This window comes from Topomyia yanbarensis, chromosome 2 (genome assembly GCF_030247195.1).
Source record: "Topomyia yanbarensis strain Yona2022 chromosome 2, ASM3024719v1, whole genome shotgun sequence".
Classification (NCBI taxonomy): Eukaryota; Metazoa; Arthropoda; class Insecta; order Diptera; family Culicidae; genus Topomyia; species Topomyia yanbarensis.
Genome location: NC_080671.1, coordinates 13899874 through 14444551, shown reverse-complemented (window position 1 = coordinate 14444551; position 544678 = coordinate 13899874). Strand labels below are relative to the sequence as shown.

General features: G+C 39.5%; 9 protein-coding genes across 17 annotated transcripts; 4 read left to right on the top strand and 5 right to left on the bottom strand.

Moving 5' to 3' along the window:
* Positions 1-12674: 12674 nt before the first annotated feature.
* On the top strand, positions 12675-14951 carry LOC131679329 (uncharacterized). Its single transcript, XM_058960038.1, has one exon. It carries the CDS (start codon positions 12675-12677, stop codon positions 14949-14951), a length of 2277 nt encoding a protein of 758 aa, XP_058816021.1.
* Positions 14952-15287: 336 nt separating this feature from the next.
* On the top strand, positions 15288-16475 carry LOC131679328 (uncharacterized). Its single transcript, XM_058960037.1, has one exon. It carries the CDS (start codon positions 15288-15290, stop codon positions 16473-16475), a length of 1188 nt encoding a protein of 395 aa, XP_058816020.1.
* Positions 16476-57591: 41116 nt separating this feature from the next.
* On the top strand, positions 57592-308033 carry LOC131684069 (potassium voltage-gated channel protein Shaw-like). Of its 9 annotated transcripts, none has more exons than XR_009304605.1 (11): positions 57610-58451; positions 172776-173859; positions 174114-174525; positions 174587-174844; positions 189026-189143; positions 221040-221234; positions 221294-221512; positions 222180-222783; positions 223104-223193; positions 257066-257785; positions 306843-306982. XR_009304605.1 is itself a non-coding variant. In XM_058966601.1 (11 exons), exons 5-11 carry the CDS (start codon positions 174639-174641, stop codon positions 307139-307141), a joined length of 1731 nt encoding a protein of 576 aa, XP_058822584.1. In that variant the 5' UTR covers positions 57610-58451; positions 172776-173005; positions 173340-173859; positions 174114-174525; positions 174587-174638; the 3' UTR covers positions 307142-308033. The 9 variants fall into 9 exon arrangements, 8 of the variants coding, with proteins under 8 accessions (XP_058822587.1, XP_058822584.1, XP_058822583.1 ...); XM_058966601.1 differs by lacking the exon at positions 257066-257785 and having other exon boundaries at positions 172776-173005; positions 173340-173859; positions 306843-308033; XM_058966600.1 differs by lacking the exon at positions 257066-257785 and having other exon boundaries at positions 172776-173186; positions 173340-173859; positions 306843-308033.
* LOC131679327 (uncharacterized) lies at positions 121204-126540 on the top strand. Its single transcript, XM_058960036.1, has one exon. The coding sequence runs from the start codon at positions 121204-121206 to the stop codon at positions 126538-126540; it is 5337 nt and encodes a 1778-aa protein (XP_058816019.1).
* Positions 136653-137656, bottom strand: LOC131679326 (uncharacterized). The gene is made up of 3 exons (XM_058960034.1): positions 137640-137656; positions 137224-137568; positions 136653-137166 (listed from the first exon to the last, which is right to left on the bottom strand). Exons 1-3 carry the CDS (start codon positions 137654-137656, stop codon positions 136653-136655), a joined length of 876 nt encoding a protein of 291 aa, XP_058816017.1.
* Positions 153652-154588, bottom strand: LOC131684070 (uncharacterized). The gene is made up of 2 exons (XM_058966606.1): positions 154260-154588; positions 153652-154196 (listed from the first exon to the last, which is right to left on the bottom strand). The coding sequence occupies exons 1-2, from the start codon at positions 154544-154546 to the stop codon at positions 153659-153661; spliced, it is 825 nt and encodes a 274-aa protein (XP_058822589.1). The 5' UTR covers positions 154547-154588; the 3' UTR covers positions 153652-153658.
* An 11683-nt stretch (positions 308034-319716) lies between the features above and the next one.
* Positions 319717-332502, bottom strand: LOC131679325 (uncharacterized). The gene is made up of 4 exons (XM_058960033.1): positions 332061-332502; positions 321276-321425; positions 320946-321109; positions 319717-320887 (listed from the first exon to the last, which is right to left on the bottom strand). Exons 1-4 carry the CDS (start codon positions 332500-332502, stop codon positions 319763-319765), a joined length of 1881 nt encoding a protein of 626 aa, XP_058816016.1. The 3' UTR covers positions 319717-319762.
* A 44201-nt stretch (positions 332503-376703) lies between these two features.
* LOC131678706 (coiled-coil domain-containing protein 85C-like) lies at positions 376704-534432 on the bottom strand. The gene is made up of 6 exons (XM_058958974.1): positions 533408-534432; positions 474968-475014; positions 443050-444834; positions 391123-391311; positions 390806-391063; positions 376704-377860 (listed from the first exon to the last, which is right to left on the bottom strand). The coding sequence occupies exons 3-6, from the start codon at positions 444058-444060 to the stop codon at positions 377408-377410; spliced, it is 1911 nt and encodes a 636-aa protein (XP_058814957.1). The 5' UTR covers positions 444061-444834; positions 474968-475014; positions 533408-534432; the 3' UTR covers positions 376704-377407.
* LOC131679324 (uncharacterized) lies at positions 457880-463201 on the bottom strand. The gene has a single exon (XM_058960032.1). The coding sequence runs from the start codon at positions 463199-463201 to the stop codon at positions 457880-457882; it is 5322 nt and encodes a 1773-aa protein (XP_058816015.1).
* Positions 534433-544678: the final 10246 nt, after the last annotated feature.

Sequence of the window (544678 nt, the reverse complement as noted above, 5' to 3'; positions counted from 1 at the left end):
CCATAAAAAAAAAACAAATTTTGAAGGAGCTGATTTCGCTGAACGCAAATCAAATCAAAATTTTCACATACTGTAGCAAAGGGTTCTGGTAGGAGCCAACCCCATATTTCGCAATTAAAGCCCCTGTCTGAGACTACACCATCAATCTCTACTTCCTGGGCTGGTACGTAGTCAAGATGTTGTTTAGTTAGATCACGCGACATATCGATGATTTTTATTGTCTTACCTTTGGTCAGGAAGTAGATATTCAGGGACGGGTGGTATTAGATGGTATGATTTGTATCGAAAAGGAGACTTATCGACATTATTTTTGCAATCGGAGAAATATTCAAATCAACCTCCATTGAACCTGAAGGGATGTCGACGTCGGATATATCTTCCCATTAGCCAAAACTATCGCACGGGCTTCACTACCCGAGAAAAGAGGATTTTATCGGAGTTAACGTGAAATAATTTTTCAGATATGTAAGTATTATACCGTCGGCATAGACAAAGACGTCTATTCCTTTTGGAAGTGTAGCAAAAAGGGAGTTAACGCTAACCAAGAATAATATGACTGGCAAGGCCGATCTTTGGGGGACCCCGTTAGCTTACCGAAACAGGTTGGACTGTTTTCCTCCAATGTTTACCCTGAAACTTCCGTCACTGATATACTGCTTGATGAAGCAGCTAAGGTTTCCTCGGACACGCCATTGGTGCAACTGGCGAAGTACTCCTGCACGGCGTACTGTATTGTAGGCTTTGGCGAGATCTAGGATAGCGATGTCTGCATGCAAGTCGTTGGCTATAGAGTCACTTACTATTTAACCGAGGCTGCCTAGATGAATTCCTGTGCCGAGTCCCTTACGGAATGCTATCTGTCGATGGTCGAGAAGATCTTGTTCCTCGACGAGGGTCATCAGGCGTCTGTTTACCATTCTTTCCATTTTTCCAAAATACAAGGGAGAATACTGATGGGTCGGAAGTCATTCGAGCTCCTGGTTCCCTCACATTTCTTCGGAATGGGAATCGTGACAGTCGTTCTCCAGTTGTCTGGAAAGGACCCGCCTTCCCATATCCTGTTAAATCCGTTTAGGAGTGCTCGCTTGCCAAAAGGGGGTAAATGTCTTAACAAGGGATAACCAATGTTGTCGAGTCTGGCAGAGTTGCCTTTTGAAGTACTCAGCGCAGTGCCTAGTTCACTCCAGAGGAAAGTTTGTTGTAATCCTGGTTAGCATCTGATATGCATGTTGTAGGGTTGGCTTCTATTGTCCTCTTCGTTCTGTGGAAGGCAGGGGAATGGAGGAGTCCCCAGAAAGAAGGGTAAAGTGTTGACCGATTGTATTAGCTGTTTCAGAGGGCTCAACTGTAGTGGAAACGTTAATCGATAATGCGAAACCGTTTCGCTTCTTTGACCGTTTAGGGGCTTCTCAAAAGATCCGCAGTCAACGAATCGGAGCTAACCCCGTCCAGGAAAGAAGCCCAGCTGTGATTGTTGTATTGGCTTTCTCTCTGATTCATGAGGCGGCGAAAATCCGCTGATCTCTCATCCCAGCACTGATGGTCAAGGGGGGTATTTTTAAGAGTTTGAAGAGCTTTTCGTCGATCTTTGATTGCCCTCGCTACAACTGGATGCCATCAATGAACCGCTCAGTTTAGTGGTGCTCCGCTGGTTTGGCGAATGCATGGTTTTGCAGCCTGTGGCATGACCTCTACAAGCTCCTCTAGCGAATAGTTGCGGTCTCGATCGAGTGCATCCAAAACGTTATCTTAGTAGGTGGGCCACTCCGCCTGATCATAGAGCCAACGGTGACACCTCGACGACGAGGGGGCATCCGATCATAGCAGACTACAATAGGAAAGTGATCGCTTTTTTCAGTGTCCAGTGCGTTGTGGTCTTCAAAGGCGTCGATGATGGTATTACCGCGATGACAACACCTTTTTGAACCCCACGCTGTGTGATGGGCGTTAAAGTGACCCATTATTAGGAAAGGGGTGTGTAGTTGCTTGAACAGATTCTGCAATTTATTTCTTTCATCACTGACTTGCTGAGGGATGTAAATAGACGCTACTGTAGAACTTATGAGAAGTTGATTTTACTTCCAACTATAATGCGATCGATGTAAAATTTCACCGAATCAGACGGCAGGTCAGCTCTGGTTCCTAGACCGACCGTCTGGTAGAGGTTCGACCTTTTGGCTGATTGCCAAGTGTAACGGTGACTAAACCAAGGTGATGAATCCGTGTAGCCCTTTATGTGTGTCACTTGGATGTCAAGGCTGATGGGCGCAAAGCGAAAAATGATACGTCGGAGGTCTCCTAGGTTTGCCTAGGCCAGTGTGCAGTTTGTTCCGTCGACTGTTGCTAGATATCAATTGGATGGGTCTTGTGAAAGTCAGTAGGATGGATGGCAATGAGTCCGCCGCGGGTGTGCGTTCAGAGTGTCTTTGGCCTGTTACTGGTGTTCCTGTAGAAAAGGTAGACACTACAGCAGTAGGGTTCAAGTGGGTTCTGAAATTATAGGGACTTACCCGGGAGGTCCCCGGGTTCCTCGTGTCGGCAACCTGGGGGGCTGAACGGATGTCTCCACCACTTTCCGAATCGGGCGTGACTCGGGAAGGGAGGCTTTTTGCTATATGGTGATCAGGTTTTGTTGTAAACATTTTCGGGTCTTATGGTTTCTTCATAGACTTTGGGATTTGACATTAGTGCGGCATCGACCTGACCTTAAGGGAAGATAAAGTGCGACAGATGGTTCCGATCAGATTACAGAATTAGTGGAACTTACTTGGGAAGGCCTCGGCTTCGCTGCGTCAGCAACCGTCGGGGGCTCATCGGATGTTTCCGGTGCTTCCCGAGTAGGGTGCGACGCGAAAGAGGAGGCTTTTTTAATGCAGGGCGAGCAAGAGCTGTTTCGGGATTTACGTTATCTTCGGTGACTTTGAGTTTTGACGATAATGCAGCTGATATTGTACCATGACGCCCTCTAGGAATATATATAATGCGACGGTGGGACTGGTTGGATTACAGGGATTAGAAGAACTTACCCGGGAAAGCCCGAGGTTCCTCGCGCTAATAACCGTCGCTCAGTGGGACGAGCCCGGACTTAAGTCCATATATGAAGGTTACGCGATATTCTCACTAGTATTTTTCTCGTATCAGCTGAGTTATCAGAGACATTTTTGCGAGATTTTAGGTAATTTAAACGTAAATTTTTCACAGCTTCTTGAAGGGTTTAACTCAAGGGTTTTTTGCATAATTTGATCATAAGAACTAACGTATGCGGAATAAAATTTGGACAAAATTCAAAAGGCAATTTTTTTGGAGAAAACCATTTATTAAATGTTCTCTCTGTATGAAAACATTTATCAGCTTTTTAACTTAATGTAGAAAAAAAAATTGAGCCCATTCGAGAAGCTTTATGATAGTTTACAGGAACTTTTTGCAAAGGAGTGAAAAAAAATGATGTTGGCATATTCTTAATTTCTTTCTTAATTTTGATTATCACGTTTGTTTGTTTTAGGTCGAAAATTATTGGCATATACTCTCTGCTTCAAATTATTCCAGAAATCCTCATTTGGGCGAAATTTTGGTACATTTGGAGGTTTATCAGCCTTTGGTACAAAAAGTATGTCGTAATCCTCCAATGCGCCAAAACTTTTTTTTTGCATAATAGCTAGGTGCCAGATTGGGCGTTCGCTGCCATTTCGTTCACATGGTATCTCCTAGCGGGTCGAAATTAACACTGGATGTTTAAAATAACTGTGCCTAGAGTATGACGTTTAGTATGATGCCTTGCAACCGGTTGCATTTTTGTTTTAATGCTGGAAGCGTTGTCCAAATTTCATTCCGCATACGTTACATCCGATTATTTCCGTTTTTTGAAGAAACGGTTGATTTTATGCATTACATTACTTCACCAAAATTATTCTTGTGATTCAATTACATCGTAAAATCACCAAAAATAAGTCACTAGCTGGTTTAGTTATTGTTTAGATAACTGTTTGTCATGATGTTTTATTGAATTCGAAATTCTAATGCGATAACAACAACGACGCCCGTGAATGCCCGCGGTCACACTATACTCATTCGAAAGCTTTTAATTTTCTCTTTAAAATGAGTCTAAAGAAAACTTGCGATAATCAGTCAAATTATTAAAAAACTGTGAATGGAAACGCATGGTTATTATTGATATTAAATTTGAACAATCATACATGCACAACTTTCAAATAGCATTGGAAACGTGATCTATGAAGAATTTACTAGTGATTAAGAGAGAGGAGGCAAGTGAAAAGTATGTTTTTTTGGATGGTGAAGGCATTCAGAATGTTTAAAATTCAGTAAATATTTTTAACCTATTGAAATATGTCATTAAATATTTCTGGAACTATTTCTTGATAACTTACACAGTAACTATCAAATTGAGTGAACATAGTTGTATTCTAGTCATTTGGTATAACTGTTTTGATCAGAAGTTGTATAGTACTGATTTAACTAAAGGGTAATAATACCAAACTTGAAAAAGACCATTTTTAAACGAACCTATATGGTTTTTTTTAATTTTTTATGTAAGATATGAAATAAGCAATCTAAGTAACTTAAAAGCACACCTGCAAAAAATGGTGTTAACCATTCTGTTGACTAATGTCTGTAATTAAACATTTCACTAAGACGCTCAAAAATTTTTTTTTAAGCGTTAACGAAAATTTAGTTTTCATATCAAGTAATCCAATAATAAATTGAACGTTCCAAAATTTGTCGAACACATCCTATTTGATCCGTAAAAACTAAATAATCCTTTCTGAAGCACCATAATAAGACGTAAATCAATCAGTTTCAACATGGAAAATAAATTCAGCTTACCGTAATTACTATTGAAAAAATCATTATAGAACTTTACTTTTGAACCACCCTAATAAGTAGGAAAGTTAATTTCGAATATGTTTATATCCAAACAAGCAATTCAGCGTACAAAAATGTCTTTTAAAATATTATGAATCTTCGCAACAAAATAATCATTTTGAACCACCCTAATGTGCAACAAAGATTTTTTTTTAAAAAGTTTAAGTTGATATTAACATCTAAAACGATTTAGCACACGAAAATTAATATACAGACATTTTAAGAACAATTTCGATAAAATAGATTTTTTTGAGACACCCTAATAGATAGTAAATGTTTATTTTCAATATGTTCTAATATCAAAATCGAATTCAGCGTACCAAAATTAAAGAAAACTGTCGTATTTAAACAAATACGGCATAGTTTTGACTTTAGTCCACTTTTGTTCTAAGTCGTCCCACTGTGCGTCGGGGACTCATCGAGTATCTGCGGTCCTTCCCCAGTCGGGAGCGACGCGGGGAAAGGGTCTTTTTTCATGTACAGTGTGCAGGTTTTGTTTTTCGTGCTGTCCCATTGTGATTTCGAGTGCACGGAGTCTGCAGATGCGGTGTGGTTGTAGCGTTTTTCAGCGTTCGGGCCACTGCCAATATAACGGAACATACAGGGATCAATAGACGACAGGGCTTATATTGCCGACGGTTGGTATGGCTGTGGTCCAGTCGATTGGGGGTCGATTCTTCGGTATTAGGTTGGCTATTTGCTCTTAGCCAAAGCAACGGGTTGAGCGAGGAAGTGTTGTTCTGTGTCTCGATAGGTGACGACGGAGTGCTGTCTGGTAGGTGTTGGCTGAATCTATTTGGGGACAGTCGGTTGTGGACTCTTGCATTTTGTCTGGAGGTTGCCTTGGGTAAAACTTGGAACATTAGCCGACACCCGCGGGGGTGCATCGGGAAAACCCGGAGCGTTCCAGGTCAGGTTCGACGCAGGAGTGTTGTTTGTTTGGTTTCGTCTTTTGAATGTTTTTGCTCTTGTTGTTTTCTGTCAGCTGAGTTGAGTGTTCTTGGGTTAATTCAGAGATGAGGTTCGAGTAGTCAACCTCCGGTGGAGGTTCTTCACGTAGCGTGCTGTGTGATGTGTTGAGCTGGAGCGAACCCAGGACATGGTAGAATCCATGACCAGCGAAGGGAGTGTCATATCGGGGGTAGTTTTGGGGTTAGAGCTTCTAGATTTGTCAGTGTTAGTTTTCCTTGTGTCTTTCTCTTTCTGGCGTCTGGATCTTCTATGTTCCGGGTGGTTGGACAGTCCAACGGGGGCTACGTTTACGAGAGCTGGTTCGATTAACTTCCCTTTCTTGGGTTTTGTTACCGTCGAAGCAGTATCGTCGGAGGTAGTGTTCTCCCTGGAGTAGACAGACGGCGTTTGGTTGATTTCGATGACGACATTATGCAGTTTGGCTATTTCTGCCATGGCCGCTGCCAGCTATTTTTGTTGTTTGGCACAGTGTTCTTTTAGGCAATTAATTGTCCGATCTTTGATTTTCTCTTGGACCATGGTTTCATTATAGATGGGCTATTACTGTATCCCGTTCGTCACTCATGATGTTTACTTCGGCAATGCTCACATAGCTGGTGCCCTGCTGCCGTTTAGTTACTAGAGCTCCTGCCTCAGAAAAGATCAAGTTTTGTCGATTCTAATCTTGGTGATCTGTTCTTTCTCGAAAAATTTGGGACACTTCTTGCTGCGGGTCGAGTGTCCTTTTGCGCTGTTCATCGGCTAGGGTTGCTGAAGGTATTTTACTTCGATGTCTCGTGTTGTTGGCTGCAGTTCAAACAGGCGGCGGAGCTGGGGCAGAAACGGCTGCAGTGCCCGATGCGATCGCACTTGAAGCACATCATCGGCAGTGGATAGTACGGGCGGATACTAGTGCACAGCAGGCCGATGAACATGTTTTCCGGGAGATTGGAGCCATAGAAGGATAGGATAACCAGTGGTATATTGATCGGTTTACCTTCAAGCATATTTGTTATACGTCGAACATTAGTAACCCCCTGAGCCTTGAGCTTTTCCAAAGGGCTGGCTTTTCGACGTCTCTGGTGTCAGGGTCGTAGATTACGCCCTGTACTTTGTTGAAGGTTGGATGGGAGAAAAGCTCCACCTTTTGGGCGCCTACAAGCTGGTCCAGCTTCTGTAGGGACATGAAGGCTTTCTTGTATCGGGTTCTAAGGGGTATCCCCTTGCCTCCTTCGTTCGCGCACTAGGTTTATTGGGCGATTCCTAGCACTGCCAATACCGTCCTGCATCTGCTGGTCTACTACGTCTCCGGAATTCATATGGCCGGTAAGAGATCGGCTAAGGGGTGGTTCTCTGCCTTAATCGGGGAGGGGAGCATGACATTTTTCTTGATGGACGTACTTGTGTTCACTGCTAGTTAGTTAAACTTTATTCGGTAGGGATCGTCACGACACCTTCCAAGTAACAAATTTTGTTGCGGCAACTAGTTCATAACAAGCAATGACCAATTTTCTCGCGGGAAAGCCGTAGTATGCTTGGAATGTCGCTGGTTTAGGTTGGAAGCCGCCCATTGGCGACGCCGCTGTACCTTGATTTTTGCACTATTGATCGGATTAATGAACACTGCGCTCACAAAAACTGTCGCCAAGGTAGCGAATTACTACGGGTGGTGCCGGATGGTGTTTTCGGGCGATCACGGCCAGAGCGAAAAATACTCAACACACACATCAATTACTCAAACAGTAATTGAAAGCAAATTAGTCCCCCTCAACTGTCTAAGTAAAAGGAATATTGTCAAAAAATTGTTTTTGTATGAAAATACCAGAAAATATTATGGCGCTCAGTTCGGTACGGCTTAACGCAGGCCATATGCTCTATCCATTAAGCACAAGAACCAGTTAGATTATTTTCAAATAAGTTATTATGAAAAAATTGCACAAGTCGTGTCTGCTGATGCCATACGACATCACACGCGGGGAATGGGTTAATGCACAAATTAGTTTAATAATTTTTTTTCCGTTTTGGGAATAAATGTTGAACTATATTCACCTTGTTGATGATCGCAAAACAAAGCTGACACAAATATTCATGAAATAGTGAACAAATGAAATGTTCTCCTTTTGGTTTTCGTTTAAGGCGTACGTAACATACGACAGAGAAATTCTTTGCTTCACTCTCCAAACTCTGTGACAGACAGCTGTCATGTTATATCTATCTTAAACACGGGGCCCCCGCCCAACATGCGTAAAGACGGTACAAAAGACGGATTGAAAAAAAAAAATAAATAAGTCGACTTCCTACATGTTACTGAGAAGTCAATGATACTGAGATGAAGGTTCAATGTATCAAATTGGTTGTATTGCACAGTTTGTTTATTTGATTTGCACCGCTCTTTCATAGAAGTGTTTTCGCTTAGCTATAATTATGGTTTGAATAAAGTTCTATGGTAGTATCCAAATTCAAGAAAACAATATTGCGCTGAATTCGAACGAAATTTCCACTGAAAGTGAAAGTGAAAAATGTCTCCCCTCGGCCAATAAACACCGAAATAAAATCAGCAGTTCGTTTAACGTCCACCAATAAACCAAAAAAACGGGGCGGAAAAGATCCATTATTTGCTATGAAAAATGTTGCAACTTGTACGTGCCCCCAAAACGAAAAGGAAATTAATTTTCTTCCGCCGTACATTAGAAACGCCGGGACATGCGAACTGGGTGCCACCAGTGCGCCACATGCAATGGAAGACATTTGTAAATTGAGCAAAAGTTTTGCAAATAAACACCAGGAAGAAAATTATTCGGATCTGTCACATATGCCGCCCCCACATTCAGAAACTTTTCCGTTCACATGCACAAAGTTTCACCCAACGAATGGTATATCCCCTTCCAACAAGTTGTTTGTGAATTTATTCCATACTTGGATATTGTGACACCTTCCTCATCGTTCTCGTGGTGTACTGCGGCACACTGGAAATCGGCTGGCTTGTGAAATTTCAATATATCAGCTAAACTGTGATTATGCATGGTATAAAAGTGGAGTAATTTTAAGTATCAAACTTTGGAAAAACTCACAACTTCCGAATACAAGACGAATGAAACCACTAACTGTTGGTGGGTAGTTCAAACAGGTAAACCCCGTTATAGAAACAGAAAAATGGCTGTTTGGATAAAATAAAATGATTAAATTGCTAATAATTATAAAAAAAATGCAGTAAATCAATATAGCTCGGAAAATTTCTGTTAAGGTTTAGCGAAACGACAAAAACAAATGATAAATCGAAGCGAGTCCCCCGAAGCAAATTACAACAGTAAATAGTAAAATAAATCACAACCTATTTTTTCTAACTGTTTGTAGAAACAAAATTAAACCTAAAACTAAATCGAAAAAGTTGTAAAGTAAAACTTTATGGTCTATTTCGTTCACTCTTTTAAGAATTAGATAAATATATATTCCAATTAATGATAAATTAAACATAGCAGAGCATTAAATAGTTATTAAAAGGATTCTAACGACTAGATGTGTATGAAAGCGGTAAACAAAAGAATTATATTTATAAAAAATAAAATGGATTCCCTGAAAATTTGGTTGGAACGCGTAGCTTCTTCAACATTCTCGACAAGCAAATACTACTACCAAAATACCAAAACATTCATCTTTTATGTATGTTAGGGAACGAATAATGGCAAACGGGCGAATCCGAGTCAAGCGATTGCAGACCGACGCTGCTGGTAGATACTCGTGACGGATCAAAGCAACCAGAGGAAAGTCTTGTTTGTTGTTACAAGAGAACAAGTTTGATAATAATTATTATAAAAACGAAAAAGCAAAAGATAAAGAAATATGAAAAGCAAGAAAATAAAATCAATTTTAGAAAAATTGCAAAAATCTATCGACGTTGTTTCACTATCTCCCTGAACTATGCAATTACGAGGGAAAATCTCAACTCATCGAAGAGCAATTTCAGCTGGATTCCTTCACACCCGAACGAACCCACAGCAAGTATTTTTTTTTCTCCTAGCATCGTTCTACACACTGCACTGAAAATTCCCCAACAAACTGTGAGACAAGCGTCTCGTCTTATCTTTCCGATGCCGTTTTTTTCCTGTAAACTCTTGCATCAGCTTACATTTCCTGGGTCGGGGGGCAACGAGTGGAGCCTAAAAATATTGCCAACCATCAACAGTACCCTACCGGCACGGGACTGTAAGGAGATATTTTCACGACCGAGTTGGCAAGAGTAATTAATTTAATGAGTTTATAAATTCTACTCTATCTACTAGCTTCCTGGGCTGGTTTTTATGTCATTTTTCTATTGCCAAGGTAGCTGTTGCTATAGTTGATGCATTTTTTAGTGTCCCAGGTTCAAGGAAGTATGGCTATAAGTTACTCGGTTGGGAGAGAAAATATGAGCACCAGGTGTAGAAATTTAAGATGGAGCTCATTACACCATTAATCTTTTTAACCTTGATTACTCGAAATTGGGTGTGCTCTTGTATATAATATTTTACTTATTTTGATATGACGTTTTTAAGGAGTGCCTTAACGATTGTACAGGATGATGAATAATGTAGCAACCCTTTTAATCTGCCGGAAAAGGCTTTAAATCATGAAATACCGACTTGTTTCTCATGTTGTAAGAATATTTGTGCCTTGTCATATAATGTCCTGGTATCATTTTTCTGGTGGGAGGACAGAGGTGAGTTTAAAAATAGGAATAGTAACGCCACTGAAACAAAATATTAACAGTAGTACTTTCATAGTGGCTTGAACCTTCGTTCGAACCGGTCACAAATCTTGATAGCTCCTGGTTTACCTAGAGTTTTTCAACCGCAACAGTCTTTCTCAAGGCTACCTATATTTTCGCTCGATCAGTCTTTCTCTAGACTACCTATATTTTTTCGACAATTAGTCTTTTTCAAGACTACCTACTTTTTCTACTCAATCAGTCTTTTTCAAGACTAAAACATTTTTCAAGAACAATTCAGCCTAAAGAAATATTTAATTCTTCCAACATGCCTGGGTCCTCCCAGAAAGGTCGTGTGCCAAAAATTAAAGCTAAACGGAAAAGGGTATCTTCTCCACCCGAAAAGTCAATTGACTGCAGCAACTCATTCGATGTTTTATCCGAATGTGAAGCTGATGAAATTTCTAAATTTCCTCGTATTGCGCATAATGCCAATGAGAAGAAAACGCAATCACCTCCGCCTATAACCTATAACAATGATGAATTTAAAGTCTTTCGAACTGAGCTTTCGACGTTCCTTCCGGACGTAAAAGTCTCTTTTCAGATTGGCCGAAGAGGAGAATGTGGAGTTACAGCGGAGGAATTGATTGGCCACAGACGACTACTCCAGTATCTTACGGAGAAGTTATATAAATTTTATTCATATGATTTCAAGACAGATAGACCATTCAAGGCTGTCTTGAAAGGGCTACCACAAGATCAATGTTTGGATGAAATATCCAACGAATTGAAAAATTTACTTGGCCTTTCTCGTTCACAAGTTATTCTTATGAAGAGAAAGGCTAGCGGCGATAACACGCCAGTACGCTCTGGAATTATCCAGGAGCTTTATTTAATTCATTTTAACATTATGAGGTTAATAATTTGAAAGTATTCGAAAAAGCACGTTTTATGTTCCACGTGCGAGTAAAGTGGGAACATTATAGACGACATGGGGGCAGAATTCAAAATCTGACCCAGCGTCGTAGATGCCAAGGTTTTGGGCACGAAAAATTGTCATTTGGATTCCAAATGTATGATCTGTGGTGATAAATCGCACACTAAAGATACATGTCCGGTGAAAAAAAAACCACAAAAAGTTTCAAATGCGCTAATTGTAGCGAAAATCATAAATCGAATTTCTGGGGTTGTCCAGTTCGAGAAAAAATTATAAATTTTCGTTCTAGACAACAAAAACAACAAATAAGAAATGTACCTACTTCTTCAGGTACACTTCAAGAAAACACGTCCAAACGTGTTAATCCGATTCAAAATATATTAACTTCTTCTACCTCCGTCACACCATCCTACAATGAGGTGTTGTATCCCGAATCTAAGTTCTCGGGCATTCGTGAATTATTGGACATAGATCCCGTGTCAGCGCGCGTTCGCTGTGGACAAGGTATACGCCCTAAAGTCATCGCTTCCCTCGGTCCAAGGGTAAATCTGAACATTTTTTGGTCCTTCGAACCGAATTCTTGGACCGGTGGAAAGTCGGAAAAGACAAAGAACGTCAGTGCTTCGACGCCATTGCGAACAGCGTGGGTACGCGCGGGTCCCATTGTAGTGCGACGACCATTGTGCATCGTGAAGACAACGGCTGTTGTTAGGCAGTATTTGTCGATCAACGAGCCACGTGTTGAAAAGCGGATTTTCCGCGATCATCTCACTTGTGACTCAAAAAGGACGTAGGACAACTCAACGCCAACTGGGATCAACGAAATAAAGGAAAGTAATTTGCATGATCTGTGGTGTGACGTTGGCATGTTGGTTGATCCAAAAATAAATTTGAAAATGGTGTGTACCTACGGTCTTTTTGATTGCATGTGACTTTCGGAGCCCTTGAGTTCGATTCACGGTTGGTTTTGGTATCTGCTGGTTTTTTTTCTGATTGGTTGTTGTTCGCTCGGTTGTTTTCCCTTGCTGCTGTCAATTTTAATCCGGTCTGTTTGTGTCAAGCGCGGACGTGGAGGTATTTCGGTCGTAGTGAAGTGAGTGGAAAATAGTGAACTTCAGAATAATATTGAAACTAAACGTAGACTACAGTGTGAATTGAATTTTAGAGAGTGAACTAATTGAATAGATTTTGAAAAGTGGTTCGAGAGTGATTAAATTAAAAATGTCAAGTGAGCTGAAGGATCTAAAGTTGCAGCAGCGACAGATTCGAAGCACGTTCGACGGTGTGAAGCAGTTCATCGTGGGATCCAAGCGAGAGAAGCATGAAGCACATGTCGAAACCAGATTGGAGATGCTAGAAGGTGCAATGAAGAAGATGTACACAATTAGAAGAAAAATAGATATGATCATGGAAGATGCAGAGGAGAAGGAGAGACAAGAGTCGAAGGAAGACCCAGGCAATCGTGAGGCTCGACTAGCAGCACTCAGTGAAAGGCGGGAAGCTGAACAATCTTCTATCATACAGCAAACCGAAGACACTTACTGCGAGTTGAGGGCATCATTGCAGCGACTGCTTGGCCAAACGGCCCATGCTTCAACGTCTTCGGAGTCATCAACTGCACCAGTACCAATAACTCCCAGTGCTTTCTCGAAGGTGAAGCTGCCAGAAATTAAACTCCCGAATTTTGGAGGCATTGGAGATTGGGTCACGTTCCGAGACATGTTTATAAGCCTAATTCACCGCAACCACCAATTAACCGAGATAGACAAATTCACGTACCTTCCGTCATCGCTTGTAGGCGACGCGCTGCAGGAAATCTATACGATAGAGATTTCAGCGGCGAACTACAAAATAGCGTGGGATCTGCTCCAGAAACGTTTCGAAAACAAGAAACTAATTGTAAAGGCTCACCTTGATGCACTTTTTGCTGAGGAATCAGTGAAACGCGAATGTTACGACGGTTTGAGCCATCTGCTCAGTGAGTATGACCGGAATCTGCAAATGTTAGATAAGATCGGCGAAAACACTCAGAACTCGAGTACCATCCTCGTCTACATGATGTGCTCCAGGCTAGACTCTGTTACTCTCCGCCATTGGGAATCGCACCATTGTTCTAAGGAGGTTCCCACCTATGATGAGTTAGTCGATTTTCTTCGCAATCACTGTGCTGTACTTCAGTCGATTGCCCCAGCCAAACTCTGCCAGACAGAGATGAAGAAGCCTCGTTTCACCGTCAGTCAGTATCACGCGACAACTGAAGCTGCCAATCGTTGTCCATTCTGTGGGGAAGGTCCCCATTCTGCATTCAAATGCCAAAGGTTCCAAAAGATGAAGATTGCTGAACGGTACGAGCACGTAAAGCGTCGTGGGCTGTGTTTAAATTGTCTCTCTCCATCGCATATGGTTCGATTCTGTACAAAGGGTTTTTGCCGATACTGCAGGCAGAAACATCACACGCTTCTGCACAATGGAGCGACGAACGGCGGAGCAGCTGCATCATCTACACCGCAGAACAACTCCGTCCCGCATGCGCAGAACAGACCATCAATAGCGAGCACATCACAAACACAACCACAGCCACAGTACCACACCACACAGAGTCACAACAACACAGCACCCACCACGAACTCACTCCTTGTCGCACACACGAATTTGCAATCACACTGTCACCAACCACCCACATCAGATCACACTTCCTTGGGAAACACCAACACATTGTCTGCTAACACCTACACTCTAGCACGACAAGTTTTGTTATCTACCGCCATGGTTCGAGTGATTGATCCTTACGGAAACGTCCAGTTTGCGAGAGCGCTTCTGGACTCTTGCTCCGAGTATTGTTTTATAACCACGAATCTGTATCAGAAGCTGAACTTACCCGAGATGGCCAACTACCTGTCGGTTGCAGGAATTGGAGGATCGGTAGTTAAATCGACGAAGATGGTAGAAGCAACGATAACTCCGAGGTCTACCTACATTTCCAAATACTGCGAAAACGTCAAACTTCATGTCCTGCCGAAGCTCACGTCCGATTTACCGTTTCACTCTGTCGATATTCAGCAACTGTCTATTCCGAACGACGTCAACCTCGCGGACCCTCGATTCAACGAACCTGGCCCAGTAGATATTATCATAGGAGTGGAGCACTATTATGATTTACTTACAGACGGAAAAATGAAACAGTCAAAAGATGGACCAACACTGCAAAAAACAGTTTTTGGTTGGATCGTATCAGGTCTTGTATCCAGTAGTATGGCTGAAGTTTCCAGAACCATTTCCCACCCGTGTGCATCGCTCGATCTTCGTGATCTACTTGCAAAATTCTGGGAGCTGGAATCATGCAACAGCAAGAGCACTTTGTCAGTGGAGGAGTCGACGTGCGAAGAATTTTTTGATCGTACAACGGTGCGCGATAAAGATGGGAAATTCGTTGTCACTCTTCCAAAGAAAGATTATCGGATCACGCAAATCGGAGAATCAAAGGCCATAGCGACATGACGATTTCTCGGACTGGAGAAACGACTCCACCAGAAACCTGAGTTGCTGCAACCATACACTGAATTCATCAGCGAATATTTACGGCTCGGACACATGAAGCTTGTGACCGATAAAATCGAAACAAACCCAGTATATTATTTACCGCACCACGCGGTCTTGAAGCCAGACAGCACTACTACTAGACTGCGTGTGGTCTTCGATGCGTCGTGCAAAACGACTAGTGGCATCTCACTAAACGATGCGCTCATGGTCGGACCTGTAGTACAAGAGGATCTATTATCTATCTCCATTCGTTTTCGGTTCCACCGAATGGCTATTGTTGCGGACATAGAAAAAATGTACCGCATGGTAAAGTTTCAGCCGAGCGACCAGCTTTTCCAACGAATCTTGTGGAGGAATTTTGCTGATGAACCAATCCGTACGTATGAGCTAACTACGGTCGCGTACGGAACTGCATCCGCTCCATATTTAGCAACTAAATGCCTGCAAACGCTGGCAATAGAAGGAGCAGATAGCTACCCTAACGCTGCTAAGTCTCTAAAGGAAGACTTTTACGTCGACGACTTGTTGACAGAAGTGGAAACAATCGAAGACGGAAAGTTGTTGGTCCAGGAGATGGTAGAATTGACCGAGTCGGGAGGATTCACCTTGAGGAAGTGGGTGTCTAACGAACCACAACTCCTAGGAGACTTGTCGGAAAACTTGCTCGATGATCGCACCACGCTGGAGTTAGATTCGTCCAGCTCATCTGTGAAGACCTTGGGATTGCTGTGGGAGCATCGATCCGATAGATTCATGTTTCGATCACCCGCATGGAACGATCATTCTCCCATTACAAAACGAATCGTCCTAGCCGATGCAGCTCGTCTATTTGATCCTCTTGGTCTGATTGGCCCCGTGATAGTACAAGCCAAAATCTTTCTTCAGCAACTATGGAAGCAGAAGTGCGATTGGGATGAACCACTTGCAACCGAATCCCAGAACTTCTGGCTGGAATATCGAAGAAACCTGCTTGCGCTGGAATCGCTTCACGTTCCACGTTGGACAGGATTCAGCACTACCTCCGTCAGTACAGAGATCCATGGGTTTTGTGACGCCTCGGAAGTCGCCTATGGCGCATGTCTCTACCTCCGGAGCACATCGGCTGATGGATCAGTCACCGTACGGTTGATCACGGCGAAATCACGGGTTGCGCCACTAGAAGATCCAGATCGAAAGAAGAAAAGGCAATCAATCCCTCGATTGGAGCTCTCGTCGGCCTTACTCCTAAGTCACTTGTACGAAAAACTTGTGTGTAGCATTCAAACGCCCATGTCGGCGTATTTCTGGACAGATTCAATGATTGCCAAATGTTGGCTGTCCTCGCTTCCATCCCGTTGGCAATCATTCGTCGCCAACCGCGTGTCAGAGATTCAACACATTACCAGATCAGGTGTTTGGAATCACGTGGCCGGTGTGGAGAACCCGGCAGACATAATTTCGCGGGGCATGGCGCCCGTCCAACTTCAATATCAGAAGCGTTGATTTGAAGGCCCACGGTGGGTTAGTCATGACCGCAGTACATGGCCCATAACCACAGAAGTTCTTCTAGAACCTGACCAATCGCTGCTAGAAGAAAAATCATCAGTGTCTCTGTCCACTCGAGCAAAACCACCAAACGAACTTTTCTCGCTACGCTCGTCATTTCCAGACCTTGTTCACATGACAGGGTGGATTCGTCGATTTGTACATAATATTAAAGCAGGCAGTGTATCACATAGACGCAGAGGTCAATTATCGTTCGTCGAATATGAGGAATCAGTCACCACTTTGGTCCGGTTGGCACAACAGGAGAGCTTTCCGGAAGAAATCGGTCATTTAGCAAAAGGTCGACAAGTGCAATCGTCGTCCATACTTATTAGGTATGATCCCCAGCTAGTAGATGGAATCATACGCCTGGGTGGGCGGTTAGCACACGCGCCCATCCCCGAAAGCCGCAAACATCCCATGATTTTACATCATCAGCACCCTCGGACCAAACTTATCATTAGTCACTATCATCGGAAATTGTTTCACGCCGGTCAGCAGTTAATTCGGGACCTCGCTCGAAGAACAATTCACCAGTGTGTGCAATGCTTTCGGAGCAAACCAAAGGTACACGAGCAGATCATGGCAGATCTGCCCTCTGTCAAAGTAAATCCAGCAGCCATGTTTCAGAAAGTAGGCGTAGATCTCTGCGGCCCGTTCTATATTCGCTATCCCGTTCGTCGCAGCGTTCCCGTGAAGTGCTTTGTGCCTCGCAACCAAAGCAGTGCACATAGAGATTGTCGCAGACTTATCCACACAGGCATTTTTTGCAGCATTTAGAAGATTTGTAGTCACCCGCGGCAGACCACGTCTGGTGATGTGCGACAATGCCACAAACTTTGTGGGAGCAAACCGGGAGCTTAAGGAACTCCGCCAGCAGCTCAATGACCAACAGTTCCAGTATTCAATGATTCGTGCAGCAGAAGATGATGGAATCGAGTTCAAATTCATTCCGGCCCGATCCCCCAACTTCGGAGGGTTGTGGGAAGCGGCTGTGAAATCATTTAAGGGTCATTTCCGTCGAACAATTGGCAACAATCCATTATCCTACGATGAACTTCATACAATAGTACAACAAGTGGCAGCTACTTTGAACTCCCGTCCTTTGATACCGTTAAGCAACGACCCGCATGACTATACAGCCCTAACTCCCGGGCACTTTCTGACTGGCAGACCACTCACCGCTGTACCAGAACCGGACCTACAAGATATTCCGGAGAATCGATTGGCGCTTTGGCAGCGAAGCCAATCTTTCGTGCAGCGGATCTGGCGAAAATGGAAGACGGAATACTTATCGAGTTTACAAGTCAGAACAAAATGGACCAAGAAGCGGGACAACATCAAAATCGGAACGATGGTGCTTGTCAAGGAGGAAAACTTACCTCCCCAGAAATGGAGATTGGGACGTGTAGCGGAAGTGTTCTTCAGTACCGATGGAAACATACGCGTAGTGACTGTCCGCACCAAGGATGGTACGTTCAGGAGGGGCATTGCCAAGATTTTTGTCCTTCCCATCCGGGACAACATTGAGTCTCAACACGAAGAGAACTAGTTCTCTTCCAACAAGGTGCTTAGGCACCGCGGGAGCCTTCAAACGAAGAGCTCCCGCAATCCAGTTAAGTCATTTTTTCATCATATATTTCAAAAAGCTTAAGGAATGTTCATCCTCCATAGCTATTCCTGTTTACGTCCCGGCCCGGGACGTCGATACTTCAACGTCATCCAGTTCGTCACATTTCCAACCCGTCAATCGCACTTTATGTATGTCATTAGTGTCGTCTCCCCGAGCATGTTTTCTCGTCACGGTTAAGGTGCATGGTACCATTCATAGTAGTAATCACATCAAATTTCGTCACATCATGATAGTAGGTACTGCAGCCTTATTATCCGAATAAGTTTCCCGTCGTGCAATGGGTCCATTGTACGAAAGCAGCGCCAGCAACCGATTGGTCGTCAGAAGGTTTGGCCAACCAACTCTGATGGTCATCAACAGCTACGTTGCAGCATCGCAGATATCCCAGCAGTACATGATGATTCCACTCTCGTGCAGTATCCTCGTCGGCGTCATCGGTGCAATCGGCACCCGTGGAGGCCAGGAGGCCTCCACTCCAGGCGAGTTCTGTTAGTGTTAATAATTTCAAATTAAAAACCACCCTGCTTTTACTAGAAAATGTTTACTGCGACCTACCTGCATCCCGGGGACAACGCCAGAAGGAAAGACGACGGCAGTATGATGCACTCCTAGCAGCAAGTTCGAGCACAATACCAACAGTCACTCAATTATCCGAAATTGTTTCTGATCAACAAAGGCGGCACTACAAGAGAAATGGCTCATCGATGGCAATATCAGACCATCGCAATCGTCTCAGCTGATAATCCGAAAATGTTCCAGTCCGGCGAATATAATTCCTATCGGTTCCTGCTTAATTCCATCGAGAGATTTCACCATTGTCGTCTGTACGTGTCATCGCAGTCCAGTAACAGTTTTACTCACCAGCACAACCTCTTATGTAGAGGAACAAATGAAGCTAACTCAGCTAACTAAAGTTTGTAAACTAGTCATAATACGAATGAACATATGTATTGAATTATTGTTGCCATAGAATTAAGATAGATAGCACCGATCCAGATTTTGATTGGAATCTCTATGATTCCAAGGCTGGCGGCATGTTAAAGCCCCAAATAATTAACGAGATTGGCAACCACATATGATCCACCAAACAATATTGTCGACCTCTCACTCTATCACTCGTATATTACATTCCTTTTTCGCAACCAAGCGATCGTTATTAGTAGGTAGAAATTAAAGATCTTTCGGGTGTGATCGGATGCTATATTCACCACTCAACCTTGCTATCATGTGATAGATTAGGCAGTAGTCAGTTCTAATAAAACCACACTGGCAATCACATCATCCTCAAGTTTATCTTCAATAAAATTAGGAGAGCAAATAAACGCGTGTTTCCACTAAGTGAAGTGTGTTGCATTCCACCGAAAGTCTTTCCGTGTGATTTCGGTGTTAGCCTTCGTAGACCAAGAATAAGTCCCCGTGGAAGTATTAAGAATTTAGGGGCACGTGTTGTATCACGAATCTAAGTTCTCGGGCATTCGTGAATTATTGGACATAGATCCCGTGTCAGTGCGCGTTCGCTATGGACGAGGTATACGCCCTAAAGTCATCGCTTCCCTCGGTCCAAAGGTAAATCTGAACAATTACATTACATTAACTCTATAATTGCAAGGGGGATTATAGGTTCTTACCGCCCATTTAGGTCCCACCTGGCGAGCTACCATTGGAGTGGAGGAGGGGGCGATGGATACGGTTTTATATCACTTGGTTAAGATTGAGCGATTCGATATGGTAGACGTGTTTACAGCAGTTTAATTCAATCCAGTCATTTAGTTTCGGCAGTGAGAATAATTCTAAAGGTTATATGTTACATTCTCCTAAGTCGTTTACAAAGATTTATTTTAAAAAAAACTATATGGTTAGTACTGTATACAAAGAAATATACAGTGTTCAGTTACCCCAGAACAGCCAATTGCTGAATCAAAATCAAGCGTGTTCCCCCATCAACTTATACTGCAGTCAATAGCATTCAAGGTACAAATAGAACTAAGTATTACGTCTTTTTCTCGAGAATGGTTGGTTTTATTACCATCCAACACTCAAACATCATCATTCCCACTTTATCCCCAACTCAAACAGATATGTTCATTAATCAGTGCTAATTAAAATGGGCAGTAAAAAAAACTTCAATCAAATCGACAAAACGACTGTTTTATTTCTCTTCTCCCACGCCACTTCTTCCGCAATCGCATTCGGGTGGCCAACAGAGAGAAGCAAACTCGTATATCAATATCTGAAATCTCAAGAGTGGAATTGATTTCTTGCACCATCTCCGTTCGAGCATTCTTCAAACACACCGAACACTCTAGGTCCCGATACGTACCGTTTGAGAAATATGAAGTGCTTCCGAAATGACCGCTAATGAAGATTATTATTACCCCTACCATATTGCATCTGCTCTATGCTCCTAAAACGGTATCCACTTGCGGGCGTTTGGTTGGTTCAGTCCGCCGTGGAAGGAAATAACGAGAACCTTTGCTCTTTGCCTTCGCTACTGCGATTGGAATTAAATCTTCCTTTTCACGCTGTTTTATCTTTCGATTCATTGTAGCAGAACATCCAGCTACTAGACTTACTATCCACCATCCCTGTACATGTGTCTGTACATTACTCTGTATGATAGCGAGACCGGCCAGACTCGATTTTCTTGACCTCGTACCAAAGAAGTCAAAAACTTCCCGCTGCTATTAATTTTATCTTCCTTGTTCCACTTTACACCGCACTCACATTGTCAGGCCGGGGCAGACGGAAGCGCTTGGATGTCTGTTGGCCTCATTCCGAGCAGGACGACTTGGCAAGTTGGCAGACATTCACAGCTGGCAGAATTTTCTATCGTTTCACCCGCTGCTGCTGTCGGAGGCCAAAGAACTGTTGCTCACTTGCTTTTTCACTCGCTCACATCTGCAACCACACTGCCTGACTGAAGAGGGGACCTACATCTGTTCACATTTGGCCCGACTCATTAAGTTCGACCGGCGCTGGAGGTGGGGCCGAGTGAACACTCTTTATCTTCACCGAACATAGTTTCTCCCGGAACAGGAGCCAGATTGAAGCTTTTTCGACCGTTCGGTGGTTGGGAGTCAAGTTGCAGCACTGCATCGGAGGACGACCTTGCGGTGCTTGCGGTAGCAAATTTCCGCTTTTCCACATCGCCAAGCTTGCCACCATCCGGTTCGAGTTTGAGTTTGAGGATCTATCAGGTTGGTGGATGGGAACTATTTTCACTTGTCCGATTCAATTTTCAAAGTTCTGACGATTGCACAAAGTGTTTAAGATAGCAACAATATAGCCTGAGGCTTTTCTGTTCAGTTTATTGAAACATCGTCTTTGTTTTCGATAGTCAAAAAAGATTTAGGAAATTTTATATCGACAATCGTTTCCAACACTTTCTTTGCAAGTGGAAGTGCACGCGCAAGATGCTTTTCGCTTTGATAAATTGTATCTGAACTCCACCTACTTTCGTCATCATTATTGCCATTAGTATAGTTCCGTCATTGTTTTGAATGAGGTTTTCTAGAACACTTTTCATTAAGAAAAATGTAAAATTTTGTAAATGCTAAAAGGACGAAGGAAACCGCAGAAATTTAAAAAAATATATATTTCACAAATTACATAGAAACTGAAGCCATAACTTTTTCATTTACATACATTAATCGATTTAAAATTATACCGGCTTTAGTCCCGAGCAAACGGAAAATCCATAACACCACGGTGTCACTATTAGAAAAAAATATTTAAAAAAAACTCAGTATTGCTGCAATACTGACTAATACTATTTGAAAACAAAAACAGTTTATCAGAAGTAGAAAAAATAGCCATTTGTCTCTAATATACCAGGATCGGTATTATGAGTACTTACAGTTTTTCTGCAGTATCAATTATAAAAATAACCACCGAGTGTATTTTAAAATTTAGCAAAATGAAGCAAAGTGACGTTCGTGACTAATTTTGGTGTACATTTGAGTGCTGAGCTGAATGGCGTAAATGTATACAAGATTGCGTTCTAAAGTTATGCACTTTTAAATTTAAGAAAACTAAAATAAATTTCTAAAAAAAATCCTTAAGGTCTAGATCACATAGATTAGAAATCGTCAACTATGGAAGTTCAACATCTTCTGATTTTTTTTTTATAATACAATGCAGTGCTTTTCTTAAAACCTGTTTTAATCCACCTAGTGGTGCAATTATACCTTTCTCATTTCTCCAAACTATGATCCATGACTGGTTATATTCAATATAATTTTGGAAATGTCTATTACATAGGGTAATGAGTCTATTTACGCCATGTTTCTTGTATCACCCTACCCATTTGAAGCCGTTGGCTAGAGCGGCGTCTGCCATCTTTGTTCAACGCATTAGCTTAAAAGGCATGACGACAATTGGGACTTACACTCTACTAGAGTTTTCGTTGCTCCCAAATACGAGGATTTCATCATTTTCAGGGCATTTATTTATTAGATTAGTTGGTACAGATTTCATCGATTGTAGACCCAGCAATTAATGAATTAGTGAGGTACCTAATAGGGTGAAAATAGGCACTTTACTCAGTACATCTTGCACTTTTACACAATGACTCGCCAACCACGAACTTGATGAGCTACGTGTCGACGGTGAAACACTTGAAATAAAAATAAAATAATCTTTAATTAGCTTAATCAGGATTAGTTCAAACTTATTTTGGGAGATGTATGGAGGGGTGATCTGAGGAGGTTTTTAGGTCGGTGATGACGGAGGGGGGGGGGATTAGTCAAAAACCCCTCTCTGTACATCTCTAACTACGCCCTGTTAATATCCAGAAACCCTACCTCAGTCGATAAAAATTCACCAGGATTGGGTTGACGATTTTGCATTTTGCGAATGCATAACCTTTCTGCATGAGAAAGACGAAAAAGGTGAATTTGAAATCATAAAAGTTCCCCGTGTTGCCGAGAGTGGAGAGAGTAAAGTAATTTTTACGTATAACCAAATCCATCATGTGGTTTTCACATACACTTTAAAATGATATCGCACTTAAATCGTAAGTAAACAAAAACGAACAAAATGGCCCGAAAATCGGAATGTATTACTATCGAAGGTCTCAAAATTGGAATTATTCAAAATTGTTTCATAGTTTCTTGCACATTAGTGGGTGTTACTAAATTAAATATTTCGATGTATAAAAATAGATCAGATGTATTCAATGGGTGCAATTGGACTCAACCCACAGTTAGTTGTGCAATTATTTATGAAAGACAATATTATCTAAATATTTCGGATGCATCAGGATTCATACATAAAGGCGAAGGCTGGCCAATGATAATGGAGATAACCCAGCTTAATCTCAATCATTGCGACATTGCATAGCAATTGTTGTGGCAGTCGATAACAGAAACGAAGTGCGACGTTGCAATTATTGCAGAGGCTCCCCATAACGGTAACTGGGTGGTGGATAGTGCAGGGATGGCTGCAATACAGGTAATGAGCGGTTTCTCTGTCCAAGATGTGGTTTATAACACACACGAAGGCTTCGTGATCGCTATGATCAACAGGGTATTTTGCTGTAGCTGCTATGCTCCCCCAAGATAGACACCAGAGCAGTACAATAGGATGCTGAACGCACTAACCAACTCGTTAGTCGGACGAACGCCGGTTGTTATAGGAGGAGACTTTAACGCTTGGGCCGTCCAGTGGGGTAGCAGGCTGACCAACATAAGAGGTAACAGCTTGTTGGAAGCCTTGGCGAAACTGAATGTGAGACTGTGCAATGAAGCTTCCGCTAACACATTCCGCAAAGAATCCATCATCGACATAATATTCTGCAGCCCTTCGTTGATGGATAATATGAATTGGCGAGTACACATTGGTGAGCAGTACACATATAGTGATCACCAAGCGACCATTGGTCGGCGAAATTGTACGGTAATACCGAAAATAAAGAACTTCGACAAGGACCTTTTTGTGGAAGCACTTCCTGCTGACAGCATCATTCCAATTCCGAGTGCCGATGAGCTTTCGGAAACAGTAGCGAGGGCATATGATGTATCAATGCCGAGGAAAATGGATCCGAAGAACTACCGGCGTTCTGCGTACTGGTGGAGCGATAGGCTCAGCATGCTCCGAGCTGCCTGCCTAAAAGCCAGAAGACGCGTTCAGAGAGTAAGATCTGAGACAGTCAAAGAAGAGTGTAAGGTAACATTCCAGACGGCTAGAGCCGCTTTAAAACGCGAGTTAGTGCTAAGCAAGTCCATCTGCTACAAGGAGCTGTACAGAGGAATAGACGCCAACCCCTAGGGCAATGCTTACCGTGACGTTATGGTCAGGGTCTAATGACGCCAGTCGAAATGTGCGCCGACAAACTGAAAATTATCGTGGAGGGTTTTTTTTTCCCGAAGCACGACCCAACCGCATGGCCGCCTACACCGTACGTTGATGCAGCTGGTGGAAATGGTGGCGACAATCGAGTTTCCAACGACGAGCTTCTTATTATGGCAAAAGGGTTGAAAGCGAAGAAAGCTCGACGTGAAAAACGCGTTCAACAGTGCCTGCTGGAGGGCTATCTCCACAGCGGTGCGCAGAATGCGGGTTCCGGACTATCTATGTAAGGTTCTGAAAAGTTACTTCCAGAACCGAGTATTGGTTTATGAAAGGAACATGGGGCAGAGGTCCATTAGGGTGGTCTCCATACTCGGCGCAATGCTCTGGAATATAATGTACAACGGAGTGCTAACACTGGAACTGCCCAGGGGAGTTGAGATCGTTGGCTTTGCAGATGATGTTGTCCTGACGATAACCGGAGAGACCCTTGAGGAGGTGGAAATGTTGACGGCAGAGACAATAGGCATCGTGGAAACCTGGATGGATGACGTCAAGTTGCAGATGGCTCCCCACAAGACCGAGGTAGTGCTGGTCAGCAACTTTAAAAAATCCAGTACGCCGAGATCAGCGTCGGGAGACAATCCATCTCTTCGATGCGTGCACTGAAGCACCTGGGTGTGATGGTCGACGATCGGTTAAATTACAACAGCCATGTCGATTACATATGTGAGAAGGCTGCAAGGACAACTAACGCATTGGCAAGGATCATGCCGAATCACGGAGGAGCAAGAGGCAGCACGAAACGTCTCCTTGCGGGTGTCTCATCCTCAATACTGAGCTATGACGTACCGGCCTGTGCTGCTGCACTGAACTCAAAGCGGAACCGAACGAAGTTGACAAGCACGTTTCGCCTAATGGCTGTTGGGGATTACGTACAGAACGATATCGTCGGATATCGAATGATTTCCATCTGCATCACTCTGGCTGAGGACGTGGAATGCTACCAGCGGATAAATACACGTAATGCAAGGAGACTTGTCCGAGCGGACTCGTTGGCTAAGTGGCAGCAAGAGTGGGACGACACTGAGAAAGGAAGGCGGACCCACCGACTCATCCCAAATGTATCTGTTTGGGTGAATAGAAAACATGGAGAGGTGAACTTCCATTTGAAGCAGTTTTTGTCTGGACATGGACAGTACCTGCATCGGTTTGGACATGCTTCGTCACCACTTTGCCCGAAGTGTGTGGACGTGCAGGAGACATCGGAATACGTGGTCTTCGAATGTCCTAGGTTCGAAGAAGCTCGTAGGGATATACCTGATTTGACAGTTGACAATATCGTCGAAGAGATGTGCCACGATGAACATACTTGGGACGCTGTCAACAGAGTGGTTACGAGAATAGTCACCGAGCTTTAGAGGAAGTGGCGAATGGACCAACAAAGTAGCGCCATTGGCAAGAACGCCACCGGTAAACCACAAATCGCCACCGGAGAACTCTCCGACGTTGTAGACTAGGTCCATCGCCGGAGATTAGTTGAGTAGTACGCGACATAGCACCGGGCTTGGGTCGTCGGGGCGCCAGTGAACCGGCTTCACCGAAATTGCTGGACCGACCCACAGAGGAGTAACTAGAACAAATTCTTGGCCAATAACCAAAAAAAAATTTTTTCGATTTTTTATTTAGTTATATTTTTTTAGATACCTAAAAGCATACTGCATATTGTGGCAAAATAAAGAGTATGCAAAAAATTGCTAAAGAATTTTTGCATGGATGCAAAATGGTGATATTTTAAGGGTTTTTATTATACATCCAGCAAAATCGCTTTCAAATGATGATGACTGTATTAAATAAGACAATATTATAACAAACGTAATAGAACATATCTGTTTGTATAACCTCCGCTTAAAAATAACCGAAAATAGTAGTGTTGCTGTTTATTGAACCAGCTTTAAGAACACCTTTTTTTAAACAAGTTATTCAAAATTTGAATGATAAAAAAGTTACATTATACAGCAAGATCCGGCAAAGTTGCTGAAACAACATTACAAAACAAGATTCCGGCTATTCAAAAAACATTCAATCTCTTCCGATCTTTTCCGATCCACAAATTCTAAGCGATTTGAAAATATTGATATTTTTACTAATTTGAGGTACGCCAAAATGCTGTAGGGTCAAATACTATGTTTGGCAAAAAGAATCTTTATGAATATGTGCATAGGTATCCCTTTTCTTCTTCCTTTTCCACTGACCAACTGGTTTATGCATCGGGAAAACCAAATGTATTCACAAAGATCACCTCGAAAATACTAAGGATATTTTTTAGTGGTTAGGCACGAACGTGAGTCGTGAGCCCCACATAGTGCCAATACACTGCAGGCCAAGCTTTTGAAGCTTTTTAAACATTACTATAAAAACACAGACATTTTGCGATCTCGACGAACTGAGTCGAATGGTGTATGAGACTCGGTTTTTCGGGTCTCGGTTAGAAAGTCGATTTTTGGAGGAATTGTATAACTTTTCTGTATGAGACAGATAATATTTGAGACAGGTAAAATTTTCTTACTTAATTAGCCTAATCAGCATAAGTTCAATGCTGTCTTCCTGCTAACTAATTTTGTCATGCGAGGGTGAGTGTGTGAAGAGGGTGAAAAACCCATGTACGAACCACTCCCCAGCTTAATTTTGGATGCCTTGTGATATAGCGGTGGTATAAAGATGATGGGGTTGAGAGTATGAGGGGTGTGACTGATGGATGTAGTGGTGGTCTGAGGGAGGTGCTACTAGGGGTGATCTAAGGGAAATTTAAAGAGGGTTGGTAATCATTGAGAGGGAGGAGGGTGAAACCCCTCTCCGTACACCTCTAGCTACGCCCCTGTTAAAATCTAGAAACCTTATGTCAGTCGAAAAAAAATTGACCGGGATTAGGTTGACGATTTTCAGAGTGATTGCATATCCTTTCTATATGAGAAAGGCAAAAGGCTGCCCCATGGGATAAGTTTGAATCATTGCAGAAGTTAAAGTAGATCCATGAACTTGAGAAAACTTACAGAACAACGAGGGTAATTTTTTTCTTGACCAAGATTCGATAAATCAATTAATGATTTGAGTGATTTTCTGAATACTGGTACTGCTTCATATCGATAAAACAGTAATTCCCAGGTTCCCATTAGGCATCCAACATCGAATAGCCAAGCAATTTGTCAAAATCCAGGAAACGTAAAATCTTTATCCACTTTATTCCTTTCCGTTCAAAATGCTTCCTGTAAGAGCTGAGATTCGCAGAACCGAAGCTAACGACACCGAAAGCTCGCAAAAGGTGTTAAAAAACGGATATCAATTGTCGGACCGTGATAATTTGACCGACTGAAGTATAGACAAAAACCATGAATACACGCAGAAAAAAGATTTGTAGGTTCAATAAAATTATGCATTAAATTCAATAAATTAAATTATTGGTCGGGAGACAATAAAATTATTTATTGAATTCGATAAAATTTATTTGTTGTTTCAATAAAACAAAATTATCGTTCCGTTTTTCAATAATTATTTTATTGAAATTAAAAGAAAATTATTGATACTAAAAATGTATTTATTGAAAGCAAAAATTTGTTGTTGTTCTAATAAAAAAATATTTTCAAACCAATAAGTTTGTTTGTTAAAGTGATAAACAATAAATGATTGGATTCAATAACTCATATTTTTGGTTTAAATATGCAAATTTTTTCTGCGTGCACCAGACTATTTTTTTTTCTTTCGCTTTGCTCCTTTCCTATCACAATGCAGACTGCAACGACCGTTCTGTGTTTAGCAAAGGACGAAGTAAAGCTCTCACCTCTAGCATAGCCAGCTCACTTACTTCTGCCCTTAGCTCAAGTATAGCGTTCAGTGGGAGGCGATGCGGCAAACGACCAGAATCAAGCATATTTCAGCAGGGTCGTCTTGAGAACACTTGGGTAAAATTAGCTTAAGATTTACCAGGACCTGGTGGGTGCCCTTATCGTTCGCTAAATTTTGGATTCTATTTGTAATTGAATCCGTTTCTTCGTATTGCAACACAAATGTTACAATTGAAAAATATAGTTCTACCTAGATTGTGTTTTCGTCCAGTCTTGATTTAAGAGGGGAACAGCTTTTAGGAGCCGAAAAATCAGTACTCTTTTCAATTAATTTTTAATTAAATGATAGTATGCATGAAATTTATATACATAATGTACAGGGTGTTTCGTTCATGGTTAAAAATCTCTCAAAAGGCGATAGAGGATCATATTTAGGGAAAAATAGATCTACACGTATCAAGAAATCTCAACCGCTGCATAGTTATTGAGCTTCTCCTGTAAATAATTTGTTTTGTTTTAAAATACCTGTAACACAAAAAGTATATTTTGTATAGCCATGCTTTTAAATCGATTTGACAGCTGAGAAAATTTCCTACTAAACAAAACCATCGTATTTATCATGAAGGATCCGGTCAATTACGCAGGTAAGATGAACTTTGCTAGGAAATACTCCCACGGCTGACTGCTTAGAGTTTTAATCGCTTTTGTTTAAAAAAATATGTTTCTCTCGGTACCTGGCTGCCCAGAGTTTTAAGCAAGCATAATCTTAACAAGATCTTTAATTTTTCCTGTGACCGTATACTCGAAAAGTAACGATGATTTACAGATAGCATCGAGCAGCGAATCATAGACCATAACTATTCTAAATCTCCTACTCCACCACACCTATTGAAGAGTCTGATGTATCGTCGATCTTCCGTTCCGTAAGTACGTTCCAAACATGTCAAATTTTGCCCGGTTCAAATTTGTGTGGCTAAAATTTTCCGAATACAAACGGATATGTTTGAGTAACATCAAAAAACAAATGTTGATCACTTCTTCCCTAAATCCCGGTGCCCCCGGCACCAGCCCCATGTACCAATACCTAAAGACGGCACTGTTAATCGGAGGTAAAAACAATGTACGCGATTTCTTTATTAATGCAATTTCGTAATAAAAGGATCCTGCAACAAAGTTCGTTTGAGAATAAAAGCTGCAACAATATGCCAACTGACCTTCTTTGGGATAATACTTGCTCCAACATGCGCCTTCCAGTATTTTAATTTAATTTTCGTTTCAATACGAGACAAAGAAGGTTTAATTGAAGTGACAAGTCGTTGAATAGAAAAGCTATGAGTCTGTCTGCAGTTGCAATTCAATGTGCGCAAATTGATCTATTGCCGAGTTATTCACATTGTTCAGAAAATTAATCATCTGATCCGAAGTCAGTATAGCAGCACCATCGACGACGTGCTGCAGCTACGCTCAAAAGAAAAGTGCAACAAATAATAAAAAAAAAACAATCGAACGAGATTATGGGAAAATCTGTGCAATTCAACCAACGTTGAAAGGTGCGGGAAAATAAAAGATGATCAAATCGATGATAATCGTATATTCTTCTGCTGGTTCCCGTACCAACACGGCGAGGGATATCATTTTTCATCCGATGGGAGAGATATCACGATGGGATTATTTCAACAATGGCGTTTTATATATTGTTAGCTGCGATGGGTGATTTGCTTTCATGTTATATTGAGAAGCGGATATGAAAGTTATAAACTTATCCGCTCGAGGTAGTGGGTAATTCTAGTATTACAAAAGTCTATGCAACATAGAAGGTGGAAGTTAGATAATTAATGTATTTTCCCGTAGCTTCTTGTAGTATTTTTTGTCGCAATTTCCCGAAATAAAATAACTTTTGCATAATGCTTAAGTTTGCATTAGTACCACTCCCGTTCTGTCTATTACTAGTATGCAATTAACAAACTAAAATACAAGAACTTGCATTGTAGCAAGAATTTTACATCTTCCCAGCAAACAATGCAAATTTATAAACACCAACTCAAGTAAAATTTTATACCCATTCTCCCTTGAGAGTACTTCAGTGGTTTCCAACAAGTCGTACGTATGCATCATTCCGAGTTCAGACCATTTATGCAAACACAGAATGATCTCATGGCGAAAATGCTAACGTTCATGCATACAACACAAATTACCAAGCTAGCCTGATGTTTCCCGAATGTTGTTTCTTCCTTAGAGCAAAATAATTTTCGAAGACTGCACCATTGAGTGGGGTTTTGGTGGTCGACTTGCGTATCGATTCTCATTCAGAACTAGGTTCAATTTACTTCTTTGAAAAATTTCGTGTCAAAAATGTTCTTTCCTGAAATGAAATGTTGGATTTGTTGAACATGCTGAAACTATTTACCACGTACTTTTCCAAAGCTGCGAGCCTAGACTAGCTAGATGCAGCACAGATGATGCTCTAATTTTGCAGATGCTTGTTAATTTTTTATCAACATCAACGGTCTTTCTTAGTGCAGAGTTTTGAAGTACACTCTGAAGAATGAATTATAGTTTCTCGCTCAGCTACGACAAAGTGACTAATAGTTCAGATAATTTTCTACTTAAAATTTCAAGATCGTTTTTTCATCTATCTAAATCGCCCACTACAATTACATATTTCTTAATGGCACCCAGGAGGGCAATTTTATTCCTTAACGCAAATCCCCTTTCGAAGACCAATACAACGAAATTGATCAAAATTATTTACTTACGTTCCGTCTCGATTTATTTACATTTGAGAAAATCACCCTTCGCGTTGTGTTTACGCGCGGAGAGGATGTGACTCCCCTGTTTTCTATTGAAATTTTCTGTCGTAAAAAATATTGGAAATATAAAATAACGTACATGCCGTCGTAATAAAGTAGGTGTATGTGAACAAAAAAGTTCGTGGAAATGTGTTTAGTAAGGGATTTTCACTTGATCCTGCCCGGTTGTATGAGCTGAACACTTTTGCGAAACATTCCATGTTGGTTTCGATTACAGAAGCAATCGTGCTCAGAATATGCAGATTCATTCAAACACACTCGTATCGCTAACGAAACTCAAATTTTCCTCCAACTCCCCAATTTGGATATGTATCCTTAGGGAGAATTTCGCAGGTGCAGGTTACATACGTTGTGAAACAAATAGAAAATGCTATCGGAAATACATACTGTTAAATTCCAACTTCATATGATGTTTCAAAGTTTGAAATTAAATTGCTTCACACAGAGTTCCGTTGATGTTTCGCTAGTTTTGTTGAGTTGGTTGTGCTTTCAATTTGGGTTTATTTTCATTTTCCACAGCAAATATGTATACGCGGTTACCAATCAAAAGCAGACCTTTTCGGTGAATAGCGGTGACTAGCGAGCATGAGTCAATTTGGTAAATTTAAATGTATACCATCAAGCAAATATCTAGCCAATAACTGGTATGCATTGGGAAAAGATAAATACTTTCGTAACCGATAGAATAGTTTAATATATCGAAGTGTGTTTTCGTTGGCGTGGAAAGCGTGGACGGCTTCATACCGCCTATCTGAAAGACGTAAAAATCAGAGGGTATGCCCGACACCTTATGCTTAATAATGTTTCTAAAAGATTACAAAGTTACTGGAATTATATGTTCTGTCCAGACCCGTAGCGTGCGATTGGCCGGGTTAGCTCCCGCCAAGGGACCAGCCTTAGGGGGTCGCTGAAATCTTGATCTGGAAGGAATCATATAGGGTAAATAGGTCAAATACGCCCCCCCTAAGCAAAAATGCTATATTTCAACATTCGACACTATGATCTCCGCACCAACTACTCTAATTTGTTGTTATATTAGGTAGGCGGTAAACGATTGAATAAGGCTCTTTACCATTCCTACAATCAACGTATACAGAACAAGCTTAGAACCAACCCTAATAGCTTCTGGGATCGCGTCAACGAACAGAGGAAGGAAGCTGGTTTACCACCTCATATGTCACTCGACGGGGTTAAAGCATCAACTCCGCCCGAAATATGTAATTTACTCCGCCAACATTTCAGTAGCGTTTTTTGCGAAGAAATCTTAACTGATGATCAAATCTCCGAAGCTGCTAATGTCGTTCCTCTACGTTCTCCAATTGACCCTCACCCTATTATTACTCCCGCTTTTTCTAAGTTGAAGTCATCGTCCCGTCCAGAGCCCGATGGAATTCACGTTTGTCGTACTAAAAAATGCTCAGATAGTCTCCAGCTTCCGTTATCAATGGTGTTCACTAGCTCTGTGTCGTCAGGAAGATTCCCTGACTTTTGGAAAAAAAATAATACATTTTCCCAGTGTTTAAAAAAGGTAACAAAAGCGTTAGTTCGAACTATCGAGGAATAGCTGCATTATGTGCAGTACCTAAGCTATTCGAACTGGTTGTGCTTGATTTTATCACTCATAACTGCTCAAGCTACATATCCAAGACCCAATATGGCTTTATGCCTAAACGGTCAACTACTACATACTTAGTATCTTACACATCCTTCATCAGTCAGTGTTTACAAGCAAGACCACAGGTAGATACCATTTACACCGACTACTCCGCGGCGTTTGACAAAATTAATAATAACTGTTTCCAAATTAAGTAGACTTGAATTTAATGGCTCCTTTCTGGATTGGCTTTACTCGTACCTAACCGAACGTGAAATGGAAGTAAAAATTGGAGACTGTACGACATCACCATTTGCTGTCATCTCGGGAGTTTCTCAGGGCAGTAATCTCGGACCTTTCATATTTTTGCTCTATTTAAACGACCTAAACCATTTGAAGTGTATGAAACTTTCGTTTGCTGGCGACTTCAAACTATTTCAGCTTATCAGGAATGCCAAAGACGTAGAATTCTTGCAGTCCCAGTTGGATGTGTTCACCAATTGGTGCTATGCCAATAGGATAATGTTAAACGCCTCCAAGTGTTCGGTTTTATCAAACACTCGAAAGTTGATTTCGACTAAAATATCTCACCAATCGTTCTCAAACGGGAATCATCTGTTAAAGATTTAGGAGTCTACTTAGATCCCAAACTAAACTTCAAGCATCACATTGAGTACAGTATTTCTAAGGCCTCTAAGCTGTTGGGGTTCGTTTTCAGAGTCACAAAGAACTTTACCAACATACATAGCGTAAAAACACTCTATTGTGCTTTAGTTCGCTCTACACTCGAATACGGCAATGTAGTCTGGGCACCTTACTACCAAAATGATATCCAACGAATTGAAGCTATTCAGCGTAAATTTGTTCGTTTTGCACTTCGTCGACTCCCATAGAGGAACCCACTCAACCTACCGAATTACATAGATCGCTGTAAGCTTATTGACCTCGATCTTCTGTCTGTACGCCGGGAAGTTTCGAAGGCCGTTTTCATTGCCGATCTACTGCAATCTCGAATCGATTACTCCGCACTTCTACAACTTTTGGACATCGACATTCGTCGTCGCAGTCTTCGAACCCATCCTTTCTTTCGCATTCCGGAAGCCAGAACAAATTATGGTTACAACGCACTTTTCGTCAGTATGTGTCGTCTTTTCAATCGCTGTTCCAATGTCTTCGACTTCCATTTGTCTCGTAACGCTGTCAAGAAATCCTTTCTAAGCTCATTATCTTGTTAGCTATAGTCTAGTGCTAGTTATTAAGATTATGCTGTTAGTTTTAATTGTAGTTATAAGTGACGAATTGTATCATTTGAATGTCTGTTATCTGTTGATATAAAAGATGAGGAGGTTTTATGCATGCTGGAGAGAGGTAAAACAAAATTCCCCCGGTTACAGTGTAATATGCCCCACAACAAGAGGATGGTATGCCCCACAGCAATCGGTGAGTATGCCTCACAACAATGGGTGGGGCGTTATAGCTGGTGATGAGCTGTTGTGAATGCATGAATATTTCTTTACGCACACATAGTTTTAAGCCAAACTAAAAACTAAGATAGTATCTATATTATTCTAGTAAGCTACTCGAAATAGTTCTATCAAATCCGACTACTTCTTATTGATTGTTTGTAATGCTATTGGAAACAGTGGAAACTTACATCAAAATAGCTCTTTTGAAATTTTGGTGTATATTGTTGTTTTGCAATATATTAAAAATACCAAACTAACTTAGTACGTTAATTTCATGAAACGATACAGTTATCAGTAGGGTTCGTCGCGGTTGCGGTAATTACCGCAACCGTGCGGTATTTACCGCACCCGAACCGCATAAACTGCGGTGCGGTGAGACTCTCGCGGATGCGGTGCGGGAAATGAGCTTTTACCGCGCGGTATTACCGCGACCGCACTTAAAAAATAATTGATAAAGTCTGCAGTCTGCATTAAAAAGTGAACTTTGACTTTTACCATTTAAGAACGGCGCAAATTATTACCTTACAATAGGGAATCATAATAAACATTTAATTGCTCTAATTTCCATGGACCGGAAATCCGAATATAATCTGTATTCGACCAATCGTTACTTGATTTTTTACAATTTGTTTATTTTAATATGATAAAACAATCTATTACTAAGAAATAAAATCTATAAGATGTGTCCAATATAATTTGGCATCATTATTTTTACGACATATTTTGAACACCTTGAAAAATTTACAAGCGAACCTTTTCAAATATTTTAAATGCACAATCCAATCATTGAAAAACAATTGAATTGTACTGTCAAATCCAATTTTAAAATGTATTATTTCTCCCGATTTCTCTTGGCAATCGTGAAATTATGAATCATTTACGATGACATTTTCTCAACTGTGAATTTTGATTAATTTGGAGAACTTAAAGATGAACTTAAAAAAGTCTTAAGCAGTGCTGGGAAAATCACCAAAAATCAAAAATCATCAGTGATAATTATCACTGCTGATCATGCTGTGCTGTGATCACAACCATAAAAAATCGCTAGTGATTTTCTCTGAAGCGATAATGTGCTAGCAAAAAATCATTGCAACAAAATCACCGCCTGTGATCACGGCCTGATTATGATTTTTTTTTGATCAGGATTATGAAGTTGAGAAAATCAGGTACGATAGAAAAGATGCAAAATCGGGGTTGATGGTATTGTACATGATTATTGTAAGAAACTCCTTATGATGATGATTTAGCCAAATGATTTTGGGAGTGAGAGCGATCCAGCACACATGTAGGGATGCAAAATAATCCAAATGCTAACGATTTCAGCTTTTCGGGAAAGTGTTTTATATTGAAGGACAAGTTGTTGGTAGTTGAAAATCAATAGTTTTGGACATTTTCAATGCACAGGGGGGTCCGCCGATGTGTCAAAATGGAATTTTTACAACTTTTCGGGAAAGTGTTTTATATTGAAGGACAAGTTGTTGGTAGTTGAAAATCAATAGTTTTGGACATTTTCAATGTACAGGGGGGTCCGCTGATGTGTCAAAATTGATTTTTTTTTTCAACTTTTCGGGAAAGTGTTGTATATTGAAACACAAGTTGTTGGTAGTTGAAAATCAAAAGTTTTGGACATTTTCAATGTACAGGGTGGTCCGCTGATGTGACAAAATTGATTTTTTTTTCAACATTTCGGGAAAGTGTTGTATATTGAAGGACAAGTTGTTGGTAGTTGAAAATCAATAGTTTTGGACATTTTCCATGTACAGGGAGGTCCGCCGATGTGTCAAAATGGAATTTTTACAAGTTTTCGGGAAAGTGTTTTATATTGAAGGACAAGTTGTTGGTAGTTGAAAATCAATAGTTTCGGACATTTTCAATGTACAGGGGGGTCCGCCGATGTGCCAAAATGGAATTTTTTTCAAGTTTTCGGGAAAGTGTTTCATATTGAAGGACAAGTCGTTGGTAGTTGAAAATCGATAGTTTTGGACATTTTCAATGCACAGGGGGGTCCGCCGATGTGCCAGAATGGAATTTTCTTCAACTTTTCGGGAAAGTGTTTTATATTGAAGGACAAGTTGTTGGTAGTTGAAAATCAATAGTTTTGGACAGTTTCAATGCGCAGGGGGACCGCCGATGTGTCAAAATGGAATTTTTTCAAGTTTTCGGGAAAGTGTTTTTTATTGGAGGACAAGTTGTTGGTAGTTGAAAATCAAAAGTTTTGGACATTTTGAATGCACAGGGGGGTCCGCCGATGTGTCAAAATGGAAATTTTTCAACTTTTCGGGAAAGTGTTTTATATGGAAGGACAAGTTGTTGGTAGTTGAAAATCAATAGTTTTGGACAGTTTAAATGCACAGGGGGTCCGCCGATGCGTTAAAATTGAATTTTTTTAAACTTTTCGGGCCCTCAACTTGCCCTTCAAAATAAAACATTTTCCCAAAAAGTTGAAAAAAAATTAATTTTGATGCATCGGCGGACCCCCTGTGCCTTGAAAATGTTCAAAACTATTGATTTTCAACAGCCCTCAACTTGCCTTTCAATATAAAACACTTTTTAAAAAAGTTGGAAAAAATTCCATTTTGATGCATCGACGGACCCCCCTGTGCATTGAAAATGTCCAAAACTATTGATTTTCAACAGCCCTCAACTTGCCTTTCAATATAAAACACTTTCCTAAAAAGTTGAAAAAAAATCCATTTTGATGTATCAGCGGACCCCCCTGTGCATTGAAAATTTTCAAAACTATTTATTTTCAACAGCCCTCAACTTGCCTTTCAATATAAAACACATTCCAAAAAAGTTTAAAACAATTCCATTTTGACACATCTGCGGACTCCCTTGTGCATTGAAATTGTCCAAAACTATTGATTTCCAATAGCCCTCAACTTATCTTTCAATATAAAACACTTTCCCAAAAAGTTGAAAAAAAAATCCATTTTGATGCATCGGCGGACCCCCTATGCCTTGAAAATGTTCAAAACTATTGATTTTCAACAGCCCTCGGTTTGCCTTTCAATATTAAACCCTTTCCCAAAAAGTTGAAAAAGTTTTGAAAATGTCCAAAACTATTGATTTTCAACAGCCCTCAACTTGCCTTTCAATATAAAACACTTTCCCAAAAAGTTGGAAAAAATTCCATTTTGATGCATCGGCGGACCCCCCTGTGCATTGAAAATGTCCAAAACTATTGATTTTCAACAGCCCTCAACTTGCCTTTCAATATAAAACACTTTCCCAAAAAGTTGGAAAAAAATCCATTTTGATGCATCGGCGGAACCCCCTGTGCATTGAAAATGTTCAAAACTATTGATTTGCAACAGCCCTCAACTTGCCATTCAATATCAAAACACTTTCCCAAAAAGTTGAAAAAAATACCATTTTGATGCATCGGCGGACCCCCCCCCCCCCCCCCTGTGCATTGAAAATGTCCAAAACTATTGATTTTCAACAGCCCTCAACTTGCCTTTCAATATAAAACACTTTCCCAAAAAGTTGGAAAAAAATCCATTTTGATGCATCGGCGGACCCCCCTGTGCATTGAAAATGTTCAAAACTATTGATTTGCAACAGCCCTCAACTTGCCATTCAATATCAAAACACTTTCCCAAAAAGTTGAAAAAAATACCATTTTGATGCATCGGCGAAACCCCCCCCCCCCTGTGCATTGAAAATGTCCAAAACTATTGATTTTCAACAGCCCTCAACTTGCCTTTCAATATAAAACACTTTCCCAAAAAGATGAAAAAAAATCCATTTTGATGCATCGGCGGACCCCCTATGCCTTGAAAATGTTCAAAACTATTGATTTTCAACAGCCCTCGGTTTGCCTTTCAATATTAAACCCTTTCCCAAAAAGTTGAAAAAGTTTTGAAAATGTCCAAAACTATTGATTTTCAACAGCCCTCAACTTGCCTTTCAATATAAAACACATTCCCAAAAAGTTGGAAAAAATTCCATTTTGATGCATCGGCGGACCCCCCTGTGCATTGAAAATGTCCAAAACTATTGATTTTCAACAGCCCTCAACTTGCCTTTCAATATAAAACACATTCCCAAAAAGTTGGAAAAAATTCCATTTTGATGCATCGGCGGACCCCCCTGTGCATTGAAAATGTCCAAAACTATTGGTTTTCAACAGCCCTCAACTTGCCTTTCAATATAAAACACTTTCCCAAAAAGTTGAGAAAAAATCCATTTTGATGCATCGGCGGACCCCCCTGTGCATTGAAAATGTTCAAAACTATTGATTTTCAACAGCCCTCAACTTGCCTTTCAATATAAAACACATTCCCAAAAAGTTGGAAAAAATTCCATTTTGATGCATCGGCGGACCCCCCTGTGCATTGAAAATGTCCAAAACTATTGATTTTCAACAGCCCTCAACTTGCCTTTCAATATAAAACACTTTCCCAAAAAGTTGGAAAAAAATCCATTTTGATGCATCGGCGGACCCCCCCCCCCTGTGCATTGAAAATGTCCAAAACTATTGATTTTCAACTACCAACAACTTGCCTTCAATATAAAGCACTTTCCCAAAAAGTTGAAAAAAAAATTCAGCTTGGCTCATTGACACCCCTAACATATCCATAATGTTCGAAAATAGATAATGATCATCGATCCAAGAATTAAATCAAATCGCAATCATGGCTGATAATGCTCACTTGTGATTTTTTCCGAATTGCTCGCTGCAGATAGAATCATGCCGGGATTACCCTCTCAATTATCAAATTCAGCCACAGATCAAAATCACCACTGATAGAGGCCAAGAAAAAATCGGTAGTGATTTTTGTGAGATGATCTTTTGATAGTTAAGAAAGTGATCACGGCATGATTTTATCGGCAGTGAGAATTTTAAAAATCATAAGCGATAATTATCAGCCATGATTGCGGTTTGATTTTTTTTTGATTATGATTTTCCCAGCACTGGTCTTAAGACTTAGAAACAACCCAAAGAATGAAATTATCATCATCAAACCAATCGAATTTGGAGGAATCAGCAGTAAGGGAGACAAATGTTTGAAAAGCGTCCAAAATAAGGAGGGGTCCAAATTAGGCTGATAACTTTATCATTCGTTCTTCAACATCGTATTTCTACACACCAAAAAATAATTAAATTTAAACGACATGTAAATCAATACGAATGTAAACATACAACGATTGAATCCAAAATTTGATTGAAAATTACGTTTAAATCAATTGGAGCATCAAACAGCATACAATTTTACACTTTCATTCGTATAATATTACATGTCATTCATTTTACAACAATATTCGAGTAAAAATACATTGAAGTGCCTGTGATTTTCCGTTTAAAGAAACTGTAATTTTCAATCCACGGGTAAAATTATAATAAAATTCGTTGAAGAAAGCATGACAATTGGTGTGTATTTGTGGTGTAACTTAATTTTACATTCATATTCATTCTCCAAATATGTGCATGAAAATAAACTTAAAATTACAAAATATTTTTATCTGTGTATCTCTTTTGGTTTCTGTGCAAATTCGCAATGAATTTTCCTGCAATTCGTTTTTAAGACTCATTCTACATAACTTTTTTTTCGCATACGTCCATTGTTCGTCCAACTGGGAATATTTTCTACCAAATTAACAACTAATATTTTTCAGCTAGGAGTATTTTGTAACTTTCGAAGTTAGTGTAGGGTATTTCGATTTTTTGTGTTTCTCAAAGCCTCCCTTCCTATTGTGACAAGTGTCAAAGTTAGCCCAGATACCAAATTTTGCACAGGACAATTTTTGACCCTTACCAACTTCAATTGAAGTTTTTGCCATTGGCATTATGGAAAAATATTAGAAAAAATACAATAAAAAGGTAGAACTTTCGAACTAGCTATTATAAAATTACAACTCATACAATTTTAAGGGAGCAATCTTAGTATTTGAATAAGAATACATACATTTCTTGAAAAATACGAAGTAAGTGTTTTGACGTATTTTGTTCCTAAAATCCCCTATTTGTAAAAACATTTCTGCTGTATGCTGTAAATCATATATCTTTTGCAGTTTTTCAAATGTCCTTCAACAACTCTGTACTGGTTGAGATGGGATGGATACCTGTTATGTTATGTGTAGAACGATTTCTGATAAGTAAATTAAAAGTTTTCCTATTAATTGCTGCGGATGAACGTTTTTGTATGTATAATGATGAAATACAGCTACATTTCATAGGACTTCAGTGCTATGCTAATATTTAGCTTGTTTCGAAAGTATTTATCTCAAGATGTACGGCATTTTATTAATAAACCTTACAAAGTTGTCAAAGTTAATGTTGGTGTAAATAGGAAATAATTTTTGTATTATATTTAGCTATACAAATAAATTAATAATTTTTCAACACACTTCAAAAATACAGAATTTTACCGCATTTACCGCGCGGTACGGTGCGGTTGCGGTAAGCGGTGCGGTTTTATTATTTTTTTTGCGGTTGCGATGCGGACTATCCATTTACCGCCCACATCCGCACCGCGACGATCCTTAGTTATCAGTCATTTTTACTTTTTAGATAATTCAGGAATCGTGGGAATTAAAGAGGGGCAATTTGCCTCGGTAGGGCGTATTATACCCTTTTACCCTAAAATAAGTCAGAATTAGTGTGCCATTTTCAGGTAAAGGCTAAATTGGAAAATTGGGCTAGTTTTGCCCCTTTTGCCCGAAGAGGTTTACTTTTTTCAAATTTTTACTAGTATGGCATCATTTTAAAATAATGTTATAAAAACAGTATTACACTAATAAGGTTCGATATCACTGCACAGTGGTCCAGAATGCAAATTCAGTAGGAATTTCAACTTTTTGCTAAAGCTAAATAACTTAGTCTTAGAATACGTTTAGAAAAGTTGTTGTGCTTTATAAGGACCTTCTTTTCGTTCAAACAGAAACTAGGGTGGTTCTAATTTTAGTAAAATTTGAAAGCGAACTTTTTAATGGTTCGAGATAGAGTTTGATTGTCTTCGGTGAACGGTGTAGAACAACGCATTTTAGAAAACTTTGCTGAAGACACGCAAGCTGTATCTTTCATACTTTCCATTGCACGAAAAATTTAAATATAAGCTTTAGGGTGTTCCTTAAAAAAAGGTTTATGTTTCTATAACCTTCGTAGTTTTATATTTCGATTATAGTGGTTTTAATCTTGTCTAACCCTATGTGCGGGGTTGGTAATGGAACGCAGCCGAGCTGCGCACAAGACAATCGATTTACCACGTAGTTTTTATGTTACACTAAAGTACTCTTTGGTCAACTTGAAGATGATTTTAGGACGCATAATTGGTTCATACTCACTAACTTGCAAACTATTTTCGATTCAAAGTAATGAGAACTTTTACATAAGAAATATAACTTTTTCAAATAGCATTTTCGATTAACTTTAGGTAAATATCGTTGCTGTCATATGAAACCTCATGCTTTGAAGCACAGATCACCAAAAATGCCAAATACGATATTTTTGTATATCTTGCAATATTTACTCAAAAAATCGTATATTTTCAGTGAAAAGTATATATAACATTCAAACGAAAGAAACTAGAGGTTCGGAATAATGAAACAAATTGTTCTCTTTAAAATAAGTGAAAGTTTTTATAACGTCATCTTAATGAAAAATGAAAACTGCAAATGTTATTCAAATGAAACCATTTTTGCCTTTCTCATATAGAAAGGTTATGCAATCACTCTGAAAAACGTCAACCTAATCCCTAATTTTTTTTTTCGACTCGCATAAGGTTTCTGGATTTCAACAGGGGCGTAGTTGATGGTTTACGGAGAGGGGTTACACCCCCCCCCCCTCTACTGTTCACTCCCCTCCTTTAAAATTCTCCTTAAATTACCCCTCAGACCACCACCCCATCCAGCCCTCATACCCCTCCCTTTCAACCCCATCATCTTTAAACCACCACTATATCACAAAGCATACCAATTTAAGCTGGGGAGTCGTTCGTTCATGGGACTTTCGCCCTCCTCACATACCCATCCCCGCATGACAAAATGAGTTAGCAAGCAGATAACATTGATCTGATGCTGATTAGGCTAATGGAGTATGATATTTTTTTGTTTCAAGTGTTTCACCGTCGACACGTAGCTCATCAAGTTCGTGGCTGGCATGCCATTGTGTATAAGTGCAAAGTGTACTAAGAATGTAATGGACATTTCCACAATTATGTTGAACATAAAAAGCCTCCGTGCCATAGTTTAGAGAAATGAGAAAGGCACAATTGCACCGCTAGGTGGATTAAAACAGGTTTTAAATAGGAGCTTGGAACTAATAGCCACTTTCTCCGTGATTTAGTCACGATTCACACACGTGGTCTACACTTCGTCGGACTCTGTTCGATTATTACACTGAATTTTTTTTTATGCAGGGGATACGTACCGCATAAAAAAAATCCGCATAAAATAAAACCGCATAACTTTGAAAATCCGCATAAAATAAAACCGCATAACTTTGAAAATCCGCATAAAAAAACGCATAACTTTGAAAATCCGCATAAAAACACATAAGGTGTGAAATATTTTTCAATATTAACAGCCATAGTACTCAAGGAAGAGCAAGCATTTGAAGTAAGAAAGTTTAGAGAAAAGCGTGGAGTAGGGTCATATGAGCAAGCTTAGAGTTACATGGCTACTTAACTCTTTTTCTTCTGCAACGCAGGAGTCAGGATCTTTTGACATTAAATGCGAATCGCCTGAGTTTGCGGCATGTCCAGACAAGCGTAAAGTCACTTAATGACTTATGCTGTCGGAACCGTGACTCCCCAGAATCGCAAGACTGACCTCGGCACCTAACCGACCAGCATCGAGATAACGATTTCGAGAGAAATTTCAACGTCGGGAAATTTCTCCGTCGGAGTAGACTAGGCCCACCGCCGGGGACTAGTTCGAATAGATCGGGAAGTAACTCCGGCAGATACTCGTCGAGGCGCCTGTCACCTGGAAGTCACCCTCCACCCAGAATCGCAGGACCGACCTCGGCATCTGCCCGGGTAGCATCGGTTTCGGAAGATCTTCCACTGCCGGGGAACTCTTCGTCGGAGTAGGAAAGATCCACCGTCGGGGACTATTCCGAGTAGTCCGTAGCGAATCGCCGGCTTGAATCATCGGGGCACTAGTGAACCGGACACAATCCTCCACCGGGAATCGCTGGACTGACCTCGGCATTCTGCCGGACTGCATCTAAGGAAAAATAACGCGTCCGTCAACGGTAGCGTGAGACATTCTTTCATCGGGGAACTCTCCGCCGAGGTAGGCTAGCTTTACCGTCAGGGACTACGCCGAGTAGCACCGAACGCGACAAACCACCAGGGTCGTCGGGGCACCAGTGAACCGGAAGCCACCCCCCAACCGGAATCGCCGGATCGGCCACGGCATCCACCTGGTCAACGTAGAGAGGAAGGCATGTAGGATATAATGCCGTGCAGGACTGATATGACGGTTATGAGACCAGCGAAATCTAGCACGACCAGCTAGACCTGGAATCAAGTGAAGTGCATTAGCACGCCTCCCCCCGAAGTAGTCATGTCAAATGGAATCCGGGGGATCAGGCAAATGTCGGACTTCTTGGTGGAGTTTAGAGGAAGAGGGTTCAGAGTTATCTTCTCTGTTCAGAGTCCCTCACTCTGGCACACGATGGACGAAATCGGTAGTATGGTCTAACTACTGAACGTGTGCCGGGTCTGCATGAAAGCTTTATCACCAAGTAAAAAAAATACACGCTCAGAGACTTTTTCCGATCTCGCCGAAGTGAGTCGAATGGTATAAGAGATTCGGCTCTGTGGGCCTCGGTTAAAAAGTCGAAATTCCGACCGATTGCATAAGTTTTATTATGAGAAAGGTAAAAAGGTATTCAGTCATTTTCTGTTTTTATTTTCACTGCATCAAGAAAGCTTCTCATATCCTTAACCCAAAGACTAGTAATTTATAACCTAAAATAAAAATATGAACATTTTATGTCTTTTGTTTAAGCATGTGCATTCACGAGGATCTATCTTTCGATAAAAGTCGCTTTCGGTGATGCCCTAGAAATTAAAAGTATAAAAATAAAGCGCATAACTATGAAAATTCGCATAAAAAACAGCATAACTTTGAAAATCCGCATAAAAAAGTCGCATAAAAAACCGCATAAAAAGAGACTTCAGTGTATATATTCTTTAAATCCACTTCGCACTAGATTTGAAATGGCGTTATCTATCAATTTTTGCTGAGTCTGCGATCAATTACCAGTAACACTGGCGAAAACGATGGCCACTATCGTTCCCCCCCCTCGCTTATCCTCGAAAAATAGGGAATATTTTTCGTTGGTCGCCAAAATGTAACTATCTTCGTTACCGCCCGCTCAGTCGCACGGAACTCTACCCTAACCCCAGGGTCGGCACAATCCTCGCCGTGTGGTTTCTCAAGGTGTAAAGGGGGAAAATCACTGTTTGATCCTACTCTTCGTTTTATTTAGCACTCTAACCTGAAGGTCCATAACGTCCCTAATACCCCTACTAAAAATCACAAAGAAATTGACTTACGCTTGTAGGTGTGTAAAGTGTAGGGCCCGTTGCGCACCAGCCGCTGCCGATGTCCTCTACCGGTGACTGTAACTCGAGCCAAGGCTATCTTCTTCTGGATCCCTGCTGGTCTAATGGAAGTCGTACGTTCTGGAACTCGGACGCTCAACCGCGTTGAATCGGATGGCCGGTTGTCGACTCGTTGACCCGGAAAAGCACGTGGGTAGGCTTCCTGGCCTTCGGAGAACGTCGTCACTGGTCTCGATCCGAAATATGACCCGTAGCTGACGATACTGCGAACGTTGCGAAACCTGATTGATTTCGGTTGCATCGACTTTAACGGTTTAGTGGGTTTTCACTTTATTGTCACCAATCGATGATAGCGGGTTTTATTTATAAACTTTTTTCCGAAAACAGACTTCAAGTTTGAGTCGTGTGGATGGTTTGCTGTTCCAACTCCAAGTGACGATCGAGTCGGTTGCAGAGTTTCCCGAAACCTTGCCTCCGATTTCCCACTTGCTCAGCCGTGTTTACCGAATCAACTTCACTTCTCTGGAGTATGGGTGTTAGTGGGTGTTTTGTGACGTGTAGTGTTGTATGAGCTGAATATAAACCCTAGTTTGTGTGGAGTTTTTCAATTTGATCGTTGTGCCGTCTATCTAGCTAAAACAATTTTAATATTTGAATTTTATGCATGTTAATTTTAATTTATTTTATAATTATTGATTTTAAGTTTGACATATATATCTAGTAGTTCGTTTTAATATTTATTTTAATCCTATCTAGCTAAATATTGATAAGTGATTTTACCCCATATATATTTAAATTAATCAGTAGTGCCATGATAATGCACAGTGAACCTGCGAAAAGTGAACGAAAGGTCACATATATAAGCACTTATAATATCAAGAATTTTGCGAAATTCCAATTCCAATGAACTCCATTTTTGGCGAAAAAGCTCTCGTAACTTTTCAACGATAATAGGTGCCATGAAACAAATGATTCGCATTAAAACAATCTAAAAGTTGTTTGAAGACTACTTCAGTTTTAAATTAATACCACAAAAGTTATTTGAATAAAACAGTTTTTAAGATACACCCTAAACTTTTACATTTCTTATAAATGAAATATATAGAATTTGCTTAAACTTTCAAGATTTTTCCGAGGCCCTGAGGACCGATATATCAATCGATTCAGCTCGACGATTTGGGATAATGTTTGTTTAGAGTGCAGAATTGAATTTTTAAAAAGCCCTGAGTATGTATAAAGCCCTACTCAGGGAACAGGCTTGGGCTGCTAAAAACCACTGCTCTTGCCCAGAACCTGATTCCGTTCAGGCACTACCTTACGGTATTACTTCGGGGAGGGGTTTTTATGTGTATAGCACCCACTCTAATTCAACTACTTAGTAGTTAGTTCCTTCAGTAGGGTTACAGCACCACTTCTCTACACACCAACAGTTGTCCACCATCCACGCAGATTGGCAATTTCTGTATGGCAGTCGGAAAGCTGGCTGTGGGTCGAGAACTAGTGCTCTTCCTCTACGAACATAATCTGGGCGGCAAACTTCAGATTTTCTAATTTACCGAGCCCTACGCATAGTGGCTCGGTTCAGAGCAAAAGGTGGATCAAAATCAAAACTTTGTATTAGTTCAAATAAGACGGTTTTATGTATTTTTGGTACGTTCAATTCGCTTTTGATATTAAAACACATTAAAAATAAACAGTTACTGTTCATTAGGGTAGCTCAACAATAATGTTTCTGTCGAAACGGTCCCTTAATTATTTTAAAAGAAACTATTAAGCACTAAATTTGTTTTTGATATTACAACTTGTTAGAAATTTTTTAACTCTTTAGGATGGCTCAAAAATAATTATTTTTAATGTAACCATTCATAACATTGATTAATTGTTATGTTCGTGCGCTGAATTTATTTTAATATTAAAATATGTTAGAAGAAATTCCCTTTCATTAGGGTGGCTCAAAATTAATAGTTTTGTCGTAGCGTTTAATATTTTTTTAGTAATAATGTTCGTGCACTGCATTCTTTTTTGATACTAAAATATATTAGAAGAAAACACTCGTTAGGGAGGCTAAAAAATAAATATTTTGTTGCTAAGGTTCTTAATTTTTTTTTGTTAAATTTGGTACGCCATATTTATGTTTGGTATTCAAAAGAGTTAATTTCCATCTCATTAGGGTGCTTTAAAATTATAGTCATGTCTTAGCAATTCAAGTAAGGTTATTTTTAATAACTTTGGAACGTTGAATTCATTTTTGACGTAAATTAGCAAGTAAAAATAACTTCAATAATTAGTAGTTTGGGTCACGTATAGCAAGTTTTCTGATAAAGTATTGCAGAGCTACCGTAAGTCTAACCTTATCCACTGAAATAACCCAATATAACACAAAACCTGATCAAAACAGCGTTACCAAATGACTATGACGAAGTAAGCCTGAACTCAGCTGTGTTAACTAATAAATTACGCTGCTCTAACCAACGGCTTCAAATGGGTAGAGTAAATGGTCTAAAAACTTCAAATGTCAATATTATGGTCAAAAAAAAATTTTCGCGTATCCCACCTGGATTTGGTTTTGCAATGCCAAATACTACTAAAATTGGATCTTCCATCGATATCGCCTAATTTGGGTGGCCTACTTGAGAAGTTTTGACTCAGTATTGTAAAATAACACCATACAACATCTATTACGGGGTGGAGAGGGTGCATCAGGGTATCATTGAAGTTACAACTGGACAATGAAGTGGAAAGCCAATCGGAGTCAAGGAGAGAAGGTGTCGTTCGTTACAGCTACAGTTCTCTCCCTTCTTATAACAAACTATTCCGTGGAAAGTTTGACAAGTACTGCGTATTTCGTAAATCAATTTGTTGGATCATACGATTGGAAAGAGATTCTTTGATTCCCGCGGATACCAAGTAGGTGGTTTTGGCTACGGGTCTGCCACCCCATACACTATTTATATACTTTTATTATTTTATTTTAATTTGTTATTTTACACTATCGTTATTATATTTTATTTATCAATTTATTATATACGTCACAGTCATGCTACATTTATTGAAGGCACTAAATTAATTATATGTTTCACATTTTATTTATTATTTTTTTATTAATCTAAATAAGAGCATACATTTATTACATTCTCGTTATTTCTTTTATGTATTTATATTTATTATACATATTATATTCATCATTTCCATTATATAAAAATTAAATATCATTGGGTTGAAAGGGAGCATAAGGGCATCATTCAAGTTATAGCTTTGTCTAGATGTCGTGGGTCGCCAGCTTCTAGTCATAAGAGAAGATTACTTCCACTGATCCCATAATTCTAATAATACTGTTGTTGTTAACCTATCTGATAAGCAGCAATAAGATTCATGCGCTCTTCTCACACAAACCGTCAGACAGTGCCTTAGCATGTAATGGAAATTGCGTTATTGGAATGGCTGGATCTTATTATTAGAAGGAGATTCTTTGTCTCTTTGGATTGCGCATAAATGTCCCTGTTTAAGGATCCACTTCTTTTTGGCCCTTCATACAGCGATAATATGAATGTTATTTGATAACATGATTTTATCCCTGCTGCTAAAAGCATCTGCAGCCACCGGAGTATTCCGTGTACTGATGGTGGTATTTAATATCATCATCATAAATTGATATTCCAGTTCATTTTTAGCTCAATGCACCACCCCCATTTGATTTGGACATCTCGATGTTGGAAGTCAGCTTGAAAACACTGCGCACCATTTTCTTCGTCAATGCGACTTCCGACTTTCAATTTCTTATTAATCCATTCTTTCTGGCTTTATGCAAATATTCCGCGAAAACTTTTATTAGGTTGATTACAATTGATATAGCATATTGTAATAATTTCGCTAACTCGGCGCAATATGAGTAGTGCGGATTTTCACGATGCTCGAGAAAAATTTTTAAACACTATTTTGATTGCTGCGCGACCAATGCAAAATTCGGAATAAGTGCATTATTGTGCACTAGCACCCCAACAAAATGAGGAATGTTTAAGTTTTTCAAATGTACAACGAAAAGAAATATATCAAGGTACGAAAAGAACACTCTGTAAATTGAAGTTGAAACACTTGAAATCAACCAACGTTATCCCAACAGGCACACGACAAATGATCCGTCGTTTACTACACCTCTGTTCGGAAATTCAAAAATCGAGAATTACTCCATTAACACGTTCCTCTCATTGGCTGTCTGTCCGATTAACGAACATTTCCAGCAGGATTTGTGACACTCAAGCAGGAAGTGTGCTGCCGATGGTGCCGATTATCCGTCCGGTTGCAATCCACCTTCTCGAGCTCTTCAAGTTCGCTGACAAATGTTAACATATACACTCCGGGCACGTGTTACCGAATGAGCGAGAAATGCAATTTAATGAACGAATTACGCGTATATACGTCACTGACTAACTGGCGGGGGAAAGATTGTAACAAGCATTGCTTGTTAGCCATGTGCCGTCATAGTGAAAGGTTGAACTGTGCGCTCTGTATTTTGAAATGGTTAAAACGAACAAAATGGAATAAAGCACAGGAGTGAGGCATGTGGAAAAGCTTTAGGTTAGATTAATATCAAGAGTTTTATCTCTGCCCACCAAAGTGACCTGAAACAGTTCGAGAAAGAAGCATTAGGAGTTGTGATAATCCCATACTGAAGGAGATGGATACTGAATGGTTTTATGTGGGATACAAATTTGAACTCGTAATAGTGTAATAAGGCAGATTGTTATAAGAGGATTACAGCTGAAGTTTATAAAACTTTACTTTGAGGAACGTCTATACAATACTGGAATGATAGTAGTAGATGAAAGAAACTAAAAGGTGAGTACCTTTCTTCAATTTAGTATAGCTAACATTAAACCTCCCAGTGAGACAACTCGGGTTTATCAATTCCACAAATTCCAAAAACACAAAACACAATAAAACATAACTGCTTATCGGTTAACCTGTAGCGAGACATTAGTAATTGCATCACTGAGCATGTGGTGTCATTTTCAAAACATCGATTGGAATCGTAGCATGGAAACCAGTGTAAAACCACTACCCTGTCCGTATCGTAGTTCGTAGTAACAGCACCAACCGATTACACATGGCCTGTAGCGTAGCATATGGTTACACTAATAACCGATACAAATATTATGGCCAGGTCAATATTTCAATACGACATCGTTTTACAGTTCGATTTTGGTTCTATGTATAAGTTTGTGTATTAGTCGATTTAAATTGTACAATTTGTCATAATTTTATAAATCGAATTATTTCTCGGCGACTGGGAAGCAATGTTTGAATTGAAAATAAAGTTCCTGTAACAGGAACTATAAAACACAGGAGAGATGAATTGTAATGAAGTTTCAACAGCGATCAAAATTACCGGTTGCACTCGCCCCGATTGCTTTCATCACCAAAGATCAACTCAATGAATAATATCGGTTTTAGTACCGATACACAACCACCACAACTACCCGCCCTCCGCCCCAATTGTTAGCGAACAAATAGAACCAATTGGCACTCCGACGCTGCTCTAAACCTCGGCGGGGGAATATCATACAGTGCAACGGTTTGTTGAATCGGGTTTCCGGTGAAACGCAAACCATCCCGAAACTATCAGTACAATCACTCAAGCCGCGGTGCGGGTGAGCTGGTGGTAGGTGATGAATCGCACGGTCTCTGTAACGTGTCAGCTTACGTTCACTCTCGCCCGCATGGCTGACGACGCAAATTATTGGAAAATGAAATCGATATACATTCGCAAATAGGATATGATGTGTAGTTGATAATTAATTGAGTGAAAGGCTATATTGTGATATTGGATTGATTATATCTATATTGCATTGCTAAATTGATTTTGTTAGTTGGTGTGATGATCAGAATTAGTTGTAACAATTAGATAAAACAAGGTTAAGTAACAATTTTGACTTATTACCATTAGGTTTTCTTGATCTGCTACATCCATTATAAATATTTTATTGTAAGCCGTAGCCGAAGACTTAGAAAAGTTTATCGAACATCCAAATCAGTTTACTGAACTAGACACACTCTGTCGACTGTATTAAGAAGCGGCACGGCGAAATTCTGCAATCATGTATTTATGAGACGTTTCTTGAGCCCATTTGACCGGGCCCAATACTTATTTTCAGCTTTTTTCGTCCGCGTCCCTTATCACCTATTTTTGTTGGGTGATTCGTCAACAATGCAGTGAGCCACTTTGGTTATGCAATTTTTTTCCGTTCTTATTTAGTTGTAAATGATTAGTACTCTTCATTTTATTATTTTCAAAGCTACACATATTTTGTTGTATGCAATTGTAAATGATCGCTGTTTTGATAGTATTATAGGGGAGGACGTATCCACCGGGTGTTGCCAATCGGGCTGACATCGATTTGGACTGAGCAGACCAATTTCTATGTTTATTTTGTGCTCGTTTGACCAACTAGGAAATTAATCCACGGTGCATTAGGTGTGCGCATGGTCTTGGCTAAGTGGAATGATGACTTCAGTCACGTATGAGTGTTAAGAATAGTCCAATGGTCGCGAGAGGAATCGAAGGCCAGTTATCGATTTTCCTCAGTCATATCAGAACGAAGAAATTTTTTCATATCTCTGTGGCAAAAACGGTCGATATTGTTTAGTTGTGGTCTCAGCTCGTTTCCACTTTTTTCCGATTAGATTTTTATTGCTTTTCTATGTTGAAATAATGTCTAAATTAACTGTATTCTACATCTTCACTCAAAACTATAGTTCTGTAAACTATCTCGTGTTTTATACTTCTTTAGTACTTACTTGGCATAACCAGTAGTGATCAAAACGATAAATAAATCGGAATTACGCTATACTAATTCCACGAAAATAACTCAGTTTTCCAATCCCGTTTTCAGAATATTTTTGCAGTTCAATATTAATAAAAGCCCCTCTTACTACAAAATTATTATACACGTGCAATAGGGCATTGCAATTTTTTTTTTTTTTGAATTCTCAAAGGCTCATATTGTGACAAATGTCAAAGTAAGCTCAGATGCCAAATTTCACATCATTTGGACAATTTTAGACCCCCGCCCAAATCGCTTAAAATTTTTTGAAATTAGTATGGGAAAATATGGAGGAAAAATACATTAAATGCTATAACTTTTAAATCAGAAAATTACAATTTATACCTCTTTTGAAAGGAAATAATCTTAGTATTTGAATGGAGGTATTTTTGTTTCTAGAAAAATACGGGAAAGTGGGGTACTGATTTTACTACTCCGTGATGCAAATCATACATATTTTGTAGTTTGTCTAATGCGAAAAAATCTCAAAAATCGAGCGGAGCCTTTTTGACCTTTGTCCAAATCGAGAAGTTGGGGTTAAATGGCCTTTTGTCATTCATATTAAACTTCATTTTTTCGTGCATATATCTCTGATATTTTTCACTCAATTTTCATAAACTATACTTGCTGAACGTGGAAAATCCTTAGAATTATAACAAAAATAGATTCGTTACCGGTAAAATTCAGGAACATCAAATTATCTGACATATAGTGTCGATTTCACATTTTTATCATAAAATCGCACATATTAACTCCATTTAACAACAAAATTCTTATTTGATTTACTACTTTTAGTGTAAAATATGCTTAGGGATCACATGAGAAAAGTTTCATTCCTGGAAAAATAGGGGAAGTTGAGGTATTAGGACAAATAATGAAAAAAATGATATTTGTAGAGTAAATATCAAAAAGTTTGATGTTTCTGAATTTTAACTCTAACGTTTTTATTTTTGTTTTATTCCTCAGAATTTTACACGTTCAACAAGTTACATTTTATGAAAATTGATTGAAGAATAATAGAGATATTAGTATGAGAAAATGATAAAATTTAATATGAATGACAAAAAGCCCTATAACCCCCACTTCTCGTATTCGGACTAAGATCAAAAGGGTTAAGTTTTGTTTTTTGTGTTTCGAATTCATCTCGTCAGTAACTAGCACTATCTGGGTGTCTAGTTAGACGATGTATCTAAAACTAGTACCCAAATTAGCACTAGTTAGACACAAAAAATTCCAAACAGTTCACACGACATATGTGAACGCCTAAAAAAAAATTGGACTAACCGCTTGTGGCTTTAGGCGTTAACATATGTCGTATGAACTATTCGGAATTTTTTGTGTCTAACTAGTGCTAATTTGGGTACTAATTATAGATACATCGTCTAACTAGACACCCAGATGGTGCTAGTTACTGACGAGATGAATTCGAAACACAAGAAAACAAAACTTAATTTATGTTAGGTCTTGTGCACTTAACGCACAAAGCGGTTAGTCCAATTTTTCCCTTTTGGGAATTTATTGCATCAAAAAGGTTCCGTTCGATTTCTGAGATTTTTTCACATTAGAAAAACTACAAAATATGTATGATTTGCGTCACGGAGCAGAAAAATCATTAAAAATATGAGATTTTGGGGCCAAAATGACCCAGCACCCCACTTTCCCGTATTTTGCTAGAAACAAAAATATTTCCATTTAAATACTATGATAATTTCCGTTCAAAAGAGGTATAAATTGTAATTTTCTGATTGCTACTTCAAAAGTTATAGCATTTAATGTATTTTTCCTCCATATTTTCCCATACCACCAATTTCAAAAAATTTCAAGCGAAGTGGGCGAGGGTCTAAAATTGTACAAATGATGTGAAATTTGGCATCTGAGCTTACTTTGACATTTGACACAATATGGGACCTTCGAGAATTCAAAAAAAAATTTTTGCTATGTCCTAACGTGCAATTCCAACTATCTACAAGAATAGTACCTGACACAAGAAAAAAATTAAGACCCACGCAAATACCTCTTGTATAAGATTCGGCGTTTTAACCAAACGATCGCCGAGTAAAAGCAGCACTGAAATGATAGAAACCACGAAAAATTCATCGCGTGATAGAAAAGTGAACCTCACCGATTTATTAAAATTTAAGCAATGCTCAAATTATTTATTTGACCCATCGTATTAATACGACAAATTATAAATCCACGGAAGCCGGCTGTCCAGAGTAATTATTACATTATAACGCTATTGGCACACTTAATAACAGCTCTCCCCTTCCCGTGATACATGTGGAGATGCAGAGGATTCCTTGGTCTCTAGTAGCAACATGAATCGGACTAACATTCCTTCCTTTCACAGAAGATCTGCATTCGGACGTGGCGGGTGTCGGCATTGATCAGCATGCAGGGATCAATATAGATTGTACAATGTGACTCATCATGTTATTCCCAAGCATGTTGTTCCAATAAACATTTTGCAATCTCATTTGGTTCTGGTCAATAACGGAGTAGCAACTGCGGAAGATCTCTTATGCTTATGCTTATGCTTGCGCTTGTGCTTGTGCTTGTGCTTGTGCTTGTGCTTGTGCTTGTGCTTGTGCTTGTGCTTGTGCTTGTGCTTGTGCTTGTGCTTGTGCTTGTGCTTGTGCTTGTGCTTGTGCTTGTGCTTGTGCTTGTGCTTGTGCTTGTGCTTGTGCTTGTGCTTGTGCTTGTGCTTGTGCTTGTGCTTGTGCTTGTGCTTGTGCTTGTGCTTGTGCTTGTGCTTGTGCTTGTGCTTGTGCTTGTGCTTGTGCTTGTGCTTGTGCTTGTGCTTGTGCTTGTGCTTGTGCTTGTGCTTGTGCTTGTGCTTGTGCTTGTGCTTGTGCTTGTGCTTGTGCTTGTGCTTGTGCTTGTGCTTGTGCTTGTGCTTGTGCTTGTGCTTGTGCTTGTGCTTGTGCTTGTGCTTGTGCTTGTGCTTGTGCTTGTGCTTGTGCTTGTGCTTGTGCTTGTGCTTGTGCTTGTGCTTGTGCTTGTGCTTGTGCTTGTGCTTGTGCTTGTGCTTGTGCTTGTGCTTGTGCTTGTGCTTGTGCTTGTGCTTGTGCTTGTGCTTGTGCTTGTGCTTGTGCTTGTGCTTGTGCTTGTGCTTGTGCTTGTGCTTGTGCTTGTGCTTGTGCTTGTGCTTGTGCTTGTGCTTGTGCTTGTGCTTGTGCTTGTGCTTGTGCTTGTGCTTGTGCTTGTGCTTGTGCTTGTGCTTGTGCTTGTGCTTGTGCTTGTGCTTGTGCTTGTGCTTGTGCTTGTACTTGTGCTTGTGCTTGTGCTTGTGCTTGTGCTTGTGCTTGTACTTGTGCTTGTGCTTGTGCTTGTGCTTGTGCTTGTGCTTGTGCTTGTGCTTGTGCTTGTGCTTGTGCTTGTGCTTATACTTATGCTTATGCTTATACTTATGCTTATGCTTATGCTTATGCTTATGCTTATGCTTATGCTTATGCTTATGCTTATGCTTATGCTTATGCTTATGCTTATGCTTATGCTTATGCTTATGCTTATGCTTATGCTTATGCTTATGCTTATGCTTATGCTTGTGCTTATGCTTATGCTTATGCTTATTTAACGGGTAAGCATGGTCAGGCGTGACTACTATACTAAGAGTATTAACCAGATCACGTTTCCATAAATAAGATTTATTGATTTTGTGAACTATTTCACGAGCACAAATGATCTGTCGTGACTAATTCACTAGGAATCGTGAATACGGCTAATATTTCCCCGTTTTGTGAACTATTTCATGAGTATGAATGTCGTGACAATTATACTAAGAATCATTCACGAAAACATGAAAATCATTTCATATTTTTAGAAACTATTACACGAGAATGAACGGTAAGTTGTGACTAAAATACTAAGAATCATGAATGCATGAATATTTTATGATTTTATGAACTATTTCACGAGCACGGACATTGAATCGTGACTAATGTATTAGGTATCATGAACTAGTTTACGATGATCGAAAGGATTCATGAATACTATTCCGAGCTTCGTGAATAGTTCACGATATTTCGATTCTTTTAACAAATTTACAATTACGAAAACCAGATCATGGACAAGATGTAATAAATCATTAATCAGTTCCGGTCGTAAAGCCGGACTGTAAATAAATCAGCGTTATGTAGGCGTTACTGAAGGCAAATTGAACATAATTATAAAACACAGAATTTTCGCTCATTGTCCTGTTTTCGAAACATAAAAAGGTAATTGTTCCAGAATTCATGGCGCTTTATTCACAATTTTGTGAAAAAAAATTCCGTACTGCTTTTCATAATTGGAGGACAGGTAAAGTGTAATACTGATTTCATTAATTTTGTTGATTATTTCCAGCAAACTGAAGACAAAGTTAAACGCATGATGTGAAACTGAAAAACCGAAAATATTCTACGGAGAAATAGTCAAAAATTTAGCAAGAAACTATCGGATAAAACGGCCGAGTTCAGTTATGTAATAGCTCAGTAACTAGTCTAATTTTTCATTGCTTACACTTATATCACTCAGTTTTGTACATTTCAATTTTTTTGGTCGTCGATGCGCTAAATAAATTAACCTCTTCCCCTCCCTTTTAAACCTAGAACGTTGCACTTGCGTTTTCTGTCCTAGAACGTTGCACTGGGGTACAAATGTACCCCAAGCGTTTGATCGCAATATTCGCAGGTAAAAATGCAAACAAAAGAAATCATTTTCTTCGTTTTTTTGCAGAAACAGATTTGTGAGTGAAAGTACGGAATTTTTTGAATCAATGATACATAAAATGGTTTGAACAAAAAAAAAGAAAAAATCGCAGTTTTGACATTTTTCGCAAAAATTACTATAACTTTGCGAATTTTCAACCGATTTGGAAAAAGTCGAATGATTCTAAAAGTTGAAAGAATGGTCCAGAAACGGTATAAAATGGAATTTCGAATTTTTTGAAAAAGTGCAATTATTTTGAAGAGTGAAAGTTTAAAAATCGGGTTTTGGAAAATACCACTAAATGGGGTGAAAATTGAAATGAAAAAAATATTTCTGATCAGTAATACATTGGTAACACGCAACGTTACTGTTACAGTAGATATTGTGCGCAAATCATACTTGCATGTCATTATTTTGAAAAATTATTAAAAATAAACAATAAAACAATGAAAATCAGCGTTTTTATAGTTCAAAATTAAATTTAATTAATTGAATAAATGATTAAAAACGAATATATAACACTAATTGTTACTTACGTAGTAAAACAACCAGTATTTTAACTTGTATTGTCACGAATCACATTTCCACTGACAGCACGAAATCTGACGAAACACTAACGGCAACCGTACCCTGGGGTACAAATGTACCCCTCGCCAACTTTGACACTTGCTTTAACGAAGGCTATAAGCAAACTGGCTATACCACCTTTTCCTTCTCTTACTAGGAACTCTAAATTGAATTATGGTTGGGGTCCCAGGTCAGTAAATGCCGAATTCGCGTCTTCACGCGGCTCCAAAGATGGTGTGGGGTATATTTTACCCCAGTGCAACGTTCTAGGGTTAATTGCAGGAGCCGGAGCACGCCTACATTCCAAGACAACCTTTCCTAGTCATGTCTTGTTTTATTAAAGATACTTGACCATTTAATTTCATTTTCGCTAAACTTTAAACAAATTTAAATAATTTAAAAATTGTTTTTTTATAATAAATCATCCGACACTAAACTTTGACATATAATTTCCCAGAAAAAAATGTTCGAAGCTCAACCCTCGTGACATCATTCTTGGATGCCCACTATCACGCATCCTTTCAACGTGCACCTCTCTGGCACTGCTGGCATCACTGCGCATAATGCCACACATGGAGAGCGGGTAACGCAAACACTCTCCCATTTTCCACCGCACCGGCACGACACGGTCTATTATATCTCGTTTTTCCATCAAACTTTCCACCCCGATCATTTTCCCTCCCCCCAAACTGCTCTGTTTACAACCCTCTCGGCTCTCTTTCTCCGCCAGCTACTACTACTACTGCCTGGCGGTCTGATACTATGCACAGCAGCGGGATGATGCCCTGCAGCCCCCGGAGCAGAGCGCATTCCGTTTCTTAAATCGGTTCTGCCAACGGTCAGTCAGTCTGCTGCGGGACCTGTCGGTGTGAGCACGCGTGCGAATCGGTTCGGGATTAGCCTTCGGTGGTGTTTAACTGAAACGGTAGGACCATGTGACACGTAGCCGGATGTGTGGTACGGCCTGCTCGAATGTTCGGAACAGCTGGACCCTCGGGCGGGATGTAACACGACGTACACGGGAAACGTATTGTTTAATGTGGCGAAGCAGATAACGAAATAAAACGAACGTTAACTTGTTCAGTTTTAATAATCAGAGCTAATTGAAGTTGCGTGTATAGGATAGCTTTTAATATCATTTAGTGTAACTGTGACAACGTAAATGTGGCTTTGTTCTCGGTGCGCTGAAAGGGTTGTGACTAGCTGTGAATAACCCGAAGTCCTTGCAAGCTGTGGTCTTTGCATATTGGAGATTTTCATGTTTACTGTGCTGTTCAAACATGGCATAACATCGAGTGCCAATTTTAGTCTAATGCCTGTGGGGAAGTTAGTCGAAGAAAGATGATAATAAATAAAAGCAAAGTGTTGTTTGTGTGCACTCTCTCGCTGAGGATAAATCGATTCTTCGAAGTGTGCGACTGAGGAGTAATTTTAACGGAAAATTAACTTCTAATTTATTTATGGTTACGACGGGGCGACGAATATCCTGCCGGCAGATTGCTTTGAACCTATTTTCGCGCGGAGAAGATAATGGTGATGAGCTTTTCGAGTTTGTAAGTATGTGTAAATTGCTTTCAAGCATCGTTTCACGCGTCGATTAGGCAAAGTTGTTTTCGGTGCCGACAATGAAAACAACGGTGTTGAAATGTGCTGTATAGCTGACGAAGGAAAGCCAGTGAAATTAGATATTATTAACCCAAGGTAGGATCACTTCGAAAATATCACGTATGTATGTATAGATGTTCACTTGTGCTCCGTTGACTTGACATTAGATAACAAAAAAATGTGTAGTATTATTGACTGTTTGGAAAAAAAAGCAATTAGACCACGTTTAATAACAATTACACCAATTTTACTACACTTTGTTTTGTTTCAAACGGTTGAATACTACTGCAATCTTTCTCGATAGATTTGAATTTGAACTGTTTATACAGTATTAGAACTATATACTGTGTAAGACCAATCTACCGATCAATTAAAATCTATTTTTACTATCAACGCTCAATATTTTTAATCTATTTAATCAACTACTAAGAAAAAAACTAAACTTTACAAAGGGTGCGGAAGGTAAAAATATAGCTAAAATACCAAGCAATTCTTAGAGTTATCATTAGAGTTCTCATTACTAATAACAGGTATACTGTACATTCGATGAATTATATTTTTTTATTCCCGAATAATTGGAGCAAAACATGTGCTGTGTGCTTTGTTCATTCAGTTTGTGTATAAATCATTCATTCTCAAATAGTTTTATTCACTTGAATTCAACGTTATCTTCTAAATGGCAAGCATAATAGCGTAAGAATTGCGTTGAATTGGATGCAGAATAAAAAATGATTATTTGGCGAAATATGAAAAGATGCATACTGGAAATACATATCGTATTGACTGTACGTACTACTTCCATTAGGGCATTGCAAAAAAAATATTTTTTTGAATTCTCATATTGTGACAAATATCAAAGCAAGCTCAGGTGCCAAACTTCGCTTGATTTTTTTTGAAATTGGTACTATGGGAAAATATGGAGGAAAAATACATTAAATGCTATAACTTTTGAAGTAGCAATCAGAAAATTACAATTCATACCTCTCTTGAAAGGAAATAATCTTAGTATTTGAATGAAGATATCTTTGTTCCTAAGAAAATACGGGAAAGTGGGGTACTGGGTCATTTTGGCCCCAAAATCCTCTATTTTTAATGATTTTTCTGCTCCGTAATGCAAATCATACATATTTTGTAGTTTTTCTAATATGAAAAAATCTTAGAAATCGAGCGGAACCCTTTTGACCTTAGTCAGAATACGAGAAGTTGGGGTTATAGGGCTTTTTGTCATTCATATTAAATTTTATCATTTTCTCATGCATATATCTCTATTATTCTTCAATCAATTTTCATAAAATGCAACTTGTTGAACGTGTAATATTCTGAGGAATAAAACAAAAATAAAAACGTTAGAGGTAAAATTCAGGAACATCAAACTTTTTGATATTTACTCCACAAATCCCATTTTTTTCATTATTAGTGCTAATAACTCAACTTCCCCTATTTTTCCAGGAATAAAACTTTTCTCATGTGATCCTCAAGCATATTTTACACTAAAAGTAGTAAATTAACTAAGAATTTTGTTGTTAAATGGAGTTAATATGTGCGATTTTATGATAAAAATGCGAAATCGACACTATATGTCAGATAATTTGATGTTCCTGAATTTTACCGGTAACGAATCTATTTTTGTTATAATCCTAAGGATTTTCCGCGTTCAATAAGGTATAGTTTATGAAAATTGAGTGAAGAATCGTAAAGATATATTAACGAGAAAATGATGAAGTTTAATATGAATGACAAAAGGCCATTTAACCGCAACTTCTCGTATTCGGACAAAGGTCAAAAAGGCTCCGATCGTTTTCTAAGATTTTTCACATTAGAAAAACTACAAAATATGTACAATTTGCATCACGGAGCAGAAAAATCATTAAAAATAGGGGATTTTGGGGCCAAAATGACCCAGTACCCCACTTTCCCGTATTTTCCTAGAAACAAAAGTATCTCCATTCAAATACAAAGATTATTTTCAAAAGAGGTATAAATTGTAATGTAATTGCATTTGATGTATTTTTCCTCCATATTTTCCCATAGTACCAATTTCAAAAAAATTCAAGCGAAGTGGGCGGGGTCTAAAATTGTCCAAATGATGTGAAATTTGGCATCTGAGCTTACCTTGACATGTGTCACAATATGAGAGGGGGGGCCTTGAAGAATTCCCAAAAAAAAATTTTTTTTACAAAGTTGTGGCGAAAAAGTGAGCTAAGTTCGCTATTTTTTTCAAATGTTTAATGCAAATTTTATTTGAAAAAGTGAAAGACAGTTCGTTGGTAACACTATCGAAGATAATAAACAAGTATAATTAAAAACATATTCAAGGTTAGCAGAGTTATGTCCCTTCACCGAAGTGTGTTTTTGGCAGAGGTTTGTGGCTACGCTCTCCAAGATTATTGAAGAAAAATGTATTGTGGTGTACTTGCACGAATCGGATTGCCAATAAAAAAATTTCGCAGGAAGATATCGTTTTCAAATTCCGGAACAATGTTCTGCTATGTTAATCTAAGGTAAATTTGGCAATTTAGAAAATAGGCTTGCGTAAGAAGTTAATTGCACTAAAGAAAAATTAGTCTAATTCGATCGCAAACTAAGCAATTTTAAGAGCAACAAAATGCCTTAATTTGTGGTGTTACGTTCATAAAATCAAAACCTTTAAGTGCCTTCTAATAGACACCCGTTATCCCCAATAACATCGTTAGATTTGAAGAAATCAAAATTAAAGTTGATTTTTTTAATCTGTATTACACTGCTAGAAGGATTATTATATTGTCTAAAACTGTAAGAAATCTCTTTTTACTACTCTTTGACATATAATAGGGCTTAAACGGGCAAAATAATTTTGGCCAGGAATTTGGTCTAGTTACGCCACTATGCGGCGCTAGCTTAGTCCTGTCATTAAGTTTAGTAAAACTATTTTTTGTGTCTAACTAGAGCTAACTTGGGTACTACTTCAGATACATCGTCAAACTAGACACCCAGATGGTGCTAGTTGCTGAAGAGATGATTTCGAAACACAAAAAAATCAATACTTAATAATTAAAACTACTTTTTGGGAAAAAAAAACTAAAACTGAGCTTGTTTAATTCACAAGGCTCAATAAAAAAGTATATTTTGAGCAGCGTTTTTCTCGCGTTGCAGTTTTGCTTTGTAGGATTTTTGACTGTCCAAAACTAGGTTACTGGATGCGCGGTTACGCAGTTTTTGAATATACCCGTTTATTTTTACGAGCGCGACATTCATTTGCATTCACACATAGATAACGAGCATAATCCTTAACAATAAATCAAGAAGATAACATGATTTTAGAAAAAAATATATTTGGCGTGATGTAGCCCCCCTATGGGGGCTACTTTAAACCAATTTATAATGGGCTCTATTCTCACAGTCACGTCACCTTTACTCTAGTTAACTCTAGTTTAAATTTACTCTAGTCACTAGGTGACGTGACTGCGAGAATAGGGCCCAATATTTCATATCTCATGTTCAATCTTGATTTTCCAAAAGTTTTTTCACGGTCCTTGGGGATACTTCTGCCATCAAATAGTTTCATATTTGAAATTGCTTGATCGTGATTCTTAAGTGTAATGTTCGAAAAGTCCTATTTTTGGCGTAAAATTACTCCCGATGACGATTACCATCAAAAGGGTACTATTAAAAAATATTAATAATTGAATAAAATAAAAATGAACTTTAATACGGAAAAAATATAAGTAAAAGTCGAGATACAGAATTACTATAAATATAGCAACTTCAAACATTTAAAAATTTGTTAAAACGGAGATCAAAGTAAAATGAAAAATAGCACAATAGAAAAATTAAACATTGAAAGAATGTACAAAAAACAAACGTCAAAATCAACTAAAAAACAATTTTCAGAAAATGTTTAGTCTAGAAAAATGAAAACAAAACAGATAAAAAAAATCGGTGACATAAAACAGGAAACTAGACAAACAAAAATCAAAATCATGAATCGGCAGGAATAGGAAAACTTCAAGAAAAAATGAAAATGGAAAAAGGACACTAAAAAGAATGCCAACATTAATATAAAAAATGCCTAAATGACAAGAAATATTTAAAGCAATGAAAAGTGAGTGAAACATCTAGAATGCACAAAATTAGAGAAATAGGTACGCAATTAACATAAAAATTTGAAAAAATGAACGAAACGAAAAATTTTGAAAATAAGGTAAAATGTCAAATTATGTAAATACGAAAAAGACTAAGAAGTTTGGAAGGTATGGATTGAATAAAAATATGGAGCAAACGGACGAAGGGGAAAGCAAACAATAGTAGAATAATCAAAATAATATAGAAACACAAAAAGGAGAGAACAAACCATAAAGAATAAAACTACATGAAATTGATAAAATAATTTAAAGAATAACATAAGAATTAAAATTTGAAATGAATTTAAAAATGGACTAAATGTAAAAAGAAGAAAAAAGATCGCATAGCGTGAAAAAGATGTAAATATAATGTTTTTAGGAAAATTTTAAACGCATGAAAATGGTCAATAGAGAAAATTCTTCCTAAATAGATTAAATGGAAAAAAATGAGGAAATAACAATAATGAACGAGCGAAAAGCTTGATAAAAATACTTAAAAAAGTAATTTAAAAAAAAAAAGAAAAATACGGAAAAATTGATAGCTAAACAACTAGAAAATATGGAACACACCGAAAATGCAAGAAAAGTAAATAATAAGACCAACAGATAAACTGGGGTGTATTTAAGAAAAAGAAAAATGCCTGCAGATATACAAAAAAATATTCAGAAAGAAAGAAAATATAAAAAAGGTACATCAATAATAAATGGAGCAGGTAGACAAATTTTAAAACAAAAAGAACAAATAAATAAGTAGAGCATTAAAATATAAAACAATAGAAAAAATAGAATAAAGAATGTAGATTTTGCTTAAAAAATTGCAAAAAATAGAATAACAGACAAAATAACCATAAATTAAATGGTAGTAATAAAAATGGATGAAATGCAAAAATGAAAAAGGTTAACAGGTATATCAGAACAAAAATATGCTAACAAGGGAAAAAAGACAAGATATAAAAATTGTAATAGATAAATGGAATTGAAACAAAATTAAATGAATTGATTTAAAAATTGTATGCCGACACAAAGTTGAATTTGAACTAGTTCATACTTAAGGTTTAAATATAATCATGTTTTAGCTGCGAAATAGAACTTTCCATTCCACGGTTTGAAAATTAGGTAAAATACAAATAGCATTCATATTCACTTCTATTGCAGAAATAGACATGCAACTGCTGCTCGGAATTGGTCTAGGGCTGGGGTTATTCGGACCTTTCACGTACTTTAACGCTTATACACAATAAGGTAAGAGATCGAAAAAGCTTACAGGAAAAAAATCAGTGCTTGCAAATCGGTTAACACGTTTCAGTTTTATAGTTCATAAATCCTTACTACGTCCAAATTGGCACAGTTCCTCCTAACTGTTTTGCGAAAGTTTGAATCATTTACTTGTTTGTATTGCCACGTGCATTTTAATGAGTTTGAGACAAATACGCAGTGCCAGATCGTGTAGTAGTATTTCTATTTTGACGCCTTCTGTATCCACATTGTCCTATTAAATCCAAATTAATTTTAATAACGTGCTTTATTATTCTAGAAAACTTTCTGCTTGTATTAAAGGTCCGAATGATTTCAGTACTGAATGACATAGATGATGGAACTGGATAAAGATGACTTCCTTTAGCCTAAACTTAATTGTGCACCTACAGCAAATATTCCATGAAGATTGAAACAAATGTTACTGATTTCGACGGCTGCGCGCAACTGCTTCAATTGATGAATCAAGTAAAATTATTTATGAATAATATAGGAATTTTCTCGTTCTTTGGGTTGGTTTTATCCCTGAACTGTACGCATCTTCAAAAATAACATCAACATCATTATAATCGCGACCGAGAAATTAGGGTACTCCAAATCATGACCGAATATATTTTGAATTTCCAGGATACTAGATCTTAGGCTTCCAGTCTTCAGTCTCCTTGAACGCCCTATTCTTTTGAGACGCTGCTAGCGACTAGGAGTTCAAAAATTGTGTTCAAATAGTGTTTAATTTTTCAGTTTAAAAGCGCAAAAAGAAATATTTATAAAAGCAGCAGCAAGTGCATTTCACTTTTTAAAGATGAAAGTAAGGCTTAACATTTTATTTCACGAAAATAACTAGAATAAATCGTTTTTCTCCATTTAGAAGAAATTCTCACATGGAGGGCATAGCATAGTTGGTAAATTGATTGCCTTGTACGTAGAACACCTAGGTTCGATTCCCTACACCACATATAAGGTTAAAGATTTTTCTAAAGAATTAAGCGAACCAGAAAGCTGAGGCGAATGGCCCTAAGGTTAAAAACCTCTATAAACGAAACAAAAAAGCAAATATCACACTTTTCTGTCAATGCCGCTCATCAGCCGTAGCATACCTTCTTCAGTCGCGGTCTTGGTTATCAAATTTAATGTCCGTCACAAAAACGCTGATTTTCTTGCAACAGGAACAGATTCCTTGCCAAATTATATATATATTTTTAATGCATTTATTCATAAAACCACACAGGAATCTGCTAGGAACCTTGCCGCGAGCAGAAACTTTGTAGGATTTATTTCTTGAGATTTGTTTGAATTCGCCCTTCGCATAGGTTTCATCGTCTATCAAAACACATTCATCGAGTTTCGTCAAGATCTGGTCGTGCAGCTTATGGGCTCAAGTTCTGGCTACTCTTTGTTGTTTGAGCAATCGGTTAAGAGGTTTACTCGAGAAGGATTTGCCGCACAGCATAGCATTCGGTATTAACGCCGTATCATAATCGGAGATGTTGGATTCAGCCTTGATTTTTAGAATAACCTTCAATCACAGTTGACGATAAGCGGTTCCACTCCAAGGCTTGTTTTGAGCAGTTGTGAGATTCCTTGAATTGCTTATTGCTCGAACCACTGGACTTTCGGGATAATACAGCTTTTTCAAACTCTCAATTTGACGCTGATAAATTTTAGATGTAATTATGCTTAATTCCTTTTCTTTGCTCCCCGCGCATGATGAAAATCTTGGAACCACGATGGTTTAAAACTGTAAAACGAAAAATAGAACAAGCGGAGCAGTTTACGAATAACCAAGCTTGCATATCACTAGCATCAAAAACGTGCCCTATATCTATATAACCGCCTTTAATATAGCATTTTACTAACTTTGATCGAAGAAGAAAGTTGAATATTTAGTACCACACTTTCTATAAGCAATGTTACGTATTGTACAGACTTGCCAAGTGACGAGTCCGATAATAGCCTCTAAATATGCGTGTCGGTTCTAGTAGCTAAATATAACAAATACTTGATTGGCACAGCAATACACAAATAGAATCGGTGGTGACGGTAACCACAAAAACTAGGTACAATCTTCTAAACTACCGGCGGCGTCATAAAAAGGACTATGTTCTAGCCAGTGGTGTAGCAAAGGAGTCGGGCCGGCGAAAGCCCTATAAGTAAGCTCAACAACGGAAAAAAATTCGTGTGTAGAATTCCACACCTGAAAATTCGAAGTATTTATTTATTTTCATTTGAACCACCCGTCACGTTAGAAACAAATTGTGAAAACTTCAGATAAGTATTCGACTTCAAAATAATAATTTTTAAATAAATTGCTACAATCGTTTTTTGGTTAGACTATAAGGGTGAGAGTCAATCGCCTCTTTTTTGTGGCCAGAAAAATCTACCCCAAGATGCGTGCTTTGGCATTTGAACCCAGGCCTACGGCTTATAACGTTAACACCTAACAAACTAAATTATCGCGCTCCCTTGATGATATCTTTATACGGGGATATCGCTTTACTAATTTTTTTAACTACACTTATAATCTATCTATTAATATGTCTTATTCTAAGTGAAAGCAAACCAATCGAACCTCAAGTTGCAATGGGCAACAGTAAAAATACTTCGCCGCCTAGAATGGCAGTATAATGCAGAATTATCGTAAATAATTTTTCTTCGAAAAGCTTAAATTTATAGTTAAACACAACCATTTTTCTGTTCAAAGAACTCAAAACTATTACAATCGACTGTGTAGCTCTCGCCATTTGAAATTCGAGGGTATGAAAAATTAATATGAATTAAATTGAATAGAAATCCTTCACATCTCTTACTTCCACGACATGTAAAAATAAATTTTTCTTCCGACTACTGAAAATTTTTAAAATGATTTTATCGAAACTTAGAAAAAAAAATAAAATATATATTTACAAAAGAATTAGAAGATATAGATTTTTGAAGTTTTGTCGCAGATCGTGCCACTGTGCCCCGTAGTGCGTCGCGTAAGCACGGTATACTTCGTAGATTACTGACTGATGACTCTCATTTCCAGCCAGACTACTTGAGGAGCATTGTTTGGGAATAACAATTGATCCAGTCCAAGCAAGAATTTTGCCTGAGAATCACGAGAAAGGAAGTGTTGATGTGGTACTTACTTAACGGAAGGCCCCGACTCAGTGACACTCCCATAAGTACCACGGATTGGGTAGTGGGAAGATTGTTAGTCAGGATTCGCCTCAAGCAAGCGATGCGACTCAGAATATATTTTCGTGCATAAAAAGTTTGAATAGTTTATTGACTGTAGGATACGTAAATGATTTAGATGTTAAGGTGTTTAAACTGTGGGTAACCGTTTATAGAGAGTTCATTTCATCGACAACAACTTGAACTCCGGACAGCCGGCTGCCGGGAGTGTTGTCGACAATATAAAATGGACCATAAATAATGAGTTTAAAAGTGGTATGCTGGATCCTTCATAAATTATGTCACGCAAAGATTGCCCAATACTAACTAAATTTCTCTCAAATTACCACGCTCTTTATCGCCTTGGTCGAATACGAACCAAATAATTTCAGTTTTTCCTTTATTTGAAGGAGCACAATACTGACGCTGCACGCAAAAGTGTCCATGTTCTATGGAATGTCCTATATGCATCGTAAAATCGTGCGTAAAACGGCCGATTACGTCAAAGCACATGACGTGCTCCCCATCCCATTTACGTCACAATGGCTCTTCCCCCTAACAGCGTGGCAGAATTTATAAATGGTCCTATAGAGGTATTATCACAATCATATTGATATCCCGTAACTTGAAATCTTCCACCTCGTTCTAGTAAACGTTGTAATATTACAATAAAGACACGAAACAGAAAAAATATCGATGCTGCGTTCCTAAACGATATTAATACCATGCACGAATAAAAAACACCCCGTCTCCAAATAGTACGCACTTATTCTTAGCTCAGTACAATTGACTGACCATTTAATAATTAATTGCGAATTGTAAATTCTCAATCCCCATACATAACTCAAAAGTCATCATTCACTCAGACAAAACCATGCGCATTGCTCACGCGCATTAAAGACCCACTGGATTGGTTTCCTAGTTGGTCAATCAAACACCAAACAAAGAAATAAATTAGCCTGCTCAGTCCAAAGAAATGTCAGCTCGATTAGCATCAAACGACGAATGCGTGTTCCCTTACAATGCCATCAAATCAAAGCAAATTTAAAATTGCATGCGACAAAATATGTGCAATTCAGAATATAATGAAATAAAGAATGCTTAATTATTTGCATTAAAAAAGCTCGGAAAAAATAGTTGCATAACCATGGCGGTTCATTTTCAAAGATAGCACTGCTGATGAATCACTTTAGAAGAATAGGTGATAAGGGACGCAGCCGAAAATAGCTGATTACCACCTGTGCCACTGTGCCCGGTGGTGTGACAAAAAGTGCTCAGAAATTTACACGGAGTCCACCGCGTAAAATGCTTTCCGAGACGACAGGTTACTCGCTAGCCATCGATAGTATGTGTCGTTAGAAGCGTGAATACAGAGCCTAATGAAAGCCAGAAACGCATTGGTGCCGGTTCGTCGACGGGTTAACGAGAGAAACGGCCATAAGCACTCGTAGGAATACGGCTCGACGCATGCGTTATCGAAACAATACCAACGAGAATGTGGAATATTCAAACAGCTGGATATTCGCTTTCACCAAGATCTGTCCGGACTCTGTCCCGGTACAGAAAACGTACCGCGTTGCCATTCATCACGATACCGCTAACGAAATATCGTTTTTGATGGTGGGGTTCCCACTCTCTTATCAAATTCAACTCGTAGAAAAATCTGTCTGACACTGCGAAAGGCGCTCGTTGAATTTATTCAACAAGTTCCTTGAGGATAACATTGTCCCTTATGACTGGTGATACTCACCACCTTTTCAAAACCAGGAAAACCTGCCTCCGATCACAATTTGTATCGACCGATTTAAATGCTGTCCTGTAGCTGAAAGTTGTTTGATAAAATGATCTTGTTTCGCCTCGACAATTGGGTCGAAGCAAATGGCTTACTGTCAAATAACCAATTTTGCTTCCGCAAAGGCACTTCATCTTACTAAAGAGAATCCAGTGGGTTGCATGCACTCGACCCATACGATGAGGCTGTACTCTTCGACATGAAGGCAGAGATTCGTGAAAACGTGAAAACTCGATTGTGACAAAATGTTCTACACTAGCGGATCAAATCTTATTGGGTTTCAGTATCTTCAATGATAATATCACCGCTTCATTCAAGCTCAATAGTCCCTTTTGCCCCTTTTGGATGAGAGGCGTTCAATTAGGAATTTTCGTACAACAAAAACAACACTCTATGTCAAATAAACCAACTTTCTAGCTACGCCACCGAGATTGGCATATGTTTTTATTCAGTCAGCCAACAAATGTATTGCCAAACATGTACATAAATCTACATACTGATGGTTTGCGTACGTTCGTTGTACCGTCAAAATAAAGGCAAACAAAAATAGATGGAGTATGTCGCTGAAAATTACCACACTGGAACCAAACAGTGTGAAAGAAGAAATCCTTGTGGGTAGCGCTTTGGATACTATGTTTCACTCTAGAATTTAGAATATATTAATATTATATCCAAAAATTTCGACGAACGAAAGCTTGTGGGGACCCCCGATTATAATTACTAATCCAAAGCAAAATCCAATTTAGGATTACCACGACAGATGGTGGTCAGTTTACTTTCACTTGTACGATACTCACAATTTGGTTACCTCGTTCGATTCCCCAGTTTTTTTTCTGTTACCTCCGACGTTGTTCGTTCGCGTTGATTGCTGTGTTCGTTTGAGTCGAAGAAATTATTTTCGATACATGGAATGACCGATGGTTTTCGCTGTGTTTTTTTATTATCTTACACGTCAAAAACAATCTCGTGTTTTTGTTTATCTCCAGTCGGCACTGCAACATGTGTAGCTCAACGAGCGATAAATTCGTACATTTCACTCAGCACTGCGGAAATTTCTACTAAAAAACCAGAAGGGGCAATAAAAGTTTCATCATTGCTTAATTCACAACGTTGCTGCTGCGCTCATGTCTTCTCCGAACGAAATAATCTTTAACTTACACCCCACAAGAGGCACATAAATGGAGCGTCGCAGGTCACATAAAGTTTAATTCAACAACACAAGAAAATAAGTTCCGTTCTTTATCAACTTGACTAATAAGTTAATTCTTTATTAATATTTTCTGTCGGTTGTTCTCCGCACTGAGTGGCAGACAGGCAACTCCACTTTCTGGACTCTAGACATTGGCCAATCAACGTATGGCCTATGATTAACGGCTTTACTTTCCTTCCGAAGGAAGCCCCGATCAGAGATTTTTCACTTTAGTAAATCTCAACTAACAACGTCGTTTCTACTGTCTAATATTGTGTTGCATTCAACGATTTATTTTCCACTAAAGCATGTAAAATTCTATCATCATTCAACAATATACTGTGCCATGTTTTTTTGCACAGTTCATAATATGTATATTGATCTGTGCAATATTTCTCGTTAGTGGAGAAACATTTAGGAAAAACTATTTTCTCTCCACTAAGGATAAAATTATTTGAAACCATCTTTGCACGTGGAGAACAGGGAACCTTTAACTAAATTAGTTATGGAATTTTCGTTACGACTTCGTCTCATCAGGATTGGACACTAACTTAGTGACAGAATTGACGCTAGCCCCAAAATACAAAAACACGTGTGTTTCTGAGCAAACCCTACGAAGGTTTGCTCAGAAGCACAAATAGTGTTCTCATTTTTTGAAACTAGCGTCAATCCAGCGCTAGCTTACTCCTGTCACTAAGTTAGTGCCGAATTCTGATGAGACGAAGTCGAAACGCAAAGTCCCTAACTAATGTATTTTGATATTTTGCATTAATTTTTTGAAGATATTTGGACTACAGAAATAATTACGCAATTCCACAAAATTACTCAACTTGAATCGCCTGTTCGACGACTGTTTTTAACATAACACAGGTTTACAGAAAATTACCGATAAATTTCTTTTAATTATCGACGGTATGTAGCTATTATATCATATGAATTACAGTGTAATATCTCATTCTCACCCCCTAGTTTTAAGAAATTCAAAATGTAAAACTATGAAAAAATGGCACCTTGAAGCTAACGTATACACGCAAATAAACAAATTGAAAAAAAGGCTCTAATTATGTGAGTTAATTTTATTTCGTTTTTGAATAAAAATTTAGTTTAAACGATGTATATTTATAAAACTATTGATTTACTCGTCATTTAAATTTCAATATTTTTAGCTGTGTTTATCAATTGTAATAGTTCGCCTTCAAGTGCACTCTAATTTTCGCGATTTCTGAAGATATAATGCATAAAGATTATACCTCACAGCTGAGTGTATTTACACTCCAGTCACCCTACTATTTGTTATTAGAAAGATTTCTCAAATCCTCGGCTCCATCCCTTACCATAACAGCAGACATCTGCCATGATTTTCACCCTGCATTCGTTTCAACGCCAAGACGTTTGCAATGTGAAAAGTGTTTCCTAAGTAGCGCGACTTGACGTACAGAGATTGTTTATTCATGACGTTCCATCTTGTACCTTTAAGACTTGACGGAAACTAAAACCAGGCACATCTGCAAAGTCACGACAAAAAGCCGATTTGCAGTGTGCCGTTGTTGCTACTGCTGAGCTGCTTCTCGAGCGCTACAACCAACGCGTGGCACGATTTACTCGCTTCGCATATTCTGGGCTGTTGGCTGGCTGGCAAGGCATTGCTTCCATTTCTTAGCAATGCCACGAAGCGGACGGTAGTGAAAAATAAAATTACAATGCTAAGCTTCTGTTCTTCTATGTTGTGATTTCGGATTTGCGTAGCGGAGAGTGGGGAATTGTGATCCGGGTTTTTAATTTTGAGGCAGAACGGCAGTTTAACGGCAAATAATATCGGACTTTACTGTCTGAAGGTCTGCTATTACAAAATATCGCTGTAAAGAGAATTACGCTGAATCAAACTGAGTAGGTGGTAGGTGAAAGAAAACTACTTATAACAAAGCCAAAATATTGAGAATAAATGCGAACCATTCGCTTGGAATTTACGTCGTCATTTTAAACTTCTTATTTAAGTCTGGAGTGATTCACTTTTAATTTCAAAAAAATCTTCGTGTCCCAGAATTTTACGAATACTGACATCTTCAGTACCGCTGCACCAGTTATGGTGAGAATGCGTTGGTACCATGATCCATAGCTACTTGATTTTTTCGAGATGTTTATCATCTCAGTGAAAGATGTTCAATTTTTGAACAGGCATTCGTAATGGTCATCATCATTTCTTATCATCGTGTTGAAAATATTCTGTAGAGCATAGAAAAGGTATTTTTCATTTTCGTTAGGAGTGTGGACTATTGCGCAAATTGGAATTTTTATATAAATTAGTTAGGGTTTCACCATACTAAGGAGGGTTCCTCACTAATTCATTAATTTCTCGGCCTACAATCAATTGAACGTCTAAAAATTGACATCAACAGCTTTGCTTCATTGTTAAGAACCATTATAATAACACAAATTCGCTGAAAACAGTGCAATTCTCATGTTTGAGCGCAACAAAAACTCGAATCGAGTGTCCCTTTTGTTGCGCTACCATTTGACTCAATGCGTCCAACAGAGATGGCAGACACTGCTCTAACCAACGGATTCAAATGGGTAGGGTGACAATAGAATCATGGCGAAAATGGGCTCATCACCCTATGGAATTTGTGTTTCGACTTCATCTCATCAGAATCCGACACTAACTTAGTGTTTTTGGAGCTAGAGTCAATCTGGCGCAAACTTATTCCTGTCAATAAGTTAGTGACGGATTCTGATGAGACGATTCCATAATTAATTTGGTTATAAGTTTTGTGCCCTTCACACGCAAACATGGTTTTTAACAATCTTCCGCTTAGTGGAGAAAAACTAGTTCATCTAATTTTTTCGCCAATTATTGAACCGCGATCGAACACCAACTGGGTCACTGACATTGATGTAGATGTAACAAGTGTCAATGAAAAAGAGCAGCCGGAGAGACATTTAACTGAGTTTCTGCAATATTTCCATTCGCAGCATATTACCGCATATACTGATATAGTTCATAGCATCCCATCATCTCCTACAACTTCTGGGCTGGACGATGGCAACGAGATAAAAGTTGTTTCCATGATGATGGTACTTTAATTGAATGCTGGCTTTCTTATACTTGTTGAATCTTGATATGTTCTGGACTATAACGACTCGGAACTATGACCTGTTGCTAGCTACTTTTATGTAGTTGCTAGAATGAATTCGAAATTGACACTAAAATGGAGCATTTACATATTTCAAAGCATGTTCAACGTTGTACTCTTATAGAGTGCGCCTCTCTGCTTTTTTGTTATGATAGTATTAGCTAAGATTGTAGTGCTTCGGCAAAAGCATAAGAGTCGTAAGGGCTCGTTTTCAAAGTCTAGATTAAATATGTTGATTAAAGTCGCTGTAGAAAGATGTGTGGCGTCTGGTTCCTTATTTGAAACTGTTTTTTTTATATTTAAAAACTTTTGGTTACGTATTTTTAGCAGGAAAATGGGGTTTACGAATAGAGAATGGTTCAAAAATCACAATAAACAATGCCAAAAAATAAGTTTTTGACATACTTACAATACTATTCCTTTTTTGATTTTTTTTTAATATTTCAACATTTGAAGCGATGTGGAAGAATTCGGTTCCAAACATAGATTTACCATAGCTTTGGTAAAATGTTGGGGCGACTTACGTTGGTGGTTCCGTATTCGGAGGATTTTCTTCCGTCTATCTCCTGAGACGGCCCAGTTGATCGTCGATGAGCCGAAAATTAACAGCTGATTCCGCGCACTATTTATCTTTGTCGTCACACTTTTCGCTTCTTCTCAGGGTTTTGCCACGCAGATTTTTTCACTCACAAATGGATTTCTTCGCTAGCAAACTATCTACTAGCTAGCAATAGTCTTCACTGCTTTCGGGGTTTATTGTGGGGAAAATGCAATAGTCTATAATACATCCAAATTATCACTCGCGACGACGGACTTATATTTGGGGTACACACGCACTGTACTGACTCGACCTGGATATTGTTTTCGACGGTCGCTGGGTTTTACGCATTCCGTCTTTCACAGCTGATTATTGTACCTAGAAACTCATTAGTGCGATCGCTGTTTGGTTCGCTCACACTGTGTGATCGTTCATTATGCTGTTTTCGGTTTGCATTGTTTCTTAGGGTGGTTCGTTTAGGTCGATGATTTATTCGGTAGGTTTATTTGGCAAATATAGTTCATCAATTTTATATTATTAGGTAATTAGGTTTAATTCATTTAGGCTTATGTTAACGTAACTTTAGGATTAAATTGTGCATTTAGAGAAGTTCATCAACATTCCGGCCACCTTGAAGTAACACGGATACTTCAACACTCCTACCTACACTTTTTCTTCTTCTACGGCAACAAAAAAACGGCGGAAGAACGCCAGAAGCGTTGACGTGTCTATAGCTGATCGCAGTTCGATATAGACAGCGCGGGTGGCGAAGCTCACGAAGTTTTCGTTGTACTCTTTCGATGATGTACTGTTGCGTTTCACCCCTTACAGGAAACGGTCTGGTTGGTAAGACTCGCGAGGACGGTAAGTTTGGCACGGTTTGCTGGATCAAGCGAGACTGATGGTACGAGCAATGAAAGAGGTCACATCCTCCAATCACCGTTAATTTCTGGCACATAGTGGTTAGCGCCAGCTGCGATCCTACGTGTAGCAGTTGCTTGTAGTGCTCGGATAGCATTAGGGGGATCGGGTGCTTCGCGAGGTGCGTAATCGGATGCTGCAGATTGTTGGAAACTATGACAGGCTTGAGTCTCCCACTGACTCGTATAACGCCGTCTTTGTACTGCTCCGTGTACAGCCACATTAACGCTGCTGGACGGGGATCACGTCGGGCTACATTGCGGAGCTTCATATTGCTGGAATACCGACTGACATATCGATCGGAAAACAATGTATCAGCTACGATGATCGCCAAATCAACCAATCGGAGCGGTTCGTCGCGATTGGGACACCAGGGAAAGCGTTTGAACGAACGGTCCTCGAAATGCAACTGGATCTGGCGGTACATTTTTTCGGTGTTGACTACGATGGGGATCAGGTGTATGTGGAATCTGACAATGATCGACAGCAGCTCTTCCTTCGTTGTTGTGCTGGATTTCATTAACACAGGATGGTGCGGGAGGAAGCAGCGCGAGTTCACATCGTCTACTGGATCGATGAGCTTCTTCATGTGCGCCATTCGTGCGGATTCGTCCATGCATTTGCAGTATGCATCCAAACACTGTTTCTATTAGTAACGGTAATCCCTCTCCCAGGGAACGCTTGCTGCCAAGATGCAGCTCGTGGTACGCTTCACCACCGACAACCATGTCAATGTCGGATGGAATATGGAATCTGGGGCCTGCCAACGACAACTCGGGAAGCTTCCACGCGGAAATGTCGATCGGAACGGTCGGAAGGTTCACTGTCGGTCTCTTGAGGATCAGGAACTCAAGCTTGATGGAGTACGGTATCGACTTCGACTTGATCCTAGCAGTCAATTGGCACTTGATCTGCTTGGTGGAGTCACCTATACCAGCTACTGCGATATCCACCTTCGTGCGACGAAGATTTAGGGAATTTGCAAGCTTGTTGGTTATTAAGTTGCACATGGATCCTGAATCCAGGAGTGCACGTACGGGTATTTCCTTGCCGTTCTGATCTACGACGAGGAGGCAAACTGTTTCTAGCAAGACTGTGCTGTACTCAGCCTGAACCGACAGGCTCACTTGGCTGTTCGGATTCACCGAGCTGGAAAGGCCAGCGATGGCGGACGTCGAGGGAATGGGCTGGTTTGCTGCCACGACAGGGGTAGATTGCATGTTCGACGGTACAGGCTCGTGCAGCAGGGAGTGGTGTTTTTCGTGGCAGTGACGACAGGAGAACACGGAGGTACAGTTTCTGGCTTGGTGTCCAGTACGGAAGCAATTCCAGCATAGGCGTTTCTGGGAAACCAGCTCACGACGCTGGCAGATGGACATCTCGGAAAATGCTGGACATTGGAAAAGGAAATGCTTCTCCGACAGGCGAGACACGGCAGATCACTGGAGCTCGATTCAACGGTGGCTGTCTTGTATGACACATTAAACGGCTTCGGGGTTGGAATCGTACCGGCCACCTTGGCTGTAACTGGTTGTTGGGACCGATATCGCAGATCGGTTATAACGGACGTCAGCATACGGGCACGTAGGTAAAGGAATTCGATCAGCATATCGTAAGTTACGTCGTCGTTGTTGCTGGTTTTCTCCTCCCAAGCACGTAGTGTAGTTGGATCTAGCTTGTAACAAAGGAGGTTGACCAACGGAGTGTCCCAATAATGGACTGGTTCGCCTAACTTTGCTAAAGCCCTCACATGCCGGTGGAAATCATCAACCAAAACATGAATTTCTTGGGGACTTTCTTGATTGATTGGTGGGAGGTCATATAGAGCTCGGAAAAGCTGACGCTTTAGGAACCGCTTGTTGTCGTACCGCTTTAGCAATGCTTCCCAAGTCGATGCGTAGTTATCTGCTTCAATGTCTACGGACTCGAATGGTTTCCTGGCTTCTCCCTCCAGTGATTGCAGCAGGTACTGCAGCTACGCAACCATCGGAATATCTGCATTGCTGTGGATCATCGACGTGTATGTGTCACGGAATGCGAGCCATCGCGAGAAATCGCCGTTAAACTTGGGTAAATCGATCTTGGGTAAGCGCAGGTGGAACGAAGAAGAAACGTGAGCAGGGGTCGCCATTGTGCTGTTCAGCATGGTTTGGTTGGGATTAGCAGCGCGATTCGACAATAGAAAACCTTTGACTCTGCAATACCGCGTCTCGAAATCCATACGCTCTTCCAGGTGGGTATCTAACATCTCTGACTTATCGTACAGCTCGATCTGCCCTTGTACCTCTAGGAACTCCTTGTAGATTCGGTCCAGTGAATCAAGGCGAATTGGAATTTGGCAGGCATCCCGATCGCAATCGAAATCCTCTGCAAACTTCTCCACTGCCTTCTGCACTACAAGGATGCCTTTCCGTTGGATCACGTACTCTGACACCTTCTTTTCTGTCTTGGTCGCCATTACTGTACACTTCACTGATCTTCACTACCACCACTTTAAATATCGGAAACGGGAAAACGGTACAAATCGAAAAATCGAACTCCTTCCCGGCGCGGGTACCGTTCCTACACGACACGGAATCGAAAAATGACACAAATCGAACGATACAAATCCTTCCCGTCGCGGTATGGCACTTTTTCGCGGAACGACCGAGAATGGCACGCAAATCGAACGAAATATCCACTCACCACAACCTTAGCAAAGCATGCAATTTTATCGAGAACAGAAATTTTCCAAAAAAATCTGTTTCCGACTTGGCGCTAATCAGCTGCGATGGTAAAAATTCGCACTGAATTACAGCGATGGGCGATAGCGTCGAAAATGGCCTAATCAATAGGCACGGGGGCTGGGACGGGCAGTGTCTATGCAGTAGCGTCGCGTCAACAGAAAATACCAATGGTGTACTCACCGCACCGATCCAACTGGTTGGGGTTTCCTCAGATCCGGCTCGAAGGACCAATTCGACCACTTTTTCTCCTTTCGATGCTGCATCGCTCTATAAAAATCAATCCTAGATACATTTACTACTTTTCTAGTATTAAAATAATCTCTCTCACTGACATTGAATTCTAACAGTAAAATGATACATATTAGATTAAACCTATTAGGTCATATTACCAACATTTTTGACTACAAGTGCTCCTTGATTTTATTTCACAAACAGGACAAATTCTATTCAAACTGGGAAACTTTTCGGTTCAAAGAAAGCAGAAGAAAAATTAATATTGTGGAATATCTTAATTTTCTTGGGATGGTTACCCTGATAAAAGACTCGTAGAATTGCATTAGCATACTGTCGGAGTTTTGAGTAATATATACGTTACTAATTTCTTTCTCAAAGAAGAACGTGTTTGTTGTTGTTGTTGTTATTTATTAAGGCTTTAACCGTTAAGGTCATTCGCCGTTAAAATTTGTATGTCACATATCATTTATCATCAATTTCATAAGGTATTTTGAGTTGGATGTTGAATTATTGTGCTGATCAATGGAGTAATTCATCGGTGGTCGTGTTGATTGAATATCACTTGGCGGGCTCCCTTTCTTACGCCCGGTTAGTATGCGGCGGATGATCGGTATTGTTCGCCGGGTTAGAAATGCCAACAGGTGAGTAGCTTTTTCTGTCCGTAGCTTTCATCGATCGGGGACCTGAGAAAAGGGATAAAGAGGCAGTAATTGTTCGAAAAGGTAGCTTTATGGGGAGTAGTTTCCTGAGAGTTGAATTGTGGGTCGCGGTGAGTCACCTCCTAATCCCAAACGTCAGTACGGAGGACCCATTGGTACAGTTGGTAGTGTGGTTCGGTCAGTAGAAGTTAGACGGTATTGTATATTTTGGCGTCTTTGAGGAAGAGCAGCATGGCCTCCTCTCTCGTTGGGTCGTTAGCCAACACATCTTTGATGCAGGTAGGTAGGTTATGGGCTCGACGAAGATCAGCGAGTTCGATGCAATTGACAAGCAGGTGTTCAATGGTCAGTCTTGTATTGCATGTGTTGCATATAGTGGGCTCGGTTCGGGATAGGGTATGGGCATGGCTAATCCTAGTATGTCCCACCCTCAGTCTGGAAAGTATTCGTTGCTCGTTCCTGTTGTCACGGTCCACCCATTTTTGTACTGTGTCTTTCACTTTGTGGAGGTAGCCGTGTGAGTTTCTCCACTGCCTCTGAAAATCAAGTAAGACGCTTTGTTTGAAGGCTCGGATGATGTCTAGTTTCGGAACCTCCTTGGTTAGAGCTCTTCTTGCGGTACGACCTAGTGCGGCAAGGTTATCGGCGTCTTCATTACCAGAAATCCCACTATGACCGGGTATCCAGCAAATAGTGGCTAATGGGTCGTCGTACATTTCTATCGCCTGCACGAAAGGGTGACGAGATTCTCCAGATTCCAATGCCGATATCACCGAGAGTGAGTCAGAGCAGATGACTGTTGCAATTCCTTCTGGTTTCCTTGATAAAGCCAATGCTATCGCAGCAGCTTCGGCTGAAAATACAGAGCATGTCGGCGGTAAGTGGAATGCGAGGCCAGCTCCGATGCCACTCACACCCACTCCGACGTTCCTGTCCGTCTTAGATCCGTCAGTAAAAAGTTTGACGTGGTTCGAAAAGCGGCGATCGATGAGCTGGTAGTATGCGGCCCGAGCAATTTCGGGGGCCGCTCCCGCTCCGACGGATCGGGCAAGAGTAGTGTCGATGTTGGGGGGTCTGATATTCCATGGTCGGTGCCATACCCAATGAAGGCGAGCCAGCGGAGGTAAAGGAAATGTAGAGAATTCTTCGTGGATGGCCTTAGCAGTTCGCAAAATACTACAGTCTTCTTCTCCGGAGGTTCTCTCTAAGAAGCCGAGTGCCCGCCGTAGTGCCACCAAGGCTATCGTCCAGCGGAATGGAAGGACGCCGGCCTCCATACAGGCACTTTCTGCCGGTGTGCTGGGGAGTAAGTTTGATGCGGCACGGATGGATCCATGGAAGAGCGGTGCAAGAATGTTGATCATTCCCGGGATGTTACGGCACGTAATTTCGATGCCGTAATAAAGACGGCTGTTGATGAGCGAGTTGCTGATATTTAGGGCTAATTGTCGGTTGCATTTCGGGTGTCGTGTGCAAATAGTGCGGGTCAGTCTTTTTCGACTCTCGCAATCTTTCTTGAGTTTGCGGAAATGTGGCATGAAAGTAAGCATTCGATCCAGTGTAATACCAAGTATCCTGGGTTCTTTACGAAACGGGATAACGGTATCGTCTATACGTATTGGCCTATCGTATGCCCGATGGTGAGAGGTGCAACAATGGGAGATAAAGCTTTTACTGATGGAGATCCGAAAACCAACGGACAACGCCCACTGGCGTACAGCGTTAACGGCCGCCTGCAGCTTGATTCGAATTCTGCCGATCGTTTTCCCGGTCACAAGCAATACTATGTCGTCAGCGTACAGGAATATGAATACTCCCTCAGGGAGAACAGAGAACAGAGACTGCATGCTTATTAGAAATAAGGTTACCGACAGGACAGATCCTTGGGGTACGCCGTTCTCCTCGGGAAACAGGTCAGACTGGCTGCCGCCCACCCCAACTCGGAAATTTCGGTTTGATAGAAAACGCTGAACATAGTGACCGAGGTTTCCACGGATTCCCCAGCCGTGGAGTTGCTGAAGGACTCCCTCTCGCCAGACTGTGTTGTACGCCTTGTTTATGTCGAGTGCTGCTATATCTGTGTGTAGTCCATCCTCCATTGCCTGACCCAGCACCTCCCCCAGGGATCCGAGGTAAGTGCCGGTGCCCATGCCTTGGCGGAAGGCGTATTGACGACGATCTAGTAAGTTTTGCTGTTCGAGTATCGTGACTAACCTGCGGTTAACCATACGTTCGAGAGTTTTCCCGATACATGGCAAAAGGCTAATGGGTCTAAAGTCCTCTGGTTTTCTTGTTCCTTGGGTCCTCTTAGGGATGGGGATTACCAGTGCGGTTTGCCATGATTCAGGAAAAGCCCCACCCTCCCAGATCCGGTTAAAAATATTCAGCAGCTCTATCTTTCCTTGGGGTGGCAGATTTCTTAAGAGTGGATATCCAATATTGTCTATTCCAGTAGCTTTCCCGCGTCCCTTGTTGAGGGCCTCGGTAAGTTCCCTTCCGGAGAAAGGTTGGTTTCCGTTCGAGTTGGATTCGGGGGTGAACGATATTGGAACAGCTTCAAGGAGCCTCTTCCTACGGAGAAATTCTGGTGGAAGGGAAGCAGTGGCAGAGAGTGAAGCAAAATGACGACCAAGTTCATTTGCGATTGCATTAGGTTGAGTGGAAACGACACCGTCAATTTCGAGGGAGAAACCATGGCGCCGCCTTTTACCACTTAGCGCATTTACCCTTCTCCAAATCTCACCCGTTGGTTGGTCGGGGTGGATTCCATCCAGAAAGTCTGACCAGCTAGATGCCTTAGCATCGGCTATTGACTTTCTGGCAGCATTTCTAAATCTGCAGTATTCGTTATATCTTGTTTCCCAAAGGGCATGATCGGTTGGGGTTTTACGGAAAGCCCGGAGGGCTCTACGACGATCCCGAATAACCTTCGCCACTTCTTTATTCCACCAGTAGACAGATTTGCGTGGGGGTTTACCACTGGTTCTGGGGATGCATGGCTCGGCAGCCCGAGTGATAAGTTCGGTTAGTTCATCGGGGGAATATTCTTTGTTGCGGTCGAAATTATTTAAGAAGTTATCTTCGAAGGCATTCCAGGCCGCTTCCCCAAATATCCATCGTCGGCGACGTGATGTCGATGGGGGTGCGCAATTGTATGCGACTTCTATCGGGAAGTGATCACTGCTGCATGAATCATGAAGCACAGACCACGAACAATTAGCGGCCATGACATTGGAGCAAATGGTGAGGTCAATCGGAGATGAGGCTCGTCCCCGCATGAAGGTCATTCTGCCGTCATTAAGGATAACTGCTTCGTTTTCTTCTATAGCTTGGAGAATTTCGTTGCCTCGACGATTGGGAGCCCTAGAGCCCCATGTTGGGTGATGGGCATTCATGTCACCCATTATTAGGAACGGAGGTTGGAGTTGTTGGATCAGGTGGCAGAGTTTGAGGCCGATCTGTGTTACTGCCTGCGGGATGTAAATGGATACTACCGTACAAGGAGTGGGGTATTTGATCCTTCGAGCTACTGCGATCAACTCGGTGTTAAGCGAGATCCTTTCAGATGGGATATCGGACCTGATTGCGAGACCAATTGTTTGGTAGTTATTTACTCCAGCAGCGAGATCCCACTCGTATAGGTTTCCGAACCAAGGTGCGATAGCGGTGTCAACCGGAACGTGTGTTTCCTGTATGGCTAATACAATCGGGTCGTACCGAACAATAATAGCTTGTAAATCCCCTAGATTTCGTCTAATTCCGTTCGTGTTCCATTGGATGGCTAACGAGCTATGGTCAGGTGGGGAAGAGATTTTTGGGTCCGGTGACTGGGTGTGGGTGTTGTTCAAGGGTGTGTCGTTCGGCTTATATTGAGTGGTGTCGCTGAGGTACTCATCACTAGATGTTCCGTGGTTTTCTTGTACTGTCATTTGAGTAGTTCTTCCATTTTTAAATGTGACCGGGTGCCAGGAGCATCCGGCAACTGGGCTGAGAATGTGGACGGGGTACGCACTTGCCTCAGTGGCAGGTAAAGAATTGGCTGGTCGGCAGTCCAGATTTCGCGGTATAGCAATAGTCAGGGGTTCATAGGATTGCTCTGGTACTGTGGGTGGAACTATTTTCTTGTGTTGTTGGTTTGTTGTAATGATGCCGGTTTCGGTATTGCTGAAGTCCTGAATGCGGTCGAAATTTCGTCCCATGGGACCCCACGCCGAGGGGCCGTTGGGAGATGCCGCTCCGCCTTGAAATGATTGAACTGTTGTACCTGGGAGCTGATTGGAGGCTGTACGCTTGTATGTCTTAGATTGGACGTAACTAGTTGAGCGGGCGGCTGGTCTAGGTGGGGTCTCGACCGACGTCGGGACAGCGGAGGCGGCCGCTTGATCCGCCGTTGTAGTTGATTTTAACAAAATGTTTGTGCTTGGGTTTAGTGTTTTCGATATGTTTGTTGTGAGTTTGTTGGGGGACCGGGCACTGTGTGAAGTCAGTTGGTTAGAAGGGTTGTTGGTGTATTCATTCACCATTGTTGATTTTTGTTGGGGTGGTTTACTAGTTGGTTTGAAGTCCCTGATTCTAGTCTGATATGTCTATGTGAGCCTGTTCTGTCAAACTGTCTTCGGTGTTGGGTTTAGTAAATGAAACTGTTGAGCAGGCGCTACTCGATCTAGTATGGTATGTGTTGCTTGGGGCGTTGTCTTTTTGAATTGGGCTTCGAGATTTCTCCTCCCTTACATTTGGGCGGCCTTTGTTGTTCTTCCTATTTTGTCTCTTGTCTGGCTCATCATCATAATTGCCGGTCTCCATGGCCTGTACTTGTGATTGAGAGAGTTTAGTTTTAGAGATTGCTCCCGTGGTTAGTGTCTGCATTGTAGGTGTTGTCACTGTCTTTAATATTTTTGTCGATTTGCTGGTTTGATTGTCACTAGGAGGTGCTGAGCGCTTTGTAAGTTTGGAAAAATCTTCGCGGAGGGCAGCAAGCTCACTGCGCATAGCAAGGTTATGTGCCTGTGTCTCGGCTAACTGAGCCTTTAGTGTACGGATCTCGAGGTCCTTGGAGGCTTCAGTTTGGCAGTTCTGGTTAGCTTGCTTTGCTTTGGCCAGTTCTTCCCTAAGTAGCTGGATTGTTCGGTCCTTCTCGTTATTCTCAGGGTTAAGGCGGTCCTTAAGCACATTGGCGTAACTGTTTTTTCTGTAATCTTACGAAGCAGCGCACGAGCTTCGGGGAAAGTGATGTTCTTTGTCACCTTTAATTTTATGACACTCTCTTCTTCCATGTAGGAAGCGCACTCTCTGCTGCGCGTCGCGTGTTCTCCTTTGCAGTTTCTACACTGACTGGGTAATTTACAAGTAATGCCTTTCTCTACCACGTGACTGCCACTGCAGTTGAGGCAAACGGTCGTATTGGGACAGGAGCGGCTGCCGTGGCCGAAATTGCCACAGTTAAAACACATCATGGGTGACGGGTAGTACTGTCTAACTGCAGTTCGAACGAGACCTAGGTAAATGTACTCTGGGAGGAAGGACCCGGAGAATGACAAAACGAGAAGGGGGGTATTGACTGGTATCTTTTCGACCATCTTCGTGATTCTTCGTACGGCGACAACGTTTTGGCTAACGAGTTCTTTCAGTACTTCGTCTGATGTGAGGTTGACTGTATCTTGATCGAAAATGACCCCCTGTACAATATTTAGAGTAGGATGAGGGATAACTTCAATGAGTTGGCCTGTGGTAAGCGATTTCATATTGAGAAGCGCCTGGTAGGTTTTCTTCGATGTTGTTCGAAGGATGTACCTAGTTCCTCTGCCTTCTTTGTATGCAGTTAGTGTCCTAATGGGATCGAAACCAAGTGCAGCTTTAACCGACTGGTGTATCAGGAAGGGATTAGCCGGAAGACGTTGATCACTGCTTTCAGTGGTACCTATAGCTCGCATTAGTAATGTTTGCTGGTCGATCACGTCCCCCGAATTTAAGTATGTTGGTAAAGTATTACTAAGAGATGGCCCGCCACCTCCGTCGGGTGGGAAAGAGTCAACCCCCATGCTTACGCAGCGTACAGGTATCCGATGGTAAAGGTGCTTCTCTTACCTTATGAGTGTTGATTTACTCCGCCCTTGCCCGAAACAATTGTTCTACTCATGGCACTGGCACAACTAGTACTCGAGATTGCGTACAACTTCAAGTTGTTCGGAAGGTTGTATTAAATACAAGCGGTAATCGCTTGTTAACACCACCGCTAGGTTATGATTTGCACAGACACTACGGGGAAAATATTACCACTTTCAGTTAAATCTCACCGTTTTCACCGTTTCCTCTCCGTCGCATGGACAATCGTCACACTACTATTCAGCGTCTCACACTGGGAGTCGACGGCCCGTTATGTGAATGACGCACTCACTATCACACCTCGAATCCCTTTCAAGACCGAACACACAACCCACGCGTTGGTGAGAAGATCAACCGGGTGGCTGAGGCCGGGCCAACAGCACTGGATCGCACGTGATATACAGAGCTTGTATAAAGACGAACCGTTCACACCAATTGTTCTAAGCGAACTCAAGAACGTGTTTGTTTCGGACAGTAAAAGATCATCCATACACCACGTGGAGAATTTTGGGGTGGGAAACAGGTACGAAAAAAGTCCACGAGATGGGTGGGCGAATGAGATTTTTCCTGAAATTTTATATCCTTTTTATACAATGACCGAGAAAAAAAAATTAGAGGGGTTCTCGTAGACATCCTGCGGAGGGAGTAGAGGTACATAAATTGAACATGGTTATACACAAAGTGGAAAGAGGGTATGAAAAAAGGTTTTTCGTCCAAGTGGTATATGAATATGCAAATTTGCATGGTAGTTCTAATAGCACATTTCTCGTGGATAGCCGGGGATTTATGCACTGTCGTCTATTTTCGTCACTTTGTTGATTGAAAGGAAAGAAAAAGGAACAGGGGGTGTAGTAGAATTGAGCGGGTGATATAAATTATGGCACAGTAATTATGCTGTGATTCAAAGTCATGTACAGTTAGAAACTTTAGTATGTCTGAAAATTTAAATCGTCCAAACACAGTGTCCTCTACACAACAACAACGGAAAACTCGAAAACCCATTTGTTTGACTGCTGGGCAACTCTAAGCTAGCTCATATGACCCTATTCCACGCTTTACTCAACTTTCTTCCTTCATCTCCTTGCTCTCGATTGAGTACTAACATAAAGAAAAAAAAATCTATAGATAATAACCCATTGGATATTTTCTCTTAAAAACTGGGTAGAAGTAGTTTAGAGTGTATTATTTACACTGTATTTTTATCGCTATCAGTTTTTCGAAAACTGGAAAAAAATGCCGTCACCAGCACCTGGAAAATCCTCAACTCTTTTATCGAGACATCAGAAAACGTCTCGGAATCGCGCAATCAACGGTGCGGGCACGTTACAGGTCACAATTCGTCATCCACAAGCAGCAAACCAAAACCAACTTGAAGATTACATTCCGTAGAGAAGCCCCAAACTAAAAAAAATTAAAAAATCCGATATAGAAACAAAATGGTGGCCACTTGAAAATAAAGTATCGTTTTTTCGCATGATTTTTCCGCTTTGGCCGGCTGTAAAAATTCGTAATGATCAAAATATTGCGATTTTGTAGGTTACATCGCCCGAGAATGTTGTCTTCTTTTAGGCGGACAAAACCCGAAGTTGATTGGTTGAATGGTTCGAAAACGAGAATACCCGTAAATTCGAAAAAACTTGTTCCGAGAAAGCTGCCATTTTGAACGTCATTTTTGACACCTTACACTCGAAAATTTTAATTTTATAGAAGAAACCCTAATAAACATTTTGCAGAATAGCGCACATGTTTAAGTCATTTTACTACCAAAAAAATCATTGAACATTAGGTACTTTTTGCCACAATTATACTAAAGGATCCCCTTAAACGTTCACCCAAACTCTAAACACCGAACGGAAGGAGAAATTCGGTTAGAATGGATGTTCAATTAGTGGTCAAGATCACAAGCGTGTAATAAAAGCGTTTAAGCGGAATCCCAAAGAGCAGAAGGCTCCAAATCGTGACGACCGGGAAAATACAGTGGGAAAGTTACGGGCCCGGAAACTGTGCACCCAAATGCTTAGGAAGCCTCATTCTCTCATCATAGATGATGAGACTTACGTCAAGGCCAACTTCCGGGGTTACTGTTCTTCATCGCCCAGCACAAGTTTGATGTTCCGGAGGAAGTAAGGAAGCAGAGACTTTCAAAGTTTGCTAATAAATACATGATTTGGCAAGCGATTTACTCAAATTCAGTCAGTAACGCCTAAATAACGTTTTTCTTCGTGAAGATTTCTGTTTTGTGAACTTCAGTGACGGTTTCCGTCATACCATTCCTAAATCGATTTTCTGTATGTGAATTAGCTCACAACTTTATGAACATTGTTTATAAAACCAAAGGTAGGATCATGATTTTCTTCATAACTTTTGGAAAATATATTTATGCATGAACTATATCACGACATCCGGAATATTATTCATGAATTCTTTCAATTATCGTGAACTAGTTCATGGTTCCAAATATAATAGTTACGATTCAATATCTATGTTTGTGAAATAGTTCACAAAATCACACAATGTTATTCATGTATACGTGAACGGATTCCCGTTTTCTAGCAAATTAGTCACAACTCACTATTCATAATCATAAATTAGTTCACAAAACCATGAAATAATTTTTATATATATTCGTGAACTAGCTCATAATTCGTAGTATAACAGTCACGACTCACCATTCGAGCTCGTGCAATAATTCACAAAATCGAAAAATATTATTCATATATACGTGAACTGATTTAACCATTTGTGCGTTTGAAATATCATGAATTCTTATTCATAGAAACGTGAACTGATTCGTGATTCCTAATATATTAGTCACACCTGACCATATGTGTGGCCGTGAACTAGTTCACAAAATCAAAAAATATCGTTCATGTGTTCGTGAACTAGTTCATGATTCCTAGTATAATTTTCACGACTTACCATTCGTGCTGGTGAAATAGTCCACAAAATCATAGGCCCTATTCTCACAGTCACGTCACCCAGTGACTAGAAGGAAATTTCTTTCTGACTGTGCACCCCATAAAATTTTATTCATGGATTTGTGAGCTGGTTCATGGCTCGTAGTACATGATTCACAATCTATCTGGAGTGCTTGTGATATTTAGAAGACATCCGTAATAATTTTCTATTTCATACAACTCTACACATGATCTTGTCATACATTTATGTACAGCCTATAGCGACTAGTAATGGGTGCGAGCAGCAGATATAAGAAAACTATTAGGATCTCGAACATCATTATTCATTCGATAAGGTTCAATGTGATGTCTGGACAAAAAACGAAAACCGCGCTGAGTATCAAAAATATATGAAGGCTTTTTTTCATTAGACCCAATCTGTAAATGAGAGCTCTCTTTTTTCGCTTTCATGAACACAAATCACTCTACGTGTGATTAAAATATCACTACAACGTGAATAAAAATTACGGAAATCGTGACTGAAATCCTGAAGTCATGAACATGAGTCACACTACTCACCCAGAAAAATTCAACACGAGACTCGTGAATAAAATATCACGGTAACGTGAATATAAATAACGAATATTGTGACTGAAACCCTGAAATCATGAACATAAATCATGCTATTCTGCCAGAAAAATCCGATAATAAACTCATGAATAAAATAACACAGTAACGTGATGATAAATTACGATAATCGCGACTAAGCTCTTGAAATCATGAATATCGTTTTAGTTGATATATTAAAAACCAGTGAATCCCTAAAGTATGAACAAGAATCACAACACAAACTAAACATGTCCAGGGAACAACCACAGTAACATAAATAATAAATTGCAATGTAACCCCATGTACATTTTTGCGTGAACTAGTAGTTTTTTAAAAACCCACATAGTTTCATGAATACGAAGATTATTATCCATAATTTTATTTTTTTTTGGTCACGATTTTCGTAAATCGTTCAGTTCATTAAATCGTGATTTTTTGTTCATGAATTTGTTCCATGTGGGCAATGACGAGAAACTGGGTCAGCAAAACGATAAGGTTCGAAATCACTTTAATACAAACGCGTCGAGAAAGCAGACAATGGTACAAGATGGAAGTTTGGTGGCTGCAAAAGTCAAGTACCCGAGCAAATACTCATGGGTTCAAGCACCATACAGCCCCTTGAAAAGACCTTAAACATGGTCCGTGCCAAAATTTCTAACCATCAAGACACCATAATATGGTCTCAATAACCCATAAATACACCAACATATGATATTTTATATGGGATCTACCGGACCATGGTAATGATGTTTTCATGGGTTGAACCCAGTTCAAACACCCATGTCAAGCCCCATGAGCATGGGGCTATTATGGACTTTCCGTTTGCTCGGGTACCATCCCGACACACGAATAATCTAGCCAACACCGCAAAACTAGTGTCAGCTTAGTCCATAAAGATTCTCCTACTTGTATAAAAACCTGTTTTAATCCACCTAGTGGTGCAATTGTGCCTTTCCCATTTGTCCAAACTACGATTCCACGACTGGTTATGTTCAATACAATCGACAGCCAAGATCAAACATACAAAATCGATTTTGAAATTTTCCCTTATTCCTTCCTTTGAGAATTTTCCATTTCGGTTTATATGGGAATTTGCTGTGTGGTCGCATTCTTCAACCCGTAACTCCGAAACCGGAAGTCCAATCAATAAAAAAAATCAATGGCAGCCGATGGGACGGTTGTACCTTCCAATTGAGACTAAGTTTGTGCAATCGGTCCAGCCATCTCTGAGAAACAGAGGTGACATTTTTGTCCACATACACACATAAACACACATACATGCACACAGTCATTTTCCGATCTCGACGAACTGAGTCTAATGGCATATGTTACTCGGCCTTTAAGATTAGGTAGCCGATTTTGATTGCATAACCTTTCAGTATAAGAAAGACAAAAATATACACAGAGAGATATTATGAGCCATAATCAAGAACTCCCAAATTCCTCAGAACTTAGTCGTGCAACTTCTAAGCGCAAGCTAAACCACTAGGCTCTACTTCAGCACCCAGTTTGATAGTTCACAGAAACGAATAAATTCACGCGGTCTACGCATCTCCGTTTACGGAAAAGTTAAGTGACATCGTACACGGTAGATTGGGCAAATGTGAATTGTACCTATTCAAAATATCAAAGCACCACTTGAAACGATTTCTCAAAATCAGATCACTATCTGTCGAGTGAAGGTTAGTCCAACTATTCTACCCCATCAGCGCGTTTTAACAACTCACTAATTGCCTGCCATTTTTCTTCCGGTCAATGTATGCTCCATCAACTGATTTGTCTCTATCTTTTAAAACTCCTGACGCCTGAAGTGTCAAGTTCAGACTGCAATATTGTCTGTCCAAAAAGTATTTAATTATAAGAAAACTGTGTGTAAGCAATCATAGCTCTATTCTGTGACTGCGGCCATGTTCCACTCGAATGTGTAGTGCTGGCAACAGTAAAGATTTATCCAAGGTCGACAATGGGATAACTAATAACCATAATTACAATCGTACATTTTCCTTCCGACCGGGGCAGGATTTTTTCGCTGCTTAGGATATTCACGGTCAACCAACAGCTTGTACGGTAATGGTTACGGTCATTCAAACATAGACCATAGTCATTGCACTCGTCGTGGTGGTCAGGCACGGACGGTGGCTGCTGATGACCGTCACAAGTTCAACTCATCGTTGAAGTACCCCTCTCCTCGTCATTAGCATACCTACTACTAACCGGAAGTAGTGGAAGTGTTGCTTTCTTCCACGAGGTCATTCATTGACGACACGAACGATGAATCGTCAATCGACATGCGACCGGTGGTTTTGGTATGCAAGGTTGGTTCCCGTAATTGTTTCAACGAACTAAAATTGCGAGGATTTTTTTTTGCATACTTTGCGTTGACTACCATCAAGTTCGCGTTTATTTGTACAGTTATTTGGTATGATGGAAGTTCACATTTTAACGAGAAGGTACTATGGCAAGTATAGAAACATTTTAACAAAAGAGTTGCCCTCAGTCACTATGCACAATCTGAAACGAACGGCAGCGGAAAAGCTTCTCTTGTCTGCTGAGCAACCTGCCGACACGACGTGAACATGTTGCTGTGTATGTATACTCAGAGCACACAGATCTATTTCAAAACCCTCACGGCAACAGCTTGCACGCGATTTCAATTCGCCTGAATGCGTTTCGAAAACCATTCCGTGTCGGGTAGCATCGTTTCCTAATCGCTTCCGAAGAGACGGAAGCAAAATTCAATAGGAAATTAAATTCTCATTCGCCGGGACATCCGTGCAGTCACCGAAGCGACACCGACCGGTTCGAGTTTGGGATCATGAACCAAAAGCAATGAGTCCAGATTAGTGGCTTCTGTCTCCTTTCTTCACGCTAACAGACACTAAGCCACCAACCAAGGATCTAAAAATGAAGGGCAACTTGTTTTGGCAGCATTAAAAGATTAATTCAACAAACTTAATTAGCATACTTTACAGCCCAATGATGAATTACTGAACCAAGTTCGCACTTTTTGCTCGTGCTGCTTCGCTACGGTTATGATGCGGAAAGAGGCGGCTAATTGAATTTAACATGGAACTTTTTGCAGGAACGTTACAGACACAAAGTGGCAGTAGATTATTCCCTAGGTTCGTCAAAGAGATTATCCATAAAAAATTACGTCAACTTGAAAGCTGTGTTCATTCTTGGTAGAGAACAGGAGCGATATTTTGCATCAATTATTTCGTGACCTAATTTATGAACGAACTAAAAAGTACATAAGGGATGGGGGCTTGCTTACCAACAGCAGCATTCTTCAAATTAATCATTCAAATTTCATTGTTTAACTAAACGTATTGAATTTCTGATCTAATACTCTTATATAATTTATGCTAGATTTTTACGTTTTAGAATATTTCGAGCGAAAAACTACGGCAGAAAATACTGAAAATGTATACACTGAAACCTCCATTAACGTACTACACTCTAAAAAAGAACGGTATTCGATGATTGACTTATCCTAGAATCCAAGATGGCATTTTTATATATTTTGTTGTCACAAGCAGCGTTTCCTACCAGCTCTAATACTTCAGCGACAGGTACAACTTCAGCCTGGTAGACGGGTACTCCGACACTGACACGCTTGGCGTAGTGACCGTTTCTCAGCTAACGATGGATTCCAACGACAGGAAACTGGAGACCCTCACGAACCAAGCACGATTGTGGATTTCCTTTATTTTTCCTCTTTTATCGCATCCAGGCATAGCGAGCGTATGTGTGGTGTAGCCACCACGAGTGTAACACATGAATGATGCCGCACTCGCATATGATCCCCGGTTTCGCACTTCGTTCAGTTTACTCTCGAAGCCAAAGAGGCTAGCCATCGAACGAAAAGAAAACCAACGCTCACACACTACCCCTTGCCCCCACTGTACTCTGTACTGGGTTCAGTTTACGTTCAACGCAAAAGGGCTGGCCATCGAAAGAAAACAGTTTACTTCCATCGTTAAAGAGGTGAAACTTTGAACGAAAACTAGTCTAGCTCACTTGGTCCTTTGGTTGAATTGTACGGACCAATCATGGCGCCGATAAAAGCTGCTTTCTTAAAATCCATTATTTCCGGTACTTTTAGTAATTGTTCATTCTATGGAATTAGTTACAAAGTTGTATTCCAATCAGATAGTGCAAATATCTATTTTTTTTTTGTTCAGTACAGCGACAGAAAAGCGGCTAAACTTCCGGCCGAAACTTTTGAAACAGGGCACCTATACTGAAACGTTAGAAGTATTCTTCTTCAAAAAAAATCAGGGGTCGTTTGTATTCTACATTTCATTTCAAGATTTTTCTTTTGATTTTTCTAGTATAGGAACCAGCGAACGCAGTCGCCGTAATCGACCCTGTTATAATTCCTCACATTTAGATTAGAAGAAAATGGAAAAAGCCGATGAGAAGGAAAAAGTTTCTTATAAACGTTAATTTCAATTATAATTCTTATTAGAAACGTTTTAGTGCATTGGTAAGGAAAGGTAATTATTTTGATACGTTCTTAAAACCAATTGGAAGCCTTTCGACGTGAATTACTCGCACGGTGTCTTCAAAACAAATAAAAGCAAACAAATAGGGACAGACAGGTTACTTGTCGGGCCGCTACATCTGAGTGGGGAGCTTACTGATAATTAGCTCAGTCCTCTCTTGAACTTTTCGACTGACAGGTCCGCGCACTGGTTTTGCACTTTCGAACAGAAGTGCAATAAACTGGATATGTTCCATTGACACTTCTACTCCAAAGTGCAAAACCAATGAACTCCACTACACTGATGGACTACCACCGAAAACGGCATTTGATAGAGACGAATGTCTCGCAGACAGACAATTTCTGACGGGTATCAATGCTAATCCGTGGGGCACCTTCCCACCGGTGGACCACTGCCTCTAACGACGACGGGTAAACGAATAATGAGTAATTCAAACATGCCACTCTTATAATCGTTCTATGGTTTAGCGTCCTAAAAAAGGCGGGGATAACAATGCAATGAAATGCTAGTGTGCACGGGTCCAATAGTACTGGCCAATCATGGCACAGATAACATTGTGTAATTCCGTTCAGTACAATGAAAGTTACTGAACAATGTAGCGCAAATCATTCTTCACAATCGAATAAAATGATTAAATTAATCGCCATAGAGAAACCAGCTCATGCTGTAAAGAATGAAAGTTCAGGTTTACATATATTTAGAATAAATTTAAGGATTCGTTATTTAAAGATTTATTTTATTTTATTTAAGAAGACCGACAAAACTGTTTCACGGTGTTCCTAAAACCGTTATTAACAAAAAAAAATTACCATAAATTTGTCATACGGCATTCAAAAGATACAGTATCCAAGCATCTTCTCAGTGAATTTCAAAATGATCCATCGAGGGATTCGAGAGAAATTGCAATTTGAAGTTTTATGACACGTTTCATAAGGCTACCTGCAAACACCCACGGGTTTGGTCCTATCTCTACAAACAAAAAAATTTTGTCTACTTATTTAGTACATGGCATTCGAAAGATATAGTAATCAAGTATATCTCCTACAAGTTTGAAAATATTTCATTGGCGGAATCGAAATTTATAACGGTTTGGATGTGGTATGCGGTTATAGATGGGTTTTCTACCAGACTTCAAGCGTGAATCCATGTTTGTCCATTGACTATTTAGATCGTTTATACGTGTCGCGGTTTTTAAAAGAAAACCTGACCATTTAATTACGTAAATATAATGTACAAAAGGTGTTATTCATATGGTACACTGAAAAAATATGAAAATAGGGTTGTGTACCAAACGTTAAATATAATGTGTAAATTAAAAAAATGGATGAAAGTCGGAATGTTTATTTCAAAAGGCCATATCTTAATGGTTTGTTGACCGATTCTAATTATTTTTTCATTATTGAACAAGTAGACGTTTCATCGTTAATTTTCATTAAGAAGAATATAAAATAGAGTTGCCTACTTCAAACAATAGACAGCATAATTATCCTCAATTATATGTATTATCACTATTTAGTGAATATCTTTGTATTCAAAACGATGACCTATACATCAGTTGAATGCAACGAACGCAATCTACAAATGATGGAAAAATAAAACCATAAATTTAAAAAATATGAAGGTATATGCTGATTCAGATCAATTTATGTTATGATAGGTTTTTGTTGGAAATTTTGTACAATCGCTGGTTGGGTTGACAGATGTTAAAACTGGTCAAAGGGGATGTTATTAGCACAAGTTCATCTGCTCATATCTCTAACTATTGTCAGTTTTATTGTCGAATTGAACTTATCATGAGAATTTGACATTCAGATGTTTATACAGCAATTGCAATCAACTAGTATGTAAAAATGGATAGGCAGCTATTTTTAAAACAAAAATATTTAATAAACAATGATAAAACATATAGTTGAGATTTATTGATGTAGATGACTCTGTTTTATATTTTTCTTAATGTAAATTAACAATGACACGTTTACCTGTTCAATAATGAAAAAAATAATTAGAATCGGTCAACAAACCATTGAGATATGGCCATTTGAAGTAAACATTCCAACTTTTATACATTTTTTTAGTTTTCACATTATATTTAACGTTTTGTACACAACCCTATTTTTATATTTTTTCAGTGAACCATATAAATAACACCTTTTGTATATTATATTTATGTAATTAAATGGTAAGGTTTTCCTTTAAAAACCGCGACACGTATAAACGATCTAAATAGTCAATGGATATACATGGATTCACGCTTGAAGTCTGGTAGAAAACCCATCTATGACCGCATACCACATCCAAACCGTTATAAATTTCGATTCCGTCAATGAAATATTTTCAAACTTGCAGGGGATATACTTGATTACTATATCTTTCAAATGCCATGTACTAAATAAGTAGACAATTTTTTTTTGTTTGTAGAGATAGGACCAAACCCGTGGGTGTTTGCTGGTAGCCTTATGAAATGTGTCATAAAACTTCAAATTGCAATTTCTCTCGAATCCCTCGATGGATCATTTTGAAATTCACTGAGATGATGCTTGGATACTGTATCTTTCGAATGCCGTATGACAAATTAATGGTCATTTTTTTGTTAATAACGGTTTTAGGAACACCGTGATGAATGATGCCCCCCTTACATATATGATCCCGGTTTTGTACTTGGTTTAGTTTACTCTCGAAGCCAGAGGGGCTGGCCATCAAACGAAAAGAAAATCAGTTTACGTTCAACGCAAAAGGGCCAACCATCGAAAGAAAACAGTTTACTGCCATCGTCAAGCTCACTTGGTCCATTGTGTAACCCGTCAGGGTAACAATTTAGCACTGGGTGGAAATATACCCTTTTTTGTGTATACACTCCGTAGAGTGTATTGTTTACGAAATGTTATACTCACCGCTGTTCGATACCATTTCACATTTAGTTTGAAAATTTTTGTATAGTTTCGCGTTTGTGAACGATTTTGTGCGTACAGATAGGTGTAGAAAATTTTGTTAAACATTTGTGTATACGCAACATAGGGTTTAGTAAGGCTACTGCTCTCCTCTTGCTGGAAAAGTGTTCTGATTGTGCTGTACCATAACGATGACAGCTATTCGGCGGTGCGGTTTTTTGATGTGGAACGATTTGTTTTGGTCGTGAGGAAGGCCCGTGGTTTGGGCGCTTGTTTATTTTGTGGTTCTGGATCGCCGTCGGGGGAAGCTAATCATCAAGGAATTTTCGCTTCCCCGGCTAACCACAAAGGATCCAAACGCAAGAATAAGCCGAACGAGCCTTGCTCTCCTTCCCAGCTAATAACCAAGGAGGGTGAAGCAGCGTGGACAACGTCCACAGTTGCTAGGGAGGTTCCGACAAAGGAGCAAAGCTCACCTCCCAGGGTAATTGTTGAGGACAGCTGCCGGAGCAGCTAACGACCAAGGAGAACGTGGCCGTTGTTGTCCCGGCTGGTCGGAAGAAACGGTCCGCCTTCCCGCCATCGTCAGCAGCAACGGATGGAAACGACCAGCAGTGGAGAGTGGTTGAAGAATAAACGGCAAAATTAAATTTTATTTGTTTGTTTACTTTTTTGTTGTATACGCAAATCCAAAATTCCGGTAGAGGTACCTAGGCCGCACAGTGGGGCGAAAGTGAAAAAAGACGGTCAAAAGTCTTTCCTGAGTTTCACAGATATTTTCATGCTATGATGTTTTCAGGAAAGTTTCCTAGGACTACATCCTACATCTTTTAGGATAAGCACCTTAATTTTTCTTAAGGTGCAACTGTCATTTAAAAACAAAATTTTTTTAGCTCAGCAACAAAAATTTTTTTTTTGTGTGGAATCTTATAAATTAATTTATTTTGAACAACTTTGATGAACATATCCGCCATCTATATATTTTTCCTTAAGAAATATGTACGTTGCACCTTAAAATCAGTTTTTTATCTTTCTCTTCAACAACTTAATTTTTTCTACATTGGTATGTCCTAGAAAGTTTTAGATATCGTCAAGACATAACTTTTCTGAAGACTCCAATGATGTATGACATGTGTTTCGGGAAATAAATCGATTTTTCTTTAAAAGATGGTCATTTTCATTACAAAATTTCTCAAAAGTGTGAAACATTGTGAACCAAAACTCAGAATGATTAAATTCACCATGTTATGTAGTATATGTAAGCGAAGTATAGCAATCCGGACTTTTCGGGTTTTTTACTTTTCATGCATTTTTTACTGCATAATGTATGGATATTTCACAGCATCTATGGAATGCCCATTAGTAAATCAACACGTCATAATACAGAATACTAAACTCAATGCAAAATATATCTCGCGTGTTTTTGAGAAGGGCCAATAAGCATGCTGTTAAAATTCACTTTAAGAGAAAATTCCGGAAAAACCGTAACTTGCCTAGAATGGATGTTAACATTTTATGAAAGAGAAATGTTTTCGCTTTCGTCTGTTGGAGTACATTTTAATAGGGAATTATTGGTTTGACCAGAGTTTCCTCTCAAAGTGAATTTTGACAGTATGCTTATTGGCCCTTCCTAAAAACACGTGTGATTTCTTCTATTATCAACAATTAACATGTAAAAACAATGAAAGTAAATGAAGCAATAATTATACATTCGAAGGACACTCAAATTGCTTTTTACGCGGGTATAAAAGCGATCCAATAATTGATAGCATTAGTATTATGAATATTGTATTGTGAATTATTGAAAATAAAAGAAAATGCACGTCAAAGCAAATATCATTCTAAATCACTCTCAGAGCTTGAGTTTTGTATATTCGTGAGTTACTGGATTGCTGACTCTTACGAAGAATGAGAGGGATACTGCCAAAATTTTATAAGCTTTACAAGATTTTAGTTTTAGTTTTAATCATTCAATATAAAATACTTCTAATGTATAATTAGTGCTTTATACACTTTCACTATTTTTATATGTTGATTGTTGATAATAGAAGATATATTTTACATTGAGTTTAGTATTCTGTATTATGACGTGTTAATTTACTAATGGGTAATCTAAAGATGCTGTGAAATATCCATACATTATGCAGTATAAAAATGCATGAAAAGTAAAAAACCCGAAAAGTCCGGATTGCTATATTTGGATTACATATACTACATAACATGGTGAATCTAATCATGCCGAGTTTTGGCTCACAAAGTTTCACAATTTTGAGAAATTTTGTAATGAAAATGACCATTTTTTAAAGAAAAATCGATTTATATCCCGAAACACATGTCATACATCATTGGAGTCTTCAGAAAAGTTATGTGTCTTGACGATATCTAAAACTTTCTAGAACATACCAATGTAGAAAAAATTAAGTTGTAGAAGAGAAAGATAAAAAACTGATTTTAAGGTGCAACGTACATATCTCTTAAGGAAAAATATATAGATGGCGGATATGTTCATCAAAGATGTTCAAAATAAATTACTCAATAAGATTCCGCGCAAAAAACATTTTTTTGTCGTCGAACTAAAAAACATTTGTTTTTAAATGACAGTTGCACCTTAAAAAAAATTAAGATGCTTATCCTAAAAGATGTAGGATGTAGTCCTAGAAAACTTTCCTGAAGACATCAAAGCATGAAAACATCTGTGAAACTCAGGAAAGACTTTTGACCGTCTTTTTTCACTTTCGCCCCACTGTGGGCCGCCCTGAAAAGAAGAGTTCGCCGGGTAATCAGAACCCGAGTAGTGAAGTCCCTAACTAACAATTGGTCGAATTGTACGGATCAATCATGGCACAGATAATAACTGCTTTCACAAAATCCAGTATTTCTGTTATTTTTAGTAATTGGTCATTCTACGGAACTAGTTACAAAATTGTATTCCAATCAAATAGTGCAAACATCTATTTTTTTCATTCAGTACAGCGACAGATTTGCGCGTTCAGAAAAGCGGCTGAAATTCCGGCCGAAAATTTTGAAGTGGACCCTCTATTGAAACGTTAAAAGTATTCTACTTCAAAAAATCAGACTTGGCTACCACAGCCGATGATTTGTGTTCTACATTATAAATTTAAAAGAAAAGTTTGACTATAAAACACTAAGCTTTTGGGAAACTCATTTCAAGATTTTACTTTTGATTTTTCTAGTATAGGAGCTAGCGAACGCAGTCGCCGTAATCGACGCTATTATAATTCCTCACATTTAGACTAGAAGAAAATGGAAAAGCCGATGAGAAGGAATTTTTTTCTTGTAAATGTTGATTTCAACTATAATTCTTATTAGAAATATTTTGTTGGCCTGATAAGGACGGGTAATTATTTTGTCACATTCTTAATCCTTTGCGACGCAGTGGTACATCTTTGTCCCACCTACTTCTCTTAAGTTTTTATTGGATTTCTTGGATTTCTAGTTGAATTCTTTCTTTCAACTCTTAGGGATGTAAGGAGTATAACTAGCACGAAAAAATATGTGAATTTTCTAACTACTTATTAGTTATAAACAATTAAAACTTCAAAATCTCGTTTTTTACAATAAATTCGGCTATGTCTGAACTAAAAGTCCTAAAGATCTAAAAAAACAATTGCAAGTATTTCAAACATTGAACTAAATAATAGATTTTTTGCAGAATTTTTCGTAGATCAGTTTTTTCGAAAAAAAATTGAAAATTTAAAATGCGAGCCATTTTTTACGAAATTTGCGAATTTTGTTACAATGAGCATAAAACTCGATTTACGAGAGTTTTTGGGGTCGCTGATTACGATTCTGATGTCAGAATCAAAGTCAGCAACCCCGAAAACCCCCTTGTAAGCCGTCATTTCGTATTTTCCATTTTCAACGTCAGAATCAGAATCAGCGACCCCGAAAACCTGTATAAAGCTAAAAATAACAGTATTTACAATGAAAAAAATTCACGTCGCAAAGGGCTAACCAATTGGATGTCTTTCGGCGTGAATCACTCGGGTGTCTTCAAAACAAAAGCAGACAAATAGGGCCGGACTAGTTTCTTGTCGGGCCAATACAGCTGAAAGGGAAGCTTGCTGATCTGTAGCTCACTCCCCTCTTGAACTTCGACTGAGAGTTCCGCGCACTGATTTTGCACTTTCGAACAGAAGTGCAATAAACTGGATATGTTGCATTCACACTTCTACTCCAAAGTGCATATCCAATAAACTTCACTAAACCGGTGCATTAACACCGAAAACGGTATTTCATAACGACGAATGTCTCGCGGGCTGACAATTTCTGGCCGGTATCAATGCTTTTCTGTGGTTGGGACAACTTCCCTCCGGTGAACTATGCTGCTCATGTTCTGTTAATACTGCTGCTAACGACGACGGATAAACGAATGATGATAAATTGAAACTTCCCACTTAAAATCACAGCATGGTTAATGTCGTAAAAAATCGGAGATAAAAATGCAATGAAATACTAGCTTCCATGGGTTCAATCGTACTGGCCAATCATGGCACAGAAAATGATTGATTTCTGAAAAAATTGTACATACCTAGAAATCTAATAGAAAATTCATGAACATTTTTCCGACTGATTAGTGCAAACTATATTGAAAGGTTAGTTATAGTCACGACAAAATATTGTTAGTAGGTTAACGTACGGTCCAGGTTGCCTGAAGGGTCGAATTTTATTTTTACACTAAACACGCTGCCGTTCTACGCACACTTATCCCATGTATATAGGGAATCCCATAGAACATGGGACAATTAAGCGTATACCGGCAGCATACGTGTTTCTAATATGTAATAATGAAAAGAATTAAACAAAGTGCGACTGAACAATTTAGCGAATATCATACTCCATAATGAAATAAAATGATCCGACCAATCACCATAACCAGCTCATGCTATAAAAAATGAAAATTCTATTTAAATGTATATGTACTAGTTTCATGGATTCAAATTTAAAGACAGACATACTAAGACAGAACTACATACACCGGCAGAACATGTTTTTATGAAACTTTGTTATCACGCTTTTTGACAGGGCTTGACTGAACTATGGATCTTTGCATATTTTTATAATACGAAAAAAATAAAAAATAAACCAAATTTTAGATTCTGTCGTTTCATTTGTCTAGACGAAGTTTTTCGATAGATGTTTCTGTAAATGTTCGTATATCTACTAATATAACACACAAATAATTTTTGTCCGAATGATCATGTCTACTTTCTGCCACAAGTTATGTCGGGGGCCCAAGCGATTCATTTGACATATCAACTTAAAACACGTGGTTGTGTCCGATATCGCTAAAATCATGTATATGCACGATGAGAAAATTGAGGATCGACTACGTACTCCACTTGTAAAATGATCTTTAAAAGATTCATGTCTTGCTTCAGAAAAATTGAATTAATTACAGAAACTGCCTCCCAAAAAATTCAAATGGTGTTTCGTATTGATATTGCGAGAGGAGCTATTCCCTCCTACTCCAATCTACAGTACAATGCGATAGTATCATTACACAGAGATCTCTTAGTACATATGAAGGACAAATTATTGCCAATTCTGTCCACATTGTCGATATCCACATCTTTCGATATATCCTCGGATGTACCACAAGGGAGTCGTTTAGGCCCACTGATATTCATTGTATTCATCAACGACCTCATCAAGCTACTTAAGTCTTCAAAACTGATGTACACTGACGATTTCAAAATTTTCTGGTGTCGACCTTGTCACGTAGTGCTGTGAAATCAACGGGTTGGAAGTTAACACAGGTAAAGCAATGTTATAACCTTCCCATGATTGCTATCTCCAATTTCCTTCGACTACAGAATCGCATCGAATTGCTCTATCGTTCGTAGCATCCATGAATACACAATGCCAAAATGGGTACTAGAGTGACAAGGAAACATGACCCCTTGATTTTCACTTACAGTGATAATACGATGCTTACAGTGCCACCTAGCGGTGAAACTGCGAGTTAGTGGGTTTCCTCCATGTAAATTGTCAAAAAATCTCATACAAACTTCAGACACCTTGGTCCGGTAGCTAGAAATGTTAGATTTGTTTCAAATTTGGTGCAAGTACTCCTGGTGGGACTAGGAATCGACTCAGGGGTAGGCCGATAGAGTTTTCAAAAATTCATTATTTTTCTGAGCAGTCTTCATATCAACAGAATAATGAGCGTCCAAAAATGTTTTAGCCGCTACGTTTTGCGCTTGTTACCGCACATCTACCTCCTTACGAAGATAGATGCGAGCTGATACAGTTAGTCATATTTGCCAACCGTTGACAAATTCTCCAACCGCTTTTAATTTTGGACGTCATCAGCAACAGCACCGACTTTGACGAGTTTTTGGGTAAATTTCCATTCAATATCCCTCGAAGACAAACTGTGGCTTCCGAATCATCGTACTCTATACGAACCGAACTGTAAATGGCTTAATGATGTTGACTAATGTTTTGATTTTAATATTTCAAAAACACTTCTCAGTTTAAGAATTGTTTCATAAGTGCCTGTGCGATAATACCTTACTCGAAGACTAAAACAAATAAATATGGACAACCCTGCACAAAAATGGCTGAGAACAGCTCATCTACGGAACTAAATTCAATACCATTAATATGGTGTTCAATACGTTGAACTGACCAACAAACGGTTGCCAAGATTATTGCAGTAATGACAACTGCAAAAATTGCATCCAGTATCTCAAAATCAACAGCCAGTACCATCAATGAGCAATTTACTGCAAAGGATGCAGGATTCGCACTTTAAGAGTTAAAAGCAAGGGACATATAATACTGCGTTGTTTAAAATTTAGTAAGTGAAAAAGGTAAATTAATTATGGACTTTGCGTTTCGACTGCTTCTCATCGTGAATTTAGAGCCAGTACTATGCTAGCAGCGGATTTGGTAAAGCTACTTTCGCTCATGAGCTATTTTTTATTAGTTTTGGACTTCTTCTCATCAGAATCCGACACTAACTTAGAGTCAGGGCTAAGAAAAACGGAGGCACTATTTGTGTTACTGAGCAAACCCCTAGTCAAGCGTGATGTCTCGCTACAAAAGGAGTTCTGATTAAGGTGATAAGAACTAGTGAAATCGAAACTTGGTTTGGCTCTGCAAGCCAACGCAATATGTACTTTGCTATATTCTTCACAAAAAGAAAAATTTGGGTAAATCCTAACCCAGGTTTGAGCAGGAACACAAATTGTGTCTCCGTTTTTTGGAGCTAGCGTCAGTCCGGTGCTAGCTTAATCTTGGTTCTGTTGGGACGAAGTCGAAACGCTAATTTCACAACTAATTTTAAATAACTTTTGCACCTTTCATGTGCGAAAGTAGTTTCACCCAATCTTCTTCTTTGTGGAGGAAAATTGAGTTTCATCCATTTTTTTCTTCTTAGGTAGAAATATTAGATAGTGGAAAAATACTGTATATGAATATTGAGTACAAAAGAGATCTCGTAAATAAAGCTTTCATCGTAGAGTCTTGTCTCATGGCTGTGATTTCCACGTAAATCGATCACTTTGCATGGTTCACGAAAATGTGATTGAAGCTTTTCTTTTCCAACGCCACCGACTTTCCAAGTTCGTATTACGAAATTAACTTTTTACCCTTTAGTACTTATAGGGCATCCGCTTTGCTCTCAAGCAGTTCCAATTATTAGAGTTCTCTCCAAAAACAGAATGTTCCCACTTCAAGAAGATATAGGAATAGCCAAAATTCCTTTACTCAACTGCCAAGTTTCTGTTATGGTTATTTGAAAAATCTCCTGCGACAGTTTAGTAGTCAAATTTATTAGTCGAAAAAGAGTATGATTTAATGTCATAAGAGGCCTTCATCTGTTAGGTTTCCTGTTTATTTGTTTCACTCGATCCAACCAAAAAAATTTGGCGCCACGAGTAGCTGAAGCAATACGAATCTATTTCGTAAGAATCTCCTAAAACAGAGAAAGGATTTGCCATTCTGACGGTTTACGATGGCATTTCAACAGGCGTCCCCTCTGCGACATGGCATGCCAACTGCATTAAAACAAGTTTGATACCATCAGTGAGCAGCGGAAAGTAGAAGCGGTATGCTTTCAGTTAGGCGAGAGTATAGTTGGTTTTTTACGGGTCGACTATCCTAATCTGTTATGTATTGGGGTTTAGAACTTGGCATGCTGCTCGAAAATAAGTCTGCAATCGAACATAACTATTTGTACTACACATCGTACTAGCTAGCAAAACTATGGCAGTACAATTTCTTTGGCGGAATGTTCGCCTTTTGTCTCAACAGGCTTCGCAACCAATGATGAGCCTATTTGCGCCATGTTTCTATTATCACCCTACCCATTTGAAGCCGTTGGTTAGAGCAGTGTCTGCCATCTTTGTTCAACGCATTGAGTCAAGTGGTAGCGCAACAATAGGGGCACTCGATTCGAGTTTTCATTGTGCTCAAACACGAGAATTTTACTGTTTTCAACGCATTTGTGTTATTATATTGGTTCATAACAACGAAGCAAAGCGGTTGATGTCAATTTTTACGCATTCTATTGATTGTAAGGCAAGAAATTATCGAATAAGTGAGGCACCTTGCTTAGTATGGTGAAAATAGGCTCATCACCCTAGTTAAAATAAATGAAACGAAAAGCAAAACGAGATATAAATTTGAAATATTTTTGCTATGATCTTCCGATGGGCAGGATTCGAGCGTGTGACACTACCAAACTTCAACTATGTTTTTATATCCAGTCCTAGCAGCTCTCGGAAGCCCAAAGCCTTTCCTTTTATTGCTTTATTAACGTGGTCATAAAAACATTTTATTGGACTTTAATTCCATCCCAAAAACATAGAACTCCAGCGGCGTAACTGCCAAATGGGAGATGCTAATGTCGTTTTGTTTTCGGTTTTAATTTCGTTTAATTTTTCGCGCCACTGTGACCGAACGTGCTCTTCTTGCTTCCCATTTCATCCACTCTGGCAGAATAATGTGTTTGAAGAAAAAACGTGCTCTCATTATTACGGTAATTGTTTGGTGGCGAATGCTTCGCGCTGTATCTTTACCGTATTTTGGGATTATGGGTTCGGCTTTGGATAAATGGTATGGCCCCATGCCAAGCACATAAGATCAACCCATTGTCATCGTAGCGTATCTTTTCGGCTACGGTGGTAGAACGAACGATACAAGGAGTCAGGATTTCTGTGTGTGTTTCAGTATTGTTTTCCACTCACTGAAACGTGATGACTAGAGGCGGTAGTATGAAAATCGAAATTTGAGTGAAGCTGCTGAATTACAATGAGGTAGAACCGGCAAACGATCGGAACGCTTTCGTTTTATTATTCACAGTATGTACGGCGAAATCGAATCAATTGAATCTATATGTTGATTAGGAGAACGCCTCTAACAGTATGTTCGTGAAGCAAAGGCTGGGTTTTGTATTTCAATGGAGCAGTTCGGTAGTTCGAGGATAAGCAAGTATCATTCGACTGCTTGAATATAGTGATTTTTTTTAACATAGCTCAAATAAACTGGCAAACAAACCTAATCAAACTAATCAATTAACTCAAAGCTTCAATATTTTGCAATAAAGATAAGTGATTGGCGAGCCATTGTCTATGCTCACTAACGCACTCATTTCAAACAAAAATGCATGCAGGGAGATTTTCTTCTCTGCTCAAAATGTTAAGACGCCGGAAAACTCTAAGCTTGCTCATATGACCCCATCCTACGCTTTTCTAAACTTTCTTCCTTCAACTCCTTGCTGTTCCTTGAGTACTATGGGTCTTAATATTGAAAAATATTTCACACCTTCCAGTCCCTTGCTAATTTAATGTCGTTACAATATAAAAAAAATAAAAATTACCAGTTGCATCATTTATAATAAGCATGTAAGGATTCAAGATGTCGCCCAATATACAAAAATAATGTCACAGTACTAACCATCATTCACCATTCCTCACACGTCCAGGCTCTGCCACGACTCATATCTATCCTGCTATTTCTCTATACATTTCTAAGTTGTTCCATAAAATCTTCAACTAATCTGAAATATTTGTTAATGCCCAAACTATTTTCGTCTGCTGTTCCTTGTAAAAGTTTTTCTTTCAGATTAATCTAGAAACGAACGTGATATTACATTTCATTTGAAAAGAAAATATTTACAGTCCTGACAAAATTTGAAAATATTTTTCTTATGAGAAATCTCTAACGTTCAAACTATACTTTCCCCTGAGGATGAACGGTTATTCCTTCGAAACGTTGCACTATGGAGAGCCCTATGACAAAAAAATGAAAACTACTTCAACTCCAATTTAATTCAATGCTATACTGAGCGTTTATATATAGGGAAGACTGAGAAGACTTGATCTCCCTTACTACTTTTCAATACAACTTCGTGAAAGGAATAAGTAGTCCTTGACTGACGGCGAACATGGACTGGAGAGCGTGAGAGAAGTATCCCCGTAGAGACTACCAGGCGATTCGCTACCGCATCGGCCAATGGAACCCTGCTGCAGCACGAAGAAGGACGGGTCGCAAACTAAAGTGGAAGACGAAAGCCTTTAACGAAAACGTCTTTGTTGAGTTACTACGGCGAACAATGGAATCAAGTACGTTGATGCGGCTGATCTAACAAGAAGGATTGTGACAGCTTGTGACGTTACTATGTCACGAAAACTAGGGCCATGCAGTAGAAGGCGTGCAGCTAACGGGTTAAATGAGTAGCTCAGTACGCTACACGCTGCTTGTCTTAGAGCCAGAAGGCGGGCTCAGAGCGTAGGATCGGAGAGTGAGAGAGGAGCGCAAGCGACGTTTCGAGAAGTCAGGGACTCTTTAAAACGGGAGAGCAAGCTTAGCAAGCCAATTGCCAAAAGCAGCTGTGCTGAGAAATAAACGCCAATCCTTGGGGGATGCGTACTGAGTCGTCATGACGAAGACGAGGGTCCGTCGACACCAGCTGAAATATTCCCGAATCACGATTCAACTACCTGATCACCGACACCGTACGGCGAAGAAGAAGGAGGTAACACAGCCGAGGAAGAAGGAGGTAACAAGGTAAGTGAATAACAACGAGCTCAAAGAAGCGTCGATGCGACTAAAATCAAAGAAAATCCCCGGTCCGGATGGAATACCAACCAGGATGCTACTGCTGAAGTCTTTAGATGATGGTAATCCCCGAAATGAGGAAGGTGCAGAAACTGATGTTGCTGTCAACGCCAGGGAAATCACCGGGCCATCCAGCCTCGAATAGACCAATGCCGCAGCGTGGCATTAAATATAATGAGCCAGATCCTGAAGAGCTACTTCCAGAGTAGAGCACTGCTGTACCAGACGAACAAAAGGGCAATAGGCAATGCGAGTCACATCGGGCGTTCCTCAGGGCTCCATTCTCTGTCCAACATGAAAATCGTTGGTTTTTATTGGACGATGTGTCACTAACGGTGAGACACTTGAAGAAATGGAGGTGTCGGTGACGGATGACCGTCTTACAACGGAATGGACATCGAACAACAGTTTCGGGAGAGCAATCACCGCCAGAGAACTCTCTGCAGGTATAAGCTAGATTCACCGCCGAGGATTAGTCGAGTAGACTGCAACAGAGCAGCGAGTATGAGTCGTCGAAACGCCAGCGAACCGGACGTCACGCTCAATGCGGATTCGTCAGACCGACCACGGCACCCTACCGGTTGCTCCGATAGAAAAATAGCGAAAACTAAAGAAGAATCGATATTGGGAGAACTTTTTTCGCCAGGGAACTCTCCGTTAGCGTAAGCTAGATTCACCGCTGGGGACTAGACTGAGTAGACAGCGACGAGACACCACTAGTCGCGGGTCATCGGCGCACCAGTGCACCGGACACCCTGCTTCACCAGAATCGCCGAACTGACCTCGGCACCTAGCTGATTAGCTCGATCTCGGGAGAACTTCTCTCGCCGGGGAATTCTCTGTCGGAGTAGGTCAGGTCCATCGTCGGGGAATAGACCGAGTTGTTCGCGAACAAGTCGAGCAGCTGAATGGATCATCAAGGAAGTAGTGCTAAATGGCCCAAGAAGAGAACTAAAGGGCTTAAAGGAGTAGCGGTGTTAAATGGCACCAGTCACGGAGCCAAAGGGCTCAAGAAGTTGTAGTACTGAAACCAAATAAGAATCGGTATCGGGATAACTTGTTTCGTCTGGGACCTCTCCATCAGCATACAGTCAGATTCACCGCCGGGAACGAGACAGCGTAGATCGCGACGATACACCACCAGCCGCGCCGGGGCTCCAGCAAACCAGATGCCCTACTCTACTGGAATCGCCGAACTGACCGCAGCACCTGTCTGGTTGGCTCGCTTTTCGAACTTCTCTCGCCGGGGAACTTTTCGTCGGAGTAGGCTAGTTCTATCGTCGGGGACTAGACCGAATAGTTCGCGAACCAGTCGGAAGCTCAACGAGGAAGTGGTACTGAATTGCACAAGGGAACTGAAGGGCTCAGTAAATTAGACAGTCTGAAGTTTGCCGCCCAGATTGTCCTCGTAGGGGAAGAGCATTAATTCTATACTAAAAGCTAACTTTCCTACCTTGACTACCCAAACCCGTTCCCTGAGTTGTTGGTTTTGAACCTTTTTTTTCCTGCTCAGAATGTTTTTGAACATTTTTTTCATATATATATACAAAAAAAAATCATATCCCCCCCGAAAAAATTTCTTACTACGCCACTGATTTGAATGAGTATCGTTGCGAAAATTTCGGTGGCATTGTATGTTGAATCACAACTCTAAACAAATGATAAAAAAATTAGTTTAAAAAATATGTTGCTTGAAGAGCTAAACATACAAGTCTGTTTGCTTGGACAAACTTCACAAGGAGAACGTACTAATGTAACATACAAAATTTGTATTATTTAATAATACTATACATAATGACCACGGCTGCTTTCTGTCAAAAGATACTTCGGGGTGTCGACAACTCATGTGTACCAACAATAATATCGATCAATTTATACGCTTCTACTCAATTTCTTCCCTTTTCCATTATTCGGTATGTTATTTTTCCTTTTATTACTATATTTTAAATCAGATCCATACTAACACTCACTAACACAATCAATTGCTTATTCTCTCAAATTTACTCACAATCTCTCTCATTCCAAAAGTACAAACGCTCGTGTCCTTCGCGATAACACAAACCTGGTCACAATCGCAAACATGCAATTGCAATCATCTGCACATACTTACGTCCGCAATCTCGCCAACATAAAAAATAGTCCGTTTTAGCAACTATAAATTTACAAACGCGTTCTCCAGCCACCGCTCGCGCAATCATGAATCGGTTTCGTCCGGAAGTTTCTACTCTCGATCCTATCCAGCCTAGACTTATGCCTTCAGTTGGACCAGTAAAAAAATGACGCTCATATTCACGAGAGTATCAGTTTCATGGTTCGTGCTATCATTCAAGAATACGCGAATGTGCGAATGGCCACACGGTTATAACAAATAATGTATACACACGTTAAATACGCGTTAGCACGCTCGATTAAAATACAAATGCTCGCGTCCTTCGCGATCATCCACGCAAACCTACGCCCGCGATCTCGCAAACAGAATAACACACCGGTAACTAAGTGAACGGTTTAGCGCTTATAAATTCACAAACGCGATCTCAGGAGTGAACCTTCAAACACCGGTGTTCGCGAGATCATGAATCGGTTACGTCCGGAAGTTCCTATCCTCGGCCCTAGTTGCATAGGGCCAACTCCTTCAGGTGGACCAAACAAAAAAAAAATTACGCTCATATCCACTAAAGAATACGTTCCATGGCGATATAAATATTATTTATACACGCGAAGTCACATGCACGTGCAATGATGTACCGATGGGAAAAATTCCGTCTTCCCGGGTTTTTATCTTTGGGTTTTAACCGGGTTTTTTTCCCAAATCATTTTAACCCGGACGAAATATGGGTTTTTTCATTTAATGTTTTTTAACCATTCGGTAGTCGCGCTAGTGCACTGAGTGCACGCTGCTCTGAAAATCTACCGAAATCGTCTTAGGGCACCAGCGGCTGCTCGTTCAGTGGGCCACGACAACTATAACACAAAGAATAGGCAACAAAAATAGACAATAACGACAGAGTTAGGTTATGTTGTATCGAAATAATTGTCAAGTAGACCACAGTGGGTGAAATAAAAGTATTTACCCAAAAAAATATGACACACGTCATTATCGTATGCTATTTTTACATTTCTTATAAAATAAATGTATAGAATTCGCTCAAACTTTCAAGATTTTTTTCTTATAAGAAAAGGTAAAAAAATAAAATCAATCGAAACATGAAAAAATTCCTGCTAATATGAAAATGAACTCATCAAAATGTTTTTTATATAAATATTAATGTATAAAACTCGTGGTATTCCTAGTAAATATTGCATGCACACCGGGCCTGCCAGGCCCGGCTTGCCTTTTTGTGCATGTAAAAAATTCAATCATAGCTGCGCATCACTCCATAGATGAAAATTCAACAATTTTGCCTCTGAGACCCGCTTGCCTTTTTGAGGGTTAATACACGCGGGCACATACGTCAAACACGATAGCATACGAGCGCTTAAGCCCTTCGCGACCATCCACGCACACCTACACCCGTGATCGCGCGAATTTGATAGTGATATGGAAGAACTCACCTTCTTCTAGTATCTGAACCGCTCACCGAAAATTAAGTATTAGATTCACGGTCCGCGTGCGATCATCCAAGAACACGCGAATATGCGAAAGGCACACGGTTATAAAATAGAATTTATGCACGCCAAGTTACATGTAAACACACGCGACATACAAAAGCATACGCGATCGAAGACGTTAACGTACAAAAAAATCCTTCCCGGCGATACACGCAATCGCGAAGTAGGGACATATCTTAACGCGTACAATGAATATCACATTCAGAATCACGGCCCGCTGCAAGTGGCCTTAAGCAGTATTTTAGTGGGTGACATTTTCCTTCTCGTCTGCAACTGTACTGCGTGATTCTTGTCGGGGAGCCCTCCCGAGAACACAGCTCTGCAGTTCCAGTAGGACAACTCTCAAAAAAATATAATTTTTTTTCGGTTCATCGGCGATATACAACTCTCTCAAGTAAAAAAATGTGTGGTATAATGATTTCAGATGAGAATTGAAGCCAGAATCACTTACGCCAATTTCCATGTAAACGGCGAGATGATTTACAATACCAACTAGAACAGTAATGATTTTCAATTTCAAATATTGTAGTAAATGTTTTTTTTATCCTAAAACATTGACTTAAAACATATATTGTAGCAAATTGGTGCGCACTATCTTCATTTTCCCAAAATAAAATGTCAAAAAAACTATTTTTCGGCCGGAAGAGGGAGTTGACCCCTTAATAGCTACTAGTGAACGTTGGACAATTATCTCTTACGTCATTCATTGGAAATTATAAATTTCAAAGTAATGGTTTTCAGCCGCGTATCAACAAGATTTGATGCGGTTTTTTTTGGAAACAATCACAAAATTTTCCAGTTTTAGAAACCCAGGCTACCTTTTCGTAACTGACCGTAGTTCCGGATATATTGTTGGGAGTACTGGAGTTACCCCCCTTTCCGGAAAGCAAAACACTTTCATAGAGGTCTACAAACCAGTCTTGCGGCGAACAAAACGTTATGATTTTATAAAACAAACGCATTGACCAACATTGTGAGGGTTTTGGTCGGTTTGGCCACAACCCGGGATATTCCGGGAACCTGGTTCCTCCGGCAAAGAAGACACTTTTCGACTGATTATAAAACCCATCTTGCGGGGTGTCAAACTTTCTAATTTTGCAAAACAAGTGCACTGGAGCTCATTTCGAAGGATTTTGGTCAAATTGCACACATCCCGGAATCTTCCGGGAACCTCGTTCCTCCAGTAAAAAGGGAAGGTTTTCGACTGGTTGCAAAACCCGTCTTGCGGCACTTCAAACCTCATAATTTTACAAAACAAGCACACCGAAAGACATTTTGAGAGTATTTGGACGAAATTGCCACATTCCGGGGTGTTCCGGGAACCTGGATCCTCCGGCAAAGAGGATAGATACTTTTCGATTGATTATAAAACCCGTCTTTCGGGGTGTTAAACTTTATACTTTTGCAAAACAAGTGCACTGGAGACCATTTTGAGGACTTTTGGTTAAATTGGACACACCCCGGGATCTTCCGGGAACCTGGTTCCTCCGGTAAAAAGGGGCGATTTTCGACAGACATTTTGAGAGTATGTGGCCACCCTCCAGGGTATTGCGGGAACTAAGTTCTTCCGGCAAAATGGACACTTTTGGACCATTTTGAAACCCTGTCTTGCAGCATGTCAAACTGCATTAATTTGCGAAACAAGTACGCTAAAATACATTTTGAGGGTTTTGGTCTAATTGACCACACTTCGAGGTATTCCGGAAATCTGGTTCCTCCGGCAAAGAGGGCAATTTTCGACTGATTGCAAAACCCGTCTTGCGGCACGTCAAGTGGCATGATTTTGCAAGGACATATTGGGGGTTTTTGGTCTAATTGACCACACCCTGGAGTATTCCAAGAACCTGGTTCCTCCGACAAAAAGGACAATTTTCGACCAATTATAATACCCGTATTGCGACATGATAAACTTTATGATTTGGCAAAACAAGTATAGTGGAGGTAATTTTGAGTTTTTGGGCGAATTGGCCACAGCTCGGGGTATTCCGGGAACCTGGTTATCCGGCAAAGAGGACACCTTTCAACCGATTATAAAACCTGTCTTACGGGGTGTCACACTTCATAATTTTGCGCAACCAGTGAATTGGAGAACATTTGAGGGTTTTTGATCAAATTGGATACATCCCGGGATATTCCGGAAATCTGGTCCCTACGACAACGAGGACAATTTTCAATCAGTTTTTAAAACCTGTCATGCGATATGATTTTGCAAAACAAGTACACGAAAGGATATTATGAAGGCTTGTGGTCTATTAGGCCACATTCCCAGGGTATTCCGAGAACCTTGTTCCTCCGGCAAAGAAGACACTTTTCGACCCTTTTGAAACCTTGTCTTGCGAATTGTCAAAGTTCATGATTTTGTGAAAATAATGTGCCCTGGGGGATATTTTGAGGATTTGGTTGAATTGACCACAGGTTAATCCAAGGGGGGGGGGGGGGGATCCTGGTTCCTTTGAGAAAAAACAGACACTTTTCGACCGGTTATAAAATCCGCCTTGCGACATGTCAAAAATCATTTTGCAAATCAAGCATATGTTACTATATTTTAAGGTATTTTGTTAGAATTGCATCCAACCCGAATTTTTACCTGAGCTTGGTTCTTCCTGAAATGAAAGGTATTCTCGGTCCGTTGTGAAACTAATTTTGCGTGAAAACAACATGAAAGTATCGAATTTGCAAAATCGTGAATGCCGCAAGACGGGTTTTATAACGGGTCCTTTTTATTGAAAGAACTAGCTTGTCGGAATGTCCCCTGTTATGGCCAATTAGAGCAAAAACTCTAAGTGTATTTGTTTTGCAAAATCATACAGCTTGACATATTGCATGACAGGTTTTAAAACTGCTTCTCTTTGCCGGAGGAGCCAGGTTCCCGGAATACTCAAGGGTGTGGTGAATTAGACCAAAAACCCCCAAAATGTCCTTCAGTGAACTTGCTTAACAAAATCATGAAATTAGACGTGTCGCAAGACGGGTTTTGCAATCAGTCGAAAATTGTCCTCTTTGAAGGAGGGACCAAGTTTCCGGAATACCTCGGAGTGTGGCCAATTAGAGCAAAAACCCTCAAAATGTCTATGTCAGCGTACTTGTTTCGCAAATTCATGCAGTTTGACATGCCGCAAGACAGGGTTTCAAAATGGTCCAAAAGTGTTAACTTTTCCGGAGGAACCAGGTTCCCGGAATACCCCGGAATGTGGCAATTTTCTCCAAATACTCTCAAAATGTATTTCAGTGGTCTTGTTTTGTAAAATTATGAGGTTTTATGTGCCGCAAGACGGTTTTATAATCAGTCGAAAAGTGTCCTCTTTGCCGGAGGAACCAGACTCCCGGAATACCCCGGGTTGTAGCCAATTCGACCCAAAACCCTCAGAATGTTGGTCAATGCGTTTGTTTTACAAAATCATAACGTTTGAAGACCACTACGAAAGTTTTTTGCTTTTCGGAAAGGAGGGTAACCCCAGTACTCCCACCAATATATCCAGAACTACGTTCAGTTACGAAAAGGTGGCCTCAGGAATTTTTTTTTTGATTGTTTTCAAAAAAACCGCATCAAATTTGGTTGGAACGCGGCTGAAAATCATTATTTTGAAACAATGAAATGGGGGTTGGGGACGTAAGAGTTTACTGCTCTCTTCGAATGGGCCGTGTCAGGAATGATGCATTAAAAATTAAAAATTTCTTTTCTTAATTCGCGAATTGAATGTCAGGCGTGTTACAAACGAAACGAAGCTTCCTCGACTGATGTTTCAATGGTGCAACCGCTCAGCAATGCAACCACCAACGAAGCTCAACAACTGACGTCTGACGCCGTCCGATCAAATCGCTAGTAAATGATACCAATAATATATTAATGAGGCCTAACAGCGCATAAATATTTCCATATTCCTATATGTATTCCGTAAGCTAACAAGCCGTATGTAGCATCAGTACGACTTGAGTTAGGAAAGAACATGGGAAAGAGGCGAACATTTTCGTCATCTTTCACCCAATTTAAACTAGGATTTCGAATGAAGATTGTGTATCGAGCATTTTAATTTATATGCAAATTTCCGTACGTCTCAAGAAATGTACGCTCTACTCTCGTGTCACCGCCTGCAGCGATTTTTTTATTCTTCAAATCTTATTTTCTACTCCTTTTAGCAAAGCTCCAACTCGACGGTTCGTGTTCAAGACAGCCAGATTAAGATAATTCAAAGGAGAAGTGTGATAGCATACACTTTTGAATGCTTGTTCAGCACGTATTCCAAAGAAGCAGTATACTTTTACATTTACTATTCTTAAGAAATCAATCCAATTCGATTGGTTAGTATCGCTAGTTACGAGGAAGTAGAAACAAGAGCAAACCAAATATCACTAAGAAGCTTAAGACATTAATAAGCACTTTGTGGACAGTTGGTTAACAGCCGCATGAAACTCAAACTGATGGATTACTCATCAGGGATTAGTAGTAATATTTTTACGATTGGAAATCTTGTTTTCAATGTGAACGTGACTGATAAATTACCCTCTTGAGACGCTTCTATCTTTTAGAATCGAATTCCCAGTTGACAAGGTTCTGTGCAAAAATCCTATAATTTCCTGCGAGCAGTCCACGACAGTGCTCGAACATATGGTATTGGTTTTGTCTTGAGGGTTAAGGCGCGAAGTCAATCTAGTCCATTTGCTGTATTGATTCCGTACATACATAGCGGAGTATATATTCCTCTATAAACGACTATTCACTCGGGTTAAAAGAATCACAATGGTTTCCGTTCTCACGCTCAACCGAGCAACCCAGACACGGTTCTACACTCACATGAATTGGTGATGAATTATATCGATTCGCTAATGGGATGCCTTTCCATTCATTTTCGTTCCGAAGCACTTTTGTTCAAACAAAACCGGTGCGAATGAAAAATGTGGCTGTCGGATAGGTTTTTTTTCATTTCCTTACTCGATTATCAACAACCTGATCTGGGATTTTTTCCCGCGGTCGCTAGACAGACGGGGACAGTATGTTAGCGAACCTCACATTAAATTCACAGTTAACACTTTAGTGATACCGCACAGAAATAATATCATTGGTTGTGGTTTAGCCATAAAGCGTCGTTCCATAGTTCAATAGGGTTATAATCCGAAAATTCATTCCACACCAGCAAATCCTAATTCCAGTTCCAACAACCACCGGAAACCGCAAATAAGTGCCAGAAATAAATGGCAATTAAATGATATAATCTAGGAAAACTCTAGCGACCGTTCGTGTAAATCGGATTTGAACCGGCGCCAAAGATTGAAAAGCGATATCGTAACCCACGGCGCGGTGCAGCCAAACATATTCGCGTCGTATTCTGTCGGCGGATTCCATTGAAATTTGTTCCCGTGCAACCGATATTATCTAAATAAGAAATTAAATTTCACCGGTCTTTAATAGCCTCACGCAAATTCGGTAGACTTGCCCCACATCGACAGCGGTTGTGATCCGAGCACTAGCTACGAGACAAACGAATTATTATTTCCACCATCAATAATTAATCGACTAAAGGTTCAGCACGACATTCGGTCGCCTGTTACGGTCTTGTTTAACACCACACGTATAGCACCCAACCGAAACACCACCCACGTCCCCCCCCCTCGGGCAAGTGTCAGACTTGGCAGCGCGCTAACGATACGCATTAGCAACAACGGCAGCTGATTTGTCAGTTGTTTAAAGATAGAACCGAAGGCTGTGGTGCGATCTATCTTTTCCCTTTCTCCCGGGTGAATCCGATGGTGTCTATCGAGCGGGATCGGTTGAATTTCGACGGAGGTGGTAATTGGTAAACAAATGCGCTGTGGCTGTGTTTCCGTGGCTGGCGCGAATCGTCATCGGTTGGATTGGTCCCGTGCGGGTAAGATGTGGTTGAAGATATGGGCCGAGGGGAAAATATTATTTTATCGCTCGAATCTATTGTGTGTTTGCTACTGTAAACTTTTGGTTGCACAATTGTGTGGCGAAATGTGGGCGGTGAGTTGGGTGTTAAGACGAGTGTTTTGCGATAATGGCCGTGGTGATATATATCACAATACGTTGAATTGAACGCGACTTTAACTTTATTAAAGATTTATTCTAGATGATTAAAACACGAGTAATACGGAATGACTGGCACAAGTCGTGTGTGGCATCCGTTGCAGTGACATCCCAGCTGTCACAGAGGTGCTCATTGAGAAAGCGATAAAAGTGTGTTAACTAAGCCCGTATTCTCAGCTCAGCTCAGCTAGTTGTCTCAATCTAAATATCTTTTTTTTATAATCGCCCGTACAAGTTAACCCATCATTGCCCAACCTATTATATATAGTAGGTGCCAAGAATAACTCTTATACTCAATCAATAACGCAGAACAGGCATTATCAATGAGTTAATATTGTTCATATACTCTTGCCGAATACGTTTAGAGAAGTTAGAGTGGTTAAACCGGTGTTTATGTTTTGTTTTTATTCAATTTTCCCTTTAGGGGTTACACATTTTTGTCGGGATTAAAAAAATCGAATTTTTGAAAATTAGATATTCTGAAACTATATACGCTGAGCAAAATTTTCTCAAAATTTCTTTAAGATCGGAATACTACAAGTTACATCTACTCATAGACCGCTACCCATTGACCACTCGTAGGCGGTGCGTAGTGTTTGATACGCTTGACTGTTGACTCGCTGCACCGGCAGTAAAACTGGATTATGTCAGACTTGTATTTTATTGAAAAGTTCATTCGCGGCAATCATGATATCTCAGGAACCAATTATTCGATCAATCTGAAATTTTCGCTTGTTTTGCCTTTCTCATAAAGAAAGGTTATGCAATCACTCTGAAAAACGTCAACCCAATCCCGGCCCGGAGGGCCGAGTGTCATATCCCATTCGACTCAGTTCGTCGAGATCGGAAAAAGTCTGTATGTGTGTGTGTATGTATGTATGTGTGTGTATGTGTGTGTATGTGTGTGTATGTATGTGCGTATGTGTCAAATAATGTCACTCATTTTTCTCAGAGATGGCTGGACCGATTTGCCCAAACTTAGTCTCAAATGAAAGGTGCAACCTTCCCATCGGCTGCTATTGAATTTTGGATCGATCGGAATACTGGTTCCGGAATTACGGGTTTCAGAGTGCGGCCACACAGAAATTTCTCATATAAACTATAGGAAAAATTAAAAATAGAATTTTTATTTTTGATGCTAAATGTGTTCAAGGTGCATGAAACGTCGAGATTTGATGCAAACTCGAAAAAAAAATTTGACTACGATTCACTTTTTTGGATTTTGGCACATTTTTGCCTTTCTCATATAGAAAGGTTATGCAATCACTCTGAAAAACGTCAACCTAATCCTGGCCAAATTTTTTTTCGACTCTCATAAGGTTTCTGGATTTTAACAGGGGCGTAGTTGATTGTTTACGGAGAGGGGTTACACCCCCCCTCTACTGTTCACTTCCCTCCTTTAAAAATCTCCTTAAATCACCCCTCAGACCACCACCCCATCCAGCCCTCATACCCCTCCCTTTCAACCCCATCATCTTTAAACCACCACTATATCACAAAGCATACCAATTTAAGCTCGGGAGTCGTTCGTTCATGGGACTTTCGCCCTCCTCACATACCCACCCCCGCATGACAAAATGAGTTAGCAAGCAGATAACATTGATCTAATGCTGATTAGGCTAATGGAGTATTATATTTTTTTATTTCAAGTGTTTCACCGTCAACTCAAGTTCGTGGCTGGCATGCCATTGTGTATAAGTGCAAAGTGTACTAAGAATGTAATGGACATTTCCACAATTATGTTGAACATAAAAAGCCTCCGTGCCATAGTTTAGAGAAATGAGAAAGGCACAATTGCACCGCTAGGTGGATTAAAACAGGTTTTGCCTTTCTCATATAAAGAAAGGCTATGCAATCACTGTAAAAATCGACTTTTTAACCGAGGCCCGGAGGGCCGAGTGTCATACACCATTCGATTCAGTTCGTCGAGATCGGCAAATGTCTGTGTGTGTGTGTATGTGTGTGTGTCATTTAAACTCACACAATTTTCTCAGAGATGGCTGAACCGATTTTCGCAAACTTAGTTTCATCTGAAAGGTATAACGCTCCCATAAGCTGCTATTGAATTTTTAGTTGATCCGACTTCCGGTTCCGGAGTTACGGGTTGAAGAGTGCGGTCACACAGCAAATTCCCATATAAACTGGTACCACCATGATGTTCAAATGATGTAAAACATATTAAAATTGATGTAACATTACTCTAGTTTGCGGGTCTGGATCACTAATGATCAATCAAAGCAGATTTGACCACATTGGCCACCTATGACGGTTCATGACGCCCCCGGGGAACCCGCCAAGTTCCTAAGCTAATATCACACCCATTCCCCAACGAATTCTCTACCAATTTTTACAAACTTGATTTCAAATGAAAGATACAGTAATGCCATTGACTGCTGCTGAATTTCATTCGGTTCTGACTCTTGCTTGCAGATCTAGATCACTGATTGCCAATCAAACATTCTTTGAATATATTGTCCACTATCGACGATTCCGGAAGTTCGGAATTCCGGGCATATTCCACAATTAAAGTCGCATCGGTTCTTCGGTGATGACTGAACCGATTTTCTCAAACCAAGTCTCAAATGGAAGGCAAAATATGCAGTTGAGTATTGCGTCGCCGCCCCTCCCCCCGCCTTGCCCTTAAACCTCCCTCCTTCATCACTCCCCTCCTCTTGGACCACCCTCACGCCCGCATTTCCTTCATCCACCCCGTATACCGAAATAAGATGAAGGATTTCTGACGCATCCTCCACTGTTCAAACCCATTCCACCAACCTTTCCAAATTAAAATCACATGAAGATAATATTGAACTCATGCTTATTAAGCTAATTAAATATTATTCTTTTGCCTTTCTTATATAGAAAGGTTAAGCAATTGCTCCAAAAACCGACTTTCTAACCGAGGCCCGTAGGGCCGAGTCTCATATAACATTCGACTCAATTCGCCGAGATCGCAAAATATCTGTGTGTATGTATGTGTGTATGTATGTATGTATGTATGTATGTATGTATGTATGTATGTATGTATGTATGTATGTATGTATGTATGTATGTATGTATGTATGTATGTATGTATGTATGTATGTATGTATGTATGTATGTATGTATGTATGTATGTATGTATGTATGTATGTATGTATGTATGTATGTATGTATGTATGTATGTATGTATGTATGTATGTATGTATGTATGTATGTATGTATGTATGTATGTATGTATGTATGTATGTATGTATGTATGTATGTATGTGTTCGCGAGGAAGAATACCCCTAGCCTACAACCCTGGATAATAATCCTCTCAACATGTGATGATCATCTCTCCTGTACCATCAGCATGTGGACACCGATCATCACGATAATCCGAAACAGAACGAGAGACTGGAGTGAGAGATTACTGCACATCACGCGAAGGAAGATCACCGTCAGCACCATCTGTATCGTTGCCCGTGCTACTACCCCGGTGGGGTGATAAGGAAGGCTGATAAGAGCGTGATCGATACTCAACCCGAGATAAAACATCGCAGGAGAGCGATCCCGATCGTGCTACACTGGTCTGCTGATGACGTGCTCGGATCAGTTGCGGCAGTTGGAATTAAACCAGGTCACGGACTACCACGGGTCGAAGCCCGCTCGTCGGAATTTTAATTCGTTTAGATTTAAGTGTAATTATAATTAAGAATAAATTGCATGTTCGTTAGAATAAAAGTGTTGTTCGGAAAGTAATCCGGTGGCCGTTTTAAAAGTGCGTTTGGTGTGGTTCCTGCGGAGAAACTCTTGTCCCTTTGGAAGGATTTGGCACTTGGAGTGACACAATTGGTTTTGCATGCTGGATGCATGCCCCTTTCCCCATCCACCTGAAGCTTCACCCGCTCGATGTTGGTTTTGGTGATTGCCTACGCACCCGCTATCGAAGACCCTGCCAGGTAAAGGACTAGAACCCAACATTTTGGTCCTTCGAACCGGATGCTGGACCATATTCGCATCCCGGTATTTCCAATCGTTAGCACAGGGCTGACGTTACTGGATGAACCGACGCTTCAGGACGCCATCGCACTTTCAATAATAGGCTATTGAAATACTCCATCGCGCTTTGGGTTAGGCGTCGCTTGGGTTTGATACGCCATCGCGGTAGAGGTTGGCTTGGACTTTGCCACTCGGAACTTGGTCGACATTTCTGCATGCTAAATCGCCAGTGGGCTATTGCATGATACCTACTGCATCGCCAGGACTACCTTTTGATCATCAATAGTCGGATTTTCCTGGAACTGGAAAAGACCTTTCTCATCATTTCCCTGGATCGCTGGACCGGCGCAACATTTTCCTTCCAAGGTAAATATTAAAAGTTCAGTGTATGTCCAGTCGAAGCAACCCTCCAATATACTAACGCAAACATTCCGACGTTTCTCTGGCTACGTGACCAACATTTAAACGGCAAGGGAAGCCGATTCGCTAATCCTGGTTTGGCGCCATTGTCATCTGCTTTCGCCATTGTGCTGGTGGCAACCGAGGATCATAGAATTTCACGGAGATAATTCGGTGTTAGACCATACTGCCCTGCTGATGTGCTGGAGGGATTTTTCGCTTGCATATCGTTTTCCCAAGGATCATCACAGCACTTAGTGACTTTCGACGCATTACGCTGCTGTATCAGCTGCAGTTTGCTGGACAAACCATTCATCGGATGATTGCTGGCAAGAAGAGGGAGCTTCACAACAGTTTTGCTTTGGTGAGTGAACATTTTAGTATACTGCCGAAGCTAGGATTACAGAAAATACACATTTTAATTGGAATTCCATCCTCTTCGACTTTGCCACCAATTTTACTGAGCCCTGATTGCCCGTTGGGCTATTCATATCTTCGATTGATTTCGGTTATTGGATCGATTGTCGGCGCCGGGTCTTTGGTGCCGCTGCTGGTTTCTCTGGGTGAGTTGCCACAGTATATGCCCGGCCGAAGTCGACCATATTTGGTTATTACACCACATCCTTTTCCTCTTCGCTGTTTTATTTTTTGTCGTTCGAGCCTTTCCTGCATTTGGATCACTTTGCTGAGCTTATATCGCCTGTTAAGCAACAATTATCATTATTCTGAGAATTTTGAGGTGTCTTCGCTGGGATTTCTCGCCGCTGCTGGTTTCTCTGGGTGAGTTGCCACAGTATATGCCCGGCCGAAGCCGACATTTTGGATATTACACCAATTGCTTTCCTCTTTGCTGCCTAAAATTTCGATCGAGCTTACCAGCTTTGGACTTTGCTGGACACCGCGAGGATTAATCACTGTACTGGAGTACAGTTACCTTTCTGTCGGGTAAAATAATACAGTATATGCCTAGCGAAGCTAGGTCACCTTGCAGAGCACTACACCGCCTCTCTTTCTTCCAATTTACTGTGACGAAATACCATGCCTGCTGCCGGCACTACAACTTCCAAGAAGCCACCGTCAATGAGGGCATTGACGGCCCGGATGAAGGAGATCCAATTGTCCTTCAATGACATCTGGCGGTTTGTGCAGGTGTTCAAGGAATCCCATACCGCTACTGATGTCGATGTACGCCTGTGTAAGTTAGACGAGCTTTGGGAAGGTTTCAGTGAAACTTTGGTTGAAATCTTTTCCCATGACGACTACAATGCTGAAGGGAACTCTTGGGAAAAGGAGCGTATGGAGTTCAGTGACCGGTACTACGAGGTCAAGTCCTTCCTTATGGACAAGGCCAAGGAGCTGCAGGAGCCGAATCTGCTGGAGCAGTCCCTCCGAGCTGGTGATTCGTCAATGCGGGGCGGTATCGATCATGTCCGCTTACCACAGATTAAGCTGCAGACATTTAACGGCGATATAGACGAATGGCTGAGTTTTCGGGATCTGTTTACCTCGCTCATCCACTGGAAACCGGATCTTCCTGAAGTGGAGAAGTTCCACTACCTGAAGGGATGCTTACAAGGAGAACCCAAGAGTCTGATCGATCCGCTTCAGATTACTAAGGCCAACTATCAGGTGGCATGGGACTTGCTGTTGAAGCGGTACAACAACAGTAAGCAGCTGAAGAAACGGCAGGTGCAAGCCCTCTTCAACCTTCCCACCCTTCCTAAGGAATCCGTTACCGATCTGCACGTTCTCATTGAAGGTTTTGAGAGAATTGTGCAGACTCTTGACCAGATCATTCAGTCAGCCGACTACAAGGATCTTCTGCTGGTCAACATCCTCACTACACGATTGGATCCGGTCACTCGGAGGGGTTGGGAAGAGTTCTCAGCTATGAAGGAGACAGATACACTTGCAGATCTGTTTGACTTCTTGCGGCGTAGACTCCAGGTTTTGGATTGCTTGCCAACCACTGTTGACACTAGGGGTGCTCAGCAGCAGCAGCAAATTCAAGCGAAGCAACGGCTTCCACCAGTGAAGACAAGTTACAGTTCAACCCATATGTCTGGAGGACGCTGTGTAGCTTGCTCATCAAATCATCCGCTTTACCAGTGCAGTGCATTCCAGCGCATGGAAGTTACGGAGAGGGACGGCCTTTTGAAAACTCATTCCCTCTGCCGGAATTGCTTCAGAACGGGACACCAAGCAAAAGAGTGCCAATCCAAATACTCTTGCCGGAGCTGCAAGGGTCGGCATCATACTCTTGTGTGCTTCAAGTCAGAAAGGGATACGGATAAGGACACGAAGGTTGCGGCAGTTGCTAGGGGCAACAAGCCTTCTGTTCCCACTGAATCATCAAATACTTCATCCCAAGTGGCTAACGTGGCAGCCACAGAAGTTTTGGTTGCTGGTGCGGCTCATCAGTATTCATCCCAGGTTCTTCTGGCTACAGCAGTCGTCGTGATCGAGGACGACGATGGCAATCGGTTTCCGGCGCGTGCGCTGTTAGATTCGGGATCGGAAAGCAACTTCGTGACTGAGCGATTAAGTCAGCGCATGAAGGTAACTCGAAATCAAGTGGATATTTCTGTCGTCGGAATTGGACAAGCAGCTACCAAGGTCAAACACAGGATACAAGCGGTTTTACGGTCCCGGGTTTCTCAATACTCAAGAGAGTTGAGCTTCCTAGTCCTCCCAAAGGTAACGGTCAACCTTCCGACCACCACTATTAACACCGATAAGTGGGCAATTCCGGACAATATCCAGTTGGCAGATCCTGCATTTTTCGAATCTAAGGTGGTGGATCTTGTACTCGGGATCGAAGCGTTTTTCGATTTCTTCGAAACCGGAAGGAGAATTTCCCTGGGCGAACAATTACCGACTCTTAATGATTCCGTATTCGGCTGGGTCGTATGCGGAGGATTTTCGGTTCCTAGTCGATCACTGCACATCAACTGCAATATGTCGACAACGGAGGATTTGGACGCGCTGATGTCTCGATTTTGGTCTTGTGAGGAAGTCGAGTCTGGCAACACATTTTCGCTGGAAGAGAAACGCTGCGAAGAGTTGTTTCTGAACACGGTTAAAAGGGATGAAACCGGTCGGTACACAGTCTCCCTACCTAAGGATGAAGACGCTATCTCAAGGTTGGGCGAGTCAAGGGACATCGCACTCCGACGTCTTCAAGGAACCGAGCGTAGGTTGGCTAGGGACGAAAATCTACGGAAGCAGTACACTGATTTTATGGAGGAGTACCTGCATCTAGGTCATATGCGGAAGGTCGAAGAAGTTGCTACAGATTCGGTTAAACGGTGCTATTTGCCACACCATCCAGTGGTAAAGGATTCCAGTACCACCACCAAGGTACGGGTGGTATTCGACGCTTCCTGCAAGACTTCTTCCGGACTATCATTAAACGACGTGTTACTGGTGGGGCCGGTGATACAGGAGGACCTCCGTTCCATTATCCTACGCAGTCGGACAAAACAAATCATGCTCGTGTCCGACGTGGAAAAGATGTTCCGACAAATCAATGTTTGCCCAGAAGATCGACCGTTGCAGTGTATTCTCTGGCGAAACTCGTCTGCCGAGGAGATATCCACCTACGAGCTAAACACGGTTACATACGGTACTAAGCCAGCGCCATTTTTGGCCACCAGAACGCTAAAACAATTAGCGCTGGATGAGGAGGAGCGGTATCCACTAGCGGCCAAGGCAGCCATCGAGGATACCTATATGGATGACGTCATCACAGGAGCAGACGAGGTAAAGACAGCAATTGATTTGCGAGTGCAGTTAGAGGCAATGACGTCAAGCGGAGGATTTCGTCTACGGAAGTGGGCGTCGAACTGTCCCAACGTATTGAACGGAATCGAGGAGGAAGAGCTTGCCATCCGATCATCTGAAGGCATTGTTTTGAATCCAGACCCTTCGATAAAAACCTTGGGACTGACCTGGATGCCAGTAACCGACACACTTAGGTTCCAGTTTACCATCCCTAATTTGAACACAGAAGTTCCTCTTACCAAACGGTGCGTGCTTTCGGTGATTGCTACACTGTTCGACCCATTAGGCCTGTTGGGCGCTGCTATCACTACAGCGAAGATCTTCATGCAGCTGCTGTGGACGTTGCGAGACGAAAATGACCAACGACTAGATTGGGACCAGCCGTTACCTCCAACGGTGGGTGAGGCCTGGAAAAAGTATCACGAGCAACTTCCACTGTTCAATGAAATCCGTATCGACCGCTGTGTTATCATCACAGATGCGGAATCTGTGGAGATCCATTGTTTTTCGGATGCCTCGGAGAAGGCATACGGAGCATGTCTGTATCTCAGGAGTGAGAATGCAGTCGGGGAGGTAAAGGTTAGGCTTTTGACCTCAAAATCAAAGGTTGCCCCCTTAAAATGTCAGACGATTCCTCGGCTGGAGTTGTGTGGAGCACTTTTGGCAGCACAACTCTACGAAAAGGTGGACAAGTCAATAAAAATCACGGTAAAATCCTATTTCTGGACGGATTCAACCTGTGTCCTGCGTTGGCTTGCGGCTAATCCAACGACCTGGACCACCTTCGTCGCCAACCGAGTGGCAAAAATACAGTCCATTACACAAGGATCAAGATGGAGTCACGTACCTGGTATCCAGAATCCGGCAGATCTTATTTCGAGAGGGATTTCGCCAAACGACATCGTTCTGAATACGTTTTGGTGGCAAGGACCGAGCTGGTTAGAGAAGACGGAAGAGTATAGGCCTCTCTTACCAGATTATCTACCGACAGATGAGGGAGACGAGGAGAAACGACACACGGTGCTAGCTGGAACGGTTTCAACAATCGCTGAATTCAACCAATTATACATTGGCAAATTTTCGTCGTACAGTGACCTTCTTCGTCGGACTGCCTACTGGCTGCGTCTGATCAAACTTCTACGAACCCCGCGGAAGGATAGAAAAGCCCCTACGTTCCTGTCTACTGATGAGTTAAAGAAGGCGGAAAACACTCTGGTTCGATTGGTTCAGAGGGAGGTGTTCGTTGAGGAATGGAAGGCGCTCTCTAAGGAAAATGCGGTTTCCAAGAGCTCGCCACTTCGATGGTTTAATCCGTTTGTCTCCCAAGACCAGTTGATCAGACTTGGCGGTCGTTTAAAGCATTCGATGGAGTCTGAAAACACCAAACATCCGGCCGTTTTACCCACTCGGCACATATTTACACGCTTGCTGTTACGATATTACCATGAACGACTTCTGCACGCTGGACCACAGTTGCTGTTGGGAGTTGTTAGGCTTCGATTTTGGCCGCTGGGAGGCAGGAGTGTAGTTCGGCACATTATCCATCAGTGTCATATATGCTTCCGATCGAAACCATCGACCGTACAGCAGTTTATGGGGGATCTACCAGCTTCACGGGTCACCGTATCCCGTCCATTTTCTCGCACAGGTGTCGACTACTTTGGACCCCTCTATGTGCGACCAGTTCCAAGGCGCACGTCAGTTAAGGCTTACGTTGCTATATGCGTGTGTCTGTGTACCGAAGCAGTGCATCTCGAATTGGTCACAGATTTATCCACAGATCGATTTCTACAGGCTCTACGACGTTTTGTTGCCAGAAGAGGACGGTGTACAGATATATACTCCGACAATGGCACTAACTTTGTCGGTGCTCGTAATAAACTACAAGATTTCCTACGATTGCTTAAAGACAGCCATCATAATGACGTTGTGTCCAAGCAATTAGCCAAGGAAGGGATTCAATGGCACTTTAACCCACCGAGTGCCCCACATTTTGGCGGTATTTGGGAGGCCGCAGTCCGATCTGCAAAAAATCATCTACTAAAGGTGGTAGGCGAAACTCCAGTATCCCCAGAGGACATGAACACGCTACTAGTCCAAGTTGAAGGATGCCTGAATTCTCGCCCACTTACACCCATGTCTGATGACCCGAACGATCTGCAGCCATTAACCCCTGCACATTTCCTGGTTGGAGAATCTCTTCAGGCTGTCCCCGATCCAGATTTAACAGTAGTTCCCATGAATCGTCTCACCCAATGGCAATTAACCCAGCAGAGACTGCAGAATTTCTGGAAAAGGTGGCGCAGAGAATATCTGTGTCAACTTCAAGGCAGAACCAAACGATGGAAACCGGCTGTTCGTATCGACATTGGAAAACTAGTTGTCATACAAGATGATAATCAACCTCCAATGCGATGGAAAATGGGTAGAATCGTGCAAACTCACCCTGGTGACGATGGAACCGTGCGAGTAGTCACACTGAAAACCGCTACTGGTATGCTAACTCGTCCGGTCGAAAGGCTTTGCCTGCTACCCACTTCGGATGACAACGATGACACACAGCCAACAGAAGTTGACAATCCGCAATCCTAGCTCCCTTCCCAATCCCTATCCTACCGAAGAGGATTTTCTTTTATTTTCAGAAATATACGGTATTTCTGGGTGGGTGAGGATGTTCGCGAGGAAGAATACCCCTAGCCTACAACCCTGGATAATAATCCTCTCAACATGTGATGATCATCTCTCCTGTACCATCAGCATGTGGACACCGATCATCACGATAATCCGAAACAGAACGAGAGACTGGAGTGAGAGATTACTGCACATCACGCGAAGGAAGATCACCGTCAGCACCATCTGTATCGTTGCCCGTGCTACTACCCCGGTGGGGTGATAAGGAAGGCTGATAAGAGCGTGATCGATACTCAACCCGAGATAAAACATCGCAGGAGAGCGATCCCGATCGTGCTACACTGGTCTGCTGATGACGTGCTCGGATCAGTTGCGGCAGTTGGAATTAAACCAGGTCACGGACTACCACGGGTCGAAGCCCGCTCGTCGGAATTTTAATTCGTTTAGATTTAAGTGTAATTATAATTAAGAATAAATTGCATGTTCGTTAGAATAAAAGTGTTGTTCGGAAAGTAATCCGGTGGCCGTTTTAAAAGTGCGTTTGGTGTGGTTCCTGCGGAGAAACTCTTGTCCCTTTGGAAGGATTTGGCACTTGGAGTGACACAATTGGTTTTGCATGCTGGATGCATGCCCCTTTCCCCATCCACCTGAAGCTTCACCCGCTCGATGTTGGTTTTGGTGATTGCCTACGCACCCGATATCGAAGACCCTGCCAGGTAAAGGACTAGAACCCAACAGTATGTATGTATGTATGTATGTATGTATGTATGTATGTATGTATGTATGTATGTATGTATGTATGTATGTATGTATGTATGTATGTATGTATGTATGTATGTATGTATGTATGTATGTATGTATGTATGTATGTATGTATGTATGTATGTATGTATGTATGTATGTATGTATGTATGTATGTATGTATGTATGTATGTGTGTTTCTATTGAATTTCATTTTCAACCGACATCTTGTTCCGGATTACGAGTAGAAGAGCATGGTTACGAAACAAAATTTGTTGATTTGTCCACATCGGTTTCTCGGAATTTTCTGAACCGATTTTGACAAACTTAATTTTAAATGAAATGTCCATCAGCTGCTGTTGAATTTTGTGTGGATCAGAAGTTCTGGTTCCTGAATTACAGGGTGATACGTACGATCACGCAGCAAATCCCGATTCTAACGAATCCTGCGATGAATGTAAAAAGGTGATTTTTTTTCCAAAATGTAAACACAACTGTTGAATTTGTAGATCTAGGTCCCCAACAGTCATTCAAAGTCTCTTTGGCCACACTGGCCACCATCGACGGATCCTGAAGTATCCAAATTCAGAATAACGGTTATATTGGTTTCTCGAAAATGGCTAGACCGATTTGATCAACTTAGTCTCAAATGAAAGGTGTTGCGTCCCCAGAAACTGATATTAAATTCCATCTCCATCCGACTTCCGGCTCCGGAGTTACGGGTTGTGGAGTGCGATCACATAGAAAACTCCGATTCAAACCGATACCGCGATGAATGCAAAAACGTGCTCTTATATATACTTACCAAGTGTAATAAGAATGAAAGACATTTCCATAATGTTATATTGTACGAACCAGCTATTATATCATAGTTTGGAGAAATGAGAAAGGCACAATTGCACCTCTAGGTGGATTAAAACAGGTTTTTTCTTATTATAGCAGCTACTTTAAGTAAAAAAAAATATTTTACTGGAATGACCACATTATTTTTTCCGATTGGAAAACTCAATTTGTGATGCACGCGAAAAATAAGTTGGGCAATAATGGATTAAGCCGTATGGGTACCCTTCTAACACACAAAGAGCGCAAGAGCCGTCGAGAGCCGTGTCGGGTCATTAGGCTGGTATTACTGACGCGTCCTTTTAAACCTACTTATTTGAATCTTGATTTTAGAAAATGTATGCATTCAATTGTTCAAATCAAACAATGTCGGATCCAGAGCTGCAGAAAGAAATTATGGGCCTGGGGGTTAAGTTGTTAATTCAAATGTTTTTTTGCCTTTCTCCTATAGAAAGGTTATGCAATCACTTTGAACATCGTCAACTTAATCACGGTTTTTTTTACTTGTATAGGTTTTTTTTTAACAGGGGCGTAATTCGAGGAATACGGTGAGGGGTACCCCCTCTCCCCCACATCACTCACCACCTTTTCCTAAACCGCCCTTCCTCCAGAATAAATTTTCCTAGTGGGTCTGAAAAACCAGTGAAACATTTGGTTTGAAATGATTTTGATTGAGAAACTAATTTAAAATTTCTTTAAAAGTTGAAATTTTTTGGTGGGGTCCAAGCTCCCGAACCCTCCTCCTGGATCCGCCGCTGATTTGAAGTGTTTCAGCGTCGACAAATAAATGAGAAAGGCACCATTGCACCATCAGGTGGATTAAAACGGGTTTTTTTTCATTTCAAAGAGTGTTACGGTCAATTCTTTTTTTTTCCTATTTCGAAAATGAACTCTGTTTCTTTATTTTTTGCTTCTTCCCCCTATGATAAAGTAAGCATTCTATGGACCATGTGATGAAAAGCGGCCATTCCTCACCTTCCTTATTAAATCAAGACCAAGGTAACGGATATTCATGGCTCTTCGAAATACAGTGTATCCCACCCTGTTTTTGCAGTATAACTTTTTTTCGTTCGAGCAAACTGCACCAAATTTTAAGCGTTTGTTTTAAAACTTAATCAACGATGTTTCTAGAAATTTCGAAGCCTTGGTGCGTTTTGTACGTTTGCTATGGGAGTTTAAGTGAAAAAAGTGGTGTCCCATATTTATGCGTTCGCCCTATTATTTTTTGGATAACTTTTTTTTATATTCACACAAACTGCTCCAGATTTTCAGCGTTTACGTTAAAGTTTTATCAACTTTTTTTCCAAATTTGGAAGCCCTGGTGCATCTCGTTCGTTTGTTATAGCAATTTAAGTGAAAATGTGTCCTTTATTTATCCGTTCACCCTATTTTCTCATATTAACTTTTTTTCAGTCAAACGTACGGCACCAAACTTTCTAAATTTATTTTAAGGCCTAATTTACGAAGTTTCTCGAAATTTGGAAGCTTTGGTGCGTTTTGTTCGCTTGTTATGGTAGTTTAAGTGCTTTATTTAGGTAATTATCCAGTAATAATTAACACTTCATGTAGTAGTCAATTGAATTCCCATAATTTTCGAGTACAAGTTTTATTCGCTTCGTCATTTAATCATTACGATTTTCTATATTTCTTGCTCTAAGCTTATTTTAGAATGATTTGATTGCTTTCTTGAACTTTACAACTGACGAATACTGCTTCGCGTTGTCATATACATCACGAACCATCATATTCGAAACATTTTCAGTTGGGATAACGTCTGGAGAAAGCCATACTTGAATGACCTCCAATATGTACGACAACGCGAAGCAGTATTCGTCAGTTGTAAAGTTCCAGAAACAATCAAATCATTCTAAAACAAGCTTAGAGCAAGAAATATAGAAAATCGTAATGATTAAATGCTGAAGCGAATGAAACTTATACTCAAAATGATGGGAATTCGGTTGACTGTTAAATGTAATGTTGAATATTACCGGATGTTTCAGGAATCAGAATATATTGGCTTAAATGGCACTAACGTATAAATGCAGGAACAACTTTTTTCACTTAAACTGCCATAACAAACAAACAAAACGCACCAAAGCCTCCAAATTTTGAGAAACATCGCAAATTAGGCTTTAAAATAAACTTAGAACATTTGGTGCAGTTAATCAGAGAAAATAGGATGAACGGATAAATAAGGGACACATCTTTCACTTAAATTGCTATAACAAACAAACAAGATGCACCACTGTTTCCAAACTTCGAGAAAAATCGTTGATTAAACTTTAAAGAAAACGCTGAAAATCTGGAGCAGTTTGTGTGAATAGAGAAAAAGTTATCCAAAAAAATAGTAGAGTGAACGTATAAATGTGGGACACCACTTTTTTCACTTAAACTGCCATAACAAACGAACAAAACGCACCAGGGCATCGAAATTTTGAGAAACATTAAGTTTTAAAACAAACGCTGAAAAATTGGTGCAGTTTGTTTGAACGAAAAAAAAGTTATACTGAAAAAACAGGGTGAACGTATAAATGTGGGACACACTGTATTACCTACGGGCAAAAAACGGTCAGCTTCACGCACCTAGGTACGGGGGGCGGGTGCAATGAGGGGTTATCTAAGGGCAATTTACATGGATAGTGACTAGCGAGGGGAGGGAGAGAAAGCTGAAAAAATGACATTTAAAATTGTGAAAAAAGATTAATAGTATGCAACCTATGAAAAAAAATATCATGAGCATGAAAACAGGAAAATAGGCAGAAGGAAGAAAAATGAATATAACAAAAAATAGCTAAAAATGTAGCTTTGATTTGAGCTACAAAAAAGTAAACAAATAAATAAAATGGATCTACTGAATTCGACGTAGAAATAACAGCAATACGCAATGTTTGACATAGGAAAATTGGTAACAATATACAAAATTGGAAAAAATAAAAACTGGAAAAACTGAGAAAAGAATAGATAAAAACAAAACAACTATGGAAAATCTAAAAAGCACCATTTTTTTAAATTGAACTAATTTGAAGTTGAATAAGTGCAACGGAGTAATAGAAATTAGTAGAGTGGGAGTGGAGGATGCGTCAGAAATCCTTCATCTTATTTCGGTATACGGGGTGGATGAAGGAAATGCGGGCGTGATGGTGGTCCAAGGGGAGGGGAGTGATGAAGGATTGAGGTGTAAGGGCAAGGGGGGAGGTGCGGCGACGCAATACTCAACTGCATATTTTGCCTTCCATTTGAGACTTGGTTTGAGAAAATCGGTTCAGTCATCACCGAAGAAGCGATGTGACTTTAATTGTGGAATATGCCCGGAATTCCGGACTTCCGGAATCGTCGATAGTGGAGAATATATTCAAAGAATGTTTGATTGGCAATCAGTGATCTAGATCTGCGATTAGAAGTAATTTGGTGACCATTTCAATAGTTTTTAGCCTCTGAGGTACTACGATTGTACCGATTTATATGGGAAATTCCAGTGTATCCTTACTAACACCCCTGTAACTCCGGAAGCAAGAGTCAGAACCGAATGAAATTCAGCAGCAGTCAATTATTACTGTATCTTTCATTTGAAATCAAGTTTGTAAAAATCGGTAGAGAATTTGTTGGGGAATGGGTGTGATATTAGCTCAGGAACTTGGCGAGTTCCCTGGGGGCGTCATGATCCGTCATAGGTGGCCAATGTGCTCAAAACTGCTTTGACTGATCATTAGTGATCCAGACCCGCAAACTAGAGTAATGTTACATCAATTTTAATATGTTTTACATTATTTGAACATCATGGTGGTACCAGTTTATATGGGAATTTGCTGTGTGACCGCACTCTTCAACCCGTAACTCCGGAACCGGAAGTGAGATCAACTAAAAATTCAATAGCAGCTTATGGGAGCGTTATACCTTTCAGATGAAACTAAGTTTGCGAAAATCGGTTCAGCCATCTCTGAGAAAATTGTGTGAGTTTAAATGACACACACACATACACACACATACACACACACAGACATTTGCCGATCTCGACGAACTGAATCGAATGGGGTGTGACACTCGGCCCTCCGGTCCTCGGTAAAAAATCGATTTTTACAGTGATTGCATAGCCTTTCTTTATATGAGACAGGCAAAAATAGAACACAGGAGCAAGTGAAAATAGCTCAAACACCGTCAAAAGTGAAATTATAGGGAACATGTAAAATCAAAATGGTTTAAATGGGTAAAAATGGAAATGCTACAAAAAATCGGAAAAATAGAAATTGTACAAAAAAGAAAAAAAAGTAGAAATTTCCAAACATACGAATGGATTAAATAACAAATAAAGTAAAAGTGGAAAAAATTTAAATTTTATGAACTAGAAAAAAGAAAACATGCATAAAACGTGAAAAGATGAAAATAAAATTATGGGAAAAATTTTCAAATAAGAAATGAACAAAATAAAAAACATGAAATTCAAAATTGCATGGTGGAAAAGAAAAATTCTAAAGGAAACATAACAAAAAACCTGTTTTAATCCACCTAGCGGTGCAATTGTGCCTTTCTCATTTCTCTAAACTATGGTACGGAGGCTTTTTATGTTCAACATACTTGTGGAAATGTCCATTACATTCTTAGTACACTTTGCACTTATACACAATGGCATGCCAGCCACGAACTTGATGAGCTACGTGTCGACGGTGAAACACTTGAAACAAAAAAATATCATACTCCATTAGCCTAATCAGCATTAGATCAATGTTATCTGCTTGCTAACTCATTTTGTCATGCAGGGGTGGGTATGTGGGGAGGACTAAAGTCCCATGAACGAACGACTCCCCAGCTTAAATTGGTATGCTTTGTGATATAGTGGTGGTTTAAAGATGATGGGGTTGAAAGGGAGGGGTATGAGGGCTGGATGGGGTGGTGGTCTGAGGGCTGATTTAAGGAGATTTTTAAAGGAGAGGAGTGAACAGTAGAGGGGGGGGGGTGTAACCCCTCTCCGTAAACCATCAACTACGCCCCTGTTAAAATCTAGAAACCTTATGCGAGTCGAAAAAAATTTGGCCGGGATTAGGTTGACGTTTTTCAGAGTGATTGCATAACCTTTCTATATGAGAAAGGCAAAAGGAAAAATGGGAGAATATTGAAAAATATCCATGTAATAGAAAGGAAAGGATTTAAAAAAGATGGGTTACCTAAAATTGAAACTAAGAAGAAAAAAAAAGTATTAAAACGCTTATGCAGGCATACCTCGATAGTACGTATACCTACCATCAATTTTTTTTCGATTGATTTTGTTAACTTCAACTAAATTGGACAAATTTTATGTAAGCTCTATGGGTTTCTGCATACTTTAGAGAAGTAGTGTACTACTTGGAGTAGTTATGTAAAGTAAATTATTTCAAACTTTAAGTAAATCCCAAATTCATCGAAATCTAACAAGTATAAAAAAATCCGCAAGTTTGAGGGACGCCCTACAAACTTTAGAAAAGTCTTATATTTCGGGAGAGTGCTAACATACAAGGAAATACTTAAAACTTCAGATAATTTGTACGACACTCGGGTTAGTTATAGTTTGTTTTTTGTCAAACTGGCTTGAAGGATGATCTTCGTATGGAATTTAGGAAATATATCAGACTTTAGAGACATTCTATACTATCAATTTCCAATTTTACCAACCTCGGGAAATTCTGCGAACTGAACATTCAGAAATATTATTACTGTTTCAGTAGATTTTGTTAAAGGCTATCGGTGATTCAGTCAAGCTGTACTAAACTTCAAGAAAATCCTACGATATTACGTAAAATCTAAAGAATCTCTGGAAAGTTCGCGAAGTTTCAACAATATTCTAAGCATTTATGAAAAATCTTAAACATGAGGGAAGTCTGCAAATTTTGTATAACTTCAAAGAAGCATTTCGAGAAAAACTTACAAAATTAGAAAGTTGACGAATATCAAGAAACCTCTTCAAGCTTTAGGTACGGCTTGTCCCACAAGCTTTTGAGAAGTATTACTAACTTTAAAGAAAATTGTCAATCCGCATTTTTCAATCATCAAAGAAGATTTCAGGTAATTTTGAAGAATAAAATCCAGAGCGGTGATAAAACGGTTTTGGATGAACGATCTTCAAACATTATGTACATAAAATTTGAGTGCTGAGTCCCATACATTCTAGGAGATACAATGTTTAGAATGGAATGGGCGAGATTCGCACGACTAGCGACTTCAATGGAAGCTGGTAGTACTTATAGTGCTGAAAAAACGCATCTAAACGAGCACTTTCTCAATACTTCGTTTGGGGATCTTTTGAGCGTGATTATAAAAAATGTATTTACCATACCGATGTGGTTAAAGAAATTTTTCCTAGCTCAGTAAGAACTATCATATGTATCCAAAAACTATGGTTTTTATACCTTTTAGGTAGTATGCTGGCATAATTTTAATTTATAATCAAATCGCCTTTGCAAATATATTTACCGAATTTTGGTTTGTTCCTATAATTTGATAAATTGTACTGTAAACGAATAAAATAAACAAAAAACTTTCACAATTCTGAGCTTATCAAGGCTTGACTAAACCGTAACAAAATGATTTAAAAAAAAAGCCAGAAGATATAATCTTGATATAATTAATATAATTGTTGTTCGAAAGTCAAACTGGAAAAAGGAAACTAAAGCAAACACCAAAGGGACGCAAAACTGAAGAAGACCATCCTACGGCTCTGCCCAAACTAGCCTTGTTTTATTCGGCTTGATCGAGTTGACAATCGGAAATATAGAAAGGTACCAAGCTCGAGGACGGTCTGCTTCCAACACTTCCACCGTTAACTTAAGGTGTTCAGCTCCCCCGTCAGAAATAGGTCCTTCTTCATGCGATTATCTAGACATTCCCATCTACGCAGTGCCATCGCTACGCTATCTAGAAGTCGAACGGTATCCTACTTCTACAGAAGACCGGATTGGAAGTGGCTGTGTACGGGTCGCGTGAGTGATTCCTGCCTTGACTGCGCTCACTGCTCCTCGTGTAACAGCCGCAGTTTGCTTTGCCTAGAAATACCTAAGCCGTCAAGAGCAAAGTATCCGTTGACGAGTTCGTGAAGATCCTAACCTTTCTCGTGCTTACACTGGCCAACCTGCAGTGTATGATAGTTTACGTAGTGCGCAGCAATCTTTTCTTCCACACAACCACCAAAAACAATCCAGAGGAGACGTGTTTAAACTGCAATCGGCTTATTCGACTGTCCTGTACGACTCTTAATTGCATATCCGAGACTATCATTATCCAAGCTGTTGAGGATTCGCGAGCTGGCCTCATGATACAACTCAATCGGTAGTCCCAAGAGGTGATTATATATCTGCTGTAACTCCGTAACACTGGAAATTCGAAGACTAAGACTAACGTTTTGTGATCAGTCTTCCGTCTTCGTAGTAGACGGACTACTTTAAGCAGTGTGTTTTAAGACCCTTTAAATCCGAGCTCATCTGCGTGCTTTCGGAGCCGTCATCCACGAATCCGCAGGTTTGAGTTGTCTTCGATGGAACCTACAAAATTACCGGAACTACTCTGAAAACAAGATCTCCGTTCCAGTTTTTCCGAAGAACGGTGGCTGCTGTAGAGGCTTCACCGGATCGAGAATTTTCGTAGCCAAGAAGCAGAGGGTGGTGGAGATAATTACAGCCACTCGTTTCAATTTTTTTCTTCTTGTCCACGCGACCCGTTTTTTATGCAAGCATTTACGGCACGGTTCGTAAGCTTACTACTTCCGTTATTTAATAAAGCTGGACAAGTTAAATGATGGTTCTTTTTGGATTTATGCAACATGCTGTTAGAGATGAAACTGGAATGTATGCCAGTATAATTAAATTTGATAAATCTTCATCCTGTTTGCTCGATGCAAACATGAATGGTAATTTTATTTATGACTGACTGACTGAACGAGTTTTTAATAGACCTTATACAACAAAAAATGAAGTAGAAAACAATATGAAAACCACTTCAACAAACAATAGTACGAGTTGGAAATTAAAATACTATAAAAAGCTAGTTCAAAGGGTTCAATGTTAACACTATTTTTGTCTCTTCTTTATTGCGAAACAAACTGACTTCTCGTACTGAAATGTGCCATATAGGTGAAATGTTTAAAAGACAAACTCAAATATACCTATTTCCATCAAGTAAAACCTCAAGTAATCAGTGCGTACCGTGACAATAGCGATAATCGAAAACCCTCCGGATGAAAGAAAATCCAATTTTAATTAGCAAACTTTTCCGGATAACTCATTGCCGGAAGGCAATTTACACAATCGTAAAACAACGTGGGAGCTTTCCTACCGTCTTTCTTACTTCAGCTTATACCGGGCCTGCGGCTATATCGTCACATTATCGAGTGAAAAAAAACCATAAGTAAATTTTTCGGACCGGACTAATTAGAGTTTGGAAACAGATGAAACTTTCATTCTAAGCAATTCACGAAATCTTTTTTCTTTCACTCGGAAGATAAATTATTGAAACATATTCTTATCCAATTTCTATTCGTCTACATAATCACCATTCACAACATTCCGCACGACCATTATAGCTTGAAACACTAAAAGATCCAAACACTCGACAGTGACAAAACTTTTCGTATTGTCCCAGACTTTCTGAAACCAAAGCACCGGTTTCGCGACTATCTCTCGCACTTCATCTTCGATTCTCTCTTCAAACACAGGTGGTTCTTGCCAAAGCACTTTTAACTTTTCAAAGTTAACGAAAATGGTCACGAAGCACAGTGTCGCTACCATAGCGAACATCAACGTAATCAATGCGACCGCACACCAGCTAACTTTTTTCGGTTCACTAACAGTGTGATTAGTACCGTCGTTTATCTTCATAAAACTGCATTTAGGAAGAATCACTGTACTGCAGTTTGCACAACCAATATACTCATCGTCGTTGATTAAGTCAGAAACTGTCGGAGTGGGAAATTCGACGAGGGTTTTTTCGCTGGTGTCTAATGAAGTCTCAGAATAGTCGACTTTTCTCAAACTATGAAGGAGTGATCTGGAATAAAGCCAATTAATAACTGACAACGGAAGCGGTTTGTAAGCTAGCTTTTACCTTTTGTATTGCTGTGAGGAAAGCTCAATCAATGACGGCACCTTAGCTACACATAACTCGGAATTGGCCTTCAAAGTGTCATTCAGACCCTCTCCTTCCGATGTAACAACGGGGACATCTTCAGTGTTCAAGCGCTGTTTAGAGCTCGAGAAAGGTCCCGGTATTGAAGGGAAACGATCAGCAATACCCGATTTCGCTATTGTGACAGTGGATGGCTTCGGTGTGGAACAAACTTTCGGTTTAGGAATTTTCTTTCCTGTGCCTGGTGGTAGGATTTTAGACTCTTGGGTAGGTGCTCTTGGAGCTCGAGGAAGTAGCTGCGAGGATATACGCCTAGTGGGAGCTCTGTAGAACCATTTTTGAAAAGGATATCATCGTTTGTGATCAAATGTAGCGGTAACGATGATATAACTAACCTGAACTTGTTCGACATGATGGAGGTAGTCGAAAATGCAGGCCGATTTTGACGGTTCGCCCTAATTTATTCATGGTAACTAGATGGAATTAGTTGAGGTGTACAAAGGCTAACATATATGTTAGCCGGAGGGGTGTATAGAGGAAGATTTTCATAGATACACACCGGACGGTGATAATGTTCAATAGGTGTGCGCAAGCGAAACAGCAGTGTGATTGACTGTCTTGAACAATACAATCAACATTGTTTTAAAAGACATTATTCATCAACAATCTGTTCTAAGTTGCAGTGTCATTACCTCACTATCGTAGAGAGGTTTTAACTGGTAAACTGTTCGCAAAATACGTTTGTTTCGAGAATAAAACACCCTACACAATTAAACCAATACTATTGATAAAACAACTCCGTTTTCAAAGTCGCAATAACGTAATCATACGTAACAAAAAGCTTAGCGAATCAGTAATAGTACATGCAACCTGGTCATCATAATCGAACAGGAAAGCACCATTGCTTGTCTAGTGCGTTCATAATATTTACAAACAGGATGAAAAACAGCGCTGCCAAATTTATTCTGGCTATTTTCCATACACATTAACATTTCAAACATATTGAATAAAAGTCCAGAATTTCGATAAAGCTACGCCCCAACCTTATCACGATTTACTCGGATAGTCCTCGGCGGTGCACTCACCTTACTCTAACTGAAAGTTCCCCGACGGAGAAATTTCTCCCGACACCGAAACCTGTTTCCTTTGAGTCATTGCCCAACTGGTCCCAGGCGGTGGACCTGGTCTACACCGACGGAGAGTTTCCCGTTGGCGGAATTTCTTCTGAAACCCGATTTGTGGTTTCACGACGATGTTCTAGCTAATGGCGCTACTTTGTTGGTTCCTTCGCCACTTCCTCTGCAACTCGGCGAGTATACTCGTAACCACTCTGTTGATAGCGTCCCAGGTATGCTCGTCGTGGCACATCTCTTCAACATTATTGTCAACTATCACACCAGTATACCCCTACGAACTTCTTCGAACCAAGGGCATTCAAAGATCACGTATTCCGGTGTCCCTTGCACGTTCACAAACTCCGGGCAAAGGGGTGACGAAGGATGTACAAAACGATGCAGGTACTTCCGGAAACATATTGCTGATCGACAAGTGACTTGCTCATCGCTAGTCACTTGTCGATCATCCGTGTTTGCTCCTTCTTCTTCGCCGTACAGTGTCAGTGCCCACGTAGTTGGATCGTACTCCGGGAAGAGAAACGTAAAGATTATCTTCAGCTTACCCGGGCACATTCCGGCTGGTGTCGAAGGACCCTTTATTTTCGTCTCAGTACGTGTTGCCCCAGGGATTGGCGTCTACTTCTCGGTACACCTCCTTGTGGCAAATTGAGTTTCTAAACTTGATCTCTCGCTTTAATGCGGCCCTAGCTTCCCAAAACGCTGCCTTGCGCTCTTCACTATCTGGCTCAGATAATTGCTCTCTGAGCCAGCCTTCTGGCTCTGAGACAAGTATCGAGTAGCGTACTAAGCGTCTCGTTCCACCAGTAAATCAATCCTTCTTGTTAGATCAGTCCTATCCACGTTCTCGGTCCCGGCTTTTGGCCGAAGTACCTCAACGAAGAGATCTTTCGCTCGGCGCCCATCCTTCTCAGTGCTGCAGCAGGGTTCCGTTGCCCGATACGGTAGCGAATCGCCTAATGGTCGCTATGCGTATACGTTTCACATACTCTCCGATCCATGTTCGCAGTCAATGAAGGACTACAGAATGTGACGTCGATGATAGATCTCCTCCCGGCGTTCCGAAATGTGATAACAGAACCTTCATTGCACAATCGTACATCTAACTAAGATAGAGCTTCCTGCAGGATACATCCTCTTGTGTTTGTTACTCTACTGTCCTACTCCACAGTTGAAATCACCACCAATGACTACCGGTTTTCGACCGATCAACTGCTCAGTTAACTTCTTCACCATTATGCTGATCTGCTTCTACCTTAGAAAGGAGCGTAACTCTGTCCAGCTTGGAGGAGCGTAACAGCTGCACACGAAGACGCCGTTGATTTCGGCGATCACGAAGCCCTCGTATGAGCGTTCTCCCACTTCTTGAATGCGGAATCTGCCCATCACGTGAATCGCAGGTGTTACCGATCTATCCGCCACCCAGTTACCGTTATCAGAAGGACTTGATACGGTTCCGCAATCACAGCGACATCACACATTGTCTCAGTCGTACACTACTACAACAGTTGCTGTGCGGTGTCACAGTGATTCAGATTTATCTGGGTTATTTCCATTACCGTTGGTCTGCAGTCGTCTTCTTGTAGGCAGGACATTTAAAGCCACCCGTATCATGGTTGCTTCCGTCCGCTGGAGTGCAAAGAAAACACTTCGGCCTCTGCGTGCATTCTCTCGTAAGATGGCCTGTCTCCCCGCATTTCCAGCACATTTCGGTTCTATCCGGGCCTTTGCAAGCCCCTGCCAAATGCCCAAAGCCCAAACACTTGAAGCATTTCTCCGCTGGTTTATTCATCTGTGGGAAGGCTCTAAATGAGCATCTCGACCATCCAACCGTAACTTTGCCTACTTCCAGCGTCTTATCGGCAGCGGTTACCGGTACACGAATCATCACTGTCTGAGTTCCTCCGTATCCTTTATTTAACTGGATAGTCATGAGCACCTCGCCCAGGTTACACTGCTGCTTCAGTGTGCCTCTGAGCTCGTGGTCCGTCGTGATCTCATCCAGGTTCCTGCACACAATCGCCATCTCCGGGTTTAAGGCTTCTGCCTTTTCACCAATTGATTTGGAAATAGTCTCCTGTAAGGTCGAGCTGCTAGTCGTAGGATCCTTCTTAAACTCGAAGAGTATCTCGCCTTTTGGGTACACCTGATTCCTATCACGTTTTACCCCAGATCCTTCAGCTCCAAGTCGTCTCTGACCTTGTTGAACAGCACTGCATACGATGTCGCGTCATTGGCTTTGACGAGTACTGGTTCTCCCTTTGGCGCCCTCTGACGAGCCGGAGATTTTCCTTTCCTCTTCTGCCCCCGTTTTTTCGCTCTTCCTTCCGCTCCTTCCGACCAATAACGGTACTCCAGTTTTCTTCCTGTTGTGTGATGATCTTACCTTCGACAATGACAGCGTTCTCGCGCGTCTGCCTCTTGGGCCCGCCTGATCTTCCGTCTCCTGGCGAGTATTTTATCTTCTTTGGAGTCATGGAAACTGGCGTGTTATCCACTCCAATCAACTACTCCTTCCACTGCTTCGGAGGGGCTAGGATGATAGTAGCCTTAGCCGACGCCAATGCTCGTTCAGCTACATCAGCCCTCATCGTGTCGTGAATAAAACTCCTTCATGCCAGACATTTGTGTCTGTCGAATTCAGATACTTTTTGTGAAATTTGTCTTTAGACACCCGAGAATTACCCAACGCAGAACTTGAATACCTTGTTGACTGTCAACCGGTGACTGGCGAACTGCTGGCGTTTGTCATAAGATAGCACAACAGCGACGAATTGTGAAAAAAGAACCTTAAAATGTCTTTGGAAACTTTTCTGCATTTAGTACATCGAAGACAGCTAGAATCGAAAAAAGCAACATTTTGTCAAACGAATAGCAACTAACATAATGCAGGAGATGGTAAATATTATACCTTCTGCTTCTACGTTCTGCTCAGTTCGATGAACTACCATATGATCACTGCTTACTGTTTTATCCCATATTTCGTATGTGAAAAAAGATGGATTGGTAATAGCATATAACAGGAGTGAAGTAGAATACATTTTAGGCTGTCAATAACAATACATTAATTTTTTCAACACGCCTAGAAAAAATCGTGTAAATTTACGTCTCCTGACCCTGACATATACGAGCATCAATAATGACTTAGTTTTACGTTTGGTTTTAATTTTACATGACGTTAATTTTCGTAAATCGTGTAATTTTACTCCACAAATTGCGTTTGTTTTCAGTGGCAGTAAGTGTAATTTTAAGACATTGCGCATGTAAAGTATATGTTTCATGTAAAATTAAATGGAACACGGTAATGTTTCGTCATTTCGAGAATTGCGGGTTGCTAAATTGTGTCATGTTTGCAATTACGTCAATGATAAAATTCATAATTTTTTGGTGTGTACCTTTTAGAAGATTGTAATAAAATCAGAAAAACTTCGATTAACCTTATTCAAGGTAGTTTTCCTTTAACCATTACAAAGCTCCTTACAACTTTGCTAACATTGTAGATGTTTTTTACCAGGCAAAAAGGTGTACATTTTGTCTTTTTCGTGAGCTTGAAACAATCCCTTCTTCGGCACAAGCACCTGTCCAATCTGAGTCCCTTCGATGCTCTTGGTCCTTAGTAGAGATGGTCGTGTTTCAATTTTTTCGAACTCGAACCCAACCCGAACCCGAGGGCATAAAAATTGAAAACCCCGCACCCGACCCGACCCCGAGAATTTTAAAATTTAAGAAACCCGACCCGAACCCGAAAATTTGAAATTTGAGAAACCCGATGCGAACCAACTTGCTCATATGGAGAATCAACCAAAGATCTCGAAGATTTTTAATTTTAGGCACCCGAGCTGGACCCTAGGCTCATGTAGAATCACTCGAATCTGAAGTAGTATCATACGCGTTAAGATATATCTGCCTACGACAAAACGAATCACGGGCGAGTAGAATCCGCATTTATATTTACTATTATTGAACGTCAAATTTGAAATGTTCTGAGAAACTTATAAATCGTAGATATCTTAACCGGAAACTAGGATAAATCGGTGGCTAACTCATGGGGAAACAAAAAGTTAATGGTGACAATTTCAAACAACCTTGCCCGTCGTACTTAACCAAAATTTCTATTTTTTTTTATCAAAAACCATTCTTGCAAGGCAGTTTTGTATAATTTATTACATGAATTAAATTAAGTTATGGCAAAATTGGCAATTCGTATTCAACAGTTTACATGACTTCACCCACGTTACTAGTTGATACGGTCAAACTTGTGTTGGAGAGTGTCAAACAAGATTCTCTGACGCGTTTTTTATGTCACATCATTAGCGTTAGGATGATGTATTATGGGGTATCTAATTTATTTTATGCTTCAGATTATGCGGTAATCGCGCCAGTTGGGATGCTTCGAAATTTCCAATGGAGCTCTCGGAACGACTCCAAACTTTAAAAAAAAAAAACCTCAATGGCTTTAGCAGAACACAAGATTTTTGCGATTAATTCCTTAAGATCGTGGAAATTTATGATTTTCATGAAAGAATCTGGAACATGCAACGGCCCAGCCCGGGGACAATCTGACAGAAAGTGCTTGTTTCATATATGTACCACTGATTGGATAGTGGCGCTAATATACCATCATCATATGAGTGTCATAAAAATCGAAACCTGGCGGAAGACAGTCTCTAGAAAATAAATGTTGCCTTAACTACCTAATTGTAACAAATAAATGACAATGTGCCTTTTTTAAATTTGAGCCGCCGTAATGCCACCAAGGTACCACCAAGTTTGTGAGTTCAATATATACATACTAAAAAAAATCTGAATTTTATCGTTGACTGGAATTACGTCTTGCCACAATCTAACAAACCGTAATTGACGAAATATAACCATGCTCTGTTTAATTTTACATGAAAGATGTATTTTTCCATGCGCAGTGCCAAAAAATTACACTCTTCAACATTTAAACAAACGTCATACGTAGAATACAATTATGTGACTCGCAAAATTCAACGATATATAAAATTAAAATTAAACGTAAAACTGTGTCATTTTTATGCTCGTACATGTCATGGTCAGGAGACGCAAATTTTGCACGTTTTTTTCTAGGTGTGTGGAAATTGTCAAATCGTCCTCGGGCTGCAATGCACAGTGGTCCAAAACACGAAAAACGTGATCGTTTTGAATAACTTCGAAATGGTTAGTTATAGCGATATACTATCTTCGGAAGAATTTATGACAATGAGATGCCCCATCTTTATAAGTCAAAAGTTTGATGATTAATCCTTCTATAAGTGACATTCAAAATTTATTTCTCATTTAATTTGAGATAGCAAATTGATGTATTCTGCAAAGTTGTAGTAAATTCTTCTACAAGAAACTTTACTGAAGGTGGTAACAGTCTATCTTTAATAGTCTTTGAGATATAGAGCATTATTAGAGGAAATACCGAAAAAAATATTTGTTTCGTTATAACTTCTTTCCAAGATTTTTTGGAAATTCAAAATGGTCCACAAAACTATCACAATTAATGAAATACAAAATTTCGGTTAAGGAATCAACTTAATATGTTGAGCAGATTCTGAGATATTCACGATTTTTATACGAAAAATGGCCTACTTTGTACTCAAATAATTTATGAACGGGCAAAAACGGGCAGACCACTCAATATTCATTTGAAAGTACAAGAAAGATGCTACAATATTCTGTGTTAATCACTTGTATCCGGTTGTATACATGGCTCTGGTGGCTGGATTTAAAGAATATCATTTATTAGTCTAATATCTTGATTCGAAACATATTCGGTGAACTGAAGAGATAAAGTGGGACATTGTTCGGCATTCTATGTGGAATGTTCTCACAAGAGACCTTTTGTCTTGACTGGTTTTTAGATACATTTAGTTCGGGGGTACAGATAGTAATGCGCTGTCTTATGAGCCATATACAGTCGGGTCTCCTACTACGCGGATTCCTACAACGCGGCTTCCTACTGCGCGGATTCCTATTGCGCGGTACCCGCGTTGTAGGATACCCGTAGCTTATGGGATTTCGACTAATTGGGGCTGTGGCCGATTATTTCGTCCGTGTCAACATGTAGCGCCATACTTTCTTCGGCAAAGTTGTTGTACTCACTTGGGCCTACAACTTAGAGTAATTGGGTATCCAATTAGTTGAGAACTATGCCGCCAGGGGTGCTATTAAGAAAGAGTAAATAAATCGAAATTCTCGTCGTAAACTCGACTATCATCAAATGGATTCAATGTCAAATATATCAAGATCCTGATTATTCTGAAAGGTAGTGTCTTTGGGAAATTTATAAAAGAAGTCCAGAGCTTCTGGATGGTAGAAAGTTTAACTCGCAATAACCCCACCAGGCGGCGCTAGTGCTAATGCAAATATTCAACACATGTTAAAATAATTCTAAATCTCAACATCGTGATTAGATGGAGTAGTACTGTCTTCAGTAAAGTTGCTCGAGAGGTCGAGGACTACCCAACGGTAACAGATTAGTTTGGAATACTCTCACTATGCGGCGCTAGTGAGCGTAGAAGCTTTCAACATTTAATAGATTATGATGTGTCTCAAAACTCTAATAACTTGGAAAAATGGTGTTTTCGGCAAAGTTCTCGAGGAGGCCTAAAGCTACTAGATTATGGAAAGATTAAACTGGAATAGACCCACCAGGCGGCGCTAGTGAGTATTTTCTTTCAAAGCATGTATCTCGAGATCATGATCATTTGGAAGGGTGGTGTCTTTGGCAATATTTATAGGCAGGTCGAGCTCTGTCCTACAGAGAACAAAGTAGTTCAGAACTCGCCCACTAGATGGCGCTAATGAGAATGAAACTTTCTTAACATTATAGATATATTTCTAAAGTCTGATAATTTAGGAAAACGCTATTTTTGGTAAAGTTCTCTAGGGGGACAAGTGCTGTTTGAAAATGTATAGAAAAATTTCGATTTTACCCACTAGGTGACGCTAGTGAGCACGAATTTTTCCTTTAAATTTCTGCATCTCAATATAAAGGCAGCTTAGAAGGGTGGTGTCTTCAACAAAGTTTCTCGAGAGGTCGAGGACTACTCGACGGTAACAGATTAGTTTAGAATACTCTCACTATGTGGCGCTAGTGAGCGTAGATACTTTCAGCATGTAGTAGATAATGATATATCTCAAAAGTCTAACAACTTAGAATGATGGTGTTTTCGGCAAAGTTCTTCAGGAGATCAAAGGCTACTCGATTATGGATAGATTAAGGTTGAATGGCGCTGGTGAGCATTATTTTTCATATCCTGTTTCTCGAGATCATGATTATTTGGAAGGGTGGTGTCTTTGGCAATGTTCGTAGACAGGTTGAGCTCTGTCTTAAGGTGAATAAATTAGTTCTGAACTTGCCCACTAGGCGTCGCTAATGAGAATGCAACTTTCTCAACATTATAGATATATTTCTAAAGTCAGATAATTTAGGAAAACGCTGTTTTTGATAAAGTTCTACAGGGGGACAAGTGCTGCATTTTGGATTAACCCGCTAGATGCCACTAGTGAGCACACATTTTTTCTTTCAATTTTTGCATCTTAACATAAAGGCAGTTTAGAAGGGTGTTATCTTTCACAAAGTTGCTTGAGAGGTCGAGAACTACCCTACGATTAATTTAGAATATTCTCACTATGCGGCGCTAGTGAGCGCAGAAACTTTTAGGACCTGATAAATTATGGTACATCTCAATAGTGTAACTTGGAACGATAGTGTTTTCGGCAAAGTTCTTGAGAAAATCAAGGGCTGCTCGATTATAGACAGACTAAATTGGAATGGACTCGACAGGCGGCGCTAGTGAGCAAGCTTTTCAAATTTTATTTCTCGGGATAAAGATAATTTGTATGAGTGGTATCTTCGGCAAAATTCATCGACAGGTTGAGTTTTATCTTACTGTGATCAGATTAGTTCAGAACTCACTCATTGCTAGGGAGAATACAACTTCTAGTACGTAGTAGCTTAAGTCAAAAGTTTGATAATTCATGAAAATGGTGTTATCAGATTAACGTGGATTTCAGTTACTATGTGGCAGTGGAGAGAAAAAAAGTTTACGAATTTTGGCACCACAAAATCATGACAGTTTAAAAGAAGGCTTTCTTCAGTGAAATTCATCGGTAGTCCTAGAGCTGGCAGATTGGTTTTGAATACTCTCATAATGCGCCAGAGAATGGGTTGATGAATTTATTTTCTTATCCGTTTTGAGGTTACTTCAGAAATTTAAATAAAATTAACAAGAATCAGAGCAGTAAATAATCTATTCATAATCGAGTAGCCCTTATTCTTCCTCAAAAACTTTTCCGAAAACACCATCTTTCTAATTTATTAGACTTCTGAGATATGTAATTCATAATCTATCATATGCTGAAAGCTTCCACACCCACTAACACCGCATAGTGAGAGTATATCAAACTAATCGGTTACCATTAGGTAGTCCTTGACCTATCAAACAATTTTGTTTAAGACACCACCTTTCTAAATTGCCTTAATATTGAAATGATGAAATTGAAAAAAAATGCATACTTACTAGTGTCACCCAGAACACGTGCTTACTCGCGTAACCTAGTATTTACCAGACTTTAAAAAAGATCTACAATATTCTGAAAGTTTTATCCTCCTTAGCGCCGCCTAATGGGTGAGTTCTAAACTAATATGTTCACCGTAAGGCAGAACTCGACCTGCCGATGAATATTACCAAAGACATCACCGTTGCAAATTATTATGATCTCGAGATACAAAATATAATATATACTCGCTAACTATCGTAACCTTACGGGTCAATTCCAATTTAATCTATCCTTGATCCAGTAGTCCTTGAGCTCTTCAAGAACTTTGCCGAAAGCGCAATCATTAGACATTTGAGATATATCACAATTTACCACATGCTGAAAGCATCTACGCTCACTAGCGCCACATAGTGAGTGTATTCTAAACTATTCTGTTACCGTCGGGTAGTCCTCGACCTCTCGAGAAACTTTGTTGAAGACACCACCCTTCTAAACTGTCTTTATATTGAAATGCAGAAATTTAAAGGAAAAATTCGTGCTCACTAGCGTCACCTAGTGGCTAAAATCGAAATTTTTCTATACATTGTCAAACAGCAATTGTCCCCCTGGAGAACTTTACCAAAAACAGCGTTTTCCTAAATTATCAGACTTTAGAAATATATCTATAATGTTAAGAAAGTTTCATTCTCATTAGCGCCATCTAGTGGTCGAGTTCTGAACTACTTTGTTCTCTGTAGGACAGAGCTCGACCTGCCTATAAATATTGCCAAAGACACCACCCTTCCAAATGATCATGATCTCGAGATACACGCCTTGAAAAAAAATTCTCACTAGCGCCGCCTGGTGGGTCAATTCCAGTTTAATTTATCCATAATCTAGTAGCTTTTGACCTTCTCGAGAACTTTGCCGAAATACCATTTTTCCAAGTTATTAGAGTTTTGAGATATATCACAATTTACCAAATGTTGAAAGCTTCTACGCTCACTAGCGCCGCATAGTGAGAGTATTCCAAACTAATCTGTTACCGTTGGGTAGTCCTCGACCTCTCGAGCAACTTTACTGAAGACAGTACTACTCCATCTAATCACGATGTTGAGATTTAGAATTATTTTAACATGTGTTGAATATTTGCATTAGCACTAGCGCCCCCTGGTGGGGTTATTGCGAGTTAAACTTTCTACCATCCAGAAGCTCTGGACTTCTTTTATAAATTTCCCAAAGACACTACCTTTCAGAATAATCAGGATCTTGATATATTTGACATTGAATCCATTTGATGATAGTCGAGTTTACGACGAGAATTTCGATTTATTTACTCTTTCTTAATAGCACCCCTGGCGGCATAGTTCTCAACTAATTGGATACCCAATTACTCTAAGTTGTAGGCCCAAGTGAGTACAACAACTTTGCCGAAGAAAGTATGGCGCTACATGTTGACACGGACGAAATAATCGGCCACAGCCCCAATTAGTCGAAATCCCATAAGCTACGGGTATCCTACAACGCGGATTCCTTTTTCACGCCCCCAGTTAACCGCGTAGTAGGAGACCCGACTGTAGTCGAATCCTAACAAGGAACGATTTTAAGTATAAGTAGGCTGTGTATTAGCTCTGAAATCGGTTGCAAAGTTTGTCAGCACAGAAGGTCAAGTGCCACAATAGAATTTAGTACCAGGGCTTGGAACATTAATATAAGCAAACCGTTTACGTTTGCTATGAACGACTTGACAGTTGAATTTGTATTGTTATATGAAAGAAAGCCCTTTAAAAATTTGTTTATTGTCCACCATCGCGATTACTGCAGATACAAATCATTCGATCCAATAAACTAGTTTTGTTGCTTACGAAGTCTGACGTATACAGCGACAATGCTAAACAAGTAATCAAAGCATGCGCGATTACCAAATGAATCGCTTTTAGTAGGCTTTCCATAAATATTGCACCGTATCTAAGAAACTAGTAAAGATGGAAAACTGGTGTCTTCGGCAATGTTTCTAAGAAGAATATTCCCCGACACTTTGCTGAAGGTACCACCACTTTATCTCAACAGCTTTACCGAATATGTTTCGTATCAATATTTTAGACTAATAAATGATATTCTTTAAATCCAGCTACCACAGCCATGGATACAACTGGATACAAGTGATTCATACAGAATCTTGCAGCATCTTTCTTGTACTTTCAAATACATATAGAGTGGTCTGCTCCTTTTTGCCCGTTCATGAATTGTTTGAGTGCAAAGTAGGCCATTATTCGAATAAAAATCGTGAATATCTCAGAATCTGCTCAACATTTTAAGTTGCTTTCTTCACCGAAACTTTGTATTTCATTAATTGTGATAGTTTTGTAGAACATTTTGGACTTCCAAAAAATCTTGCAAAGAAGTTAAAATGAAACAAATGATTTTTTCACCGGATTTGAAATATGAAACAATAAACAAGAATTATGGCAAAAATTATTTTTCAATTATAATGTAAAGGATGCTGCGATTCAAACTTTAAACACGTTTTTCTCAACATCAACGCACTGTCACTTAGTCCGGTCTGACCTAACACCGACCAAATGTGGAAATCGTCCAGTTTTTTAAAATATTGTCCAGTTTTATCCAGTTTTTTCCCAGAGGTGTGTTCCAAAATCATTTCCTCACTATTTGCAATACAATAGTAGTTTACTATATTAAATAATAGTAAATAATAAAATAAAATAAATCAAATTGCGAAGAGTACAACTTCTCTATGGAACAAGTTAATTGTTTTTCAGTAACCATATTTTAAATTGATATGCTATGGAGTGCAAGATTAGCAGATATCGTTAATTAAAATGAAGATTGTTTTTTAGTCTGTTTATTACATATAGCACAGTGCGTTAGCTTGAAGGTACCAATATTTTCGTTTAACATTTCGAATTTCTTAAAACTTGTAATGTGAAATTATCTAAAAGTTATGTTTAAATAGTAGCGATCACTTTTATACTATCTTAAACTAGAAATTCGCTGCTATATGAAAATTGTTTTCTTATTTTTTCTAATAGCTGAACGTTTTCATATTGAATAATGTTTGTCTTCATATTTGAGAATCCTGTTTTATTAAAAATAGATCCATTTTATTTAAAAAAAAACTTTGCATGCCTTTTTACAAGGATAAATTTGGTTATTCGGGCATCCAGTTTTATCCAGTGTTTTTTAAAGAGAGGTTCCAGTTTTTTTGAAAATACAGTTGGCAACGCTGGCTGTAGATACGATTTGCTGTACGCTTTAGCCGAGTTTCACGCATTTACTCCGACCGCGGCCTAATTATCAGTTTTAAAGTACCTGTCGAAATTTATATTTCATAATAAAAAGTTGAACCAATATTTTCCGAAAAATTCCTTGAATTGGTTTATTACTAATTTTCATAAAAAATAAATCACAAAGAGATTTCACATTTGAAACACGTATTGCTGAATGCTCTTTCATGAATGTTCGTTTAAAAAATAAAATAATTCAGGCAGTTTGCGAATCTGAAGAGAGGGAACTTTATACAATATTTGAGCAACAGAAAATAATACGACTTCTAGCGATTCAAAGGTGCTAACATTTAGTACGGCTATATGTGTCATCCATTCGTATCAAGAAGTATAATTCATTCCTACAAAAAGATACTGCGTTTTGTGTACAGACGCAAACAGCGTCAAGAAACAATTGGGTTGTTTTGTTCAAAACCCGAACCCGATAATTTCAAATTTGAAAAACCGGACACGCGCCCGAAAGTTCAAAATTTCAAAGACCCGGACCCGACCCGAACCCGAGAATTGCAAAATTTGAAAACCCGGTACTCGACCCGAACCCGAGAAGCTTAAATATATAGAACCCGTCGGGCTCGGGTCGGGTGCGGGTTTCGGGCTCAAAAAGCCCAACCCCAACTATCATTGGGTCAACTTGAACAAGTGCATCGAACACTTTCAGACGATTTGGTGTAAAGTGCAATTGCATCATACTTTTAAATCGTGTGCAAACTTCTGTGATAGTACCACTTAGCATGAAACGTGCAATACTAGTGCCCACTGCTAGATGGCATCATCTTGAGGTTCAAGTGAAAAGTCTCGGGAAAACCTGTTTTAATCCACCTAGCGGTGCAATTGTGCCTTTCTCATTTCTCTAAACTATGGCACGGAGGCTTTTTATGTTCAACATAATTGTGGAAATGTCTATTACATTCTTAGTACACTTTGCACTTATATACAATGGCATGCCAGCCACGAACTTGATGAGCTACGTTACGACGGTGAAACACTTGAAACAAAAAAATATCATACTCCATTAGCCTAATCAGCATTAGATCAATGTTATCTGCTTGCTAACTCATTTTGTCATGCGGGGGTGGATATGTGAGGAGGGCGAAAGTCCCATGAACGAACGACTCCCCAGCTTAAATTGGTATGCTTTGTGATACAGTGGTGGTTTAAAGATGATGGGGTTGAAAGGGAGGGGTATGAGGGCTGGATGGGGTGGTGGTCTGAAGGGTGATTTAAAGAGATTTTTAAAGGAGGGGAGTGAACAGTAGAGGGGGGGGTGTAACCCCTCTCCGTAAACCATCAACTACGCCCCTGTTAAAATCCAGAAACCTTATGCGAGTCGAAAAAAAATTTGGCCGGGATTAGGTTGACGTTTTTCAGAGTGATTGCATAACCTTTCTATATGAGAAAGGCAAAAATGCCAAAATCCAAAAAAGTGAACCGTCGTCAAATTTTTTTTCCAGTTTGCATCAAATCTCGACGTTTCATGCACCTTGAACACATTTAGCATCAAAAATAAAAATTCTATTTTTAATTTTTCCTATAGTTTATATGAGAAATTTCTGTGTGGCCGCACTCTGAAACCCGTAAATCCGGAACCAGAATTCCGATCGATCCAAAATTCAATAGCAGCCGATGGGAAGGTTGCACCTTTCATTTGAGACTAAGTTTGGGCAAATCGGTCCAGCCATCTCTGAGAAAAATGAGTGACATTATTTGACACATACGCACATACATACACACACACATACACACACATACATACACACATACACACACGCATACAGACTTTTTCCGATCTCGACGAACTGAGTCGAATGGGATATGACACTCGGCCCTCCGGGCCGGGATTAGGTTGACGTTTTTCAGAGTGATTGCATAACCTTTCTATATGAGAAAGGCAAAAACATTTTTTTCTTGCTGCACTCACTCAATTTTTATGGAAATCAATCAAGTATTAAGGACATTGTTAGTATATCACTGATTGATTTTCAACAAGATGTTTTTTTCGTTTTCAAAGATGGTCGCTATTCGGCACTTTCTTATATTATCGTGGAGGTTGGTAACGCCAAAAACTGCAGTGGTCATATTGATTTTACCGCCACTGTATATTGTAAATGCTTTAACTTATCAAGTTCACGCCTAGCACGACAATTATTGAACAAAATTAAAGTGCCAGTCTGGCAATGAGCTAAGCGTCAGCAGAGTTCGATGACACGATCCGTGCTAAATCGACTACGAAGTCTATTGAAACAGAAACTCCCTTTACGTAATGCTTTGCTTACCCTTGCCAAGGTTGTGCAAACAGCTTACCATAAAATATCGATCAAGTCCTACCGAAGGATTTGGTACGTACTTTCCTCTCTTTGTCTTATTTTTATCCCTGTGGACATAAATAACAACAGTATTATGGAGGATAACAAAAACTTGATGTAGAATAATCAACCTACTGAACATCATCAGTTCATCACCTAAATGTTGTCTCGTTCGAGTTTTTGCTTTCCGGTTGCGTGGCACTAAATCACCATCCCTCCCACATCATATCACTGTATGAGCAGAAAGCGACATTCGTAGCAGACACAAGCTGATGATGGCAATGTTGTTTTATAACCCAGATGAATGATAGGGCGTGAGAATGGAAGGAATACCGAATGACCGGATCCAACCAAACGTTGGGCGAGTTGAACTAGTGCGCGTTGTAGCACATAATAACAATTGGACGCACAGAGCACGAGCAAATCAAATATCAAACCATTTCTTTTCTACACTTTTTAAACTGTTTCTTTTCTGTTATTCGAACGAGAGAACTTTCACGGCAAACAGCTGCTAACTTCGGAAACAACTCGAGGCTGAAGTTGAAGGTTCAGCTGAAATGTACGAGCGGCAATAAATTTTCCCTGCAAAACTCAATTTCTCTACTGCCGCAAATCGGATAGAAACTTAGTCGATGCGGTGCGATAAGAACTTACTCCCTTTTTAGTAGAGAGGCAACTAGTTTTAAAAGGGTCCTCTAAAGCGCAGATAATCGAATTTTTAGCCAAAGTTTTCTTACCAATGCAAAATATTAACTTTTATCTTTCATGTTTGCACAGTCTTTTGGGGCTTTGTTTGGAGAGCTTTGCACAACGGACGATAAAAATTATAGATGGGGTCATCCTCTGCAAACAACGGACACTGCAACGGGTGGGTAGGGAATGAGAGATGCGAAAACGTTTCCCGTGTTGTATACAATTTTGTGGGGGAGTCTCGTTTGGGTAGCTAACAAAGAATCAGGTAGAAAATTGACCAAGAGAGAAATATTAGTCCCATTAGTCGGATCCTTTTCTAGTTTTGAACGTAAAATAGATATAATGTGAAGAGAATAATGGAAAATATCCGAACGCGTAAAAACTTTGCAGAGATAAATTCTAAACCATAATCCTTGGAATCCAAAAACCGGAAAAACTCTAAGTACGGATTCAAAATAAAAAAATTTATTCAGCACCTAAAATTTCAAATGTTGGCCGTCAGAAAGGATTTGACTTGCTCCCACGTACTAAATATCCACAGGAGCAAATTTCGACCGATTGACTGCTCTACTTTACGCTCCAGAAATTCCATTCGATAGGTCAGTAATATCAACATCAAAGGTAGGCACAATATCAAAACCATTATCAAAACCATCATTGATATGCTCGCGACCCAACACCAAGGTATTCTAGCTTGCTCACATTTCTGCTTCTTTTTATCCGATTCGTATGTGCTCGGATTGCTTCTATTGGCAGTTACCTGTCTTAGTCGCTGTTCATCTTCATTAGCAGAATCCGGTACCATTGCTTCATCGTGGACCACATTGTATACAGCTTGACTGGGAAACGTCTCCATCCCGCTTCCGATGGCAGCGTTGTCTCCAACCAAAAATCGAGACTGATCCTCTTGACTGTCATTGGATATTTCGGATAACGTTGCGTGAGCAGTTACTTTTTCCGGGTTCACAACATTTGTCATGGTTGGCTCTCTGTCATGATCCAGCAGCTTCTGGAACACTTTCCTGTAAAGAATTAGGATAGTATTTAGTGAAAATGTAATTAAAAGTCAAAAACCAACTTTTTACCGCTCCTCTATTGAAAATGTAACCACGGGCGGAAGTCTTTGAGCAATTTGATTCGGCAGGAAGGCATCGGGAATCACAGAACGAGTATTCAAGAATGTATGTTCGTCTTGCTCCTTGGGCAAAGTGGGGCGACCATCGATACCTAATATTACTCTTGAAATTGATTGTTTGGGACTTGAAGATTTTTCTGTTTCTACTTTTGACGTAGGTCGCGGTATCTTTGAGTAGGAGGTACCCCGCGAAGGAGGCGAACGCTGCGGATTTAGCTCAGCCGGTGTCTGACTCATAACGTATGTTTGTTCTTGCTGTCTTATATTTTTAGTGGACAACGACAATCATTTCAAATGACTACTAGATCTCTGTCGATTATCACAACTTTACACAACAATAAAGAAATCATATATAGTCAGTTTTCATAGTTAGTTGCTATCTGCTGATGCCAGTATGATTACAACCAACACGCTACCAGAATAGAGGTGTGCTTCGCGCCGCCGATTTCAGGTAAAGGTCGGCGGAGCGCCGGCGTCACAACGATGTGCTTACTATTTTTACATGCAATCGTCGTATAGTATTCTCGTATTCGGACAAAGGTCAAAAAGGTTCCGTTCGATTTCTGAGATTTTTTCACATTAGAAAAACTGCAAAATATGCATGATTTGCATCACGAAGCAGAAATATTATTAAAAATAGAGGATTTTGGGGCCGAAATGACCCCATTTTGCCGTATTTTTCTAGAAACGGAAATCAGCCCTATTCTCTATTACGACGGATCGCTTTTTCGAACGAATGTGATCTGCATTCTCAATAACGACAGCAAAACCAAACGGGAGCCTACTTCGATCGAACCACATTCGTTCGAAAATGTGATCCGTGTAGAATAAGGCTGAATATCTCCATTCAAATACTAAGGTATGTAATATACATTTCCACTATTATATTGAACATAACCAGCCATGAAATCGTAGTTTGGGCCAGGGCCGGCGGAACACCCTTTTCCCGAGTGGGTAGTAAGATTCGGAGTAAATTCATCCCGCACTGACGAAAGTTCAGCTATGTCGTGTGTAAGTGAAAATGAAAATTCCTTTATAATATCTGGTGGCTATTTGGAAACACCATTTGTTAACAGGGCTGTATGTCCGACAGCTCAGCGAAAATGTGTTTGTTGAATACAGATACTACAAATGTTCCACAGCTAAATACCAATTACTTCATTCTTCGATATATCGCGTGATCTTACCTAACCAACCATCGACCGTGTACGAAAAAGTATTTTGTCTACGTACCCGCCTGGGAAGTAGAGATTGATGGTGTAGTCTCTGAGAAAGGCCTTTATTTCGAAATAGGGGGTGGCTCCTTCCAGATCCCTGTGCTGCAATCAGTGAATATTCCGGTATGCAAGCAATTGCACTCAGCAAAAATCGAGGAGTATAGGAAAACTTATTTTCCATCAGCCTCCTTTCGAGCCTTTCGCCGGATTTGCTCTTCCAAAATTTGTCCTTTTGAACGGGTCTCGTTTATTTGCTCGCCTTTTTCTATCGCGGGGCATGCACTGCCGTCGTTGCAAACAATGGGCTCATTATATAAATAAGGCATGGTGTGGAAAATGCGGAGAGGATCATGAAAAATATTTTTTCTGTGTAGAGACTCCGAATGCTTTGTCGACATATCCCGCATATAAATTATACGGAGAAAAACCGAAGCATCCTTTTGAGAAACGCCGGGAAGAAATGTTAAAGAAAGCACCGGCCACGATTAATTTCTACGCTTCCTTGTTCACCAAAAGCGAGATTTTGACAATCCCGTTGAGGGAACATCTTCTAATGTTTCTATAAGTTTTCGAAAGAGGAGAATCATTTCCTCTTCTAAGTTTCCTCGTAAAGGCCTGAAAGTGTCCCTTGATGGGTGATGCTATTATAAAACCGAAGTAAATGACTCCTGGTTTTGGAAATCCAAAACTCCAAGTGACTCTATATTTCAGTATTATTATTTTCCTAGGAAGAAGTAGATCTTCCTCAATTTTAACATTTTTCGCCATGGCCGAGCAAACAATATTGAGGAGCGTTTTGGGGATCAAAACCTACTATTATTTCGATCGGATTAACATTTGCCCGGTACCAGGTACTGAAGTTGTCGCTTGCTTAATCCGAATCATAGGCAAAAATATATTGATATAGTTTCCATATACATTGCACCTCAGCTGATTCTAAAAGACTTCAACTCAACCGATCGATCTTACTTCATGATATTCGCGACAATTTCAATGTGATATCTAGAATAAAATGGAAATGACACGAATGCCTACCAGCGCGACCAAGCGCGTTAGATTTATCGTTGTACTCTACCTCATTATTGTGCTCATTGATCAAAAAAGCAATGCGTCCACTATATCAGAAACAATCGAATAAAAATAACAAATTCCTCCGGTGGAAGTATACAACGATTTGACTGACTTATTTCTCAGCACTCACTGCTAGTAAAGGTCAGGCGAAACGAATACCCGGCGCGAACAAACGTGGACGGTTTTCTACTCCGTTGTGGGCAGAGTGCTCAGAATTGTATGCGAAAAGGTCCTGTGAGGACTTTTTGAACGCCGAATCGCCTAAATTTTTCCGAATATACGCGACGTTAGAGAGGCAAATGAAAAACTTAATGAAAACTGAAAAACGCAGTTATTGGCACCGGTTCGTCAACGGATTAACGAGAGAAACAACATTTCGTCTGGCAGCTGGGCCCTACGTTGTGTACTCAATTCGACTTTTGATCGGAATACACGGAACTGAGAATCCTTTATCGGCGACAACAGCATTCCACGTAGATTCAAATTCATTCAAAAGATAGACGTTTCGCGATGACATTATAATAATGAGCATGAGCATGATGACCGCACAATTCGTAGTTGCTACTCCGTGATTGACCAGAACAAGCGAAATTGCACAGAGAATCAACAGATGGGGCCTGAGAGTAACTATACATCCTCAATGTATAAAACTCGAGAGTTCTATATTTTAAAAAGTCAATAACGGCGCCGGCCACGTCCTTGCAGTCATCGGGGAATGAAAGGAATGTTAGTGTGGCAGACGTTGTTATGGAGACCGTGTATACCTCTGCATCTCCACGTTTGCCATGGGAAGGAGTTTTTGTTAGTGGGATGAAGTAAAGCGTTACACAAATCTGGATTCACCTTGATAAGCGATACGATCTATGCAACTCTCTGGAGTGTTATCATTTGCTTGTTGCTCTGGGCAGCCGGCTGCCGAGAATTTGTGATAGATTTATCGTTTGTTGAATTAATTCGGAAATACTTACTTTGCAAAAAAATACAATTTCAACTCCGGGCAACCGATTACCGGGAGTGTTGCCTATGCTTAAATGAATAAATTTTTGCAGGTGACATGTGAACGAATTTATTATTTCCTGCCTCTTCCTTCCGTCCGTCCAAGACTAATACAATATAACATAAAGCCTAGACCAAGATTTCATAACATAATATTTATAGTTTCTCATCATTGATACTACTACAGGCAATGAAACGATAGCTATATATTACTTTTTGTTTCGCGATGAAATTATAATAATGTATATCAACGTAATAATTGTTCTTCAAACACACAAATTTATCTGACAGCAAGATACTCACGCTAAGCATTCTTCCCACAAAACTTATGGTTTTATATTTACCTACACCTATGTCCACATCGTTACAGTTCCCAGTAGACACTTCGATCGATGGAGCATGGGAGGCACTTCTTACTTTCCTGAAGAAAATATGGGCGTTCCTAGATTCTTTATGCTAAAATCGTTCCTGATTGCCTGATACAAATATTAGTTTGAGTTATTTCGCATTGTTCTTTTACGGGTAACGAAAAAAGTGGTACTTAGATTAGAATAGTAATAAGAAGGCGAGCACCTAGGAATTAGAAGGTAATATTGGTGAAAGATCGCACAGCTTTAACGAATTTTTTAGTATTGCTTGTCAGAGGACACTCGAAAATTGGCAAATTTTGTGGGATAATGGAAGTTTAGGCTTCCCAAAGGCATCAACCAACCTTGGTTAAAAAGAAAGGATGCAGGTCGTGGCTTCTTTCGGATGGCATCTCGGGTCATGTCCAATCATTATACGTTGAGTGCGCATCTCTGGCGTATTGGGGTCGAGGAAAGCGTTTTCTACACTCGCGGTGACGACTATCGCGACGTTAAACATGTTGTCGGGTCGTGCTTCTAGTGTTCTACACATCAAAATATCTGAATGTTTCTGTTGAGGTAATTCCAAACTTGCCACAATCTAACAAACCGTAATTGACGAAATGATTAAATAAAAGTGCCATAAAATTACACTCTTCAACATTCTAAACAAACTTCATATGTGGAGTAAAATTACGGGACTCGCAAAATTCAACAACATGTAAAATTAAAATCAAACGTAAAACTATATCATTTTTGATGCTCGTATATGTCATGATCAGGAGACGTAAATTTATGCGATTTTTTCTAGGTGTGTAGCGCCAGATCTCTGGTTAACGAACACCTTCGGTCTGGTTCTAGTCCGAGATGTGCAGGCTATCCTTCAAATTAATTTATATCTTCTCTTTTGGTTGACTTGCTAACAGCTACCTGCAAAAGTTGTCCCAAGAGTTCCCAGCGGATCCAAGGAGGCCAGTCGGCGATCCGGTTCATGATGTCCTGATAGTGATCTTCCGTTTATCACAAAGCTACGAGTTTAATTTCTTTTTTCCCTGTCATTTTTGTCCGCCCTCTGCTCGCTTTCTCTGATACGGTCTTTGCTACTAATGTTGGAATCAACAATCTTTTGCCTTCCTTATAAAAAGTCTACTGATTATCTAGTAATTGTTTCTCCTTGTTTCAATTTTTAATCAAATGATTGTTCATGTTAAAAAATTACAAATTGTATATGTTGTCCTTAAAAATATTTCTAACTACATCTCATAGTCTGAATAAAATTGTATTAATATTTTTTGTCTATCGATCTGAACTCCTTGTTTTAAGATGTAGATGGGCCAAAATATATTCCCATAAGTATAGATATGAAAAATAATTCCAAATTTCAAACAAATCTTAATTAATATCCCATATTCTCAAGAAATTCAAATTGTAAAGCAAGGAAATTTGTATCTAAATAAAAATATGGAATTGTTTTACATCGAGGATTTCCAATGCAAGAATTTTGTGCGCAAGACACATACGTGGTTAATCTCAGGTTTGTTCCAAACTTTCGAGTGGGTAAATCCCCCCTCGGGAATTTTCGAGTGGGTAGTACTACCCATACTACCCACGCATTCCGCCGGCCCTCGTTTGGGCAAATGAGAAAGGCACAATTGCACCACTAGGTGGATTAAAACTGGTTTTGTACTCTTGAGACGGTTGAATTACCGAATAATTATTTTAATTATTTACAATTTATTCGCGCATTTCGAATTGGCCCACTCCTACAGTTACAGCAACAAAACACATAACTTTAAACTTTACAGGACGTTGACCATATACTTTAATAAGCAACTGTCAAAAATTTCATAAATTTCTGTCTCTTTAGAAACAAGCTACAGCCCGTTTTAAGTACCCTGTATGTACCTAAATCGCAATCGTATAAGTAAAAGTGCGTCCGTCCAATTATTGGAGCCGGGAGAATCAACCAAAAGATCAACTTTCGTATACATAGCAACTTTCGACCGATACGAATTGTGATCGGAGGTCGATTATCTTAGTAATAACCGTTACGTACCACCATTCAAGCGGGTAGTGAATCGTTCAGTAAATTGAAAGAGTGCGTTCTCGCAAAATCATGAAAATCCTTTGACGAAGCGGAACTCGACGCAGTACTTCTTCTATATCAAGGCATAATCCGCATAAGCATTCTCAGCGAACTCAGTTAAGCTGCAGTTTCATTTATCCTCACTATCGTTAGTATTGCTTTGATTGCGCATGCTTTGAGTCGTGTGTCAAAAAGTGCTCATCGGTGTTTTTTTTAAAACTGGGTTTCTTCTAACGTTGTGAATATCACGCAATCATCTCATGTTTCCAATTTGATCCAATGCCTTACAGACGTGATTTTTTTCTACGCATCCATTTATTAGTTTTTAGTTCAACAGCGCGACCGAAGGCCGTTGGTGTTTTGTCGCGCTGTGTATTCGTTTTGATTCAACTGCAATTGATGAAGCAAGTCTTTTAGACTTTAGTCATCCATAGACGATATTAAAGTAAGGCTGCATGGCCTGGAATTGCGTACTAATACTAGTGTTATCAAACGACACATATCAAAATATAAAGAAGTTGATTCAATTAAAATTGATCTTTGGAGGAACCTCAGCCGAGATCTTCGCCATAGTGTTCGAGTGGTGTGTATACGTCTGAAAAAATCTATCCAGTCCTACCTGACCATCCTATACACATCAATCCATGGTCAGAGAACGTTGGTCACGCACCCTTATCAGATCCCTGCATACCAATTATGTGCCCTTACGCAGAGGCTTCTACAGTAATTCCATATACTACTACCAGTTATCTTATACTAAACCACAAGCGATTACTAAAATAATGACTACTGGTCGTTTAGTAATAAATACTATGTCAACAATGAAAGCGTTCAGTACTCCGAGCGCAACTACAATTACCAAGTAATGATAGTTGGATTCTAACTAACTATTGTGCCTAGTGTCTCCATCAGCAGCCGGTACCACAAATAAAGAAGCAAATACCGATGAAGACTCATTTACAAAAGCGACCCGGAAGAACAAGAAACAAATAAAGAAATCTGATCATGAACAACAAGAAAGCATTACCGATGCCGATATATACGAACGTGAACGATAACGCCATAGAAGGCAAACCGAATGACCCCCAGGCTGCGGTGGACAACGCAACTATTGCTTCACCGCCAAGGAAGTGGACCCAAAAAGCAGCAGAACACTGCATGAAATAGGCAACCCACAGGCATTCCCGAGCAATATGCATCAGGTGTTACTTAAATTTCTAACTTTTGCATGGTAATAAATTTGCGATTCATAAATACATTCTATTTGTGTATCCACCAATCGATTCAGAATCGCCTATCTTATGAGCTCAACCTTTTTATATTTTTTTTTATTTTTATATAGCTCTGTATTCGAGCGTACCGTCCGATCCCTGGAAACCCAATTAGCAAAAGAAAAGGTCGTTGAAAAAGGTGTCCACACTTCACACATCCGACGATTTTTTTATTACTGGACCGAAAACTTCCACAGCAGCTAACTTTGTACATAATTCAAGGCTTAAGTTGAAGGTTTAACCGAAATCTACGGATGGCACTGAATTTCCAAGTAAACTCAATTTTCCTAATCGCCTCAAATCGGGTAGTCGATACGAACGATAGGAACATGTTTTCAATCGGAAGAGAAAAATAATTTTCAAAGGGTCCTCTAACGCAGCTAATCGAATTAGACCCGAACTTTTCATAGCAATACAAAATGTTAACTTTTAACTTTCATATTTGCACAATCTGTTGTCTGGGAATTTGTTTGGAAAGTTTTGCACGAGGCGCAAACTAATTTGTGGAAGAACCCATTCTCCGAAAACAACTCGCGCTGCAATGTTAGAGGGTGAGCGATGCGACAATGTTTCGCATGTTTCAGGGTAATGAGTCTATCTTCAACCCTCTTAGTAGAATCGTATCAAATTCCGATACCTTAATTCGAATTATAAATAAATGGTTATTCAAACCAAAATCGAAATATTTGTTTGGTTTTCGCAAAACATTGCACCAAAATTATATATTCGAAGGTTCCTAGTGAAAAACTAGGTTCCTCTCTGCATTAGTGTACCTCTGTTTCGAACAATAATATCAGACACTGTTCTAACCAACGCCCGTCTCAAATAGGTAGCATGAAAATAAATGGAAATATCTAATGTTTTGGGGAGTTTGTTTGGGTGTGTCCACTGCAACAGGTAGAAAACTTGCTAAGTGAAAATTATTAACCCCTTTAGTGTAATCCTTTTCAGCAGAGAGAAACGGGGTTACTTTTTGTACTCGTTTTGAACGTAAAATTATCAAAAATAGACGGAGGCAGGGCCGCCGAGAGGGGGGGGGGGACGGAGTATTTCCCCCCGGGTCCGGAGTTTTGAAGGGGGCCCGGATTTTTAACAGAAACTAAAATGCAACTGCTGGATTATTATAGCAAGTAATTATTAGAAAGAAAAATAAAACTTCTCAACCTTCTATTTACGGTTGCCACGCCGGTTCCGGGTCTTTGTTCAGGTAAATCGGATTTCAAATAATCCAGTGGATTATTTTGCAATTTAGCATTTTTTTCTTCATTAGGAACTCTAAGTATCATTTTATAAATCGTCTAGCACACAGTCATCATAAACATCATCCTCGGGTAGCAGACCCTAATAGATAAGTAGTGCCTCTCTCGGTGTTGGTCAATATATTTAAAAAGTGTTCACAACAATTGGGTTCAGATTTACTTTACCCCACAGGACCTTCTCTTCAATGGATCAACGGATTATATGCTCCTCACAAAGATTCTCGAAAGACACTGAAGTGCGATTTTACACCCCGTGCAGAGCAGAGCAAAGCTCGCTCGGGTTATCCTTCACAGCGGTGCTTTTTGATTTTTTGTGGATATCGAAGGATGTGAAGTACTACCCCCACTAAATCGAAAAAACTGCTCACAAATGCGAAAAATTACACCTAAATGCTCTACCAAGACAGTACAGTCTGCGGTGAATGTGAAGAAAATATATATTTTGTGCTATGAGCTACATAAGAAATAAAGCAGGGCCTATTCAGCTTTTATGAATGTTTTCGAAACCAGCACAGCGTAAAATCCAACCACAAACCTTATTTGAAATTTGATCCATGTTTCACTATTTTCCTCATTTTTTTTATTTTTGCATGGATTTTTTCTTTAATTTTGGTAAAATTTCATTGATCAATTTTTTCAACACTTTAAAAAGCACTGTTTTTGGGCGACTTAGTGGAATGTTAAATTAAACACTTTTCTTAGTGATGCCTTCCGCATACTAATACAAACACTGATGAAGGTTGCAAGTCGTAGCCGAAATACGTATCTGTGATATAAAAGTGAATTTTTGCAGTTTTCATAAAATAGTGGAATTAAAACGGAAGACATAATAAAAATGTGTTTCAATTTTTTTCAAGCTGTAAATTTTTTTGAATTTCTGCAATTTTAACATTCTGCTTTTTTATCTATTTCCCTTGCTACCATATTCTTATTTTATCCATCTTTTCGCGCTCTTCATTTTTGCATTTTTATCACTACCACTTACCTTAATTTATAGTCAATTCTATGTTATTCCATTTTATTCGCAATTTTTCGAGGGAATTCCATTTTATTTTATTTTTTCTGTTGTTTCATATTTGAACCCTGCTTTTTTATTTGTTTTTTTTTGTCATTCTATTCAACTTTTAAAATTTGTCTATTTGCTCCATTTGTTCTTATCATTCCCATTATCTATTTTCTTTTTCCTCCATATATTTTCGCATTTTTCTTTTTTTTAAATTCATTACAAAATGTCTTATTGTCCTATTACTTACCTTTATCGTATTTTGGTCAGCGTTTTCTAGTTTTTAGCTATCCGGTTTCCGTAGTTTTATTTTTTCTCATTGTGAATTTTATATAATTTTATTTACTTTTTACACATTTTCCTTAATCCTTCATTTTGTTCATTTTTGTTGTTGTTCATTTTTCCATTTTACCTATTTTGAAAGTGCTCTTTCTGTTGGCCATTTTCCAATAGGCTTGTTTTTTTTATTTTTCTAGAAAACATTTGATTTTTCTTTTTTTTGCCATTAAGCGCATTTTTCCTTCGTTTTACATTTCGGCTGGTGTTTGAATTTCTGTCAAGTTTCCTTTCTAATGCTTTTTTTCATTCTTTAAATAACCTAATCTATTTTTAAATTTCAGCTTGTTATTTTTTCAATTTTGTGTGTTTTTATGGTATACCATTTTGTTTTTTAAATATTTTTTGTTTTCCATTTTATCGGTTTTTGTTTAATCCATGCCTTCCAAAATTCTTTACTTTTTTCATCTTTCCATCCATTCAATCTTCCAATTTTTCTAAATCTTCCGGTCCATTTTTTTAAGTTCTTCATGGTTATTTTATATCTATTTCTCTACTTTCATGGATTCTTAGCATTTTATTCACTTTTTATATTACTTTAGATATTTCTTCTTTTTAAAGTCAGTTATATTTTACTATTTTCGAAATTTTCAGTCCCTATTATCAGCTAGCAGCAATCATTAAAAACCTCATCACCCTCAGATAATTCGCAGTAAGAAATTCCCCATACCTAATATATCATCACTGGAACTGCAACCACCAGGTGGCACAAACATGCAGAAAGCGAAGTTTTCACCACTAATCAAATTCCGCCAAGCGGAAGACAGCGAAACAAAACGAGAACTACACCGAACGAAGCGACGTAAACATACTAGAACGAAACTAAAACCATAAGGGAATACTACACCGATTTACAAACATTCGACTATTTTACACTGAACAACATTTATTCTACGATAATGAACGGAGGATTTTTATTTCAATTTCATGTTTGTATTTTTGCATGTTTTAAAACTTCTAGGCCTATCTTTTATTACTGTGTGCGTGATTCTCTCCCTACTGTGCTCATTGACCATGTGTGCTTTTCTCCATCAAATCCTCCCAAACTTTTAGTGACGTCACCTTACTTATCCAGTGCTCTATTGCCTAGCACTCTGCACCCGGGTGGCTAATTAATTAAAGGGTTGTGTGTGGCGTTCATAAAAAGTTGGGCTAGAACATAATGGCCGACACACAACCTTTTTTAATGGACGCGTCCCTAATTATAGCCGTCCGTGGACGACTTCTCGAGCGTTTTGAACTCTGATGGCTTAATTCACTGTGGCGTCCTCCCTGGACGCCACCCTTCACTCTTATCTAGCAAGGACGATACGACTCACCCAATCTGCTGCTGTTGGTTTCTGCTGCTGTCGATCATTCTACGATGCGGTGGCTGATTCGATGACGGGCGATCACATCAATCGGTCTGACCAGCGGTTGTTGGATGCTGGTTGATGCTGATTTAAACTGCCGGAAAAGTTGCGATGATCTTTCGGTGGTTGAAGAAAACGGTTTGTCGATGAACTGTTCTTCCTTCCGGCGGTGTATCGGTGCCGGGTTCAAATTCGTCCTTTGCTGGAATTGCGCGTGTGCTCCTCTTGTTCTGTTTGCCTCTTCTCTTGTTCGTCGTTGCGCTGTGCGGAATAGAAAGATTGCCGTCTGGCTGTTGCAACGGGGTCATTAGCACATGTGATAGGTCAATGGCACTTAACTCTGAGCACATTTACCTTCTTCTGTAGCTTGTTTGCACAAACTTTCCTATGCACTATACCTACATGGAAAACCTAAACCGGACAAACTACGCGCACTTTCACTACGGACGAAATGGACTAGCAGCGTTAATCCTCAGATTAGGGAAGGTAATTTCGTACGAACTTACAGGAAGCGCGTATTTTCCCGCAAATTTCTTCGCACAAGTTCGGAGATCAACGACCCTACTAGCTGTTTTATTCTGTCAGCTAACCTTTGGCTCTATCTGTCCCTTTCCATCATTCCAAGCGAAGGATCGTCATGGTTTTCGTCTTCAGGAGAATCTCAACAGGCAATGTAATTTCTTCCCCTCGCGGAGAGGAGTATTCCCTAGGGCGTTGCACAAGAGTCGATCAACGGTAGGTTGTCTAACTCTTAGCGCAAACAAATCAGGCTGATTCTACTAAATTTGAAAAATATTGCTGAATATGACATGACCGCTACAACATCTACCGATTTTTGACGTAGGACTACGTCTTTGTTTTCGATATAGGTGTGCATGTTGCAAATTCTACAAAAATGGTATGTAACGAAAAGTGGTCCAATTTTAAACGCATATAATTCAGCCATCTCACGATAAATTTTCAATTTTTTTGCGCATATCGCCCCGAAATACTTCTAAAAATAGATTCCAATAGATAAACCCAAAGATTTTTGATATTATGGCATTAAAAATTTAAATAATGAACAACCTAGTCAAAACATCGCGCATTTACACACAGAAGATAGCGCTTCTCTAGTCCAGCACGACAGATTTGTGTACCTAGCGCGCTACGCTTCTATGAATGACGTCATCATCGACTATTTAAACGGACGGATTTTGCCGAACACGCTCAGTAACCTGTTGAGCGGCAGGCGAAGCAGATCACTGCGCTGTGTGTTTTCACAGCCAGTGTAGCTGAGTTAGAAGTCCGTTACACTGCTTGTGGAGGTACGCTACCCAATGAATGCGACTCCGTTCAAACACTTTTGTATTGTGCTCGTTTCCAGCACACTTTTATGTATAATTATTCGTACACAAAATAGTTTGTACATGCGAGCTCCATTTGCAAACACGGTTAACATAGTGTCGTGGTATTAGTTGTCTCTTTCGCTCTACCCATCATCATCAGCGTTCATTCATTTTGATTTGTGCGCTTGGGTTTAATGTTTGAGGCGAATGTGTAGGTAGGTAGATTTAATTTGTTACTAAATTGCACAACGAAAGTTTATTATTTACGTTCGATCAATTCGTTGATTCATTTCCGCATCACGTGATTCATTTCCACTCAGCCTATAGTATTTTGATTCTACTAATAGGTACATACTACAAAGCCTATTTATGAATGAATACACTGCCACTTGAAAAACTGTTGCAAAACGCATCTTATCCATACATAAAATTGTTTTCGATTCTTGTATATTTATAGTTTCGATATATGATTAAGACCACTGCATTCGCTATATTTGTATGCGTACTTTAGGAAAGTTACAATAATGTCAAAATATAACTAGAATACTTGGTCTATACATGAAATGTGATTATATTGTTTAAAATTAGATTTTTCTTCACTGGTCCGGGTTTTTTACCACACACAATCGAAAAGTTTTTACAAGCTAATCTTATGCTATAAAAATTTAGCTCCAGCTATTAGTTCGGTCACAGTTTTCTGTCTTCTTTCTTCAGATCTTCTTAAATAAGTTTAATCGGATTCGATCACCTACTACAAATGAAATGACCTGATAACCAAGAAGTTTTGGTTCAATATGTAATATTCGATGCTGATTGGTTGTGATTAAACCATACGTAAGGAATATATTTGATTTATTATTACTATAAATGTACTAAGAAAATAAGAATTTTACATTAAGTAGTATAGTCCTACGTCTACAGCTCGTGCAACCCCATAGGGCTGCCCCTTATAGTTTTTTTTTATTATTTTCACCATTTATTCAATAATTTTCGACTTGTTTGTTCTTTGCAATTTGTTTGTCTAGTTTCCTGTTTTCTTTTATCGATTTTTAAAGGTTTTGCTTTGGTTTTTATTTTTGATTGTACATTTTTTGACAATTTACTTTAATTTGTTTATGTGGTTAATTTTGCTATTTTTAGTTGTTCTGTGCACTCTTTCAATATTTAGTTTTCCCTTTTTTACATTTCTTACAAAAGAAATGTATAGGATTCGCTCAAACTTTGAAAACATTTTCCGAGTCCCGGAGGGCCGAGTCAGCTCGACAAATTGAGACAATGTCTGTATGTGTGTGTATGTGTGTATGTATGTATGTACAAAATGTCATGTAATTATCTCAGCAATGGCTGAACCGATCTTAATGAAATCAGTTTCAAATGAAAGGCCTAACGTTGCCATTTGACACTATTATCTTTGATTTTCGATATATTGTTTACTTTCTGAGATATGGGCGATTTAGTCAAAACACAGCGGGTTTTTTGCAAATAACTTTCGAACAATACAATATTGTCCCACAAGCTGCACATAAATAGAAAGCTTGTCAAAATACCTTTCTAACAAGCTATAGATTGTCTAAATCCGTGCACGAGTGGCGGAGACATTAAACATTTTGTATTTTTAGTCCTCGCTTACCAATTTCCACTAACTAAAAATGAGATTGTTTCATACAGAGTGTTGCTTTACTGGTGTTTTAGGGGCAAAACTAAACCGATTTTGAATATCGGGGTATGAAAACACATCTACGTGATTCAAGGAATTCGATGTTGAGAACATTTTGTGAATTACCTTTATAATAAATTAACTATTTCTCAAAAATCAATATATAAGTTCACTTCAAAGACAAAATAATGTGTTGATAAAGAAACAGTGAGTTCTAGTATTTATCCCTTGGATTAGGCATTGCGTTCAATCATGAGGTAAATGTTGGATGGTATATCAATACACAAATCAACAAGTAGTTCACCTAGTAGTGAGATAAAAGATTTCTCATATAATTATACTTGTGGCGTCACCGAAAGCAACTGTATGTTTGAAGCCCAAAAATCTAGCGAAAATTTAGTTCTTTTGCAAGATTTAGGTTATACTGGTTATGGCGCAAAAATTACTACCTTCATTAATTATGATAAGAATGAAATAAATCAATATGTCATAATAATATACCTATAAAAATAATGTCACTGCATTAACCATCACTTGCCATTCCTCACCCCCCCCCCCCCCCCAACCATCTCTCTCTCTCTCTCTCTCTTCTATCGCATCTATCTAGCTATTTCTGTATCCATTTCTAAGTTATGTGATAAGATCTTCTGCCAATCTGGAATATTTATTAATTGTAATTGCGAAGGTTTGAGAAAACAAAACTATTTTTTGTCTGCTGCTACATCAACTCAACTTTAATTCAATTGTATTCAAAGCCTGTATCTACACTATAATTAAGGAAATTCATGGCTATATCAGAAAAATATTTGGCTTAACTGAGTAATATGAAAGTTTGACGATGAAAATTTTCAAAAGAGACATTCCACGTGCGATATTTAAACTATTCGTATCTCTATTGAATTTTGAATGAAATATATGCTCAAAGACTGAAAGCTGTAGCCAGCAGGATTGGACTTGCCATCAACGTTTCGAAGACAAAACACATGAGAGGAAGAGGTTCTAGAGACGACAATGTGAACCTCCCACTCGAGTTCGGATTGACGGTGACGAAATCGAGATGGTCGACGAATTCATGTATTTGGGCTCACTGGTAACCAACGACAATGATAACAGCAGAGAAATTCAGAGACGGATCTTGGCGGGAAATCGTACCTACTTTGGACTCCGGAGGACGCTCCGGTCGAACAAAATTCGCCGCCGCACGAAGTTGATTATCTACGGCCACGAGTCCTGGACTATGCTCGTGGAGGACCAACGCACCCTTGGAGTTTTCGAACGAAAGGTGTTGCGTACCATCTATGGTGGCGTGCAGATGGAAGATGGAACGTTGCGCAGGCGAATGAACCATGAGTTGTATCAGCTGCACATTCGTTGTATTGGTACGAACTTTCATGAAAAATAACGGATCAAAGACCAAAAATATCCACAAATTAGATCCCGGAAAAGAAGTCTCCCAAAGTACCCACTCTCGATGGGGGATGCAACTATAATGTGTCTTCTAACTTATCGTCGTCCATATCTGGATATACTGAGTAGTTTGAACCATTTCTTTTTCACAGTATTGGTCTGTATAGGACTTAATTATCCATATTTCCTGCACGAGAATTCCGAACGAAACAATATGAAAGCTATAAGGATGAATGGAAATAGACCGCATTGCAATCAACTGAATGCACGGCTTTTATGCTATCGACATAGCCTAGACATTTCACACTATTTAATTCAATGCAAATAAAAACTTAGAAACTTGTCTCATTCACGAATCGCATTCTCCCTGTCGTTCTCTGTTCAAGGGACTTGAAAGCACATGTGACCTTGTCTCACTTTACTACATTCAATTGCGCGTTAAAATATTGGACCAGTAAATTCTATTCTGCACATAAATCTTTTTTCGGGAATATGTGACCAAAAAGTAAACTTCGAATTCCAAAGCAAATTGAACGTTCCGGGTTCCTGATAATTAATTAAGGTCCAAAAATAAAGTAGAAACACCAGATAATCTTAAAACGACGCCGTCAAGTAAAGAAGCATGAAAACAAAAAGAATAAAACCAAAAAAGATGGAAGCCCTAGAAAGTGCATTGCATATTTATTAGCCTTTTCTCAGAAGATGGGATTTTCAAAAACATTTCAAAACTTTCTGATGCAATGGTTCTCAAATTTTTACAATCCGGTTTATTCATTTTCTTTATTCAAAAATGTTTTTAGCTTCAAATATATGACCATTTCATTTTAATTAATTATTTCATTCCGCATCTTTTTATTCGTTTTGTTCATCTGCGTTCATTTTACTTATTTTATTTGTTTCATTCTTTGGATTCACTCTGATCAGTTTATTCTTTTTGTGCAACTAACTTATTTTATTCATTGTTTTCATTGTATGCATTTTATTCATTTTTCCAGTTTATTCATTTGTTCAATTTCTTCATTTTTACAATCTGACTACTTTTTCAGTTTTTATCATTTCATCCAAATAATTTATTTGATTCAATTTATTTCTTTATATAAATTTATAACCTTCTACCATTGTTCAATTTTTCATTTTAATCAATGCATTTAATTCTGCTCATTTTCTTCTTTTTATTCATTTTATCACTTCAGCTTATTTTGTTTATTTGATTCGTTTGTTTTATTTATGCATTTAAATGATTCATTTGATTCATTTGATTCATTTGATTCATTTGATTCATTTGATTCATTTGATTCATTTGATTCATTTGATTCAATTGATTCATTTGATTCATTTGATTCATTCGATTCACTTGATTCACTTGATTCATTTGATTCATTTGATTCATTTGATTCATTTAATTCATTTGATTCATTTGATTCATTTGATTCATTTGATTCATTTGATTCATTTGATTCATTTGATTCATTTGATTCATTTGATTCAATTGATTAATTTGATTCATTTGATTCACTTGATTCATTTGATTCATTTGATTCATTTGATTCATTTGATTCATTTGATTCATTTGATTCATTTGATTCATTTGATTCATTTGATTCATTTGATTCATTTGATTCATTTGATTCATTTGATTCAATTGATTAATTTGATTCATTCGATTCACTTGATTCACTTGATTCATTTGATTCATTTGATTCATTTGATTCATTTGATTCATTTGATTCATTTGATTCATTTGATTCATTTGATTCATTTGATTCTTTTGATTCATTTAATTCATTTGATTCATTTGATTCATTTGATTCATTTGATTCATTTGATTCATTTGATTCATTTGATTCATTTGATTCATTTGATTCATTTGATTCATTTGATTCAATTGATTAATTTGATTCATTTGATTCACTTGATTCATTCGATTCATTTGATTCAATTGATTAATTTGATTCATTTGATTCACTTGATTCATTTGATTCATTTGATTCATTTGATTCATTTGATTCATTTGATTCATTTGATTCATTTGATTCATTTGATTCATTTGATTCATTTGATTCATTTGATTCATTTGATTCATTTGATTCATTTGATTCATTTGATTCATTTGATTCGTGTGATTCATTTGATTCATATCTTTAATTTTATGCATTTCATGTTCAGTCATTCGTTTTATTTCATTCAATTTGTGAGTATGAGTCAATTTATTCTGTTAATCTTATAACTATTTCTAAATATAATCCTAATTTTTATTTAATAACCTAATCTAATTTGATTCGCGTATATTATAATTTTGATTTGCATTAATTTTTCTACTCATTTTATGAATTTAAAAACCTATTATTTCATTTTTTGCTTTACTTTTTTATTTCGGTCGTTTTGTTGATTTCTATAATTTTTTCAGTTTATTCGAGATTTTATTCGTGCAAGACTAGAAACTGTTTTCATCCCACCTCTAGTTGGGTGCCTACTTCTCGTGAGTTCTGCAAACTAATCCAATAGTGAAGTGTGTAAGAAATGTCTCATCTCACTGCTAGGTGGATTAAATCGGTTTTTTCTTGTACCATTGATATCTGTTTAGATAATGATTTAATTTTTGCAATTAATACATTTTTAGTTTTTCCATTTCTTTACTTTTACTAGCACTACTGACAAAAATGTTTTTTTATTTCAAAGTCACCAAAACTTTGGAAGAGGTATTCAAAATACTATAAAGTATTAACAGCTCTACGTCATTGGCACTTCAAACAACTAGAGTAAAAAACTGAAACGTAACAATATAATTTTAGTGTAATATACATAATATCAGTAAGTACAATTGATTTCAAACTTTAACTTTGTGGTGTACGAGCAATATACAGTGGTGGGGCCCATACGTTGTACCCCACGTGCCCGTATTTTCTCTCTACGGCCCTGGACGTAGGAAATTATTTGGGTCGACCTCCGAACTCCCATTATCCACAGTACTGTGGACACAGTTGAACTGTTTACTGTGACCAGCAAAACCATGCCAAATCTCATCCGCAAAATTCAGTTACCAACTAACTTGATATTATTGTGTTAATTGTAATATTTGTCGTTCCAACACGATTATTCTGACATTTGCATTCCTTTCTCCATTTCTTCTCTACAGGCCGCCTAGTCAAGCAACCAGTTGATTAAGATTCCTGAAGACAAGGAAAATATTCCCTCGGGCTGTTGTTAGTACAAGCCGACTCGCAAGGGAGCAAACGAAATGTGTCACATTCATGTCTACAATCACAGTCGAACAGAAAGCAGCCAAGTAGTTAAGAAGGGCTAAACGAAGCTGACGTGACAGCGAAATAGACCTACCACATCGGCACTATTCGTTGTCACCGGGGAGTAAGATCAATAGTCGCATACCATTCGACGCTTTGAAGGCAACAGCAATCCGCATGGGTAGAATGAAAGCGTGCGAATGAAATTGAATGTTCATATATTATTCATTCTAACTCACTCCAGGCTGACAAAAACAATGCGGTGTTATAAACGCGAGAACCTATAATGTCCGAATAGTTTTGTGGTAGTAATTATTGTACCTAAGTTTTCCAGTCGATTGAGTACATTGATTAAAACTGACCATGCGTCTCCATCGCAATCGGTTTCGGTGACGACGCTTGGTTGTTTCCTACCTTCATGTCACAAAAACTAAATTGCTTTACTTAAATTTTTCCAGTTCCAAAAATATTCCAAGCTATTTTAAACTACCGGTAAATACAACCGTAGGGATAGGAAAGAATCTTACCGATAGGAAAAGTGTGTCACCGGATCATTTCAAAACGGAATAGTGTCAATAGTGAGAGGGTGGATGCTATAAAAATCAGCAAACATGAAAAGCTATTTACATAACTGTTGACTTCGAGTGGGGTTCTGGCTTCGAAATACCCTTGGAAATTAATTGGGAAAAAATCATGTTCTGACGTCAACAGCTACAGCCGGAAATACATACTGTAGTGTGCAAGTCTGCGGAAGAAGTCGACGAGCTTGAGCTTTCGGAAGGACAGTGCTCCACAAGAAGTTCCACTAGCATGAAAAAAAGAAAACGAATCAAACCGGCGAGATCTGCTCGAAGCCAAAAGGATGAAGAGAAAATCGTTGCGCTTAGTGCCGTGTGGTCATAAGCTGCTGCATGTTTTTTTTTTGTGTTGGCAGAAGATATTTTGTGATAGTAAAAAATGAACAGTGTGAAAACGATGGTAAGGATCTGGAAAATGCAAACACAATGAAAAAAGTGTGCCCAATTTTTCATACTCGACGATTCATAGCATCTCACCATAGCACAAGATTAACTAATCATAGAACATGATTCCATTTTTGGCACATTTTTCTCTTTGTGTTCCGTAGTAGTAAAATAGGTTGCCCTCGAGGATGGAAGCAGGGAATGAAAAAGACGTAAAATATTTTCCTTACTTTCTCCCCACCCTTCCAACCGAAATGTCGGAACGTTCAGGCGGTCTGCATCAGTAGCAGTGGAATAGAAATTGGCCCGCAGTAGTTTTCGCAAGAAGTTTACCAGTGCACTTACTGGTTGGTTCGCAGTTTAATTTTTCCTGCTGCTGCCATACACCGCACCGGTTTATGATGGTTCGCACAGAGTCAACAGCGAGAGTAGCAGGATCAGCAACAGTATAAATGCAATATCTTGCTGTATTGAAAAGGAAACGTGTAGTGAAACGAGTGTAAATAGAAAGTTTCTAGTGGAAAATTCGGTTTCATCGAGTGAGAAGTGACTTTTGCGCATTCTGCATGTAGCACATAACTAGCTGGTAGTGGCAGCATCATCGTTTATCACATTTTAATCATTCAAGGTGAAAATGAGCTGAGAGTTAGTCTATACTTAGATAGTGGCCATACTAAAACAGGTAGCGTTAGCAACTAGAGTTACGCTCTGTCATCTGGAAACTTGAACCGAGTTTTCTCTAGATTATACATCCCATCTATTCAGAATAAGTAAGAAACAACAACAACAACAAATATGAACAGCAACATGGATTCCGACCACCGGGTCGTGCTGAATGTCGGTGGCATTCGGCACGAAACGTACAAGGCGACGCTCAAGAAGATCCCAGCGACTCGTCTATCCCGACTGACCGAAGCGTTGGCCAACTATGATCCCATCCTGGACGAGTACTTCTTCGATCGGCATCCGGGTGTATTTGCACAGGTGCTGAACTACTACAGGTGAGTGCAGATTGGAATTATTGGTAAATGTTTTAAATTTTATTTAAAATGATATTTAGTTTACAACGCCCGCTTTTTTGTAAGCCTGTAATAAGATTCATATTTGTCCATAAATTCATTGCACCTTTTCAATATTTCAAGAGTGCGTTCATTTGTAGACGTCTTTGATAAACAACAGAAAAAATAAATGCAACACATGGCATATTTTCGTATCAATTCTAAAAGTTCGGAATTAGAAACTCTTTCTCTAAAATGCCATTGGATGATAGATTACCTTCGAACAATAACATTTCTACATTTTGCGATATTATTCTTTGCTGAACCGCAGCAACTGAAATATTGCTACCCGCCCAACAACTTTATAATAGCAAAATCCACCCCTACAAACTATTTATATTTCACAACGATGCATTTTATGCGTTATGAATTACTATTCCGACACATTTTCACACAAAAAAAACTTTCCCCAGTTGCCAGTCCGAAACCCATCCCAGATCATTGTCCGGAAACTTCAAGCAGTAGGTAAGCCAATGGAACCGGTTTATTTTGGTTTAGTTTTCGGCACCTACATCCGTTATGTCGTTCTGTTTTTGCGGTTTTGAACATTCACACAAATCATTCCGGTCCCCGACCGTTAGTTGATCTTGCTAGCAGATAAATTCCCGTCCCGTGAACGAAAGTACTCCTCCAACCGGAACGTGTGTGTGTGTGTGTGTGTGTGTGTGTGTGAAAGTAAATCTGGTCGGTGTTAGCACAAGCCGCATCCGGACTCACCGGTACGGAAGTTCATGTACATACATATACAATCAACAAGCCACACAAAACTCCCACCCGGCCAACTAATGGCGTATCTCGAATAAACATTTCCATGTAACGCCCGCTTCGACTGATGCCGGTCGTTGATGATGATGGTAAACTTGTAGCAATTGTACATGGCGGCCGGCGAGTCAAGAGTAGCAAACTATGCTTAGTTGCGGCTTCGCGAAAAAAAAATCCCCCCGAGAAGCGAACTGTGTCTGCCTGCCATGAGCGTCATTGGAGAACACGTGCAGGATCCAATGTGTTAATCAATCACTGTTGCTGTCATTCGTACCGCTGGAATAGCACTTTAGACCATTTCACAGGATTCCGTAATTGATCTACAAGCTTGCAGCTGGTGGAGTAATTTGGTGTATACTTTGAATGTTTTGTTTTTGTTTTAATAATATTCTTTATATTTATTGAAAGTTAAATCAATTTTAGTTTATTGTTCATAATTTGGGGATACGCTGATTTGTAACAAATATATCGACTAAAAGAGGTTAGAATTAAAGGATGTTTATGTTTTCCGAAGGTTGGTTGGGATTATCATAAATTCACATCGCGTTGTCGCGATATTTTATTCTTGAGTTCACTGTCAGATTTTTCGCACAATTTTATATAAATCAGGTCCATGATCTCAAGAACTTAATTACGATTTTCTTGCTTTCTATGCATGTTTACGTGGTATTATGTTAATTAGTTTACTACCGGTTAATTTCTGGATTTTTCGCGAGTAATAAGATGGTTCATCTTTATGATTAAAGGAGCTTAGTCATCATTTTCGTAATTTTTTTCCACATTATCATGTGTTTACTTTCAGATTTTTACGCGGATTGGGGTGATTCATGTTCATGGCGATGGTTAGCTATTTGCTTTCGCTTCCCGAATCACCTATAAGGTGATTCACCGTTACCATCCAGCTTCCATGCTGATGGGCAGAACGTGTTAATATCGAAAGTTTGCTCTCGCACTATACTATACGTTTTTTGTTTCTTTTCAAACGTTGCTTTCAAGCACAATGTTTCCAATCGACGCGACCGTGTTTTACTGTGATGGACTGGAAAAATACATTCCAAATAATCGCAGTTCCCGAAATATTTTTTCCCATAACGTGCTCCTAAAATTGGTCGGGCAAAAACGCGGTCTCAGGCGCGACACCTTGTTTCGGATACATACAAGCAGAAGACTAGGATGTACCTTCCTAAAAATCAACAGCGTTGACCTCAGTTGTTGGGTGATTCTCGGACCGATAGATCGATCTTTCCAATCCGTTCCGTTATAATGAATAGTGATAATCCGCTGTCAAGTTATCCTGCGCTTTCTCCGCCTCGTTGATGTTTCAATATTTTTTCCCTGCTTCATATGCGCGTTTACGAGTTCCCCCTTATGTGTGCGCGTTTACAATTTTTCAGCCAGCAGAGCAGTGAAGTAATAGTGTTTCTCTTCTAGTAAGCTACCTGATAACCGTTATATATACATGTTAAGTAACGCAATAATATAACATTCCCCATTCTTGTCTATAATACCAGTCTGCGCTGCACGGCAAAAAATTATGAAATTTAAACATGTAAACAGCCATGGTTCAAAACAAATATTGATTGATGATAGACCCGTGCAAAAATGACTTCCCCTGAAAATGATTTAAGTCATGGTGGGATGAAGGCTGAAATTGTACCCACCCTCCGCAACCGGGCCATTTGTAATCTTTTTGCGGACCAACGAGAGGAAATGTTTAAATCTATTGCAGATTTCTCGAGTTCTGACGGAGCGATATTTGGCTGTGACTGAAATATTGAAAACTCGCTCTGATAAGCTTCGGGTAGTAGCAAATAGTGTGAAGCAAGCAAATGATGTTGCTAGCTACGGGCCGTTTACGAAGAAGTATATGTACCATCTAATCGGGTTGAATGTGACGGGGTCGCCTCCGATTCGAGTCGGAATAGCGTCTGTTGACACATGGGATCAGTCACAACTGATGGGAAGAGGACATACGTCAACTCAGACTCTTATTGGGTGACCTTCGCCGGTTCTGCTTTACCTAACTAACTCCTCTTTGACTAGGTTCGTCAACCTGTTCGCCACGGGTTATGAACTGCACAAATTGCTAAAAATCGGGATACAGAGCCTCCCATAGTAGCAATTAGGTTCGGGATATCGAAAAGTTCTCCTCAAAGACGTTTAAGCAATCTTTTGCAGAAATGCTAAAGATAGCTACGCCACCGGGCTCTCCCTAGTAACAATCGTGGTTTTAAGATAGTTTTATAGCCACTGATAAAACTTAGATTGCACTTGTAGCGTGCTATAAAACTTCAATTGTTACTTGGGCTACCATTGTCTATACCAACTTGCCTACTGACAAAGGCGACTGTGGTGAACCCCAGGAGGGAACATATTCTACTGCGCCTAGAATCAATAAAAAAGGAGGAACATTTCCTTTCCCAAGTTTCGTCGTAAAGGCCAGAAGGTGTCTCTACAAGGCCCCCCAAAATAACTACTCAAGAAAGTACTGGTGCAAAACCGAAGCAAGTCGCTCACGGTCTCAGAAACCGGAACTCAGAAAAGAAGTTCCCAGCACTTCCAGGGACATCAAAAACCCCAAGTGGACTGTATTTTTACATATTTATTTCTAACCCTCTTAAAAGCATCTTGATAAGCTTTCTCCCCGCAGTAAAAACATTCTTGATGCAGTTCATTGCAAAATGACTCCTCCTTTCAGCGATTGTATCCTTCGATGGCTAATTCATCGAACGAGGTCACGGAATTCTTTCAATCGAATCGACCTCCCCTCGACACCAAGCATTGAAGTTATCGCTTGTCAAACCAGAATTAAAGGCAAAGGCCCGTTGCATTGCTTCCATCCACATCCCTCCTAGAGCCTCAGTTAGCCATCAACGGCTTTGTGATATTGCGGAACTTCTCCCCGCACCGTGGCTAGTTTTAGGTGATTTCAACTCCCACGGTACGGCATGGGGTTGCCTTCATGACGATAATCGATCTACCTCAATCCATGAGCTTTGGGACAACTTCAATGTGACCATTTTGAACACAGGCGAAATGACACGGAATTCTACCCCCCATGGCGTCCGAGTGCCTTAGACGCGTCTCTCTGCTCGACATTGCTGCGGTTAGATTGCATGTGGAAAGTAGTCTCTGATCGCCACGGCAGCGACCATCTGCCAATCGTAATTAATATTGCTAACAGTACAGGACTACCGAATACAATCAATGTTTTGTATGACCTCACACGAAATATTGATTGGAAGAGCTACGCGTCCGCGATATCCGACAAAATCGAGTCCACTCAAGAGCTTCCTCCGGAGGAAGAGTACCGATTCCTGGAGTTTGATGAAAGCCAAAAAGCGTAGCTACTGGCGCCGGTTTGTCGACGGGCTAACGAGAGAAACATCGGTGAACGCTCTTTGGGGCATAGCCCGGCGCTTACGAAACCGGAACAGTACTAACGAGGGCGTGGAAAATTCAAACTGTTGGATATTCGATTTTACCAAGAACGTTTGTCCGGATTCCGCTCCTGCACAGAAGATCTACCGCGCCGCGTCCACTCACAATAACGCGAACGAAACACCGTTTTCGATGGTGGAGTTCTCACTTGCCCTCTTGGCATGTAACAATAAAGTCCCAGGGCCAGACAGAATCAAATTTAACTTGTTAAAGAATCTGCCAGACTCTGCCAAGAGACGCTTGTTGAATTTATTTAATAAGTTTCTCAAGGGTAATATTGTCCCTCAAGACTGGAGGCAAGTGAAGGTCATCGCCATCCAAAAATCAGTGAAACCAGCCTCCGACAACAACTCGTATCGACCGATTGCACTGCTGTCCTGTGTTCGAAAGTTGTTCGAAAAACATGATCTTGTTTCGCTTCGACAATTGGGTTGAAGCAAATGACTTTCTGTCAGATTTGGTTTCCGCAAGGTTGGTTTTACAAGGTGACATATATGAAAGACCAATTAGCTTCAGCGAATTTTTCAGTATTACACATCAGAGAACCCTCGAAAGTTGGCAAACTTCATGGAGCAATGGTGAACTGGGAAGGTGGCTACATTCGATAATCCCTAAGGTATCGCCGAAACCTTGGTTCGATCGGGATTTCATTCGCGTGATGTCTCGGCTCATGGCCAATCACTACACGCTGGACGCTCATCTCCAATGTATTCGGGTCGTGGATAGCGGTATCTGCACTTGCGGCAACGGTTATCACGATATCGAACATATTGTCTAAGCATGCGCAGAGTACTGTTCTGCCAGATCTCAACTATTCGATACCCTTCGGGCCCGAGGAAGATCACCGAATGTCCCGGTTCGAGATGTACTGGCAAGCCGCGATCTCCTTTATATGTCCCTCATATACACCTTCTTAAAAACCATCAATATCCAGATTTAGCTGTCCCCATCATATTTTTTCTTATCACTCTCAGAAGTGCCCTCTTTCGCTTACCGTACCCCAACGATGGTTTGATGCGACTCCAAGACGACACAAAACATCTGTCAAATGACCCAACAACACGAGACCTACAGTACAACATCACACGCGCAACGCAGTGTGTCGCCGATCCGCATCTGAGCCGTACTACGAAATCGTCTGGAAGAACCCCTGCCGGCGCGAGGAAGACCGCCCGGCTTTCTAATACATGATGCATCCGTCGGAACCTGTAATCCTTGTAGTTGATTCCCTATGCCGGAAATTGAAAGTTTATCTCACCCCCCCTCCCCCTGTCAACCTTGTCCACTAAAGATGGTCGGGTTTCAATTTTTTCGAACCCGAAACCGAAGATTTTGAAAATTGAAAAACCCGAACCTGACCCGAGCCCGAACAATTTAAAATGGAAAAACCCGAGCCCGGAAATGAAAATTTTGTAAAACCCGAGGCCGACCCGAACGCGATAATTCCAAAATTTGAAAACCCGAACCAGAAAATTTTATAATTCGAGAAACCCGATCTGAACCTTGTTATACAGAGAATCGACCAAAGATCCCGAAGATTTTTAAATTTAGGCACCCGACCTGGATCCAAGGCTCATCCAAAAGAATCATCCAAAATCATTATAGAATCACTCGAACTTGAAGTAGCACGTGTCCAGTTATATCTACCTATGGCAAAACGAATTACTTGTGAGAGGAATTGGCATTTATATTTACTATTATCAAACGTAGCATTTGTAATGTTTTAAGAAACTAATAAATCGTCCTTATCTTAACCGGAAAGTAAGATAAATCGGCGATTAACACATGGGGAAACAAGAGGCATAATGATGACAGATTCAAACAAACTTGCCCATCGTACTGAAATTTCTAATTTTTTTATCGAAAATTATTCCTGCAAGAGTAGTTTTGTATAATTTATTACAGTATTCGACAGTTTACACGACGCCACCCGCGTTACTGATTGGTACGGTCGAACTTAAACTTGTGTCGAAGGGTGTCAATCAAGATTCTGTGACGCGTTGTTGATCTCACACCATTAGCTAGTACGGTATGCGCGCCAGTAGAGATACTACGACACCTGCAATTGAGATCTCGGAACGACTCCAAACTTCTACAAATCCGCTCATGGCTTGAACAGAACACACAATATTTTTACGATAAATTCATTGAAATAGTGGAAATTCATGTATTTTCATGAAGGAAACCGGATCATGCAACGGCCTAGCCCAGGGACGGCCTGGCCCAGGGACCAAAACGCGGACCCAGCCCGAATCCGACAAATTCAAATTTGAAAACCAGGAACACGATCCGAACCCGAGAAGTTTAAATTTACAAAACCCGAACCCGACCCGAAATCCGAGTTCGGGTCGAGTCCGGATTTCGGGTCCAAAAACCCGAACCACCATATCAATTATCCCCCTCTCTCCTATGTCTCTGATACACATATGTAGGACTTCATCCCCCCCCCCTTCTTCCCCTTGAATAACTTCCCAAAACTTATGTGTCCCCTATCTTCTAGTTTTAGTTGATCAATATTTAATCTCGTTAAGTAATGCCCAACCGTATCACTACTTAAAAATAGCCCTAATTAATCCCCCTAATCTTAATGAAATTGAACCACTCCCTCTAGTTATTTCTAGTTAATAAACTTGTAAAATGTTCTGCTTAGTTAATAATTGCTTGCTCCAATAATCACCCTTCGAAAAATCATAGAGTGCATTACTATACAAAGAACACACAAAATGACCCGTCCCCCTAATCTTACGAATATTATATTATCCCCTCTTGTATTTGTATAAGTTAGCTTTAAAGTTTTTTTTTTAGTTTCGTTATATAAAAACAAAATAATATTGAAATGTGTAACCCCGTGAGTTAAGAAATTCAAAATGTAAAACATTAAAAAAAGCACCTTTAAGCTAACGCAAACGTGCCTTGTCAAATAAACGAATTAAATAAAAAAAATGATTTTATGGACGATAACAAAATGAAGGTTGCAACACTGATAGGGCCAAACTGAACTGTGGTCAAAGGTTTGTTCTGACAAAAACAAAAATTACCGAATATTGTGCAATTTCTATCATAAAGTTAATCGTAAATTATATTATAAAGTTTATACACGCTAAAGCTGTGAGGTGTCTGGAAGCCGTGTGGTGTCCGGCGGGCTAAAAAAATTGTTGCGCTATTTCACCCAAGAATAGAACCACTGGGAACCTACCTCCATGTCACAAGAGGCGACTAACAACATGCTAGGAGTTCCTAGCTGGACCTGGACCTAAAGGTTTTGCTTCATAGCCTTCATTCATTCTGTATTTAGTGAATCACTGACATATAGTCACCTTTTCTGATTCGCTATTCCCGAGTGTGTACCAACGTTTTAGGTTTCTTCTGGCGGTTGTGCAATAACCGTAAAGGATGAAGTCTAATTATACACTAAGTAACAGCATATATTAATATACCGGCTCTTCCACGCCAAGGTATACCTTTCAAATCTTTGGTTTGAAAACCGTATTTAAAAAAAGCAAACTTTCATGTAGGGATTTTTTTTAATCGGCCTAAGATGAATCTGTCGAATTGCACAGAAAGTTTTTTGTGAGCAGTGGTGTCAAAATAGGCCATTTTTTTATGAAACTAACCATTTCATACCGACAAATCTACATTGATGAATACCTCTAAAAGTGACTTCTTGAGGTCTCATGAAGGTCTGACACTAGCTGGTAAATATTTTAACACTCTAGAACTTCACTCTGTCAGAAAATGTAGCGGCACCGGATGCCAAAACTGCAGTACTCTGCGTCACTGTTTCGAGTTTGAACCTCTCATATGGTAGTCGATCTTTGTCAGTATTGCTCTTCTATTATTCTTGTTTTGAACCGCCGATGGATCATGAGCCGTTGTCGTTGTGTTTATTATATTTATTACTCATAATAACCATGTCGTTTGCGATTTGGCATTTAATCCAATTATGGGAACGTGTCAGATAGGGAGAGTTAAGATGCCAACTTGTCATTAACATTTCGCAGTGAATTTCTTCACATTCATTTGGAATATCTTTTATACTTTTTGTACGCTTGCTTTGTACACTAAAGTTTTTTTTTACACGGGGGATACGTACCGTGTAAAAAAAAACCGTGCAAAAAAAACCGCGTTAATTGCGAAATCCGTGTAAAAAAAAACCGCGTTAATTGCGAAATCCGTGTAAAAAAAACCGCGTTAATTGCGAAATCCGTGTAAAAAAAACCGTGTTAATTCAGAAAACCGTGCAAAAAAAAACCGCGTGATTCCGAAAATCGTGCAAAAAAAACCGCGTTACATTCAATGCAAAAGACAGACGATTTTAGGAAAAGGGATGATTTCGGAGTTTTATCAGAAATGTAAGTCCTTTTGAAGGCAAAAGACTTAGACGATTTTTGAACAGGTTTTTTTTGCACGGATTATGCAAGTAGCACGGTTTTTGCTTTTTCCAATTCCTTAGGTTTTTGGAAAAGTGGAAACGTCGGATCTTGAGGTTTCCTTTTGTCCCGCACTTTAACAATATGGTTGTTTTCGGTACAGTGTTAACGAGTAGGCACCAAATATCGATGCCTGAGGCCATTTGGAATACCAAGATGACGACTTCCGGTCTAACAGAATTTTCAATAACCCAATCAGTATGCATATTTTCCGAGCGGGCCTAATGAGCGCATGATAGAGATCAATGTCTGAGGCCATTTTGAAATACAACATTGAGACTATCGGCTTCGCGATATTCTGTATAACTCACAACATGGAGTGTTTTGGAACTGGATTGACAAATATGCAGTTGCCAGAGGTCTGGCGTCATTGTAACACCCAAGATGGTTCTGATTATTTAGTATAAATATCCAGCGTAAAACAAAAAGATACATTTATTTTTGTATATTTTGCATTTATAAGATAAGAAAAATGTGCTCATGAATGGATTTACTCGAATTTGAGTTGGTTCGTCTGCTAGAGCTCATCGAGCGAATCTTCATGCGAGACTCAAAGTCGAATCAAAAAGCTGACATAATCAGGGGGAAATAATAAAATCAGGTCTTCGCTGTATTATTAAGGGGGGCGTCTGGTGAAAAGTGCTCAAACCGAAAGTTATTTTGTTTTGCGATTTTGAAGGCAAGGGAACAATGCATCTTTTATGTAATGATAAGCTTTAAATTTGTACGTTTATTCTGTACGAAAAAAATATTTGCACGGCCTTATTCTGCGCGGCATGTGACGTGAGACGACGAAACTCACCTCACTTTACGTGACTTTTCTCACCCGATTCTGAGAGTCGACTCGGATGAGGTGAGATTCCTCATTGCGGTTAAATGGGAGTCTCACGTCACCCGAAGTGACTCTTCAGAATTGGGTGAAGTCACGTAGAGTGAGGTGAGATTAGTCGTCTCACGTTACACGCCGCGCAGAATAGGGTCGGCAGCCACGCAGAGCCACACATACGAGCGTTCCAAGAGTAGACGTCCAACCATTTCCACGTCGAGGAGCGCCGCGGTTAACACGATGACTCTTGATAAAATTGTTTGACACAGGAAATTAAGTAAAATTTGTAAAGCTTAGACTTGTAGTTACTCGATGAACCCAAAAAAAAGTTCGAGTTTAGGAAAATGGCTTCATGTAAACCGAAAAATCTCATATTTTTCTGTAAAATTCGTGCACTTTTCTTCAAAATAATAGAGAGAACAATTTTTTCATTCCGTTTTCTGTGGTTCACCGACAGGCTACACATATTGTGCATTTTCATAAAAAAATCAAGTCTATTCTTTGATTAGTTTTTGAGTTATCGTGTTCACCAATTTGAAAAACGCGGTTTCGAAAAAACGCTATTAAATGATACTCCATATCAAATTGCATCACGGAAAAAATGACGTGGAAAACAATCCATTTGGTATTTTCTCTTAAAAATTTGGGTGGAAGTAGTTTAAAGTGTATTGTTCACACTGTATTTTTATCGCTGTCAGTCTTAAGAAAATTGTTGCCGATAGATTGAAATCTGCGTGTGTCACAGCAAATACGCGCGAGGAATGCATGGCTGTTTAAAACAAAAGAAGTTCAGCGTGGTCACCGAGATTGCGGGAGACGATTCTAGAGGCTCAATACTAACAATTAAGCGGATAAAAAAGAAGTCGATTTTTTTGCCCACTACACCAGAAGCACTCTTAAGATGAATGAGATGTACACTAAAGCAGAGATGATGCTTATAGAGATGCTCGAAGACTGAAGCCAAAAGTTCCAATCGAACCCAAAACAACGGTTCCAAACTAGCAATGTAAACAAATATGGCGGATTTAGGAAGTAATGCGTGGGGAGTATCGAGATTGAAATGAAAAGAAATACATGTCTGCATCCTGCATCATCGATACATTTTTTCTAGTGCAACGAAAAACATGTAGACAGGCTCAGTAACGTAAATCAATGCGTTTCCAAGTTACATGATTGAGTATTGTGGGAAATATTTCAAAAAAGGAATTCGCCAAGCATTCATTAAAACTACAAGTCACTCGCTGTTTACACAATATTCCTGGTTGCCAAAACTAGCAGACAAATAATTTGTAAAACCGTGCAGCCAAATTTACTGTTTTTCTCGCCGCGTGTCTTTATATTTAAAACATCGTCTTGGCACTAAAATAGAAGTCACCATCTTAGATGAAAACATGACTTCCGGAATTGACATCCGGTATCTATTCATTAACGCTATTACAAAAATTCTCACATTGTTGTGGTAATTGAAAATTTTACTAAACCGAAGTAGCCATCTTGATTTTCGAAATGGTCTCAGACATTGATATTTGGCACCTACTCGTCAATCCCGTTCCAAAAATACTCATATTGATTGGGCTTTGGAGAATTCCACAGAACCGGAAGTCGCCATCTTGAATTTCAATATGGCACCAGACATCGATATCTAGCGTCTATTCGTCAATTCCATTCCAAAAATAACCATATTGATTCGATTTTAGAGAATTCCAATGAACCTGAAGTCGCCATCTTGGTTTTCCAAATGGCCTCTGACACTGATCTCTATCATGCGCTCTATTAGGCCCGCTCTGAAAATATGCATGCTGATTGGGTTATAGAGAATTCCACTGAACCGGAAGTCGCCTTCTTGGTTTTTAAAATGGCCTTAAACATCGATATCTGACGGCCACTCATCAATCCCGTTCCAAAAATACCCATATTCATGGGGTTTCAGAGACTTCCACTGGACCGGAAATCGCCATCTTGGTTTTCAAAATGGCCTTAAACGTCGATATCTGACGTTCACTCATCAATTTCGTTCCAAAAATAGCCATATTGATGGGGTTTCAGAGAATTACACTGAACCGGAAGTCGCCATCTTGGTTTTCTAAATGGCCTCAGACATGAACATTTGGCATCTACTCGTTAATGCTGTTCCAAAAGCAATCACTTCCACTTTTCCAAAAATCTTCGAAATTCTTTGCATTCAAAAAACTTGGTCAAAAACCGTCTAAGTCTTTTGCCTTCATAAGGATTTTTGCTAAAACCGTGTTAATTGCGAAATCCGCGCAAAAAAAAATGATCAAAAATCGTCTAAGTTTTTTGCCTCCAAAAGGACTTAGAACATTTTTGCGAAACCCGTGCAAAAAAAATTGTTGAGAAATCGTCTAAGTCTTTTGCCTTTAAAAGGACTTAGAATATTTTTGCGAAAAACCGTGTTAATTGCGAAAACCGTGCAAAAAAAACTTGGTCAACAACCGTCTAAGTCTTTTGCCTTCATAAGGATTTTTGCTAAAACCGTGTTAATTGCGAAATCCGCGCAAAAAAAAATTGATCAAAAATCGTCTAAGTTTTTTGCCTCCAAAAGGACTTAGAACATTTTTGCGAGACCCGTGCAAAAAAAATTGCTGAGAAATCGTCTGTCTTTTACCTTTAAAAGGACTTAGAATATTTTTGCGAAAAACCGTGTTAATTGCGAAAACCGTGCAAAAAAAACTTGGTCAAAAACCGTCTAAGTCTTTTGCCTTCATAAGGATTTTTGCTAAAACCGTGTTAATTGCGAAATCCGCGCAAAAAAAAATTGATCAAAAATCGTCTAAGTTTTTTGCCTCCAAAAGGACTTAGAACATTTTTGCGAAACCCGTGCAAAAAAAATTGCTGAGAAATCGTCTAAGTCTTTTGCCTTTAAAAGGACTTAGAATATTTTTGCGAAAAACCGTGTTAATTGCGAAAACCGTGCAAAAAAAAACCGTGCTAATTGCGAAAACCGTGTAAAAAAAGCCGTGTAAAAAAAACCGTGCAAAAAAAAACCGTGTAAAAAAAACCTTAGTGTACTGCAAACTTTGGAAGATCATTGATGTGTTAATAAGAAGAAATACTCCCAATGGCCGGTTGCTCGGAGTTCAAATTGCTCATTTCAAATTCTCGAAAATTGATCGCGAGCGACTTCGTACATATAACAAAGATCATATTGTCTATAGATTAATAGATACCTCTATTATAATCCACACGGCTTTGTCCTTTTATGTAACGCCCCGCGGAAGAATAATTATTAAAATGCCTATTCGAACGGCATTCATATTTTTACTGGAGGTCGCACACCTGAAAATTTTGATCTAAAATATAAAGACAAAGCGCGTGAGTACTTAACTAAATCACAATATCTACCAAGATAGATCCTGATTCATTTCTTTACGTACTAAAATCAATCCGATCATACGACACTTGTAAATGATGAAGAGAATTCCTCGGTCATACTAGTCACAAGTGTTTAATTAACATTCCATCCCATCCCAAAATTGACCTGCATGGGCGTGGCCATCTACGTAATTGATCATACTATAATCCTAGTCTCTTTAGGTTGCACGTGGAGTATGATGTACTACTCTCAAGTATCATACAATTGGTTCAATATGCAATTTCAACAGACTTTGATCAATCACGGGGGAAACTCGCAGGCGGTCAACTAAGCCAAGCTAAGCTTTCATCCGAAGCACTGTGTTCAGTCAGAGTTTTCGTACACCGAACCACATCGTCCATAAACCCGAGTCGAAATTCGCGCCCACGATACTAATGGATCCGACTGTGTTTCAAACCCAAAACTCGGTTTTGGTTTTGGTTTCGTTTGCCGTTTGCATGAAATCTGAACCGCACTCAGTTTGCGCCACTCGAAAACATGCGTTGAAATGTTGACCACCGTTACAATCAATGCGATTCCCAGCGATAAAACCACTAAAAACCCACTGCTAAATGGATGGATACAAACTGCGTTGAACTCAATGGTCAGAATGTGAATATAAAACATTAAATGTATACAGAATATATACAAATATATTCAAATATTTTTTTAGCAGTTCTATGAGCACATAAACCACTCGGAACAGGTTTGAATGGTTACGATTTGAATTTTCACTTCAAAGGAAGCAACCATACCGGAGTGGAACCAAACCTATATGATTAAATAACTTTTTTCAGATACGTACAACGTATAAATTTAACATTGCTTTAAAACCTTTCCGATTTGCATCATACCACCCAACTGAGAATAACGTGGTCTCTTCAAACATTAGAATATGTACAACACGGATTAGATGATTTTGCTATGGCAGCAACCACAAATCGTACTAATTCCCAATAAACGCAGCGCTGCCCACTTTTCTTCCCATGCCATTTAGACCTCATTAGCGTGAGTGCGGAATGATGTGGGCAAATGCAATTTGTATAATTAACAACCGCCACACAGAACCGCTTGGTTAACACCTTCACTCAAATCAGCAGCTGCTCTTCATTATAATCATCATTATCAACATCACGACCACCGAAAGCATGTGCTGTTGGTAAAGCAATTCATAGCCCTCAAAGTCGTTACGGCTTTAATTTTTCGGTTGATTTGATTTTAGTGATTCCATCTGGACATTTCCAACGCATGAACGTTTCTTATTTGTTTCGTTTTTTTGTATGACTTTCCAGAACCGGAAAACTGCACTACCCAACCGATGTCTGTGGTCCACTGTTTGAGGAAGAACTGGAATTTTGGGGACTCGATTCGAATCAGGTGGAACCCTGCTGCTGGATGACGTACACGCAGGTGAGTTATAACAGAACGGTATCGCTTTTGTTACAAAACGTCCTCACGTTGAACACTGATATATCACTACTTCGCAGCAGAAAGCAAAAGGTGTGATACTAAGATGCCATAGTTAAGACTAAACATCACCAGATCAGTATTGCTGCGTAGATCCCTATATTGATAATTTTACACTACTAAACGTATCGGATTTACGAGGAATATCACTTGAATGAAAAAAAAAACACTAGAAGATCAAATTACGATCACTTCCAATATCCTCCCAGTATATGAACAAGTGAGATACAAAGTAAACATTTCCCTGGGCTATTTCTTCCATGTATGTAATCGGAGTCGAGCCAAGATAAGACCGGAGCCACCATCATCTTCCATTCCATTTTAATTTTATGAACTTTTCAATTTTGCTTCGATATCACCAAACCAAATATTGACGTTACAGCTTCGGAATTTTTCCCCGGACCGAGTACCGAGATAAACTCCGACACAAGACAAAACCACTTGGCTGGCCTACATTTTAACTACATATATACTACACTGGTCGACCTCGGTATCTATTACCATTTAGCTAGCAGCGTATGCATAGGCATTTAGATTTGTTAGTTTATACAATAGTGGTAGGACGGTTTCGCACCGGCGGTTTGTTTACAATCGATTCTTTAAACAGTCATAAAATTGGGCCCTCTTCGCTCCGGGCTAGTAGGAATGGTTTTGTACTGCCGAGAAAAGAAAAGTCCAAATTCAATTGTAGAAATTGAAACCAAATAGTAACAAGTGTTGTTTAAATATTTACCTGTGGCTAAAGACTATCCGAAAGAAAACAAAATTCTGCTTCGTTACTTGATAAACGAATCGATATATTATGATTCAAATTCCATATGCAACGTGTCCTTACCGTTTCGAGACGGGCGATCTTTTCTAAGGTTTGCTGTAGGCAAAAATAAGAAAAATTTGTCATCATAAATGACGCCGTAAAAACATATGCTCATTTGCTCAGAAAATTCAAATTCAAAGTATCACAATCTTTCACTATTTCCCTCATACGATGACTCAGAATTTCGAACCAGTTTACGTAAACAATTTCCAGCAAATCTACACTACCGCTCCATCTGACAAGTCGGCTAACAAGCAAATCAAAACAAACGATCAGCTCAGTCGGCATCTTTCAACCGTTCGTCCGCCTATCCTAATCGTAACAACGTAGAATCGTTTCCAATATTAACCCCCTCCACGAATCTAAGCGGCCGATCGAAGAGGCGATGAGCGATGGGAAACAACTTCCTTCCATCAATCTTTCCGCTTGTCAAGTGCAAATCAAACAGAAGCAGCAGCCAGCAGCATCCATTGCGTCATATCGGGCTTTTCCGCAACCGGGAATTTGGTATTTGGCTTGGTTCGTCCCGGTATAGTGCTATGTACGCCCATTAGAAGGAAATCGTTGTATGAGTTTGATACCAAGTAGGCCGGGTTAGTGAAGAATAAATCATCGTGCCACTTGAACCAAGCGACGAGCAGACGTTATCACAATCGGGATAGCTGTCAACAATAGATGAGGAGTGTGAATTTTTATGCACTTTTTGGTCATTTAAAACGATGAACTGAAACCAAATGAATTTTTCAGAAAAAATTGCATCATTGTAGTAAACGGAATTCGAAATTTAATATAAAAATTTATTTGATGGGATCTAGCACACGAACCAAGTCAAATTGGGGTAAATCCTTTCTTGGACATATTTTTCCTATGTTAAAAATGCAAAATATGCCAAAATTAAAATATTTTTTTTTATTTTGCGCCAGAAGACCCCCATGAACGAAATTTACACTGAGTCGGTTTTCTTAAATAGAAAGAAAAAAAATTGTCCAGATTTTGTCAATATCCCTAGCTTAAAATACACCAAGTCTTCAGTCTTATAATCGATTTAGAAAATTCAACAATAAATTTTCGTTTATTTTAGTTGTTTGATAATCAACTCTCTCGTGCGCGCCGTCACCGAATCTCATCACAGATGCTGTACACTGAATCCTCCATTTACGAACTCTTTTTAACGTAATATTCCAAATAACGAATTTCAATTTTGCAATGCACCAAGTTCGTCAATATAGGATGAAAACGTACAGTACAGTATCAAGTTGTATTACTAATAAGAGATAGGTATTTTTGGAATGGAGTTGACGAGTACATTACAAAAATCAATGGCTCAAACCATTTTAAAATCCATGATTGCTGTATGACTACAAAAATGTGAGTATTATCGGAATTGACGAATAGATGGCAGAAATTGATGTCTGAAGCCATTTTGAAATCCAAAATGGCGACTTTCGGTTTATTTTTTTGTTCAGTTTTTTTTATTCATTTCGTTTTTTTGATAGACACAAATGCGTTAGCTTGGCGGTGCCAAATTCTTTTGTTTTTACATTTTGGATATCTTAGAACTAGGAGTTTACAATGTTGAAATATTTTTTGTGAAAGAGAAAAGCTTTAACAGCTATCGTAAGACTAGAAATAAGATTCTATATACAAGAGAGGGGGCAAAAGATTTTTTTTATGAAAAATTTTAAAACAAGGAATTCAATAGTAATAGTTTTACATTTCTTATAAAAGAAATGTATAGAATTCGCTCAAACTTTCAAGATTTTTTCCGAGGCCCGGAGGGCCGAGTCTTATATACCAATCGACTCAGCTCGACGATTTGGGACAATGTCTGTGTGTGTGTCTGTGTGTGTGTGTGTATGTAACGGACAAATTCTCATTCGTGTTTCTCAGCAATGGCTGAACCGATCTTATCCAAACCAATTTTAAATGAAAGAACTAAAAAACAGTATGAACGCTATTAATTTGTTTTTGATTCTGATGTTTAGTTTCCAAGATATGAATGTTTGAATGCGTAAAAATGGCGTTTTTTGCAGTTTTTTTAAATTATCTGCCGAAATTGACAATATAGATTAACAATTTATATATATTTAGACAGCTTCAAAGAATACCTTTCGAACAAGCTATAGATTGTTGAAATCGGACTATTATCAAAAGAGATATTTAACATTAAACGCCGACGAAAGATTTTTATCATTTCCCATTGCCAGAAATACGACCAAAAACATGTAATCTATTATTAACGCCAAAACGGCTTATTTTAGGTCAATAGTATCTTCGGAGAATTTAATGGAGGTAATATGCCCTTTCTTTTGGTATTGTGCTTTTGCTGATTAATCCCCCTATGAGTGAGATATTTTCACAAATTTTCTTGGAAGTGATTATATCGAAATGATGTCTTCAGCAAATTTGTAGCTCTTACTTTTGCGAATAACTTTGCTAAAGTCATTAAATATCTATTTTGAATACTTTAAAAGTTATGGCTTGTTGTTTGTTGATTACTCTTTGTCGCCTATTTATTGTTCAATATAGTAATAATCCATTGAAATAAGCTAAACATTATTTCGATAAAACGAATTTTGTATTTCATTTTACTATCTATAACCGCTAGAAATAATCACCGAACACTTCCAAGTTGTCTGGAAGGAACTTGATAACTTATCAGTACTAAAATGTTCATTTGTGCGAACCTTCTGACTGTAATTTTTCCAACTTATAACCATCGGATCGATCTGAAACATATCGGAAAATGAAAAGCGAAATAAATAGCTCCAAGCAACGGCGTAGCCAAGAGAAGGTTTTGGGGTACACCATACAACCCTCCCCCCACCACACCCAAAAAAATATTGGATTGAAGTTGAAAATTTATTGATGCTGACTGATTTAATTCAATATTACAATAACAATTATTTGATCCGTAGATTGATAACCTGTTGTTGTAAACATCATGAGGACTTTTGATAAATTGTCGGAATGGGGTCTTGATATGTAACTGATCTATTGGTCTTGATTTCACAGTTGTCTAATTGCAGCAATATCAAATTCCTGCCTGAAAACATTCCAATAGAAAATTCCAGAGTTCTGTAATCAATCATAATCCTCAGATTTATTTTCAAATTGAGCTCGTTTTTGTAGAGATGTACTGTAATAAGGGTCTTTATTTAATAGGAAGCGAAGTTAAAATTGATTTAATTCTATGAAACATAGAACTGCTCAACAAAAAATGCATAAATTTCAACAATTGCTTAAAATGTTTTTGCCTTTCTCATTCACTCTAAAACTCGTCGATCTAATCCCGACCGGGAGGACCGAGTGTCATATGCCAATCGACTCAGTTCTTCGAGATCGGAAAATGTCTGTGTGTGTATGTATGTGTGTATGTGGAAAAAAATGTGACCTCTGTTTCTCAGAGATGGCTGGACCGATTTGCACAAAGTTAGTCTCAAATGAAAGGTACAACCTTCCCATCGGCTGCTATTGAATTTTTTATTGATTGGACGAAAAATGACGATTTCCATTCGACTCTAGCAGGTTCTGATCGATTGTGATGAGCATTTGATTTCTGTTGTATGACCAATTATATGTATAGGTCAAATGTTTAAAAACAGTAATTTAAGGTCAAGATAGCATCATTTTGAAACCGCCAATTTCGGAGGTTTAGTATCTTCGATGAGTTTTACAAACGTTAAACAGCGCATCATTTGATAAAATAATTTTGACGGTATATCGTCCAAGAAGTATTTATGGTGAATTTTATTCATGAACTCTGTTATTATTTTCTGAAAAATTAATTCTGCATAATTTTAAAACTTCAAAAATCACGGTTTCGGAATTATGCCGTTTGGACAGTATGATCGATTTTCACCAAACCGAATTTCTGGTTTCGCCGCTGATTTCAAGTAAGTAGAAACAAAGTCGTTCTACACTCGTTCAAAAGAAACTTCTTCGAATGCTGAATATCTATTATAACACATTGAAACCCCAATTTTATCAGCCAAATATGAACATATGTTTGATGGGCTCTAGCAGACGAACAAGACTGAATTCGAGTAAATCCTTTCTTGAGCATGTTTTCCTTATCATGAAGATATGCGAAATAAGCGAAAATAAAAAGTTCATCATAATCAGAAGTAGTTATCAGACTACATCAAGGGACGTGAAGAATATTTTAACAGCTTCAGTTTATTATAAAGAAAAAAAATTGCCCGATTTAGTCAATGTTCCCATTTTGTCAGCCTAAAATACGCCATGAGACTGATAAAAATGGGTCTTTATGGTATGTATTATTCACTGTGTTTCACATTAATAGGTACATTTCATTTTCCAATTCGTATTTCAATTAATTGGTATACTTAAGGGTTTATTTGTTGCAGATAGAGAAAATACTGAAATTTTCAGGTTTTTTCCTACACAATATTACGAAAGCTTATTAAACAATTTTTCCTAATAAGTTTGTGAAAATTATAAACTATTTGAAATTTTTTAATGGTTTAATTTTTTTATTTAACCGTGATTTTTTAATAAATAGTGACCATCGCTTCACAACGTAGTCTATTTTTCATGGCTTGCGGTGAGCACGATCTCTCGAATTGCTGAACTGAAAATTATGGAATAGAAATTAATTTTTAGTATTCTTTACAGACCCGCTGGTGCCCTAAGATGATTTCGCTAGATTTTCAGAGCACTGTGCACATAGTAGTTCTTAAATAGGAAATAAAACCAAGACTGGAAAAATTCACTGTTAATTTTCTTTGAATGGTATCACTGCTAGTATCACCTTTTTCAAGAAAAAGCGTTGATTTCTTAGTTCTCAGTCGCGTTGGAAATTTGAGTAAAGTATAAACTTCAAATCGATTCAAAAAAAATTTCCATTTTTTTTGGCTCAGTACAATATATAACCCCTTATGGAAAATTAAGTTTTCCCACCACAATATAGATATTTTATTAACAGAGCATTAACAATAATTCGTTGGTATGTCTATTTTATGGGCCATTTTTTCGCTTTCCCATTGCTTTGGTTTGAGATTTCTAGTACTGATGTTGTCCTATGCTGATTTGAGCGATTCTCTGAGTCCTGCCACTATCCCATGTAGTATGTGTTATCAAAAACATCGCGAAGCATCAAGTTCTAAATGTTCTCAAACGATATAATATCCGAAGAGTGATAAGAGTTATAAGAAATGTCTCATCACACTGTTAGGTGGATTAAACACGTTTTTTAGGAAATATTTACAGTTATCTTAAAACTAACAGTATAGTTTGGTACACAAAAGGGGGAACAAATATTCATGAAAAATTTCACAGGTGTTTTAAAACTAGGGATACAATTCTATTTACAAGATGGGGGACAATAGTTTTAACAAAGATTAAAAATTACAACTATCTTAAAACTAAGAATACGGAATACAAATTTGATTTTTTATCGGAGGCTTATGCTTGGTCATTTCCAAAATCGGTGTAGAAGTAGTTATATCAAGGGCAGGGGAAAGTAGGCTTAGATGGTGACCGGGAGAGAAGAGCAAAACTTGCAACTTTCGCGCAAACGGTAAATCAGCGAAACAAATTAGCGCCTCAGTCTAGTAGGTCGGATTGGCGGATGGTAGTCTTCGGACCCGCGGGGAATCCTTCAAAAGTCATCGGACTTCGAGTCGCTCTCGCTTCAGTTTCCGTAGTTGTAAGGGCGACTGCGGTCACATAATGGCAGTCTGGAGCTGATCGGTTCCACAAGGCAGGAAGAAACTTCTAAAAACGAGAAATAAAAAGAGAGAGGCTAAATAACCCAATTTATCGTTTTTATGAAAGTATTAATAAGGGACATATAGGGGAAATCACGATTTGCCAGCATATCTCGGTCTGGGACATTGGGTGGTCTACCTCGGGCCCGAAGGGAATCCTTTAACTGAGACCTGGCGTCCAAATACCCGGAGCACACCCAGACAACGTGCTCGATGTCGTGATAGCCCTCGCCACAAGCGCACAGACTACTCTTCGCAAGCCCAATTCGCCGCAAATGCGCATCTAAGGTGTAGTGGTTTGCCATAAGTCGGGACATTACACGAGTAAAATCCCGACCCACATCCATCCCCCAGAACCAAGGCTTTGGGATCGAATGTAGCCATCGTCCAAGTTCACCATTGCTCCACGAGGTTTGCCAACTGTTGAGTGTCCTATGACGACAAATACTAAAAAATTCGTTGAAGTAGATTGGTCTTTCGTATATGTCACCATTTAATGCGCCCACCTTTGCTAATGAGTCGGCCTTTTCATTGCCCGGGATAGAGCAATGAGAGGGGACTCAAACAAAGGCAATCTGATAAGATTTTTAAGATAACGTACACAAGGACTCCCGTATCTTCCCCAGAAGATACGGGAATTGCTTTTTTGGCTTCACCGCACGAAGAGCCTCGATAGAGCTGAGGCTGTCCGAAATGATGAAGTCCATATCAACATTTGAATAGGGCTAATAAGATTTGTAAACAAACTTTTGTTTTGCTAATTTCTCCTAATTTGTTAACATTTCAACACAGGAAACATTTGAAATTGATTCTACCAAGGATAAAGATGTTGATTCATGTGTATTTTTCATGAAATTCAACTCGGTAGCGGAATAATGAGCGAAATAAGTTTGTTTACAAAAGTCTCATTAGCCCTTTTGAAGAATTACTATTGAAGTAATGATCTGTGGGCAGTGTCGATGATCCCAAGGGTGTACTGAATTGCAGCTAACTCTGCGACGTAAACTGAAGCGGGATCATTAAGCTTGAATGAAGCGGTGATAGTATTGTTGAAGATACCGAAGCCAGCATCGAGCATAGCATCGAGATTTGACCCGTCAGTGTAAAACATTTTGCCACAGTCGACTTCTCGGAATTTATCATAAAATATATTGGGGATCACTTGCGGGCGTATATGGTCCGGGTTTCCACGAATCTCTTCCTTCATGGATGTGTCGAAGAATACATTAGAATCAGAAGTATCTAGGGAACGAACACGGTTGCGAGTATATGAAGAAGGATTAATGCTCTGTGCCATGTAGTCGAAGTACAAGGACATAAATGGAAATTTTCAATCACCAACGGGTTCAGAATGTCGCATCGGATGAGCAATCGATATGAGAGTTCTCAAAATCGATTTTTTAGCGAAAGCACGCCCACCAGCACTTCGAGACTCATCGTATGGGTCGAGTGCATGCAACCCAAGGCAATGCGCAAGCAACGATACTGGGGTGGCATTCCGCATCTCGATTCGAGTGACTCGATTCGAAACGTTTTGAAGTCGTTTCGACTAATTTGCGGCATTACGTATCACATTCGACCAAGCGTTCGAGCTTGTTAGATTGCGGTACTAGATTTCGACTGCCTGTTCGAGCGCAAACTGTCAAATAAGAGCATACACTGAGAAAAAAATATTTTTAATTCTGCTACGAATAAGTTTCATAAAACCAACTTCGGTAAAATATAGGAATTATTTTAATTTGTTTTTGGTTGCTTGTTATCGAAATATATTTGGATAAGTTTCGCAAATATAACATTTTTTTCTAATACACATAGAGGTGAGCTCTTTGAAATAAAATAGATGTTGTCAAACATAGATCCAAAAAGATCCGATGTAATACGGAAATACGATTTTTTTTTCCTTTTATGCACGAAAAATAAATTTACCCTTTCCAAAAATATTTACACTATATAAAACAATTGATAAAAGAACGAATCATTTCGTTTCATTGACGAAAAATGTTTTAGACATCGATGATAACTTTTATGCACCGTACGGGCCAATCAACGTCAGAATTACAAATAAAATTTTAGTTCATTCCAAATTTCTTTCTTGCATTCTTCAGCTAAAAATATTTGACAGGTATTTTTGTTATGGCTGAATATAATATTTACTTCAAGGTATGAGCTTTCAACTTTTGAAGTTAGAAAAATTGAACATTTTTCAATCGCTGATAGCTCGTAAAGTATTTGATGCATGGAAAAAATATTAAATATAAAAAGTTGCAGTTTCGCATGAGCTTGCCGGAAAAATTGAGATTTTTTTTAAAGTTAGATCAAATTTTTTGCTTTTTTTTCTTCAAATAATAAAAATCATGTTAGAAATATTGTGTAAAATTTTTGCTGTGGATCTCAAAATGTTTTGCGAGAAATTACAAATGTAACGTTAAAAAAAGCAATTTTACATTAAACGCCATGTTTTGGGCCAGCTTTAATTGAAATATCTCGTAAAGTAATAATGTTCTCAATATAATTATAAATATTATCATTGAATAAAAAACTTATTAGTCCAAGCTTGTTTTTTCGATATGTTTCTATCATTTGCAGAATTGACCCACGCATGTTCATAATTTGTTCACGTCATTCTACCTCACCACCTTTTTCAGTGCTTGGGCATTATTTTAGTTTGATATAACTGTATTCTTGAACTTCTTACCACAAAATTTTAATATATCTCGCTGTTTAAGTTGATGCACCGAAACATCAAAATGCCTAGCTGGTAGTGTGTCTTATTCGGACCTCAGTCGCATGATGGAATGTATTATCTGCAGAATGAGTTATTCATAATTATTCTTAGATTAAAGACCATATTTAATATCTAAATAATTGTTTAAGACAACACAACTTCAGAACCGTTTTTTCTCAAATCTTTTGGAAAATAATCATAGCGAACATTGCATTGATATTTTTGGTTTTCTGGTTTTTTTTCAGGAAACTGATAGCTTCCAAAAGTAACAATTTTTTTCAGCAATTGATGACGCAAAAATTTAAAAGCTTAAAATTCGTTAAAATAGCCATTTTTAGTTGAAATAGTCAAGACAAAAATGCGTTTTCGTGTTTGCGGGGTTGTTCGTGTACTTGTTAGTTAATTATTCTGTTATAGCACACAGAGATAGGGAGAACACAATCAAAATGAAGTTTTTCCAGAAATTGCAGATGGCATAATTTCTATCGGTTGATGTATTCAAATTTGTTAGTAATTCAATTTGATTCAAATTTCTTTGCTATATAAGATAATATTCTGTATTTTCATGCATTTAATACAAATGAAGATATAACAACTAATTCTGTTGGTGTATAAAACGTACATTATGGCATTGAATTCAAGGCTATATTGTGATATTGAAAACAATTGAGGTATAGTCGGGAACAAATGCATCAATTAGTTTTTTACATTTTAAAGACATTCAATTAGCTAGAGATTACTGGGTAGGGAAAGTTATGAAACTTAGAGCCATAGTACTCAAGTGAGAGCAAGGATGTGAAGTAAACAGATCGGAAAACTAGAAGTGGCAGGGTCATTAGAACAGGCTTAATATCGTACGGGCTTAATCTTTGTCTTCTGTTAATGAGGGTCGAGCTTAGGCAGAATCAACTAGAATATAAAATTGTTTAAATCACTGAAATCAAGAATGATTGTGATTCTATACATCTATTATATAGCGATTAGACAAGTCAAGGTATCTTCACTTTGTTCCAACACTTTTTATTATTACTTGATGTAAGATAATTTATTATCAATATTTAGAATTACTTTTTCCAAAAAAGTATGTTCTTGATGGTGAAACTCAAAGTACGTAGGAGCTTTTTACACCTTTTGGTAATTTTATATCCTCTAAGTATTCCGAAATAAAAACACAAATCATAATCTCGAACGACAGTCGACAGCAATAAAACTATCGAGCAAATACGTTCGACTCGAGTCGCTTTCGAGTTCGATTGTTATGGTTCCATAATGCCAACACTTCTCGATAATCTAGTACGTCTTCGAGCTAACTCGAACGAAAATTTACTTTCGAGCTCCGTTCGAAATACATAATGCAAAACAAGGTCGAGTCGATAGAATTTTGATCAAATCGAGATGCGTAATGCCACCCCTGGATTCTCTCCAGTTTGATGAAGTGTATGTTCGCAGCGGAGCGGAAACAGAAACACCCGTACTCCATCACCGACAATATCGTTGTTTGGTACATATAACCTGATCAGGTCTCCTGGGTGGGCACCCCACCATGTTCCAGTTATTGTCCGGAGAAAATTGATCCTTGGTTGGCATTTCTGCTTCAGATACCTAATGTGACATCCCCAGGTACCTTTAGAGTCGAACCAGACCCCGAGATATTTAAATGAGAAGACCTGATTGATCGTTACACCCATTAATAGAAGCTGGAGTTGCGCCGGCTCACGCTTCCTAGAAAAACAACCAACTCAGTTTTCTCCGTGGAGAACTCAATACCCAGCTGAAGAGCCCTAGCAGACAAATTGTCCAAGGTATCTTGTAATGGTCCTTGCAAGTCGGCAGCTTTGGGCCCTGTAACAGACACAACCTCGTCGTGTGCAAGTTGCCTTAGCGTGCATGAATTGGCAAGACAATCGTCAATGTCATTCACGTAAAAATTGTAGAGCAGGGAACTTAGACATGAGCCCTGGGGAAGACCCATGTAGCTAAATCGCGATGTTGTTAAATCGCCATGCGAAAAATGCATGTGCTTTTCAGACAACAGGTTAAGCAAAAAGTTATTTAAAATTGGTGAACGACCATGCTGGTGCAGCTTCTCTGACAGAATGTTGATAGAAACTGAGTCAAAAGCCCCCTTAATATCCAAGAAGACTGATGCTATCTACTCTTTGTTAGCGTAGGCCATTTGGATTTCTGTAGAAAGCAACGCAAGGCAATCGTTCGTCCCTTTGCCTTTGCGGAAGCCAAATTGTGTATCTGACAGTAAGCCATTTGCTTCAACCCAATTGTCGAGGCGGAACAAGATCATTTTCTCGAACAACTTCCGAATACAGGACAGCATTGCAATCGGTCGATACGAGTTGTGGTCGGAGGCTGGTTTTCCTGGTTTTTGGATGGCGATGACCTTCACTTGCCTCCAGTCATAAGGGACAATGTTACCCTCAAGAAACTTGTTAAATAAATTCAACAAGCGCCTTTTTGCAGTGTCAGGAAGATTCTTCAGCAAGTTGAATTTGATTCTGTCTAACCCTGGGGCGTTATTGTTGCATGACAAGAAAGCAAGTGAGAACTCCACCATCGAAAACGGTGTTTCTTTCGCGGTATCGTGAGGAAACGCGGCGCGGCACGTTTTCTGTACCGGGACAGAGTCCGGACAGATCTTCTTGGAGAAAGCGAATATCCAACGGTTTGAATATTCCACGTTCTCATTGGTACTGTTTCGGTTACGCATACGTCGAGCCGTACCCCAAAGAGTGCTCATCGCTGTTTCTCTCGTTAACCCGTCGACGAACCGGCGCCAATAACTGCGTTTTTTGGCTTTCATTAGACTCTTCATTCGCCTTTCTAACGACGCGTACTGTTGATAACTAGCGGGTAACCCGTCTTCCCAGAAGGCCTTATATGCAGTGGACTTTTCCGCGTACAGCTCTGAACACTGTTTATCCCACCACAGGGTGGGAAACCGTCCATGGGTATTCGCGCTGGCTAGGGGAACTGGTGGTAAAATGAACACTTTAAGCAAAGTCATTATGTTCTAACTAATAAATGATTGAGATACTACCTTATACGTTTCTTGTTAAACATGTTTTATACATATTTCGTGAAAATACTTCGACATAAACACAAGTTTTCAAACATTATTCTTGATTTCAAAACTTGTCCAAAAAAGAGACATGTTTATAGCGTGTGGGTAAAATGAACATGTGCTGGTGGTAAAATGAACACCTTCTAGTGACCTGCAAAATGTTCTGTATGTATGCAATGCTTAGCGTTGAAAATCATTTTCCGAGCAATACTGATGTCCCATGGCTCATGAGCATTGCATACACACAGGGCATTTTGTAGCCAAAAAAACTTGTCACGGAAAAATTAAATTTTCATGTAATACTAACCAATTTACAATTCTGTGACATCCAAACACATCTACAAACTTAGGGTTATCCATAGGTGTTTAAACTTTGAAGATCTGTCGAAGAACAGTGAAGATATAGCAACTTGAACTTAGCGATTAATTTTGAGGCTTGGTACTTGGAGCAGCAAGATGGTTCATATTACCCCCACTACAACCTGTTCATTTCACCCCCTAAGACGTTTTATTTTCAAACAGCCGTTCCGATTGAGCCAATTTGTCCTGATCCCTACTTATTGCTGTGAAATATCTGGAAAAGTTTCAGTTACTGTCATGTAACACCATTTTCATAATAAAATTAAAATTTCACCACAAAAGACCTTATATTCTACATGCCGAATTTAACATCAGCGACAAACATGAATGCCGATTTTGGTTTTCATCATATTTATTTCACATTCGACAGCTTTTTATCAAAATAAATTATTTCAATATCCTTTGAATACTTGGCAGGTCACGTTTCTGTGAAGTTTGTTATAAATTTAACTAACATTGACTTGATTTGGCTACCTGTTCATTTTACCCACAATTCCCCTACTTTTTTAGTCTGAGCTTGATTCGCACTGTCAAGAATCAAGCCAGCCAAAAACCTGTACTCTTCCTCCGGAGGAAGTTCTTGAGTGGATTCGATTTTAACGGATATCGCGGTCGCGTAACTCTTCCAATCAATGTTCCGTGTGAGGTCCTACGAGACATTGTTTGTTTCTGATAGTCTTGAACCGTGAGCAATTGAAATCACGATAGGCAAATGATCGCTACCGTCCACATGCAATCTAACTACAGCGATGACGAGCATACCGATAAATCCAACGCGCTTGCGCGTGCTGGTGGTGTGGGAATCCGCGTCATTTCTCCCGTGTTTAAGATGGTCATGTTGAAATTGTCGCAAAGATCTTGGATTAATGTTGATCTATTATCATCATGAAGACAACCCCATACCGTACCGTGCGAGTTAAAGTCTCCTAGAACTAGCCGCGGTGCCGGTAAGGATTCCGTGATATTACAAAGCGTTCGGTGCCCTACCGAGGCTCTAGGAGGAATGTAGATGGAAGCAATGCAAAGGTCTTTACCTTTGATTAAAACTTGACAAGCGACAATTTCAATGCCTGGTGTCGAAGGGAGGTTAATTCGGTTGAAAGAATAGCACTTTTTGATCCCCAAAAGTACTCCTCCGTAAGAGTTTTCTCGATCCAGACGAATTATATTAAAGTCGTGAAAGTTACAATTGCTTGCATTCCAAAATTTTCACCTGTTGAAGTGAAAGATTCTTAAAGTAGCCTTAAAGGGTCGGAAATGCATCACCCAGGGTCCATTTGAACTGGCTGGGTATGTTTTAATGCGGGGAGGATTGGTAAAATCAGGGGAGGGAGTAGTTTCAGGAATATCCATTAGAATATCAGGGGGTTAAGCGATAAGATTTGAGTTATTTTCACCCTCGGCCATTTAGGCACGAGGTTATATAGGGAATGGGATCTATTAAGTCGCAGTAACAGAGTGTAAACGTGAAAATAAATATAAATCAGAATACTCAGCTTCTCCAGCGGCGTCCGTTCGTCTGCACCAGATCAATTTACTACCCTAGCCGGGCCACCGACAAACAAAAGCTGTCTCAGACAAGGGCTGACCTTCACTATATTTGCACTTGCTATAACACCACTCACAGCGAGAGAAAACGAACTGCTTCGATGTAAAGCTCGTAAACGAATGAGCCATGTTATGTTATAGCTCACATATCGGGGAACTCGAGAAAGAGCATGTTTTCGTTAAAACTTTTATTTAAAGATTATGTTTCCAAAAAAATGCGTCATATTTCAAAACTTGTAGGATCTACAAAGTTAGTATCTACAAAGTTAGTATCAATACTTATAATTACCCGACATACAACTTTGTCGTAGATACCATCTTTCTATCTCATTCCTTTAAAATGTTGAAAACAGCGTCGCCCTAGCGACTGAATTCTGAACTAATATGAAATGATCAAATAAAGCGCTAAATGCCATGCAACAACTTTTCCAAAGATACCGTAACTCTAAAAGCGAAAGAGCATGTGTGAATTGTGGGTTACCCCCTTTTGGGCGTCAGGTACCCCTGGAGTTCACCCCCCTCCCCCTCGAACTACGAAAATGCTCTTGAATTGAAAGATAGTTCATGTAATGATCTTATTTTTCTAGACAACATGGTTCAATGAACTACTATTAAAATCGTGTATTTTTACAATAAAAGCAATGTTAATTTGGAAATGCGGAATTTCCATTTCTTGTAAAAAATGCGAAATATGGGTTAGCCCCTTTTGGACGCCTGCCATTCATATTATAAAAATCAGATTTCATCAGATTCGTCGTATCTGCGTACCTTACGGCACTGAAGCTTTCCATTCTCGACTTCAGTCAGCGCACTATATCGTTGCCAATTCTGACGTGTAACCGCTGCAAGCATTCGGCTACTAGCCTGTTTTTTTCCTCTGCCGCTTTTAACACTAACGTCGAACTATGCGTCCGATAAGTCTGTGGCTGTTGTACTAACTACCTCAGGCTAAGATCAAGTGATATATAGTTCACCCTTCTACGATGCATTCTTTAAGCTTGTAGTCTTAGGGGAATTGTGGAAAAACCGACACTGTGGGTAAAACCGACACCCCACAACTTACCCTAGAAATCAAATTTTTATGCATTTCATAATGATATTTTATTATTAGTATGATTATGTAGAGCATTTGAAGACAAATTGGATTTACGTTAGTACGCCGAATGTCATAAAAATAAACAAAACATACGACAGCAGCTTTCATACTCGTCTGGATGTAAAATTTTGTTAGTAGATTTTAAGGTTTTAACCGAACAAAAGCTTTTCAAATCACCACATTTTTCAGTACCTATTATCTGCCTTTCCTATGATCAACTGAATGCATTGAAGACGAGTTTGAGAAATTGAATATTTTTAATCACTTTTAAAAAAAATGTGCGCTATTGGGGTAAAACCGACACCGTTTGGTTAAGGTAAAACCGACACGCTTTTAAGATGGTTGTGTTTACATGCGGTTCATTACAAAAGGCTGGGGATCTTTGTGATACTTCAATTACACTATTATCACACTATAGTATTAGCAGAAATACACAGAAATACTTTCATTGCGTTTATTTCTTAAAAGTCTCTTTAAAAATCAAAAATTGGTATTTTTGCTTATCAGATTCTATTGAAGCTTTTGCGATTTCTGCAAAAAGCTACTCCGAAGTTCTAGTGTTCTCTTGGTTTGTCATAAATGTACTTTATCACAATGAGACAATGATCTTTTGTATAACCTGGTAGATCGTTGATGATCAGAATTCGAAAAATCAAGGCTGGAAAAGGTAGTTTTACTAAGAAGTGTGCATCACTTATAAGTGACTGAATCCGATTAGCAGAATGTAGAACACTTGCAAATCTTCTCTTACGAAATAAAATGACACTGAAGGTTGCAATTATGTGCATAAGGATTAATTGGAAATACCCTTATCAAGAAATAATCCTATAGCATAAAATACTCATGTTTATAGCACTACGCCTTCGAACTCTTTTCTTCTCACTACATAATGAAGCTACGAAAAGTACATATTTGTATCTCACATACTAACACTTTATTACTAAGGCATACATCACATTTTTTAAAAAATACAATAAAGTGGAGAGAAAATAAATTAAAGGGGGTGTCGATCTTACCCCTATGGGGTATCGGTTTTATCCGCAGTGTCTACAAAAAGTCACTTTGTTTTCCAAGTTTTGCAACCAATATATATTCGATTACTTTTTGTCATTATTTCGGTAGAAAATGGTTACCCATTTTGTCGGCAAAATACTGATGGAAGTGTTTTTTGTTGTCATCTACGAGTATCCGTTTTTTCAATGGCTATCCGAAACAAACAAAAGGGTGCAGAGTTGGAAAAAAACTGCTGCATCCTGCATATAGCGTGAATCTAGCGCCATCAGATCACCATTTTTTTCGTTGATTAGAAAACTTTCTTAATAAGAAAAAATATCCGAAGATGACTACAAAAATCACTGGATCCTCTTGCCGAAGGGAAAGAAAACAGTCTAAACAGAGTCAAATAAAAGTTTTCCGAGTATTGAAACATCTGTAACATTTTGTATGAGAGAAACCCTTAAGACTTGTTTGGGTACCTATTACCATCCAAGATTCTAGTCTAATCAATTTTTGAGTTTCACATCCAACTACTAGAGGTGCATTACTGCAAACTCTACATATACACTAGACAGCCAAGGAGCATTCAAAACACAAACTTAACACACCCATTCTCAACAGTAACTATCTAAAATATTCGCCAGCAAACTGCTTACTCAGCAGCATATTCGGAACAAAAGTCATCACCGCCAACAGTCGACCATTTTCGGTTCTGGTCAACCGACAGGAAAGCCACTTACGGTAGACTAATTTCCCTACGGTACACTGGCTATGCATTTATCATGCAAAATGTATACATACAACTATCGGTACAAACACGTCGTTTAATGCTTCGGCAGACTCTGGAGCGTGCTACTGCGTGATGTTGTCTGTGTTTATGGGAAAATGCATCGGATGGGGATGCAGCATCTGATACTGTTGGCGGGACCCGATCTGCTGCTCGTTTGAATCGTGGTGAATAATGAATTCTCTTTTTTGTGCAACTGCTGAGTTTGAGACATTGCCAGATATGGCCGGTTCAGTACTGCAGTCTTCCGTTGCGGACGTGTGTGGACGGGCGGAATACTGAAATCACCAGTGGAACATTGTTTATTGCAGCTAAAACCGGGCATTGCTGTGAGTTCCGATGTATGTCATTCTTGACTCGATACTACACTGTTAGGGTCCACTCTGTCCCGGATTGGGTCACAAATGAATGCGATTGTGGCTTATGACCTGTATGGAAGAGGATGCGCAACTTGGAATCGATCGGGTTAAATACGTTGGCACTATTCATGCGTGATGAAGACTCTAAGGAGGGATTTAGTGATGCAATTTCCATTTCGCAAATTCTCAGATTACTTACGAAGTGACACAAAATAGCCTCAAGCGACGGACAAACAAGTACATAAAATATTATTACTGCAACATTATGAGACAGGAGTTTAACAATTATTTTATTATTTACTAGCAAAATATGCGTTTTAAGGGAACAAATAAATGTTTCTACCGATAGTGTTGGAGCTAATTTACAAACGTCAGTAACGCCCTCTTGACGTCCGCAGTCACCCCAAAAGTATTCAATTATTGCTAACACCAGAACGAGTGTTTTCCAAGTATATACAATGTGGTCAGATCCATTCATCGTGTCCGTCCATTTATCAACCGAAATAAATCAAACTCTAAAACCATTCCCATTTACCAAAATAAACAAACGGTGCCTGTTTTTGCTCGTCTCTCTGTTCCATCACTCAACAGTCGCTTCGCTACATCATCGACTGGAAAACTGCCGATGCTGTATACACGGCTGCTAGTGTATAGTCAGTCAGCCGACAGTTTATTGTTTCAAAAAAGCTCGCTTTCCACGGAACACTCGCCGTAGAGTAGCAAATTGTGCACACAGTGGAAAAGTGTTTCGCTGCCAGGTTTATTTTCCCATCCTACCCCTTCGGTTCAGCTAGCTCGCTCGACTTTGCTGCATTTATTGCGAGCTATCAACGCCAGCAGAGATCAATATTTTAGTCCCATCCAGCAGCACAGCACATGCCCCGGGATGTGTTTTCCTTGCTTTTCTGCGCCTCCTTTCATGATCTCCGACGAAATCAACGATAATCATCGTTTGGAAAACTGAATGCGCTTCATCCCAGTGGAACCGGCTCACTCAGTTGTCAAATTGCTTGGTGAGGTATCACTGCAGTAGGAAGTGTGAAGGGAATTAGCATTTTTCTTTTTACAAAGATTTTCTGACGGTCGTTTGCTGCACGTGGCAGTTGGTGATGGTGTCATTAATCAAGATCAGTAAAAAAATCGATTTGGGCTTAGCTGGAATAAGTATTCCAAAACTGGGTCTGCTTTGTTTACCTTTATGTCGCAAAATATTGCACAATGGGAAAATATACTTGAATCGAGTTCTTTGAAAATCGCATCCAAAAAATTACATTTAATCCTATTTTTAGAAGAAAATTGCCTCAGGAGTTAAATAGAAGTAGTTGTATATTCGGCAGAATACGGAATGCCGTATTTTTGAAGCATCCACTTAAAACATTCATTTTTTTTGTTTCTGACGTATGTGCCAATATATTATTCAAGACCTTTTGGTGGTATCCAACGGGAACAACAGATCGAAATGGTGAGTTAAGCGAAAGCAATTATGTGAAAAAATCCCCCAGAGGCAAGATTCGAACTTGCAACCTGGGGACTCCGGTCCAATGCACAAACCCTTATGCTATCTCTGGATATGACAACGTCCCAGAAAGAACACATGATTCTCGCATTGGCGACAATGATCGTACCCTGCCTCTAAAGCGAGACAACACACAGCCGCAGCTGCCACCCAACACATTTGATCAATCACTGTTCCCAATGCGATAATCATATGTTCTTTCTCGGATGTCGTCATATCCCAGGGATAGAATAAGGATTTGTATATTGGACCGGAGTCCCATGGGTTGCATGTTTGAATCCTGTCTCTGAGGGTTTTTTTTCACATAATTTCTTTCGGTTAACTTACCTTTTCGACCACAAAGAAACACTTGAAAAATATTTTATTGTCAAAGTTGGATACAAAAAAGTTCTCACTAGGAAAAAATAGTTCGCAGACAAAATCGGTACGTCGTTACATTAAATAATAAAAACCCGTTAAAATAACACTTTGTCAGAAATGGCTATATTCTATCCGGAACGTTTATTTAACCGACTCTTAAACCGATAGTTTCGCTTTAGGTTTATATCGGATTTTAACATACTCAAATGTTTAAAGCAGATTTTACGGTGTTTGTTCTTTCGAGTTTTATTATGGTCGTACTGATTAGAAATCAAAAAGCGCACCGCTTGCGAACAGCGTACGCGCCGCTCCAACGTGTACGTGTAGCATATAGGCATAATAATGTTCCGCTATCCCCTACTGTGGACCTGGATCTAATGAAAATTCACCTACATGATTTGGCACTTCGTACTAGCACGGATTGCATTAAAAGATTTTTGTCGAGGCAGGGCCGGCGGAACACTTTTTTCCCGAGTGGGTAGTAAGGTTCGGAGTGATTTCCCACCCTTACTGACGAAAGTTCCGCTATGGAGTGTGTTAGTGAAAATTAAAATTCCTAGATAATATCTGGTGGCTATTTGGAAACACCCTTTGTTAACAGGAATGTATGTATGTGTTTGTTGAATACAGATACTACAAATGTTCCACAGCTAAGTACCAGTTACTCCATTCTTTTAAATTAAGTTGCATTAATTTGCCGTTCCCTTCTATAAAACCTTCCTTCTTCGAGTACTAAGCTCGCATGATAGTTATGACTAATGTGGAAATCGTTTTGAATATTTCTCCGATGGTAAAAATAATGCCGATAAGTCACATTTTGGATGCTAATTATATCTAATACAACCGGCCCCTGGATGGTCTACTTCCTGACCAAAGACAAGCCATTTAACATCATCGATATATCGCGTGATCTAACTAAACAACACTCGACCGTGTTGAAAAAGTATTTTGTCTACGTACCCGCCCGGGAAGTAGAGATTGATGGTGTAGTCTCCGAGAAGGGCCTTAATTGAGAAATAAGGAGTGCTCTTTCCAGATCCCTGTGCTTCAGTCAGGGAAAATTCTGGTATGCAAGTAATTGCGTTCATCAAAAATCGAGGAGTAAACGAAAACTTATTTTCCATCAGCTTAATTTCAAGCCTTTCGCCGGATTTGTTCTTTTAAAATTTGTTCTTTTGAACGTCGCACAGCTTTAACGAATTTTTCAGTATTTCTTGTCAGAGGACGTTCGAAAATTGGCAAATTTCGTGGGATAATGGAAGTTTAGGAATCCCAAAGGCATCAACCTACTTTGGTTAAAAAGGAAGGATGAAGGCCGTGACTTCCTTCGGGTGGTAATCATTATACGTTGAATGCGCATCTCCAGCGTATTGGGGTGGTGGAGAGTGTTATCTTCGCTTACGATGAAAGCTATCGCGACATTAAACATGTTGTCGGGTCGCCTAATGTTCTACACACCAAAAAAATCTGAATTTTACCGTTGGAGTTATTCCAAACTTGCCACAATTTAACAAACCATAATTGACGAAATGACGAAATATAACCGAGTTTTGTTTAATTTTACATGAAAGATGTACTTTCTAGGTGCAGTGCCATAAAATTACACTCCTCCACATTTTAAACAAACGTCATATGTGTAATAAAATTACGTGACTCGCAAAATTCAACGACATGTAAAATTAAAATCAAACGTAAAGCTATGTAATTTTTAATGCTCGTAAATTTACACGATTGTTTATGTGTGTAGCGCCAGATCTCCGGTAAATGAATCCCTTCGACCTAGTTCTAGTCCGAGATGTGCTGGCTACCCTCCAAAATATTATCTTCTCTTTTGGTTGACTTGCTAAACAGTTACCTGCAAATGTGATCCCAAGAGTTCCCTGCGGTTCCAAGGAGGCCAGTTGGCGATCCGGTTCATGATATCCTGATAGTGATCTTCCGTTTGCAACAAAGCTATAAGTTTAATTTCTTTTTATCATTGTTATTTTTGTCCGCCCTCTCCTCGCTTTTTCTGCTACTGATGTTGGAATCAACAATCTTTTGCTTTACTTATAAAAAGTCTACAAATTGTACATATTGTCCTTAAAAATATTTCTAACTGCATCCCATAGTCTGAATAAAATTACAATAATACTATGATGTGCAGGTGTGTAGATGTGTCAAAATGTATTCCCGTGAGTATAAATATAAAAAATAATTCCAAAATTCAAACAAATCCCAATTATTATCCCATATTCCCAAAAAAATATATAAAGCAAAGAAATTTGTATCTGAGTAAAAATATGGAATGGTTTTACATCGAGGATTTCCAACGTAAGAATTTTGTGCGCAAGACCATACGTGGTTAATATTAGGTTTTGGTTTGTTCCAAACTTTCGAGTGGGTAATTCCCCACTCGGTAATTTTCGAATGGGTAGTACTACCCATACTACCCACGCATTCCGCCGGCCCTGTGTCGAAGTATGGAAAAGTTGAATCCATCTTTAACGACACTTGGAGCAATTCTTTTACTGGTATTCTCAACGGTGTTCGGGTGGTGTCATACTTCCTTAAAAGAAACTTTTATAATGGAAAGTTACGTACTACCGCCTTCAAGATACAAACAAGACAATTACTAACCTACGTGAAATGCCTCATGCTTGCATTCTTACAAACAAGGCTATTGAGGCTATAACTCATAGACGAAGCTGCATTTGAGGCTTTCTCACAGACGATTTGAACTACTTGTGACTTTAACTTACATGCTGTTTGTTTTTGTGCTATCATTTTTCCCACCATTCTCGTTCTACTTTCTCCCTCCTTCTTCTCCTTTCCTTCCGATCGGGGAATTGGTGAGAAGACACTGCAAGACTCAAATACCCGATTAAATGCGAAGACCGTACCATTTGAACCAATATATTCAGATTTCTGATTAATGAAAAGATTTTTGGAACCTGTACCTCTCTAAATCTGCACAAGCAGGACTCGTCTCGGTAACTACGCCATCTATTTCCGCGTCATGGGCTGAGGCATTACCACGGTGCATTGTCGTAAAGCAACTATTGCAAGCTATCGCGTTCGCTGAAAACTGAGAAACTATTATATGCAGAGTGAGCATATTCTCTATTTTCTTCTCGTTTATTTTGTTATCATTCCAATGCATTCTCTGGCATATACTTCAAATATGAATTCAACTTATACATGTTTCCAATTTTTATATTTATGTTTCTATTTAGGCCGCAAAAATAACATACATCACCAGTTGAGATAATAGAGTAAAGTTTAAATCAGTCATGGTCAGTTGTATAAACAGGGGAAATTTCATCCTATTCGCGACATCCATAACAGAATCAAGAGGACATGATTAATTACAATGAACTGTAGTCACGCTAAACTTATGTAGGCAAACAGCTTCGAAACCGCGAATCTTATAAATTTTAGGAAGTGGTGTGCATCTTGTGCATCGCTTATTCCAGTTCACCACAAGAAGCTGCAGACCTGAAATTCGGAGATAATGCTTCGCGTGCAAAGGTCGACGCGAGCCGTAATTTTGCAGCTGCCATTTTGAATTCCGGCATGATAAATATTTCAACGTATTCAGGAATAACGACATTGCAAGTCAGGGTTTTTTTTTCACTACTTGGGTTTTTACTTTACCTGCCCATCAGACCCTCATTAACAAGGCGGCCTAGGGGCTTCCACCAGAATTTCGAATTTCCTCCTCTCAGCGAAAATTTCAGTCGCTGGACGGTGCTGAACATAGACAGGCGGGCGGTTCCTTCTGGCCGGTCGGGACAGCAACGGCCAGGTTTTCCTTTGGTCGTTCCCATTGGCTGCTCCGGCAGCGGAGCTGGGGAGGTGAGTTTGGCTCCTTCCTAGCGAATTATCGCCGGATCTACTCGCTCCCCGCGTGAGATCCCTGAAGTCAACGCAGTGTACTCTCAGGTGGCACTTTTAGCCTCCCTGCTTCGCTCTCCTTGACGGATAGCTGTGAAAGAGAGCTAAACTCATTCGGGTGATTCTTCACAGCGAGGGCGGAAAGGCGTCTTCTGGGTCCTTTATAATTAGCCGGGGAAGCGAGTATCTCGTTAGCGCTTAGCTTTCCTTACCAGCGACCCGACATCACACACCTGTTCGCGGGCCATGAGCCTGCACTTCAGCGGAAACGAGCTTTTCATCCGCAATCACACACGATCTGTCTTATCTCAACTGTCGTTCGCAGTGACCAGCATACAAATACACTCTACAGAATGTATAGACAAAAATAGGTAAATTTCTACCCAGTCCTAAATTGTTACCCTGACGGGCACAACATTTGACAAACAAAACTTTATGTTCGTAAGCCCACAAAAAATATCAAACTTCAATATATAGTTGACAAATCTGAAAAGACCTCCCCTTAAGATAAGAAAAATATGATCAGGAAAAGATTTACTCGAATTTGACTTGGTTCGTCTGCTGTAGCCCACCAAACGGATTTTCATGCTATCAAAAGTTGACAAAAACGGAGATAGACAACATTAGTTCTTCATTGTGTTCCATTTTTTTAAATTAATGAAAACGATAAAAACTTTCAAATTTATTTCCAAAAAATTGCAAAATCCCATCAACTGAAAAATATGAAAACATCACTCAGTAGGAATTATATCCAGCTTTCTTAAGGAACTAATTCAATCCAATCACATTATTATGACTTGAAACGACTGCACAGTGGTCCAGAATGCAAATTTATCGAATAAAATCGAAGGTTAGCGTGTTTCTTAGAATAACTGTTGTTCTGGCATCACTGGCAGTTGCACCATTGCACCCGTGTCGAATTGACAGATGCAACAAATTTGTTGTCATGCTGACAGACGACGAAGTGCATCACGAATGTAGAGCGAAGGAAATGTCAGAGACAACATAAGTAAACAAACAACATAAAGGAAAGCAGGATAGAAAAAGACCATTTTGAAAATGATAGTAGTAGAATAGTAAAATACGTTGGAGTAAGAAATTAGAAGTTGTGAGCAAGGAAATTATTCGGATAGCGGATAGATTGCAGATTTAGCTGTACTTAAGAAACTAAGATCCAGAATACGTAAGTTTGTGAAATAATATAAAGCAGTGAATTAAAGCAACAAATTTATGACTAGATACGCGGAGGCAAACACTGGACAAGTACGAACGGTACAGTTGAGGTTATCAATTCCGAGATAAAACGAAGTAAGTGAACGTACAAATTAATTACTAAAACCGATAAAATGGAAAATGTGAATACTAAATTGTAGATAAATTGCGATAGACAGCGATAGAGGAAGGAAAAGAGGAAGCTGTAAAGTAAGGAGAACAAACAATTGTGAGTAAGACAAATAATCGATTATTTACGGAAAATTAAAATAAAGTGTTGAGGCAGGATCGGGGTTTCCGACGAACTTGGAATTTCGGATTCACACACCGACAACGGATGGAGGTACTACCGAACGGAAACGCTAATTATCAGCGGGGAAACGGATCAAACAATCGGCTAATTACACACTACTCCAAACTTCATCCAAGTAAAAACGTTTCATTCGCGATCTAGCTTCTTCGACGGTTCGATCAGTAAAGAGAATTTTTATTCATATACTAACTACTATTTAACCTACGTTGTGATATTCAAATATTGACGGATTGTAGTACTAGAGCCGTCAATACTGTCTACTTTTGGGCTAACTTCAACCAACGACAACAGTGAGAACTGTCATAAAGTTATTTAGTTTGATCTGCACAGTAAAAAAGGCGGATTTTCAAAAATCTTGTTTTCGCCTGCCGTCCGAACAACTGTTTTATTCAAATAACTTTTGCGGTGTTGATTTGAAACAGAAGTAGTCTTCAGACAACTTTAAGATTGTTTAAAGACGAATAATTTGTTTCATGATACCACATATCTAACTATTTTCGATGAAATGTTATGAGCACTTTTTCGCCAAAAATGTTTTTTTGGAATAACAATATAACTCATTGGGGCAAACAAAAGATAATTCTTTTTCAGCTATAAATAAGGTCATGATTAGAGTTACAATTGAGCAAAAAATGGGGAACACGATCAGTGGCGTAGTAAGAAAATTTTTCGGGGGGGATATGAAATTTTTTTGTATATATATGAAAAAATGTTCAAAAACATTCTGAGCAGGAAAAAAATGTTCAAAAACCAACAACTCAGGGAACGGGTTTGGGTAGTCAAGGTAGGAAAGCTAGCTGTTGGTATAGAATAAATGCTCTTCCCCTACGAGGACAATCTGGGCGGCAAACTTCAGACAGTCTAATTTACTGAGCCCTTCAGTTCCCTTGTGCCATTCAGTACCACTTCCTCGTTGAGCTTCTCGGTCTAGTCTCCGACGATAGATCTAGCCTACTCCAACGAAACGTTCCCCGGCGAGAGAAGTTCGAGCCAACCAGCCAGGTGCTGCGGTCAGTTCGGCGATTCCGGTAGAATAGGGCATCCGGTTTGCTGGAGCCCCGGCGCGACTGGTGGTGTATCGTCGCGGTCTACACGGTCTCGTTCCCGGCGGTGAATCTGACTGTAAGCTGACGGATAGGTCTCAGACAAAAGAAGTTCTCCCGATACCGATTCTTCTTTGGTTTCAGTACCACAACTTCTTGAGCCCTTTGACTCCGTAACCGATGCCATTTAGCACCGCAACTTTTTTAAGCCATTTAGTTCTCTTCTTGGGCCATTTATCACTACTTCCTTGATGGTCCATTCAGTCCTCGACTTGTTCGCGAACAACTCGGTCTAGTCCCCGACGATGGACCTGACCTACTCCAACAGAGACTTCCCCGGCGAGAGAAGTTCTCCCGAGATCGAGCTAATCAGCTAGGTGCCGAGGTCAGTTCGGCGATTCTGGTGAAGCAGGGTATCCGATGAACTGGTGCGCCGATGACTCGCGAATAGTGGTGTCTCGTCGCTGCCTATTCAGTCTAGTCCCCAGCGGTGAATCTAGCTTACGCTAACGGAGAGTTCCCTGGCGAAAGAAGTTTTCTCAATATCGATTCTTCTTTTGTTTTCGCTATTTTTCTATCGAAACAACCGGTGGGGTGCCGTGGTCGGTCTGGCGAATCATGGAGCGTGACGTCCGGTTCGCTGGCGTTTCGACGACCCATACTCGCTGCTCTGTTACAGTCTATTCGACTAGTCCTCGACGGTGGATCTAGCTTATACCTGCGGAGAGTTCCCTGGCGGTGATTGCTCTCCCGAAACCGTTGTTCGATGTCCATTCCGCTGTAAGACGGTCATGATCTACATCAACGGTTCTCAACCTTTTTCGTACCACGGACCCCTTAGATATCACACTGGGTTGCTTCGGACCCCCACAGATAAACATCAATTTTATATGCTATGAATATGTTATTTTCAATTTGTTAGGAAACAAGATTTGAAATTTCAATATGCACTCGGAAAATATATTTTTCTTCGCGGACTCCCAGCAATGACTTCGCGGACCCCAGGTTGAGAATCACTGATCTACATCATATCTCTGTTTACTGCGTTCCACGTCTCTACGTCGCTTGTCATTCTGTAGGCTACAGTATCCGGGTTGATGTCCGGTCCTCCCGTTTTAAGTAGCTCCCTGCACGTCACTTCAAACCTCGGACATTCAAAGACGCTTCGAGCACAGTGTTGACGTTACGTACCCACACTGATACTCCTTAAGCAGCCATGGTTCGGTAGGAGCTGTTTCAGGTGGAAGGTCATCTCTCCGTGCTTTCTATTGACCCACGTCGACAGGTTTGGATGAGCCGGTAGGTCCACTTTCCTTTCTCCGTATTATCCCATTCCTACTGCTGCGTCATTATCGAATCGATTCTCATCATCTTCCTAACGTTTCTGACGTTTCATTGATTGTAGCACTTGATATCCTCCGTCAGGGTAATGCAGATGGGGATCATCTCGGCGTCAAGGCATACTGCCTCCGGTACGTAATCGCAACTCGTACGATCAGCATTCGAAGCGTCCTGTTCAGCTTTTCGCGGTTTCACTTGGTTTTCAGCACCGCACCCCAAGCAGGAGCCCCATATCGCAGTATCGATGACGAGACACTCGATAAAGACCCGACATTTCGCATGTGTAATCAACGTGATTGTTAAAGCTCAATCAGTCGTCGAATATCACTCCCAATTGCTTCAGCGCACGCTTCGATGCATTCACAAGCCCTTCGATGGTGATCTGTATCCGCTGAACCGCTTTGCAGTTGCTGTGCAACAACAAATCCGTCTTGTAGTGAGCTATTTGCAGCTTGACCCATTCATCCAGCTCTCGATCGCATCTATTGTCTCCGTCACCGACACCTCTATTTCTTCAAGTGTCTCACCGTTAGTGACACATCGTTCACGAAACCAACGATTTTCACTTTCCTGGGCAGCCGCAGTGTTAAGACCCACACTGATAGAATATATTCGTAAATCGCTAGGAATTAATTTCGTACAAACAACTTTCATAAAATATACGAATTTTTCGTACATATGATGAATCGTTCGTAGTTCTATCGAAACACTTATTTTTTATTACGAGTTTTTCGTGAAAACCACGAAATGACTTTCGTTAGCTTATTACGAAACAGCTTCATTCAGCAAACGAGTCGTTCGCTGTTATATACGAATATCTTTATAATATTTACGAGCACCATTCGTCAAACCGTCCATGCCAAAAGAGCAATATGGAGCCATTGTTGCTATTCGTCAGATAATTGTTGTTGTCTGACTATTTAGTAGTTGTGTCCGTGTCCGCCTGTTGCAGGAAGATTTCCTGAACCTTCCAGTTGATTCAGAATCTGGAGCAGTACAGAATCAGTTAAGCCGTCGCGTCCGTGCTGTCAAACATCGATCCTAAAAGATCGTTTCGTTTCTTTCACGAAAAATAATGTCGATAACTTTCGGGCAATGTAAACTAAATAAGTAAAATTTACGAAAACTTTCGTTCATCAATCAAGCGGCCATTTCTTCGTATCACAATAAAATCGATTTGGCCACATCGATTTGTTTAAATAAAAAAGACATCGATCCGAAAAGATCGACTGAAAACAATAAGAGACTAATAAATACGAAAACTTTTCTAAGATAAACGAAAAGATTTCGTGCGACCAAAGAAATCATTCGTAATATACACAAACGTTTATTAAAATAAACAAAACATTTCATTTCATTCACGAAAAATAATGTCGTTATCAACGATAACATTCGTGCAGTGTACATTAAATGTGTAAAATTTACGAAAGCTTTCGTTCACCATACGGCCATTCTTGTTCATGAATTGAACGAAACTTACTATTTACAATGCACGAAAATACTTCGTTGCAGAAAACGACGAATGAATTCGTGCATTGCATGATTCATTATATTCACAAATTTATATTATCAGTGCATCCTAAGTGTTGGACAGAGAATGGAGCCCTGAGTAACGCCCGCTGCGACTCGCATTGCCTTCTGCCCATTTGTTCGTCTGGTACATCAGTGCTCTACTCTGGAAGCAGCTCTTCATGATCTGGCTCATTCTTTTATGTCACGCTGCAGCATTGGTCTATTCGAGGCTGGATGGCCTGGTGACTTCCCTGACTTTGGCTGCAACATCAGTTTCTGCACCTTCCTCATTTCGGGGATTACCATCGTCTAAAGACTTCAGCAGTAGCATCAAATACAAACTATTATTATTATTATTATTACATATTACATATTTGTATTTGGTAGCATCCTGAACATGTTCGGATATGCCAGGATCGCAGCTTTCAGCGCCACGGTTGGTATTCCATCCGGACCGAGGGTTTGCTTTGATTTTAGTCACATCTACGCGTCTTTGAGCTCGTCGTTAGTCACTTGCCACTCGACTGTGTTACCTCTGTCTTCTTCGCCGTACGGTGTCGGTGACCAGGCAGTTGAATCGTGATTCGGGAAGAGACCCTCAACGATTATCTTTAGCTTACCCGGGCATATTTCAGCTGGTGTCGACGGACCATCGTCTTCGTCATGACGAATCAGCACGCGTCCCCCAGGGATTGGCGTTTATTTCTCAGCACAGCTACTTATGGCAATTGGCTTGCTAAGCTTGATCTCCCGTTTTAAAGAGTCCCTACCTTCTAGATACGTCGCTTGCGCTCTTCTCTCACTCTCCGATCTTGCGCTCTGAGCCCGCCTTCTGGCTCTAAGACAAGCAGCGTGTAGCGTACTGAGTTACTCATTTAACCAGTAAGCTGCACGCCGCCTACTGCATGGTCCTAGCTCTCATGACATTGTAACGTCACAAGCCGTCACAATGCTTCTTGTTAGCCGTCAGCTGTATCAACGTACTTGATTCCGTTGTTCGCCGAAGTAACTCAACAAAGAGGTTTTCGTTAAAGGCTTTCGTCTTCCATTTTAGCTTGCCGCCCGTCCTTCTTCGTGCTGCGGCAGGGTTCCATTGGCCGATGCGGTAGCGAATCGCCTGGTGGTCTCTCTGGGGATACTTCTCTCACACTCTCCAGTCCATGTTCGCCGTCAGTCAGACTACAGAATGTGGCGAAATTTCTCTCGGTACCGATATCCGTTTCGAGAACCATTAAGCTCCTAGCTCCTTGCTTCACCGCGATCTGCTCGTTATAGTCCTCGGCGGTTGAGCTAGCCTCCACAACGTGCCGACAGGTAGGTGTCGAGTCTGCAGCCAATTTTCACTACAAGGAAATATTTTCACAAGATAACTTTTGCAAATGAAACTTTGAGAATTTCATTTAAAATATTAGGCATATTTTTGTTTAACATATTCAATTTTTTCAAATTTCTCCAAAATACTTCGGGGGGGGGGGGGGGGGGGGTTTCGTCCCCAAACCCCCCCCCCCCGCTACTACGCCACTGAACACGATATTTTTTTAAATTTCATAAAATTGAGTTAAAATAATCTATTTTGATATATTACGCGCTTATATATTTTGAACCTTAGAAGCTAGAGTTTTGATGTGTTAGAAGAAAATGTTCGTCTTTAAAAGCTTCGAAAAACATCAGTAGGATAGGTTAGAAAAAAATTAAAAAAGTTAAATTAAAAAATTGGTTTTTCATCAATTGACCCTTTGTAATATGTTTAAACTATTTTTACGGCGGACAAAATAAAAAATATAGTTTCGTTTTCATTATAAAATATTGCACTTTACAATACCTTTCTATTATTTTAAATAGTGGGTGGGGTGGTTCTAAATTTATTAAAATCAGGAAATTAACTTTTTAATGGTTCGAGATAGAGTTTCGCTGTCTTCCAGAAATTTTAAGAAAATAAAATTCTAAAAAGAATTGTCGAAGACCCTGAAACTCTTTGTCGTGTACTTTCTATTTAATAAGAAATTTACCAAAAAAAATAGTTTCTTAAAAAATGGTTTTCTTTGCATAACTTTTGCAGTTTTGATTTTTCATTAAGATCGCTTTCGAAATACTTTCAGATATTTTGAAAGAGAACAATTTGTCTTAATTTACCGTACATCAAGCTTCTTTCGTTAGAAAGTTATGTATACTTTTTATTAAAAATAAACTATTTATTGAGTAAATATTGCAAGATATAAAAAATATCACATTTGCCATTTTTTGTGATCAATACAACAAAGCATGCTATTTCATATGGCAGCAAATGTATTTAATGCTTAGTACCCTAATTGAAAATTTGAAACGAAAAGTTCAATTTTAAATATTGCTAAAATTAGAACCACACTAGCATCTGTATAAACAAAAAGAAGGGCCTTGCCAAGTACAACAACTTTGTCAAACATATTGCATGGCTGAGTCATTTAATTTTAGCAAAAAGTTAAAGTTCCTACTAAATTCACATTCTGGACCACTGAGGACTGATGTCCCGTAAGCACAGAAATTATGTTTGCCGAGGAAATCATAGCCAAATTGAAATATGATGTAGCAACTAAATCAATGCATGTCACCTGGCTATATTTCTTATTAAGGAAAACATGATTATTACCAAAAATATGCTATATACGCAATTTAAAGCACAGATCTTTGAACTAGATTCCCACAGATGAGTTAATTATTATAAGGTTATGTTTTCATTATTATAATGAAACCAAGAGCTTCGTTCCATCCTGCGCTCTATGTTACATGCTTCGTTACACGAGAGTAAATAATTTACTGGGTTTGTGATTGTGCTGGGACCATCCTGTGAATATTTACAAGTCCATAATGGAAAGATGGCCATTAGTTCTATCATACGTAGTATCGAACCAGAATCGAACCCTACTGTCCAATAATCTTCATCGACTTCAACCCGACTCGATTACACTGATACACAATTATTTAGGCGAAAGGCTCTGAGTCTGTTTTTGAACATTTGATTTTCCTTCTTTTAAGTTTAAATTTTGTTGGAACCCTCTCAAAACATACTCAGAACCATGCGCCAAAAATGTTTTTTATAGATCAGTGTTCTCAACCTATTATCTTGAGGCACACAATCATGAGAAAATTGATAAGCAGTGGGTGAGTTTTAATACTTTTATCATTTACTTTCGCAGCATCGCGACACCCAGGAGACATTGGCGGTTTTGGAGCGACTCGATCTGGACACCGAGAAACCAACGGAGGAGGAGCTGGCTCGGAAGTTTGGCTACGAGGATGACTATTACAAGGGAACGGTCTCGTGGTGGCAGCACATGAAACCCCGAATGTGGTCACTGTTCGATGAACCGTACAGTTCGAATGCTGCCAAAGTGAGGAAAAGCTTGCGGAAAAACCGGTGGCTGTCACTGATTTTTGTCTTCCGTTCTAGATAATCGGTGTGATATCGGTGTTCTTTATTTGCGTATCGATCCTATCCTTTTGCCTGAAAACCCACCCGGATATGCGCGTACCGGTGATACGGAAACTTACGGTCAATACGGCCAACGGGAGCACGGCCTGGGTGCTGGATAAGGATCACACGAATGCACATGTCGCGTTCTTTTACATTGAGTGTGTATGCAACGCGTGGTTCACGTTGGAGATTTTGGTAAGTTTCGAACCCATTAGGAAGGGATTGACGGTGGAGACGCGTGATTGTTTATGAAAAAGTGAAAACAAATATGTACTAAAACAGCTGCTAATTCTCAAACTATTATATACATTGATAAATTGAGTTTATCAGTCTGGATTAACTATATATGAACACATTTTTATTTTTTTTTTTGTTTTTGATGAAAAACTAAAACTGTTGAAATATTCTAGAACTTTCTGGATATAACTTCATAAATATTATTTATTATCTTGAAAAAATATTAAATCTTCTTAAATGTTACAATATTTAAAAATTTTCTAACGTCTTCTGAAATTCTAGGAAATAAAAGCCATCAAATTCTTCTGAATCTTCTGAACTCGTCAGAAATTTTCCAAAATCATCTAAATTCTTTACAATTCTTTAAAATCATTTGATATTTTCTTCAGTCTTCTGAAATCATCTGTTATTCAGTAAAAGCCTGCTGAAATTCTTTGAAATCTTTTGAATTATTTTGAAATCTGAGAATGATTTAAAATTTTCTGAAACCCTTTTAAATCTTGTGTCTCTCAAATTCCACTAGAAGCTAAGGAATTGTTTTTATTATTTGCCAATTTACGAAAATACCAACCCCCAACACAATTTATCCAGCGAATAGTAACCTGCCACCCCCTCATTCTTCCAGGTTCGGTTCATCTCATCGCCGCACAAGTGCGAATTCATCACCTCATCTGTAAATATCATCGACTACGTCGCCACGCTGAGCTTCTACGTGGACCTGGTGCTGCAGAAGTTCGCCTCCCATCTGGAGAATGCCGACATCCTGGAGTTCTTCTCCATCATCCGCATCATGAGACTGTTCAAGCTAACCCGCCACTCGTCCGGGCTGAAGATCCTGATCCAGACATTTCGGGCATCGGCCAAGGAGTTAACACTGCTGGTGTTTTTCCTCGTGCTGGGCATTGTGATATTTGCCAGCCTAGTCTACTACGCGGAACGGATCCAGGCGAATCCGCACAATGACTTCAATAGCATACCGCTGGGACTGTGGTGGGCACTGGTCACGATGACTACCGTGGGCTACGGTGATATGGCTCCGAAAACCTACATCGGAATGTTCGTGGGTGCGTTGTGTGCGTTGGCTGGTGTGCTGACAATTGCACTCCCGGTGCCGGTCATTGTAAGCAATTTTGCCATGTACTACTCGCACACACAAGCAAGAGCAAAACTGCCGAAAAAACGGCGACGAGTGCTGCCCGTTGAACAACTGAGGGCCCCAAGAGTGGCAGGTGAGTACAAAAATGCAGCCCGTATTTTTTACCACACATTGATTGCCTGGACGACCCGAAATGTCAGCAATTAACGTCAACTATGATATGATTCTCTGAAATAACAGCAGTTTTTGCTTGGTTTGATATAAAAAATTCGATTTTTTTTCTCTCTCTTTACATCTTGTTTCGTCATTCATCTTCATCACTAACCATGCCCAAACTAACGACCTGCCATTCATCGTGCTTCCGTGTGGCTTCGTTCAAACCAATCAAAAAAATACCGACGTCACCCCGCTTGAACCGCAAATTCGCACAAAAAATACTCCACCACCCTGCAGGGCAACCGGGAGCCATGGGTATGCCTGGTTCAGGTCCGATGGCTCGCCGTATGAACCAACCGAAAACAAAGGACATCGGGCCGAAAATAGGTAAGTACGAACGTTGCCATTTCAGCTGCCATCATTCCCACACCCACCCGTCTCGGGTTCATTTATGGTTAGATTTTTTGCTGACACAAATAACTTCTTTTTTTTTGGTAAATGATCACAATTCAATAACTTACACACACACACACACACACAAACTCACACATATGCAACAACGAAAAACAGTAAGGCAACAATCTGCTTTTCCTTTTTTCTTCTTTAAAGACTAATCGTAGTACACGCCGTACTTCACCTCGCCACTCGACCGAATCCTTTGGTCTGCCTGATTTTTCCTGCAGCTGACATTATTTTCCCGTTTGATTCATCCCGTCTGCTCGTATTCCCTTCTCAAACGATCGAAACCGATGTTAGGTCTGCAATCGTTTCTTCCCGACTACTGAATTTGGCTATCTACAAACAACCGGTTGCTGTTGCTATCGAACCGTTCACGTTTTCGTTTTTTTGTTGTTGATTGGTGGGACAAAAAAGGAAACACGACTAACGTTTAGGAGGCTACGGAAAAACGGATTAATATTGACATTCCATTGTGCGACCGTCGCGTATTTGTCTCCGATAACCGGTCCTTCGAGGATCCATCCGGGTGAGCAGTCGAGCGAATGAGTCAGAGTTGAGAGAATCGAAAATCTGACAAATTTAGGACGGACTTGTAGTCCTTGTTGTGGTCGGGTACAATGGTTTCAGAAAAGCAAAGCCGCGTTTGTTGATTTGGATTAAATGGGTAAATAATAACGGTCATCACTTCGGTTGGATGAATGCATCTGCCGAGAGATCTTTCGCTTGTTAGCTGCGGATTTTGAAAGGGTTTTAGAGAGTATAACAAATACGGCTGGGTCCTGGTTTCAAACTTGAAAGCGAGATATCGTATTCAGTCTATGAGAATAGGATTCCAATGCAACTGTCGAGTGCACTAAGATAGGCGCTAAGTTAAAATAATCGTATATAATCGTTAGTTACAGAATTTAACCTTTCGATTAATTCACCTTTTTTGGTTTATAAAAATTTGTACCCACCCACTTCCCCTTCGCAATTTTATTGTACTGTGCATCTTTTTTTAATTTTTGGTGCACCAAATTTTATTTAACGGGTACTGCCTCGTCGTTACCAGGCACGATGAGAGGGGGAGGCAGCCAGGTCAATTGCCCTGGGGCTCGAGTCGTATTTGGGGGCCCGCGTTTTTACCTGGAAGATGGGCGAACACGTGTGGTATTCATAGAAGAGCAATAAAAATAGTAAAAGTAATTTTTTGTAATCATTCGTCTTATTAAATTGGTTTATGATGAAAGGGTAAAACAATGAAAACTTTATTTGACAGTTTACATTTGTTAACACAAACGTTCTTAAGGGAGTTATGTACTTTATGTACAAGTTTAAAAAACTTGTCAAAGTTGTATTGCTTGAATCGACGGAATACATTACAAAATATTGAGAAGCCAATTCAAAGAATTCAAAGTATTTTCGAACAAGCAATAGAGCGTCAAACATAAATGCGAGCGCACGGACAAACGCATCCGTCCTTTTCTACGGTCGCTTCTTTGCTGGTGGCGCCGGTTGTTGAGTTGGAGATACTGGGCGTGATTGTTGTTGAGTGAATATTTGTTCGTGTCAGATCCGTAGATATTGGTTTTGTGGTTTGGCATAAGATAACGGTGTGCTGTTTACGATTATAGCAGGTTGGCTTTGCTTAGCTGCTTTTGCATAGTTTTCCGTAGTGCAGTGTCTTTTTGTAGAATTCGCGCATAGGAATCTACCATACACTGATAGAATATATTCGTAGATCGCTATGCATTAGTTTCGTATAGATAATTTTCATAAAATATACGAATTTTTCATACATATAATGAATCGTTCGTAGTTCTATTGAAACACATTTATTTTTTGCTACGAGTTTTTCGTGAAAACCACGAAACGACTTTCGTTGGCTTATTACGAACCAGCTTCGTTCGGCAAACGAATTGTTCGCTGCTATATACGATTATCTTTATAATATTTACGAGCACCATTCGTCGAACCGTCAACGTCAACAGAGCTTCAATATGGAGCCATTGTTGCTATACGTCATATAATTGTTGATGATCACGACGGTCTCGGTCTGATTATTTAGTAGCCGTATCCGTGTCCGCCGGTTTCAGGAAGATTTTCTAAACCTCTTCCGCTTCTAGTTGATCCAGAATCCGGAGCAGTACGGATTCAGTTGAGCCATCGCGAACTGCTCGTTGGTTTTGTATGAATTAGTTTGAGTTTTTCTCTGCAGGAGCAATGTCAAAATAATATGCTGTTAAAAACGGAAACTTCTCTTAGATGAACGAAATGAATTCATGCGACCAACGGGATTGTTCGTAATATACATAGACGTTTATTAAAATAAACAAAGCATTTCGTTTCATTCACGAAAATTAATGTCGTTTTCAACGACAACATTCGTGCAATGTACACTAAATAAGTAAAATTCACGAAAGCTTTCGTTCATCAAGCGACCATTTCTTCATATCACAATAAAATCGATTTTGCCAGATCTGTTTTTTTAACTAAAAAAATCGGTGTTTTCAACAATAAGAAGACAATAAATTCGAAAACTTTTCTAGGATGAACGAAATGAATTCGTGCAACCAACGAAGTCGTTCGTAATACACACAAACATTTATTGAAATGAACGAATGATTTCATTTCATTCACGAAAAATAATGTCGTTATCAACGATAACATTCGTGCCCTGTACACTAGATAAGTAAAAGTTACTAAAACTTTTGTTCATCAAGCGTCCATTTCTTCACATCACAATCTTTCTAGTACTCAATAATGATGAGCAGGTTGAAATAGAATCGAATTAGCCAGATCGATCTTTTTAATTAATAAAAAATCGGTGCTGTCAAACATTGATCCTTCGTATGTGACAAACGAAATCGTTTGTAATATACACAAACGTTTATTAAAATACACGAAACATTTCGTTTCGTTCACGAAAAATAATGTCGTTATCAACGATTACATTCGTGCAATGTAACCTAAATAAGTAAAATTCACGAAAATTTTGGTTCATCAAGCGGCCATTTCTTCGTACCACAATAAAATCGATTTGGCCACATCGATTAAAAAAAAATCGATGTTGTCAAACGATACGAAAACTTTTCTAGGATGTACAAAATGAATTCGTGCGACCAACGAAATCGTTTGTAATTTACACAAGTGTTTATTAAAATAAACGAAACATTTCGTTTCATTCCCGAAAAATAATGCCGTTTTCAACAATAACATTCATGTAATGTGCACTAAATATGTAAAATTTACGAAAACTTTCGTTCATCAAGCGGCCATTACTTCACACCACAATCCTTTTAGTCCTCAATAGAAGGGAGCAGGTTGAATTAAAATCGATTTTGCCAGATCGATCCTTTTAGTTAGTTGAAAAAATCGTTGTTGTCAAACATCGATCCTAAAATATCGATTGAAAAAATAATATGCTAATGAATACGAAAACTTTCCTAAGAACGATGAACGAAACGAAATCGTGCGACCAACGAAATCGTTCTTCATATACATAAACATTTATTAAAATACACGAAACATTTCGTTTGGTTCACGAAAAATAATGTCGTTATCAACGATTACATTCGTGCAATGTAAACTAAATAAGTAAAATTTACGAAAGTTTTCGTTCATCAACCCGACCAGGAGAAAATAACTGACCAATAACTCGAGCATACTATTTTGTGGTGTCATACCAAAACCTGGTATTAATTGATTATTAATACCTCATTGAGGTATTAAGCAGACATTGAAGAGACATTTTTTGATACCTACCTTATACCTTAATGAGGTATAATACTTTATTTTAGTATTATTTGTGTATTCCAGTGATACCAAATAAATATCTAATTGAGTACGGCCGTACAGTGAAGTTTGTTATTGGAAGGCTGAAAAAGTTTTATTATTATTCAGGTATTATAATAACTCGTTTCATTATCAACTAGCTATTCGTAGTACATGTCTCAGTTATAATTTCAGGTATTTTACCTCTTATGCAAGGCTCTTTAATACCTTATTGTGGTATTTGAGTATTGGGTAAAGTATACCTCAATTTGGTATTCTGAAGTTGAAACAACGGGACTTTTTCCCAACACTTTGCTTACCAGAGCGAGGCCGTGGACTTTATATCTCTCCTAATATTCCTTGGGCTGTGGTCCTGCTTCCGTGGTTGGGTTTTCTTTCTTAGAAGGACGTCTGGAGTTTTAGAACTTTGAAACTTAATTTATTCAGAAAATATTTACAAAAGTTATCTTAAAGCTACATGTTGCCCGCGCGATTCATATATCGCTACGGGAAAATTTGTCCCTTTTAGTCCTTAAGTTTTTCCCTATTCTCCTGAGATACGGTGTAGATTTCCTATGGCCTTAGAAGGGCGCAATTCCTATTTGTTTACTTATATATTTGGCCCTGCCTCTTCAAGACTGACGTATTTAACCACAATACGGATTCCTGCTATTCAATCCTAGTCCAGTCCCGCAAGGGCTCACAAAATATGCGGTTACATTTGTACCGCTTTCTAAGATTTTATTACTATCCTAACCGCAGAGTAAGTGAGAAGGAAAAACCAAAGCTAGCTAATCGGACTGCGTATGGCACGCTTATGTATATTAGGCGCGGGAGGTTGATAAATAGACAGTGATCCCTTTTTCTGTGTTCTTTTCATTTCATTTTCGGGTTTTTAAGATCAACATCAACCTTCCCTACGCGTAGCAGTGATGCATTTCTTATGCACTGCTGACATTGTATAATTAACTCATTTGCGCGGCAACAGAAATTATTTTCTTCTGCTCGGGAAGCGGCCATTTCTTCGTACTAAAATAAAATCGATTTGGCCACATCGATTGTTTTACATTAAAAATATCGATGGTGTCAAACATCGATCCCAAAAGATCGACTGAAAACAAGAGGCTAATAAATACGCAAACTTTTCTAAAATAAACGAAATGAATTCGTGCGACCAACGAAATCGTTCGCAATATACACACACGTCTATTGAAATAAACAAAACATTTCGTTTCATTCACGAAAAATAATGTCGTTATCAACGATAACATTCGTGCAGTGTACATTATATGTGTAAAATTTACGAAAGCTTTCGTTCAGCAAGCGGCTATTCTTATACATGAAATGAACGAAACCTACTATTTACAATGCACGAAAATAATTCGTTGCAGAAAACGACGAATGAATTCGTGCATTGCATGATCGATTTCATTATATTTACGAATTTATATTATCAGTGTAGTTGCATAACCAGTATTGTCAAATGAAACGTCCCATTTTCGGTTGAACCGCATAAAACGGTTACACCACATCACCACAAGAACAATGTTAGGGGCACCCGGGAAAATGTAATGTTACAGCTCTGGAAGCCACTTCTCCGTATCTTGACATAAATTTGTTAATCACGATGTCATGGGCATGTGGAGATAATTCGTGTAAGCACATCTCTCTAGAGCCCTTGCCAATATATACAGGGATGATGTTGTTAACGTGGCAGCTTTCATTGGTGTGCTGCACGTTGTTCTGCGAAACAAACGACTGTGCTTCTTGATGTTTGATATGGATTCTCCCGGATTGAACACAATCTACACATTAGGTAAGTATTTCACTATCCGAGTAGCTGGTCTAACAGGACATTTCCAAAAATCAATAGCAACATAATTCGTCTGCAGTCGTTTTTGCCGTGTAGCAGAACGATTTTTAGTATCTACTCTGGGCGTGATAAGAAGGTAGACTGACCTTTATTCACCGGTGATTAAAATGGATAATTTTAGTATTTTTGTATTTTTATAGCACGTTCAAGGAATTTTTCTTCCAAAATAGCATTGTGTTGAGAAATAACAGTGATTTTGGGCCTCGCCAAAGATGCATGCGATGTCCATAATAACCTAATTATAATGTGTGAAATAAAGAAATCAAACCAGTTCAGCTCATCCACCAGCAGCAGTACTCGGTTGCCCACTGTACTCGCAGTTGTTTAATTTGCGTCTTATGATTGAGTTCTGTGTCTAAATTGTTGTCGGGTCCAATATATTCTCACAGCCAGAGTTAAAAATAATCGAAGCTCTTTGTTGACGGTTGGAAATGAACCTGATGCTACTCGCGGTGAATAGAAAAAATGTTCATTCAAATATCCATGTTATTTATTCAGTTGAATATCATACAATATATTCATTTCGCTATTTATCTAGGAAAATGTTTTCAAATGCCGGTAAAGCATATGAAACAACAATCATCATTGCTTACATTGTACCAGGGCCTACTTTGGTGCATTTGATTCGTTGCTGCACGGGCGCTTCGTGTAATAATCGGAGACGAATGAAAATCTGCATGGATGAATGGGCGGTTTGTTCGTTTGACGTTTTCAGCTGCGTCACTGAATATTGAAAATGAATGCGGCTGAATGTGATCAATTTTAATTCAATGAATTTGAATATTTTTAACTCTGCTCACAGCATACAGGCTCCAACGTTACGCATATCACATTGTTTATTAATCAACTAATTTGTGAGTTATTGAATTAGTGATGCACCCTCCTTAGTATGGTGAAAATAGACAGTTTACCCTATACGTATGTGTTCCGATAGTAACCTTAACTCGTATGCCTTCATGTAATAAATGATGATTCAATAAACATAAAATCAATATGCATTCTGCACGATTTTTCGAAAAAATACAACTGCAAATATAACCCACAATAGACGTTTGCGTAATTTCAACCAAACATCTGGATTAAACCAAGTATACATGCAAATCTTCTCACAGTTCAGTAATCAAACGCGTATTCCAATTTTTAGACGAGGTTTTCCACTGCGGATCGAATCCCATTTCTAAAGGCACTAAATCGTCAATTTAAACAGTCGGCATGTCAAACGAAAGAAGAGAGGAAGGGTGGGTACGTTATCGAAATTTAATCATTTCTTTTAATGTGTCGATAAAGAAGGGAAGAGATATTTTTAAAAGACACGGCTCTATGTTAACATTGCTGACAGCCATTAAGGTGCTTATGAACTAGCTCTAAGTGTACTTTAATGATCTCTATAGAACTATGAAGCCGTAAAGAATGTTTGGCATGCGAATATAGAAAATATCTAAAGCCATTAAATAATGCTTCGTGGTCTCTTGGGTATGTTCCTTACCCCTAACCATACCACTTCCCCAATCCTTCCCATCAGGGAAATCATGAAAAGACGATTCATGGCAAGGCACAAATTTCCGATCATCATGGAGAACGTACCATTTGAGCTAGATGCTACTGATTCTTAATTCCTGAGTACCCGCAAATTGAAAGACTCATAGCTATGGCAATTTCACCCGATTTGTATACCACGGAATAAGAAGTTGTCAAAATTTACCTGTCTGGCACGCTATCTGTGGATGTGGCAATATAAGTCAACCGGAGACTAATAGAACCATGGGGTTTCCCATGGCTGAAGAGGTACTAACTCTACGAACGAAAGGGCTTAGGCTTAAAAGGGCCCGGCAGTAATACAAGCCTTGGGGCCCGACGCGGCTCTCAACGGCTCTGCTGGCTGCCATCTAAGAAGCCACGATGTTCGGTTTCAGCCAATCGAGTAACTTCTTTGCTCTCAAATCTAACTGCTTCGGTGGGAGATCATGGACCTTTTGTAACTGGTACGTCATGACCTTGACCTCATTTGCAAATATACGTTGGATGCTACAGTCGGATACTTTCAGTTCTTTAGCCATTTGATCGGCACTTCGTCGTGGATTTTACTTAGGTCGCTGCTTCACTTTTCCAACGTGACGTTGCAATCCTTTGATGATAATATGCCCTGGGATGAGAAATATTCCATTTTTATCCTAAGAATGGTTTCGGAAATTATTTATCAAAAATAAGTGAGAACCATCATCACCAGGGGTGTTATTTGAAAGGTACTGGTCAGTACACATCTGAAATGGACGATCGGAAATTAATGATTAACACCGTTTGTAAATCCAAGATGGCGAATCCCGGTACCAGAAAATATAAAGAATCAACATCAATATTGCCGTCATTTGAAAATGGGTGGTCAGTAGACATTTAAAATTCGGAAATCCTGTTACCACAAAACAGTGAAAACCGTCTCAGTACTGGTAGTATCGGTAAAATACCGGTACTAGAATATTTTTGTCCAATCGCTATAATCGGAGTATGGGTAGCATAATTAGTATTACGCATTTCGATGAGTAACAATGTAAAAGGGCGAAGAACTCGGGTTGGAGCGTAAAGGTTGGGTTGTCCAAGGAAATCGGGTACATCGTACTCAGCCAACACAAGCTTAGATATGAAAATGGGCTGCGAAGCATGTCCTGTCAAAGTATGTACATAATTCAACGGATAATTCCAAGGCAATTGACGTAAAGCATATAGTATAAATTTGCGCAGGACAGATTTGATCCATTCATTCCAAGGGCACCAGACAATGTTTGCAAATTCTAACTGCGAGCAAACCAGTAAGCAATTTAAAGCCTCGAAACACAAGGATCACGGAATTCGCGGGAAATTTTGAACACAAAACCCAGCACTCGATTCGCTTTGTCAATAGTCGCTGATAAGTGATTGGTATGAATTAGCCTTTCATCAATAATAACGCCTAGATATTTTGCATGGTCAACGCGTTGTAGCTGAATTCTACCAATGATGTACTTGAAATTAAGCGTGCTCCTTGTACGATGAAAGCTGATGCTAAAACATTGCACAACACTAAGAATCAACATGTAAAATGTATCAATGAGACACTGTAACTCATGGAAATCAGCTGCATTTCTTATGACAGGAAATCTTTTCAATTCATAAGCGAAAAACAGTTTCCAAGCATTAGAACGAAAATCACATCATCCACGAACGATGAAAATAGTAATGGACCTAGTGAACAACCTTGGGGAACTCCGGAGTTATTAGAAAAGGATTCAGACACGTTGTCACCAATTTGCACGCCGACCTCGCGGTGTACAAGGAATCTTATGGTACATCCTAGTTTATCAACTTTTGCTAACAGTATCTCGTGGTTAACTGTGTCGAAAGCGGCCTTGAGATCTGTGTAGACTGTGTCCACCTGGAGTTTTTTGGATATTTTTTTCTATGCAAAACGACGTGAAGCTAACTAGATTGGTCTCAACCGATCGGCCGGGTAAGAATCCGTGCTGACAAGTGTTTACTAGCAGAAAACAGCACCTCGATTCGAAAATTTTTGACTCGACTCTCGATGCAGCTTTTGTCACTTTTCTTGTGTACCGGAAACATGACTAAACACTTTCAATCGTCGGGAAATTTTTGCTGCTGAAGTGACACATTAAAAACCCAACAAACAACGAAAGCTGAACAAGGCTTGAATCCGAGAGAATAAGCTGAACAAGAACTGTTTAAGCTATTATCCAGCTAAGTTGTTTGTTGGGAAGTTGCGTCAGTGGGATCACCAAAATATCGGAACATTTTCCAGAATATCTGAAGCCATAGCACTTAGTCTTGGAGCATAAGACGATTTCGTTTTCCGTTTGGCAGAGAGAACCGATTGTCCTGAAATGGTGAGCCATCCATTTCAACTGCACCAACGAGAACATCATAGATTGCGTTTTAAAGCTCGATGACAGATGGCGCAACAGTCGTGAAAACACTCGAGAATTAGCTGAAGTTTGCAGCCATCGTAGTAACTACTTCACCATTGTAGACCATCCTAGACGGATGACCCGTTTCCTTTCTCTTCGTATTAACAAACGTCCAGGAACCCCTAAAAGTCCAGTTAACAAATTTTCTATTGCGATTAGAGCCATATTCACCTGTTAAAAACATGTGAGGATAGTCTGATGAACAACATTTGATGATATTGGACCATGTAGGGCCTATTAAACCAGAGTGTAAGTGATCAATAGAGTAATGATCGGTGGACAAAGTATCAAATATCCCGGGTATACTGAATAGCAGCAAGTTCTGCGACGTAAACTGAAGCAGGATCATTGAGTTTGAATAAGGTGGTGAGGTTTTGATTGAATATACCGAAGCCAGTGGAGCCGTTGAGGCTTGAGACGTCGGTGTAACGCATCTTGTTGCAGTCGCCTTTATCATGAAATGAATTATAAATATATTATGAAAGATGCTTGGGATCACTTGCGAACCTAAGTGATCCGGGATTCCACGAATCTCGGCCTTCATGGATGTGTCGAAGAATACAGTTGAATCAGAAGCAAAGGGGAGACTGACACGGTTGGATAACATAAAGGATTGATATTTTGTTGTATGTAATCGAAGTACAAGGACATACATCTGGTTTAAGGTCGACAAGCCACTCGAAATTTACAATTACTAACGTGTTCAAGATATCTGAGCTGTCGATATAAGGAATCCCAAAATCGATTTTTCAGCGGAAGGACTAGACTCATCGCATGTGTCAAGTGTATGCAACCCAAAGCAATACGCTAACAACAATAGCAGATTCGCTCTAGTTTGATGAAATGTATGTTCGTAGCGGAACGGAAACAGACACTCCCGTACTCCATCACCGACAATATTGTTGTTTGGTACAACCTGATCAGGTCTCCTGGGTGGGCACCCCTCCATGTTCCGGTTATTGTACGAAGAAAGTTGACCTTTTTTGGCACTTCTGCTTCAGATACCTAATGTGACATCCCCAGGTTCCGTTAGAGTTGAACCAGACCACGAGATATTTGAAAGTTGAAACCTGAGCAATAGTTTGACCAATTAATTGAATCTGTAGTTGGGCTGCTTCACGCTTCCTTGAAAATACGACTAGCTCAGTTTTCTCCGTGGAAAACTCGATACCCAACTGGAGGGCCCAAGTAGACAAATTGTCCAAGTCCAGCAATGGTCCTTGCAGATCGACGGCTTTGGAACCTGTAATAGAGACCACACCGTCATCTGCAAGCTGCCTTAGCGTGCAGGAATTGACAAGACATTCGTCAATGTCATTCACGTAAAAGTTATAGAGAAGGGGCTTAGACATGAGCCATGGGGAAGATCCATGTAGCTAATTCGTGATGTCGACAAGTCACCATGCGAAAAATGCATGTGTTTTTCAAACAGCAAGTTTACCAAAAAGTTGCTTAGAGTCGGTGAAAGACCATGCTGGTGCAGCTTCTCAGAAAGAATTTGGATAGAAACTGAATCAAACGCCCCTTTATATCTAGAAAAACTGATGCCATCTGCTCTTTACTAGCATAAGCCATTTGAATTTTTGATGACAGCAACGCAAGACAATCGTTCGTCCCTTTGCCTTTGCAGAAACCAAATTGTGTATCCGACAGTAAGCCATTTGCTTCAACCCAATTGTCGAGGCGAAACAAAATCATTTTCTCGAACAACTTTCACATACAGGACAGCATTGCAATCTGTCGATACGAGTTGTGGTCGGAGGCTGGTTTTCCTAGTTTTTCGATGGCGATAATCTTCATTTGCCTCCAGTCATGAGGAACCGTATTACCCTAAAAAACTTATTAAATAAATTCAACAAGCGTCTCTTGGCAGAATCTGGCAGCTTCTTTAAGTTTGATTTGATTCTGTCTGGCCCTGGGGTTTTATTATTACATGTTAAAAGAGCCAGTGAGAACTCCACCATCAAGAACGATGTTTCGATCACATTATCGTAAGGGGACGCGGCACGGTAGGTCTTCTGTGCCGGGGCGGACAAACCGGAATCCGGACAAACCTTCTAGGCAAAATCGAATATCTAACGGTTTGAATATTCCACGCTCTCGTTAGTACTGTTTCGGTTTCGTAAGCACCGGGACGTGCCCCAAAGAGTGCTCAACGATGTTTCTCTCGTTAGCCCGTCGACGAACCGGCGCCAGTAGCTACGTTTTTTTGGCTTTCATCAAACCCTTCATGCGTGTTTCCGCCATCGCGTGCTGTCGGTAGCTGGCTGGCAGCCTATCGTCCCGAAAGGCGGCGCCCTTCTCCGCGTTTGAGCACTCTTTGTCCCACCAAGAGTCGGGAGGACGCCCGCGAGAGTTCGCGTCTGGAATGCGTTTAGTCTGAGCTTGAATCGCGGTATCGAGAATCAAGCCAGTCAGAATCCGGTACTGTTCCTCCGGAGGAAGCAATTGTGTGGACTCTACTTTTCCGGATATCGAGGACGCGTACCTCTTCCAATCAATTTTTCGTGTGAGGTCATTCGAAATATTGATTGTAATCGGCGGTACTGAACTGATAGCAATATTAATTACGATTCGCAGATGCCGGGGAGATCAGAGATTACCTTCCACATGCAATATAACCGCAGCGATGTCGAGTAGAGGGACAGGTCTAAGGCACTCGGACGCGCTGGAGGGGCAGGAAACCGTGTCATTTCACCCGTGTTCAAAATGGTCATATTGAAGTTGTCGCAAAGCTCATGAATTGAGGTAGATAGATTATCGTCATGAAAGCAACCCCCTGCCATACCGTGGGAGTTGAAGTCACCTAAAACTAGCCTCGGTGCGGAGAGGAGTTCCTCAATATCGCAAAGCCGTCGGTGGCTTAATGAAGCTCTCGAGGGGATGTAGGTGGAAGCAATGCAAAGGTCTTTGCCTTTAGTTCTGGTTTGCCAAGCGATAACTTCAATATCTGGTGTTGATCCCCAAAAGTACTCCTCCGTAAGAGTCTTCTCGATCCAAGCGAATAATATTAAAATCGTGGAAGTGTAGCTCTATTTCTGGAGTAAGCCTTGTTTCGCATAGTGCAAATGCATCGCATTTCAAGTTATTTAGTAAGATTTTAAAGAATCGATTTTCGGGATAATGCTTCTGCAATTTCACTGAAGACCAGTGATTAAATCCGTGACCTCGTTCGATGAATTAGCCATCGAAGGATACAATCGCTGAAAGGAGGGGCCATTTCGCAGCGAACTGCATCAAAAATCAATTTTTACTGCGTGGAGAAAGCTTATCAAGATGCTTTTAAGAAGGTCAAAAATATTTAGTGCCGTAAAATACGGTCCAAAATTTATTAAGCCAGCGCTGGTTTCTTTCTCTGGCTGAGATATGGAAACACTTGGAGTTTTTAATGTTCCTAGAAATGCTGGTAACACATTTTCTGAGTTCAGGTTTTTGAGACCGGGAGCGACTTGCTTCGGTTTTGCACCAGTACTTCCTCGAGTATTCATTTTAGGGGGGCATGAAGAGACACCTTCTGGCCTTTACGACGAAGCTTGGGAGAGAAAATGTTCCTCTTTTTTCTATTGCTGCTAGGCACAACAGAAGATGTTCCCTCCTGGGGTTCATCACAGTCGCCATCGTCAGTAGACAAGTTGGTATAGATGTTCATAGAGGCCGATGGCGTAGCTATCTTAAGCACTTCTGCAAAAGATAGCTTAGAGCGTCCCTGAAGGGAGCGCTTACGATTCTCCTCGCGCTGTTTGTACGCCAGAAATGTCGTGAGATCATACGGGTTTCCCCCACAGTAGAGACACTTTTCGACATACCTTCTACAGGAATCATCCGCATGATTCCCACCGCATTTCCCACAATGGGCCTTAGGGATTATTCATAAACTACGTAACGCAAAAGTTGCCCAAAATTGACTCCCCTCCCCCCATGTAACAAATTGTCACAAAGAGGCGAACAGATAGACGAACCTTGTCAAAGAGGAGGTAGTTGGGTAGAGCAGAACCGGCGAAGATCACCTGATAAAAATCTGAGTTGACGTTTATTTTCTTCCCGTCAGCTGCGACTGATGCTGAATGCAAACGTTTGCACTACAGTATCTTCACTGGCTTAAGCATGGGTCTTTGAAACAGTCAGTCCCATATTTCAGCAAGTTCTCGCAACTCAGACTCGAATCGGAAACGACCCCTTTGACTTCAACCCTGTTAGCTGGAATATACACCCCGTACTCCTTAGTAAAGTGCCCGTAGCCAGCAATATCATTTGCCTGATTTAAACTGTTTACAACCACCTGAAGCTTATCAGGGCGAATTTTCGATATTTCTGTCACCGCCGAATACCGAACCGTCAGAGCTCGAGAAATCTGCAACAGATTCAAACACTTTTTATCTTTGGTCCGGAAGAAGATCACGAAGGGCCCGGTGGCGGAGCTTGGATATACTTTGAACCGGGGAGCCGATTTTGTTTTGACGTCCATCTCAGCTTGAAATGAACCGCCGTCAGGGGAAGTCATTTTTGCACGGGCCTATTGTACAGTGCTCGTTAGTGAGAGAACCAAAAAGGGGAAACGTGAAATAATAAATGCTATATTACTCCCTAAGAAGAAAATTGGTTTAAAACCGTCTTTATGCATGAAGGGCACAAAACCCAACTATAATTAGTCCAACTGTTTGCGTTTCGACTTCGTCTCTTCAGAACCACAGCCCGGTGCATTTTTCAAGTGCCGTGGTTCTGAAGAGACGAAGTCGAAACGCAAACACCAGGACTAATTATTGTAAAATAATACTTAACTTGTGTATGTAACGGTATCCAGACGGCTTACTAGAAGAACACTGCTTCACTGGTCACTAGCCGGCTAACGGTACTCAGAAACAGAAACACAAAAGAAGGGAAAAATACTGAAACCTCGACGAGATGCAAGATAACCTGAACGCGGATTAGCACTACTGTTTGTCGCTATATACTGCACGGACTGGCAACAAAACACTTGTGTCTCGACCGAGCGTTCGAAAACAAAAGGTAACTGGCTCTGTTAAATGCTCTGTACTTCCTGCCCAACTTTTATGACTTTTAGACTTTTTTGTTATGTAAATCCATGCTTCGAAAATAACAAGTACTTACAACGGCTCTTGAGAAACATATGCTGTAAATTGTTGTTCATATTGAAAATTCATTTTGCACATTTTAGCGTTGCAATTAACCCTTAAATGCGCAATGTTGTTTTAAAACAACATTGCGAAAACCATCTTAAAATTATCAGAGTAGCGTATTAATGCTGAGAGACAATTTTCAGAAAATTTGAAAAAAATTGCTTTGCGCCTTTAAGGGTTAACTAGTTGTGACCAGGCCTGTTCGGTAGCCGTTCAAACTCAACTGTTTGTCTGATCAAGCTTCCTCAATTCTATACTTACTCTTTCCAATTCTCATGAGGGATAGAACACTTCACCTTCTTGCAGTGATGAATATGTTTATTGATACCGACTCGAATAATGCTGAAAATTTCAGCAGCTCGGAAGCTAACGAAGTAAGTAAAGCATTAAAATAGAGAAGATAGAAAACTCATCAATAAATTCAGGCAACAATCGAACAGACGAAGATTATTTCTGTCTACGTAATTGTATTGAATTTCCCATCCTTCAACTCGGGAACTATGCTTCAAATCCAATGGATTTTGAAAACAGCCACCACCGGAGAAATCAAATCAAAGACAGAAGCGCAAGTGAATGTTTCCTATAACCTTAGAGTATGTTGTTATCTGTTCTAGAAACATTCCAGTAATCGACGGAAAGTAAATAAACCGTGTCTGTATTTGTGTTCTCATGTCAATCATGCCTTCAACGATATGGTCTTAGATCGACTCTAATGTACAATATGAATGTCCGATTTGAATACAATGTGTCGGATGTTAATTATCTTCGCCGAAGAACTTTTACCTGGGAGAATTTTGAAAAACGGATTGAATTAATAAAAGGTTTTGCGTACATTTTGAAAATTCTAAATTAGTTATTGGAGAGGCGTTTCGAGTTTCTCTCATCAAAATCCGACACTAGCGCCCGATCCACGCTAGCCCCAAAAAATGAAAACACAATTTTCATTTTTTGAGAAAGGGGTTTGCTCAGAAACACAAATTGTGTTTTCATTTTTTGGAGCTAACGTGTATTCGGCGCTCGCTTAGTCCTGTCACTAAGTTAGTGTCGGATTCTGATTAGAGGAACTCGAAACGCCTCTCCAAAAAATAATTTAGTTATAGGTTTTGTGCCCTTTACTCGCAAATGCTGCTTACAACCATTTTCTCCTTAGTGGAGAAAACATTGTTTTTACAATTTTCTCCACTAAGGAAAAATATAGCGTAGTATGAAGGTTCGTTTTACATTTTCTTCTTCATTTAAATCATAAGAAGGCTGTGAAAAGAATTACCAGTACTCCAAAGAATTATTGAATCTAAAAAGCGTTTTCCAACACATTACATATTGCATTAAAAATCGTCGGTTTCAATGACATCCCAACCCTTAAAACCCACCCCTGCCAACGCCACGGAAAACAACACAAACGACAGCTATCTCCCTCAGGCTGCTAGCGTTAACGAGTTCCACAAAATTTTCCGATACAACGAACTTTTTGGCCAGCTGCCAGAGACGATGACTATTATTATTTTGATGACAAGACAGCTGGCACTAATACCAGCCCTCGGCGGTCCTTCTGTTACGGTTCCTGCTTGTCAAACAAAAACCGTTTCACACTTTGTCACGAAACGGACGGGCGGCGGAAATGTGCGACTTAAGCTAGGTGGTGCGAATAATACATCGTTCTGCGGTTGATTGCGCGTAATTAAACTTTTCCCATTTTATCGATGGTTGACTGTGGTTTTGAACTTTGCGACAAGTTTAGATTAATTAATCTTTGCGGTTCTGTGGTTAAAAGCGCGAACCACGTAACAATAAATTTGGGGTGGGCTCAGATCTAAAGGAAAGGAAAAATAAACATAATGGGATGAAGACGACAATTTCGTTAAGGAAAAAATTCGAGCTGCAATCATTAAAAGTTCCCCATAAAATACGATCAAATTCCCATAAATTGCTTTCATCATTCATTCTCCAGCATCATCCGGTTCGAATCAATCCCATGGGAAAACGAATTCAAAAACGAACGCTTCGACATGCACTAAAGGTTCCATCGATACAATTTGTTTGTCATTTCCACAAATTCCCAGATGGGCAGTGGAACCCTCTCATCTGACCTTGTGCCTTTTTGATGGGAATTGCCACATTTCGAATGAGCAATCCTTCAGCCGTAGGTCGCCACAATCAATCACGAAAGTTTTCACTCAAACGGAATGTGTCCTGTTCCTGTCCAACCTTTCGTCGGTTTCTTTCCCGGTGAGATATCGACGACCATCCACACGGTATAGCGAGACCCGTTTGGAGCTAAAGTGGGAATCGATGGCGAACGTGACAGATAAGCGAGGAAATTTTGCGGTCAACCACATTTCCCAGGAGAGTTGTGCAAACAAAAAACATGAAAGTAAGGGCCACTGCACAAAAGTCCCCATCAGCACGGTGCGTTGGGTTTTAACCGGAAGAAACCCGACCGACGACGCGACGGTAAGCAACCCCGACGAGGGGACTTTATTTGGGTTCGACCATTATTCAGTTCTACTAGCAACGCAGGGATTAAAGTGAGTTATTGACTTTGATAACAATTTTAAAATGGCTCAAGTTAACTCTTCGAAAATCAGAAGGGGTTGCTTGAAAAAACTAACGTCTTGAATTAAATTACACTGATTTAAGAATCGGGTTAGTTGCAAGATCATCAGGCTCGATCTGACTAAAATTTATTTAAAACCATAAGTTGTCTCAAAAGCAAAATTCAATTCAAATTATCTCAGATAAATCTGACAAATGTTTTTCAGGGAAAAACTTTATCCCTATGATCTGCTAATGCCTTCCTTTATATCATGGTTAACCTTAACTCTTGATACTTTTTGTTCAACATCATCATAATCGTTTCCACAATCTTTTCCTTCACTTATCTGCCGCATAGCAATCCGGAACTGCTTTTCTCTCTGCGAAAAACTGCAACCGGACCGTTACGATTATGACCCAAGATTACAGCAAGCCTGCAGTACATTTTCAAATAAATTAAATCTCATCCTCGAGTAAAAACGAAGGAAAACGAGTTAAAACAGACACTTTCCCGTGTACCTATGTCGTTTACATCCCTCTCGGCTGGTTCTTATCATAACGGACAGCACGGCATCGGCATGCTCACGGTCCAAACTGAAACAGATACACAAAGTTGCCTAATCTAATTTCACTGTCATTGGATTTTTCCTCTGTGTTACACACTTTTTCGCTTTTCCGGTTCAAGGTTAGAGGCGACGCCAGTACCTAAATTAAAGATACCGCTTTTTCACTTTCTCGGGTTGATTTCCGACTCAAGCCCAGTCAAGAAAGATGAGAAAATGGGAAATGAGATTTAAAATTTTACGACTCCCGGGGTATCTCGTAAATAAGCTGCTGTCTCTGATACAGCCACGGGGGACTGGGATTTTTTGTGTGCTGTTGAGGTCACAACAAATTACGTTTGATATCGGAAAAAAAACTTATATTTAGGATGAATAAAGCGAGAGGAGCGGAAATAAAATCATCAATAAATTGACTGAGATATTTCAGAGAGTGGGTGCTTGAAAATTAACATACTTTCGAACAGAGAATTCCAAAGAGGAAAGGGCAGAAATTATTCAGCTTCGATTCCACGAATCCGAGTGTTATCAAATCACAAGACTTAATTATGATTTCATCGTCAAATATTTCAGTCATTATCGATAACAGGAAAGTTATCTCATCTGATGAAAGACATGCAAATCCAATTTAAATTATTCTGTCATTTCCCTTGACGCTACGTTGCAGCTGTCGGTAACGTCAGAAAGCAGTAAGACAAAGATTTTTCCCTCATTATTGCATCCCGAAAAGAAAAAAAATATACACCGTCAAAGCCCTAGCAGGAAACATGACAACCAGAAGAATCCGAAACCAATTTCGCTCGGTAACCCATTACCGAACCGACGGACGCAAGCAAAATTGCGAAAGTGATCTCATTATCGTGAAATTACTCAACTGGGTACTGCTTCTCGGAATGCGGAATCCACCGCGCCGGAGAGAAGTGGAGCTTTTTTATTCAACTGCCATCGCCGGCTTCGCTGGAAATGTTACGCATTAATCACGCAAATGTGTTTTTCGGTATTCCGATGTTCGATGCGACGATGCAGAGAATCGATAAAAAATATTGTCTGTTGGTTTTCGAATGACAATGAAATATATTTAATATACGATTATTGCAGATAAATGGCCCAATTAAATTGGTTCGTGGATACTGTAGCAACTATAGATTTAAATTAATCTCAATTTTTAACCGACATTCCATTATTTACGTATCAATTATACGTGAAATATTCCTTCAACACCAACTCCAGGAGCAAGAGAATATTTATGCCCTTGATCACTCAGAAGATATCAAACACCTTCAATATTTTCATGATTTTAGTTTTTACATTTCTTACAAAAGAAATTCAAAGGATTCGCTCCAACTTTGAAAACTTTTCCGAGACCTGGAAGGCCGATCAGGGGAAAATCACTGGCCAATAACCCGAGCATACTATATTTTTCTATTCATACCAAAACTTGGTGTGAATTGATCATTATACGTCATTGAGGTATTAAGAAGGTATTGAAGAAACATTGTTCAATACCTGTTTAATACCTCAATGAGGTATAATACTTTACAGGCACGTGCGCAAGGTGGGGGGGGGGGGTTGGGGGTTCAACACTCCCCCCTATGAGGGGTTTGAATTACCTTTAAAAATTTATTAACTTCCTGTTCAGGAAAAAATAGGCTGCAAACAGTTTTGACGCATAAAATGTCATTTGAGTTCGGTCACTCTAGAAACAAGTGAATGAAGAAACCGAAACTTTGCGAGGGTGGTTGGAATAGGATGTATGTCAAGTTTGACGGCTTTTCTGAAGGATCGATTCACGTTTCGACAAGCTTCGACATTAGACTACTGTTGCTAATGTAGAAAGTTGGTGTCTTCGACAAAGTTTTAGAAATGCTCATAATGAAGAATTTTGTTGAACAACTTGAACTTGTAGGGCTTAAGGTTATCGGTTTATAAAGCGTTTTCTAAGGCAACCCCATTAAATTTAGTTTTTTAATACAGTGAAAACCCGTTTTTATCAGCCCCTTGGTGAATTGTAGGCTGATAAAACAGGGACATTGATAAAAGCGAGACATATATTTTTTCTTTCTTTGTAAGAAACCGAAGCTCTTCTAGTATTCTTCATTAGTCCCTAGATATATCCTCATAAATTCATAAAAAACAATTAATATTTTTATTTTTGCATATTCCGGAGCTGCTAGATAAGAAAAATATTCTCAAAAAAGGATTTACTCGAATTCAAGTTGATTCGCCTGCTAGAGCCCATCAAACTTCCAAATATAAATTTTCATACGAAGCTGATAAAATCGGGTCAAAAAGAAATCGGGGGTAGATAAACTCGAGGGCTGATAAAATCGGAGGCTGATTAAATCGGGTCTTCACTGTGTAACTTTTTTCACTGTGACTTTTCGTGCAAACGATGTTCCAGACAAATGTGGAGGTATTAAAACCACATAATATTGTTGAAGACTGCATTTAATAATGAAATTATTGTTGAAGACTGCATGTAAAAATATTGTTGAAGACAGTATGTTAAAATTTCACCTGAAATCGGCTCCGCGGCGCCCACCTATAGTAAAAATACTCATTCGTTTTAGAGTTATTGAAGAATTTAATTTTTTTTACACCAACTTCAACTGCGTATACAAGAGAAAGGTGCAAACCAAAATGGACAAGCAGGCACTATTTTGTTTGATGCGTGGCACTCTAGTATACTATAAACAGGATAATCTTTGTAATGTTTTTTACTTTTTCCATATAAAAATCAACGAAATTTTTTTTCGGTTTTTTTCGTAAAATTTTGTAATTAATGGTAATTTTTTTTTAAATCTTCAATAACATTGAAACGAATGAGTATTTTTACTTACAGTCTTCAACAATATTATGTGGTTTTAATGCCTCCACATTTGTTTGGAACATGGTTTGCACGAAAATTCACAGTGGAAAAGTTATTTAAAAAAACTAAATTTATGGGTGCTGTTATAGAAAACTCTTTATACATCGATAACTTTAAGTCCCACAAGTTCAAGTTGTTCAACAAAATTCTTCATTTTGAGCATTTAAAAAACTTTGTCGAAGATACCAACTTTCTGCCTCGTCAGTATAAAAAGTTATTTTTTTAGTTTGATCGTAGTAAGCCAAGCCTAATTTCAATTTTTAACAGGTTATGGAGAATATTCTTAAGAACAATTCGTCCAAAGATACCCTGTGAATATGTTCGATGGTTTGACCTCCAGTGAATTAAGTTCACGTTTTCGGGGCTATCCACCACTATGCAGCGGTGTCTTTTGATGACTCCTTCTCGATAACAAACATTTACCCAATTTGCTGAGCTGAGTCGTTTGGTTCACAAGACTAGGTCCAGGTCTCTGAACAAATATTAATAACAAATTAGCGTTATTTATGTATTCCAGTGATTTTTACAAATACTAAATCAATACCTTATTGAATACCTCAATACAGTAAATTTTGTTATTGGAAGATTGATAAACGTTTTGTTATAATTATAATAATTCGTTTCATTATCAAATAGTTATTCGTAGAACATGTCTGTGTTATTATTTTTGTTACTTTACCTCTTATGTAGAGCTAAATAACACCATATTGCGGTATAAAATCGTTAGTATGGAATACCTAATTTTCAGGAATCAGGAATCAGAATATATTGGCTCAAATGGCACGTTCCCCGTACATAGTCGGGGATTTGTGCCTTGCCGTGTGTTTTCATCATTTCCTGAGTGGAAGGAAAGGACAAGGAGGTGTGGGGAAGTAGAATTGGAAGGGTGGGAAAAATAACAGCACAAAACAAAAATAAACAGCAGGTAAGTTAAACTCACAAGTAGTTCAACTTGCCTGCGAATAAGCCTAAAGCTCTTTACCACATTGGATAAGAAACTTTAGTATGTCTCTGAGTTTCAGTCGACCAAACATGGTTTCGTCTATATAAGGAAGGCTGAAGACTCGAAATCGCAATTGCGCTAGCGCTGGACAGTTGCATATCAGATGATATGAGGTTCCGTAGTCGGATTCACAAAGATCACATGAAAAAGACTCAGCGCGCTGAATAGTTGCCATGTGATAATTGAGTTTGCAGTGGCCGGTTAAAGCCCTGGTCAGCATGCCGCAGTGGAGCTTCGAAAAATGTAAGAGATTTTTCGAAACCACTGGGCATGGTTGTTCTAGAAACGCCTTTGTTTGGCGACACGTTTGTAGATTTCTCCAATAATTTCGGTGCTCGGACGAAGTCCAGGACCGTATTTTTTCCCTTATCCAACTTGTCGAAATTGGCAGCGCGGGCACAGGACCAACGAAGTCAATCGCTGAACCTGCCCTGGCCAATTCGTCAGCCCATTCATTTCCAGTAATACCGCAATGTCCGGGCACCCAGACAAGGTAGATAGTGTTGACAATGCTTAGTTCTTCGATTTGGGTTCGGCACGCGATCACTAGCTTGGACCGGGATTTGTCTGAGCTAATGGCCTTGATTGCAGCCTGACTATCGGAGCAGAAGTTTATAACTCTGCCGGACAAACTCAGTTGAAGGGCCGATTGCACCCCGCACATAATCGCAAAGATTTCTGCTTGGAATACAGTACAGTATCTACCTAGTGAGTGAGATTGTTCCAATCTCATTTCACGACAGAAAACACCAGCACGTCCCTCCATCAGAGAACCGTCAGTGTAACAGACTACTTGCGTTTGTTGTTGTCTTTCCATAAAGCCAGACAACCACTCCTCTCGAGAGGGAATCTTCACATGGAATGTCCTGTAAGGAAAACTACAAGTGAGTGTAATATCGCTGGGAGCAAGAATATCTTCACCCCATGTAACCATTTGTGACCACAATCGTGTATCAACAAGATCAACATGATTACTGTTCCAAAGCCCAGTAACCTGCAGTCTGTATGCACATGATAGTGCTTCTTGTTTTAAGTGTATGTGTAATGGTTTGATATTTAGAAGTGCCTCAAGAGCAGCAGTCGGAGTCGTGGTGAAAGCACCAGTCAACGCCATGAGCGCCATTCTTTGCAGATGGTTTAGCTTTGACCACCTCTTCCCTCTGCCACCACACAAGGCATCCGTATGACAGTATTGGACGTACAATTGTCGTGTAAATCCAATAGATGTATTTAGGTTTGAGACCCCAGGTCTTTCCAAAAGTTCGTCTGCACTGCCCGAAGGCCATGCACGCTTTCTTGACTCTGAACTCAATGTGAGCAGACCAATTCAGTTTGGAATCCAATATGACTCCAACGTATTTGACTTGATCTGCACACAGTAGCTCAAAATCAAAGAACTGCAAGGGACGAACCCCGGTTGTTATTCGCTTCTTCGTGAAAAGAACCATTGCAGTTTTGCTTGGGTTAACTGATAGTTTAACTTGTCGACACCACTGTTCGACAGCTCTTAATGCCTGTTGCATCAAGTCAAAGATTGTTCCGATGCAAAATCCAGTAATTAGTATTTGGTAATCGTCAGCAAACCCGTAGGTTGGAAATCCAAGCTCATTGAGTTTCTTCAACAAGCCGTCAGCTACTAAGTTCCATAACAAAGGTGACAGAACGCCGCCCTGAGGACAACCGCAAATACTCAACTTCCGTATCTCAGCCTGTCGCAGTGACGAGCAAAGTATGCGGTTACTAAGCATTGCGTTTATCCAACCTGAGATACATGCAGGTATCCCATGACCGCGCGTCGCTTCCAGAATAGACTGGAAGGATATACCCGGTAGCAAGACTGGAAAGCAAAATCTTTTTCAAGACATGTTTAAGAATATCAAATCCCTTTTGCAGTAGCACGGGAAGTATTCCATCTTTTCCGGGTGATTTGTATGGAGCAAAGCTGTCAACTGCCCACTTGACCGATTCAGTGGAAACCAATGTGGGTGCTAACGCCCACGAGTCCGAATCACCAGAATGAGATCTGTGAACATTGATCAACTCCGGATCGATACAGCCTGGAAAGTGTGTGTCGAAGAGACAATTAAGAACATCTTTTTCGTCCGTCACATAAACACCATCTCTGGTTTTCAAGGAGTTCATCTGAAAATCATTCGATTTGGAGAGAATTTTATTTAATCTGCTAGCCTCGTTCAGACTAGAGACATTAGTGCATAGGCTTTGCCAGCCAGCCCGTTCTGCAGATCTAAGACATTTCTTATATGCACTACGAGCTGACCTGAAAGCCCTGGAGTCATCACGCTGACGCCGGTTCCAAGCTCTTCTCATAACTTTCTTCATTCTTTCAAGCTCAGCCCTCCACCAAGGGGTTCCCCTAGTCGATTTAACAGTACGAAGTGGACAAGCTTCTTCGTAGGATGCTAATATGAATGAGTTTGTCGTATCCACGACGTCATCTAAGTCGTCTAATTGACTAATTGTTGGAAAATATCCATGAAATTTAGTCGCCAAGTTTTCCAAAAAGAGGTCCCAGTTTGTAGATTTAGGATTACGATATGTCACCACATTGAAGGTGACATCAAAATGCTCGAAAAATATATATTTATGATCGGATAGAGACGGTTCAGTTTCATTTGGAACCTGCCAATTTCCCAGTTCATGCAAAATTCTATCAGAGCAAAGTGTTATGTCTAACACCTCCTCCCTCCCAGACCTCGCAAAAGTTGGTCGGTTTCCCACATTCAGAATATGGAGATTTGTACTACTTATGTACTCCATCAGTTCAGAGCCTCTCAGATTGATGTCCGAGCTGCCCCAAATGATGTGATGAGCATTCGCATCACTGCCGATAATGAGCGGAAGCCCATTTCTGCTACAATATGATACAACGCTTTTGAAATCATCAGAAGGAGATGATTCGTTATGCGGTAGGTATGCTGAACAATATATATATATTTTGTCTACGTTTTCGACAGTCAATGTAACTGTGACAACACAGATATCGCGAGTTGTGAGCTCCAATATGAGACACGCGTCAATAGCCTTATTTGCAAGAATGCAAGCACGAGGCATTTCACGTGGGTTAGTCATGCCTGTCTTGTTGTAAGCAATGAAGGCAGTGTTAAGTAACTTTCCAAAATAGAAGTTTCCTTTATGGAAATACGGTTCTTGAACCAATGCTATGGAAGCTTTACCTTCCTGCATGAGTCGAGATAAATTCATAGTTGCTGTACGTTTATGTTGGAGATTGATTTGTGCTATTCTAACCATTGTTGATTAGAGAACTGTACATTTCATCTCCAACACAAATTGCACAACAACTAGAGGACACCAAGCGAGTTGGGATGTTAACGCATATAGCGAGCCATACCAGGTTTAAATGGGACATGATCATTTAATTCCCACGATTTGCGAAGAAAATAATGGTCCACTGTGTCAGAGATTCGCATAACACAGTAAGGGCAAAACCCAAAATGCTCCGTGCGCGACTGGCATATTTTAGACCCTCCAGTCATTAAGTCCTCGGCACGGAACTACACCTTGACTTAGGGTCTCCTACTTTCAGTCGCTTCCTACGACATGGGAGCAGGACTCCAGTGGCTCAATTCTAGGCCGGATACCACACGGCCTCTGGGCAGGTTCATCTGTACACATCGAAATTTGATAATCGAAACTCAACAAAACTTCACCGAACTACCATCAGCCGAGAGTCTCAGCAAACCCCAACAAAAATTCGGCAAAATTAAGTGGATCATCGCAGAAAACAAAAATCGGTGTGTAGAGTGAACGTTCCGCTGCGTAATGCAGCATACTGGGGAATTCGCCCAACTCTTCCCAGGCTCCGTTCGCCATTGAGAATGTTTTAAACCTCCTCAACAATTTTACCCATAGCACGGGTCGCATGACACTATGGAATTGGGGTTCCCTGTTTGGTAGATTTTTAAACTGAAACAGGTAGTCCGTAGTGTAATGCTTAGCCGGTTGAAACAACCACTACCGACACTACACGGCTTATCTAGGCTGTTCGGTGAAAGAAGCTGACATTGAAGAACAGCTTCCATATTTAGATGGGCGAACAGCCGCAGAAGGAAGGAAGGAAGGAAGGATAACGGGAGGAGAGGGATTTGGGCTCGATAACAAACATTTACCCAATTTGCTGAGCTGAGTCGTTTGGTTCACAAGACTAGGTCCAGGTCTCTGAACAAATATTAATAACAAATTAACGTTATTTATGTATTCCAGTGATTTTTACAAATACTAAATCAATACCTTATTGAATACCTCAATACAGTAAATTTTGTTATTGGAAGATTGATAAACGTTTTGTTATAATTATAATAACTCGTTTCGTAGAACATGTCTGTGTTATTATTTTTGTTACTTTACCTCTTATGTAGAGCTTAATAACACCATATTGCGGTATAAAATCGTTAGTATGGAATACCTGATTTTAGTATTCCGCAGTTATTTGCTTCTACTCGGGAATCCAATCGACAAACTAAGAAAATGTCTGTGTGTATGCGTGTGTGTGTTTACTTGCGGTAAAGCTTTTATGCCGACCCAGTACATGTTAAGTACCGATTCCACTTACTCTGAACAAAAAAGATACCTTTGAATCGTACTCCTTTAGCCTCCACCAAGGAGTCCGGCATTTGCCTGATCCCCCCGGATTTCATTTGAAATGACTACTTGGAGGGAGGTCGAGAGCTTGTGCGCTACATACGCTCCTCTCTGCGTCGAACAGTTGGATGCCGTGGTCGATCCAGCGATTCCGGTTTGAGGGTGGCTCCCAGTTCACTGATGCCCCGACGACCCTATATTGGTGGTTTGTCGCGTTCGGTGCTACTCGGCGTAGTCCCCAACTAGCTAGCCTACATCGGCGGAGAATTCCTCGACGAAAGTATGTCTCCCGCAACCGTAGACGGACGCGTTATTCTTGCTTCCGGCAGTCCGGCAGAATAGCAAGGACAGTCCTGCGATTCAGGGTGGAGGATTGCGTCCGGTTCACTGGCGCCCCGACGATTTAAGCCGGCGATTCGCTATGGACTACTCGGAATAGTCCCACACTGTGGATCATTCCTACTCCGACGAAGAGTTCCCCGGCAGTGGAAGATCTTCCGAAACCGCAGATGCCGGCATCTGTGGAGGGTGGAGTGGGTGGAGGGTGACTTCCAGTCCACAGGTGCCCCAACGACCATTTGCCAGTGCTACTTCCCGATCTACTCGAAATTTCTCCGTAGGATTAGGCTAGGCCCACCGCCGGGGACTAGGGCCCTAGTCCCCGGCGGTGGGCCTAGCCAAATCCTACGGAGAAATTTCCCGACGTTAAAATTTCTCTCGAAATCGTTATCTCAATGCTGGTCGGTTTGGTGCCGAGGTCTGTCCTACGATTCCGGGAGGAGGATGACTTCCGTTTCACAGGTGCCCCGACGACCTACCGTCGACGACGCGCGCGCTCAGTCTAGTCCCCGGCTTTGGATCTAGCCTGCTTCGGTCGCGCCCGGTAGTCTACTTTATCTCTCTTCCTCAGACTGACTTGTCAAGTGCCATGATCGGTCCGGCGATTCCAGTTGGAGTGTAACTTCCGGTTCATCGGAGCCTCGACGACCCGAGCCAGCTTCGTTGCAACGCTGACATGATCTGAACAACTGTTCTGTTCAACGGGTCCCATTTTTCTTTGTCCGCGCACATTCTTCGGACAATATTGGTCATGTTAACGTCCTCGCCGACAATGGTTCTCATTTCATTTTGCTCGTGCATTCGAGGACCACGTGTCCAGACGTCTCCTCTGCATCACCGCATGCGATGCAGAACGGTGAACTCGCGTGGCCGAACCAGTTCAGATAGTTTTTGAAACAACCATGACCAGACAAGAACTGCGTCATGTGGAAGCTCACCTCACCGTGCGCTCTGTTCACCCACACCGACAAGCATGGGTTGATGGGTCCATCTATCGTTTATAGCGTTATCTCACTTATGCCGTCACTTGACTAAGGCGTCAGCTCGAGCTCGTTTACGGACTCCTCTCGAGCCTTGATCCCTATAACACTCGCTATCTTCTTCGAGTAGAAGGTTTATGGGAATCGTTTCAGCTATCACGTAGGCTGCCCCTGATGAGATAGTTCGATAAGCGCTAGACACGCGCATGGTCATCAGCCTGAACGTGCTGTTCAGCCGAGATGTGTTTCTCTTCGTCTGCAGTGGCGTCACACAAGCAGGTCCTTCGTATCTGAGCACCGATGTGGCGACACTCGCCAGTAGTCGCCTTTTACTGCTGCTGATCACAGAATTGTTGGGCATGATCTGAGATAGTGCCACGATCACGTATTGTCTAACTTCCCGCTTTCAGTTGATGATACACTCTCCGACCGAAATTCTTGGCTGCTGCATTGCGTTTCGATTGCTTATCAAAACCATCTCGGTTTTGTGGTGAGCTAGCGTCAACTTCTTCTCGCGCATCCAGTCTTCCACAGCGTCTATCGTCTGCGTGGCGAGTACTTTTAATTCCAATAGTGATTCGTCGATCACTACGAGCAGCACATCGTTCGCAAAACCGACAATCTTCACACCCCTGGGGAGGCTCAGCTTACATAGCATTCCAAAAAGTTCTTTTTCCAGCGTCAGTTTCGTAAATCAGTTGCCGGTTCTGAAAGTAGCTACCCTACAGAGGTACTCAGGAACTCTCAGACTGTGCAGCGAATTCCTGATTGCAGCTGTTGAAGGCGTTTTTTACGTCCAGTGTAACCGCTACGCAGAAACGGTTTTCTCTTCTCTTTTGCTTCTGCGAAGCCTCCATAGTTTCGACGACGGTTCGTATGGCGTCCACAGTGGATCTACCGTTTCGGAAGCCGAATGGCAAATTGGAGAGTCCATTCTCTCCCTCTGTGTGTGTTGTAAGCCTGTTAAGAATTACTCTTTCAAGCACCTTGCCGACTGTATCCAACAGGCATATCGGCCTGTATGATGAATGATCTCCAGAGAGCTTGCCTGGCTTCGGCGAAACACTAGCTTTTGTCGCTTCCAGATGTCGGGAAAGTTACCATCGTCGATACACTCTTGCAGCGCCGTCCTAAACATGTCCGGTTTTGTAAGGATTGCTGTTTTCAGCAAGCAACGTCTGGTTCCGGAGCTTTATTGATTCTCAAGGCTTTTACCGCCACTATCAGCTCCTTGCCGAGCTTTCACTTCGTAATCATAATGAGTCCTGTACGGTGTGAGCGGCCAACCCGTCGGTTCATACTGTGGAAATAGCACTTCTACGATGCCTCTCAACTTCTCCGGGCAGCTCTCCGGTAGTACTGCCGGTTATCTTATCTTCACCATGACAACTCTGTACGCGTCGCCCCACGGATTTGCATTGACGTTACGGTAAAGCTCCTCTAGGCAAGCTTTCTTGCTTCTTGATTTCCTTGTTAAGTATAGCTCTTGTCGTTTTATACGCTAGTCTTAGAGCTGCGCTTTCAGCGACGTTGTGGGATCTCTGCATTTCCCTCCGGGATCGGTGGCAACATGCACGTAGGTCGGCAATCGCCAAGTTCCACCAGAAGGCTGGACGGCGACTATAGGTAAACACCTTCTCTTGACGTGGCTGCATCGCACTTCATCTTCACTGAAGTACAAATGATTGCACTCAGGCCTCAACATTTCGACGAAGACTTTTTTGTCGAACTTGGTTGTTTTCCACCCCCGCTTCTTTGATTGGGTCACACGTCCAGCGCTTCCGGTTGGATCTTAGCTTTCGGTTCTTTGGCGCCCCAATGACCCACGGAGCTACCCGGTAGGCGTCAGTCCGGCGATTCCGGTGAAGCCTGACGTTCGGTTTACTGGTGCCCTGAAGACCCGACCCCGGTGCTACGTCGCGTACTACTGAACTGGTCCCCGGCGGTGGACCTAGTCTACACTGAGGGAGAGTTCCCCAGCGACGGAATATCTCCTGAAACCCGCTTCGTGGGTTCACATCTGTTTTCCAGCAGAGGGTGCTACTTTGTTGGTCTCTTCGCCACTTTCTCTCAAGCTCGGAGAGTATACCCGTAACCACTCTGTCACATCAGACATATCCCTTCGAACTTCTTCGAACCTATGGTATTCGAAGATCAGGTGTTCCGGGGTCTCTTGCAAGTTCATACACTCCGGACAAAGAGGTGACGAAGCATGTCCAAACCGATGTAGGTACTTCCGCAAGCATCCGCGTCCGGACAAAAACTGCGTTATGGATTCCTATGCGCTCACGCCGATACATATGGTATGAGTCAGTGGCTCCACCTTTCTTTCTTAGCGTTGTCCCACTCTTGCTGCCATTAAACTAACGAGTCCGCGCGGACCAGTTTGCATTTCGTGCATGTTTTCCGCTGATAACATTCCAATACCTGTCTACATTAGCCGAAGACCATGCAAGCTCTCTGGCTTCTGATTTCGATGTGAGTAGATCAATTTTATTTTGAGTTAAGAATCACCCCAGAGTACTTAACTTTACCTGCGACAATAATTTCAGGGTCAAAGAACTGTAATGGACGAGCTCCGGTTGTAATCCTTCGTTACGTGAAAAACATCATTGATGTTTTACTTGGATTAATTGCTAGTCCCACGTGACGATACTACTGCTCTACAACACAAAGCCATTAAGGCAAATACCGGTGGAAAACATCGGCGAAACCACATGTCGGCACCCAAGCTCATTGAGTTCTCTCAACAAACTATCGGCGACAAGGTTCCATAAAAGTGGTGACAGCACACCATCTTGAGGATCCGCAAACACTCAGTTTCCTAATCTCTACCAGTCTTAGCGATGACAACAGATGTCGGTTGCTAAGCATTGCGTGTATCGTGTATCGAATATGGACAGAACGAACCCATAAAAGCGACATGTAATGAGTTCAATGATCTTTTTGACGTTTCTGTATCTGGCGATATTTTCAAAAATTGGCTTAAAAGACAAACCTAGTTCATAACATGGAATATTAATTGGTTCTGTAATGTTGTTGTAATATTATTCAATTGGAAATTTAAGATTGTTACATTTGTTATAATATTTTAATATGTAAGTAAGATTATTGTTACGTTCGTGAAGCTAGTTTAAAAAGATTATGCGGTTTTTCAGCGCATTTGAAAAAAAAGCTTCTAAAGTTCATATCCAAATGGGCTTTTCCCCACACAATGATACTTCATGGAGATGGCAAGATGAAAAAAGATCAAATAAATAAATAAATAAAAACACGCAAGAGAATTTGATTGACACCCTTTGACGACAGTTTGACCGTACCGACTCCCCATACAAAGTTGTGACAAAATTATAAAAATTGGTTTATGTGGCTAAAAATTGGGTTTTCAACTAATTTTGGGTCGCTGAATTCATTTCTGCTATCAGTTTTGAAATTTCATAATTCTTCTTTTTTACTACTTTTACGTAAACCCATTTGAAGGTGTTAATAATAATAGTCAATAACATCGGATAGCGGAAATGGTTGCCAAAACTAGTAAAAATTGCTAATTTTTCAGTAATATGATGTCGAGTAGGCAACCAATTTGTAAGAAGATTCATGAGATACAGGGCGTCTCCATATGGGTATTTTCAAAAACATAGATATTGTTCTTCGGCGCAAAAATGCGCAAGATGAGGCCTATATATCTTGAAACTACACTAAATTTGGAGTCAGATTCATGATAACTGACCCATGGGAGACCATCTCAAAAATTGGAAGAGGTATAAAGATAAATTACTGAAACAACATTAAATTTTTCAATTGCTTTTTCTTAATACAGAACAAAGGTAAATCATTTATGTACAAAAACTCATATCTACAGTATAGCATATTCATTTTTCTTTCCAAAAAACTTAAAACTACTCCAATCGGCCATGTAACTCTTGAGATATCGCCATTTGAAGTTTGAAGGTGCGAACAAATCTATGGAAACGAATAGAAATCATCGACATCACTTACTTCAACGACATGTGAAAAATTCATTTTTCATCCGATGATCGTAAAATTTTGTGATACTTTTGTTCGAACCAAGTGAAAAATAAAATAAATATTTTAGAAAGAATTACAAGACATTGATTTTTGGGGTTTTGTCACTCGTCGTGCCACTGTGCGACTTGTTACGCATGTGGCGTCGTATAAACTGCCGAATACGAATTGCAAATAGCTTAGTAATTTTCTGCCACTTGTTTCCCACCAGTTAGTCATCGTTCTCCCCCTCTTTCCGGTTAAATTGTCGAACAACTATTTCCCAGAACATAACAAATTCGACGTTCAATAACTGCAAATATAGATGCGGATTCCACTATCCAGTTCTGCGACTGGCAGATGTGACTGGACGCGTAGAGTGCTGTTGGTATCATTTTTATATGAGCTCAGGGTTGAGTTCTGCTGTTTGAATTTGAAAATCTTCGGGATTTCCATATTTAACAATTTCCGGTTTGGATCGGGTTTCTCTTATTTAAAATAATCCTATTCAGTTCCAGCTCGACTTTTCCCATATTAAAATTATCGGGTTCGGGTTTTCCAAAAATTTTATTCTCGTGTTCGTGTTTTTCAAATTATAAAATTCTCGGGCTTAGGTTGGCTTCGGGTTTATCAATTTTTAAAATCTCATGTTCGGGTCTGGTCCTGCTTTTTAAACTTTTAAGTTCTTAAAGTCGGATCCTAAAAAATGAAACCCGACCATCTCTACAACACCATCAATAAAGAAGTTACCGAGTTGGTTGCTAACTGCCGCTTTGTAGGCAGTTAGCAACCATCGGGAACAAGCATAAAGTATGCAAAAATATACGCAGTTTGAATAATTGAAACCTTTCAGAAAAGATTCCCAGTTTGCATTCTCTTTCCCTAAGCAAACTAGGCTTAATTGTGCAGACCTACAAGAAAAACTAGGGTTTATAGATCAAGCCCCATTCACACGAACAAAGCAGTCGCAATTTCGATTGCTTGTTCCGTAGCTTTCCTTACCAGATGGAATGGAACAAAAACTGTGTACCGTGTGAAGCATTCGAAGCCGCCAGAGCAACTAGTGCGCATCACCAAAAACATGACATGTAAAAAGTAGGTAGGGATAGGGATATCCTACCGTCGTCGGAGATCAGGATATGGAACGGAAATCTTTTTATTCTTTCTGAGTGTGTGTTGGTGAATGATGAATAATTAATTACACTAGGGCATACGCTCTGAAGCTAAACAAACGCACGATTCAGTTGACGGCTGCTGGAAAAAAAACCTGTGGGGAAATGGAACACATGAGTTGCCACTGAGGACCTTTTGTAGCTGATGTGAGTTTTGGTAAAAGAATAAGAAAAATGTGATTAAATACGCAATGCACTTCTCACGCAAACTGAAGTCAAATTTAAATGTATATATCATTAGCATATAAAACGAGTGAAAGTTTGAAATTTGATTATACATAATTGACGTTCTACATAAATACATATTCGTATAATATAACTCAGCGACTAAAACCGTAGTTACTCAGAGACTGTGTAATGAAAATCAGAAGAATGGTGTAAATCCTGACCAATGTCTGATCATTGTTCGGGACAATGGTATTACGGGGATTGACGCGAATTCATCATGCTTTCCATTTACGATTTTTTAGAATAACTTGTTTTTAAAATAAAACTAATAATTCGCATGGGTTCTTACAGACTATTAAGATAAATACTGAGTATGAAAAATGGAGTTTTGGAACTCAATAGATTTAAAATCGGTCGAATAATGTTGAGAGTGAAGCCAATGCTTTATAACTAATCACTTTATGACCCCTGAAAAAACAAAGAAACCTCCCGAATACAACCAATTGGACGCATTACTTTGAATCCTTTAGGAAGCAATGAAATATTTATTTGAACTTCGATAGCAACAGCATCGGTTTTCCGTGTATTACTCCGTATAAGAAATGTCATATCTTACAACACCTTACAGAACACTATTACTCACAATTTGAGAAATGCCTGATTATAAATTTTCTTCGCCACAGCCACAGTAAAACTTTCACAGTCGCAAACATTTATCTTTTTTTTTCCTAGTACCCAGCTCGTTTTCAGCTTAATCTCACTAATGACATCACCATCTCACGCAAAAAACCTACACCAGCAACTACTATATAACTCGTTTGCCATTTTCTAGACATAGCGTCATCCATCATAGGCAAAACAGGTGGCAAGATGGCACAGCTTTTATAACGAAAAGCTTTCGCGCATATCCACATCCGAACATTCGCTAGCGAGCCTAGGAGCTCAATCAGCAACAACAGCAAGCACAAATGAGCCAAACAACCAACCAACAAACCAACCCACCAACCACCCAACCGCCATTCGCTCAAGCTTATAAATCATACGCCTACGATCGATTGTCTGTCCTAAAGTATTTGCCACTTCTTCAATGGTTGCAAGAAATGAAAGAAAAAAAATTAAAAGTTATAAATAGCTCCTGTTTATGTGCGCGTATGTATGCGAACGTTGCGTGTGCGTTTGTGTGTAATTGTGAATGCATTTGCTGGTGGGGCAATGAAAAACAAACACAATATGTATGTGGATTACGGAATGCTACGGAATCGGTCGTGCTCTGCCTTCCCCGTCCTGAAAATGGCTAATCAAATCGCACAGGGGAAACACATAAATAGCGAAACTTGGCAACCTCATATGCCGCACCTTACCCCCCTTACTTCCTATGAACGCTATTAAAAGGCTTTAGAGCACATGCATCATATCACCACAACCACACACTGTACCGCACGTAACTAATAAAACATACATATTAATTCGCGTGTTCTGCGCCGAACGGGAGGCAACTGGTTCCTTCTTCGTGAAGTGTTCAATTAAGGACAGCAGTACACGCGATTTAGCAGTAAATAGCACCTTCTCGTTATCTCATACGTGTGTATTGTAAAAGCTCTCTTAGTGTAACCTTCCCCATTTGGTGTTGTGTTCAGTGCCGTTTGCTTGTCGGTAGAAATGTGTAACGAAATTCCCGTATTTTCAAGTCCTGTAAGCTACAGAAATGAGATCGTCTGATTGGTAGACACATTATACACGTTGTTTGTTGTACGTAGTTTCTACAGTTTATCCCGAGTAACAATCCCAGTACTGTTTGTTCTTGTTCAAGTTTCATAGCAAAAGTATTAACAATTTAGTTTTACGACAGGTTAAATCGTATTAGGTTCTTATAAATCTAAATTCAAAGACATCTCTGAACCTATAAACTTTCAAGCCAATTACATTTTAAAATACATCTTTCCATCTTTCATTTCATTATAGATTCAATTTTAATTACCAGTGTCTTTTGATGTTGAGTTCATTTATCATGCTCACAGGAGGTGCTCTGCTTCATTATTCCTGATTATTAGTCAATGTACTCTTCATGCTCAAACAACTGTTTGTAACTTTGAGATCAGATTTACTATGTGTAAATTCTATCAGTGAAAATGTCGCTGATAGCGGATAATAAAAATCAGATACAGATACCACGCGGGGCTCCTGAGCACCATTGAACTGAGTGGCCCTTAAAATTGTACATGTGTAGTAGATGTAGGGTTACACTCACTGAAAGTTATAAAGCATCACAGTACAAGTACCGTGTATACTACAAGGTTTCTTAGATAGGACATATTTTAATGGCGAATTGGAAAGATAACAATAATTTAAGGGTTTAAAAAGATCTATTTGTATTATCCGCAGTTTGCGACATTTTCACTGATAGAATTTACACATGGTAATCTGTCCTCATAGTTACAAACAGTTGTTTGAGCATGAAGAGTGCCTTGACTAATAATGAGGAATGATGAAGCAGGGCAAGTTGGACGTATATTAACCACTTTATTATCTATCCAAACAAGAAATTCTTCGTACTGCATCGAGGATTTAAAGTTTAGGTACGATATTCATCTGCATTCCTTCGCCCTGGGGCTAGTTTATGCCAGTAGATGTCGAACATAAATGTCAGATGAACAAGCATTGCTACTTTTGCAGCCCAGCACTGAAGTAGATCGACACAATGCGCACAAATTTGAAAATAATTATCTATCGTCAATTTTGAACGTTTGTTATTTGAAATGTCATTCAGTTTTTGAAAATTCTCTTCTCTTGGTTCTAAAACTAAAAAATACTATGTACCATAATTACGCACGATATCAGCTCAATACTATTCGATTTGCTTTGGTATTGAGCTGTATGTATTACAACTGGCTTGGACATTAGATGATGACAAGTGGAACCTTGGAATTCTATGTCTTATTAACGATTCAAACTTTGTTGAAACTGTACAACCTTGCTGATGTGATGAAACTCGCCACAGTCGACTTCCAACGCCGGTAAACGTCAACTGCTTTCTTTCAATATAAATTCCACTTCGGTAACAAATAGTCTTGAAGTCAATAAATATTTACTATTGATTCCTTCAGATTTATTAATCTTTGATTCTCGTGTTCCTTGCTGCATGAATAGAAATAACGGTCCTTTGTTATTTTATCCCTGGATTAGCCCTTTCTTTCGCGTGTTGCCTGACCCTTATGATAAGGCCGTCTCTACAGGAGAGGGGGGAGTCTTTCTCCCACGAACAACAATTCCACCGATTCAATGGAGATCCGAATGTCAAAACCAAGATCGAGAAACTCAATTTAATCCGTTACAAGGAATATTCACACAATTTGGCCGGTCTTTTGGAGGTCTACTCATGAACCAAAACTAATGCATTTAACATCATCGCGACACAACGAGATTCAGTAATGCGAACTTCGCCGTAATTTTGTAACTATAGTTCAACCAGATAAACTGTGAGTAACCTTGCGCAGGTAAAAACCAGATTTCGACCAGGAGACAATAGTTCGCCAATAACTCGAGCACAGTATTTTCTGGTGTCATACCAAAACCTGCTATTAATTGATTATTAATACCTCATTCAGGTATTAAGCAGATATTGAAGAAACATTTTTCAACACCTGATTAATACCTCAATGAGATATAATACTTTTCTTTAGTATTATTCATGCATTTCAGTGCTTTTACAAATATCAAATTAATACCTTATTGAATACCTCCATAGCGTGAATTTTGTTATTGGAAGGTTGAAAAGGTTTTGTTATCATTCAGGTATTGTAATAACTCACTTCATTATCAAATAGTTATTCGTAACACATGTCTCAGTTATTATTTCAGGTATTTTAACGCTTATGCAAGGCTCCTCAATACCGTATTGTGTTGTTCAAGTATTGGGTACAATATACCAGAATTTGCTATTCTGAAGTTACTTTCTTCTGCTCAAGAAGAGTATCGTGTCTACGTATTTGCAAAGATAGTTGAAATTGATGGAGTAATCATCCAAATGCGGTTAACATGTGAAAATCAGCTGAAGTATAGGGTCTCAAACCTTCAAAGACCTCATGCTTCCTCCATCAATGGAAATTCTGGATTGCAAGCAAATGCGTACAGTCAAAATCTCGAAAGATAGAAAACGGACTTCTTCTCTTTCGTCATCGTTTCGTGTAACATTCGCCGGATTAGCCAAACTTTGTCCGTTCGACGTGCCGCGTACAAACTGTGCGAGGAAAATCTGAAGCGAACGAAACCAAACGCTCTTTTGCAGAATAACTAATGAGAACTGTACCATAGAATGCATCTAATCTCTATGATTACGTCTTCAAATTAGAGTGCGGCCCCGACGAATTCATTGAAGGTACGATAGCGACAGGCTTATATGAGCATGATCTAAAAGGAGAGTGAGGAATTTTTTGCCTTCTGCTGCTAAAAGTCTGCCATTATGCCTGAGTCAGACATCGACGACACAGTGCAATAAGTTATGCTAAAAATTGTTCCTTTCTTTAAAAGGGACCATCCATAAATGACGTAGCATTTTTTGAGTAATTTTTAACACCCCCCTCCCCCATCGTAGCGTTTCGTCACAAACCTCTCAATACCCCCTGGTAATTACGTAGCTTGACGGTATCTCTCCCCCGCTATCCCCGTATATTTTTTTTAAAAAATAAAAAACGATGTTAGTTATTCCCCTTTAAAAAGCTACATAGCCTAACATGACCTCCTACCCCCCCCCCCCCCCCCCGTCGTCACACATCATAACAAAATGCAAAACTCCCCCCTCCCCCATATAATGCTACGTCATTTATGGATGATCCCAAAGCAGTTTTCAAATAAATTTTTATTAGAATATTGTTTAAAGAAATTGAAAATGCAAAACACTAAAACTGACACCTTCAAACTTCATAAATAAAGAGACAAAATTAAAAAAAGTAACGCTTTATATAAAAGTCACACGACTCCGCTAAGCTAACGCATTAAACCGCATTCCTTTGCTAAGTGACGTTGTAAGAACGGAAACAGTAAGTAAATTATTGACAAGTTGGGCATATTAGTAATCGGAACACTTAGGTACATTGGGTGTAATATTGCTCACGTTAATCCACGCTGAAATGCAGCCGCCGGTCATAAATTTCTGTTTACTCAGTCGCCTACCAAATAACATCGTCTCCCCATATTTATGTTTATGTTTATGTTTATTACCTTCACCAACACCAACCCTTGGCCCCAATGGTGGTTGCTTAAACTAATTACATTTTAAAATTGACAACATTTTCGCTTTTATCGCATTCCGCGTCCGGTTGAAGTCAAAATTCGATGGAGTCCGGTAACAGCGCTCTGGCAACCATAGTTGGTTCTCCTGAACGGAACTCGCAGAAGGGAGTTATTACGTAGAGCTCGAACGCGGGCTTGAAGATCCAGACGTCCGAGGATTGTAGGGCAATCCACTCTGGCAGAGAGTAAGTCCGAGACGAACAAGGCTCGAGAGCAGTCCCCCGAATGCTGAGTGTATCGAGGTGTATTAACTGGCAACGGTTTTCATAGCTATGTCTGAAATCTGTTTCGCCATGGGAGATGCCGAAGGGCGAAGCGTATGAACCTGCGTTGAACAGCCTCAATTCTGTCAATCCCGTTCTGGTAGTACGGATTCCAAACAGCCGAACAATATTCTAACGTTGAGCGGACCAACGCGCAGTGAAGCAATTCAAGACAATATACGTCCCTGAAGTTTTTCGCTATTCGGAAGATGAACCCAAGCTCCACGATGTATGACGTATGTGGTTTGAATGTTAGTGCCGAATCCATGATGACTCCGAGATCTTTGATGTGAGAGTGTCTTGGAATGCTCGAGCCGAAGAAATGGTAGTTAAACTGAGTCGGTTGGCGTTTCCGCGTGAACGTAACGATTGAGCATTTGCTCGGGTTTAAAACAATTCTGTTTAGATCACACCACGTACTAAAGCTGTCCAGTTCCCTCTGAAGAAGCTCGGTATCGCTTTTATCCCGTATTTGTTGAAAAAAATTCATGTCGTCGGCGAAAGAAAGGCGGGGTCCTTGTAATATGAAATTGACGTCATTAAAGTAGAGGAGGAATATTACTGGACCGAGATGGCTTCCTTGTGGTATGCCGGATGTAGCGAAGAATGGTGCAGATAGACAGTCCTTAATGCTGATTTGGAGTTACCTTCCATCGAGGTAGGAACGAAACCAGCGCAGAAGTTGTTCATGAATGCCGAGTTTGTCCAGCTTCGCTATTGCGATATCATGGTTGATTTTGTCGAAGGCCGCAGATAGATCCATATAAATAGCATCGGTTTGCAATCCGTCAGCGAATCCATCCATTACATATGTTGTGAACGAGAGCAGGTTTGTCGTTGTCGATCGTTTAGCCATGAAACCGTGTTGGTCATCTGCAATGTAGTGTTTGAAGTGAAAGAAAATAGGATCTAACACAACCAGCTCGACCAGTTTTGATACAGCACTTAAACACGAGATTCCCCGATAATTGTCATCGTTCGATTTTTATGAACTGGAAACATGTGCGCTGCTTTCCAGCAGGAAGGGAATGTACCAGTAGTGAGTGATAGCTCGAATACTCGCCGAAGTGGTTCAAGAAGCCCGCTGATGCACTTTTTGACAAAAATCGAGGGAACACCATCTGGACCCGGGGAACAAGATGCTTTCAGTTTGGCATTTGCTGCAAGAATGGCAGCATTATCGACACAAATTCGATTGATGGTTCGTCCTAGAGAAGGAGTTAAATTAGCGGCGGCAGCGACTTGTTGTGGTGGCAGGCGCTCGTTGGAAAAAACGCTTGAAAATTTGTCGGAGAAAAGTTGGCAAATTTCCTTAATGTCGGTGCCTAAAACTCCATTAAACGACATACAAGATGGCGAACCGGATTCTTTTCGCTGCTCGTTAACATACTTCCAGAACGACTTGGGAAAGTAGTGATTTCGTAATGCAAGTGTCTTATGCTTCGAGAATTTTTTAAATGCAGCTCGTTTGACGGATTTTAAACGTCTAAGGACGGTTGATTGCCAGGGAGGGTGTTCATCGGTACTAATTGTTCGTTTTGGTACATGGCGGTCGATAAGGTAGTTAAGAATACTGGAAAACGTCATCGCTGCTTCGTTCGCGTCGTCATTGTTAAGATTTTCATCCCAGTTTATATCCAACAGCGTGCTAACGATGCTGCCGTAGTCAGCGTTTTTAAAATCGTAGACGATTGAGCTTGAGACGTCTTCAAGATTCACTCCTAGGTTACCAGCGAATACAAGATGTAGTGGGGGATGATGACGCACCTGCTTGACTAAAGGAGTCGGTGCAGTGCAGCAGTACGGAGCGTAGTCCCGGGCACTTACAAAGCAGAGGTCCAATGTACGTCCATTCTCGTTGGTGACATTATTAATATGCCGAAGAGTTGCACTGCTGTAGTTGTCCAAAATAAAACTGGCATTGTTAATAAGCGCAGATTTTTCGATATCCAATCGTAGAAAACCATTACTTGCCTGGCACCACGTCAAGCCAGGTAAGTTGAAGTCGCCCAGTATAACAATATCATCAGACGGGGCGGCGATCGAGGCGATAAAAGAAACGGAGGAAATATGAGGCTGGAATCACGAATTCTGTCAGGTGGAAAATACACAACATATGGCATATATTTAATCGAAAATCTGAATTTTAGATTTCAAAATGGCGTCAGACATCGATTACCGTCATCGTTGATTTAACTAAACCGGAAATTAATCTTTTAATTCAGAATGATGCCAAACATCAGCCCGTCGACCCCATTCAAAATATACCCATTAGGTTGTGGAGAAATGGTCGCTTTCTCAGGACAACTTTTTTTATTGTTGTTCCAAGTAATTTTGCGAAATTTGGAAGCATTTGGTTATGGCCTGTCATCCAGCATTACATTAGTATGGGAAAACTTCTTCAAGATGAAAAAAATGAACATTATTTCAGATTTCAACACCCATTTATGAGATTAAGAAATGCTTTTGTATAATTAGCTTAAACCTTCCAAATCTATAAAAAGTACAAATAATCCTTTCTTTGGAAAGCCGGTAGTGTCGGCAAAAATAATGGTATATGAATCTTGATTTGAGCCATCGAAATTTGAGCAGCCATAACATATTTTCTGGAATATTCAAGAACAATTCTACTTTCGGCAAAGTTGTTGCGCACATACTGCACTACAAAGGACTATACAAGGTATTTTTCATATCATCTATTTTTTTTCAAATTGAAATAAAATGTGTATATCTTCCGGTAAGCAGCGTTGTTTAACACTTGTCCTAGTAATATAAGTTACTAGGCATACTATAAATATAAACCACAGGTCATACTAACACAAGATCATTTGTCACTTATATTGTTCACAACAAATAAGACAAGTGATTAAAAACTCTTCGTACTGGAACGTGCAACCAGCCGCAACATTTAAGTCGCTCTCCATGATTATTTATTGAATTCTCTCTACTTTTTCACAGTGTTGTATCAATACGCAATCAGAGAGAGAGAGAGAGATGAACATAGTCTAAAAGCTAAAAATGGATTAAAAATTGATAGATACTGATGCAATTGTTTAGCTTTTATGAGATTTCACAGCAAACACGGACCAAAATTTCCAAATTCTGGCAAAAATTAAAATACCATGTCACAAAAATTTGGCGAGCACATCATTAAAGGTTTTAGAATCGAAATTTGGTCGACTTAAGCTTGACGCAATTCTTTGCACCATGGTAGATGAGTGGTTAGCGCGACTACCACTTAGCCCAGCGGGTCTGGATTCAATCCCAGCAGAGGCCGGTGAGATTTTCTGAGGTGTGTCACGTCATGCTTCGCAAGGGAAGCAGAACCATTGGTCCCGGTTCATCTATTGATGACCAGATATCTGGTTGTGGAAACATCTGTCTGGTGACGGTGGCAGAGACTCTGGTACTCAGGGCGGACTGAGACCAACGGAAAATAAACGAAAAAAATTGAAAAAAAAATCATTTGAATTTACAGCACTCAGTGTATACTACTAAAGTTCTGTCACAAAAGTTTATATGTGCTATACTTAAATGTAGAGAACTATCTTTTCAATAGTTTCGAGTGAGTGTTTTAAATTTATTACAAGATTTGTATATCTCACTGTAATTAGAAGATATTCGAGAATCAGGATTTGGTTATTTATAAAAGACGATGGTTTGAAACTGTGTTTAGTAAACAATGCGAAACATGAAAAAGGTTGGCCATATTTCCTTATTTGCATCACAAGGTGCCTTCCCATTCTGCAATATCTTCAAAAGCCATTACGGAAAATTTCATATTAAATTTTATTCAAAGCCGAACAAGTTACACACTATAATAACCATCAACTGTAATAAACTGTGACACGGCGTCGTCTACAGAATAAAACAATAAAAACTTCTAGCAATAATGAATGGAAAATAAAACAGCCACAAAGTCGTAAAAGCTACAGGCGGCCTTAAACACAATGAAACCGAGCGATGAGTAGGTACGGCGAACGTTGGGAATAATTTTCCTCGCGCTATTTCTCTTCGGTATCATCCAGTTAACTTGTGCAGTCTATATCCTTCTGCCCCCTGCATAGCGATGATATTGGCGTGCGGGAAAAACGTCTCTTAAAGTGCACAACAATTGTGTCGCTCTCGAGCTTTAGTAAGTTTTTTTCTTTGTCATTGTTGCGTCGGTCCTGTGTTGATGGAGAATATTTCGGATTTTTTCCCACTCGCGCACCACCAAGAAAGTTTGTCCTATCTCACAAGTTACCAGCATAATGCATCTGCAATGCAGCAACAGCAGCAGTAGCTTGGCTCTTTTGTAGATGAACTTGCTTGCCAAAATATGGCGAGAATGTAGCATGTTGTAAGTTTGGCTAGATATTCTTAAAACAGATGAAATTATCATGTTTTGTATAGTGGGTATATTTTTCAAATGGCAGAAGTAATGGTATTGATTCATTTTCGTTAATTTGTGGCATACGAAATGCGATAAAAAAAATTTAGAAATATAAGGCAAACATATTTTTTTCGCAATATTCCGATCCACACTGTTTTTCTATATCCTACCTGTCCACTAACGTCTTTTCGCAAATTCACAATTGTACACTGTTATTAATTCTGACACGACTTTTGTTCCTTTCATCACAAAGACATTTGTTTGAATTGTGTGTTTTACCAACCTCATACTCCCTCCTACACCAACACACCTTTTTCACCATTCTTAGCGAAAAAGAAAACCCTTTTCATGTTCCGTCGCACTTTTCATGACAAATACCGGTTGTAACTGTTGTGTTTCCTCGCATAAATACGACTCCGGGTAGGAAACACGAGATGAGCAAAAAACTAAAACAAATGATTCCAACGACGACGACGACGACGACGCTTTAACGGATGCACTGAACTTCTCCCATCCATGGCCGTTTTTTGCCAGGTCCGTCCGTCATAAAAAAGTAGGATGAAATACCCCGTCACAAAGCAATGCTGGCGTGAAGATTCCCAAAGATGCCCTACTGTTCATTTACACCCTGATTCCTGCTGGTGCGGGTGGCGGATGAAAATGAGTTTTCCTTCGTCGTAAAGAGCTTTGGTTTAATGCTTTCGCAGTTTGCTGTTCTGCATGTGGATTGTGATGATTCTTCGAGTTTTACTGTGTGGACTGAGGCTCTATTCAGTTTTGGTACAGTTGTGGACGCAGAATTCGTTTTGTTACGCTGCCGTTATAAGCTTAATTGTCCCATGTTCTATGGGATTCCCTGTATACATGGGACAATTATACGTAGAGCGGCAGTACGATACATATTTCGCTTAATTTAACATTCCAAATTCGTTGTGAAACGTGTTATCTTTTGGATTTACGCTTATTGTTGTGTGCTACACTGTTGAGACAGGGGAAACTAGATAGAACTGCGAAATTGGGTAATGTAATCAAAACTAGTGCACTCGAAATTTAGTGAAAATTATCACAAGTGATGTCATAAAAAGACCAAGTTAGGTCGTTGGATTGTGAAAAAGTTTTTATATCTGATTAGAGAAAATAGACGCTGTTTAGGTTCGACCAAAGATCTTTATATACCTTTACCCTATAATAATGTACGTATTCCATCGAAATTGTACACACAAATACGTTCTTATTCAGCATTTAGCTTTTGACGTAAGTGCCAATCGCTTATTTTTGACTTTTTGGTGGTATCCAACGGGGAAAACAGTAGGAAATGGTTAGTGAAGCGAAAGCAATTATGTGAAAAAAAATTCGTGCGAACCCGCAACCTTTGAGACTCCGACCTAATGCACTAACCCTTATCCTATCCCTGGGATATGATGACGTCCCAGAAAGAACATATGATTATCGCACTTGGCGACAGTGATCATACCCTGCCTGTAAAGCGAAATCACACACAACCGCAACTGCCACGCAACAACACATTTGATCTATTTAATTTCCCCCGCTAGTTACCATGGCTCGGGTTTTTATTATCGTCTGGTGCCTAATTTTCAGCTCTTTACCCTTGGTACTTCGGTGGGTGACAGATCTAATGAAGTTCGTTGCTTTCTGGTTCCCTGCCCAGTTAACACATCATACATCCTTTCTGGCACGTCATTATATCCCAGGGATAGCATTGGGCTGGAGTCTCAAAGGTTGCGGGTTCCAATCCTGCTTCTGGGGGAATTTTTTCACATAATTGCTTTTGCTTCACTCGCGATTTCGGTTTGTTTTCCCCGTTGGATACCATCAAAGACGTTTTTTCTTGTTTGGCTGAAAACTACCCAATGTGCTACGTTTATATGTTTCGTCGTAATACATCAATTACTTACAGCTATGACATTAAATAAAAATACAGGGTGAGAAAACACTGTGCGCACTCATAATAGAAATAAAGGAGGGGCAGATTGAACCTCGTAAAAATGCGATCATATTGTGATAAAATTATGCATAAAAAATTGTTTGTTGTTATAAATTCCATTTTGCAGAATTAAATTCATCTTCTTACGGTGTCACGAATACCTTCGTAATATGCCTCTAGCGATCTACAGTGCCTGGATTTAAGTCCAAATATGAAGGTTATAAAATATTATCGTTCGTATTGTTTGTATTAGCTAAGCTATGGGAGATATTTTTGTGAGCAGTTAGGTCATCTGGACGAAAATTGAGCTTAGGTAGCTTTTTGAAGGACATATCTCAAGTGTTTTTGCACAATTTGATCAGAATATTATCAGATTATTTTCGGTTTTTCGAAGAAACAGTTGATTTTAAGACATATATTATTTTCTTTACGAAAATTTTATTAAAATTTTATTCATTTTATTAAACTGCATCGGAAAATCCCCAAAAATAAGTCACTATTTGGTTTATTGTTGTTTAGATTGTGTTTGTGATATTTTATAAAACACGAACTTGTAATACAATAAAACAATGACGCCCGCCAATGCTCGCGATCGCACTGTACTTGTTTGATTTTTTTCCCTTTTTATTTCGACTAATATGTAATAACATTTTTTTTACATTTTAACGACATTCTAGCGGTTACTGAGTAGAGAAAGTTATGAAAATTTAGAACCATAGTACTCAAGTGAGATGTGAAATGTACAGATCGGAAAACCAAACGTGGCAGGGTTATTAGAAAAAGGTTTAAAATCCTACAGCCTGATCTTTTGTCTTCTACTGGCAGGAGTCGAGCTTATGCAGCATAACTACGAATCACTCAAGTCTACCAACCTGTCTCCTCGTAAATATTGACTTGTCTCTCTTTACCTGCTTGTTCGAAAATTTATAATTTTCTCTTTAAAAGGAACTTAAGCTAGTTTTGCGAAAATTTGAGATAAGGAGCCAATAACACTGCCGATGGAGACACATGGTTATTATAGATATTAATTTCAAATAACTAGAATAATGGCAAGATTGCATGCACAACTTTCAAAAACATTGAAAGAATGACCACCAGGTTTCACCAGTCAACAAAAGACAGGAGCCGAGTAGGAAGAGTGGTTTCGTGGATGATGGCAGCAATCCCAAGTAACAATTGAAGTTTTATAGCACGCTACAAGTGCAATCTAAGTTTTATTAGTGGATATAAAACTACCATAAAACCACAATTGTTACTAGGGATCAGTTGGTTGAAAATGTTATAAATATTTTAAGCTAAGCTAGTTCAAAATTTGGTCCGTTGAAATAAAATATTTATTTTTAAAACTCCAGAATGAGTAAATTAATTCGTTACGACATTAAAAATGAAATCCGCGTGTCATAATTCTTAAAGAAACATCATATTGACGTAAAGGCATAATACTTTTTTTAGCCACCTTAATAAGTAGTGAAGCTATTTTATAATATACTCAAAGAGTCCATCACACAAACATTTCTATAAATAAAATTGTGAACCTTCAGAAGAAAATAATTATTATGGCGATCCAGCGCACAAAAATTACTAAACAAAAATTCTTTAAACTGTTTGTACAAAATGTATATTTTTGAGCCTCCCCGACGAATAGCAGATGTTAATTTTTGATTCGTTCTAATATCAAAAATGAATTCAGCGTGCCCAGGTTACATAAAACCATATTACTTGAACCGACACAACATTCAACTTTAGTCCACCTTTTGTTTTAAACCAGTGCAGGGGTCTACACCCCTTAAAATATCCATAAGAAATTTTAGTGATTTTGAAAGGAGCCGATTTAAGCCGAATCCTTGTCTAGTTTCATCTACACATTCGACGAAGTCGGTACGCTACAATATTACCTACCTCTGAAAATACAGCCAATGATGCCATAAGTACAGATTTATCTATAAAAGTACAGATTTTTGAAGCGTTTTCGGTACAGATTACAGATCCTTGTAAAAAGTACAGATTGTACTTTTTAGTACAGTATACAACAGGTAAACGTTGAGTTAGGCCGCTGACAGAGTGATGACGAGAATCTGAAGTGAAGTTGGTGCTGACTGAACTTCACATTAGAATGCGACATGCGAGAAACCCAGGTTTGTTATTTGCTCACATAATGTGCACAAAGAGCGAAATACACCGATGAAAAAAGAGCAGCACAAGAACACAGCGATGTGGAGATCACCCGCAAAAGGGAAACATGAAAACGAAAAAGAGAAAGAGCTGTGCACCACGAGATGCAGAATTTCGCACAAAGAGTCACCTTGAAGAGCCACTTTTTTGTGCCTCTCCTCACTGGCAAACAGAGTGGAAGGCGAATCAAACTATTCAGATTCAGATAAAGATTCATCGGTTCTTCAGATTTTTGAAATGTTTCTTGGTTGCCTTCTCTGACTCCGTGCGCGTGGGACCAAGATACACAATAAAGAGCCTCTTTAATTCTACTCTTTGCGGTGTGCGACCATGGAGTAGAATGCACACATGAGAGCAACACACATCGGAGTGAAGAGGTTTATTGTGAAAGAGAAGAGCGGTGGTTTGCATGAAAAGTATAAAGAGCGTTTTTATTCTTCTCTTTATTTTCTCTGAGATGCATTGCACCCCTGGAGAAACCTGCTTCCACCAAATCAAAGGGATGATATTTGAGTGAAAGCCAAGCGAATCTTCTCGGAGTGCCTACACGGTAAAATTAGGTAAACCGTGTTGAAGGTAGTTTCCATTCAGCAACTGCAAAAATCACAACTCATTGATGATTTTCTTATACTCAACCTTGAATTCAATGTACTAAAATTTAAATTGAATTTACCTAATTTTGAGTATACTCCAAACAACTCAATAGTACCTTACTTCACGGAAGACCTCGACTAAGTCGAATCTCTCGTTTTGTTTTTGACAACACTAATAAGTGCGAAAGCGACGCACAACTCAAAAGTAAGTTAAAAGAACTTATTCTTTGGGTTGTTTTATTTTTGCGTGTACATTTACTCTGACATAGAGGGGTGCGCCACGCCACCGCCCCCTCTCCACGCCGACGATTGCATGTAAAAATCAGTCTTCCCACGAACATCGATAAGTTTGCGCCTGTGTACAAAATTTCGTGCACGCGTTCAACCTCAAACTTGCTTTTCCTTTGTGTGTACAAGCGAACGATGTGCAAACTTCGGTTTAAACACCGTGTACGTATACCGTGTGCGTACACAAGAAAGGCACACACAAAACAAAATGAGTCAACACTAGTGATGATGAGTGATAGAAAGAGAAAGCTAGAGTCAATAACCTGTGTGTTCGAACACCGCGTACGTACATGGGGTTCGGTTGTGCAGACGAACATGTGTACGTGTTTTGGTACGCATTAGCGCGTTCGAGTTTGCACACGAAATGTGGGTTTAAGATGAGCACAGAACTAGAGCGAACATGGTGTTCGATGTTCATTTGGGAAGTCTGGTAAAAATAGTAAGCACATGGGCGTGGCGCCGGCGCGCCACCGTGTTTTACCTGAAATCGGCGGCGCGGCGCACACCTCTACTTCGACATGCTCCATTTGATTTGCTGCAAGAAGGTTTCTCGCATGCTAATGTCAGTCCTAGGCCCAGCACTGCTTCTCGCCGCCACTCTGTAAGCGGCCTTAGGTTGCAACAGAGATGCCATATTTGAAGTTTTGTCTTCATTTTGAAGACATTTGAAATGTTGTGAAGACGTGTTTTTCATTTTGAAGACGAATTTATTCGGATATCTGACTGATTTCTGGTAGAATTCTGGTTCAAAATCAATAACCGATTCAGAATCCTGGCCATTGAAGACAAATGATGATTTTTTTTTATAAAGGCTGAAGACATTTGGAAAAGATACCAGCTATCCCTGGGTTGCAAACAAAATGGTGGCGAGAATTCGAGCTGGAGCTGATATTGACATTACCTAGTTAAACTCAACCGGAATTCAAACTGGTTTCAAACGGAATTTCAGCTTAAATAAAAAACGATCCGAGTCGGAATTTCTGGTTTGATTTCAGAATAAGAAAAATATGTATAAGACCAACGATTTTTTCCAAACAACCTTGTTATTGTTTGGGTACAGAATCCGGTACAGATTTTTCTATAGCAGAAAACAGATAGGAAAGATTTTTCAACTCCCGGTACAGATTTAATTGCTCGATAGTGTAGCTGACTTTTTCCGTTTGGTTAACATGCAAATAGTCAAAAACCTAAAAATATCCAAAATAAAATATTCAAAACAAAAAAAAACAACAGAAAATGAACAAAATTAAGACAATGAACAGGTTGTAATTTGAAAGTTTGTAAATTTGTTTGAAAAAATAGCAACACAAAACAGATTGAGTAAATGAAACAATCTGAATGAAAATAAAAAAGAAATTAGACCAAAATTGAACAAATGGAAACATATTCCAAAATGATTGAAAAATGAAAAACGGGTAAACGACAAAATGAATAATAAAATATAAGCTACAAAAAAATAACAAATATTGAAAAGCACAAAAAGGATCCGCTGAGTTAGACGTAGAAATAAAATATAAAATTTGCAAAAAAAAATATATGATTGACAACAGGTAAATGGAAAAAATGTTGAAAATATTTCAAAATAGAAGAAATCAATATTAATTCGTCAAAAGGGCGAAAGTGTTTTTTGTAAACAAACTTGTTTCGCTCATTAGTCTGCTGCAGAGTTGAATTTCATGAAAAATATGCGTTAATGTAATTTTTTACCCTTCGTAGAAGTAATTTCAATTGTTTTCTACTTTAAAATTATAGTAAATTAAGAGAAACAATCAAAATAAAAGTTTGTTTACAAATCTTATTCGCCCTTTTGCAAATTTAGTATGGAAATGATGATGAATAACTATGAAATAAATAACTAAAAATAAAAAAGCTTGGGAAAAATTGAAATATTTTTTTCAATGAGCTATTTTAGAACTGAATTAGTGCAATGGAAAATATAAAAAACATGAACAAGTGGAAATAGCCTAAAAAATACAAAAGTGAAATCATAGAAAAAATGTGAAATCAAATTGGTTTACCTAAGTAAAAACGTAAATGTTAGACGAAATGGGTAAAATATTATTATTACAACAACTAAAAATAAGAGATAACTAAAAAAGTAAATGCGTTAAATAATAAAAAAATCATATACCTAAAGAGGAGCTTAAATTAGATGAAATGGAAAACAGAAAACAAGCACAAAACACGAAAAGATCAAAGTAAAGAAAATGGGAGAAATGTTCCAATGATAAAATGTGCAAAATGGGAAACGTAAAATTCAAAATTGATTTAATAGGCTTTTTAGCGCTAAAGATAATGGAACACAACAAAAAGAGAAATTGAAGAATATTGGAAAATCCATACAAAAGAAAGGCACAAATTTAAAACTGATCAATGGAGAACAGAAAAAATAAGATAAGAAAAAATGGCTATTTTAGGAAAATGAAAAATGAGAGAGGCTTTCTAATGGAAAATATGGAAATAGTGCGGATGGACAAAATACTAAAATAGGTTTATTGAAAATATATGAAAAAATATAAAAAAAATCTTGGGGATCAAAATTTAGTGAAATAAATTCGACGAATTTAATTAAATCAATTGAACAAACCGATGAACAAAAAACAAATAAAACGATGGATAAAACGCAAAAAATTAAAAAAAAAAGCATTAAAAGATGAAATGAATCGACAAAAATTGGACAAATTTAAAAAATTGAACGTGCAATAAAACAACCAGAATGGTCACAATTTAGAAATGCAAATATATAAAACAAAATGTAAAACAAGATCACACGAAAAAATAGAAAGATTAAAAAACCTGAATGAAATACAAAAAATATAATATTTCTCCGACGAAATTGCAAAAAAATGGAAAAATTACTTAAATTTAGAAAGTCAGTTAAAAAGGGAAAAAATTCGGGTTCTCGTACAGTTATTGCGTCCTAATTCATCTTAGCTCCTCTTTTCATCCCACCCATTTGAACACATTAGTTAGAGCAGTGTCTGCTATCTCTATTCAACGCATTAGTTCAAACGGGAGGATAAATAAGGGTACGTTGTACTTGACTTATCGATTCGCTCAAACGTGAGCATTTTACATTTTCCAGACAAAAGCTTTAACTGCACCGCTTATTAAGAACAAAGCAAAGATGATGATACCTATTTAAGCGCAATCTAGTCACTCTAAGTCGAGTTACAAACGAAATAGTGTGACATCCTGACTAATGAGATGAATAAGGATTCGTCTACTCTATTTGAATAATATTTTTAAGTGAACACGAGAAATTACACCACGAAAACACCACGTCCACAAAACGAAACACTACTTACAGCTTCAATCCACAGACTGTCATTGAAAATTACAAATAAATTATCATTAACAGCATGGGAGAGTATAAACTAGCATCTGAATGAATGAACTCAGCGTCCAACTAATAATAATGCAATCATACAGATCTAGAGCACCACGAAGCACATCCTTTGGCGAAACGTAAGTCACATACCAAGTCGTATCAGAGGGAAAATTAAACCGTAAGAACAGCCCGCTTTATCGAAGCACCCTGCCGAGTTCCGGCGGCTACGTGTCGTGAGATAATCACCCACTGATAGAAGGCACTATAATAATGGTAAACGGAACCGTTCAAACGACCACCTGCCGGGATCTGCTGCTGTGAAAAACTCAACTCCAGTGCTACCCCCGCCATCTTTCCATGGAACGTGGCCAACGGGTGAAAATTGCCCTGCCTGTCAGTGAGGGCATTAATTGAGATGGTTATGGGTTATGTGGTGGGGCTTGACGGTTTCGCCTGCAGGATGTGGTTCGGTCTTCAAGCAATCAGCGGAAGAAGTCGTATCGGTGAATCGCGCCAACAGCATTAACGACGCTTGTTGCTGCCACTAATGGCCAGCACGTTCGATATGATAGGGAAGCAGTAGGTAAATATTTGAATCGTTGAAGAAGGCATTGAATAGCTCTTGACGTGGCTTGATTTCCTATTTTTTCTGAAGATAATGGTGCTCTTCTAGCAACAATTCATACATTATCCTTCCTTACTAGACTGTGTTAGATGTTCACGAACAGATGGCTCAATACATTCATATGTATATTTCAATATTCGGGAATGGGACTGTCGACTTTGAAGATTTAGATAGCTTCCCAATCTAGTTAGATGTACTTGAATAATAATTATGGTATGTCATTACAGTGAAAAACAAATGTTTTGTGATTGGAACACGGGACTAAAAAGCCATCACCAAATAAACATTTTACTTAATGTGTCATCAAAATGCAGTAAATCTCTTCGAGTGGTCCGTAAAAAAAACTCACGACAAACAAACGGCTCCTCGCTAATGATACACCGGAAGAACATGGCTAGTCGTAAATTAACAGGATCGATTCATTATTAATGAGCTATTCTACCCATTCCCGTGTGCAGCCGGTGCGGAATCATTCGGAAGATTCACGCTCACTCCACCCGACCTTTATTTATTAACGTTTGCAGTCCCATTAGCAGCAACGAAGTAGCGCACAAAAACTCTTCAATGGATTCTGGATCTGCCGCAAACGACCGGAGCTAAGCCGTGCCCTGACTATGGAAGACAGAGAATTACGTAAGCTCGAGAATACACGCAATGCAAATACCGACCTGCCAAATTTAGCCCGGCATAATAGATTCCCACTCTTAGGATACTCCAGAAAATTAACAGGTGTTCTAGTGAATGACAGTTACAATGAGGGAAAATTAAAAATCAGTATTCTTTGTCCAGAAGTGGGTGCTGTTCATGCACTTCAGCTATTAAGTCATTTAGCACCCAGCTTTCTTGTACTGCATCCGTAAGCTCCTCTTTGTACATTGAGCAATTTAGCTACTAGTTTGGTCGCATACTACTCGGATACAAAGACGCAATAAAACCACTCGGGGTCACTGGGCACCATTGAACTAAGGCGCCCCTATAGTTCAGCGGATTTAATCAGATGTAGAGTTCCATTCGACAATTCCATTACAGAAATTATTAATTTCAAAAATAATAACAATTTCTGTACTGAATACTTTTATCAATCGAATGAATAAATATTCAATGCTTTCTTTGCTAGGTACTTTGTTTTAAAATGCTATCAAAACTAAACATCGAAATTACTCGAATCTATAAATAAAATTTGTTCCGAAACCAATGGAGTATGCTAGACGGAATAGAGAGTAGATGAAGACAGTACTGCCTTTACGCGTGGGCACACTGGGCCAGGGCCAGGGGGCTCGGGCTTTTAGAGACCCCCAACTTAGGATGAATATAAAATCATTCTGAAAGCTATGTTCCAAAAAATAGCAGCACTCAATTGTTTATAACTCTTTAGCGTGTGGGTAATAATAGATCAGTTGCTCGGATTCACATATTGCACCTTATCCCATGTGACGTTTAAAGAGTATCAGACAATCAAGCGGAGTGATGGTAGCGGTAGGAAACGAGGCACTGCATGACCAGGATGGTATTGGATTAATTTAAACGTCAATTAAACATTTCGATTCAAGTTTTAATTCATTTTGAGCAAAAACAATGAAATGTTGTCTACTGCACTTATCGAAAGTTCGAGAGGCACCAAGCAGGAGCTTCAACCAACAAGGCAAATTTTGCACAAGGAGGCTGCACAGAAAGTGGAAAAAAAGATGTCGAAAATCGATACACAATTCTTGTTTGGCAAGCGATTCGCGCATGTGGCAATTTTTCAATTCTTCATCATATCAGGGATTGTGAATAGACAAATCTACATGAAAACCTCTAAAAATGACTCTTGGACTTCTTGAGTGTCTCACGATACTTCCGCGGCCAGATTTGGCATTTTCCACAATGCCGTCGTAGGCTGGCACAGAACCAATTATATTATTTTTGTACGACACTTCGCCTTATCACAAATATTTTAGGCCGTCAGAATCAGGAATCAGAATATACTGGCTCAAATGGAACGTATCCAGGATTTGTGCCTCACGGCAGCGTGAATTTGATGTGTTTCCTATTTCGACTGTTTTATATGACTGGCAATGAAATGAATTTCTTTTCAACTTAAATTTTTATTCATTTATGTTAAGGTTTACATTTTGTATAATATTCCAGTCTAAGTGATATAGCATTTGCTTTTCGTCTTTGATGAGCTTCGTTGGTAGATGGTCTGATTTCTGTTTGTGGCTAAATCTGCATACACTCCTAATAGTTGGGGTAGTGAATTATTGAAATGAATTGTGTTGCTCATATTAATAGATTCGAATAATTTCGATGTTTCACTATGTTTAATTGCTTACGTAACAATAAACGTATTGAACATTTGTACTTTCGAAAGGCGAAAAGGCTAATTATCGTTATTATTTAATTTATATTCCTTCGGTCTCTTTCTGCACTGAGTGCCTATCACCGACACCAGAGAGACGATTCTACCATCAAAACCCCAGACTACAGTAGATTGAATATTTAGAGCAGTTCAATAATTTCAATTGTACTCCCTACTTTTAGTAATCCTGCTTCATATAAACTTCTCTAGCAACACTGTAGGTTTCAATCGCTTATATCAGTGAGAACAGACATACAAGCTAGAACAAACTTTTCTGAAAAACCTGTATAAACATTTAAATGAAAATACGTTGTAAATCACCATCGCACAACGGTTTGCATGGGTGGACCATCATTGTATCCAAGTTTGGGTAGGGCACACGAAAAAAAAATTGTTCCCAAAATCATGAATAAAGTGCCATGAACTCTGGAACAATCACGTTTTTACGTTACGTAAACAGGACCACGATCAAAAATCATGGTTTTTATAATTATGGTCAATTCCTCTTCAGTAACGCCCGCATAACGCTTTCAGTAGTGGAAACATTTGATTTTGTTTTGTGAACTTCAGACATGGTTTCCGCCATGAATTAGTTAACAACTTTATGAACATTATTCATAAACATAAAACTAAATGACATGATTTTTTTTTCATAGTTATAGGAACAATAGTTCCCAAAATCAAAATATTCTGGCTATTTTTTCGTGAACTATTTCAGGAAATTCGGAATTTTATTCATGAATCCATTCAATCCTCGGGAACTAATTCATGATCCCCAATATATTAGTCACGATTCAATATCCGTCCTCGTGAAATGGTTCACAAAATCATCAAATATTATTCATGCATTCGCGAACTGGTTCATGATTCCTAATGTATTAGTTTCGATCCAATATCCGTGCTAGTTCACGACATCATGAATTATTCATGTATTCGTGAACCGGTTCATGATACCTAGTATAATAGTCATAACTTACCATTCGTTTTCGTGAAATAGTTCACAAAATCATAAAATATTATTCATGTATTCGTGAACTGATTCATGAATACAAGTCACGATCCAATATCCGTACTCGTGAAACAGTTCACGAAATCATGAAATATTGTTCTTGTATTCGTTAACTGGTTCATGATTCCTAATATATTAGTTACGAACCAATATCCGTGCTCGTAGAATAGTTCACGAAATGATGAAATATTATTCATGTAATCGTGAACTGGTTCATGATACCAAGTTTAGTAGTTATAACTTATCATTCGATTTCGTGAAAAAGTTCACGAAATCATAAAATATTATTCATGTATTCGTAAACTGGTTCATGATTCCTAGTACATGGTTTACGATCAATCTAGTATCTATTTGCGTGCTTGTGATATTTAGAAGATGTCCCTAATCATTTACAATTTCATGCAACATGGTAATGAAATTTTTACGTTAACTCTATCACAAAAGTTGGAGTGTTATTCGTGGAATTATTTTGGTTTCATGCACTTTTTTATGAAATACCCCGCTGCTAGTGACCAGTAATTGGTACGAGCAGTAGATATGAAAATACTTCTAGAACCTCGAACATCGTAATTTATTTGATAAGGTTCATTGTGATGTTCGGATAGAAAACGAAAACTGCATTGAGAACCCAAAATAGTGTGCGTGATATAGTTCACAGAACCAGATATCGAGAATGAGTCTTATTTTAATGATCCAGTTCATATTGTCACGTTATTTCGAGTAAAAAAACCATTAGTAACCAAAAAGTAATAGATCAAGATAAGGCGAAGAGAATTTACAAATACCATGACAAAACTGCTGATATCATGAACATTAGTTATATTACTCTTTGAAAGTAAGCTCTAAAATAAAATATCATGATAACATGAACAGAAATTAAGAAAATCGTGACTAAGATCCTGCAATCATGAACACAAATCACACAACTAGTGACAAAAATATCTAAAATCGTGACCAAGATCCTGAAATCATGAACATGAATTGATATATTCATGACTAAAATATCACGATAACATGACCAGAAGTTACAAAAATCGCGACTAAGATCCTGAAATCATGAACTTAAATCACACAACTCGTAACAAAAATATTTAAAACTATACTCATGACTAAAATATCACGATAACGTGAATGGAAATTACGAACATCGCGACTAAGATCTGGAAATCATGAGCTTTAATCCCGCTAACGTCATGAGAATTCACAAAAATCGTAAATAAGCTCTTGAAATCCTGAACAACGTTTGACTGTCGACTGTGCATTTACAAATCATGAACAAGAATCACAACAAAAACTAAACATGTCCAGGGAACAACAACAGTAACCCAACCAACCATTCTAATATAACGCCATGTATATATTCGGGGCGAACTGGTTTTTAGAAATCACAAATAGTTTCATGAATACGAGGTTTATTATTCATAATTTCAAGAACTTGGTCACGGTTTTCGTAAATCGTTCAGTTCACCTAATCGTGACCTTTTGTTCATGAATTTATGAACGGATTTTTTTCCGTGTACGCACCAACGCAGCAACATCAAAATTGAGTGTACCTAATTAGGTGTTGTTCATGATGGGGTGTAATCACACTACCCTCAACACTCCCCTCAACACGATTATTACAATGTCGCCGACAGCAATTGGTTTTGCTGAAGTAAACCACTTGGTTCTACGTGTGATCGTGGGTAGATAGTCACGGACTGACTACTTCCAGAATAAGTTCGCTTTGAACTGTGATTGAGTTCGATGTACCGGACTGTCATCGAAGTTAACCCACGACCTTAGACCGTTTACTGATCCTAACAGAAAATGGTTAGGTGTTAGCACAGGTGATTCGTCGTTATTCAGGGAAATGTCGGTCGATGATCATGAGTTGACAATGTTTTCTACCTCGATTGATGCGTTCTGATGCATTCCGACGGTAGGTCAACTCTACTGGATTGTAGCTTACTTAAAATCAGCTTCACGTTGCGGATTAGGCTTTCCCAAGTGGGGCAAGCACGAAAAATTGAAAGTCCACTACTTGGTGCGACTTGAGGTAAATTCGCTAGCCAGTTTTCCGAAATCAAGCTACTCGATCGTCTGCTTCATCACCTTGCTTATAGCTTGGAAGCTAGTGCCGTGATCGCTATAGATTACAGCTAGTACTTCCCTCCTAGCCATGATGTTTCAAATTACCATTACGCAAGAAGCGGTTGTCACATTTTCTGCGAGTGTTGTCCAAACAAAACCAGAATCGTGCCGAAATAATCCGCCCTCATGTAGGTGAACGGACGGCTGAAAGCTGCTAGACGAGAATGTGGAAGACCAGCCAGTTTGATGCGGACGTGACGGGTTCAACAAAATAGCGTTCGGCAAACGAACAGACTTTTGTTCGATCATAGACACGAGCAACTCCATTCTCGTCTAGGAAAGCGCAATGGAACAGTGGATTTTGCTTAATCATCTTCGTCCACTCATCACTCGCAGAATGGTTTGCGGTTAGCACGGTGATCTCATCGATATAGACTTACGATTGCGCTTGGTGGAACAAACAGTCCTCCGCTTTAGTTAGCTCTTTTTGCACCAGCGGGCCAAAGACACGATGTTCTTGTCTCGTAGAGTGCTGCAAGTTGTCGACGTACCGAAATACGAAAGCCGTGCTTCTCAGAAGAGTGGTCCATCTAGAGTATTCTTGCGGCCTTATAACAGGATCCATAATTCTGGAATGAATAAGTAGATGTGGACTTGTCGGTTTCTCGAAGCTAGGAATCGGAAACCAGACATGTTCGTTTTGTCCAAGGTTCTGGTCCCCAGAACCAGCGACTGTCCGGCGATAGATTGGGAACACGTGTCCACAGCGTCCATTTATCGGCAACGTTCTGCTTCGTCGAAATTCAACGCCACTCGCCAACTTCCGTTGACTCTAAAATTACATTTGCTAGAAAAGCAACGAATGGGCTAGTATAACACGTCCTTGGAATCTGTCCAGAAGAACCGTTCGCTAAATGTGATGGACAGTGATGCTATTATCATATTCGCTAATCGGACATCGAGTAAGGCCGCTTGCAGCCCGGACTTCGGGATAGACAGGAATTTCAAAGGCGCTACTCTCGTTTTCGCTCCTACCAACTAGCCCCTCACGAAATCGAGGATAGACGATCGCCATCGCGATACCGTTCTCACCTGCATCCACAAATGTATGCATTTCCACCTCCGCCATAACGGTCGATGACGTTCAGACATCTCTTTACTTTCATAGACCGTACCATCCGAAAGACGGTCAGCCACGTCAACCATTTCTCGAACTGCATATCTTCTGTAGGAGCATTCCAGTCCACTGATGTTCTACATATTTCTTGCAAAAGAATCTTCAACAACATCAACAGGTGCGTAATCAAACCCAATGGATTGTACATCAATATGTGGAAAAATTCGCGTTTTGTCGGCCGCGACCGCCGGAGAGCAGATTTTCATCGTAACGGGAAGACATTTTGCAAGTGAATCGATCTGTCGTCGTATTCCACCACATTCCGAGCACCTTTTCTGTAGTAGTCATCTATATGTAGGCTCTTCTCTTTAAACGTTATCTGTTTCAAGTTTGCCATGACCGTAGCAGTATCCAGTTTCGAATTTCAATCCCATCCTGCTCGTGAATCTTTTTGACATCCTGTGCGAACTTCACTGCGTTTTCCTCTGTATCAGTGCTAACGAGCATATCATCAACGTGAGGTTGCTTGATGATTGCATTTGTGGTCCTGCTCGAATCGATGTCCCCGCATACTGCCACTCGGAACTCACGGGAACGGATCAGCGCCGACAACTGCGATGTTAGCAGATCTGGACCAGGAGAACTGAGTTTAAAGAAACACCATAGACGGTGATAACTGCGTCCCACACTAGGCGAAGCTAGCCCGGCTTATTTGGGCTCATTGCAACGAATATAGATACACGCAGAAAAAAAGAAAAAAAATTGTAGGTTCAATAAAAATATGGATTAAATTCAATAAAAAAAAATTATTGGTCGGGAGACAATAAATTTATTTATTGAATTCAATAAAATTTATTTATTGCTTTAATAAAAAAAAATATCGTTCCCCTTTTAATAACTATTTTGTTTATTGAAATTAAACGAAAATTATTGAAATTGAAAATGTTTTTATTGAAAGCAAAAATATATTGTTGTTCTAATAAAAAAATATTTTCATGCCAATAATTTTGTTCGTTAAGGCGATAAACAATAAATGAATGGATTCAATAACACATATTTTTGGTTTAAATATGTTAAATTTGCCTGCGTGTAGGTACCAAATACGCGCACGATTTGCTTGAAGTTCTTCCGAATTCAGCTTTCTCACGTAACCACATTATAATGATCCACAGAAAAAGAATTCCCGAAAGATTTGCATATGCATGCATTTCTACTCAATAACTTTCCGGTTGAATAGGGGGCATGTGCCCCCCCCCCCCGTGCCTCTCCTTGGAGCCGCCAGTGCAAACAACCGATCGGTACCGAAATTTACACAATTACTAAGGATCATAAAAGGAATCAGTAGAGCCTGGCGGAGCTAATACGCATAACGCATACGCATAAGAGATCGCCCGTAGTTGCTACTCCGTTATTGACCAGAACCAAATTAGGTTGCAAAATGTTCATTGGAACAACATGCTTGGGAATAACATGATGAGCCACATTGTACAATATATATTGATTCTTGCATGCTGATCAATACCGACGCCGGCCACGTCCGAATGCAGATCTTCTGGGAAAGGAAGGAATGTTAGTCCGATACATGTTACTACTAGAAACCGAGGAATCCTCTGCATCTCCACATGTATCACGGGAAGGGGAGAGTTGTTAGTAAGTGTGCCAATAGCGTTATCATGTAATAATTGCTCTGGGCAGCCGGCTGCCGAGAATTTGGGAAATTTATCATTTGTTGTATTAATACGATTAGCAAAATAAGCAACTTGAACTCCAGATAGCCGGCTATAAGGAGTGCTGCTTATATTTTTAATAATATTCAATCACGCGACGAATTTTTTCTTGGTTTCTATCGTGTCTGATTTTACCCGGCGATCATTTGAATAAAATGCGGAATCTTATACAGAAGGTATTTGCCTGCGTCTTTATTTTTTCTTGTGTCGAGTACTATTCTTGTAGAAAGTTGGAATTGCACATCTATAATGATTTCGTAGTATGAGGGGCTTTTATTAATATTAAACTTTATTAAGAAGTGTGAAAACAGGAATGCTAACTGAGTTATTTCCGTTGTTGCGTTGCGTTGTGAAAATGATTTTGACGAATACACACTGACTTCATCATGTTTGACTACTGATTATATAGGCAAAAATTAAGCGCAAGGAAAAAAATTGAAAAATCTGTTCTAATCTGCATTGTATAAGAAAACTGTGCAAATCTGTGCATTACAACAGAAAACTGCGGAAATCTGTGCAGTTTTTGAAATCTGTGCAGCAAATTGAAAATCTGTGAAACACAGATTAATCTGTGCACCTGGCATCCCTGAAGATAGCACCGCCGATGAAACACCCAATAAAAATAGGCGACAAGGGACGCGGACGAAAATACCCTGTCAAAAAAATGCGGACGAACATGGGCAGGCGATTTAAGAAGTTTGACGTTTGACTCCACTCGACTGTGCTAATTGCCCCTAGGAACAAATGTAATTTGCGAAAGCGATTTAAAGGCAATTTCAATACTTAGACAAATTTTCTGGCGGCTGAAATGGACTTGGTTGTTTTTTTTTGCGTTTTTCAAACATGGCGGTTCATGTTTGGCTTAAGCTTAAAATTGTTTTTTGATCAATTGGTGTGTTCTCACTTGTACTTTGTTTGTCTAGTGCGCTTCATTTAGCTAACGAATGTGGGGAATTGTTGAATCGTGTGTAAGTATAGTAGAACAAGATCTCTGACCTAAAGTCTTAATGAACGTCAGATTGTGATAAGTTTTGGTGTGCAATACCAATTTCACCTTTGATTCTTTCTACAAGTTGGTGGTGATTACCTACTATACTTGTAAGTATATGTGAGTAGAAAATGAATCCGAAAATAAATATTATTTTTAATTTTCATATTAGGCAATTAAGCGCGATTAAATGGCGCGTTCCGTGGGCGATTTGGGGGCGTTTTAAGGGCGGGTTGGGCGGCAAAAAAATGACGACGGCAAATCGCCCAAATGTTGCATTTGAAATAGCCCCCTAATTGCCAGCAATTTGCTGGCAAATTGAAGGGCAATTAGCGCATCCGAGTTGGCAAATAGTCCCTCGTTAGCCAGCAACTTGCTCTTTTTGACTGGGTAGATGAGCACCGACTGGCTGGTTTGCCACCTATTTTTCGGGCGAAGAATTTTGGGGCGACATCTGGTAGTCGCCCGTCGCCGATGAAACGCCAATTATTTGAATATGCCAATTTTTCTTATTGCCGTATTTTTTCATTTTTCGGATCGATTTTTTTCTCTGAAAAACCATTTTTCACTATTTTTAGAATGTACACTGTGTTTCTAGATGTTTTCTGTGCACTTTTATTGTCCTTGCATCGGGAATCGACGGCCCGTAATGCGAGAAAAAGATTTTTTGTTCATTTGCCGGAATTTGATTTTCACAAACTGTCACCACTCACGTCAGTCGAAAATATGCCGAAAAATGCTTTAATAAGCCACTTCACTTTGTATAATCGTTAAATTGCACCGTTATTCACACTTTCGATAACTGGGAGGCATTAAACTGTCAGTAGAGCCTGGTGAAGCTAATAGTCAAAAAATGCACATTACACCAGTTCTCCGTACATTTATGTCATTTCTCTGCGTTTAAACTGTCCCGTGACAAACATATGTGTATGTAACAAAACAATTATAAATCGCTACGGTAAGTCGCAAAGATTTGTTCTGTCTTAGAAAACTCAGCAAAAAAGGTTGAGTTTAGATTAACGTTTATTAAGGTTTGTATGACTTCAAAATAACAAACCATGTTCCAAATGTACACCTCAGCCCATTCACACTCCAAACCGGCACCCCTCATTTCAGAAAGTCTGTCTAATTACCAGATTTTTCGAACGACATGATTTCAGGCAGCAGATTTTTTTTTACTTTGTCCCCCCTAATCACACAGACACGGAAAGTTTGGTTCCAATGGAGAAGCGCTCTTCCAAATCAACATACGTGCTGGTTTTTTGTTGCCAACTGTCACAACGTTAGAATAGAATCCCGCAGCATGTCGCTTCCAACTTTTTGGTCGCTTTCACGTACTGCGTGTAGAAAATTAGTCACGATGGTGATGGAAAACGTGAGCGCCATCGCACAATGGTCCTAAATTCGAGAAAAAAGGGTAGACGATACGGTAGACGGTCCCCTGCAGAGCTTTGGATTTGGTCCACTTATTATGCACAATGTGCCATTCCGGCAAACCTTAACCTACATTAAAAAATCAAATTTGTTCATGTCTGTAGCTGAAAAGTATCTAGAGAAGTAGGTACGTATAAAATATAAAAATATTGATTTAGTAAAATTGTCAATAATTGTGAAAGAAATGTTTATTTTCGTGTGACATTAATTCAGCATTTCGAAAAAATATATGCGCGAATTTTCTCTTAAGAATATAGCACAAAGAATTCCAATTGGATCGGATGACATTTATTTCAATTATCCTGCTAAATACTCAGCAGTAAGGTCACGTTATTTATAGTAGATTTAAAATCAAGGTTGCTGTTATTCGCGTCGTTGGACTCAAAAACATTCACCACCTTCGAATAATCTGAGAACGAAGGGAGCAAAACATGCACTGCGAATGAAGCAACCGCTATGCTTAATACGAGCGGCCGTGAGCGACCTGTGTACGATGAGCGTTCTTGCTGTTCGTGCCGTCTTCCATTCGTTCCTATTCCACTCTCTTGTATTTTTACGAACTGGTGGAATCATAGACGAGTGCACCTGCCAATGACGACTCAAGACGAGTCATTGTAAGACTCGCCGCGAGTGAAACCAGATGCAAGCATGAATGCGAACGTACGCGGAAGTTTGAAGAGAAAAATAAGTGATGCAGTGGAAGAAGTGAACGATTCCGCTGGAGGCAAAAAATATAGATGTCTCGCGGATATCGATGCTGAAAGGAAATGTGTATACGAACAAAAAAATTTCAATCCGGGCAATTTTAAGCGTCACTTTATATCCTGTCACGCGGAAGTGGCGCATCGGTTAAACTTAGTGAGCGAAGGTAGTGATCAGCCGCAAAATACCAAAAAGCGACCAAAGTCGGCGTCTAAGGTGCAGGTGGAAACCACCAGAAGTAATGTGCTTTTAGGCACATTGCAAATGATAACAGAGAACAACCTCTCGATTCGATTCCCGGAATGGGAAGGTGTTCAGTTGCTATTGGGTCCTTTGTGGAATGCATGCGATTTAAAAATTTCAAGGAACACACTTCCAACCCTCATTCACCGTGCTGCTGACATTATGCGGCATACAATGGCCGGTAAGTTTTACCAAAAGCCAATTTGCCTTAAAGTAGATGCAGCAACCCGGCATTCGAAGTCGATTTTTGGCATAAACTTGACTTTTACGGATGACGACGGCATTGTACAGATAATGCATTTAGGTAAGTAAAATTTATCATATTATGTAATTAAATATATGGAATAATAACACCAACGGACCAACCACCAGCTTTTTATGTATCTATATATTGAAAATAGTATATTTGTTGAACTTTTTGTGCAGGTTTTTTTTTAAGAAAAACGGAAATACGAAGCGAAAGTTCTCAATTCACATCATCATCATCTTTCGTTTCGTATTTCCGTTTGTATAAGAAAATAACAGGTAAAGTCTAATAACCCTTTAACGTTTGATGGTTAATAGTAATGGTGAAGTTTTTCCACAAAATATAATACTTTTTCATCTCCCAAAGGTTTGCAATGCTGAAAGAAACACCTTGCATATTGTGATGTTTAACTTCAGAACATTGTTCAATGGCTCAATTACCACTGGTGGCGCAAATCACTTCCGTGTAAAGGCCCGAACATAATCAATGCGGTGCGGCACGATACGGCGCGGCAATTTTGTTTAAACCATTTCGATTGGATGCGTGTACCCACAAAGACTGTGATGCGGCTCGTTGCGGCGGCTGCAGGGTTTAAAATTTCTCAACAAGAATGCGGCAAGCGCGTTCGGCAGACGTGCGTGGATTTATTTATCGTATAACTGGGAATTCAAGAGGAAGGCACATTATTTTCAGAGATTATTCTGTTGCAATTAATGTAGGCTACTATTCGTGGTAAAATATTTTTTGAAAGTCATTGGAAATGCTTAAAAAATAGAAATATGAAGAAATTCAGAAATTTCACTTATTTTGAATTCAATGCGATGACATACATATTTTTGTACTTCGAACCATTGCAATTTATGTAGGCTACAATTATTAAGGGAAACTCTTTTGAAATTTATTGTATCTTTTCCAACAAATGATAGGAATCGTAGAATTTCAGAAATATATGTTGTTCAGCTAATAACTTTAAATTCAAAGCAATAACATATACATTTTTGTACAACAGACGTTTCCAAATTATGTAGGCTTCAGTTTACGAATATGCTTGAAATTCATTAGAAATACACACACCAAAATCTCATAGAAATATCAAAACAGAACATTGAAAAAACAAGTATGATAATGTTACTATTTTAAGGGTTAAATGTAATATAATGCACCACATAAATTTTGTACAACAAATATTCTTTTTAGACAGAAAATGGTGTATCATATCAATGTTCCATGGTAACTTTAATGAAATTTTTTATTGGTGTTTACTATATAACATGCCCGTTTTTGAACGCACGTGGTATTTCTTACTATAATCAGTAATTTTTGAAAATCTTGATTTACGATGTATGGTATTATTCCATGTATGGAATCACGACGGACGTTGAGATCCATTTGGTGTCTTATACAATTTTTATATTCATTTTTATCGATTGTAGTTTTTTATAATAGTGGTTCTTTGTGATTTCATTATTGTAAACGTCATTTTATATACATTTATGTTTATTTCATTTTCCGAAGAAACGTTAAGATATACCCGTGAATAAATTCCGTTTGACAGAAGCATCTGCGGCCCATGGGGTGTCCCGGAAAACTGGTTCTGGAATCTCCTGAATCGTCCATAAGAACCTCACATACCAATAGAAATGCTTGAAATGTCAAATACCACAAAACTTGCAGGTATAGATGACGAAAGTAAATAAATTCTAAAGAATTTGTAAGCCTGATTTCGAAATATTAATTTTTAGATGGATTTTCATTTCGCTTTTTGTTAAAATATGCTTGTTCTCAAATTCATCATCTACCATTTTGGCACAAACCTTTTCTAAGATGTCTAAAATTTGAAGTTATTAACTTTCTACCATAGTTGATTAGTTGAAAATTGTGGAAATTATAATTTCAATCTTACCTTAGTCATAGTAAAAAAATATTATTGTGTTGATGTGTAGCAAAATTGAAAAGGATGAAAGGATCATTTTAACTACAAGTTTTTCTTTACTTGAACACTGAATATGGTTAATGTATTCATACAGACAATCGTAACATTTTTAACTGTCGTCTGGGTTTGTTGGAAATATTTTTTCTTGCCAGTACTATTTGAGCAAACAATAGTTTTAAGAGCAGTCATGTTTAGAGATTTACTGGAACAATATTTTCAGTGTGAGAAATCTCATTTATTCTGCAATTCTACAATATAACATCCAATGAATTTTTAACGAAAAAAAATCAGAAACTTTTACCTGCATCCATTGTCATTGTTTGATGTAGAAAAATGTGTATGCCATCGATTTAAATATAAATATTGACTGAATAAATGAAATTGCTGAATTTCTCTGTGTAGTTTGTTTAGTACTTTAAATGAATTTCACAAGACTTTCATTTATAAACTGTAGTCTATATTCCCGAAATGAATGCACCCTTTTGGTTTAAATGTCGTTAATAAAAACAAAAAAAAAACATGTAGTCTTTATTATTTGCAATCTATTGATGTATAATAATGTATAAACCATCGCTGTAGCTTCAAAGTTTGTGGTTGAGCAATTGCTAAATATCTTCTTGCCGCATTCACTGCGGCAGCGACTTTAGTCCTTGCCGCATTTGCCGCAACGCAGCTTATTGTGTTTACGCCTTAAGACTTTAATCAGTATTAAAATCATGTTTCAATTTATTTTAATTCAGCTGCTCACGAAATGCCTGAAAGACAGACGCAAGAGAATCTACAACGAGTAATTATGGATGAGATCAAGGTTTTTGGGATTGAATATTCGCAAATTGTGGCTATCACCAGCGACAATGGTCAAAATATATTGGCCGCAGTTCGGTACATGAAACGACTGTTGGGAGATACCCTAGAGGGCTCCCTCGGTAGTATTCTTCGCAAAGAATATTCACTTGTTGCGAACTCTTGTGATTCGGAGAATATCGAAACACCGGAACTGACTGAAACCTTTGTTAGAGATGAGGAAGACATTTTAGAATGCGAATTACAGATGGTACCTGAAAATGACGACTTCGTTGAAGATTTATCTCGAACCGAATACGACGATGAACTGTGTGAAGATGGCGAAGATGATAAGATGATTAACATCGACATCCTGGAAAGTGTAAGATGTGGAGCCCATACAGCTCAATTGGCTGTATGGGACGTCTTGCGAGAGTACAAAACTCGCCTCTCGAACATCAACAAAAAATGCCTCAGAATGCACAAGAAAGCCAATCGCCAAATGTTCATGTTCCATAAAACTGCTCTACCACCGAAGGTTTGTGAAACAAGGTGGAATATATGGTACATATTACTGCGATACCTCAAGGAACTAGAAGGTACACCATTTTTGGCGCTTCTTCAAACCAATGATCCGGATATTGGTAAGAATTTGTATTTTTCTAAGATTAAGGTAAAGAATCGAAATGGTTGTACATCAACAATTTTAGTTATTTAGTTTTTCAAGCAGTATGTATCGTATAACTAATATATAAATTATTTTTCAGATTTCTCTCGGCAATGGTCTTTCATAAATAAGTTTTGTGATGCCTTTGAGCCGTTGTTCTACCTAACATTGAGATCGCAGAAAGATCATGTGCCAGTATCGCAATTCTACGCAGATTGGCTACTGTGCCAAGCACAGTTGAACGCAGTCAATCAATCGCAAAACAATGTCTTAGCCAGAAAATTGCTCGTTGCTATGGACAAACGATCGAAGATACTACGTACCAGCATGCCTTTTAAAGCATGTTTATACATTGACCCTAGATTCAATTTCCTTGGGTCGAATCGTCTCAGTGCCGATGAAAAAATCGAAATACAGGTTGGTTCTAACGAACGCTGCGCATATTTGGAGATATTTTAAAATTGTTTTTTTTTGGTTTCAGAAATACCTCATGTCGTTCAATATTCGACTGAACGACCTTGCAGGCCTAAATGAAGAAAAATGCAGTGACCGGAATGATGAAAAGACTTCTGATGACTTCGTTGAGGAGTATCTCACGAACTTATTTCAGGAAGAAACTGTCACTCTGAGTCCATCAACAAACAGTTCAGATTCCTTCATAACGGAGATAATCAAATTGGAAACTCGCCCGAAGGTTCCCATCACTGCATTTTCAGCAAAAGAAGTCACTAATGCCCTTGCACTACCATCAACTAGTGCACATTCCCCAACATCTGATTATTTCGATATATTCAAATATTGGAAACAGCGAAAAGTTTCCAATCCTCGCTTGTACCGCATTGCCATGGCACTGCTTTCGATTCCCTCTACACAAGTTACTGTAGAAAGATTATTTAGTCAGTTGAAACTCCTAATTACAGATTCAAGAACGCGGCTTGGGGACAAAATGATAAAAGATATCATGCTCCTCAAAATGAATAAAGTTTTGTGGCCCGAAGTCATCATGGTGCTCGAAGCAGAGTTAGAAAAATGACACACTGTATAGCTAGAAATTCTTCGATCTTTGTTAGATTGATGACAGAACTTGTTTAATCTACATCTTTTATTTACTAATAAATGAATTATGGAAAATGGTACATTAGTTTATTTTTTGTTCTGATATCCAGAGTCATACGCATTGAAGAGCGAATAAAGGCGCTAAAATCTAGGCTTATTAGCCAGGGCAATGTGAAAATACTTTTGTCCCGTCCCAATGGACCAAAGGAGTGACATTAACCTTCTTAGCCAAGTCACTCCCAACGATTTATTATATGCCCCTAAAACTGAAACGGTCGGTCGTTTTTTCCTCCTCTAAGATTCAAAACAATTCGTTCATTAAATTTTTCATTGAATGGATAATTCAATCGCTATCTAATTTTGAAACATCTTCAAACCCAACTCTGCACAGTAGGGATGGCCGTTTTAATATTTGCTACATATGAAAATATTCTTCTAATATTAGTATTGACAAGAATAACACTACAGAATAGGGTGGAAGTTTTCCGTGGCTTAACTTTTTGTCGGTTCCGACAGCATAAGTCATTAAATTGACTTTACGCTTGTCCGGACATGCCGCAGACTCAGGTGATTCGCATTTAATGCCAAAAGATCCTGACTTCTGCGTTGCAGAAGACAAAGAGTTAAGTAGCCGGGAAACTCTAAGCTTGCTCATTGACCCTAAAAGCGTGGATTCTAAACTTTCTTACAAGTATTTGAACTTGCTCTTCCTTGAGTACTATGGCTCCTAATATTTGAAAAATACTTCAGCTTCCAGTCCCTTGCTAATTATATGTCGTTACAATATAAAAAACTACAGAATAAGTTCAGTGTTTTTCAGGATGGTTTTCAATACTGGCTGTGTAAGGGTTGGAACAAAACAGAACAGAACAGATGTCCAGTGTCATACGCATTCAACATTAACCTTCAAGGGATAAATTTCAAGGGTTTTGTAGGGTTTGATAATGTTTTTGGCCACGAAACTGTATTATAATTTTGTGGCGATATAGAGAGTGTTTGTTCATTCAGTTAATGTTTATATAATAATTTCTTACATGAATATATTCGCAAAATGTCACCACAAAATTTCAAAATTGAGCCAGCGATAGTGAATATTTCGTGCGCGTGCGGTCCAAATACGTGGTATACATCATAAATCAAAATCCTCTGGGCCAACTGTTTTGAAATTTCGCAGAGATTTCACATCGTTTCCCAGGTAACTACTAGAGCATTCATTTTCAATTATTATATTATTTTTACATCAATAACAAATTGAGTGTTTTTTCGGCTTCCAGCTGTTATACAAAAATGTAACATCTCGAAAAAAGAAAAATTCTACGTAGTTTTAACACGTTAATTCAAAATTTTCCATTTTATATCCATAACGTTGACACATTTAGCTAAATCGCCTATCCATATAAAAAGTGACTCAGGTAGATACCTGGAGAAATACATGAAAAAGCACTGCGCAAAATTTCCAAACGGTTGGTCTAGTAGATTAAAAGTCATGATGTACAGCGCAAACTTTTTTGTGGCGCCTCCATAAAGGAATGTCACTTGCTAAATTTACAATATTTTACAATAAAAATCTTACAAAATGTCGATCAAATGTAGCAAAATCATATAAAAAACAATCGAATATACTAACACTTTCTGTATAACTAGAAATAATTCCTAAAAACATACCATTTTTCATCGAATCCTAACGCTCATTCGAGTAACCTTAGATTCCTCCTGCTTATGGTAAACTTTTATTTTCCTTACCACAAATCTTCAGTGCCCTCAATTGTGGCGCATTTTTTAGCCGTTCCTAGATGTTTTTATAAGATTTTACAATCATAGATATTCATTGCGGCACGTTTAATTCTTGATTACAGAGGGAGATAATATAAATAAGATAAATAAAAAAGCACGTGCCATGCTGCACAGCGAAACGAACTGGTAAGTAGCCTGTTCGAGCTGTTGGCATTATGCATCAATATACAATGCAAAATTTATACGAAGAACTCAAATAATTATTAGTGTAATTTATAATCCTTGCCTCGGTCATAAAGATGATGAGACGCAGCTCTCATAAAAAAGTGCACAGGTTATACCTAACATCATAATTTTCTTGACAGCTAATAATTATAATAGGCTGGAAAGGGCAAAATCTATGCACGAAACTCCCCCGGTGCACATGAATCGTAAGTTCAATATTCTGGTTACAGTTGAAACTGGAAAATCCAACCAGCGACACTCGTATTTTCTCTGGTTCTAAACAATGGAATCACGTCGGAAGTAGTGCGCTGTATTCGTACAATGATGCGCTATGCAGCGCACTGCTCCCGACATCATTGATTAGTACTAAACAACAGAAAAAAAACGACTGTCGTTGGTTGGATTTTCCAGGTTTCAACTGTAACGATAATAGTCAGAAACAGAAAATCCATTGCTCGCAGTTAGCTGCATCAGCTCACCGAAGAAAGCATCGTCTCGAGCGTTCATCGCGAGTGGATGGTTTGGGTTAAGCTGAGCATATGTCGCAAGCGAAAAACTTTCTTGCCGAGTGAACCGATCCAAACTCGTGGCCCGACGCTAAAAGAGAACGAGTGACGTGTGTTCGGTTAGCCAAGGTGCGTTATTCACCGAATGGCGAACGAAAGTGTGGAAGAAGCATAAACACGAAAAGCAACAATTCTCTCGTATTCACTTCCCTTCGAGAACGAACGGAAAGCAGTTTCGCATAGCACAAGCACGTCTTTGATGAAATGTATATAATCTGAGGGATGTCTCATTGTGAGAATCAGCAACCTTGTTTAAAATTAATATATTTTTTTGAAAATTGGCATTTCAGCTTGTGAAAAATTATTATTCATATCCTTCGCAACTTTATGAAACTTTCTCAAAAAATCGCTGTAACACGAAAGTCACCAAAAACCAGGAAACACTTATCACGGCATTTTTTTTTTCAATTCGGTTTCACTGTGCACCGTGAAGATTAGATACTCTGAGCCAAACGGGGAGCTGGGTAGAGTAGCTGCAAGAATGGCATATCTAGTGTGATTTATGACTTATATAATTTATCGTCACGCGGTGACCTTGCTTCAAATTCGCCGTTGTTTTGATAATAATTGCTATTTCGAAGTCGTCGTCCTGCAAACACATGAAACGGAAGGATTCAAGCTAAAGCAATTCTTTAATATCTTCTTTCCACTTAAATCGCACCATCCATGGTGTGTAGTCAGCGTCATGCCGGTTTGCTTTTCGCTGTTAGATAAAAGTCCAACCAAGCACTGCCATTGGCGCTCTACCAATAATAGCAGTAAAATCACATATCGTATGCCATAATTTAGTGTGTATGTGTTTTTTTTTATTTCGTTACCCTCTGCTTCTGGTTTTGGGAATATCGAACATTACCGGAACCATGTGCTTCAGATAATGTACCAGTAAATTTGTGTCAACGGAAGAGCAATTTGACTGCAAGATAAAACAAAGGTTCAAGGCTGCACGTGGTGAGCTTCAGCATCGATCAATACTACAGCGTTGAACCGCAGCCTGCCAGGAAGATTCAAGTGGTTCCATGAATACACAAACTCACTTAAAATCGAATTTATGTCTGAACAAAATGGTATGCTCCATTCCTATAGTATCCAGACGAAATCCAGACCAATCATTCACGAAAACAATAACATTAGCCCACGTACGCCATCGTCTGGTAAAGACATAGGACACGGTTCGCTCTATCTGCTGACTACCAACCTGGTGGGCTTCCTTCTTCTGATAGGAAACACAGGTGTTATATCTATTCCCGCACCCACACGCAACAATCTATTGCGGCTTCTGCCCGCAAGACGTGCCAACACATGTATTAGGTATGTAAACCGAATCGACGAAGGCTTTGCATAATTTACCCTTTTCCTGGGCCCCGGAGATCCTACGCCGAAGGCTAGTTTCCGTTGCGGGACATTAAAAACTTAGAGCATTTTATTGGTGCGGTAATGCCTTCATTTGAATACTTTACAGGCGGTTCGCTTTGGTGGTTGTCAAAGTTAATGCAAGGACGATGAAAAGTACAAACATAATTCAGGGTATGAAATTGAAAAAAGTGTGGGTAGGTTTTGGCGGTTCATAATGGAGTGGTTTATTGTATAGAATTTGATTTATTTGATATATTTAATACGATTTGTTTGCCATTATAAAACAAGCTCGTTAATAGCAAAAAAAAGTTGTGTCGTATTAAAGGCTGTAAGTTTCTTCGTTGGTTTTTTCAATATAAACTTGTATTACAACTAGCGGTGTTTACGTTAAAAAACCTGGAATACAATCAGGCTTGCAGTACCGGTACTACTTAAATATAAGTTCCGGTATTTTCAGTACTATTCAAAGCATTCGATGAGGAATATAATTAACTCAACCTTTCAGTACATACCTATAGGGACCTGTTTCAAAACATCGACCAGCAAGGTGCCATTAGAAATAACGAATATAACTCCCATTGTACGTAAATGGATATTTGAACTATTTATTCGAAAATATTTACAAAAATGTATTAAACTTATGTAACAACAAATATGTATTAAACTAGTGTATTTACAACTAGCAAGAAGAAAATAAACATTTATTTGTTTTTGGAATCTCCCACAAGCGGCGTTCGAATTAATTCCCATTATTCGCTGTGTGCTGACCTAATGAATTTGCAGCCTAATCCATGATTATGATCATTTTTCTGCTTAATATTTATGTACAAAAGAATAAACACCGACTTAATAACCTTGAGCCGACTAGAGCATGTAAGGATCTGATCGGAGTTTGTGATCAGCGTTGTTTGATCAGACGTGGTTTGCATTCAAAGTGAGGTAAGAAAGAATATGTTCGGTCACATGTATTCTCACAACACAAACGCTGTTGGAAATACATGGGGAATATGTCATTTTTTATGGATTATGACTTTTGGTCTAATATGAGTTCCTTTAAATTGAAATTTATCATCTAATGACAGTAGATTTTTTTCACTTCTGTGGGTCCCACTTCATTGCGCAACCGGGCGAACGAAACTATTCTGTTTGCAGGTCTGTAGCGTGTGGTTAGCCAGGTTGGATTCAGCCAAGAGCGCCAACCCTAGAGGGGCGCTGAAATCTCGAACTGCTTTATAAAATAGTTGGAATAATTCATTAAATCAGTCAACATCAGAATGCCATTTCTGAGTACATACTAAAGTAGTGTTCGCAAGTCGCTGCACTGAAAACGATAGCCTATGTGAACATCAAGGGGGCGCAAAACCGAGACTTCACCAAAGGCGCCAAAAGACCACACTAGGGCCCTGAAAGTCCCTTTCAAATTTATTCACGATAAGTGGTGTTGTTCTCAAATTTAATGTTCATATAATAATAAATAACAAATGTATTTGAGTTGGCGACACGAAAATTTCAAAATCAGAAACCCGAAGACTTTGCATTTGAAATTTTCGTGTCACATTGCTCAAACACGTTCGTTATTGGAAAATGGTGAAAATTTATGCTAAATTTATCGCGTGTTCCCACAATTTCATGGTGCCGAACGAGCTAAATTTTTTTTTCACTATTTCAGCCAAGAATAGAATCACTGGGAACCTGCTCCCATGTCTTAAGAGGCGACTAACATCATGCTAGGAGTTCCTAGCTGGACCTGAACCTTGAGGTTTTGAATCATAGCAATTTGGAATGGATAATTCTATATTGAGTGAATCACTGACATACAGTCACCTTATCTGATTTGCTATTAGCGTGTGGAAGTTGTAAAATAGCCGTAAAGGATAAAATCTAATTCTACACCAAGTAACAGCATATATTAATATACCGGCTCTTTCACGCCAAGGTATAACTTTCAAATCTTTGGTTCAAAACCGTACCTAAAAAGGCAAGCTTTCATTCTTCCATTCATTCGTCTTCCGGGCCGCCGATGGATCAGGAGCCCTTGTCGTTGTATTTATTATTCTTATTACGAATAATAAATAATGTTTACAATTTGGCATTCAACCCAATTATGGAAACGTGTCTGCTAGGGAGAGTTGAGATGCCAACTTGTCATTAACATTTCGCAGTGAATTTCTTTACATTCATTTGAGATATCTTTTATACTCTTTGTACGCTTGCTTTGTACTGCCAATTCTGGAAATGATCATTGAAATGGTTATAAGAAGCTAGTCCGGTGGCCGGCTGTTAGGAGTTCAAATTGCTCGTTTCTAATTCTCTGAAATTGATCGCGAGCGACTTTCGTACATATTTGCTAAGATCATATTGTCTATATATGAATAGATACCTATATTATATTCCACGCGGTTTTATCCTTTTATGTAACGCCCCGCGGAAGAATAATTATTAAAAATTATTCGAACAGCATTCATATTTATACTTAAGGTCGCACACCTGAAAACCTTGATCTAAAATGAAAAAAACAAAGCGAGTGAGTACTTAGCTGAATCACAATATCTACCAAGATAGATCCTGATTCATTTCCCTACCTACTCACACTTACAAAAGTTGAAGTAACATTCCTTCCCATCCCAAAATTGACCTGCATGGGCAAGGCCATCTACGTTATTGATCATACTATAATTCTAGTTTCCTTAGGTTGCACGTGGAGTATGCTGTACTACTCCCAAGTATCATACAGTTGGTTCAATATGCAATTTCAACAGGCTTTGATCAATCACGGAAAACTCACGGGCGGTCAACTAAGTCAAGCTAAGCTGAGCTGTTTCCACAATTTCATGGAAACGCAAATGGGACACATCTGCCATACAAAAAATTGGCCAGATCGAATATTATCGAGAAAACAGCACTGTCCATGATCGCATATCAGTCCCATAAAGATAGGAAATCCTATAGAAAACGGGACAACTATGCGATCATGGGTAGAGCAGGCGGGTATAAAGTAGTTGGTTAATCCATTACCTTGTACGCAGCTCACCTGGGTTCGATTCCCAACCCCGGACCTAGGGTTAGAGATTTTTTACAAAGATTTTTTAACCCGAAAAAGGAGGCGAATGACCCTAAGATTCAGATTTGTATTATCGAAAAAGAAACCGAGCAGACAAAAGAGAATACATACCATGCCTTGATGATTTAAGTCTCCTCAGTGTTCCGCAATAACATAGAGTGGCCAGTGTCCAACATAAGCAACCTGCACCAAGTTGAATCTCTAGTTAAAATGTTGAGCAACTTGAGATTTTATCAGCGCTTCCTTGTGCTGTTGTTTTTATTGACCCCTCAAGAGAAATTTTTTATCCTTTTCAATAAATCTCATCTGCCTATAGCTGTTGGGTACAGTCACAGAGGTCCCTACAATAAGATGTTAGAGTTTCACTCTCAGTTTTTCTGCAAAAGAGTTCTTGGAGCATCTTTCAAGGACAGGTTTCTCCGGAAACTGGCAATAGATCATACTGACTCTCCCCACAATGGACAGGCTTTTCAGCATTCCTAATACAAGATTCTTCCCAAAGATTCCCATTGCCATTCAAAATCTTCGTTCGCTGGAGTAAGGGTTTCTGGAAACAGTGAAACCTGTGCTTCAGTAGATCAACACCTGACAAAAATACTTATCGTCAGTAATGTCATTTTCATGCTTTACACAGGATATCACAATGCTGAGCTTACACAAAAACACTGCAAAACACTGCTTGCTCGTAATACGGAATTCGCCCGGAGGACCATGAAACGATCCGGATTGAAAACATACAAGGTGCTTCCCAAATCGGACGACGGCAAACACCAGTAAAGTGTTGCCAAAGCGTGCACCTGAAAACTCTACACGACGCTACTAACGGTGCTGCGTCATTGATGATTGATGATACAGAACCCACTAAACTTCATTCGTACCTAGACTCTCGAACAGATCGGGTGTTTTTTAATTTCGGTACGATGTGTGATTAGACGCTTTGTAGCAATTTCGCTTTATGTGTGTTTTTGTTTTCAAGGCCACATTCCTCAGACTTTTGTATGCGCTGTCAAAATTAAACAAAAGCCAGCTATATATAAGCTATATAAGCTGCGGAATTAATTTAAAAATAGTGATTTTTACCTGCCTTGACATATTGACTGCTTTTTCCCGTCTGCGTGTGTGTGACCCTGTACGTTGATGGTATCGATGGCTCCCTCCCCGCACGGCCAAATGAAGGTCGATTCAACTTCCAAGGCTCTCCCTTCTCGACCCAAACCATATCCTCTTACAGATTTCGAAAGACCTGACAGAACGGTTCCCTGCTGTGACCGAAATATCAAAGGTCCGCTCAGACAGAGTCAGGGTCGTGGTGATTTATTCAAAGTAGGCAAACGATGTTGCTTGCTGTGAGCACTTCGCATATCAAACTCTAATCGTTGAAGACGCCTTCGATCTATACCCTTTCTGCTGGAATATACACATTAGGACATCGCAAAAAAAATTTTTTTTTGAATTCTCAAAGGCCCCCCTCTCATATTGTGGCAAATGTCAAAGTAAGCTCAGATGCCAAATTTCACATCATTTGGACAATTTTAGACCCCCGCCCACCTCGCTTGAAATTTTTTGAAATTGGTACTATGGGAAAATATGGAGGAAATATACATTAAATGCTATAACTTTTGAAGTAGCAATCAGAAAAATACAATTTATACCTCTTTTGAAAGGAAATAATCTTAGTATTTGATGGGAGATATTTTTGTTACTGGGAAAATACGGGAAAGTGGGGTACTAGGTCATTTGGACCCAAAATCCGATATTTTTAATGATTTTTCTGCTCCGCGATGCAAATCATACATATTTTGTAGTTTTTCTAATGTGAAAAATCTCAGAAATCGATCGGAACTCTTTTGATTTTATTTCGAATACGAGAAGTTGGGGTTATAGGGCTTTTTGTCATTCATATTAAATTTTATCATTTTCTCATGCATATATCTCTATTATTCTTCAATCAATTTTCATAAAATGTAACTTGTTGAACGTGTAAAATTCTGAGGAATAAAACAAAAATAAAAACGTTGAAGGTAAAATTCAGAAACATCAATCTTTTTGATATTTACTCTACAAATCTCATTTTTTTTTTCATTATTTGTCCTAATACCTCAACTTCCCTTATTTTTCCAGGAATGAAACTTTTCTCATGTGATCCCTGAGCATATTTTACACTAAAAGTAGTAAATTAAATAAGAATTTTGTTGTTAAATGGAGATGTGCGATCTTATGATAAAAATGTGAAATCGACACTATATGTCAGATAATTTGATGTTCCTGAATTTTACCGGTAACGAATCTATTTTTGTTATAATCCAAAGGATTTTCCACGTTCAACAAGGTATAGTTTATGAAAATTGAGTGAAGAATAATAGAGATATATTCACGAGAAAATGATGAAGTTTAATATGAGTGACAAAAGGCCATATAACCCCAACTTCTCGTATTCGGACAAAGGTCAAAAAAGCCTTGATCGATTTTTGAGATTTTTTCACATTAGAAAAACTACAAAATATGTATGATTTGCATCACGGAGCAGAAAAATCATTAAAAATAGGGGATTTTGGGGCCAAAATGACCCAGAACCCCACTTTCCGTATTTTCCTAAAAACAAAAATATCTCCTTTCAAATACTAAGATGATTTCCTTCCAAAAGAGGTATAAATTGTAATTTTCTGATTGCTACTTCAAAAGTTATAGGATTTAATGTATTTTACCTCCATATTTTCCCATTGTACCAATTTCAAAAAATTTCAAGTGACGTGGGCGGGGGTCTAAAATTGTCCAAATGATGTGAAATTTGGCATCTGAGCTTACTTTGACATTTGTCACAATATGAGAGCGGGGCCTTCGAGAATTCAAAAAAAAAATTTTGCAATGCCCTAATACACATAATAGTCCTGCGTAAGACTATTATGTGTATATTCCAGCAGCAAGGGTATAGATCGAAGGCGTCGTCAACGATTAGAGTTTGACATGCGAAGTTTAGCTGTTTTAGAGACCGCTTGCTCCAGTCCGTGGAAATACTTAATTGCAAGTGTTTGCATTCAGTATTAGTCGTGAGGGATTGTAAGAAAACATACCCCCAATCAAATTCCTATCGGGTGACCTTCCCTCGAACCGCCTTACCGAACGACATTCTCTTGTACAAGCTCCGTTTGCCTGTTCACACTACGGGTCGTGAATTGCACTAGGTGTAAACAATTATGTCACTCAGCCACCCATTGTAGTAATAAGGCCAACTGTGAAAAATGCGGCGAGATGTGGATGATTCGTGCAGTACAAACTACGCGGGAATAAACCAAACCTTGTGGGACGTTTCAAACGTTCTTTCGTAGAAATTTTAGAGAAAGTTACACCACCACCTTCAATAAACCGCTATGCTCTCTTGCCTCATAACGAAGGTGAGGTTGATGACCCACAAGAGGGTACATCTACTGAGGTGTCTAGAAGTTATAGGAAGAGAAGGAATATTCCCTCTCCTAAACTTTCTTGTAAAGGCCAGAAAGTGTCCCTTAACGTGGCTCCGTAAGTGGCATCTCTTGAAAGCGCTGCAACTAGACCGAAGCAAGTAGAAGAATTAGAAGAATAGTTGTAGCACTGGAATTCCCGAGCAAATTCTCATGGATTCAAACACCATACAACCCCATAAAGATACCATGAACATGGTCCGCGCCAAATTTCACAACTATCAAAACACCATAAAATGATCTCAAAAACACATAAGTGCACCAGAATATGGTTTTATATGAGATCTTCTGGACCATCGTGATGGTGTTTTCAAGGGTTGAACCCATTTCAAACACTAAAAAAACACCATGCAGTGGGGGTGAATTTGAACCATGAACATGGAGGAATTATAGGTTTTTCGTTTGCTCGGGTTAGGGAGCATCCATAAATGACGTAGCATTATATGGGGGAGGGGGGAGTTTTGTATTTTGTGATTATGTGTGACGACAGGGGGATAGGGGGTCTTGTCATGCTACGTAGCTTTTTTAAAGGGGAATAACTATCATCGTTTTTTATTTTTTTAAAAAAATTGCGAGGACAAGGGGGAGTAGAGTTACCGTCAAGCTACGTAATTACCAGGGGGGATATTTAGAAGTTTGTGACGAAATGCTACGATGGGGGAGGGGGGTGTTAAAAATCGCTCAAAAAATGCTGCGTCATTTATGGATGGTCCCTTATCAAATTCTCGGACATTGTGGATTGGATAGTAAAAACATTCAATATTACTGATACAATTAAAAATATGTTGTTGCCTTTTCTGCTAGCCGCAAACAATTTTTTAAAGCAGTTGACTGTTAAATATCCCCTCCTTTCAGCGATTGTATCCTGTTGCGGCGACAACCGAAACTATCGACGTGACACAGTTACTTCCTGTGGAGGAAGAGTACAAGGTTTTGTCCGATGCGATACTCGACACTGCGATTCAAACTCAAACGAAACGAGCACCAGGCACGAACATAAAAAGCCCTTCCTCCATTCCTTGGTGAGACAACGAGCGCTCTAACGTAAACGCAGAGAAGGCCGCCGCGTATAAGGCCTACCGCGACGACGGGTTAGTAACCCGGGGTTACCCGTTAGCAATCGACAGTACGCGATGTTAGACATGCGAATGAGGGGTTTGATGAAAGCCTCAAAACGTGATTACAGGCGCCGGTTCGTTTATGGTTTATCGCGAGAAACATCGATGAACACTCTTTATGTCACGGCCGGCGAATACGAAATCGAAACAATACTAACGAGTGTAGGAAATATTTGAACCGTTGGATATTCGATCTCGCCAAGAAGGTTTGTCCGAATTCCGCCCGGCACAGAAGATCTACCGCGCCGCGTCCCCTCACGATAACACGAACGAAACACCTATTTCGATGGTGGAGTTTTCACTTGCTCTCTTATCAATTAACAATAAAGCCTCAGATCCAGACATAATCAAATACAACTTGTTGAAAAATTGGACAATTGGAGACAAGTGAGAGTCATCGCCATCAATAAACCAGGAAAACCAGCCTCCGATTACAACTCGTATCGACCGATTGCAAGTGCCAACAAAGCATCAACTTTCTTCGTACAATAACCGGAACATGGTGGGGTGCAAACCCAGAAGAGCTGTATGCTATATTTCACCCTAAGGAGGAAAATTTGGTAAAAACCAAAATTTCTCACTAGGGTGAAAATTTGTTGGTAAAAACCAGTCTTTGTACAGGAGGGCACAAATCCTTATTTCATACTATGTTGCGTTTCGGCTTCGCCTCATCAGAAACCGACACTAACACATTGTCGGAATAGATTAGCGCCGGCTTGACGCAAATCCCTTAAAACACATAGTGTGTTTTAGTTTTAAGGGATTTGCGTCAAGCCGGCGCTAATCTATTCCGACAATGTGTTAGTGTCGGTTTCTGATGAGGCGAAGCCGAAACGCAACACAGTATGACAGAAGAGCTGGTTAAGTTGTATCAATCAACGATACTGTCGGAAATAAAATACGTTACGTTGACGCCATTTGCTCGATGAAACATGTAAAACACTCCTCGCACTTTTTGGGGAAAATACGGGATCAACTAACGGACTCTTTGGTTAAGGTGTGCTGGAGAAGGTAAAATTTATGAATGACCAATCAGCTTCAACTAATTTGTCAGTAATACTCATCAGAGAACCCTCGAAAGCTGGCAAACTTCGTGGAGCAATGGGGGATGAGGAAGATGGCTAAATTCGATAGTTCCAAAGGTATCGACGAAAGCTTGGTTCAAGGGGATGAATGTGAGTCGTGACTTCATTCGTGTGATATCCCGACTTACGGTAAACGATTACACGGTGGGTGCACATCTCCTGCGTATTGGTGTCGTGGCTAGTGGTGTGTGCGCTTGTGGCGATGGCTAGCACGATATCAAACACATTGCTTGGGCGTGCACCGAGTATAGTTCTACCAGGTCTCAGCTAAGGGTATCGGACCCGAGAAAGGTCCCGGTTCGAGATGTTATGGCGAGCCGTGAATACCCCTATATGTTGCTCATTTATATCTTCCTAAAATCAATCAGTGTGAAAATTTAGACCCTCTCTTTCTCTTTTTCTCGTTCTCTGAAGTCTCCGGTACTGCTTTTGTGACGCCGACTCGCATCAAAGTGGTACTACGTGATTGTCTTCATTATCACCAGTGTGCTTGTATAAATCAAAATTGGACCCGATAGGACCAAAAGATTTAACCCAATTGGCGGATTCACAGGGCTCCAAAGAGGACCACCTGATATTCCGCTGCGTGCTGTCTTGGAAGTGCAAGGCTGTCATAACCGTCGACGATCTACCTGATCCACCTTCTCTACCCTCTATGTATATTGCTAGTAACTACGATGCTGAAATCATATCCCAGGGGATATATCTCTCTCAGCAGTAGCAAATAGGCCGTTTTGAGTGAAGTTGAATCGGTTCCCCCTTATTGTCTTACATTCATTTCATTTTCTTTCTTCGAAAAACTAATGTGTATTTATAGTATTATATTTAGTCACCCTCCGTCTCTATTTTAGTCTTACAGCGAACCTTATTCCTAGCTAAGATAGTCTAGAAATTGCACTAAACTTTAAGATGCTCTAAAAATGGCTCCTTTCTCTTTAGTGCAAAATTCTAGCTTTAAAAAATTTAAAATGTAAAATCTACAAATTTGCACCTTTAAGCTGTAAAGGTGCCATGCCTTGTCAAATAAACAGATTGAATAAAACAATCCTCCTTTAAACTCCGTCCGACCGATACATATTGGACCATGGTAAAGCGCGTCCTTCGGAAGATCGAAATTAATTTATCGACACTTGGTCGGTGTAAAGTCAGACTGGACTAAGTGACATTGTATTGATTTCGAGGAAAACGAGTTTAAAGCTTGGATCGCAGCATTCTTTGCGACAAAATTTGGTATTAAATTGCCTATCGCAACATATTTCAAATCTAGTAAGAGTCGTATATAGCTGAAGAAATTCTTGATCCTATGCTATTATTATCTCACTTTTTAAAATTTTGCGACTTGGACCGCTCTGACTTAACACCGACCATATGTAAGCTTGGATTTATACATATACTGAACTACTGTAAAACTTTGGTTTCATTTTGATTACAATAGCCGATTTACCAATCGATCTAAAGTGCCGCAATAATTAACGAATCACCCTTTACGCTAGGGAAATGTTGAAAAAAGTATCAAGGTTAAAACACAATTATTTATAACAGTTTCAGAAGCATTTCAAAATAGGGGACAGAATAGCTCCTCACTTTACTAAACCCGCCGCGAATCAACAAATCCAACTGCGCAAATTATTCCGTCTTCTAGTTCTCACTTCGCGTGGACAATGCACGATAACGATACTACAGTTTAAGAAATGGCCTTTTATTTTCTTTACATACATCGTCCAAATTAACACGCCTTATCAGAATAGATTTAAATACTGGTAGCAGTGGTTCGTCTCCACAAAAAAACTGGACACGCCTGGTACTAGGGTTAGCAAAATTTCCCGATGTGTCTTAAATTTGGAGCAGATACTCCTGGTGGGACTATGAATCAACTCACAATTGAGTCGATTGCATTTTTTCGAACAAAAAATCGGAATAGTCTAGTATGTATTCGCACCAATTTTTTTATTGTGGGAAGAACATAAAAATATATAATTGGGTCATTAAAGGAAAAATACAATTCTTCTTTTACTACATACAACTTTCTAAATACATCCATAATATTCCCATCTTTCAAAAAATCAGAATATTTTCTTAAAACATTTTCTACGTAAATGTAAACAAATGCGTGATTGACATTATCGTTCTTACACCATTGTCCTTACTGCAATGCCACGAGGGAGGACTGTTCAAAATATTGCTTCTTTGTTCAACGTCAAAAATAGTTTTTACTTCTCATTTACGCTCAAAACAAATTCAACTGCGCATCTTCACCTTAACTACATTGGAAAAGTCCAAAGTGGTATAATCAACCAAATACAAACTCGTTCGATTTTCTTGATTGTGAGGGGGCATCCTTAAATTGCTGAAAATTGAGAAACGCTTCCTTTTAAATAAAGTGGTTTCATGAGCCCCATGGCGCTGGCCCGAACCCAGTGTAACCTTGCACGAAATCCACTACTGGTCAATACCAAATCAATTCACAATTTTTCAGCCGGTATAAGATATCCTAAGTCGTTGTCAATGTAAGTTGTTCTTATTGTGTAGTTTACAGTTTACCTATGTGTATTCAAAATCGTGTATTAAAATCTAAAAAATACAGTTGTCCATTTGGCAGTAAATACTGAATGTGGTAGACTAGAACCTTCCCCCCTCTACTGTAGACTCGTTCTAACCAAGCACACCCTGCATGGACTCTACAAACGATTGCTTTGATCTGAACTCCCTACTGTTCCTTCCCTGAATGTCTATCACTGACTGGCCTATCATCCATCAATCAAAACCAATGATTTCTAACAGCAGTTTCCACTTTCTTCCTCTACCCAGGTCCCATCGGTGCCAGCATCGTAGCCATGTGTCCCAGAAATGTGGGCCTACACACCAACCCGGCACTGGCGATGTGCAAGCCAACGTTCGAGGTTCGACCTCCGACAATCTGTTCCAATAGTAACAACAACAACAACAACACTAACAGCGGCTGTGGAGTCCCGACCACCATCGGCACCGGTCAGCAGGTTCTAATTCCACGTGATGCCACCGGGAAGCTGATCAACAACAATAACAGTAGCACCGCGAACAACAACCATTCCGTCAGCCCGAACGGAAATGCTAATAACACCAAATGAAATGAATGTACAATTTTTATTTTTCAAGCAGAGTTTTGTACATCAGCCCACAGATAGATAGCTTTCTATTAATTTAGGCAAATTGTATCTATTTAAAAATAATCTAGCTATAAACTAGTTGAAATTTGTTTACATATGTAAATGTTTTCAGTTATTTTAGTGCGTTGACGTACGGCAATACTAACCCAATTAAATCTGCAAACTATACACTTATGAAGGCTCAATTAGATGGTATACCGGTTATTTTTTCATTGGTCCAACAGTGGATAGGTGCAGCATGGAAGCAGGTCCCACTCAGTTGTAATCCTTTATTCGAACTGAACAAATTACAATCAGCGCTTACATCCGTTTTCTGTTTGCTTTTTTTAAGATAAAAAAAACAGTTTACAGCTACGGGTTAGGAAAAATACTACAGTGAAATGGAGTACCAATATTGTCAGGTATATCAATTTCCTACATGGACCAATATCAATTTATTTTTATTAATTAAACATGCAATCCAACGGTTGGTGTACATTTTGCTAGAGTGATGCAATCGGGTAACGTTTTGTGTTTGTAAAATGACGAATTATTCAGCGAACTGTTTTTAACCAAACAAGAAGCATTTAATGTGATACAAGTAGGCTTACAGAACAAAGTGATGATATTTGAACGTAAATCAACTGGAGGGATTAGAGTGTAATAAAAATTAAGCAACTGCTACTTGCGACATAGTGAAACCAAATTTCATCTATATTTTAATGTGTTTAGAATTAAGAAAAGCTTTCACGACATTTCGTTTTAAAGTGCATAAATCATCTTTTCAACCGTCATTGAACGAAATCTACAATAGAAATGTTATTACTAGAAGTGGCGGCAAATCAACAACTTTCGTTATATTAAAATAAAAAGAATATGCTATTAACAACTTGTTTTTTAAAGGTTCCCGAAAAAGAAACCTCCTATACGTTTCTTCTCTGCTCAAAAACAGCTACCAATGACGTGGCCAGAAACTTGGCTAACGGTGATTGGGTTTTCAAATATCGATTGCTCAGAAAATACCTCTCTAATAACATCTGTTCGAAAAGCTTTTGGAGTACATAAACGAGACCAAAAATGTCAACCAATGCACATTAGAGTTCCTTTTTATATTTCAAATATTGATATATTTTATGTTTCATAGATTATTGAATAACAAATTCTCAAAATTTTGCAACCATTGAATGAGGAATATATTTTAAACAATTTAAACGTCATTTAATATCATTCGTCTGGACCGAGAAAACCCTTATGAAGGAGTACTTTTGGGGATTAAAAAGTACTATTCTTTCAACCGAATTACCCTCCCTTAGACACCAGGCATTGAAATTGTAGCTTGTCAAGTGCATTGCATTGCTTCCTGATCGCTAATCCCCACGGTAGCGACCGTTTGCCTATCGTGATTTCAATTGCTAACGGTTCATTCGTTATCGAGCACTCAGTCGAGATAGAAGTCTTTTGTCATCGGTCCGTACACTCTATAGCGACAAATAGTGTTAATCCGCGTTCAAGGTTATTGGCACACTCTACGCCTAGTTGAGGTTTCATTATTTTTCCCTTCTTTTGTGTTTCTGTTTCTGAGTACCGTTAGCCGGTCAGTGAAGTGAAGCAGTGTTCTTTTAGTAAGCCGTCTGGATACCGTTACATACACAAGCTAAGTATTAGTTTTCGTTTCCCCTTCTTGGTTGTCTTAATAACGTGCACTGGGCAATAGGCCCGTGCAAAAATGACTTCCCCTGACGGCGGTTCATCTCAAGGTGAGATGGACGTCGAAATAAAATCGGCTCCCCGGCTCAAGGTATATCCGAGCTCGGCCACCGGGCCATTTGTGATCTTCTTTCGGACCAAAGAAAAAAAGTGTTTGAATCTGTTGCAGATTTCTCGAGTTCTGACGGATCGGTATTCGGCCGTGACAGAAATATCGAAAATTCGGCCTGATAAGCTTCGGGTGGTGGTTAACAGTTCAACTCAGGCAAACGATATTGCTGGATACGAGCCCTTTACGAGGGAGTACAGGGTGTATATTCCAGCTAGCAGGGTTGAAGTCAGTGGGGTCGTTTCCGATTCGAGTCTGAATTGCGAGGACCTGCTAAAATATGGGACTGGCTGTTTCAAAGACCCCATGCTTAAGCCAGTGAAGATACTGGAATGCAAACGTTTGCATTCAGCATCAGTCGCAGCTGACGGCAAGAAAATATACGTCAACTCAGACTCTTATCGGGTGACCTTCGCCGGCTCTGCCCTGCCCAATTACCTCCTCTTTGACAAGGTTCGTCTACCTGTTCGCCTCTTTGTGCCGCGGGTCATGAACTGTACTAATTGCAAACAATTGGGACACACAGCCTCCCATTGTAGCAATAAAGCCCGCTGTGGGAAATGCGGTGGGAATCATGCGGATGATTCCTGTGGTAGAGATGTCGAAAAGTGTCTCTACTGTGGGGGAAACCCACATGATCTCCCTTCATGTCCCGCGTACAAACAGCGCGAGGAAAATCTTAAGCGTTCCCTTCAGGGACGCTCTAAGCGATCTTTTGCAGAAATGCTTAAGATAGCTACGCCACCTGTCTCTACGAACATCTTTACCAACTTGTCTACTGACGAAGGCGACTGTGATGAACCCCAGGAGGGAACATCTTCTGCTGTGCCTAGAAGTAGTAGAAAAAGGAAGAACATTTCTTCTTCCAAGCTTCGTCGTAAAGGCCAGAAGGTGTCTCTTCATGGTCCCCCTAAAATAACTACTCAAGGAAGTACTGGTGCAAAACCGAAGCAAGTCGCTCCCGGTCTCAGTAACCTGAGCTCAGAAAAGGAGTTCCCAGCACTTCCAGGAACATCAAAAACCCCAAGTGTTCCCATATCTCAGCCAAAGAAAGAAAACAGTGCTGGCTTAATAAATTTCTCTGACATTGTGGACCGTATTCTTACAGCGTTAAACATTTCTGACCCCCTTAAAAGTATCTTGATAAGCTTTCTCCCCGCAGTAAAAACATTTTTGATGCAGTTCACTGCGAAATGGCCCCTTCTTTCAGCGATTGTATCCTTCGATGGCTAATTCATCGAACGAGGTCAAGGATTTAATCACTGTTCTACAGTGGAATTGCAGAAGCATTATCCCGAAAATCGATTCGTTTAAAATCTTACTAAATAATTTGAAATGCGATGCATTTGCCCTATGCGAGACATGGCTCACTTCAGAAATAACCCTACACTTCCACGATTTTAATATTATTCGCTTGGATCGAGAAGACTCTTACGGAGGAGTACTTTTGGGGATCAAAAAGTGCTATTCTTTCAATCGGATCGACCTCCCCTCGACACCAGGCATTGAAGTTGTCGCTTGCCAAACCAGAATTAAAGGCAAAGACCTTTGCATTGCTTCCACCTACATCCCCCCTAGAGCCTCAGTTAGCCACCGACGGCTTTGCGATATTGCGGAACTCCTCCCCGCACCGAGGCTAGTTTTAGGTGACTTCAACTCCCACGGCACGGCATGGGGTTGCCTTCATGACGATAATCGATCTACCCTACTCCATGAGCTTTGCGACAACTTCAATATGACTATTTTGAATACGGGTGAAATGACACGGATTCCTGCCCCTCCAGCGCGTCCGAGCGCCTTAGACCTGTCCCTCTGCTCGACATCGCTGCGGTTAGATTGCATGTGGAAGGTAGTCTCTGATCCCCACGGCAGCGACCATCTGCCAATCGTAATTAATATTGCTAACGGTTCAGGGCCACCGAATACAATCAATGTTTCGTATGACCTCACACGAAATATTGATTGGAAGAGCTACGCGTCCGCGATATCCGAAAAAGTAGAATCGACACAAGAGCTTCCTCCGGAGGAAGAGTACGGGTTCCTGGCTGGCTTGATTCTCGATACCGCGATTCAAGCTCAGACTAAACGCGTACCAGACGCGAATTCACGCGGGCGTCCTCCCAATCCATGGTGGGACAAAGAGTGCTCAGACGTGTACGCGGAGAAGGCCGCTGCGTATAAGACCTTCCGGGACGACGGGCTGCCAGCTAGCTACCGACAGTACGCGATGGCGGAAACGCGCATGAAGAGTTTGATAAAAGCCAAAAAACGTAGCTACTGGCGCCGGTTCGTCGACGGACTAACGAGAGAAACATCGATGAGCACTCTTTGGAGTACGGCCCGACGCTTACGAAACCGAAACAGTACTAATGAGAGCGTGGAATATTCAAACCGTTGGATATTCGATTTTGCCAAGAAGGTTTGTCCGGATTCCGCCCCGGCACAGAAGATCTACCGCGCCGCGTCCCCTCACAATAACGCGAACGAAACACCGTTTTCGATGGTGGAGTTCTCACTTGCTCTCTTATCATGTAACAATAAAGCCCCAGGGCCAGACAGAATCAAATTTAACTTGTTAAAGAATCTGCCAGACTCTGCCAAGAGACGCTTGTTGAATTTATTTAATAAGTTTCTTGAGGGTAATATTGTCCCTCATGACTGGAGGCAAGTGAAGGTCATCGCCATTCAAAAACCAGGAAAACCAGCCTCCGACCACAACTCGTATCGACCGATTGCGATGCTGTCCTGTATCCGAAAGTTGTTCGAGAAAATGATCTTGTTTCGCCTCGATAATTGGGTTGAAGCAAATGGCTTACTGTCAGATACACAATTTGGTTTCCGCAAAGGCAAAGGGACGAACGATTGTCTTGCGTTGCTCTCAACAGAAATTCAAATGGCTTATGCTAGCAAAGAGCAGATGGCATCAGTTTTCCTAGATATAAAGGGGGCTTTTGATTCAGTTTCTATCAAAATTCTTTCTGAGAAGCTGCACCAGCATGGTCTTTCACCGACTCTAAACAACTTTTTGCTAAACTTGCTGTCTGAAAAACATATGCATTTTTCGCATGGTGATTTATCGACATCACGAATTAGCTACATGGGTCTTCCCCAGGGCTCATGTCTAAGCCCCCTTCTCTATAACTTTTACGTGAATGACATTGACGAATGTCTTGTCAATTCCTGCACGCTAAGGCAGCTTGCAGATGACGGTGTGGTCTCTATTACAGGTCCCAAAGCCGTCGATCTGCAAGGACCATTGCAAGATACCTTGGACAATTTGTCTGCTTGGGCCCTCCAGCTAGGTATCGAGTTCTCCACGGAGAAAACTGAGCTAGTCGTATTTTCAAGGAAGCGTGAACCAGCGCAACTACAGCTTCAATTAATGGGTCAAACTATTGCTCAGGTTTCAACTTTCAAATATCTCGGGGTCTGGTTCGACTCTAAAGGAACCTGGGGATGTCACATTAGGTATCTGAAACAGAAGTGCCAGCAAAGGATCAACTTTCTCCGTACAATAACCGGAACATGGTGGGGTGCCCACCCAGGAGACCTGATCAGGCTGTACCAAACAACAATATTGTCGGTGATGGAGTACGGGAGTTTCTGTTTCCGCTCCGCTGCGAACATACATTTCATCAAACTAGAGCGAATCCAATATTGTTGTATGCGTATTGCTTTGGGTTGCATGCACTCGACCCATACGATGAGTCTCGAAGTGCTGGCGGGCGTCCTTCCGCTGAAAAATCGATTTTGGGAACTCTCATATCGATTGCTCATCCGATGCGATATCTTGAACCCGTTAGTAATTGCAAATTTCGAAAGGCTTGTCGAGCTCAATTCTCAAACCCGATTTATGTCCTTGTACTTCGATTACATGGCACAAAATATCAATCCTTCTTCATACTATCCCAACCGTGTCAATCTCTTTCATGCTTCTGGTTCAACTGTATTCTTCGACACATCCATGAAAGACGAGATTCGTGGAATCCCGGATCACATACGTCCGCAAGTGATCCCAAGCATCTTTCATAGTAAATTTCGAGAAGTCGACTGCAACAAGATGTTTTACACCGACGGGTCAAGCCTCGACGGCTCCACTGGCTTCGGTATATTCAATCAAAACCTCACCGCCTCATTCAAACTCAATGATCCTGCTTCAGTTTACGTCGCAGAACTTGCTGCTATTCAGTATACCCTTGGGATCATTGATACTTTGCCCACCGATCATTACTTTATTGTCTCGGATAGCCTCAGCTCAATCGAGGCTCTCCGTTCAATGAAACCTAGAAAGCACATTCCATATTTTCTGGGGAAAATCTGGGAGCGCCTGCGTGCTTTGTCTGTAAGATCGTACAAGATTACCTTAGTTTGGGTTCCCTCGCATTGCTCCATTCCAGGTAATGAAGAAGCGGACTCTTTAGCTAAGGCGGGCGCTTTACAAGGTGACATATATGAAAGACCAATTAGCTTCAGCGAATTTTTCAGTATCACTCATCAGAGAACCCTCGAAAGTTGGCAAACTTCATGGAGCAATGGTGAACTGGGAAGGTGGCTACATTCGATAATCCCTAAGGTATCGACGAAACCTTGGTTCAGAGGGATGGATGTGGGTCGGGATTTCATTCGCGTGATGTCTCGGCTCATGTCCAATCACTACACGCTGGACGCACATCTCCGGCGTATTGGGCTCGTGGATAGCGGTATCTGCGCTTGTGGCAACGGTTATCACGAAATCGAACATGTTGTCTGGGCATGCGCCGAGTACTGTTCTGCCAGATCTCAACTATTCGATTCCCTTCGGGCCCGAGGAAGATCACCCAATGTCCCGGTTCGAGATGTACTAGCAAGCCGCGATATTCTCTACATGTCCCTTATATACACGTTCCTCAAAACCATCAATATCCAAATTTAAATGCCCCTATCTTTTCTCTTATTATTCCCAGAAGTGCCCTCTTCCGCCTACCGTACCCCAACGATGGTTTGATACGACTCCAAGACGAGACAAAACATCTGTCGAATGAACCAACAACACGAGATCTACAGTACAACATCACACACGCAGCGCGGTGTGTTCCCGATCCGTATCTGAGCCGTACTACGAAATCGTCTGGAGGAACCCCTGCCGGCTCGAGGAAAACCGCCCGGCGTCCCAATACTTGATACATCCGTTCGAATCTGTAATCCTGGTCGTTGATTCCTGATGCCGGAAACTGAAAGTTTATATCCCCCCCCCCCCTGTTCAGCCTTGTCCACCCTCTCTCCCATGTCTCTGATACACAGATGTATGACTTCACCCCTTCTCCCCTTGAAAATCTTCCCAAAACTTATGTGCCCCCCTATCTTCTAGTGTTAGTTGATCAATCCGTTCGAATCTGTAATCCTGGCCGTTAATTTCTGATGCCGGAAACTGAAAGTTTATATCTCACCCCCCACCCCCCCCCCCCCCTTCAGCCTTGTCCGCTCTCCCTCCCATGTCTCTGATACACAGATGTATGACTTCATCCCCTTCTCCCCTTGAATATATTCCCAAAACTTAAGTGCTTAGTTTTAGTTGATCAATATTTAATCTCGTTAAGAAATGCCCAACAGTACCACTACTTTAAAATATCCCTAATTAATTCCCCTTAATCTTGAACCACTCTTTCTAGTTATTTCTAGTTAATAAGCTTGTAAAATGTTCCGCTTAGTTAATAATTAATTTCTCCTACAATCTCCCTTCTAAAAATCATAAAGTGAATTACTATACAAAGAACACACAAAATGACCCGTCTCCCAAATCTTACGAATATTATATTATACCCTCTTTTATATGTATAAGTTAGCTGTAAAGTTTTTTTTTAGTTTCATTATATAAAACAAAATAATATTGAAATGTGTAACCCCCTAGTTTTAAGAAATTCAAAATGTAAAACAATGAAAAAATGGCACCTTTAAGCTAACGCATACGTGCCTTATCAAATAAACAAATTGGAAAAAAAAATTGCTAACGGTTCAACAACATCGGAAACAATTAACGTTTCGTATGACCTCACACGGAACATTTATTGGAAGAGTTATGTGACCGCGATATCCGAGAAAACCGAATCCACACAAGAACTACCTCTGGAGGAAGATTACAAGTTTTTGGCTGGCTTGATTCTCGACAGCGCGAATCATACTCAGACTAAACTAGTATCCGGCGCGAACACCCACTGACGGTCTCCCACCCCGTGGTCGGACAGAGAGTGCTCAGAGCTGTACGCGGAAAAGTCCACTGCATAAAAGGCCTTCTGAGACGACGGGTTACCCGCTAGTTATCAACAGTACGCGTCGTTAGATAGGCGAAAGAAGAGACTAATGAAAGTCAAAAAACGTAGTTATTGGCGCCATTTCGTCGACGGGTTAACGAGAGAAACAGCGATGAGCACTCTTTGGAATACCACTCGACGTATGCGTAACCAAAAACAGTACCAACTGGAACACGGAATATTCAAACCGGTGGATATTAGCTTTCGTCAAAAAAAAATCTGTCCGGACTCTGTTTCGGTAGAGAAAACGTACCGCGCCACGTCTCCACACGATACCGCGACCGAAACACCGTTTTCGATGGTGGAGTTCTCACTTTCTCTCTTATCATGCGCTAATAACGCCCCAGGGTTAGACAGTATCAAATTCAACTTGCTGAAGAATCTGCCTGACACTGCAAAAAGGATCTTGTTGAACTTATTTAATAAGTTTCTTTGGGGTAACATTGTCCCTCATCATTGAAGACCAGTGAAGGTCATCGCCATCCAAAAAACCAAGAAAACCAGACTCCGACCAAAACTCGTATCGACCGATTGCAATGCTATCCTGTATTCGAAAGCTGTTCGAGAAAATGATCTTATTCCGCCTCAGCAGTTGGGTCGAAGCAAATGGCTTACTGTCAGATACACAATTTGGCTTGCGCAAAGGCAATGGGACGAATCGAATTTGGGAACTGTCATATCGATTGCTTATTCTATGCGACATTTTGAACCCGTTAGTGATTGAAAACTTCGAGAGGCTCGTCGGGCTTAATTCTCAAACCCGATTTTTGTGCTTGTACTTCGACTACATTCTTCGTACAATCCCAATCGTTTCATAGTTTCTACTGGCTTCGATATCTTCAATGATAATATCACCGGTTCATGCAAGCTCAATGATCCTGCTTCAGTTAACGTCGCAGAATTAGCTGCTATTCAGTATATCCTTGTGATCATCGACACTCTGCCCACAGATGACTATTTCATCATTTCGGACAGCCTCGTGGAGCAATGGGGAACGTAGACGAAGGCTACATTTCACTATCCCGAAGGTATCAACGAAGCCTTGTTTCGGGGGGGGGGTGGATGTGGGTCAGGATTTCATTCGTTCGCAATGTCCCGGCTCATATCTAACCACTACACGTTTGATGCGCATTTGCGCCGTATTGAGCTTACAGAGAGGAGTCTGTGCGCTTGTGCTGAGGGCTATCACGACATCGAGCACGTTGTTCTGGGCGTGCGCTGGATATTTAGACGCTTTAGGTCACTATCAAATAAACGAACTGAAAAAAATACCACCATCACATACATATTTGCAGTTTTTCTAACGTAAAAAAACGAAAACGAACGGAAACCTTCCGACCTGTGTCAGAATACGAGGAGTTGGTATTCTATGGTATTTTGTCATTCATTATCAAATTATATCATTTCATTGTTCATATATCTCTCTTATTCTTCAATCAATTTTTATTAAATGTACCTTGTTGAACGTGGAATTTAGTCTAGAAACCGCATTTTTTGTCAAATTCCTCAATACCCCAATTTCCCGTACTTTTCCTGAAATGAAACATCTACCATGTGGCTTCTATGTATTTTTCATACTAGTAATAGTAAATTAAATAATAATTAATGATTGAATGGAGTTGATATATTCAATTTAAAGATGAAATGTGAAATCGAGACTAAATGTTAAAAATCGATAGTATCTAAACTTTACTAATGGCATATCTACTTCTATTTTGTTCTTTGCAGGAGTTTCACGTTCAACAAGGTTTATTTAATAAAATTTGGTTGAAGAATACTGAAAATGCACGAGAAAAAATAAAAATTAATATAAATGGCGAAATGCTCTCGAACCTCAACTTCTCGAATCCGTTCGATTTTTGAGATTTTTTCATACACCAAAAACAGCAAATTGTGTGTGATTTGCAGCATAGAGCAGGACAGCTATAAGGAATAAGGGATTTTTCGAACAAAATGTCCCAAAATTTCACCTTCCTGTATTATACATGCATATGTGTATGTATACAAGTGCAATGTATACAAGTAAAACACTGTTTTTTAGATAATTAAATTTCGCACAGATTGCACTAAAAATATATTAACGCCATTCCAAAACCTGGAAAACCTGCCTCCGATCACAACGTGTATCGTTCAATTGAAATTCTATCTTGCATCGAGAAATCACTGGAAAAAATCATCCTACTACGTCTCGACAATTGTGTAGCTGGCCGGGCTACGTCGTTATAAGATTAATTCAAATCGGATTTCCTTCGGAAAAGGTGTGGGTTTGCCGATGAGAACGAAAGGATCCTATTGAATTAATGGTGATATTACGGCCTTTCGGATAGATACAACCTGCTTCTACTTTTCGGATTTAACACTTATTCCGGATTTCGGACAACACAACTAGCACCTTCCACTGTTACAATTGGACTGTTTATTATATTCAAAAAATAAAATTTATATACAAATTTTCTTAATAACTAATAAGGTTTGTTCATGTAACAGAGAGAGACAAAATCCCTAGCTTTCTAAATCTATGTATGACGCGACAATTACAAAGTTTATTTAGGAGACCTGTGCTATTGCTATTTATTTCCTTATCTTTCTGCCGTCTAGACGGCACCTCAAAATTGCCTAAAGCAGAAAGTGCAAACAATGCCTTTCGTCCTAATCTATGCCACTCATGTTCCAGGAATAGGAATAGAGAAAACTAAAAAATGCATTTATGACTTTTATCCCTGATTCTGCTGGCGCGGTAAGTAATCTTATCTCCATAGGGTTCTATTTGAAATTAAATGTGCTTGCTATTGTGGAGGTCTATACCGGAGACGAAAGAAAATTACTTGAAATTAAATTAAACAAATCGTAACGATCACGTTCGTTACAATTGGGTTGAGGCATTCTTGCTATCAGATACTCGGTTTGGTTTTCGGAAAGGGAAATGGAACCTCGGCACTCTCATCAGAAATCCAGCTCGCTTCTTCAAATATTGAAAAATAGTGAGAACCTCAATTAAGTATTAGGCATGTTTCCACCTTTTTTTCTTTAATATGGGACAAAATGTTAACAATCGAGTTTTCAAATTTGTCCAATTTAACCATGCCCCAGAGCAGGATTATTTTGCAAAAAAACTTCCGAAATGTCAGATTTTAACCAAAAGTTAAAAATTTCGCCAAATAGTCCATAGCCTAAAATTATAAAGCAACATATCACAGAAATTGTAGCTCAATCTAAGATTTCCAAACAGATACATATTGGCTATTGAAAAGATAAGAGATATTGCGTAGCGCTTCTCTTAACAACAGTTACATAATGCAGCTATAACCTGACAGAACTAACATGTGGTAATCTGACTTTCATAGTTGTAAGACGTTGTATGAGGTTGAAGAGCGCTTTGGTCAATAGTGAATGCTGAGGTAGGCTGGGGTTACCGTCCACAATTTGAACGTTGTCAAGACCAGAAATTTTTTTTTTGTTCGATTATGAGTTTAAGGTGACTTTCGTATACAGAGCGCGAAATTTCCTATTTCGTGAATATTTTTAACGATTTTTCACATGTTCAATCTGTCTGTGTTAGCATCAAGACTATAGTTGTCAAACGTCGTTAACATGTGGGAGATCGTGGCCAATGTGGTCAAAGTTACTTCGATTAATCATTAGTGATCTAGACCTGAAAGTTCATGTAGTGTTGAACCCATTTTAATATGTTTCACATCATTTGGACATCATGGTTGTACCAGTTTATATGGGAATTTGCTGTGTAAACGTACTCTTCAACCCGTAACTCTGGAACCGGAAGTCGGATCAACTAAAAATTCAATAGAGCGTTATACCTTTCATTTGAAGTTTCACTAAATTTGTGTAAATCGGTTTAGCCATTTCTGAGATAAATTGTTTGAGTTCAAATGACTCACATACATGACATTTTCCGATCTCGACAAAAAGTTAAAAAGTCGATTTTTACAATGATTGCATAGCCTTTCTTTATATGAGAAAGGCAAAACGAATGTTCAACCTTATTATGCATTACGGATTGATTTTTCGAACGAATGTGACGATCAATTTTGGAGTCGTTATTGAGAATGCAAATCAAATGACATCCTTTTGAAAAATGAATCGTCCTATTCCAGAATAGGGTTGATTGAATATCTTGGGAAGACGCCGAATAGCAAGTTTTCCACGTCTTTAGTTTGCACCCACCCGTTGCTTCCAATACTACAAGTACATATAGCAAATGTAACGTATGGACAATTCATAAATAAAGCATAAAAGCCGTCGTAAAAAGATATGGTTAAACAATAAACAATATCTGATGGCATATTTGTCGATAATCTCCATCCGGCTTACCGAGTAGACGAATGAAAATGTGATGGAGTGGAAATGATGTACCATAAATCCCTTGGAACGTTCGGATCAATTAATTCAACAGAAAGCTTTTAATGATTATGGTTTACTTGCAAGCACTCATAGCTAATAAATAATTTCTCTCATACTCTCAACATAATTACTCCCCCAAAACTACCCAGCACACGGGATCTGATTGTACCGCAAACAGGCTCCTATATTATCCTCTGGACTACCTTTATCTAAACCTTCACCAAAATGAATTCCCAGCCCGAATGGGGTAACTGAGGTCTCAACCCGACAGGGAGACACTCCGCCAGGACACAGCGAATTACCACAGTGCACCGGAATGCAGCTCGGCAAATCTCCCATCCCAACGCCTATAAAGTCTTCCACTATGCATGGGAGCGTTATTCGATCCCTACAGGTGGAGTAGAACTGTCTCGAAAAGTCTCGACCCTGCCGATGAGATCCTTCGAAACTTCGATACGAGTCGAAAATGCTTCTCGAAAAGAGTGATGGGAACAAACCTCCGAAGAAACCCCCACCGCCTCCGGAACCTTCCTCCGCAGCATCCGGATCATCTGCCAGCGGTTCATCGGCTGCCGTATCATCAACGGCGACCGGATCATCGGCGGCAACCGGCTGGTCTGCAACTGGAGATTCGGGTAACCCAGGTCCATCTCCAATTCCCGCGCCGTCTGGTAAACCTTGAGGAATATCCACAGCCGGAGCCAATTGATCACTGGCAATTCCTGGATCTGTAAATGTTCCAGTTCCATCAGAACCCGGTAAACCTCCAGTACCAGTAGCTCCACCCGGAGTAGCCACTCCTCCCGGAGGATTCCCCGTAGATCCTCCAGGATATGATTCACTACCCGCTCTGGGGCTTCCAATCCGAAAAGATTGGTCATCACATGGCTCGTACGCAACCGAACACATTCCTTTCTCCTGTCGAATACAGGCCCTGTAGTTATGGTTGGCCAAGTGTCGTCCGTTTTCGGCAAAGTTGAATGTTTGTATAGTTCCTTCCGTACCAGTAAAATACTGCATGCACCCGGTAGGGGCCCTTTGGCTGAAAGGAATCTGTGTCACCCTAATTTCCCACAACCGTTGCGTAAAAGACCGCGGTGAAAATTTCATCTCCAATTCAATCTCCTCATCTGCCCGCGATTTTGGGCTCAAATCATAGTACATATGCTGCCCGCTGTTCTGCCCACAAAGATCAAATGGAAAAACTCCACCAGTAAGTCGAAAAACGTCCCCGTCGCAAATACCGGTTCGTCTATTCGGTTGGCCCTACAAAGCACAAAAAAAATTAATATATATTTCCATCCGCAGCTCATTATCGAATTACCAATGCAAAATGGATAAAATCAAACTTGAGCTGAGAAATCTCCGTGTTCATCAGTTTAATTTTCAGCTTGCATGCAACCGTATCCTTGGAAACCAGCGCCGGAAAGCTGGGCGACACAAAGTAGGTAATGTTGTTCGCCATCTCCTGGTCGCAGGTGGCCGTGACTGTGCCGGAACAAAGAACGGAAAAGGGAAAAGTTTTTTTTAGGAAATTAGCCTGCTTGACCGAAACTTTCGGCGATTGTGTGTGTGTGTGTGTGTGAATAAATAATAACAAATAATGTCGACATGAGTGTTGGACAGAAATGCGAATGATGGGATGCAGCCTTACAGACACAGCACACGCCGAAGCCGAGCGCACATTGGCCCCGGGAGGAACCGCCCTGGATGCGGCACTCGTACACGTTCATACACTGGCCGGTGCGCAGTCCATCGTCCGAGAGGCACTCGTCGTCCACCGGGACCGGGAAAAAGTTGAGCACTGCAAAAAAGGAAAAAAGGGAATTTAATTAATATTAATTCTGGTGCATAACTGATTGCTGGCTGGATTGAGCTATTTGGTGTGTAATTCATGCACGACATGATTTATAGTGGCCATTAAGATCGCTTTTACCTGTTCGATTCGATCAACGTTAGCATCAAAATTTTGCCGATAGTGTCTATGCAAGGAAGGGCAAATAGACATAATGGCATTTTCGTTTTCGACAGTGGCCTACACCCGTGTAGTTGGTGATACACTCATTCAAGCTGGAATGTCATAAATTTATCTCTGTTTTGTGCACTACACCAGCTCCAAGTAAAAACTAAAACGCTATTAGATTAATTAAGTTTTGTAATTAGAAGAATGTTTTCCCAATCGAGTTATTATAAATTATGGAAACTAAGATAAAGTGACCAGACGTCCGGATTAGGTGGAATAGTCCCGACTTTAAAAAATATCTCCCGCATGACCAGACGTCCAGGAGACTGTCCTGCGTTTTCTAAGATAATAATTTTTATTCCAAAATTGAACTATTAAACTATATTATGCATAAAATAATCATAAAAGATGTTAAGTCGCTGTATTTTGTCTCCAAATAACTTTGATCCTCATGTTACCTTTCTTCAAATTTGATTTAGCTCATGAAGCTTTGCGGCAATTATCTCAGGCTTACAAATTGTATAGAAATATGTGGAAAATGTACATCATTAACTCTTACGTCCTCAACCCCCATTTCATTAAAAATAATAAATTTCAAAATAATGATACTCAGCCGCTTAATGCGGTTTTTTGGACACGACCACAAAATTTGTGTAGTTTAGGAACCGACACAATTTATCCGGAAATGACCGCTATTTGGAATACATTGTTGGGAGTACTCGGGTTACCTCCCTTTCCGAAAAGCGAAGAACTTTCATACGGTTTTGTATGCTTTAGAAAACATTTTGAGGGATTTGGTCAAATTGGTCACACCCTGGGGTATTCCTGGAATCTTCTCCCTCCGTAAAGAGGGCACTTGTCTACTGGTTACAAAACTCGTCTTGTTACATGAAGTATGAAATTTGCATACTTATACTCCGATGTGAGGCTGGTTTCAGCGAAATCCTTAAAATGTCTTCCAATGTACTTGTTTTGTAAAATCATGCCGAAAACGGGGTTTAAAACCGATCGAAAAGTTTCCTCTTTGCTGAAGAAGCCAGATTTCAGGAATACTCCGGGGTGTGTCCAATACGACCAAAACCGCTCAAAAAGTCCTCCAGTGCACTTGATACAAAGATTTATGCGTCGCAAGACTGGTTTGAAACCGGTATGCAAGTTTACCGCTTTTTGGAAAGAGAGGTAACCCGAATAGGTACTCCCAACATTATCTCTGGAACAACGGTCATTTCCGAAAAGATGGTGTCGGTTCCCAAAACGAGACAAATTTTGTGATCGTTTCCAAGCAATCGCATCGAGTTTTGTTGTTTTATTTTGAATTTTAATATTTTCAATGAAATGGGGATTAGGGACTATCTACACAACTAGGATAAATCATTCAACTATACGTCCCATGAAAGGACCATAAAAAAGTCGCAAATAACATAAATATTTATTTTAGAATACAAGCTTCATTAAAAATTCTCACGTGTAATCAACCTAATATTTCAGGAATCAGAATATACTGGCTCAAATCTCACGTTCCCCGTATAACGTCGAGGATTTGAGCCCTGCCGTATCTTTTCATCATTTCCCTAATCGGAAGGAAAAGAGAACTCACAAGTAGTTAAAATTGGTATGTCTGAGTTTCAGTGGTCCAAACGCGGTGTCGTCTATGAAAGGACAGCCGAAAACTCGGAATTAAATATCAGATGATATAAGGATCCAAAATACACAAAGATACACAAAAATCATATGAAAATTACTCATTGCGCTGAATAGTTGCCATGTGAAGATTAAGCTTTCAGTGGCCAGATAAATCCCTGGTCAACATGCCGCAGTGGAGTTACGAAAAATGGAGGGGATGTTCCGAAAATACTGGGCACGGTTGTTCTAGAAACACCTGTGTTTTTGCGACAAGTGCTCGGACGAAGCCCAAGACCGCATTTTTTCTCTTAACCAACTTATCCAATTGTTGTAACGGCATTTAATTAGCAAGGGACTGGAAGGTAAAGTATATTTTTCAATATTAAGAGCCATAGTACTCAAGGGAGAGCAACAAGTTGAAAGAAGAATGTTTAGAAAAGCGTGGAATAGGGTTATATGAACAAGCTTAGAGTTTCCCGGCGACTAAACATTTTGTCTGCTACCGCAGGAGTCAGGATATTTTAGCATTAGAAAAGCGAATCATCTGAGTCTGCGGCATATACAGGCGAGAGTAAAGTAACCATGTCCTTCATGCTGTAGGAACCGACGGCAAAAAAATTAACTGAGAAGGTCGTTAAAAAAAATGAAAAAACAACTTGTCCAAATTGGCAGGCCGCTCTCAGAGCTGACGAGGTCAATCACTGCACCTACCCTGGACAAATCGTCAGCACATTCATTTCCAATAATACCGCAATGTCTAGCACCCAGACAAGGTATGTAGTGCTGACAAGGATAAGTTCTCCGATTTGAGATCGGCATGCGATCACTAACTTTGATGGTGATTTGTCTGAGCCAAGGACCTTGCTTGCAGCCTGACTATCAAAGCAGAAGTTTAAAGCTTTTCCGGACACGCTCTGTGGAATGGACGATTGTACACCGTACACAATCACGGAGATTTCTGCTTCGAATACAGTACAGTAATCTCATTTCACGACAGTAGACACCAGCACCAGAAGGTCTCTCCATCAGAGAACCGTCAGTGTAACAGGCAACTTGCGTTTATTGTTGTCTCTCCATATAGCCAGACAACTATTCCGTTTGACAGTATTGGACGTACAATTGTCATGTAAATCCAATAGATGTACTTGGGTTTGAAACCCCAGGTCTTTTCAAAAGTTCGTCTGCACTGCCCGAAGGCCATTCACGCTTTCTTGACTCTGAACTCAATGTGAGCAGACCAATTCAGTTTGGAATTCAATATAACTCCACCGTATTTGACTTGATCTGCGAACAGTAGCTCAGAATCAAAGAACTGCAAGGGACGAACCTCGGTTGTTATTCGCTTCGTTGTGAAAAGAACCATTGAAGTTTTGTTTAAAGTAACTGATAATTTAACTTGTCGACACCACTGCTCGACTGCTCTTAATACTTATTTCATAAAGTCAAAGATTGTTCCGATGATGATTATCCGTTCCAAAACTTCTAGAAGAAAAGCTGATAGTCTCAAAACTCTTGGTTTCTTCATAGCGCCCCCTTTGGGAATAAATGTAACAGTTATTTCTCGCCATGCTTTCGGGATATACCCGATAGTAAAACTGGAAAGCATCACCTTTTTCAAGACATGTTTGAAAATATCAAATCCCTTTTGCAGTAACACGAGAAAAATTCCATCTTTACCAGGCGATTTGTATGGAGCAAAACTGCCAACTGTCCACTTGACCGATTCAGTGGTAACCAATATGCGTGCTAACGCCAACGAGTCCGAATCACCATTTATGATCGAATAGAGATGGTTCAGTTTCATTAAGAACCTGCTAATTCCCCAGTTTATGCAACATTCTTTCAGAGCAAAACGTTATGTCTAACACCTTCTCTCCCCCAGCCCTCGCAAAAATTGGTCGGTTTCCCACATTCAGAATATGTAAATTTGCACTACATACTCAGATTGATTTCTGAGCTGCCCCAAATGATGTGATGAGCAACTACCAATAATGAGCGAAAGCCCATTTCTGCTACAATATGGTATAACGCTTTTGGCATCATCAGACAGAGAAGACTCGTTATGTGGTATATGTACCAACAATACTGAACAATATACTTTTCTCTAAGTTACCGACAGTCAGTGTAACTATCGTGATCGATAACGCGATATGAGACACACGTCAATAGACTTATTTGCAAGAATGCAAGCATTATGCATTTTACGTGGGTTAGTCATACCTGTCTTGTTGTTAGCAATGAAGTAACATTCCAATATAGGAGTTTCCTTTATGTAAATTCAGCTCTTGAACCAATGCTATGAAGGCCTTACCTCCCTGCATAAGTCGAGATCGATTCATAGTTGCTGTACGTTTATGCTGGAGATTGATTTGTGCAATTCTAACCATTGTTGATTAGGAAACTGTTCATTTCATTTCCAGCATATATTTGCCCAACAACTGAAGAATACCAAGTAAGTTGAGATGTAAATGCATGTAACGATATGGCTCGTTGGAATGGAATTAAATGGGATACGATCATAATTTGATTCCGACGAACACAGTAAATGCTCCGTGCGCAACTGGCACATTTCAGATCCTCCAGCTATTAAGTTCTAGCCACGGAACTACACCTTGACTAAGGGACTCCTGGTTTCAGTCGCCTCCTACGACACAGGAGCAGGAACCCCGTTGCTCACTTCTTTGCCGGATACCACACGGACTCTGGGCAGATTTGTCTGTACACATCGAAATTTGATAATCGAAACCCAGCAAAACATCATCGAAGTACCATCAGCCGAAAATCTCAGCAAACCCCCAGCCAACAAAAATCCGTCAAAATGTGCTTGTCTAAGTAGATGAATAAACTCCTGAAATGAGTCTAAAAAGTTTCCGCATACGTTTGGTTTAATTTTACTCTCCGTTTATACAAGGAAATGCGAATTATTTTGAATAAACTCAACCTAATCCATACCCGGAAAAATATTTTTGAAGTGACCGCTCCCACCCCTGTCCAGTGATAACAATACTCAGCCGCCCTGATTCCTACAGGTATGGGTTCAGGTTGAGGTTTGGATAAAATACTCGTACCCGCCCATCTCTAGACCATACCGCAAGTTAACGGTGTAGTCGTACCTCAATTTTACAATTGCCCACATATACGGAGATGTTGATTCGAAGGTGGTCATAGTGAACTATATGTTTTAGGTTGTTATACATAATTAATACTTTTACCTTCAGTCCAGTTTAAATCTTCGTTCGATTCTGTCATAAAGCTTGATATCTCCTGGTTTAACTAGAGTTTTCCAATAGCAACAGTCTTTTTCAAGACTACCTATACCTATTTTCGATAATTAGTCTTTCTCAAGATTAAAACATTCTTCAAGAATAATTCAGCCTAACGAAATATTTAATTCTTCTAACATGTTTGGGCCCTACCAGATAGGCCGTGTGCCAAATACTAAAACTAAACTTCTCCACCCGAAAATTCAATTGATAGCAGCAACTTATTCGATGTTTTATCCGAATGTGAAACTGACGAAATTTATAAATTTCCTCGCATTGTGCATAATGCCAATGAGAAAAAAAAAGCAATCATAATCGAAGTTTTTTTTACGGCTGAAAATTAACCTGATGCGACTCGCGGTCAAATGCAAAAATATATATTCAAATATCTATGTTATTCATTCAGGTGGTAAATCGCACACAAAAGATCCTGGTCCGGTGAAAAACCACAAAAAATTCCAAATACGCTAATTTCAGAGAAAACCATAAATTGAATTTCTGGGCATATCCTATTCGAAAAAAGTATAAATTCTCGTTCAAAGCAGCAAAAACAACAAAAAAAATTTACATACTTCTTCAGGTACACTTCAAGAAAACAAGCTTAAACGTGTTAATCTGATTCCAAATAGAATTACAACATCTGTACCTATACAAGGATCTTCTATCTCCGTCACACCATCCTACAATGGTGCGTCATCTTACACTTCAATGGCAGGTAACGCGGCCAAACGAACGATGACCACCAGGCCTCTAATTTCATCTCCACACAACACTTCATTTGCTCCAATGAATCTAGTTAGAATTCAAAAAAGGAAAATTGAATTTTTTGCAGCAAATAATGTTTCAATTTATGACTGCAATGCTAAATTCTATCTCCATGTTTGAAACTTTTCAAACTGGATGGGAATTTGCAAACAAAATTATAATGAATTGAAGAGTTTAATGATAATAATTATTTTTTTAAATTCATTTAAATTTATTAAAATGGAGCACTCGTTCACCACAACGTGCGAAGATGAATTTTTCAACCTCTTGAGGGTGCATAATGTGCACATTGACGTTGCGACCGAGTTTTTTTAAAAACCAAATACTAAATTGAATTTTTGGATTAGGCGGAGGAATCGCAATAGCAGCTGATCGCAGGATCAAACATCGAGAGTTTAGGTATTGAAGGAAACCGATTTTGGTATCATTTTTATTGCTGCAGCCTTTTCAATGCACTGGCGAGCAAACTAATTTCTTGAAAAGAGACTTACATAAACTTACAAGAAATCGGTTGAATTTCTTCGTAATCGGTGAACGCTAAACACCAATCCTGGAATAATGCTCAAAGCAATTCCAACGGTAAACTATCTTTTAATGATTGCTCTGCTGGTTATTATTGAGCTTTGTTTCCAAATGAACCCACGTGCTATTCGTCTGTAAAGAATTCATCAACAATTGATTTGATTTTGAAAGGTTAAAGTCTCACTTGTCCATCCAAAACAACCCCTATGCCCAAAAACATTTTTTTCTGGAATATGGAGCTATTCGCACATAGTTTGAGGTGAGCATCGCCTCGAAAAATTGATAGCACACACTCATGCGCAAAGAGACTGTGTTATTATTTAGTTTCGTATCAATTTTCTGTTTACGAAGCTCGCAAAGATTCCCTTTCTTCTTTTACCTTACATTCATATTATTGCTGCGTAGCGTTTTGTTCTGTTTTATTCTTTTCTGCGCTGCCATAATTAGCTCATGACCTGAAACTTCTAGAAAAAAAATCCGACCATCAGATACCTAGAGCCGACGAAAATATCAATTCACTAAAATCACTTCTTTGCAATCCTTGCTATGAAGACATACACTTGTTAAGTAGTGAAATGGCATACATAAACTTCTTACTCATAACGAGTGTCATGATTTCGCTTACCTCCCCCCGCCGGCCTTTCAGTATCGCCAATGACGCATTTTGCTGTGTACCATTTTCCCCCTATTATTAATATCCCGTTTGTATATATGTGTGTGTGTGTATTGAGAACTAGGCCTCACTAGAAAAATGACAAATGGGTAGCATTAGGACTAGAACCGACAAACATTTGCTCGTTAAAACGTCTTTTTCCACTCTTGGCTATAACGACATATTATTGCTAGCTGTCCGAATGAGCTATATAAACTTCTGATCACAACAGCGGCGATCACAGCATGGAGACGTTGGTATGTGTTGTTCGAACTATCTCTACACTGTGGTGCCAAAAACGTCTTGCTATGTATTGTTTGATATTGTATATATTGTATTTTCGCTAACAGTTCGAGAGACGAAAATGCAGATGCATTATTGCTCCTGACGATTTGTTTTGAGTTTATGTTCAAAAATACGCAAAAGGTAGTTTGTTTCCCTTGTCGTTTTCATATTCAAAAAAAATCTAAAAAACCACCCTTTTATAAGCCACTTATGAGTTCCCTTCAAGTTTACATGGAATTTCGTACGGGGGAATCGACTTTTATGAAATAATTCTTACAAGACCCGATCAGAAACACCTAACAGAAATATTTCAAAACTATATCTCGCATTGTTACTTGTTATAAATTTCTGTTATTTTAGCTACTAACGAGATCTAATTTATAACACAATATGTAACAAAAATAGTGTTCTCTTATAATCTTGCTATTTCATTCTGATCGGGGAGTTTCCTATTGCCTCCTAAAAAGAAATCGATGTGTGATTGTTATACGAAATGTATCAAGAAAACAGAAGTGTTAGAAAAATTGAGTATTTTCTCAATCGTCAGAAAATCAGTCGATTCCTGCTTAATAACTTTTTTCACAAACGTCAGATCGTTTCCTGATCTTCTAGGCTTTGTTTTCTTTGTTAAATTTCCTATGAAAACCACATATAGATTTATTTTTAAGAGGCAATGGGCGACTCCAAGAGTTCCAGTTTTGTGAATGCCTATTTCCCCATACAAAATCCCATGTAAACTTATAACCGTAGACACAAAAATATAGTTTTTACTGATCGCACGGTTTGCACAGTTGATTGGAAATCTGATTTTTGTCTCAGCTTACTGCCCATGTTGATGAATATCGTATAAAATTAAGCTGGGTCAAAGCAGTGCAAGTAATCCTGTTGTTTCCAAGATTATGAAAGTTGTTTCGGAATGTTCAAAAAAAGCCATTAAAATCAATCAAAATTTTCACTGAACAGAAAATGAAAAAAAAAAAAAAGGAATAAATAATTTCGGCCAAGATTTTCGATTAAATGCGCTTAGGTTTCGCCTGTTCAACTATAGACACCTCTTAGTTGGCCAGTCTATTTTCTACTTCTGCCCAAGTCAGACGTACAATCGAACCAAGTGAACAAATACTAGCAGCCTCTCGATCTAGTGTGCATTGTCTCGAGAACAAAGGAAACTTTGAATTTATTCTTGCCATCATGAGTAAAGTTGACGAAAAATCTCTGCTCCGACCCAACACAGCGGTCGTTGACTTTAAATTCTGTTCAATAAGATTGAGTTTTCGTGAAGTGGAATACCTTCTGAAGGTGAAGATGCAGCTAAAGCCCAAGGAGGTTATGTGTCTACAGTATCATCATCTTCGCAATGTAGTGCTCATATCATTCAACACGTTAGCACAAGCCGAACGTTTCGTTTTGCAGAACAACTTGAAGCATGTAGCTGAAAGTGATAAAGTTGGAATTAAGATTCCCGTGTATATAGAAAAAGACTATGTAGATGTAAAATTACATGACCTATCACCACGTACCCCACCTGATCTAATCGCAAAATACATGTCGCAATACGGAGAAGTAGAATCCGTTACACGTGATACGTGGAGAAATTTCTTCCCGGGTACACCTAACGGTGTTCTTGTGGTGAGGATGCGGATCGAAAGACCTATCCCCTCCCACTTGACTTTAAAACTTAAAACCCACGAAGCTACTATTCATCGAACTACGTTATGCACCCATGAGGGGCAAACTCCTACGTGCAAGTATTGTAATCAGACAGCACACCACGGACAATCTTGTGCGGAAGATACAGAGGAGAATGTATCACTACCGATTGCCAACAAATCCACTGAAAACCAACCTAAAAAAGAATTTTCAATACCAATACCTGAACCACAAACGGTTGCCAAATTTGTGGCAGCTGTTCAGTCCATATTGACAACTGCCAAAGCAGCATCCAGCACCCCTGAAACAACTGTAAGTAACATCGGTGATGAAGATAATAAGAATGACGACGAATTTACATTGGTCATCCGTAAGTGCAAGAAGCAGGAAAGAACATCTGGTCGCGAGCACCAAGGCACTTTTAACGATGATGACCTTGATACGAAGAACAGGAGAGAATTAAACGGTCCCCATGACGCAGTAGGCCAGCCGCGAAAGAAGGTCTCCGCACGCAATAAAATGTTGCGCGCGCGAGATCCAACGGACAAACAATAATATATGCTTTTTTTTTTTTATTATTTTTACATATTGTAAACACAAGATACACGGCTCCGTTAAGCTACCGCTGTGAGCCGTGTCAAATAAACGAAATTAAAGAAAAAAACCTCTTACCTCTTAGACGGCCCTGACAAATCTCTCAACAAAATAACAATTATCGAGTCTTTGAAACGGACCGAAACATCCGATGAACATTGATTAAAAATAGCCAAGCCTAAAAATAAAAAATAACCGACCCCAGTTCGTAGCTGCATAATTGCCCAACAAACCTCCAAGTTCAATAAGAGTATCTTCAGATTATATAACCAGCATCAGTTGAATTAATTCTCTAATTTCAAACTTTAAATAGTATTCAATCAACTATGATGAACAGCAAACTAATCAGCGCACTTTGAATAAAACATACAGCCTGCACTTTTTTCAATAATAAATGTTCCTTGTATATTGCACACTGAACACTAGTTGTATATACCAACCAAAGCTGCATATCCCAAACCAGGTGAAAATCCAATCATCGGGGATTATCTACCATTCTCGTCTCCATCTATCACAGTTGCAGCGGCGAGTTCATCTGTGCCGACTCTATGTGCGCCCATACTAAAAACCTAACTAATCCGAACCAGTGGATTTATGCACATCCCTTTCGCCCCCCAAGCAGCTGATGATACATTCGCGGGCGTCAAATTGCCAGCACAAGCCAGGAACATCGCATATCAAATCCTCTAATGCTGGGAACATTCGCCAACCAGAAAACCCAAGCCCATCCATTCTGACGGATGCCTACCTTATGCTAGCCGGTCGCGCGGCAGCATAAAATATGCATTTCAGGAAAGTGATACGACAGGCTCACAACACTTGGCAGCCTCGCAGGCAGACTGTTGCGGCCTCAGTTCAGCGCTCGATGTGGGATGTTGATTAAATAATAAAAGCGAAGTCTTCCCCTTTCTGGCTGTCGAGTACCGACCGGCGGTTTTGGGCCTGACGAATGAGGTTTCATGTGACAAGATTGTTTCATATCATTACGGTGGCATAATCCCATGTTTCATCGATCAGCATAAGTTACCTGTTACTATTACTCTTACACAAGTGTATGCATTATGTATGCAACACACCCTAGCTCGTTTAATGCATTGGTAATTTTCATGAGAGAACACTCACCTTTCGCACTACGTCCGCTGCTCCGGTAGCCTCCATCGAAGCTGTTATCCGCGCTTCGTTCGAGGCCATCCTCCTGCGAGAATGCATCCAAACCAAAACTTCGACCCCGCCGGTGTAGTGTTACGTTGCGCAAATTAGGGTCAGGTTTCCCCGAACGCAAACTTGATAACGAGGTCCGGGATGACGATGCTGATGATGCTGATGATGATGATGATGAGGATACTAAGGGCGATGAAGGTGAGGCCAGTTCACCGTCCGGATCTCCCCAAATGTCGTAATTTTTCATCGCGGGCCACGACTTGGCTGCCGACGATGGTGCTGCCGTGGAGAATCGAGTCGTACACGTGGTTATCAGCAGCAGTGCTACGACCATCCGAAACGCCGATGGTACTTTCAGCTCACTACTATGTACTTGCAATTTTGGCATATTATCCAGAAGCATTCTCTTGTCCGAGTATTCCGGTATTGGTATTTTACATGATTGGATATTGCATTCATCTCATCGTTAAGTTTGGTTCACCACACTATCGTTCATTTGTTTTCGTAAATTATTACAAACTGGTTTAACTTTCGGTCGTTGATCATATTACAGTTTCACGGGGGAATCAAGCAACACTTGCTATTACTTCAAATAGGAAGTTCATTTGCAGGTGAATAATATTTTTAATTGATTTTAAAATTCAGGTTGTATGAACCTTTCTTCCCATTATTTGATAAAATTCGAAAAAACGACACAGCTTATATTCACTGTGATAGACCAAAAAACTAGAATCTAAACTAACGTGAAAGCTAGAAGCCGCAACTCGTGGAAAAAAATCGCATACACTGGTCCATATAGTTGTCATGCTTCGCTGGTTACTACTAAAGCAAACATTGGTTAATAATTGAACTTGTTTGCCTTGTTTTTCAAAGCAAAATAACAAACATTTTCCATTGTCTCTACTGCCTACATCCAATCAACGTACATAAATATGAACCAGCAATACATACATCTATGAATGTACATCGAATGGATGCAGCTCCTGTTGCCTGTGACCAAATAGTGGAGCCATACGTGCCGGTACTTTTGTCTTCGCATTTTATTTGCACATTGTCATTTATTAATTTTCAATTTTTGTTCATTTTTTGACGATACATTGACACTATTTTACCGGGCATTCTACTCCTACTTCCACACTTTAAAAAAAGCAATGGTTTTGAGAGACTTTGTGGAATATTATATTAAACTCTTGTTTTAAGAAAAATTCAAAAACGCTATTAAGGACATTTATATGTTGAGTGACCTAAGAGGGCCATCAAAATAATACCTTTCCGATTTTTCTTGACACAAGCACAAAAAGTCCTGGAGGTTGGGACTCTCAAGTAAATTCTAGATACAGCAGAACAGAAACAGATGAACAACATCCGCTCGAACTTAACAAACTGATGGGTCGGATGGCAAAATAATATTGGTTTATGTCTTCGAGAGAATTCTAGAAAGACCTGGAACATTCTATTGCAACGTCAACGAGTAAAAAACGATTGATTAAGACAAATTTCCATGCAGGAAGTCCAAGAAAAGTACCACTACTCACAATATGGCACCTTCACAATCGTCTGAATTTTGTCAAATTTCACGCCAAGTGGACCGTCGAAAAGTGGCGTACCATTTAGTGAGCTGATGATAGTAAAGTGGTATTATTAAAATCGTCAGTACCACCAGGAACTGAATTTTTATCACCATACACGATGCGAACATGAAAAACATATTCAAAGCCAAATCATTATACTCGAAATAAAACGCTTGCGCTGCTATTATTTCGAACAGCACTGTATTTCTTGCACAAATGTATATTATTGAGCAAATTTTTTTCGAAAATTGCAGTGAAGGTGCCATGTCTCTACATTGAAAGTTCACCGAGCGGTACATTGTGGTCGGAAAGTTAAAAAAACGTGGAATCAATTATTATCTTTCGTCATAGAGTTATGGTGTCTTCGGAAGAATTGCTGTATGGTACTTAGAACTTTATTTGGTCGAATCACACTTCAGTCGCTAGAGCAGCCCTGTTATCAACATTTTAATGAAGCTAGATAGAAATGTGGTTGTCTGCGAGAAAGTTGTAGATCCTATCATTTTAAACATATCCTCTGAATATGCAAACCTTGTAGGTCTTGTATGTTTCGAGATAGAGAAGGTTGTAGTTAAAACGTTTACTTACAGATTATGTTTTCAAAAATGCGCCATATTTCAAAACCTGTACGACCTACAAAGTTTTGGTCTTCAGAAGATATACTTATAATTGCCTGATATACAACTTTGCCGTAGACACCATCTTTCTATCTCGTTCCATTAAAAAGTTGATAACGGCGCCGCCCTAGCGACTGAATTCCGAACTAATATGAAATTATCAAATAAAGCGCTAGATGTCATACAACAACTTGTGTCAGGCCCGTGCGCAGAAAATGCTCATGGGGAGGGTTTTGATTTTTCTACGTTTCTTATAAAAGAAAGGTTAAACTTTGAAGATTTTTTATGAGATCTGGAAGGCCGAGTATTGTGTACCATCGGCTCAGATCAACAAATTGGGTAAATGTCTATTATGAAGAAGGAATGGAATTGGCTAGTGGTAGTGTCTGATTGGTTTGAAGTAGTTAATCCTACCGACTAAACTTAAACCTCTTGTATCTTGCCATTCTCATCCATCAGGGGCCACCGGTACACCGTGAAAACATTGTTCTTAAAATCGTGAATAAAGTACCACGAATTCTGGAACTTTCACGTTTTTACGTTACGAAAACAGGGCTATGAACAAAAATCATGTGTTTTATGATTATGTTCAATTTCGCTTCAGTAACGCCCTCATAACGCTTTTATTAGTGGAAATATTCTTACAATGATGGACATAAATCACATTACTCTTGATTAAAATAATCAAATTATGAACATGAATCTCTTTACTTATGACGATGACGAGAATATAAATTACGAAAATCGCGACTAAGATCCTGAAATCATGAACATAGATACCGCTACTCTGACATAAAAATCGGATAGTAAACTAATTTATTTATTTATTTATTTATTTGTTTATTTATTCTTATTTTTCATCTGACCTGTGTTGGTCTACATGAAATGTTTCTAGAATGGGAAAAGCCCATTTCAGGATATACTTCAGAAGCAATCCTCAAATGGGCGTAAAAACCCATCATCTTTTCAAATTTTTCACAGTTAATTACAATGATTTTGCACTATACAATTAAACATAATCACATAGTACACAGTATTGCAAGAACAAAAATTACAAATATTGCAAAAATGGAATCTTAAAATCTAAGTCAACCTTCTTAGTCTATTTTTGAAAACATCACAAGATACAGAAAAGTCAAAATGGTCATAAACACTATTAAAAACATTACACATCGCCCTAATGGGTTCGTTCTGACCGTACTCTGTGCGCTGCAATTTCAGTCTTAAGAAGTTGCGATCTGAGATTTCTAGGGGGCACATAGATATTTATTTGTGAGAGAATATCTGGAGCATCTATTTGACCAGTTAATATCTTCCCAACAAATACTGCTCTAAATGTGTTCCGCCTTTTCGCTAGGGTTTCCATATCGAGCAGACGACAGCGATCGATGTACGGTGGTAGCTCTGCTGGGTTACGCCATGGGAGAGTTCTAAGAGCAAAACGGAGGAATCTTGCCTGAACTGCTTCTATTCGGTTGATCCAAATGTTCGTATAAGAACACCAAATGGGTGCTGAAGCTTCCAGGACAGATAGAACTAGTGAGAAATAGAGTGCCCGTAAACAATATGGATCAGTGAATTCTTTGGCGATTCTTATAATGAGCCGAGATTTCTATTTGCCTGTGCTATAACATGAGAGTAATGATTTCTGAATGTCAGTTGTGAGTCCAAGAGTACTCCGAGGTCTCTGATAACTGTCATTCTCTCTAGCGATTCCCCTGAGATGGTGTAGCTCCAGAGTATTGGATTTTTTCTGCGAGTAAAAGATATTATGGAACATTTGGCCACGCTGAGAGCCAGCAAGTTGCAACTACACCAATTACAAAAAGCATCTAAGTGTCGCTGTAGTAACGTGATAAGAAATCACAAAAATCGGGGATTAACTCCTGAAACCATAAAAATCGCTTAACATTCGAAGGTAACGCCATGTACATAGTCGGGGCAAACAAGCATTGTGGGAACATAAATAGTTTCATGGATACGAGGTTTCATATTCACAATTTCAGGAACTTGGTCACGGTTTTCGTAAAACGTTCAGTTCACGAAATTGCTTTCATTTTTTCATGAATTTATGAACGGATTTTTTCCGTGTACTCATTCTCTTTTTATTTTGTGTTAATCGTTCATGTTTTTTCCATTGCTGCTTTTTCTTGCTTGCTGTCCAACCATCTCAGTATATCTGTCCTGCTCAGGTCTGCTGCAAATTTCGTCACCTGTTGAGACACAAACAGATCAGGAGGTGTCGACCATAATGATTTACATCACATTCGCATGGTTTCTTATCCTTCTTGGCGCTACTCGCTCCTATTTATTTGCTAGCTGCTGCTGAGAATTTCTCAGCGACAGTATTTCTCTGACATTATGCTTTTCCCTTTGATCCGGTTGATCGACCTTTGCTGTGTAGCTGATCTACTCACAACTAGAGCTAATATCGAAACATGCCGAAACGTGAACCGGCCAAGAGATGCCGATCAATATAACTTACATCTGGTTTTTTCAACGACTTGTTCCTAGAGTGACCGAACTCGAATGACATGGTTCGCTGATAATTTTATCCCTGAACAAGAAGTTAATAAATTTTCAAAAGTAATTCAAAACCCTCATGGAAGGGGTTTGAACCCCTAAAGCCCTCCCCTTGTGCACGGTCCTGACTTGTGTGAATTGTGGGTTAGCCCCTTTTGGACGCTAGGTACCCCCGGGGTTACGAAAATGCTCGTGAATTGTAAAGTAGCACATATAGTTATCTTATTTTTTTAGACAACATGGGTCAATGTTGAGAATGAAAATATCACATGCAGAAAATGTTGTACGCTTAAATAAAACCAACAATTCTAAAGTTGTTTCACATATTTCTTCGGATTTTTTGATAGACAACACTTCTTTCACACCTTTGACAACGTTTTGTCACATAATGGAATTATTAGCACTAATTCTAACAATAAACTCCCGGGTCCCGTGGTGGTGGAGGAACGCTATGTGGGAAGCTGAGCTACAAGCAACCGGGCGGGTTGTGATTCGCTACCCGAATCTGTAGCGGGAGCTGACTGCGGGTGTGGTAGGACGAGGTAGTGGGCTCTACACGTTCTAGGCCTAAATACCACATGCCCTAAAACAGCCCTGACAAGGCGAACCAGCGCCGCCTTTAAATAAGCGCTTAGGCCAAATCTCTCTCTTCCCGTGATCTTTCAGCGTTACTGCAAGGTTGGCGCAGGTCTAGCTAGCCGCCCATAAAAATAGCATGCTCAGGAAGTTCAACAAGAAATTTCACAGACGTACGCAACGGAAACGGACAAGAGACTGGAAACTTGGGACATGGAACTGCAGGTCGCTTAACTTTATCGGAAGCACTCGCATACTTGCCTATATAGTGAAAGACCGCAAGTTCAACATTGTGGCGCTGCAGGAGGTGTGTCTACGGTGCGGGTCTTGCACGGGAACCACACCATCTACCAGAGCTACGGCAATACACACGAGCTGGGAACAGACATGATGTCAAGATCGTCATCGGCTACCTTAATGCTCAGGTTGTCCAGGAGGTGGAATACAGACCGGTAATTGGAAGGTTCAGCGCCCACCAGCAGACGAACGAGAACGGCCCAAGACTATTCGATTTCGCCACCTCCAAGAACATGGCCATAAGGAGCACCTTCTTCCAGCACCGCCTCCTGCACCGATACACCTGGAGATCACCGCTACAAACAGAGACGCAAATTGATCGTGTTCTGATTGATGGACGGCACTTGTCGGACATTATCGACGTAAGGACCTATCAGGGCGCTAACATCGACTCGGACCACTATCTGGTGATGCGTCCAAAACTATCCGTAGTGAACAGTGTAAGATACCGGCGCCCACTGTGGTATAACCTGGACCGACTGAGGGAAACCAACGTCGCGACAGCGTACGCTCAGCATCTTGAAGCAGCGCTGCCACCGGAGGAGGAGCTCATCGATGCTCCCCTTGAGGACTGCTGGACCAGGACTAAAGCAGCTATAAGCAGCACTGCGGAGGGCGTCCTGGGATACGTACAGAGGAGTCGACGGAACGATTGATTCGATGGCGAGTGCCAAGAGATATTGGACGAGAAGAATGTAGACGCGCTGCGATGTTGCTTCAAGCCACTCGTTAGAACGTGGAGTCATATCGACGGAAGCGAAAACAGCAAACTCGTCTTTTTCAGGAGAAAAAAGGCGCCGCCTGGAAGAGTCTGAGAGAGAGGAGATGGAGCTGCTGTATCGCTCTCAGGATACGCGGGCGTTCTTCAAGAAGCTGAATGACTCTCGCAACGGTTTTGTTCCGCGGGCCGAAATGTGTAGAGACAAGGAAGGTGGCATCTTGACGGACGAACGTGAGGTGGTCGAAAGGTGGAGGCAGTCCTAGAATGAACATCTGAATGGTGCGAAGGCGGACAATCGGGCGTTCGAGGAGGACGATTATGTCAGTGTCGCAGACGACGGGGATGTACCGGCGCCCACTATGAATTAGGTTAACGAGGCTATTCAACAGCTCAAGAACAACAAGGCGGCTGATAAGGATGGTCTAGAAGCGGAACTCTTCAAGGTGAGTCCGAAGAAACTGACGGAATGTATGCACCGAATAATCGAAAGAGTCTGGGACAGAGAACAGCTACCGGAGGAGTGGAAGGAAGGGGTCATCACCCCGATATACAAGAAAGGCGACAAATTGGACTGTGAAAATTACAGAGCGATCACAGTGACAAATGCCGCTTACAAAGTGCTATCCCAGATTCTTTTCCTGCGCCTATCACCGCTGGTAAATGGATTTGTCGGGAGTTATCAGGCCGGTTTCACCAACGGCAGATCGACAAACGACCAAATCTTTACTATACGGCAAATCATCCAAAAATGCCGTGAATACCAGGTCCCGACACATCACCTGTTCATCGACTTTAAAGCCGCATATGACAAGACGGAGAGGAGCGCAGCGTTCCCGGTGGCTGGACCAAGTGGAGCAGAACCTGGGGAGTATCGGGCACCTGAAAGGTTAGAGACAAGCAGCAACTGACCGAGTGACGTGGTGGAATATTGTGGAACAGATTAAATCAATTGCTTAGTTTTCAGCCGCCATTTGCCTCAACTATACACAGTTCAAAAATGTAAATAAAATGACAAAAATGGGCAGCTGCCTTGTTTCACAGTGAAGTATGAGGTCTAACGATCCTATTAATGCATTAATAAAGCAGTTAGATAAAAAAAATCCCACAATAAATACCCGTTAAACGATGGATAGTTCTGAGAATGAAATTTCATGCGCTAGGATATAACGGGTTAAGAGGTCTGACAGGGTAAAATTCAAAAAAATTCAGAAAAAAATGCTCAAGAAAGGATTTATTCGGATTCCACATGGTTCGTCCGCTAGAGCCCATCAAACTACCAACTATCAATTTTCGTATGAAGCTGACAAAATCGGGTCAAAAAACTGATAAAATCGAGGGTAGACGAAATAGGGGGCTGATAAAATCGGGTCTTCGCTTTATTTGCAGAGTAGATCGCGACGAAGCGTTGAATAGCTGACTTGTGTCGGGACAAAACTGGAAGCTAATTGATTCACGAAACGGACATCGGTACCGAGAAAAATTCCACCGACGCGGAACTCTCAGTCGGAGTAGGGTAGTTTCACCGCCTGTAAGCTACGTGGTTCAAGGAAACAGGTATCGGTTTCAGGAATGATTCTGCTGCCAGGGAACTCTCAGTCGGATTAAGGTGAGTTTATCGCCGGGGACTATCCGAGTAGATCGCGACCAAACTGGGAATTAAATGGCTCATGGAAACCGTAGTTAAATGGATCCCAGAGACAAAAGCCAAATAGCTCACGAAAACGGGAGCTAAGCGGCTCACAGAAACCAGAACTAAATGCCATGCGGAATTTACCGCTGGGTAATATCCGAGTGCAGTTCGGGGCTAAGATGTAGTACGTAGAGGATCTATATAGCGTAATAGGTGGAGAGATTGACGGAAAGCAAGGGGAATGTCGGGAACGAAATGGATGAAAGGTTGAGCCATTTCATGGATCAAGCGAGATTCCGTGTTAGCTTCAGAAAACTCGCGAGCAAAAGGCTTCGTGGTCGCTAAAATCAACGGTGTCTTCATGTGCAGCTGTTAAGCACCTACAAGGTGGATAGTGGAGCAGTTCGGACTAATGTTGGAACAATGTACCATGCAGTTGATTGACCGAAAGGCGCTAGTCTTCAATATCTGGGCTGTGAAGTAGGGCAACACAAGAGGAGATAACCTGCAGGAAGCACTAGTGAAGTTAGACATGATTGTGCAATTAGCACATTTCGGAGAGACGGGATGAAGTCTATCATCGATGTCACATTCTGGAGTCCTTCACAGATGGCGTACATGGACAAGAGAAGTATACCCAAAACGACCAACAGGCGATTCGCTACCAAATCAGGCAACGAATGCCGCTGCTGCACGAAGAAGGATGACCGGCGAGCGAAAGTGGAAGATCTCTTCGGCTTGACAGCAAGGCAAAGAACGCTAATGCGACTGATCTAACAAGAAGGATTGTGACAACTTGTGACGCTACAATATCGCGAAAACTGGACCCACACAGTAGAAGGCAACCAGCCCCCGATCCGGGTGGAATACCAAACGTGGAGCGGAAAGCTGTGATCCTAGTATAGCCAAACATATTCAGAATGGTGCCGAAGTGCTCAGATGACAGAAAATGCTCCCAAATGTGGAAGGTACAGAAGCTGATAATGCTGCTAAAGCTAGGGAAGTCACCGGGCGATCCCGCCTCGCATGTCTACTGGATATACTCAGGAAGCTCGTAAAACTGATCAACGACCGGTTGAGCCTCAAGAACCACGTAGACTACGCCTGCAAAAGGTCGGCGAAGGCAGCGAATGGGATAGCAAGGATCATACCAATCGTCGGCGGTCCGAGAAGCAGCACGAGATGTCTGCTACCTAGTGTTTCGTCATCGAAACTATGATATGGGCGCAGCTCTAAAAATCACGCGGAACCGCGAAAAGCTGTGTCGCGAGCGCATACAGAGCAATATCGTCGGAGGCAGTATGCATCATTACCGGGATGATCTCCTTCTGCCTCTCCCTGGTGGTGAATATAGAGTGCTACAATCGGAGAAACACCAGAAACGTGAGGAAGATGGTGAGAATAGATATGAAGACGAGGTGGCTACAGGAGTGGGACTGTGCAGAAAAAGAAACCTGGACCTGCCGGCTCATCCTAAATTTGTTGACGTAGTACAGTAGAAAGTACGTAGAAGTGAACTTCAACCTGCCACAGCTCATATCGAGCCACGGCTCCAACAGGAAGTTTCTTCGTCGGTTCGGGCACGCACCGTCATTGTTGTGCCCGGAATGTAGGAACATCGAGGAGACACTGGAGCCTGAGGTTCCAAGTAATACACAGGGAGATGCTTGAAACAGGAGGGCGGAATAAAGTCGTCCACAAAATGACAAGCGACGTAAAAACGTGGAACGTGGTCAACAGAGTGGTTACTGCCTTACAGCGGAAATGGCATGATGAACAGCGAGCAACGGTTTCGAGAGAGCAATCACCGCCGGGAAACTCTTCGCTAGAGCAGACTAGATATACCGCTGGGGATTAGTCAAGTAGACCATGCCAGAGCACTGGGTAAGGGTCCTCGGAGCGCCAGCGAACCGGAAGCCACGCTCCACCCACAATCGCCGGACTGACCACGACACCCTACCGGTAGACTCGAGAGAAATATAGCTAAAACTCGGAATCGGTGTCGGGAGAACTTCTTTCGCCGGGGAACTCAGCGTACGCCTTACTCCAACAAATCACCGGACCGACCTCGGAACTTGGCTCATTGGCTAGAGCTTTTCTCGCCGGAGAATTCTCCGTCGAAGTAAGCTAGGTCCATCGTCGGAGACTAGACCGAGAAGTTCGCGAACAAGTCGAGAACTCTATGAGGAAGTGGTGTTTAAAGATTCAAGGAAGGAGCTGCTGTGCAAAATGGCATAGATAGAACGTGCCCGTGATTACAGTTTACCGGCTCCTGGCATTCCTGAGCGTGGTGCGAAAGGCCGGAAGCGGCCGTCATGTGAAGAGGAGCAAATAGCAATCGTGAAATCGCAGTGCCGGTGGATGACGAAGAACTACCGCGGGACGTCGTTCGTGCTGGACGACGAAAGTTACTTTCCGCTCTTGAAGACCCACATTCCAGGAAATTACAGCTACTATTCCAGCGACAAGTCAGCCACACCCCTCCGAAGTAAAATATAAGTTTATGCATAAATTTAAAAAAAAATAGTTATGCTGTGCATCGCCATATCGGACAGAGGGATTTCAAAGCCGTGATTCAAACCGAGCATTCTGGCCATCAATTGACAAGTGTACCAGTCGGATTGTCTTGAGAAAATTCTTCTGCCGTTCTTTGAAGAGCATCATGCGGATGGGAAGTACGTCTTCTGACCAGAAAACGCGTCTTCCCAATAAGCCAAGAAGACGCTGGGGTATCTTGAGCAAAAAAAAATACCGTACGTGCCAAAAGAAATGAACCCGACCAACTTACCCCAGTGCCATCCCATTGAGGATTTTATCGGCTCCCTTAGTGCCCTAGTGTACAAAAATAATTGGCGGGCCAAGGATACGAGGCAGTTGACCACCAGGATCCGGAATTGTATCCGGAAGATGGACGTCAGTGCCGTCTTGCGCTCTTGTGAGAGCATCGCGACGAAGTTACGTCGTACGGCTGACCAGGACCCCTTCTTCAATATACATTGACGTTCTTTTGAAGAAAACACATTATGTTTTTAATAAAAAATACTGAATTCACTGATTTTTTTTTTTGTTTTTTAACTAAATGACTGAAAAAAATCTCATTTTCATTGAACACCCGTTGATGTTCCAAGCTATCAATTTTCAATTCCGACTACCAATCGTTATTTTAACAGCTCGCATTAATGTATTTAAAACTAATGATCGATTGATTAAGCAAGCAAAGTCAAACATCAAAATTACAGCAAGTAGAAACCGTATTTTAATGTCCGCATCAAACTAGAAAGTTATTTTGATCTCAGTTTATGTTTGACAAATGTGAGATTAAATTTTGATCTCATTTTACTGCTTACTTGCTTCGCGTTTCTTAAAAAATACTGTTAATATTTCTTTGTCAATACATCAAATTGAACAGTTGTCTCTCACTAATAGCACAAATAGTTTTCTGTTTGATGTCACAGAACAATTTTTTTCTGCTCTCGATTTTGATCTTTTAGTAGTTAGTGATCACATCCAACACTTATTTGTAAAAGGCTGAATATATTACAGTGCTGGCCCATGTGCAATGAGGGCTCAATCCTAACTACATTTGTTGAAGCTATACAACAATAACTAGCGACCCAGTCAGTTGTTAGCTACTGACGAGGAGAATTCGAAACACGAAAAACTTGACTTAATACAACATTTACTGATATATTTTCATATTTGTGGTTGACGTCAATTGTATCAGAATAGATCGAAAACAGCGCATGACCTAATGAACAAACTGACAGCATATTTGGAGCAACGCCTACATTAGCCGTTTATCGATAAAATTTTGTTCGACGATCAAAAACATGAACAAGTCTGCAAAGCTTCATAACGGTATACTGAATAAAAGTTTTATTTCCGTCCATCACACAGAATAACATATTTATATTCCAATTTCCTATGAGGTCCGCCCTAAAATGAACCAGCAATATTTTATCATACAAAACTTCCACTGCCTCAGGGACCCAACCTGCTATTCACACACCAATTAATTCGCCTGGAATTTCGCACTAAAACTACTGCCGAATCAAGTTTCACCACCTTCTAGGTCAAATCCGCAAGCCGTCAAACATCTCACACAGTAATTATCTCTCGTCAATAATATCGCGACACTTTCTCTCGTCTCACTAAAATCTCTACGTAGGTCGTTGGTCGAACGGATAATTACGATTCCAGTCTCTACACATGAGATGGTCAGCTTGGCCAGGCGCAGCCACACGAATTCATTGCGGAAGATACAAGCCTTATCATTTCTTCGGTTACTTGACTTCTGTATTTTCAAAAAAACAGAGACATTATTTATGCAAAGTTTTGAAGAGACACCCGCAGCATCCAAACAAATCAACGAACACGGCTCGCGTGGAAGTCACACTTTCTTCTCCGTACATTTGTATACTAGCAGTACTAATCCAACCGGATCCCAAAGCCACCCATCCAGCAATTAGCACCTGTTCGAAATTCTACCGCCACCACCGATTAAACTATTATCAATCCATTGATAATAAATGCTACGAAGATAAGATCGCCGTGTGTACTTTTCTTCGGTTGATGAATGAATCACCAGCCAGCGTGAGTCGCGCGTGTTTCGTACTTATTTTCGCAAGACACCCGTCCGTACCGACCGAAAGCCAAAGCTATACTCAGCGCTAGGTAAAATAAATTTTTACTTGTGGGCTCGATCGCGATCGCACGCCGGGTGATGATCATCGACCATGTACGCGGGAATATGATCCCCCGTGGCAGTGGTACCAGGGGAGTTGTGAAATTATGTTGGAAACTATTTGTTATGGTAATTTGAAGCAATTTCGAATATTTCGAATAATATGAAAACTTCTAATGTTGATGTAAAATTAATATATGGAAATTTGAAATAACACAATTCCAGAACACATTTCATTTGCTTCAGATATAAAGTAAAGTCATTGAAATGTGTTTACTTTTTGACGCACAAAGAAAACTTTTTTCCGCTTAGGGATCAAAAGTTCTGTGCATCAACACCGCCAAGGAAAAAAAGAAACCGGGTAGGTAGAATATCGGCAGTAGCGATAAGGATATCGACGTGTACGAAAATGTGAGGGAAGGCCTGACGATATGAAGCTAACTAACTTTTAGAAGTTCGGCTGGGATTTCGTCCGTTTTTCAACCAGTCGAATAAATCTTTCGAACTTCGTCTAGCGTGGGTAAAACCACGATATTGCAAAAATGCTCTTTTCTTATTTCTTAAATGCCCCGTTACCGTTGTGACAAATTTCAAAGTAGCTAAGTTGCGAATTTCTCACCTTTTGGACAATATTTGACCCACTATCAGTAAAGCTTTGTCATTGCCACTGTGGAAAATATAAACAAAATACATTTAATGCTATAACTTTCAAACTAGCTCTCATAAAATTAGAGTTTATGCAATTTTTCAAGGGACCAACCGCAAGATTTGATTGAAAACATGCACCATTCTCGAAAAATATGAAAAGTTGGTGTTTTTAGGCGTGTTGTACCAAAAATTCCTATTTTTAAAATGTATATCAGGAATAATATATCTACTACATGTCTTAAATCATGCATTTTGTGCAGTTTTTCTTTCTCAGAAATCAAAATCAAAAAGTTTTTTTTTTGCAATCTTAGTCAGATTGCGAGAGCACTTTGTCATAATTATCAAATTTTATATTTTTCTCATGCACATATCTATACTAATCTTCATTCAATTTTTAGCAAATGCACCTTCAGGAACGGAATAGTAATAGATATAGTTTTCGGTAAATTTCAGAAACGAAGATTTTTCACATTTAGTCTCGATACCACATTGTTTCACCACCGTTCTCTATAATCGCCAATTGATGTCTATGTAGGTGTACACACGATATGAGAATAGGCATTTGCGGAGAGCGACCAAAATGTAGCGACTGGTTGCATCTCAAGGTTAGTAAGCTGGGATAAACGTGTCGATTTCATTTCTTCACAGAGAGAGAGAGAAAGATAGAGAGAGAAAGGGAGGAATCAACAGAAATCAGGAAGTAAATGGCGGAAAATAATCAATCAATTTATATCGACACGACAGCATTTTAACACATTAAATAATACAGGTGCTTTCAGAAATGCGACCGATCCTCTCATCCCGGGCTGAACAAAACAGCATTTTCGTTTCCACTATTCGTACGACTTTGATACCTTTAGTGTGACATATTTAATTGAAACTATTTTCCAATGAACAGTGAGACAATTCTCATCCTGCATTCAAACAAACATTACAGGTTTTTGGAGAAACCGAACATTTCTTTCACTATTGATGGGAAATGTTAAAAAATAAAAAAAACATCATTATTTTTACTCATGAGGCAAACCAATTATTGAACAGATTAGTGCCAATTTCATTTTTATGAAAGTTATTCAGACAATCAAATCCTAAAACTAACCTTGGTCCCAATTTTGAAATAAGTGAACGAATTGGCTTAGATTAGTGATAATTTAAAATTTCAATAACATCGAAAAAGTCAAATCTTAGAGACGAATTTCCATAAGATCGTTTTCCATATACACGGGGATCTTGGTTTTTAATGTTTTTGTATTCGACGGCTAAGGAGATGAACGTTATTAATACTACATGCCTCGTATGATGCAGCTGTATGTGTGACAATTCTGTAAGAACAAGCTTCATTTTCAGTTTGTTCAACTGCTCCACCTCACGCGCTATTGGTCTACGACGGGTCTGTGTAAAGTCATTCTCGATTGTGTTCTCCCGTACTCGGCGAAAATTATTTTATGATTCACTCATTTCACTGGCAGTTGGAAGTAACGGGACTCTGCTGTATCGGTAAATTACACGTATACGGCGCGGCGCGTGTAATATTTTTGTTCGTATGCAAGTGGTACGATTTTTGACTTGTGATCTGTACGAGATGAGGAAGCAGACTGAACATATCACTATATCCATTTATTTAGAAAAATATTATTTAAAAATCGTACATATTTAAGCAAATCGGGGAACATGGTAAATTAAATCATTGAAATATATTTATCATTTTACATAAGTCTATGAGTTCTGAACAAAATATTCTTGTTGTCAAATATGATAGTAAGCCTACAAGACTATTTCTTCTGAAATCTATAGTTTTCTCAATTGTTATATTCTTATCATAACCCAAAGATTTTGCAAAATTGTTCAAAGTCAAATGAGTTACTGGATATGCTTTGGAGAAAAAAAAATTGTTATGAGACTCCAGGAATTCAATTGAATACGGAAATGAAAATCACCTCTTAACATTATCTCAGGGATCAAGAAAGTCTTCTCAATTTCAAAAATTTGTGATATTTTCAATTCATAAGTTCAGTGATGTGAAAAGTATCTATTTCATGAAAAAGCGTCTTTGAAAAAATATTTGAATACCACAATGACCTTTTCCCAATTGCTTTGAGTGTAGTTGAAAATATAATGAAATTTAACTAACGGTAAATTCGTATGATGCCACAGAACTGTTAATAATGGGAGGATGCCAGATCACGCCAAAACAAAGCTAAATTGTTTCACCACATCCATGAATCGCCTGCCAGATCAGACATCTCTTTAGAAATTTTTGACATTTCTTTGAATTCTTTGAATTATTGAATATCCATTATTGTAACTCTTATCGAAAATAAAAAGATAGGGAATATGAACAGTCGAAAATCTTTCCTAGAAAATAAATAATAAAAATACCATTTAAAATGGGGATTTCTACTATACCCTACTACCTTTCACATATTTGGGAACATATTTTTTTTGTCTCTGTTTTGAAATTGCTTTTAAGCCACTATTGAAATCAAATCTTGTCTGCGGGCATCGGGACCCTAGTCAAGATCGGCGCCGAATTGTTCATCCCCCTCATGTTGTTGATCGTTTTATAAAATTTTCGCGGGTCGTTCCCAACAAAGCTTTCATTCCAATTTTTTCTCCACTGCCCTCAGTTTACCACATTGTTCCCTGTTCTGACATGTATCCGCTACAAGCATTCGGTTTCTGGTCCAGTTTTTTTTTTTTCATTTGTCACCTTTTAGCGCTCACCATCGAACGAGCCGTTTCACTGAGTACCACGTGTGGTATACAACACTTCTGTGAATGTTGTATTGACCGACTCGTAGACCTATTGTAATTCAGGTTACGTCTTATTGGCCCATCTCCGATTCGTCCATCGACCTTTCGGGCATAATCCTCGACTACACCTTCTGCCGGCAGTCGCTGTATGTTCAGTCTTTTGGTTCTCTCACACCAGTTATGCTGGATGATTTTGCGCGAATCTTACACACCTCCAACTTCAGATGGTCAGAATCGACGTTAGATTCACGAAAGGTCTTCGTATCAGTGATATCGGGGAAATGTAGACCGTCTATAGTCGATTTGCTAGCATTCGGGTGTCTCTTGTCATATATCAACTCAAAACGGGCCTCCACTCTTTCTGAGCCAAGATGGTGTCATAGTTAGTGACGTATCTAGTATTTCTACAAATAACCACACCGTCGATCTCAACTTTGTGAGCGGGCATGTAGACGCGGTAGTCCTTCATAAAAGACTTGTCGCCAGTAATGCCATTTGCTTACTTTAAACAGAATATCACAATTCTGAGCTCATCTGGGTGTTTTTCCGAGATATCTGTCACGGTTGTATATACAATGTGTATGATTTTAAACGGAAAGTCGGCATCTAATTGCGGGTCTAGAGCCCGATGCAAAGTGAAAACTTGAGGAATACAAAGGAATAGGAGGGATAGCGGGAGATATAATAAATTGAAAAACAAAAATCAAAAGCAAAAATGTGGGCTCATCTCATATATGTGGTCTTGACTTATAGCTGGAGTCCATGTTTGGCGATGATCATATTTATGGTCTTTTTTGTGCTGTGTTTGAACTCAGGAGAATTTTCTCGGGCATACAATCTTCTGCATAGGTACTCTGTCCGTCACCTCTTGGACACTTAGCGTCAACTAATTTCCGAAAAATTGCTCCGTCCGGCACCTCCAATAGGGCATTGCAAAAAAATTTGTTTTTGAATTCTCAAAGGCCCCCCATCTCATATTGTGACAAATGTCAAAGTAAGCTCAGATGCCAAATTTCACATCATTTGGACAATTCTAGACCCCCGCCCACTTCGCTTGAAATTTTTGTACTTGGTGCTATGGGAAAAAGTGGAGGAAAAATATATTAAAAAAATAACTTTTGAAGTAGCAATCATAAAATTACAATTTATACCTCTTTTTAAAGGAAATAATGTTAGTACTGGAATGGAGATATTCCTTTTTCTATAAAAATACGGGAAAGTGGGGTACTGGGTCATTTTGACCCCAAAATCCCCTATTTTTTTGAATTTTTCTGCTCCGTTGTACAAACCATACATATTTTGCAGTTTTTCTAATGTGAAAAAATCTCAGAAATCGCACGGAGCCTTTTAGACCTTTGGCCGAATACGAGAAGTTGGGGTTATAGGGCCTTTTGTCATTTACATTAAATTTTATCATTTTCTCGTGCATATATCTCTATTATTGTTCATTCAATTTTAATAAATTGTACCTTGTTGAACGTGGAAAATCCTCAGGAACAAAAAAGAAATAGATTTGTTACCGGTAAAATTCAGAAACATCAAATTATCTGACATATAGTCTCGATTTCACATTTTTATCATAAAATCGTACACATTAACTCCATTTAACAACAAAATTCTTATTTAATTTACTATTTATAGTGAAAAATGCGCTTAGGAATCACATGAGAAAAGTTTCATACCTGGAAAAATAGGTGAAGTTGAGGTATGAGGACATTTAATGAAAAAAATGTGGTTTGTAGAGCCAATCTCAAAAAAAATTATGTTATTGAATTTTAACACAAATGAATCTATTTTTGTTGTATTTCTAAGAATTTTCCACGTTCAACAAGGTACAATTTATTAAAATTGAATGAACAATAATAGAGATATATGCACGAGAAAATGATAAAATTTAACATAAATGACAAAAGGCCCTATAACCCCAACTTCTCGTATTCGGACAAAGGTCTAAAAGGTTCCGTTCGATTTTTGAGATTTTTTTCACATTAGAAAAACTGCAAAATATGTATGGTTTGCTCCACGAAGCAGAAAATTTCAAAAAATAAGGGATTTTGGGGCTAATATTGCCCAATACCCCACAATACCGTATTTTTCTAGGAACAGTAATATCTTCATTCCAATACTAATGTTATTTCCTTTAAAAAGAGGTATAAATTGTAATTTTCTGATTGCTATTTCAAAAGTTATAGCATTTAATATATTTTTCCTCTTCATTTTCCCATAGCACCATATTGTCCAAATGATGTGAAATTTGGCATCTTAGCTTACTTTGACATTTGCCACAATATGAGAGGGGGGGGGGGGGGCTTTGGAGAATTCAAAAAAAAATTTTTTGCAATGCCCTAACCTCCAAACACCTGATTTTTGACTAATATTACAGATAAATCTGCGGCGAACTTAAATTAATAATTTCACAAAACTTTAGTATTCTGTTAGTGCTCCATATTGATGGCTTTGCTCGAAATATGCTGGGCAATTTTGGCTTGCCGTGTTGCTTTCGCAAGATTTTTTATAAAAGTCATACTTTAAAATTGAATAAAAATTGTATAAAATTTCTGCGACAAATTTACTAATTCTGCTAAATCCCATTGGTATATTTCGCCCTCTGTACACATTATGCGAGGAAATAATTAACACCGGTATTCAACCGAAACTGCGTTGTCAAGTCATCAAAACTTTTTATGTGATTGCTTATAAGTGAAGAAAGAAATCGAACTTTGTTGTATTCCTTGTGTGTCAATGGAATATTACACAGATTTTGTTGTATTTACATACCTATGTGAAATTGTTCATTCTTTAAACCATAGTAGAGCGCTGAAATCTTGATCTGCTTTATAAACTGAGGAAAGTCATAAAATAAGCCATGATAAGTGTTCCATGTGCCCACTAACCAATAAGCATTATAACGTTGCGTAATACCTGTTTTATATCTACATATAGGGCAGTCTTAAAGAGCCGCTAAGCCATATGTTCTGATATAATGCCAGAAAAGGTGAAATATAGCGCAATTACTATTACAATACCCTTATCAGAATTTCGTTCTCACATGATATGAATAATATTTTATGAAAATTAGCTTGCCTCGTCCCTCAAGGCAAATGCGAAACTTTTGCTGTCTAGGCTATATTGCATATGTTCGAATAAAATGAAATATGCCGATTAAATCTTCAAGAGGAGCTGCATAGCGAACAAACTCACAGCATTATAATAGCATTATATCGGCTGTATATTTGATATATAGTGGCACTAAATGCACATGTAAAGCATATATGCTTTAAAGATCCTTAAAGCATGTATGCCTTATATCAGCTTTATATACGTATACAAAGCAAGCCATAATGCTATATTCCGGCTATGCATGTATGCATTTATCATGCTAATATAGAGCTTGATTGCATTATTAATGCTATAATTGAATTTCAATTCAACATTAGTGCAAATGACCAAAGCAAAGAGACGTAAAACTGACCCTCCGTCCAGGGAGCCACAAGACCATGCTAGGGCCCTGACAATATTCTTGTGAAAACATGTTAGATAATCACACATAAATAATTTATACTACATAAATATTTTAGTAAATCATAAAAAAGATTTTTATGAATAAGATGGCAAATCTGATCATTTTTCCTCATTACAAATTCATGTAAACATGGGATTTCTGAAGGTAAAGGTTTGCTAGCTTATTAACCCCCCGCGGACCAGGTGAGATCCCCACGCTTGCGCTAACCTACAACCAATCTTATCCGACCCACCTGGTTTGCGAAGGGTTAAAATCGAAACTCATTTGCATTTTTTAATGATTGCATGACGTAAATGAAATAAATATCAATTCTATTCCTTTCACAAATGGCAACACTTCCAAACAGTCGTCAGTCTCTCAGTCAACTCCCATTAACCTCCCAGAGTGCCAGTGGCAACAGTTTCGAGCCAACCAGCAGTGACACGGTGCTGTTTACTCTGCAATTGAGATTTCTTTTCCGTTTTCTGTTTGGTTAGTGAACTTCTTCTTTCATTTTCCCTTCGGGTAACCACCGCCGCCGCAAATAGATGCTTTTTGCCATGCCATACCACCACCGCGCCAGGGCTTTCTTTCTGTGGTTTACCTTGACTCGTTTCCAGCATGTCGATCGGTCGACCAGCTGCGATCATCGACGAGAGAAAAAGATAAGTACATATTATAAAGAAGCGGTTGCTGTGGCCAACGACCCAAACCTACCCATATGAGCTTCTGCCATAAAGCGAATTTAACAATTGCGAAAAATCGGCGGTGATCGTAGGTCTTTTCCCATCATTACCGCGGAGTTATTCCGTGCATAGATCTGCATCTCAGCGACAGGTGTTCGACATGTATGACGTGATGATGTTGTTTCGGTTGAAGTATTTTCCGATTTCAACAAGCTTCCGGCTATCGATCGCGTCTGGCGGGAGGATGGTTGCTGCACGTGAATCGACTTCTAGAAACAGCTGGAACCTAAACAGTACTTGACGTCTATGATCGAGTCTGTGTCTGCAAATATTTGTTGGAGAGTTTTCCAAGTACGTACTTGAGTGGTGCTATGAATCGATTAAAGTCAAGTCATTTGTTTGCAAGCTGTTTATGATCAATTCATTATTTTTGAGGTTTGAAAATCAAATATCACTACAACTGCCCTAGAAAATTTTTAAATTCCCCAAGAAACGTTGCATCGTTAGTTATACCAGTACCAACCATAAAGAGCGAATTTTGAAATCAGACATAAAGCAACAGGTTTGCCATTTCTAAAAACCCACGTTAACCTAAACCGGAAAACTGATTGAAAGTGAAACTGCTCCACCGGTAATCCAGTCGGTGACTAGGCAGGGCCATCTAAGCAAATTCCCGCAAAACTGGTTACCCGCAGCGTACTACTCCGAGGCGAAATCTTCCACAGCGTAAATATAGCCTGCGTTGAACAAAAAAATAAATGGTAACAGTGGTTGGCGAGACGCGGGCGGATCCGCTCAAGATGCCAGAATGTAGTCATAGTTGTACAGAGATGCCGCTCTTGCGACCTCGATAAAGCAGACGCCCATCAGCAGTGGCACATGACGACGCACCTTTTGGACGGTATATTTACGTTTTCACTTTCTTTTACGCTTCTGGTTAACATCGTAGCCGTCAACGAGCGTCGAACCGGGAGAGAAAAATTACGGTACATACACAAAAAAGCGAATTATGTACTTCAGGTGAAACAGACAGACAGGTTAGTTTTTACGATTTACGGCGGTTTGGGGAAATAATTGTTTTACCACATGGAGATATTTGGACATTGTCGAAAAACAAACACTCGTTAACGTGAAGCAGTGTTGCAGGACGGAATTATGTTTTGCTTACTATTTGATAAATTCATTGTATTTAATGGAAGTTTGAACAATTCTCGACAAATTTGTGATTAAGGAGTGTAACATAACTGTTAAAATTCACTTTAAAGGGAAAATGTGGACTTAATTATTGATTTAGTCAATATCTTTGAAAAATAACATATCCAATGAAGTACACATAGTCTACTTTCAGTGCAGTCGACTGATAAATAAAAATGTATATGTCATGAATTTGAATTCAAAGCTATTGGCTGCATAAATGTTTGCTACACTTACTTGACTCGTTTCAATCCATTGTAACTTGAAAATGCGGCAAAAGTGGTGATAACGATATTTGTCCATGTCGCACTAGCAGTAACGCAGCCTGGTTACGCTTGTACTCCGTTGTTCAAAATCCGCGCGCGCCCACGATCGACGTCGAACAACTGTGACCTACCTCAGGTGGATTTGTTGTCCTACCTGATTCGCCCTTCTTTGCGATTAACTGTGGAGGAGAGCTATGCTCGTTCGGCTGATCCTCCACGGTGAGGGCGACGCGGTATCACTGGGTCCTTTACATTTAGCCGGGGAAGCGAGTGTCTCCTTAACAATTAGCTTCCGTTATCCGGCTACCCAACAAAGAGCACCCGGACCTTTCGCTGTTGCAAGCGCGTACTAAACTATCCCAGTTGCGGTGGCGGGAAACTGTCCCGAAAGCAAAATGAATATTCTGGACGTCTGTTCTGGGTCATGATCCGTCCTTATCTATCTCAACTACGATGGCCTCTCGTACGATGTAAATAAACCACCCGCCTTGCACCACTGCCGTCGCTGACACCCACCGTTTCGCGAATTCAGTAAACTTTTCGACAGCAAGAGGGAATTCGACCCAGTACTCAATTGTCACCCTGTCGGGTTACAATATTTTGGAACATTTTCCTCCTAATTTATACGGTTTGGTAAAGAAAATTACAATCTTTGGGTTATTTTCAAGTCTCAGCATCATTAGCTTTTCTCTAGTTGTTTCAAATTAATCAAAACTCAGAGTTATAAAAATGTCATCGAAAATTTACAATTGCCAAGAGAAATCACTGGTAGCGATGCATTTTCAAATTGCATTTATCAGGAATCAGGACTCGAAATTCATTGGCTCAAATGGCACGTCCCCCGTATGTAGTCGAGGATTTGTGCGTAGCCGTGTCTTGAAAATGGAGAAGGAGCAGGGAGGAAGTAGAATTTAAAGGGTGGGAAAAATATCAGCACAAAAACACAAACAAACAGCATCAAGTAAAACTCGCAAGTAGTTCGACTTGCCTGTGAGTAAACCTAAGGCTCTTTACCACATTGGATAAGAAACTTTAGTATGTCTCTGAGTTTCAGTCGACCAAATATGGTTTCGTCTATATAAGGACGGCTGAAGACTCGAAATCGCAATTGCGCTACCGCTGGGCAATTGCATATCAGAAGATATGCAGGGCCGGCGGAAAGCGTGGGTAGTATGGGTAGTACTACCCACTCGAAAATAACCGAGTGGGTAATTACCCACTCGAAATTTTCAGCCATTTCAAAAAAATTAAATGTGCAACGCATGTATCTCGCACTACACACATTTGAAAACATCGATGTACAACAATTCCATTTGCATAAACGAACGTGATTTAATGTGAATGTAATGTAAGCGTGTGCATTGCGAAAAGGGAAACAATCCTTACTAATGGACCCCTCACCCTATGCTTACTACCCACTCGGGCGAAAAGTGTTTCGCTGCCCCTGAGGATATGAGGTTCCGTTGTCGGATTCGCAAAGAAAAAGACTCAACGCGCTGAATAGTTGCCATGTGATAATTGAGTGTGCAGTGGCCGGTCTAAGCCCTGGTCAGCATGCAGGAGTGGAGCTTCGAAAAATGAAGGATATTTTTCGAATTCACTGGGCACGGCTGTACTAAAACGCCTTTGTTTGGCGACACGTTTGTAAATTTCTCCAATATTTGCGGTGCTCGGACGAAGCACAGGACCGTATTTTTTTCTTTATTCAACTTGTCGAAATTGGCAGCGCGAGCTCAGGACCAACGAAGTTAATCGCTGAACCTGCTCTGGCTTGGGTGTATTCGTCAGCCCATTCATTTCCAGTAATACCGGAATGTCTGGGCTCCCAGACAAGGTTGATAGTGTTGACAATGCTTACTTCTTCGATTTGGGTTCGGCACGCGATCACTAGCCGTGATTTGTCCGAGCTAAGTACCTTGAGTGCAGCCTTACTGTCGGAGCAGAAGTTTATAACTTTTCCGAACAAGCTCTGTTGAAACACTAATTGTATTCTGCACATAATCGCAAAGATTTCTGCTTGGAATACAGTACAGTATCTACCGAGAGAGTGAGATTGTTCCAATCTCATTTCACAACAGTGCATGGCCTTCGGGCAGCACCAGCATATTTGGTAATCGACAGTAAACCCGTAGGTTGTAAATCCAAGCTCATTGAGTTTCTTCAACAAGCCATCGGCAACCAAGTCCCATAACAAAGGTGACAGAACGGCACACTGAGGACAACCGTAAATACTCAATTTCCGTATCTCAGCCTGTCGCAGTGACGAGCAAAGAATGTGGTTACTAAGCATTGCGTTTATCTAACCCGAGATAAATGCAGATAACCCATGATCGCGCGTCGCTTCCTGACTAGACTGGAAGGACACATTGTTAAAGGCACCTTCAATATCTAGAATTACACCCAAGCTAGATGGCTTGAGAGAGAAGGCCTTCTCAATGTTATAAACAACATCGTGAAGCAGAGTGATCGTGGATTTCCCATACTGATATGCATGTTGCATTTTGTGCAGTGGATGTTCAACTAAACTAACGTTCCTAATGTGATGATCGATTATCCGTTCCAAAGCTTTCAGAAGAAAAGAACTTAAGCTGATAGGCCCAAAACTCTTGGCTTCTTCACAGCTTGAGCGCCCCACTTTGAGAATAAATCTACCAATTATTTCTCGCCTTGCTTTCGGGATATGCCCGGTAACAAGATTGGAAAGCATAATCTGACCGATTCAATGGTAACCAATGTGCGTGCTAACACCCACGAGTCCTAATTACCATAATGAGATCTGTGAACATTGTACAGCTCCGGATCGATACAACCTGGAAAGTGTGCGTCGAAGAGACAATTATGAACAACATTTTCGTACGTCACATCATCACCATCTCTGGTTTTTAGGGAGTTCATCTGAAAATCTTTCGATTTCGAGAGAATTTCATTTAACCTGCTAGCCTCGTTCAGACTAGAGATATTAGTGCCAGCCAGATCTACACATCTAAGACATTTCTTATATGCACTACGAGCTGACCTGAACGCCCTGGAATCATTACGCTGACGCCGGTTTCAAGCTCTTCTCATATCCTTCTTCATTCTTTCAAGTTCAGCCCTCCACCACGGGGTTCCCCTAGTCGTTTTAACAGTACGAAGTGGACAAGCTTCTTCGTAGGATGCCACTATGAATGAGTTAGTCGTATCCACGACGCCATCCAAGTCGTTTAGTTGACTAATTGTTCGAAAATATCCATGAAATTTGGTCGTCAAGTTTCCCAAAAAGAGGTCATAGTTGGTAGATTTAGGCTTACGATATGTTATCACATTGAAGATGACATCAAAATGATTGAAAAATATATATTTATGATCGGATAGAGACGGTTACGTCTCATTTGGAACTTGCCAATATCACAGCTCATGCGACATTCTTTCAGAGCAAATCGTTATGTCTAACACCTCCTCCCTTCCAGATCTCGAAAAAGTTGGTCGGTTTCCCACATTCAGAATATGGAGATTTGTACTACTTATGTACTCCATCAGTTCAGAGTCACTCAGATTGATGTCTGAGCTGCCCCAAATGATGTGATGAGCCTTTGCATCGCTGCCGATAATGAGCGGAAACCCATTTCTGCTACAATATGATACAACGCTTTTGAAATCATCAGAAAGAGATGATTCGTTATGCGGTAGATATGCCGAACAACATATATACTTTTTGACTACGTTACCACTGACTGTAACTGTAACAACACAGATATCACGAGTTGTGAGCTCCGATATGAGACACGCGTCAATAGCCTTATTTGCAAGAATGCAAGCACGAGGAATTTCACGTGGGTTAGTCATACCTGTCTTGTTGTAAGCAATGGAGGCAATGTTAAGTAATTTTCCAATATAGAAGTTTCCGTTATGGAAATACGGTTCTTGAACCAATGCTATGGAAGCTTTACCTTCCCGCATAAGTCGAGATAAATGCATAGTTGCTGTACGTTTATGCTGGAGATTGTTTTGTGCTTTTCTAACCATTAGAAAACTGTACATTTCATTTCCAACATAAGCTGCACAACAACTAGAGGACACAAAAGCAAGTTGGGATGTTAACGCATGTAGCGACCCATATCAGGTTTAACCGTTATGTATCCGACGCGGTGCCCGGGTTCCCCTTTTAGGTTTCAATTAACTCTCCGGAAGTCACGCAAATGGCCCACTGAACGAGCAGCCGCTAAAAGAATTTCGCTAGATTTTCAGAGCAGCGTGCACTCAGTACCCTAGCGCGACTTCCGGAAGGTTAATGAAATTCCCATGTTTTATCCATAGCTGGAAATTGAAGCTTTGTGACATCTTAGAACTTCACTAAGTCAAGCTTTTGGGTTAATAATATTGTTGATATAGTAAGGAGGGGGGAGTGAGGAGGGGCTCCCTATTTTTTTTATTACGTGATAGGCCGACGTGGGTACCCGGGTACCCACAAAACTGAAATGACAATAATTAAGGTAATTCCCTACCGATTTTGATGTTTTTGAGTGTTTTGGATTCACGAACTCATCCACTTTTAGGCTTGGTAAACATGAACTGGAATACTTCATTCGGTTCCCGGGAATCCGGTTTTCCGGAAGCATGTTCCAGTTCTGGGATCTTTATGTGAATTTCAATGAAATACTAGCAATATGGGAATCGAAATTCTTGGAATCGCATCAGTAGGCTGTATCTCGTGGTTTTGGAACAATTTGATTCAGGAACATTCCGGAGCAGGTTCCCGTGGGGCCGTGAGTGGCCATTCCATTCCAATTCCATTTTCCAAATCATCATAGGATCCCGTAACAATAAACAACAGATTTCCGAGACAATTTGAAGAGTTTTGATACTCATATTGCAAGGACATTATTAAAATTTACAAATCATGCACTAGTACTAGAACATTACTCCGAAAAATCCGGATTGCCAAGAACCCGATATATTCATCCGGTCCAATTTTACAGAATCAAAAAGTGGACGAGTTTCTGAATCCAAAGCATCTAAAAGTATCCAAATCGTTTGAAGGAAGCCATAGTTATGAGCATTTCAATTGTGGGTATCCGGGTAACCTCGTTGGTCTGTTAAAGGTATTTTTTGTTGGACACATAACGGTTAAATGGGACATTTGATTCCCACGATTTCCGAAGAAAATAATGGTCCACTGTATCAGAGATTCGCATAACACAGTAAGGGCAAAACCCAAAATGCTTTGTGCGCGATTGGCATATTTTGAACCCTCCAGCCATCAAGTCCTCGGCACGGAACCTTGACTTTCAGTCGCCTCCTACGACATGGGAGCAGAAACCCAGTGGCTCAATTATTGCCTTGATACCACACGGCCTCTGGGCAGGATCGTTCGTACATATCGAAATTTGAGAATCGAAACCCCGCAAAACTTCTCCAAACTACCATCAGCCGAGAGTCTCAGCAAACCCCCAGCCAACAAAAATTAGGCTAAATGATGCAATTCATCGGAGAAAAAACATCAATATTTAATTCTTCCAACATGTCTGGGTCCTTCCAGAAAGGCCGTGTGCTAAATATGAGAAAGAAACGAAAAAGGGTAACTTCTCCACTCGAAAATCCAATTTGTTGTAATAACTCATTCGATGTTTTATCCGAATGTGAAGCTGAAGTAATTTGTAAATTTCCTCGTATTGTGCGTAAGGCCAAAGAGAAGAAGATTTCTAGACTGTCTTGAAAGGGTTCCCGCAGGGTCAAAGTTTGGACGAAATATCCAACGATTTTAAAAATTTACTTGGATTTACTCCTTCTTATTCTTATGAACAGAAAAGCTAACGGCTCTAACGCGTCACAATGCTCTGGAATTATTGAGGAGCTTTATTTAATTAATTTTAACCATAAAAAGAATAATAAAGTATTAGAAAACGGCGCGTTTTATATTCCCCGTGCGACTAAAGTGGGAACATTTTAGACGACATGGGGGAAGAATTTAAAATCTGAGCTAATGCCGTAGATACCAAGGCTTTGGGTACTGCACTAAAATTGTCTTTAGATTCCAAGTTTATGATAATGTATGTGATGATAATTCGCACACCAAGGACGCTTGTCCGGTGAAAGAAACTACAGAATTCAGGAACATTTCAATAAAACATGTTTAAACGTTTGTTTGCTTCTCTGCTCATACAAGCATCTTCTATCTCCGTCACACCATCCTACAATTATATGTCATCTTATGCTTCAGTGGCAGGTAACACGGCTAAAAGGACGATGACTACCACGCTTCTAATTCCATTTCCACACCACGCCTCCTTTGCTCCGATAGATCCAGATAGCATTATACGAAGACAAAGTTTTCCACTTCTTGAGGGTCCATAATGTGCATATAGTGACCTATTTTTTTAAACCAGATTATATATTGAAGAGTAACTCTAATTTTGATATTCATCGGTATCATCGAATTTCGGATTCGGCAGAACAAGCGCAATAGCGATTGATCGCTGAATTTTTACACCAAGGTGATCAAGAGTTTGGCATTGAAGTTAAAACCGATCTTGATATCACTTTTATTGCATTTCAATGCACTGGCGAGCAAACTAATTTCTTGAAAGTAGACTTGCAATAACTACAAGAAAATAGACCAACCATTAAAATTGTAATTTCACCCAATTCGAGTGGCCGTTTGAAAAAAACTTAATCAATATTAATAATGTCCTTGGAATTACCACAAGTTGTACGTACGTTGTAGGGCAGTTTACTACTTACAGGCAGTTCATCTATCGATAATCAGCGCAGTTTCAGCTGGTTCAGATCAAGAACGGAACGGATGCACAAGCTCTAGGTTTCATACAAAGTGCTCCTCTGTTTTCAATTGCCGCATCGTTCTACTTTATCGTTTTTGTTGGCTATTTTCGGCAAATTTAAGACTAAGAGAAACGAAAACAATGAAATGGAAAGACTGATAGGTATTCTAGAGCGAATCAGTTATAAACTTAGAACGGAAAACTAGGACTAGGTGGGCTCATATGGACATGATCGAAAGGAAATGTGAAGAGTCCTTTGCCTTCTGCTAAGTAGGAGTTGGGCGTTGCACTTGGTCTTTGATAGAACATAACTCATCATCATGTTTTACTGCCGGCGTCGGCGGCATTGTCAATCATAAGCATGGCAATAATTGTTCTTGGCAGGTCATTTACAACATTAGAATATACAGACCAAAAGATGGAGGGTACAGAGGGGACTACTAGATAACGATGACCCCTTCGGTCTAATGACACGTTCGGTATAATGACCCTTTCGGCCCAATGGCCCAATTACGCCGAATAAATGATGCTGGGTCAAGAAGCCGAAGATCAGTCGACCGAAGGGCATTATTCCGAATGGCCATTAGGCCGAATGGTCATTAGGCCGAATGGCCATTAGGCCGAATGGTCATTCATCCAAATGCAAAAGGCTGAATGGCCATTAGACCGAATCAACCAAAGAGAGTGATAGATGAAGTGGTTGGAACGGAAAAGAATGATCAGTTCTCAATGAAGGGTGATTTAATCAGATTTTTGAAAACTTATAACTATAACGTTTAGTATATTTACACCCCATTTCTCCCTACTGATTTATTGACTGCATGGAATAAAAAATAAAATGGACGCCTAATATGGTTACGCCACATCGCTTCAAACCGGGTGCTGTCCGACATCGCTACCGCTCCGTCGGACTTAAACTAATTGATAGCCCATATGTTTGAATAATCCGGGCAAACGAGTGGATCACAGGTTCGCTTGGGAGGGGCCGCCGCTTCCGACGCTGTTTCCATTTCACAAAACTTTATAATGCATGATTGATTAAATTGTCATAGAACAGATTGTTTTGATTACAGACAGATTTTATGTGCTTAGTATCCTTCTGTCTAATAGCCGGACAATGTTGCCGACGTAATGTAAATAATAAATTATAATAGCGCCTAACGTTGCTACCTCACATCGCTTCAATCCATGTGCTCGGACCTCAAATGAAAAAAAAAAATATTTGATATCCAGACAATGAAAAAATACGAGATTCGTTCAATCGAGATACGAAAATTTGGCTCATACCGAGAAGCCCGAAAGAAATTATTCTAACCTGAAAAAGAGCCGAAAGAGCCAATGGTTAACGCCCCTATAATCAAAATGAAAAGAAAAAACTTTGTTGAAGACATTCCATAACTAAGTTTGATGAAGACATAAATACTCCGCGTGTTCAGAATATTGAAATACATTAGACTATATGATCGGTGTTCAGTCAGACCGGACTAAGCGACTTTGTATTGATTTCGAGAAAAACGAGTTTGAAGTTTGACTCGCAGCATCCTTCTCATTATAATTTGAAATTATTTTTTGCTATAATTTTTGCTCATTGCAACATATTTCAAATCAGCTAAAAGTCGAATGTAGCTGAAGAAATTCTTTATCTAGCGCTATGATTATCTCATGTTTTAAGGTGCTGCGACTCAGCCCGATTTGACTTAACACCGACCATATGTGAAACAAAACTTTTAAAATGAGTTATTCTGATCTTACTGTAATTGATAAATCTCTTCTGCTGTGTATAAGCAATAAAATTCACATTCTATTCAAGGTAAAGTCTAAAGTTTCATTAAAAAGAACTGGCTTTAAGAAAATTTTGTATTTTGATATATTGCATTTATGTAACCTTCATATTTTCTACAAAGTTTTTTAAATGACATCATCAACAACTTTGCTGAAGACACCAAATCTCTTACTATTTTTTAAGAGTTACTTCTCCATAATCACTTCTAGGAGTATTCATCACCAAAATTATTATATCAAAATATGAGCTTTTTATGTTGGAAAGTACCGTTAGAAAAGTTTTTTAGCATTTAAAATTGCATTTTGTATTTGCATTCTTTGACTTCATTGACATATTACAAAAAAACGCTTTTAATCCACCTAACAGTGTGATGAGACATTTCTTATAACTCTCTTCGGATATTATATCGTTTGAGAACATTTAGAACTTGATGCTTCGCGATGTTTTTGATAACACATACTAGATGGGATTGTGGCAGGACTCAGAGAATCGCTCAAATCAGCATAGGACAACATCAGTGCTAGAAATCTCAAACCAAATCAATAGGAAAGCGAAAAAATGGCCCATAAAATAGACATACCATCGAATTATTGTTAATGCCCTGTTAATAAAATATCTAAATTGTGGTGGGAAAACTGAATTTTCCTAAAAAGGTTATTTATTAATCATTCGCATGTATGAAAAAAAGCCTTATGTTTACATTTGTGAGTATCGCCCTTTTCACAAAAAAAGCGTTGAAATGAAATCGCAGCTCCTGATATCACACTATCTCTGAAGTGCATGCGTGCATAGTTTCAAATTTTACTTCGACATCGACTTTTTCTAAAGGTGACTTCCCAGTAGTATCCTTGATTTGAATTATTATCGCTAATCCTAATGCCAAAGAACAAATAAAAACCTCTCGAAAACGAACCGTTTGGGAAAATCATCATCATTACTGAAATTTTCATTTTCACGAAACTTTTCGATAACCTTCCGTGCACTGGGTGCACTGTGCTCTGAAAATCTAGCGAAATCGTCTTAGGGCACCAGCGGGTCTAATTCAGAGCTATCTGCGCGGCGAATTAAATCTGTAAAGAACACTAAAAATTAATTTCTATTCCATAATTTTCAGTTCAGCAATTCGAGAGATCGTGCTCACCGAAAGCCATGAAAAATAGACTACGTTGTTAAGCGATGGTCACTATTTATTAAAAAATCACGGTTAAATAAAAAATTAAACTATTAAAATATTTCAAATAGTTTATAATTTTCACAAACATATTAGGAAAAATTGTTTAATAAGCTTTCGTAATATTGTGTAGGAAAAAAGCTGAAAACTTTAGTATTATCTCTATCTGCAACATATAAACCCTTAAGTATACCAATTAATTGGTATACGAATTGGAATAGGTTCGCCAAATTTTGGAAGAAGTCTATAAAATAACCCCTTGACAGCTACCTAAAAATTGTTGTAGTTCGATGCAATAAAAAAATCATATTTGGCAATTCATATTTGGCTGATAAAATTGGGGTGTCAATGTATTATAATAGATATTCAGCATTCGAAGAAGTTTCTTTCGAGTGTAGAACGACTTTGTTTCTACCAGAGTTTTTAATAGTAGAGTTGCGTAAAGAGGATTGGCAACATTGGACCAATCATTGGTCTTTTTTAAATTTTGGCAACCTTTTATTTTTAGTTAAATTTCAAATGACTTCACCCGAACGCTTCAGTTAGATGTTAACTTTGCGCATTTAAAAATTTAAAATTAAGTGTTTAGTTGTATTTTGTAAAAATCAGTACGATAAATAACATCGTATAAAGAATTTAAGCTTTTTCCGGTTCTCAACTGATCCGCAACTAAGAACGAAATGCATTGATTTTTGCCGCTTGCCGTCTGATTGGGGTGTGACAAAAAACAGTCGAATTTGCAGCGTAAGATAAATTTGAAACAGGTACATAAGTGGAATGCATACACAAATTTGTCAAAATTTTAGCTGCACTTTAACTATGAGAAATACCTTCATATTTCCACTGTCGGTGGAAGAGCTGTTCCGGTGTTTAAAATAGTGCCAAATTTGAATATCAGTGAACATAATTTTTTTAATAATTGTCATTAAGCAAAATATTAACATTATTTAAATGTTAATATTACATCATTGAATTTTTTCTCATAATTATAATCACATAATAACGATACTCCCCACGCATTCGAGCATTGTTATTCTTCGTGTCCGATAGGTAGACGTTTTGAGTGTTCAATAGGTAGATTTGCTTCAGTCTTTGCGCAACTGTTCTTTATAAACTGTGGTTTCTGCTTACTTGAAGTCAGCGGCGTAGCCAAAAATTCGGTTTGGAGGCGGTTTGGTGAAAATCGATCTTACTGTCCAAACGGCATAATTCCGAAACCATAATTTTTGAAGTTTTAAAATTATGCAGAATTATTTTCCAGAAAATAGTAACAAGGTTCGTATCTTTAGCGAATTTGTTGAGACTTTATTGTAGTCATGAATATTAACCTGAGAAAATTCACCATAAATACTTCTTGGACGATATACCGTCAAAATTATTTTATCAAATGATGCGCTGTTTAACGTTTGTATAACTCATTGAAGATACTAAACCTCCGAAATTGGCGGTTTCAAAATGATGCTATCTTGACCATAAATTACTGTTTTTAAACATTTGACCTATACATATAATTGGTCATACAACAAAAATCAAATGCTCATCAAAATTGATCAGAACCTGCTAGAGTCGAATGGAAATCGTCATTTTTCATAAATTTCTCTCTACATACGGAAGGTGTTATCCTTTTTATTAATCATATTACGTTTTCGTCTCAACTCGACGCATTCCCAAAATATAAACCTGTTTTAATCCACCTAGTGGTGCAATTGTGCTTTTCTCATTTGTCCAGACTACGATTCCATGGCTGGTTATGTTCAATACAATGGTGGAAATGAATATTACATGTTTAGTACGATTTGCACATACATACAATCGATCGACAGCCACGATCTTGAGATACTATGTGATATTGAAACATCGCTTGAAACCAGCGGCGGATCATGGAGAAAGATCCGGGAGGTCCAGGTCTTGCCGAAAATCTTCAACTTGTTAAGAAATTTTAAACTAGTTTTAATTTTAAAGTAGCAACCCCTCACTGCATACCCCCCCTCGGGCCGGTATAATTGAAGATTTTTAGAGTGATTGCATAACCTTTCTATATGAGAAAGGCAAAAATGTACCAAAGTCTAAAAAAGTCAATTTTTGTCAAACATCTCAATGTTTCATGCATTTTAAAGTCATTTGGCATCAAAAATACAAATTTGGTTTTGAAATTTTTTCATTTCAGTTTATATGGGAATTTGCTGCGTGATTGCACTCTTCAACTCGTAACCCCGGAACCGGGAGTCCAATCAATAAAAAATTCAATAACAGCCGATGGGAAGGTTGTAACTTTCATTTGAGACTAACTTTGTGCAAATCGGTCCCGCCATCTCTGAGAAACAGAGGTCACATTTTTTTCCACATACACACATACACACACATACATACACACACAGATATTTTCTGATCTCGACGAACTCAGTCGATTGGCATATGACACTCGGCCCTCCAGGTCGGGATTAGATTGACGAATTTTAGAGTGAATGAGAAAGGCAAAAACATTTTTAGCAAATGTTGAAAGTTATGCATTTTTTTGGTGAGCAGTTCTATGTTTCATTAAATCAATTTTAACTTCGCTTCCTATTAAATAAAGACCCTTATTACAGTACATCTCTACAAAAACGAGCTCAATTTGAAAATAAATCTGAGGATTATGATTGATTACAGAACTCTGGAATTTTCTATTGGAATGTTTTCAGGCAGGAATTTGATATTGATGCAATTGGACAACTGTGAAATCAAAACCAATAGATCAGTTACATATCAGGACCCCATTCCGACAATTTATCAAACGTCCTCATGATGTCTACAACAACAGGTTATCAATCTACGGATCAGATAATTGTTATTGTAATATTGAATTAAATCAGTCAGCATCAATAAATTTTCAACTTCAATCCAATTTTTTTCGGTGTGGTGGGGGGGGGGGGGTGTTGTATGGTGGTAAAAACCCCAAACCCTTCTCGTGGATATTATATTGAGAACATTTAGAACTTGATGCTTCACGGTGTTTTTGATAACACATACTACATGGGATACTGGCAGGACTCAGAGAATCGCTCAAATCAGCATAGGACAACTATGTGCTAGAAATCTTAAACCAAATCAATGGGAAAGCGAAAAAAATGGCCCTTAAAATAGACATACCAAAGAATTATTGTTAATGCTCTGTTAATAAAATATCTAAATTGTGGTGGGAAAACTGAATTTTCCTAAAGGGGTTATATATTGTACTGAGCCAAAAAAATCGATTTTTTTTAATCGATTTGAAGTTTATACTTTACTCAAATTTCCAACGCGACTGAGAACTAAGAAATTAACGCTTTTTCTTGAAAAGGGCCATACTAGCAGTGATACCATTCAAAGAAAATCAACAGCGAATATTTCCAGACTTGGTTTTATTTCCTATTTAAGATCTATTGTGTTTTCTACATCCTAGATTGCACGATTCAGTGATCGAAACCCAAAACATCATAAAGTATTTGCAATTATTAAATATAAATTTGTTTTTGCTATTGAAATTGACAAAATGATAGTATCGCCCCTTTGGCGATTGTTTACTTTTTCGGTCCCACCTATCAGCATTGAAGTATCGCCCTTACGGTTTTTTACAATAACTACCGTTCTACACCACCGATTTCGTCCGTATTTTTTCAATAGCGATCATTGTTACTATTTACAGCTGGTATCAGCTTGATAATCCTACAAAATACGAAAATAACAGTTTCGCCTCTGAACTGCTAGCAAAAAAGTATCGCCCTGTTTATTTGCATGGAGCGTGGAGGGCGAAACTTTAAATAAACAAACAACAATACAGTTTCGCCCGTTGTATTTTTTGCTGTAGTTTAAGAAAGCAATATCGTAGAATCCAAATTTTTAGGTTAATTTGTTGCGTTTCAAAGCCCTCATTCGCATGTATGAAAAAAGCCTTATGTTTACATTTGTAAGTATCGCCCTTTTCACAAAAAAAGTGTTGAAATGAAATCGCAGCTCCTGATATCACGTTTTCTCTGAAGTGCATGCGTGCATAGTTCCAAATTTTACTTCGACATCGACTTTTTCTAAAGGTGACTTCCCAGTAGTATCCTTGATTTGAATTATTATCGCTAATCGTAATGCCAAAGAACAAATAAAAACCTCTCGAAAACGAACCGTTTGGGAAAATCATCATCATTACTGAAATTTTCATTTTCGCGAAACTTTTCGATAACCTTCCGTCATTTGCGTTAATGCACTGGGTGCACAGTGCTCTGAAAATCTAGCGAAATCGTCTTAGGGCACCAGCGGGTCTAATTCAGAGCTATCTGCACGGTGAGTTAAATCTGTAAAGAATACTAAAAATTAATTTCTATTCCATAATTTTCAGTTCAGCAATTCGAGAGATCGTGCTCACCGAAAGCCATGAAAAATAGACTACGTTGTGAAGCGATGGTCACTATTTATTAAAAAAATCACGGTTAAACAAAAAATAAAACTATTAAAAAAATTCAAATAGTTTATAATTTTCACAAACTTATTAGGAAAAATTGTTTAATAAGCTTTCGTAATATTGTGTAGGAAAAAAGCTGAAAATTTCAGTATTTTCTCTATCTGCAACATATAAACCCTTAAGTATACCAATTAATTGGTATACGAATTGGAATAGGTTCGCCAAATTTTGGAAGAAGTCTATAAAATAACCCCTTGAAAACTACCTAAAAATTGTTGTATTTCGATGCAATAAAATATCATCAAAAATGAAATGTACCTATTAATGTGAAACAAAGTGAATAATACATACAATAAAGACCCATTTTTATCAGTCTCATGGTGTATTTTAGGCTGACAAAATGAGGCCATTGACTAAAGCGGGCAATTGTTTTTTCTTGAAAATAAACTGAAGCTGTTAAAATATTCTTCCCGTCCCTTGATGTAGTCTGATAACTATTTCTGATTATGATGAATTTTTCATTTTTGCATATTTCCATCTTCATGATAAGGAAAACATGCTCAAGAAAGGATTTATTCGAATTCAGTCTTGTTCGTCTGCTAGAGCCCATCAAACATATGTTCATATTTGGCTGATAAAATCGGGGTTTCAATGTATTATAATAGATATTCAGCATTCGAAAAAGTTTCTTGTGAACGAGTGTAGAACGACTTTGTTTCTACTTACTTGAAGTCAGCGGCGTAGCCAGAAATTCGGTTCGATCATATTGTCCAAACGGCATAATTCCGAAACCGTAGTTTTTGAAGTTTTAAAATTATGCAAAATTATTTTTTCAGAAAATAGTAACAGAGTTCGTGTCTTTAGCGAATTTGTTGAGACTTTATTGTAGTCATGGTTATTAACCTGAGAAAATTCACCATAAATACTTCTTGGACGATATACCGTCAAAATTATTTTATCAAATGATGCGCTGTTTAACGTTTGTAAAACTCATTGAAGATGCTAAACCTCCGAAATTGGCGGTTTCAAAATGATGCTATCTTGACCTTAAATTACTGTTTTTAAACATTTGACCTATACATATAATTGGTCATACAACAAAAATCAAATGCTCATCAAAATCGATCAGAACCTGCTAGAGTCGAATGGAAATCGTCATTTTTCATAAATTTCTCTCTACATTCGGAAGGTGTTATCCTTTTTATTAATCATATTACGTTTTCGTCTCAACTCGACGCATTCCCAAAAAAACCTGTCTTAATCCACCTAGTGGTGCAATTGTGCTTGTCTCATTTGTCCAAACTACGATTCCATGGCTGGTTATGTTCAATACAATGGTGGAAATGAATATTACATGTTCAGTACGATTTGCACATACATCCAACGGAACGACAGCCACGATCTTGAGATACTATGTGATATTGAAACATCGCTTGAAACCAGCGGCGGATCATGGAGAATGATCCGGGAGGTCCAGGTCTTGCCGAAAATTTTCAACTTGTTAAGAAATTTTAAACTAGTTTTAATTTTAAAGTAGCAACCCCTTACTGCATACTCCCTCCGGGCCAGTATGATTGACGATTTTTAGAGTGATTGCATAACCTTTCTATATGAGAAAGGCAAAAATGTACCAAAGTCCTAAGAAGTCAATTTTTGTCAAACATCTCAATGTTTCATGCATTTTAAAGTCATTTGGCATCAAAAATACAATTTGAATTTGAAATTTTTTCATTTCAGTTTATATGGGAATTTGCTGTGTGATTGCATTCTTCAACTCATAACCCCGGAACCGGAAATCCAATCAATAAAAAATTCAATGGCAGCCGATGGGAAGGTTGTACCTTTTATTTGAGACTAACTTTGTGCAAATCGGTCCAGCCATCTCTGAGAAACAGAGGTCACATTTTTTTCCACATACACACACAGACATTTTCCGATCTCGACGAACTCAATCGATTGGCATATGACACTCGGCCCTCCGGGTCGGGATTAGATTGACGAATTTTAGAGTGAATGAGAAAAACAACAACATTTTTAGCAAATGTTGAAAGTTATGCATTTTGAAATCAAGATCAATAGATCAGTTACATATCAGGAGGTCCCTATTCCGACAATTTATCAAAAGTCCTCATGATGTTTACAACAACAGGTTATCAATCTATGGATCAGATAATTGTTATTGTAATATTGAATTAAATAAATAAATTTTCAACTTCAATCCAATATTTTTTTTTGGTTGTGATGGGGGGGGGGGGGGGTTGTATGGTGTTAAACCCCAAAACTTTCTCTTGGCTACGCCGTTGCTTGGAGTTATTTATTTCGCTTTTCATTTTCCGATATGTTTCAGATCGATCCGATGGTCATAAGTTAGAAAAATTGCAGTCAGAGGGTTCGCACAAATGACCATTTTTGCACTGATAAGTGATCAAGTTCCTTCCAGACAACTTGGAAGTGTTCGGTGATTATTTCTAGCGGTTGTAGATAGTAAAATGAAATACAAAATTCGTTTTATCGAAATAATGTTTAGATTATTTCAATGGATTATTACTATATTGAACAATAAATAGGCGACAAAGAGTAATCAACAAACAACAAGCCATAACTTTTAAAGTATGCAAAATAGATATTTGAAGTCTTCAGTAAAGTTATTCGCAAAAGTAAGAGCTACAAATTTGCTAAAGACATCATTTCGATATAATCACTTCCAAGAAAATTTGTGAAAATATCTCACTCATAGGGGGATTAATCAGCAAAAGCACAATATCAAAAGAATGGGCATATTACCTCCATTAAATTCTCCGAAGATACTATTGACCTAAAGTAAGCCGTTTTGGCGTTAATAATAGATTACATGTTTTTGGTCATATTTCTGGCAATGGGAAATGATAAAAATCTTTCGTCCGCATTTAATGTTAAATATCTCTTTTGATAATAGTCCGATTTCAACAATCTATAGCTTGTTACAAAGGTATTCGTTAAAGCTGTCTAAAAATATATAAATTGTTAATCTATATTGTCGATTTCGGCAGATAATTTAAAAAAACTGCAAAAAACGCCATTTTTACGCATTCAAACATTCATATCTTGGAAACTAAACATCAGAATCAAAAACAAATCAATAGCGTTCATACTGTTTTTTAGTTCTTTCATTTAAAATTGGTTTGGATAAGATCGGTTCAGCCATTGCTGAGAAACACGAATGAGAATTTGTCCGTTACATACACACACACAGACACACACACACACACACACACACACACACACACACACACAGACATTGTCCCAAATCGTCGAGCTGAGTCGATTGGTATATAAGACTCGGCCCTCCGGGCCTCGGAAAAAATATTGAAAGTTTGAGCGAATTCTATACATTTCTTTTATAAGAAATGTAAAAATATAAAAGGCATCTGTTAGACTAATTTTGTTTCTGAACTTCCACTAATTTATCCAACTTACATCAAATTTTAGCGTTTTCGAAAAAAACGATTTTCATCAAAACCCTCCCCCCAAACCAAATTTATGGCTACGTCACTGCTTCTAGGGTTTCAAAGATCTTTTAAAAATAAAAGGTCGCTAGGTCAAAGCATTGCATTTAAATTCGCGCGGAAATTAATTTACATTTTCATATGATAAAAAACCAAAGTTCATGCGTAAGCATACAGCCTATTGCTTTACTTTAAACAACTTTAGTCCATGAAGTATCCTAGAAATTACTGTGCTAGAAAGTGTAAACTGTTCAAAATTCGATGCTCGAGTCAGAGGACAAAATCAGAACGTACCTATTCAGAAGAAGGAATTGACCAACTGCAATGGCAAATGAAATGTTGCATTCGCTCGCTTCCCGAAATTATATCGACGTCACGATCAGATCACTAAATTTTACCTTTTTGTGGATTAAAATAAAAGAAAAGTGTACTCGAATCAGGCCTAGTAAACTGTGGTATTATTTTGAACGATTTAGCAAATACAACATCCAATGCTCCGGAAACATTTCATTGGTTGTGCTATTTTCAGGGCAGCGACGAAATATTTCGCATCAGGCGCAATAAAATATTTTCATTACTGCAAGAAAAAGTTTACCAGCGATTTTCACGTTTCATTGGAAACGCGCCTTAAATGCGTTTTTGATAAACACATGGATGCCCACTGAGACGTCCAAAAAATTGTTTCAAAATCGTTCAACACGGGTCCAACGCTGGACGTTCGTTGAACGGTTATTTGGACGTTGTCCAAATTGGTCCAACGAACGTCCTTCATTGGACGATTTTGAAACCAACCGTTCTTAGAGGGTGAGAAGAACAATTCCGATATGCTTTTATTTTACGCAATTAGGCTGTGCACTAGACCTCTCCACATTTTGAAAAAGTTTTGAAATATACATGGGTCAGCCCAGATTTTTGTTCTACGTGTGATTTTAAGAAGTTTCGCCAAAAATGACTAAATTCGGGCATAATTTAGAGGTGTCTCCAAGCAAAACTCGTGTTTTTGCTGTTTCCATAGTAAGATCACTTACACTCTGATTTAATAGGCCCTACATGCCCACATGTCATCAAATGTTGTTCCTTAGACATATCTTAACATGTTGTAACGGGTGAACAAAGCTCTAATTGCAACAGAAAATTTGTTAACTGAATTTTTATATTGAAAAGAATTTCAAAACCAAGAAAAAATTCCACTAATTTTTCTTGTTTTCGATGTACTTTTCTATATTAAAATCCAGTTAACAAATTTTCTATTGCGATTAGAAAGATATGTCTAAGGTAGGGTGACCATATCAAACGAGTAAAAAACCAGGACAGTTCAAAGGGAACTATCCATCACCTCTTAATCGAAAAACATTGCTGGGGTCAGGCAGGCATACCTCAGTCAAAAAATCTTTCATGTGAATTCGATCACCGAGCTCTTTTCTTCAGATTTGCACATACACAGTTTTTGATTAATAACCATCAGTGAAGGCTACATGATGTTGTTGGGATGAATTTAGCGGATGAAACGAAATCATCTGTGCAGGACAGGCGAGGAGTTATAAGCACTAAACACACGTCATTGAAGTAAGCCAGAAACGTAAATGGTCCCAGGTAGCTCCCTACGCTATTCCTGATTTAAAAATAAGTACCTGGCAATCTCCAATGACGATCGTTATATCTCGATCTGAAATTTAGGATCGAAACAACTGCAAAAACTACCGTTGATTACAAATTTCTCTATTTGACCATTTGTTATATGAAAAACAACGGATCGGTTGGTGTAAATAATATCAGTTTGAGCGCGACCTTCCATACTCCCATGCTAAACTCGGCAGGTAAGTCGCCGTTTAGCGTCCAGGCGTGAAGCCATGTTAATCTTCGTACTATTTCCATTGACCCTGAATTGGTTCCTCAATCACTTTGAGCCGATTTCTTCACGCTCGCTTTAAACTTTAAACTTTTAAACCAGGTTTACCAGTGCGTTTAAAAAATGCCACTAGAAAGAGAACTCAAGCAGAAGCAAATTCAAACTTCGATTTGTCTTCTCAGAGACATCAAAAAGAATTCTTCGGGTGCCGGATTGAAAGACGATTTAAGCCAGGAAGAAGCTCTGGTAATCATTGTTTCATCGCCATTGATAGCGGCCAGAGTTTGGTCAACAACTGGAATCATTTCGATTTGTTCGGCTGTCAAGTTTCCTTGTAAACGGACTGCAGGTCATTAACACTGAGAACTGACATACAAGTAAAGTTTTCAACTTGTGTAAGAAATTAAATTGTCGCTTTGAAATGATAACAGCAAGTAGCAACTTGCCACTGGTCGGCGCTTCGATCGGACAGCAATCGCTATACGGAACTTGTATGCAAACTTGGATACAATGTCGACTCACGCATGCAAACCTGTATGCGATGGTGATTTTCAACGTATTTTCATTTAAATGTTTACACAGGTTTTTCGGGAGTTTGTTCTAGCTTATATGTCTGTTCTCTGTGTCATTAATATGCTATGTACATACGAACGGCTTCCTCTTTTCCTTTTCAATTTCCACGTAAGAGAAGAAGGTTGAGAGATTAAAAAAGACTTCGATCTGAACCAGAGGAAATAAGCGAAGACTCAGTAAAGAAAAATATTTTAGGCTTACAGGGGAAAACCAGGACAAATCAAGCGTTTTCCTCGACTTCCCAGGACACCAGGACAGTCATTGAAAAACCAGGACATGTCCTGGGAAACCAGGACGTATGGTCACCCTAGTCTAAGGAACAACATTTGATGACATGTGGGCATGTAGGGCCTATTAAATCAGAGTGTAAGTGATCTTACTATGGAAACATAGGAAAAACACGATTTTTGATTGGAGACACCTCTAAATTATGTCCAAATTTAGTCATTTTTGGCGAAAATTTATAAAATCACACGTAGAACAACAATCTGGGCTGACCCACGTATATTTCAAAACTTCTTCAAAATGTGGAGAGGTCTACTGTGCACGCTGACAAAGTCAACATAAATTGACTTTTACTGTGAGCCGTGTTTACCAACATTGGTTCACAGCTAAATGGTAAAGTGTTGGTAAACACGGCTCCCAGTAAAAGTCAAAGTTATGTCGACTTTGTCAGCCTGCATAGCCTAATTCTTTCATCCTCTTTTAACCCTCTAGAAGTCGCGTATATGGCCCACTGAACGAGCAGCCGCTGGTGCCCTAAGACGATTTCGCTAGATTTTCATAGCAGCGTGCACTCAGTGCACTAGCGCGACTGCCGGAAGGTTAAATCTTTGAAATGCAACCACTGAGAATCAACTGCTTAAAAAAATTGTTTTAAAATCGTCCAACACAGGCCTAATAATGGACACATGTTTAACGATCATCTATACTGCCGCTCTAAGCATAATTGTCCCATGTATATAGGGAATCCCATAGAACATGGGACAAATATGCTTATAACGGCAGTATAGGACGGCGTTGATTTCTTAGAGGGGAAAGCCAAAAAAACTGTTAAGCGTCACGCTGCGGTGAAAGCTTCATCATTCATCGATTCATTCAATACAACTTAATTTCATCGATTCAGCCAATACAACAACCGAATTGGAACGTTCTATTACCCTGTGGCATTTCGTGAGAGCGTTGAAATATTATGCTTCAGTTTCAGAGGCGACATTGAAATGTTTCATCACTTAACGGTGTTACACCACTGTTACGAAAATAGGCATATCTCGAGAATATTCCTTTTCAATATTTATCGAAATTCTTTGAAATGGGATTTTAATACTAATTGTGAGGCACACACTATTTTTTAAAACCAATGATACAAGCTGTGTCGCATTTTTCCGTCGGCGTATTTTCTTTGGATGGGTCCACGGTCTATCTTGTAATTTTCGACCTAGAACCAAAATCAGTTGTCTTTAAATCGATATTTTGAAACTACCGGAAATAGCATGCTTTGTACTAAGGAGAAAACCTCTATAGTCCCCCGAGTGGCGCAATTGTGTCGTTTTCCTTTGGGGCTACTAGGATTCCGTGGTTGGTGTTCAGGGCCGGGCAGATGGCGTAGCGAAAATATCCGACAGTGTAACCAGGTATCTGTTACGCCGCCATGATTTTGAAACGAAAATCAAAAACTAGGGCTACCAATCTCCTTAGGGACCATTTATAAATTACGTATCGCAAAAATTGCCCAAAATTGACTCCCCTCTCCCCCTATGTAACAAATTGTCACAAATTTTTCCATCCCCCCCTCCCCTGTTACGTAACAAATTCCAAGAAAAATTTTTTTTTCTTCGATGAAAACATGTTACGTAACGATTTAGTTAACACCCCCTCCCCCCTATGTCACAACTTGTCACATCTTGTCGTACCCCCTCCCCCCTAAAAGCGTTACGTAATTTATGAATGGTTTCGGATCTCTAAGATATAAAAAATATACTGAAGAAAGGATTTACTCGAATTCAACTTGGTTCGTGTGCTAGAGCCCATCAAGCTACCAAATACCAAATATCTTTTCTAAAAAACAGTCACATTTTACTCGAAGATGAGTAAAATTGGTTAGTCTCGGTCAAGATTCAAGATGTCCTTATTTTAACCTCAGTCAATTTGGTAACACTATCAAAAACGTCTTGTTAAGGTCGATCCACAATCAACGCAACCAATTCCATTCGATACGGCTTTGCGATGTTCGAATATCATTGATGCATCATGGTGTAAAGTGTTTGTCATTCATCAACATGTCGAAAAAAACTCTTTTCTTCCATTCATTGTGCAATATTTTAACTCAATGCCAATCATCTAAAGATTGAGTCATGCCGTATCGTTTCTATCTAGTGCAGATCCAGCTGGCAGCAAAACGAGTAGAACAATCTGAACTTTCAGTGGGGCCATAATTTGAGTGCCCGCAAAGATGTTGGCTCGTGCCAGTTCAATGCAAACGGAATAGGGGAGCGAATATATGTAGTAATTACCCACTCAAAACATTGGAAAAAATGAGATCACATAAGGCGCAAGAAATTTTATGTAAATGTAATGTAAGCGTGTGTATTGCGAAAATGCGAGAAATTCTAGTTATAAACTCCTTACTTTCTGGGGCCATATTATGCAACCAGTTCGAATCGACTTTTTCATACAAGCTTGCATACAATAAACCTTTCGTTTCGAGATGCGCAATGTCACCCCTGCTTATCTTAGTACCCACTCGAGATAAAAGTATGACGCCGGCCCAGATCTCTTCAATTTATCAGGAAACCACAAGATTTTTTGAAAAATATATAGTATTCTTTCGTACAAAAACTCATTCATTGCTTTTTCGTAATAACAACCATTTAATAATGATACAAGTTATATATAAAAACAACTAACAAGAAATCCTAGGATACACAAATACATAGCGCTGAAAAATAATTCCTCCTGTTCGTTAAACGTAAAATATTCCTCATCCTCTAGAAACCTAATTTTTGCTCCAAATGAAACTTTATACATAGCTAAAATCTTCATATCTACAAACCAGATCTGTCGGAACGCTGGCGATTAAACCGGTATAATCGTTAGAAGAATTTAATTCAACTCCGCTGCTTTTCACCCCACGTTGCTCTAATTACAAATCTCCCTTGCGTTCCAGTAGTATAAATATAACGATAAACGGTGATAAATACTTTGCTGTTAACTATAATTCAGTAGGATAAACTGTAATATGCTGCCCTTGCGAGGTTTCAGAAACCTCATTTTTCGTTTCATGCGCTTCTTTTCTTCGGGAGGATTTATTTCTAGGCTGCGCTTTGCTCTGCTCTCGTCTATACAATTCCACGCAACAAAAAAGGCTCCTTTTCGGCAGCGCCTTAAAAAGATGATTTTCCGCTCGTCTATTCTACAAAGAAGTAGTGTGCACGCGCGTCTGCTCTGCTTATTTTCTGTAGAATCACTATAATTAATTTGTACATCATCAAAGTGGGGAGATACACAGTGAGGATGATCTGCGGTTTCCTCGCTGTCCAGGCACGTCAAACAAGCCTCGTGTGGCCTTGTTGTTTTGATGTTTTCGCCACCAACCCGGATTCACCTTGATCAGACATGCTGGTCGATGCCCGTGTTCGGGGCATCCTCAAGCTTCCGCCACACTACATTGCACATCTCTCGTACCAGTGCCTTCTCACCGTCGTCCAGAGGATCGGGCGGCGTGTTCGGTCCGATTCGTTCCCGTTCGAGCTGTTCGCGAACCTCCAGCACCTGAAGGGCCCGTACGACTGCTTCCGGTCGGCCGGAAATTGGATCAGCGATCGACGAGGGCTGGTTGGTGTTGTTGTGGTTATTGTTGTTGATGTTGTTGTTGTTGTTGTTATGATTGTTATTGCTGTGATTGTTGTTGTTGATACCCGGTGGACCCGATCCGTTTGTCGGATTGAGGGGTATATTTTTCAGGATAGCGCATCGTTCTTCCTCCAGTTGTCGTATTCGACTTTCGAGTGAACGGACATATTGCAGGGTTTGGTCACTAAGCGTTGTACGAAGGTTGATCTCCTGCAAAAAGAAAATATATTGTTAGTTAAGTGGAGGAACACAATATTCACCAGGCATAACTGATTCCCTGTGCAACTTCAGCTAGTTCAGATCGATAACGGAGTAGCAGCCAGGGGTGGTCGCACAAGCTCAAGCTCAACAAAATATTCACCAGGCACGAAGTTTAAACGATTGGCTGTCCAAGCAATATACATCGATGAACATAGATATTCATTACACACGTAATACAAAAAATTAAATTCTTCTCTATAATAATAGTGCTAAAGGAAATTCGGGGTACATAGCTAATTAATAATGCAACCGAATATGGGTATAAAAATATGAAACTCAAAGAAAAATAAAAGAAAAATATTTTAATTCTTGTTTTAAATGTAAAATAAATGATGAACAAACAACTGAAGCATCAATGCATGTCGTTGGAAAGAAAAGGGCGACTGAATAATATAAGAGGCATAATCGAAGTCACGCAGAATACACTTCTTGTGGTAAGCTCCAAAGTGTACTAGCTCTTATTAAAGCAGATTAGCTACTAAACCGGTTTAAAGCATTATTTCATCCAACCTCTTTTGTCACAACAATGATTTGATAGAAATGGTGAAAATGAATAAGACAGTAAATTATTCGCCAATTTAAGTTTTCCTTCATTAAAATAGCGTATATTGTAAATTGTGTGACCTTGGAAGGAATCTCTTCTGCTTATAGTTTTTGGGTGCAGCAAAAGATATCCCCACATGGAGATCAGTCCTGAACCAAGGAACATAATGATTTCGCGTCGTGAATGGCGTAGCTCTTTCTAGTAGCTCTGCAAGCAAGGGTTCCTTAAAACAACCAACCCCGTGCTTCAGTAGATCCACGTGACACTAACTCGAATCGGTGACTACACCGTCGATCTCAAATTTGTGAGCGGACATGTAGACGTGGTAGTACTGTATAAAAAGGTTGTCGCCAGTAACGTAATTTTCTTGCTTTAGACAGAACATCATAATTCCAGATATCTGTCACGGGAGATACAATAAATTAAAAAACAAATCAAAGGATAGTAAAGCCAAAATCTGGTCAGGTATGAATCTTCACTTAGTGTATGACTGGATGCTACCGCGACAAAATCTGGGTACCTAAAATACATAGATCTCATGAAATATTCAACCAAAAAAAATTTCTTGCAAATATGGACGTATGCCTTCTCTATCTAAAAATATATAAAAATATATAACATGCTGACATGTAAAAAGCGTTTTCAAAAATAGCGTCGAAAGAAGTGTGTGTTAGAAAAGTTGTGCGGTACAAATGAAAACTAGAGATATCTAATTAGAATACATTGAAAACCCGTTTTATCAGCCCCTGTTTTTATCAGTTTTTTGACCCGATTTTATCGACCAACCAGTATTATGAGGCTATGTTTAGGGATTAAAGAAGAATATTTTTAGAGCTTCGGTTTATTAAAAAAAATAAACAAATATGTGTTGCCATTGTCCCCATTTTGTCAACCTAACATAAACAAAGGGGGCTGATAAAAATGGGTCTTCGCTGTACTTATAAAAATCTGCTTGGCTAATCTGTTTGATAGTGTTTCAAATTCGTCTACCACTCGATTACCAACAGCTACAAATAAAAGAAATGCAAAAACAATCTAATGAAATGACTAAATGGAGTATAAAGTGAGACAAATATCAAGAAAAAAGTCAGACCTTTTTGTTCGCACTGTTGGTAAGAAGATAGTAATGTCAAAGGTGTGTGTGTGTGTGTATGATAGCCAAAATGTGAGAGATAAACACTTGTACAAAAAAAATTGCGGATATTTGACCAAATTTTCCCGCGTGATAATGGATAACAAAACTTAGGACATAGAAAACTTTAAAAATTAAAATTGTGGAATAAAGCAGCTAAATTGGCTATCCTTGATTTTTGTTTGGATTGTACCTAAAATCTTTTCTAACATGCACTTCTTCCGATGCTATTTTTGAAAGCGCTTTTTACATATCAACAAATTATTTATTTTTAGATAGAACAAACGTACGTCCATATCTCTGAAAAATGTTCAATTTTTTTTATTGAATATTTCAGGATATTTATGGCGTTTCAGGATATAGAAAATCGCCCTCTGTACCGATAGGTGGATAGATTGAAAATTGTACTCAAAATTAGTTATTGTCTATTTTTAGTTTATATCCAGGGGGTCCTCTTATATAATTGTGCAAAAAGTACCTAATGTTTGATAATTTTTTTTGAAGAAGTAAAATGACTTAAACATGTGCGCTATACTGAAAAATGTTTATTAAGGTTTCATCTATAAAATAAAAATTTTCCAGGGTAAGGTTAATGATCAAAATATAGCGATTTTGTAGTTTACAGCACCTGAGAATGTTGTCTTCTTTTAGGCGGGCAAAACCCGAAGTTGATTGGTTGTATGGTTCAAAAACAAGAAAGCCCGCAGATTCGAAAAATCGGGCCCCGTGGTGGTGGAGGAACGCTACGTGGGAAGCTGAGCTGCAAGCAACCGGGCGGGTCATAGGTGGTGGATAATGCTTAATCGCGATAGCAACTAGTTGTGATTCGCGACCCGAACCAGCAGCGGGGGCTGACTGCGGGTGTGGTAGGACGAGGTAGTGGGCCCTATACGTTCTAGGCCTAAATACCACATGCCCTAAAGCAGCCCTGACAAGGCGAGCCAGTGCCGCCTTTAAATAAGCGCTTAGCCCAAATCCCTCTCCTCCCGTTATCCTTCCTTCCTTCCTTCCTTCTGCGGCTGTTCGCCCATCTAAATATGGAAGCTGTTCTTCAATGTCAGCTTCTTTCACCGAACAGCCTAGATAAGCCATGTAGTGTCGGTAGTGGTTGTTTCAACCGGCTAAGAATTACACTACGGACTACCTGTTTCAGTGGTAAAAATCTACCAAACAGGGAACCCCAATTCCATAGCGTCATGCGACCCGTGCTATGGGTAAAATTGTTGAGGGGGTTTAAAACATTCTCAATGGCGAACGGAGCCTGGGAAGAGTCGGGCGAACTCCCCAGTATGCTGCATTACGCAGCGGAACGTTCACTCTACACACCGATTTTTTTCACCGATGATCCACTTAATTTTGCCGAATTTTTGTTGGCTGGGGGTTTGCAGAGACTCTCGGCTGATGGTAGTTCGGTGAAGTTTTGTTGAGTCTCGATTATCAAATTTCGATGTGTACAGATGAACCTGCCCAGAGGCCGTGTGGTATCCGGCCTAGAATTGAGCCACTGGAGTCCTGCTCCCATGTCGTAGGAGGCGACTGAAAGTAGGAGACCCTAAGTCAAGGTGTAGTTCCGTGCCGAGGACTTAATGATTGGAGGGTCTAAAATATGCCAGTCGCGCACGGAGCATTTTGGGTTTTGCCCTTGCTGTGTTATGCGAATCTCTGACACAGTGGACCATTATTTTCTTCGCAAATCGTGGGAATCAAATGATCATGTCCCATTTAAACCTGATATGGCTCGCTAAATGCGTTAACATCCCAACTCGCTTGGTGTCCTCTAGTTGTTGTGCAATTTGTGTTGGAGATGAAATGTACAGTTCTCTAATCAACAATGGTTAGAATAGCACAAGTCAATCTCCAACATAAACGTACAGCAACTATGAATTTATCTCGACTCATGCAGGAAGGTAAAGCTTCCATAGCATTGGTTCAAGAACCGTATTTCCATAAAGGAAACTTCTATTTTGGAAAGTTACTTAACACTGCCTTCATTGCTTACAACAAGACAGGCATGACTAACCCACGTGAAATGCCTCGTGCTTTGTTTGGTTGAATATCCACTGCACAAAATGCAACATGCATATCAGTGTGGGAAATCCACGATCACTCTGCTTCACGATGTTGTTTACAACATTGAGAAAGCCTTCTCGCTCAAGCAATCTAGCTTGGGTGTATTCCTAGATATTGAGGGTGCTTTTGACAATGTGTCCTTCCAGTCTATTCTGGAAGCGACGCGCGGTCATGGTATACCTTCATGTATCTCAGGTTGGATAAACGCAATGCTTAGTAACCGCATACTTTGCTCGTCACTGCGACAGGCTGAGATACGGAAGTTGAGTGTTTGCGGTTGTCCTCAGGGCGGCGTTCTGTCACCTTTGTTATGGAACTTAGTAGCTGACGGCTTGTTGAAGAAACTCAATGAGCTTGGATTTCCAACCTACGGGTTTGCTGACGATTACCAAATACTAATTACTGGATTTTGCATCGGAACAATCTTTGACTTGATGCAACAGGCATTAAGAGCTGTCGAACAGTGGTGTCGACAAGTTAAACTATCAGTTAACCCAAGCAAAACTTCAATGGTTCTTTTCACGAAGAAGCGAATAACAACCGGGGTTCGTCCCTTGCAGTTCTTTGATTCTGAGCTGTTGTGTGCAGATCAAGTCAAATACGTTGGAGTCATATTGGATTCCAAACTGAATTGGTCTGCTCACATTGAGTTCAGAGTCAAGAAAGCGTGCATGGCCTTCGGGCAGTGCAGACGAACTTTTGGAAAGACCTGGGGTCTCAAACCTAAATACATCTATTGGATTTACACGACAATTGTACGTCCAATACTGTCATACGGATGCCTTGTGTGGTGGCAGAGGGGAGAGGTGGTGACAGTCCAGTCAAAGCTAAACCATCTGCAAAGAATGGCGCTCATGGCGTTGACTGGTGCTTTCACCACGACTCCGACTGCTGCTCTTGAGGCACTTCTAAATATCAAACCATTACACATACACTTAAAACAAGAAGCACTATCATGTGCATACAGACTGCAGGTTACTGGGCTTTGGAACAGTAATCATGTTGATCTTGCTACCAGTCATACACGATTGTGGTCACAAATGGTTACATGGGGTGAAGATATTCTTGCTCCCAGCGATATTACACTCACTTGTAGTTTTCCTTACAGGACATTCCATGTTAAGATTCCCTCTCGAGAGGAGTGGTTGTCTGGCTTTATGGAAAGACAACAACAAACGCAAGTGGTTTGTTACACTGACGGTTCTCTGATGGAGGGACGTGCTGGTGCTGGTGTCTACTGTCGTGAAATGAGACTGGAACAATCTCACTCACTAGGTAGATACTGTACTGTATTCCAAGCAGAAATCTTTGCGATTATGTGCGGGGTGCAATCGGCCCTTCAACTGAGTTTGTCCGGCAGAGTTATAAACTTCTGCTCCGATAGTCAGGCTGCAATCAAGGCCCTTAGCTCAGACAAATCCCGGTCCAAGCTAGTGATCGCGTGCCGAACCCAAATCGAAGAACTAAGCATTGTCAACACTATCTACCTTGTCTGGGTGCCCGGACATTGCGGTATTACTGGAAATGAATGGGCTGACGAATTGGCCAGGGCAGGTTCAGCGATTGACTTCGTTGGTCTTGAGCCCGCGCTGCCAATTTCGTTGTTGTTGGATAAGGGAAAAAATACGGTCCTGGGCTTCGTCCGAGCACCGCAATTATTGGAGAAATCTACAAACGTGTCGCCAAACAAAGGCGTTTCTAGAACAACCATGCCCAGTGGTTTCGAAAAATCTCTTACATTTTTCGAAGTTCCACTGCGGCATGCTGACCAGGGCTTTAACCGGCCACTGCAAACTCAATTATTACATGGCAACTATTCAGCGCGCTGAGTCTTTTTCATGTGATCTTTGTGAATCCGACTACGGAACTTCATATCATCTGATATGCAACTGCCCAGCGCTAGCGCAATTGCGATTACGAGTCTTCAGCCGTCCTTATATAGACGAAACCATGTTTGGTCGACTGAAACTCAGAGACATACTAAAGTTTCTTATCCAATGTGGTAAAGAGCTTTAGGCTTATTCGCAGGCAAGTTGAACTACTTGTGAGTTTAATTTACCTGTTGTTTATTTTTTGTTTTGTGCTGTTTCTCCCACCCTTCCAAGTCTACTTCCCCACACCTCCTTGTCCTTTCCTTCCGCTCAGGAAATGATGAAAACACACGGCAAGGCACAAATCCCCGACTATGTACGGGGAACGTGCCATTTGAGCCAATATATTCTGATTCCTGATTCCTGTATGGTTCAAAAACAAGAATGCCCGCAGATTCGAAAAATCTTGTTCCGAAAAAGCCGCCATTTTGGACGCCATTTGTGACATCTTACACTCGAAAATTTTTATTTTATAGATGAAACCTTAATAAAAATTTTGCAGAATAGCGCACATGTCTGAGACATTTTACTACCTAAAAAAATGTTTAACATTGGGTATTTTCTGCCACAATTATATAAGAGGACCCCCTTAAACCATAATTACAGTAACAGCAGCAGTTAATAATTTCGGTCAGAATTCGACCCCAATTACTATTTTGTGTGACGTTTAGATTCATCGAGCCCATTACTGCATGCATGCAAACTATCTCTACAGTCGAAGATCTGTTGTTTTTTCATAATTCGTTTATTTGACATGGCTCGATGCCCAGGTAAGCGCAAAACTATCGAAAAAATAATTACTTATCTTGTGTGCATTCTTCGAAGAACAAAGAATCTTTTGCCAACTCAGAGCAGCAAACGAGCAAAGTAAACGACAGCTAGTAGATCCTAGTGCACACTGTATCTAGAACAAAGGAAATAATATGTTTACTCTCGGCGGTCGTTGGCCTAAGATTTTATCCCACACGACCGAGTCTTTGTGAGATGGAATATTTTCTAAAGGTAAAAATTGAGCTGCGGCTTATGGATATCGCCTATCTTCAGTATCATCACCTGCGCATTGCAGCGCTGAAATGAAGACTCCCATGTATTTGGAAAATGTTTATATAGAGGTAAGGCTACATGACTTGTCATAGCGTACTCCCCCGTGAATCAATTATAAAATGCATTTTGCAATTCGGAGAAGTAGAATCCGTTACACCTGATACTTGCAATACTTCCCGGGTATTCCTATCGGTATTCTTATGGTGACCCAAGCAACATATTTTGTAGTAAAAGAATATTAACAACTAATAATGAAACCAAATCACGTGTAATAATCTAGCCGGGGTGAACATGATCTCAACTGTTTCATCACCAAAAAAGCCCAAGGCGGAGTCTATTTGTAACTTGTCATGAAAACGTACGCTGTATTGCAAATCAATTTTACCACCTAGTTTCACATCGAGTTCAATTATGTCTGGAAAATTTTCGGTGTTGGAATAATGCGATGTTATTTTGGGAAGATAATTTGGAATATTTGAAAGCAAATCTTTTGCTCTTCTATGCTTAAATTTCACCGGCGCATCTAGATTTACTGTGAATTTTTCAATTTTACGTTTATATTTTCAATGCGCTCTCAAATAAAATCAGGAATGGATGAAAATATAACGATAAGATATAGCGCTCCAGGCAAATGACGCAGTTTTCGATTGCGCCTACCAATATGCAAATCGAATATGGTGCAAAAATTTATGAAAGCATCATGGCCGCCTTCTCGTTATGGCTGATTCGTTGACAGAAGAAAAACAACGAATACAGATACATCGATAACGCCATCTCGTTGTTGCAAATTTGTTTTGTTAAAGTGTCGGCAAGTATTTGACGAGTTTCCAAGTGTTTTGTTCTTTATATGATGCTTATTGCACACAAACACTGACAGCTGCTATCCACTATAGCATTCAGTTACTTTCAACTAACAGTTGTCAAACATAATAGGCTCCACCTACTAAGCATCGCACAGAGGAGTAACTAGAACAAATTCTTGGCCAAAAACCAAAATATTTTTTTTTTCGATTTTTTTGTTTCGTTATATTTTTTTTACATACCTAAGAATCTACTGTATAACATGGCAAAATTAGGAGTATATCAAAAATTGTTAAAGAATTTTTGCATGTATGCCCAATGGTGATATTTTAAGGGATATTTTAATCGTTTTCGTAATATATTCAGCAAAATCGCTTTCTAGTGATGATGACTGTATTAAATAATACAATATTATTACAAACATAGTTCAACACAGCCGTTTGCTTAACTTCAGCTTAAAACTAACTAAAAAAGTAGACTTGCTGTGTATTGCGCCAACTTTAAAAAATACCTTTTTTAAACTTTTTATTCCAAATTTTAATGATAAAAAAAGTTAGATTATACGGCTAGATCCGGCAAAGTTGCTGAAGCAGTATTACAAAACAAGATTTCAGCTATACAAAAAATATTCGAACTCTTCCGATCTTGTCCGATCCACCAATCCTAAGCGATTTAAAAATATTGAAATTTTTACTAATTTGAGGTACACCGAAATGCTGTAGGGCCAAATATTATGTTTACCAAAATGTATCTCTATGAAAATATGCACAGGCGTCCCTTTTCTTTTCCCTTTCCCACTGATCAAATGTTTATGCAACTGGGAAAAGAAATGTATTCACAAAGGTCACCTAGAAATTACTAGTATTCGAAAGGATATAGAAAATTGGCCTCTGCACTGGTAGGTGGGTAGATGCCAAATTGTCCCAAAAACTAGTACTTGTCTATTTTTAATTCATATTAAGGCATAATAACAACAATTGCAGCAGCAAATAATTTTGGCCAGGATTCGACCCCAATTACTCCTCTGCGCATCGTTTATAGTCGGTGTTGTTAAATGGAAAATAATTCATTTAGTCAACAGAACCGCGTTTTACGGTTCGATTAGCAGCAAAAAACTTGTTTGTGGTCTATTACTAACAATTAATGATCTGAAAAAATACATTGACACTTTCCTACTACTGATATTCAACCAAATAGCTTGTTTTTTTTTCCTAAACTTGTTACATTTGTTGCTTGGGGAGGATGCACATTGAAAGACCTATTCCCTCCCACTTAACTATACAATTCAAATATAACGATCCGGTATGGAAGAACGTCTGATCGTGAACATCAGTACAGTAAAGGGTAGTATGAAATATCTAGCAACATTCTGGCAATAAGTATTTTACTCCTGGTTAAACATTTCTCAAGTTAATTCAAACAAGGCGAAAGTACTTTTGACGATGCTTTTAAAATCTGGGGGTACGATAATTTAAATAAAACAATATACATGCCTAAACAGTCAGCGGTTCAACTTTTATTTGAAGAATATGAATACTGCTGATTATTTAAAAATTAATCGCACAAATTATACAAGCAATCCATTGACGTCATTCAGGTAAGAAAATGGGGTAGTGGCAAATGATGTGAAAAATCACGAAACCGCGGAAAGAAATGTTGAAAAAAAGATGTTAAAAAACATGGGTTTTCAGCAGCTGCGTCTGGCTTTGTACTTGCGAATGACTTCTTCGGTGTCGTCGTCGTCACCAGACTGTGAAATTGAAGTTGTGCATTTCGGCTCACGTGGTTGCGTCGCTGTGCGACGATCACGTTTGCGCTTCGAAACATTTTTTATTCCTTTTCCTTCTCTTTTTCGATCAAGTTTTTTTTCGGTTATCTACTTCAACAACATTTTAAATTATTATATTGTTAACTCATGCCAAATATCTGACGCGTATTTCTTGATCACGAGCACGTAATGTTTTGAACGGAACCTTGAATTGTTTAGAGGCTGATCGAATACTGACGCCATCTTGAGCAGATGCAATTGTGTTCACTCCGTTTTGGCGTTTTCGCCCCAAATCACGCACAATTTTCCTGTGAAAATAATTTTAATTTACATTATAGTAGTGACCTATAATATTCCCAAACGACTGACCTATCGTGCCCCCAGGTGTATGTTTCATATTAGTATTTTTTTAAAAACAAAAATGTCGAAAAACCAACATAAAACTCGTGTTCAACATTAATTCTTCAAGTAAGAAAAAAACTAACTTGATTTTTTTTACATTAATTAAATGTACTGTATTGAGAACAAAAGATAATGCGTTTTTGTAGAACAGCACACGAAAACATAAACGAGGCCGTAACTAATACAGCTGATCAATAGTAACAGCCGAAATGACAGTCGTCAACCACGATCTTTACCGTGTATCTAATTCATGCAACACGAGCGACCTCTGTAATACACCGAAACCTCCATTTACGAACTCTTTTTACACGTAATATTCGATTTATTTATTCGAAACTAAGCTCGCAAAAAAAATTGAGTATGTACAGTACAGTATGATGTTGTGTACAATTCGACATACTCTTAGTTAACTATTAATAATAAAAGATGGGTATTTTCGGAATGGGGTTGAAGAGTACATGACGGAAATCGATGCCGGAAGCCATTCTGTAATCAAAGATGGCGAATTCCGGTTTAAATTCTCTATAAACTAAAAACATGGGCATTTTTTTACAATTATAGAGTAGATATAGACACACTATACAGTGAAGACCCGCTTTTATCAGCCCCTTGGTGAATTTTATGCTGATTGACAAAAACGGGACATATATTTTCCTTTCTTTTTAATAAAACGAAGCTCTTAAAATATTCTTCGTTAGTCCCCAGATATAGCCTCATAACCCTTTTCTGATTATTTAGTTTAAATTTTCATACAAACTTTTAATGTGATTCAAAAAGCCAATAACTCCTATTTAGGAACACAGAAAGAGTTCAAAAAGTGTTGAGTTGGAAAATATCACATAAATTAGTAATGGAATTTGGGTTTCGATGTCGTCTCATCAGAATCAGAATCACTAACTGGTCGGTGTTAAGTCCGACCGGACTAAGTCGCAAAATATTAAAAAATGAGATAATGATGGTGCTGGATGAAGAATTTCTTCGGCTGCATTCGACTTTTGCCTGGTTTGAATTTTGGCAAAAAATAATTTAGAATTATAACGTAAAAGATGCTGCCATTGAGCTTGAGCTTGAGCTTGTGCGATCACCCCTGGCTGCTACTCCGTTATCGATCGGGACTAGCTGAAGTTGCACAGGGAATCAGTAGAAAATTATGCTTGGGAGTAGCGAAACATCTTTCAATGTGCAACTCCTGGTAATCCTAAAGTGTTTTTGATCAATACCGGCGCCGGCCAGGCCCGAACGTAGATCGCGGAAGGAAAGGGAAGGAACGGTTAGTCCGATACTTGCTTTTGCTAGAGGCCGTATATACTACTGCGTACTCCACAAGTATCACGGGAGGAGGATATTTTTGTTAGTAAGAGTATAGAAGTTGGATCTACTTCTTCTTTACCGACGTCAGAGAGGTGATTCCAACTACCTGGACTAGATATCGATACACCAATTTCATGGACCGGGGACCAACGGCTTTACTTCCCTTCCGAAGGAAGACGTGACCACAGATTTTTTCACCTCAGAAAAATCTCAACGACCTCGGCTGGAATTGAACCCAGGACAACTGGAATGAGTGGGGGTCACGCTTACCACTCAACCACCGGCGCCATCGATAACGTAACAGATGCTGCCATTCAAGTTTTAAACTCGCTTTTCTCGAAATTAATACAATGTCACTTAGTCCGGTCTGACTAAACACCGACTTTTAAATATTGAGATTCAATATTTTGAAAATTAATATGATAGAAACAATTCAGAGAAGGCAATCCACCTTTTCTGTGTGGATCTTTGAATTATTGCGAAGATCGTTTGACTATATTTCGAGTTGTTTCTAAAGCTTTATACAAAAGTTACGTGTCATAAGTGTGTATTGATTTTCTGCATTTGAACTAGTTCTTAACTTTATGAACATTATTCATAAAACCAAAGGTCATTCATAGATTTAGGAAGATTTGTTCACAAAATCGAAACATTCCGGATGTTTTCTTGTGAATTATTCTCGAATTTTAATCATAAATTCATTCAATCCTCGTGAACTAATTCATAATTCCTAATATATTAATCACGATCCAATATCCGTGCTCATGAAATAGTTCACCAAATCATGAAATATTTTTCTTGTTTTCGTGAACGACTTACCACGACTTACCATGCGTTCCCGTGAAATAAATCACAAGATTAAAAAAATACTCATGCATACGTGAGGTAGTTCATGAATCCTAGTATACTGTATCGATTTTGTTGGCTATTTTCAGCAAATTTAAGACTAAGAGACAACGAAAGCAATGAAATTGAAAGACAGATAAGTATTCTAGAGTGAATCAGTTATAACCTTAGAACGGAAAACTAGGACTAGGCAGGCTCATAAGGACATGATCGAAAGGAAATGTGAAGAGTATTTTGCCTTCTGCTAAGTAGGAGTTGGGCGTTGCACCCAAGTCTACCGCACGGTCATTGATAGAATATAACTCATCATCATGTTTTACCGCCGACGCCGGATGATCCTTTCGATCATTTCGATAATTCGTGACTTGAAATCATGAACATAAATCTCTTGGCAAAATGTATAAAATTAAAATTAAATTAATTAAAGTAATTAAAATCCTAAAATCAAGAACATAAATTTCTACTGGTGACTAAAACATCACGACAACGTGAACTAACGGAAATCACACAAAATTCCTGAAAACATGAACATAAATCACATTACCCGTGATTCAAATATCAAAAATCGCAACTGAGATTCTGAAATCAGGAACATGAGACATTATACTCATGACTAGAATATGAGAATAACGTGAATTAAAATTACTTAAATTCGCGACTAAGATCTTGAAATCATGAACATAAATCTTGCCAGTCTGACAGAAAAATCTGACCGTAAACTCATGAATAAAATAACACGGTAACGTGATTAAAAACCACAAAAAATTGCAAAAAAGCTCCTGAAATCATGAACATCGTTTGATTGTTGGCTGTGTATTCCCAAATCATGAAAAAGAATCATAACAGAAACTAAACATGTCCAGGGAACAACAGCAGCAATCCAGCCAAACATTCGACTGTAACGCCATTTATATATATTTGGGGCGAACTAGTTTTTTGGAGGTTTATTATGCACCATTTCAGGAACTTGGTCACGATTTTCGTAAATCGTTCAGTTCACGAAATCGTGATCTTTTTTCATGCATTTATGAACGGATTTTTTCCGTTTGAACAAAAAATTCAAATAAATATCTGAATCAAAAAACAGGAAATCTCCAAAACTCACCGTCAACCCGTTCCGCCCGAACTGCCCACCCAGCTGATGCAGGATTTCATCGGCATTCGTACTCGAGCTACTTCCATCTCCGTCATCCCGGAGAGGAACAGCATTCGTTGCACCGGGTGTCGCACCGCAGTTGGTACATCCCACCGGTGGCCGATTGGTATTGGATCGTTCTTCGTCCAGGTACAAACATAGCTCCTTCAGTTCCAGATTGTCACGAATCAGCTCCTGCTGTTTGTCATCTAGCTGCCGCAGTTTGGTCTAAAAAATGGTTTTGTTACGAGCACTATCTGGGAGGAAGATTCATTTGCCCAACATACCTGATAAGCGGAAACCTCTTGTCGCATTACGCTCGCCGTGTAACGACCAAACCTCTGCCATTCGCGGGCCAACTTTCGTCCCTTTTGTCGGTCATCGTCCAGGAAACAGCACAGATCTCGAAGTTCCTGATTGTCGTCACTAAGCCGTTGGTTAGCCTCCTTTAGCGCTCTTAGCTCGGCGAGAAGATTCTGAAAGTGACGGAAAAATTGAAACCCATTAGAGTGCTGTTGTTGTTATGGTCTAATTGAAAGCGGCTCATAAATAATGAGCAATTTGCAAGATAAAAAAAAGCCTCTAGATAATCATAAATTGTGAGCAATAAACACTATTCCACGGATAATATCAAGCCGTAAACCGTGAGTATTTCCGAGTAAACCTTACTTTAGATACGGAGTACCCCCTCCCTCTATTCACCGCTGGTAAAAGTCGTGAGCTGTCTAAAAGATTCGTATAATTAATGACAGTGCTAGAACTAATTAATAGTACGTGTTGCGAGATAAACCAGCTTTCCTTTCTCCTCTTCTAAACTATCAACCCCTTGTGACGCGAAGCGAAATCGTGTTGATGGGCGCCGCCAATGTGCTCGTAATGGGCTAGTTCAAAGCTACTCCAGCAAGTAAAAAGAGAGAATAAACAGATCAGTTTTTCCTTTCTAATCAGTGTACATACACAACGTATATGCGATGCGCGGTATGCAATAAAAGCAAACCCGAACTCGAACCCGAACCTAAACCCAACCGGTAAGCTTCTTGTATGTTTTTATCCGCGAAAGCACACCTAAGTGGATCATTAGCGGCAGACCTCTTTTCCGCGTGGGTCTTAAACTCTCTAACTGGCATTTTAGAATAGCCGGAATCCGGAGTCGGAAAAGGGAAACGAAATCCGAGACCGAGAGAAGCTGCTGAAAGCTTTCTCCGGCATTACTGCCCGACTCACGGCTCTATTACTGTAAATGTGCGCAATTAAAGAATTATAATTTATATATAACAATAATAAATCGTGGAAGGAGAGGTAGAATTAGCAGCAGCAGCAAAGGGCAAATGCGAAGCTATAGTCAATGTGGTACGCGATATACTTCCGCATATTGGAAGCATTTATGCTGAACCGTTGCGTTGGTTGGTATCGGATAAAGTCGAACTTTACGCTCTCCGTTGCGTGGTTGTATTCGTAAACAAAAGGAAACGGGTTAAGTTCTAAGAAGTGGAGGCTATTTATACTCCGTGCGAGGTTAATTTCCAATTTTCGATGAACTGTTACAATAACTGGAGATTCTTAGGATGAACTGGATGCAATTTGCTTGGCAAATCGTTAGCGTCCGTACTTGTCGGTTTCTTGGTCTAATAATAATCGAAGCAATTATTCAACCGTTTATGTCAAGAAATTGAACACGCGACAGTTGTACCGCACCTATATTTTGAGCCCAATATCTACCGATAACCGTTACAAAATTAATAATCTTCTTTTCCTCATACGTACATGCACACAAAACCCCACCAGGTGGGCAAGGCAAACGCAAACATTTATTTAATTGCTAATTAGCGTTCACTAATTAACCGAGAATTTCCTGGCTTCTAGGCAGGGCAAACACCAGCAAAAGTAGCGCCAACAATTCTTACCCTACATACCTCAGCTACTTCGGCTACCGACTCCGGGCGAAAGATCTGTTCCACGCATTCTAGGAATTCATCTCATAAAGACCGTCTGGCAGAAAAGAAAAGAAAAATCGCGGCGAAAAAAAAAAGATTTTCCTCACCTCATCTCATTTACTTTGCGCGTAAATGCAATTATCATTATCCGAAAATTGCTTCATTTTCCAGCTTCTATTATTCAATTACACACGGCGTAGCTTTTCAAACTCCTCCCCGTGGCCGGCTGGTATGCACATGTATGTAGGAACATGCGGGAGATATGCAACCTGGCCAAACCCAACCCCGGCCGAACTTCCATATGGTGCTGGTGAAATTCCAACCAAACCAGCAGAAGGCGAAGCACCCAAACTGCATTATGAAATTGGCTATTTCTTAACGGGACCGAGGCCAATCGTCGGATTCTAATTTGAGCAATCACCTTACGCCTTAAGGTATCAGCAGTTTGGAATAGCTTGTTTTTTTTCGTAGAACCTTAAAAACAACAGAACCAATTATGGGTATGACTCAGTTTATTATTATGCAAATCAGTCTAGCAAACAAGAAATAAGAACTGATGAGTCATTGTATGTTATCACAAGTCTTTGTATGTTATCACAAGTACATTCATTTAATAAATAAATTATCTTACTACCCAAGCAACATCAAGTAGGGTTAAGGGGGTCTTCTGGTTTCACAAAATCGATATTTTTACTTACATATTTGGAATCTATACGTTACCACTCCTGTCTAAAATATTTAGTATATCAGTTTATATTTATTTTTCATTTATTCAGCAAGTGTCGCTATGGTTAGATTTTTGAGAAGTTTTTTCGTTTTTACAGCTTTTTTTAGGAAAAAGAAATTAGAGAACAAAGTCCATCCTGAATAAAACACTCGAAATTCAGACACAAAACCAGAAGACCAGAAGAAGAAAATAAGGTTTGTAGAACTTTCAACCTGTTTTGATGGACCTTAAAAGCTGTTTAAACCATTAATAAAGGCTAAATCAGCAGACATATAGCTTCTTCAGTCACGGTATAGACTAGCCTGGTTCCACTAATTCCTAACCGACTAAAGATGACTGCTTCTTTCGACTTTCAGTTAGGCACTTCATAATCGGCCAATACTACTCTATTTGGCGAAACTGCGATTTGATGGGTTCAATTCTTTGGGGGAAAACTGGACTCTTTTGTTGTTGTACCATCGTAGCACGTGCTTGTTGTAATTGCAGCTGGTCAAAATGTAAGTTGGCTCTCTTGAGACCTAATGAGGGGTAAAATCCATTTGTTAAGCCTTTCCCTTTCGTTTACTTCCGAATTTATAGATGTATCCATTACAAAAATGATGGTTTTCTTGCAACTGGAACAGATTCCTTGCCAAACCTAAAAATTTTTCGCGAGTTTCTCTGCGAAATCAAACTTCCATATGCCATTTGTGAAATTGGTCTAAATCTGTTTGAAATCGAAATCCTACGAGATTATTCAGCGGCACATCACCCAGGTAACGGGCCCGGATGCTGCGGTTAGATTGTTTACTTGCTCGGTAACATTGAGCAGGCAGGCTTGAAGATGGATTCGCCGCACAGTACAGAGGTTTATCGTTCAGTTTATTGCTTTGATTTTTCGAAATACCTTCAACCGTAGTTGACGATTAGCGGTCCCACTTCGATTCTTGTTTTGTACTTTTAAATCACTCGAGCATCAGTACTCTTAGGATTATTTATTTATTAATATAGATTTTGAAGTTGCACTTCTCATATCTATAGATTCGAGTTATACTTCAATTAGTTGCAGGGAGAATGTTTCAAGCTCAATCCGATTTTGCTACTTCTCGAGCCGGTCACAACAAACTAGAGTACAAACTGTCTATCAAAATCTAGAACAAATCTACCGCCAAACGGCTCTAGGTCAATTGACCGAGAGCCATGTGGCCGAATGTCATTTAACCGACAGGTCATTAAACCAATAGAATTATATTTGACCGAAAGCTAGTAAGCCGAAAGGCCATTTGTCCGGAAACCATTTGACTGAATACCATTTAGTCGAATGCCGTTTGGCCAAATGCAACTTAGACGAATGTTAGTTGGCCGAAATGAATTTAATTACTGCCATAATGTTTCTATTTGGACTGCGTTGAATTGATTCATTGAATGTTTGGTATCGGTGGGTTCAAAACTTGCAATCAATGTCGAATGGGAGAAAAGACTATCGTTTCGTTTAGAATAGCACTGACGATAATATCATTTTCAATATAAAAATAATCTAAAAAAAATCTTTCAAGTCTACCACCACCCCGTTAAACAATGTTGTCTACAACATCGATAAAGCTTTCTCCCAAAAGCAATCAAGCTTAGGAATTTCTTTGACAACATGTATTTCGAATCCATTTTGGAAGCAGCACAAAGTCACTTTCACACATCGTTCAATTCTCCGGGAACGGATGAAATCATTCCAGTTCTACTGCAAAAAGCATATGAACACTTCAAGCATATTTTGAAAAAGGTTCTTATTTGTAGTTTTGCAACAGGATACATTTCATTAGCGTGGCGGGAAATAACTGTCAAATTCATTCCCAAAGGCGGTCGCGTCACTTATGAGGAGGCAAAGAGCTTTAGACCGATCAGTCTGACCTCCTTCCTTCTCAAATCAGTGGAACTATATTCGGGATGTTAGCTTAGGCGAGCCCCACTGCATGCAATGCAACATGCATATCAGCGGGGGAAGTCTACTACCACCCTGTTCCACAATGTTGTCCACCACATTGAAAAAGCTTTTTCACAAAAGCAATCAAGTTTAGGAGTTTTTCTCGATATTGAAGGTGCTTTTGACAACGGGTCTTTAGGATCCACTTTGAAAGCAGCACGAGTTCATGGAGTACCTTCATATATTACGAACTGGATACACGCAATGCTTAGCAACCGACAGCTTGCATGGCGTTTGGCCAATGTAGACGGGCTTTCGGCAAATCTGGGGGACTCAAACCCAAGTACATTCAGTGGATCTACACAACAATTGTTAGACCAATACTGGCATACGGGTGCCTTGTTTGGTGGCAGAAGGGAGAAGTCATCCAATCAAAGTTAAACCATCTTCAGAGGATGGTCCTGATGGCGATGACTGGTGCGTTCTCGACAACACCTACTGCTGCTCTAGAGGCACTCTTGAAAATAAAACCACTCCATGTGTTTCTGAAACAAGAAGCACTTTCTTGTGCATACCGTCTTAAGGTTACTGGGCTCTGGAACAGTAACCCAATAGATCGTGCAACTAGCCATACAAGACTGTAGTCCCAAATGGTTACTTGGGATGAATATACACTTTCAATGTGAGAATTCCTCTTCGCGAGGAATGGCTGTATGGCTGGATGGAGAGACAACTAGAAGAATACGTAGTTTGTTACACTGTTGTTGGAGGGCCGAGCCGATGCTGATGTCTATTGTCATGAAATGAGATTGAACCAATCTCATTCGCTTGGTAGAAACTGTACCGTATTCCAAGCAGAACTCTGTACGATTCTGTGTGGCGTACAATCAGCACTCCAACAGGGAATTTGCGGTAAAAAATCTGTTTTTGCTCTGACAGTCAGGCTGCCCTGAAAGCACTTAGTTCGGCAGATTCGAGATCGAAATTAGTAATCGCATGTCGAATTCAAATCGAAGAACTTAGCCTTTCAAATGCTATCCACCTGCTATGGATATTCTAGTCAGTGCACTGACTGGACATTGCAAACTCAATTTTCACATGGCTACTATTCAGCGCGCTGAGTATTATTCATGTGATCTTTGTAAATCCGATTACAGAGCATCATATCATTTGATATGCAACTGCCCTGTAGTAATGCAATTACGTATCCGGACTTTTAGTTCTCCATACATAGATGACCTACATACGTACAGAGAGCTGAAACTGAAGGATATGCTATTGTTCCTAACCCAATGTAGTACAGAGCTATATTTTTAGCCGTATTTGAAGAACAATCTCTCTTCGGGAGTGTTATCGTTCTGTTATCTCAATATCCCCGCGGGGGTGTTGATTAGACCTCTCCACATTTTGAAAAAGTTTTGAAATATACATGGGTCAGCTCAATTTTTTGTTTTAGGTGTGAATTTAAGAAGCTTCGCCAAAAATAGCTTAATTTGGACATGATTTAGAAGTGTCTCCAATCAAAAATCGTGTTTTTGCTATGTTTCCATAGGAAGATCACTTACATTCTGAATTATTAGGCCCTACATGCCAACATATCGTCAAAGGTTATTCCTTATGCATATCTTAACATGTTTTAACAGGTGAACATAGCTATTATCGCAATAGAAAATTTGTTAACTAGATTTTTATATAGAAAAGAATACCAAAACCAAGAAAAAATACTACTAATTTTCCTTGGTTTTGATATACTTTTCTATATGAAAATCCAGTTAACAAATTTTCTATTGAGATTATAACTATGTTCACCTGTTAAAACATGTTAAGATATGCATAAGGAATAACCTTTGACGATATGTTGGCATGTAGGGCCTAATAATTCAGAGTGTAAGTGATCTTCCTATGGAAACATAGCAAAAACACGATTTTTGATTGAAGACACCTCTAAATCATGTCCAAATTAAGTCATTTTTGGCGAAAGTTCTTAAATTCACACCTAGAACAAAAATTTGAGCTGACCCATGTATATTTCAAAACTTTTTTAAAATGTGGAGAGGTTTAGTGTTGATATATGCGCTCACTGCTTAAATAAAAATTCTAAATCCCTCCGGGGGTTGGTAGTTTTATTACTGCTATTGTAGCACCAGCAGATCGTTCAGCATCCCTCCGGGGGTGGAGTATGATCTGTTTTAATTGTTCTGTGTCGTTATTTTCCTTACCCCTAACCTTACCACTTCCCCAATCCTTTCACCAGGAAAATGATGAAAAGACGATTCTTGACAAGGAACAACTCTTCAATCAATATGGGCAACGTGACATTTGAGTCAGACGCTACTGATGCCTGAGTCCACTTTCACATATCGCGAACTGGATATACGCAATGCTTGGTAACCGACATCTGTACTCATCGTTAAGTAGAGATAAGGAAACTGAATGTCTGCGGATGTCCTCAAGATGTCTGAAGATGTACTGTCACCTTCTATGGAATCTTGTCACCGACAGCTTGTTGAGGAAACTTAATGAGCTTGGTTTTCCGACGAGTGGTTTTGCCGATGATTATCATACGATGATCTCCGGTATTTGCATTAAAACACTTTTTGAATTCGATGCAGCAAGTCTTATGTGTTTTTGAGCAATGGTGTCTTCATGTTGAACTAACAGTTAATCCAAGTAAAGCATCAATGATGCTTTTCACGTAACGAAATATTACGACCAAAGCTTGTCCGTTGCAGTGCATTGACTACGAATCTATTATAGCAGATCAAGTTAAATACGTTTGGGTAATTCTTGACTCGAAACTAAATTGGTCTACTCACATCGAATATCAGACGTAAGAGAGCTTGCATGGCCTTTAGTCAATGTAGACATTCGGCACTTCAATAAGAAATTTGCGGCAAGAGAATTTATTTTTGCTCTGAAAGTCAGGCTGCCGAATTGGCTAGAGCGGACTGATTTCATTAGTCGATAACCAATTCTGCCACTGTCGATAAGTTAGTTAAAGCACAAGATTTGCTCACGGCATCCGAACATGCCAACTGACGTTCGCTTGCAAACTTACGTTCAAACATTTTTTTTCTGCCGGATGTGAGTCCGAAAACGTCAAAGAATTTGTTGCATTTCTCCAAGTACATTGGCAGTACTCTTGCCAGGGCACTGATATTACAAACTCAATTATCACATGGCTACTATTCAGCATGCTGAGTATTATTCGTGTGATCTCTGTGAATTCAATTACGGTATCTCATATCATTTGATATATGAATTCAATTGCGTGTCTAGATTTTTTGCTCTTGGTACATAGACGAACCAGGGAGTAATACTTAAGGATATGTAATTGATCCTAACGTAGTGTGCTAAAGAGTTATAGGCCTTTTTCTTTCACCACCATATTCCATCCCTTCAGAAAAGTGATGAAACGATATGGCAATGCCCAAATCTCCGAATAACATGTGGAACATGCCAATCCAGCCAATATATCCTGAATCCTGATTCATAAGTTTTGTACAATGTTTATTCAAAATTTAAACACAACTCCCCCATTTTTGTCTGGATCCACCGGTATTACAACAATCTCTATAACTCACCTGTTTGGATCCGTTTCTGATATCGGCTTTCCAACTACTAGGGTAGGTCGTTCGAAACAAACTGCTGCAACTGCTACTAACAAATCGCAACTAAATCCCATGTAATAGTTGTTCAGAACACGGGGCAATTCAGTTCCAATTTCTAGTTTCCTACGACTCTAATCTCGAGGCCCAAAATTGAGCTGTTTCTTGGGAAATAATCAGTATCTACTGAACAAATTTTTAATTTTTATTTTTTAGTTTGAATCTACATGTTTTGACTATTAAATTTTATTTAATTTTAAAACCATCGTCGACCTTGACATTGACGTTGAAACTGATGTTGAGTATTTCATAAAAATATTGGTCCGATTTTAACAATTATCCAGCGGTATGTTTACACCACTAAATAGGTTTTCTGGAGAACGAATCGCAAAATTTTATTTTGTTCCATGTAATCAATCACGTTTCAAGGTCGCGCATATGTTTTTCTGGTATTCGAAATTAAAATTTCAAAGCCAAAATTTGTAGCTTCAAGATGCAAAATAAAAATTCAATGTATTCATTACACATTTTGCAATTGATTCCCCAAAAATAGTTCAATTTCGGACTTTGATGGTAGCGCACCCCCTTAACTGAAGATTATGGAGTCTCTGGATTTGTTTTTGCTGTAGAACACACAATAATCCCGTGCAGGGTGTTTCGTAATGTGCAGATTTTTTACAAGACTGACACGTGAGAAACTGATTGTCATGAGTAAACAATGTGGTCTGAGCACATACAGTGTTAAGTTGCATAACCACGAAGAAAGGGATAAGGTGTCTCAACTGCATTCTCTTACTTCGAACCCCGTCGCTTATGTCTGGTATGATATAGATCCTTTTATTTTTTTTTTGCAACGGAGAATACTTTTCGTATAACGATAAGAATTTGTGATTAGCACTATCGGGTGCGTTTGGAGATAGATTGAATAGTCATATCACTACTGCGTTTTTTTCAGAACATGGTGGGATTTTGACCTTAAATTTGTCACTCTCACCAAAATGCTTCACGATTAGTACGAACTTAAACTTCGACGAACCGATTTTATCATTCAGAAAGCGCACTACTTCTCGTGTGGATCTTCAGCCCTTGAAGGCCACAGTGGTACAACCGAAAAGCTCTATTTTCATGATGTCTTGTTCAGCAGAGCAACCCTGACTCAAACAATTTGCAAATGGTGGTTCGCTGGTAAGAATGCTGCTGAGCCGATCTACTCCTCCCTTTGTGACTCTGGAACCCTACGCACAAACCACGTTGTTAAATCACAGGACTACAGTCAAACCATCAACGAGCATTGAATCATCAATGGCTACAACCAGTACTTGTGTAACAACATTTTTATCGGTTTAGAGTTAGAGACTGCCTTGAAGTAACTGATGTGCTTCTTCGTCGATTGTTATGGTTGAATGAATCATAACTGAAGAAAACTTGCTTGTGAGGTGCGAACGAGTGATTCGCGATACAATTTTTCCCATGCTTGTGCGTCACATTTGATTTCTATAAAAAAAAAAAACAATGCACTAAACACTATGACAAAATATTCTGAGATGTTGGCAACAGTCCACCCTTTTATGCAACGTGTTCTACTTTGCTCAATCTACCTAAATCAAATTGATAAAAAATGGTTCCCAGATGTAGTATATAATCGCAGAGTTTCACGTATTAATTTGTCTTTTGTATGTGCAAAGAGTTGTCTGTGTTAAGCCACCGCGTTGTGTTTTGTATTACAGAGTTAGTTAGGAAGAAATGCATCCAGCCACACTCTCACCACAAAAACACCATTGAGGAAATATGAGAAATGGTTTAAAAATGTATCTTCAGTAACGGATTCCACTTCTCCAAATTGCGAAATATGTTTTTAAATAGTGTAAGGGGTGTCAGATCGTGTAGCCGTACCTCCATTCCCCTATCGTCCTTATACACAAAAATCTTGATTCGAACACTGATCTTCAACCACGTGGTTTAGATTGTTATGCAAAATGATTCTATTTGCTTCAGCTAATTTGTTGAACGTTATCAATACTGCTTGCCTGGCATGATAGGACTGGATATAGACTATTTCCGTAAGCCCAGCTTACTGTATTGTATTGTTTATTGGGGCTTTAACCTCGATGGGTCATACCTTTTCTGCTGCAAAAAAATGCTCCACATCTTGATTAATGGGTTTAAGACAAAACGACCTAAAGTCAATGATCACCGTATGTTTATTTGTTTTGTTTAGTTTAAATATTACTAATATATACAAGACCCACGGCTCCGCTTAGATAACACATAAAACTATATCAAATAAATTAATTAAAATGCATTAAAAAAATTGAATATTTGATATCCACAAAAAAACAAAGAATTTTCACTGTGTCTTATTCTCGCAACACTGACACGCTGAAAACCCAAACGACATGCCGTACAACTATAATCCGACCGGAGAAAGAAGCCAAATGTGGCGAAACGACAAACGGTGAACCGGTGAAAGAATTTCACCTGCCACTGGCAGTTGTGCGAAAGATGAAAGAGCAGAAGAAAAAAAAACACATTTCGCGCTCCGAAGTTTCACTCGGACCTCGGACCGGTTGGGGCGGCGCAAAGTGATGTGACGTAAAATTGGCTCAATTTCATCCTTCTGATTGCGCGTTTTTTCGTGATTATTATTGTTGTTGTTGTTGTTTTATCATACTTTCTTCCTTCTGTCTTGTTCTCCCACCTTCTCCCCCGTCTCTTTCTATGGTTTGACTAATTTCGATTATGGACTTACGGAGACGACAACGACCAGCGAAAAATGAAGCTTGAAAGCTGTTTGGAGCTCGAAGGTATGCCAGGAACAGGTTTATCCAGCCATTCAACCGCGCGGGAACCTCCTTTCCCGCAGTTTTGTTGAGCTTCAAACAACGCAGGGAACGATTATGCATCGGAGGTGTAGATGGCCCTTAGATAGCGATGTTTTCGGCTGATTTCGTGGCGGCGATAATGAAGTGTATTTTTGGAAATTTCGAGTGTGTTTTTGGTGGGCAACAGCAACCAACAGGCACGAGTCAAACAATACTGGCGGCACCTTTTATGATGAGCCCCGTAGTCGGGACCTCGGGAGAGAGGTGTTAATTGTCAATCAAATCGAACGGCATCTATTGTAGGTCACACGGAAGACCGAATTTAGGTTCGGCCAGGCGGATGGATGGGCATTGTTTTTCTAAGGGCACCACGAATCACGCGCCGTCGGTACCGTCACGTCTTGCAGAGAGGGGTAAGACGTAAAGTTCGTGTGGATTGTCCGTGCTGTAAATGTGTTTTATTGGGTCGTTAAAATCGGTTTGGCATTCGGAAGAGCAATTTTCTTCGGATTAATTTGCCTCGATGTTTGCGTGGGTGTGGAAGGTCTCGGAAGATTTTCGAACGCACTTTTAGTATGAAGAAAATTGTTTTGCCAACTATTGAGTCGACACAGTTGGTGTAGGCGGCTACTCGGAATTCCATTCCGTTGGCGGCTCTTATTCAATTTTTTTTATTACATTACTGGAACTATTTGAATGCATCATCGGGCCATCGAGAACTGCCCCGCTCCCCGGGACTAAAAGTACTGACGAGCCCTACTATAGAAAATTTCTTGTTTGAATATCGATTGTACGGTTTCAACCTTTCAAAACAAACAATTTTTAAAGACTAATCGTTTATTTGATACGGCTCAATGCGTTAGCATAACAGAACCCAAGCAATATATTTTGTTGTGAATAAATGTTTACAACTAATAATCAAATCAAATCACGTGTAATAATCCAGCTGCGGTGAACATATTCTCAACTTTTTCAACACCAAAAAAGCCCCCTGGTGGAGTCTATTGGTAACATGTCATGAAAACGTACGCTGTATTGCAAATCAAGTTTGCCACCTAGTTTCAAATCGAGTTCAATTATGTTTGGAAAATTTTCGATGTTGGAATAATACGATGTTATTTTGTCAAGATAAAATGCAACATTTGGAAACGAATATTTTGCTCTTCCATGCTTAAATTTCACCGGCGCGTCTAAATTTACTGTCAATTTTTCAATTTTACGTTTATATTTTCAACGCTCCCCCACACGAAATTAAAAATGGATGAAAATATAATACATAATTAGATAGAGCACTTCAAACGAATGACGCAGTTTTCGATTGCGCCCATCAATATGTAATTCGAATATGGCGCAAACATTTATGAAAGCACCATGGCCGCTTTCTCGTTCTGGCTGATTCGTTTACAGCAGAAAAACAATGATTAAAAATGCATCGTTGACGCCTTCTCGTTGTTGCAAATATGTTTTGTTGAAGTGGCGGCAAGTATTTTCCAAGTTTGCAAGTATTTTGTTCTTTATATGATACTCATTGCAAACAAACGCTGACAACTGCTTTCCACTATAGTATTGAGATATTTTCAACAACAGTTATCAAACGTAATGGGCTCCACCTACTAAGTATCGTTTAAAGGCGGTGTTGTTAAATGGAAAATAATTATTTTAGTCAACAACACCACGGTTTGATTAGCAGTAACCTACTTGTTTGCGCATTTTTAAGGAAAAAAAGTTTTTTTTTTAAATAGAAAATTTTCCTTGCCCAAACTGAATTTATTTTTTCAGTGCATTTTTATCGAAAACTAAACCGATGAAAGTCATAATCATCTCAGAATCCAATTTCCCAACTGCTAGTTGCCTGATACATGCAAAAAGTATCAGTAACGGATTTGGTGTATATTCATGATAAACTTGAATGAAGGCAAAGATGAGCCATTTAACATCATCGATATATGCGAGATTTGACTAAATACCACTTGGCCGTGTACGAAGAAGTATCTTGTCTATGTACCCGCCCGGGAAGTAGAGATTGATGGTGTAGTCTCCAACAGTGGCCTTAAATGCGAAGTATGGGGTTCACTCCTTCAAGAACCCTTTGTTTCAGCCAGTGAAAATTCTGGTTCGCAAGCAATTGCGTTCAGAAAAAAAATCAATGAGTATTTGAAAACAACTTATTTTCCATCAGCCTCATTACGAACCTTTCGCCGAATATGCTCTTCCAAACTTTGATCTTTTGCTCGGGGCTAGTCTACCTATTCGTTTTTTGGCGCCGCGAGACATGAACTTGTTGTTCCGTTGTTGCAAACAATTGGGCCTATAGAAACAAGCCACGCTGTGGAAAATACATATAAATTATGTGGGGACAAAATGAAACATTCTTTTAAGGAACGCTTCGATAACCCAAAGAGCGCCATGCCACCGACAACGACTAATTTCTACGTTTGAGCGAGAGTCTGACCATCCCATTGTGGGAACATATTCTAATGGGCCTATAAATTTTGGAAAAAGGAAAATCTGTTTTCTCTCCTACGCTTCCTCGTAAAGGCCTGAGAGTGTCACCTGAAGGGCGCTGTTACAAAACCGAAGTAAGTGGTTTCTGGTCTCGGTAATCTTGCTAGTTTCCAAGATTTCCAGGAATTTCCACATGGAACATAAAAAACCCCAAATGTCCTTATATTTCAGTCACTACATTTTCCCTCAGATTTTACACAATGCATTTGCTTTACGACGAATTTCGCGCCAACTCGAACAAATGTTGGCAGCACCCTCTCAGATTTTAATGAAACTTTCTGTAGATGAGAACTTTGTCACAAAAAGCCACTTTGCATACTTTGTTTTTCCAAAAATGATCTAGACTGTCTTTTGAAAAGGGCCAAACTTTTTTATTAATTTTTTTCAAATGGCTATAATCTAAAAATGACAAATCCTACAAAAAATATTATAGGAGTGATTTTCACAAAATTAGTCAAATTTTTGAATAAAAATATTGAAAAAATTCTTCATTGACTCCGACACTGAAAAAAATCGAATTCAAAAATTTTAAGTCGATTTACAAAAAAACCCAATGTTTGATTTGGATGAAAATTTGTTGCAAGACAGGTAATTATGTTCCCTACCTACCTCAAAAATTCAAGTTGGGCACTTTAAAGGAAAAAAAGTTATTTGAAAAAAAAATCCTTGTCCAAACTAAATTGTTTTGTTCAGTGTATTTTTATCGTAAACTAAACCAATGAAAGTCGTAATCATCTCAGAATCCAATAAAACTCAGTTTGTGAGAAGATATTGTCTAACTTTTCATTTTTTATGAAATCGATTTTTTTTATTATTTTATCTGAAAGTACAACTCCTTGAGAATGTTTTCTCAAATTTTTATAGAGAACCGAGAAATAGATCGAAAGTTACAGCGCATCCAAGCGTGCTTCGTCTACCAAGGGCAGTGGTAATTTGAAATTTTAAACTCGATTATCTCGAAATATCGTTTTACTAAAAATGGGTTTTCCGTGATCACGATTGCCGAAAAACTACTCAATCAATTTTCTTATTTTTTTTTTTCAATTGGTCGTAATTAATTTTTCTCGTACTTTAACGATTCCTTTTTTATTCATAAATTTTTGGAACAACAAAATATGCAAAGTGGATTTTTGTGACAAAGTCTTCATGTACAGAAAGTTTCATTAGAATCTGAGATGGTGCTGCCAACTCTGAATACGATTGGCGCGAAATTCGTCTTACGATTAAAAGTCCGACGAAACGAGTACCCGACGCGAACAAGCGTGAACAGTCTCCTACCTCGTGGTGGGCAGAAATTGCCTAGAATTATACGCGAAAGGGACTTTTGAGCGTCGGATCGCCCGAATTTTTTCCAATATACGCGACGCTACAAATGCAAATGAAAAACTTGATGAAAGCTGAAAAACGCGATTTTTGGCACCGGTCTGTCGACGGATTTACGGACAGATCATCAGAAAAACAATGTTTCGTCTGGTGACTAGGGCCTACGTTATGTATTCGATTCATCCTGCGAATGGAATACACGGAATGTTTGTCATATGATGACAGCTATGCATCGCTTTTATGCTAATTATTATGACAGTAGTGGTCAGTGCAATCATAAAAGAGGCTGTGCTGGCAACATGCTCCCCACAAAATTGATGGTTTTATATTTACCTATCAACGACCATGCCCACATCGTTACAGTTACTGGAGGCTCTCCATTTGATGGAGCGTGGAAAGCACTCATTGTATTTCCTGGGGAAAACATGGAAGTATCTGAGTACTTTATATGGAAAATCATAGCAGATCACCTTAGTTTGATTTTTTTCGCAGGGCTCCATTCCGGGTAATGAGAAGGCGGACTCTTGGATTAGAATGATAATGAGAAGGGGACATTTTGGCATTAGAAGTATTTAAATATTTCTTCTCAGAGGACGCTCGGAAATTGGTAAATTTCGTGGAGCGATGGAAGTTTAGGAATCCCAAAGGAGATGTGTAATGATTGTACATGACGAGAGATATCACCCAAATGAAGTCATGCCCCTCATCCATTTTCTTGGACCAAGGTTTGTTGATACCTTGGTCCAAGAAAATGGATGAGGGGCATGACTTCATTTGGGTGATATCTCTCGTCATGTACAATCATTACACATCTCCGGCGTATTGAGGTCGTGGAGAGCGGTATCTGCGCTTGTGGTGGCGGTTATCGCGATATTAAACATGTTGTCTGGTCGTGCGCTAAGTATTCTAGTACCAAGTATTCTATCCCTTCGGCTCGTCTCAGTCCAGTCCGATCCGAGATGATATACCAAATTCGTTACTGATACTTTTTGCATGGCTACTAGCAGTTGGGGAATTGGATTCTGAGATAATTATGACTTTCATTGGTTCAGTTTTCGATAAAAATACGCTGAAAAAATAAATTCAGTTTGAACAAGGAAAAGTATTTTTCAAATAACTTTTTTTCCTTAAACTTGATTTTTTGACGGTATGTAGGGAACATAATTACCTATCTTGGAACAAAATTTCATCCAAATCAAAGATGGTTTTTTTTGTAAATCGACTTTAAATTTTGAAAATCGATTTTTTTTTCAGTGTAAAGGTCGATGAAGATTTTTTTCAATATTTTTATTCAAAAAGTTGACTAATCTTGTGAAAATCTGTCCTACAACATATTTTGGTAGGATTTGTCATTTTTAGACTATAGCCACTTAAAAAAATGGTAAAAAAAAGTTTGACCCTTTTCAAAAGACAGTCTAGATCATTTTTGGAAAATCTAAGTATGCAAAGTGGCTTTTTGTGACAAAATTCTCATCTACAGAAAGTTTCATTAAAATCGGAGAGGGTGCTGCCAACATTTGTTCGAATTGGCGCGAAATTCGTCTGGCATCATTATCATATAGCACAAGTTGTTTACTTTAAGAAAGAAGAATATATGTCCTATCCCCTCACTCAGATTAATGGTAGTAAAGTCGATAATGATGTCGATGTTTCGGATTCTCTTTTCAATGCAGCTTGATGTGGCTGACAAATTTTCGATTCCAATAATTTAACAGTAATATCTAATCATATAGCATACAAAAGTGTACTTCTGTTTATGTGTATAAGCCTCCCCATCACCCTCCAATCCTTTCGTTATCTAACCACGTCTATGGAATTGGGCTTTTGAATAATTCACCTGTACGTACAAATACGATAACACAAAAAAACAACGATGTTATTTCACTATCAAATCTACCCACTTTTGGTACACTGTCAGTGTTGTCAAAAAACCACCATCCGAACCATCGGACGTTGAACAGCTATAACATATTTCAGGATAATTTTAGCACCATACTTCGGCAAAGTTGATAGGCATATCCTGGACTATGCATATACATTATTGGTTGCATACTACAGGAAAATATAAAGGTCCTAGATATGAAAATGCAAAAGAGTCCTATGCAAACGTACACACCACGCCAGGTCATAACCAATTGACCCAAAATTTTGCACAATTGTTTGTGACCCCAAATGGAACCAAAAAAGATTTGTTTCCAGCTTGATGCGGTGACGTTTTTTCATACAACTGCGCCCCACCCTAACGTCCAATGCCTATGCATAAGGACGACACTAACTAGACGTGAATTAACGCTACAGAAATGCAAAAGCATACCCGTTAAGGCACATAACATCCGTTTTAGGGCTACGTAAATGTCACATTCCACTCAATATATTTACATGACATTGCAAAAGACGAAACACTTCCGGATGGATTAGTTTTTTTCCGTCGAGTCAGCTTTTCGCGTAAGAAGAAATTACGATCTTCTAGGTTCCAGATGCCATACCGTCGATGAGTTCAACAACCGACTGCAAACCATTCCGCGATTATCTGAATCTGCATAAGGCACATTCCTTCCTTCGTTTCTACTCACCGTGGCAGTTCAGTACATACAGCAATATGTATCTATATACAGGCACGTAGGCTGCAAGTGAATGAAACATGCGCGAGAAGGCTTCGACCCAAACGTTGGTTGGTCGAGGAAAAAATCGCTTCATTCATTTCAGCCTGCGCCTCGCAGATCAAACTCGGCTCGGTTTGGCATCCCAAAAGAGAACGGAACATTTCTTTGATAGGTGAACGTGATTTCATGCTGCTGCTCCGCCGGCGGGATGCCTTTGACAGCGTCGTCGCGTTGTCGGAGTTGCTGGATGTGGGTAGAGTGGGTGAAATTTTCGTAATTCGAAAACATGATTCCTCCATCACTGGCTTACTTTTGTATGGGTGAGCAACATGTGATTTCGCGCCCAAACGAGCCGCAATCGGCGTGGAATCAGGAATTAGGTTGTAGTTTGGGTGTCGTGTACCGGGAGGGGTGGGAGGAAGTTTCTTCATTGTTGCCAAGACTTTGGCACGACACGTGATGAGTTGAGAAAGAGCATCACCATGAGGCTGATGCTGGGGAACATTAATCGTTAAATGGTACAGAACGAAATGTAAATTAGTCGAGTCGAGTACGTGACTTTTCACGATTCCTGATATAAATAACGAAAGCAGTGAACAATTCGGATCGAGATGAATGTAGGCTTTTTTTTTCTTCTTCCAGTCAGTAGCTTACCGGATTGGTGATTGTGCTTGTTTCCTGCTGTGTTTGGCTAATAAGCACATCAACATCTGATGAGATCTAAAAAAGGAAATCGGAAGGCGTGAAATCGCTTGTTCACTGGCTGTAAAAAAAACTTGAACACTGTGAAACGAATTCGGGGGCAATATAAGGCAGTGAATCAATGCCGGAAATTTGATGGTGGTTCACACAGTAGCAGCAAAGTGCAAGAAATATCAATATGACATGGAATGGCGCTTCAAATGATTTGCGTTTCACCTTATTTGGAAGAAATTAATGATAAGTTAATTGACACAACTCGCATATCTTCAAATCTTTTTTAATCCGCTGACATAGATTACACGAAATCCACGGCAGGAAGTAAGCTAATATCTCAGGCCGAAGCTCAAACCTAGTCGGAAAACCACAATCACCTACCAAACTGTTGATGATTGATTGGTAACTGGTGCGAAGCGAACGGTTTCAGATACATAAAAAACGCCAACCCTGAAAATCAACCTGTGCTTGAAAAACACACACACACATCGGGAACTAGCTGCATTAGCTAACCAATGAAACAGCGGTGTCCAAATGTGATTAGTACCTTCCCTGCTGCAGTCATACACAAAAGGTAGTCAATTAATTAAGCGCGAAACGGAAGTTTAATCCAATAATAATAAACGTGTCCGGTTTTGCTCTTTTTCGTATTTGACGGAGGGGTTCCAACCCATTCCCGTTGTGGTAATTGTAGAGGTAGCTGCCGAAAATATGATTCATTTGAATTCGATCCAGTTCACATGGGAAGGCGAAGATTTTTCTCTTCCATGCAAAACATGATCGGCTCTCAAACACACACAGGATCGTACTAGTCAAGACAGGCGTAACCGAGAGGCTAATCTTGGCTGAAGAAGTTTTTGGCAGTCCGGGACCAGCAATTAGTGGACAATTCCAAACTGACTGCACATCGTGTGAAAGTTTCGTAGAAGCGATAATACAATGTTTGAAGCCATTTATCCGTTCCGTTGGGTAGCCTCACCCGACCTCGGAATTAATTTGAACGGGGAGTCTCCCTTCGTCAGTTGTCCGATTAATATACATACGTGCCGGTCTAATACCGGCACGAAAATTGACTTTTGTTTCGGAGCTCAATCGAATGGTAATTGGCTCTAGAAGCCCCATTCCAAATACAAATTTGCTTGGATGCTCACAAGAATTTTTAAGTTTGTGTATAAAAATGTATGAACTATCGGCAATGAATATAATAAATTTTTGCGACGAATCTCATCTCTGCCCATAGTTTTTAGGAGGAGTAACAGATGTCCCCACAAGGGAATCGAACAAATCCTGAGCCAAGAGATCATAACGATAACCGAACAGACAGACGAAACTTGTCCAACAAGACATAAATAGGCAAAATAGTCTCACCCGAAGATCACCCGATACGAGTATGTGGGAACAGACAAAATTGCCCCGGTCTGGGCAATTGCCATTTAAAATCTTAGTTGACTGGAGCAAGGGGTCTATCGAACAGCCAACCCCGTGCTTTAGTAGTCCATGCATGAAAAACTCGAGTCTGTCACCACACCATCGATCTGAACTTTGTGAGCGGGTATGCAGACGCGGTAGTTCTTCATAAAATACATATCTTCAGTAATGATTTCAAGATTTCACGATTCTAGGCGATACTAATTAGTAGATGATTTTTAATCCGAAAGGACTTCAGATATGGTCAGACTAAGTTTAGTAACAGGAAGTCAATGATGACGAATATTATCCGATATATTTTTTATTATCAGATAGGTCTTTTTCAGGAGAAAACATTTATTCACGGGTCTAGAGCCTGGGATAACTTTAGCAAGCCAAAGGAAGGGATTGACACTACGGAGGATATACGAGAATGAAAGACGAGTCAGGTAATAGTAAAGCTAAGATGTGGTCACCAATCTTTACCAGATCTGTACCGATTTTCTTAGAAAATGTCAAAAAATGTGTAAAAACCTTTAGAAGCACAATATAATAAAATCATTTTTGTTTCACTAGCTTGTGCAACAAGATGGGTTGCTAATGCCTGGAACATAACTAGAATGTCGTAACGGCACTTGGATTGGTAATTCAAATCTAACTATGAGCATCTTAATCAACAATCCCCAATAAATTGTCTGTTCAGTAAATCGATCTGTACGTACTGTCTCCCGGAAAAATACTCCATCCGTCGCCTTCAAACACCTGATGAACTCAACTGATTTCACAATGTCTACCGAGAAAATGTTCCGCCCATCAACTTCAAATACCGCAATAATAATATTACCGGCTAATCTGCATCAGTGTTCCGAAATTTCAAAATCAGTTACCTATTTCTGCTTGCATTTGCAACCGACATTAAAATTCAACGCCTCCCGCATTCATTAACTTTCCAACCGACTGAAATTTCATGCAGAATCGAATGCTTGACTGCAGAGGAAATATAAATTCATTCACCAACCAAAGCATTCATTTGTTATTATGTGGACAGTTTGAAGGCAGAAGTTAGCATCTCCTACATTTTCTGCCTAACAAATGCCTAATCTGGTGCACTTTTGCTCAATAATTTCACTCAGAGCTAGCATAGAAACGAACTTCAGTTTGCTTCTTAAACCGAACATGTCCGTACCTGAATGCGCAGCATCGGGAGAACGAATGACGAGGGAAACGAACCAAAAATTTCATTCATCGCAGCGGGATTGAATTGAATTTAGTTTTCTTTCAAGTTCACGCAGGGATATCAATTTTTTTAAGTCTGCATATGCTTATGGTTACTTGGGTAAGCCGTTGCACAATATTGGCTATACATTTGCACTAATGTTACATTGAAACTCCATTACAGCATTAACAATGCAATAAAGCTCTATATTAGCATCAATAATACATAGATGCACAGCCGAAATGTAGCATAATCGCTTCCCTAGTAACAATTGTGGTTTTATGATAGTTTTATAGCCACTGTTAAAACTTAGATTGCACTTGTAGCGTGCTATAAAACTTCAATTGTTACTTGGGTTGCGCTATAGGCGTATATAAAGCTGACATAACGCGTACATGCTTCAAGGATCATCAAAGCTCAGTTCGAGACGTACTGAAGGTAATTTTCGTAAAACATTCATATCATGTGAGAACGAAAACCCATTAAGGATATTCATTACAATACATTAGAGGAGAGTCAATTACGGTTTTAAACAGAAGATTTTATTTTAATTTTTTTCCTTTTTGCTCATCGTACCGAAAGGAAAACCATGGCGGAAAATGACTGCCAACAGAAGCTTTCTAATAGCATTAGTAGTGCCAATATTGGGCTTTCAAATTTGACATTTGTGCTCTGGTGATATATAATAACATTAGTAGTGCAAAACGAGCTGTCAATCTCTGCACAGTAATAGCACTATATTTCGCCTTTTCTGGCATAATACCAGCATTATATCAGTATTTAGGGCTTCACAGCTCTTTAAGACTGCCCTATATGTGGATCTAAAGCAAATGTAAGGCTACGTTATAATGCTTATTGGTTACTTAGAAAGTCATGTTAAATTACGGAGATGCGGTCTCTGTTAGGAAAGTTTCTTGGAGAAACTTTTCCCCAGGTGTTCCCAACGGTGTTCGTGTGGTGAGAATGCGTCCGACAAAACCTGTTTCCTTCTACATGCCTCTTGAATCAAAGCCAATGATATTCAATATACTCAAAAAACGAGCTGAATGCGCATCCTGGGCAGAATTCTACGTAGTCAGATGCCACAACTGACACCAGCACACAGCCAACTTATGCTAAACCAATAATTACGGATCACAAAGAAACAAGCACTCCCTCAACAACCAACAGGTTCGACGAGAAGGGCCCTCGAGAAGAGGTCTCGGGTCCCGGTCTATTTTATGGGCCTACATGTTTACCTGATAATAAAATCAGATGTGGTTGGAGATTGAAGAATTTTTTTTAAAAATCTCATGCGAAAAAACAGCAATTAAACACATTTAAATACATTTAGCTCATTGAAATAGAAACGAATTTAAAAAATCTTGAAATTTGCACTAATGTTGGGAATACCTTTAACTTTATGTTCATCGCAAAGACTTGGTGTCTTCAAAGGAATTTTCCAGAACATCTTCTGAATCTATTGGACGTAGCGCCAAAAAACCGATTAAATTCATTTAACATTGAGATTGAATCATGCTGGTATAATTTATTTGAAATGTTCTTTTTTAATTTTCTAAATCAATTGGCTGGTGATACAAGACATTTTCGAATCTCGATAAGAAAGGATTTTAAGAATTGGCAGAAGTATTTACAGTTTGCATAAAATGATTAGCCTGCTAATTGTTTTAGGTTCCTTCTTTAAATTTTGTTGCAAGACCATTTTTTCGGATAACTTTTTCACTTCCCAGAATGATTTAAAACGAACTTTGGCCCACCACGAGGTTAATACAACGCATCTGCTGATACTAAGAATAGGGTCTGATCAGAAGTCGAACAAATAACGGCTAATTTATGGGGCTTGTATTAAAAGACCATGACAATTGATTGATCAAATGGAAGTAAGATATGTGATGAATAGTATCAGAATGGTTAGATCTCACTATTAGGTGAAATATATTAGATTTTTGACTAACCAACTACTCTTTATTGTGATGCTCGGGGTTGAAATGTAGCTGTTACTTGTGCATTTGTAGTGTTGACAGAAAAAAATAAAAAAATCCTAGCAAAGTTACTGTTTTCGGCAAAGTTATACTGGATTGTATTCCTTCCTACATGACCCAGGAAAACGAAACACAATGCGCTACCATTAAACAGATAACTGTTTGCCCATATAAAGGACAATTTATTACGTAAGTACCAGTTTTGTAAGCAGACGGCACGTTTCAGTAACATTAAGAAAAAACTCGTTAAGAACATGATGACCGCAAAAGCCGCATCCAGTCCTCAGAATCAACAGCATCATAAACGAGTGATCATTTGTGAAACTCGACGGGTTCACGCTCGGACGACGGGCGAGTGTCATATACCATTCGATTCAGTTCGTCGAGATCACAAAATGTCTGTGTGTGCGTATGTATGTGTGTGTCAAATAATGTCACTCAATTTTCTCAGAAATGACTGAACAACCTTAGTTTCAGATGAACGGTGTAACGCTCCCATAAGACGCTATTGAATTTTTAGTTGATCAAACTTCCGGTTCCGGAGTTACGGGTTCAAGACTGCGGTCACACAGCAAATTTCCATGTAAACTGTAACCCTATCATGTCCGAATAATGTAATACATATTCAAATACGTTGAAAATTACTTGCATTTGCGGGGCTAGATCACTAATGACCAATCAAAGTAGATATAATAGGGTAAGGTGGGGCAAATCCGACCATTGGGTAAACCCGACCCCCCTCTGTTATAGAAAATGGGAAGCACTACGCGAACTAATATCAATGTTGTCGAGTAGAGCATCGAAAATAATAATAATGGTGGCATGACAGCACTTTATTAGTCTACATTGAGATATTCAAACGACAATAAGTGTGTTTTTAAAACTTTTGATTTCATTTTTGTGCATCATTGATTTTAAGATATTTTTGCTTGTTAAAGTGATTGCATAAAAAATATAAGTGGATTTAAATTCTTTGATTTAAGTCCTACAAAGTGCGTAGATGAATTTAGTTCAACTTTTCTCATATTTTTTTTTAAATCGCGTCGTAATGAAAAATGACGCGATGGGGCAAATCCGACCTCTAAATAGTGGGGTAAACCCGACCGCTTTTTTACTAAGAAAATGTTTAGTTATCAATTTGAAAAATATATTTATTATTATTATTTATTAGTTTTTGCAAAATGGGTCATAATTACAAACGAAAAACACAAAACCGTGATGAACATAGTATTCGTCAAGCAATTGCTCCGATGCAAATGGGAATATTTTTACGTGCTATTGCTAGTGATTTTGACATTCCCAGCATGACATTGAATTCCATTTTCTTCGTGTTACAATTAAATAACATATAAAATTCATTGATTTATCATTGTACAACCATTTGGGTAATATCTGTACTAAATCAACCAAAAACATAAAATGACATTTTTCGCAAAGCGCTTGTATCTCTAAATTTTCTAAAGATACGAATAAAATGCTATGCATAGAAAGTTGCTCAGAAGTCTAAACTTTAATTTGGTATATAAAACGACTTGATCCGATGTAAAATGAACATTTTACAGCCAAAACTATTTACTAGGTCGGATTTGCCCCACCTTACCCTACTCCTATGGACTGCTAATAAATTTTATTCAGTTTAGACTTTTGGTTCTGGAGTTGCAGGTTATTGCGGTCACATAGAAATTTCTCATGTAAACCGGTACAATCGTAATACCTCATAGATTAAAAATCTAATGAAATGAACTTTAAATTGTTTCGATTCTCAGACCTAGATCACTGACGGCAAATCAAAGATTCTTGGAATATATTGTCCACTATCGATAATTCCGGACGGTCCGGGTTTCGAGCATATTCCAGAACTAAAGCCACTTCGGTGATGACTGAACCAATTTTCACTAATCTAGTCTCAAATGTTATGTTATATTATATTATATTATATTATATTATATTATATTACATTATATTATATTATATTATATTATATTATATTATATTATATTATATTATATTATATTATATTATATTATATTATATTATATTATATTATATTATATTATATTATATTATATTATATTATATTATATTATATTATATTATATTATATTATATTATATTATATTATATTATATTATATTATATTATATTATATTATATTATATTATATTATATTATATTATATTATATTATATTATATTATATTATATTAAATCATAGTTCGGATAAATGAGAAAGGCACATTTGCAGCACTAGGTGGATTAAAACTGGTTTTTTTATTAGGTTTTGATTCAATTTGGTCCTCCTTAGTAAAATAACATCTGTGCAAACCAGGACTTCAGTTTTGATCAGTCGTTTATGGTACACATAAGTTATGTGTCATTTTTTGGATCTAGTGTCTAGCTAGCGGCCCAGTCAGCTGTTAGCTACTGACGAGGAGAATCCGAATCACAAAATATATGACTTAATTTGAGTTAGGTTATATGCACCTACGCATCAATATAGGGGTTTACCCCAATTTAGATTTTGCATTAATAGATTCCCGAGCAAACGAAAAGCCCATAATACCCCCATGCTCATGGGGTTTGACATGGGTGTTTGAAATGGGTTCAACCCATGAAAACACCATCACCATGGTCCGGTGGATCCCATATAAAATACCATATGTTGGTATATTTATGGGTTACTAAGACCATTTTGTGGTGTCTTGATGGTTGTGATTTTTGGCACGGACCATGCTTATGGTCTTTTCAAGGGGCTATGTGGTGTTTGAACCCATGAGTATTTGCTCGGGTTGTTGACGTTTTATGATAGGGTAACGCGAATAACTTTTAAAAAGGGCATAATTAAACGAATTCAATGTTTTTGTTGGATCTAAATTCCAAATATTTCAAAAACTACTGCATTTTGGAATTTTTTTGTTAAATGCGTTTTGATTTAAAATGATACTTCAAATTATATTCTGTAATAAAATTATAGTTTTGTATGTAAATTAGAATGAAATTGTATAAAGTTTTTGTTAGAAAAACAGTTTAATCGATAAATTCTCTATCATGCAATCACATTCAAAATGTTTCTTTTCTCTTTAGGTTTTTGTTGACAAAATATAAAAAAATAGAAAAAATGGGTTTTTTGCTATTTAAATTTTTAACATAAATTTTTGGTTTTGTGAAAAATTACACCAAATTTTTTTCAGCGCATTTTTTTTCGTGAAGAAGTATTCATCTCCTGTAACTCGTTCTCAGATAGTTTTTCTATATAAAAAACAGTAATCGAACAAAAAAATCATGCAATTTTTAATTTTAAAAAATTACTCTTGTATCAAAATATTACAATTCCGCAGACCTTCGTGTTCACAACTCTGAGCGGCGACAGTACTCGTTGTTCCTTCTATCGGCCCGGTCTGGCCAGCGGTCGAGCGAGCCTTTGATGCGCTAAAGTTGCCCGGTATTACTGCTCCAATGACATACGAAAGCTTCAGTTATTCTTGACTTCAACTGGCCCAAAATATCTGCGGTCGGGTCAAGTGCGGTGAGCCGCACGTGGGTGTGACTGGAGACCTAGCGAAAAATTGATTTGCACCTTTAAGGGTTCATATGTGGCGCGCGGCCTTTCGCTGATCTAAATTGTTCTCGAAAAAAGATTGAGTTTTGAAAAAGAGTATTTGTGTAGAAAAGTAGATAGCCTTGAAAAAGAATAATTGTCGAAAAATATAAATAATCTTGAGAAAGACTGTTGCAGTTGGAACAATCCACTACGTGAACCGAAGAAATTAATAAAAGCAATTAACAGTCTCCAAAACAGCAGCAGTCAAGAAGGTATGGACGAAAGCGATAATCAAGGAAGCGGATGAACCTCAGAAGTTCTCATGCGACGATTGAAATGCTCCACCGATGCGGAAATGTATCTCCGCACGTGTAGGTAAACTCCGTGCGAAGAAATCGGTGGACAGAATTTGAATATACTTGCAAATATATAAACCACACGGCTCCGTTAAACTCACGCATTGAGCCGTGTGAAATAAAGGAATTAAAAAAAATATAAGCAATTGGAGGGGGGTGCTTAGGTAGCAGCCCCAGTGCTACCTGGCGTCCTAAAGGATGCACAGTTCAAATGGAAATAAAATTACGTCAGTTTATAGACCATCTTGCATGGCTTAGCAATAAAACTGTGTACAAATCGACTCTTGTGTCATTATTTTTCAGGTTCAATACCCCGGCATTCGACTTCGACACAAACACCATAATTAAAAGCGAATCATCGAAACGCTTTAGGCAAGGCCCGACTCGAAGTAAATGTCCTCTGCATTAACAAACAATGTCTTTTTTAAATATCAGCTATTGTTATCTGTGAATTCCACCAATAATTCATGATTATTTTTGCATAGTGACCACAGCCAACTTGCCCCGCATGCGTGACTGCCAACTTACTACAACCACATATTTTATAAATAGTAAGAATCAAAAAATAAATTTTGATTGTGGTTTGGTGATACATCTATATGCAAATTCGAAGTTCTTTCCACGTACGATCGAAAATCAATCATTCACAGAGCATAGAACAATTTTTTCACAGTGCACAAAGCTTATCTGTCAAATGGGGAATAGGAGCTCCCTTCAGTTACTTTCTTTCCCATGATCGCCAGGCGATCTTTCCTTCTCTCCGGCTTCCACGGCCCACAACTGCCACCAATACGACGAGCGGATGACCAGCACGAACCTTGTACGGTCGGCACCTGCTCGACCACTTCTTCCTTTTGCTGGTCGCGCGCGCTTCACCCGATCGTTGCGTTGTGGAGGACGATGGAAATGCCGGACTTCTCGAGATTATTGCAAATATTTGCAGACTGTCGATTGCTTCATTGTGGACCGTCAGTACACAGTTGATGACCATGAGAGAAAACACACACCGGAAAGATCATCACACTATCGCCGAACAAATCGACGGAAAGGTTTGAAATTGCATCCTCGCAGGTGTGTTACAATGTTTCATTCAAGGTGCTGCTGTCTCCGTACGGAGCCGCTGCGGGCCGGTAGCCTTGGCGTTGTGTAGTAAACAAACGGCACTCTTCGGAAGACTGCTCGATGTAATGATGCACTTTGCGCCGCACGACACAAAACTGCAACTGTACAGAACGGGGTGGCGTCTTGTAATTAGCTTTACATCCAGAAAGACCAACGGCACCTTGCCGGGGTCAGATCGAGCTGTACCGAAGATCGTTTTTCAACGTAAAACACATCGGCAGTGTTCAGCAGAAGGGTAGATATTTTTGAGTTGACCCTTTGGCAGCAGTTTGGTTGTGGAAAAATGTAAACTTCCCTGGTGAATTCTTCGTTCGAGTCTCTTTACTGCCATTGGCAAGGTACGGTGAAAGGGGAAAAAAGTAAACCATAAATGGGAACTTCCTTTCTAAATATGTTCTTCGGCTTTTCTAGAGAATTTCAAAGATAATTGCTGGTGTATTATTAAAATGAGCAATTTTGAAAATGCACTTTGCTTCCAACTTTTCCCACAAATTACCGCAAATAAGGCAGATATCGAACCGAAATGATAGAATTTAATGCCCACTATCTTTGCCATTCTCATGTTTATTTGTCCGTTCGCACAATCAAGATAATTTTCATCGCAAAAATTACAATTTCAACTGCATCCGAATCGAGCCGGTTTCGGATAAGTCTGTAAACCAAGCCAGGCCTTGACTCGAAACTAACTACAACGCCAACTCGGTTGCAGTCTAGCGTGAACTCGACCATGAATGAATTATGCTTTGTTTACTGACAATGAATTTTGATGTGGGCTGCAAAAAAAATATAGTCCACTAACATGCAACACATGCACACGCTGTCGTCGGAAGTGGGCAGAACTGAAAGTGGGTGAAATGTTACGCTCGCGTGATCCAACGCGCTGGGAACAACGTTTTATTGACCAGTCAGTCATTTGTGGAATTCGCTTTCCGCCATGCACATATACTCGTTGAGATTCTAGACGATAGCTCGCACGAACGAGTAATTTTACCAAGATAATGCCAACTACCGAACAAGTATTTAGAATGGAAAATAAACCGAAGGACCATTGAAATATAAATAAAATAGATTATATTTTTATTTTAATCCCTTCGCCTGAGAGTCATTAATACGGTGGAATCCAAAAATAGATGAGAATACACCGTTAATCGAAATAATCAGTCCGTTCCGAAGAGTAGAAAAAAAAACTCAATCTATCAAGTTCATGCTTATCAAAATCCATAATACTAAATTTTCCGGCATTTTTATTGCTATAGGAAATTATTAGGAGTAATTTACTGGCGAAGCGGGAATCGATGGGCAACGACGACGGCATAAAATCATCCCGCACGTGAGCTGTTCCTATATAATAGTTGATTTGTGTTGGCGGACGTGTTCTTCCAGCCATAGCCGCCGTCGCCGTGCCACACCATCACCGCCGCCTTGTGATATAATAATAATAATGCTTTCGGTCTAGCTAGCTCTATTATAAGCAGAGCTACGTGCCAACCAGTGAGTGGGAAACAAACGTCTCGAATGGATGGGCAAAAGACGGGCCAGAATCGGGCGGAATTAAGATTCCACTCGACATCGTCGCGCCCAGTCAAAGCCGTCATAATGCTCTAGCTAGAGGATGACGCGAAGACGACTAGACAGATCGTGTTCCTCTTTCGCGCTGTTTGACTACACCTAGCCGAGTTAGTAGATAGATACAGCCGGATTTAGGAGGAGTTATGGTTCATAAAACTTGATTAAATTTCAACACAGATTACATCCTATATTTATTTCGACGTGACTCAAACCATAGGCGACGAACCCTCGTCCAACCCCGATCATATTGCGTGCATTGTTCTTCACTTTCCGCGCCAGGTTTTTGTAACCGGGGTTCGTCGCCAAGATGTGATTGAAATCATTCGTTTCGCATGCAACCGAAAACGAATCAATCATCAGCCCGCGCAACATATCCGTTTTTTTCGAGTCCTAAAGCTAAAGCATTGCGAATAAGTAGGAGATTTTACTGCGCACGCAGGGACTGTGTTGTGTGTTTTAGCAATACTTTCGCTCCCGCACCGCCATGATCAGATTTGTCACGATACGCCCCGTTTTATTCAAATTGGACATGTTCATGTAAATGCTGGTGTACACGTCGGGTACGTCGGATTTGCTTAACACCGTTGTTGGTGGATAGCGAATCGGCCAACCAGGCTGACATTTTATGGGCATTGCCAAGAGGGTTGGCAAATATTATAATACGGGGCTATAAATGTCATCGCTTGGAAAAGGAATTCAACTTACAACTGGTTCACCAAAGTCTGGAGAGCTACGCTGGTGTACATGCTAACCCAAAAAGGACGGGAAATAAATACGATTACATGAGTAGTAATGTTTTTAAAGGCTGCACGTAAAAATACTTTAAGTATGGAGATGTTACTCAATTTTTTCTTAGATACACTGGAAGAAATCAAGAGCTTTAGAAAGCTCAATGTAATGATTCACATTGAGAGTATATTTTACAGCAATCAAATACACCAAAAACCTTCTGCATTGATTTCAGCAACTTCTTTTTCGTTTTTCTAAGCCATACCGGATCAGAATGTAATAACAGGATTATAACAGAACACAATTTTTGTAACATATTGTATTATAAATTTGGTCTTGTTATTAGTTAAAATAAGAGAAATTTATAACAAGTAACATTGCGACATAGAGTTTTGAAATATTTCTGTTATGTGTTTCTGATCGGGTAGCTTCCTACCATTTTGCAGTTATATCACATAAATTAACAGTGTGATCAGATGTGGGCTCGTGATACTATCGGATTTTTATTGCGGCTATTTGCAGCAAATATACCAACTAAACAAAAACCTCTTGTTTTTCATATCGATTTCGTAAATCGTAACCAAGCTACCGAAATCATGAATAATAAATTAATGATTCCACCAAACTCAAAATATATGAAATTACATTCATAACACGGTGCTAGAAATTTGGTACATTTCAAGTGATGTAGTATAGGTTGTAGGTCACATTAAATGCAACATGAAACAATGTTTCAAAAATGTTGCATGTCCTACAAATCTTAACTTATAGAAAAAAAATTGGTTAGGTTTTCGACACTAAACATTTGACTGTTCGGTCATTTTCCTGCCTTAGGAATTTGCAATTGACTACTTTTCTGGAAAGTAAAATAATAGACCTATCCAACGGTATGCTATGTAATGCTAATTTCTTAGAAATACTATGCGTCCTTAGGCCCACAATGTGGAAATAACCTTGCGATTTTTTCATGAAAAATATGAAAATTTGCTCAACATTTTTAAAAACGAACATCTCTGTTTGCATTAATTTTTTTTTTTCAATTTGTTTATTTGATAAGGCACGTATGCGTTAGCTTAAAGGTGCCATTTTTTCATTGTTTTACATTTTGAATTTCTTAAAACTAGGGGGTTACACATTTCAATATTATTTTGTTTTATATAATGAAACTAAAAAAAAAACTTTACAGCTAACTTATACATATAAAAGAGGGTATAATATAATATTCGTAAGATTTGGGGGACGGGTCATTTTGTGTGTTCTTTGTATAGTAATTCACTTTATGATTTTTAGAAGGGAGATTGTAGGAGAAATTAATTATTAACTAAGCGGAACATTTTACAAGCTTATTAACTAGAAATAACTAGAAAGAGTAGTTCAAGATTAAGGGGAATTAATTAGGGCTATTTTAAAGTAGTGGTACTGTTGGGCATTTCTTAACGAGATTAAATATTGATCAACTAAAACTAAGCACATAAGTTTTGGGAATATATTCAAGTGGAAGAGGGGGGTGAAGTCATACATCTGTGTATCAGAGACATGGGAGAGAGGGTGGACAAGGCTGAACGGGGGGGGGATATAAACTTTCAGTTTCCGGCATCAGGAATCAACGACCAGGATTACAGATTCGGACGGATGTATCAAGTATTGGGACGCCGGGCGGTTTTCCTCGAGTTGGCAGGGGTTCCTCCAGACGATTTCGTAGTACGGCTCAGATACGGATCGGGAACACACCGCGCTGCGCGTGTGATGTTGTACTGTAGATCTCGTGTTGTTGGTTCATTCGACAGATGTTTTGTCTCGTCTTGGAGTCGTATCAAACCATCGTTGGGGTACGGTAGGCGGAAGAGGGCACTTCTGGGAATGATAAGAGAAAAGATAGGGGCATTTAAATTTGGATATTGATGGTTTTGAGGAACGTGTATATAAGGGACATGTAGAGAATATCGCGGCTTGCTAGTACATCTCGAACCGGGACATTGGGTGATCTTCCTCGGGCCCGAAGGGAATCGAATAGTTGAGATCTGGCAGAACAGTACTCGGCGCATGCCCAGACAACATGTTCGATTTCGTGATAACCGTTGCCACAAGCGCAGATACCGCTATCCACGAGCCCAATACGCCGGAGATGTGCGTCCAGCGTGTAGTGATTGGACATGAGCCGAGACATCACGCGAATGAAATCCCGACCCACATCCATCCCTCTAAACCAAGGTTTCGTCGATACCTTAGGGATTATCGAATGTAGCCACCTTCCCAGTTCACCATTGCTCCATGAAGTTTGCCAACTTTCGAGGGTTCTCTGATGAGTGATACTGAAAAATTCGCTGAAGCTAATTGGTCTTTCATATATGTCACCTTGTAAAGCGCCCGCCTTAGCTAACGAGTCCGCTTCTTCATTACCTGGAATGGAGCAATGCGAGGGAACCCAAACTAAGGTATTCTTGTACGATCTTACAGACAAAGCACGCAGGCGCTCCCAGATTTTCCCCAGAAAATATGGAATGTGCTTTCTAGGTTTCATTGAACGGAGAGCCTCGATTGAGCTGAGGCTATCCGAGACAATAAAGTAATGATCGGTGGGCAAAGTATCAATGATGCCAAGGGTATACTGAATAGCAGCAAGTTCTGCGACGTAAACTGAAGCAGGATCATTGAGTTTGAATGAGGCGGTGAGGTTTTGATTGAATATACCGAAGCCAGTGGAGCCGTCGAGGCTTGACCCGTCGGTGTAAAACATCTTGTTGCAGTCGACTTCTCGAAATTTACTATGAAAGATGCTTGGGATCACTTGCGGACGTATGTGATCCGGGATTCCACGAATCTCGTCTTTCATGGATGTGTCGAAGAATACAGTTGAATCAGAAGCATGAAAGAGATTGACACGGTTGGGATAGTATGAAGAAGGATTGATATTTTGTGCCATGTAATCGAAGTACAAGGACATAAATCGGGTTTGAGAATTCAGCTCGACAAGCCTTTCGAAATTTGCAATTACTAACGGGTTCAAGATATCCCATCGGATGAGCAATCGATATGAGAGTTCCCAAAATCGATTTTTCAGCGGAAGGACGCCCGCCAGCACTTCTAAACTCATCGTATGTGTCGAGTGCATGCAACCCAAAGCAATACGCAAACAACAATATTGGATTCGCTCTAGTTAGATGAAATGTATGTTCGCAGCGGAGCGGAAACAGAAACTCCCGTACTCCATCACCGACAATATTGTTGTTTGGTACAGCCTGATCAGGTCTCCTGGGTGGGCACCCCACCATGTTCCGGTTATTGTACGGAGAAAGTTGATCCTTTGTTGGCACTTCTGTTTCAGATACCTAATGTGACATCCCCAGGTTCCTTTAGAGTCGAACCAGACCCCGAGATATTTGAAAGTTGAAACCTGAGCAATAGTTTGACCCATTAATTGAAGCTGTAGTTGCGCTGGTTCACGCTTCCTTGAAAATACGACTAGCTCAGTTTTCTCCGTGGAGAACTCGATACCTAGCTGGAGGGCCCAAGCAGACAAATTGTCCAAGGTATCTTGCAATGGTCCTTGCAGATCGACGGCTTTGGGACCTGTAATAGAGACCACACCGTCATCTGCAAGCTGCCTTAGCGTGCAGGAATTGACAAGACAATCGTCAATGTCATTCACGTAAAAGTTATAGAGAAGGGGGCTTAGACATGAGCCCTGGGGAAGACCCATGTAGCTAATTCGTGATGTCGATAAATCACCATGCGAAAAATGCATATGTTTTTCAGACAGCAAGTTTAGCAAAAAGTTGTTTAGAGTCGGTGAAAGACCATGCTGGTGCAGCTTCTCAGAAAGAATTTTGATAGAAACTGAATCAAAAGCCCCCTTTATATCTAGGAAAACTGATGCCATCTGCTCTTTGCTAGCATAAGCCATTTGAATTTCTGTTGAGAGCAACGCAAGACAATCGTTCGTCCCTTTGCCTTTGCGGAAACCAAATTGTGTATCTGACAGTAAGCCATTTGCTTCAACCCAATTATCGAGGCGAAACAAGATCATTTTTTCGAACAACTTTCGGATACAGGACAGCATCGCAATCGGTCGATACGAGTTGTGGTCGGAGGCTGGTTTTCCTGGTTTTTGAATGGCGATGACCTTCACTTGGTTCCAGTCATGAGGGACAATATTACCCTCAAGAAACTTATTAAATAAATTCAACAAGCGTCTCTTGGCAGAGTCTGGCAGATTCTTCAACAAGTTGAATTTGATTCTATCTGGCCCTGGGGCTTTATTGTTACATGACAAGAGACCAAGTGAGAACTCCACCATCGAAAACGGTGTTTCGTTCGCGTTGTCGTGAGGGGACGCGGCGCGGTAGATCTTCTGTGCCGGGGCGGAATCCGGACAAACCTTCTTGGCAAAATCGAATATCCAACGGTTTGAATATTCCACGCTCTCATTGGTACTGTTTCGATTTCGTAAGCGCCGGGCCGTACTCCAAAGAGTGCTCATCGATGCATTAAAATTTTGGAAGATCACATAATTCCTCATCTAAAGATTTGTTAATTATTAAAATCGGTTGAAGAATGTCAGATTAATTATTGTTCATCCAATTTATACTCTTGTGCGAATGAGCTCAAAAGAGGTTAGTGTGGCACTACAGTACACAGCGAAATTTTAACTTTAAATTTTACTTTTAAATGTATGTATAATCGAGAAAAAAAATCGATTATTGGAAGATTTTATATGAAACTGTCCCCTTAAAAATTCATGCGAGCAAGAACCTTATTTTTTGAAAATTTGAATAACCCTGGCACTTTTCAACCGATTTTCATGATTAACAGATGCGAAATTAAATGATCTCTCTAAATTTTTATTAACCCTCAAAATGGTGAGCAAAAATTGTGTCTTTTGTGTCATTTTATCAGTGAGAATCGAAAGCCCGAAAACGCTCGATCATTCGAATTTCAAATTACAAGTTCATTGAAAGTAGAGAACTGTAACTAGCCGGGCCTCTGAGACCCGTTGCCTTTTTGAGGGTTAAACCAAAGACCCCCCTTAACAAATCTGTTGAGCCGAAGGCCTTTGGGCCGAAATACATTCAGCTGAAGAACAATAGTCCTAATGGTCATTTAGCCGAATGGTCATTACGCCGAATGATAATTAAGTCGAATGGTCATTATATTAGGTCGAATGGTCATGAGATACACCACATGCAAGGGCTTATAGTGTCGACAAATTCCTCCGAAGTCATCATCTAACGATTTAGGCGTAATTAATAGATCGCACGATTTTGGCATAATAACTAAAATTATACCATGAATTATAACCTTATTTGTCGTTGAAAAATAATTTTCTTTCGTTTGCCCCAAATAATGATATTAGTAATAAAAAAACAATTTTTGGCGTAAAAGTGACCATAACTTTCCAACGATTATAGACATGTGGTGTTAACCAACATATCTATTATCGCTGAATCAATTATTCGTCCTAAAACAACTTTGAAGCTGTCTGTAGCCTACTAAAAGCTTTACGTCAAGACCGGAAAGGTATATGGATAAAACAGTCTTTCCAAAAAACACCTCAAACATTGATTTTAAAATTTGACGTCTACAACTTTAAAAAAAATTGATTTTTTGGTCTTGGTAAAATTAAAACCTCCCTGTCTGCCTTCATAAAATTTCATAAAAGAAGGTGATCACAAACTACAAAAACTTCCCAAGGACACAATAAGACTAAGTTGTTTAGTTTTAGTTTAAAAATTTTAAATCCCTGCTACATTTGCATTTAGACCACTTAGGTATACTTATCAAACATGTTAAGGGCTATCATCTAATGCTATGTTCTTAATGACAAATCCTACTATAAGTATAATATCTAAATTATCTTTTTTTGCAAAAGAAATGAGCTGACATATTCCGCAATGCTGTGAAGATTGCTATATATTTGCTGAATACACTAAGTCTCTTCTTAAAATGGAAGTTATAGCTTGTTTTATTTGGAAGAACCGTTGAAATATTTTTTAAATATCTTTTCAAGTATCATTACTACGAGTTTCATATATTCGATTAAATTGTTCTGTAAATACCCTGTTTTTACATTAGTGAGAATTGCTAAGGTAGGATCGTGCAAAATAATATAGCCCAAAATCGGACGGGTACGTGTCAACCTCGGCTCACTTCGTCTGTGGGAAAATTCGGTCGATTTCTATGATAGGGTTAGTGTTGAGTCAAACGAACAGGAATTCTGGCGGATTTCTGCCGGAATTCAGACTGGCATCTGCCACAAAATTGGCAGCTACCAGCCGGAATAATGGATTTTTTAGTGAAATAAACATTTTAAAATCGATACGATGCTTTGTACCTGGTTTTGATCTAGGCCCATAGCCAGATCCCGAGTCTCGGACAGACCACGAATACGAACTAGTTCAGCCTAGATCAGAATCAGTTCCCGGATCCGGACTAGTACCCGGATCTATCCCATCCCCTTTTTCCCTTACCAAGTCCGGACCTGAACCAGCCCAGACTTGGTGGTTAGATCCAGACAAGTGTCTGGATCTGGACCCTCGGTTCGGATAAATGCACCCAAACCGTAGGTCTTGTTTCCCGTGCATGACTGGAAGGACTATTCATGTTTGGTGCAGTCGCTGTCTTACTGTTGAGTTAGTTTTTCTGGCTGTCCTTGGAACCTGGCCGAGTGTGAACCGATCTACAAATACGAAATGTGCCGTGTAGTGAAAATCGAAGCCCATCTTTATCCACTTTACATTCGCTTTCCTTTATGCGCACTACAATGACACTGCTAGACAATCCGACGCGTTTATATTTATTTTATAAGAATTGATTAAACATGAGAGCGGCGCAGAGAGAATCTGAATGGGTTGATATTGCTGTTTAGGGATTTTTGTCCGGACCGTTTTAGTATTAACCGACTTGCTATTAGAGCATTTTTTTCTTTTTGTCGTAATTGCATTACGGTCTAGTTTTGGGTGTACAATGAATGAATGTCTGGTTGTCAAAAATCGTGCAAGAAGCTGTACAAGCATGTTCTGATCAAGTATAACGGATATATTTTGATTAATAATGAAAGTTACGTCGAAAGGCTAATGAACAAGGAAAACGTAATGGGGTTACTACGGAAAGGAATGTGAAACACTCCAGAAATAAAAGAAGTGAATTAATTATATTTTCGATTATACACCGAATTAAGATTTAAACTTGACCTATAACTCAAATCGATGAACAACTTCGAATCCATCTTGACACAAAACTCCACAGTGTGGAACTTTCTAATCGATTTTGAGAAAAGGAGCCCAAAATTAGCACCAAGGGAATGAAATGACCTACACCGAAAAAACGCCATGATCCAACGTAGAAAGTTAACCAAAATAGAACATTTAATTAGGTTTCGCTGAGCTGAAATGTACTCGAGTTCTTAATTGCCAATCGAAGTAGCAGCCGCAACCCCCAACCCGATGAACTACGTGCCTATAGATGAATGTTTACCTCGACTGGCTTTTGCAAGTGTTTTAATTACTTTTTGAGTCGGAATATGAGCGTCACTGGGCTTGTCTCGAATCGCGTGATCATGGCACAGTCAATAGTGGAAAACGGCTGCAGTCACTCCGTCAGAAACTCATACCGTCAGACAATTGAGCGTTGCATGATGACCTCAAATGACCGCAGATTTTTTTTCCTCGCTGAAGCAAGGAAGTAAAATCACACGAAATGATTATTTTTGTTCGTTTCGAGGCCTGCAGTATGTAGTGTAATTAGAGTACCTCAACGCCATCATCATAACTATCATTATCATCATCATTTTCTCGGTTACTTTTTATTTGCTAGGCCTCCAGTAATAGGCCCTCGAAGAGCAACGCATTTTTTGGGGGGTTTGCATTTTTTATCAAACAGAAAACAATTCGTAATTAAAGCTAACTAGCTCAATTGTTTTGCGCTGATTCGCAACTCATTTCGCGGTGTTGGATCCATCCATCGGTGTGACTGGACCTGCCAAACGCCTCAATTTGTAATCGTTCAGATGGCAGTAGCTTCTCATGGTCACCATTTGGACTCTCTTCGTTACGATGTATTCTAGGGAATGTTGCATTTCGTACTCTTACAACTGGTTTCACTTTTGTAAGCATAAATAGAGCTTCAGCTCGGACACTAGTGAAATGAGGATCTTAGTAAAGAGACAGCTTCGTTAATGTTAATGGATTTACCAATGAAAACGGCAAAAAGATTGCATTTTTATGTGGATCAAATCACTACATATCTTTTCAAGTGAAACCACCTGATCTTTACATTACAGTTCGAAAATTTTAAAGTGCCCTTAATATCGAATTAAACTAATCTGTTAAGTAGGCTTACTGAAGCGGACAATCTTTTTTCTACACCCCAAATTGCTAATGCTACTGGCTTAGCTACGAAACAATCAAGCTTACTAGAATACTATTTTGGAAGCAGATTAACCGGACACCGGAGATCCATTCGCTCATGCTTCTGGTTGTTCAATTATATCCATAATCCTCATCAAGTAGGTTAATTCTTCTTTGCTGCCTCGGTAACCCTTATTATTGAGACGATGTTTTCCTTTGCCCCTCCCCCATTGAGCCACGCAAAGTTTTTTTTTACACTCATTCATTAGCATTCCAACGTAGTTCCGAGCGAAACGAGAGACTGCTTCTGTGGTAAAGAACATCGTTTTGCCCTATTAACATAGAGCCCATTCAAATAAGCTCACGTACGAGCGTTCCGAATTTTTCTTTCTTATTTGTTCTATCGGCCCAAGAATGATGACCGTGGAATCGGAGGGGATCGGTTGGTTGGCAAACAAACAAACCAACAGTTCAGACGCTAACTTCAGTCACTATACCTATATAGTGACCGAGGTCGATTGCGTGTGCTTTGTGAAACGCCACGTTTAGGTTTGGTAATTTTGGTTCGAACACCGTTCTTGGCGCCTGGCTACGCGTACAACCGTTCGCTGGAAACAATTGTTATCGTTTTCCAGTTCAAGCCTATGAACACGCACATTCAGATATAGTAATTGGCTTTGTTTCCAGCGTTGCTTGCTGCCTGGCCATGCTGGATTTACGAAATAACAGCATTGTGCTTAATACTTGCTAATAACTAAAATTATGGTTTATTTTTGGGGTGCTTGCGGATGTCCTCATTACCAAGGGAAGGTGTTAATTCGACGATGACACAACACCATTGAAGTTTTCCCAGCGCTAAGTTGGAGATCGCAAATTAGCAATCGTCAGTTTAATATACTTCTCGCAGGTACCGTTCTGAGGTAGCTAATCTGCAACTAGACGGTGTTTTGACATGTGTCTGCTTTGTCTCATCGACGTAGCTGTCTAAACAGTTGATTGATGTGGAATTTTTGTGGGATTGAACAGGATAAGCTTTTTTAAGTCGACAGAAGAATCGAGGGGTTGGGGTCCACTAGGAGGTTGATACCTTTTTATCTTCCTCTGGGCAACCGCAACATACAGGCCGTGTGGCATCCAGCGACAGAAGCCAATACTTGATCCACTATATACATGTGCCCAAAAACAGGACGCTCTTTTTCATTTCCTACATTCCTTAGATTCGAGTTTTTTGTAAATTTATTCTTATAATTCTTTTTAACTATTTGTGATAACCTGCTTGCTTCTCTTTGTAGTAGTCAGAATAATATTAATAAAGCTCATACTGGCTTGAACCTTCGTTCGAACCGGTCACAAATCTAGATAGCTCCTGATTTACCTAGAGTTTTTCAACAGCAACAGTCTTTCTCAAGGCTACCTATATTTTCGCTCGATCAGTCTTTCTCAAGACTACCTATATTTTTTCGACAATTAGTCTTTTTCAAGACTACCTACTTTTTCTACTCATCAGTCTTTTTCAAAACTAAAACATTTTTCAAGAACAATTCAGCCTAAAGAAATATTTAATTCTTCCAACTTGCCTGGGTCCTCCCAGAAAGGCCGTGTGCCAAAAATTAAAGCTAAATGGAAAATGGTATCTTCTCCACCCGAAAATTCAATTGACTGCAGCAACTCATTCGATGTGTTATCCGAATGTGAATATGATGAAATTTCTAAATTTCCTCGCATTGCGCATAATGCCAATGAGAAGAAAACGCAATCACCAGCACCTATAACAGTGATGATCTCCGACTTCAAATCCTTTCGAACTGAGCTTTCGACGTTTCTTCCGGACGTAAAAGTCTCTTTTCAGATTGGCCGAAGAGGAGAATGTTGAGTTACAGCGGAGGAATTGATTGGCCACAAACGACTACTCTAGTATCTTACGGAGAAGTTATATAAATTTTATTCATATGATTTCAAGACAGATAGGCCATTCAAGGCTGTCTTGAAAGGGCTACCACAAGGTCAAAGTTTGGATGAAATATCCAACGAATTGAAAAATTTACTTGGCTTTTCTCCTTCACAAGTTATTCTTATGAAGAGAAAGGCTAGCGGCGATAATGCGCCAGTACGCTCTGGAATTATCCAGGAGCTTTATTTAATTCATTTTAACCGAAATGAGGTTAATAATTTGAAAGTATTTGAAAAAGCACGTTTTATGTTCCACGTGCGAGTAAAGTGGGAACATTATAGACGACATGGGGGCAGAATTCAAAATCTGACCCAGTGTCGTAGATGTCAAGGCTTTGGGCACGGCACAAAAATTTGCCATTTGGATTCCAAATGTATGATCTGTGGTGATAAATCGCCCACTAAAGATACTTGTCCGGTGAAAAAAACCACAAAATTTTTCAAATGCGCTAATTGTAGCGAAAATCATAAATCGAATTTCTGGGGTTGTCCAGTTCGAGAAAAAATTATAAATTCTAGTTCTAGACAACAAAAACAACAAATAAAAAATGTACCTACTTCTTCAGGTACACTTCAAGAAAACACGTCTAAACGTGTTAATCCGATTCAAAATAGATTAACTTCTTCTAGGTAGCGTAACGGAAGAAAAATTAAAATACCTGCAGGACTCAATGTTACCTATGATGATTGCCATGTTAAATTCTACCTCCATGTTTGAAGCTTTTCAAGCGGGTTGGGAATTTGCTAACAAAATTGTAATGAAATTAAAGTTTAACAATGGCTTTAAATAATCATTTAAATTTATTAAATTGGAATGCTCGTTCATTAAAAACGTGCGAAGACGAATTTTTCAACTTCTTGAGGATACATAATGTGCATATCGCCGTTGTGACCGAAACTTTTTTTAAACCAAATATTAAATTGAAGAGTAACTCTAATTTTGTTATTCATCGATTTGATCGAATTGTTGGATTCGGCGGAGGAATCGCAATAGCGGTTAATCGCAGGATCAAACATTCCGTTACGCCGTCTCTTGACACCAAGGTGATCGAGAGTTTGGGTATCGAAGTTGAAACTGATCTTGGTATCATTTTTATTGCTTCAGCCTATTTGCCTTTACAGTGCACTGGCGAGCAAATTAATTTCTTGAAAGGAGACTTACAAAAACTTACAAGAAATCGGTCGAAATTCTTCATAATCGGTGATTTTAATGCCAAACACCGAGCCTGGAATAATGCTCAAAGCAATTCCAACGGTAAACTACTTTTTAATGATTGCTCTGCTGGTTATTATTAAATTTTGTTCCCGAATGGTCCTACGTGCTATTCGTCTGTAAGGAATCCATCAACAATTGATTTGGTTTTGAAAGATCAAAGTCACCTTTGTAGCGAATAGATTACACATGCTGATTTTGATTCTGATCATCTTCCAATAACTTTTTCACTTTCTCAAGAAGCTGTTTCCAATCCCATTAGCTAAGTGTTCAATTATCACAAAGCGAATTGGGAAAGGTACAAAACTTATATTGAGAATAATTTTAATCATGACATTGATTTACAAAATAAAGCTGACATTGATACGGCATTACAAAATTTAAGTATATCTATACTACCCATGATCGCATATTTGTCACGATTTCTATGGGATTTCCTATCTTTATGAGACTGGTATGCGATCATGGGCAGTATAGTTGATGCTAGAAATTTATCAGTACCAACAACACAGACAAAATTTAATACTCCTATTATTGACGACGATCTTCAACTTCTGATTCGCTTGAAGAATGTTCGAAGACGTCAATATCAACGTTCTCGTGATCCTGCTATGAAATGTATCTATCAGGATCTACAAAAAGAAATTAAGCACAGATTACCACTCTTAAGAAATGAAAATTTCGCGAAAGAGGTTTAACAAATCAAGCCGAATTCTAAACCTTTCTGGAAACTTTCTAAGGTTCTTAAGAAACCTCAGAAACCAATTCCAGCTTTGAAGGAAGGTGACCACATACTTCTTACAAACGAAGAAAAAGCTCAAAAACTTGCTCAGCAGTTTGAAACCGTCTATAATTTTAATCTCAACGTTGTGAGTCCTATTAAAACCGAAGTCTTACAAAAATATGAAAACGTTTCAAATCAAGTATTGTCTCTAGACGATATTGTTGAAACAGACTATGGTGAGATCAAATCCATCATGAAAAAGTTAAAATTCCACTATTCCACTAGAGTTGCTCTTCTAGACATCGAAAAATCTTTCGACAGTGTTTGGCACAAATGTTTAATTGCCAAAATGTGGGATTTCAATTTTCCAATTTACATAATAAAGATAATTAAAAATTATCTTACTAACCGTACCCTACAGGTTTCTTATCAGAATTGTAAATCTAATAAGCTACCCGTTAAAGCAGGCGTCTCTCAAGGATCAAGCGTCGCACCAATACTATACAATATTTTTACCTTTGATCTTCCAAATCTACCTCTACAGGCTGTAAAAAGTCACTTTTCTTTGATGATACTAGCATCTCAGCCACTGGGAGGAGTCTTCGTATTATCTGCAGTCGACTGCAACGAAGCTTGAATATTTTCAATGATTACCTGAAAAATGGAAAATTTCCACTAATGCGGCAAAAACACGATTGATTATGTTTCCGCATAAGCCAAGAGCTTCTTCTCTTAAACCTAATAATAACCATATTATTTAATTTAATGGTTTGAATTTAACGTGGTCAGATAAAGTTAAATTTACGATAAAAAAACTCACTTTTAAGGATCACATTGAAGGAGTCCAAACAAAATGCAACAAATATATAAAATGTTTATACCCTCTTATAAACAGGAATTCTAGGCAAACTATTAATTTATAAACAAATATTTAGACCAGCAATGCTATATGCAGTGCCAATCTGGGCAAGTTGTTGTGCTACTAGGAAGAAAACGCTTCAAAGGATTCAGAATAAAATTCTGAAAATGATTTTAAAGCGTCCTCCCTGGTTTAGCACAAATGAGTTGCACAGACTCGCAAACATAGAAACATTAGAAATTATGACGAACAGTATTATAAGCAACTTCCGACAAAAATCGTTGCAGTCTTCAATTGCAACGATTAGCTCTCTTTATAGTTTATAAGTTAGTTTATAAGATTTGTTCAACTCTTTATTCAGAAGACAAGTAGGTTTAAAACATCCTACTGAAAAAAAATACTTAACTGCGAAAGCACACTATAACTTAATAATAATTAACTGAATCATGTAAACAATAGGGATGAAAAGTCACCACTTGTGGCTGAAAACCCAATATACTAAATTAGAAATGTAATGCAAACAAAACAATATAATCAAATAGAAAATAATATATAAAAAAAATAATAATAAAGCACGTAAGCGTGGAATTGCAAGTATGTCCGTCAAACAAAGTAAGGTTTTCAGGAAAGTTAGAGCAATTTTGGGTCGCTATTTCACATTCTCGTCACGAAAACTATTGACTGAGTTTTTAGTTTGTAGTCTCAGTATGATTATTGAATTATCTTTGCTTTAGAATTTGTTTGGTGCTTTTCATTTTGCTAGTTTGTCGTCTATAAAAATAATATTCGAATAAAGCATGTTTATAGACATTTTTTTCGCTATTCGTTGTTACGATATTTCTAAAACGTATTTAACTGTTTCGATTTTGTTGGCTATTTTCGGAAAATTTAAGGCTAAGAGAAACGAAAGCAAACAAATTGAAAGACGGATAGGTATTCTAGTGCAAATCAGTTATAAACTTAGGATTCATATCGACATATTCGAAAGTAAATGAGAAGATTCCTTTGCCTTCTGCTGGTAGGAGTTGGGCTTTCCACCCAAGTTTACCGCATGGTCGTTGATAGAACATAACTCATCATCGTGTTTTACCGCCGACGCCAGCAAAAAATTTCAAATCCTCGCCTAGAACGATCATGTGATCATTCTTTCCCCTTCTGCTAGCATCAAACCGTGACGTATGCAATCAATCGACATCGTCGGCGGTAAAACATGATTGGTCCACCATATCGTCATGAACTGTGTCAGAAAAAAAGTTACTGATATTCTATATTCCATTTCTTACATCAATCGCAAATAAGATACATATTGCGAACCCCTCTCATCCCCATGATCCGCCTCTATATCACCAACGCAAACAGACCCTCCCAGCATCACAAAATCACTCAACCTGTCCGCAAAAGTAAAGCCTGTTAAGCATCAGAAGTTCTGCTGCGACTATTTTTAGCCTCCAAAAATGAACTGCAACGCCAAATACATTTCCGTTGAACCGGCAAAATAAAAACCAACAATCGAACCGTGACTTGTGTAGCCCACAGTTTGACCACAGAAACCGAACCTCATAAGCCCGAACGTGTCGATGCCGTTCGGGTTCAGGCCGAGTACCGGCGGTGGCTCCCCTTGCATCTCGTTTTTACTTTTGAAGCGCAAAAATATGGCTTCTCATTGCAATCGAAAAACCATTCATTGAAACTTCGCTGGAAACAGCTCAAGAGCAACACACACAGCAGCTGAAAGGGGGAAAAAATTGCAACCATTGTATTTCTTTTCATTGCCCACGAAAACTGTAACATTCAGCTTTTTTTTGTCGTGTCGTTCACAGACTGGAGACAGACGGACAGACAGGCAGACAGACGAAACAGCGGAAGACAGAGATACGGATTGGATTTCCGAAGCAGTGTCCCGCGGCCCAAGCGTAGGGCAAACACGCCCTTTCTGTATTTCCGCAGCCGAAAGAGAAACAAAAGCACTGTAAAAATATTGCTTTGGATAGTTTTTCTTTTTTGATATACAACAGCACGGCAGAGATTTTAAAACAAACACCTCTTGCTGAAAGACAATGATTCATTTCGAAACTTTTTTCACCGTGTTTAATAACATTAAAGTAAACGGTTCGGTTACATATGAAAATAACTAACGAATATGACAGAGCCCAGACCCCGAAGAAAGATACCATGCAACAGCTCATACTGACATTCACCACGCAAAAGCGACTCCGATGACGACTCATCACCCACATCAACACGCCTGGGGAAACATAGTCGAGGACAGGAAGAAATTATATCTCATAAATAGGTGAATGAATGTTTTGATTTGTTTTCTCTCTGAAAAAGAAAACCGTAGGCTAACATACGGAGGGAGGAAAGCCCACAAATAAATGTATTCGATTTTGTAGTGGGTGAATGGTATCTTCACAGAAAAAAAGGAAACAGCCAACGCCGACAGCAGCCTAATTTGGGGAGACCCCGCAGCGATTATATAGTTCCTTGTTGTCATTTATCAAAAATACAACAAAAAAGGTTCGTTGACCACTTTCGTTTTCTTTAGCGGCTTCGGTGACGGAAGGCGAGACACGACCATGCGGTAAAACAATGACAAACGGTGAAAGTGTGGAGATCGAGCCTTTAGATCAGGTGTTACATAATGGCGATTACTCAATGGTCGATAGCTTGGGGGAGACGGAGTTTGTTCGGAAACTGTAGAAAAGTGTCTGGTTGTATTGTATTCGCTATTGACAGTCTTACAAAAGAATGTTATAACACAAGGTCCAACTATGAAGCATTGTCCCAAACAACGGAGAGCTGAGCTCCTAATATCGATCAATTTGCTTTCTTTCTCAATTGTTTAAGCAAATACATTAACGGTTGATATTAAAAGAGCTGATCAAAATCGTAAAAAAAAGACTTGCCATAAAAATCTTTCAGCACCGCGCTCTTTGCGGTAGAGAAGGTCGCGCCTTGGTCCATAGCGAGTTGAATCAAAAAGAACGAGTGAAGAGGGCGGGTGCTGAAGCATTCCCGTACGTATCCGTTTGTAGCTCGAGCATGTAAATTGGGTTTGGCAGTTGCTCCTGAAGATGGACTTCAAGTGCGATCGGTCTGATACGGAAGCTTATCCCAATCGACAACAGATCGTCCTATACCACCAGACCGACGAGAAGAAGATCGATCAACGAATAACCAGGTGTAGTGCGGCACTGGGATACCGGGTGATACGAAAGGTAGCTATGGACGCGCGATCGAGAATTCTGCGCATATGGTCGAGTCGCTGATACTCGTCCATGAATTCGTGATACACAGTTCTCATGGCTGAGTACCGGTTAAGGCGTAGTTCTAGGCTTAGAAAGCATTTCTCGCCGTTGCTTCTTGATTCGCCTATTTGGATATTTGGATCATTCGTTCGTAGAAGGCGGACAATACTACGTTCACTATCGTTGCGTGCAGTTGAAAACTCATGAAAACTCATTGAATACAGTTGACTATACTCTTCTGCTTCTATTTCCCAAATCTTCAGGAGAAATGATTTCCAGGCCGCACTGGGTTATGGCTGTATGGCAAACTGAAGAGAAGAATTGAGATATGTCATACCAACAGTCAATAATGTCCCCACCAAACACCGTTTAGACAAAAACTGAAGATTCCAACATTCTCAGACTGACGAAAATTCTTCCCAGACTCTAAGGGTTATTGAATCAATTTTGTATGACAGCATACAAATCAGAGGTGTGTCCCAGATTTTTACCGCCTCCCTAAGCTTCGATAATGCCTTCAGGTGGCGTTGAAAATCGTCCACAAGGTTGGGGAGATTCTTTACGTATTTAAGCAATATCGTGCAACGCTCGGAACATCTGCTTCTTGAGAAAGCACTTGTTGTAATTGCGCTCGAGGAATACCTCTCAAATAGTGAAGTAGTTTGATTATTCGATGTACACCGTTTCATCTCCTTCTAAAGACTGGAGCAAGAATTGCAACTTAATGACTAATGGAATATCGGCGACATCATGCACCATAGACTTCAATGTGTCCGCAAATCCTAGCTACCATGAGTAATCACCATCGAATTTGGCAAATCAATTTATGGAAGCAGTAAGTGAATGATTGCGGGACGTTGACATAAGTGACATTGCTTGTTGAATTCAACTCAACCAATCTACCATACCTCAACCATCCTTTCGTGGCGCAATAGCTGGAGCCGTTCGTGCAGATGTTTTGCTAACGGAGCATCTCCAATATCCATCCTTTCTTTGATTAAACCTTCCTATAATCACGGTACACTCGGTCTGCTAAGTCCAACTAAACCGATATTTGAGGGAAATCGCAATCTTTCTCCTAATTCGTCACAAAAGGCTCAACTCTTTCCAGTTTTTTGTCTTTCCAAAATTGATGCTTCTTCAATAATAACAGATTTGTATAAGTACTTTGAGCATACAAAATTAATTTCCAGTATTCTACGATCAGCGTTTTTGTAAAAGGGTGTAAGGGTGAGGAAAGATTTGAAATCGGTGAATAAATAGTTCAGAAATGGCAAGTCAAAGTAAGCGTTCACACTTTCTGCCATTTTTCATATAGAAAGGCTATACAATCGCACGATTTAGTTCGTCGAGATCGGAAAATGTGAGTATGTGTCTGTATGTCAAACAATCTAACTAATTTTCCCCAGGGATTGCTGCACCAATTTCAACAATATTATATTCAAATGCAAGATGTAACATCGTCATAGCTTGATATTGACTGTGTTTGGATCAGAGCTTTGCTTCCGGAGATATGGGTTAGAGTATCGTCACACATCAAATTCCCTCATAAACCGGTATCACTATGGTATCTAAATGAAACAAAAATTCATAAAACCCTTTTACAAACTCCTGTGGTTTGTGATTCTGGCTCACTAACGCCCAATTAATCCTTTTTTGACCACTTTGATCACTTACAACGAAGCCGAATTATTCGAGGAAGAGACATGGTGCCAGAATTAAACAGCTATCTCTTTCTCAGTCACTGCTGACTCGACAATTTTAGTCTCAAACGAAAAGTTTAGTCTCCTTATTGACTGCTATCAAATTTCTTTTGCATCGGAGCTGTACTTCTGGTGCTATGGATTGAGATTTTGTATTTCTCATATAAAGAAAATCAGTGCAATCACTCCAAAAATCGACTTTCCTTCCGAGTCCCGAAGGTGTGGCTTATACCATTCGATTCAGTTCGTCGACGTATGAAAATTAAATTTAAATGGACGATATAACGCATCCATAAGCTGCTATTGAAATTCCAGCCGCAAATCTTGAACTGTGAACATCAGTTGACGCTAGGAGTTTGAAGGCAACGGACAGAGTATCTATTCAAGATCAGTAGTAGTTCGTTGATTACGGTGCATTTCATTAGATTAGATATTCTAAACATTAGCCATCCTTCAATTAGCGCAAGCAAGTGAAGCAGAGATGCTTTCATGATATGTTACTGTTAAAACTGTTTACACATTCTTTTTTGCTATTTGCTAAAAGACATCCGAGGTATCCAGCAATACATCGAGCAATAATGGATTACCACATTTTTGTTTTAATATCCCATGAATCGTCTTTCAAGTTCGAGTATCTCCTGTTATTTCAGTCTCTTGCTTCAATTTCTAATGCTGTTTGATTGGCGTCGGGCTCGTAAAATTTGAAATATTAATGTTCAGCCGTGACAAAATTCGAAATATCGAAATATTCAGCCGTGACAGATATCTCAACAGTTTGTTCAGACAGGCTCAGAGTTGTGTTTTCCTGTCTATAGCAAACAAACTACATTACTGGCGATATGTATTTTATGAAGGACTACCGTGTCTACCTGCCGGCCCACAAAGTTGAGATCGACGGCGTGGTCACCAATTTGAAGTGTTCGTGTGTGGATCTACTGAATCACGAGGTAGACTGTTTCAATAAACCCTTGCGCCAGTGAGCGAAGATGAACGGATCATTGTAGCAAAGTGCCCGGTGCGGCAAGTTCGCAGTGAGTCCATAGGAAGAATATGTCATTGGCAATGCTGGAAGGCTGCCCATTGTGGGGAGAATCCACATGTTTTATTACCATACCCCGCTTACAAACAGCACCCGGATGATCTGACACGTTCTTTTCAAAGAAGCTTTAAGCGTCCTTTTGCAGAAATAATTAAGAGAGCCATTCCATTCATCATGACACTGGATTCTGTTCTCTTGGATCAGTAAATATGAACGGAGGAAGAACACGATGTTTGGAAAATCAGGATCTAGTTGTCTAATGAAATTTCATCGCCGATTATCTTTCCGTCGGAGTGGTTGGCAGATAAATGGTTTGCGAAACTGGGCTTCGCTATCAGGAGAAATACCGCCGCCGTGGAAGTCTCAGCACCAGCTAGCAGATAAAGAGCAACAAGTAACGCCAAGAACGATTTGCAGCAAACCTGAACACAACATAAAGAGCAAGGTCACAATCGTTACGGCAGTCTCACCTTTCGGTTGCCCTTATGGATGAGGATTGCGAAATACAAGAGGTTTAGGTTTATTCGGTAGGATTAACCCATTCATGCCTATGTTGTTTGTGGAGAACAACGTTTTTAAATAGCTATAACTTTTTATTGAGGCAAGATTTGCTTACAAAAACATGTAAGGGTAATAAATATGATTATTGCTTTTCATTTAAGTATAAATAGTTACAAGGATCAGCTCTAGAACAGAAGTTATTGCAATTAATCTGATTGGATTCTGATGGAGCAGTGCTGCCAGGGACAGTATACGTTGACGACGGAAAATGAATTTTTCATATAACTTATTTATGTTGCAATATTAATGAAAATTGATAAAACTCATCAATTTAGACTGTCTTTGGCTACGTTTTCGACGCAATTGGACTATTGTAAATGTTCTAGGAAAATTGTATTGAGCACTGGAAGGGAAAAATTGAGCAACTTCTAGCACTGCGAGGGAAACACCTATCTTTATGAAAAAGGCTTTTTGTGTTTCTTGACCCCACCATTTTCAAGCAAAAATAGGTTTGAAACCTTACATGCACTAGAAAAAAAAACGTTGGGCATGAAAGGTTTAACTACTATAAACCAATCCGACACTACCGCGAGTCAGGAGGCAGCGAATATTCCTTCTGATGACATTTACCCCATCTGTTGAGCTGAGTCGATTGGCACACAAGACTCGGCCCTCCAGGCCGCGAAAAATATCTTCAAATTTAAGTATTTATATACCTTTCTTTTGAAAGAAATGTAAAGAAAATTAAATCCCCTTAGGAATTTTCTGCGCACAGGCCTGGCTCTTTCCAAAATTATTCGTACAATATACAAACATTTAGTAAAAGAACGTTCATTTCATTCAAGAAAAATAGTTTCATTATCGACGCTAACTTTCTTGCAACGTACAATAATTATATAAAATTAGGGAAATTTTCGTTCGTGATTTTTTTCTGTTCGTAAAATGAACGAAACAATTTACATTGCATGGCAATGTTCTTTCTATTTACTAATTTATTTTTTCACTATAGTATATAAAATCTAAGTACGCCACTCGATTTAGCACTGAAATGTATACCGAAATAGTCCCTTCACTTTTGTTTATTTTTCTGATTTTTTTATCTCACTGAATGATTATTATTATTATCGATAACACAAATAAAAGTTCAAATACTTAGAAAACCGTTCGTGGTGTATCAGAGACAGACAGAAAACGACAATTTTTATAATACCCCTTTTAGCTTACAAAAAAACAGTCTCAGCACACTCAGGTTGATTTTTTGAAGTGAGAAAATTTGGAAAGAAACAGGAGTGATAGTTTTTGAACGTAAATAACTTCCATTGAACTGAACGGATTTATACAATATTTGCACTAATCTGTCGAAAACATGTGCACCAATTTTGTGTTAAATTTGAAAGTATGTATGGCTTCTATAAATACAACAAAAACTGATTTTCAGACAATATTCCAAAATCTCGACTTTTCGCCTTTTGCAATTTTACCTCAAACATGCAAATTCAATTTTTAAATTTCAAAAATTGCCTCGGATACAAATAATGTTTCCATCTGGTCAATCTGGTACCTAAGTCAAGTGCAGGTTCTGATGAGACGTTGACGAGACGCAATTCATAACATTTGATACGTTAAAGTCAAAAACAGTTTAGAAACTTGTTTAAAACACTCCATGGCTAAACGCCATACTCCCAAGATGATTTCCTTTGACCAACTTTTCATACTGTACCGTCACAAGATTTGTCAATTACTAATCTAATCTTTGCCTTTTTACCGAACAATCTGTACTTAGCGTAGTTTTGCGACCAACTATAGGATAGTTTTGCAACATATTTTAGCTACTTTCACGATAACTTTTTCCCGTATTTACTTCAATGCCAACTCCACTTACATATTCACAATGCAGTGAAACAAAAATAAAAATGAACAAATCCTAGCTGTAAACAGATCAATTTCCAAATTATCGATCTACGACATAAACAATTGATATTCCTTCCGGTATAAATTTTCATTCAGCCACAACAAGCGGCGATCAAACGTGGAATCCGGCTCAACATCACTCAATTTATTCATAAACAAAAGTGAAAATTGTTCCCAATCACACAAACATACTGCATCAAATTATGTCCAAAACAAACAGAAATCACTATCAACCGCACACAATTATCACACGATGTGCGAACGGGCGAGGTGAGACAGCACCCCGGAGAATAAGGTCAAAACTTTCACCTTCGCTTTGGTCACTGCACAATACGTGTGTATGTGTGTGTGTGTATTATGTACGAGTGGATGCTGCCCCGATCAATGACCACCACCATAGAGCGGACCGCCGCCACTACTAGGCGGAGATTCGGTTGACTGAACCGCTAACTCTTGAGTCACGCCGTCCACCAGTGGTCATTCACACAGCAAAATTCGCACGCCAGACACCGGCCGCGGTTAAAGTGAAAGATCCGCAGCATAACTATTCGGACTTTTTTTTTGTTATTATTATTATTCTGCATTTGCCCACATTATTGGCCACACTTGACTCAAGTTGCGGCAAGTTGTAGAGCACAGCTCCGGGAGGGATTTTAAAACCTGTTTCCTACGTTAGGGCACCTACCTGAAAGTGTCGACTCTGCTCGATCGACGATATCCGACCACCGCTGGACGAGGTTGGTGTCGACGAAGTCTCCGACTCCGCCTTCCGGACGAATTTAAGCATCTCCTGCTGCTGCTGCTGATGTTGTTGTTGCTGTAGTTGTTGCTGTTGGTGTTGTTGCTGCTGCTTGTGATGTTGATTTGGGTGTTGCTGATGTTGGGCGTTGGTCGCAGCGGGAGGTGGAATTGGTGGTGCCTGCTGACTGGGAGGTTGATGATGGTGTATAATCGCAGTAGTTTGCTGAATGTGACCCTGCGTTTGGGACGTTTGTTGATTGGGTTGAGGGGATGGCTGTTGTTGTTTGGGATTCAAGTGATGCTGGAGGGATCGCGTTGAGCTAGTGGTTGTCTGATCTTCGGAGGAAGATTCGGAACTGAGCCGATTGTGTGGAGGCGGTAAATGGTGTGATGGTTGCTGGAGATGATTTGGTTTATGTGTACTCGGGGCTAGCTGCTGATGTTGGTTCGAAAATCGAATATGGGATCGTGGTACTGCGAGCCGGGACGGGTTCAATTGGTGTTTAAGGTTTTCCGGAATGAATAGACCACTTGATTTAGGGATTTCTGGGGGAAATTTAAGATGATGGTGTGTGATTCCGTTTAGGTCGGTCGGATATGCTATGATAGGAACGGTCGATGACCTGGCCAATGGCGGCGCACCTCCGTTGTGGTTAATGTGTTTAAGGATACCTCCTGGAGGTTGTGGAGGTGGCTGATATCGAGGCGGAATCTGTGAACCCGATTGCTGCGACTGCTGGGACACTTGTTTCTGCTGTGCTAGTTGCGTTTGAACTGATTTCGTCCCACCGTTCACTGTCGGTGGACCTGTAACTGCCGTGCTTGGCTGGGCGTTCGATGGGACCGCTGCTGGCGGTGGTTGTTTCAATTTGGTTTTCTGTAGTTGGGGCTGTTTGTTGCTTGTCAGACCGATTATGTTTCCAGATAGTTTAAGGTTATTACTATTTGTTGACATGACTACGAGAATGCTGTATGGGATCGGTGCGGAATGTGTTGGACGACGTTCCCGTCGCTCAGCTTTTTGTTTTCAAAGGCACGGTAATTACTTAACTTCACTAGAAAGGCATTCCTTTCTTTTCTTTTGATATATATTTCACTACTGTCGTGAGTCGTAGACACTTGAACAAAAACTACACATGCACTTGCGCTCTAGTGTGGTCGTCCAAAGGCACTTAAATGGATAAAATGAAATACCACATCTTTTTCCTACCGCTTCTAGTGAACCATGGCTTTTTCTTCTCGACCATCACATTCCTTATATTCCACCGTGCAAAGGCCCACAAATAGCTTTCTTATCATCTTCAACCTTCGCCTATCCCGAAAAGCTATTCTATCATCTTTCGTTTCCACTTTATCTTTAGCTCACTCACTCACTCACCGCAGAGGATACACTGCGAGGCATTTTCTGCTCCTAATAAGTTACTCACTCTTGGTAAAGTAATTTTTTATCACTTTGTACCATTATGGCTCATTATCTTCCTTCCGACACTTAAGAGACCCCGCGGGTATTTAATTCATCACAATAGACCGGATCGCACAACTTTTATAGGGTTCCTTCGGTTGAAACCAGCACACCGAAAGCACTGACGGGCACCTTGCACGTCCGTAGCAAACCGAGTTCCAGTTCCAAGTACCGGACTGGTTCACAAAAAAACTTCACTGATGTGGAGCGTCGTCACGCCGGCGTGCAAAAAAAGTCGTTGAAGTCCTAAAATTTGAACTCGGAAACCTAAAAGAGAAAAGAAAAGAGAGAGAAAAATGAAACAACATTGAGAAAAACATGCTCGTTACAGTTCAAATTTAACGAAAGCTCGTTCCTCGTCCGCCCTGCATGATGATGCTGGGTCGAAACCTGCGGTGGAGAAGCTTTGCCCTAATGGGATCCAGTAAGCACACACATACGCGCGCGAGAGTAGGAGAGTAGGAGGAAAGTTGAAATACAGAAAGAAAAACTTGATTTCGCGCGTTTTGCTCCATTCACTCGCCTTCGCAACAACGCAACAACAACGGGGCGAGGTGCCCTACAAGAGGTGAACGCCGCCGCGGCGGCGAGTGAATTTAAATAAAGAACTGATACTTTTCGTGTGGTTGCATAACCGCATTCGGGTAGTTTTCGTCAACGATTGGTGGGATCGGGTGAATAAACAAAAATGTAAGATTGAGGTGGAGTGGCGTGTGATTATTAGAAGGGTTTTCGATAATCGATTATTAATTTGATGAAGTTCGCTCTTTGTGGGAGTTTTCACTATTTCACGAAATGCTACGATCACTACTGACAACCATTTATACCAACCAGAAAAAAAACTAAAGCCGTTTTTATCCTGAACATTTTCTGTTTTTGTTTTTGTGACTGTTTGTAAATATATCGATTACTGCCCTATTCATGACAACCTATGCCTATGATGCCTTTTTCTTTAAAATTAGTTTCTAATAGAGGGCGAAAATTACAACTAAAATTACTACCAGAACTCTTTTCCTACAGAATAGAAATTAATTAAATTTAAAAAATATTCTTTTTGAAGACTATTATATAAAGCAGGTAAACGATGTTATTGTAAAATAAGGAATCCCGGGAAAAGATTTTTAATTTTTTTTTAAGAGTACCTAAGTAGGAACTATCTCGATCGACAAATAATTTAACAGGGTAGCAATTAAGCATGAGCATGATGACCGAATAATTCGTGATTGCTACTCCGTGATTGACCATAAGAAGCGAAATTGCGTAGAGAATCAACGAATGGGACCTGGGAGTAGCTATCCATCCTCAATGTGAACGTTTCGAGAGTTCTATACTTTGTCAAACACGGCGCCGACCACGTGCTTACAGTCATCGGGGAAGGAAAGGAATGTTAGTGTAACAAACGTTGTTGTGGCGACCGTGCATCTACACGTTTGCCACGGGAAGGAGGTTTTGTTACTAGGATGGGGTTAAGGGTTACACAAATCTCGATTCACCTTGATAACTGATACGATCTGTGCAATTCGCAGGTGTTTATTGCTCTGGGCAGCCGGCTGCCGAGAATTATGACAGATTTATCGTTTGTTTAATTAATTTGAAATAGCTCGGTTTGCAAAAATACAACTTAACATAAGCAACAAGCTCCGGACAGCCGACAGTCGGGTGTGTAGCCTATGTTTAATTGAATCAAACGGCATGTGAAATTTTTTATTATCCCTTCTTTATTCCGATGAAACATACTCCAAGAATAATACAATATAATGAAAAACGATTACCTTTACTGTCTCGAGACATTTATTGAAACAGATATGATAATGTCTATGTCATTAAAGATTCCGTGATACAAGTATTATTTATTGCGTTGCGTTGCGTTGCGTAAGCACGGTATACTTCGTAGATTGCAGACTGATGACCCTCATTTCCAGCCAGACTACTTGAGGAGCATTGTTTGGGAATAACGATTGATCCAGTCCAAGCGAGAATTTCGCCTGAGAACCACCATTGCTGGCCACGACCATCTTTACCGTAGCTTGGGATATGAGAAAGGAAGTGTTAATGTGGTACTTACTTAACGGAAGGCCCCGACTCAGTGACACTCTCATAAGTACCACGGATTGGGTAGTGGGTGGGTTGTTAGTCAGGATTCGCCTCAAGCAAGCGATGCGACTGAGAATTTATTTTCGTGCATAGGAAGTTTGAATAGTTTATTGACTAGGATACGTAAATGTTCGCGATGCGAAAGTGTTTAACCTCTGGATAACCGTTTATCGAGAATTTGTTTCATCGAAAACAACTTGAACTCCGGACAGCCGGCTGTCGGGAGTGTTGTCGACAATATAAAATGGACCATAAATTATTGATTTAATTTAATTGATTTATTGGCCTAAAAGTGAGCCAATGAATATAACAATAAAACGCATGTTCTTCGTGCTGGTATAACTGCTGCGAATTGGTAGCTGGCTTCTGATTCTTCTCGAGAAACTATCAATTCCCATTTTTTTCACTCAGACAATACCATGCGTATTCCTCACGCACATTAAATGCCCAGTGGATTAGTTCCCTATTTGGTCAAATAAACACTAAACAAAGAAATAAATTAGTTTGCTTAGTCCAAAGAGATGTCAGCTAGATTGGCATCAACCGGCAGATACGTGTTCCCTTGCAATGCCATCAAATCAAAGAACATTTAAAATTACATACGACATACTATGTGCAATTCTGAATATAATGAATAATAATATAATTATTTGCAATAAAATAAGATCGGAAAAATTAGTTGAATAATCAAGGTAGTTCATTTTCAAAGATAGCACTGTTGATGAGTCACCTTACAAAATAGGTGATAAGGGACGCGGACGAAAATAGCTGACCACCGCCTCCGTGATACAAGTATTATTTATTGTGCATTAACTGTACTATTATTATTATTATAACAAATAAAATGAAAATTATGTATTGGTTTTCTTCTCCGCGAACGTTTGAATAAGGTTTTGATACTTATATTATCATTATTCGCGCGCGCTGTTATGTTAACTGAAGCGCATTTCAACCGATGTAAAATAGGCACTATCGAAATACCCGAAGCGACTAATTTTATATGTCGAATATACAACCGATGACATGCGCGCGGATTTTTTACGCTTATTACTAGAACAATATTGGGGACAATATGAACTAAAAGAACCTAATTTAATTTAATACAACAATGTGCCCATAAAATGGAGCAAATGTAAGAAATAAAGAAAGTCCACTTCCACGTCAATAATCAAGCTGTAATATTTTTATACTCATGATGAAATATGTTTAACATGGCAAGCAATAGTACAAACACATTCCAGCGTTAGGGGACAACGTTTGCACGCATTATGCAACTGTTTACAGCTTGTCGTTTGAAAAATCCTACGATGTACGCTCAAAACACTTAATTGCATACTTTAAAAGTCCTAACACAACGTTAATGTTATGGGTTCGATATTTTTCAGGTTGTCATTTCATTCTGAGAGGTGAAAATTTCGCGTTAGGGGACAACAGAGCAAAATATTGATTTTCCAACCTACACTTGTATTTATCAAAAAATCTGCTCTATCTCAAACTTTAGAGCATCCATTTGTTCTAGGAATTTGATCATCGATAGTCACAAAACAATACTGTATACTTAGATTTTCGTGCTTTCATGAATTTTTTTTCACGACCGTTGCAAACGCTGCGTTAGGGGACAACACCAAAATGAACACAAACGGTCGCATATGAAGTGTTGTCCCCTAACGCGACCGAAGTGTTTGTTGAAGCTCAAACAAAGCGAAGTATATTACCTCCAGACATGTAAATAACTCAAAACAAAGATTTGGAATGCTAAACTAGATGTATTTCTAGATTCACCTTTATGTGTATTTGATAAACGATATTTAGAAATCAAATTAATATGGATTGAGAACAGGTCACACCGCATACCACAGTGTGGCCCGGTATAGAAGAGATTGTAGACCACAATCGCCACTTTCTAATGGTGGTTTCAAGTAGTTTTGGTAAGTTGAATACATTATTGACATCGGAAAATATATTAAATAAAATTAACTGTTTATTAGGGCGACTCAACAATTTTTTATTTTGTTGACCAAATAAGTTTTTTCAAGCAATTTCAATGCGCTGATTTTGTTTTTTGACATTATAAAATCTTGAAAATAAAATTGACTGTTGTTCTTGTTGCGTTAAAAATTAACAAATGTGACACTAAAGCAACTCAGCAAAGGTAAGACTGTCAAACGATTATACTCAGCCAAGCAGTTATGATATTTACATATTGTATATAATGTCGCGAAAAACCAGTAATACGGTTGAAGTAAAGATTTCGAAATAGAATATCGCCCTTCCAGTTCAACCACTGGCGTTTGTTCGACCGTTTCTACTCATAGATCTGCAAGAAGACACTTATTAGTTATGATTGCGGAAATTAATCAAAATGCAGCCGTTTTACGTGATTTTTGGAAAAGAAGGGAAAGACGCAGCTTTTGAAAAATTTAGATATATTTCAGTATAAAAAAATTGTTAAAAATCTGCACACAATTGCTGTCTTATGGGTCAGCTGGCCGGCTTGTCACTGAATTATCTAAATGATAGAAAACTGGAGAATTTCGGGAAATTGTATCTTTTATTTGCGAATTCTGAGAAATGCGTATCCTCGATAAAATTTTGACTTTAACGTGCTATCAAAACATTAAAAAGCTGTGTTAAACTACGATGTTTGGTTCATGTAGAAAAAAATCAATTTCGAAAAGACAAATCGTGGTTTGTTCCAAGTGGTCAATAAATATAAACTGTGAAGTCCCGTTCCAATTTTTTTTTCAAAAATTTCTCCACGGTGATTTAGTTGGAACCGTAAATCTCCGCCATCTTTTTATTTGTTCTGCTCCCAAGCCCAATACGTCAAAAATGTCCATGTTCTTTTGAAAGATGCCAATTTTCAAAAATTTCACAAAACTTTGGTGAAGTCCCGTTCCATTTTTTTTTTTTTTCAAAAATTCCTTCACGGTGATTTTGTTGGAACCCCAAATCCCTGCCATCTTTTTATTTGTGCTGCTACCAAGCCTTCGATGCAAAATTATTTTTCAATCGTAGGGCATTACAGTAAAATTTTCAATTTTCGAATCATTTTTTCAAAAATTCCTTGGATCTAAAAAAAATTATAATTCGTTTTCAGTGGTTTTCGTTTGTTTTGAGACTAGATGCTGCTGTTTCATGCTATTTTTAGACATATTTCGACAATTTTTTTTCGATTTTCAACATTTCATGTACTCCCCCTTTTGGATTTTTTCTTATATTATGAAAACAATATTGAAACGCCGCACCACCTTAGTGATGTCCGATTGCGCTAAAAACTTGCATAGATTACTTTTTCGATGTAATAAGCATTTTATGTAAGACTTTATGCGAAAATTTAAGATGACCATTTTCATTGATATCTTGCCTCTTGAACACCTCTACTTCTTTATACAAACTTTGGTTTTAAACTGTGAAGCCCGGTTCCAATTTTTTTCAAAAATTTCTTCACCAGGGGTTTCCTGGGACTCATAACTTTCGCCATTTTTTTCGTTCTGCTCCCCGATCGTGTGTTGAACAGTGTTATCCCGTCAATTTGAAAGAATATTTAAGGAGGACAAGTGAGTGTTATTCCCTATGACCAAATTCTTCCGTACGCTCTCATACTTGTTTGGCATAATGCGTTCCATTCCATTCTTTGAACCCTGTTCTGAAATTTCTGATTTATTCTTAAATAGTTTATCCATTGATAGATGTAATAAAAACTCGATTATTTTGCGATATTATAAGGTAGGCCTTCCCCTTAATGGCATAACCCCCCCCCCCCCCCCACTCTTTCCACCCCTTAGGACACTCATACCACTGCAAGACTGCGCTATTTCTGAAATAGGTTGCTTATATCTTTTATGTCTATATCCTGTTCTGTAGGCTCCCAAAGTATATCTGCAGAAGGATTTACCGTACTGTAACGGAAAGCGTTAGGGGACAACACTTCAATGCACCCCTATGAAAAAAACGATTTCAAAGTTTATTATATAAAAATAGCACATTTTTAGAAAGGTATTGATGAGTACTAATAGTTTCTGAACATATTTCATAGATATCGTGCATTGTTTTCGTGAAAAATTGAAAAAGCATGATTTTTGCGTTAGGTGACAATGCAAAAAATGGTCAATTTTTGCCCTACTTTTATCCGGCAATCTATTCACTCAAAAAATCTGCGTGCAAAGATGAAATCTTTGTACAATATGTATACAATAAAATAGCATTTAAGATTACTTTAAATTAATTTTATTACGAACATACCGGTGTGCTACCGGAAAATATATTCAATTATTAAAAGCGAGTCTTAAATGTATTACTGGTTTTTATTGACGAGCGTCATAAAATTCTCTTAAAAAATTTCTATATATCTATGATTTGGGAGCCTTAAACCTATACCAACATATTCGAAAACAACTTTTACTTATATTAGCAGATTTATTTTCATGAGGTAAGCGATACAAGTGCGTGGAATGTGTCTACAGTCCATGTACTATTCCGAAATATATGAAAGTACTCAATACAATGAGAACAATTATTATAACTGCTTGCTGATATAATGGACTAAAATAAACCAATGAATATGACAATATAACATTTGTTCTTTGTGCTGATATGACTGACGCAAATTGGTAGATGGTTTTCGATTCTTCTCGCGTAGTGTCAATTCTCAACACTCATATATGATTTAACAACAGTCATCATTCCACTCAGACAAGACCGTGCGTATTCCTTACGCACATAAAATGTCCAATGGATTAGTTCTCTAGTTGGTCAAATAAACACTAACCAATTAATAACAAAATACCTGCTTTACTTTTTTGCTTGCGTTTCGCTAGGATCGCTACATGATTAACAATAACTTTTTAATAGTTCGCGATTCAAATAAGATTTCGACACAGCTTTCTTCGTGGAGAAACTGAAATCAATAGGCAAATTGTCCAAGGAATCTTGCAGTGGTCCACTCCGCCGTCTGCAAGTTGTCTTTGCTATCAAGAATTGACAAGATATTCGTCAATGTCATTCGCAAAAAAACTACAGAGTAGAGGGTAAACAAGACCCGTTTAGCTAAATCTAGATATTGCTGAATATATTTAGCATTTGAATCGGTCGATACGAGTAGTCATCGGAGACTGGTTTCCCGGTTTCTAAATAGCGATCAAATAAGGGATAATCTTACCCGCAAGGAACTTGTTGAATGATTTCTACAAACATTCCACAGCCTCCTAACCCTTGCTAGCTGACGAAATCGGGTCGAAAAGCTGACAAAATTGGGGACTGATAAGCGAGTTTTCACTGAATTAATCGACTCGCCGGCGACGGACAAAAAAGCTAGTACAAAGAGAGGAAAAAGATATAGCAGCCTTTCTTATGCTTCACATGGAGATGGTAAAATATAAATTGCCCTTTACTGATTAAATGTCCAGATGATCTGAACGTCACAATTCGGTTGAATATAAAGTGTTTTGGACTACATGTTTCCAAGGAGTCCAGGATTACAGTTCCCGAGCAAGTCCGAGAGATGAGAAATTCGAAATTTCTGGTCTGGCTGGCGATTTGTGAATGTGGTGAAACAGTTCAACTTAGTTTCGGCCTGATCTGCAGCTGATAATCAGTTATGTGGCATCAAGCAAATCTGATTAAATTTCAAGACACTTTAAACGTAACAATGAAATTACTTTCTCGACTAGTATACTTTCACACAATGTGTTCGGTATATTGTCAGATAGGTGAGAAATTTATGAAACTTCACTAGCAACTACTATTCAAACGAATCCTTTCGGTTGCCATTTCTACATGCGAAGGTAATAAACGATAATCTTTGAATATAAATATACTTCCACTAATCCTTTTTCGTGAACGTTCTGGCACTAGATTCCGTTGCGGAACTCGACCTTCTGTTTTGGTAGACCTCGCAGCCGTTATATCTACCTGGGTCTCAAAGAATAGGTTGCATCCGCAATTGTTTATTTTATAATTATTATATTATTTTGAATTGTTATTTTACATATATTTTAGTAAAAGTTTTAAGGCATTCGTAGTGATTTGTATGTTAAAAATGCTTGCAAAGTGACAGTGATATAGCTGTTGCTACGGATTACCCTTATTTTTTATCTCTTGCGCGGTGACCATGACACATCAAGTTTTTGTTTAGTGCACGCCTGGATGTCCATCGTGTATGAAGGATTTGACAAAATTTTGTTTCATTACAAAATGGGATAATATTTCTGAAATGGTTGATTTTGAATGACTTAATGATTTTTTTTGTTTGCCTAAAAATAGAAATATTCTCAAAATAAAAATTCCTTCATTCACGAAAAAGCCATTGTTACAAGAAATGATAGGGTGAAAGTTTCAAATCGATCGGTTTAGTTGCTGCCGAGAAATCGTGGTCACCGCAAAGCCATTTTCTAAAAAAACAGGATTTTGATATAATTGCGTTTAAAGTTTCACGTCAAAATATGTTTTTATTTTAATTACAGAGTTTTTAGCCTTAGGGCCATCCGCCTCTTTTATCAGGCTAGAAAAATCTCTTTGGAAAAATCTCCAACCCTATGTGCGGGGTTGGGAATTCAACGCAGGTGAGCTGCGTACAAGGCAACGGATTTACCAACTACCCTATGCCCGCACTTCTTCACGTCAACATTGTGCAAAGTTAAAATGAGTAATATTCGACCAACATAAAATCATCTATTCAGGAGTCATGCTGGTTATCTTCTAAGGTCGAAGTAGTGTCAAGAATATCGTTTTTATGTTGATGATGTGCCATTCTTCCCGCTTTAGTAGCCTCTAGCCTCGTCCTTCTTCGCGAAAAAAGATGGGCATTAGGACCACAAGATTTTCAATGCTTGATAAATGTTCAAAACTGCAACTGGAAGTGATTGAATACATAAAGTTTTTGAAAATTTAGGTATGCGGATATAGTTAAAAACAGTGAATTGTAAAATTATGACCTTTTGCCTAGCCAAATCTTAATAATTCAATATAGGTAAAGAGAAAATATTATTTAACTATGTGTTACACTTTATAAGGAAAAATCTAAGCAAACCAGTTATTTCATTCTCTACGCTTTAGTTTTCTGAAAGATAACGGATATCATTGTAATTTAGGTGAAACTTGTTAATTAGTACAATTTTACCAACACCAAATTAACTCGAATCTATCAATATAGGTGAGCACCATCATTTCAACCTCATTCGCTTCCACCACATTGAAGAAAACATATCGTGTCACCGAGGATCTTACATTTCGTTTGCGGAAGAGACTCGCTTGTTGATTTCCCTATTTTTAAATTGTTGGAATTTATCCGATTCCTGTAAAACTTTTTCAATACCTTTGTCAGCTAGAGTATGTTTGTGTTCAGGTTTCAGTTCCTTTTGGCAGCTGGATTTGATATGATCGAGTAGTCTCGTGAATCTCTCAGTTACATTTCTGACATTATCCAACTCCAGTTATTATTTTAGGAGTAAGACACAAATAAAGAAATAAGCTCTTAAACATTGAAATATCTAGTGTATTTCTAGTTCGGTTTCGTCTTTGGATTCGAAACGATGGCCGCGTTTTTATTTTCAATTTTTTTTTGTGAGAGCGCTAATTTTTTTCCATGGCATTAAGACCTTGCATTTATACACAATTTCCATGCTAGTTAAAACTGATCACTACACTTTCTTAGTCAATTCAATCACTAATTTTAAAATTGGGGCAAGGAAAATTGTTGAATGGGATGTGCTAATCGAATACTAAAAAAACTGTTTGGCTCTAATCTGCTTGGTAATTGCAGTGTTTTTCGAAAGAAAATAATGTAATCATAACTTCTAATTTTTTTCACACACTCATCTCAAGAATGGAAGAGATGTTCAGCTTTTTAAAGAAAGCTGTAATGTTTGATTGAATTCAGGATGATGATCGCCTTATTATACTTTGAGAAACAGTTAGCACCTAACGCATCAAAGTCATATGAATAACGACGACGAAAGATAGAATTAGATAAAAGATGCGCTCTTAAGTCGATTCCAAGTGATTCATTCTTGAGCGTTTTTTCAAAGCGTCATATCTGCAATGAGTTACTCTCTTTGTTTACTTTCTCTTCTGTTAATAATTCGGTCACTTTAACATTTATCCCTCAGCTCTTTGCATAATATGCTAGTTAAAACCACCGTCTTTCGATCTGTACTGTAAAATAAGTGAAAAGTGTTATAGTGACGCCGTAAAAATCGAAAGAGAAAGTATAAGTAACTCATTGCAGATATGACGTTTTGAAAAAACGCTCAAGCATTCTATTTCCCCTTTCTTCTGTTCCTCTTTCACTTCTTATCCCACAACGAACACAGAAAAGGTACGAGAGATTATGCTCCACTACGTATTCAATCATCTAATTGTATCGTTGCTCTTTAAGGCAACGTTCTCACGAGTAATTTAAAGATGTGAATGAAAAAGCCTACTAAAGCATACTGACGAGATGAGATCGAAACGTCAGTTCTAGCATACAAACATAAAAATGCAACTAGTCACACCATTTTAGTTGCTCTCCGGAATTACCTATTAATGCTTATTGTGTCGTGTCTACAGTAACATGGGCATCAACTGCCTACTATAAAGAAAACTAATATGCTGCAACTGGTTGCATAGCATAAGAACGAAATTAGGAAGCAAAAATTGGTCGTTACCTACGTGATATACCAGGTATTACTAATAACATTAATCGGCTGCCTCTTTTGTCCTTCAGTGTTATAACTTACTATCTAGTATGTCTAAAATACGTTTTTTCTTCATTTTGCGATGTCTCTAGCTATAACTGAAATATTATCCATCTCAATAGCGCTACATCCGAACCACCACTCATCCAAACCATCGCCTCAAATTACACCACTCTAACTTGGCAATGGATAGCGATTATCTACCGATATTAACGTTTATTTTTGTTACACCGAATGGTTCAATTTCACCTCTCTTTCTCTCGATTGCATTGAATTTCGGTGTGTTTTTCAATCGATCGTTCGAAAATGGCGAAAATCCTCGTAACAATCATGAGCTGAGCCCCATCCATTAGACACTTCAATTAGCGCCAGATTGAAGATCTTCAATGACGCACGCGCAAAGTCGCTCGTTAAGTTGATTTAACACGTTTAGTTATTGTTTTATTGGTTCAAGCTAAGTTTAGTGTTTGTTGCTTTAGCGGATGCGGTGTTTATGGTGTTGTTCAAATGATTCAATCACCGCATGGGGCACGGATTAAAAGTGCTAGCCAGCCGGACCAGCTCTTTTGATTCAGCTTAAATGCGGCGTGATGCTACTGATTCACTTTCAGTTTCGCTACGCCAACGAGGCGAAAGGGTGATGATGGATGGGTGTTTTTGTCTCGATTTCGTAACATTTTCCTTATAACTGTAGTTAGATCGAGATGCGCGAATTAATTCAATTTTTAAAAATATCCCACTTAATTTAAAAACACATTCATTAAGATAGCCAGCTGCGTGTGTGGTTCTTTTTCGAGAAATCAGCAAGAAATATTGGCAAAAGGTGCTGGGGCGGGAGAGTCGAGCGAAAAAAACAACACAACATTGCCTGAGAAAGCACGTTTCACGACCACTCGGAACTGTCCAAAAGCGGCTGTGGCAGCGGCGGCGCAAAATCGCCATTCGCATACATAAAATCTTAGCAGCATAACCGCACTATCCTGCCACACATAGCTGTTGGGCTCCACATGAGAAATTTCTGCGCGTTGTGCTTGTTTTTGCTCTTCGGCCTTTTATCAGTATCGGATTCCGTTTTCCGCTCACCGCATCCCGGTTGCCACCGGAGATCCCACGGCATACCCCTCCTGGTGTTCTTCGAAAAACCAGATCTTGGGCCACCTCGTTCGCCACGACATACCATACAACAAGATCCACCACATTCGTCCCGCGTCACAACCACCGCTGCTCTGTTTGTATCTCGCTCTCTCTCTCTCCCTCTCACATATGTCCCCGACACGAGAAGGCATCGCAGTGGTACAGGCCCTCGGCCATACTAAGGTGGTCGGTCGTCGGATGGTCGGGATCAGGTTTTCGGTTTCGGTATTTTGCGTTTCTTCTTCACTACCCTCGGGAACTTGAAACGAGGGAGGTCGGTCTGGCAGATAGATCGAGAAAAGACGCGAGGGGAGGAGGGGGTGGGGGGCTTGAACTGCTGGAAGAAGCTGGGAGCGACTTTTAGGTAACAAGTTTCGCGGATGATTCAGCGTACCGAAATGTTTTCGTTGTGGAGCGAAAAGCGTTTAACCCGGTGAACGCTGGTGTGGAAGATGGAAACAGCGCGCTTTTCCCCCAGAATAGTTAGAGGGAAGATTCATGCGGCTACGAGAAATAAATCGTAACGTTCCGATGCATCCTGATTCTAGTAAAAAGTAAAATAAACTCGGCTTATTCAGATCAGATGTAAACTTGAAGATCGGATATATCGTTTGCGTTTTCATAGAATAGTAATTCCGTTGCAGCAAAAATTTTTTGCGCGACCCCCAAGGTATGCGTTATGTATTTACTATTTGATTTAATGCGAAGATATAGCTGACTAAATATTGTTCTTCATTTCAGGATTGAGAAGTAAAATCAATACAAGTGCCAAATGCATTTCAGAACACTATCTTATTTTTCATATACTTGTGGGTGAATGGAGAACAGAGAGTTTAGTTAATTGCGGTACGCAAACTAAAGGGTATGCCTCATCAAATTGCATCACGGAAAAAAACGCTGTGGAAAATTACCGATCCTTTTCAAACTTTCAGACAATAAAATATAAACCATTAATAAACTTTTGACATATTCATTTCATTCAACTTCAATACCATAACCGAACGATCGCACCTTATGCTTAACTCCACTCATCAGGTTCTGTACAACATCTGGCTACAACTTCTGTTCGGAAGTCCACTTTTTCTTCTAGTCTTCCTCAGATTTGCCCTTCTTAGGATGCTTCCATAGTGCATGCTTCATAGTTGTTCATCGGATAACTCAGTGCGAAAAAAGAGTCAGTGGACTGTATTTGTATAAACGTAAAAACACGTCTTAACTGAGTGAATATTTATTAAGTTTTATTTTCACTCCTTCGATCTTCCGGCTTACAGTGTCAAGAAATTCAAGCTAGCGCCTGTAAATAAAAAAGGTGGGAACCAAGATAAATACATTACACTGTAAACATTTTTTCACTTTGGGTAAACAATGATTTGAGCAACCATTCACCCCGGGGTGAGGCAGACGCCTCAATTTTCCTCTGCAGGTATCGCGGTATCGTTGTCTGGAATCGGTAATACAGCTATCTCCGTAGTAGGTCTTCGATACGTTCCCCGACTAGTTCGTATAGTCACAACTCGTGTCACGCCGTCCTTTCCCGGGTGTGTTTCAGAAATGCGACCCAATTTCCACATTTGGGGAGGTACATTGTCCTCCTTTAGGATTACCAGTAGGCCTGGGCGTAACAAAGCGGGCTCCTTCGTCCACTTGCTTCTCTTTTGCAGAGTCGTAACATACTCATTCGACCAGCGTCTCCAAAAACATTGTTTCCGTTTTTGCACCAACTGGTACCTGGATACTACGCCGTCCTTTAGTCCGTCATAAAAAGGTTCGGCAACAGCTGTCAGTTCCCGACCTATCAAAAAGTGTCCAGGACTGAGAGCTTCGTAGTCAAAGGGATCATCATTCATCGGAATCAGTGGTCGCGAATTGAGAATTGCTTCAATCTGAATTAAGAGAGTGTTCATTTCTTCGTACGTCATGTAACTTTCAGAAAGCGATTTGTAGAGATGATTCTTCATTGACTTCACATTAGACTCCCAAAGTCCACCCTGATGCGGCGTCTTGGGAGGGTTGAACCGCCATAAAATTCCTCGTAGTTGGCAAAACTCGTCGATTCGTCCTTGCAAAGCTTGCGAATTCAATAGTTGTCTGAGTTCAATCAAATCCTTACAAGCGCCAGTAAAATTCGTTCCATTGTCGGAAAACATTTCTAAAACGTTGCCACGACGACCGACGAATCTGTGCAATGCAGCCAGAAACCCGTCTGTAGTAAGGGAAGTCACTAGTTCTAGATGGATTGCTTTCGTAGACATGCATACGAACAAACTAACGTACGCCTTCATTGCAGCCTTTCCTCGCCCTTGCTTAAGATAAAATGGTCCTGCATAATCAACACCGGTTCGGATAAACGGTGCCGCGGCTGTTACACGACAACTCGGCAAATCTCCCATATATTGCTCAAGGGTTTTTGGTTTCGCTCGAAAGCACGTCACGCATCGTTTCAGTACACGATGAATAGTTCTTTTCGCATTAACTGGCCAATACTTCTGGCGGATAATGGCTAGTAAACCATTCAATCCGACATGTAAGTGTTCACGATGCAAAGCGTCTACTAACAATTCCGTAAAATGGTTTTTTTCTGGTAGTATCATCGGATGCTTCTGGTCCTTGGGAAGGTCAGAGTGCCGGATTCGGCCTCCCACTCGCAAAATATTGTTATCAAGCATTGGATTAAGGTTTCGCAGCTTACCCTTTACTGGTTTGTTCTTCTGGATACAATGGATTTCCTCTACGTATACAACACGTTGAACACAAATTACCATGATCCTTAAAGCTTCTCTCAAATCATAACTGTCAAGTCGCTCGCAAGTACGCCTTTCCATCCTTCTGCTTCTACAGTTGAAGATAAATTTCGCTATGTAGCCGAAAACACGTTGTAGTCGTCGAAAATTACTTGTCGCTAAAATCACATCATAAGCTCGATTCTCTGGAATAGCAATGGCAGCTGTCGAACAAGCTATTACCTGTGCTTCAGTAGACAAATAAGCGGTAACAAATTTCTCGTCGTACTCAGTGGTCTGCAGGAACGGTGGACCCTTCCACCATAACATACTATCCATCAACTCCGTTGGAAATAAACCGCGCGACACCACATCTGCTGGATTCTGTTTTGTTGGAATATGGTGCCATGTGGAAGTGGAGGTAAACATTTGAATCTTCGCAACATGATTACGAACGAATACTGACGTGTCTTGTTTCGTTTTTTGTAGCCATGAAAGTACGATCATCGAATCTGACCACATCATTACATGGCTGGCATCTACGGCCAACGCTTCTCGAACTGCTTTCATTTGCCGTGCTAAGAGCAGTGCAGCACATAGCTTCAGTCGTGGGACTGTCATTTCACAAGGTTTCGCATCTGGTTTCTCTCCACGTTGTGTTTCCTTTAATGGCGCTACTCTAGACCTACCACAGATAAGTTTCATTTCCGCAGTGTCATCAACCTTTACGCTTCGTAGATAAATACAACATCCATAGGCTATTGTGGATGCGTCTGCAAAGCCGTGTAGTTCTATCTTCACGGTGTCGTCGACTGTCACTCTTCTTTCCATCTTCGCGTTGCTGATACCACACAGCTCTGATCGAAAGCGATTCCAACGTTCAAATAGTGTTGAAGGAATCGTTTCATCCCAATCGATTTTCTCGACCCACAGTTGTTGCATAATAAGCTTCGGGATAACAATTGTCGGTGCCAAAAGCCCTAAGGGATCGAACAGCTTCGCTGTTTCTGATAGCACTTGTCGCTTAGTTGGCAGTTTTAGATCATCATCAATCGCCCTAACACGGAAGATAAATTCATCACTGGTCGGATTCCAGTATAATCCGAGCGTTTTTATTACTCCATTTACATTGCAATTTTCAAACGCCATCTGCTTCTCTCGAGCTTCCAGAGGAATGCCTTCAAGCAGTTCATCATCATTGGCACACCATTTGTGAAGCTCGAATCCTCCTTTAGCTAACAGTTTCACTAGATCGCCTCGCAATTTCATCGCTTCGACCAATGTGTTTGCACCCAACAAAACATCGTCAATGTAGAAAGATTTCTTCAATTCAACACTAGCTGAAGGATATTCCCTTTCTTCGTCGTTAGCTAGCTGGAGCAGAGAGCGAGTAGCTAAATATGGTACAGCTGCCGTACCGTAGGTCACCGTTTTCAATTCAAATTCACTCAACGGATCGGACCTTACTTTTCTCCACAAAATGCGTTGATAACAAGTGTGAGCTTCATTCACCAGAATTTGTCTGTACATCTTTGGTACATCAGCTGTGAAAGAGTATTTGAAGGTTCTAAATCGGAGTATGATGTCAAAAAGACTACTTTGCACTGTTGGCCCAACCTTCATTACGTCATTCAAAGACAAACCAGTGTCGCTCTTCGCCGATGCATCGAACACGACCCTCAGCTTTGTTGACGAACTGTCTGGCTTCAATACACAGTGGTGGGGAAGATAGTAAGCAAAATCTTCATTACGTTCGATGCTGACACAGTGGCCGAGGGCCACATACTCGTCGATAAATTCTCCATACATTCGTTTCAAATCAGGACAATTATCCAGTCTTCTTTCCAATAGTTCGAATCTTCGTTCAGCTTGTTTCCGGGACTCTCCCAGATCAGTCACGTTCGTTCGAAAAGGAAGCATCACCACGTATCTGCCATCCTTTGTACGAATATGAGTTTGCTTAAAATGCTCCTCGCAGCCGTCATCTGAGAAAAACGTTTCTTCTACTTGTTCATCAATGGCCCAGAAGCGCCTCACTAACTCAGAGAGGTCATCTTCCGGATCAACAGATGGCGTTACTTGACAGACTCGAGCGGTTTGAACCGGCGTCACATCAGCTACTGCTCCAGCTATAAGCCAGCCCAGCACGCTTTCCTGTAGCAACGGTAAATCATCGGACATTCTAATCTTACCTGCTAGTAGCAGCCCATAAAAAACTTCTGCGCCGATCAACATATCTATGCGACTCGGCTCATTGAAATTCCGGTCAGCCAACACCACACCGTTAGGTATCGGCCAATTTACGATGTCGATCTTTCTTGTTGGTAGCGCACCAGTAACCTTCGGTATTATCAGGTAATCCAAACCAAATTCATATTCCATTGTTCTGGACTTCACTATGGCATGTGCTTTGAACTTTACTAACGTTTTCATGCCATTCACACCGATAACCGGAATTTCAACGCACTCCTTGCGCAGACCAAGCAAATCGATCATTCTCTCCGACACAAAATTAGCCATCGCGCCGGAATCCAGCAGCGCACGACAATTATGTAGCATACCGCAAGAATCAACCACGTGAACGACCGCAGTTGCCAAGAGCACCTGCCTTTTCACAGATGTGTTCACATAAACTATATCAGGTAGCGTACACTTTGCGGCCGTTAGTTCGGCACCACCAGATTTCAATTCTGTAGGTGGTAGGTTTGATGATTCTAGTTTCCGTTCCTCGGGGTGCATCAAAGAATGATGTTTCTTCGAGCACGTTGAACAAGCTTGACTGGATCGACAGTTCGCTGTGCGATGACCCTTCCTTAAACAGGAAAAGCACAAAGCAGCTTGTTTCGCTTTGTTATATCTCGCAGCGATACTTAATTTCTTGAAGTCTTCACACATTTCTACATGATGATTCGATTCACATACCGGACAATGATTTTCATTTTTCTGTACCACCACCGAATGCACCTTATTAAAAACGGGGGCAGTCTTAGTTGTCGCAGCTCCTCCTCTAGTTTGCTTCAGACTGGCTGCCTGTTCACAGCGCTCTAGTACATAGCTGCGTTTTCGAAGAAAGACAATTGTGTCCTTGTACACCGGCAATTTGCCGTGTTCAATTGTCGTTTCCCAACACTTTCGTGTATCAGGGTCGAGCTTGGATGTTAAAAGCGTCACAATAATAGCCTCAGTCATTTTATCCATGTTTAACTTGTGAAACTCCAAAGAGTCCACCCGTTTCTCGCAATCGTCAACCAGCGTTTTCAATTCCTGAAACGACTCCTTAGCCATAGGTTTCAAATTCAACAACTTGGTAATATAACCATGGATAACCATCGGTAAATTTTCAAATCTCTCCGTCAAAATTTTCCAGGCTCCCTCGTAGTTGTTGTCGTTCAGAGTTTGCTGATCGATCGCACCTTGAGCCTTGGCTACTAACGCCTTGTCCAAAAAATGCAACTTAGTAGCAGGGGAATCACTGGTGCATCGGTCGATAATATCGCAAAACATGGCCTTGAACTTGAACCAGTTTTCATATCGTCCGTCAAACGTGGGTAGAGGAGTATTCTGCAGTAGAAGCGATGGAATTCGAGCTTGAACGCTGCCCGGTTGATATCCACTAGTGCTAGGCCGATTTCCTTCCTCAGTCAGTGAAAACTTCAGCATCTGTTGCTCTCTCTGCATTGCAGCTGCGATGCCAATTGCCTTTTGCTCGTCTTCATGATTTTGAATCATCTTACTGAGCTCAATGCGAACATATTCGTACAGCTCTTCGAATTCCACAAACCCAGTCTCGAATTCAGCTCGTTTGGATGGGTGCGACAAATATATCCGATTTTGGAAATCATTGTATTCCATATACGCAGAATCAACGGTTTTCATATATAAGTTCAATCCATGAATATTGAACTTTCCACTATCGTTACCTGCGGCATCAATTGCTCTACAAATTCGCTCAACTTTTCCCTTCGTCGCAGCACAGCATTGAACCAGCGCATTGATCGATTCAGCCATCTTCTATTCCGTTTCACGAATTTCCTGCTGTTTTTTCTGCTCTTCCACACTCAGCACGGGAGTATGCAACACTTTTGCACTTCTCAAAGCAAAAAGCGGGGAACCAGGAAACAGTGTCTTTTTCACACTTGCAGACCTTAACTGCATATCAAAGTTCTTTCTTTATTTATCTACGACGGAACGCGTCGCGATATTACAAACTTTTCGTCAGCCGAAATCTCTGCGAAAATCATTATTTTCCCGTTACGCGCACGAACTGGAATCAATTGGTCACTTTTGTCACACTAGCACGATATCCGGATCGAAGGTCCAAATGTTCATCGGATAACTCAGTGCGAAAAAAGAGTCAGTGGACTGTATTTGTATAAACGTAAAAACACGTCTTAACTGCGTGAATATTTATTAAGTTTTATTTTCACTCCTTCGATCTTCCGGCTTACAGTGTCAAGAAATTCAAGCTAGCGCCTGTAAATAAAAAAGGTGGGAACCAAGATAAATACATTACACTGTAAACATTTTTTCACTTTGGGTAAACAATGATTTGAGCAACCAATAGTTGTCCAATATTTTTCGATGGACCTTCGTTCCGGTGCGTTGGGGGACAACATTAGAATAGTGGCACGAAGCTAGATTCGGTCAGAAGATCGTAGCGTCCTCGTGTTGCTTAAACTGAGACGCTTCTGTAGACACTCCTTGCTGTAGATCTCCCCTTTTACAGTTCCGACAGTCACGAACGGCGCACTCCATTTGCCACATGAGCAGATCGCTTGCCAAATCATGTATTTATTGGCAAACTGAAAGTTTCTGCTTCCTTACTACCTCCGGAACATCAAACTTGTTCTGGGTGGTAGTAGTTCCGTAGTTCCGGAAGGTGCCGAAAGTGCGTCTTGACGAAAGTGATGAGACAATGAGGCTGCGTCAGCATCTGGGTGTACACTGTACAGTTTCCGAGCCCGTGATTTTACAACCGTATTTTGCCGTTTGTGACGATTTGGAGCCTTCTGCACTTCGTATGTATGCGGTCTCTCCCAGCACTTGGCTCTCTGAACGAAAGACTTCGACAGCATCATCTTTTTGGCCACATCCCTGACCAAAGCATTGGGATACCGCTTAAACACTTTCACTACACGCTAATGATCCTGATCACTAATAGAACCACAAAATTGCCAAATTTCTCCTTCCGTTCGATGCTCAATGTTTGGTAGTACCATTTAATCACACGACTCACAGTTGACTGCACGATTCCAAGTTGTTTTACGATGCACAGTGGCGGGTCATCAAAGAAAAGTCGGACAAACCCTCAAATGTTACCTAATTTGGCTGAAAATCACAATTTAAGCTAATTTTGAAATGCTGAGCTCATTTTTGATGTCAAATGTCGTAAAATATTAAATGCATTTTTCCATACAGTGTCATTTAACCTTTCTTATAACTATAATCCCGTTTTCATGATAGATTTTCCGTTACTGTTCACCAATGTCAGCAATATCATAAAAAATGAAGAACACTACTTTAAATCCATTGTATAACGTGTTGGTTTACTGTAGATTGTCTAACTGTTTTACACAAAACACCATGCGCCTCCATATCAGCAACAAAGCTTCAAAATCTCCTTAAACCTTTTTGTGCACCTAGGCGCAGAACGAGACCATGATATTCGAAAAGTAGAGGTTATTTCCCATAGAATATATACTATGTGACCATTCCGAAATGATTCCGAAATTTGTACAGAATACATTAGTGAAAAAAGTATATTTGATCTGACCACCTCAAACATAATTAAACTAAAAAGTAATAGTTCCAAGCAAATTTACCAAATGTATTTTATTCACTAACCAAGTTCTTTCGTTCCTCTACACAACGAAACTAGTTGTGCTGAAATCGGACCAAAATCAAAAGAGCAGCATGCATTTGAAGTGAACAAAGCAATGGTGGTTTCGGAAATGAAAATCATTAAAAAGTCCGGACTTTGCTACGTTTGAACTTATGTTAAAAATCGTGTTCTTATCCAATGATCATAAAATTTTGAATATACATCATTCAATACATGAGAAATTTAGGAAAAATATAAAATATCAATATTTCAAAAATAAACGTTTGAGGTTTTGGCCAGCCTCCAGCCACTGTGCGATGTCCCGATGAGAGAGTTGAGGAATTTCCAGGTGCTTGTGCAAAATCAATTCACGAAGTTGCTTTTCGGGTGACGCCATTTTTCCAATTTTCGAAAAACTGACAGCGAAAAAAATATAGTGTAAACAATACACTCTAAACTACTTCTAGCCCAAACTTTCAATAGAAAATACCCAATGGGTTATTTTCGACGGCGTTTTTCCCGTCATTCAATTTGATGTGGGACACCCTTCAGGCTCAATGGCGGATCCAAGACATGTTTTCTCGAATTACTATTTATTTGAAATAACATCAGATGTTGCTTCATACTGTTCTCAGCTCCTATTGGAGAGTTGTCACGACGCCACCCGCGTTTCGACTTGATATGGCCAAACTAATGTCGAAGGGTGTTTGTCTGAAGTATTCTTAATGGTCACATCATTAGCATTTCGATTAAACATCGGCGGAAGTTTCCATTGATTATAAGAAAAAATATTCAATAATGAAGAAAAATTTTTCCATTATAGTTTCAATTAGTAGGATACAATGGTTTGTGTCCTTCGAACGATCGGGGCACCCGAAATTTCCGGACCCTACGCCATAGCCTATTGTACTCTAGTAGAAGTGTCCAGATTGAAATCTTGCTATCGGTACTAATCATGCTATTAGGCAGCTTCAATTGGCTGCTATTTTCCGCAATGATTCTGTGATGCGTTCTTATGTTTCTTTTTCAGTATGACAAACAAAAGAGAAAGAAACATATTTAAAAAATAAGCTAAGAGCTGTACTGCCCATAAAAGCATAAGAGTCCCATACAGATTTTTGTCGAAATTCGATTATCTGTTGGATTGTATTCCGTATCACCACTGAAACACAATGAACAAATAAGATTACCAGGATTGTTCAGAAAATATCGAAAAAAAATACCAAAACATGGTTGTCCCTCCATAAAGCTCAATGAAAATGTAAATCTTGAACCAAGTTTTTCTCGGCTTGCTGTTTTTCATTATGCGACTCTTATGCTTTTATGGGCAATGTAATGGCATTATGATTCTTTAATAGCACCAAATGCATCACACCACATCACTCGGAACATGCCCGTTGCTTAGTTAATGCAAGACGTATAACTTTTTGGATTTAGAACTGAGCGTCTAACTAGTGCTAATTTTGATGCAAGCTTAGAATTATCATCTAACTAAACTATTCAAACATGCACGAAAATATATTCTCAGTCGCATCGCTTGCTTGAAGCGAATCCTGACTAACAACCCACCCACTACCCAATCCGTGGTACTTATGGGAGTATCACTGAGTCGGGGCCTTCCGTTAAGTAAGTACCACATCAACACTTCCTTTCTCATCCCAAGTTACGGTAAAGATGGTCGTGGCCCGCAATGGTGGCTCTCAGGCGAAAATTTCGCTTGGACTGGATCAATTTTTATTTCCAAACAATGCTCCTCAATGAGTCTGCAATCTACGAAGTATACCGTGCTTACGCAACGCAACGCAACGCAAGCTTAGAATTGTCATCTAACTGGCACCACCATCTTGGATAGTTACTGATGAAGAGAATCCGAAACGCTTAAAACTAATTTTAAGTTAGGTATAGTATCCTGGTAATCTCAAAGTGTTTATTGATCGATACCAATGCAGGCCAGCCCGAACGTATGTCGCGGAAGGAATATTAGTCCGATACTTGCTTTTGCTAGAAGTCGTATATACTACTGCGCACTCCACAAGTATCACGGGAGGAGGATATTTGTTAGTAAGCCAAAGACCGACACCAAATAGGTGACTCCACTATCAGAACTAGATATCGACCTAGGGGGTGGGCGTAGCGCAGTTGGTAAATCGATTGCCTTGTACGCAGCGCTCCTGGGTTCGAGTCCCGACCCCGCACATAGGGTTAGAAATTTCTCATAAGAGATTTTTCTAACCCGAAGAGGCGAATGACCTTAAAGTTAAAACCTCTATAATCGAAATAAAAAAAAAAGATGTCGACCCATCAACTCATGGACCGGGAACCAACGACTTTCCTAAGGAAGACGTGACCATGATTTTTTTCACCTCAGAAAAATCTAAACGACCTCGGCTGGGATTGAACCCACACCAACTGGGATGGGTGGCGGTCACGCTTACCACCAACGTTGTAACGGTGACCAGGATTGCCGAAATATTTTTCAACCGACTTGTTTTTAAATTGTTGGTAATTTATTCGCAGTGTCCTTGAACGATATTATTTTTTCGTCTTTTTTCATATTGTTATGAATTTTTCAATTTGTATTTGTATTTGTCATATATACACCAACAGGCAATTCAAAGCCCCAATAATGTCTTTATGCTAAACTTATTGCTAACAGTCAAATCGTTTAAAACTTTGATAAAAATAATAACAATACAGTGAAAAAAACAACAATAAAGGAATCAGCCGAAATTAACGGATCCGTTGAAGGTTCTGTAAAATCGTAGACGTAGAGTTGGGCGAGACAAATTCCAGTCGAAAGCTGATGCGACTTGGTTGAAGATCCTTTGTAGGCCCCGTGCATGCTATAATTTGTGCGTCGAAATGGCAATCGAAGCATGAGATTGTTACGCGTTGTTCGAGGTGCGACATTTATGTTAATTTGCTCCAAGATGGCTGGGAAATCCAGATGACCTCGCAAAGTATCAGCAACGAACAAAGCCCTTGCTGCATTCCTTCAAACAAGCAGGGGTTCCAAACTAATCAGCTGGCACCAAAGAGCGACAAAGAGCAGTTCAGCGCTTTGAGACAATAAATGTCCGTAAAATTTTTCGAAGATGCATCCCAGCATTCAAGATGCTTTGCTAACTGTATAGAAGACGTTCTGTTTAAACGTAAGTTGCGAGTCTAGTATCACTCCTAGATCCTTAACCTGACTAACGCGTTCAATTTCAGTATCCAGTAGACGGTAGTTAACCGGATCTTCAGTAGAGCGGATGAAAAGAAACATCTTGAGATCATCTGCGAATGACAGGCGTGGAATCTCCAGAACTTGAGATCATCTGCGAATGACAGGCGTGGAATCTTCAGAACTAGATGAACGTCGTTGAAGTAAAGCAGAAACATCTTCGGTCCCAAGGGACTTCCCTGGGGTACTCCTGACGTAGAGGTAAATGTGGGTGCCTGACAATCTCCAATGACAACCACTTTTTCTCGACCTGAAAGGTAGGATCGAAACAACTGCAACAGACTACCGTTATTTCTAAATCTCTCCATTTTAGCAATTAGTATGTCATGGTTCACTTTGTCAAAAGCGGCATATAGGTCTGTGTAGATACCATCAGTTTGAGCGCGACGTTCCATACTCTCTTTTATGTAGGATGTTAGGCAAAGCAGGTTAGTTGGTGTCGAACGCCCAGACGTGAAGCCCTGTTGATCGTCACTTAGGTACTGCTTGTAGGGAGCCTGAAGAGGTTCCATAATCACCAGCTCGAGCAACTTCGAGACAGCACTCAATGAAGTAATTCTTCAGTACTTATTGACGTCTCGCTAATTACCTTTTTTATGGACTGGGAACAGGTTTGCGGACTTCCAGCAGCATGGAAAGATGTCACTGACAATAGATGCTCTAAAGATGCGAAGAAGTGGAGTCGCTAAAACGTCGATGTGCCTTTTCAAAAGTACTGAAGGGAAGCCATCGGGTCCCGGATTGAAAGACGATTTTAACCGAGATCAAGCTCTGGTAATCATCGTTTCATTGACATCGATAGCGCTTAGAGTTTGGCTCACAACCGGAACTTGACTAACAGCGACTTCAATTTGATCAACTGTTAAGGCCTCATCTGTGAACACTTTCGCGAATTTCTCCGAAAAAATACACATATCTTGGGATGTGGTAGCTGTGCGGATTCCTTGCGCTGTTCATTCACATATTTCCAGAAACGTTTTGGGTTCGACTAGAGATTACGCTGAATGTTTTGCTGATATCGAAAGAAACAATCCTGACTAGCTCGTTTATAAGCATGGTTGAGACTGACGTAATAGGTTCTAAGTGAAATTGTGCGATACTTACGATAAACCTCCGCAGAGCAGCACTCTTAATGGACTTCAGCCGTCGCATCGTGCTCGTTTGCCAAGGAGGGCCGATTTGTTGATGATGAACTTTCTTCGGGACGTGCCTGTCAATAACATAACCCAAAACGTTGGAAAATTTTTGAACTGCCATATCAACATCTTCGGGGTCCAGAATATTTAGCTAATCGAGAGTGGAGAAGAGGTCTGCGACACTGCGATGATCAGCTTTGTGGAAGTCGTATGAGACGAGCACCGGAGGAACATTTTAATCGTGCGCCAGGGTGCGATCGATCGTGGCGATCAATGATGGGTGATGCCCTACTGGTTTCACTAGAGGAGAGGGAGCCATCAATACTGATCTAGCAAAAACCTGATCGCTGACAAAACAAAGATCAAGGTGGCGGCTATTCTTGTTGGAAATAGGATTGATTTGTAGTAATGTGGCTGAGCTGTAGCTGTCAAGAAGCCTCACCACCCCTGAGTAAAGAACGGGGTGATCGGAATTTGGGTAAAGAAATCCATTGCGGGAAGCTCTCCACGAAATGCTGGGGAGATTAAAATCTCCTAGCACGATGATCTCATCATCTGCTTTATCGTCTTCGAAGATAGTAAAAACTGAGCTGCAGTGTGCTTCAACATATTCGATGTCACGGACTCTGTCAGGTGGGACGTACAACGCACACGAGTACAACTTACGGTCGCCAAGCTCGATTATCGTCCAGACCTGGTCAATTCCAGCAAGTCTTCTCAACAACTCGTGCCTTCAAGCTGCGATTAACTGCTACTAATAAACCACCTGCCGTAGATTTACAGCTATTTCTAAGGTTCCGGTCGCAACGAAAAACCTCATATCCAGTACCGAACATCTGACTGAAAAGCGTGTCATCGTTTAACCACGTTTCGACGAAGACGATGACATCAAAACTGTTATCGGAGACTGCAAGCCGATGTTCCTCAACGGTTGAATTGATACCACTAACGTTTTGGTAGTATAGTAGCAGATTGTCCCGTCGTTGTCCAATGCTGGAAATCTAAGAGTCTTGAGAAAAAAAAGAGCTCACAGATGCTTCATACTTGCCTGTTGTAGGTTTGCGGAAGACCCCTCCTCCCAACTCCACCACAGGACCGGGACGGCTGTTGGTCGCTGGCTGGAGGGGCTCGACTGTGATGGGGGGCTAAGGGCTTCCTCACGGCTGGTGGCAAGTGTGCGTTCCGGTGACGGGGAAAACGGGAAACCGATGGTTGTACTCGATGTAGTTGGGCTAGGTACCAGTCCTGAACGGCTGCGGGTCGCTGGCATGAAAGGCGGCGTCTGATACCGACAGAAACTTTGACGGTGAGCTGGAAGCGAAGAAAATTCCAGTGCTACAAGGTTTAGAAATAAATGGATACTTGTCGCAGTATGAAGCTTATATTATATCTCCTGATTATACGTCATATTATCATGATTTAATCTGTTCCACAATATTCCGCCACGTCACTCGGTCAGTTGCTGCTTGTCTTCAACCTCTCAGGTGCCCGATACTCGCCAGGTTCTGCTCCACTTGGTCCAGCCACCCGGAACGCTGCGCTCCTCTCCGTCTTGTACCTGCCGGGTTGGAGGTGAAAACCAACTTGGTGGGGTTGTTGTCCAGCATCCTTACAACATGTCCCGCCCACAGTACCCTTCCAGCTTGAGCTACTTTCCGGATACTTGGCTCACCATAGAGTCGCGTAAATTCGTGGTTCATCCTTCTCCTCCACACGCCATCCTCCTGCACACCACAAAAGATCGTTCTCAGCACCCTTCTTTCGAAGACTTCGAGGGCTTGCAGATCCTCCTCGAGTATTGTCCACGTTTCGTGCCCGTAGAGAACCACCGGTCTAATCAGTGTGTTGTACATGACGCATTTCCTGCGATGATGAAGCTTCCTGGATCTCAAAGTTTTGTGGAGCTCATAGTAAGCACGACTTCCAGAGATAATACGCCTTCTTATCTCCCGGCTGGTGTTATTGTCCGCAGTCACCAATAAGCCTAGATAGATGAACTCGTCAACCACCTCGAACTCGTCTCTGTCGATCGCAATACTACTGCCCAAGCGTTCCCTATCGCGATCGGTTCCGCCAGCCAGCATGTACTTCGTCTTAGATACATTTATCTTCAGTCCTACTCGTGGTGCTTCGTGCTTCAGTCGGGTATATAGATCTGCTACCGTCTCCTTCTTTCTACAGATTATGTCCACGTCGTCAGCGAAGCACACGAACTGTCCGGACCTCGTGAAAATCGTGCCCCGCATGTTGAACACCACTCTTGGCATTACACCTTCCAGCGCTATATTGAACAGCAGGCAGGACAACCCATCGCCTTGTCTTAGTCCCCTGCGTGTTTCAAACGGACCCGAGAGGCCGCCCGAAAGATTGACACAACACCTTGCACCATCCATCGTAGCCTTAATCAGTCTTGTCAGCTTCCCAGGGAAATCGATCTCGTCCATCATTATCCATAGCTCCACACGGTCCACCGTGTCATATGCGGCTTTAAAGTCCATGAAGAGGTGATGTGTCGGGAACTGGTATTCGCCGTTGATGAAACCGGCCTGATAACTCCCGATAAATCCATTTACCAGCGGTGATAGGCGCCGAAACAGAATCTGGGATAGCACTTTGTAAGCGGCATTTGTCACTGTGATCGCTCTGTAGTTTTCACAGTCCAATTTGTCGCCTTTCTTGTATATCGGGGTGATGACCCCTTCCTTCCACTCCTCCGGTAGCTGTTCCATGTCCCAGATTCTTTCGATTATTCGGTGCATGCATTCCGTCAGTTTCTCCGGACCCACCTTGAATAGTAAACCAATATGTACAGTATGAAGCTTGGAAGACCCCTTTTTCCACTCCCGCACTCAGGACCGGAACGACTGGTGAACGCTGGCTGCGGTAGCTGAACTGTGGCGGGGGGATTGATGGCTAGGGTTCGCAGTACCGACCCTTTTTGGCGAGAACCGGTACTACGGTACTGAAGCCCTCAGTACCGGTAGTACCGGTAAAGTACCGATACTCGAATATTTTTTTAAAAAATTCGAAAAAAGCTTCAAACTGAAATTGAATGCTCAAACTGATGATCTTATTCTCAGATGATTGATTTGTGCTGATCAAAAAAACATGTTTATTGTTTTTAATTGTTTCGGAATGGCAAGACTCATTTCACAGAGGATATTTTTTGTATAGGGCACCTTCTTTTATTTCGAAATCTAGACCACTTTGAAATCAATTACTGCTAAGTGGTGCGACTTTCGTCGACTTGAACAGATGGTAAATGTATGAAACCCTATCAACAACAGTGAATCAAAGCGAGAATGGCAATAAACCCGAGCAGGTCAATCGCATTTCCTTTCTTGCTTTTCTGAAAATTGGTTTCGACCTTTATGTCTTTGCCTACTATTCTCTAATGCATAGGCTCCTTGCTTTCCTGTAAACTATGGAGTTTTGCTGAATTTTCCGATCACCAATAATTACAAATCGCCCCATTTGAAGCGGTTCACCAAGTCTAAAACTGTTAGCTACTAAATCGCTGTTCGTTCTTTTATAGATAAAGGTTTAAGAGCAAACCAATCAGAATGTCGCTAATAAAACTTTAACTTCTAGAATTATTATGATGACCTCATTCCCACACAAAGGTGTCATCTCAACGATTTATCTAGAAGGCAAATTAATATAATTAAACGTTATCTGGCAGACCGATATTTGTCATAAAAAATTGTATAGTACCGAAAATACCGGTACTGGCTTTTGTTCAGTACCGGTATTACGGTACCAAAAATGGATCGGTATTCCCGGGTTTTTCGGTACCGGTATTACCGGTACCAAAACCCTATTGATGGCTTCCATAGTATAAGCGGTGGTGCATCCCGGAGTCCGATGTAGCCTATTGACGAAATCTATCCTGTCTTCGCTGGTCGAAGTTGAATTCGCGAACCAACACTCCAGTTGGCCAAGTAGACGCTCTGAGTGCCACGTCCTTCAGTTCTATCGGAAGCTCGACTCGGAAGGAAACAAAATTGAGCTTTGTCAGATCAGCATCCTTTGGGTGTATTGCTTATTCCCAGGCATTCTTATGTCATGGCGACGATATCATCCACTGTATGGCTCGGATCGAGGCGGCTGAGGTAGACCCAGAACTGTTCCCGTTCATCAGCAACTGTTCTGATTTCCCGCTCAATTTCTCGAGTACCACAGAGAGCGGCTGCAGTGGCGCGAATTTTAGCGTAATTCTCGCGATTTCTTTATGGAGTGGGTAGTCGGAAGTCGCCCTTTGAGCTACCGAACCAGAAATAGCCGGAAAATGTGTCGCAATGCGGTTGGAGAGATTAGACACGACTGCGTTCAGGTCATCTACTGCCTCGCACAATTTTTTAGTGTCCACGATAGAAGCAGCGGAATAGTTATTTGGGAGGTATGTAATGCATGTACAGTATGCATGTACAGTAGATCAATAAAATCATGATCTTGAAAATTTAATTTAGCTTAGGAGTGTTTCTCACCTTTTTGAGAAAAAGGTATTCAATAATTAGTATTCTATCGGTACTGAGGGCTTCAGTACTGAGACACTTGTTCGCGGCAAAAACGGTCAGTACTAGGAACCTTGGTCCCGAATGACAATAGGTTAAAGGTACGACTTCAAATAAATAAAATGTAATCTAGTACTAGGAACCCTATCTGACATGCTCGTAGCATAATAGTACGACTGATGATGCTAGCACCCTCACATATTCTTCAAATTGCAAATAGTTATCAATCGTTTGTTTAATTAATGCACTGAATTTATTTGTTTATTTTTTCTTATTTTGAACAACCCATTTTTTTTTCTCTGTATCATGTAAAACTGTTGGAAACTATTTTCAACAACGTCACGCGAAAATCTTCATGGAAAATATCTTAATGACCACTGCTGATCCGAACGGGTAGAAATAATTGGCAACGAAAAGATTACAGAGCAGGGGCACAACAAAAGCCGCGATGATGATGATGATGGAAAACGCGGGCATCTCGATAAGCACAAGGGACCGGTGGTCGCATTGCATAATCAACCGGCCATCATCACATGCTGGACTGCACTAAACGTTTATTTTTTTCGTTGCTTCCACGTGAGAAGGCTTTCATTTTTCGAGCGGGAAACATTAAATATCATAATAAAGCTGAAGATATTCACTTTTATCGGCCGAGTTTCCCATAAAAAGATTAATTACTGGTCCTCACCGGTGAGCACAGGTTAATGGGATCTTTGCGGTGGTAATTACTTGCCCATGTGATTACATTTCGACTTATAGCTTCCACCCGATAAGTTTTGTTTAGATAAATGAGGAATCACAGGCCTACTGTTATATGTTACGTAATTAGTGCGATAGGATCGGAGTTATTAACCTAAAACCCATTATAAAGAGACAGACACAGGACCACATAAAAAACATAAGACAGTTCAATGCAATAGGCAAAGCTATAAACGAAGCGATCGATATCCGGCTCGCCGATGAACCGGATATGTTACATCAGCTAATATCGCAGTTTATCAATGTTCATAAGTCTAGCATCAAGGACGTATTCATTAGTAAGAACGGGTGAAATGGTATATTTTACAGTTTACAAACCTGGTTTCGACTTTGACAGAAGATTATTTTTCAAAGATAACGTACACCTAGAAAGAGATGAGAAAAAAAACTGCTTAGATTAAATATGTTTATGACATTAGAAACATATAAACAAGAACTAACAACTGGCTCTACAGTATCGAGGTTAGAAAATGGTCTCATAAACCAATCGTCATCGATTCGAACCACAACCAGGAAAGATAACTCAAACTTTGGAATGAAAACTGTCAACAAAGACCCCGTTTCGTTGTATTGATTTATACTCCACGGATTCAATGATAAATTATATTTTTTACTACTTAGAGAGGAAAACACAAACACAGACTTACCACTCGCACAGACCATTTACTTAATCTTCCTCATATTTTTTTCTGTCTAAATATTATACCCCAACGGTCCTAATGTATAGTTGTTATCAATTTTACACTTCATGATCATTAATTTAAAACAGGAACCGACAGAAGTAATCCACAAATGTACTGTGTGTTTGTTCTGCGGGCTATCAACATCGTCATCATCAACCTCGTTGAGCCCAGAACTCCAACCGTCAGCATCAAACATGAAACATCCCTGTGCCAGCAGCTGGCAACAACGAGAAGCGGTATCCCTGCGATGATAGAACAGACTCGCGCGAAGACAGCAAGAAAACCAACGGACGGAAAATTATTGCAATCATGATAGATGATCACGACCGCGCGGAAGCGATAACGCGAACTCTTGGGTCGCTTTTCGGGTGGACTTCGCTACAAGAGGAAACCGTCATCCTCTCTCGTCACATCAACCGCCAGAGCCAGCAGCCAGCCGAGGAGCCACAGTTATACGGAACAGAAGAGCAAAAAAACTATCCACTTCGAACCCCTGCCGGCGATGATGGCACTTTAGCAGCGGCAGCCGCATCTCGGTCTGAACTTGTGAACTAGAGAGCGGGTCTTATGAGAAAAGAAATCCCCGCTTCCCGCCGTAGCTCATTTTGGTGGATGGAAGCGGTCATTGAGGAACAACACGTGGTACCTGCATCGCCCCCGGTCACGTCGCGCCTTTCCAACCGGACTGTATAAAACGGCGATCAGAGATCGCGAGATTTGTTTTGAAAATGGGCAGTGGATGTTGACGTTGAGCAACCATTCGAGCGGAGTTCGGGGACCGCCGAGTTGTGTCATCTTAACGGTAGTGGTAATAGAGATTTCCTAACCGCCGATTTCTCTTTCTCGAGGGTACTTTGCATAGCTGCGATCTTTATGGTATTTCTGCTTCGATTCGATTAGTTTTGTCGATTTCGAGAAATCGGATTCCACCAGATGTCGTCATAATTGTAAATTCATCGATAGAGAAATTAAATGACAAGGAAAGCTTCGGTCACCTAGTTCGATGGACTACCGATTGGGATTACATAATCCAGCCATCATTTCACAATTGAACTCATGCAATAAGGCACCACCTGAATTGAGCTACAGTTTGATTGGATAGCATTTCACTGTTACGCTAGATTCGTGTGTAACGAAACAGATGGAAGGTACTTGCCAGGCGCAATTAACTGATTGTTTTGCGCAATACGTGTGGTAAGTGGAATGGATTGGATTCGATACCGTACCTTTAACAAGAGATACATTCATCACCTGAAGATTGCTTCGAATGTGTAATACATCCGTCTTCAAATTATCCATTTCACTACACGGAGGAAAAGTGTGTACGGAATCAGCTAGGTAATTCAAAACAAATGGATTGTTTGTATATGAACGAACTTATGCGTGACAAATTAATTCAGCTGAATGCCCTCGTTGTACTTCATATATGCTCAATGACGTTAGAGTTCCGGATCGTAGTGCACTCAGGGAACTAGCGCGACTACCGAAAGGTTAACTGCAAAAATTCGCAGATGTTAGATGAAAAGAGATGGGATCATCGTAAGATCAGGCCAATGAAAATATTTATTTCTGTACATTTATCACCTTCTTAGAATTTCCGTGATAAAAGAGTACCATGTCGAATACTATTATTTAGCGCGCACACACACACGGAAAAAAATTGTACACAAATCTGTTAACAAACTTGTCATTAATTCTGGAACTATCACGTTTTTACGTTACGAATACCGGATCGTGAACAAAAATCATATATATTTGTAGCTGAGTCCAATTTGTCTTCCATCAAACAGTCACTTTGTAACGAGACTTGTTACGATATCTTATTACCAATTCGTTTTCCACCCGTTAACACAATGAATATAATTAATAAATCAAATGTTGATTCGTGATTTTATCCATAGATTTAGGAACATTGTTTGCGGTTCGATAATGCGACGTGAACTGATTTATGATTCTTTACATCTTGTTCTTGATCTGGTTTTCTTCATTCGCAAAATCCACGTAGTTATGTTATTTGCTCGTGAATAATTTGTGAATTCAAAATGTTATGCATGAATTATGTAGATTACGATTGGGATTCAAAATATGAAATCAACTGTCTGAGTTCTATCAATCGAAACAAGGGCTACTTATAGTCCGACGTTTCGGCTTTTGAGATGTCTTTTCTCTATAAAAACATCCAAATTTTATTAGAAAGGAACATGAAAATATCATCGCTGGTGTGCTATCTTATCACAAACACCATTTAGCACTTTGCGAGTTTAGAATTAGATGTCTTGCAATTTATAAATGTTAGAAACATTTCGGAGAAGACAATAAAAGATTCTATACTTTCTTTTTTTTTATCCCTTTATGGGCAGCTAGGGCCGAGGGTGGTGGCTAGCGGGTTTCATACATCCTTGACCTGACGGACAAAGCTTTGGTGCCTTGAACACAGGCAACGCAGATCCAAGGCCATCATTGAAATGGTAAGTTCTGCGTTTGAGATGTACTTCCCCCGGTTGCCAGACGAATACCTGCAATTATTACTTGTTGCTTTGTGTGTATGAATCTAATGTTCAGTCCTGGGTGATGTATGCGTGGAAGGTGTGGTTTTTATCGTTCGAGTCCAGGAGTGCATATCTGTCTGGGTTAACATGGGCGTTTACTAATTGTGTAATAGTGTGATCGCCAAAGGCTCGAGCATTTGAATGCTAGCGTGTCTCTAACTTTGCGTGCATAAATTCGATTTTAGATTCGTGTGGCCATTCGAATATTCACGTGTATTCTTGAACGATCGCGCGCGGACCGTGAATATGATAATTAATTTTTAGTGTATGGTAGAGGAACGTGTTGTTTGGTGAATATGCATCATTCATTGCATCATTCTTGATTGGTCCAACTGAAGGCATGAGTCGAGAGTAGAAAATTCCGAACGTAGCTGGTCTATGATCGCGCGAGTGGTGGGTTAATGCTTGAGACCGCGGTTGTAAATTTATAGGTGCTGAAAAGTTCACTTAAGTAAGGGGGTGTTTTAATGTTGGCGAAATTGCGAGCGTAGGTGTGTGTTGATTGAAATTGTAATGTAAATTCGCGTTTTTGACCAGGTTTGTGTTATCGCGAAAGTTAGGGGCGTTTGTGCGCTTTGGATGTGAGTGTATATTGGAGAATATGCTATTGATTGTGTTAGTGAGTATGAGTATGAACCTAACTTAAGATATAGTAATAAAAGGAAAAATAACATGCCGAATGTTTCTTTTATTAGGTCACTAACCGTGCATTGCAGAATGCCCGAAAACTCTGAACTAGGCCTCGTCGAGTCCAGTCTGTCAGTCTCGTCGTGTCGTGTCTGGGGTTTCCAGGTTACATGCATTCACCAAATGAGACTAGCTTATGTCAGCTTACTTGTGCACTGGTTTCGTAGAATCGAGGCGATCATCGAAATGATAGATCCTACGAGTGAATGCATTTGGCCTAGTCACCTGTCAAGCATTTGTTTATTTGTGTATGTTGAGATATGTGTGGAGCCTGTAAATAATATTCTAATACGAATAATAATTTATACGTCAAAATAAGAAATTCGTTATATACTACTTGCAGTTTGTTGATCATTCCTACTTATCTGATTCCATCAAGTATTATTCTCATACTCATCTCCATTGTTCTAAAACCTGGCGACGTCTGATGGCAGAGAAGAATCATTGTTGGCAGCAATGTTGCTCTTCTTGGATGTATGAGCTCGAGAAGGTCATCACAAGAATAAAACGCATGAGACCGAAAATAAATAAAAATAAAATAAAGAGAAGAGTTAGTATTGTTATTGAGTATTAATAATATTACGATTTTTTTTTTTGAGAGTTGTCCTACTGGAGCTGTGGAGTTATTTGATTCAATTAAGGCGTGGACCTAGACTTCTGGGATGGAGGATAGAGACTTCCGGACGTGAACGATTCATGAATGCGCGAGTGCGGGGGACTGTAGGTTCACGCTTGAGACTGCGTTTGAGTGATTACAAGTGCTGAGACGTTCATATTATCACCGGGATGTTATAATGTCTGGAAGAGTGCGAGTATAGGTTGCGTGGATGGTCGCGAAGGGCTCAAGCATTTTTATATTTGTTTGTCGCGTGTATGTGACTTTGTGTGTATACATTCGATTTTATGTAGTTTAGTGGATATGAGCATTATATTTTTGATTGGTCCACCTGAAAGCATTGGACTTATGCTACTAGGGCCGAGAATAGGGGATTCCGGACGAAACCGATTCATGATCGCGTGAACACAGGCATTTGGAGGTTCACTCTCGAGACCGGGATTGTTAATTTATAAGTGCTAAACCATTCACTTAATCACCGGGGTGTTATACTTTTTATGAGATCGTGGGTGTGTTCGTGCGTGGATGATCGCGAAGGACTCAAGCGTTTGTATGTGGACGTTTTTGTCGCGTGTGCTAGTATGTATGTAACTTCTCGTGGACACATTATTTTTATAATCGTGTGGCCATTCGCATGTTCGCGTATTCTTCAATGATCGCGCGTGGACGTCTTGTCTAGTTTTATTTCTATTGGTCCAACTAAAGGCATGAATTTGGGCTGCTAGGATCAAGGGCGGAGACTTCCGGAGGTGACCGATTCATGATTGCGTGAGCTTAGGTTCTTAAGTTCAAACGTTCACCTAATCAATCGGGGTGTTTGAATATTGGCGAGATCGCGGGCGTTCGTATTTGTGACCAGGTTTGTGTTATCGCTTAGGCCACGTTTGTAAGTTTGGAATGAGAGATTGTTAGTGTATATGAGAGAATAAGCAATTTGTGTTAGTGAGTGTTAGCATGGATCTAATTGAAAATATAGCAAGAAAAGAAGGGTGCCTGCAGAGAGAATTGGGCCCTAAACCCACATTGTATATTATTTGACCATGGCAGTGGATAATAAAGGTTGCCAAGTTAAGTACTAAAATTGATCACAATGTAGCTTAACTAAAAAGAAATTAATCGTATCCCAAGTTTCTGTGATATAATCACTGTAATACTGCTTTGGTGGAAAAGCCCCCGGACCACATCAAGGTACAGTATCATGCCAAGGGGTTAGAAACATTTCGGAGAAGACAATAAAAGATTCTATACTTTCTGTAGTAATTTTTAGATTTATACAAAGATCGGTTAACTATATTAAGAGTTTTTAATTGAAATGTAAATCACGTGTGTCATAAGTGCATATTAATGACCAAATATGTATAACGTGTCATAAATGGGCTCAGAGGATTAATAGAAATGAATAAAATAAATCAAAAATCATTTGTACAATTATGCGTGTTAAATCACTATGCCCAATTCTATACTTTTCCATGGGGCAGCAGCAATATCAGGTTACAAAATGATGCAGTTGTAACTCAAAATTTTCATAGCTATCCTCCTTTACCCGCGAAAAACAATGAATAAAAGTTAGATTTTATGTCTACGCGCACACATTGACGCCGAGCAAATTGGAATTGAATAATATTGAAGTCACTGCTACATTGCCTACCGGTTTCAGATTGCAAACGAATTTGATGTGTCTTTACACATGCTTGGTTACCTTGGCCCAAAACATCTGCGAAAGAAGTTCTCAGGAAGTGTATTTTTTGCGTCTAGTAAAAGTCAAATTCCAAACGTATATGGTGTTTTGACAATACAAAGTGGTTTTTTGAGAACGTAGAACCGGATTTTCAAAAGAGCTTCCTGTCAGAATCATTTACTATAATTTTCAGACGAGACGGGAAATGTCGCCCACTAAAACACTGCAAAGTTGATATCAAATAATCATTGATATGTCAACGCCAAGAGCCGGGGCTTTACCTATACTGGAACTTTCTCAAAGACACCCTATTGCCAAAATGCAAAACTCGCGATATAATTAGGACAGTCCGGGGTTAGTTGGCGTTTGGGGTAAGTTGGCGGAGTCAAGAGATTCTTTTTCTTGTGTATCTCGTATCTCGTCAATATAAGAGACATTTATTTCCGCCAATCGTCTGGAGAATTTTGAAAATTCGCGTCGAGGAAAAAATACCGGGATATTATAACTGAAATATAATAGCACGTGTCGATAAATATACCGGTCTATTGAAAAGACATTCAATCTTTAACAGAATGTTGCTTCAAGCTGTTGATTACAATACGCCCCTATATTCATAATATCTAATATCTAATGTCTTTCTCTAATATATTAAAGTATATGAGTCGTACGTCTCGCTACCTTTTACGGAATTAATAACTAACTCTTGTTTTCTTGTTTTTTTTTATTTCGATTATAGAGGTTTTAACCTTAAGGTCATTCTCCTCTTCGGGTTTGAAAAATCTACTATGAAAAATTTCTAACCCCAAGTGCAGGATCGGGACTCGAACCCAGGTGCGCTGCGTACAAGGCAATCGATTTACCAATACGCTACGCCCACCCCCGGTTGCTGTTTCTTTCTCGGCGATACTCGAGGCACACGGGAATATGTAGATAGACACAAGACTACAGAAACGAGTAAGCACACTCTAAATTTTAAACGTGCTCGCATGCGTGGCTAGCAAACTCCCACGAGATAAAATGATCGCACGCAATAAAATACAAACGCTCGAGTTTTTCGCGATAATACAACCCGTACCTACGTCCACGATTTCGCAATAATAAGAACGTACCGGCGATTTAGTAAGTAGCACTTACGAATGTATAAACGTGATCTCAAACACTAATATGCAAACACCACAAATTTTACACGCGTCGCTTCGTTAATTCTACACACCAGTAACAGAAAAGCGTCGTTGCCAGAGTTAAAAATAATCGAAGCTTTTTTTTGTCGAAAATGAACCTGTAGCGACCCCTGATGAATATAAAAAATATTGATTCAACCGAATATATTGTAAAAAACGAGATTTTTGAGTTTTAATTGTTTATAAGTAATAAGTCATTAACAAATTCACATAATTTTTTGTGCTAGTTGTACTCCTTACATCCCTAAGAGTTGATTAGAAGAAAGAACGCTAACTAGAAATCCAATAAAACTAAGGAGAAGTACATGGGACGTATACGTCCCGCTGCATCCTGGGTTCAGGATCAGTACCTTTTGCAAAGTTTTAGAAAATATCATTTTAAAAACTTTGCTGAAGACACTAGTTGAATAGAATCGATAAAATGTGATTTATTGAAAACTTCAATATTTCGTAGCATTGTAAAAAAACTGGTTCGTCGGTGCACATACACTTAGATATCGTTTCAAATCAGTAGATGTTCGAAGTGAATAATTATGAAGAGGTTTTTGTTCTTTCCCACGAAAAATATTCCATATTTCAACAAATAGGAGGAAAAGACACCTAGTGTCTTCAGCAAAGTTGTTTTATAAAACTTTACCAAAGACACCGAATTAACTATGAAAATTTCTGAAAATGTAGATTTCAGATTTCACTACAAGGTGAGTTAAGCATTGATATGCCAATGCCAAAAGCAAGGGCTTAACTTGTACTGAATATATCTCAAAGACACCAAGAATTAGAAGTACCTAAAATTAGAAATATATTCGCATGGTTGAGAACAAACGCAGAAGGATTGATACCTTGAGGCATATAGTTGGAAGCTCGACGAGAGAGGGGGTCAAGGGAAGCGACTGGACCGGGGCCGTGCCTATTTTGAAGGCCCACTTTCTTACCTAAAAGTAGAACTGAATGTGGGGAAAAAGAAACTAAAAAGAAGCAAAAATCGCAGTGGTTCGGTTCCAAGTTAGCTAAAGTGCTGAATTCATTGAAATCGACATTATATAATGTAGATGAGAATGAAAATAATGAGTATATCACGGTATACCTTTTGCGCTCGCTTTCTCGCTGGCGCTCATCTAAAACATGTCAAAACAAGTGTTTTGCATTTTAACGACATTCAATTAGCTAGAGATTACTGGGTAGGGAAAGTTATGAAACTTAGAGCCATAGTACTCAAGTGAGAGCAAGGATGTGAAGTAAACAGATCGGAAAACTAGAAGTGGCAGGGTCATTAGAACAGGCTTAATATCGTGCGGGCTTAAGCCGGTTGTCACGGTAAAGATAGATACGTCTACCTTTATCAAGGACACATGATAGTGAACTCGGGTGATTCGTAGTTATTCTGCCTAAGCTCGACCCTCATTATCCGAAAGCAAAAATTAAGCCCGCACGATATTAAGCCTGTTCTAATGACCCTGCCACTTCTAGTTTTCCGATCTGTTTACTTCACATCCTTGCTCTCACTTGAGTACTATGGCTCTAAGTTTCATAACTTTCCCTACCCAGTAATCTCTAGCTAATTGAATGTCGTTAAAACGTAAAAAAGAAAATGTGACTAACATAGTCGAAATAAAAAAAGGAAACAAGTGTTTTGCTGTCAGTTTTCTTGGCACTTTAACACTATTTTATTTCCACGAAAATAATCAGTGCAATTTTCTCCAGGAAAATTATTCTCGCGCTTTTTGTAAAAATGGAGAGTTTTGCGACTTCACTTATCCCGGAAAAGTTGGTCATCGGATAAGCTCCTTTTCGCGTGAGTTTGTGAGAATTACGATTCCTAACTACAAGGGGTATCTGATCGTGGAGCAAGTGTTGGACTAACATTGCTTCCATATTTTTGCTACGTAGACATGTTTATGACTAACCGGCGCCGGTATCAATCTTGGCAATACCAAGTGTTGTACATTAACAGACGAATTTTCAAACCCAGTCATTATCATCTATTTCAACGATTGATTTACTGTCCCAACATGGTTTGATGTACAGTCTGTCTCTATTCACCGAAGACCGTTGTCCATGTTGTAACTGCGATAATTTTCAGTATTCTTCCTTGTTTCACAAAGGATCAAAAAGATTTTTATAGGGATTCACGAAACGATTGCTGGAAGTTTTGTTTTTGTTTACACTAACTTGACAGAATGCGACAATAAACAATATTAAAAAAAATTGGCGGACACTCTTTTGAGCAAATACCATAAAAACTTTAACGTTGTTGGCATGCATTTGAGGTTTTATGGGCGCTATATAAGTAAAACAAATACCTATGTTCCAATTTAACTCGGTTCCTTCTTCAGATGACTATAATATGTATTTCCATACATCAACAATTTTACATTGCGTTTGCTAATCTCCTCAGATTTCTCGTTTGAAAAGTTTAAAATATATTTCAACTCATTCCAAGTGGTTCACGTGAGAATTTTTTTTTTCGAAATCCTATTTGGAATCAAATTCATTTGTAAAATGTTTACATGATTGCATACTTTTTTGCGAGAAAAATTTCAAAAAAGTTGATTTTATTACATCAAAGTTACAATATTTTGGTAGTACATTTTTCAGTGAAAAAAACAACCATTAGTTTATAAAAATATATAGATAATTGGCGGAGTTATGGCTTTTTCCCCGAAAACCCTTTTTATTTAAGAGGCTAGTGGTGATCACAATTGAAAACCAATAGATCAATTAAAATCCCAAAGCTCACAAAAATTCCACTAAAATATGAGTATTCCTCGTATCTTAACGATTAGTTGAATAAATAATAAATTTTTCCTGCATTCGGGAACGTTTTCCCTAAAAAATCAATGTTTTAAGCTCTGTGTTAACAAATTCTTATCTATGAAACAAAAATTTATGCGTAAAAAAGAAATCGTTAAGGCACGAGAAAAACTAATTAGGAATCATTGAAAAAATGAAGAACATCGGTTGAGTGGTTTTTCGGCAATCGTGATCGCGAAAATACCATTTTTGAAAAAACGATATTTTAAAATAATTGAGTTAGAAATTTCAAGTTACCACTGCTCTTGGTAAACTAAGCGCGCTTCGAAGCGCTGTAACTTTCGATCTATTGATCGGATCGCTATGAAAATTTGGGAAATAATTGGAGTTGGAGTTGTACTTTCAGATAAAATAATAAAAAAATCGATATTTTTAAAAATAAAAAGGTATGTAACCCCTTAAGATCCCCTGCGCTTCGAAACTTCTAGAACGGCACGGGCCGGCTACCACCTGCGTAATTTCCCCCGCTCGAGATATCATTAGCTTCAATTAGCATGCTTCGCATTACCGTCGCGCCCGAGATGGAACAGGCTGCAGAATAGGGATAAAAGTAAAACCTACCTATACTGGATGATTATTATCAACACTAGTTTGCTACTGCAAAATGTGATTACATTGCATGTCCGTGTTCAATGCATTCATTGACGAGAGGTCGTCAGCTCCCGAGTGTTGAACAGATATTTTAATCACATTGTGCATCTCGTCCTGTCTCGTCCGGTCCACTCGGGCAGGACCTCTGTTGTGCACTCCAATAATGCCTACGGCCTCGATTGATGCGGACCCGTAATAGGCCGTAACGACCGCCTTTTTATTATCATCGCCTAGGTACTAAACAAGTATAACGACGACGACGACGATGACGACGACCAACCGCGGGTCGCCTATAGCAATGAGATTTGCTTGGAGGGGGACAAAAGGAAACTGTGCTGTCCTGTCCAGTCCTGTGAGTGATAAGCAGGCCAACTGAGCAGTGGAGGCCACCGTTAATGCATTGCCCAGGCCTAGACGGAACTGGTTCTGCGGATTGAACGTGAAGATCGCAAACAGGTTTTGCGGAGTACTGGAACTCGCTTTTAGGAGTATGCATTGATGGAAGAAGTAGTGCATTTTATGCGCGGGAACGACAGACATCGAGGCCTTTTTGTTCGGATGTGCCTATCAGCCTACGATCAATGTTATGATTTCAAGTGTCATCATTTTTAACTACTGACGATGTGGTTGTCTCTAGCCAGTAGTAGACTGAACTACAGCAGTTGCAGTTTATAGAAAGCAAACTTGTTGGCACGCTGTACTATACTATCTATTTATCCGGCTTTGAGTATGTTCGGTTGTCAACTTTCCGTAGCTAATCCCTCCGCTTGTGGATATCGGAATGTTGTTTAATTGTCGTAGTTGGTACACTTTGAGATTTGCGATGTAGAGCGGCACCCGTCCGACCTGGATTGTGCTAAAATGGGTGTTTTGAGATTTTGCTTTCTGTTTCTATTAGGGGTTAATTGTACAATGTTTTTAGCGGCATGGTTTTTTTTTTTTTTCAATTCGTTTATTTGATAAGGCAGGTTTGCGTTAGCTTAAAGGTGCCAATTTTGTTTTGTTTTACATTTTAAATTACTTAAAACTAGGGACTTACATATTGATTTTTGAAATTAAACTAAGGCTAATTTATAGCTATACATATACACAAGGGGGTAGTATAATTTTCGTAAGATTAGAGGGGTCATTTAGTTTTTATGGCAATACGGTTTGACATTTTTAGCAATGAGATTATTGGAGCAAATAATGTTTAACTAAGGGGGAAAATTTTTACGACTATCTTAAAAGTAGAAATAATTAGAGGGCGTGATTAAATTTTGTAAAGATTCGGAGACATTAATTAGAGTTATTTTATGTGGTAGTAGAGTTGGGCATTTTCAACGAGATCATATAATATAATAGTTAAAACTAGAAAAGGCAAGAAGAGCTAAATGCTTCATGAAGATATTTGGGGGGGGGGGGGAAGGGGTGTTACTTCTGTGTATAAGAGTCAGGGGAAGTAGGGTGGACAAACATGGCAAGGGGAGAACATTATTTCAGTTTCAGACTTCGGGAGATCAACGGATGGATTACAGAATCAGGGTGGTCTTCATCAGGAAGAATCATGTACTGGGACGCCGGGTGGTCGTTCTCGAGATGGCAGGGGTTTCTCCAGACGATTTCGTAGTGCGGCTCAGATGTTGATCGGCTACATTTCGAGTTGTGCGTGTGATGTTCGTGCTTTAGGTCCCGTGTTTGTTGGCTCATTCGACAGGGATGTTTTGTGTCGCCTTGGAGTCGCATCAAACCATCGTGGGTGTATGGTACAGGTGGAAGAGAGCGCTTCTGAGAATGATAAGGAAAAAGGGGCAGTTAAAGTTGGATATTGATGGTTTTTATGAAGGTGTATATAAGGGACATATAGAGGACATCGCGGCTTGCCAACACATCTCGAACCGGGACGTTGGGTGGTCTTCCTCGGGCCCGGAGGGTGTCCATAAGCCGAGACCTGGCGGAACTGTACTCGGTGCACGCCCAGACTATGTGCTCTATATCGTGATAACCGTCGCCACAAGCGCAGATACCACTCTCCACGAGCCCAATACGTCGGAGATGTGCATCCAGCGTGTAATGGTTCGCCATGAGTCGGGACATCACACGAATGAAGTCACGACCCACATCCATCCCCTTGAACCAAGGTTTCGTCGATACCTTAGGGACTATCGAATGTAGCCACCTTCCTAGCTCCCCATTGCTCCACGAGGTTTGCCAACTTTCGAGGGTTCTCTGATGAGTAATACTGAAAAATTCGTGGAAGCAAATTGGTCTTTCAAAAACGTCACCTTCAATGGCACCCACCTTAGCTAAGGAGTCCGCCTTCTCATTGCCCGGAATGGAGCAATGAGAAGGGACCCACACCAAGGTAATCTGGAAAGATTTGTCAGATAAAGCACTCAGTAGCTCCCGTATTTTCCCCAAAAAATACGAGGAATGCTTTCCATGTTTCATCGAGCGAATAGCGTCAATAGAACTCAGACTATCCGAGACGATGAAGTAATGGTCTGCGGGTAATGTGTCAATGACTCCAAGGGTATACTGAATAGAAGCTAGTTCTGCGGCGTAAACTGAAGCAGGGTCACTGAGTTTGTAGGAGGCGGTGAACTTTTGATTGAAAATACCGAAGCCAGTGGACCCTTCGAGGTTTGATCCGTCAGTATAAAACATCTTAGAACAGTCGACTTCTCGGAATTTATTATAAAAAATATTTGGAACCACTTGTGGGCGTATATGGTCCGGAATTCCAATAATCTCATCTTTCATGGATGTGTCGAAGAAAACAGTAGATTCAGAAGTATTTATGAAATGCACACGGTTGGGATTGTAAGAAGAAGGATTAATATTTTGCGCCATGTAGTCAAAGTACAGGGACATAAAACGGGTCTGAGAATTGAGCTCAACAAGCCTTTCGAAATTTTCAATCACCAACGGGTTCAAGATATCGCATCGAATGAGCAATCGATATGAGAGTTCCCAAAATCGATTTTTCAGCGGGAGAACGCCCGACAGAACTTCGAGACTCATCGTATGGGTCGACTGCATGCACCCTAAGGCGATACGCAAACAACGATACTGAATTCTTTCGAGTTTGATGAAATGTATGTTCGCGGCGGATCGAAAGCAGAAGCATCCGTATTCCAGTACCGACAGTATCGTTGTTTGATACAACCTAATTAGGTCTCCTGGGTGGGCACCCCACCACGTTCCGGTTATTGTACGAAGAAAGTTGATCCTTTGCTGGCATTTCTGTTTCAGATACCGAATATGGCATCCCCAAGTACCTTTCGAGTCGAACCAGACCCCTAGATATTTTACTGTGAAGACCTGAGCTATAGTTTGACCCATTAATAGAAGCTGTAGTTGTGCTGGTTCACGCTTCCTAGAAAATACAACTAGCTCAGTTTTCTCCGTGGAGAATTCGATACCCAGCTTAATAGCCCATGCAGACAAATTGTCCAAGGTATTCTGTAATGGTCCTTGTAGATCGACAGCTTTGGGTCCCGTAACAGACACCACGCCATCGTCTGCAAGTTGTCTTAACGTGCAGGAATTGTCAAGACATTCATCAATGTCGTTGACGTAGAAATTGTATAACAGGGGGCTTAGACATGAGCCCTGGGGAAGGCCCATGTAGCTAAATCGTGATGTCGATAAGTCACCATGCGAAAAATGCATGTGCTTTTCCGACAACAAGTTTAGTAAAAAGTTGTTTAAAGTCGCTGAAAGACCATGCTGGTGCAGCTTCTCTGAAAGAATGTTGATAGAAACTGAATCAAAAGCCCCCTTTATATCTAGGAACACTGATGCCATCTGCTCTTTACTAGCATAGGCCATTTGAATTTCGGTTGAGAGCAACGCAAGACAATCATTCGTCCCTTTGCCTTTGCGAAAGCCAAATTGTGTATCTGACAGTAAGCCATTTGCTTCGACCCAATTGTCGAGGCGGGATAGGATCATTTTCTCGAACAACTTCCGGATACAAGATAGCATTGCGATCGGTCGATACGAATTGTGGTCGGAGGCTGGTTTTCCTGGTTTTTGGATGGCGATGACCTTCACTTGCCTCCAATCGTGTGGGACAATGTTAGCCTCAAGAAACTTATTAAATAAGTTCAACAAGCGTCTCTTGGCAGAGTCTGGCAGATTCTTCAACAAGTTGAATTTGATTCTGTCTGGCCCTGGAGCTTTATTGTTACACGACAAGAGAGCAAGTGAGAACTCCACCATCGAAAAAGGTGTTTCGTTCGCGTTATCGTGACGGGACGCGGCGCGGTAGATCTTCTGTGCCGGGGCGGAATCCGGACAAACCTTCTTGGCGAAATCGAATATCCAACGGTTTGAATATTCCACGCTCTCATTAGTACTGTTTCGATTTCGCATACGTCGGGCTGTTCCCCAAAGAGTGCTCATCGATGTTTCTCTCGTTAATCCGTCGACGAACCGGCGCCAATAACCGCGTTTTTTGGCTTTCATCAAACTCTTCATTCGCTTGTCTAACGTCGCGTACTGTCGAAAACTAGCGGGTAACCCGTCGTTCCGGAAGGTCTTAAACGCGGCGGCCTTCTCTGCGTACACGTCTGAGCACTCTTTATCCCACCAGGGATTGGGAGAACGTTTTTGTATGTTCGCGCCGGGTACTGGCTTAGTCTGAGCTTGATTCGCGCTGTCGAGAATCAAGCCAGCCAAAAAGCTGTACTCTTCCTCCGGAGGAAGTTCTTGAGTAGATTCGATGTTGTCGGATATCGCGGCAGCATAGCTCTTCCAATCGATATTTCGTGTGAGGTCATACGAAATATTGATTGTTTCCAATGGCCTTGAGCCGTTATTGATTGAGACTATGATCGGCAGATGGTCGCTACCGTGGGGATCAGGGATTACCTTCCACGCGCATTCTAACTTTAGCGAGGTCGAGCAAAGGGATAAATCTAATGCGCTTGGGCGCGCTGGTGGGGGAGGAATCCGTGTCATTTCACCCGTGTTTAGAATTGTCATGTTGAAGTTGTCGCAAATATTGTGAATTAAAGAGGAACGGTTATCATCATAAAGGCAACCCCATTCCGTACCGTGAGAGTTAAAGTCGCCTAAAACTAGTCGCGGTGCAGGCAGGGATTCTATGATGTCATGTAGCCGGCGATGCCCAATCGCGGTGTTGGGGGGAATATATATGGAAGCTATGCAAAGATCTTTGCCTTTGGTTGTTACTTGACAAGCGACAACTTCAATACCTGTTATCGAGGGAAGGTTAATTCTGTAGAAGGAATAGCGCTTTTTGATCCCCAAAAGCACTCCTCCATAGGGGGTGTCTCGATCCAGGCGAATAATATTAAAGTCGTGGAAGTTGAGATCTATGTCGGAAGTTAACCAAGTTTCACATAATGCAAATGCATCGCAACTCAAATTATTTATTAAAATTTTGAAGGAATCGATTTTCGGGATGATACTTCTGCAATTCCACTGTAGAACAGTGATCAAATCCGTGACCTCGTTCGATGAGTTAGCCATCGAGGGATACAATCGCTGAAAGGAGGGGCCATTTAGCAGTCAACTGCTTCAAAAATGTTCTTACTGTAGCGAGAAAAGCTAACATAAGACTTTTAATAGGATCAGTTATATTGAAAGTTTTTATTATCCAGTCCACAATGTCCGAGAGTTTGATAATTCCAGTGCCGCGAACTGAAACAGAGGAACACTTGGGATTTTTGATGTTCCGGGAAGTGCTGGGAACTCCTTCTCTGAGTTTAATCCTCCGAGACCAGGAGCTAATTGCTTCGGTTTGGTTGCAACACTTCCAATAGATGTGACTTTCTGAGTCCCGTCAAGGGATACCTTCTGGCCTTTACAACGAACTTTAGGAGAGGAAATGTTCCTCCTCTTCCTATAACTTCTAGGCGCCCTAGTAGATGTTCCCTCTTGTGGGTCATCAGCCTCGCCCTCGTTAGGAGGCAAGTGAGCATAGATGTTTGTTGAGGTTGGTGGTGTAGCTTTCTTTAGCATTTCTGCAAAAGAACGTTCGGATCGTCCAGCAAGGGAACGTTTTAGTTTATCCCCGCGTAGTTTGTACGCGGGACATGCCGAGATATCATGCAGATTCTCTGCACAGTAAGGACACTTCTCAGCATTCTTACTGCACGAATCATCTAGATGATTCTCCCCGCATTTTCCACAGCGGGCCTTATTGCTACAATGGGTGGCTGTGTGACCCAATTGTTTACACTTTGTGCAATTCATGACCCGCGGCACAAACAGACGCACAGGCAGACGAACCTTGTGCAAGAGGACGTAATTTGGCAAAGCGGTACCAGCGAAGGTCAACCGATAAGAGTTTGATTGGGGGTACGTTTTTGAACCATCCCCCGCAACTACTACTGAGTGCAAACGCTTGCACTCGAGTATTTTCACTGGCTGAAGTAAGCGGTCTCTGAAACGGCCAACCCCGTACTGCAGCAGATCCTCGCATGTCAAACTGTCATCGGTGACAACGCCTTCAGACTGTACTTTCACAGCTGGAATATACACGTGATAGTCCTTCGTAAAGTGCTCGCAGCAAGCAATATCGTTTGCCTGCTTTGAGTTAGTCAGCACGACCCTCAGCCTGTCTGAGCGGACCTTTTTTATTTCGATCACAGCCGAGAACCGTTCCGTCAGGTCTTTTGAAATCTGTAATAGATTCAGCGATTTTGTTTTGGGCCGAAAGAAGACCACAAAGGGACCGGTCGAGAGCTCTGGATATTGTTTGGGTCGGGGGAGAGCCTTAGGAGTCGACTCGATCTCCATTTGGCCATCCGGGGAGGAAGCCATCGACACCGTCAATGCACGGGGTCAGCACCCGCGCAGACGGGAAAAAGCCGTAAATGTATCAAAAAGGTAGATTTCACTTATCTGTATACTCGTTTCCCACGACGCACCAGTCCAGCTTAAATAGCTGGTTATTGTTCAATCCTCGCTTTACGAACAAAAGGTTGAGGAATGTGGCCTAACGGTTAACACACGCACAAAAGAATAAAAGTCCAAACCTCGAAGAGGCAGAGAATGGCAAAATAACCTTGAACGCGGATTACTGCACTGTTCTTTTTCCAACAGACCGAAAACAAAACACTTCTATCTCGATCGAGCGATGCGTAGAGACTGATAGCGGCATGGTGTGTCCATTAAGGTTGATCCAGTTATGTTAAAAATTGTGACCGACGCTCTTCGAATCCGATGGAAAGTTGCACCCGTGTGGGAGACTAATCAAATTATTGTGTCAAAATAGTATTTTTTGAAAGGGCGTAGAAATGCAGCACCACTTGAGAAATTCGAATATTTTTTTAAGTTTCTTTCTAATAACAGTGAATGTTTACTATAAAGGTAACCCTACTACAAGCCGGAGTCCACAAGGGGGTAACCCCACGATGCGTCTTACAAAAGCTTCGTTTTCCTAGGTTTTAAAATCAAATTCCCCATGTATTATACGAGAGTAAACAAAAGATACAACTGTCCGTTTTTTTAGCTACGCACATGTTCAACAATTTTCCAAGGCCATGAGGGTTAGTTGAAAGATTTTCAAAAAAGTTAAGAATAAAAAAATTCGAAGCGAAACATGAACCTTTCAGTACAAGAACTAATCAATTTACTCATATAAAAGGAAACACTTTATAATGGAAAGTTGATGTCTATTTCTCCCTACAATAAATGCTTTCACAGTTGTGCCAGTAGTTCTCGCTCACTCTCAGTCGTGACATCAGGCCAATTCAAATATTTACTTCCGTAGATTTTTGGATTCGATTAGCTTTATTTATTGGTTATTTATTGGTGTTGCTAGTAGTTGGTTTGGAGGTATTAGGCGCAATCGTTGTTAGTGCGCGGATGGTACTGGCAGTAGATTTCAAGATACAGAATGCATCAGATGTTGTATAGATTTTTGGCTGTGTTTTAGCAGTGTATGTTTGGTGTAAATGTGGTAGGTTGATTTTTTTCTTATTCGCTTTGACCCAAAACCGTAGGGATCTGACTAGAGACGCGTACAGGGTTACTTGCTTATAGTTAATATTTTCCTCTTTTGGCTACGAAAGTCAGATAGCAAGATAGGTGTAATCAGTCATATACCCGCCACACGAACGTCGTTGTGAACGTCCGTGAAAAGGTTTCTCCAAATATCGCTCGTAACGGGTGTCACTTCTCCGTTTTCCAACATGAACATGAATCTGACTTGGTGCGTGGTGTAAGGTCGTGTGAATGTGCTTCGATTTTATCGTGCGGGGATGTCAATATTTCTGAGCTTTGCGTTTGTAAATTCTAATACGTTGACTTAACTCGTGAATACGTGTCATGAATTGTGGAACAATCACGTATTTACTTTACGAAAACGGGACCATTAATATTATGTTCAATTTTCCTTCAGTAGCGCATGCATAACGCTTTTAATAGTGGAGATATTTCAATATTTGTTTTTGATTTGGATAGAAAAATGAACGACCACTTTGTTTTCAATAATGAGAGATGGCATTTGGTTGCGGGTTTCTTACCATGAATATTTTTTTTTGCGTCTATCACCTACGTTTCGAAGGTCTATGCCTTCATCTTCAGGGCAAAAAACACTAACAATAGCCTTTGACTCAGTCTGCTAGTGATGTGTGCGGGGACCGTGTGTTGTAGATCAGCGCGTTGCGTTTTGCCGTTTAAATGTTGTAACCAATTTGACAAAGATAATATTGTTTGTTTTTTGCCCTGAAGATGTAGGCATAGACCTTCGAAACGTAGGTGATAGACGCAATAAAATATTATTGTAAGCAACCCGTGACTAAACGCCATCTCTCATCACTGTTTTTGTTTTGTGAAGTTTAGTCACAGTTACCACCGTGCCATTACTAAATCGATTCTCCGTACGTGAACTATTCATAAAATCAAAGGCTGATTCGTGATTTTATTTATATATTTAAGAATATTATTCGGAGATCGACTATACCATGTGAACTGATTCATGATTTATTATATCTTGGATTTCGTGGCTGTGAATTAGTTCAGAAATTAAAAACAGTGTGAATACTTTCTCATTATTTTACGAAACTCGGAATATTAGTCATGCATACTTTCAATCCTCGAGAACTACTTCATGATTCCTAATATATTAGTAACGATTCAATATCCGTGAATGCTCGTGAAATGGTCCACAACATCACAAAATATTATTCATGGATACCTGAACTGATTCATGATCCATAGCGTATTAGTGACGACTCACTATTCGTGATCGTAAAATAGTCCAAAAAATAATATTCATGGATACGTGAACTGGCTCATGATTCCTAGTATAATAGTCATGAATGATCATGCGTACCTATGAAATACTTCATAAAATCATGAAATATTCTTGTATTCGTGAACTGGTTTCTGATTCCTACTATATAAGTTGTAACTCACCATACGTGCTCGTGAAATAGTTCACAAAATCATAAAATATTATTCATTGATTCGAAAACTTGTTCATGATTCACGATCTCTCTTGCGTTTCTGTGATATCTTGAAGATGTCCCCAATAGTTTTCAATTTCATGCAACTCTGCATATGCTCATGAAATTTTCACGTGAACTATTTCATAAAGTTTGGAATATTCTTCGTGAACTCCTTTTTGTCCCATGAACATATTCATGAAATATAATACAGTTGTGTCCAGCTGCTAACGACCAGTTATGAGAACGAGCAGTAGATATAAGCAATCTATTAGAACTTCGGACACCGTTATTCATTTGACAAGGTTGAGTGTGATGCCAGGACAAAAAACAAAAACTCCGCTCAGCACCAAAAATTTACTATAGAGCCACAAATCGTGTTCATGATATAGTTCACTAAATAAGATGCCAGGAATTAGTCACACTTTTAGTATTTAATTCATATTGTCACGTTACTCTCCGTAAAAGATCCGATAGTAACGAAAAAATAACATATTACGATAAGGCGAAGAGAAATTACGAATACCATGATGAAACTGCTGATATGATGAACATGAGTCACATTACTGTACATTAGGGTGGGACAAAAAATAGAATCCAGCTCCGAGCAACTTTTCAGATACCATTTGGGTCCTAGAACAACTGTGCAAATTCTTAGCTCGATCCCTGAAACTATATTTTTGCGCCCACTGTTTAAAGTTTACATGGGATTTTGCATGGAAAAACTAACTTTCACAAAATAATTCCTCCGGAAGTCGCCCATTGCTTCCTAAAAATAAATCGTTATGTGGTTTTTATAGGAAATTTAACAAAGAAACGAAGTCTCGAAAACCACAAAACGATCTGACGCTTGAGAAAAAAGTTATTAAGTAGAAACCGATTGATGCTCTGACGATTGATAAAATATTAATTTTTTCTAGCACCACTGCTGTTGGTTTTCCAATGCTATGCAATTTTGTTTTGATCTTCTCTTAATGTGTTTAAATTACTTATCTATGCTGTTTGGCCCTTTCGCAAGGGTTTTGGGGGATAAATTGGGGCTTCTTTTGTACATAATAAGAGAAAGTTAAAAATTTTGTATATAATTCGACCGTCAGCAGCAGTGATGCTATGAAAAGTGAAAATTTCATCGATCTTCAGGGCGTCAATCGGTTTTTTCTTAATAACTTTTTTCACAAGCATCAGATCGTTTCGTGGTCTTCTAGACTTTGTTTCCTTGACAAATTTCCTATAAAAATCAGTCATCTATTTATTTTTAGGCGATAACGGGCGACTCTTGGAAGAATTATTTTGCAAAAGTAGATTTCCCCATACGAAATCCCATGTAAACTTTAAACCATGGGCGCAAAAATATAGTTTCACCGATCGAACTAAAAATTTGCAGAGTTGTTCTGGGAGCAAAATGGGACCCAAAAAGTTACTCGGAGCGAAATTTTATTATTTTCATATAACCATGTCCCACTCTACTGTACATATCAAATTCGAAAGTAAGCTCAACAATAAAATATCACGATAATTTGCATATAAATTACGAAAATCGTGACTAAGATACTGAAATCATGAACATAAATCACACCACTCGTGACTAAAATATCAAAAATCGTGAACATAAATTACTCCACTCGTGAATAAAATATCACGAAAACGCGAATAGAAAATCGTGGCTACAGTCATGAAATCATTAACATAAATTACGCTACTTCGCCAAAAAAAATATTACGATTATGAATATCGCGACTAAGTTCCTGAAATGGTGGACATCGTTTAACTGTCGACTTTTTTAGTTGAAATAGCTTACACAATCCAGTGTATTACCAAATTATGAACAAGAAACAAAACAAAAACGAAACATGTCCAGGCAACAACCCAACCAAAAAATCGAATGTAACGTCATGTATGTCACGATTTTAGTAATTTTGTCAGTTCACGATATCGTAAATTTTTTCATGAATTTATAAACGGAGATTTTTTCCATGGCCGGGACATTTTAAGTTTGCGCGATAATAGGTGTGAATAATCGCGATTGCGACCGGGTTTGTATTATCGCGAAAGCCTCGAGCGTTTGGATGTTATTGTGCGCGTTTATGAAATATGCAATTTTGTGCATGATCTATATATTTCTGCACGAAAATTTCACAGGAATCGAAACATTATTCATGGCTTGTATTCACAAATTTAGAAGACACTTGAAGTCGTTTTCATGCAACTCTGCACATGGTCTTGAAATTTTCCTGTGAATTATTGCACAATTTTTTTTGGAATATTATTCATAGATAAATTTCTGTTCCAGAAACTATTACATTAAATATAAAATAGTTGTGCCTAGCTACTAGCGACCTGTTAGAAATATAAGTAACAAATATAAGTAAAAACAATGTGGTTCTCGAGCTCGTTATTTGCTTAATGTGATGTTCGGGGTAAAACGATAACTGCGCTAATCATCAAAAGTACAATACAGAGTGAAAATTCGTGCTCGTGAAATAGTTCATTAAATCATAAGGTGCCGCCGATCGGTTACGCTTTATGATTCAATTCATACTGTCACGTTACTCCATGTGAAAAATCGATTGTAAGCACAAAAATGAAATATAACGATAACTCACAAAGAAAACTGTGGCTAAATCATGAACATGAATCACTTAACATTCCGCGAAAAATCCGAGAGTGAATTCATGAACAAAATATCACGATAACTCGACGAGAAAATACGAAAATCGTGACCAAGTTCTGAAAATCATGAATTTGAATCACAAAAACCTGCCTGACAAATAAGATAGTGGACACATGTACATAAAAATTGCGAACATCGATAATACAAATCAGTTTTACCCCAGTTGTGAACTAGAATCATACAAAAACTAAACGTATTCATATGTTCAAAACATCTTCATCTCTGCTCCGTAACTAGCACCAACTTGGGACCAGGTAAGACAATGTATCCTAACTAGTACCCAAATTAGCACTAATTAGACACAATAATCCAAACAGTCACACGACACATGACGCCTTTAGAAACTGTCTTATCCCGAGTGATGTCCCGGGAAGCAAAGACAGATGCATCGTCTAACTTGGCTCCAAATTTGTGCCAGTTACTGGCGAAATGATTTCGAAACACAAAAATCAAATTTAAGCATATTCATGTATTTTTGGCGTTAACTGGTTTTATGAAAACACAAATATTTTCATGAATACGACGTTTATTAATCATGATTTTGGGAGCTTGATTGCGATTCTCCTAAACTATTCAACCTTATTTTGCGAAATCGTGATTTTTTCATGAATATATAAATAATTTTTCCTTGTGTATTGGGGAAAATTGGCTCTTAAATTAAATGTTTGTCAATTTTAATGAACTTTTCAAATATTTTTCATTTAAAAGTGCACTATTCGGCGAAAAATTAATTTAACAGAAAAATTCTACGTACGTCACTTGCTATTAGTCTAAATGATTTTTATTTTGGTCTTCGCAAATCCCACGTTACAAAATCTCAATTCATCTCAGTATTTCGCTAAGAAATATTTCCAAAATATGCCCATTTCTTCTACTCTACAAGGGTTTAACGCCTTAATAACTTCAAAATTTTGCCGGCACAAATTCACATTTTCTCAAGCCACTATTCTCTCCTTCTTCGCCAGTAAATTACACCGCCATCATTCACCATCATTAACGAACGAATCCTATCCAGCGAAACCCCTCGGTTCGGTGCGTGCGTAAAGCTCAGCAGCCGAGGAGCTAATTAGTGACCTGCGCGTAGTGCCATGGACCCGCGGGGTCCCTACCACATATGGTGCGTAATTGCGCGAATCACGCGTGCACCAGAGATTTCATCACGTACTGGCTGCTGAATGCTTGCGTTGCGCAAAGATGGGGGGACCTTTTCTCTTTTCTTTTTCGTTATTTGCTTGATTAACGCTGGAGCTGGAAATCATTAACGCAAAGGGACCTGAATGCGACAAGCGACGAACCCCGTCAGGTTGACCTCGATTATGATTCGCGATTTGCTGGCGTCCAAGCTGGTCGTTAACGGACGGTAGGAGCATGTACAACACAGAGAAAAACGAGATGAAAATTATCAACAGAGTCAACCACCCTGAAGCTGCTCCGTTGCTGTATGTATGGCGGAGATACCAACATCCATGCTTTTCTTTGGTGCCGATTAAATTATGCATGATATAAGCGGGCTTTATCGACGGTTGACTTCCTGCCAGTTTCACTCGTTACTGGACCAGCTTTCTTGTTGGCACCTTTCACTATTTTCCTCTTCCATTCCTTGTGGCAAGAAAGCTAACCTCCAAACCCCAGCGAACGTGTTTAAAGGGGGCTGCAAAAAGTTGTCATAACGAGTCGGTGAGTGTGTGTGTTTACCGTGTTTACCGGGTGCATAATAATTAAAGGGCTTGCTTAATTCGGTGCACCATAAACGACGATTTATTTTAGAAAATGGGCGTTTCATAACCGTTAAACTGTTTCTGTGCAAACTTTTGACATGTTTTCTCCTACTACAGTAATTACAGTGATTTGTTGTTGTTGTTATTCATATTAATTCGAAACTTTTGGGGCCGCCTTTTGGAATTACTTTCTGCCTTATTTGGTGACATAAGAAAAGGGAAATTTTCCCAGGCAAAATTGCGATGGTTACCTCAGCAAATTACTGTCTCCAAGTTGAACTTTCGCTTTGGTTCGTCATGGGAGCATTTTTTGCCTATTTCGTGGAAACTTATAACAACATACCAAAATCACGATGAGTGGTTTCGAGTGTTACTCAACCACATACAACGTCTAACATTTAAGACTTAAACATCACACAAAACAGATTTATAGAGATCATTTCCTGCAACACTGGACTGTTTTTGGCACGACCACTAAACCCCCAGTCAACCACGCTTTTAAACGGAGATTGGCCGGAGACTCGAATCATTCCCGTGATCGCGGTCTCAAAGTCTAAGCGACCAGCAATAAATCTCATTTGTTTATTAACCTTTTCATTCCAGTGAAATCTACGGCAAGCTTAGCGAAATAAATCTTGCCAATCTTGTCCGCTTCGTTTCAAGAACAACCTTCATCGTACCGAAGAACTCAATCTCGGAAATCTTTACATCAGCACCAAATCACTCCACAGCAGCGCAGAGCTGGGAGGGAGAAAATCTAATGGCAAACTTGAGTTTACAATAATTGCCAGCGAGGTGTGGTAGAATTTTTCCCGCCCCACTACACTGCCGCCTGATTTCCCGGAATTCGAGCGGAAAGTGGATTGTCATATCGGTGCAAAAAGTTACCATTTGTACCATGAAACTATAGATAGATATAGATAACTTCACTCTGCGCCCCAAAGAACACACGTTAATCGCGCCGCGCCGCTGTGGTTTGGAATGCAGTACTACGAGAGCGGAAAGTCATCTTCGTCGCATCGCCACCCCGGTTCGGTTTCAAATAGAGCAGAGAACCGGGGGGAAATGCACGTTCAATCTATTCAATCAAGTTCAAATTCAATTCGTTTCATTTTTTTCTGCGAGTTTTTTCTGCTTGCTTCCTCTTGTAAGTATTCTCGTCAGGCCATTGGTACCATTGTGTTTATTCGTGTGATGACCGCAGAAAAAGGGGGCAAACGCGGGAGATTGCTTTTGTTATACATTTGGTAAAAATAGGTAGGAGGAATAAAACCCTACTAGACCGAATTGACAGATGGTGGAATCAACGTGGCAACTCTTTTTAAACCAATACTGTTAATTATTTAAAATATTCTTTGAGAGATTGCGATTTTTTTAATTTTGTTTTTTTGTTGTGGTTTAAATTTCAAAATTAGAATGGATCGACGTTAGTTCCTAACTATAATGCTGCAATTGTGTTTGAAAAAATGCAAAAAATTCTTTTACATTTTCGAATTCACATCCGGCAGAAAAGTTCTTGTTAGAACACAATTTTACAAACTACGTCAATGTATGGTATGAATGATGGTCCAAGAATGAATCTTGTGCTTTATTTAACTAATCGATATTAGTAAAACTGGTGGACCAATAATTTTAATCGCAGTACCATCTCCAACCAATTCGTTACTAATAATACAAGAATGACCACGTACCCAGAAAAAAGGGAGATTGCTTTTCAAACATTGAGTTCTTCGTTTTGAGTTCGACATACGATAACCACTGGGAGAAGACACAGGAGGGCATGTACCCTCCTTATCAAACTGAAAAGTGATCCAGTAGAAAATCGTATGTATAGAATCCTTTTATGAATACTTGATTTTGTAAATAATTATGAGTTATTGAAGAGTTTATTTAGCACATATTGAATCAATATATTTGATGAATAAACTGAATTGAAAACCTTAAATAATTTCTGTGTATGGTCTGCCAGATTCTTCGTCACTCTACAGGGATGTGAGGATGCGTTTCCCAAAGGCGAAGTTCCATTTCCCGAATCTTATATCAGATATATTTTGCCAATAAGGCATTCCATGGAGCCGCCTACGACGATAACTATTTCGAATCTGATGAACAAAGTGCTTATAGGGCAGTCTGACTGTCAGCACAAAAATTAATTCGTTTACCGCAGTTGCAGTGGCGATCGAACAATCGCGATTTCCGGCCAAAATACTGTACTGTATCGACCAAGCAAATACGATAGAGCTAGTCTCATTTCACGACAGTAGACACCAGCTCACAGTGGGATCAATCCGAAAAAGTACCCAAAACTTAGATGTCATTTTAGAGCCTGCCTTTCTTCGTAGGATATGTTAAAAATATTATTCTACAGTTTTGAGAATAAAAACAATTTTATGACTAAAGAAGAACACCCGAGTCAAAACAAAATTGTCAAGCATTTTATTTTGAGGTGAGATGTCTTCAGCAAACTTGTGCAAAATTATGTTTTGAATAACTTCGTCGAAGATACCACAGATGTCAGACCTGATTTTCAAAGCGAAATTGTTTTTGTGAATATGACCTAAAATCAGTTTCTATGTATAAAACTTAATTGATAAATTTAATATTTTTTACAAACTTGCAGGCATCACTAAAATACAACTTTTCGTTGAAGGAATCAATAAAGTAAAATAAATATTTTGACTTCTAAAACTATTTTCCAAAAAAATTTCACAATAGTTTTTTTTATTTTCATAGCCACTTTTTGGCAACCACTTCGTCTCTTCAGAACCACGGTACTTGATCAATACCGGGCTGACGCTAAGTCCAAAATTGGAAACACTACTTGTGAACACACTAAACGACTTCTAACTTACAATATCCCGTAAGTTTTATCATAATGAATAAAGGGTACGCGGAATTTAATTGCATCACAAGGAAAGGTTCGTTATGATCCACCCATTCAACCGATAGTTCTCATACTTTCGAGGAATAAAACAAAACATATTACCAATCTTTTTCCATGTTCGTTTTATTCAATTTCATAGCGATATAGAAATATGCCTACTTTCCTCTCAACACTCCGCGGTTTACACGAACGGTTTCCACACGAGCAAATTTCCTGCCAAATCATGTGATTTTTTACCAAACATTAACATCTTCTGATTTATAACTTCCTCCGGGACGTCGAACTTATGACAAGCTGTGGAGAAAAGCCCAGAAAACCGCCGGAAATCTACTTTCACATAAGTCTCGTCATCTATGACGGGTGTACCCCATTAGGCATAAATACATTAGGTATACGTACAGTTGGCATACGTACGATAAGCATAATGAACGTTAGGCATAATAAAGGATTGGCATAATGGACATTAGGCATAAATTATCATGTTGAAGTATCATTTCAAGGAGCTCATTTTTGGCGGTGGTGAACTCGGGTAGTAATAACGTCAACGTTTAAGCTTTATAAAGAATTACTCTGGAAGCTGATCAAACTAGATCAACATTTTATTCTGATGTTTTTGTATATACTTGTATATACTTGAAGAAATCTGTACTCAAATAAAAGAAGAAGACCGAATGGTTGACATGCAGTCAGAGTTGAAAATAATCGAAGCTCTTTTTGACGGCTGAAAATGAACGTGATGCGACTCGCGGTGAATAGAAAAAATATTCATTCAAATATCCATGTTATTCATTCAGTTGAATATCGTACAATATATTCATTTCACTAATTATCTAGGAAAATGTTTTCAAAAGCCAGTAAAGAATATGAAACAATAATCATCATCGCTTACATTGCGCCAGGGCCACTTACATTAGAAACTACCCATTAAACTTCCCAGAAAAAATGCGAAATCTTGAAAACTTAATTGGCCACCTTTGAGTCGATTTTTAGTCCTACCAAGAGTCTCTGCTTCAAATTTGAGCAAAATCGTACAACTCTAGCTAGGGGACCAACGTGTTCGAAGTTTGTATGGATTTTTCGATAATTTACTGGAAAAGCCCACCAATTTACATTTTTACCGCTAATTGGCACTGTATGCATCACTTTATCACTGCAGGTGAAAATAAGAAAGACAATTTGATTGCCTACAACTTTGTTAAAGACTGCAATTCAATCCAACTTCCTTAGGAGAAGTTACTTAATTTATAATGAAGTGATGTCTGAGTCAGTTTTGCTTGGGGCCTAACAGTACATGGTGGTGAATTAGTTATCGATTCCCAAGAACATTATTGGTTCTTTTGTGGTGCAATTACGTGAAAAAAATTCCCCCAGAGACGAGATTTGAACCCGCAACCTTCGAGACTCCGGCCCAATGCATTAACACTTATGCTATCCCTGGGATAGTGACAGTGATCGTACCCAGTCTGCAAAGCGAGACCTCACACACCACCCAAACACATTTGATCTATTTAATTTACCCGCTAGATACCAAGGCCTGGGTTGTTATTATCGTCTGGTGTATAGTTTTTTTGTTCATTACCCATCGTACTTCGGTGGGTGACAAAGCTAAGATTGTCGATTTCTGGTCCGTTGCCCAGTTAACAGAGGTATGACGCGAGCGAACCCGCCGTTCGTATTAAACTAATAATTCATTTATTTGTTTTTTTTTACCTAGTGCCTATACCTTTTTTGGTGGTATTCAACAGGGAGCAGAGTCTTATTCGTGACTTTGGTGATTTCGAATTACGTTAGCGTGATATTTTATTCATGAATTGCAAGTAGAATGATTCATGTTCTTGATTATAAAATCTTAGTCATGATTTTCGCAACTTATTGCACGTTATCTTGACTTTTTATTCTAGAACTTACTTTTGAATTTAACACTTTGAGTGAAGTGATTCATGTTCATGACGTACACAGTTTTATTATGACGCTCGTAATTTCTCTTCGCCCTTTCGCGATCTGCTATTTTGTGGTTATAATCGTTCTTTCTTAGTCGGAGTAACATGACAATATGAACAGAAACATAAAAGTGTGATTTGAAGTATCTTGCTCTGTGAACACGGCTCTATAATGCAAATTTTGCTGCTCAACACATGAATGGTAAGTCGTGACTATTATGAACCAATTCATGCATACACGAATCATACTTAATAATTTCGCGAACAATTTCACGATCACGAATGGTGAGGTCATGACTATTATACTAGGAATCATGAACCAGTTCACGAATACATAAAAAATATTTGATGATTTTGTGAACTATTTCTCGAGCACGAATATTTGATTGTGACTATTGGGAATCATGAATTAGTTCACGAGGAATGAATGAATTCATGAATAAAATTCCGACTCTCGAGAAAGTATTCATACTGTTGTTATTTTATAAACTAAAATTCCCAAACCTATGAATAACAATATGAGTAAACCTTTGGTTTTGTGAATAATGTTCATAATGTTGTGTACTAGTTCACGTACAGAAAATCGATTTAGTAATGACATGACAGAAAGCGTGACTAAGGTTCACCATACCAAAAAAAATATTTCCAATAATAAAAGACTGAAGGGAAATTATACATAATTTTAAAATTTTGTTTTTGTAACATTGGTAACAAAGATAGAATTCAATAGACAAATTTAATAACTCCTACATATAACTCAGTTTACGCACACCAGTTCGAATTGATTATTAGAAGCGGCTAAACGAAAGCAGGACTAACTCACTTGTCGCTCGGTACGAGTTTAGACGTTGGGTTTTGTAGTACAGTATTATAATCGTCATGTATGTTATTACAGATGCGGGGTACTGATTCTTAAACAGAAGTTGAAGTTAACCGATACTTCTTCATAAAATATGTTCGAAATTAATGTAGATAATATCTTGAATTTATTATTGCACATCTTTTTGAGACAACTAGCTATTGTCCTTGTTTCATATACTTGATTCGAAACCACGAGGTGTAAAATAAAGTAACGATAGGCTCTACTGATACCGTAAACCGGGGTGACTTTGATCACTCGAAACTTTTTTCCTAGATCGCTTATTGAACCAGAATAATCTACCGAATCATTTTAATTTGAACTGATTTTTACTCTAAACTAGTAAAATACTGATTTGGTATACTTTTTGAGTATATTGTTCGGTTTTTGGGTACAAAAACTACAAAAAACCGAAATTTGACTTTACCTTATTTTTACGAAGCTTCGTAAAGTGTCTATTTTTTATAAAGCAAATAAATCTCAGATTTGAGCAAAAGTAATAAATTACAAGCGAGTTTTTATTTTCCTTTAGATTGGGATGTACCAACTTTAGTTTTGAGAGTTTGCTTATTTTAAATACATTCTTTTGAAAAACTAGTTGGCAATTATTTCAAATTATTTTAAGCTAAAATTCGCAACATTTTTAATGTTCAATATTCCAACGTGTTAGAATGGATGAAACTTTTTGTACATCGATAAAGGACTGAAATAAAACAATTTTTGCAGTTTTAAAGGTTTTCACAGTCTTTTATTCTAGTTGGACACGAATTATAGGAATTTTGGTTACTCGAATTTTACAGTACATTGAAATACTTTGTACAATACCAATTAACATCTATTTAACAATGAATATCTTTCCTGAATCAGCAAGCATTTCAATGAAAAACATCGACAATGATAACTTAATGTGGGTGAACATGCAGGTTATCAAAGTCACCCCGGAATACGAAAACGGACTTCAACTTGAAATCATTTTTGGAAAAATAGCTGTAAGCGGACAATTTTAGGTAAAACCATTCAATCTTGTTCTCCATACATCAGTACATGGTTTAAAAATATTAAACTTGAAGAAAATTTGTTGCGTCTAGAAATATGTAATGATTACTTCGAAAAGTGATCAATGTCACCCCAGTTTACGGTATATTAGGCAAATTATTCTATTTCACAAATATCAGTTGTATAAAAACTATTCGTAGGTGAAATACTAATATATTCTCGCATTGCGACACAGACATATTTCAAGCAATAATCCTTCTATTTTGCAAGTTTTTAAAATTTTGCAAATATGTACCTGTTATGGTGTACGTAAGTTGGTTTTAGGTGTATATTCCTTATTTGAGAAATTTGTATATTAGTCTCAACATGTCTAGCAAAACTCTACCAGCCTGGTTTAAACGAAACTTTAACTATATACCTTCCCCAATTTCATGTACTCCTCTAAAAGTTCCTCTAACCATAACACATCCAAAGTCCGTATTCAAGATTCCAAACTCAAAAACCACATCCTCCGATCGGTAGTAATTTCGCAGCTAGCTAGCAAGCACATAATGAACGACATAACGAATGCCTGTTTCCAACCACTCAACCCTCAGTCAGCTATTCATCTCTCGAACGTGACTTCAAATCATTGTCTTTGCCGCCCGCCTTCGTCCACGCGCGCAGTTGTTCTGAACTTCAATCTTACGGCGGAACTGTTCTTTCTGATTGTGCTCCGCTGATGGATGGACAGACGGATCACAATTGTTTTCTTCCCCACCCATCTGTCCTGTTGCCTACGATCAACCTCCTCGAACCCAGAGCTATAGGAATTAACATTTAGAACACTGAGACTGTACCTAGATTGAATCAGCCAATTCCGCGCAGTTTGATCGATTGAATTATTTCGATTCGCATCGGCAACGGCAACGGCGACGACTACAACGCGGATGATGAATGATTTATTGACGTTTAATCAGTTGAATTGGTGGCGGACTTGGCGCGAAACCTTGGCCGGCTGACGTAGGCTTTTGGCCAATAAATTCTACTTTCCGATCGGCTAATTTCGTGGTTGAAGACAAGTTGCCTTTGCCTCATTCATTAAGTGGCTAACGACGAGCGTGAATCGGCTAGATCTAATGACTATGGAGCTGGATTCAGGCTTATTTGCGACATTGTCTTCGTGTGGCGAAGGCAGACCTGCAGCATGCAGTTTAGGTAGTAATGGAAAGGTGAGATCTTCGGCTTTCGGAGCGCTAAATTACAAGCTTCCACGGTTAAGTGTTATTGGTTTTGAAATTAGAGTCGTGATACGGTGTCAAGATTCGACGAACACGATTCTCTAATTTAGGTTGAAATAAAAGAGAAAGGCACTCGATAGGAAGTTCATATTATGTTAGTGAGGGTTGAATGATTCGGTTACCATAATTTGGGAGATAATTTTGACAAGCATAATGTGTTGTTTGAACATGTCCAAGAACAACTATTCAATTTCGAAATATTCACAGTCCACTGACTTTGCTTCGAATCCGAAACATAATCTACTGCCCATAACAAAAAATCAAACAAACCGTGTGAATTCCAGGCTCACCCGTTTGCGGAACCAGCCAGGCATGAAAACCAAACTATACAATCAGATAACATCAACTTCGTTTTAGCACTTATTCATTCGGTCCTAAAACATGCAATTACAAGCCGAGATTGTCGCGTACAGAAAACATTGTTGCTCGCCAGAAATCTCTCATGTGAAAATGTCAAAAATAATCACAACCTCCAAATCTCATTCCCATACCTCAATTTTTCCGAGGCGGTTGTATGTTGTTCGTTCATATCTTTTTTTTTTTGCAACCTCAACCCACCGAATTAAAGTTACCCTGTAAGCAACCTCAACCCGTCATTACCACCTCCCACCGGCTCCTCACTGGTTCTCCTTCCCGACCCATTCATTCCATCGACACCACCGAAACCGGCCACTCAATCAATGGTCGGTCGTATTGGGTCCAGCCGCAGCCAGATGCCCCTGAAAACTTCGCATCGGTCGCGCATAGAGCTTTGATGGAAGCGCGGCGCAGAAACGACATGCCAAAGTTGCCATTATTGAGCTGAGTCACCACAGTTTCGTACCTAGATTGAATAATTATTGCGTGCTGTTATTAGTACGCAATTTTGTGAGCTGTCTGGGGGAGCAGCATGTACAGAGACCAGCTACCGTAGCGAGAACTAGTGAACGGGAAAAATTACCAGTGGAATGTTGAATAGGGTTTTTGAGGGTTTTTTGACGTATTAGTCTTTAAATTAGACACGAAATCACAGCTGACAGGGGTAGCAGTAGGAATATTGAAACCATTTTCAATAAGGTTCCATTGTTGGGGAGGGGTGATATTTAGACGAATTTAGCAAAACTGGCAACTAGCACATGATGTGTTTGGATTTTCATGAGCGATGAAAAATTGTTAGTCTAAGCCTAAGATAGATAGTGTGCTGTGCATTGCATCAGGTCTACCACCCAGGGCAATGATTTCATACTCTAGTCGTAAATGGATGTTCACAGTACCGCTGTAGCCCAAAATACTCTGACGTATTGCATTAACGCTGATAGTTATTACAAACGTCGTGAAACTTGATTTATTGCTTATATAGTATAGTTGCCAGTCATAAAAACATAGCAAAACATAATAAATCCTTACTTTATTATCAATTAACATTAGATCAAATAAAAGCGACTGGTGTCCACTAAGGCGTTGATATCGCCATTATCTTGCTCAGGTCAAACCCAGCCTAGAGGCCGTGTGGCATCCGGGTACAGAAACCAAGAAGTGGTCCACTGGCATCCTACTCCCATGCAGGGCCGTCGAGAGCCGCGTCGGGCCCCAAGGCTTGTACTACTGCTGGGCCCTTTTAAACCAAAGCCCTCTAGTTCAGTATGAGTTAGTTTCTCTTCAGCCATGGAAAACTCGTGAGTCCGTGGTTTCTATTAGTCTCCGGTTGACTCATATTGCCACATCCACAAATAGCGTGCCAGACAAGTGAATTTCGACAGCTTCTTATTCCGTGGTATCCAAATCGGGTAAAATTGCCATAGCTACAAGTTTTTCAATTTGCGGGTACCCAGGAATCAGGAAGCAGTAGCGTCTAGCTCAAATGGCACGTTCCCCATGTTGATCGGAGATTTGTACCTTGCCATGAATCCCCATGAACCCACCCTTTCTCTTCTTTTGTTTGACAAACCGACTGTCGGTTTCTGATGAGGCGAAGCCGAAACGCAACCGTGTAACTTTCTGACTTGTTGTTCAACATAGTGCAGAATCATTCGTTCAGTGACTCTCGGACCGATAGGTCGATCTTTCCAGTACAGTGTATTTTTATAAAGAATAGTGATAATCCGCTGTTAATGTTATCCTGCGCATTCTCCACCTAGTCCAAGTTCCTTTTGTGTATGCGCGTTTTTTGTATATGCGCGTTTACCGTTATTCGACCAGCGGAGCAATGAAGTGTTTCTTTTTTAGTAAGCCGCCTGGATATCGTTATATATACAAGTTAAGTAACGCTATAATATTACATTCCCCATTATTGTCTTTTATACTAGCCTGCACTGCACAATAGGCCAACGCAAAATAACCTGATAATGGTTTGCATCAAAGCGAGACGAATGTCGAAATAAAATCGCCGCTGAAATCTAACCCACCCTTCGCAACCGGGCTATTTATATTTTTCCGGACCAAAGACAAGAAATGTTTGAATCTATTGCAGATTACTCAAGTTCTGACGGAGTAATATTTGGCTGCGCCAGAACTATCGAAAATTTGTCCTAATAAGGGACCATTCACAAATTACGTAACGCTTTTAGGGGGAGGGGTACCACAAATTGTGACATGTTGTGACATATGGAGGAGGGGGAGTGAGCTAGATCGTTACGTAACATGTTTTTACTGAAGAAAAAAAAAATTTTCCCTGAATTTGTTACGTAATAAGAGAGGGGGTAATTTTTGCGTAACGTAAATTATGGATGGTCCTAAGCTTCGGGTGGTGGGAAATAGTTTGAAGTAGTCAAATGATATTACTGGTTAAGGGCCTTTTACGAATGAGTATAGAGTATATGTACCATTTACTCGGGTTGAATGCGACGGGGACATCTCTGATTCAACTTTGAATTGAGCTGATCTCTAATCTAACACATGGGGTTAGCTGTTTAAAAACCCCACACTTCGACCAATGAAGATACAGGACAGCTTCGTTGTAAAGGAACAAAACCGAAGGAAGCAGCTCTTGGTCTGAGAATACTGAACTCAGAAAAGAAGCTTCCAGCACTTCCAGGGCCTTCAAAAACCCCAATTGTCCCCATATCTCAGTCAGAGAAAGAAACCAGCACTGGCTTAATCAATTTCTCTGACAATGTGGACCGTATTTGGACAGCTTTAAATATTTCTGACCCTCTTCAAAGCATTTTGATATAGAGATAGATTCTCCCCGCAGTAAAAACGTCTCCGAAATGGCCCCTCCTTTCAGCGATTGTATCCTTTGATGGCTAATTCATCGAACGAGGTCACGGATTTAAGCACTGTTCTACAGTGGAATAGCAGAAGCATTATCCCGAAAATTGATTCTTTTAAAATCTTACTAAATAACTTGAAATGCGATGCATTTGCACTATGCGAAACATGGCTCACTTCAGAAATAGACCTACACTTCCACGATTTTAATATTATTCGCTTGGATCGAGAAGACTCGCACGGAGGAGTACTTTTGGGGATCAAAAAGTGCCATTCTTTCAACCGAATCGACCTCCCCTCGACACCAGACATTGAAGTTGTTGCTTGCCAAACCAGAATTAAAGGTTGCATTGCTTCCACCTACATGCCTCCTAGAGCCTCAGTTGGCCACCGACGGCTTGGCGATATTGCCGAATTCTTCCCTACACCGAGGCTAGTTTTCTGATTTTAGCTCCCACCGTACGGCATGGGGTGACCATTTTGAACACGCGTGAAATGACACGGATTCCGGACCTTCCAGCGTGTCCGAACACGCCTTAGACCTGTCCCTCTGCTCGACATCGCTCCGGTTAGATTGCATGTGGAAGGTAATTTCTGATCCCCACGGCAGCGACCATCTGCCAATCGTAATAAATATTGCTAACGGTTCAGGGCCACCGAATACAATCAATGTTTCGTATGACCTCACACGAAATATTGATTGGAAAAGCTACGCGTCCGCGATATCCGACAAAATCGAGTCCACATAAAAGCTTCCTGCGGAAGACGAGTACGGAAAAGGTCGCCGCGTATAAGACCGTCCGGGATGACCGGGAGGACAGTACGCGACACCTGACACGCGAATGAAGAGTTTGACAAAAACTAAGAAACGAGGTTACCGGCACCGGTTCGTTGACGGACTGACGAGAGAAACATCGATGAGAACGAGAGCGTGGAATATTCAAACTACTGGATATTCGATTTCGCCCCGGATAAGAAGATCTACCGCGCCGCGTCCCCTTATGATAGCACGTTCGAAAACCTTTTTCTCCTATCATGTAACAATAAAGCCCCAGGGCCAGGCAGAATCAAATTAAACTTGTTGAAAAATCAGCCAGACTCTACCAAGAGACGCTTGTTGAATTTATTTAATATGTTTCTTGAGGGTGACATTGTCCCTCAAGACAGGAAGGTCATTCCCATTGAAAAACCAGCCTCCGATCACAATTCGCATCGACCGATCTCTATGCTGTCCTGTATACGGAAGTTGTTCCAGAAAATGATCCTATTCTGCTTCGATAATTGGGTCAAAGCAAATTGCTTACTGTCAGATACACAATTTGGCTGCCGCAAAACGGCCTCTGCTAACAAAGAGCAGATGTTATCAGTTTTCTTAGATATTAACCATTTCATGCCCAACTTTTTTCTAGTGCACGTAGGATTTCAAAACTATTTTTCCTTGAAAACGGTGGGGTCAAGATGCACGAAAAGCCATTTTTCATCAAAATAGGTGCTTCCCTCGCAGCTTCTAGCACTCAATTTTTACCTTCCAAAGCTCAATACAAATCTCCTAGAATAATTACAATAGTTCACTTACGTGGAAATCGTAGCCCAATGCACTCTAAACTGATAAGTTTTATCAGTTTTCAATAATATTGAACAATAACGAAGATATATGAAAAAATCATTTTTCGTCGTCAATGTAAACTGTCCCTGGCAGGACTGCTCCATTGGAATCCAATTAGACTAATTGCAATAACTTCAGTTCTAGAGCTGATCCTTGTAACTGTTAGTAATCAAATGAAAGGCAATAATCACGATTATTAGCCTTACTTGTTTTTGTGAGCAAATCTTGCCTCAATCAAAAGTTATAGCTATTTAAAAACGTTGTTATCCACAAACAACATGGGCATGAATGGGTTAAGGGGGAGTTTCGCTCGCGCGTTGCGGTGGCATGCCGGTCAGTACAAAAAACCGAATATTTTAAAAACCCTTTGTCTGCTAATTTTTTTTCTTTGAATTAAAAGCTGATAATATGCAGCGTTCTACAACTTAAACGGCATGAATATCACATGAAGATGCCGATTTAAACTGTATTTGTTTGAAAAATTGTTTAAAAAATAGCAGAAAGAGTTAACATTTGTTAAACATTTTTTTCGACAATATCTAGACTAAACATGATGTGTAAATTTTCAAATAACAAAAAATATTATAATATTTCTAACAACGGCCAAATATTTCTGGAATATATTTACGGATACCATTTGTCATAAAACCTATCAATTACAATGTTTTTGACTACTTCTTACATACAATTGTAAAAATTATAATAAACATCGAAAACTAAAAATGGAGCGGTTCCAGCACTACATCAAAAGGGCCTATCGTGGTTAAAACTAATTTTTTGTGTTCCTTGACCCCTAAAATTTTAAAAACATATTGTTTTCGAATCCTATATAAGCTAGAACAAGTTTTATATTAGCGTAAAAATTGAAATTTTCGCTCAATTCTTTTAACAAAATTGATATTTTTGAAATTCTCTACGTGTTCCAGCATATCTAAAGATTAGAGTGGGGTCAAGTAGGTCAGTTTTGTTTGGCAAGGTCGTGCGATGGTATTTTTGCACTGATTTTGCCATTAAAAAAATGCAAAAGATGCATGAATTGCAGCATAGAGCATAATGCTTATCAAGATTATAGCAAAATTTCCGAAAACGTCAGCTTCCTCTATTTTTTGGGAAACGAAGATACTTTCATTACAATGCTTTTTCTTTAAAAAAAATTGTATAAATTATTAATTTCTGAGTGCTACTTCAAAAGTTATAGCATTTAATATATTTATTCCCTTGTTTATTCCTCATATTTTCCCCATAGTGCCAATGTCAAAAACTTCAAACGAAGTAGGCGGAGGTCTGAAATTGTCCAAATGAAGTGAAATTTGGCTTCTGAGGTTACTTTGACATTTGTCCCTGCCTTTGAGATCTAAACAAAATTGCGATATCCTAACACACAGGGACACACCTCTAAAAACAAAGCCAATATATGTTCAAATTTCAAGTATATGCTAGTCCGAAATGAGCTTGTTCGCACCATAGATTTTAATCCTTAGCATTCTTAATATTATATATTTTGTAAGTATTGCTTATAGCATTCCCAATAAAATATAAAAGCAAAAATTGAAGGTCAAACTTAGTAATTGACGAGAAAAACGCTTCTTGCTAATAAAATGTTGTGGGGTTCTTTCTCTCTCGCTCACTCTTTTACTACACAATCCCTTAACTCAGCTCAACTTTAACGATCCGAAAATTGAAATCCAACCGTTCCCATTTCCGGACCCTCGCCAAACGTATACACACATCAACCTTCCTCCTCCGTCTGCCCCTTCAGTGCTAGTTGAAAGATCAAGATTCGGTGACCTTCCGCTTCTTTGGTGGTTTCCACCAAACTAATCTTTGTGGCTTAGGTAATTATTTCCCGCTCTATACTGCTCGGATGTTGTCCGCAACCGCTCAGTGGTAATCGAGCGATGGGAACTAGCCACCAGTAAAACCGTCCATTCAGCCGTGTGGCTTCAGAGAATAGGTTTTAGATTTTTTTGTCTTTTTAGAACATTCATGTTTGCCTGTGCAGCTTCGCCCAGTCAAGAAAAAGCCGCTACGACGTTCAAGGTAATTTTTCATGATTTCATTTCCTTTATATTTCACATCAAATTATATTAAAATTTTCCGGGGATTTCGGAGGTTTACCGCGGTCATTAGTGCAGCGGAAATTGAGACAAACTAACGCTGAGCTTTTATCGCCCCTTTTCGGGTGAAATTCCGTGTGTTGCGGTCCACAGTGCTCGAAATGATGATTGAGTTGAAAATAATTTCTCAATAAAAATAATGATTACGTGTGGAAGTAATCCCATAAAACAGATTCTTCCTGCTTGAGGTTGGTCCGCTGTGATTTGGAAGGAAGCTTCCACCGCACGTTTCCTAGTCAACCTGTGTGGTCCACTGGTTCGAACATCAATTCGATACTGTCTACCGTCGATCCGAACGCTGTTACTTCATCCTACAATTTTCGGCTCAAGCATTATACCTACCATCAGGTAGAGAGGCTGTGAGACAAAGATAGGTTTTAGAGAGCGCAAGGTCCCGATTACTGCTAGCTGGTGGTGAGTATTTTATTTTGATACCCTCCTTCAGGCCGATAATAGCCGGATTAGGGGAGATTATTTCTCAAAAGTTCAACACCGCACCGCACCGCACGAAACGCGCCAAGAGCATTCGATTGTGTTTATTGGCGCGGAGCTATGGGTCTTATGATGGTGATGTGCCCTCAGTCGCAAGCTCGATAACGGTTTCAGAGCAGGGAGGCTTTTCGGATATTTATTGAATTAAGTATTTTTTGAAAGGGTGATGTAACCATAAGGCAGAACAGTAAACGCCGAAAAAATGCTCTTAAAATTGTAATAATTTAAGGGAACTCGGATAAAAACAAAATATATCATCGTTTGCTTTTCGTTCGAAGTCACGGTTGAAACAGGAAATAGTTTTTAAATTAAAGATGGAATAACATCCATAAATTTGGTGGGGTTTTAGTATTTCCATAAGCCATTTGCAATGACACCAAATGATTTACGAAGTCATTAGGCTGAATAGGTATTCAATGTTGGCATTTGAATACATCACCAGGTACGACTAGTTTCGGTAGTAACAAAAATGTTTGTTGTATACTGATCAAGATACTGATACTGTATTTACTAAACAAAAAAGAATGTGTTAATCCATTTACGAATAATGTAGATACCAGTAAGTATGTTTGCATAACAATACACGCCTGTGCACGCAGGCAACACGTTACCATAATTACCCTTCGATATTTTTAAATGTCAACCCATGTCCAATCACACGCTCCAATTGAGCCCGCCGTTGCCAGAAAAAAAACAACCTTCTTTCCAGTCGCAAAATGTCGCTTCGAATCACTGAAGACTGGGCCGAGCGAAAAAAAACGCATCACGAATCAAGCGCAAAGTAATCACAAGTAATCACGTTCCACATCGCCGGTTTCGCACACATATCTCGTGTCCCCTCGCGTAGAACCGCCCATCCGACCGAGGCGATCGATTTCGAAGGTTCACACAAATGAACAGAAGAGAAAAAAACACAATCGAACCGATCAATCCGATCGCCAAATAGCGAGAATATCGAGGTATCGATAATTGACGTTTGGCATGAAAATGACACCAGCGTCAATTTCGCGTTTCCTTTCTCCCAAAAGAAGCACCGAAAACTGATCGAGCAACATAGTAACAAACGTGTCTGAAGCCCGTCCAATATTAGTAATGTTTATTGATGCCGTCCGGTTTCCAACGCTTGGGAAACTGCGCCAGTGCCGCCTGCTTCGATCAAGTGGGTGGGAATAGGAAGTGCGGCTGTTCCAGATGCGCACACAACTTTCCTGCCAATCCCACCGGATTGGCGCGGGACCGCGCGCGGAAGAAATGCTCCAGCTTTAAAATGTTCCACACTGCTTCAGACGGGCGGGATTGCAATGAAAGGAAGAAAAAAAACTGCACAGAACTGTTGTAATAGCAAATAATAATGAAAGGTAATGAGTTTGGCATTTAACATTTCCCGCTGCTCGCTCATGCCAATAACGTAGCGGTGCAGCGGCGGCAATCGAGAGCGATGGAGTATAATTTTAGCATCGAATCGGTTTGCCCGGATCCAACTCCGATTGGGTTTGGAGCAGGCAAAGACAACGCCGGCGGTTTGTCGATTTTCATTCGTTTCACTCGGGAACTGTATTTCTTTTCTCAGCGCGAATTGGCATTTCGCGCAGATTCCAATGCAAAATGGGCGGATCAGCTTTTTTGATTGAGAAAATTTTTTGAAACAGCGAAACTTAATTGAAAGTGAAGCTACATTTCTTTCTTGAAAATGTTAGACTGGGCGAAATTGCAGATTACAAATTCTTGCCTACCTAGCTTTGTGGCCGAGCTACTCCGTCTTATAGCGTTTTACAGGTTAGTGGAATCAGACCGGCACGGGGTTTAAAACTTTTCGGGGTACCAAGCCTATATTGCCTGATAAGGTCTTATAATGCGCCAGACTTTTCAGAGATTTTTTGTGACGGTTAATGTTAATGAAACGCAAATAACATACATAATTTAATTCACATTAATAAATCTTGTTTCTGGGCCAACAAAGCCAATCACAACGCCTGCGTTAACCAACTCGGCCTATTGTTTTCGCATAATTCCAAAATGACCATTGAGGATAAATACTTGGAAAATATCGTCTACTGGGCCTGACATATACGTTCGTCAACAGTAATATAGTTCTACGTATGTTTAATTCATGAACCTATAAATTTTAATCCAGATTGGACATCCTTTAATGTATTGACAAGTTAAATTTTATAACAATACATACCAGAAGAAACCCGCTTTCCCATATTTATGTAAAAATTAATGGAAAGTGATAATAATTCTATTCAATTTTATTTAAAATTAAATTAAGAGCTGCATAAATGGCAATGCTGGTACTTTGTGTGAAAAATCTTGTTTTCGCCGACTAGCATCGGGTACAATAGTCGTTACTCTTCCAATCAGGTGACGCAATCGCGCTTTTTGGCGAAGGTTGTATGGATTAAGAAGAGTTAATTTCCTTGATTATGTGAGATGCAATAACAAAACGTAATTCACGAAATGGCTAATTATTATTCCAACAACAAAGTAGCAAAAATCGTATTAGGGACAGCAACAGATAAGGTGGATAACGATGATAGGGAAGAGAAGAACACAAACTTGCAACTTAACGGGAACAATAAAAGATCACCGCCAGGCCACCATGACGACGGCTACGCCTCCTTGGATCCGCAGATAATCCTTACAGAGGCCGGACTCGCATACCGTTGTTAACTGTAACAGTACACGGAAAAAAATTGTTCCCGAAATCGTGAATAAAGTGCCATGAATTCTGGTACAATCACCATGAACAAAAATCATGTGTTTATTAATTATGATCAATTTTCCTTCAGTAACGACAGCATAACGCTTTTATTAGTGGTCATATTTATTTTTGTTTTGTGAATTTCAGTCACGGTTTCCGCCATGGTAATGACAAATCGATTTTCTGTACGTGAAATAGTTCACAACCTTATGAACATTATTCAAAGGATGACTCATGATGTTATTCGTAGATTTAGTTCACAAAATCAAAACATTCAGGATAGTTTTCCATGAATTATTTCACGGAATTTGGAATTTTATTCATGAATCCATTCAATCCTCTAAACTAATTGATGATTCCAAATTCATTAGTCAAGATTCAATTTCCGCATGTATTCGTCAACTGTTTCATGATTCCTAGTATAATAGTCCCGACTGACCACCAAGCCTGCCCGTGACATAAATCACAAAATTATAAAATAATATTCATGTATACGTGAACTGGTTTATGAATCCTAGTATAATAGTAACGACTTACTATTCATGCTCGTGAAATAGTTCACAAAATCATCAAATACAAATACATTATTCACGATCCAATATCTGTGTTCGTGAAATAGTCATCTCAATCATGAAATATTTTTCATGTATTTGTGAATTGGTTCATGATACCTAGTCACGTTTAGTCTACCTTCTGACGTCGCTACGTCGCACCAGTGAATCAAGCTAGCTATTGTTCTATATCGGTGCGCATACAAATTGTATCATTGCCCCCGGCTGCGGAGTGAAATGAGTTTGCCAAATGAAACAAAAGTGCCTCTGCTACGGGATAACACGATTTCGATCAACTTTAATAAAATTCGTATTAGACCCACAGTTCAGGAAGTGGACCAACTAGTTAAAGCGAAAATGGAGCTTAACCTCGCTGAAGTTACGTTCATTCAGCTACATCACGTAAAAACTGTGTTTTGATCACGTTTAGAAGCTTAGCACAGGCCGAAAACTTCATTGCAAAGAACAACATGCAACACGTGGTCGAATTTAATAACACCAGAATCAAGAGCCCCGTGCATATGGAAAACTACATGGTGGGCGTGCGTATCCATGATTTGGCTTCGCGCGCGAAGGAAGATTTCATCAAACGAATAATGTCGCAATATTACGAATGACACCTTCAGATAAACCAAAAACAACGATCCAATTAACCAATAATGCAGGTACAACCATCACGACAACCGCTCCTAAACCAACAACTAGCATCGCCAATAAAGAAGCAAATACCGATGAAGACGGATATACAACAGCGACCCGTAAGAACAAGAAACAAATAAGAACCTCTGATCGTGAACATCAAGAAAGCAGTACAGATCATGACATGGACGGGAACGATAACGCGAGAGAAGGCAGACTGAATGACCCCTAGGCAGCTTCACCGCCAAAGATAAAGATCTCAACACGCAGCAGCAAACTGCGTCAACAAGATCTGACAGACCGACATTCTTAGAATTTATTTTTTTTAAATTTACATATTGTAAAAAAAATTAAAAAACCCACGGCTCAGTTGTGCTAACGCATTGAGCCGTTTCAAATAAAACTTTTAGAAAAATAGTCACGTCTGACCATTCGTGCTCGTCAAACAAAATCAGGAAAGGGATGATCCATAAATAACGTAGCATTTTTTGAGTGATTTTTAACACCCCCCCTCCCCCATCGTAGCAGTTCGTCACAAACTTCTATATAGCCCCTGGTAATTACGTAGCTTGACCGTAACCCTCACCCCCCCCCCCTCGTTGTTCCCGTAAAAAATTTAAAAAAATCAAACATGATGTTAGTTAGAGGAAACGGGTAAGATTCTCGTGACATCAGGTCAACCCCTATTCCCCTTTAAAAAAGCTACGTAGCATGACATGACCCCCTACCTCCCTGTCGTCACACATCATCACAAAATACAAAACTCCCTCCTTCCCCATATAATACTACGTCATTTATGGATGGTTCCAAAGATTATTCATGTATTCGTGAACTAGTTCAATACTCCTAGTACATGATTTACGATTTATTTTATGTACTTGTAATATTTAGAATATATTTCTGATCATTTTCGATTTCATGCAACATGGTAATGGAATTTTCACGAGAACTCTCACAAAATTTGGGGTATTAGTCGTGGAATCATTTTTGTGCAGTAATAGGTATGATATAAGAAAACTATTAGGACCTCGAACATCGTTATTCATTTGATAAGCTTCAGTGTGATGTCTTGATAGAAAACGAAAACTACGTTGATCACCACAAATCCTGTTCGTGATATAGTTCACAGAATAAAACTGCTGATATCATGAGCATGAGTCACATTACTCCACGTGTCAAACTCGAAAATAAGCTCTAGAATTAAATATCACGATAACGTGAATAAAAATTACGAAAATCGTGACTATGATCATGAAATCATGAACATAAATCCCACAACTCGTGACATAAATGTCAAAAATCGTACCTAAGATCCTGAAATCTAGAACATAAATAAACATAAATCATTACTAGTTACTAGAATATCACGACAACGTGAATAAAAATTTCGAAAATCATGACTAAGATCCTGAAATCATAAACATAAATCACATTACTTGTGATTTAAATATCAAAAATCGCTGCTAATATACTGAGATAATGAATATGAATCACTCTACTCATGACTAAAATATGACGATACGAAATTACGAAAATCGCGACTAAGATCCTGAAATCATGAACATAAATCCCGCTAGTCTGAAAGAAAAATCCGATAGTAAACTCAAGACTAAAACAGCACGGTAGCGTGATGATAAATCACAAAAATCGCGAATAAGCTCCTGAAATCATGAACATTGTTTCACTGTAAGCTGCGTATTCCCAAATTATGAACAAGAATTATAACAAAAACTAAACATGTCCAGGGAACAACAACAGTAACCCAACCAAACATTCGGATGTAACACCGGGGCGAACCACTTTTTTGGAAACACAAATAGTTTCATAAATACGAGGTTTATTATTCACAATTTCAGGAACTTTGTCACGATTTTCGTAAATCATTCAGTTCACGAAATCGTGATCTTTTGTTTCATGAATGAACGTATTTTTTCCGTGTAACATCAATGAAGTAACATTAGAGATTAGTGAAATTTATTCTGCCAAATCTCCGGAACTAGATGACATTCCAGTTTCTTTTGTTACAAAGCGCCACGGTACGTACCGTAAACCAGGGTGACTTTGATCATGAGGGTGACTTTGATCACTCGAAACTTCTTTCGTAGATCACTTATTAAACCAGAATAGTCTACCGAATCATTTTAATTTGAAATGATTTTTACTCTAAACTTATAAAATACTGAATTGTTATACTTTTTGAGTATATTGTTCGGTTTTTGGATACAAAAACTACAAAACACCGAAATTTTACTTTACCTTATTTTTACGAATAGCTTCGAAAAGTGTCTATTTTTTATAAAACAAATAAATCTTAGATTTGAGCAAGAGCAATAAACTACAAGCGAGTTTTTTATTTTCCTTTAGAGTGGGATGTGTCAAATTTACTTTTAAGAGTTTGTTTATTATAAATATATTTTTTGTGAAACTAGTTGGCAATTATTTCAAATTATTTTAAACTAAAATTCGAAACATTTTTTTATTGCTCAATATTCTAACGTGTTAAAATTGATTAAACTTTTTGTATATTGATAAAGCACTGAAATAAACAATTTTAGCAGTTCGAAAGCTTTTCAGAATATTTCATTCTAGTTGGACACAAATTATACGAATTTTGGTTACTCGAATTTTACAGTACATTGAAATACTTTATATACTACCAATTAACATCTATTTAACAATATCTTTCCAGAATTAGTTTAAACAAACATTTGAATGAAAAACATTGACATCAATAACTTAATGTTGGTGAACATGCAGGTTATCAAAGTCACCCCGAAATACGAAAACTGACTTGAACTTAAAATCAGGTTCAGGAAAGGTTCTAGCACGGTAGCAACTATTTGTGACCTTATGGAATATATTTATCAGTCGCTGTATGATAAAAATTCAGCAGGATTACATTTATTAATTTATTAATTTGAAGGAGGCCTTTGACACCGTCGACCATGATTTGCTTATTCAAAAAATGGAAACATATGGCGTCAGAGGAATTGCTATGTCCTCGATAAGGAGTTACCTTACAAACCGTTCACAATACGTTACAAAACAAGATCACAAAAAAGTCCCATTGCTTCAATGTTCATTGGTGTGCCTAAAGGCAGTAACCTGAGGCCAATTCTATTTTGAATGTTCATCAACGATCTTGCTAACCGCAGACTGCAACGGTAAAATTCGACTTTTGCTGATGATACGTCCGTATTCTAGAGAGCAACTGAATATAAATAAATTCAGCCTTACGTTAAGGAGGATATCATCCGCCAGAAAGAATATTTCGCAACTAATAAACTGTCATTAAACCTACGGAAAACCAAGTTACATTCACCAAGAAGAAGAATTTCAACGCATGCACCCAAACAAGACAAGGGCACTTGCAGAAGCAGCAGTCAACTAACACATTTACCCTAACTCGTCGTTTCTCCACCCTCTGCGAGACGATCGCAATTCCAGTTTGCCATCAGGTATTGTCCGGTGGCTTTTGTTCATCCCACAGGCGTAGTCTCTAGATTCATCACTGCGTCGAGTTATATGTCGAATAATTGCAATATATAGGATTTCATTGCAATTTTTGATTGAGAATCCTGATTGTTATCACATCAATTCTCTTGGCCGAACTGAATTTAATTTCGTTGCAATACTTATGCTTGAAAAGTGTTCGTAGGGTTTTTACCACTACTTGAGTTGAGATTCACTCAGTCCAACTGTCCCTTCATTTCAAGATGGTCTAGATACTTCTACAAAATGCTTCGAATTTCGTACCCAAATGTAGCAAAATGCAAAACAAATCAACTTTTAACAACTTTAGGAAAAAAATATTTCGCTATTGGATTTAGTCAAAATAGCTTAAAAAGTCTACTTCTTGTTATTTCACCAATTCAGTACATTGCTGCTGGTGCTAGCCTACTACTGTTGTTTAGAAAGCGGTCTCTTCCGATCGACCGGAACAGCAACAATCGTATTCTCCCGGTGTTTGTTGGATGCTAGAGAGGTAAGCTTTCTAACAACCGTAAGGATAAATCACCAGATTCTTAGCTCCCCGCAAGAATCTCGAAAGGCAGTGTGCTTCCCAGATGAAGCCGCTTTCCTTCCCTCTCGCTGACTGTGCAGAAGAGTAACACACGTACGGCTTATTTTCCACAGCAAGATGGGCTGGTGCTTTTGGATTCTTCGTGGTTAGCCCAACTAAATCGACAAAACAATATTTATAACTAACTGCAAACATTTTTTTTCCTTTTATGGGGAAAATTTGCCACAGCAACCACAATTTTATTTAGTTCTAAGGGCTGTCCATACTTGCTATACATGTTACATTTTTACCGAAAATTTTATAGTCATGGCATAGATCAGCGGTTCTCAACCTTCTTCGTACCACGGACTCCTTAGAAATCACCTGCTGCGAACCCCAATGGATAAACATCGATTTTGTATGCTATCAATGTTATTTTCAGTTTATTAAGAAACAAGACTTGAAATATCAATCTGCACTCGGAAAATAAATTTTTCTTCGCGGACCCCCAGCAACAACTTCACGGCCCCCTAGGGCTCCGCGGACCCCAGGATGAGAATCACTGGCATAGATCATTGCTTGGTCAAAATATTAAATTCTATGATAAATATAATTGATTTTATTAATCCACTATGCTACATTTCTCCTTAATTAAGGTAAAAACTATGTTTTCTCTATTAAGGTGAAAATTGTTTAAAACCATCTTTGCGCGTGAAGAGCACTAATCCTATAACTACATTAGTTATGGAATTTGCGTTTCGACTTCGTTTCATCAAAATCCGACACTGACGGTTAGTTAACGAACTAAGCTAGCGCTGAATAATCGTGTGGTGATTGGAAGGATTTGTAAGACAATATTTTTTTCAAGTATCAAGAAGTCACCGGATTAAAATGAAACTACTCCTCTATTAATCAAATATAGGTGTTTAAACGACATATACAAAAGAATTACTTTCCATAAGCAGTACATATATTTTTCTGTTGAACCCCAAACTTCGGTCTCTTCAACAAACATCTAATTGTTTGTTCCAACCAAAATTATCAAAAAGCGCATTTGCACGCTAAAAAGTTTCCTAACATACGGCCTATTCAATCCGCTGTCAATCTGAGTGTACAGTCAATCTTCTCGGCTAACGCGGAAAGCATTTTGCCGAGACTTGAGCCGTTCCAGTTCATCGGAGTCAATCCGAGGCCCGAGTTTATTGGCCCGTTTCAATCGCATCCTATGCTGGCTGAATCTACTAGCACAGCCAAGTACATAGACGTTCGATTTTGCAACATTTACGTTTTTGCACATCGCCGTCGTCGTCGTCGTCGTCGACGACGACGTCTTTCACCCTCGCCTTTCGTTGATGCTTCGGGAGGTAACCGATGCACACCTTCCCGAGAGATCAAGAGAACCAAACCGAGCCAATTTGCAGATGGACTTTCACGGCGCGGGTAGAGTGGAGAAAAAAAAAACGAGAGCATCCTGTTTGGATGTAATTTAAATTGTAAATAAATCATTAAACCAAACCGGAGCAAAAGACGACTCCTCGGCTAGAATTTATTTGAGACGGTAATCGTTTCGTTTTGCTCCACCAGAGCCAGGTACACGGCTGGGTCACAAGGGGCTCGGAAATCCTAGCCCCCGGGGGTTTTCTTCAGTTCTGCTCTACTACGGGTCCAAACCAAGCGGCCCGGTCGGTGGTGCGACTGGCGATGGACTTGGACTATGTGTATGGATGTGTGTGTAGTTGTATGCGTCTGGTTTCGTGGTACAAAAAGAACATTGTTTTAGTTTGAAAGCTTCGGTTTCATGTTTTATGTACTGTAAGGGGGATCAATGTGTCGGTAGGGGTGTACCTACATAGAGTACATAGGCAAAGCTCCAGCTCCGAAAGACGACCACGATGACGACGACGACGAGGACGCTGTACTGTTGTGATGGGGACGAGCATGGATTTATATTTTGCCGCATTTTAGCACTTTGTTGTTTGCTTGGCCGTGCGTCGTGCGACTTGTGGTGTTCCTTCAACTATTCTATCTAAAATCACGAAATGTGCCTTCAAGAGTTTCGCTTTGATTGGTGGTATTTCTCATGGTTAGTTTTTTTGTCTTTCATGCCACGGATGTAATACTATCTATTGCTATATTTACTTGGCCGGTCACGAAGAAGAGTGGAATGTTTAGAATTCCTCTTTGGAGGAGCTTCATCAGATGTTTGCATTGGTGGCTTCGACTTTTTTGCAAGTGGTATCGTGAAATGTGACCATGTTTTTGTTTGCTCTAGGTTAGCGGATTAATTAGGTTGTATAATTATAAAGGTTTGTGAGCTTAGCAAAAAATTGTCCTGGTGATGTTAATGGCTTTGCGGATAAAGAAATAGTAACATGATTGAAAAATCGTACTTTCACAAATAGATTTAGTAGCACTGTAAACATTATATGAGATTTCACAAGTCTAATACAGTCTGAATTTAGGAGAAAGAAATGCTTTCCAACGAATACCAGATGCTCTGAATTTTTTTTCAATATTTATATTTTTGACTAAAACTTAATTGGTCAAGTAGCACGTTTCTCATATTCTTCGAAGACTTGTGCCTTGCCAAATAACATCTGTTTGTTGTTCTGCTGGAAAAGGATAACGATAGTTTAAAAATAGTAACAGCACAAAAACAAAAAGTTAACAGAAGTACATTTACTCCCGAAAACATGACAAATTCTACTTACATAGAAGGCACCCTCGAAAAGTATCCTTTGTTGGTTAAAACAGAATTCAACAAATAAACTACCAGCACAACTGGATAAATATTGTAGTAAACATACGGTTTCTAGAGGATATTCATTAAACAGACGTAAAAATACTGCAGTGTTTTCGCTGGTGGCGGCTTGCTTAACATAACATTCCAGAAAATGACATAGCCTTGACAAAACTTCGTCAACCTTTAAACACTGCTTGGTCAATAAATCGATAATAAATCGATTTAGAAAAGACCCCACCGTGAATCTGCCAAAAGATTGTCAACCCACGCAACAGAAAAGTGTTCTTTTCCATTCTATACTGGTATCCGTTCTAAATTTAGGAACATTGACTAAAATTCAAAAGCACAAGCAATGCATATGGTTGTGTTTCTGTGTTGGTCTTTGAATGTATCTTTTTGCAAGACTACAAGTGCGAACATGTTCTTGGGAGTAAGAATGAAATAATCCCATACTTTTTCCAGGCACTAAAATGGACCAATTCGAATAATTTAGTTCTGACAATTCTGCGAGCTTATGTCCGGGAAGCCTCTGGAAGCATTTTCAAAGCGGATGAGTCTCTCCGTTTGCTGCTTCTATGAGTAAATTTGTCGAATTTATCCAAATCGCCCAAAGAATCATTGTTTTTAAAAGACTTAGATTCAAAATCACAACTTTCTCTCCATCGGCAACAACACAAGGTTCTAGTACAAAAGTTTGGGATGAACCATTTTTTGTCTAAATCTAATAGATTTGAGTTTGAGACCCCAAATTTGCCCAATTATTCTACTGAAATTAAAAAAAACTGCGTTGGTATAAGGGAAATATCCAAAATTAGGCACGGACCTTTCTGATTTGGATGAAATTTGGCACGTGTCTTTCACATGGAATATGATATATTGTTCACGGGTCTAGAGTCTCCTTTTGATCCAAGATGAACATTGGAGAAGGGCATATAAAGGGTGCGACGATAAAAAATTGGTCTAATTAAACATGACGCATTTTTGTCGCGCATTACAAAAAATAAAATATTGATTCAAAATGTACAAGCGCTCGTGACCTTTTCGGTAACATAAACTTCAAACGCGAGCATGTAATTGCCATCATCTACACATACTTACGACCGCGATCTCGCAAACATGAAAACACCCCGATGATTAAGTGAATGTTTCAGCACTAATAAACTTATAAACGCGGTCTCAAGCGAAAACCTACAAACGCCATTTTCGCGCGATAATGATTCAGTCATGTTTGGAAATTTTTCACCTTCGGTCTCATCAGCCTAGGTCCATGCGTTCAGTTGGACCAAAAAAAATTACGCTTATATTCACTAGGCAATACGTTCCATGACGACATGACTGGGAACTCTAGTAATATGGGGAAATTTACTCTCTTATAGTTTCTGAACTTTACACTAATAATTAAGCATTAGATTCACGGTACGCGTGCGATTATTGTAGAATACACGCGAATGTGAATGGTCACACAGTTACAAAATCGAATATATGCCTGCAAAGTTACAAGCACGTTAACATATAAACACTCGAGCCCTTCGCGATAATCCACACACACTTGTACCCGTGAACTCACAAGCAGGATAACGCATCTATGACTAAATGACGTTTTAGAATTTAAAAATATTCAAACGCGATCTCGAAAGTAAAGCTGTTGCCGGCAAATTGGTTCGATAAAGATCGTTGATTTCTTAAAATTAATGTAACTTTAATAAAATATTGAAAGTTCAAAAACAAAAACAGTACAGCGGTCAACAAAGAAGAAAAATAAATATAGACAAGCTTTTAAACCTCCACAGGCAACTTTTTTTGTAATATGTTAATGAAGTCTAAGAATATGTTCACAGAAAATGAATTACAACAAAAATGCAACTCTAGAAACTAGAATTCCAACTGAAAAAGTTGTGAGGCCAGATAAATTCCTACAATATTACAAAGTTTGTAGAATGGAAATGAATTAGCGTTTTACATATCCGAACCAGAACACTTCAAAATTCAAAAGTTTACTTAAGTGAAGTAGATTTTATTTTGTGAAATATCATTAACTCATTCCCCGCAGCACCGTCTTTACACATGGACACACTGGACCAGGGCCAGGGACCCCGGGATTTTAGGGGCTTTGCTCTTAGAATGAATAATTGTTAATTTTTTTAGCGTATGGGTAACAATGTTTGAGTAGAAGCTCGTAATCGCACATTGCACTGTATCCCAGGTGATCAATATGTTTAAAGAGCATCAGAACGGCATGACTATTGAACCGATTCAAATGTCAATCTAATATTTCGATTCAAGTTTCAATTTTTCAATGACACATTTGGTACACTCTGTACACAAAGTTAGGAAGGTATCGGACTTTAGCCAACCAACCAGAACACCTTGTTTGGCAAGCGATCTGCGGATGTGGCAAAATATTCATTTATTCGTCACATCTGAGTCTGTCAACGGACAAATCTACATGGAAGTGTCCAAAACTGACTTTTTAAAGTTTTAAGAAGACTCGACACTTTTTGGGCGGATTTGGCATGTTTCCATTCCATCCATCCAGAACCATTAATGTTGCTTTTGTACTATAATCCGCCCTATCACAAAATTTGTAAGGCGTCGTAATGAAGACAAACGTTCATGAAATCCCAAAAATGTTTACAAATGCCCTTGTGAATGTGTCTACACGTATCAAACCTAGCTTTACCCTGGATTTGATTAAATGTGTCAAGGCAAATGAGCGTGCATTTGAGGATATTTGTAGAACCTCGGACATTTAGTAGCGCAAATGTTTTTATAAATAATCTAGTATTGTGGTTTGTTATCAAAGTATGTTTCACACAAGCAGAACATTGTTGTGCTGTTAGAATAAAATAATTTAAATTTAGTTTTTCCTTGCTTAATTCATAACCTCAGTTTATGGACAAATGACGAAAGCGGAGGCAAATTATGCGTCGCAGAAACGTGTACTCGGCATCTTTTAAATTCCGGCTTTTTTACATTATTGGCAATGTAACGAATTGTACCGATGACATTGATAGATTCGAGAAATTTATATGTTTCGCTTTGAAAGTAATTTTAAACTAACTTTACGTGACAGCTAAGCTATTGAACACTTCTAATATCAAATAATGAAAATGTTAATTAGAGACACATAATTTTTTTTTTTTTTTTGTTTGATCCGAATTGTTTTGTGCGGAAGGCACACTACTTAACCTAAAGTTACTTTTTGGCGTTTCGGAATCTCCTCATCAGTAACCAGCATAATGTTAGTGCCAGTTAAACAGTTCTAGCTATTAACCAGCGCCAATTTGGGTGCTAGTCTAAATTTATCATCTGACTGACACCAAGATGATGCTAGTTACTGATGAGGAGAATCCGCTAAAAACTAGCTAACGTTAGTTTAATAAAAAATGAGAATGATTTAAATACCTTTCTATAATTACAGTAAAGAGCGTAAATTTTTGTTTACTCCACGAGATTTGCTGTCTGGACTCCCTAGAAATGGGTGGCATGCTTCTTTTCGCTCGGGTGCTGTTAGTTCAATCGAAGATGGCGTCGAAACATCAAGCACTCCGCGAGCGTGTTGTACGGTTTCACATAACGCATGGTCATCGAAGAAAAAAGTAGACCACTTTCGAGACGAAAACGTGCCCGTGAGTATAGCTTAACGGATCCTAGCATCTCTGAGCGTGGAACGGAAGGCCGGTAGCGTCCGTACGGCAAAGATAATGACGGAGCAGAAGAAAGAAGCGTTGAAAAGCTGTTCGTCAACAAGGACGGAACTAGTTTTCGTGACACCGGCCGAAAATATCACTGCTCCCATACCTTGATTCGCCAAACCCTCAAGATGAAAGACATCATCTGTCGGAAGAAGACTCGGTTCCCCGAATACACGGACGAGCAGATAGCGATCGTGAAATCACAGTGCCGGTGGATGACGAAGAACTACCGCGGGACGTCGTTCATGCTGGACGACGAAAGATACCTTCCGCTCTCGAAGACCGCGATTCCAGGAAATGACAGCTACTATTCCAATGACAAGTCGGTCACACCCTTCGTAGTAAAATATAAGTTTAAGAATAAATTTGAAAAAAAGTCATGTGGCCATATCAGACAGAGGGATATCAAAGTTTGAACCACGGCGGTCTGGCCATCAATCAACAAAAGTGTACCAGTTGGAGTGTCATGAAAAAATTCTGCTGCCGTTCTTAAAGGAGCATCATGCGGACAAGGCGTCCATTACGCCAAGAAAACACTGGAATATGTTGAGCAGAAAAAGATACCGTAAGTTCCGAAAGAAAGGAACCCGACCAACTTGCCCCAGTGCCGTCTCATTGAGGATTTTTTCAAATTCCTTAGTGCCCTAGTGTACAAGAGACGGCGCCGGTGGTTGAGTGGTAAGCGTGACCGCCAGTCATTCCAGTTGTCCTGGGTTTAATTCCAGCCGAGGTCGTTGAGATTTTTCTGAGGTGAAAAAATCTGTGGTCACGTCTTCCTTCGGAAGGGAAGAAAAGCCGTTGGTCTCCGGTCCATGAGTTGATGGATCGATATATAGTCCAGATAGTGGTCACCTCCCTGGCGTCGGTAAAGAAGAACTAGAATCCAACTTCTATACTAGGGTGTCCCAAAATGACAACATGTTAAAAAAGTCATCGGGCTCACTTCTTAAATGAAAGGTTAGGGTATTAGGACCACTTTCTTCTTCGGAGTGAGTTTGCTAAAACGCTTCCTACTGGTGGCGACTTTTGATTTTTTGAAAAATGGGCCGATTTTGGATAAAATTTTAAATTTATGCCTGTTGAAGTGGTCCTGAACTGTCTTAGATTTTTTCAGCATTTTTTTTATTTTTCTGGAGATCCAAACGGAGTTTGGTTAGCTAGTTTGTACAAATTTGGAATTATAAGAGCGGCATGGCCATTAAAACTTAGTAAAAAGTGAAATTTTTGGTGTTTTTCAGTATTTTTTCTTCAAAACTGGGTATCTACAAAATTTTTAAAGTACAGAAAACACTTTATATAGTTGAGCCGAATTCAGGGGCGTAATTTTGCTGAAGAAAGTGTATAGCTACGGCCAATGGGGTATAAGTTATTTACGTTTTTGTTAAATAACCTTTTGACATTTTATGATATTCATAAAAAATAACACTGTTCTACAAAATAAAACAACTTAAGTGGGCTTAGTCCGCATATTATTTTTCGGAAAATAGAAGGAAAATGATGAAAAATGGCGTTTTTCGCTTGTCTCTAGTACATCAGAATCGGTTTTTATGAGCATTTGACGATTTTTTTTAAATATTTTCTATATTAATATCCACCTAGTGGGTTTGAAAATCACTAAAATTAAACAAATACGTCGAGTTAATGGCAAGTTATGGCGTATAATTGAAGGCTGAATTGATTAACGTACTTACATTTTGTATATAAAGTCTTATTTTCGTGTTAGGAACTTTGAAGTGGAGAAAAATGCAGAAGAGTAAGGTGAGTGCTGAAAAACTGATATTTACTGTTTAGATCACATAATTCCGAAATAGTCAAATTTGGGGCAAATATCCTCGAAAAAGTTTTACAACAGAATACAGCGCATCTTCTGACACAATCGTTTTGTTGAAGATGCCTCCTAGAAGTAATTATGGAGAATTAACTCTTCAAAAAATAATTAGAGACTTGGCGTCATTAGCAAAGTTATTATTTTTATAATTTAAGTTACAAAAAAGTCATCAGTTGCTCATTAAACCTCGTCCTGACATACTAAAGACGTACAGAAAACGTCATTATTCATAATTTTCCTTCTATTTTTCGAAAAACAATGTGTGGTCAAAGCACATTTGAACTGATTTACTTTTTGGAACAGAATTATTTTTGATAAATTGCTAAAAATGTCAAAGGTTATCTACCAAAAACTCATACCCCATTAGCCATAGCTATACACTTTCTTCAGCAAAATTACGCCCCTGAATTTGGCTCAACTATATCAAGTGTTTTCTGTACTTTTAAAATTTTGTAGATACCCAGTTTTAAAGAAAAAATACTGAAAAACACCAAAACTTTCACTTTTTACTAAGTTTTAATGGCCCTGCTGCTCTTATAATTCCAAATTTGTACAAACTAACTAACCAAACTTCTCCGTTTGGATCTCCAGAAAAATAAAAAAAATGCTGAAAAAAATCTAAGACAGTTCAGGACCACTTCAATAGGCATAAATTTAAAATTTTATCCAAAATCGGCCCATTTTTCAAAAAATCAAAAGTCGCCACCAGTAGGAAGCGTTTTAGCAAACTCACTCCGAAGAAGAAAGTGGTCCTAATACCCTAACCTTTCATTTAAGAAGTGAGCCCGATGACTTTTTTAACATGATGTCATTTTGGGACACCCTATTCTATACTTACTAACAAAATATCCTCTTCCCGTGATACTTGTGGAGTGCGCAGTAGTATATACGTCCTCTAGCAAAAGCAAGTATCGGACTAACCATTCCTTCCCTTTCCTTCCGCGATCTACGTTCGGGCCTGGCCAGCGCCGGTATTGATCAATAAACACTTTAGGATTACCAGGAGTTGCACATTGAAAGATGTTTTCGCTACTCCCAAGCATAATTATCTACTGATTCCCTGTGCAACTTCAGCTAGTCCAGATCGATAACGGAGTAGCAGCCAGGGGTGGTCGCACAAGCTCAAGCTCAAGCTCAGTGCCCTAGTGTACAAGAATAATTGGCGGGCCAAAAATACGAAACAGTTGACCAGCAGGACCCGGAATTGTATCCGGAAGGTGAATGTCAGTGTCGTCCAGCGCTCTTGTGAGAGCTTCGCGACAAAGTTGCGTCGTACGGCTGACCAGGGCCCCTTCTCCAATATTCATTAACATTTTTTGAAGAATAAACATTATATTTTTAATAAAAAATACTGAATTCGTTGATTTTTTTTTTACCTACATTACTGAAAAAATTCTCATTTTTTATTGAACACCCGTTAAGTAAAAGTTAATGGGTATAAATAGTGTACATTCGAAACCTAAATTGGATGGCGGAATAAGAATTTGTATACAAAGTTTCGTTTTGAATTTGTGCATTTCTAAAGTTAAATAATTGTTCGAAAAGGTTTCACATGTTTCCAACAAGTTTGCATCGTCGAACAAGTTTTCCAACATAAAACAACGCAAAAAAAATTAGTGATAAATTCTCCTAGACGTCATTATGAAGAATCGTCAAAAAAGTAAGAGACTTGGTGTCTTCGGCATGTCTTTAAAAAGAACTTCGTTGAAGACATAAATGCTTCGAGTATGCAACATATCGAGATATAAAACGATATTCACGAGATCTTCTTAAGCTTTTAGCTTTATCAACATAAATTCAGTTTTTAGCTTCAGGGATACAGATAAAATGGGTATTTATTATTTCTATGAACTCAGCAGAAGAGATTTATCATAAACAGTAATATCAGAATAACCCAATACCCAAAGTTTTTTTGTTTTGTTTTCTCATGTTTTTGCAACCAAACAATTTGAATTTTTTTATAGCAAATTGAAACTGCGAATGATGGAAAAAAGAAGTTGAATAAATTTCATGATAAAAACTATAATTATTGGAATCAACATTCATTACATTCCATTCTCAAACAATACGACATTGATTTACTTATATTCGACCTATCTCGATTTCCTCAATCGAGTAAAGCTAAACTCATGAAAATATTTTGCGACCTAAGCGTCTATTCACCCGTATTTTGCATTGCAGTCAGTTTGACGTTAGCAATGTGCGAACCCCTAGTGTATGCATGAAAACGCCAGTAAAGCGATATTTGAACCCTCTAGTTCTTACTGGTCAGCATGATCGCCTTGTACATTAAGTCTGCTACAAAATCTGCCGAAACAAACGGTCACATTCCGCATCAGAATGTAGTACTATGATTTGCTATGTTTAATTGAGCTGACAACCTTAATCGCAACGAAGCGCCACCATTGCGCTGAAGCCAACATAATACAATGAAAACGATTAATTAGAATAGAAAACACATGCTGAAGCAGAACATGTTTACTATTAAATACACGGACTTCATTGATAGCGAACTATTCACTATTGATTATTGTTTTGGTATTATCTACTTTACTTTCCGGGGCAATAAAAATTGCCTTTTGACACGTGCATACCATACCGCAAAGCTACACCTATTTAAAAATAGTTGAGTTTACTTACTTTGAGCGATTCAAAACACGTCAGCGCCACCTCAATTTGCTTCAAAAATAACTGTCACTGCAAAAATTTTCACTTGACGGTAAAATTATCCCAAACACTCATTAGTAGTGTCACTGCACCAAACAGCAAATCCTGTAACAACGAACAGTTGTTTTGATAATTTTCTCCGTCCACTCCTCGCACAGGCCTTCCTTTTCACTCGTAATTGGTTCTATCGTGCATACCATAAAACATGCCCTGACCGCACTACCTTTCCCCTCTCGCTCTCTCTCACACACCCGTTTAAATCCCTTCTGAGATTCCACGTGTTTTCCACGAAAAAACAACTTCCACCAACAACCACTTCTTGCACATCTAGTTCAGGTTAGCACTCTTTTTTTTCGTTTGTTTCGATCTCTTCCTCCACCGAATATCCCAAAATTGGAACAGAAAAAATCTTCAGCCTTTTTTTATTATTGCGCATCGAGTATCGTCTTCACTGGCGAAGCCGTTTATTTCGCCTTGAGTCTTCTACGTTTTCGTTTCCTCTGCGCCTACTTCGGATTCGGGATGCCACCCGAAAACAGCAATCTCCGTTTGCCGGTGCTTGAGCCCAACTTCAAGCTTTGCAACTTCTTGACCCAGAGTTGTGGACCAGCGGGCTTCGGCAAGCAAGAGAAAAAAAATGAGAGACGGCAAGCCTATGCTGGGATGCTGTCCGTTTTGCCGGTTTGGTCCAGAAAAGGCAAAAGAATCTATCCACTTCACGGGTTTCACCTCTCACGGTTCCCTTGTTCCACTAAACTAAACACACCGAAGCACTGGTGAGCCACGATCTCCGACAACATCGGCGCACTGGGAACTACGGACTGCTACTTTGCTTTTTACAACTTGAAATATTTTCCAATTTCCACTGCAACCAGCAAGGCACAAAATATCACTTCTCGGCGTTGTAAGCACTATACGGTATGAGAACGAAGGCACACAGCTCAGTTATTGCGACACGAACTATACACACTCCACTCGCTTCGACAGCAAAACTGAAATAAAAACATAACAAACCGCGAAAGCACTAATATGGCTGCTTCTTCGACTCCAAAAACTTCACTCTGCCGTACTATGGATCATTCTCTTCGAACCCTCTCGCATTTGCTCGCTCTATAGGGGGTGATCATTGGATCGCTCTCTTCGAAGTGAAGTTTCTCCCACACGAATACCTGCAAGTGCAAGTGACACGCTTGAATGGTAAAATATATGAGCAAACGTTAGGTGGTTCTCTTCATTACTCTCGTTCGCGGTACCTGGAATAGCATATTGCTTGATCTCTGCTTTTTACGTTTTGCAAAACATAGGGTGTATCTAGAAACATGCAACGGTCTGGGTCCGATCGAGACGGAGAGTATGTTGTCACGCATTAAAAATTGTACTCGTACGCATACATTACAATCGAATTTATATTACATTTGCTTATGAAACATAAAATTGCCGCATCGCCAAACTACCGCACCGCACAGAGGAGTGACTAGAACAAATTCCTAGCCAACAACCAAAATATTTTTTTTTGATTTTCAATTTCGTTGTATTTTTTTACATACCTAAAAGCTGAATAACGTGGCAAAATAAGGAGTATGTCAAAAATTGTTGAAGATTTTTTACATGGATGTAAAATGGTGATATTTTATGGGGTTTTTTAATCATTTTAATTATATATCCAGCAATATCGCTTTCTAGTGATGATGACTGTATTAAGTAAGACAAAATTATTGCAAACATAGTTGAACACAACCATTTGTATAACTTCAGCCTAAAACTAACTGAAAATATTAGTGTAGCTGTGCATTGCACCAACTTTAAAAAATACATTTTTTTAACATTTTATTCCAAACATGAATGATAAAAAAGTTACATTATACGGCGAGATCCGGCAAAGTTGCTGAAGTAGTATTACAAAACCAGATTCCAACTATCCGAAAAACATAAGAACTCTTCCGATCTAGTCCGATCCACAAATTCCAAGCGATTTGAAAATATTGAAATTTTTAGTAATTTGAGGTACACCGAAATGCTGTAGGGCCAAATACTATGTTTTTCAAAATGTATCTCTATAAAAATATGCACAAGCGACCCTTTCCTTCCCGTTTTTCCACTGATCAACTGATTGTGCTACTGGAAAAACAAATGTATTCACAAAGAGCACCTCAAAATTACTAGTATTCGAAAGGATTTAGAAAATTGACCTCTGGACTGGCAGTTGGATATATGCCAAATTGTTCCAAAAACATGTTATTTTCTATTTTTTGTTCATTTTAAGGCATAATAACAGCAATAGCAACAACAAATAATTTTGGCCAGGATTTGACCCCAGTTACTCCTCTGTGCACCGTGTCGAACTGATAATAATTTTCAATGATACACAGAAAAATTTGTAATTTTAAGTTAATTTTCATGCACATATTTGGAGCATTAATATAAATGTAAAATTAGGGTTCACCACAAATACACACGACTTGTGCTTTCTTTAACGAATTTTATTATAATTTTACACGAGGATTGAAAATTACAGTTTCTTCAAACGGAAAACCAATGCCCTTCGATGTATTTTTACTCGAATACTGCTATAAAATGAATGACATGTAATATTACACGAATGAAAGTGTAAAATTATATGCTGTTTAATGCTCCAATTGATTTTAACGTAATTTTCAATCAAATTTTTGATTCAATCGTTGTATGTTTACATTCGTATTGATGTACATGTCATTTAAATTTCATTATTTTTTGGTGTGTAGTACAGCAATTTTATAATGATTTAAATCAAAAATGAAGGTAAACGATACAAAAAATAAACTTTAACGTGTCTACAGTAAATATCAATGTAAAATCGGCCTATCAGTGGCTGTTCGGCCATCTATGGGAGCTGTCCATCAATGTCAGCTTCTTTCTCCGAACAGCCTAGATAAGCCGTGTAGTGTCGGTAGTGGTTGTTTCAACCGGCTAAGAATTACACTACGGACTACCTGTTCCGGTGGTAACAACAAACAGGGAACCCCAATTCCATAGTGTCATGCGACCCGTGCTATGGGTAAAATTGTTGAGGGGGTTTAAAATATTCTCAATGGCGAACGGAGCCTGGGAAGAGCCGGGCGAACTCCCCAGTAACTGGCTGTGGTCCACTAGGAGGTTGATAACTCTATTATCTTTCACCGGACAAAACCAGCCTAGAGGCCGCGTGGCATCCGGCGGGTTTGAAGTATGTCAGTTATGGAAATAATTGTCAAATTCATTCCCAAAGGTGGCCGCGTCACTTATGAGGAGGCAAAGAGCTTTAGACCTATCAGTCTGACCTCCTTCCTTCTCAAATCAGTGGAACGTTTAATCGACCACTACATTCGGGATGGTAGCTTGGGCGAGCACCCGCTGCATGCAATGCAATATGCATATCAGCGGGGGAAGTCTACTACCACCCTGTTACACAATGTTGTCTACAACATTGAAAAAGCTTTTTCACAAAAGCAATCAAGTTTAGGAGTTTTTCTCGATATTGAAGGTGCTTTTGACAACGTGTCTTTCGAATCCATTTTGGAAGCAGCACGAGATCATGGAGTACCTTCACATATCACGAACTGGATACACGCAATGCTTAGCAACCGACATCTGTGCTCATCGTTAAGACAAGTACAGATGAGGAAACTGAGTATCTGTGGATGTCCTCAAGGTGGTGTGCTGTCACCACTTCTATGGAACCTTGTCGCCGATAGCTTGTTGAGAAAACTAAATGAGCTTGGGTTTCCGACGTATGGTTTCGCCGATGATTATCATATAATGATCACCGGTATTTGCATTAACACACTTTTTGATTTCATGCAACAAGCCTTATGTGTTGTTGAGCGGTGGTGTCTTCATGTTGGACTATCAGTTAATCCAAATAAAACCTCAATGGTGCTTTTCACGCAACGAAGGATTACAACCGGAGCTCGTCCATTGCAGTTTTTTGACTCTGAAATTATTGTCGAAGATCAAGTTAAGTACGTTGGGGTAATTCTCGACTCAAAACTTAATTGGACAGCTCACATCGATTTCAGGATCAAGAAAGCTTGCATGGCCTTTGGCCAATGTAGACGGGCTTTCGACAAATCTTGGGGACTTAAACCCAAGTACATTCAGTGGATCTACACAACAATTGTTAGACCAATACTGGCATACGGGTGCCTTGTTTGGTGGCAGAAGGGAGTGGTCATGAGAATCCAATCAAAGTTAAACCATCTTCAGAGGATGGTCTTGATGGCGATGACTGGTGCGTTCTTGACAACACCTACTGCTGCTCTAGAGGCACTCTTGAACATAAAACCACTACATGTGTTTCTGAAACAAGAAGCACATTATTGTGCATACCGTCTTAAGGTTACTGGGCTCTGGGACAGTAACCCAATAGATCGTGTAACTAGCCACACAAGACTGTGGCCCCAAATGGTTACTTGGGATGAATATACACTTGCTCCCAGTGACCATACACTCACATGTAGTTTTCCTTCTAAAACATTCAATGTGAGAATTCCTCTTCGTGAGGAATGGCTGTCTGGCTGGATGGAGCGACAACTTGAAGAATACGTAGTTTGTTATACGGACGGTTCTTTGTTGGAGGGCCGAGCCGGTGCTGGTGTCTATTGTCATGAGATGAGATTAAACCAATCTCATTCGCTTGGTAGATACTGTACCGTATTCCAAGCAGAAATATTTGCGATTCTGTGTGGCGTACAATCCGCACTTCAACAGGGAATTTGCGGTAAAAGAATCTATTTTTGCTCTGACAGTCAGGCTGCCCTGAAAGCACTTAGTTCGGCAGATTCGAGATCGAAATTAGTAATCGCATGTCGAACTCAAATCGAAGAACTTAGCATTTCAAATGCTATCTACCTTCTATGGGTACCCGGTCATTCAGGTATTACTGGAAATGAATGGGCGGACGAATTGGCTAGAGCTGGCGCTGCGACTGATTTCGTTGGTCCAGAACCAGTTCTAGCACTGTCAATAAGTTGGATAAAGCACAAGATTCGCTCTTGGGCTGCATTCGAACATGCCAACCATTTGCGTAGCTTGCAAACTTGCGTTCAAACAAAGGCTTTTCTGCCGGATGTGAGTCCGAAAATGTCAAGAAATTTGTTGCATTTTTCCAAGCACAACTGCAGTATTCTGGTCAGGGCACTGACTGGATATTGCAAACTCATATATCACATGGCTACTATTCAGCGCGCTGAGTATTATTCATGTGATCTTTGTGAATCCGATTACGGAACATCATATCATTTGATATGCAATTGCCCTGTATTAATGCAATTGCGCATCCGGATTTTTGGTTCTCCATACATAGATGAACCTACAGAGAGCTGAAATTTAAGGATATGCTTTTGTTCCTAACCCAGTGTGGTAAAGAGCTATAGTTTTTTTTAGCCGTATTTGAATGACAATATCTCTTCGGGGGTGTTGTCGTTCTGTTATCTCAATATCCCCTAGGGGGTGTTGATATATCCGCTCACTGTTTGAGTAGAGGTTCTAAATCCCTCCGGGGGTTGGAAGTTTTATTCCTGCTGTTGTAGCACCTGCAGATCGTTCAGCATCACTCCGGGGGTGCAGAGTGCTCTGTTTTAATTGTTCTGTGTCGTTGTTTTCCTTACCCCTAACCTTACCACTTCCCCAATCCTTCCCATCAGGAAAATGATGAAAAGACGATTCTTGGCAAGGCACAAATCTCCGATCAACATGGGGAACGTGCCATTTGAGCCAGACGCTACTGATTCCTGATTCCTGTATGTTTACATTCGTATTGATGTACATGTCATTTAAATTTCATTATTTTTTGGTGTGTAGTTCAGCAATTTTATAATGATTTAAATCAAAAATGAAGGTAAACGATACAAAAAAATAAACTTTAACGTGTCATTTTTTCTCTAAAACAGTGACATTTGATGCTATATAACGGTATCATTTTTTGGTGGACAGTAAGATTTCCTATGGCATGAAATTTTATTGTAAAAATGCGGGAAGTATACTGCATCGAATAATGTAAAAACAGTTATAATCCATGATTATAGTTGATTGAAGCAGGGCTATGTACTCTCTACTCAATTGTTTAAAGGAACATAACCATCATAACGATATCTCATATGCCTCTTGGTTTCGCAGTCAATATCAACATTATTGGCGTTGATCATAGAGCAGGGGAAGAGGCTTTTATGCCTTATAAAGCGGAGGTTGCGAGAATCAGACGGACTGTAGGCTCCAACAAAACAAAATGCATGGGGCACCTCCAGTGATGTGTCAAGTTGGATCATTAAAATTGTGGGGAAAAAGCATAAGGTTTTTTTTCACGGTTAAACAAGTTTTGTGTATCCCGTGGAATGAATAACATGCTCGATTAAAGTCGCATTCATAATTCTTCAATGTTCCAAACAATATTCTCAGAAATGTTTCTGATTATTCTACTTTTCACTACTGAAGAGTTCCACAAAGATCCGTCCGAAAATCTTTGAACTCGCGACCAACACTCTTAAATTCCCACGAAACTTTACACGTTTCACCAGCATGGAAGACTAAACATTTTCCACAGTCAATAAGATTATTTTGACTCAAGAGCAATTTTTTAAAAGAGCGTTAAAGTTTCTAGTATTTTATACAACAAAACTATCTGAGGATGAGTTACAGGAAATGAATACAAAAATGACAAATAGTTCTCGAGATATTTTAAATTTTGTTTTAATAACGCAATTTGTTTTGTTTTACTACGACCTTTTCCTAAATTATTCGCGTTTTTTCATCCACGATAATAGGTTTTTTAAAATGCTCATAAAATTTCATGTAACCCCTTTCCCTTTGACACCAAGGCGATATTGTAAACCATTTGAAAGCTACGAAAACCCTCAAAATATTATTCAATCGTAGGGTCTGATGATTGAATTATATAGTTGAATCATATTTTGGTTGTTTTCATGTAACTTTCAAATGGTTAACAATATCGCCTTGATGTCAAAGGAAAAGTTACAGGAAATTTTGAGCCTTTCGAAAAACCTATTGTTGTTGATGGAGAAACGCGAATAACGTATAAAAAGGTAACAATAAAACAAAATAATTGCTATGCTATATTAAACCCTAAGTAGAAAAAATTGGGTAAACACCCTAAATTTCTCACCAGGGCGAAAATTTTTGGTAAATGCAGTCTTTGTGTATGAAGGGCACAAATCCTAACTTATTAGTCATGGGTGCGTTTCGACTTCGTCTCTTCAGAAACCGACACTAACTTTTTGTCGGAATAGATTAGCGCCGGCTTGACGCTAAATCCCTAAAACTAAAACACACTTTGTGGTTCAATCGAACGACTGGTCAAACGTGGGGAGTGAAATATAGCATAGTGCTTTCGCATAGACCTGCTAAGCCAAGACAAGTTTTGGCTTCGACTGTGACTTATCAGAATAAACAGAACTTCTGCTCGGGCGGGACATCACGTTTGACCAGTCGTTCGATTGAAACACACAGACAACACCCAATATTTTTACAACCATTTTTCGATCGCCTCCTTCACGAAACACGCTTAAAATACGCGGTGAGACCTAACCTCTATGAGGCTGGGGATCTCCATTTCTCCAATCTTCACGGCCATTTATTGTCAATCGTAATACCTATGGAACAAAAATTTTTTGTGAACGTATCACTACCGAGTACCGTGGGGGATATGCACCTGTTGGGACTGTACACTGCGAATCGCTTGTAGCGTACCTGCTTGCCTGGGCCAAATATAGAAATTATGCACTAAAACTCAACCAACAGTCTATCAAAATACTTTATAATAGAAAACCACATATTTTTTAACTTTTATCAATCACCGATCGTTTCCCGTAATCACAGCTCGACATCCTCTGGCAGAAAACGGCTAACGTATTCGCCGTTCTCAATATCCAACACAGCTATTCTAAAAATGGGCCTTTTTACAATAGTTTGTCACTACTACTCACATATTATTTCTTCGATTCGAATAAAACCACTAAGCACTTCACTTCGTTCTAATGTTCTTTCCGATAAAGATCGGTTCAATAAATTCGAAAATCCTTTGAAATGTTGAAGATAATTTTGTTGAGGAAAAACAGTTGTCCGAATCCTGGAATATGAGTCTTCTTAGAATATCGTCGAAAAAGTTCTCTTGTAGAAGAAAATTTTGCTTGAAATTTTTTACATGTGTTGCTACGCACTGGACACTGTTTGTTCATAACCAACGTAGGTGGTTACAGCGACGACCCGTGTCGCTGAGGAGTATTTTCTTCAACAGATTTTCGCTTCTTATATTTGCACGTTGGAATAAACGAAAAACAAACTTTTTCACTAACAGTGACACGAACTTTCACTAGAAAAAGTGTATTTAAGGATTGTACGGTAATCCACACCGATATATCGAATATTTTTGGGAGCTGAGAAAGAGCTGCGAAATAAACACAACCGCCTGCTAAAAAGATATCCAAATCTTATGAATTATAAAAATATATCAAAAGTTGTTGTTAGGAAAACTTTTTAATTAAATCCATAGACACTGAAAAGTTTATTTTACGTATTTAAAACGATAAACATTAGATTGTTGACATTTTATGGTGAGGGAAACGCGAATAATTTTTAAAAAGAGCATAATTACACTTACACAATTAATTGTTTTTGTTGGAGCAAAATTCCAAATATCTCGAAAACTATCGCACTTCGGAAGATTTTTGTTAAATGCATTTTGATTTAGAATGATACTTAGAATCATATTCTGTAATAAAATTACAGTTTTGTATATCAACTATTATCAAATTTAAAAACATGTGTAAAGTTATCATTAGAAAACCTGTTTTACCGATACACACTCAATTCGGCTCGGAAATTTCCCAATAGCCATGTAATCAGCAAACTTAGAAACTGATATTTCAGTAAAGTGAAATTTGTTAGCTGATTTTCGGTAAAATATTTTCCGAGTATCACCTTTCCCTAGTAATAATTGAGGTTTTATGGTAGTTTTATAGCCACTCATTAAACTTAGATTGCTCTTGTAGCATACTATAAAACTTCAATTGTTACTTGGGTTGAAACGTCACTTTTACTGAGATCTTAGCCAAAAAATGGTTTACTGAGATTTCAGCTGCTGAGATTTCGGCAAAAGATGTGAAAAAAGCTGAGATTCGGCAGAAAAAAATTAAGTTCTCCATCATGCAACCACATTCAAAATGTTTCCTTTCTCTTTAGGTTGACAAAATATATAATGGGCTTTTTGCAATTTAAATTTTTAACATAATTTTTTTCTTTTTGTGAAAAATTACATGAAATTTCAAAGTAAGAGAAACTTTTCCTTGTGTCTCTCGTCAATGCAGGGAACAATTATTTCAGCCAATCGCCTGAAGAATTTCGAAAATTTGCTTTTGAATATGGAGTACACGTAGAAATCAAAATGACGGGGTATTGAGACTGAAATATAATGGCAAGTGTCGAATACTATACAGTTTTATTGAAAAGACAATCGGCACATTTCATATGGAGCACTTATGCAATTGTATTTTCATTAGATTGCTTATTTTCTGGCAGTCCGCCAACGTACCCCATACAAACCGCCAACTTACCCCGAGGCTGGGGTAAGTTGGCGGCTTTACGGCGTCATATATTTTTGTCTCTAGAAATGAAGACAACGTATAAAACATTTTAATAAAATTCAGAGATGTTGCCAACAGTCTACCCTTTCATGCAACGTGTTCTATTTTGCAAGATCTACCAAAATCAAGGCGGTAAAAAATGAAAACTGAAAACACCGCCAACTAGCCCCGGTCTCCCCTATATTTTACTGCAAACTAAATGCCCCGTAACCTACAGGAGTGTACTAAACTCGCTTTATACAAATCGCTGATACGTCTTATTGCAGCCATATGACATGGGTAGACAATCGAGTGCTCGGTGTATCTGAGAGAAGAATTCTGCGTTCAACACTCAGCACTGTGCCGCAGAACATGAAGAATGGCGAATACCTGTGAACCACGAGCTGTACCAAGTATATAAACAAGGTTACCTTTGATGAAGCACGGTAGACTACAATGGGCTTACTATGTACCGCGAATGCCGGAAGATAATAACCTGGAAGATATTTCGTAACTTGGAGATTGATGCGAGTTGTTTAAAAGCAACCGACCGAACAAAACTGCTCTTCACTAATTCATTTCAAGAAACACCATTAAGGTTGGACAGAGAATGCGCAAAAATCGCAATCGAGAAAAGCGGTTTTTTCCCACACCGTGTGTTAGATCTTCATAAAAATCAATCATCAGTACTATAACAACATTGTACATAAGCTGATTGATTTTTATGAAGATCTAACACACGTTGTGGAAAAAAACTGCTTTTTTCGATTGCGATTTTTGCGCATTCTCTGTCCAACCTTAAGACAATGGGCCCTATTCTCACAGACACGTCACCTAGTGACTAGAAGGAAATTTTCTTCTAGTCACTAAGTGACGTGACTGTGAGAATAGGGCCCAATGTAGGTTCTATATAACTGAGCAATATTCCTTTGTTGAGCGAGAAAGAGAGAGAGGGCAATAAAGAGACTCCAAGCGGTAAATGTCTGCAAGATTCTTGGATATTCCCATCACGAAACCTGATATGCAGCTTAAATGTCAATTGTTCATCGAGAAAAACTTCGAGATGTTTGACACTATTGGTCGGTATTAAGTCAGAACGAACTAAGTGACATTATATTGATTTCGAGAAAAATGAGATTAAATTTTGGATTGCAGAATTCTTTACGTAATCACTCGAAATTAATTTTTGCTATAATTAACATATTCCAAATCTGGCAAAAGTCGAATTTGGCTAAAGAAATTCTTCATCCAGTGTTATCATTATCATACAATTTGAGATTTTGCGACATAGTCCGGTTTGACTTAACACCTACTAATTTGCTTTTCAATCGCGGATCGTTTAAGGTAGGGATTCTCAACCTGAGGTCCGCGGGCCCCTAGGAGGCCGTGAAGTCGTTGCTGGGAGTCCGCGAAGATGAAAATCTTTTCCGGACGGATAGTGAAACTTAAAGTTTTTTATCTTATCAGACTGAAAATAATATACCAACCGCATATAAATCGATGTTAAACCGTTGGGATCCGCAACCGCTCAGGGTGATTTCGAAGGGGTCCGCGATCGCCCAGGATGATTTCGAAGGGGTCCGCGAAGCGGTCCGTGGTATAAACAAAATTGGTTTATCGAACTTTTCTTAAGATCACCAGTGAATGACAACCC

Coding starts and splice junctions, on each gene's coding strand:
- LOC131679326 (XM_058960034.1), bottom strand. Junction 137,167..137,223: donor TCCTCACAGCAATACAAAAG/GTAAAAGCTAGC, acceptor GCTTTATTCCAG/ATCACTCCTTCATAGTTTGA.
- LOC131679327 (XM_058960036.1), top strand. CDS start 121,204: ATGCCTGCTGCCGGCACTACAACTTCCAAGAAGCCACCGTCAATGAGG.
- LOC131679325 (XM_058960033.1), bottom strand. CDS start 332,502: ATGCTTCTGGATAATATGCCAAAATTGCAAGTACATAGTAGTGAGCTG. Junction 321,426..332,060: donor CAGCGGACGTAGTGCGAAAG/GTGAGTGTTCTC, acceptor CCTTTTTTGCAG/TGCTCAACTTTTTCCCGGTC. Junction 321,110..321,275: donor CTTCGGCGTGTGCTGTGTCT/GTAAGGCTGCAT, acceptor GTTCCGGCACAG/TCACGGCCACCTGCGACCAG.
- LOC131678706 (XM_058958974.1), bottom strand. CDS start 444,060: ATGTCAACAAATAGTAATAACCTTAAACTATCTGGAAACATAATCGGT. Junction 391,064..391,122: donor AAGAGGTTTCCGCTTATCAG/GTATGTTGGGCA, acceptor ACCATTTTTTAG/ACCAAACTGCGGCAGCTAGA. Junction 377,861..390,805: donor TCGGGCGGAACGGGTTGACG/GTGAGTTTTGGA, acceptor TTCTTTTTGCAG/GAGATCAACCTTCGTACAAC.
- LOC131679329 (XM_058960038.1), top strand. CDS start 12,675: ATGTCAAGTGAGCTGAAGGATCTAAAGTTGCAGCAGCGACAGATTCGA.
- LOC131679324 (XM_058960032.1), bottom strand. CDS start 463,201: ATGGCTGAATCGATCAATGCGCTGGTTCAATGCTGTGCTGCGACGAAG.
- LOC131684070 (XM_058966606.1), bottom strand. CDS start 154,546: ATGAGTCAGACACCGGCTGAGCTAAATCCGCAGCGTTCGCCTCCTTCG. Junction 154,197..154,259: donor ACATTTTCAATAGAGGAGCG/GTAAAAAGTTGG, acceptor AATTCTTTACAG/GAAAGTGTTCCAGAAGCTGC.
- LOC131679328 (XM_058960037.1), top strand. CDS start 15,288: ATGTACCGCATGGTAAAGTTTCAGCCGAGCGACCAGCTTTTCCAACGA.
- LOC131684069 (XM_058966604.1), top strand. CDS start 174,639: ATGAACAGCAACATGGATTCCGACCACCGGGTCGTGCTGAATGTCGGT. Junction 221,513..222,179: donor GGTTCACGTTGGAGATTTTG/GTAAGTTTCGAA, acceptor TCATTCTTCCAG/GTTCGGTTCATCTCATCGCC. Junction 222,784..223,103: donor GAGGGCCCCAAGAGTGGCAG/GTGAGTACAAAA, acceptor ACCACCCTGCAG/GGCAACCGGGAGCCATGGGT.